The 576,716-nt window shown below is 39.0% G+C and overlaps 2 long non-coding RNA genes and 1 pseudogene across 4 annotated transcripts; 1 reads left to right on the top strand and 2 right to left on the bottom strand.

Annotated features, from left to right (window-relative positions):
- Positions 1-94,295: 94,295 nt before the first annotated feature.
- Positions 94,296-95,193, top strand: LOC116877120 (annotated as a pseudogene).
- Positions 95,194-135,501: 40,308 nt separating this feature from the next.
- Positions 135,502-175,817, bottom strand: LOC116877119. The gene is made up of 4 exons (XR_004384548.1): positions 175,604-175,817; positions 169,699-169,792; positions 169,038-169,132; positions 135,502-135,561 (listed from the first exon to the last, which is right to left on the bottom strand). It is a non-coding gene; the product is annotated as an uncharacterized LOC116877119 (long non-coding RNA).
- Positions 175,818-180,025: 4,208 nt separating this feature from the next.
- LOC116877244 lies at positions 180,026-501,415 on the bottom strand. Of its 3 annotated transcripts, none has more exons than XR_004384593.1 (5): positions 500,951-501,415; positions 496,683-496,750; positions 494,685-494,746; positions 434,834-434,937; positions 180,026-180,429 (listed from the first exon to the last, which is right to left on the bottom strand). It is a non-coding gene; the product is annotated as an uncharacterized LOC116877244 (long non-coding RNA). The 3 variants fall into 3 exon arrangements; XR_004384594.1 differs by lacking the exon at positions 180,026-180,429 and adding an exon at positions 353,470-353,541; XR_004384592.1 differs by lacking the exons at positions 180,026-180,429; positions 434,834-434,937 and adding an exon at positions 489,687-489,919.
- Between the last annotated feature and the right edge of the window lie 75,301 nt (positions 501,416-576,716).

Here is a 576,716-nt window from a genome sequence, read left to right as displayed (position 1 = left end):
CTTCCCACCTCAGGTCTGGACACTAGCTGTCCTGAGTTCGATTCTCACCTCCACCACTCTATGACCATGATTTATCAACCTTTCTGTCTCTCTAAAATGTGGATAATTACATGTGCCCTATCTATCTTCCAAATTCATTGTGAAGATTAAATAGGATAACGAAAATGAAAGGACTTTCAATTCTAAAAGAAAAATGTTCTCATGACTGCCAAAATTATTATTCAATCCACTTGAAAACTGAATGGATATTCTTGGCAAAGCCTGAAATTTATTGCCTCTTCCAGCCTTATAAAAGTGGCCACCATTTATTGTAGCATTTATTGCTACAAAACACCATGCATGTTGCTTTATATAAATTATTCCTAATTCTCACAATGACTCTGCAAAAATCAACTTTATCATCCCTGTTTTACAGAGAAGTCACTGAGAAGGAAAAAGACTGAGTGGGCACTATCTGCTCCACTCAAGCTGGAGCCTGAAAGTCGCACAATTTGCAAGTGGCAGGGCCAGGATTCTCTGCCAAAGTCAAGTTAGTTTTCCTTTCTCTCTCCTCCACTAAGATTCTCCTGGGATTTTTTAGACACACACTTGTCTACATTGCCCTCCCTCTCCCCCATACCAAGGGTATTGAGTAAATTAGTCATTTGGTTTAAAAAAAAAAGTCAATCTCAACCATTATTAGCTGGCACTTGGGCTTAATCAAAAGAATTGTTTGAGAGAATTTTTCGGTTTTCATCTGGTTATTAGTGAGCTCTGAGTTTCTGTGCAGATGGAATTACAATGAACCAACAGTGTTCTCTACACAGTTTTGCAAACCTAAGTACAACCGTTTTCCCATTTAATCCCCAGCTTAGTGCTGGTGCTTGGTGATGACAAACAAGGGTTTTCTACTTGCTCCTCTGTTCCAGTTCATCTGAGACCCAGAGCACTCGAGGACATCTGGTCCCTCACCAAGTTCATCTGCCTTTCCACTGATGGGAATGGGTGTGTTGGTATGAGGGCACACAGAAGATGGAGTTCAGGAAGACAGCACCGATGTCTAATTATTTTTTAGCCTCTCCTTTAAAATTTTCTGTTTTGCTAATGCTTTACAATGTATCTAATTTATTAGCACAATTGTAGATATATTGGAAGTGTGTGCTCAAAAATTTTTCCCTGAGCAGGGATGTGATAAAAATGATGTTTGGAAGCCACTGAAACAGGGCAGTAGAGGCATTTGGCCCCAGGCACGGGCTTGCATCAGAATTTTTAGAACTCCTGGTATGGCCTGTGTTCTTCATAACCGCCGAGCGAGTGATAGTTCTTTGGCTAAGTAGGATAAGAACGACAATAACATTTCATTTGTTTTCCCTCCTGATCATATATCAGGATTTACCCAAGGAAATGAAACAATGTATTTGTACCAAACACCCCATTCTTCACGGCTCACTCTAGTAGTAACTGTGCAAGGGGGACATATCTACATGGGGAGGAGAACTGACAACAATCCCGAAAAGGCTCAGCTTCAACTGGCCTTTCTCACGGAGCAAACCAGAATCACAGCACAGAATCCCAGGAGCTCGGAGCCAGAGAATAACCAGATAACACTGAAAAATTCACCCAAGCAATTATTTTTGATTAAGTCTATTTGGTGTCTAATAATGATTGAGATGCATTTATTTAAACCAAATGACTAATTTTTAATGCTCACTTTTCCAGTTAGTGACCGTCGTGACTCCTCACGTGACCCCAAGTCACCTTGAATTCACCTTAATTTCCTAAACAGGCAGGCATATTCCGTTCATTATGCACGGAGCTCTTTTTGCCGTGGTGAGCATTGTCTCACCTCCTCTTGACTTCTGTTAATCTGACAGCCACACAGTCCTGTCTTGGGGAATATTGCAAAGCATCTCCAATTCAATAGCATTTCTGTGGTCGAGGGGCTTTCTGTAATTACAGAAGTTCTGTAGTTGATTTGAATGTTCTATCCCTGTTGTGGAATTATGTTTGGACTTCCTCCTAAAGGACCAGGAAGGGATTGTGTTTGTTTTGTTTGAACATTTCTTATCACAGAACTATGTTGGAGACAAACCCCAATGACACCAACATTCAAACGGCACCTTCGCATGTAATATTGATTTATGAAGCAAAAGTGCACAGCTGCCAAGCTTCACTCTTGAATACAGAAGGTCTTCTATTCCCAACAAATTACCAGCATTTCTACCAATTTACAAATTAGAGTTTCCTCCGAATGTCTCACGGTTCTTAATATTCCAGTCACCTTCCTCTTCATCCTTCCCTCTTGAAATATGTGCGTGGGGAGGAGGGGGGAGCGAGAAAGTAGAGCATTTGCAAAATTGGAGTTAAAAAAATCTAGATCAACTTTTATCCTTAGGCAAATTATGCACAGAGTTAAATTAAACCACTATATGTACTTGTAGATTGAAGAATCAGAGGTGGAGGAGGGGTCAGAGACACTGAGATCAAAGTTTCTGTTCTTTGAACAAAATCCCTTTGAAAAGCCCCCATGCCACCTACTCTGCTTGTTAATGTTTTGACTGGGAGTGTCTAGCAGTGTCATCAGCAGCAGAATATTTTTCATACTGCATTTTTTTTTAATTTTCTCTGTGCAGCCAGCTCTACTTAGTAGAGCACCAGATCCTTTGCCAGCTCCGTTCTATGTCTCTTAAGGGAATATTTTTGTTAATTGCAAATATTTGATTGACAAACATAGGATGCAATTAGCAGTCAGGCACAGTAGGAATGTGCAGTGAACTGGATCCCTGAACCAACGGATCTCAACTCTCTCAGCTTGATCTGAAATCGACTAGAGCATTTCAACCATATGTTTGCCTCAAACTTCCTCTTTCCTGTGAACATTGTTATTTCCCCAAACTAGCTTCTTTTCACATTGGTTTACCAAGGGAGCTAATTCCTCTCTGATCAAGCCAAATAAAGAAAGAAAATTCTTCACAAGTTTCAGTCTGGTGGGGCTCTTTGACCATGGTCGTAAAATTAATGTGGACAAGATTATACATGCCAGTTGCTCCTTTCCAAAGCCCTGGGAGGAAAGAGAGCCTGACCTCTTTTGAATTCAAGCTTTTTTTTTTTTTTTTTTCCAAAGCTATTTAAAACAACCTGGCACCATCTGATTATCTTTATCAATTACATTTTGCTTCTTTCTACCTACAGCAAGATGAGTCCTTTGTTTTGGCTTTTTGCAGTACAGAAAGTTCTGTTTTTTAACACAGACGAGTCATTATGAAAGGTATTCCTTACGCCACAAAGCAGTTGGAGGTGCTGAAAAGTCTGATACTACCAGATATTCTGTATTCCCCCTCCTCCTCAGGGAATTAATTAAAACTCTGAGAATTTGGGGAGGGGGAGGAAGGGAACCTCGAAGCCTTAAATCCTGGCTTTAAAAGTCTCAAGAAAACTTAAGGTGTTTTCGTACCTATATGATGTAAAACAGCAGAAAGTTGAAAACACTGAAACAATCTCATCAAACTGGGTTCAGAGCATCGAAACATGAGCTGTCAGTTTCTTTTCATTGACTGATGCCATTCACATGCATTTGTGGGGGATGGGATATACAGGACGAGTTACTCTCTCTAAACGATAAGCAAACAGATATCAACACTGTGGATAAAGAGATAGGAAACCTCTCAAGGCAGGAGGACAGCATACTGCACGCTTAGGGACACCCCGCAAGTACCTGGCAAATGATGTGGGGCCTTCAAGGAAGATGGGGAACCTGAAACCCAGGGAGATTTTAAATTAGTTCAAGGACAAACTGGAAGTGCTCGGTGATATGGAAATACAGGGCAGGAATCCTGACATGCAGCCTATGAAACCAGAATGCTTGTCAAGTCTGTCAATTATAATGTGCCACACTCCAAATAAAGCTTTAAAAACGGGCATCTTAAGGCCTGCAAGGCGCCACTGTGGTTCATCTTGACCATCCTCCTTCCACTAGAAAAGCTGCGATTAATTTTTTAAAAGTGGTGGTCTGCTCCGAACATACAAATAAACGGTGTTCTCCGTGTTTGGAATAGAAATAAAACTGTGGACGAAGGAGGAATCTGGACAAATAAAAGGACAATCTCACGTTGTCTTGCTCTTCTCTTGTTTTTTTCCCTCTTGGAATGATCACCCCAAGCTCTGTGACCATGAAAATAAGAGGGGATAGATCAGTCTCAAGGTGAAAGCACCGACATCACAGGCTTGTGGGGGGCTCTGTGACTTCTGCCATTAGTCAAGACTGTGTCTAAAACGATCATAAGAGCCAGAGTCCTTTACATCATATAAACCCACCATTTGTCTGGGGGTCCTAGATCCTTGGAATCAGGCAGATTTTAGAGGTGGAAGGGATCATAAAGGAAATCCACCCATCCAACAGATGAGGCATTGGAGGTGCAGAGAGCCGGTACCTCCTCTGAAGAACTGGAAGACACTGCCCAAGTCTACTTCTGTGTGGACTGATGGTTTTAGCCCCATGACTCAGAAATTCTGAGTAGGGAGAAAGGAGAAATTAATGCAAAGAAAAATAAATCAAAGCAGCTATACAGGTACGGGCGGCGGATTAGGTGACAGCTTTCTGAGATGAACATTTTGCAAGAAGGGGTGGCTGACTGGCAAGAGAAAGGGGTGTGTGCTTTTCAGATGAGAATAGGATTACTCCTCAGATGATGGGCCCTAACCAGAAGCTTGCTTTCTTTTTTGCGGGACTTGATCTCACAACCCTGAGATCGTGACCTGCGCCGAAATCAAGAGTCGGATGCTTAATGGACAGAGCCCCCCAGGCGCTCCACCAGCGGCTTTCTGATAGGAAATCAGATAGCACATCTGGTGGGATTGCTATATTTTTCAGATGTGTATTCACCTCTGTGCTGTCTTCAGAGATGACCGCTTGCCTTCAGGGACTCAAGCTTCTTTTCAGACTTTTCTCAGTTTGCAGTTTGTTTGCTAAAGCTCTGGTCTCTGTAGGAGTTTACAGCCAAGATTTTAAAGACCTTGTATGTAGGGAGCTTTTTTTTCTTTACAGCCTTCTTAGGGGTGTCTCTGACACTCTACCAGAGCTTCTCAAACTTAAGTGCGTATCAGAATCACTTTTAAGGCCTGTTAAGATGCAGATTTCTGGGCTTCACCCCCTGACTTTCTCATTCAGCAGGTTTGCCATAGAGCCCAGAATTTGCATCTCCAACAAGTTTGCAGAGGCTGCTATGATAATGCTGACCCAGAGACCACACTTTGAGAACCACTGCTTTTTATATAGAAGCAATGCTCAGTGTATGATATTGACTAAAAAATTCTTGACTTCAGCTGTATAGCAGTAGATAATAAAAGAGTCAGCGAGAGAAATAGTGCCCGGCATGTATTAGCTGTTCAATAAATATTTTTGATTGATTGAATTGAGACTCAATGTCACCCTCTATTTGCTTATATAGGCCAAAAACACAATTTATGGTGCTGAACAGGTTCCAAAACATTTCTCTTCTCCATACCCCAGGCTGGATTCAAACTATGGCAGTCTAACTCTGTGAAATTGGGGAGCTTTCCCATAGTCTAACATTTCTAAAGCTTAGCTTCCTCAGTTACAAAATTGGAGGAAAGGGGGATATTCTGAAGATTAAATAACATAACCATTATTGCAATTCTTCTCAGCATAATGGCTGCATGCAAAAATATTCATTTTTTTAGATATAACGACCGAGGAAAACAAGTTTTCTGTAAGTAACAGAGATGAATAGGAGGCATTCTTTAAAATAAAAAGTGCACCTTACGTTAGGCCTTACAATCCAGTTCTCTATAGAAAATCTACACGTAGCCTGTGTTCTGATGGGAGGAAAAAAAAAAACATAGGAAAAAAAAAACTCCTGCACTAAAAAATATTTTTATTAGAACATTTGATGCAGTTAATCAGTTTGTTCTAATTTATGGGGAATCACTAAATGGTTTAATGGGTCGGCATGTAACGAATAAATAATGGGAAACTTTAAAAACCAGTGTACTGAGTGGCCCAGATGTTCATCAGCTGTTTAGAAGCCTATACACCTGTGGCTTGGTATTAAAAAGTGAATAATATTCCATGTACCTTTGTTAGCCTTCTTGCAGAAATATATTTTAAAAATCTTAAAGAATAAGAGCTTAAAAAGAACACATCGGAACAAGCTCACAGTTAGGTTTGACGTATGTTGATATCCTTCGAGTCAGATATTTATACCTTTGGTTCTTTCTATAAAGAAGAAAAAAGACTCATTTTTCTAAATAAGTTCCAATCATTGAAAACCTGGAAGAATAAGTAGATGATGCAATTCCTTGTAACAAATATACTATATATGTATTTATTTTAATCTAACTTACATAAGAAAAAAAAACTTACATTGTTCTTACTATGTTCCAGGCATTATTTTAAGTGCTTTACAAATATGCACCCATTTAATCTTCAAAATAACCCTATGGGATAGATATAATTAACATCACCTCCATCGAACAGTTAAGTGCAGCACAAGTAAACTAATAAAATTGCTAGTATATGGTGTAGTTGGGATTTGAACATAGGCCATCTGGTTCTGAGTCCCTGCTCACTGCACCCTACCTTCCAGTCGCCCACCAAATGGTCAGCACTGGACTGGATGGTTCAAGGGATAAGTGACCCTGCCTTCATGGAACCTACAACCTCCTGGATTAAGAATGTTACCACAATTCATTAAGTGACACGTGCCAGTGTTTATGGTGTCTAGATAGAGGCCACAAACTGGGGCAACCACAGATCAAATAGGGCTTGTGGATATGTTTTATTTGGCTCATATAATATTTTGAAAGTTTTGAGCTACTGGTTTAATAAGGAAATATTTATATTAATATTCCAGATTGTTAGCTGTGAAAAACTCTTCAGTATCTACATAAAACAATCAGATGGCACTAAATCCTCTCCTGTTTGCTCCAGTCCCTGGCAGATACTCACACAAGAAATTCACACATATGCACGCCAACTAGTTTGCTTAGCCCCTGAGTTGACCCAAATACATACATGGATATATACCTATATATATTATATGTCCCATGAAAGGGATGTGGGGAGCCACGGGGAAAGCTGTTGCCTAGAATATTTGTAGCGCTCCAAGAAACAAAATATTATTTGCACTGAACTTCAAAAGAAGAGGAGGACAGGTGGTTGTAACAAGACTTGGACAAACCATCTGATTCCTCCTGATACCCTAGGCTGTATCCATACAAAATATCTTCTAAATTCAACCAAATATTGAATCAGCATCACAGTTTTCTGATACTTACTTTTGTGGTGACTACCATTTAGCTAGAGTCAAAATATTGTTGCCTGCATAGTGAGTATTGCTTATTCACTAAAGTATTGTTAATCTTATTTTTCTGCACTGGAAAGAAAGCTCCCTCTAAAATGCTCACTGCATGAACACAGAGATCTGTTTGTTCCAATCAATGTCACGTTTCTAGAACTAACACTGTGCCTGCAAGGTTAGAAGAACTCAATAATGTGAGAGAGGGGGTAGGAGAGAAAGAGAGGGAGGGAGGAAGGAAAGAAGGAAGGAAGGAAGGAAACCATAGCATCTGGTGACTCATTTCCCTGAGAGCCTTCTCCCCCACTTCTAGGCATGAGTAATAGCTGCTGACCACAGGCTAAAAGAGTACAAGAACTTAGTGGGAATTGTAAAGCTGTACAATTGCTTTGCATGTTCAGTAAAGGTCAAATTTGTAACTTGTTTTAAGAATCAGGCAGAGCCACAGTTTCTCGAGGTGTGGTCCCTAGACTGGCTACATCCAAATGAAGCACTTGCTGGAAATGTCAGCTCCCCTTGCCCACCACAGATCTAATGGCACATAGGAAACGACATTTCCCCATGATGGGTAATTCCTTGATACACAAAACTTCGCACACCAGAACCATCATCAGTAAAGGAGAGGGCTTAGCATCTCAAGTCTGTGAGTCTAGAGTTACAAAAGTCACACAATCCAATTCATTTCGGTTGAGGTAGAAATTATACAGTGGCTTTTGAATAAACGTTAACTCAGTCTCTCACTTCCTGATTCGGTTGACCTTTTACCTGGCGGGTGAGTGCTTTGTTAATACAGGTTTATGTTACCACGTCTCTGCCAAAGTGTTGCTAAAATCCGTCAGACCAAAGACGAGTAAAGTTTTTGCTTTATTTATTTGTTTGGTGTAACTAGGAAACCTGCTTTACTACCGAAGGTGCAAAATTTAATTTGACTGATTCCATGGCTTCAAAATGAATTTGCATATGCCTTTATGGGCATACTTGTGCCCAGCTGGGCCACAGACTTTGTCACTTCCTATCACCAGGCTCTTTGACACACTTAAGCACAACTCTACTCAGTATGGCACCCCAAGTCCGACCATTTCTTACCATCCTAGCCCAAGCCATTATTACCTCTTACTGAATTACTGCTATAATGTAATTATTGGTCTTTCTGCTTCCCTCTTGCCTCCTTAACTCTATATTCTTCACCATGGGCCAGATGATCCTTTAAAAACAGCTCATAACCCTCTTATGGCTTTCCATCTCACGGGGATGAAATCCAGTGTTCTTATCATCAAATTCATTTATGCTGTTTACAAAAAATATATATAGCTCTCTGCTTAATGGTAAGATTGTACTCCTGCCCACAGCTGTCCATTCTCCCCATCCCCATCATCACTGAATGTGGCTGTCTGACTAGATCTGGCCAATGACTGGTTTGCATAAGTAATGTGTCCCTTCCTCACTGGGACATTCATTACTGACAGGAGACCCTTCAGAGATTTTTTTTCCCCTGCCACTATGAGAGGCAATTCCTGAGAGATGCTTTTCTGTCCCACTGCTTTCCAGAATGAGGCTGACAGACTATAGAGCCTTCGCACTAACTGTGGTAGACATGGTGTGAGAAAGAAAGAAAAAATATTCTCCAGTGTCTTTGGCCACTGAGACTTCAGGATTGTTGCTCCACCATGATCTTCCATATCCTGACGCAACTCACGTTTATCTTTACGGCCCACTACGATCTAACCCCCACTGACCTCTGTGAGCTTTTCCCTCACCTCTTTTTTCCTTTCCCATTCTGTTTTGCTACACTCGCTGTCCTAGAGTATATCAGCTTTATTTCCAACTGGGGATCTTTGCACTGTTCAAAAATGTTTTCTGGCTATATCTTTACATGCTGCCTTACTTCATCCAGATCTTTGCTCTACCATCTCCTTCTTACAGAGGATGCCCCTAGGTGTCTAAAATAGTGTCCTTTATTACCTTCTTTATTTGTCCCTTTTAAGTTTTCTCTGTACCTTCCATAGTTCTTCTTTGTGATTTTACTTTCTGTCTCTAAAGCCAACATGTAAATTCCCTGAGGGCAGGGACTTTTTTTTGTTCACAGATGTTTTCCCAGCACCTTGAACAGTGCCTGGAGTAGAGGATTACTAAACATTATTATTTGTTGAATGAGAAGTGCCTGGGTGGCTCAGTTGGTTAAGCATCTGCCGTTGGTTCAGGTCATGATCTCGGGGTCCTTGGATTGAGTCCAGCGTCGGGCTCCCTGATCAGCGAGGAACCAGCTTCTCCCTCAGCCTGCCTTTCCCCCCAGCTCATGTGCTCCATCTCGCATTCTCTCCCTCTCAGATAGAGAAATACAATCTTTAAAAAAGGATTTGTTGAATGAATGAGTTTATCTGGGCATACCACCTAACCATCAGCATTCTCATCTGAAAGTATGGATGAACAGGGCCCCTGATCTACCGATAAGACTAAAATACACTTTTAGAAGTCTACAGCATACACTTTTAGAAGTCTACAGCGCTTTATGGTCTCACCAAAATGCCAGGTTCATTCACTGAACTGCTCCTGTCTAAGGCATCAAGAAGAAACATCCTAACAATAAATGACTCATCTGAGACCAATGGGTTTGGCTTCTTTGGTTCCTTGGGCATTTTATATCCTCACTCTTATGCTTTCTGTTGCAAGACTTTCAGAAGACACACTGAGAGCCAGCAGGCACTGCAACGCTGCACATAAAGTAGAGATCCTTCCTTCTTCTCAAAGGAGGAACTGTTTATCATGTATCTTGAAAGCACCAGCAGAGTTTTGCTTTGTCATACAAAGTTTATTGATTCTCTTACAGCAGGCTTGTTTGAAAATTAATTTGGAATTTAAGCAATGACCTCTTTGAGAAATAGTGAACACTTAATTTTTTATGCTGAGCTTTCTGAACATTTAGTAATGGGGTATGAGTCACACTGAAATAGAAGCTTCATTTTCCACTCTGAATTTTACACAATACAATTTTACCTATAAAAGACAGCACATCTCAGTAAACTCTGGAAATGTAAATTTATAATTTCCCCCTGCTTAGAGTTGGCCATACGATACAATTACCATAAGAAGATTGCTTTAAACATGCAATTATAAATACGGCATGATTCTATAAATTATCTGTAATTTATTTATAAATCTTCTGCTAGGGCTAATGTTTAACACATGCGCATTTTTTTTATATTCCCTTTCCCTTTAATTCTGTCATATCATTAGATAAATATACTTAATGAGGGTTTATTATGGAAATAAAATAATCTAAACAGCATTGTATGGTCTACTGTATTATGAAAGAGTTATTTTAAAAGCCTATTAAAGTCCCTGCTTGGGTTTGTCCAAGATTGTGTGAGTGAGGAATGATAACCTAGAAGAAAATTCCTATTTTGATTATTCAGTCAAATACATTCTCTTGTATTATTCAATCAGATCAGCTCTTTTCTCTTTCTGCTACTCCTTGTCTATAAGTCACAGTTGGATAAAACTGTAAGTCAAAAGAATAATTTCTTCTTCATGACACTGTCAGAGGTATTAAAAAAGACCAGGTAGAGAGTCAACTTCTTCAACTTCTGCACTAGAAAAGCAGAAGAAAAACACACTTCTCTATAAATGACTGCTTTGAGGTCTAGGCACCAGTTTTTGTGTTTGCGTGTGTGTGTCTTTAAGAAATGTGTTAAGAATTTGTAGCTAGTACTTGCAAGGTATATACGTCATAGGCAGATCTGATGTTGTATTATTGTCAAAGAGGTATACTTTAACCTTACAGACAAAAGGGCACTTTAATTTTGATTTATAAAATGGGATTCCTGGGGCGCCTGGCTGGCATCCCACTCTTATCTTTGGCTCAGGTCGTGATCTCAGAGTCATGAGACTGAGCCACGTGGCAGGTCCCACGTTCAGCAGGGAGTCTGCTTGAGATTCTCTCTCCCTCTGCCCCCACTCTCTTCTTTCTTTCTCTAAAATAAATAAGTAAAATCTTTTTTTAAAAATGGGATTCCTCCAATAAATGAGGTATGGCAAACTATTTATGACATTTTTGTAATGCAGAAAGGACTTAATATGCCCAACCCCAAACTATTTGATGTAATTCACCCACCTTACAATGCTCTTCAAATAAAACAAGCAAACATCAGTCAAACTATTCCCCATGACCTGAGTTCTGGGATTCTATCTTAATCATCTCTGAATCCTTAGCACCAATGTATACCCTTCACCTGACAGCTGCTAATTAGGATACTGTATGCAAAATGAGATAAGTGACCGATCACCAGAAAGGCATTAGAACAAAGATGGAGGGGAACTCAAAAAAATTCTCTTCGGATCCCACACTATATGTATGTACCTACATATATGGATAAAGATGGTCAGAGACAAAAAGGAGCTGGTAATGTTGGAAATGTTTTAGCTTGATATCACAGGTGATCCCAATATGTATCTGATTTACAAGGCATTAGGCATCCCATAGTGATAACATCTGGACAGGTGACTGTATTTTTCCCCTCATTTTTTTTTAAAGATTTCATTTATTTATTTGACAGAGAAAGACACAGTGAGAGAGAGAACACGAGCAGAGGGAGTAGGAGAGGGAGAAGGAGGCTTCCCGCAGAGCAGGGAGCCCTATGTGGGGCTCGATCCCAGGACCCTGGGGCCATGACCTGAGCCAAAGGCAGAGGCTTAACGACTGAGCCACCCACATGCCCCTTCCCCTTACTTTTTTACCTAGTGTTTTAAGGACAATGTAGGGCAATGCTTTTCAAGAAAACCTTCTTCTCCCTTTAAAAACACATTTCTAAATTTTTAAAGCAAAGCTTGCATTACCTCCCCTAGAATAAAATCTTACTCAAAATTTCAACAACCCCAACATATAAAAAAAATTAAAGTACAGATGGAAGACCCACTCTGCTGGCTTCACATCACTCAACACATATGTATTCCCCATGGCAGTGTCCAAGGTCTTTATAGAGAACCTCACGGCTCCTACTTAGAAAAGCAGTAGTAACTCAGATCCATAAGAAATGCATAGCTTTCAGTTGCACCCAACAGATGTGTGTGTGCTTGTGTGTGTGTATGTATGTATGTATCTCGATGTTACATTCACTAAAGAAATGAACACTCAATTATATATTACTATTAAACTTGACTATATGTTTGTCCTATTATTTTGTTTGTTAAATTATTTGTGCAGATCTATATAAATAGACCATTCTTAAACTGGTTGGTAAGGACAAATAAAAAAGATAGAAACCATAATTTGGTTCCATATTGTGACTGTGGAAACAAGGAGTGATAGATTTTTCCTCTATTGGACATATTTTCAGAGTTATGCGTGGGGATTTATGTGAATACCCCACGCCATTTATGACAGTGCTACAAATAACAAGGATTATGCTCATTAGCAAACACTGCTAATTTTTGAAAGGAGATGCTAGGCAGACGTGGCAGAATGAAAGTTTCTTTTAGGCAGAAGAGACAAACCTGGAAATGGGAATCTGTATCTTGGTCTTGTGACTGTTTAGTGTGGTGTTTCATGAGAGGGATGGGAAGAGAGAGAGAGAGTGACAGAAAGAGAGAGAAATGATGCATTGCGTAATATTTTACAAGCACTGCAAAGAAATCTGATGTTCGTCTTAACCAGACACAGCTATGGTTTTGCCATTTAGTTTATCAGAAATATTCATTGTATCCGAAGAACTCTCCACTCTAAGAAACTAGGGCCACGTGTGACAGGAAAGGGAAGGGAACAAAACAGTTCTCTTAAAAAAAAAAAAAATATATATATATATATACACATATATATACATATATGTGTATATATGTACATATATGTGTATATATGTATATATACATATGTACATATATACACATATATGTATATATATATTTTTTTTCTTTTTTTTCCTCTACCACTAAGTTTGGACAAAAAATTGACATGAAGGAAAGACAGCTTTTTATAAGGAATTAAAACCTGGTTGTCAAGTTGCCCTCGATTTTCCTCAATCCCCATCTTACCCCAATTTTCTCATCTGTAGTGCTTGTGTTGTGCTTGCTCTTGTTTTTCTTAAGGATAATTTTTGCTTCTAAATACCGAGAAAGAATAATCAGGTGCTTGAGGAGTGGTGTCTCTGTTCGTCTCTCCGCACGTGACTGCTTTCTGTCTGGGGCTTTGTCCTGGTGCCTCCAGAGCAGACTTCCTGGGCTTTCTTTGTTGTCCTGGCCTGATAAATAAACAGCACAAAATTACTGAACTTATTATGGTAATGGAGAGAAGGAAACGGAATGCTGAGCCTGGCCGCCCCCCCCCACCCAATCTATTACACTGCCATTGCCAAAGTTGGCTAAACCTGGGCTAACCTCAGAGGCTCCTGCCACGTCGGCCCCTCGCCTGCGCCCCCCCTTCCTCCCACAGCCCCCCCACTCTCCTTGATGATTGTTTTCTGTCCATCTAGGGCCTGGTGTCAGTTCATTTAGATTTACATCAAGTAGTAAATTAAAATAATCACTCAGCAAACACTCTGAGCTCAGTTTTCCCTTTCAGTCAGGAGTTGCGCGAGCTGCTTGAAGCATTCAAGCAGAAAATATTGCTGTCTAGATATTTGTCCTCTGGGTGATAAAGGAGGCATTGTCTTGGGACCCACTCAGGCCTCCGAGCCGATCGTCGCTGTGCATCACAGCTGTGAAGTGCGCTTTGTTATGTGTCTGAGGACTCGGGTTCAGGACCTTGTTTCTCTTGAAATACCAGACTGATCAGAGCTGCATATGTTCGGGGGAAAGCAGGGGTCGGTGGTTCTCTGTCCACATTTTTACTAGATTATTCTTGGACAGAACTCTGGAAAAATACCCTGCAGCCTAAACCATCCCAGGAGTTTTGCTTTGTTTTAATTCATTTCCTTTCTTTCTCTTTCTTGCGTCTTTCTTTTTTCTTTTTTTCTTTCCTCCTTCATATTCTGCATTATTGCAGTCCTAGAAAATGCTGGAATTTATCTGCATGAGTCGGAAACAAAGGCTCACGGCACTGCTTTGAACCCAGTGCCATAATGTACCAAGTTATAAACCTGTTTCTTTGTGCTCTCATTACAGTACATCTATCTGCCCATTTAGAAATCAAAATGCAGAGTTTGGTCACTTGGGATGAATACGGTGGGCTAAAGAGGTTGGGGTTTTTTTTGTTTGTTTTTTTACCAATTGCAAATGATCAATGGAATCTTGAAACAAAACAAGGAGTTGATGGGGGGGTGAAAGAATCTGGAATTTTTGTTCTGAATGAAAATTATTTCTAGAAAAGATACAAATTATCCTTTGTAAATTTCTAAGCCGTTACATTTTTATTACAGCTTTTTTGTAGGTGTGTTATTGCTAAGAGTGTTTGAAGAAGGAAAATATTTGTTGCTCTAAGTAGTCAGAGAAAAACATCAAATGATAAGGAGCTTGGTGGTAGGCAGCTGAAGGTAAATCAAAATTTTTAGTCAATTATCTGAATTTTTCCAAATTTTTCCATGGGCTTGGCTAATTGACTGCTGTTATCAATTTTCGGCCAGATATTTAGCATCATGTTATTATGTTTGTATCTAAGCCAAGTATCTATAGGAAATGGGATACTTGATACATTCTTGATGTCTGTGGTATGGAAAATATACACCTCCAATTACAAAATTCTCTATTTGTACATGGAAATGGAAGTCCTATAATTAACAAAAAAATCTTTATGAAAGAAATGGGATGGATACGTATGTCTTTCACACACACGTGTATGGTCACACACCACTGTCTTGTGAAGGAATGACTTCATATTCTGGAATTAAAATGCGTTCTCCTCTGAGGTGCTCTCAGTCAGAGGCAACTGAGGCTGGGGCTCCCTCCCTGTGACCCCACCACAGCAGCTGTAAAGCTCACCCATCAGACCATGGGAATCTTCAGGAAAGTTATATCTGTAATAGCAAGAGGTGTCATTGCACTAGCCATGCTAAGCCCTCAGATCATGCCAAGGCCTGTCCAAGTAGAATCACCAGGCCAGATAGTAAGATCATAGATTGATTCTAGTCATATACATATTATAGTTTGTTGTCTTGTGTCTGGTAGGTACCACTTTAGTTCAGAATTAAAGGTTGAAGGACAAAAAAAAAAAAAACCAGAATATTTGGTTCTGATTTGCTTGGGCTCTAGGGTCAGATAGCCTTATTTCGTTCTCTGACTTACCAGTGATGGCTGAGTAACCTTGAGCAAGTTACCTAACCACTCTGGGGCTCGATTTCTCTGGGGATACAATGGGAACATTATCAATATGTGCATCATTTGATTTTTAAAATTATTTCGTGACTAGTTCACATTAAGTGCTTAGAATGGTGTCTGGCACACAGCAGATATTCAACAAATATTCTATTAAGAATAGAGAAACAAAAAGTATGATCCCCACATGTATAAAAGTAATCCTAAATCCAGGAAATACGACTTGGGTTGGATAGACATGTCCTAGGTTTTCCGAATTAGAATCTCGTTTCAGCCATTTACTAATTGTGTGCACGAGCAAATTATTTAACTGTTCCAGGTTTTATTTTCTACGTAATAGGATAATAACCATCTCACACAACTGTTGTGAACATGAAAATAGAATGCCCATAAGCCTCTTAGCATAATGCATGAACAACAGGACCACCTGCAAGGTATGCAGGACCCCAGGCCAAACAAACAAGCAAACAAAAATCCAAAATAGCAACAACAACAAGTACAATAACCTTTCCATCTGACCATTTAAATATTATTACAAAATTCAAGAGCCAATCATTGACATTTTAGAAAAACGGGTAGAGAAAAAAACAGGTATTTTTTCTTCTTTAATCTTTATTCTTTATCTCATATTCTTTATTCTTCTTATTTTTTTCATATACAGTGCAATCACTGTATATGAAAATCCTTCAATGTCTGAGCTCTGTTTCTTCCTGCTCAGGTACAGGAATCTTTACTTCATGGTTTGTTTTTTTTTATTCTTTTATATTTTACTTTTTAAAATTTCCTGTTTCTGACTGCAGTCACAACTCCCACCATGAAAAAAGAGAACAGCACTGTTTGTTATTGTTTATAATGCCATGACTCTTCAGAACGTGTATGCGCTTCCCTGGTACCATTTTTTTAAAAGACTTATTTATTTTTGAGAGAGAGAGAACATGAGTTGGGGGAGGGACAGAGGGAGAAGGAGAGAAGTAGATTCCCCGCTGAGTTCAGAGCCCAGAGGGCAGAGCTAGACATGTCTCACGATGCTTAGATCATGCATGACCTAAACTGAAATCAAGAGTTGGATGCTTAGAATAAGATAAAATAAAATAAAAAAATAAAATAAAATAAATAAAATAAAATAATAAATAAAATAAAATAAATAAAGTAAAATAAAATAAAATAAAATAGTTGGACAGTTAACCAATTGAGCCACCCAGGCACCCCTTCCGGTACTATTTTTTATTTATTTTTTTAAGATTTTATTTATTTATTTGTCAGAGAGAGCTAGAGAGAGAGAGCATGCCCACAAGCAGGCAGAGTGGCAGGCTCCCTGCCGAGCAAGGAGCCCAATGTGGGACTCGATCCTGGGACCCTGGAATCATGACCCGAGCCGAAGGCAGTGGCTTAACTAACTGAGCCACCCAGGTGTCCCTCCTGTACCATTTTTTAAATGTTATTTACAACATTTCTTATGTCACCTCATCATCCACTGTGCTGTCCATGAATCCTGGTTTCTGATAATTTTCTCAAAAGTTGTTTCTGTGGCTCATTGATGAAAAGCACGAATGTGAGTCTTGCCCAGAGTATGCAAGATAATGTGAAGGATAACTTGTTCTCTGATCATGTTAAGTAACAGTGCAGAATTCTATAGTCGGCATGTAGAGCAACATATCTACCAACCGTGCTTTTTCTTGAATGGCGACGCTGTAACCATTACACCCCCTGAATGTGATCTCTTTCACTGTTGTCCGCACCCCTGTCTTCTACACACATCCGCCAGTAAACAAAGGAAAAGCAGCTGAGCAAGAATGGTCCCATTTGCATAAGAACTGAATGTCCCTGAATCAGCATGGCATACACCTACCCAGGATAGTGTGATGTGAACATATCAATTAATCAGTGAATCAGAAAATTAATGTGAAGGACCTATTGGCATTGTGGAGAAATGATCTTGGAAGCCTTCAGAGGAGATAGCTGTGGCCATGTGAAAGCATGTCTGACACATGGCACAGAGCCTGTGGAAGGGATGGGGTAACTACTTTGAATGCCAGCAATGATGGTGGACACGTTGGGTAAGTGATATCTGTAGTTGTCCTCACCACTCTTAGGTACTGTAGACTGAAGATGTCACTGTGGTTGGTCAGAACATGAATGGATGAGAGTTCACACATGGGCCACACACGTGGCTCAAGTCAAAGGCTGGCAGAGGACTGTAGGTAGCCTACAGTCCTAAGTTCCTTCTGTGTCTGACTTTAGAGTCATACCATTCTGACATGAGACCCCAAAAGAAACGTTGCACTGACCGGCAGGGGAAGTCTGGAATTGGCTGGCTGTGTGGCCCCAGGACAGCCCAGGTTGACCCCATAAGCTTAAGCCACAGAGCTCCCAGGGCATCTGGTTGACCCCATAATTGCAGGGAATGTCATACCAACCCAAAGGGGAGAAACAGGTCAGGACTCAAAAGGATCCCAACTGGGGCTCAGGTAGACCTGCTAACACCGCCAGAGAGAGACTAACAAAAAACTGAGGAAGTCTCCCTGTGGCTGGAATGGGATCTTCTTTTTGGGTAAGGAGAGAGGAGTGAAAAGGATGCACATATGAGGCAGAGGCAAAAGAAAGAGAGAGGAATACACATGGCAAATAGTTGAAAAAAATGCGGGGAGTAGGCTGTGGGCCTGTGCAGGAGCTGTTGAGGGCACTGAAGCAGATGCAGATAGAGACTAAAAGTGAAACTGGGAAGTTAGTGGAGGCCAGGTTTTAAGAGCTTTGGGTAAAAGATATATCTCTATAATTTTAGGGGCTTATTTTATGCCAGACTATGGGCAATGGAAATACGATTCCAGGTTTGGAGGGAAGAGAGTAGATTGTTGAAAGATTTTCAAGCAACGTAGTGATCTGTGTTTTAGAAAGTTTCCTCGTACAACTTTAAGGCTTAGATAAGAGTAGGAGAGGCCACAGAGAAGACGAGGAAGAGGGTAAATCCAAGATTTTTACAGAGGTGAGATCAGTAGACTTTGTGAAAATTAACTGGATGGACACTGGAGAAATAGAATGGCCATGTGGTGTTACAGTATCTATGAGATTTAGTCATTCATTGAGTCCACGCAATTTTGTTGAGCAGTGTGTCTCCAAGTAGAGAGCTCTTTGAAGAAAATAACAGGAGGAGCAGCAGCTCTGGTGGTGATGGGCTCTCAGGAGGGAGAATCATCTTGTCAAATATGCAGATTGCCAGGCCTCTCTTTGTAGAAGAGGGCTCTAGAGCTCAGAGATCTCTGTTTTTAACATTACCCCAGGTAACACTTTTTATTGGGGAGATCTGGGAAACACTGTATGAAATAATACGTTTGATTCTGGATGGGTGGAGATCATCTATATAGATAGGTACTACACATGCACACACATATGGGGGATCCTACTGCATTACATGGAGTAATGTAATGTAATGTAATCTTTTGCATCGAAGGCAAAAGATGTTAAAAGGAGGTTTGCTGAGTTACTCTCTGGGGGAAAACAAACCAACCAAAGAAGCTAAGACAGTAAGAAATAAACTCTCCAGAGAGCACCTCTCTGGATATGAGAAACGGAACTAGAAACCTCTGCCAATCGCAATGTCTCATTCGTGGACTGAAAGAATGGCTCACTCTCCCATCCAAATCCAGCTTCAGGCTTTAGCATCCGCTATGGTGGTTGATACTGTAATTCTTCGTTTTGCAGTGGAGGGCCTGTCTTGAAGCCCACGCAAGGCTTATCTGCCACTCCACTGGAAAGCCAAGACCAATGAGGGCAAAGAAGCTTCTGATCGGAGGGTGGGAGAGAGAGAAGATGATTTTATCTCTATTGCAGTGCCTTTTATCTTCATTAGGACTGTAAAGCCCATGGGATTTGATTTGGGTACAGTCCTGAACCAGGACGCTGGTGTTATCCATGCAATCCCCACCCCTCTGAACCATAGCCTATACACTCTGTCCCCTGCACGCTAGAACCCTGACCATCTGGATTGTTCCTGGTTTCTACAGCTAAGATCTAGCTTTCTCGCAGAGCTCCATTTATCTTTTTTCTCCCAAAAGGAACACTGTTTTAATCTGACTACTTGATTTCTATCAAAGTTTTAGTGTATTGTAACGGCTAGTATTTTATCTGACTCAGGTAATATGACTTTAATGGAAGATGTTTGCAGAGATAGTGCCTGAAGCTAAAAGGGTGACTTTAATGATGGGATTTCAGGTAAAAACAGATATTTTGTTTAGGTGGAGAGAAACGAATTAACTCGGACACGCAGAGGATGAATAAGATTTAGGGAACAGTACTCTTTATAATTAAAATTTTAAATTTTTAATTATAAACTCCAAATATCAATGCAGGCAATAACAACTTCTTTATTGGACCATTTAGGACTTTTAAATGAGATAACATATATAAAGTCCCAGCTGTAGGACTTGGAATTCAATAAATACCAGTTTTTTCCTTAAACCCTCATCTCCATTTGGGTGGATGTGGGTTGCCCTGTGACCATTTGCTGTGTATTTTTTCCAAGTTATTCAGCTCATAATTCTATTTAATTCCAAAGAGATAAGGATGTCAAGAAGGAATTGAGTGCCAAGCCTTAGAGCTGGGGATATGTATATACGTATAACCTCATTTGAATATTGGCAAACAGTCCTATAAAAAAGTTATAAAAACACAGTAAAAGCAGTTGCTTTATGGCATAATTAAGGTGGGGATTCTGGAACAATGATCTTTGGGAGAACACCATGTTGTTCCTATGATAATTAAGTTGCTTACTGCCCTTAGAAACAATAAGCCTGGCTTGACTTAATTTCAATATCTATAGAGCCTTAAAAAATGTGAAATCTTGCACCTTGCTGGCACCTAGGTACACCAGACTGGTACCCTTATGTTGCCAAGCACTTGTAATACATCATACTCTGCCTGAAATAAATATACTATGAATGAAATGTTCAAGTTGTAAAGCACGGATACTATGGTATTGCTGTTGTTGCCCAAATACCTCTTCCCACTTTAGCTTTCTGTTTCTCAGGGGTACTCTGAATAGCAGAGGTCATCAAAGAAAACGGTGCATTGGTGAAACAGCATTAAACTACCATGCTTTCCTCTTCAACACCAACTCAAAGGGAATGCATAGGCTGTGCATTGGAAACGCTGTCAACAGTGTTTTGGCCGTGGTTAGATACTCAAATTACTAACCGTGCCAAGGAATAAGTTTGTGAACCTACTTTTCAGAGGTTATGTCTCTGATATTTCAGAACCATTCAATTATAATTCTGATGCTGCCTTTTATGTGGCAGTCATGGGTTGTCAGCAAAGACAGAATTAAGAGAGGCACGTGAAGTGTGCTACGGCGCCTCATGCCGAAGGATCTCTATTTCTTTTGTTCATGGTGACAAATGACAGCCTTAAAGATATTTGTCCTGATTCCTCACTGTCCCTATGCAGGTATAAACTTCCATTGAAGTCAAACAAGCTTCACTGAAGTTAATGGGAAGTAATGCCCTTGAAGGGAAGGAAGACTAGGGTGATTAATTTTAATTAGCCAAACATAAACAAGCATGTGTCTACAAGTAGTGACAGGAAAGTTGTTGTTTGTAACTCCTAACTTAGCTTTAGGGGTCTAGGTATGGCAATTTTTGTAGCGAATCAAATAGAACTATTTCAACCCAGAAATGTAAGAATGTCCATAAGGAATAAAATCCTTCTCTATAGCTTTGTCTCAGAGATATACCCTCAAAACATTAATCCAGCATATAGCTATTAAAATATCAGTACATGCCAAACACTTTTCAGGCCTTGGGGATAGAAAGATGAGTACAACTGACTATCCACGTAGAGCTCACATTCAGGCTGTGGAAATAGCTCAGTAAATAATTTTGGTACAATTCACTCATGGGTGGTACCATCATTCATTTATTCATGTGTTGATTCATTCAGGAAACACTTAGCAAAAAACTTCTGTGGTTTTCTGCACTGTTCTTGTAACAGGGATGTGCAACATACTGTTGGGATCTAGTGGAATGAGAATGTGATTTGACATCGAAGGGTGAATTCTAATTATGGAAGGCCTCACAGAGACAGTATCACCTGAGCTCAGTTTCGCAAGAACAGTATTTAGGCTAAGAAAAAAGAGACCAATGTAGGATATAGAAACGATAAAAGAAGAGGTTTGCAAGCAGAGAAATGCAGCACATGTTCAGAAAAAGAGTGAACTTCTGTAGGCGCTTGTGTAAGGCTCAGCAAGCTAGAGCAGCCCTCAGGCCAAATCCAGATCATCAACTATTTCTGTACAGGCTGCAAGCTAAGAATGTTTTTTAACATTTTACATGGTGGAAAAAAATCAAAAGACCCATTGCATTGCATGTGAAAATCATATGCAATTCAAATTTCCATTTCTATGAATAAAGTTTTATTGGAACACAGTAATGCCCACTTATTTACATACTGTCTATGGCCACCTTTAGGCTACACAGCTGAGTTGGAAGGTACCAAAAGAGCATGTATGGCCCAGACAGCCTAAAATACTTACTGTCTGGCCCTTTACAGAAAATGTTTACTAACACCTACTCTAGTGTATAAGGTACTGGTACACTGAGGCGAAATTGTGAAGAATCTTAAATATTATTTGAATAAATTTGGGCTTCGCCTTGCTGGAACCAGTGAATACAAAAGTTTAAGGACTTCCTTTTATATTATAAAATAGTGTTTTGATGTGGGGTGCCTGGGTGGCTCAGTGGGTTAAGTGTCCGACTGGCTTTTAGCTCAGGTCATGATCTCAGGGACATGGGATTGAGCTCACATTGGCTCCACGCTCAGCGCAGAGTCTGCAAGGGATTCTCTCTCTCCCTCTCCCTCTGTCTTTCCACTGATGCTCTCTCTCTCAAATAAATAAATATAATCTTTAAAATAAAATAAAATAGTTTTATGATGAATTTCACATTAAGTCGATAAAGTCTTCCATTCAAAGACAAATGTGACCATATGGCCACAGAACAAAACAATTCCTAAAGATCATTAACAGGTAGTTCAGATGGGTCTCAAGGCCTATAGGTCAAATTAAAAAAAAAAAAAAAAATAGGAGTGTTATGGTTAGAAAGTCCCCTAACTGACTATTTGGCAGAGACAGTTTCCTGAGGAGGAAAGTCAAACACGTTATCTAGTTTTTGGCATAATGACTAAAGACTGGGGAAAAAAAAAAATCGTTTGAGTTAAGCCATTGTTTACAATATTTTGATAAGAAGAATCCCTTCTTTAATGCAAAAAAAAAGGTCTCAGGTCATTTTCATTGTAACAGGTATACACATGAAAGAAAATGCATAATGAAATCATGTATTTCAGATTAATTTAAATGTAAGCTATGTTTGTAGACACAGAAATAGTACAAATATATGTAAACTGTATTCAATGTTCTGAATATTTGGTATATCTGGTTTCAGGGACTTCAAAAAAACTGTAGGGAACTAAATGTTCACGGCAAGAAGGCAAGGAGTCAACTGATGTTTATAATGTCATAGAACAATTTCACTGAACTGCTTAATAAATTAACTGATTTGCATTTTACTTGTGTGATTCCTTATCTTTCAAATTAAAAAAGAAAGCCAAAGCAAACAAGTTTAGTTTAAAAAGTAATAAAAAAAGAAATAATTTGGTTAACCATGTACTATGTCACTTTCAGACCTAATTGGCTGATTTAACAGCTGGTCCCGGAAGAACAGTTAATTGATATGTCTTCAGATAAAGCAGAAAAAAGAAAGATCAGGCCGCAAAGTCAACTATACCACCCTCTATGTGGGTTCTAAACCTGCTCACTTACCTATTACCCAGATAAATTCTGAAACTGGCTTGGAGATCACTTGGAGAATAGGTCCAATTATACCCAATCTTTTTCAATGCAAGGAAAAGTTGATACCTTGTGCCTAACAGCATAGGAAATACCTGGAAAATAAATAATGAATATAAAATCTTGGCAGTAAATGGATAAACTGGTGATATCATCAAAGCTAATCATGACACAGGAGACCTCACCCTCAGAATTAAAAACAACTACTGAAAATACAATATTCTGGTTTTCTGTTCAGAAAACTCGGCTGAGTCCAGCTTAAAACCACATTTAGTGACTCCTCTAACATTTTGACTGAGGGGTGATCTGGAGGTCAGCTTTGAGGTCACCAGTAGGGCAATGTGATGAAACTTCCATTTCACTGTCAACCATGCATTTGAATGCAGTTCTTTTTTATAGGCAGAGTTAGAGCAAAAGGCCAGTAGGGATACTCTCACTTGTCAATTACTGCATGTTTTATGTCTTGAGTCATTGGCCCTAGAACCTGAAGAACTCTATTTGTTAAGAATTGACCCAAGATCCTTATTCTAACCCCCGAACATGCAGGAAATTTCAAGGTTATTATTTTCATTATAATTGCGATTACTACTCTCAGCATCGTTCTGTTGACATATTGCTTTTAACACTTTTATTACCATCACTCCTAATCTCATTTGATTTTTCACAATAGACTTGTATTGGTATTTCCATTAGACATATGAAAACACACTTGGTCATTTATCTTTTTAATTTTATTTATTATTTTATTTTATTTTACTGTTTTATTTTATATTTTAAGTAGTCTCCACACCGAGCCTAGAGCCTAACACGGGGTTTGAACTCACAACCTTGAAATCAAGACCTGCACTGAGATCAAGAGTCAGACGCTTAATCAACTGAGCCACCCAGGTGCCGCTTGGTCATTTATTTTAAAGACCACAAGTCAGATGTTTTATCTATTTTAATACAGGACATTTTTCAGAATTAAAAAAAAAAACAGCTGTTTCTCTTAATTATATATCTCCCCTTACTACATATCCTATAGCCAAATAAAAGAGATTTGGTCAGGTCATGTCCCTATCTAATCGCCTCACTCCTAACTGAATATTTGGGCAAAGATGAACTAATAACAGATTGGTTAGTAAATAGGAAATTAGCCCAGAGAAATTAATATAGTTTACAGCTAGTCAGATGAATTACAGATAATAGAGGATTAGGAACCTGAATCAAATATCAAATTAGAATTCAGCTAACATCCATCAGGAACTTTTCCTGGACAAGGCATTAGGCTAGGCACCAAAAGACTGATAATAAATAAGATACTGCTTTTATCTTCAAGACATTTTACAAATTCATTGAAAGAAATGTATTAATTTACTGAAGCTCGTATAGAACTTTTTCACTGAACCTCCATCTAATTCAAGCATTTTCAAGGGAAAAAAAAAAGTTAAAAGACTACCAACTTTAAAGTTGAATACAGTCTATATTATAATTATGATGAATATGTAGTTACAATATTCTTTGATTTAAACCTTAACTGAAAAGTTTACATGTGTACAAGTCATCTGAGACTTGATCATAGAAGACTCACAGAACCCCGTAAAGACCTCTAAGCCTCGTTTCCATTAAAAAAATCTGGTGGAATGAGAACTAGTTTTTCAATCAGAATACTTGGATACAATCCTGACTTTGCCATGAATTAGTGTGATCTTCAATCTTGGTCAAGTTACTTAACTTCATATTTAGAATGATGGTGGAACTGGGGTAGATACTGACCTAAGGCTTCCTTCACTTCAAATCTCCATTACTTTAAAAGTGTATTGAATTATTAACATTAAGTATTATGAGATCTATGTATACACTAGCCCCATTCATGTCAAATAACAGCCCACTACCCATTTTCTACTGTGGAAGGTGAATAAGGTAACACTTTCTTAGAACTATGGTTTGAAATTTTCAGAGTTGATAGAGTTCTCTCATACTATGATAATAGGTATGAGGGAGTGGTTTTCATGATCACAAAGAATAAATGATGCTAGAAATGGTGAAAATCATAGCAGAGAGCAGGAGGGTAGAGAAATGAAGATGCTTACAGAAAAGTTTTGGTTTTCAACTTGCATGGAAATAATTTGAGGCAGCTCCATTGGGCCTTTTACATTAAGCTCCTCAAAATCAGAGTAACAAATGCATATGTACTCATGGAAATTTCCTATTAGGAGAAGATCCACTATATCATTTCATTGAAATGGAGATATAAAAAATATGTAACTGCTCAATAAACCAAAACACAGTCCTAATGAATATTTATTAGAGAATCATATAGTATTGCCTTGGTTCCTAAGAAGACTAATAGGGATTTTCAACTTTGCTCGGCTTAGTTCTTTGTTGGAGGCAAAATGGCAGTGGAATATCAGCAAGAGTTCTAACCCTTGGAGCTGGAAGGAGTCTTTATCTCAATTGCCTTTAAATGGTGTTAGGCATGCCCATCCAGAGGAACCAAGGTGAAGGATCTTGTGTGGATTGACTGTTGGGTCTCTGACTGATAATTCCTACTGTGATACACTTCAATGCCAGCCCACAACAAAAAGCTGGGATTGGATTTAGAGCCAATGTAGGCTCTAAATGGAGTTTTACTGTGAAACAAAACACCTGTCTTTCATCCCAAGCTAAATTGACAAGCAATAATTTAGTTGTCTAAACTGAGAGCTTTCAGGATTCTAAGCTGCATAATGTCAAAAGACAATGTATAAAGTTGCATTTGGAAGGTTCAAAGGTAGAATGCCATGTAGGCAAACATATTAAATGACTGGTCTCTCTCTCTCTCTCTCTAGTTCTTTCTTCTGTTCTGTCTGCCTTTGCTCCTTTTTCTTTGTGTTTGGGGATGGCAGAGTTGGGTGGGATATGGTGCAGGGGGTTGAGACTGGCTGTAGAAATTAAATGGGTGTGTAACAGTAACAAAGGAAATCATAAATCTGAAAAAAAAACATTTCCTCACCTGTATTTTCCACTAGGTGAGCATTTCCTATGATCAGCTAAACTAATCAGAGATTAAATGGAAGAAAAACAATAATATTTGGGCCCTTCAAACAAAACATGGGGTGAGATTACTAAATTCCTACCCTGTCTCCCTACATAAATGTGAAGTAATGTAGCCTGGATTTTGTCATAACTTTTTCCACACAAATTATTCTGATTCCTCTATCTTCCACTTCAGTTGTGTTTATTGCAATCTGGGTACTTGGCATCAGAGCGTCCAAATTTAGGCCCCTACACTTGACTAAGTTTCACACTTCTCCTTCAAGAATTTTGAGATAAATCGTAAAAATAATCATGGCCTTTGTTTCCCACGAGCTAGGACCACATATAGACATACACTGGGCATTTTTTTTTTTTTCCTTTTCTTTTCCTTTGCAGGTTCACATGCTGTCCCTTCTTCTGTTCTCTTTTACAGAAGAGCAAATGAAAGAAGCAGGGTTATTTAGTAAAATGAAACAGATGCTACAAAAGTAGCCAGTTAGTTGTCTGCAGAAATATCTGATTGGACTCTGCCAGCTGTCAATTAGCATTTCTGTGTTTTCTTGATGAAGTGGTATTTACTTTTCTAGACTGCCATTGGCTGAGATGTTTAGTGTAATGAATGCTAAACTGAGCCTAGATCATTTTTTAAATCATAGCTTGGGGCTTAACAGCCCTTTAAATGAATTGTATAAACAAGATAGCTGTTAATTCTCAATCAATGTATCATTAATCATCAAATAGTATGAAAAAAAGGAACTGTCTTTAAAAGCTCAATAAACTCTGTTAAAGTTACCAAATTATCCATTCAGGGGTTATTTTCTCATTCAGAGTGTGTCAAGATTTTAACAGAATTGCATTGAAGATACATATTTCTTTGGCCTAGTAACTGAGATAGATATATATGTGTGTGTGTGTGTGTGTGTGTGTGTGTGTGTGTGTGTGTGTGTATTTGTCTTCACAAATTAATATGGCCTCAAGAAATTAGTAACTATGATAGCCTTAAATCTGTAGTCATTAATAAAAACAGAAAATGGAACCCACAGTGAGTTCCAGGTGTCTTCAGATTACTGATACCTATTAGCAAGTATTGCACAAATTTCATGTTAGAAAATTAAGTGTGGCAAAAACTAGAAAATACGTGTAAGCTATTCTTTCCTATAATACAAATGCAATAATTTAAAATTCATCTACAATTCCATGGGCTTAACCTTTGGGAAACAGTCTAATGATTCTAGCTCCATCTCTTCCACTGAACAATTCTGCCCCACTTGTCATGGGATCCTAGCTCAATGTCTGGCATACACCAAGCAGTAAATATTTGTTTCATGAAGGAACAAGTGAATATGGGAGATATAAAGGCTTAGGGTTGTCAAGTCAAATGACATATATTAACTTTTTCTCCCCTCATCATTAAGCTGTATGCTTTATACCTATTATCTCCCGTAACCCTAATAATGACATTTTTACATAGGTAATATTATTATTCACATATGTAATATTTAATTTGATAGTTATTTATATATGAATTTATATACAAATATTTAAGAGTATTCCTATGTTTAATTAAATTAATTAATTTAATGTAATCCATAATAATCATATTTAATAAATTATGACCTCATTTTAAGAAGTCAGATAATGACGAAAAGCTTATAGTGGTAGCTGTTTTTCTCTAAGGTCAGTTTCCTTGGAAGAGCCTTCTTCAGCCTCTTTTTCTGTGGATATTATGATGCCTGGATACCATACAAAGAAGTGAGTAACAAATTCAGCCTGCGTTTTCCAGATGGACATAATAGTAGAAGTATGTTGTAGAATAAACAAAATCTTTACCAGTTGGACAGAAATAGAAAGGAGAGCACTTTAAGTTAAAGGAGAAGCAAGTAGAAGCCTTAGGTTTGTGGACGTTGCTGGTACAGGTGTGTAGCTGAGACCATAAGATATCTGTGTGTGGTTGGGTAGTTGGAAGAATTCAGGCATCAGGAAATGAAGCTGGAAAGATAAAGTTGGACTGCTACATAAAGGATTTATAGTGCTATGCTAAGGAATTTGCATTTTGTCATGGAAGTAGAAAGCCAAGCAAAGCTCCAGGAGGCATCAAGTCCCTGTTTTGGAAAGATTTGGCAACACTGTGGAGAATGGATTGGGAAGGAAGGGAAGCAGGGTTTAGTCCACTGTTTAGGAGGCTTTTACAGTCTTCCATACAAGAAACAATGGGGCCCGAACCACCACTGAGTACTCATTGTGGTCACTGTCTATGCCCTGCCCAATGGCCCAACTCTCACCCTATCGTCGGGAATGGAATTCCAATTGGGTTTGTGCATCCACTTCTCAGTGAGGCACCCACAACCCCAGATCAGGAGTAAATCCTTAGTCTAAGGCACTTGAGGAAAATCCACTTAATTTGCTAGCGATTGGCTGAGGGGCATGCCATGTGACACTGTCTGAACAAGTGGATGTGAAGGGACTTTGCTGGGAGCTTTTGAAAAATGGTCCTTAACTTTTAGGAAGAGATACTGGGCTGGACAGCACCTTCCACTAGATATTTTCATGCTCTGATGCAATGTTGTAAACTGTGGCAAAACATCTGACCATGTGGGAGAGTGGAAAGAAAGAACCTGGTCTTTTTATGATACTGTGGAACTGCTGAGTTAATTAATCCTTCCTCTAACTATTGTAAGAGATAATAAATTTTCCTTTATCCAAATTGGCACACCATGTACCCTTTTCTGCCTCCTCCTGCCACTACTACTACTACAAACGACACTAGGAGTCTGGGATGATACTACATGGCAAGCACCATCTAAATACAACAACTCGACAAAGCAGATACCATTTTTATCCCCATTCTACAGAGGAGAACACAGGCTCAGTAAGGTTAAGTAGCTTCCTGAATATCACACAGCGATTGAGAGGTACAGCTAGCCAGAGTTTGAATTCACCTTCCTATCCAGACTATCAACTTTAACCTCAATACCACATTGCCCCTGAAGGGGGGATAGTAAAGGAAGATAGGATGGAATTCCAAAAAATGTAAAAGAGGTCGTATCTATATCTATAAGCTTAGGAATTTGATATTTTGGATAACAGACAAAGTACCAGATGTAGTTACAGGCAATTTTTTTTTTTTTTTAACTAAGTGACATGATAAATGCTGCTAAGATTAACGGAGGATTAAGAGCAGAGGTTTGGGGCAAGGAATTAGAAATGCTATGTAGCGGAGTTTGGGACCTGTTAAAAGGAGAGTGTCTGGAGTATGTTCAATGACAGTTAGGAATGTGAGACTGGGATTTTTAGTTATTCTTGCATTGCTTTGTCTGGGCTGGGCACTTCGTAAATGCATGTGTAGTAAAATCAATTGATAAATAAACCACCTGTGAATATGTATATAAGCATTCTCTTGTCTCTGCTTCCAACTTCCACCACCTCACTCAGATAGATATATAATCAAACATTAATGTAACAAGGACAGAGAATATAAAATATCTCCACTGGAGCATGCTTAGCATTATGTATAACTAGCTAATAAATAGTGAGGATGAAATCCTTTCTTTCCAAAAGATACATTGGTTGTATTTCTTACCTGTACATTTTCAAATATGAATTAAAAGTCAAATACACATCATAAATATTTTTTTAAATAATTTTATTTTTTATAAACACACACACACATATATATATATATATATATATATATATATATATTTTTTTTTTTTCCCCCCAGAGGTACAGGTCTGTGAATCTCCACGTTTACAAACTTCACAGCACTCACCATAGCACATACCCTACCCAATGTCCATAACCCCCCCTTCTCCCAACCCCCCTCTGCCCAGCAACCCTCAGCTTGTTTTGTGAGATTAAGAGTCACTTATGGTTTGTCTCCCTCCCAATCCCAACTTGTTTCATTTACTCTTCTCCTACCACATTAACCCCCCATGTTGCATCTCCTCTCCCTCATATCAGGGAGATCATATGATAGTTGTCTTTCTCTGATTGACTTATTTCGCTAAGCATGATACCCTCTAGTTCCATCCACGTCGTCGCAAATGGCAAGATTTCATTTCTTTTGATGGCTGCATAGTATTCCATTGTATATATATACCACATCTTCTTTATCCATTCGTCTGTTGATGGACATCTAGGTTCTTTCCATAGTTTGGCTATTGTAGACATTGCTGCTATAAACATTCGGGTGCACGTGCCCCTTCGGATCACTACGTTTGTATCTTTAGGGTAAATACCCAGCAGTGCAATTGCTGGGTCATAGGGTAGTTCTATTTTCAACATTTTGAGGAACCTCCATGCTGTTTTCCAGAGTGGTTGCACCAGCTTGCATTCCCACCAACAGTGTAGGAGGGTTCCCCTTTCTCCGCATCCTCGCCAGCATCTGTCATTTCCAGACTTGTTAATTTTAGCCATTCTGACTGGTGTGAGGTGGTATCTCATTGTGGTTTTGATTTGTATTTCCCTGATGCCGAGTGATATGGAGCACTTTTTCATGTGTCTGTTGGCCATCTGGATGTCTTCTTTGCAGAAATGTCTGTTCATGTCTTCTGCCCATTTCTTGATTGGATTTTTTGTTCTTTGGGTGTTGAGTTTGCTAAGTTCTTTATAGATTTTGGACACTAGCCCTTTATCTGATATGTCGTTTGCAAATATCTTCTCCCATTCTGTCAGTTGTCTTTTGGTTTTGTGAACTGTTTCCTTTGCTGTGCAAAAGCTTTTGATCTTGATAAAATCCCAATAGTTCATTTTTGCCCTTGCTTCCCTTGCCTTTGGCGATGTTCCTAGGAAGATTTGCTGCGGCTGAGGTCGAAGAGGTTGCTGCCTGTGTTCTCCTCAAGGATTTTGATGGATTCCTTTCTCACATTGAGGTCCTTCATCCATTTTGAGTCTATTTTCGTGTGTGGTGTAAGGAAATGATCAAATTTCATTTTTCTGCATGTGGCTGTCCAACTTTCCCAACACCATTTATTGAAGAGGCTGTCTTTTTTCCATTGGACATTCTTTCCTGCTTTGTCGAAGATGAGTTGACCATAGAGTTGAGGGTCTATTTCTGGGCTCTCTATTCTGTTCCATTGATCTATGTGTCTGTTTTTGTGCCAGTACCATGCTGTCTTGATGATGACAGCTTTGTAATAGAGCTTGAAGTCCGGAATTGTGATGCCACCAACTCTGGCTTTCTTTTTCAATATTCCTTTGGCTATTCGCGGTCTTTTCTGGTTCCATATAAATTTTAGGATTATTTGTTCCATTTCTTTGAAAAAAATGGATGGTACTTTGATAGGAATTGCATTAAATGTGTAGATTGCTTTAGGTAGCATAGACATTTTCACAATATTTATTCTTCCAATCCAGGAGCATGGAACATTTTTCCATTTCTTTGTGTCATCCTCAATTTCTTTCATGAGTACTTTATAGTTTTCTGTGAATAGATTCTTAGTCTCTTTGGTTAGGTTTATTCCTAGGTATCTTATAGTTTTGGGTGCAATTGTAAATGGGATGGACTCCTTAATTTCTCTTTCTTCTGTCTTGTTGTTGGTGTAGAGAAATGCGACTGATTTCTGTGCATTGATTTTATATCCTGACACTTTACTGAATTCCTGTACAAGTTCTAGCAGTTTTGGAGTGCAGTCTTTTGGGTTTTCCACATATAGTATCATATCATCTGCGAAGAGTGATAGTTTGACTTCTTCTTTGCCGATTTGGATGCCTTTAATTTCTTTTTGTTGTCTGATTGCTGAGTCTAGGACTTCTAGTACTATGTTGAATAGCAGTGGTGATAACGGACATCCCTGCCGTGTTCCTGACCTTAGCGGAAAAGCTTTCAGTTTTTCTCCATTGAGAATGATATTTGCGATGGGTTTTTCATAGATGGCTTTGATAATATTGAGGTATGTGCCCTCTATCCCTACACTTTGAAGAGTTTTGATCAGGAAGGGATGCTGTACTTTGTCAAATGCTTTTTCAGCATCTATGGAGAGTATCATATGGTTCCTGTTTTTTCTTTTATTAATGTGTTGTATCACATTGATTGATTTGCGGATGTTGAACCAACCTTGCAGCCCTGGAATAAATCCCACTTGGTCGTGGTGAATAATCCTTTTAATGTACTGTTGAATCCTATTGGCTAGTATTTTGGTGAGAATTTTTGCATCTGTGTTCATCAAGGATATTGGTCTGTAGTTCTCTTTTTTGATGGGATCCTTGTCTGGTTTGGGGATCAAGGTGATGCTGGCCTCATAAAATGAGTTTGGAAGTTTTCCTTCCATTTCTATTTTTTGGAACAGTCTCAGGAGAATAGGAATTAGTTCTTCTTTAAATGTTTGGTAGAATTCCCCCGGGAAGCCGTCTGGCCCTGGGCTTTTGTTTGTTTGGAGATTTTTGATGACTGTTTCAATCTCCTTACTGGTTATGGGTCTGTTCAGGCTTTCTATTTCTTCCTGGTTCAGTTGTGGTAGTTTATATGTCTCTAGGAATGCATCCATTTCTTCCAGATTGTCAAATTTGTTGGCATAGAGTTGCTCATAATATGTTCTTATGATTGTCTGTATTTCTTGGGTGTTAGTTGTGATCTCTCCTCTTTCATTCATGATTTTATTGATTTGGGTCCTTTCTCTTTTCTTTTTGATAAGTCTGGCCAGGGGCTTATCAATCTTATTAATTCTTTCAAAGAACCAGCTCCTAGTTTCGTTGATTTGTTCTATTGTTTTTTTGGTTTCTATTTCATTGATTTCTGCTCTGATCTTTATGATTTCTCTTCTCCTGCTGGGTTTAGGGTTTCTTTCTTGTTCTTTCTCCAGCTCCTTTAGGTGTAGGGTTAGGTTGTGTACCTGAGACCTTTCTTGTTTCTTGAGAAAGGCTTGTACCGCTATATATTTTCCTCTCAGGACTGCCTTTGTTGTGTCCCACAGATTTTGAACTGTTGTATTTTCATTATCATTTGTTTCCATGAATTTTTTCAATTCTTCTTTAATTTCCTGGTTGACCCATTCATTCTTTAGAAGGATCATCATAAATATTTTTATCCCTCTACTGGTATTTTTAGTCATCACTAACAATTAGATCATCCACAAGGTGGTTTTTCAAGTGCTTTGTGTATTTTTTTCCCTGAAAGCATTTTACAGCAAGGGTCAACAGCCCTATGATGCTTTCGGAATGACAACCAAGTGACAACACACTGCGCTGATGCTTCTGTGGCCATCCAGATGTTTCAGGTGCAGGGGGCAGAGATGTCAGTGAGGCCACTAAGCACTATGCTCTTGAGCAGGAAAGGGTGTTCTTTTAGTGAGCTAATTTTTGCAGTGATAGAGTGATAGAGTTAAATGAAGAGCGGGGAGGACAGCTTGTTTCAGCTGTGAGACACTTACCCAGGTCTCAAGGGTAACAATAGAGTGAGAATGAATCACTGAAAAAAAATTACAGTCATGGGGCACCTGGGTGGCTCAGTCAGTTAAGCCTCTGCCTTTGGCTCAGGTCATGATCTCAGAGTCCTGGGATCGAGCCCCGAATCTCTTGGACTCCCTGCTCATTAGGCAGACTGCTTCTCCTTCTCCCTCTTCCTCCACTCCTCCCTGCCCACTTGTGCTTTGTCTCTCTCTCAAATAAATAAATAAAATATTTAAAAAAATTCCAGTCATCCAGTTGCTTTGCCCATTTTTTCCAGTTATTGGTTTACTTGGGTGCCATTTATTGGTCATTTCCAATGGGCCAGACACTCTACCTGTGCACGGTCATTTCCGCTGCTAGACTAAATACACAACTGGAAGACAGGGAATATCTCTTAGTCAGTGTTCTATCTCCAAGGCAGAGGCTAAAAGGCTCTTTGAGCTGATGTGAGTTATGCTAGACCTAAGGAGAAAGAGATATCAAAAGGAAAACTGTTCCATAGGATTCAAATACTGTGATGTACACGGTCTACATGGAAATGGCTCTACCGTTGCACAAACAGGTGGCTTTGCTGGACTTACGTTTTCAAAGGTGTTCACAGTTCATTCACGTAATCAGCAAATAACTGAAATACTCAACCACTAGCTTGTCAGTCATTCTATTCAATTGGTTTTAAAAACACCAAATACAGGTATTTGCCCCTTTTTTAAAGTTCGATTACATTGCTATGCTTTCAAGAAAGATCTATGTTAGTGCTGCCTGTTTTTGCTAACCAGAAGGAATCCCAAAGGGATTTTTGCCTTTAGGAAAGGCAAAAAGTGAAAATAGCATTAGCGTTTGTTTCGCAGGGTCACCCTTCAGCCTCAAGAGCAGCCCCTCACAGCTCGAGCTCTCCCCCCCCGAAACTACATGCAGCATCTCAGTATCAAGCCACCAAGCCAGCATCACCTTGCTCTGTGTCTCTAAGCATTTGTGCTATAGCTCAGTTTATTCTGTGCATCCATTAGCAAGATGTGTCCTAGGCTATCAGAAAACTCAGAGAGGTTATTTTGGGGGTCTGGGAATGCTCAAAAAGGTTTCCATATAAATTAATGGTGATTGCTTCTTTGCTTTATGCCATTTCAGCCTACAAAAGGATTCATAGCGGTACTCCCCTTTCAGCTAGTGGGACAAAACCTGTACCTTTATGGTATTACAAGACCTGGATTCAAACCATGGATGTGCCACTTTCCAGCTCTATGTCTGTGGTTGGACCGGCTCTTACTTTAAAGTTTTATTTCCTCACTTTTAAATAGTTTTGTTATAACTGTCACCTAGAGTGATATTTAAATTAGTGAATATAAAAAACCCCAAAGAGGGGCGCCTGGGTGGCTCAGTGGGTTAAAGCCTCTGCCTTCGGCTCAGGTCATGATCCCAGGATCCTGGGATCGAGCCCCACATCAGGCTCTCTGCTCAGCGGGGAGCCTGCTTCCTCCTCTCTCTCTGCCTGCCTCTCTGCCTACTTGTGATCTCTGTCTGTTAAATAAATAAATAAAATCTTTAAAAAAAAATCTTTAAAAAAAAAAAAAACCCAAAGATACAGATGTAGTGAAAAGAAGGGCCATCTGTACCCCAATGTTCACAGCAGCAATGGCCAAAGTTGCCAAACTGTGGAAAGAACCAAGACGCCTTTCAATGGACGAATGGATAAGGAAGATGTGGTCCATATATACCATGGAGTATTATGCCTCCATCAGAAAGGATGAATACCTAACTTTTTTATCAACATGGACAGGACTGGAAGAGATTATGCTGAGTGAAATAAGTCAAGCAGAGAGAGTCAATGATCATATGGTTTCGCTTACTTGTGGAGCATAAGAAATAACACGGAAGACATGGGGAGATGGAGAGGAGAAGGGAGTTGGGGGAAATTGGAGGGGGAGATGAACCGTCAGAGACTGTGGACTCTGAAAAACAATCTGAGGGTTTTGGAGGGGCAGGGTGTGGGAGGTTGGGTAAGCCTAGTGGTGGTTATTATGGAGGGCAAGTATTGCATGGAGCACTGGGTGTGGTGCATAAACAATGAATTCTGGAACACTGAAAAGAAATTAAAAAAATAATAATAAAATGTTAAGCATGGCATGGGGTAAAATAAGTGTTCAACTAAAGGTAATGCATGTAATTAATTCTTTTTGTCATCATGTTGCACATGTAATGTTTGACCAAGAACTCCTGGTTGCCATTCACTTTTGTTTTTGTTTGACCTTAGACTTCGCTGGCAGTTAGGCATTATCGGTGGTATGGTGTTTCACCATTGCTTTTCAACTGCGACTCTAAATAAGGAAGTACTCTAAAGAAAAAGCTGAAAAATACTGATTGCTAAAAGTAAATCCTAGGAGAGGAGCTGCCTTTGGTAGACACCACCATTGCTCTGTCCCACAGCTATAGGCAAGACTGTGCACTCAGTGTCTCAAGTTAAGAATGTCTTCAGTGGCAAATCAATACACAAGCAAACAAAACCGAGTAGCAGATTTAGGTAATCTAAGTTCAGTGCCACAGCTCAAAACTGTCCTTATGAACACCATTTTCTCTCTTTGTGCTCCATCATTTGTGTACTGGCTTTGGACTTGTGTCCTATGGCTCTTGCCTTATGATTATAAGATGGCTGCTACAGCTCCAGGCTTTACTTCTGCTTTCCAGATGCAAGAATGGCAAAGGTCTTATCCTCCTGAAGCTTTGTATTTTTTATTCCAGGAGTACTGTCCTCGTTGGCAGGTTTCCAATTATATCTTGCAGGCCAGAAGTGAGTTAGACATATGCCCATCTTTAGACCATTTGCTGGCTGAAGTAATGAAATTTCAATTATCAATTTTGATCAAGAGGATAGGTAGGAAACCTATGTAGGGGTTTTCACCCGGTATTTGAACTCGTGAGAAAGAAAAGCAACAAATACCTAATGGGAAGGGAACAGGGTCTTCTACACTCCAAATACCTTGGGAGAGACTGTATATGGTTTAAAATTGAGGACAATTCGAATATTTACATTGCAAACAGGATGACCCTGGGCAAGTTCCTAAACTCCTTATAGCATCAGTTTCCTCCTGTGTAAAATGGGGAAAATAAAATCAGTCTTGAGAGATTTGAGCTCAGGGCCCAGTCCCTCCCAGGCTTGACAGTCACCTCTCAGTAAGTGTTGGTTTCCTACCACAATATTTGGACCAACTTTAAAACCATGAACCTCAGTTCCTTCATCAGCAATATGGGTGTAACAGTGAGGTAATTCATGGAAAGCATGCAACAGAGCTTCAAAATCATACAGCTCAATGATTGTTGAGCATGATGATGATGGCAGAGGTTAAGGATAATGATGTCTGCTGGTTAGCCTATTTGGGTGGTTTTGTTTGATAGTCCAAAGAAAAATATTTTGGCTGAAAATAGCTCCAGAACCTTGAAGCTTTATTCTTAAAGGGAAATTCTTTGGGGGCTCCTAAGGACCTTTGGTCACTGAGAATTTCTTCATTCGATTCAAAAGTAGCCCTGAAGGTTGGTGGTTCTTAATTTTATTAGCTGTTATCAGCTAACACTTTAAAAGGGATGAGTGAGAAATATTTGAGCCTTTTCTATAACTGTGTATTTACTGGTTTGGTAAGGTCAGAGAGAAAATACTATCTCCTCCTTCCACCTTCCTCTGCCTATAGATCTAAGAAAATTCATTTACAGGACTCCCGTTCTTGTCAAACAGACTCTCAAATCCAATTTTTCCCTTATGATTTTAAGAATTCATTTCAGTAGGCCCAGCAGGACAGGCTTCTGCCTCAGGCTAGACAAGACCACCTAGCCCACGCTCTCAAGTTAAGCTCCGGGTGGCAAGCTCTGCCAAGGGGGGATTCAGCAAAGATGGAGAAACCTCTTGGCCTCCTACAGGGGACCCTGAGAATTCTCTCCTCACACTTTTGTCTTCCTCCTTGTCGCCTATTCTCCCTTTCCTCATGGCCTAACAATTTTGCATTAAAAAAAAAAATTCCAAATATAAACCTTTTTCATACCTCTCCAGAAGACATGTTATCTTGCCTTCATTGGAGAAGTCCTGGAGGCCTGGGAGTTTGGTGAAGAACTTTGCTAAGTAAAATCCGAGAATCAGGAAGGAACCTTTCAACTCTAAGACTTTTAAAATAGGTGGAAGAACGAGATAGTGTGAGGAAAGAAAAATTTAGAAAGAAAATTATAATGGTTGAGTTCTTTCTTCTCCTTCTCCTCCTTCTCCTTCTTCTTCAGCTGATGACTTCCTATTTTTTGATTCGGCCTTTGAATCTCTGAATTAGACATAATGCCTAATCATATACACATTATATTCTTTTCCTATTTTTAAAAACTCTTATCTTCCCAATTTTGTACACATCAATGGAGTTTTCCTTCTTATGTAGTTCATTAATGATGCAACTGGATAAGAAAGAAATTACATATATTTAGAATGTGGATTTGCTTCATGTGTACAAGAGAGAAGGTACGTATTTGAGAAATAAAGCAATTAAATTTCTAGGCAAATATTAAAATTGGAACAAATCAACAAAAATGACTTTCTAAAAATGCTGAATAAATGAATGGATGGATGCCTTCAGACTCAGCTCCAATTCTAAAGCTTTAAAGCACTGTTCACTACCATTTTTCTTCTTGGGAAGAATTAGCTGCTGTAGCTTCATACTTACTCTATGGTATTATAAAGCCCCTCCACTTGTAGGCTGTAATCCCCATGAAAGACGGGATCCAGCTCAGGAACTGGCCCATCCAGTGGATATTCATCAACATTTGCTGGTCCAAGTAGAACTGAAAGATAAAAGAGCTGTTAATTATTTGTAGGATGGACATTAAAGACTACGGAATCCAAAATACTCCACAAATTAGGATTAGCCATTTGGAAAGGCAAACTTTTCCCAGTACTAAAGGAATGGTCTTTCTTTGGTAGTCTGACCATTTTTTAAATGGACATGATATGGGTGGCTGGGTGGCTCAGTCGGGTAAGAGTCCGTATCTTGGTTTCAGCTCAGCGCATGATTTTGTGGCTGTGGGATCCAGCCCCATGTCAGGTTCCGTGCTCAGCGCAGGGTCTGCATCAGATTCTTTCTCCCTTTCTCTCTCCCTCTCACTCACTCTCCTTCAAATAAATAAAATCTTAAAAAAAAAAAAAAAAACAGACATCATAGTCACATTTTTAATCATGTTTATCATTCTAAACACAAGTTTGTTGAAACTTGGGTACACCTAAATAATGGCATTATCACTGATTATGAGATTAAGTGAAAAAAAAAGGAGTAAATTTCTCTCACACATCTTTACTCTTATTTTTCTTTTTGTATGTCTTTAACCCAATTAGGTACATACTTGATCTTAGGAAGACACAGTCGCCAGCGCCTAAACATGAAATGCACCATGTTCGCGCATTTTTCACCTTCTCAGACACCCAGTAGGAGGCGCTGTGCGGCGCACTGTGAAGGATATAAACAGGGTAGAGACTATTTAAACAGTTGGCTTTCTAATCGGGAAAGTAGAAATAATAGATACTGAAATAGAGAAATTCATGTAATCATACCAACAACAACACTAATATGAGCAGTCATTGTAATAATAGGTAACAGTTTAAAACTCTTCAGATTTACCATTGTGCCAAAAGCTTTACACACATTTTTCCATTTCATTTTCATAGTGATCCAATAAAGATCTTATTAATGGCCCCATTTTATGGAGACTGAGATTCGATAGAAGTTAAGAAATATACCTAGTCACACAGTTAGTGCCAGAGCTGGGAATTGACCTCAGAATCTATTGGACACCAGAGTCTATGTTCTAAGATTAAATCTAATAATGAAAAATTCAGGAGCTGGAAGCAGGAGGGGAAGAGTTGCTAGGTCATCCAATATATCTCAAACCTAGGCAAGGACAACAGTTATTAAGGGGATTAGTAGTAATAGCCTGCAACTATTATTATTATTATCATTAATTATTTTTTCATGGTGATGATAATGTTGAAATAGTAAATCAGGATTTCTTACATTCTTATCTATGTGAAGGAAAGATACTGAGTGTCTTAGTTGCAGATTATTCTTTTAGATCCTTTTTTATCCTTTTTCTCTGGCTTTCTTCTTTCCTTCCCTTTTGCTGTCTGATATTGATGCGTCGTACTTCCATATCAGATCAAAAGCATATGGGATTTTGAACTTATTGACACTGTTCTGTTAAAAATTACATTTAGAAGCATGTTAAAAGGTCACCTCTCTGGTTACTTATTTCTTGACACTTTGCTAGCACGGACTGTAGCCTTGGTTCATTAGTCAAGGATATTAACAGCCAGGGTTCGGCTTTCTGAGGTCACATGCTACAGTCTGGGCCCACACATATTTCTAAGGCTTGTTAGAGTCTTTATACTTTAAGAATTTCCCATTAATCTCTGCCCAAGAAGTGCAATAATAGGTTAGTTAGTCATCAGATACAAATCAGAATCATTTCTACAAGTATCTTTAATAGCGTTCATTAGTTCTGTGCTTATGTTTTAAGGGAAATGAAGGCAGGGGAGCAAAATGCCCCCTCTCCAACCCAGAACCTTTCCCTTCTTCAAGAGCATCTCATTTCAGAATCTCTGAAATTAAGACACTGAGATGTGCCAAATCAAATGCAGAAAATGTGCTTTTCCTGTGGAAATGAGGTCTCCTATAATCCTGACTTTTTTTTTCACATAGAGGCATCATTTTTGATCATTATCAGATTTTACAACTCATTGTTCCCTTCCAGTCCTCAGGGTGAGAGGATCATGTAAATGGACAGGCAAACACTTGGATTATAGAAGGCATCCGATATTAATAACAGCAATAAAAAATGTTTACCTAACTTGAGTAGATTATGTGTATAGATAGGATGTGTGTGTGTGTGTGAGAGAGAGAGAGAAAGAGAGAGAGAGAGTGTGTGTGTGTGTTCCCCCCTCTCTCTTGGAAAGGAAATATCAGAAGATCAGGAAATGCATTATAGGGTTTTTGTATGCAATATTAGTCCATTTCTTGGCGGAGACCCAAATCTATTGTGGCGAGAAAGTAATAGATGAACTAACTAGGGACTCAGACTTACTGGCTAGTATCCAAGAAACATTAAAAAATTGAGTACTGAACATAACAAGTAGGATGGTGCATGCAAATTTAGATGTCTTATTGAAAACAGCACATTTATTAATATATTAGACTTGTAGACGTGAGGGTGTTTTAATACCTACTCAGAAATTACTCATGGGTCGGCTTCACAGAAATATCACTTGCATAAAGTGTGAGCTTACAGAAATGGTGCCTGCCATGAGTAATTGTGGCTGGACTATTCTAAAGAAAACTGGGGAAATAAGCAACATGTTATTGTCATGGGCAAGACATCACCTTTCTTCTTAATTAACTCAGCACTAATTTACTGAATGCCTACTATGTGTCAGGCCCTATTCTCATATGCTGGGAATACCCAGATAAAAAATTCACAACATTATCACACAGGAAGTGTTTTTTTTTTTTTTAAATCAGCTTCATTAAAATAGGATTTATATACAGTAAATTTTATCATTTTTAGAGGTACAGTTTGATAAGTTTTGGCAAATGTGAAGGCATATAACCACCACCACAATTAATATACAGACCATTTCCAGAATATACAGAAAGTTTCCAGTTGATTCTCTGTAGTTAATATCCTCTTCTGATCCCCAGTCCCTGGCCACCACTAATCAAATTTCTCCCTCTAGTTTTGCCTTTTCCAAATGCCATATAAATGGAATCATACAAATCCTGGACCTTTGTGTTTAGCTTCTTTGACTTAGCATAATGCTTTTCAGATTCACCTCTGTTTCATGCATCAGTAGTTCACACCTGTTTATTGCTGAGTAGTATTCCATTTAATACATTAACCAGTTGATGGGTTTTCAAATTATTTCCGGTTTTGGTGATGATGGATAAAGCTACTACAGATATCTGTGTATAGGTCCAGTCCTTCATGTGGGTCTATATTTTCATTTTTCTTGGGTAAATACTCTGGAGCAGGACTGCTGGGTCATATGGTTAGTGTATGCTAAACTGCAAAAGAACCATTTGAAGAGTTTTCAAAAGGATTATGCTATTTTGTGTTCTCTCCACAACGTATGAGATTTTTAGATGACCCACATTCTCTTCAGCACTGGGTATCATTGATTATTTTAAGTCATACTGATAGATATGTGACGGTATTTCATTATTATATATATTATATATTATATATTATATATACTTGGCATTTCACTAGTGATTAACAATGTTGATTGTCTCTTTTTTTTAAGATTTTATTTATTTATTTGACAGACAGAGATCACAAGCAGGCAGAGAGGCAGGTAGAGAGAGAGGAGGAAGCAGGCTCCCTGCAGAGCAGAGAGCCCAATGTGGGGCTCGATCCCAGGACCCTAGGATCATGACCTGAGCGAAAGGCATAGGCCTTAACCTACTGAGCCACCCAGGAGCCCCACTGTTGATTATCTTTGCATGTGCTTATTTACCACACACATTTCTTTGGTGAAGTGTTCAAATCTGTCAATTTTTTAAAATTGGGTTTTATCTTCTCATGGATTTGTTCTGAGAATTTAAAGATTAAGTGGAGATAAATAACTCACTGTATTTTCATGAAAGTAAATGAAATATCACATATAAAAGCATTTAGCATAATCCCTAATATATTGTTGGTGTTACACAAATAACTGTTTATTAATGTTATTGTGAGACACAGTTCCTGTCCTAAGGCTCTCACCATCTAGTTATCGATGGCTTTCACTTTTTTCTAGGTGACGTCCCACTCCATCCTGGTCATAATCCTATCTGAGCTTCGACAAAGCCTTAAATGATAATTAGGACATTACACGGTAATAGGTAATTACATAATATCACAGGGCTGTCATCACTGCTTAAACTTAGAAATGTCATCTAAAACCTAGGGGCTATATTGGTAAAATGACAGGTTGGTGGACTTGGTTTGTTGTGCAGTGACTCTGACAGTTGACTCTAACTTGCTTGGCTTGCAACTCCTGAGAAGTGATGCCTTTGGGGACCACATTCTGAGAAGGCAGGACTCAGTGCTTCTAGGATATTTGAAGAGGGCCATGAGGGATAGAGGCAAGGGAACGTCACTTCTCTAACAGTTATAAGGATAGGAATGAAAAGGGAAGCCCTACTGGCTAACAAACATATGGGAAATGCTCCATTCCACTGGTGATTGGAGAATGCAAATCAAAACAATATCCCATACTATTTTACAACTCTTAGAGAAATAAAAATTGAAGACTGATAATACTAAGGATCTTGACAACATAAGAAAACGGTTACAACCACTTTAGAGAGAAATTTGGCAATAATGAAAAACACTGATGATGCCCACTTCCTATCACCCAGCAATGTGACTTCTTGGTATCTACCTTAGAGAAACGTTTTCAAACTCTAAGGAGGTAAGTTCAAGGGTATTCACTGCATTATTAACATGCAAAAGCATTCACCTGCTTTTTACTCCTAATTAACACTTATGTAAATAATTTCTAATCTCTAATTAGACCCATTTCCTTTCTTTTTTTCTAGAAGTTACTTTCTCCAGAAAATCTACCGTGAGTCCGTGATAAACTGGCATTCTTATCTATCACGTATCAGGAGCACTGGAATCAAACAGAGATGTTTCTACTACCTGAGTAAATTCAGTGTTGTATATAAGATGATCTGCACTCTGCAGGCAAATTTGAAAAGAGGATGCAAGAAGTCTTTAAGGAGCAAATTGGGAAATTTAGATAATTTCTTGCTGAAGTACTTAATATCTCGTAATATGAATACTTGAAACGTCTCTGAAATGCCAGTTGGGAAAGGAAAGAATTACAATTTTTAGAGAAAAACCTAGATTCACTGGAGCCCTCAAATAAGGAGTTTATACCCTCTGTTTTCCTCTCAAAAAAGGGGGAAATAACCACACCATAACTTCATATTAGGTACTAGTAAAAAAAAAAATCAATATACCTTCAGAAACATTTCCTGTACCTCTTGCATTTCTATCTGGAGTCTTAGAGGATTACTGGTATTCAGTGATTTAATAGTAAGTATGAAAGCACCTCAACTGATTAAAAATATTGGTTTTGCTCAATGTGCTATCTAATAAGAAGAATAATAAAACTTTTGAAAAACATGACTTGAAACAATCAAGACTGGATTTAGGGGTTTCAGCTCTAAGTTACCAAGAAAATTTGTGTTTTACACATATACATTCAGTACATCAAAAAATTTAGATAATATGCATCAAAGGCAGGTTGTCAAACCAATCTACTATATATTGCGAGAACCAATATATACTGTGAAATATTTTTGTCAAGAGGGGGACAGTACACACGTTGTTTCACATAATAATGAATTCTATGGCAAAAGGGAAACCAGCTATATTCTTCGAAGATGTTTACTGCAACATTATGTTAAGTAACAAAACACTGGGAAGACAGTAATACCCCAAAATGTGATTGACTGGATTACTGAGCACAACCAATTACTTGAACATTATTCGACCACTTAATATGCTAAATTAAAAACACTATATCAACAAAAATGGACAGCATGATATATATAAAAATTCTGTGTCTCTTCTATGATTATAGTTATGCCAAGTTTATGAGTTCGTGTGAGCAGGAATTTGAGAGAAGATGGCAAATAGTCATTCATTTTGTGGGTGTTTTGGGGTCATGAAAGAAATTTTTGTTTTTGAAAATGTTTCATTACTTTTACTTTTTTTCCTGTTATTTAAAAAAAGAAAGGTAGATATAACGCCCTATCCCTTGAGTATATTGATTTATTTAGAGTTGTGCCTCCTCTCTACACACAATGGCCAACGTACATGTGAGTTTTCTGAAGATATTTAGAATAATGAATCCACACTCTTTGCACAGAGGCTATGGTGTTCTCACATAAATCACAATTTCCTTTAAAAAGAAGGAATCTTTTCCTTCTTTCCCTTGGAGCTCCAGCAGTGGGATCACTTACATAAGATGTACCGAAGGTGCCTTGTTTCCCTACTACATCAGCTAAGCTGTCCCTGGATCCGTATAATCAAAACAACTTAAAAAAAAAAATAAGTAAAGATCAAAAAGGTGGACTTTCTGAGCTGAGTTTCCTTAAGCTCTCATGGCTCTAATTGTTACATGCAAATTGTTCAATAAATAATGCTGACCATAAAAAGAAAAGATATTAATTAAGAAAAGGATTTAGGCTGACTCAGTCTCATACATAGACAAAAGGTTAAGTAAATGCCAAGGCCGCTGTGCCTCTTCAAACAATGAATATTAGTTTTAGAATCATTAATGTCTGCTTAGAAAACAGAGTCATATCGGAGACTCGCATGCCAAAATAACCAAGGCCAGAGCTGCTTCTTTTCAATCTGGAGCAAAATAATTCTCCACCTGAGGGCTAAATGTATACCGTTGGAGAGTGCTGGATACCACAGCAGGGACCATGTAGCTGGACAGAGATCACTGTTTTTCTTGACTATGGTAACTTACAGGGTTAAAATGTACCAGGAAGGTCTGGATCAGCTTTGCTGAGAAAAAGCAGGGCTGACTGGTGTTGGGATGCCGTTCCAGTCTCTGATGTGGTTACAGCAGAATTCCTAAGAGCAGACCAGCAAGGGACAGGGACAGGAGTGAAGGCCTGGCTGGGACAGCTGTCTACACCTGGCCAGGCATGCTTCCTCTACAAGCCAAAAAAAAAAAAAGAAAAAAAGGTATCTTCAAAGCAAGAATCACCTCAATATCCTAAGCTGGTTGAGCCTTTGACACTTCCTATATCAATGTGGAAATTCTGCGCTAACCTTTCTTTTGTAGGGAATTTTCCTCTAGCGTTACTCTTCAATCACCTTTTACCTTCTACCAGACGTAGGTATTCTGCTGCAGCTGAGGGGAGCAGGAAGGGGAGCTTTTGGTGCGACTTGTGTTTTGGTAGGGTTTGTAAATATAATTTTATTTCTTCTATTTTTCTCGCATTTTCCAAATAACTCTCAAGCCACAAGAACTCTTTTAACATTGATACTTCCTAATATGGGCATAAATAATTCACATTTATATATCTGGGGAAGCAAAGTGTGATACTCAAATTCTAAAATTCAGAGTTTTGTGGGTTTTTTGGTGGCAAATTAGTTTACAATTATTGTTAATGTTAATTTGTATAGAAAATATATTTAACATGTAATTTTTAAAAAATCCTCTTAAACCCCTTCTGCATATAATGTCTGTGGTATTGAAAATACTTGGGGTTCAACAAATGCTTTTTGCCTCCTATTTTGCTGACTGTCTAAACATGTGCATCCATTTAAAAGACAATTCAATCCTCTACACCTAATGCATTCATTTTTATAACGTTGGCTTCAGAAATCAGATTTTTGTTGAGCTAACGATGGAGAATAAAGGCCTGTGATTCCAGATTGATCCCATTAATGACTAAAGTAGATACTGGGAGGCACAATGTTGAGGTTTTCTAAACTGGAGCAAGACATAGGCATGAGAAGTGACATGAGAGGCAGTGGGGGAGGGCAGTGGTCAGGTGTCAGCTCCCAGCTACCTGAAAGAGCAGGTTCAGCAAGGCATTTCACCAAGTCCTGCCCTAGTTTCTCCACTTTGAAACTTAGATAATACAACCTGCCTCCACTCTGCCCTTCTAATACTTGTCTCACTTCATAGAAATATTTTATGAGATTAAAGAAAATATATAAAGAAACAAAGCAACAATAAAACGGTTGGTAGAAAGAAAGTAATTTAATGTGAAATCGCTTCTTAAATATCTTTTCAAAAGTGTGATAAAATTTTGGAACATTTTTAGTTTTTAATGCTCTAAATAGCAAATCATGAGTTTGATAGATACTATTGCTTTCCTCATTTTAAAGTCCTAAATGATTAATTTAGTTTGCATCATTTCAACTATAAGAAATATATATATATAAGCATTGTGTCTATAATGCATATGTACATTGCATATATGTATTATATATCTATAAAATATATATGCATTATGAATATACAGTGCCTATATATACATATATATATACAGATATATATACATATATATATAGTTTAGATACTTGTTTATTTATATATGTGTGTGTATTTGTGTGTATACATGCGTTCACACACAGGTAGGTGTAGAGTGAAGTCTCATTCTGTGTGTGTGTCTGTTCATATATTCCTGACACAGACATGGGACTAAAGGGAAGAACTTCTCCTTTGAAGACTTCTCCAGAAGCAGCTGGCAAACCCTAGAACACTATCACAGGACAGTTCCATATGAAGGTCCTTTTGTTAAACTCTCTTGGGTTAAAATTCAAAACAGATTGTTCTTATGCTGAATTATTTTCCTAGAAAAGGGCAGCGGTAAAGCAGACCTGGATGTAGAGGAGGCAGATGTTGGGAATTTCGCAGCTGACATAAGGTCCTGAGCCTCAGATAGAGACAAGTGGGTAAAGAGTGAAGTCTCCCGTTGCAGTCCCTCGAGGCTTTTCTGGACATGGCTGTATCAGCAGAAAGGTAATACTACCAGGGATGAATGAAGGGAGCAGTACATAACGGGGAACAGGAAGTGAAGTGCAGAGAGGAAAAAAGTAAAATGGAGCCAGTGTACATTTATAGAGTGAAATAAACAACGGCAAGCACAGAAGGTGCCAGATGCAGAGGCAGAAACAAACAAACAAAACTAGGGACCCCAATTAAGGAGACAAATGGGATAAAGGATAAAAATATAGAAGTGGGAACTGAGCCAAAGGAAGAGACTGTGAACTTGGATGGAGAAGGGAATTGCGGAGAGCCGGGAGCAGGGGCTTAATGTAAAGATGGACACAAAGAATAGATAGCAAGCAAGAGAGCAATAGGAACAAAGGGCGCTCGGAGAGGGGTCCAGAGAGACTGGTGCATCCTGACAAGTCATAAACAAAGACCAAGACCGGCAGACACTGGGGGGAAGGGGAAAAGAGGAGAAACTAGAAGAATAAGAAATTCCATTTTTAATGCCCAGGCATGATGATTGTGTTGGAAACCCGCTTTGCTGAGGAAGCTCACGTCCCTAGAAGGGGGCGGAGGTGAGGAAGACAAAAGAACGTTGCCCTTCCTTTAGGGGAAGTGAGGAACACTCAACATTGCAAGAAGCATCTGTCTACTACAAACCACCGAAAGCTGAGCAAAACGAGGAAGGTACATTTAAGTACTGAGCTTGTGGTGGGAACAGTCAGTACTATGAGTGTGAAAGCCAGAGAAGACCAATTGGGCAGGAGACATTGGTGAAATTTTTATTAAAAGACTTGATAAGGTACGCCTGGGTGGCTCAGTGGGTTAAGCCTCTGCCTTAGGCTCAGGTCACGATCCCAGAGTCCTGGGATTGAGCCCCACATGGGGCTCTCTTCTCAGCAGGGAGCCTGCTTCCCTTCCTCTCTCTCTGCCCACTTGTGATCTCTGTCTGTCAAATAAATAAATAAAATCTTAAAAAAAAAAAAAAAACCTTGAGGGGGGGCCTGCTTGGCTCAGTGGATTAAGCCTCTGCCTTCGGCTCAGGTCATGATCTCAGGGTCCTGGGATCGAGCCCCACATCAGGCTCTCTGCTCTGTGGGGAAGCTGCTTTCCCCTCTCTCTCTCTGCCTGCCTCTCTGCCTACTTGTGATTTCTGTCAAATAAATAAATAAAATCTTAAAAAAAAAAAAAAAGCCTTGAGCTGGGGCTCATAGGAGAAGAGATTCACCACAGTAGTAGAGAGTTGGCCATTCTATTCTTTGTCCATCTAACCTTCTTGGTGGATGTGGCATTTGTGAGGGAGGCCCTGAACCTCTGACTGCTATCACCTCTAATGCTTTCTCCTCCCCTTCTCAGGCCTGGTCCTGGCACCAGAAGAGACCAGCCCAGTCTCAAATGTGTCCTTTTCTTTCACACCCCATGCTCAGGGCCATCATGCTACCTCTCAGTTTAGCCACCCTATTCTACCCCAGAACATCTTCATCCATTAATCCTCCACCCACCCTTCTAGGCCTAAATCAAATGCCACCTACTGTTCCTCTCATTATGAAGTTCCTTAATGGGTTCCAGTTAAAGTTCCTGTGACTTGTCTGAGCATGGAAGACACACATAGTTGCTAGTTGCCAATTCTCTGGATACGGGGGATTGGCCCATTCAAACTTTATTTCTCTTTTCTTCTACATGAAGAAACAATGTTCTCAGCTTCCCCTGCGGCTACAACAGTTCACTGTGAATTAAGTTGAGCCATATTTATACCTGTAAACCTCGGAAAGAGGGAATGAGGTGGAGGCCACCTTCCAGCCCTTGGGGCTATATTTATAGGGACATAAGGCCCTGAAAACACGAGGCTCATCTATGGTTGCACTGTTTGTCAATTTTCCAGTTTCCTGGATATTGACAGGCGAATGGGGTGGTGACAGTGGCAACAGGAGCTCCTTAATCCCAGTCCGGTTTCCAGTTCAGTGGTAGCTTGAGAGGCTGAACCTTCCCTCTGGAAGACCCAGATCGCTCGGGGTCGGAGGAGAGCTTCCAGATTGCTCAGTCTAGACCCTGAGCTGCGATTGTGCCGCCATTTTTTTAAGCACCAAATTTCCTGTATTAAATTCTTTCCGCTTAACATATTCTGTGGATTTTCTGTTTCCCCTGCTGAAACTTTACTAATATAAATATGGATACAAACAATGATAGCAATTTGGACCCTCAGTTGTAAGGCAATGATACTACACCATTGCATGCCACAGTTAATTATACATTAGCTACAGGTGTTTTCTTGCCTTTTACGCTATTAGTCCATCAGTACACTAGAACATATGACACAGGGCCAAGTACAGAGTAGGATATCCATAATAAAGGATTTCATGACTGCATTCAGTTCCCAGTATAAGATCCCAGGCAACACTACTTAAAATGTTTCCCTTTTGTTCTTCTCCCAACACGTTATACCATCTCCAACTTGCCAACGTGTTCCTTATTAGCATACCTTATTATCAAGATGCGAGTAGGTTTCATTGATCTTGCAAACCCCTTCCCAATGACCAGCCCAGCTACCTGAGAACGGGATTTCATATACAAGTTTGCTTGAGGAGAATTCTTTTTTTTTTAAAGATTTTATTTATTTATTTGACAGAGAGAGAGAGAGATCACAAGTAGACAGAGAGGCAGGCAGAGAGAGGAGGAAGCAGCCTCACTGCTGAGTAGAGAGCCCGATGCGGAGCTCGATCCCAGGACCCTGAGATCATGACCTGAGCTGAAGGCAGAGGCTTAACCCACTTAGCCACCCAGGTGCCCCTGCTTGAGGAGAATTCTTTATGGTGATATGGAATAGGTATACAGGGACCAGCTTGAATTTTGAAAATAGAGCCAATGTAATGAAGTCATAAAATGATGCCAAAGGATTTTATCATTGCTGGCTATTTCTGCAAGTCTCATCTTAATTTCTGTAATTAATACTTTTGTATTTGTAGCTAAAACATAAACCAGAACTAATAAGAGATCATAAGCTTGAGTTTTATAACTGCTTCTACCCATAAGTCTTGGGAATTTTGATATATTTTACTTAGTTTATGATGCGGTTCTTATCCTCTTCAGGCTTCAAGTCTCAAATATTTAGTTCATTTTTTTTAAACACATTTCCAAATTGTCTTGCTCTCAATCATTATCAATTAGCAAAGAAAGCAGCAAAATATTTTTGTTATTATTAATTTCCTTTACCCTATATACAAAATTCCCAGACCATCCTAAGTACTTGCTTTAGAAATAGGAAAATGAAGTAATGAAAGTTGAGAAAGCTAAGAGCAAACAGTACACCGATTCATTGCTGAAGACCAGTTCCAGTCTAGAACAAAAACGAGAAACGTCGTGGTATATGAAAATGCCACTCGTCAGTCTTATAAGTGGTTTTCAAAATGTATGACCAAGAAATGTTTTTTTCGACTAGTCCATTCCTCTTCTTCCCACTCATTCCCACTCTGCACAAGTGCACATGTCATTATATTCCAACAAACTTAAACAGCCACTTGGCAAAGATATATTTGGTTTTTCCCCAAATGCCCATCTGTCCATGTCATGCAGATGCAAATGTTACTGGGAGAAGATATGTAATGCATTAAATGCCAGGACGTTCTAAGCATGTTGACTTGTGCTTTTGATGGCATCAGCGCTTAACTGTGGACTCCTCTAGTTCAAGCCCAATTTCTTAACCTGTCCTTTAGTGAGAGTACAACTGAAAATCATAAGTGTTACATCCTTTCATTCACTGAGAAGCTACCATAATTATAATTAAGGAACTGGAAAGTAGGAAGAGGAGGCAACCACTTCCAGTTGCCTTGCATTTGTCTCAGAAAGGTGCTGGGCCCATCGGAGAAGCCAGCTTTGTAACAGAAGGGGTCCCCATCTTACAGACAAATGAAATGTACCTGTCACTGATTAATTCATTCTTTCACTTTCCATGTGCTAAACATGAGGATTATTGAGATGAAGAAGTGTGGTTTCAACCTGCAAGGGTTCATCATCTCCTCAGGGAGACAGACACGTCAACACATCTGCCCTGCCTGGTGACACTTCCTGCCAGGGGGCCATGAGCAGGGCACTCTGGGGACAATCAGGCAGGGGCACCGGAAGAGGATCCCTGAACACGTTCTCAGCAAATATGCGAACTTCTCTCAAAATGTGTTACGGTGGCAGTGGAGGACAAGTTGATGTCATTATATTCTTTTTAGAGAGAGAGGGGGGAAAAAAAAAAACCAACCCTGAGACTTAGAAAAAACTGGAAGTAAACTTTCCCACAGCCATCATACAGAGCTGAGATTAGAACTGTTTCTGAAGGCACAGTGACTCAGCCCAACAAAATAGATGTGCTGTTCCAGCACTGCTTGGCAAAAAGCCCTCCTTGCCATGAGTAGAAAAGATGCTACATTTTGTTTCATATTCAAAATATGTTATATAACCCAGTTGGAATTCACTGAAACTATGTTCTCACTTCATTCCAGACCCTTAAGGGACACCTGGAAGTGAATTGTGGGCAATGAACCATCTGTTTTTCTGTTTAGCCTTCCCTTTCCAAAGTCAGCTCCTCCTCTTGACTTCCCAATTTGTGGTAAAGTGACTACCATTTCCCTGTTATGCAAAAGCAAAGGGTCAGAGTCGACTGCCAGGCCTTTCTTTTCCCCTCCCACTCCTATCTGTTCATGGCCTACAGTTCACACATTCTTTCTGAGAGTCACATGCCCAAAACGCACTTGTCTTCTTTTGTGTCTCCTGCCCGACCAGGCATATAACATCATGCCCTGACCCATCCAGTGGTATCCCACTCCCTGTTCATCTCTAAGCTCTCCTGATTTACACTGCCTGATTGTCTTTCTACATTTTTCCTGTCATCAATTAATTGTCTACCTCATGCCAAAACCTTAAAGTCTGTCTTCTATCTGAAAGAAAAAATCTTAGCCTGACCCCTACCAGCTTTCCAGACCCATGTTCACTGATGCTCTTCCTGCTTCTGACCCAGTCAGGTCATTTCCTCACTGTTGCCCATATTCACCTGATGTCCTCTCATTTCCAGTTTTGACCATGTCGCTGGCCTGCTTTATATCAACTCTTCCAGATCCCTCCTTCTGACAAGGCTCCACCTCAGCCTCTTGAAATCTTTCTTGATTGCTCTAGTTAATCACCTCTTCCTTCCACTCAGAACCCTCAAACACTTTATCAGCTATACCCCTAATATGATCCTCGCCTTAGCAGACCTGGTCAGGAAATACTCTTTTTACCTACATGTCAAATCTTCCCAAATATTTATAGAGGACTTGATACATGCCAGTCATTGTGAGAAATGCCTTACTTTTACTATCCTAGTAAAATCTTGCAAAAATCCCACAAGTCAGTGTCCCATTTCACATGAGAAAACTGAGGTCCAGAGAAGAGGAATCCCCGAAGGACCTAGAGCCACACAGCTAGATGGCATCTGAGCTGGACTAGAGTTCTGGTCTCTCAGATGGCAGCCCCATGCAGTTTCCATTGTGATATTACAATATAAACTCTTTGATAGAAAGGATTATGCACAGGACCTCTTTAGAACCCACCAGCAGTTAACATAGTACACATCCTTGATGGTAATGTACTAATTAATTTTTTCATTCTAAGGGTGCTCTGTAACCTCAGTTTTACAAGAGACAACAGCAACAAGGTTCAAGCCAATGATGGACTCTGAATGTCCCACTACCTGTAGAGTCTGCAGAAAGTACACACCTGTTTTCATTTCAGAAATGCACACCCATTTTCCTTCCTAAGAGAAGTGGAAGAAAGCAGATTTGTCCAGGGTGGGAGAAAGAAGATCTTAGGAACCCCTCCCATCAGCGAGAAAGGAGAGGCCTCAAATTGTGTCTGCTAGCTCCTTCCTCCTCACCATTTGATTGGGGTTAAGGTGCTGGCCCACGGCTTCCTTTTTATGTTTTGATATAAGAATGGTGATGCCAAGACTGAATTTATTGTGAACAGCTCTTTGGGAGTTTGTATTCCACAAAAACCTACCCCTATTTTGCTCCAATAAAGTTAGGTTACACTAGTGGCCCCAGTGAGAAGTGGTGACCTGTTAACTTAGTCATTGTCCTGGGCAGAAGGCCTGGCAAATCCTACTTGAGATGAGCCTCCTTTGGATGTAGAAAAGTCTTCATTACACCAGATTAGAAACAGGACTGTCAAGCATGTAAGGTTTCTCAAAACACTGAGAGAGAGAGATGACTTGCTTTACGTTTAAAAAGTTCATGTCCACAGAACTAGTGATTAAGGATATTTTTCATAAAACTCAAGAGGTTCTGTGAAGATTCTGGTGACTAATAATGTCAGTCTCTGTGATGAAAAATAACTGGCATCAGGTTAAAGAATAATGTTTGTGTCTTCACTGTGTGGGTTCAAAAACTGTATTCCACTAGAGTTAGCTAATATTATGCAAGCTTTGAAAAGAGAAATGTTTTGTGACTAGGATAACCTAGGGAGAATAAAAAGTCTGATTTGATGAAAAGCCTCTGGTAAAATTAGAACCTGTTTCCATGCTTATTCAAGGAAAAGAGAAAGTAATGAAAATTAAAAGAGTGGCAGAAGAATCTTGCAAAAATCCTGACAAGATGGCAATCTAGATTTCAATAGAGTTGATTTTGTCTTTCTCTATGGTTTCATCAGCTTTTTTTCTCTTCCTTTCCATTTCTTTTTCTTTCTGTCTCTCTCAAATAGAGACACATTTCTTAGTAAATTCATTATATGCATAAAAGCAATATTTTCAGGGAGTGCATGTAAGCTTTTAAGGAAGAGACTCCTGCATTGGACAATCGGGAGACTACAGTCATGAACAACCCATCAACAAGCAGTTACTACCCGGTGCAAACTTCAATCAAGGTACAGTGTAAGACCCTATGGAAGGAGAAGTGGCTGATTTTAGACAAGCTTCAGGGATCTAGTCTGGCAGATGTATTTGTCATGGTCTGGAAACTTGATATTTCTCCTATCAAGAGCCAGGCATTGTGCATGGACACTGACATCTTTAACATGGGGGAAGGGTGAGGGGCAGGGCACAAGATGAGATTGATGTAATCCACAGAGGACAATTAAGATCAATGTCAGGGGACAATGGAGTTAATCAATTTGAATCAGCATTCATTAATTTATTAAATCTAATAGGTGCCATACTCTGTGCTCTACAGGCTCCAGAGTGTAAATATAGGACAGGACAGGCCCAGAGGATCATGCCAGACTCTAAAGTCAAAACTGAGAGTGCATAAGAAACACTCAAGAGAGAAAAGTGGGTTGTGGAAGTCTTAATCCCAAAAAGAAAACACCAAGAAAATTGCTTGGGATTTCTTAATCCCAAGAAAACACCCTTAGGTTACTACCCTATAACACAGTCTGTTGATTTCAGAGGATCAATGTCTTATCCCTGGGCAGGTTTGAACAAGCCAGGGGTGCAGTCTGATTCTACAAACCAGGAGCATCCCAGGTCACTGAGGACCTTTCTTCTTCTTCCCCAGTCTAGCACACAGGGAAGAAACAATATCATGGAAATGTGTGGACTGCTGGGACTTTCTCACAGTGGCGTTGTAATTAATGACGACTAGACAGGAAGCATCTACTACAGTGCCTGATGAACACTGAAGTCTAGACTGAATACTAAAATTAATCCTGCAGTTACTAGTTGGGTAAACCACATCTCCACTGAACTTCAATATCTACATTTATAAAATGGATATCATAACAGCTTCTGTGTCTGGTCTTGGTCTCTTTGTTCTCAGATCCATTTTCTGACTTCACTCTGCTCTGCTCTACATGGCAAGAGACTGACCTTGCAGCTGCATTCTTCTGTTTCCTTGCCAATGGGGGCACCAGTGGGAGAACAGAGGGTAGGAGAAAGAGAGATAATGGGGTATTTTTCCCACAGTCCTGCTGTGGTTGGCATTCCCAAAGTAGCTGTGTCTTTTCTGTAGTTCTGGTTCCTTCTGAGCTCTGGGAATTCTATCTTCTTCCTTTTCCCATCAATTGGAAGTTGTCTCGTCATCTCCTTCATGTCAGCTCTCGCATTATTACCCGTGTTATCAATTTACTATCTTATATTCTCTGTATTACCAAGTGTCCATCTCAAATCCTCTTTGTTATGAATATATAGACAGGTTTTGTTTGTGTGTTTGTTTTTTTTTTCGTGCTTGGGTTCTGACTAAGGCACCTTTTCCACAGTGTTCTTATAAGGACTAGTGGTAATCACAGACACAAAGTGTCTGGTAGGTACAGTGCCTGGTGAATAGTTAAGTGCTCAGGTATTTGCCAAATAGATATGGTTATCAAAATGAAATGTGCTTTATGTTGGTTCCTTGGGTCCCTATTTCGGGCTCCATCTCTGGTTGTTCTTCATTGTGCACTTACTCTGCATGGCATTTGTTTGGTAACAGCGTGGACATGCCTTTGCATGCGAGGTTAGATAATATTTTAAAATTAATGTTTTGTTCCTTTCATGGCCCTAAATGTGCTAGGAATAGCAGGCCCTGATTAAATACTTGTTGCCAGAAAGATAAGCCTTGAAGTTTACTTCTTTCTCCACTCTAATGGTAGTTTGTGAGATTACCCTGTTTCCCAGGTGGTCCGGGCCTGGGCACACCCTCCCCGAGCCCATCTGATGCTTTCTCACATAGCCTGAGGGTCCTGAGCATGAGCCCATGGCAGCTGTGATAGATCCTGGAAATCTATCACAGGCCAAGTTTCTCTGAGCACAGTCTAAGCATCTGTGTGTTCACCTAGAGAAATAAGAGCAGTGTACTGTCATCATTACTTACAGGTGTCTTGTCCTCCTATGGGATCCCACACAACCCTTTGCCTAGAAGTATAATTAGTATCTTTACTGCCCATTTCATTGCTAAAACTCAGATGTGTTGAATAGGACTCCCAACCATCATTTGTCCTCAGTATAAACACTCTTTCCTTGAGAACTGGGGCGCTGATTAAGAGAGATCTTTCTGTACCATCTTTGGCAGGATATTTGACCTCCTTGAGTCAAACTGTGCTCATCTGTAAATTTGTACCTTCTTAATAAGATCATTTTTAGAATCACAAATATATGTGTTTCTTGAAATCAAGGGACCCAAAGATGCCAATGCCATTCAATGCAAGGAAAGAATGGTCTTTTCAATAAATGGTGCTGGGAGAACTGGATATCTGTATGCAAAAGAATGAAGTTGGACCCTTACCTAATACCATATACAAAAATGAACTCAAAATAGATCAAAGACCAAAATGTAAGACCAAAAACTATAAAACTTCTAGAAGAAAATAAAGGACAAAACCTTCACAATATTGGATTTGGTAATGATTTCCTGGATATGACGCCAAAGGCACAGGCAACAACAACAAAATAGACTGCATAAAAATTTAAACACTTTTGCATCAAAACACACTGCCAACAAAGTGAAAAGGAAACCCAAAAGAATGTGAGAAAATACTTGCAAATCATATAGCTGATGAAGACTAGTATCCAGAATGCATAGGGAATCCCTAAAACTCAAGAAGAAGACAAAAAACCCAATTCAAAAATGAGCAAAGGACTCAGATAGACATTTCTCCAAAGAAGATACACAAATGGCCATCAGGCACATGAAAAGTTGCTCAATATCACTAATCATTAGGGCAATGCAAATCAAAACCACAATGAAATACTACTTTACTCACATAAGGAAAGCTACTATTAGAATTATAGAAAATGACAAGGGTTGGCAAGGACGTGGAGAGACCAGAACCCTTCTGCACTAGAGGTGGGAATGTAAAATGATACAGATGCTGCGGGGAAAAGTATGGCAGTTCCTCACAAAATTAAAAGTAGAATTACCACATGATCCAGTAATTTGCCTCAAGAATTGAAAGCAGGGTCTTGAAGAGGTATTTGTACACCTATCTTTATAACAGCATTATTTGCAATTGCTAATATGTGGAAGCAACCCAACATGAGGCCATTCTGATATATTCTAACACCCTGAAGACATGCTAAGTGAAATAAACTGGTCACAAAAAGACAAATCTATATATTTCCACTCTCATATGAGACACCTAAAGTAGTCAAAATCATAGAGACAGAAAATATAATGATGGTTGCCAGGTCCTGGGAGGAGGGGGAAATGGGGAATGATTGCTTAATGTATAGAGGGTTTCTAGTTTTACAAGATGAAAAATATTAGGGAGGTGGTTACAGATGCACAACATTAGGAATATATTCAATACTCCTGAAGTAATTGTTAAGATGGCAAATTTTGTGTCACCATAGTAAAAAATTTTGGAAAAAGCTCCAAAATATGGAGGGCTCCATGACGTAAAAAAACAAACAAACAAACAAAAAACACAAAAAAACAAAAGCAAAGCCCACCTCACTGAGGATGACCTGCAGACTAATGGACTGACTGGATACATTCCATGAGGCTGATATACAGATGCAACATGAGGTTGAGTCTTAGAACTCTGTGGAAGAGCCAGAGCTCCTTGGTTTCCTGTGGCTCCCTGAATAATACTCATCTTGCCTCTTGTATTGAAAACTAGAGACTTGTACACTTTAGGCTCTGTGGAAAATATGCAATTAGAATAAAACATAGTTCTTGTCCTCAAGAACGTAGCTGGCTGGGGAAAATAATACATTACAATTTAATAAAAATAATTAATTAAAGAAACAAAAACAGTTTTGAAGAATAAAAGAAAAGAAGGTTGCTGGTCAGTTAAGGAGAGAAAAGTATTCTCTGTTTCACAGTTCACTTGAGCTCTTCCATCCTACTCAGCTGCCTTAGGGAAAGTCTCATGTCTTACAAAATTTGGCTTATTTATTTACTTATTTTTACAGGAAGAAGCCTGCAGATCACTGGTAGTAACTATTCCTCTTGATACATTTTCTCAAATTGTGGAGGAAAATCTACATTTGGTGGTGAAAACAAAGCATGAGCTAAGGTGCCAGCCCCCAAGCCAGCCTGTGTAAAATCTCATCATTTAGGGCTGAAAGTTCTCAGCCTGTCTTTTGGACTGACTCACCAGAAGGCTCCTGTCATAGAGTGAGGCAACTTCCCGTTTCCAGCAATCAACTCTTCAATATCTTCCAGGTTTTTTTTTCCTCTTCCGTTTTCCTTATTAAAACCCTGATCTCCAAAGCTTAGTTGACGCTCTGGAAAAATGAAGGTCAGTCGTTTAGCAGCCCAGCATCTTGTGATTCTTTCTCTACTTTGATTCTTCCCTACTGTAAACAGGAAGCAGAAACTCACCTGTAGGAAAAGTCAGAGCCCAGAATGTCGCTGGGCCTGCTTCTTGTCCTTGAAAAGAAAGGACTTCCCGATAGCATAGGTCAGACACAACAGAAACCAAAGGCAAAGGAACCGGGGATACAGACTAGACTACAGAGTCTTCTGCTGCTGAGTTCTCTGACTTGGGAGAGCTTGCGCCCAGATTCATGGAATCATCAAGATGGTTTAGATAGGGAGGGGAGTAGTCAAGAGTGAGGGCAGGAGAAATACGCTTTTTCCATTGCCCCGCTCCTCATCATTTCCATAGTGGATGACCCACTGCTAACTTCCAAGGGCTTTCTTTTCCCACCACACCGCTTCCTCCTTTTCAAAACCTCCCCCTGCCCCCTGCTTCTCTCTGTCTTTGCAGGTTGCTTCCATCTGTAATGTCAACAATAATCACTCTGGTATTGTTGCTCAGGCAGTTTTGAAGAGTCAGAGTGGGCTGTAATTGAAGAGTTCATTACCAAGATCAGTTGGTTCCCTGATTGCAGTGGCAAGGTGAAATATTTATCCTCACCAAAAATCTCCTGCACAACCATCTTCTGAGTCACCCACTTTCCACTCTTTTTTCATTCGAACCCCGATGAGCTTGTCAGCAAAATTAAAGGTATGTCATTCACATCGTGCCTGCATTGCAAAGGACTATAAACCTGCCAACCTCTTTGATGAAATAAAAGGGTTTTATTTATGATTCATGTAGGAATATGAGGTTATTTTTATTCCGTCAGTACACTAATAATCAGACGAGGACTTGGGAAATGAGGAGCCCAACTGACAGGGAAGGTTCTGATAAAGGGGAGCCCTCTAGGGTGTTTGCCCCGCTTTGTAATCTCCTTTCTAGTGTGAGGTTACAAGCGTGGCAGAGTGTGAGCCAGCTATAAGGCTTGGCTGCGGGAACAAAGACAGTTGCAATCCGGCAGGACTTGGGATGCCATTCGATGAAGGAGAGGAAAAAAAAAAAAAAGCAGTCCCTTCGACGAGAAAAAGTTTTTGCTCCGGCCTCAGGTTAGCAATTTGGAGTCTCCCCAGTTTCCTGTGATGTCTCAGGTTCAAAAGACAGCCGATCTTCCAGTCTGCACTCCTACTGGGCATTCTAGCCAAAGTTAAAAAAAATAATAATAATATAAAAAGATAAGTAAAAGAAAGAGAAAGGAAGAAAAGCCAATTGGCCAGGTTCCTTCCACAATCATTAACCATTTGTTCCTGCCACCCAACGTCCTTGGTTAAGGTGATCTGACTTCAAGGCGAACAAATGTGGCTGAGTATATTTCAAAGGACACCCTTGCCTTATTATTTCCAATACGCCCATAATTTGGGGCCCCTTTCATCTTTGTCCCTGCTCTAGGAAGTGCTTGGAAGCTATTTTAATTCGAGTTGGGGGTAAATTCTCATTCCTACCCATTCCTCCCATTGCGATGACCTTAAGCAATTCTGAATAAAAAGTTATCTCTGCATGAACTGGGCGGCATCAGGACCTGCGATTTGCTCGACAGTGACATCTTGGCAGAGAAACACAAAGACATACAGTCTACTGAGGACGAAGTGCAAGAAAGTGCACTGGAGGAAGGAAAATAATACTAATCCTTTATTCAGTAAGCAGTGAGTAAAACGAGGTGCTTTTTTGTGTGAGGTTAAGTAAGGGAAAAGTAAATTTGAAACGGCAGTATCAGTTCAGAGGAGGCGAGTAGTGATGTGACGGGTCCCGCTGACAGTGTGGTTTTTATGACAAAGTACCAATTAATGCTATCTGCGGGTATTTATAGATCTGTGTCTGTGTGTCTTTCCAGAGAAATCGTGCTGGCGGGGGGACTGGCTGAAAAAGCAAGGGTCCCGGCTATTCCTTGAGAACTGAGAGTTCGGTTCTCTGGATCTTCTTCCCTCCATGCTAAAGGGCACCTCGTTTAAGGATATTGCACCCACCAGTGATTGGAACAAGCTTGGATTGGCACCAGAACGTTCTTCCACGATGGCTGATTACACAGGGGAGGGGTGTGGCATCTGCAGAAGGAAGTCCCCTGACTGTACACCAGAGTCACTGAGGCCTGAGCCACATGCGTCCTGTGAGGCATGAAAGACGCTTCAGCAGGATGGGTCTGCGTGGGCACCGGGGCCTAACCGCCTCCATCTCACCGGTCACCCTGTCCTATTAGGAAAATCAGAGAAAAATGTCTTGCTTCGGAACCCTCTGTTCAAATCATTAATCTCTTCAGAAAGTCAGGGATTGTTGTTGTTTTCAGTGCTCAATGCATCATGTGATATAAGGTAACCCTTAGTTGAAGAGAAACAGCAGTTTGAAAGTAGCTTTGGCTGGTTTGAAAGTGGCCTGGTGATCCTGTATTCTTATCGGAGTTAGACAACTGAAGTTCTGTGTGGCTTTAGCAAACGGCCTAACATCTGTGGGCCTACGTTTTGTCATCTCTAGAACAAGATTCTCTTAGCCTCTTGCCTGACTGGTTATGCGGCAAATGAGATATTGGGTGTGAGTGCTTAGAAAAGGATAAAGCTTGATACAGAGTCAGGCTGTTTTAAGTGTGAAATTTTACACTCCAAAAATGGGCTTCGTGGTAATGCGTGCCAGCCCGTCTTTGCGCTGGGTTCTAGAAAGGGTTTCTCATCTAAGACAGGGGCTGTCTTTTCCCTTGCCGACATCAGGTGGGGAAGGGCTGTGAAGGGGGGTGGGGCAGCTAGACACACAATCCTGGTACCCTCAAGGCCCCTCACAGATTTCTACTAGAGAAAGCATTGGCTTCGTGGTCACCATGAGAACAAAGCAGGAGAAGTCCTGAGCCCCAATATATTGCAGAATGATCTGGTTCATGGGATCCAGAAATTCCAAAGCCCCATTTATTTTCATGGAAATTGCACAAAAAACGAGGAGCCCTTCATCCTGTTGGCACCAGAGACTGACAAAACAATTAGATGGAAACATCTGAAAAACGATAACATCTCTCAGGTTCCAAATATGGATCTTTTAATGCAGCCTCTTTCACCACAGCAGAGAAAAGCCTGAGGGGTGTGAAGAAATGGCCTTGCCCCTTTTATTTCCCAAAGCCAGGAAGCAGACCTCTGACGCTGGCCCCAGGGCCAGGAGGTACCGCAGGTAAGAACTCCATCAGCCCTTGATTTCATTCTCATGGAGCAGGGAGGTTCATTATCCTCCCTTTATCAGCGGTGAGGTTTACAGCTGAATCCATAAGAGAGCTCCGTGTGAAACATGAGCTGAGAGAGAGGCACTGCGTCTCACCATTAATAAGCCCTCTTCTGGGATCCGGCATTAGCGAGATTCAGCGGATCATGGAGCACAGGGGTATCATTTTTACATGATTACTCTAAATTCTTAAACCAGAGGCTTAAGAGAGAGGCTTCTCACAAAAGCAGCCGTGGGAATTGTTGAATGATTGGTACCACGCTTGCAGTGGGTTAAACCACTTCAGGTAGCTCCACGTGTGGGGCTTAGGACAGGGTATGTAGCAACCTGCTTTCCAAAGGAAGGGGCCAGGGGGCGCAAGGAGAGGCAGGGCTGTCATGGAGGGAAAGGGCCAGATCTACTGGGAGCCGCGGTGCGCCTGGCCTCAGCAGACCTCGTGGCCCCGCCCTCCTCCCCGTTCTTGCTGGAGTTGCCTGGCATCTCACCAGTCTGGTGTTTGGGATTATCTGGTTTTGGAACACTGACCCCACTTCCAGTCTTTGAAGAGGCTGACACTGGTCTCCATAAATACCCACCTTCTTCCTTCTCTGCACGAGTGAGAGCCCTGGTGAGAATCAGTGGTTCAGACAGCCGGGACCTGTCCTCTCAGCCCACTGGGGCCTCCGTTTTCTAAAACTGCCACAACTTCAGAAAAGAAAATGCTGGTGCTGCTTTCTCCCTTCCGCTGGTCCAAAATTCCAGTGACTCCTATAGTCTGCCTAGGGGGTCTCCCAGAAGGTAATGTGTCTACCCGAGCCTGGGGGACATCAACCAAAGTTTGGTTCCCCAGCTCAGACCAAGGAATACCTGCCTCCATTGAGAACAGACCAACATTCAAACAAGAGAGTTTTCTCAGGGGAAACGTGATGCAACTTTCTGCTCTGCGGCTGAATAGGGGAAGTCCCAGGGGACAAACCAAGGGCTCAGCATACCTTCAGTATTTGAACTCCTAAGATGCATCGCTTACCTGATTGCCTAGTATATAAGCGTATGATTTGAAGCCCCACCTTGCCCTTCACCATACTGGGTTTTGTGTTATTCTCTCATTATTGCGAAGGTTGGTATCACCTCCCCACATGGAGAGACAATGCCATTGAAGGGTAGGGACTGTGCTGCATGATTCTTTTGAACACCCAGAGACGTCCAGCACAGCCCTGGGCATATTTGACATGCTAACAACAGACTGGCTGACTTCAGTAGCAATGCAATTTGCATTCTTAGGCTCCATCTCTTGAAGCTTCTGACACTTATTTGAAACTATTTTGAAAATGTTTACATCTGCATGAGCTCTAGAAATCCATAATATTATGGACTGAATTTTGCCCCCCTAAAATTCATAAGCAGAAGCCTTAACCCTAATGTGACTGTATTTGGAGATGGGGGCTTTAAGGGGGGTAAATGAGGTCGTAAGGGTAAGGCTCCAACCCAACAGGACTGGTGTCCTCATAAGAAGAGGAAGAGACACCAGTGATTTCTCTCCACACACGTGCACAAAGGAGATAACGTGATGACACAGCAAGAAGGTGACTGTCTGCCAGCCAGAAAGACAGGCCTCGCCTGAAGCCAACTCTGCTGGACTTCCAGCCTCCCGAACTATGAGAAGATAAATCTCTGTTAAGGGTCCAGTCTGTGCTGTGTTGTTTCAGCAGCCCAAGCAGACTAATACACATGACTACCCATTTTACAGACGACTCAGAGAGATGCGTTGCGAAGCCAGGGTCAAAATAAAATTCTGCTTTCACATTGCACTCATTTCACTCTCTCATGCTGCAATGGGGAGTGTGGAAAAGCTGGGAGCAAGGGCAAGGGAACTGGAGACCAGGAGTGAAATCAAACCATCCTGAGTCACTTACATTATTTTCTCCTTTACGGGTAGGTTTACCGAAGATATGCCAGCCTATGGAAACCTCATAGCCTGCAGATGGTGGGAAGGAATGGGAAGGGAAGGTCGGTGGTTTCCTCTGGAAGGCACAGCACTATCGCTTCTCGGCCTTTTGGCTAAGATCAAGTGTGGAAGACACAGCACTTAGCAAGTCTCAAAATCAACTACAGAGGAAGCCCTACCGTGGAGCCAGGACAGGGAGGCACCCCCAAAAGACAGAATTTGTTTCTCTCAGACCATGCATGTGAATATAACCCAGAGAGCTGTTCAGAATGTTTCTCTCACAAAAAAATAGGAGGACTGATAGCTTTTCGGACAAAAGACTGACAATACAGAAAATAAAGTTAATCTTCCATATCAAAATTTTCAGATGGATCAAAGCTCTAAATGTAAAAATAAACCATAAAAATACTGAAAGAACATATAAGTGAATATTTATATAATTTTGAAGGAGAGGTCTTTCTACATGAAATTAAAGACAGAAATTCTAAAAATTTTTTTAAAAATTTCATACATCTAACCTCAAATATCAATAGTATCTGTGTAACAAAAAAGCTAAGGAGTTAAAAATGCAAATATGAAATTTTGAGAAATATATGAGAATATATTTGCAAATGAGTAGCCAACAAAGTTAATATACTTAAATATATGAACAGTTCTTCCTGGTTAGTAAGAAAAAGACAAGTGTTGCAAGAATATAGTGAGCAAAGAATGTGAATAAACTGTTCATAAAGTGAACTGGCAAATATATAGTTAAAAAATTCATTCTATGAGTCAAATAATTGCACATTAAAACAATGAAAATAATTTTTTATATCAGAGCATATGGGTAATAGTTCTTTTTTTTTTTTTTCAATATTATAATATCCAGATTGACAAGGGTGTGTTTCCTCCCTTTTATAAACTGCTGCTGGGAGGGTAAATCAGGAAACATTTCTTAGGGGACATTTAGCAATATCTGCAATACTGTGCATATAGTAAATTTATCAGAAGCCTTAAAATGTATTACCTTTGACTTGACAATTCTGCCACAAGAAATCTGTGCTAAGGAAACAATTGGACAAGCAGGTATATGCATAGAAATGTTGATCACAGGTTTGCTTATGAGGATAGAACTATTGGGGAAAATCTAAATATTCAACACTAGGGCACTGACTAAACAACCATACATCTGTTTAATGGAAAAGCCATTAAAATGACGTTGAAGGTATTATGGGTTTGTCAACATGCAAAGACATTCCTGATATATTCATAAATGAATACAACAACCTATAAACCTATAAAGTGTGTGTGCGTGTGTGTACAAAAACTGTGGAAGAATACACACCAAAATGTAAACAGTTTAACATGGGTTATTTGTCTGGGTATGAGTTTAGATTATGTTATTCAATTTTAATTTTAATTTTCTAATTTTCTAACAGTAATCCTGCTTTTCTTGTATAAAAGCTACAATAAAGAGGATGGGATAAAAGGACAGAGGATGTAATTGGAGAAACAATTTTTGGAAATGGAAACAATGAGAGATCTTTTACTCTCCTGGCTGCTCTTAGTGTTTCTGGAAGTGTGGTCTGAGTCTCAGAACCACCGGGAGGCCTTGTTAGATGTGCAGATTCTAGACCCCTCCTTGGACCTATTCAATCTGGATCTCCGGGACAGGGCCCAGAAATCTACGAATGTAACAAACTCCGGAAATGTTTTTTTATGTAGTATAAGGACTGAAAACCATGACTGTAGAAATCACCTGGATTCTTTAAATCTCAGAGTTACAGAGTAACAGTCAGTCCTGGTCAATGATTAAATGTCACATGCCAAATAGCTTCGAGTAGCTTCCTTATCAGTGCAGTGACTGCTGGGTGTTCATTGAGACAGCTGAGGGAGGCAGTTCAGGGCATCCTGGGTGCAAGGGGAAAGCCCTTGCTCTAGCTGGCTCTCTTCATTTCTCTCCTCAGGGCTTCCCCTTCCATGATTTGTAAGCCATAGAACTCACCCTGGCCTCTGTCTCTTCGCATATAGTGAATGTCTCAGGGCACTTTCAACCAGCAACAAAGTAGACATTATTCTTTGGGAATGAGCTCCAAGAGCTGGATAGAAAGAGCCCACTTAGGGACCTGCCAAAGAGGCGATGTTGGAGTAGAGTGAAAAGAGAGGCGTCCAGAGAACCGAAGCTTTCCCAAGGCTGAGGTATGGCTGGAGTGGGTTGAGGGAAAAAGGAGAAAGGGTTCTTTTCAAAATGAGCCAGTTTTCCAGGGGCGCAAGATGCCAAAACTAAGTTTTCCGTAAGTTTAAGCACAGGCACTGCTTCTGTCAGCCCTTCAGACTCTGATGATAATATGATACCCAAGGAGTGTGGTTGTTCCCAAATGCCACAGTGAGTGTGTCAGTCCACGTCTGGCATTTAATTGCTTTCCTAAATTACCAGCAGGTGGTGCAAGAGTTTCCAAGTTCATGAACTTCCCCTTCACATGGCTTCTACTCTGGGGAGTCTGTCAATAGCTTACTCCTCCTTGCTGTGAGTTCCTCTCATAATCCTTACATGGCTCCTCTGTACTCGAATAATCACAAGGGAACAAAAAGCATCTTTAAAACGCATTTTGTACCTTTTAAAATGTGTTAAATATAAATGTAGAATCAAAGAAACATGCATTAATTATAGAACTGTGTTAAGGAAAAGGGAAAAAAAAAATCCCATTACTAGCAAACCCAGAAGAAACATAGCTTCCTCCTGTTGGCAAAGAGGAATGGAGAAATTTAGAAGAAACCTTTAGGATTTAATGCCCTTTACCTCCCACTGAGGAGACTGTGAATATGGATTTGGGAAGGGAGCTTGGTGTGGAGGAGGGGATTAAATTAGTCCAACTAGAAAAATCTAAAGGAATGAAAGTTGATGAAATTGGCGCTGTCTGAATTGTACTGGTAGCTTCACGGTTCTATAAAAAGTGAGGAAGAATCTCGGATTGGGATTCCCAGAAGTGATGTTTTGGAATATTTCAGGCCAAGGCGGAGTTGGGAAAGATTGTTTTAAGAAGGCACCAGGCAGTTAGAGGAAAGTTCAGCCAGGGTCCTGTGCTAAGGAAGAGCTGGAAGCAAAGGGGACTAAAGCTGGAGGTTGCCTGTAGTGGGGTGGAAAACCACATTCTGTAACTGAGAGTGCAACTTTGGCAAGGTCTCAAGTCACTGGTGCTGTGGGGCTCCTGGGTCTCAGGCAACCACAATAGAGGGCAGAGTTAGGGAGTGGTAGTGAATTTGGGACTTCGTTCACACATTACATGCAAGAAGTCAAATGCGGAGATAGTTTGTATCATCTCTCTATCGCAATTCATGGAATTAAATGGGGGAATCAGGTAAATATTGGATTAAGGCATTGGTGAGTATTTGCCTGTCTCTGATGAAAGCTGGAAAATGACACTACAATCTTAGACAAACAGAGCTCCAAAGAAGAATGGTAGAATTTGGCTCCTGAGACAGAAAGTAGTTTAGGCAGAATGAATCTGTTTTTTCTAAAAATCTCCCCCCTTTTAGGGACCCTTCACAGACCCTTTTCAGGGCTGCCTTATTGTTTCTGAAATTGCCAACTACTCTAGAAAACGAACCTATGAAGACCATGAGTAAGAAAGACGTCGATATGTTGGATGGCTTTGGGTGAGCTATTCAAACTCTATGTGCCATTATGTTTGAGGCCACAAATGCGGAGTTCCCTACCCATAGTGAAAACCTGGGTATTACTCTGCAAGCAATGATTGAAAGGAATATACCATCTACAAATATGGAAAAGGGGGTTGTGGACATGAAATTAACTCTATTACACTTAATTATACTCACTGAAACCATATTATATACAAAAACTTGTTCTCAAACACAATGGAAACATGGTTTTCTCCTTGAAATTAGGGCTTTTTGTGACAATTCAGGCTACACTGATTGTCACTAAAAATGACATAATGAAGTAAAATGTGCTAGTTGATAGGTAGGTGCAGGTGACGTATGACAGCTAATGAATGTGTATTTGGAAAATGCACTACTTTGGTTACTGTGAATTAGATCACCATTCATAATAAAGGGGCCAATAGTTAGACCTCCAACATGTGTTAATTCCTGCATACGTCTAGTAGGGAAGTAGGAGCCCCACAAAGTCTTGACAAATGTATGCTAAGAGAAGTATGAAGCAAAAGCAGAGATAAAAGGCCACTTTCCTGTGCAAAATGACTCAACTGTCCTCAACCACTTCTTTTTAGGAGTGTTCCTCTAGGTTCATCTGACATTTTTACTTTTTTTCTTTCTTTCTTTTTTTTTTTTTTTTCTTGGAGGGAGAGGCATTTTTCCTCCTCAAAAGGTTGAGCATCACTTAGGGATATTTCTCCTCTGCAGCACACATCAGCATCTAAAAAATTACATATTCTACTTTTTTATTTCTTGGATATTTTCACTAGAATGTAAATCACAAGAAGCAGAGATCTTTGCCTCTTTCTTTCACTGCTGTATCTCTGGCACTGAAAACAATGTCAGACGCACAGTAGGTGCTTGATAAATAGTTGTTATATCTCGCCACTACTTCTTTACATCTGTAGAACTCCCTTCCTCCTAATGATAAGCTTAGGAATTTGTGCCATAAAAGTAAGAATTTTCTCTCAAAGTTCATGTTCTAAGTCCTCTTTTTTCCATTTTTCCTGCCAGACATCCCAAATAAGTAGTTTGCCTTTGACCAGCCTCCTTATTCTCCCCATCTAAAGTTATGTTTTATCCATTGCACTCTACTCAAAGAGCTTTCTCAAACCTGACTTCCAAGTTCAAGAGGCCTTTTTATGGCCAATACCCTCCGCAACCTTTACCATGAGTAGTGGATTGATTACATGCCCTGTTGATTACTCTCTTCCTCTTGAAGTTTCCTTTTTATCTCGTCTTCAACAACTCTGCATCATTTTGTTTCTTTTCCTACATCTTCATAGGATCTATACCCATCTCTCCTTCCCTCTACTATAAGCCAAAAATTGTTTTAATATTTTTATTTATTTATTTATTTGACAGACAGAGATCACAAGTAGGCAGAGAGGCAGGCAGAGAGAGAAGGAGGGGAAGCAGGCTCCCTGCTGAGCAGAGAGCCCAATGCGGGGCTCGATCCCAGGACCCTGGGATCATGACCTGAGCCAAAGGCAGAGGCTTTAACCCACTGAGCCACCCAGGCTCCCCTATAAGCCAAAATTTTTAATGATGGTTTGTATGTATGGGTGTATGTATGTGTGGGTGGGATGGGTTGCTCCTTTTTATGTCTCCCATATTTCTTTCTAAGTTCTGTCTCCTCCAGGGTTGGACAAAATCAAGAAGAATTAAAAAAATTTTTTCCACCATATTTATTATCTGTTTAGAGGGAAATGGCTGATAGCTGATGGTTCATATAGGGGCATACTGGTAACTGATTGTAGCCCTGGTAGGATTTGTACTGTTTGATTAGGAGTATGAGATACTTGATGCCTCACTTATTTGATCTCCCACTGACTCAAAACAAGAACCTACCCTCTCAACATTGTTAAAATGATGTGCCCAGCTCTCAGTTATTAGGTAGTGGAATGAGAATTTGCCTGAGTATATAGTACTATACTGCTATTAAACAGTTATATCGATATACTCTCCTAGTTCTGATATCCTGTTCAACAGCATGCCTTCTGATTATGGTCGTTCCTTTATAAGAATCTCCTTATAAGAACAGGACGGATCATTCAAGCCAGTGGAAATATACTGTGTGTGTGTTTGTGTGTGTGTGAGAGAGAGAGAGACAACTATAGTTCTCACTGAAAACTGGTAATTCTGGTTTCTTCATCAGATTCTGTGAGCTGAGATAATGCAACTCTGCCCTGAGAGAAGGACCCATTATTGAAGTGTGATGATATGAACATATAAAACCAGAAAGGCTGAACATCGGATTTTAGAAGTGTGATGACTTCACAGTTCTTTACAGTAAGAAGAACCTGATGATGCCGATTTACAAAGCAAAGCAAACAATTAAGCGTTATCGTCTCGAGATTTTCACAACTAAGATCAATAATTGGGCAGATTTGCCGGGACATGATTGATGACTGAAGTGAAATTTCCTTTAATTCAAGTAAAATGGATTTTGCATAACATATATGTGTCTGGGAAGATCAAAGTCTATTTTTTAAGTTTTTCGATTAATTTATTGCTTAAAGAAACCCTTCAATGGGGTGTTTTCTGTTATGTAAACATTTTTATTAATATATTAATAATTGTGTCTTTTAATTATCAGTATTTATTTGTAATAAAAAATACATTCACTGAACCCCTGCTAGATGGCAGTTACCTCTAAAGCCTTTTCCTAAGACAGTTACTGAATTTCAGGTGCCATGTTGGAGACTGTATTTCTTGATACTTGTTACATACGTATTTTCAAACAAAGCATTTTACCAAAACATAATCCTCAGACTGTTAAGAATTCCTCAATGAGTACCCATGTATTATTATAATTTATTAAAACCAGATTGGCACTTCTAGTGCTGCCCAAAATGCAGTGAGCTCACAATACTTATCACTCCAACTGATTACAACTCAAAATTCTAGATATCATTTTTATTTTTATTTTTTTAAAAGATTTTATTTATTTATTTGTCAGAGAGAGTGAGCACAGGCAGACAGAGTGGCAGACAGAGGCAGAGGGAGAAGCAGGCTCCCTGCTGAGCAAGGAGCCCGAAGTGGGACTCGATCCCAGGACGCTAGGATCATGACCTGAGCCGAAGGCAGCCGCTTAACCAACTGACCCACCCAGGCGTCCCTAGACATTATTTTTAAAAAGCAACTAGTTGAGGACCCTGAAAAGTTTGCAATAGCAGACAAATTGGAGAGGGAGCAAAGCTTGAAGAATGACCATAATCAGGGTGATTTTCTAAACTTTTTCCCAACTTTGACCTAAACGTGAGATAGTGAAACCTCTGAAGAGAAAAGCCTCCCTAAACACTAATATGTGTAGGAAAAATCTCAAAGACAGCTGGAAAAGATAAATCCTTCCTCTGTATAGGACTGACACAAGTCATGGGCTTACCTCCATAAGCTGTGCATGTGTGTAGTAGACACAAACTAGCTCAGCAAAGGTCTTGAGAACTGAACTATAATATAAATCAACACCAAGTCCCAGACTAACTGCTACATGCATAGAACATATCTAAAGCAACATAGCAAAAGCTGTGACATCTTACTGATGTTGGAACCATCACCCACAGAAGGCAAGAAAGGCTTTATCATCTGAACCTACTAAAATTAAAAAAAAGAGTCAACATTCACCACCAATTTTAATGACACCTGGAGTCTCAGAACGCAAAATCCAAAATTACTGGAAAAACAAAAACCAGAAAAATATGATGAATTCACAGAGAGTTAGAAGTAATAGGAGTAAAAGAAGGAGCAACAGTCAAGTCCACAATTATAGTTGGAGACTCCATACTCCACTTCCAATTAATAGAAGAAATATACAGAAAATTAGTAGAGATACAGAAGACCCGAACAATAACATTAACTAATTTGATATAGTTGCTAATTTATTAACCATTACACCTAAAAACAGCTGAATACACACATTCTTGTTAAATGCACATTTAAAAAAAAAAAAGACACCTAGGCCAACTGTATTGTGGGCCATATAACAAATCATAACAAATTTAAAAGAAAGAAAAACTGCACAAAATATATTCTTTGACCATAAGGAAATAAAAAAATCAAAAAATTCTGAAAAGTGTGGAAATATGAAATATTTTGAACTTAATGTGAATGTGGGGATGAAGTTAATTTTTTTTAGGATGAAGCTAAAACAGTGCCTAGAGCACAATTTATAGCATTAAATGCTTATGTGAGTATGAAGAAAGGCCTCAAATCAACCATCTAAGCTTCACCTTAGGAAGCCAGAAACAAAAGAACAAATTACAGAGCCAGCAAAAATATAATTTTCTATAAATTATAAACATAAGGACAGAAATCAACAAAACTGAAAACAGAGAAAAACAATAGAGACAAACAAGTCAATAATATCAAAAGCTGGTTTGCTGAAAAGAAACAGAAATGACAATTGTAAGTCAGACAGAAAAAATAAGGTACCAATTTTCAATATCAGGAACAAAAGAGAAGATACTAATTTTCAGTATCAGGAATAAAAAGAAATATCACTTACAGACCATCAGATGATAAGGAAAGAAGGGATTCTAAAATAATAAGAGAATGCTAAAAAAATATTCTATGTCTATACATTTGACCATTTAGATGAAATGGGCCAATTACTTGAAAGATGAATATAAAAACTCACTCAAGAAGGAACTAGATAGCTAGAATATCCCTGTGTCAATTAACGAAAATTCTTCATTATTAAGAGCGTTCCAGCAAAGAGAAGTCTGGTACCAAATGGCTCTACTGATAAAGCCTACCAAATATTTCAGAAACAAATAATACAAATTTTGCAGAGTCTTCCACAATTTCACAAAAAATGCATGAGGAGGGAACATTTTCCCACTCATTTTGTGAGGCAGTACCCTCATATAAAAAGCTAGACAAAAATAATACAAGAAATAAAAAACTGTCAACCAATGTATTATACAGAAGTATTCAATAAAATATTAGCAAAAAAAAGAGAAAGTTTCAGCAATCAATAAATGAATAATAATACATCATGACCTTGGTGAGGTTTAGTTCATGAGTGCAAGGCTTGTTCAACATTCAAAAGCCAATCCATGGGATTCACAACAATGAACTAAAGAAGAAAAACATGATTATTTCAATCGATTAAGAAAAACAATTTGGCAAAATTCAGAATCCAATTTCCTGATGACAATGATATTGAGGATCATTTCATATGTTTATTTGCAATCTGTATAATTTCTTTGGTGAGCTGAATGTTCACATCTTTTAACTGGGTCATTTTCTTATTATTGAGTTGTAAGCATTCTTTGTATAATTTGGATATAATTCCTTTATCAGATATATGTTTTGCAAATATTTTCTCCTGGTCTATGATACTTGTCATTGCATTCTCTTGCTGTGGTCTTTGGCGGAGCAGACAACTTTAATTCTAACAAGGTAAAATTTATATGCTTTTAGTGGCATATCTAAAACCTGATCACACATAAATTGTCTCTAATTTTTTTTCCCTAGGAATTGTACAGTATTGTGTTTTATATTTAGTCCTATGACCCATTTTGAGTTAATTTTTGTAAAAGTGTAAGGTCTGTTTCTAGATTTATTTGCATGAATTTAGGAAATTCATGAGTTCAACTTTTTTGCATATGGACATTCAATTTTTAGATTCCACATATAAGTGAGATCATGTAGTGTTTTGTTTTGTTTTCTTTCTTTCTTTCTTCCTTCCTTCCTTCCTTCCTTCCTTCCTTCCTTTCTTTCTTTCTTTCTTTCTGTGTCTGGCTTATTTCACTGTGTCTGGCATAACATATTCCAGGTTCATCCATGTTGTTGCAAATGAATAATAATCTGTTGTGTATATACATATATATCTATCCCATATTTTCTTTATTTGTCAGCAACAGAAGTAATTTCCTTATCTTGGCTATGGTGAATAATGCTTGATGAACATAGGAGTGCAGATATATCTTTGAGATCTTGATTTCAATTCTTTTGGATATATACCTAAAAGTGGAATTGCTGAATCATATTGTAGTTATATTTTTAGTTTTTTGAGGAATTTCCATGCTGTTTTCTATAATGGCCATACCAATTTACATGCCCACTCACAGTGTCCAAGAGTTATCCTTTCTCCACCTCCTAACACTTGCTATCTTTCAAATAATAGCCATCCCAAGAGGTATGAAGTGATAACTTATGGCTCTGATTTATATTTCTCTTAGGATCAGTGATGGAAAGCAAGTTTTTTGTTTTTTTTTTTAAAGATCTTATTTATTTGACACAGTGAGAGGTGGGGAGAGAGAGCAAGCAAGCAGGGGGAGCAGCAGGCAGGGTTGAGAAGCAGGTTCCCTGCTGAGCAAGGAGCCCAAAGTGGGGCTCGATCCCAGGACCCTGGGACCATGACCTGAGCTGAAGGCACCCAATTAACACCGACTGAGCCATCCAGGCACCCTGCAAGCTTTCTTTCTTTTTTTTTTTTTTTTCAAAGATTTATTTATTTATTTATTTGAGAGAGGGCACATGCAATTGGGAGGATGGGCAGAGGGAGAAAATCTTCAAGCAGACTCCTCACTGAATAAGGAGAGCCCGACACCGGGCTCCACAAGAAGCTCCATCTCATGACCCATGAGATCATGACCTGAACCAAAACCAAGAGCAGGATGCGTAACCAACTGAGCCACCCAGGTCCCAGGAATGCTTTATACCTGTTGGTCATATGCATGTCTACTTTGGAAGAATGTCTATTCAGATCCCTTCGCCAATTTTTTTTAATCGGGTTGTTTGTTTGTTTTTTTTCCCCCAATTGACTTGTATGAGTTCCTTATATATTTTGGACATTAATTATTAGGTATATAGTTTGCAAATATTTTCTCTCTATTCATAGGTTGCCTTTTTTATTTTGTTGATCATTTCTTTTTCTGTACAGAAACTTTTTAGTTTGATGTAGTCCTACTTTATTTTTGCTTCTTGTTTTTTGTTGCCTGAGCTTCTGGTATATCTAAGATATCTAAGAAATCACTGGGAGACCGGTGTCAAGGAGCTTTCTTCGTATGTTTTCTTCTAGGAGTTTTACAGTTTCAGGTCTTATATTTGTCTTTAACCCATTTTGAGTTGATTATTGTGCTTGGTTTAAGATATGGATCCAATTTCATTCTTCTGTATGTGGATGTCCAGTTTTCCCGATTCCATTTACTGAAAAGATTATCATTGGCCCATTGTGTATTCTTAGTGCCCATATTGAAAATTAGTTGATTGTATATGCTTTGGTTTATTCTGGGGCTCTCTATTTTGTTGTCCTATTGGTCTATGTGTCTATGCCAGTACCATACTGTTTGATTACTATACTTTATAATATAATTTGAATTCAGGAAATGTGAGACTTCCACCTCTATTCTTTCTTAAGGTTGGTTTGGCTATTTGGGCTCTTTTGTGGTTCCATAATAATTTCAAAATTGCTTTTTCCACTTCTGCAAAAATGCCATCAGAATTTTAACAGGGATTGTATTGAATCTGCATATCAGTTTGCTAGCATTTTATTAAGTATTTTTGTATCTTTGTTCATCAGAGATGTTGGCCTGTAGTTTTCTTTTTGGTGGTGTCTTTGTTTGGCTTTGGTATCAGGGTGATGCTAGCTTCATAAAATTAGTTTAAGAGTATTCCCTCTACTTCCATTCTCCAGAAGCATTTGAGAGGATTAGATCAATTGTTCTTTGAATGTTTGGTAGAATTCATCCATAAAGCCATCTGGTTCTGGGCTTTTCTTTTTTGTGGAGGTTTTTATTACTTCAATCTTATTTATGAGTGGTGCATTTGGGGTTTTCTGGTTTTTCTAGATTCAGTGTTGGTCACTTGTGTGCTTCTAGAAATTTGTCCATTTCTTCTAGGTTATCCAATTTGTTTGCAAATCATTACTCTAATAGTCCTTTGTGATCCTTTTTGTTTCTGAGACATCCGTTGTAATGTCTCCTTTTTCATTTCTGATATAATTTATCAGGATCTTCTTTTTTCTTAGTCTAGCTAAACGTTTGCTGATTTTGTTTATTTAAAAAAAAAGTTTTGTTGGTTTTTTTTTTTCTATTGTGTTTTCATTCTCTGCTTTATTTTATCTCTGATATTTATTGTTTCCTTCCTTCAGTTGACTTTGGGTTTAGTTTGTTGTTCTTTTTCTAGTTCCTGAGGTATTAAGTTAGGTTGAGATCTTTCTTCCTTTTAATGCAGGCTTTATTGAAAGGTAGCATATCAAAATATGACACAACATGAACATAATCTATTGTTCTTTCCCCTTGTAGTAAGAAGGAAAATATGAACCATGATTTGACAATCCTTTGTTTAGAAGAGTGCAATTAATGGCTCTAAATATGCAAAACCTAGAAATAGGGACTTGGTGCCCAAAAGGTCTTTTGAAGCTAGACAGTTTATCAGGATAGGCCTTCAAAATGGGGGCCAGAGATAAAAAGAATTTTGATGCAAATCCTCAATATCAAAGCAAGGAGTACCTGAGGTTGATTATTTAATGGCCACAAATACCTCCAATTCCAGTATATACAACTCTTTGTGGTGTAGCATTGACATATCTCCCAACCAGGGGCAGAATCTCCTTCTTGACCTCTTTGAATATGAACTGGCCTTGTGGCATATTTTGCCCAATAAAATGAGCAGACATGACTTTGTGTACATTCTGGAGCTTTGTCCTTAACAAGGCCATGCAGTTTCCATGGTCACCTTACTGCCATAGAAGGAAATCCATCTTGCCTACTGGAGAGGAAGAGACCACATGGAGAAGAACCAAGAGGTTCCAGACAAAGTTCTTCTTAGAGTTTTCAACCCAGCCAACACTCCAGCTAAATGCAATTGTGTGAGTGGATCTAGGCTAACCCAGTGGGGAAACCATCCAGCTAACCCACTGACTATGAGAAACAACTGCTGTTCCAAAATACTATGTTTTAAGGTTATTTGTTATACAACAAAAGACAACCGATAGAACACAGTAAAACAGAAATATTTATGTTTTGAGGTTGAACAAACAATGTGTAAGCCCACTGTGAGCTCTGAAATCCTGTTTCCTAAGCCCTGAGGGCTTAGAAATTGGATAATTGAATACAATTTGGATAAGCGAATAGAAGAAAGGAAGGTGTTGCAGGCAGGTAAAACAGCATGTGCACAGGCAAGAGACAGGACAGGGCACAAAGAGCTCCTTCTTTTGTGCATTTTTCTTCTCAGAAGTAGTTCTGTGTTCCTCTCCAAATCTTCCAAGATGATTTCTTCTATAGGAGATATATTTAGTGTGTTCATTTCAGAAAGTAGAATTAGATTGTAAGTTCTTAGGGGCAGAGAAATAAAAAGGAACCCAACAGTCGGTGAGTGTTTCTATGTACAGGAATTTGATACTGATTAATCTCATTTAATCATCAAAACATCCCTGTGCCACAGGTTTTTTTTTCCTAACTCACAGTAGAAGAAACTAAAGCTCAAAGAGATTAAGTAACTTACTGAAGTTCACTGCATTAGTAATGGAATCACTTTGTTTGTTTCTATTCCAAAATCATACAATTTCCATAACCATTGCCTCCCAGACTCTGTAAGCAATGCTTGTTTATTTCCTAGAACAATCCAGGCACTCCAAAATGTCTCTAAGATGGAATTCAGAGTAGGGAATCATATATGACAGGACTTTCATTGATCTTTTACTCTAGTGATATTAATAGTCTCTTGTGCCCAGCCCACTTCCGTTATGTGTCCATTAATTCACAACTCGGCCATTCATTAATTCATTTAACAAACAGGTATTGAGCACTTCATAAGTACCAGTTTTCTAGGCACTAGGAACACCGGGGTGAGGGGAAACACATACACGCTCATATGCACTCTCACTCACAAAGTCTCTGACTCCTGAATGGTGAATTTTGGTCATTTCTTTGTCTTCACCAGAGATATCATGGGTAGTAGCATAAGCCCCTTTATCACTAAGTTGGCTTCTCACTCAATTGTTTCTATCTTTGCTAGGCCTCTGGAAAAAACAATGCGGGTAAATAACATATTCCAGTCTCTTTGTTTCTCTTCAATGAATAATGGAGTACCCCTTCCTAAAAGGGGAAGCAGCCTTTACTAAAAATTCCTCTTTTATTTTTAGGGATTACAGTGACTAGAACATATATTTGTTACCTGTAAAACACTTACACGGAGGCTGGCTGGAATGATTTAAACTCGTCTTAAAAAATTCAGTTAGTCTATAACATATATCAAAGCCCTTGGAACTGAAACTTAACTGAAATGTGCATCTAAGTCAGACCACAGTCTCCTGAAGTTTCTATGGCAAGTTTGTCAAAAGTTGGAGAGTGTCATTTATTCCCAGCTGTTTCTAAGGTTCCCAACTTCCACCCCCCATACGTCGTCTGAGATTCTTGGCTGAGAGAGCTGTTTGTTTCCTTATTTAGCAAAAACTAGCACAGCTCTACTTAGCAGAGGGACAAGCTGGAATTTGCAAGTCTCTGCGATATCACCCAGGCAATTGCCAAGTTGTCACAGGTGTACACGACAAGAGCAGTGGGAAGAGTGAGCCGAGGACTGGTGTGGACCTGGATGCTGGGGCCCCATCCAAAACGTTCCACACTTGTTCCCTCGTGCGTTAGAGAAAAGCTGCCTTCAGTGACGGGCAGAGGTGGGGTTGGGTGGGGGGTGCGGGTCCTACTTGCAGTTTACAAGGCATTTTGAGTCAGCAATTATAAGCAGAACTGTTGACAGAGAGTTGCTCGATTATCAAGCCACAAAGAAAAGAATGGCAAGAGTAACTTGAAAAAGAAATAAATCTAAACCGGTGAGTTTTCTGAAAAGCAGAGAATAAAACTGCGAGATTAGTTTTATTTTTAAAAGCTGCTGAGTTGGTCTCACTTCTTTGCTAACTTAGTCTCTTGATTTTTTCCCCCTCAAGACTTGAATACCTGATCTGAACCGAAGGGTAAACGCAGAGGCTCATCTTACCGGCAGGTGGACAGGTGGCCAAACAGGTATGGCATTTCTGTTTCAGGTCAGCTTTATAGGGGACTTAATTGAATAATATCACCTCTCACTTTTTTTCTCTTCCCCCTCATTGATCAAGCTGCTTTTGAGAAAAGTGATACTTTGCATATCTGGCTAAGTGCTGTTAACAGCCTCTGCCTGCGGTTTGTTAAAATTAAAAAAAAAAAAAAAAAAAGTGTGATCTTGCCGGAGAAGTAATTTGCTTCTCTCCAACCAATGATGGCTTGTACTTTATGCAAATTGGTATCTAGGGACAACAAATCCCATTTAATACATATGCATAGTTCATAAAAAAAACGACGTGAGAGAAAGAGGAAAAAAGATAAAGCAACGAGTCAGCAAAAGAACAGGTTCCGAGGAAATTTATTGTCCCAAATTGGACATTTGTAACAGATGATGTGAACAAGTGTTAACTTTGTTTTCAGCGCTCTTCACGCACATTCACTAGACATCACACAGATTATGTTTTAAGGATCTGAACTGTAATAAAAAAAAGTGTCTATGGGCTTTAGAGTGTTGTGTTCCATATGGTTAGGGAAGTACGGAGTTACTGCGACAAGCATCTTGTGAAGCTCATTACGCGCGGTGGTGTTAGATGCGAATTGCCGCGCATAGCTATAGGGTACGTACATGACATCCCACAGTCAGCAGATAGCAACTGGAAATGAAAGATATGAAGGCACAGAGTACAGCTTCAGGGAACATGTTAGACAAAACATCTGCTGGTATCAGAACACTGCATTATCAGATCATTGTGGCCATGAATTTTTTATAAAGATATTTTTTTTTCTCCCCAAACCGCAACTTTGAAAGTGACATTTTGTGCAAAAAGTTTTTGATTGAAGTGTGATGTCAGGAGGAAGTCCGGTGCTGTGATTCATTGTGGAGAGTGCCCACCCACGTCGACGGCCCAAGGAAAGTCCTTTTTGCAAAATGGGGGGGTATCTGCTAGCAAAGTCCATGCTGTAGTCCATGTACATGGGAACGCACAAACAAGGAAGTCTTCCCGCAAACACGTCGGCGGCATACTGGCCTTTAGTACCACTCAGTTTGCGGAGCGGTCCATATTCTAGACATCCACTTAACACTCTCTTTTCTCCCCTGGACAGTGTCGGTCACCAGCTCTCATTAAGCAAGGAGGCCATATTCCATCAACTCACCTCTTGTGCTCTGCTTGTTAATGGCAGCCATTAACGAGCCATTTCCTGTCTCCAGAAATCTTGCCATTTCTGCCCAAGAGTGCTCTTGCAAGGCGTTCCTTCATTGCAGGAAACATGCACGGATGAAAAACCAGTCAAGCTCTGATCTTTGGGAGTGTGTGGTGTGTACATTAGTGCTCCACAGTCCTTAGGAGAGGGTAAGATGCTGGCTTGGAGAGAGGGAAGGAGTGAGGAGATGGTGATCACCTTGAGAAAGGTCACAGGTCCTGATATTTAGGTCCCATTACAGGATGTCACATAATTCATCTTGGGAGATAATAAAGTGCTTCTAAAAGCATGGTGACTTATGGAAGAACCAGACTACCCACAGCCATGTTTCTATTAATGTGGCTCTGAGACATGGAATGATTTCACTGATTGAGACCACCCAGGCCAGAGGGTGAAGAGATAAACATATTTCTCTTGAAAAAGCTAATGCAAAAGAGCAGTTAGAGAAAAAAAGAGTTCAAAGACAAGTAGCAGGGCCCTGAAATGGATTCTCGAGAACTCAGAGGAAGTATTTTCCTCTACTGGTCGATCTTCAGTTTAACCTTCTCTTCAGTAAACCTCTAGATTCCTCTTTCAGCCCATTCAAGTACTGGCATGCGGGATGAGATCAGAACGTGAGGTTGGGAAACCCTTGAGAGTCAGAATACATTCATTTATGTCCATAGATGTGCAGGAACATCTGTACAAGAATGGGCAATAGTTCCAGATACGAAAGAGGAATGTAAAAGGTCCTCATGAATGAGTAAACCCCAACTAGAGAAGCCTGCAATTCACAGTTCCACCACCAAGCATTCCATGCATTCCCTCCTCTCCTCCATTTTCTCTTCCTTATTCCCTTCTTTCTTTCTTTTTCTCTTTTAGCAAAGGCAAGGTGGGAAAGAGGGTTTCTTTTACGTTCATAATTCTTGTTCTGTGCTACTCTGTAGAAAAGATATTGATACAGAGAAATATTCTCCAGGAAAGGGATCTGGTTCTCTACCATTCCCTATGACACCTTGGAGGAACCATCAATCTAACATAGGAGGACCTGAGAAATCATTCATTCATCCCTTCAACAAGTATTTCTTGAGCACCAGTTACTGTGAGTGACTTTTGCTAAAAGAACTAAATTATTTATGTCTACATTCATTTTGTAAAAACATTAGTAAAAACTTAATAATACTCAGAACAAAGGAGGAACAAAGAAAATTAAGTAGCCCTGATTCTGTCTTTATCTTGAGAACATGTGCTGTTCAGAGTAAACTTGGCGTTGGTTTTTTTGATGTTTAAGGATATGGGGAAGACAAAGTCCTAGGGGTCACCATAAGTGCAAAATATAATATAAGGCACTTCTGCATACAACTCCAAAGTATACATACCCAGTGTAATATAAAGCCCAAGTAAACACATCCTAATGACCAGCCCATCACCAGCCCATAATCCTTGCCAAAGGAAGACACATAAAACTGCATATCTGTAGACTCTGCATGGGATGCTGGAGGGTATCTTCTCTTAAAATTCATAACCATGAGCCAGTTATGACATGGTTATGTCAATCAAAACTCATACTACATGGGGTGTCAAACACATGTACACACACATATGCACACATGCACTCATGCATACGTTCATGAAGAATTTGGTAAAAATCCCAGGCTGGTGGCAGAAATGGGACAGTTTTTTTTTTTTTTTTTCCTAGTGGAACCCATGTTTAATATAGGCCTTCAGAAATCCCTACAAATAAAGCTTCAAGAAATATGTACAAAATGCACAAGATGAGATACTGTGAATGAGAATCATTAAAATTGTGGGCAACATAATCCGATAAAGACTTCAGTAAATAATCAGAAATCAAATATAAAACAATAATGTGTCATCAAATTCTAAGAAAGCAAATGAGAGACTGAAATTATTTTTAAAAATGTAAAGATTTTAAAATCTGAAAGTGTATTTGAACAAGAAACAAACAGAACTTCTAGAAAAAAAAACACATAACTCAATGGGTAGGTTTAAATTTGATTAGATATAAAGAGAAATTTGGGGGCTGGAAGATAACTCTGAAGAGACTCAGAGATGTAAAGTATTTAAAAAGTTGAATCAACATAGGGGAATACAAAGTTCTAATACACGTTTAATTAAGTGTCAAAAAGGAGGAGGAGAGAAGGGGACTGAGGCAATATTCAAAAGCATAGTGCTTGAGAATTTTTCAGAAGTTATTTTTTTAGAAAATACCAATTCTCAGATTCATGAAGCTAAATGAATCCTAACCATAAAAATAAATACCTAGACACATGAAAGTGCAGAACATGAAACACATAAACGTACTAAAGTACCAAGAAAAAAAAATGAGAACCTTCAATTTCCAATGCACTGACAGCTAGCTTCTCAACGGTGACAAGGAAAGCCAGAACACAGTGTGATAATATCTTCAATGTGCTCAGAGAAAGCAGCTACCAACCAAAATTGCATGTTAATCAAGTACTTCTCTTTTTTCTTAGCTTTATTGAGATATAATTGATGTATAAAGTTGTGTAAATTTAAGGTGTACAATGTGATGATTTGATATATGTATATATTGTGAAACGATTGTCACAATAAGGTTTTTTAACACATCCATCACCTTACACAGTTACAGTTTTTGTGTTGAGAACTTTTAAGATGTACTCTGTTAGCAACTTTCAAAAATGCAGTAGAGTATAATTTACTACAGCCATTATGCTGAATGTTACATCTCCGGGCCTTAGTCATCTTATTACTTATAACTTTGACCACCCTCACCCATTCCTCCAACACACCCCCTGCCTGTCTCTGGCAAAAACCAATCTACTCTCTTTCTATGAGTTTGGGTGTTTTAGATTCCATATATAAGTGATATCATACAGTATATGTCTTTCTCTCTGACTTATTTCACTTACCATAATGCCCTCAAGGTCCAGCCACATTGTCACAAAGACTAACATTTCCTCTTTTTAATGGGTGAATAATATGCCATTATGCAAATATGCTACATTTTCTTTATTCACACATCCACTGATGTACACTTACGTTGTTTCCTTTTTGTTTCTGTAGATTTGCCAATTCTGGACATCATTAAAAAGACTTTTTTCGGGGCACCTGGGTGGCTCAGTGGCTTAAACCTCTGCTTTCGGCTCAGGTCATGATCCCAGGGTCTTGGGATCAAGCCCCGCATCGGGCTGTCTGCTCAGCAGGGAGCCTGAACTCTCTCTCTGCCTGCTTCTCTGTCTACTTATGATCTCTGTCTGTCAAATAAATAAATAAAATCTTAAACAAAAAGACTTTTTTCAATATATGGTGTTTTGTGAATAATTCATTTCAGCATATGATGCTTTTGAAGTTCATGCATGTTGTAGTATATATTAGTGCTTCATTTCTTTATATTGCCAAATATAAATCTGGTACTCCAATGAATCCCACTGGATGTACCAGATTTCATTTATATGTTCACCAGTTGATGAACATTTGAGTTGTTTCCACTTTTGAACCATTACAAGTAATGCTACTAAGGACATTTGTATAAAATATTTTGTGGACATATTTTCATTTTTCTTAGGTATATGCCAAGGCAAGTGTATAGAGAATTTTTAGGGCTTGGAGGTTCAATGGGAATTTTCGAACTTGAGATTCCTTAGGGAGGGACTAAAGAATTAGGAGCTATTTAATATCAAGAAATATTTTGAGGATATACAAGAAGACATCACATGAATTACTTGGGTTATACTATAACTCTCTGTTTAATGTTTTGAGAAACTCCTGTTCTCCAAAGAAGCTGCATCATTTCATAGTCAGTATATTCAGGAGTATATGAGTGTTCCAAATTCCCCCCATCCTCAATACTTGTTATTGTATGTCATTTTTATTAAAAACCATTCAGGTGAATATGAAGTAGTGTCTCTAGTGATTTTGATTTGCCATTTCCCTAATGACTAATGATGTTGAGCATCTTTTCATGTGCTTATTGGCCATTCATACATTTTCTTTGGAGAAATGACTATTCAAATCCTTTGCCTATTTTATCATTGGGTTGCCTTTCTATTATTGGCTTGTAAGTGTCAATTATATATTCTGCATACAAGTCTCTTATCAGGTACATTATTTATAAATATTTTCTCTCAGTATGTAGGTTACCTTCTCACTTTCTTGATGGTGTCCTTTGAAGCAAAAAAAAATTAATTCTGAGGAAGTTCCACTTGTCAGTCTTTTCTTTTATAAGTTGTGGATTTGGTATCATAGGTAAGGTATCATAGCTAATGATAAAATAGCATATCATTGCTTAATCCAACATCATAAAAGTTACTTCTATATTTTCTTCTAAGGGTTTTATAGTTTTAGCTCTTGTATTAGGTCTATGATCCATATTGAGTTAATTTTTCTATATGGAATGATGTAGGGAGTCCAAATTTATTCTTTTGCATGTAGCTATCCATTTGTCCTAGAGATAAACTTTTATTTCTATTTACTTTTTATTTGAACCATGTGAATGTATTCAGAAAAATATTTGGGTAGGTGAAAAAGATAACAATTCTATTCACAAAACAAAATAGAATAAAATCCTTATTCTGTCACTATCATTGAAGAATAGATATGATCTGGTCTTCTAGAAGCAGGTGTCATTTTATCTTTTTTTTTTTAAATTCCCCAGGCTTTCCATTAAAGGAAGGGTTATCTAATAATGTAATTTTTGAAAATAGCTTACAATATATATGTGCAATAGAATACTCTTAGTAAGTTAAAAAGAAAAAAGGAGATGTTTCTACATGCATACATATGGAAAGCCTCCACAATACATCACGATAAAAGTAAGTTGTAGAAAAGTGTTTATATCATGCAAACATTTGTGTGAAAAAATATATAATACATGCATGAAATGTATAGAATATTTATGGAGGGATCTATCCAGAATGATAGTCAAGAAACTGACAAAATGCATGTCCAGATAGAGTAGTAGGTGCTGAGGAGTAAAGAGAGAGATGAAAACTTTTAGCTCAGTGTTATTTTGTATCTTGTGACTTTTGAACAATGCATATGCCTTAGATATTTAAAACTTAATAAAAGTTAATAAAATTGCCTTATTAACTTTACTTAATTTTAATGGAGAACACCTTTCCAAGTTTCCTCTGAGATACTGATTTTAGAAATCTAAAATATTTCCTATCAAATGGTATGACTAGGGCTGCCTGAACGGCCCAGTGGGTTAAAGCCTCTGCCTTCAGCTCAGGTCATGATCCCAGGGTCCTGAGATCAAGCCTCGCCTTAGGCTCTCTGCTCAGCCGGGAGCCTGCTTCCCCATCCTCCCAACCCTGCCTGCCTCTCTGCCTACTTGTGATATCTTTCTGTCAAATAAATAAATAAAATCTTAAAAAAATAGTATGACTATACAAATGATGCAGAAAAAGTTATCAATTCAAATTGCCTGAATATTCCAACACTTCAGCCAGAGACCACTCAGTACTGAGCAATGTTCAAAAAATACCCAACGGGAACATATACTCTTCTTAAAGAGAATTTGGTGCATTAGCACACACTTATTCACAGAATCTCAAGACATTCAAATAAACAAACAAAAACCTTGCCTTGCATTTTGAGAGATGTATAATTTTACACGGCAGGTAGCAAACTCCTACAGGCCAAGGAGTCATAAAGCACATTCTTCATTGAGAAGACATTAGGTAAAATTATGGCTTCAGTGAAAGAAAGATATGGGAGTGTGAGAGAGTACTTTCTAACATTTATTTGAGGCTAATTACAGAGAGGAAAATGATTTATTCCCAATATTATGCTTCTCACCTATCACCATCCCTTTAGCTAGCAAGTTTGACGGACCCACTCTGATCTGTTCTACCATGACATCCCCTGATACTCAAACCAGTTTAGAGATGGTGTCAATGTTCCCTCAAAAATGGCCATTTCAAATGATGCTCCTGTTACTCTTCCGGAAGAAAAAAATGTATATCCCCACATGTTTATTATAATGCCTTGACTGCCCCCAGGAATTTTAATGTCTGACTTACTGTATGTTGAGAACCACTATTTGCTAGCCTAGATTTTATTTTTAAGTTTATTAAAAATAAAGATAAAAGCTTGATGTGAGCAAAGCATACTTGGCTGTAAAAGTCCAGTTGCTCCTACTTTGGACATTCTGAAGTCTTATTATCAATTTGCTCCAAAATTCAGAAATGCCCATGTATGACAGTGGACACCTAACATCAAATTGGTTCATTCCTTTCAGTTGAAAGCCTGAGCTTCTCAACAGCAAAGTGTAGGAACTTAGGAGCACCTTAATTCTAAAAAGTCAAAAAAATTTACAAATGAAGTTACCTCCTTATTAAGTTCCAAGATTGGGAACAAAGAGATGGCCTTTTTACATATTACTCACCCCACTGCTGAGTCTGTCCATCTACAGACTGTGTTGATGATGTCACCGAGACAAAGGAGGGCATTTAGTCTAAAAAGCCAACTTGAAAAGACATTGAAAGGTTGGAATTATGTATGGTAGAAGACAATTATGCAAGCTAAATGATTCTTTAATTAATAACGAGATCCATCACAGGCTAAAGAGAAAGACTTACAGGATGGAAAGCTTTGTGATTTACTCAGTGTGTGTCCATATGTGCCTGCAGTGTATATATTTGGGATATGAATGATACATGCACAGTGTTCGTACCATGGCATCTGAAACTACATGCTTGTTGTCTCAGCTCATGACTCATTTATACACTGAGTGGGTGAATATCTAGAATGTGAGAATTGTCTCTTAAGACACAGAATGCGTTGCCTGGCTCCTGGAGCCATATGGTTTATTATTAGAAAAAAATTTGAATTTCATTGATTCATAATCTATGTTCCCTGATTTTCAAAACATAAGTAGTTGCTTTATACTGGCCATATTTAAAACTTATAAATGTTAAATCAAAACATGGATGTGCATAAATCTCTTCATGTATGTAAAGTCATACTAATCTATCGATGTAAATGCATAAACTAACAAAATAATATTTTTTTGACTTTAAATGTTTCCCAGTCTCTGGATGAACAACTGCTTTATCCAGTTATATTTGCTTCCAGATGTGTTCAGTATGACTTCCTCTTCACCCTCCTCCCTTCCTCTTAGAAGCCAGCAAGGGTGGGATATAAGGAAAATGGGGAGAGAGAGCTCTGACCCAAACAGCTGTAGCTTTATTAGGGGCAAAGTTTCATTTTATGTCTCGTTTTTTCCAAACAAAGTGTTAGTTAATTGAACATAATAAACAAATAAGCAAATAAAAAAGTGTTCTATGGCTCTAAATGGTCTTAAAACTACCATTAAAAGGAATCTGAAACAAAACTAAAGTGTCCTCTTATGCTATACACACAAAAAATTTGACATAACCCATGCTATATAGAACTACAGAAAAGAAATCTTTGGACAATTTTTAAAATACTTTTCTTATTAAAATAAAGCCGATATAAGAAAAACATTGGCAGATTTAAAATATATTAAACTTCTATATAACACAGAACAACACTTTTTTTTTCTTTTTTTAAAGCAGGCTCCATGCCCAGCATGGAACCCAGCATGGGCCTTGAACTCATGACCCTGAGATAAAGACCTGAGGTGAGATCAAGAGTTGGACATCTAACCAACACCCAAGCACTCCAAAATAACAACTTAATGGAAAGTTAAAGGAAAAACACACACCCGGAAGAAATACTTTAACATTCATGATAAATAACAGATTACTATCCATCATAAATAAAGACCTCTTAAACATGTATTCAAGTGCAAGTAACTAGATTTAAAACAGCAAAAGATGTTAAGAAGAAATTCACCACAGAATGTATATGGTCAATAAACACAAGACACTAAACTCACTAATAACTAGGTAAAATACAAATTTTAAAAATATATATTGTTTTTACTCTATCAGATAGAAAATATATATATAAAACAGATTTGCTAATGTCAAGTGTTCTTAAGCTTTTGGGAAAATAACCAATATTTAAGGACTTTGAGGTTACATGAGTACTAACAGTGCTTTTGGAGGAAAAAAGAGCAATATCTTTTTACTTTTGAAATATGCATACGCATTTATGCAGCAATTCACTTCTAGTTATATATCCTCGAAATACATCTCTGTGTCATTCATTTATTTATTTCTTTCCTTACTTGTTCATTATTTTTGTGGTGGTTTTAAAACATATCTGCAAATTATTTGACAGTTATTCCTTTAAAAAGTGAACTCTAATTCCCCTTCCCCTGAATCTTGGCCAGACTTTGTGACTTGCTTCTAACCAAAAATATGTGGTAGTAGGAGGAGTTATGTCAGGAGTATTGCAGAATAGTGATTCTCAGCCCTTGTCCCCCAACCATATATGCACACAATACCTTCATGAGATTTCTAGATCTACTTAGAAAGTTGAAATAGCCCAGAAAAGCACAAAACTGAGAACGACTGCGTTAAGATAGGTAACAGGAGCATTTTTTCTTTACCAGCATCATCCCTTTCCCTAAGCCATGATAAGCCCACAGTCAACTTCATACTCAATGGTGGAAAGCTGAAAGCTTTTCCTCTAAGATCAAGAACAGGACAAGGATGCCTAGTCTCACCACTTCTATTCAACATAGTACTAAAGTGTCAGCCAGGGTGATTAGGCAAGAAAAATAAATAGAAAATAAAGAGGAAGAAGTAAAATTATTTCTGTTTGCAGATGACATGATCTTATTAGAGAAAAACATAGAGACTCCACTAAAAAACAGATCCAGTACATGAATTCAGTAAAGTTGCAGGATACAAAGTTAACTTAAAACAATCAATTGCATTTCTATACCATGACAACAAACTATCCAGAAAGGAAAGTAAGATAGCAATCTCTTTTTCAGTAGCATCAAAAAGGATAAAATGCTTAGAAATAAACTTAACCAAGGAAGTGAAAAACTTGTACACTGAAAACTACAGAAACACTGATGAAAGAAATTAAAGAAGACACAAATGACTAGAAAGACATTTCATATTCATAAACTGGAAGACTTAATATTGTTAAATTTTTCATACAACCCAAAGCAATCTACAGATTCAATGCAATCCCCATCAAAATCCCAACCATATTTTTATAAACATAGAAAAAAAATCCTATAATTCGTATAGAACCACAAGGTCCAGAGTAGCCAAACTGACCTTGAGTAAGAACAAAGCTGGAGGCATCATACTTTCTGATTTCAAAATATACTACAAATCTGCAATAACTGAGAAAAGTATATATGGTGTCAGCATAAAGACCAGTGGAATGGAATAAAGAGGCCAGAAATAAACCCATGAGTATATGGTCAACAGATACATGATAGGGATGCCAAAAATACACAATGGGGAAGAACAGTCTTTTCAACAAATGGTGTTGGAAAAACTTGATATCCATATACAAAAAAATTGACACTGTACCCCTATTTTGCACCAAACAAAAAAAAATCAATTCATAATAGATTAAAGACTTAAACATAAGATCTGAATTTACAAAACACCTAGAAGTAAACACAAAAGAAAAGTTCCCTGATGTTGGTCTTGGCAATGATTTCTTGGATATGACAACCAAGCACAGGCAATAAAAGCTAAAACAGACAGGCGGACTATATCAAACTAAAAAGCTTCTGCAGAGCAAACAATCAAAAGAATGAAAAGACAACCCACAGAATGGGAAACAGTATTTACAAACCACATACCTCAAAAGGAATTAATGTCTAAAATATATAAGAAAATCCTACACCTCAATAGCAAAAAGAAAAAAAACAAAAACAAATAACCCAATTAAAAATGAATGAAGAACTAGAATAAAAATTTTTCCATAGAAGACATACAAATGACCAGCAGATATATGAAAAGGTGCTCAACGTCACTAATCATCAGGGAAATGCAAATCAAAACCACATGAGATAATCACCTCACACCTGCTAGGATGGCTATTATTAAAAAAACCAAAAGGTAATAAGTGTTCATAAGGATGCAAAGGAAAGGGAACACTTGTACCCTCTTGGTGGAAATATAAAATGGTGAAATCGGTATGGATAAGAGTATGGAGGTTCTTTAAAAAATTACAGATAGAACTACCATATGATCCAGCAATTCTACTTTTGTGTTTTTATTCAAAAGAATCGAAATTGGGATCTTGCAGAGATATCTGCATTCTCATCTGCACTTGTTGCAGCATTATTCGCAATAGCCAAGAATGAAAATTGCCCAAGTGCCATCAACAGGTGAATGAACTTAAAAAATGTGGACTATACCTACAATAGAATCTTTTTTAGCTTATAGTTTTTATTTAAATTCCAGTTAGCTAATGTACAGTGTAATATTAGTTTCAGGAGTAGAATTTAGTGATTCATCACTTACATACGACACCCGGTGCTCATTATAACCAGTATTCTCCTTAATATCCGTTACCCATTCAACACCCCCCATCCCTTCCAGCAACCCTCAGCTTGTTTTCAATAGTTAAGAGTCTGTTTTATGGTTTGCCTCTCTTTTTTTCCCCTCTATGTTCATCTGTTTTGCTTCTTAAATTCCACATATGAGAAACATCGTATGGTATTTTTCTTTCTCTGACTTATTTTGCTTAGCAGAATACTCCCCAACTCCATCCACATAGTTGCAAATGGCAAGATTTAATTCTTTTGTACGCCTGAGTAATATCCCGTAATAAATATTTACATATATATCTCATATAATAATATCCCATATAATATACACACATATGGTATATACCTATACATATATATATAATACCTATTCATATACCTATATATACAGGTATATGTATATATACTTCCTTTTCTTTATCCATTCATCAGTATATGGACATTTGGGCTCTTTCCATAATTTGACTATTCTTGATAATTCTGTGATAAATGTAAGTGTGAGAGTGTTCCCCTTTCTCCGTATCCTTGCCAATACTGCTATTTCCTTTATTGTTAATATTAGCCATTCTGAGAGGTGAGAGAGGTGATATCTCATTATAGTTTGGATTTGTATTTTCCTGATGGTGAATGATGTTGAGCATCTTTTCAGGTCTGTTAGCCATCTGTATGTCTTCTTTGGAAAAATTTCTTTTCATGTCTTCTACCCATTTTTTAACTGGGTAATTTAGTTTTTGGGTGTTGAATTTGATAAGTTATTTACATATTTTGATACCAACCCTTATCAAATATGTCACTTTGCAATACCTTCTCCCAGTCTGAAGGTTGCCTTTTAGTTTTGCTGATTGTTTCCTTCTCTGTGCAGAAGCTTTTTATCCTGATGAAGTCCCAGTAGTTCATTTTGTTTTTGTTTCCCTCACCCTGAAGACGTATCTAGTAAGAAGTTGCCATGGCCAATGTCAAAGAGGTTACTGCCTGCGTTTTCCTCTAGGGATTTGACAGTTTCCTGTCTCACACTTAGGCCTTTCATCCATTTGGAATTTGTTTTTGTGTATTGTGAAGAAAGTGGACCAGTTTCATTCTTTTGTATGTCGTTGTCCAGTTTTCTCAACATTATTTGTTGGAGAGACTGTCTTCATCCCACTGGATATTCTTTCCTGCTTTGTTGAAGATTAGTTGACCATATAGTTATGGGTCCATTTCTGGGTTTTCTATTCTATTCCATTGATCTATGTGTTTGTTTTTGTGCCAGTACCATACTGTCTTGATCTCTAGAGCTTTGCAATAAAACTTGAAGTCTGGAATTGTGATGCTTCCAGCTTTGGTTTTCTTTTTCAAGATTGTTTGGCTGTTTGGGATGTTCTGTGGTTCCATACAAATTTTAGGATTGTTTGTTTTAGTTCTGTGAGTATTTTGATAGGGCTTGCATTAGATGAGTAGATTGCTTTCAGTAGTACAGACATTTTAACAATATTTTTCTTTCAATCTATGAACATGGAATGTTTTTCCATTTCTTTGTGTCATCTTCAATTCTTTCACAAGAGTTTTATAGTTTTTTGAGTACAGAACTTTTCCCTCTTTGTAATGACACACCGGACAAGATGGACTTAACAGATATATGCAGAACATTGCATTCTAAAGTAGCAGAATACACATTTTATTCAAGTGCACATGGGAAATTTTCTAGAATAGATCACTTACCATATCACAAATCAGATCTCAACAGGTACAAAAGGATTGAGATCATGTCATGCGTATTTTCCAATCACAGCACTATGAAACCTAAAGTCACTCACAAGAAAAAATTTGGAAAGACCACAAATACATGGAGGCTAAAGAACACCCTACTATAGAATGATTGGGTCAACTAGAAAACTAAAGAAGAAATTAAAAAATACACAGAAACAAATAAAAACAAGATGGCCCAAAACCTTTGGGATGCCGAAAAGCGGTTAAGAGAGAAGTATATAGCAATACACCCTACCTCAAGAAGCAAGAAAAATCTCAGACACACAACATAATCTTATACCTAAAGGAGCTAGAAAACAAATGAAGCCTAAATCCAGCAGAAGAGAAATAGTAAAGCTTGGAGGAAAAAATAAATGATACAGAAACAAACAAAACTCCAGTAGAACAGGATCAATGAGGGGTGCCTGGGTGGCTCAGTTGGTTAAGAATCTGCCTTTGGCTCGGGTCATGATCTCAAGGGCCTGGGATCAAGTCGTGCATCCTGTTCCCTCTGCCTCTCCTCCCTCCCCTTGTACTCTCTCTCTCTCTCTCTCTCAAATATACAAAATCCTTTTAAAAAAAGAAAAACAACTTATCAATGAAACCAGGAGCTGCTTCTTCAAAAAAAAATAAATAAATAAAATTGATAACCCCCTAGCTAGACTTATCAAAAAAAGAAAGGACCCAAATAAAATCACTAATAAGAGGAGAAATCACAAGCAACACCACAGAAATACAAACAACTATAACAGATTACAAAAAATTATATGCCAACAAATAGGGCATTCTGGAAGAAATGGATAAATTCCTAGAAACATACAAACTACCAAAACTGAAACAGGAAGAAATAGAAAACTTGAACAGACTGATAAACAGCAAAGAAATTTAATCAATAATCAAAAACCTCCCAATAAACAAAAATGGCTTCACAGGGGAATTCTAGAAAACATTTAAAGAAGAATTAGTGTCTATTTTTCTCAAACTATTCCAAGAAATAGGAATGGAAAGAAAACTTTCAAACTCATTCTATGAGGCCAGCATTATTCTGACTCCAAAATCAGACAAAGACCCCACTAAAAAAGGGAACTATAAGACAATATTCCTGATGAACATGGATGCAAAAATTCTCAATAATATTAGCAAATTGAATCCAATAGCACATTAAGAGAATCATTCACCATGATCAAGTGGGATTTATTCCTGGGTTGCAAAGATGGTTCAATACTTGCAAATCAATCAACATGATATACTACATTAATAAAAGAAAGGGTAAGAACTATATGATCCTCTCAGTAGATGCAGAAAAAGCATTTGACAAAGCATGGCATCCATTCTTGATTAAAGCCATTAACAAAGTAAAGATAGAGGGAACATACCTCATCATAAAGGCCATCACTAAAACCCATAGCTAACATCCTCCTCAATGGGGAAAAACTGAGTTTTTCCTCTATGTTCAGGAACAAGATGAGGATGTCTACTCTCACCACTGTTATTTAATGTAATACTGGAAGTCCTAGGCTCAGCAATCAGAAAACAAAACAAAAAATAAATAAAAGGCATGAAATTGGTGAGGAAGAAGTCAAATTTCCACTATTTGCAGAGGGATGATATTCTATATGGAATACCTGAAAGACTCCACAAAAAAATTGCTAGAACTGGGGCTCCTGGGTGGCTCAGTGGGTTAAGCCTCTGCCTTCAGCTCAGGTCATGATCTCAGGGTCCTGGGAGCCTGCTTCCCCCTCTCTCTCTCTTCCTGCCTCTCTGCCTACTTGTGATCTCTCTCTCTGAAATAAATAAATAATACCTTAAAAAATTGCTAGAACTGATACTTGAATTCAGTAAGCTCGCAGGATACAAAATCAATGTACAAGTCTGTTGCATTTCTATACTTCCAATAATGAAGGAGCAGACAGAGAAATCAAGGAATCAATCCCATTTATAATTGCACCAAAACTATAAGGTACCTTGGAATAAACCTACAACAGAATATTATTCAGCTTTAAAAAAGAAGAAAAAGAAGAAAATCCTACTATTTCCAACAAATGGATGAACCTGGAAGACATTATACTAAGTGGGAAAAAAAAAACAGTTATCAGAAAGATAAATATTGTACGATTCCACTTATATGATGTAGCCAAAATACTCAGATTCATGGAAGCAGAGAACAGAATGATGGCTGTCATGGTCCAGGGATAGGAGAAAATGGGGAGGTATTCAATGGGTATAAACCACAATGAGATACTACCTTACTCCAGTTAGAATGGCTAAAATTAACAAGACAGGAAACAACAAATGTTGGCGAGGATGTAGAGAAAGGGGAACCCTCTTACACTGTTGGTGGGAATGCAAGTTGGTATAGCCACTCTGAAAAATAGTAAGGAGGTTCCTCAACAAGTTAAAAATAGAGCTACCCTGCAATCCAGCAATTGCACTACTAGCATTTACCTCAAAGATACATATGTAGTAAAGAGAAGGGGCACCTGTATCCCAATGTTCACAGCAGCAATGTCCACAATAGCCAAACTGTAGAAGGAGCCAAGAAGTCCTTCAACAGATGAATGGATAAAGAAGTTCAGGCTGTAATTGCCTTCTAGTCTCAGGTGCCTGATCCCTCCCAGGACCCAAGTCCCCAGTGGGGGATGAGGAAGAGTCCAGGTTGAGCCCCAGCTGAGTCGTGGGCTCACGCTCTAGTCCCCCAGGCCCACCCTACCTAAAGAAATGAGTGGTGGATTGGCCCCAAGTAATAGCACAGTGTATGGGGGCACCTGGGTGGCTCAGTGGGTTAAAGCCTCTGCCTTCAGCTCAGGTCATGATCTCAGGGTCCTGGGATCGAGCCCCACATTGGGCTCTCTGCTCAGCGGGGAGCCTGCTTTCCCCTCTCTCTCTTCCTGCCTCTCTGCCTACTTGTGCTCTCTCTCTGTCAAATAAATTAAAAAAAAAAAAAAAAAGCACAGTGTATGTATCCAACTTGCCCTCTTCCCTGACCAACAATGACTCATACTGGATATTTTCCAAGTATGGCAAATTTAAAGATTACTATAATGAAAGATAAAGATACCAGGAAGAGTAAAGGGGTTGCATTGATTTTATTTTTGGATACTCTGCACAAAACTGTACCAGAGCAATAAAAAACAAACATTTGTTTGTTTGGGGTTTTTTTTTGTTTGTAAACAAAATAAAAAACAAACATTTGTTTGTTATTTGGTAAAGTGATAAAAGCAAGCATTGCTATCAACAATGGAAGAACAGCTGAGTTCATCCGAAGACGAAACTACTTTGAGAAATCTAAGTGTTATGAATGTGGGGTAAGTGGACACTTAAGTTATGCCTGCCCTAAAAATATTGGAAAACGGGAACCTCCAAAGAAGAAAGAGAAGAAGAAAAAAAAAGAAAATTCCTGAACCAGAAGAAATTGAAGAAGTAGAAGAAAGTGAAGATGAAGGGGAAGATCCCGCTCTTGACAGTCTTAGGCAGGCCATAGCTTTCCAGCAAGCCAAACTGAAGAACAGAAAAAATGGAAACCCGGTTCGGGGGTCCCTCAACATCAGATGATTCAAGATGCCCAAGGATAAAGAAAAGCACATACTTCAGTGATGAGGAATAACTGAGTGATTAAAATTGTATTTATTATGTAAATATCATTAAATTTTTTTTAAATCTTTTGGTACCATGTTCAGTTGAAATTAAAGATTACTTTTTGAATTTGAATGTAAAAAACACTTAGTACCAAATAATTTTTTACTATAAAATAGTTCACAGGAAATTGAAAATAATTTTAAAGTATCATGTTTCTATCTTGCCTTAGCAGAGTAACAAAAATGAAGATTTGCTAGTAACCATTAACCTTGAGAACAGTTCATTTGAATTAAAAAGAAATATTAATACTATCATAGTATTGCCGTTGTTATCCCAAGAAAAAAGACGAATATATAAAAAAAGATGTGTTTGAGAAGTTCATTATAAAAGTTTATTCATGTCAGATAGGTTTATATGAAGACATTTGAAGTAAATTTCATCTTTAAGACAAAAACTTCATGAAGACTGGAAAATGCTGACTGATTTATTGTTATTAAATGTTAATAAAATTTTCAAGAGAAATTTGTTTAAAAAAAAAAGAAGGCATGGTTCATATATACAATGGAAAATTACTCAGCCATTAGAAAGGATGAATACCCACCATTTACATCAACATGGATGGAACTGGAGGGTATTATGCTAAGTGAAATAAGTCATTCAGCAAGAGACAATTATCATACGGTTTCCCTCATATGCAGAATATAAGAAATAGCACAGAGGATCATAGAGGAAAGGAGGGAAACCTTAATGGGAAGAAATCAGAGATGGAGACAAACCATGAGAAACTCTGGACTCTGGGAAACAAACTGAGGGTTGGGGAAAAGGAGGTGGGTGGAGGGATGGGGTAACTGGGTGATGGGCACTAAGGAGGACACATGATGTGATGAGCACTGGGTGTTATACACAACGAATGAATCACTGAACACTACATCAAAAACTAATATGTACTATATGTTGGCTATTGAATTTAAATTAAAAAATAAAAAATAAAGTTTCAATTATGCAGGATGAGTAAGTTCTAGAGATTGCCTGCACAACACAGCACCCATAGCTAACAACACAGTACCATGAACTTACATTTTTGTTAAGAGGGGAGATTTCATGTGAAGGAAGTATTCTTACCATATAAAAGGGGAGGGGACACAAGGAAACATATAGAGGTGATGGATATTTTTATTACCTTTACTGTGGTGTTGGGATAAGTGGTGCTGAAGTGAACACTTGATTGTGGTGATAGTAACATAAGTCCAAAGTCATCAAATTGTATATATTAAAGCATGTATAAAGCCATAAGGAATATGGAAGTGGTGATGACAGGTAGCTTCCCAGATTAGGTGACAGAAGGGGTAACTTCTGTTGCCTCTTGCTCTCCTGGATTGCTCATCTTGGGGCAACTGGCTGCCATGCCAAGAGGACACTCAAGTAGCCTGTGTTGGAGAGAACCGTGGTCTCCTAATAACAACCAGCACCAACCTGCCCACCATGTGACTAAGCCACCTTAAATCCTCCAGGCCCCACCCAGGCCTCGGATGACTGCCAATATCTTGACTTCACTTGAGTGAGGGACCCCAAATCAGAACCAGCCAGCGAAGAATCTCCTAGATTTCTGACCAACAGAAACTATGAGGTAATAAGGGTTTGTCATTGATTGAGGTCTCTATGTTTTAGTGTAATTTGTTCTGCAGAAGTAGATAACTAGTACACACTATTTTATGGTAGCTTTATGTGTAATAGTAAAAAAAATCAGAAACAATTTAAATTTCCTTCAATAAGGGTATGGTTGAATAAACTGTAATTAATCCATTTATGAAACATTATGCAACTATTAAATTAACAAGGTAGCTCTATGTAATCTTAAGTAAAAAAAATCTTTAGGAAGTATTAAATAATAAAATCATCAAACATTATGCATTGTATTATTTTTATAATAAAATACATTTGGAAATATGTAATTTATATGTACACCTATGTACATTTGTCTGTATTTGTATATGCTTTCGGAAACCTCTGGCATAGAGGATTGGCCTGAAGGGAGCAGCCAGGAGATTTCACTTTATACACTTCTATATCCTTGGAATTTTTTAATAACAAACATGTTTTATGCATCCATGTTTACTTTTCTAATTTTATTTTAAAAATTAAACTAATGAAAAATAAATGAAATAGTATTTTCTTATTTTAAGAGCTTTCATTGTTGATATTAGCTAATTACCTCAAAGTACAAGACAAGAAAATAAGTTAAAGTCAAAATGTACAATTTGCTTTAATAGCTTTGTGGCTACGGAAAGGCAAGTGAAATGACAATTAGTTTTGACTCCAAGCCAGGTCGTTTTATGTCATTCTATGGCCACAGCTTACTTGCCTGTCAAATGGGGTAGGGGATCTGAAGAAGGACCTTGGGAAGGAATAAGAATGACTTGGCCCAAATACACCTACTGATACCACACAGAGCCCAGAACCCACACCAAATACCAAATGGACTGTGGGTCGATAGTGACATCTTCATGTACAATGGATAGCACATTAAAGAAGCGGATGAAATAGATGTCTACCTGTGGGAGCTATTGATTGGGTTTAATGCTAGGGCTTTTATCCTGTTATGCTGCATGTAATATGCTGAGGATTTCAGAAAAAAAAAAAAAAATGCATGGGCTGTCCCAAGAACTAGAGGTCAAAAGGGAGTGGATAATAGAATTTGAATAAAAAGGAAAAATTGATTAGCTGATAGTGATTATTAGGCAAGATTACAGAAGGCAATATTACAACTGGTGGAGTATCGCTAAAGGACACTCATCCCTTAATACGAAGCCATCTGAATCAACCTGAAGTGTAAAATATGAAGACTCAAGTGACCAAGGCAAACTTTAATTGAGATTGCAAATATTACCTTGCAAAACATGACTAAAAAGGCTCCTTGAGAGTGTTTGTGTAAAACCTTATGCCTTTCTTTCAAAGGTTCCTTACAAGGAGTTCCAAAAAAATGTTTTTAATTCTAGTTTATAGATTTTCCTTCTTTTAATGTTCTCATCTCTGGTGTAGGCATATTATAAATGGAATTAACTACATTACTAATGCTTTTAATCTGATTTTACTGGTGCCTGGGGCTGATGACTAGCAATCAGCGTGTGTGTCATTAAGAGAAAAATACAGTTATAGAGAAACAAAATTACATGTCCGAATAAACATATCTATCAGTGCATTTTATTTATTATCCCAACTAGCCAACGCACCAGTCCCTGACTGCATGTCTTCAAAAAAAAGGTAGCTACAAAGCAGTTTGCACGGCGGCTAGAATCAAAAGCTCACCCTTGATCAAAGAACTGGCAAGAAGAGTCCACAATGTGATGGGCTCCTTTGTTTGTAACTCCTGAATTTGAGGCCTGAAACTACATATTTGTGAAGCACCACATGCATTTTTGTAAGACTATCCATATATAAGAAATCACTGACAGTTTTTAATTCAGTCCCATCAACTGCTGACAATCCACGGGATTGCCGCAGAGTTGATCTGATTTGGTTATTCAGACAAATGCAGGATCAGGACTTACTGGCTACTGTTGACTGAAAGTTCTCTGTGTGAGGCCACCACTTTGAATCTGGTGACAGGTGAAGGAAAGAAAGGCTGAGAGTACATGATCTGAGAATTTTAAAAGCAATGATTAAAGAGAAAGTATGACATAGTCCCAAACAAACATCAGAACCGGTTCCTAAAACCACAGTGGGCTCTTGCTTCAACTTCTATTTGCTTCTAGTTACTGTGGAATATTTCCAGATTCTGTGCCAAGCCCAACATAAATCACCCCAACATGAATGGCTGCCTCCTCCTCCCACCACCTGTCAAACCTGCTCTTGGACTCAGGCATACCAGTAACCTTTCCACATGCTAAAACCTGCCCAGACCACTCCCGTGCAAGGGATCCTGGGGGTCGTCTGTCTTCTGACAATACTTTCTGAGTTACTTAGTAGGCAGCAACTCTCTCTTCTGGCCATTGCATCTCTTGTTACTTTGGTAATTATTTAAATTTTTATGCTATCACTTGACTTTTTACATTGACCATTACCCAAAGTACATGGGGAGACTTGAGGGTACAAATGATTTATTTTATCTTCTTTTCTCGCCTTTCATTTCCTGTCCCCACTTCCTCACTACCAATCAGCCTGCTTACACTGGGAAATCCTTACTATACATTTGTTTTGCAGTTCGAAAACTACGGTATGGTCAGCCAGCCCTCGGGTACTTCACATCTCCACTGGGACAGAATAATATTCACATTCCCAAAAAACCTTTACTACCATTACAAAAGCAAAGGCGAAGGAAAGGGAAATATGTTTAATGAAGAATCAGAATATTTTCACAATACGATTTACTCTCCCCAGTATGCTTACAATGAAGTGGGTACAATTATTTCTATTTTACTGATGAGAAACCAGGCTGAGAAAGGTTAAGCAATTTGCCTAAAGTCAACCTGATTTTTTGAGGGCTGATCCAAACCTGGTCAGTTGGTTCTATCCTCTGGGCCAGTTCAACAACAGGTAATATTAGGGGCTTTGTGAATAACCTGTGGAGCAGAGTGACCACCGAAGGATCATGGAGAGATGAAAGCAGACAGAAATGGGCCACCCATCAGGAAAGGCTTCTTGAACAAGGGATCACTGAAAGGAGAGAACGAGACGGAATACAGCCCTGAAAAACAGAGGATCAAGCAAGTGGGACAAGGTAAGAGAGAAAAGAAAAAGCATTTGCCATTAAAGCTATAGAAATAGTTACAGTTGGTTTCCAATCTCCTCATATTTTCTATCTAGCCAGACAGCAATAAAGGTATGTGGAAAAACACATATATTAAATTACTAGGTGTCAGATTTCTGATTTGATAACACTTGGTATAAAAATAACAGTTATTATTACTCTTCATTTATCTAGCTCTGAGCACATACACAGCACAGTAGAACACATAGAATTGATCAGAGGAGGGACAAGAGTGGTGCCCCAAGGGCTTCCCACGTAGAGGCTCGGGTGGAGACCGGGTGACACGGGAGAATCAGAGAACTGCAATCACATGGGTGTAGGAGGGCCTCCTTCCCAGGCTGCGATCAAAGATGTTTGGTTCTGTTGTGGGTGGCCATTTCCTTTTGTAGGGGAAGGAAAGAAATTCCTGTATCCATTTTTTAGAAAGAAGAAGTTTATTCGAGCCTTCGTCTCACATTATGTGCCCCAGATTACTGCATATAACAACAACAACAACAACAACAACAACAAGAAGCAGATTTCCTCTAAGAAAACTGCTGTCTTTTCACTGGTGAGGCAAGTTTAATCATGATCCAGGGAGACCCTCAATCTGGGAGCAAGGGCAGATGGGCAGCCTTCTCCTCAGGGTCTCAGCAAGACAAGTTTAGGCTCATAATGATTAAGTGTATTCATTATAGAGTAGAGCAAAGATAGCCTCAAAAATGTTCTGCTTAGGGGAGCCTGGGTGGCTCAGTGGGTTAAGCCTCTGCCTTCAGCTCAGGTCCTGGCATTGAGTCCTGCATCGGGCTCTTTGCTTGGCAGGGATCCTGCTTCCTCCTCTCTCTCTCTCTACTTGCCTCTCTGCCTACTTGTGATCTCTGTCAAATAAATAAATTTAAAACAAATCTAAAAAAAAAAAATGCTCTGCTTATGCACCATTGCTCTGAGATTCAGAAGACAACCAAGAGACTGAAAGTAAGCTCAAGTCCCTTCATTTAAGTCAGAGCAGAGGCCCTCAATCATGGATTATTAACTTGTACTCTGGACACAAGTTTAATAAACTTGGTTTTATAGTTTCCCAGCATCGATAATTTAGCAAGAGCAGATGAGAAGTCTGAGGGAAGGCAGAGAGCTAGACAACAGGGATGCAAAGGAAAAGCTGAAAGATGTAGCCAGGACTGGGGTGGGATGGAATGACAGGGCACAGAACAGGCAACCCCCAGCTCAGTGGTCCCTGAGCATATCAGTGTTTGTACAGGGTCATAACCCAGGGTTCGGCTTGTACTTGTTTCAGCTGTTATGCATGATACATTGCCCATAATAAAATAATTACATTTTGTTTTTTAAGAAGAATTGTGACATTCTGTAGAAACAAATATTGAATCAACTAGTCCAGTTGAAAGAAAACAAATAAAATAATTAGAATAAAGAACTTAGGACTAGAGAGTTCATGATGTAGAATAAAAGCAGGAAGTATTTGGACTTAAGTCTAAATAACCACAATTGTTATGAAGATTTAAGGCAAATATAAACAAACTAACTTCTTAAGATGAAATGCAAAATGCTAACGATAAGTTGGAAAATAATTCCAGATATTTCAAAGAAATATATCAGAGAGAAACTAAACTCATGTTAAAGTTCATTTAACACTGAGTAAGTATTTATTGAACACTATTATGTGTCAGGAGTTCTACTAAGTGCTAGGGTTTTAGCAAAAAACAATACACACAAACAAAAAAATACAAACCAATTCTTGCCTGAATTATAACCTAGCATGTGAACAGACAATAAACAAGTGTATCAATCTATAAATGTCACCTCTGGTTATGATACATGCAACAAAGCATAAACCAGGGTAAGGGAGTCTGGGGATGGTCAAGGGGAGGGATTGCTATGATTTTTGATGTGGTGTTTCTTGGATAGCCTCCCTTAGGAGGTCACATTTAGACAGAACTCTGAAAATAACATGGCCTTTCAGAGGAAGAGTATTCCAAGAATAGTGCTAAGTGAGTGCAAATGCCCTGAGGCAGCACCGAATTTGGTATATTTGAAGAATAGCTAGAAGCAGATTAAGAGAGGGAGAGAAATTAAATGCCTGAAGACAAAGATAGTATTCTAGTAGAGCAGGACCTACTGTTGAATTGGATGTGGGATATGAAGGAATCATATGTGGGATATGAAGGAAATCAAGGAGATATTTGATAACTCCCGAACTCCCCATCAGTCTGATGCTGGGGTACTAGGTATATGTTGGACCCTATTAACTGTGATGGGGAAAATGAGAAGAAGAAGAACAACAACACATAAGTAAGGGGGATTCTTTTGGAAATTTGGAGGCGTTGGCTTGAAGATCAATGCCCGGGATCCATCAGAGTATAGATAGTAGGTAAATCTAGGGGACTCACTAAGAAGTACCAGGCAGTATAGATATAAGGGGACAACAGGTCTGAAGGCTGGCTCCGGGACAGTCAGCATTTCGAAATGAGCAGAGTGAGAGGACTAAGGAGAGGACTAAGGAGTTCAAGAGACTAAAAAAAGCTACAGAAAGTAGAGTTCTAAAGATGAAAAAAAAAAAAAAAAATCTCCAGAAAGGGTGAGTGATCAGTGAGTTAATTGCCTGAAGGCTTGGGTAAATTAGGTGAGTTCTGAAAATCCCCATTTAGACATGGCGATCTGTTGGTCATGGGCAGCCTAGAGGGGAGTGCTGGGAGATAAATTTATAGATTTATAGATGATTTAAATTCCTGACAAGGACAGAGAAATGTACAAAATTGAAAGTTAAAGCCAACATCTAATACCATAAATATGCCATAGAAGGATCACTTCCTCCATGTCCCTCCCAGGCCTGTGGCCCTCTTTGCCTGGTAGCCTGTCTCTGATAGGAGTGTGTCAAATCCTTGGATATAGTGGGATACAGGACAAAGGGTGAGATCCTTCCTTCCTGTTACAGTGAGTCATATATACCCAGGAGCTAAATCAGCTCACAATTTAGAAAAAGGCTCATCAGTTTCAAGAAAGGGAAATATTCAAAAACCTGATAGTGAGACTGCAAAACTGAAAGGCAGTGAGTGGAGGGCAGGACCCTCAGTAGTCCAGCAATGGAATTAGAGAAAATTAATTCTAGTAAACCGTGTTTTTCTTTTTGTTCTTTTTGGTTGTGTGTTTGACTTATTTTCTTCATCAAGTGAAATCAAATTTTAGAGACGCTACATTAGTTAACTGTTTGGGGTTATGTAGGAAAAAAGAGGAAAGGGATGTGGTGTTTTGGGGTGGGAGGAATGGTGGTGAGGACAGCTCCTACAGGGGGCCTGGTGTTTCCTCTCCCATTGTAAACATTTGATATAATTGCCTATTGGGAGAAAATCTAACCAACAGTGCCATATTTTTTTTCTTATAATCACCTATATTTTATCGTCCATAGTGGTGGAACTGATGAATGGTAATATTCATTTTTCTTTTTTAAGTACTCCATGCCGGAAACAAAAAAAAAAAAGAAAAAGGAAAAGAAAAGAAAAGAAAAGAAAAAAAGAAAGAAAACTTCCATTGTGATAGTGCAGCAGCCAAGATATAAAGGTTGTGCTGGACTTACAATTGAAATGCAAATCACTCTTTGCAAACAGCCTCCCGCTGAGGCCCAAATTTTTACAGATCAGGTTCTGCTGTCCTGATGAGGAATCACTGAACAGCATTTCCCAGGATTCACAAATTAGTTGCTGTCTAAGGTATCATTTTCTACGTTATAATTGTAACTTACCAGAGGAAACTTTGTCACAAAAGACAGTACCCTGTGCTTGCATTATTTTTCCAGCTGCATCGCCAACCAAGGATTCTTTCACACACAATAAAAATACACACATCACGACCTCCCTCTCTGAAATACACACTCCTTGAATATAAACATTTTGAGAATATTGGTGTGCTTTTCTTCCCCTTCCTTTTTAGATGTGCAGGTGGTAAAATACTGGCTGCCATGAACTGCAGACAATAAATAAAAATTACCAGCTTCTTAGGGCTGTCTGATAGAAATGTGCCAGCTTGGAAAAGTCTGATTCTCCGGGCACAAGAGTTCTCAGGGAGAAGTTCCTGGATGTGCATGTGGGTCCTCTTGCTGAGTGTTCTCTCGTGTGTGGGGAAGGCTTGTCCAGTTCAGACCTGCACAGCTGCCAGGAGACTCCCAGGACCCTAACAGGTTCCCTCTCCTGCCCTGTACCCCTAAAGAAAATAATATATTATATGTTAATTAAAAAAAAAAAAAAAAGGCTGATGCTCCAAGAGAAGCAGCACTGCACACAGGACAAAGAAAACAATAGGGTGAGCATCTAAAAGCCAAGTTGAGAGATGAAATAATTCCAGAAAGTATGGTAGCCTGGGGAGAATATCATTAGCTAGTACTCTTACACTTGGTCTTGTCACAGACCTCGAAAGCTTGAGTTATCAGAGACAAAATGCAATGTGTCTATGGGCTTCACTCTCATATATAAATGTTCTGGATCAGAGTTCCCCAAAGAGAAATCTGAAAATCACTTGTCCCCGCAGTGCATGGGGCTTGTTCTAAAACGTGCTTCTGGGGATTCATCCCCAGAGATTCTGATTTATTATCCCTAGGATATGTTCCAAGAATCTGCAATTTTAACCAGTTCCCCAGATGGTTTTTTATGCATACTGAATTTGAGAAACACTGGAGTAGATGAACTCTGAAATTCCTTCCAGACTTAAGGCTTGAGAAATCCATAGGTTAGTCAAGCATACTCATCAAGAGCACTGTGACCCTTTACCAGAAATATCAATCTTTGTCTGTGTCTTTTTTTATAGCTATATGTCTACATCATGTCTATCCATCTCCATCCATATCGAACGCTAAGTCTTTACATACGTCTATACCTACATATACGTCTGTACTATAACTCAAGAGAAAGAGCAGGCAAAAGCCTGCTTCAGATGAGGTTACTATTTACATCTATATGGAAGCTACCAGAGATCCCTCCACTCAAGTATATGATCAAGGCCCCGCCGACTGACCAAGGTATAAATATGGTGAAATCCCAGCGACCATCTTCCACATCCCCTGGCCACCGAAAAGAGATGACTCTTAACAGATGCCGTCTTCTGTTAGAGCAGGAGAGATTCCTCAGGAAGGGGGAGAAGTAGGGGAGAAGCATGGTCCTTTACTTGGTCCCTGTGGTTTGGAGAGAAGGAAAAACTGAGGCATGAGGTCAGCACAGCCCTTCAATTACCTCAGTTTCTTTGATGAAGTAGGAGGGAGAGAAATATGCTGTGAGGAGAGGAGTAGAGAAGAATTGAAGGAAATTGTGAAAGGTTGGAATTATTACCGAAGAGGTGAGAAGTCTAACCAAAGTCAGTAGGAAAGTGTGAGTTGCTTGAGTCCCAATTGGGGTGAAAGCCTCTGCAATTTTATTATCACTGATCAGCTTGGTTGCAAGGCTATTCATGGCAACATTTAATTCTTTGAAAACCAGGGAGACCGGATATGTTTTCACATCTTTTTCGGTTTTATATTTTATTCACGGTGAATTATCTGGTTATATAATTTGTTCCTATATTTTACTACTTTCTTAATTTCTTTGATCATATATGTATTTATAATAATATCCCTCAGTGTATGCACTGCAAATAATGTCCTTCATTTAATGTATGTTGAAGCATTTTCACTGTTTAAGTTTTTATTTGTATGTACCCAAATCTACTGAATTTCCTCTTCACATATTTTTCAATATTTATTAAACTTAAAAAGTCTACACTGTTGAGGAGATCCAAATATTTCCAAGATTTTTCTATTATGGCTTGCAATTCTTTTATTCCCCTGATGTTTTGCTTCACCCGATAAGACAAAGGTATCTTAATCTTTATCCTCTTCAGATTCTGGCTAACTAATTGCATAGTCAACTTGCAGTTCTTCACAAGTTGGGGAGGCCATCAAAACACGCTTGTTTATAATACAACAAATAATTCCCCCAATGAGTACAGCAAATTGCTTTTTTTTTTCTTCCTATAAAGCTTTCATTTCAATAAACTCTTTATCCAAAGTATCAGTTTATAATGATAACATTTATCTTTGCAAAAAGATAAGCCTGGTTTCTTTAGGTGACTCAATTTTATTGAGCCTTAGTCTCCTTACCTATAATGTAAGACATTAGTTTCAGGTGATTCTCAAAGGCTTTCTCAACTTTGAAACTGTGTTCTATGTATGAGCACCGTGAACGTCTGCCAGTGTGCTAACTGGGGATGCAAACCAAACTGTATTTCTTAGAAGAGGGGTGCAACATTACAGCCCTCAGGCCATACCTGGCCAGTGACCAGTTTTTATAAGGCCCTTGAGCTAAGAATGGTTTTTGCATTTTTAAAAAGATTATTTATTTATTTGTCAGAGAGGGAAAAAGAGAGAGAGAGAGAGACAGTGCAAGCAGCAGGAGCAGCAGGCAGAGGGAGAAGCAGACTCCCTGCTGAGCGGGGAGCCAGAATGCAGGACTCGATTCCAGGACCCAGGGATCACGACCGGAGCTGAAGGCAGATGCTTAACCGACTGAGCCACCCACGCATCCCTGGTTTTCACATTTTTAAAAAGTTGCTAAACAACAACAAAACAATATCTGGCAGAAGCCCAGAGATCCTATGGGGTCCTCAGAGCTTCGAACAGTTCCTACATGGTCCTCTGTAAAATCTACTGACCGATTCCTCCTTCAGTGTTGGCAGTCATGTCTTTTGTTATCACGGGCACATCTCCAAAAGTGCCATCAGCGAAGAACATGACGTGTACCATATTTCCTCTTCCTCTGAGCACAAATTCAGAACACATTTCCCAGCCTCCCTTGCAGTCAGGGCTGGCCACTCACTGAGGCTTGCAGAACGGAATGTAGGTGGATATGATGCATGCCCCTTCTACACCTCTGCTGGATCCATCCCCGGCTGGACATCCCAGTTCAGTAGCTCTCTGTGCACACTCTCCTGTGTACACTAGTTGAATGTAGAGAACTCGGCGGAAGACACCAGCACTTTAGATGGGGGAGCCATGAAGTGGAGGGAACCTGAGTCTCTGACTGACCTGCTGATAGGCTATCCACTAAGAAAGAACAACACATTGAACTTCATCTGAGGAAAACATAAACTTGTGTTGGCGAAGATAGGAGATGCAGGAGTTCATTTCAGCTGTTACTATTCATCCCAAAGAATGCAGTACTTCTCCCACCACGGCTCAGCTAGCACGTTGCTTCTGTCCGCTCTGAGCCAGGAAACCAGAGCACTGATATTGCTAAAAACAAAATCATGATGCTGAGGACTTGTCAGGTTCTGAGTGAAAGGAAAATTCTATGACATCAATTTAAGACAAAGATGTGGGTAGAGCAGAGGCCTTTGTCCACTGGCTGGTTAGGTTAGGTCTCCTATTTTCTGAGACACAACTGTTTGTTTGTTTGTTTGTTTGTTTCTGAGAGAGAACTCTCCTCAAGGGAGTAGAGTGTCAGACCATCAGCGTTAACTGCATTAAGGCTCTGCTTTTCCCACCCTGGGGCTGGGGCTGATCAGAACGGAATGGCTTCACATGGGCATAAATGCATTTCAACTAATTAATCATTAAGTTGAGTTCTGAAGATATAGGAAGAATTACGCTCTTTGGATATTCCTACTGCCTGGGAAAAATCACAGAAATAATCCTAAGAAGTTTCTAAAAGAGAGACCCTCCATGATGACCCTACAGAAAACACTATCTCCAGAATATTTGTGTATAACAACAACAAAATTAATGAGTAGACGTCACTCTGAAGACAATTGTCCTGGGGTGGGGGGGCAGTTAAGAGCATGACTGAATTTGGGAACCCTGAGTCTGAATTCTTGCTGTGCCCCGTACTTCCTGTATAACCTCTCACAACCTCAATCTCTCTGTTCTGCCATTTCCTCCTTTGTAATAGTGACAGCACCTGTTTCTTAGAACTGTAGTAAAACTTAAGCGAATGAATCTTTTTAACCTGAAACAGTGCTGGCACCTAGTATGTATTCATTCATTCTAATTCTAACATGATTCAAAATAAAGGCACTAACCCAATATGCGAAATTTTCCATGTCCCTTCTCCTCAGTCATGCACTTCTGTAAACACCTTCCTCGTATTTCACTGTTGCCGAAATCATCCAATTATTCCTTTCCAGCCAAATGTTGAGAAAAGGGTTAAGTTATAGATACAGTTGCAACCAGGGGACAGGACCTGAAGGGCATTGCGCTCAGATGTAAGGACAGGGAAAAGAGAGGTAAGGTAAGCACAGGGCAAGTGTGGTGAGATTAGGTCTGGCTGCTCTCATCTCTGCACAGCAGCACTTTTCGGAGGGCCGAGCTCTGTGGTTCTAAGAGCGAGACTTAGAGACCAAAAGCAGCTTCCTGTCTTTTTTAGAGGAAAGAAGAAGCTGTCCTTTCTTTTAAAACCACTGTCAACTCAAGATATGTGTAAGTTCTCTCTTCTGACTTGGAGAAAAAGAAGCAAAAAAATTCATGATCAGAAGGGAAAGTTCCTTTTGGAGAAAATCTTCAGTTGCTAATACCTATAAAATACATATATACGTATATTTTGCTTCCAAATGATTAAACCCTGCAGTTTAGATTATCTGGAGAATCTGAATATTTGCACATTTTATTTTTTTTATCAGTATGCTTGGCTTCCCTTTGTTAAAATTTATAGTTTCTCAGAGGAAAGCATAAAGAATAAGATTCTTATTGAGTGCATTCTGAAAAGCTTGTTTTGTTTTCTTCGAGGAGGAGGAGATACTTTTGTCATAAAGCTTGTAGTCACCTTGTTTGCCATCTCTTAAACAAGTGATAATTTATCATGGAGGAAAATAAATTCACATACCATACGCAATATGAACACACTAGTTTCTGCTATTAATTCAGAATTCTTAGTCCATCCTATATGTTTTATAGCCTAACATAGTGATATGAAAGGAATTTTATATATTTTAGTTCTGTCCCTCTGCTTGCAGTGGAAGTAAATCCCAAAGTATTTCAGCAGGTGCTATTAATATGCAAATAACAGAGAATACACTATTTCTAATAGACCTCCCAACTGCATGGGAGGCATCGCTGTTGGAGCAAATTAGCTTTCTGTAATTTGCATGCTTTTCACAACCTCCTGGGATTATATTTCAGATCAGAGACAATAAAAGCATATGCAGTTAGCTTAAAATGTAACTAATTTTAGACTTTGAAACAATTTTAACCTAACTTCTTTGTGGTGTTAAACAGCTATTTGCAAAGAAACTTTTATAAGTCTATAATTTTCATAGCACTGATTTGCCATTAATGGCTCCATCTCTCCGTAGCATGAAAACAAATGTGGAAGAGACCAGGTATATGGGTTTCCCAATTGACTGAAGAGACATGAGAGGGTGGTGAAGGGGAGGCCTGGGAGTATGCATTGTGTGGGCAGTTACAAAGAATAGCATGGATCAAGAGAAAACATGAAATTGGCCCAAATGGCAGGATCGGCCAAAATGTTTCCTGGCCAGAACAACCGGCTGGAAAGATAAAGCCAAATTATTTAGGGTACCATGTAAGTCTCACAATATTTAAATAACTAACTAAATAAAACACTATCTAAATAAACTAATAAATAATATTGGATTAACTGATTTTAACTATTCCAATTTATATCTTACAAATAATGTGGTTTTAGAACTATTATCCTATGTCATAGAAATTAGGAAAGTTCCTTGAAAAATATTAATCCAGTCTGGCAACATAAGTGATTGGGAATTTAACATAATTTAGCAGGACTGTCTTCTTGCTGCTCTACCAAACAGAAGAAAGAATTGCATCAGCCCGTACATATTTTATTGAGGAAATAAATTATTTTGATCCCTTCCTGGACTGATAAGCCAGGTTTTTAAAATAAAAGTAGTTAGAGGAGTTTTCAGCTTTTTGTTGTCTTAATTCCACACATGAAAATTAAACTGAAGAAATGAAATAATTAGATGTTTAAAGCTAAATGTCGCCTTTGAGTATGTGGTTTTGATTTGGAGCCCAAATTGTCTAATGACTAAAATTATTCTGCATTTCCTTTTGTTTCTATAGACACGGCTGCATCGTGGGTTTAAAATATAAATATGTCATATGAGAAAATGTCATACATGAGAGTTATTGAAGATTTACTGTCTAAATATGTTTCTTAATCACTAGTTCAGTAGTCAATAGCTGACCAGAGGTAAAACAATGACTTGAGGAACAGAAGAAACATAAAAGATAACTTTGCCATGCCGAAAGAGTATGATTATGAAATGCTCGTTCCAATACTTTTGGTTCCATCACACGCAGATTCATGGCTAGTGATTTCTTCCTCATGATTCTCACTGCAATGTGTGAATCAACTTATAATAAATAATCTGGCCATTTGACAGACTGGATCCATCAAGTTAAAAACAATTAATTTACATATGATAAATTCAGCTAAGTCAATAATCAGGCATATGAACATATTTACATATGGACAGAGTAGCAGTTTTGTTTATCTGTGGATTCAGGTTTTAAAGATACTATTTTTTTACTCAATGGTCATATTTTGAAAATTAGTCTTATATGTCAAATGGAAAGAGAATCCATGTATGATATACACAAGTAAAGCTGGACACTAGGGAAAAAATTTCTTTGAACACGAAAAATGATAGAGAGTAATGATAATTTTGTAACAAAATTAAGATCATCAAATACCAAGTAAATATAAAACGTATAATATTAGTATAAATAATTTTGTATGTGTCACAAATTTATATAATTACTCTGAATTATCACACAGCTTATATTTGTATACCATTTCTTCTTCGATATCTTTTCTTCTATACCACCCCCTTAGGACATCGTCCTCGGTATGTATTATTTCTCTTTTTTCTTTAATAATAGAACCCAATGCGTGGCTTTCTTTTTATTTCTCTGTTGACAATTCCCAAGCAATGTCTTCAGTTTTTAAGATTCTGTTTTCCTCTTAAGCTGACTTCATCCCATCCTACACATCCTTCAAAGTCCAGTTCAAATACGGGTTCCACCATGAAGCCTTCAGTGATGCTGCTGGCTCCAACACACTTCACTTTTCTCAGAAGCCCCACTGTCCTCAAATGAGTCTTATCTTAAAAATACGGCACTTCCTCAGTTTTTAGATTACGTGGGAAATGCCTTATTTTCTCTGCCTAAACCATATGCTTGCTGAGAGAGAGGTTTGTTATTGCCCGCTGAAACCAAGTCCTTAAGTATAGCAGGGACTCTAGAAATAGTTAATGCTTATTAATAAAGTTTCTACGAGCATTCATTTATTCTTTTATATACTGTTAGACATGGGAAAAACTTCACCTTTTATACCTCCCTCTCCCCACACTTTTTAAACAGATATTTACTCTTTTTGGAGTAATGGACTCTGAAGAACCCAGACCACATTTTCAGACTAAACCAGTTTTGACTACTTTTATGTGACCTCAGGTACATCATTTATCTCTGCTGGGTCTGCCTCTCTATTTGTAAAATATCAAAAGCCTGCTCTCTCAACTGCTCTGAGCTTCTGTGAGGATTACCCAATGCAACGCGCTCTGCAGGAACATATTCTGGGGGCAGGTTTTTATAAACAAAGACTGGCAGTTCTCGATCTTCTAGTTCTGGCCAGCATGGCTTCGAGTCTTGCAGTATCTGAGCATTGCGCAGGGCCCTGGCTCCTCTCCACTGGGACAACATCTAAATGTCTTCATCCTTAGTTATGGCTGGCACCTCCATGAAAAAGCCCTTTATCATCTCTTTTTCTCATGGAAGGGGTGTTTGGGCATGATCTCCTTACCAGCTGACTTCAGTCAAGGAGAACGTTTTTTCTGATGTGAAACAAATTCTGCTTGGATGTATTTAGGGCCTCAAGTCACAGACCTGTGTTTATTTTTATTGAAAGAGCACAGAGCAGGGAGACTTGGCCCCACAGCCTTTGAGTGGTACACAATAGCTCTGGGCCAAGCAGCAGATAGAAAGTTGTTCCAAGTATTTCAACCAGAGAACACAAGAAGGTTATTAGTTTTGATTCTGGACAATGAAAGGTTGCTCTTCTAGATATACCACACAAATATAAGACAGAGAAGAGATTTATTTTCCAAAAAGATGCTAGATTTGTTATTCATAAAGGTATCCTGAACACTCCCCAGCTTAAATAATCACAACAGTCTTGTCCTTCTCTAGAAATCATGGACTCTATCACAACCCTCTCATGTGCCACCCTTTAATACCAGAACTTCTCTCTGGTGGATGACATTTTGAGCAATGGTAATGCTGAATAAAGGTTTTGTTAGCAAATTCCCCATATCACATTTTTAAATAGATAGTATTTTTATCAAGATATTGCTCCATACCATTATAATCTTATGGTCAAGGCTTTTCTTTTTTTTTTAATATTTTGTTGTTGTTTTTTTTTAATTTTTAATTTTAATTCCAGCATGGTTAATTTACAGTGTTATAATAGTTTCAGGTGTACAAATGGTGATTCAACAACTCTATATATTACTCAGTGTTCATCATGAGAAGCCTAGTCTTCAATCCTCACCACCTATTTCATCCATCGCCCCCATCCACCTCCTCTCGGGGAACCATCAGTTTGTTCTCCATGGTTAAGAGTCTGTTTCTTGGTTTCTCTCTCTCTTTTTCCTTTGTCCATTTGTTTTCTTTCTTAAATTCCACATACGAGTGAAATCATATGGTATTTTTCTTTCTCTGACTGACTCCATCCATGTCATTGCAGATGGCAAGATTTTGTTCTCTTTTACAGCTGAATATTCTCTTGTATATATACCATCTCTTCTTTATCCACTTGGGTTGCTTCCATAATTTGGCTATTGTAAATAATGCTGCAATAGACACAGGGGTGCATATATCCTTTTAAATTAGTGTTTTGTATTCTTTTGCACCCAGTAGTATGATTACTAGATCATAGGGTAGTTCTCTTTTTAATTTTTTGAGGAACCCCCATACTGTTTTCCACAGTGGCTACACCAGTTTGCATTCTCATCAACAGTGCATGAGGGTTCCTTTATCTTCACATCCTTGCCAACACCTGTTGTTTCTTGTGTTGTTGATTTTAGTCATTCTGACAGGTGTGAGGTTATATCCCACTGTGGTTTTGATTTGCATTTTCCTAGTGATGAGTGATATTGGGCATTTTTTCATGTGTCTGTTGGCCATCTGTATGTCTTCTTTGGAGAAATGTCTGTTCATGTCTTCTGCCCATCTTTAATTGGATTAATTGGTTGTTTTTTGTTTATTTGTTTTGAGTTTGTCGTTTTGTTTTGTTTTGATGTTGAGTTGCATAAGTTTTTTATATATTTTGGATACTAACCCTTAATTGGATATGTCATTTGCAAATATTCTCCCATTCAGTAGTTTGTCTTTTAGTTTTATTGATTGTTCCTTTCACTGTGTAGGAGCTTTTTATTTTGATGTAGTCCCAATAGTTTACTTTTGCTTTCATTTTCCTTGCCTTAGGAGACATACCTAGAAAAATGTTGCTGATCCAATGTCAGAGTAATTACTACCTGTGATCTCTGCAAGGATTTTTAGGGTTTCAGGTCTCACATTTAGGTCTTTAATCCATTTTGCATTTATTTTTGTGTATGGTGTAACAAAGTGGTCCAGTTTCATTCTTTGGCATGTAGCTGTCCAGTTTCCCCAAAACCATTTGTTGAAGAGACTTTTTCCCATTGAACATTCTTACCTTTTTTGTCAAAGATTAATTGACAACCTAATTATGGGTTTGTTTCTGGGCTTTCTAACCTGTTCTACTGATCTATGTGTCTATTTTTGTGTTAATCCCATACTATTTTGAATTATACAGCTTTGAGTATAACTTGAAATCTGGATTGTGATACCTTCAGCTTTGTTTTTCTCTTTCAAGATTGTTTTTGCTATCCAGGGTCTTCTGTAGTTCTATCCAGATTTTAGGATTATTTGTTCTAGTTCTAGACCAAACAGTTTTCTCATTCTAGTGAAAATTGTTGTTGGGATTTTGATAGGGATCCCATTAAATTGGTTGATTGCTTTGGGTTGTATGCAAATTTCAATATTTGTTCTTCCACTTCATGAGGGAATGTCTTCCCATTTGTCTTGTCTTCAATCTCATTCATCAATGTTTTATAGTTTACAGAGTACAAGTCTTTCAACTCCTTGGTTAAGTTTATTCCTAGGTATTTTATTATTTTTAGTGTAATTGTAAATGGGATCGCTTTCTTAATTTCTCTTTCTGTTGCTTCACTATTAGTGTATAGGAATGCAATGGATTTCCAGACATTGATTTCCCCATACCTTTTTTCCTCATGTATCTTCATGGTCTAAATTTGATACCTCTGATTAATACTAGAAACTCTTTTGTCACAAGAAATGAGTCCTCATACATTAACTTTCCTCAAACCCTGTCCATGAATGGATCATATTTTATTTTCCATGAAAACGATTACAATTTGCATGTGTTGAACATCATTTGTGAGGCAGCCAGTCTGCTAGCAGCCTTACATTGTCTCCCTTAATCTTCACAACTGTCCATAAAGGTAAATAATGTTATGCGCACTTTAAGGATGAGAAAACTGAGTCTCCAATGCGCCCGAAGTAAAACTGCTAGATGGTGGAAGAGCCATTATTTATATTCAAGGGAGGGTGATTGCAGTTTCCACATTCTTTCCCTTGTACAACCAAAAAAGAAAACTTCAGTACACATAAATAAACATAACGACACACACATATGTATACCTATACACACAAAATACTTGTTGCTGAGGCTTCATTACACCTAAAGCAATTTTTAGTGTTTAGACAAAAATCAGTCATTTTAGTAATGGGTAGATGAACTAGGTACTACCCAAACAGTACATTTGTTACATTGTTAAGCAGTATTTTAGAATGCCATATGCACAGATCCATATATAGACATATTTACAAGTCTCGCATATATACAAGAAGACTTGGTAAGCTAGAATAACTCTTTCTTCAAGGTAGTCTGATGATTTAACCTAACTCTTTTAGAACTGCAGATGAGACTGACCCAACAACAGCATATGGTGCTTGGAGGACACAATGGCAGATGCTCAACGGGCATCCCATGTTTTAGCTAGAAGAGGGTTGAGCAGATATTTAGAATGGAGGTGGGTGAGAGGCAGTTACCATCCACAAAAGAAGGTAAAGACCCAGATTCTGGATATGGGGGCCTGGTCCAGAGCAGGACTAGCAGCCATTTTGATCTGAAGCTCAGCCTCTGACGAACTGTCCCAGGGGATCCAATTAGCCCTAAACACAGCAGGTGTTTCCACAGTCTGCAATAGGACCTAGCCTATAGATGGTCAAATGCTCACAGTTTCAAAGATTAGAGGGCTTAAGAGGCAAGGAGCTACCCAAGTCACCCCAATCCTCCTCTCTCCTATCTGTTTCTCAGTCTTCTTTTTTAAGCTTTTGGGAGCATGATTACTCTTCAGCAGACCATGGTAAATGTGCCTGGGAAAAAAAATGAAATTAAACTAGTGCTTCAGGAATTCTCTCATAATGCAATCTGAACCAGTCCTTATTAATGAGGCCAAAGTATTTCCCATCCAACTGAAGTCCTGCAATTATTTAAATGTGTAAGTGAAACCATTCCTTATACCTTCATTCACAGTCCATTTAAGTCAGAAACTGGGCTTACTTGGTTTACTAACTGGGCATTAAGCACCACTTGAGCAGTTTAAGAACTATCAACAGTTGCAATGGCCCATAATAAATATATGTATAATTATTTCTGTATAGATTGTCCTTCATATTTGAAAATGACATTGCCAATACAGTTATCAATCACATGCCTAACTCTTCCTGCACAGCTAGTATTTTAGTGCATATTTGCATGAGGATTTTCCATTTATAGGGCACTCACATTATCTCATTTATTTATCAATATAATCTAATATATTATTATTATTAATGTATTCTTAAGGAAATAGAATTCAATGATGTTGGATAACCCAAGAGGGATAAAACCAGGAATTGAAAGACCAAAGTCCTTAGCATACTGTGTCCATATAGATCATAAATAAGCATGATTTTTCTTTCACAGCTGCTATACAAAATTCTGTGTTTCCTATCACACTTGCATACTGGTCACATGAAATACAAAGCCCATTTATGAGGAAGAATAGTTAGTTAGTCAAAATAGATAGCTAAATCTTATCTTCTTTCAGTAATTCCTTCATTTGGGGTATTTAAATTATTTACTTGGGGCATTCAAATTAGTTATAGTTTGGAAATAGAATTTTGCAACAAAGTATCTCAAAATAATATTCTCCAAGACTCAGATTTTATTTAGAATTTTTAGTTATAAATGCAATCATAAATTTAATTTTTAAACATACACTGTCCAGTAGACATATATTGACAGATTTTTTTTTCACTTCTCTATATATTAGAATTAGGCAGTTTCATATAAGTATCTTCTTAAAGGTTGAGAAGAAGGCTAGGAAACTACAACAATATATTTTCATACTTTGAAGCCTATGTATTCAAAGTCTTGTTTTGTAGACTTTCACTGTATGAGATAAAGCTCATGAAAATTACTTCATTATGTCGTTTCGGACGGAGAAGGAAAAAGGTTTTTATTGATTTCATTCTTTTTAAATCACTCTGCCTTGAAAATATCCCTTGAAGGATTGCTCAGAACAATTAATATGGACAAGGAGCAGTATCTGACTAGATGTTCCTAATGCAGCCTCTCCCTAAATCCCAACAAAGTATCCATAAAGGTCCACAAAAGGATGAAAATTTCACAAAAACTTCAATGACAGTGACAACGAAGCTACTGCCAAAAATTGGAAAAATGTCACATGTTCTCTATGTAATCGAATAAAATGGCACAAGGAGTGGTTATGCATATGTTAATAAGACATGATATCCTGATGGCCTGAAAGAAAGGAAATACTTTCTTTCTCCATCATTGCCTGGCTTTGAACCACTGATGCTTCATATCCCTGCCTCAGGAAAACTTTGCTGCATGGATGTTACAGACTAAAGGTTTGTTGCCCACCACCCCCAGCCCACCCATCCATATGTTGAAACCTTATGCCCAGATGTGATGGTGTTAGGAGATGGAGACTTTGGGAGTAATTGTAATCAGGCATTGAAAGTGGAACCATTATAAATGGGATCAATGCCTTTATCGGAAGAGACAAAAGGGAAATAATCTCTTTCTTAGCCATGTAACAATACAGTGAGAAGGAGGCCATCTACAAACCAGCAAGAAGAGTCTCACCAGAATGCAACCACCCTGGCACTCTTGGACTTTCAGTCTTCAAGGCTGTGAGAAATACATATTTGTTGCTAAGCCAACCAGTCTATGGTATTTATTATGCAGACTAAGCTTACTAAGATATTTTATTTTTATTTTTAAAGATTTATTTATTTATTTGAGAGAGAGAGAACAGAGAAAGAGAGAGAGCACGCACAGGCAGGGGGAGTGGCAGAGGGAGAGGGAAAAGCAGGCTCTTGTTGAGCAGGGAATCAGACACAGGGCTCTATCCCAGGACCCCGGGATCACGACCAAAGCTGAAGGCAGATGCTTAACTGACTGAGCCACCCAGGCACCCCTAGATATTTTACTTTAACACACTTAAATTACTGTTTCTCTTCTTCCATCTTAACATTCCTCCTATCATTCAGACACTGAAATCCCCAGAAAATAAAAGGTTAGGAAATATGCCAATGCTAATGGAAATGTACTTCATCTTTGATATATAACCACAATAAATTTAATGCTGCAGAAGGGAGCAGTGACAGGAGGATAGCTGTTGGTGGGACATGCTAATAATTGTAGGTTGTTTGAACTTAACTGGTTCAGTGTCAGTGAATCATGCAGTAAATGCTGGAGATAATCTTAACTCAATCCAGAAGAGATGTGCTTAAAATCTGCTGAGCAGAACTGAATTGAGAATAGAATCTTAATGATACTTCAAATATATACTTAGTGATACTAAGTATAAGTGGTGCCCAAGCAAGCCATACATAACAACTTGCTAGAAAAATACTGAGTGTGCCAATATTACTTTCAATTCAGAATCAGTGGAAAATGTTAGAATAGTATTTGGCATTCAAATAGTATGCAAAAATATGTGATTCGTGTCAATTAGGCAAACAAAGGGTCATAAAAAATCATGCTGAGTTATAAAGAAAACATGTTAGTTACAACATGAAATGGGCAATGTAGGAAAGATAAGGAAACTAAAATTAACAATAGTAAAAGTAAAGTCTGAACTGTGGAAAATAAAGAGCAAACTGAATTAGTACGTATGTATGAAGGGATGAAGAGGACAAACTTTAAAAGTTCTTTAAAAATAATAAATAAAAATTATGAGAGAAGTTTGTGGAAAAAAGACATCCGAAATGTGGAAAATAGTATTTTAAGATGGACTAGGAAAAAATATGACAGATATAATATCTGAGATAAAAAAGGAAAAATATTATAACTAAAGTTTGAAATAGAACTTAAAAACATCTGCAAACATCCAATCAAAAAAAAAAAAAAGTTACTACAGGTAAACACAATTAAATCTGGCCTGAGAATTCTTCACATTAGTGAATAACAACATTAGACCATTTGATAATAGTCCATAGAAATCTTCAGGGAAACATTTATGAATGAAATGTGGACTTTTTAAGTTTACATTAATTAGTGAATAAAAGAGTCATTCTCTGATATGTTTGGAAGGATAAATTTAGCATCCATTTTCTTCTTGAAAGAAAAATTAAAGACTTATTGGAGACCTATTCCAGGAAACTGAAAGATAAATCAAAATTATAAAGGCAAAAAGGGAAATAGGATATTGGATAATATTTTTTAGATGTTATGATTCTGAATACTAAAGTCAGTGTTGCAATCAATATGTGTTAAAAATTATTTTGTATTACCAAACACAAGATATAATGCAGAAGCCAGAAATATTTTTGAGAGAAAAAAATATAATGTAAAAGGTATCAATTGACATTAATCTAGGTCTAAAATTTTCAAAAAAACATAAATTCTAAGAGAGAATTGAAAGTAAATTGTACTGATTTCCTCAGGTTATTGGTAGTGTCACAAGACACTGCTTTAATCTTTTTAAATCACTTATTTAACTATCAAAATACACTCTCATTGAGAAAAATACATTAAAAAATACAAAAATGTATGTAACTCAAGTCACAAATTCCCCACTTAAACACTCTGTCACCAAAAAATGTATCCCAAAAATGGTTTAGTTTATATCTTTTCAGAACTGTATATAAGAACATGCATACATATATAAGCACACATACAAATACATGTATATATGTATACACAGAGCATGTATAGACTGTATATCTATATATGTATATGTAAAGCATGCATATCTATAATTACATCATTATCTTACATAGTACTTTTATTTTACATGTAAAGTAGATAATTATTTTGTATATTATTTTTACAGAATTCTATCTTAATATACTGCTTTGCAAGTTGTTTTTTTTTTCACTTGAAAAATTGTGATGGGCATTATTCTTCTAAACTATTGAGATTACACCAAAATAAAAAGCTTTTGCACACTTAAGGAAACCATCAACAATACAAAAGGCGACCTACTGAATGGAAGAAAATATCTGCAAGTGATATGTCCAATAAGTAGTTATTATCCAAAAAATATTAAGAAATTATACATACAACTGAACGCCAAAAATATTAAAATGGGCAGAAGACATGAACAGACATTTCTCCAAAGAAGACATACAGATGGCCAACAGACACATGAAAAGATGCTCAACATCATTAATCATCAGGGAAATGCAAATCAAGACCACAATAAGGTATTACCTCATACCTCTTAGAATGGCGAGACTCAAAAAGACAAGAAATAACAAGTGTTGGCAAGGACCTAGAGAAAAAGGAATCCTTGTGCAGTCTTGGTAGGAATGTAAATTGGTGCAGCCACTGTAGAAAACAGTATGAAGGCATCTCAAAAAGTTAAAAATAGAAAACCCTATAATCCAGTAATTCCACTACTGAGAATACCCAAAGCAAATGAAACCACTAATGTGAAGATATATACACCCCTCTGTTTACCGCAGCTTTATTTACAACAGCCAAGATATGGAAGCAATGCAAGTATCTACTGAATAAAGAAGATATGGAGCACATATATTCCACTGTATTCATTTTTATAATAGTGTGATAAATATTCCTAAGCATACATCCTTGCATACCTGTTTTAATATTTTTGGAAAATACGCTTCTACAAGTACAATATTTGTTTTAGTGAATCTGCACATTTTCCATTTTAAACAACAGCATTCATCCCTTTCTTGAAGAATCTAGGCTTTAATCTAAGCTAAAGCCCTAAGACTGAGCCTCAAAACAAAGAGTATCCCATCTGGTAACCTGCTTCTGCTGCCTGAACAATGAACTTCTAAAGCCACAAGGCGTGCATCCCGATGCATCTTTCCCCACATATGTATCATGTCTTGGGAGCTTTTAATGAAATTTTGTATTCACGAGTCTGAGAGAGTAAATATTTAGTTTTGTTGAGGAAGTCACTGTTATTGCCAGTAGTGATCACTTTAGCACTTCAGATACTTATTTATAAACATCAACAAAATAGACAAGCAAGAACAACTGTACTTTGGGGAAAATAAAAATAAAATAAATTAAAAAAAAAACAAGAAACACTAGAATTAAGACTCTGAATCATGAGAGGAGAAAATATCCTAAGAAAACAGATGTAATGTAGGAAATAGAAGACAATTTTAAATTAGTTAAATTTGTATCTCCAGAAAGATTCAGTGATTTATCACAAACAGAAAGCAACTATATACTGATATGAGTAAGAAAAGCAAAACAACCCAAGTGCTTAGAAATTAAAAACAGTTACTAAACTTAAAAATAATAATGACTGTGGTAACTGAACAGTTGAACTAATAGTACTTAAAAGTGAAATAATAATGTGGATTTGGACTGCAAAGAACAATAACAGCCAGATAAATCAATACAAGTTATAGTTAACTCTAAATAGTATTTGATGTCAGAGTTGTCAAATGCTAGTTTAAAGTAAACAAAGGCACAACATGAAATCAGTTTCATGACCTTCAAGGAGAAGATTTCTAAGTAATTTTCACAGACGTGGGTGAAGATGAGAGTGAAAGCAGGGGAGGGGCTTTACAATTAGTATTGTCTTCCTTGAGTAAGAAAGGATAGAAAAGTCCAATAAAATCTTCCAAGAGCTTAAAAAAGAGGGTGGTCTAATTTTGTCTTAGTCAGTTAAGGGATGAATACATAAAGTGTGCCCATTTTAAGTGTAAGTTTTTCCAAAAATTGAGAACTAGGAACACCTGTGAAACCACCACCACCACCATTACGATAAAGAGTATTTCTCTCACCAAAATATGCTCCTTTTGCCCCTTCCCAGTCAATCTCACACACCTAGCACAGTCAACCATTGGCCTACTTTCTGTCATTAGAAATTAGGTATCTTTTCTAAAGTTCCTTATAAATGGAATCAGGAATCATACAGCATGTACTCTTTCATGTCTGGCTTCTTTTGCTAAGTGTATGTTTTTAATTCATCCATGTTGTTGCATCTATCAGTAATGTGTTCTTACTTATTTCTGACTTGTACTCCAATGCACAGACAGATCACAGTTTGTTAATCCATTCTCTGTTAATGGACATTTGAGGTGATTCCTATCGGGCTATGAGTGTAACTGCTGGATTATGTATCAGATGTATGTTTCCCAGTCATTCTTTGCCTGGCCTCATACTATACATGTGCAGATGAGTTTTCAGCCAAGGACTTAAAGGAACCCCAAGCCATGTTGAGAATCTCCCACTTATTTTGTTGCATAGTTCCCTTCTTTCCAGTTCTTTTCCTCTCACATTCTAGCTAACTTCATCTTCCTGAATACCAATCTGTCTCCTCAAGTAAATGAGACCCCTGGGCACCGTCAGGGATTTCCTTCCCTGCGCCCCACTGGGAATTGGCTTCGGGCAGAAAGCCGGGGCAACCTTCAGGCTAAACTCATTTGTTTATCTTCTCCCTGGGATCACAGTCCTACTCTGCTCATTTGCCAGTATCTGAAAACAGTGACTTCATATGCTTTGTCAAGTTTTTTGTTTACTAGAGGAAGTTAAACTTGGACTTTGTTAATTTCCTAAGTCAGGAAATCAGAAGTTGATATTGATTAACTTTTAGTTGAATAGAGAATATAACTGTTCATAAATTTAGAAAAATAATTTTAATATAGAATATTTCCATAGAATACAGAAATATAGAATATAGAAATATAGAAAGTAGAACTTAGAAAAAATAAAATAAGAAAGAAACAGTATAAATTACAAATGCAACCAAAAAAATACATAATACAAAAGTATCAATCACAATAAATGTGGAATGAATTTAAACTATCTGGGACAAGACATAATACTTAAATTGTGTTTAAAAAAACAACTGCATGTTCTTTATAAGATATGATAGATATAATTAAAATATTAATTATAATGTTTTATATATTTTATATATGCATATATGTGAATATAATTAAAATAGTAATTAAATAGTTTGGAAATAAATAGCAAGATGGCTCACATTTTATTTTGCTACATAGACAATATAGTTCAATGTTATTTAAAAAATTAACATTCAGTTGAATAAAAGTCAAGGTAAAACTGAATAGTACTGGAAAAGATAAAAAGAAAACAAAACACAATTCTCATAGTAAAATAAGTAAAGGAAAAATACTTATTAAATTAAAAAATATTAAAAACTACAGGAAGAACATCAAACATCCCAATTATCATAATAAATGTAAATGGATAAAACTCAAAACATCTCTGACACTAATAAAAGGCCATGATATATACTACCTACTTCTAAAAAATGTCACAGTAATTAGAAAGTATAAAACAATTATTGGGTAAAGATCTATCAGGCAAACTTGAAATTTTATTTATTTTTATATTTTTAGAAGAATTTATATATTTGAAAGACAGAGAGCATGGGCAAGAAAGAGCTTAAGCAAGAGAGAGCATGAGCAAGGGGAGGAGCAAAGGGAGAGGGAGAGAGCAGGGAGCCTGATTCGGGGCTCCATCCCAGGACCCTGGGGTCATGACCTGAGCAGAAGGCAGACACTTAACCAACTGAGCCACCCAGGGGCCCCAAACTAGAAATTTTAAATGGCAGTATTAATATCAGAAATATAAAATTATGGAAAAAATCAGGACAATCATGATGATTTGTGTTGAGAAAAGATATTCAGTGTCATGTTGAAGGTCAATTCACAAGAATCCATCATATGCTTTTCTTCTCAACTTCACATTTATGATGTCATATACGTAACTTGAAATTGGCTATGATAGCTTAGAATTTGGCAAATATTTCAAATCAGACCTCCCCTGCCTGCCTTCCCACAGAGACTTGGTTGTTAAACATTTACTAGTACACGACTGAACATAATCCAAAATGAAAATATAACAGTAATGGCTCTGTAAGGCCCAATAGCATAACTTAGAAATGTAGAGCACAAACTTATTAGAAATTCGAAGAAAATGACAGAAACTCAATATTTGTGGGAGAGATTAATATATCTCCGTCAGCCTTTGATGACTCAAGTAAGCACACACATAAAGTACAATGAAATAGGTGATTTGGGTTATAGAATTAATAAATCACTTATTTCATCATATTGATGTGGATTACAAATAGCAAAGAATACATTTTTCTTCGTTGCATATATAAAACATTTTAAAAGTATAGTAAGTCAGACAGAAAATCTCAGAAATTGCCAAAACACTTAAATAATGATGTACACAGTCCTGGGCCTCAACACAACCAATTAGAAATAACATAAAGTTAACTACTGAGATTGCCCAATGAAATCTCTTCCATCCCCCAAATACACAAACCATTCTAAATAACTAAGGTGAATTTGGAATCAGTAATTTAATGGAACATAATTTCAAAAATAACAAAAATATAACCATTGCCTTAAAAGTATTAAAACTATAAATTCATATCTTCTGACTCAGTCATAAGCTAGTCAGAAAAAGGCAAAATGATACATTGCAAAAATCAACAAATTATCTAATTTCTATACTATACATTTCTAAGTTATTAATATGAGAAGATCACTCTTTTTTTGACTGAGGGAGCCACATGAAATCAAAATACATAACATACAATATGTAACTTCTGATAAATTTATGGTAAAAATGAGAATAAAAATTATACATATGAGAAAAGGGATGTTTCCAAATAACAGGTCTCTTAAGTAGGAAAGCACTATTCATATTGATCTCCAATAAATATGGGGATTTTAGAAATAGTTAATGACACCCAACATATTTTGAGTGCTTATCTAGTGTCAGACAGTGTGCTAAGACCTTTAAATCTATTAAAATGTTGAATTCTTGACAAAAGTATATGCTAAGTGGGGTAGTTCATCCATAAGGAAACTCAGACACTGAAATGTTAAGTAATTCACCTGAGGTGAAACAGCTGGTAGTGGCAGCTCTGGAACTAGAAAAGAAATCTGGCCCCAGAGCCCCTACTCTTAAACTTCACACGGCACTACCCCCAAGAAGATTTTATGGGAACCTAAGCTAAACAGGAAGTAGGAGAAAAAAGCCAATTGCCTAGAAAAAAGTGAAATCATTATGTATTACCTGTGAGAAAGATTTTTAAATCACACAAAGTTTACAAATGATATTTTTTTTCAAACTTTCAAGACATCACTATCATATGATCAGGAATTAAACCAGCAACCAGAGGGGGGAAAAAAAAACAAAACAGTACTATATTAGGAGTATTAGGGAGAGAGGAGACAGGGAGGAAAGGAAAGAAAGGAGAAAGGGAAGAATGAAAAGAGGGAGATAGAGAGGAAGAGGAAGATAAGATCTGTTCTCCCAAAGGACAATGATTTCATTAGAACAAAAGACAAATGTAACCAAAATCAGGATTTTCTCATTGGTGCTTATGTTTTATAACTATATATTTATAATTATACAACTATTATTAATTATCCTTCAGGGTAGAAAACATGAATTTAAATTTGAAAATTGCTTAACTAGTAACTACTTTCTAATGAAGTAATTTTTTTAATAACTGAATTTATAAATTGTAATTTTCCTTAGGAAGGCAACTGGTATTATAGCAGAAAGGAGTACATGCGGCTTTAACACAAGTAAGAATATCTATCTGAAACATAATACTTGTGAGTAAATACCAAGAAAAATCATCAAAAAGTTTAGTTAGAAAAAAAAAGTCTTGACCACTGCTGCTCTTATTATATATGTTTTCTGAACATTATAGGCAATGCAAAAGGATTAGAAACAGGAATTAGAAGTGTAATCAATGGTAGGACACAAAATTATGTTTCTGTTATTCATGGATGTCATCTTATGACATAAAAAAAACAATAAAACCAACTGAAAAATTTATTATGTAAGCAAACAGCAAGATAAAAGATACATGTAGGAAGGCCCCCTCCCTCCCCATAATACCAATAATCACTTGGAAGAGATGGTAAGAATTTTTTTTTCCACAGAGACAAATATGTTTGTATGTATGTATGCATTTAAACGCATGTGTATGTGTATGTTTGTCCGTGTATCCAGAAATAATACTTACATAAAATTCTTTTCCCTACAATCACTTTTTAGACGCTTACTTTGTTTTTCTTTACAGTTCCTAATATATTACATGATTATAAGACACGTAATCTCCCCCCCACCGTGACAGAATAAAAGACTGCTAAGAGCTGGGTACTGCTTTTCTATTGCTGATCTTAGTGGCTGCCAGATAATGAACAGTCAATAAATAATTGTGATGGTAGTTGTTGTAGGAAGGGGAAACCCTGACAGATGAAAAGGGAATTGTTCATCATCATCCTAGCTGAATAATCTGAATATTGCAAAGATGTCAATCTAGTATATTTAAAGAAAAATTTATTTGAGTCCTAATGGATATGTAGTTTTACGAACCAATAAAAAATATTTTACGTCACAATTAGAAAAAGAAACAGAAAGGAATCCCGAAGAATATTCTGGAAGAGAGAGATCTGAGACTTGCCCTAGAAGATTTTAAGGTAATGTTTTCATTTGTGCCAAAATTAGCAGATGATCAATGGAACCTAACAAACAGCTCTAAAACTGATCCTAGTTAAAAGTAAGAGTTTGGCCAATGAAAAGGAAAACAACACAGAAAAGTAAGTGAAAAATTGCTCATTCAATAAATGGGATTAGAAAAAAATGTATATTAGCAAAAATACGTATATTAAAATAAATCCTATGTATACTGAATAATTAAACATAATAAGGATTACCACACAACATAAGAAGAAAAGCTGAAAGACTAGAGCATTTAACTACTTGTAGAGTAGGAGAGTGCTTTCCACACGTTCAAAAAGGCAGAAACATTGTACCAAAAATACATAAAAATTTTTAAAAGATTTTATTTATTTATGTGAGGGAGAGAACGCACACACATCAGTAGGGGAGGGGCAGAGGGAGAAGCAGACCCCACACATGAGCAGGGAGCCCAATGGGGCTGGATCCCAGGACTTGGAATCAGGACCTGAGCTGAAGGCAGATGTTTAACCAACTGGGCCATCCAGGTGCCCCGCAAAATACATAAATATTAAGTAATTTTTAAAGTAATTTATTTTAATTTTATTATTTATTTATTTATTTATTTATTTTTAGTAATTTATTTTCATCAAATATTAAGGAAGAGTTACTATCCTCAATATTTAAAAAAAACTCTTACCAATTAATAAAGAATTATAACTTCAATAGAAATATGAACCAACAATAAAAGCAAATAACTCGCACACATAAAAAATTCAAATATCCAATAAATACATGGAAAATTGCTCAGCAATGACATGCTACTTTTCATCTGCCAAGGAGTAAATGATTTTTAGAATTACTGATACTCAGTGATGACAAGGATGTGGCGTGTGGGAAGTGGACAGTAGAGTGCTTATAAAGGTTTTACAACTAGCTCTCTTAATGAAGTTTTTACATAAAAACTGGTTGATATTTAAATTTAATATTAATAAGTAAAGCAAAAGTAAAAAAAGAAAAAGGAAAAAAGTCTAAATGCCACTTATTTTTCAATAAAATAATTTCTTTGCTACATAGGGTAATTGATTTCTTGAATAACAGAAGAATTATTTTCTCAATGTTTAACACTATTCATGACATAAACACTACAGACATGACATATTTTTAAAGTAAGCCTGCATTATTCATATTTTCTCTAATGCTTCATTCAGTCTTGAAAAGCAACAGAACAATAATTCAGGCCCTGGTTTGCAATGTTTATTGCATATAGGTGGTGAAATAACCCCACCAGTTTGATATCAATCTTTGAATGTGGAGTTGCCAAAATAGACAGTAGCACATCAATACCTATAGTATTTCCACCAAACAGATACAATACATACAAATATTGGAAAGGTGATGAGCTCTTACCATATTAAGGGGAAAACTATACATTATATATAAATTTGAGAAAATTATATATGGTTTGATCTGAATTTTGTAAAATCTGTTGCGTGTATGAGTGCACGCATTTGTTTATATGTATTTTCAGGTATGTGTAAATGTTCACATTTGTTTAATCTAGGTAGTACACTATAGATGAATTGTATTACGTTATTTCTATTTTTCCATTATTTTCCAAATTTTCTACAATTAGCACATATTTTTCTTTCTTTAATTAAAGTATAATAATGAAGTAGCAGAAAAGGAAATTAAGAAAACAGTCTAATTTACAACTGCAACAAAAATAATGAAATATCTAGGAATAAGCTTAACCAAGGAGGTGAAAGACCTGTACTCTGAAAACTATAAAGTACTGATGAAAGAAACAAAATGACACAAACCAGGGAAAGATAGTCTATGCTCACAGGTTGGAAGAACCAACATTGTTAAATTGTCCATACTAACTAAATCAATCTACAGTTCTAATGCAATCCCTATCAAAATACCCATAGCATTTTTCACAGAACTAGAACAGATAATCCCAACTTTGTATGGAACCACAAAACAGATCCCCAATAGTGAAAACAATCTTGAGAAAGAAGAACAAAGTTGGAGGTCTCACAATCCCAGACCTCAAGTACGACAAAGCCATAGTGATCAAATGGTATGGTACTAGCATAAAAACAGATGCACTAGGCTAGAGATCCCCAAAACAAACCCACGCTTTTATGGCCAATTCATCAGTGACAAGGGACTCAAGAACTGACAGTGGGGAAAAGATAGCTAAATGGTACTGGGAAAACTGGACAGCTACCTGAAACAGGATCACTTTCTTTTATCGTACACAAAAATAAACTCAAAGTGGATGAAAGACCTAAATGTGAAAGCTGAAGCTACAAAACCCCTAAAAGAAAAAATGAAAGAAGATGGGATTGGGAGGGAGACAAACCATAAAAGACTCAATCTCAAAAAACAGACTGTGGGTTGCTGGAGGAAGGGGGGACAGGAGAGGGTGGTGGGGATATGGACATTGGGGAGGGTATGTGCTATGATGAGTGCTATGAAATGTGTAAACCCGGCGATTCACAGACCTGTACCCCTGGGGATAAAAATACATCATATGTTTATTTAAAAAATTAATTAATTAATTAAAAAAAAAGAAAGAAAACATATACAGCAATTTCTTTGACACAGGCTGTAGAAACATTTTTCTAGATACGTCTCTGTAGGTCAGGAAGACAAAAGCAAAAATAAACTAATGGGACTACACTATAATTAGCACATACTCTTCAATCGTGTACTTTTTTGCAGCTCTTCCAGTGGAAGCAAAAAAGAATTTGTTCCCATTAGAAAATATTCTGCTTGACGTCTTCCAGGATTTTAGAAAGAGGTGCAAAAGGAAATTACAAAAAAGTAGGATGTTGCTCAGAAGATCAATTCCTCTGGAATTTGTACCCTGTAACTTAATTTTACACGCCCTAAACAGATTACAAATTTAATTTTAATAGCATTCCATGTCCAGCAGAGGCTCTAAATTCTTCAAGCCATGTTCTTAGACCCCCTACCAAATTAGAAATGTTCTTGAACTGCCAAATTGAGGTTCCTTCTCCATTAAACCGAAGACTGCCTACCACAGCATTATCCCCAAGAGTGATGGAGTCAGTGTGTATTTGAAATCTGTATTTCTACATACATTTTCCATAGGCTGATTGTTAAGAATCTAGTGAGCTCCATTTTGATTCATTCAAAGTGCAGTAAAAGAGATGTTCAGAATTATTCCACATAATCCACAGCACTTAAGAAAGCATATATTTTCTTAATACTTTAAATCTATTGCTTAGAGTAGTAACTCAAGCCTGTCAAGATGTGTTTGCCATAGCACTGTCATTTTGAAATTGTGGTGGTGCTGCTCCTTCATTGTAACTGGCCAACATGGAACTGATTGAGAATAATATTTTTATCGAGTACCTAACATGCAATCTTGTGGTTGTTTGCAGTGCCGTAGTGTAGCAGAGCTATTGGTACTTTTATATACGGTAGAGCTTGAAGTGTGTTTCTTTTTTTTAATTATGTTTTTAGGCTACAAACCAGTCAACCTAAAAAATATCACATAAACCAGTAGATGTCTGCATGTGTCTGTTTATCATATACATAGTTATTACATTGTTCATTTTGCCACATGGCAGATCTTGGGTTTTGTTATGATTCTTTAAGTGAGAGGGGACTTAAGTATTTTTAAAATAGATAACTACTTCATTTCTCCACATGCACTTAAATTTCTAGACTTATTATTATTATTATACTAGTATACTTCCAAAATTGTTGGAAACACATGATCTTCAAATTCATTTTTACTGACAACTAATTAGTTCCTCTAATATCTGATAATAACTAGGAAGTTGTTAAATATATTGCTGGCATACTTGTTTCTTGTGGGGGTCTTATTACAATCAGAATTGTTCATTTTGGAATCATAAGCCAACATCCATTATATTATATTACATTTTCTTTTAAAAAAGCTTCTTTTACCAGAGTTGTTCTCTTCTTTCAAAATTCAAATCTAACCAGCTGATGCTATCTTAGAGATAGCTACAAACTGACTAGAGTATTACTGAAAATTATCTAAAACTCTTAAGTTATCGGTTTGATCAATATATGTTTTATTTTAATGTTCTCTTCTAGAGATCAGAAAAATTTAGTCAGGAATAACCTACTCTATATATTTATATTTTAAATTAAATCTGCAAAGAGCAGATGATAACAGAATTATGACAGATGAGATTCTATGAAATGATAACTGTGGGGTCACTGTCCCAAGCAGATTAAATTAGGCAAGATCACAAAGGTATAGTAATCAAAACAATATGGTGCTGGCACAAAAAGTAGACACACAGATCAATGGAACAGGATAGAGAACCCAAAAATAAACCCATGGTTATATAATCAATTAATCTATGACATCAGAGGCAAGAGTATACAATGGGGAAAATGACAGTCTTTTAAGTAAATGGTGTTGGGAAATCTGGACAGCTACATGCAAAAGAATAAAACTGAACCACTTTCTTATACTATAAATAAAAATAAACTCAAAATAGATTAAAGATCTAAGTGTGAGACTAAAACCATAAACTTCTAGAAGAAAACAGAGGCAGTAATTTCTTTGACATCAGCCATAGAAACATTTTCTAGATGTTTTCTCAGGCAATCTACTGAATGGGGGAAGATATCTGAAAATGGTATATCCACTAAGGTGTTAATAATCTAAAATGTGTAAAGAACACCAAATTTTTTTATTGGATTTTTTAACACCAAAAAAAATCCAATCTGATTTAAAAATGGGCAGAGGACTCGAATAGACAATTTTCTAAAGAAGACATACAGATGGCAAATAGACACATGACAAGACGCTCAACATCACTAATCATCAGGAAAATGCAAATCAAAACTATAATGAATATAACACTATATATTAACTATACTGGAATTAAAATTAAAAACTTAGTAAAAAAACAAACAAACAAACAAACAAACCACAGTGGGATATCACTTTACAACAGTCAGAATGTCTACAATCAAAGTACCAAAAAGACAAGAAATTATCTTTTTGTGTGGGTGAAGATGTGCAGAAAAGGGAACCCTTGTATACTATTAATGGGAATATAAATTGGTACATCCACTGTGGATGGAGTTCTTGAAAAAATAAAAAATGGAAATAACATATGATTCAGTTATTCCACTACTGGGTATTTACCCAAGGGGGGAAAAAAAAAAAGAACACTAATTCAAAAAGATTATGCAGCTATGTTTATTGCAGCATTACTTACAATAGCCAAGATATGGAAACTACCTATGTGTCCATCAATAAATGAACAAAGAAGATGTGAGATAGATATAAATATATATCTATCTATCTCACATCTTCTTTATTTATATATATATTTATATATATAAATATGTATATTCCACTTATATGTGGAATCTAAAAAAAACAAACAAAAAACTGAACAGACTCTTAAATATGGAGAACAAACTGGTGGTTGCTAGAGAGGAGGTGGGTGGGAGGATGAGTAAAACAGATAAAGAGGATTAAGAGGTACAAACTTCCAGTTATAGAGGGACCAGAAGGGAGGAGGGCAGGGGAATAAGGTAGCTGGGTGTTGGGGATTAAGGAGGGCACATGATATGATGAGCACTGGGTGTTATACACAACTACAGTGAACACTGAACACTACATCAAAAACTGATGATGTACTACATTACATCAAAAACTGATGATGTACTACATGTTGGCTAACTGAACATAATAAAAATAAATAAATAAACAAACTAGGAAAAAAAAAAACCTTCCAGTTATAAAATAAGTCACAGAGATGAAAAGTACAGGTCGGGAATATAATCAGTAATATTGTAATGATGTTGTATGGTCAGAGAGTGACTACACTTATGGTGGTGAGCACCGAGTAAGGTCTAGAACTATCAAACCACTATGTTGCACATCAGCAACTAATATAATGTTGTATGTCAACTACATGTCAATAATAAATTTTTAAAAAATTAGGCAAGATCATTCTGGTGATGTCTTTCTCCACTAAGGCTCTGATATCTTGTGATGTTAGAGAAAGATTCTGCCTACCTAAAAAACTAAGTTAATTTTGTCAAAGTTAATAGATTTTTTTTTTTAAAGTCAAGCTTGGTTATTTGGAACTAAATAAGTAAAATAGAATAAAATAGACAAAATGCAAGACTGTGGCCAGAACTAATAGTTTTCTTGAAAGTTTAACATTCCCAATGAAAACTAAATATACCCAGCAGCTCTGGAGCTTGAATCATCCTGTTAATTCCATACCAATTATTTATTTCATAGCATTTTATAGCGGTGAAATGTGTTGACCACTAAATGTATGACCAAAAGTTAATTAAGTATGTTTTCAAGTTAACAGATGACACAAGAGCCAAAATAAACTGAAAAGGCAGAAAGTTTAATTTAGTTCTGGTCATTTGATTGAGTAACGTCTATGGGCAAGAAATTTGTTTTTTATGGATATTCATTTTTAAACTCCCGGTAAACAGAGAGACATCTAATTTACAAAATGTGAAGTCATCACATTTTAGCTTATACTGCCTTTTGAAGCAGCAGCCTGATTTATTCCATTACTGGCTCACTCAGGTCTGAGATAAAGAAAAAGGTGCGGTATGAAGAGTCTGTGAAATGACCCATATCCCATGTTTCATGCTGTACCAGACAAGAATGGAAACAAAACAAAGAAAGATTTAGAGAGAAGATGGGGAGTCTGACCAAACATTAAGTCCATGTTTAAGTAAAGGGAAGGAAGAAAAAGGAGTAAAAGAAAGTTTTTTTTTTTTTTAACTTTAAAAAATATTTTTAGGTAAAAAAAAAAAAAAATGAGAGAAGAGGCACAGGTTTGAAAATGGAAAAGGCAAAGGAAAATTCCACAATTGACAAATTTGGAGTGCTGATGGAATACTGAAGTAGCAATGTCTAGAATATGGTTGAAAATTTGAGAGAGAAACTTGGGCAGATTCTAGAGTGTAAGATATAATTAAGGGATGAATCCACATAACAGAGATAAGTTAAAGCCTATATATAGTTTTGAGAGTATAAACTAGGGCTTATAGAAGGAGAAAAAAAGAGAGCCATTGTCCCAGCCATTCCACTCCCAAGAAGTTACAGGCTCACCACTACAGGTCTAAAATGCCACATGCTATTATAGTGATATTTGTAATAGCAATAGATTGGAAACAAAGTGTTCATTAGTAGGGGAATGGTTACATCAACCAGGGTATATCAACAAAATGAAATATTAAGTAGCTACTGAAAAGCTGTATAGCATGTAAAGATCACCAGAATATAAGGTTAAGTAATAGACATATGGTGCAGAATGGCATATAAAACATGTCACCTTTTGTGTAAAAAATCTGGAAAAATAGAATATATATTTTATTTACTTGTATGCAAAAAAAGAGAAACACTAGAAACACACAAAACTAATAAAGGTAGTCCTTTTTGGTGGCAAGGGAAAATAATTAAAGTAGAAAGGAACCTTGTCAACATAAACTTGTAATATTGTTTTGATCTTTGAACCATGAGAAATGTATAAACTATTCAAAACAAAATTTTTCCTTTAACTTACTAAAACAGAGACATGGAAAGTGCAAGAATGCATTCTACTTGGATAAAAATAAAAAGATGAAAAAGAAAAGAACATGAAGATGAGATGAAGACCACACAAAGCTGAGAGAAGGAAAGGACCAAGAGAACGAAATGTCAACGAAGTAGGTAGAGAATGACAAGGGAGAAAAGGTGGTCAACTTCTTGAAATGCTGCCCAAAGGATGAAGATGGTGAGGCATAAACAGAGCATGCAAAAGGCACCCAATGACAAGCATTTGTTTCCCTGTGGGTGACAGTGCTGGTGCACTGCCCCAACTCATCTCAGTCTCTATGTCGTCTGAACTGTGTAATTACTGAAGACATAACAGTAAGGCTTCGTTAGAACTGTCACCAGATCTCCCCCTTTTAATTAAAAATACCCCATTTCAAAGCTATAAAATCAAAGAATAAACATGACAGATTAGAAAATTATCCTTGTAAATAGTAAGATCCAGCATTCATTTTAGCTTAAAAAAAATAAAATACAAGACGTGTGCTTGGTTAAAGAAAAAAAATGTTTCAGATGGATTTTTCCCCCTGAAAGAGGGCAGGTTTTTTAGGAATAAAAGAAATAAACATTTGGGTGGAGTATTGAGGTCTGAAAGTTGAAATAGTAATTTTAAGATGGAATTACCCTTGGAAAAGTGAATTATTATGTTGACATAGTGGTTTAAACAGAAGAGAAAAATTGCTGGAGATTTGAGGAAGCTCTAGATTTTTAAATGGGTAAATTAAGGAAAGTGGGTCAGCGAATCATACATGTTTTACTTTTATTTTTCTGAAAATTTCCAGGCAAATGCAGGTCTCCAAAATTAAGGTCATTATGATTCCTCAGTTGAATGATGCATGGGTTTTTTGTTGTTGTTGTTGTTGTTGTTTTTAGTTCTACTAATTTTTTTGAACTTTATTCTTTAAAACTTCAAGTTTTCTTGTGGCCAGTTTCCTTTTGGAACTGCAAATCTCCCCGAGTGTGTGCCCTCTCTTGAGCATGTTTGTAAGTGATGAAAGCATTCTTTAACTAGACAAGGTACCACATAAAGGATTTCTTAATTAAGTACAGTTTTCTGTGTAATTTTCCTTTTATATCAAAGTGGAATAGGATTATTCCAAACTCTACCTCCAAAGGTAGAGAGTTAAGAAACCAGGAAAGTATTTATATAATATTTATCTTTATATTATTAAGTTGTTTTCATTGTATTTTCAAACTCGAGTTAGACTATTCATTTGGATTCCCTGAGCACTATAATTTCTGAATTAAAAAAAAAAAAAATGACCTGGGGTGCCTGGGTGGCTCAGTTGGGTAAGCATCTGGCCTTGGCTCAGGTCATGATCCTGGGGTCCTACGATCAAGCCCCAAGTTGGGCTCTCTGCTCAGCGGGGAGCCTGCTTCTCCCCTTCCCTCTGCCCCTTCTTCCCCCCGCCCTGGTCATGTTCTTTCTCTCTCTCAAAAAATAAATAAAATCTTTTTAAAAATGACTTGTTAGCTAGGCCTGTTCCCCACATAGATCACTCAGTTCACACTATTTAGCAGGGCTGGGTAGGGCTTGAAAATTCCAGGTTTATCCTATAATAAGTCTGGCTTGTTGTTTCTGCCATTCTTTAAGTGTCTCCTTCTTCAAATATTGATCATTTATTCATTCAACAAGTAGATAGGTAGATGTGCTGTGGAAATATATGGACATTCTCTTGTAATGTCTCAGTGAAATTAGATGTACTGTTATCAGCTGAAGATGAGAGGGAACTTCTATAGATTTACAAAGAGAGATCTGAAGCAGACATCTAGACAGTAGAAAAATGAATAGTCTAAAGAAATATAGTAGCAGGAAGAGCCCATTGAGGTTAGTGACAAACACAGAGACCTTCTCCATTCCCTTTCCGGTCTCTACACATCACCTTCAAATGACCAGTGCCCTTGTATTTGTTCCAAGTGTCCCAGAGTTCTTCCCATGGAGGCCTCCATTCCTCTTTCCAAAGGATTTGTGTAATTCCTTTGTTCCAGGTTCTCCTACAGAGCATATTAACTGGTCAATAAGATAGTCCTCAGATATGAGTAGATCTTACTTTACCTGGTACCGATTACCTTTTCCAGAGTAACTAATACATGGCTTATATGACAGAAAAGAAAAACATTTAACTCAATGTTTGGAAGATTTGGGAATTATATAAGATGCTGAGTGGGAGATACAGTTCTTCGAAATAGGCTTTAATTTGCATTGTGGAAAGTCATGCTTAACTGTAGACCTTGAGAAGATACTAAAGCAGCATCTAGCAGGAGGGTTTCAGCTCCAGGGAATTAGTCATATTTTCCTTTATTCTTCTTATTAAGTATAGTTAAAACCCTAGACAATATATAAAAAATAAATATAAGACTCCTCAAGAAGAAAGCAGACAGAATAAACCATGGCTCCACCTTACCCATGCCAGCAAAGGCCAAGTTGGGAGCTCAGACTTTCATCTCTGCTGGGTAGTAAGAAACCCCTTTCTTCCAAAGTAATATCAGTAAAGACCACATGGCCTAGAATTCGACATCCACTTGAAGATAAGGAGAATTCTGACTACTCCTTATTTCCTCAATGGAGAGGTGTCAGAACCAAAACAGGAGAATGTTATGACTTTCATCCAGCAGTCATGACCCTCTTCCCACAACCCACTCTGTGTCAGTGGAGACCACTGAAGCAGTAAAGAGACACCCCAACCCTTCTCAGTCAGGAAGGTATCAGTGGAGGCCAGCCGGCACTAATAAGAAATACTGTTCACCTTGGGTGTCAAAGAAAGGTGAGTGGGGAACCTGGATTTCTATAGGAACCTGGCTATAATGAGGTGACATTCCTATCTGCCTGCTGGAACAGTGCCAGAGGAAGTCAGCTAAAAGAGAATATTTATCTAGTAAATAAATAAGAAATACTTAATTATTTAAATAAAATGAGACTCTCAGAATATAGTAACTAAAATGACAAAGATTCAATGAAAATCATTTATTATGTTAAGAATCAGAGACATCCAGCTGAATGAAAAGACAACTAATGGATGTCAACACAGAGCTGAGAGATTTTAGGATTATTTGGCAAGATTTAAAAGCAATCATCATAAAAATGTTTTAATGAGCGATTACCAACACACATGAAATAATGAAAAAATAAAGACAGTGAAGAAACAAAAATTTTTCAAAAGAATGGAAAATGAAGAACCAGAAGAAAACTTTAAAATGAAAAAAATATAATAACAAATCAAAAACTCAAACATGGACTCAACAACAAAATGGAAGGAACAGAAGAATGATTAGCTGAAAGATAATGTAATACAAATGACCCAGTGTGATCAAAGAGAAAGTAAACTGAAATTCTAAAATGAACAGAATCTAAGGGACCCGTAGGGCTATAAAAAAAAAAAAATCTAATATTCATGTCATCAGAGTTCCAGAAGAAGAGGAGAAAAAGAGTGGGGCTAAAAACTTCTCAAAAAAAGAATGGCTGTGGATTTTGTAAATTTGGCAAAGCTATACATCTACAGATTTAAAAAGACAGACAAACTACACATGGGATAAACCCAAGGGAATTCATACCAAAACACATGGTAATGAAACTTTAGAAAACTAAACACAAAGGAAAAATCTTGAAAGTATCAAGAGAGAAATGGAACCTTCTCTACATAGGAAAAAATACTCAAATGACAGGATTTATCATGAGAAACCATAGAGGTCAGAAGGAAATTGCACAACTAGAAAAGCTAAAACAATTAAAAAAAAAGAATATTGTAGAAGAAATTATTCTACCTCATTCACAGACTTATTATATAGCTACTATAGTAATCAAGACTTATGATATTGGCAAAGGATAGACATATAGACCAATGGACCACATGGATAACCAAGAAATAGACCTACACAAATATACCCAACTGATCTTTCAGGCTTATTTATTTTTTAAATTAGTAAACTATTTCCTAGAGCAGTTTTAGGTTTACAGAAAAATTGAGTGGAAACTGCAGAGTTCCCAATACCCCCATCTCCACACATGCATAACCTCCCCCAATATCAATAACCTTGAGAATGCCCTCAGTGTGCTAGAAAAGAATGTGTATTCTGTTGCCGTTGGATGGGATGTATATGCCAATTCATTACATTTGGTCTAAAGTATGGTTCAAATCCAAAACTGCCCTGTTGATTTTCTGTCCAGATGATCTATCTATCCATTGTTGAAAGTGGGGTACTGATACCCCTTACTATTATGGTATTGTCTATCTCTCCCTTCAGATTGGTTAGTGTTTGCTTATATGTTTAGATTCTCCAATGTTGAGTGCATATATATTTATGATTATTATAACTTCTTGATGAATTGACCCACTTATATAATGGGTATCTTTGTCTTCTCTTACCATTTTTGGCTTCAAATCCATTTTGTTTGACATAAACATGGCTATCTCTGTTATCTTTTGGTTTCCATTTGCATGGAATATTTTTTGTCATCTCTTCACTTGAAGCCTATGTGTATTTTGAACGCTAAAGTGAGTCTCTTTTAGGCAGCATATAGTTGGGTCTTGTTTTTTTTTTTTTTTTTTTTATCCACTCAGCTACTTCATGCCTTTTGATTGGAGAATCCAATCCATGAACACTTAGCCTTATTATTGATATGTAAAGATTTACTAATGCCATCTTACTGTTTTCTGTTTTGTAGTTACATTTTTCTTTTATTCCTTTCTTGCTGCCTTCCTTTGTTGTTGTTGTTTGTTTGTTTTATTTTGTTTTTTGTTTTTTAAGTAGACTCCATTCCCAGCATGGAGTCCAATGCAGGGCTTGAACTCAGGACCTTAAGATCAATACCTGAGCTGAGATCAAGAGTCAGACGCCTAACCCAGGTGCCCCATTGCTGCCTTCTTTTGTAAACTGATTATTTTCCATAGTGATATGCTTTAATTTCCTTCTCTTTATCTTTTGTCTTGTAGATTTTTGCTTTGTACAAAATTGTGTAGATTTTTTTAATTTGTGCTTTGACTTGTAAGGCTTATATAAAATATCATTTCTATATGGAATATAGATATATATATGTACACACACATATATATATGAATAAAGTAACAGTCTTTTTTATGCTGGTAACAATTTAACTTCAATGATATATAAAAACTTTGTTCTTTTATTCCCTCTTTTATGTTTTTGATGTCACCATTTGCATTTTTATATTGTGTATTCATTAACAAACAGTTGAAGCTATAGGTATTTTTAATACTTTTGTCCTTTAAACTTTATACTAGAATCAAGTAGTTATATCACCATATTGTAGTATTAATGAATTCAGCAATTACATTCTCATTTTTTGTTCCATGGTAATGCTAAAACTTCCTAAGTGGACTCCGGAGTTTTCCCAGAACTGTTTTTGCTCATGCAGAGAATGTTCTATTGAATGACTGATCTTTGTGGGAGGAAAAGGAAGCTGGGTTCTCCTACTTTCCATTTCCCCCGCAATCTGGAATTTCCTCTTATATCTTCAAGCTCAGATTCTTTTCTCAACCATGCCCAGTCTGCTAATGAGCCTATCAAAGGTGTTTTTCATTTCTGTTACAGTGCTTTTTCATCTACAGCATTTCCTTTTGATTCCTTCTTAGATTTCCCATCTCTGCTTATGTGATCCATCTGTTCTTACATGTTGTCTACGTTTTCCATTAAAACCCTTAGCATACTAATTATAGTTTTTTAAATTTCCTAGTCTGATAATTCCAACATTTCTTCCATTTCTTCCATTTCTGGTTCTGATCCTCGTTCAGTCTTTTTACACTATGTTTTTTGACATTTAGTATACACTTGCAATTTTTTATCGAAAGGTGGATATGATGCGTCGGAAGGAAATGCAGTGAATAAGCCTTCAGCAATGTAGGGGTGAGACATTGGGAGAAGTGTTCTATAATCCTATGATTTGGTATCCGTCTCCTGGTGAGCCTGTGCCCCTGGACTGTGAATCTCACTGGTGCTTTCCATTTTTTTCACTCCTTACATGACATAGGTACAGGATGGCTAATGGGGGTGGATTCACTATCTCTTTCCCCTCAGATAGAAAGCCAGACAAAGGTAGGGTGGGATTTTCCCCTGGTCGGGAAGATTCAGATAAAACCTTAGTACTATCTGGTTAAAATAGTTTCTCCTGAGGTCAGGTTTGTTGAAGAGAAGGGAATGCTCGGGTATATTTCAAAGTGGTTCCTTTCTTCCTTCCCCTTCTGGAAGCTTCAGAGGATTTTTTGCCAGTATTTTCTGTGAGAACCTAGAGCTCTTGGAGGTAAACCTCACAAATGTGTTTGTACCTTACTCCCTAGCCCCCATTACTGGATCTCCCTGGAGTGGTTAACTCTCAGAGTTGTCCACACTGAGCTTCCAGCAATTCGTGGATTACAGTTTAGGTGTTCCTACACTGGCATTGGTTCCTGTAGAAGTTTCTGCTCAGAAGTTTCTATTCTGGAAAGCTGTGACTCTCTGCACTCATCCACCCTGCATCCAATTTGGGGGTCAGCAGTTAGCCCTGCAACCTCACATATAAGACGGATCTAAGAAGAGTTGTAGATATTGAGTTTGTTCAGCTTTGTTAGTACAGAGCAGTAACTTCCAAGCTCTTTAACATGCTGCACCAGAAACTGGAAGTCCCAGCTGACTTTTTCAAAGGTACAAAGCAATTCAGTGGATGCAAGAGAACATTTTGACAAATGGTTCTGGGGCAATTAGACAATCATATTCAAAAAATGAGCCTTACTACGCAGATATAGTAAAAACAGTATGGTAGTGGCACAAAAATAGATACATAGATCAATGGAACAGAATAGAGTCCAGAAATAAACTGACACTTGTATGGTTAGTTAATCTTTGACAAAGGAGGTAAGAATATACTATGGGAAAAAGACCGTCTCTTCAATAAATGGTGCTGGAAAAACTGGGCAGCTATATGCAAAAGAATGAAACTAGACTACTTTCTTACACCACACACAAAAAGAAACTCAAAATGGATTAAGGACCAAAATGTGAGACCTAAAACTGTAAAAAAAAAAAAGAAAAAAAAGAGAGAGAGAGAGAGAGCACAGACAGTAATTTTTCTGATATTTGCTACAGCAATGTTTTTCTAGATATGTCTCCCTGAAGCAAGGGAAACAAAAGCAAAAATAAACTACTAGGACTATAAAGTAAAGAGTTTTGCATAGCAAAGGAAACAATTAACAAAACTAAAAGAGAACCTACTGAATGGGAGAAGATATTTTCAAATGACATATCTATTAAAAGATTAGTATCCAAAATATATAAAGAACTTATGCAACTCAATACCAAGAAACAAATAATCCAATTAAAAATGGGCAGAAGACATGAACAGACATTTCTCCAAAGAAGACATATAGATGGTAAACAGACACATGAAAAGATGCTCAATATCACTCATCATCAGGGAAATGCAAATCAAAACCACAATGAGATATCACCTCATACCCATCAGAATGGCTAAAATCAGCAACACAAGAAACAACAGGTGTTGGCAAGGCTTTGGAGAAAAAGGAATGCCTGTGCACTGCTGGGAATGCAAAGTGGTGGAGCCATTGTGGAAGACAGTATGGACGTTCCTCAAAAAAATTAAAGCAGAACTACCATATGATTCAGTAATTGCACAAATGGGTATTTATCTACCCAAAGAAAATGAAAACATGAACTCAAAAAGATATATGACCCTCTACGTTTTCTGCAGCATTATTTACAATAGCCAAATTATGTAAGTAGACCAAGTATCCGCTGACTGGATAATGCTCCATTGGGAATGGATAAAGAAATGTGGTATAAAATATAAAATGAAACATTATTCAGCCATAAAAAATAATAAAATATTCCCATTTGCAACAACATGGACGAATGTAGAGGGTATTATGCTAAGTGAAATAAGACAGACAAATGCCATATGATTTAATCCATATGGAATTTAAGAAACAAAACAAATTAACAAAGTAGAAAAAGAGAAAGACAAACCAAGAAACAGACTCTTAATTATAGAGGACAAGCTGATGGTTACCAGAGGGAGTAGGGGATGGGTGAAAGAGGTAATGGGGATTAAAGAGAACACTTATGATGAGCACTGAGTAATGTATAGAATTGTTGTACACCTGAAACTCTCATAATACTGTATGTTATTTATACTGGAATTTTTAAAATTCCAACTGACAAAAAAATTAAATTATGTTAAATAAAATTAATAAAATGAGGCTTAGCCTATGTCTTATACCTTATATAAAAAACAACTGAAAAATGGGTCATGGAATTACATGTAAAATGATAAAATTTTAGGAAAAAAACATAGAAAATCTTCAAGATCTGTGAATAAGTACATTGTTGTTGGTTCTTTTTTCTTTTTTTTTTTTTACTTGACAGCAAAATCACCATCCTTGTAGCAAAAATAAATTAATTAGACTTTATAAAACCCAAAAACTTTTAATCTGCAAAATACCCAGATAAAGGGATAAAAAGACAAGCTATAGACTGGGAAATAATATTTGGGAAATCACCTGACAAAGGACCGATATCTAGAATGTCTCTTAAAGAGAGCCTCAAAACTCAACATAATAAAAAGTATTAGAAATTGGGCAAAACAGATGAGGAGAATATACACATGGCAATGAACACATGAAAAGATGTTCAACATCATTAGCCATTAGGAAAATGCAAATTATACTGCAACGAGATACTGCTATACAATTATCAGAGTAGCTAAAATAAAGAAATAGTGACAACATCAAATGCTGGAGAGAATGTGGAGAAACCAGATCACTCATACACTGCTGGTGGGAATGTATAATGATACAGCAGCCATGAAAAACAGCTTGGCAGTTTCTTACAAAATTAAACATGCAACTACCATATGACCCAATCATTACCCTTCTTAGACATTTATCCCAGGAAAATGAAAACTTACGTTATGCAGAGATTTGTACAGAAATATGCACCATAGAATTATCTGAACAGTCCCACACTGGACACAACCTCAATGTCCTTCATCAGGTAAATGGTTAAACTGTGGTATAGCCATACCATGAGTACCAGTTAGCAAATACAAACTATTGGCACGTACCTAAATAAATCTCTAGAGAATTATGCTGAAGGAAAAAACCCAATTCCATGATTCCATATACACAGCATTCCTGAAATGACAGAACCAGAGAAAAAGATTTGTGATTTCCAGGGGCTAAGGCAGGGTAGGGATGGGAAATCAGTGGGTGTGGCTGTAAAATTACAATATGAGGGATCCTTGTGTTGATGGAAATATCTGTATCTTAACTAAATCATTGTCAGTATCCTGGTTATCATACTCCACTGCAGTTTTATAACCCATTGCTTTTGGAGGAACTAAGCACAGAGTACAGAAGATCTCATTATATTATTTCTTACAGCTGCACATGAATCTACAGTTATCTTAAAATAAAAAGTTTAATAAAAAAGAATCAAGGAAGGCATGCTAAAACCCAATCCACGCAAAATAATACATAGTAGCAAAACTACCAAAATAGTTCTTATCAACTGTAAATTGATTCTGATTTCTATGTACAGGCCATAGAGAATCTACACTTCTGACAAGACTTTGTTTCCTTCCTTCGAGGACTGTACTGCCTTGCCCTGTGATGGGACTCAATGAGTTCCATTTCTGAACAGGCCAACAATTTTTCTGAATTCAAATTCTGACATATCCTTTTAAGAGTGCAAGCAAGCTACTTGGGTTCGCTCATCTTCCAGCATCTCCCTTGTAAAACAGCCAACACCACGGCCAAATCTATTGAGAGCATGCCCTTGTCAACCTTCTGAGTTTATTGATATTTACATTTATGATACAAACGAGTTTTTTGAGAGCCTTCTTTTCTGCTGCCTGGTGTTTGCTTTCATGGGAGAGAGAGACCAGACAGTTGAGAGGGAAGGAGACAGCACTTGTGTTGGATTTATTGGCACAGCTCACTGAAGAGCGAGCACACCACCAAATAGAGGATATTGATAAGGAGACTAAATTCATTTGAAATCACTAAAACTCAGTTAGGGGCATATTGTATTAAGTGAAATGCCATTACTGAAGGGCCCAGGGAAAGACGTATGCCAAGTCATGAGAGCTTTTCAGCTCACTGGAAGGCAGCCATTGCACCCACGCACTACATTTGATGGTTTGGAAGTACAGATAATTTCCGCAGAGATCATAAAGGGACTCGAAAATGGCTCAGTCCCTAGGAGCACAGGCACGAGCTGAATTGTCCCCGAGTGAGAGCATTCAAGAGAGGATCCCTGCGCAGTAAAAATGCACACTAAGTAGGTATGAATCCCAACTTTCCATAAAGGCTTTCTTTCATTATGATCGTGGTATATTAGCGTGTTTTTAAAACTCCACACTAAGGACTGTCATTTGGTTCTGTGACTTTTTTTTTTTTTTTTTTTTTTGCAAAGCATCTTTTTCAAGAGAGGACGGCAACAGAACTCAGGGTTATGTAATATATTGTAACCATTTTTAGTTAGTTTCAGAAAGTTTCCCCGAGCTGAAGGAAGTTCTCTACTAGGTTGTAACAGCAGTTTGGGGTCTCTTCTCACCACAAGTCCACAAGTCCACAAGTCGGAGTCGATTCAGAAGATCTGTTTTCTTCTAAGCAGCCTCCTAGCACTTCCCCGAAGGTTGTTTGAGGTCTCCTCGCTTGATGTCGCTTGCACCGCCCTTGCGCTGTTAATCCCGGCAAGCAACGACGTACTATAAACACAAGTCCATTTCAGTGATGCGTATAAATCTTAGTTATTCAGACTAAGGCAGCCCCTTATCTAACAAGCACCAGAGCAGACTTCTGAAAACACTTTTCACCTGTGACAACAGTGGCCCAGTTTTGTCCTCGCCAACAATGGAATAAATGCAGTATCTCATGTCAGCTAACTCCACGTCTTATTTATGCCAAATTGTTCTGGGTTTGGCATTTTAAGATGGGCTTTGCGCTAGGATTTTGTTCCAGCGCGCACACTGAGAAGAGCGTAGCTATGAAGGAAGATGTTTCTTTCCCGTCAATTTCTATAATGACCAGAGTAGAAACAAATTGTCTTTGCTGTGCTATTTCACTTTACCTATACTATAAGGTAAGTTGAAGAAATTATCCTTTGACCCTATGGTAAGTTTGTTGAAAACTACCAACATTGTGCCAAAATACCATGAGATGACTCAGGTATTCAGCAAACAGAACTAATTGCTGGTTGGGCGAAGATCAAGGATTATTTACTTCCCATTGAGAGCTTCTGCCTAAAAATAATCTTGGTTCTTTTTAAGACATGCAGGGCAGTACAAGGTCCTAATAGAATTAAAAGCACACTAGAAGATGTTCATATTTCCAGCAACGAGTACACATTTCCTTCTTTGTGGCCACAAATGCACATGGTGGGCCTGTTGGCAGCATGATCCTGTTGTTTTCTTTATACCTCCAAAGCACCAATATGAGCTTTATTCTATAGAACTGAGCTGCCTGTGGCAAAATAGATCAGAAATTGCAAATGTTTGTAAGATTATCAGAGACATGACTCACAAGCATATGTCTTAACATATCAAATTATAGCAAATCTGTCAATTTTGAAACACCCAAATCTACACTCATTAATTATAAAGCTTTAAGGAAGAAGATGGATCTCTTGGAAAAAAAAAATTTAAAATGCCTCGAACATGGATGTTATTTATTCCTCTAATTTATGCTCTATGTAACATCTGAGTGGTCTTGTACCATTTAGATCAGATCCTATCACTCTCACACTCTCAGCAAAACTCTTCAAAAGTGGCCCACCTCCATCAGGAGAAAAGCAAATTCCTCTGAATGGCAACACTATTCATCTTTCAGGGTCTCATTTCTGTCTTGCTTGACCACTCCTTTATAGATCTTTCCCTGTCACTTTCTGATGATCCAGCAAGACTGAATGACTTATTCCAGAAACATGCCATCTCCTCTTTGGCCTCTATGTTTCTGTATTAGCCTAGAAGGCCTTCCTAAAACTTCTCTTTATTCTTTAAAGCTGCAGTCTATGTGTATTCCCCTTCTGGAAGTCCTCCCTGATGTTTCCAGCAAACTCTCCAGGTGTGACATGTCCCTACTGGACTTTGTGCACACATACATGGTGGTCATTACAAATACAAATGCAAACAAAAACATCTGTTTCCCACCTAGATTATAAGCTTTCTATGGACAGAAGCCATGTATTTTCATCTTTGCTTCTTCAGCACCACTTACTAAAGTATCTGGTAAGGTCACAAAGAAGGTCCCACATTTTGTTGAATGTGTGAATGAATAAATGAATCAATTAATGACAGTTGCTATAAAGAGAATAAATCAGCAGTTTAAAACACAAAGCAGCAAAATAAAAATAGAGATAAAATGAGAGAAGACCAGTGCCTAATTTTCTGTTGTCATGGTCTGTTTAGGGAGGCACAGAGATGGAGTTCTCAGAGCTGCTGGCATGATGACCTTCCTTGACACTGTGAACCACCTTCAAACATTCTCAGAAGTACAGTGGAAGAATCTTCCTTCTCCTCACCATCACTATGTATTTCATTGACATTATACTCTTCTTTTGTTCAAGACCTGCCCACTCACTAAGACAAAGTAAAAGAAACTCTTACATATATCAGTCTGTGGTTCAAAGAATGCCACTTTTTCTCAGGCCTTGAGGTCTTTATTTGACAGAAGCAAAATAAAAATGAGTCTAATGGCAGATCCAAGGAAATACGCATGTCCAGATATGTGTTTTTGTTAGCCTTTAAAATAAACAAAGTACTATCTTAATATGATGGCTTAATGTTTGAGTCCCTGGGATTATATCTTGGGAAGAGACCTATGTCTGATCGAGGCCAAGTACACTGTAGAGCAAAATGATGAGAAGAGGTTAGTACTTCCTAATCCTCTTTTTCATTCTCATAGACAGATTGTGATCCCAGTTTTAAAAGCATGTTTATTTACATTTAATGGTAGTACTCTCAGAAACAGTATTAAACACCTACCTCACAGTGATATTGGTAGATACCTAAGATACTATTTAGAAAGGGTCTGATTTCTTTCTTAGAATATGTGTTAAAATTTTTAAATATTGAGTATGTGTTGAGCAAGACTATATTAGTAACTGGACTGCCCAGATAGGAGTGCTGGAAACCTGGATCTTCTAGTTAACTACATGTTGTGGTTTCCAAGACAGCACAATGATTAGGAGTGATTAGAAGTAAACTTAAACGCTAGACTCTTTGGGTTCAAAACTGGGCTTCCCCACTTCTCGACTTGGATAACTTTATTAGCCTCTCTGGAACATCAGTCTTCGTTTTAAAAAGAAGATAATGAGAACATCTATCTCCAGTGCTATGAAAAATCATATTCAAGCCTAAAACAAAAGAGAAAATTGTGTGCCCCGTATACACATAAAATACCCTCCCATATTTTTACCAAGCAGAAAAAGAAAAAGTTAATAGAAGTTCTACAATCAAAAAAGTATGGTGATACTGAAAGCTCTGTCTTGTCCAAACTGTTAGCTCTTCACATCAACCCTCATAAGCCACCCACGATGTCGCTGTGAAAATGGAATGGATAATAAGTGGAAAGCCCTAAGGATCATGCCTGACATAGTGCTCAGCAGTGTTATTAACACTGTTTTGGATAAGGTTACATGCTTACGGGACACAGATTTTGAGCTATTTGGTATTAGTCCATTGTGAGACAATCTTCTTGATATGACAGTGTTATTCCTTAAATCTCTTGAGTTCTGTTAACCAACAAGCATGAAACTGACCACATTAATTCACTGTAGGTCCTGTTATATACTCTTTAAACAGAATCATTATACAAATATCTTAATTTCTACTTTTTTGTCTTTCTGAACAAACCAGCCATGTGGATTGAAGAGGCTGGTCAGTTCAGTCCAATACTCAGGCCCAGGCTTTTTCACTGACTCGGTCATTTGTGTGAGTTGACTGACCTGCCAACTCAGTCATAACAGTGGAGCCAGATGCTTATGCAGATTTAGTGATATGCCAAACACCTGCGTTCTGAGGCTAAGTAAAGGCGGGGCCCTCGGAAACGTAGCTAGCTGAAGACTGTTTGCTCCCATCACATCCCTCCTTGTGTCGTCACGAAGTGACATCTGTGACACTTCTACCCTGACTCGAATGTCTGTGATTCCTATAAGCAATGCACTCCTACAGTCTTCTGAAACCTGTCTCTCTGATCAGATCATGATGTTGATTACACCTAGGAATGTGGCATACGAGGTATTTAAAAAGGTGTCCCCAAGAGCGACCTTGTCAGAATATTACCTGCACTCTCATAAGAGTCACACAACTGTGTATGACCGGTTTCAACACACACAAAGTGCAGGATAAAAGCAAATAAGTAAACGTACTCCAAAGAAAACGTAGCTGATGTTATTTTAAATCGAGTTATATTTTGTAAGGGTTAAGCTTTCCTACGACTAATATATGATTGAGAGGACTCAACTTCAGTAACTGCATGAGAATATTATAAACCAAGCCCACACGATATTAAAATAAGTTAAAATATATGCAAAATTTATGAGAGAATGTCAGGTGTAATGCTTGATAAAGTAAGCTTAATGCTTTAGAAATTTATCTTCAGGCTGAAAAAGCCAACTCTTGCAGTCCGGAGTTAGAGTATAATTTTAGAAACTCTTTTCTGTAAAAGCCATTCTTTTATTAATGAGATCAACGCTAGGTGAGCTGAAAGAGGTAACTTCCTAAAGCATCCGAGAAGACAAACAAGATCCACAAAAGCACCGGGAAGTCAGCATGCCATGTTAAAAAAAAAACGCAGAAAGTCAGCTTCGTATTCTTCTTTCACGGGGGAAAAAGGTGAAAAAATCTGTCCTCAGAAAAATCTTTTGATTTGTATCCATTCAGTCCATCTTTTTCTGTTTGGGACACAGCTGAAGCTTGTGAATAAATAGAGTATTTGGGGCCAATGGAAGCTGTGCATTCATTTAGAAGCTTCTCCTTCACTCTGGGTGTGCCAGCTCCTTACACTGAGAGACACCCTATTATCAGGCGGGAGTTCAGTAACAACATACCACCAGGAAGTCCAGAGAGCAGATCTCCATTGGCTAACTGGTCACATTCTGCAGCTCCCAGCTGAAATAATGCTGTGGATTAGCAAGGCAATGAATGAAGAGGAAATCTGCATATTACACAGTCCCTCTGCAGGATGACTCAGTCTATCTCTCATTTGTAACCCAAATGTTCTTCCTTCACAAAGCAGACTGGGATGAACTCAATCAACCAGGGTAAATGATTGACAGCCAACACTGCTGAATCATCCAGCAAAGATTAGGAATGAACATCATACATGTTTAAATTTGTGAAATCACATCATTTTCAGGACTACTAGCAATTTTAAGATGACCTTAAGATCTAAGACTTTGGCACAGTACCCAAAAGCTGGATGTGGTATGTACCTCTTTCTGATGGGCCTGAGTGGTGAGAAAGTTCTAGGCGTTCTGGGCTTTCATGCACCAAGTACTTGAAAATAGTCACCTCACAAATATCCCAATTCCTGATTTTCATCTCTAATGTGCACAGCATTTCTAAACAAGTGTGGAATTCTGAAGCAAAGCTGGAGACGGAGGGAAATGTCTAAGTGATTGATTTTATATCCCTCACATCTCTTTTCAGTCACTTCAGTTCTGCAACCAAATACCAACAACAATTTGAAATAATTAAAAAAAAAAAACCCACACACAAAGACTAATGCAATGGTTTGGTTAACCTTTACTATAGTGGTTCAACTCTCCTGGCATTACTTGGTGATTGGATAAAGGATCACCATTACTGTAGAGAGGTGTTCCTGGTGACACAGCATTATGAGAGATACTCGCCATGGTAATCCTGCCTATGAAATTCAAATAGAGCCAATTAACTTGTTCATAGCTGTTCCACATCTCTTATTACCTTATGTAATTATTTTAAAAGCTATCATATCAAAGAACAGCGTCATTTGCAGACATCAGCTTTAGATTAGCTTCTCTCGCTCTGAAGTCAACCGTTATCTCTGCCTCTCTCACTGTGCTGTTTTATGTCTCTGTCCCACTCCTCCTTTCCCATCCTTCTTTCAATTCCATTCCATTTTGGAATTTTAAAATTCCAAAAAATTTTAAAAATATGTTAAGCTATTATCTTGTGCTGGGGTTTAATTTCTTAAAAACCATTCTAAATCCCTTTACAAAATGAAGGTAGTTGATAAATGCTTGCCAATTAAAAAAAAAAAAAAGAGAGGCTCAAAATTGAAGAAAATAGCTGTGGAGGGGTGACTGCAGGCACCAGAGTTGAGATGAGTAAAGGCAAATCTCTATACTTACGGAGAAAGAAATCTGTAGATGGATTTCTACATCCCGTGGAATTAGCTGAAGCTCTTACATTGATATTAGGTATTGAATCTGACCTTCTTTGAGGAATACTTTGTGGAATGGACAGTTGACATTATTTCAGGTCATATGGGTTATAAGGTAGCATACTTACAGCAAGCATTAAAGGCTGCTGGAGAAGGAAATGGGTAGCCTCAGAGAATAACAGCTCTCAATATTCATGGCCAGAGGCCAAAATGTCAGAAAGAAAGTGATCACCTACTTTTTCCACAGAGACTGCCCCCTGATGGGGAATGGAAGGTGTCTTTGGTATTTACTATGCACACTCAAGGAGTGTGGCTGGTTCTGGGTTTTGTACTGGGGCTAGCTCTATGCACACTCATTACAAGGTTATTACTATCATTATGGTGGACAATGCAATAATATTTTAAATGGGCCAAATTTGGCTCCCAGCTATTCATGAGCTGCTCCTGCAGGCCTTAGGGAAAATGGCTTGTGAGTGCAGGGAAATGGAATCTGGCACACATCCCATTGCTTCCTCTACTACAACTCAAAGAGAGCCTCTGTGAAGAATATCCACAGTACTGGTTCTCATGAGCTCTGATGATAAGATACATCCTTCACGCTTAACTATTTGGGCCTAACTGCAGAACTGGTTTGGGCACACATAATATAAAGCAAGTGAAGTTAGTTACCCAAAATCTTCAGGAATCCTTTCTAATGCATTTCTCTGACCTGCTGCCTATCTTCCTCTGACACATTTTCTCATGCAACACTTTTCCTTTTATGAAGAAGAAAAAATTTACATGAAGGCAATATGTACCAAAGTCTGTTTCCTGGGATAGTGGTCCTTCAAACTGTCTCACCATAAAAGGATTTTGGGAAATGTCTTTCTCTCTTGGAGAGTCATAGTATACATGAGTATGTTATAGGCTCTGAGTTGCTTTAGAAAGGAAGGGGACCAGTTTAACTGGATGTGGGACCCCTATTTTGGGCATAAGATATAATACCTCTTAGAATTATTACTGTTCTAGAGAATTAAATAAAATTTCAAATTTTAGGGGTCCCACACAGAGAGTAATATTTAACTCTGAGAGTGCTGTAAGAAGTTTAGCTGTACTTCAAAACTAAATAATACCACTGAGAATGTAAATGAAATAGTCTTTCAAAACCTTGTCCCAAAAGCAGGCATTCAAAATGTAAATGTAAAAAAAAAAAAGCAAAAAAACTGTAAAGGTATTTATTTTTTTGAAGACAAAATTAATAATATATGAGACACTAGGTATCTGTTAAGGGAAAACTTCTGCCATCATCGGGTAGAATGATGTTCTAAGTCTGTTCAAGGTAGTTTTACAACTCAGCTCGTAATAATAGTTTAGTGGATGAAACATGGCAAATCTTCCCTAGCTCAGGAGATAGCTTTGCTGTCAGTTGGATGACTTCTAGAAACCACAGCTAAATTTTAGACATTATTTTGTGTTTATTCCAAATGTGAGGAATTAAGCCAATTAACTCTATTCAGGATACGTACCCCTTCAACCTCAAAATGGAAATTTCTTTTCAACTAAATTTCTGGTAACTTTCAGTCCTGATGTAATGGTTAGCCAATTGATTTTTAACCAATTTAAAAATAGGATTCCAGCAAAACACTTTGTGCATATAACCATCTGTACAAAGATGCCCCTGGCAATTATTAGTTTGGTCTCCCTCTGCAGAATTCCTGGGAAACATGATCTGCAATCAACTAGCCCTTTTTGTTAATAAGCACACAGGGCCACAGAGAGAAATTTAACAAGCTACTCTACTCCAGCCATAGACTTTAGGCAGTTTGTGTGGAGGGAGTGAAGGCTCCTGGGGTTGTCTTGTTTTTCTACTTCCATTCTTCAGTCAAGGTGGCATTACTGGGGGCAAGCTTGAGGGAGCTGGGCAGGCAGAAAATGGTGCCAACCTGTATTCTATAGAAGTAATTCTTTGTCCATGTTAAGGGCCAGTTCGCAGTTTTATCAGAAAAAGAGGCTCTGCTGTAATCGTTACATTGGAGCATATGTGAGGAGACACAAAGCCTTATGTACACGCACCACTGGACCTTTTTGTAGTATTGATGTTCCTTGTGATAAAGATTAGAGAAACTAAACATTCAGGAGTTCATTTTAGACTAGGCTTTGCAGCTATGAAGTCAAGCAAGAAACCTACATGGAATAACAAGTTTTATCTCTGATTTAAAAAAAAAATGTTACACATAGGCTAATGCCAGGAGCACTATTTAAGATCTATCTAGAAGGTTCCTGGGAAACATAGAAGCCAAGTTTTCCCTTCTATTGGGGCTGCTGGGTCATTTGGAAAGGCATGACTTAAGACCAACAAAGACAGAATTTTCAATATTTAAGATCTATAAAAGAAGTTTTGGTGGACAGCAGGGCACAGAGGAGGACAAAGAGAGAGGAAATATAAGGACTAATTGAAAATGGGCAGAAAAAACTGTCAGGCTTCCCAAATGAACTGGAGCATTTTAAATGATCCCATGAATTTACTAAATGTTTAATAATACTGTATTAGAATCAAAAGCTACTCTAAGCTAATTAAGGAAGTTTTTTTCTAGCAAGTTTGAAAGCTACAGAGTTACTTGAACAGTTGGCCTTCAGCCTAGAGAGAACTGTAGAGTTCTTCCGAGGAGTAAATCTTTAATTCTGTCCATTTACCTGGCTGTGAAGACAGTGGGATCAGACCACGTAGGAGACGTAAATACCCACTCTGGTTCAAGACATATTGATTCAGTATTATTTCTCTAGGTGTAGACCCAGTTCAAGTTAGAGTAAACGCTACATTAGATAGTAAATCACTTCCTGTAAGGTTTTCACAGTGAACTTTGCCTGATTCTTACATAGAATGCTGCCTTATAATCTTGGCTGAGTCAAGCCTACTATATACCTAAAGCCTTATCACTTCAGGAAATGCACAAGTTGGCTGATTTTCCTAAACTACCTCTTTCAGTAGGCCCCTCTGTGTCTCAAAGCCAACAGTCATTTCTGATTTCCTAACACAGGTCAGCACCCAACACAGACATAAGGTGAGCTAGTTCGCACCACCCCAGACCAGCCATTCTCATCCTTCTCCTTGACAGCATCTCCCCATTCCCTCACACCCCTTCAGTGGCCACCTATGCCTTCTCCCTGACCCATGACACTTAAGAACTTAAAGTGCTACTACTCTACCTCCTAGAATTTGCAATGCCCTAGAGAAGTCACTTACAACCTAAAAGTCTAAGCTACAGTGGGAGGATTTCTGGTACCGGCCAGCAAGCAAAGGAAAATGTGAGGACCACATACATGTTCTAATTTGTGTAAGGCTGATTACTTACTGTATTTCGGTTCCCTCATTAGCAAAAAAGGGAATTATGAAAGTCCTTATGGGCTCTTAGTAGGTATAAATGACTTAGTATTTGACAAAAGCTTAGAAAATTAATACTATGTAAGTCTTTAATCGTTAAATAAAAATGGGCATCCAGATCTATCTGAGTATTAGAAGGAGACATGTTAAATTTGAACAGTAAGTTTAAATCATGAACTTCCATGATATGATTCTAATCCCCTCCATCCATATACAGTTTCTACAATATCCTCTACTACACATCTCTTCTGCACTTGAAATACTCCCTCAGACCTCATTCTCACATAACATACCCTTCTTCACTTGGACTAATCCTGTATCTCTCTGGTACATCATTACATTTCACTTAATGTCTAAGGCCTAGATTCAGTTTTCTGCATAAAGCAGCTCTTGTGAACTGGGGTCTACGCTGGCTCCATTTTTTTCTGAACAACAATACTTACCTTGTAAAGCATAACTCTTGTGAGTGTTAGAAACATAGAAAGTACTCAATAATTAAGCTGCAAAAGAGCTGACATTCCAAATGATATCTTATTTCCCTGCTTGCCCAGGGGAGAACGGACCGCCTTTGGTCTCACTTCTCTATAAAGCAGAGGCCCTGGCTAAATGACAACTCAGCCTGCTTGCCCCCCTTGGTTTACCTCTACAGAAAACCATCCTCTAATTGCGGAATGGCCCCTCTGTGTCTGGCTTTATGTTTGTGATGACCAACCCTCTTCACCCTGATATCTGTCCCAAACTACTCTCAATGTACCAAGCATGCTACCTTCTAAAAAGAAAAGAAAAGAAAAAGAAATCCACAGGCAATAAATAATTGAATATTTCAATGATTCTAAGTAGCCACTCTCTTGCCACAAAAACAAGGAAATAGGGAACTACATCCTTGCTCACATTTTTGTTGTGCTTTTTAGCAATCTTTACCTTTTTGTTGTTGATCTCTGGCTCATGGCTGCCATAGTATTCAACAATTATTCACTGAGCATCTATTATGCAAGGCCCTAAGCAAGAAGATGGGGCAAAAAAAGGTGAGTAAGACAGCTCTAACTTCCAAGAGTCTTTTAAAAATAAACAGTCTGGAGTTGTTGTAGCTCATTAAAATATAAGACAATAAAATAATAAAATAAATAAAATAAAAAAGAAAAACTGCAAGATGTTTGGAAAGCCACTGCATAGAAAACCAAGAGAAATTAAAGTTTTCTGTGAATCCTAGTAATTTCCCTGGAGCAAGTTTAAAGAATAAATGGAGAAATATTTAGCATTTTGTTATGATCATCCTAATTGTTCTTCTTCTTTAATTTGGGCAGAGTTGAGGTGTCTAACCTAGGTGAGTAGTAGTAATGCCCTTGAAAAGACAGGGAGAATTAAGGATCCTATATGATCTAGATGAATCATTAACAGCCAGTGCTAACTCCCCATAGCTATGGGAGAGAGGGCCCCTGTCTCACCCTGGGCTTTAGAAGGTCTTGCTCTAGCTCTCAGCTCAGGCTCTTCCCCTCAGGGGGAGGAGTTTGTTAGGCTAAGGTAACAAGACTTTTAGAGGATGGTCCATGTATCAGAATTCTTTCAGAGGGTGGTCCATGATCAGGAATCCCCCAGCTGCCTGATGTGTGCCTCCAGGCCTGAGGGATGGCCAAAGGGGTGCTATTGGTGTGAAGTGTGGATGGAGTTGAGCTGTATGCATTGTGATGACCCCACAAGTATACTAGGGCTTTGACTAGTGCAGGATAAAGTAGGGATGGGAAAGAAAAGGGAGCTCATCAGGGCCATGAGCTGCAGGCTGGCCCTTCTACACCATCATTTTCTGTGGAATTCCCAGGAATCTATGAATTCTAAGTTCAGATCTGAGCTTAGGGATCATTGTGAAGGGATATACCTCAACATCAGAACACAGAACATTTTTTATTTAATAGTTTGTTAGACTGATTAATGAATTTTAAGTATTAGGGATATCATGTGTCAGTCTCTATATTTATTCTTGCCCTATCCCCATACATGTTAGGGACAAGGCTGAATACAGCCATAGGCACATATGAAATGGGGTTTGGCTCAGACTGTTATTTCTCAAGAAATCACTCCAGGTCCTTTCCCCCTTTGAGTGTCCCTGCACTTTTTTTACTTCCTGGACTGTTTCCATCATAGCACTACCTCTCTGCCTAACCTAATGAGAGTAGGCTACTTGTTTGGACCATTGGTTTGGTTTCTACCCTTTTCTTCTCTCTGAATGCTATCTTACGACCTCCACATTTTTGGGTTTCTGATGTTTGAACCCTGGTGCACTCTACCTCCTGGCTCAAAAATTTCAAACTCAAATGGGATTTGTAGGAGAACCAATTGCATTCTCAGGGGCTGGCATTGTGTAGTTGCCGTTGCCGCAAACCTCAGTTGTTCTCTGTTACACTGTATGGTAAGACTTTCCTTAGTATGGGGGAAAAAAAAAAAGGAGGAAAGAAAGAAAAGTCCTCAAAAAGAAAGCCCAGTGTGTTGACAATGGATATAAAGAAGTAAAAGAAAAATACACGAAGGTATTCCATTGAAAAGTTTTGAAAGCACGAAAGCTTGGCATGACAATATTGGGTAAAGGCTGAGATGGATGACATGTGGTATGTGCAATCACTGTGCTGTACCCCCTGTGTATGTCAAGGTTTAGCATAAAGTCAATTCTGATGAGCCCCAAATATCTTGATAGATTAGTAATTGTTAAAATTAATTGACTGATTCATTAATTTATTAATTGTACAAATATTCATTAGTGTCTAGCCAACAGACTAACTGGTATGTTCCAAAACAAGTCCACCATGGCTGTTCCATATACATAGAAGCACTTCATGTCACACCTATTATGAAAAAAATCAGCTTCTCTTTCTACTCTTCCACACAACTGAAGTTCCCCCCTTTAAACACTAACATGTCTTACTTTAACTTTTTGGTGGAAATATTTCTAAAGTACCCTCGTTTCCTTAGAGTACACTAAATGTTCATTAATTACTCATAAAGTCAATCACTATTTTAATTAATTTTTAATTCTGTAATGTACTCAGAAAATTTTAATGTATAGATGGCAATCAGTTTGTTTTTTTATTTGTAATGTATACTTTTAAAATCTACTCTTACTCATCATTTCTATCCTTGTGCTTCTCTAGTACCTCTCTCTACTCCTTTTAATGTGCCTCTCACCTTTTAACTGGGAAACCACATTTGGTAAAACTATCTCCAAAATAGCAGTGACTGTCTGACATATTGTTGATGATATTTAGTTCACTAATTTTACAGCATCTCCTTTGGCCACTTAAGACTAGTTTTGATTGTTTCCTATTTCTCAGTGGTATTGAGAAGAGAACTTATTGGATGAATTGTTACTAGATAAAGGAGGTATTATTGAAACATTATCTAAATATATTATAAAACACATCAAAAGATAACTGACTAGTTAGGAAAATATGATTTTCTTAAAGAGGCTAATTCAGTGAAACTGTTTTGATTTAATTGACTGATTATTAACCAGATCAATTCAATTGTATATATGTCTACATCCAGTATTAAGAATTTATTTTGCCTCCTAAATACTCTGAAACTCAAACCCTGCAATATCTATAAAGCTTGTAAAACAAAAATCTTAAAATGAGCTACGAATCCATCTCTAGTATGATGATAAGAGGAAAATGTCAGCCAGGACCCCATGTGAAACTGGTAAAAAAAAAAAAAAAAAAAAAAAAAAGAACGCCTTTGGAAATTGTCCTAATGGGCGAATGGCTTATGAAGATACATCTATCAAAAAATATCTATGAAGATTTGGTAATAAAAGTAAGAGTATGTGCTATTTGAACCAAGATCACACTCGCTCTCTTCCCCTCCAGCTCACTGAGGTAGAGATTCCTCTCCAGACTGGTGTCACCCAGAACATAGGGTTCCCTCTCTCCCCAGAACCCAGACAGAGGGCTTTCTTTCTGGAAGGAGCAGGATGTCAACATTTTTCATCCTGCCACAAGTGTCTTGTTGCTGAGGCGAGGTCCCAGGTGAGTGCAACTGAGAAGGAGGGACCCCTTTCTTGTGCCCAGCCTCCTAGGTATAATGGAGGCTCCACTGAGACCCAAATTACTCTTTCTCTGGCTCATGGGGCCATGGTTCCACACCAGAAGAGGCAAGCTAAGAGAACCCCAAGCTTCTGCTCCCTCCTCCCTGGAGTTCTTAGTTCCTAGAATGGAGGTGACCTTGAAGAGATACTTACCATTTCCCTTCTCTCAGATACCTGGTGCAGAGACTTTTGCTTGGGGAGAGAAGCAGGCCATAAAGCAGATAGCTCTTTCTAGCGAACTGCCTTCTTTTGCAAGTTAAGAGTGAGAAATTCAAGCCTAAAGGCACTCTTAAGAACAATACAGATTGTGGTGAAAGGCAATTGGGAGGAGACTGAAGATACAGGTTAAACTGTAGGCCAACTAGTCTGCAGAAGAGAACAGGGACCAGCACAGCTGGGAGGAGCCCTCCAAGGATCAGAACAAAAATCAAACCCTGACCTCAGAAAGTATTTTTTCAAAGCAGCCAAAATCTGAACGGATTAGTTTGTAGAGCAATTTATACTCCAGGGCATTATTAAATGCAACAGAGTAATCAGCTGGCAATTAGTGGGGTTTAACAGCTAAATGTGGTCAGGGAAAGAGAGGGAGAGAGTCCTATCAATGCCACTGTCATTCTGGGCAGCTATGAACACATCCAAACCTATGCGTCCCTGAGGAACAACATCAGAAGCTGAACAGTGAAGCAAAGAAAAGAGGAGATGACATTAAATTAATCTAGTCAGTTATTAAACAAATAAACAAGCAAATAACAATAACAAGTCTGGGGTTGAATAGGAGTAGGGAGATATAGTACCCAGAATTGGTATAATATGTTTTCCAAAATGCCCAGTACCAAGAAAAAATTACAGGGCATGTGAAAAAATAGGAAACTATGATACATATATAGAAAAAGAATGAAGGCAACTGAAACTACCTATAAGAGAGAATAAATATTCAATTTATGAGAAAAAAACTAAAATAGCCATTATAAACATGCTCACAGAATTAAAGAAAACCATGATTAAAGAATAAAGGAAGGTGTGATTATAATATTGAATCAAATAGAGAATATAAATAAATATAAGACTATATAAGAAAATATAATTAAAAGAAAGAATCAGAGAAATGACAGACTTCACTAGAGAGGATCAATAGTGATTTGAACTGGCAGATAAAGAATAAGTGGTCTCAAGATGGAGTGATAGAGATTGTGCAAGCTGAAAAATTGAGAGAAAAAAGAATAAAGAAAAATAAAGAACATCTCAGAGAAATGAGGACTATCATAAAACATACCAACACACACGTAATGAGAGTATCGGAAGGAAAGGAGAGAGAAAGTAGTAAAAAAATTATTAGAAGAAATAACGACTGAAAACTGGAGTGGACTGATATCAGAAAAAAATAGACTTTAAGACAAAAAGTATTACTAGAAATAGAGACATTTTATAGTGATACAAGAGTCAATTCATCTAAAATATATAACAACTATAAACATATATGCTAATAACGGAGTGCCAAAATTCATGAAGCATAAATTGACATAAATAAAAAGAGAAATACTTCTATAACAATAGTTGGAGACTACAATACCCCACTTTCACTAATGGAAACAATAAATAGAAGATAAACCAGGAAATATAAGCTGTATAACAGTGTAAACCAACCAGAGCTAAAAGACAACTATAGAACACCAAACCTAACATTAACAGAATATATGGCCTTTCTAAATACACACAGAACATTTTCCAGGATAAGCCATAGCTAGGCAATAAATTATAAGGACAGAAATAACACAAAATATGTTCCTGAACCACAAAAGAATAAAATTAGATATCAATAGCAGGAAGAAATTTGGAAAACTCACAAAATATGGAAATTAAACAACACCCTGCTACATGACCAATAAGGTAAAGAAGAAATCAGAAGGGAAATTAGAAAACACTTTTAGACAAATGAAAATGAAGACACAACATACCAAAATTTATGGGATGCAGCTAAAGCAGTGTTGTGAGAAAACCATATAGCAGTAAATGCCTATATTATGAAAGAAGAAATATCTCAAATGAATAATCTAATCTTCCCCCTTCAGATACTGAAAAAAAGAAAGGCAAATTGAATCTAAAGAAAGCAGAAGGAAGGAAATAATAAAAATTATAGTGGAAATTAATGAAATAGAGACTAGGAAAAAATTGGGAAAACTGATGAAACCAAAGCTGGTGCTTTATAAAGATCAATAAAGTTTACAAACATTTAGTTAAATTGCCAAGAAAAAAGAGAGAAGTCTCAAAGTATCAGAATTATAAATAAAAGAGAAAACATTACTACTGACCTTATAGAAATGAAAAAGTGTTATAAAGAACTACTATGAACAACTGCCTGCCAACAAATAAGATTAACTGGACTAATTCCTAGCAAGACACAAACTATCAAAACTGACTCAAGAAGAAATAGATAATCTAATAGACAAGAGACCTGTAACAAGTGAGAGAGTAAAACAGTAATGAAAAACTTACCAAGGAAGAAAAACTCGGACCCAGATGGCTTTACCACTGCATTCTACCAAACACTTAAAGAAAAATTAATGCCAATTTGTTATAAACTCTTCCAAAAAGTAAAGAGGAAAGAATACTTTCCAACTCATTCTATGAGGTATTACCCTGATACCAAAACCAAAATCCTCATACACAAAAAAGAAAAATACAACCAGTACCCCTAATGAATATGGATGCAAAGATCTTCAAACAAAAATTAGTAAACCAAATCCAGCAACATATAAAGAGAATTATACACCATAATACAAAAATGGTTCTGGGACTACTGGGTAGCCACATACAGAAGGATAAAATTAAACCCTTTCCTTGCACTAACTACAAAAATTAACCCAAAGTGGATCAAAGACCTAAATATAAGAGCTAAAAATATAACACCCCTAGAAGAAAACATAGAGGTAAATCTTCATGACCTTGGATTTGGCAAAGAATTCTTAGATATGACACCAAACATGTAAGCAGTAAAAGAAAGAAAGTAGATAAATTGGACTTTATCAAAATAAAAAACTTGCATGCAAAAGACACAGTAACACCCCAAAGCATGAGAAGGAATATTTGCCAAGCATATATCTGACAAGGGATTTGTATTCAGAATTTATAAAGAACTCTTACAACTCAATAATAAATAGACAACCTAATTTTTAAAGTGGGAAAGGGTCTGAATAGATATTTATCCAAGGAAGACTTTAAAATGGTCAAAATCACATGAAAAGACATTCAACATTATTATCAGGGAAATGCATATACAATAGCTAGAATTAAAACAATGAGAACTAGTATGCAGTCAAATGCTCTACCCCCAAGCTATATCCCCAGTAAGAACCGGTATGGATGCGGAGAAATCAGAACCCTCATACACTGGTGGAAAATAAAATGCTGTAGCCACTTTGGAAGGCAGTCTGATAGTTTCTCAGACCATCAAAAAGAGGTTCCAAATGACCCAGAAATTCCATTCCTACAGATATACCCAATAGAAATAAAAACATTTCCATATAGAGGCTTATACATGAATGTTTATAGCAGTGTTATTTGTAACAGCCAAAATGTGTAAACAACTCAAATGTCCATCAATGGATAAATGAACAAAATTAAGTAGATCCATATAATGAAACATTACTCAACAATAAAAAGGAATGGAATAATGAAATGTGCTATAATGCAGATGAATCTTGAAAACATTCATGCTTAGTGAAAGAAGCCAGTCACAAAAATCACATATCGAAGTCCTATACAGTGAAATCTATAGACATGAAAAGTATATTAGTAGTTTCTTAGTGATAGGGGATTAAGGCATAGGGAGATGAAAGATAAATGGTATAGGTTTCTTTTTAAGATGACAGAAGTATTCTGAAATTGACTGTGGTGGTGGTTGCATGTGTTTGTGACTATACTAAATAAAATCCATTGAATTATATGTACCATAATAAAAACAACTGATGAATTTGACCACATATAATTTTTGAATATCTGTATTATCACAGAAACCAAATACAAAGTTGAAAGCAATTGAACTGAATAAAAGACATTTTAAAAATTTAACAGAAATAAAAGTGTAGCATTGATAATCGATAAATAACTTCTGTAAGTTAAGAAAAGCAAAAAATGGAGAATTGAGATGGCATCTTACAGAAAAGAAACAGTGAGTAAAGTCAAATGAAAAGAATTTCAGCCTTAACAAGTACTCATGAAATATAAATATTAAATAATGAGACAACCTAATTTGGCAAGGAAGTGGAGAAGCAGAAACTCCACATTCAGTCTAATGTTGGGCCTACAACCTGGTATAGCCAATCTGGAAAGTGACTTAATCAAATGTCATAACCTGTGTCCTAGTAGTTATACCCCCTAAAATAAGTTAAGCACATGAACTGAAGGAGACACATGTAAGAATGGTCACAGGAGCACTGTTTCTTAGTGCAAAAATCTAGAAACAACACAAATGTCCAAGAGCAGGAAATTCATGGTGTATTTACCATGGAGCACTAGATAGAAGTTAAAATGAGAAGCCAAGGGCATATATGACAATGGAAATAGATCTTAAAAACCATGTTGAGTAAAATTAAGGTAACTGCCAAATGATGCCCAGTTAAGTAAAATTTAAATCTTTCAAAAATACTAGTCCACAAACACACACACAAAAATAAATACAAGTGCACAAGTAAAAGTACAAACACACGTGGGACTGATAAACATTGAATTACTAGTAATCCTCATCTCACTGAGAGAGTCTGTGGAATGGAACTGGAAAGCTGTTTACAGAAGGAATGTTATTTTTAAGAGTCTAAAGCAAATGTGTCATAACGGTAGGATTTAATGGAAAGGCAAAGCAAAAAGATAGTATAGGATGAGAATTATGTGCACAGGTCCTGAACCAGAATGCTTTGTTTCAAATTTGTCCTCTGCCACCTGAGATCTGTGTGACTTTATGCAAAGTACTTAACTCCATGCTCACTCAGAAAATCAGGATGATAATAATAGTACCACATAATAGGGGTGTTCTGGGAATTTAATGAGTCAATATGTATAAAAATTCAAATGAATATTTGGCATGTAGTGTTTAATATTTTTATTTGTAAGCTGCATATTTATGCCTCAATATTTATTTTTTCTATTCTAGTTTCTCTGTTTGAAATATCACACAATAACAATACTATTATTTTTTAAATTATACCAGACTTTACATGGGAAAAAAAGGCAGAGAGGGCCTATCCACAGGGACACATTTGAAAGCTGATCAGTCCTTGCTTTATAACCCAAATATATAAATTTCTAAGAAACAGAAGTTAATTACAGGGTAAATAGTCTAACAATTAAGGAAATGACTACACCAGGTAGCAACTTAATGAGTTAAAAAGTATTTGTTAAGATGTCTTTTGCTTGTCTAGCTTTTCCTTATGCAGTAGGCAAGTTTTAAAAAATAATCGAGCAGTAGTCTATAGATTCCCCTGCCCTTAACTGCACATTAACAGAGTGTGTTCATAAAGAAAATAACCAGAGAACAAGGTAAGGAATTATATGAATGCCATATTTTGTGACCCCGTGTACTGGAGTAATGCAATGATGAGAGAGGGTTGTTTGGCAGGAATAATAGGGAAGGCTGATGGGCTGGTTGGATTGGGTGTTTGTTTGTTTGACTAAACAGAAATCAGGAAGACAGGAAATAGTACAAGAAGCAAGAATGAACATATCCTGGAAAGGGACTATCTGTTTGCTGGGAATAGAGGTTTTACCCCCTGGAGGGGTGCGGGGGGCAGGAGAGACTAGCGGGTTAGATAAGCAAGGTGGGTGCCATTAATATCAAAACTATACTTTATGACAGTTAAAGGGGAATTCTTTAAGTGTGACTTCTGGTGGAGCTGATTCTGAGAACCCTTTTACTAGGAAGTAGTTTTGCTTGAATCTCCCGAAAAAAGAACTCTGTATTTCATATCCTTGTCAAGTGAGATGAGAAGCTATACCTTGAAGCTACAGATGAAGTAGAAGACATTTGGAAGGATTTTCAACATGACAGAGTCTCCTTTAGAGCAAATACTCACATATATAACTAAACACATTTAGTTTTAAAAACAATGGCATATATTTTAGGAGAGGAAAAGCAACTGGCTGTGAAACCTCTTACCGCATCTTTTCTGGAACTCATGGAGAGAGCCCTACAGCCATCTTTACAACCACCCAACAAGCTCTTGGAAATTAGCTTTTTCTGTGATTTAATAACACCATTTACAGGAAACAAAACTTAACTTTTTTTAATACCCACTAACAGAATGAAGGCAAGAGGGATAAGGCAGTAGCCAGTGAACAATTCATTATCTTTGTGAAAACAAACACGTAAATAATCCTTTACTTAATTTCATGGATGTGGAGTGGGTAGGGTAGAAAGTAAATCCTTTTCAGATACTATGCTGGTGGCTGTAAACACCCTCTCACCCTACCCTGTGGTCCCACTGACATGCTGGTGCTAAAGTGAAAATATTCTACCAATTCTAATAGACTGAAAATAAAAATAAACAGCTTAATTACATGGTGGGTGTTTTTGAATGGCTTTCTGAATTTTAAAGTGCTCATCATATGTCTCTATTATTTCCACACTCCACAAGACTTCCTCGTTTGTAGTACTCAATGAAGTGAGATGGATGCAACGAAGAGCCAGGAAGCATCACGTTTCCAACCCTAGTATCTCTGTTCATTTCATCACTGAGGAGGGCAGTGAAATGATAAGCATTGTGGCAACCTTGCTGCCCACGTCTCTACTTGAATATCATGCCTCGCTCAAAACTTTTATTTCAAATCAGGAGGGCAAGAACCACTGGTTGAGAAATATTGGATGAGTTTTCTTTGGTCAACTGAGATGTGGATTTCTAGATTTCAGGATATGTTGTAAATTTTCAGAAGACAGAACCAAATCTATCAAACTTAGTAGTGCTGTATTCAAAGGAAAGCTTACATAAAAGCTTCATGAAAACAGTGAAAATACTGTCATGTTTCTAAAGAAAATTATTTTGAAAACTCCCTTTCCCTAAAAGTCAATTAGCAGACTATGTGATCCATAAGGCAACCACTTTTCTGAATTTTTTGATGTTGGAATTATGAACAAAAGAGAGGATGAGAAGGAGAAGAGAGATATACATAAAGCTGGAGATACAGAGACAGATATAGAGGAAGAGAAGGAAGTGAAAAAGGAGGAAGAGAAGAAAGAGAAGATAAAAGAGAAAAGAGGGAGCAAATGATGAAAGGAAAAAAAGCAATAAAATATGGAAGGAAGAAAGTAATGGAGGAAGGAAAGAAGAAATGAAGTACAAAATTTTCACAACTAAAGAAATATGATTTTCAAAAGCTTTCAGGAGTTTATAGATATATTTGATTAAGTTGATAATTGGAATTCTCTTTGGAAAGTGTCAATATATTTCTCATAAAAGAAATGCAGTAGATGCTGTTTTATAATGTTTTATAATAACAAATACGTGTTATCTACCGTATTCATTGATTCTTACTTGTGAATTACATTTTTTTCCCCTAAAAGTCAACCTAGGCTGGTCTTTTGAAGGGAAATGATATAAATATGTGGGAGATACAAAAAAATGGAAATCTTGCCATGTCTGCTAAAAAGAAAAGCAGTGGGTCTATTGAGAGAGAAGAGCAAGGCTAAAGCCCAGAGACAGAGACATGTGGGTGAGGGGACAGTCACTCCTGAAATTCTGACAATTTTCCATTTCCTGAAGTCTCTTGAGTTCTAAGAGACACTTTTGTAGTTCTTATTTTGTTTTATCTCTAGTGCAGAAGGTTTGACCAATCATATTTCTTGGTTCATGGCACTCTCTTGTAAGTTGATACAGGGCTCCTTCTTGTTTTACAAATGCATGTGTCTATATATGTATGTAAGAATGTAGATGAAATATGTATTCATTTTTACTCTCATTCACCATTCCCATTTTTCTTACTCTCATAACCACCACTCCAAAATAATTAACATATATGCTTGAAATTGAATTTAACATTGAAAGTATATATGGTATTTTGTGTGTGGGTATTTTTTTTATTACATGGGCGACATTGTGCTATAGCCTCAATTTTACTTACAATTTTCCTTCATCTGTGTGCTTTAGAGATTTATCCATGTTCCTGTGTATCTTTCCATATAGCTGTTTCTAACTGCTGCATAGAATTCCACATGAATCTACTACATTTTGCACATCTACCTCCTTGATATATAACTAGTGTTCCATTTTACACTACGATACATAAATCTAGAAAAAGCATCACAGAATGTGTCCCAGGATGGAATTTCACTGTGTTGTATTGCTGGATCATAGGCCTGTAAATACTGTGTGACAAACACTGCTGAATGTATCTCTGGGACATTACAACAGTTTCACCACTCAAGAGTACAAGAAGCCTTTTTATCTCCAACTCCTCTAAGTTTTGTTAATCTCATGGGTATGAAGAGATATATCTTTCTTATTTTGACTTTTAATTGTCTAATTATTCATGAATTTGAACATCTTATCCTTTAGTTGCTACCATTCACTTTTACCCTTCTGAAAATTGTGTGTTCATATTCATTCCTTTATTTCACAATTGGGAGATCTTTTTTATCATCAATTTGCATAAGTCCTTTAAATAGTCAAAATATTTGTTCCATTTTACAGTATCTTCTTTATCTTTAAACTATTACTTCACTCTGTGGTATATTTTATTGAGCAGATATTTATAATTTTGGAGTAACCATATTTAGTTGTTCTGTAGAACTACTTTCAAGAAATACATTATTTTCCTTTTAAAATGCTATTTCAGAGGACAGGAAAAAAGAGAAATCTAAACAACTCATAAAATTAGAAATCTTAATTTAAAGAATCAAGTAAGATCATTACAAAAGATATACTCTACTTGACTTGTATACATAGGTAAGAAATTACAAAATGCTAATCAATTTAATACTAATAAATTACTAATAGCAGATTAACTTTATCTAATAGTGGATTAAAAATAAAGTGATTAATAGTTTATTAAAAGAATTCAAGGATAGCTCAATATCATCTATTATTCAATTACACCTATAGAAGGAGAAATATCACAAGATTTTAAATAATAGAATTCAACAGGAAACATATTTAAAGGAAAAGATTTAAATGGATTCACTTTAAGGTTAGGGAGAAAAAGGTATTCCCATTATCTATTGTATAATATAGAACTGTGGGTCATTAGCAACTCCATAGACAATAAAAGAACTATGAGGTATAAGATTAGGAGAAAAGCCAAAACTTCATTATTCTTCCTAGAGTATTAAAAATAAAACAGATTATTAAAACTAAAGGGAAAATTCAACCAGATTGTCCAACAGAAGATAATTTCCCACAAAACTAATACCATTCCTTGACGATATAAAAATTAATTAGAGACAAATCTGAGAAAAAATAAGATTCCATTGACAAGGCAAAAAAAAAAACAAACCCACATTAAACCTATTAATTATCTGGATATTAAATTGGCAAAGAATACACCAGAACTCTTTGGAGAGAATTTTAAAAGTAAATTTAATAACATGAAAGAACCTACTTAAGGATAGCCCATCATCATTGGTGAAATGGCCTAACTTTATAAATTACTAATTCTGGTCAAATTATCCTGTAATTTCAAAACAATCCTTATCAAAGTATCAGCTGGATTTTTAAAAAGAAATTTGACAAATACTATAAAATCAAATATAAAAATGAATAACTTTGAAAAAGAAAAGTCAAAACTGGGAACTTGTCCACTAGATATTAGGACTTTAAAGTCATTGCAATAAAAACAGTTTTATAGCTCTAAATGGACAAATATAATTACAGAACAGGCTAGAGGGAGAGGTGAGGGTTGGGTGTCCCTAGGCTTCCTTGGCCTCCGGGGAGGACAGCAATTGGCCCCTAGATGTCTGCAAAATTAGAAGCCTGACCCTCAGGTAGCAGCTTCTAACGTAAGCAAAGAGGCTTCTTTCAGGAAAGACTGGGAGATGACTTCTGTGCTGAGTCCTGGCAGGGATAGCTGGTTAGGAACTGTTTCTTTATTTGGGTTGCTAAGTTTTATATATCATTGCCAAAAGAGACAAAGTTTTCTTTTTCTTTTCTGCAGGCTCCAGAATGGCATCTTTTTATTTGGAGATGGTAAGTCAAGTTTCTTGGGAAATGATTTCAATTTTAAGGCAGCTAGTTCCGTACACAGAGAACTATGGACTATGGAACTGAAAGGGACTCTTAAGTTGACCGCTCTGGACACTTAACCGAGCGGGGGAAGAAACTGCTTAGTTTGGATGTCCTGGATGCAGAGACTGTGTAATCACTCAATGTTTTTATCTTTCGAGGTCTAGTTGTTCGCTCCTGTATCATCCTGAAAATCTCTAGTGGCAAAAGTTTATGTATTCCATCTTGCAGGTGGCAATTTTATTGTGAAACTCCGGGTACATATAATTTTCCTCTATGTTTAACGAAATTTTCCTTCCTCCTTTACGTTACTTATTCACTCATTCAAAATTTTCTGTCAGTAACGGTATATTTACTACCCACTTAGAGCCATTGTTTCATATTCTGATTTCCAGAACAGCAAAAATGAAGCTCTCCTAATGTCGTATAGAAAAAATACTGGCGTGATTTTGGATTTCAATTCTTTCAACCATGACCTGGTGTTCAGACTTTCTCCATCTTGGTTTCCTTCCTCTGGATTAAGTGTCCCCATTAAAATATGGCACCCAGAACTGAACAAAATATGCCGGATGTGGTCTGAGCTACAGAGTGTAGGAAAATGATTACTGGTTGTAATTTAGAAAAAGGGCTTCTACTAATGCAACCTACGAATGGGACTTTTTAAAGGCATCTGCCTTAGACTGATGGGTCTTATTAAAGTTGTGGTCGGCTAAATCCTCCAGATCTTTTTTACATGAATTCCTGCCAAACCAAGTTTCTCCATCCTGTACTTGTACAATTAATATTTGAACTTTTATACAGGACATTGCATTTATTGCTATTAAATTTCATCTTATTGGAATTTGCTCAGAATTCCAGCCTGTCAGGACATTTTTGAATGTTGATTGTTGTATTTATTATCCTTTCCAACTCCGTGCCTTTCAGATTTCATAAATTTCCTTTCCATATTGTCATCAAAATCACTGGTAAACAGGCCTAATGAGGCTGGGCCAGAGAGGGAATGAGTGGCTGTCCACTGGCAAATGGAGACTAAAATAAATCATTTGGGGCTGATTGCTGACTTCAGTTAACCCACTTTTACTCAGCTTGAATTTCATCCTGACATTAATTTTAGAGGAAATACTACTGGACATTTTATTTAAATCAAGTGTTTCTGCAGATTTATTATGGTTGGCCAACTTTATTGTATTATTTGGAGAAAAAAGAAGTTCATTCATTTGTTAGCGCCTACTACATGCCAGGCAACATTATATGCTAGAGAAGTAGTATAAGCCATTATAAGGAATTTTAATTGTAATTGTAATGACAAACCACTGGAGAGTTTATTAGGCATAGAAAAATGATCAGAGTTCAAGGGTTGAAGGGTAAAAGATCCCTGTGATATTAGGTATAGAATAGATTATAGAAGAGCAGGAAGGTAAGCAGGGAGACCAGTTAAGGAGATTAATTGAAAAAACACCTACTTCTGCTACAGAAGATCTAGCTTCAACTCTTAGCTCTGTCACTGATGACAAAAGTTGAGGAGAGATGTTTCAGCCAAAAACAGGGGTTCCCTTATCTGTGAAATAAATAAGGTGCTTTGTGAAATAACCTCTACAACACTTATCAGCTCTAATATCCTGTATATCTGCAGTTTAATCAACACTAGTTGATTTGTTTTCTGTCAGCCCCAGAATGTTTCAGGCTCTATGATGATGTCACCTTCCCTCGGTGTCCCTTATTTCAAACTGAGACTTCCTCTGTTGTATGTGATTGCTTCAAAAACTGTGAAGGATGGATCTTCGGAACAACATCTGCTAATTCTGTATGTGGGCCCGTAATGTGGAACTTACTTCAAGTAGCTATTTACGTACCATAAATAATCCCTTACCTGGATGACATTCTTCATTTTACATCCTTTAACTGTCTGCTCTCTGAAGACCTTCCTCCTTGTTTGGCAGGCCATAGCAAAGTAAGACCTGAATAGTTCCTCCTTCTTGTTATTGACTGTATAGTTGGATGTTGTTATACATGTATGTCATTACAGATGCATTGGCCGCTGCCACAGCTATCACAGAGTACACACCAAACGGATGTATTTTGGCAAGAGGCAGTTAAAGAGACCTTCTTGTTGCATAGGCTTACCATAGACTGGGAGTAGTCTCTCCATCTTTGGGAAGAAGTTCATCTTCTGCTGGGTTGTATCATCATCACCTGCATCAGCAGCAACATATTGTCCCTGAAATACATTAAATGTGTAGTATGTCTGCTACAGAGCTAAAAGATTTATGTGCATTATCTCACTTTATAGGGCAATTTATTCAGACATCCACTCATTCGTTTGATTACTATTTATGGTACACCTCTGATGTACCAGATACTGAGCAAGCACTAGAATGTGGGGGTAATCCAAGCAGTTGATTTCCTGCTTCATGTCATATGTAGCCTAGAGGGAAAAGATAAGCACTAAACAGGTGATCATAATGAAGTAGATACTATTTTTCGGAAAAATGCAAGGTGTCTGGATGCTCGTTAAGAGATGGACCCACTAGGTTACTCCACCTTCTGCTATTTTCTGAAAATACCAAGCACTCTTCTACTTGAGGATTATTGATTTCCTGCTCCCATTATCTAAGGTTCTCTTCTAGAAATCCATATGGCTTATTCCCACATTTTATCCATTTAAATTACAACTTATATTGGTGGAGACTTTTCCTGCCACTCTACTTAATGATGCAACTTCTCTCCTCACGATTTTCTATTCCTTTACCCACCTGATCTTTCTTCACAGAATTCATCAACACCTGAAAGGATATGTATGTCTCCTTTCAACCTACTACTCTAATAAGTAACTTGCATGAGACCAGAGACTGTTTTATTCACTGCCACTTTCTGAGTGCAAGAACAATAATTGACATGGACTAGGTCTTGCTCAGTAAATATCAGCTAAATGGTCGACTGACTGAATGACTAAATGACTGGACAAATGCTCTATGAGAGCTGGGGCAAAAGCTTCAATTTCATCATGCTGTACCACAGATCAGGGCCTTGTGTTTTGCCTGACACTGAATAAAAGAGAGACAAGCATCTCTGGCTTAAAGAATGGTCATTCCATATTTGTGTTGGAGGATGGCTATGTTAATCTAAAATTCCTGCACAGAGAGAAGAAATAATCTTGAGCAATTTTGTAAAAGAGACAACTCAGAGGTATAGTACTTGCTACAGACAAGTGATGAGTTGATGAATGAATGCGTATACATTTGTGAGTGAATGAGTGCCTGTCTTGGTTTGTTCCCTTGTATAAGATTATGTACAGTGTTTCCATTTCCCTGTGTCCTGTGAACCCCTTACCCCTTCTTGGCCCAGTCTGTTCCTCTTCTCTTTTTCCTAGCCCTCTTTCTACACATATCTGGCCCAGATTCTGTCCTCTGGTGTTAAAGGTAGAGAACTATAAAAAGAAGGCATGATTCAAAGTCAAATAGCGAAGAGGGTCACAGAAACACAAAGAAAATGAGCTGAATGAGAAGCAGTATGTGGCCTTTGGGAAGCAGCCGAGAGCAGTCTCTTGTCCTAGGCACACACTGGCTAGAAAGCAAACCAACTTGATGGGGAGATATTACCCCTAGAGGTGGAAAGGGCAGAAGAAGGGATGCAATTGATGAGAAAAAGCTGGTCTCAAATGGGAAGGCATACTTGGCTTTAGGAAATCAGAAGACACAGAGATCAAGAGGGTCCTAGTAAAATTTGCAGGAAGACCAGTAGACCACCAAGGATTGTTCTTAAATGTCCCAGCAATGAGGAGGAAGAGAAGGCCAAAGACTGGAGTTGGGTTGGGGAGTGGTGGGTGGAGGGGTAGGGGAGGTGGTTTGGGGAATTGAGAGCATCCCAGAAGAAAGAGCAGAGCCTGTGTGAGTTCACAGTCACTCCTTCATTGGAACAGACCCTGTTTTTTTCCCTTTGCATAATAACAATCTCCACATGTCGTTCCGTTTTCCATACAAGGCAAGGTGAGATGCCTTGGCAGCAGCAATGCTCCTAGGCATCACCAAACAACTGACTAAAAAACACTCAGACTCACTTGTGGGCCTCATGAAATTAAAAAAAAAAAAAGTCGTGTTTTTTTTTTTTTTGTTTTTTGTTTTCTTACGAAAATCTCCCTGGAGTTCAGTTATTCCAATATTTATTTGTGGACAGGGCTTCAACTTGCAGCTTCACTGACCTAAGCTGAAGCAAAAGGATAGTGGGAAATTATCCTGAAGGATTATTTTTAAATGTAAATTTACAAATGGGTCTGTCTGGAGAGTCAGCCGAGTTAAGATGTCTTGGCAGGTAAATATCAACATGAGGCCTTCTAAGTCCATTCCTATTCCTTGTTTCTTCCTTTAAGAAATAAGAGATAATGTTCAGTGAATCACCAGATGGAGAATTTGTTCAGGCAAAATGGCTTTGCAAGTTCCCTTGTAAATCGCCTCTGGCTTCTAAAAAACAGTAGCAAATGTGCCGAAGACTGAATTAGCTAGAACAGAAGTTTCACTTTTTCACTACAAGAATTATCTGGGCCTGAGCAAAAACCTGGACTTCCAGAGTTGGAAGGGATGTGAAGAGACTGTCAACCAGGCCTCTGGTTTTAGTCTGGAAGGCTTAACAAGTTAATGAAACAGGGTGAGGTCCCCTTCAGACTTGAGAGAAATCCATTCCCTTCATAAACTTGAATCTAAAGGAATTTGCTACCCATAGGATGTGGATACTGAGGGAACGACATTGACCTCTACATGATACATATTGCGAAGCCCTTGTACAGGTTGGCAAATGGCCTGGGGTTGCCGGAAGATGACAGCCATTTTAAAGTTGACAGCAAGAGATGAGACTCTTTCAGAAAGCCCGAGGTTGGAACTTTGTTTTGCTTTCCACATCTTTCAAATCTTCCAGAAGATAAGATTCAACCCGAGAGCCTTCAGCTGAATTGAGCAAAAGACACTATCTACACTGAGAGATACAGACCACCATATAGCTTTGAGGCCTGTGTCTTGAGCATATTCAGCATTCTGAAGTGTTTTTAGGAAACAAATGCCTTTTTAGAACATTATCTTAGAGGTACGCCCCCCACCACCCTTCCCAGGACTCCATAGGGCCTTCCTCTCATAAGACTCCACAAATGGGGGTTTCTGCTGAGTGAGACTCTGCTGAGGAAAAGATTTCCACCTTCACCTTCACTCCTCCTGAAGTAGAAAGAGGAACTGAGGAAGTCATTCGACAGGGTGGAAAAATAGCAGTTGGCTATTTTTAAGCTGTACCTTTCAGCAGCTTGGGTGAAAATCAGGGCATTGAGTCAAAATCATAGAGCCACCTACCCAAAATTTACTGGGCTTTTACATGTGTTTCTTTTCTTGAAACTAAAGCTTGCACTTGGGAGGGGGGAAGCCTGAGGGGATTATGGACTGTGTGCAATTTAAATTCTTTTGCATTTAGTGACTTTTTCTGGTTAGGGAAGGATTCAGGTATTTGGATAATTTCATAAACCATTGACTTTTTAAAGAGGAATATGAAGAAACATATGCCAATTGAGTTAGAAGCTGGGCATAACTGTGAGATGGATATTAGTCCCTTTTACCAAAATGTGGTTTATGAGGCTTTTAATAGAGATTAAATTGGTGGAAACCAGGTTTTACCTTATTATGGATTTGATAGTTTCTACATTTATCTCTCCAACGTAATACTGAACTGTTGGAACCAACGTAGAGTCCTATACTCTGTGTAGATCACCTAGTTCCATTTTACAAATAAGAAATGACAAATTTTGATATACAAATCAAAACAATTCATCGGCGATTAGCTATTTCTTTCTATACAAACCCCTCCTGCTGTCCCTGTTTCTGTTAATGGCCCTAAGAACCCTGGTGTGTAACTTGGGATCACTTTGATGTCCATACCCATTCCCACCCTGGGATGTTCTTCACTTGCTAAAATTCTACCCATTCAATGAATATTACTGAGTTATTGTCACTGCTAAAACTCTTTAGACAATGATATGTACTATGAAGAGAAACAAGACTAAGGGGAAGCCGAATGCCAGGTTTGGAAAGATGCAAGTTTTCAAGCGGTAGTCAGGAAGACCTGTCTGTTTGGGAAGGTGAGAAGACTGAAAATTTTAAAAAAGCAAAGTGGGCAGAAGCTGGTACATTCATGAATAGCAAGGGGCCTACTGGCTGGAGGGGAGTGAGGGGAAGAGTAGAGGGTGACAAGGTCAGAGAGGCAGGCAGGGGCCACACATGTGGGGCTGGAGTTTATTTCAAGTGTGAGAACAGTGGATGGCTGTGACCATGACACTGATGAGGGTGACAGAGTGCCACTCCTCATGGAGCTTCCACTCCAGTAGGAAAAGAAAGAAGGTAAACGAGTACACCAGATGTTAGTTGGTTCCTGATTTAAAAAGACAGCATCGAATTGACATTTACAAAGTCATGAATCCATAGGGCTCCAAACTGCTGAGTTTACCCCAGTCTGCAGAGGGACATTATCCACCTTGAACCTTCCTCTACTTGAGGGTCATATGTCAGCTTTTCATCACTTTGCAACATGGATTTAATGCTCAGGATGGTATACATATTTTCTAACCTAGCTTTGGGTAGAAAATAAGATTTTATGTTTTCAGGACCCTCATTAAATCATTATATAAAGCAGATTCTAAGACTCCCTTTTCCAAAAAGAAATGCTTTGTGTATGTTTGCTTTTCAATACTGGTTCTTACTTAAGATTGATGAAGTTATGACTTCAGCTACCCAATGGGAAATCTTGATGACATCCTGTCTAAAAGATTAGAGGCATGTGTGTGTGCGCATGCGTGTGCTCTGTCTCCCATCATCTATGTGAATTCTAAGTGAATGAATGAAGGACATGAGAAGAAATGAGCTGGGGTTGCTGTTTCTGAACTTAATTTTCTTTTATCCTCTGTGTCTTGGTTCACTTAATATAATTAAAACAAAGGTATGGATGAAGTAACCCCTCCTTCCTCTAGCTCATGTGTCATGAACGCCCCCAGTGGTGACCATGGAAGATCTGAGCCCCTTGTTCTCCCACATTGGACCCCTCAGTCCCTTTACAGAAGAAAGGATGGCACTAGCCTACTGGCTAATTTCCAATATCAGTCTGGAACCTTCTACATAATTTGACCCTGTTTCCTTCTATCCAGATAAAGAGGTGAAAATCAGTGCCTCTCGAAATAAAAGCAGATTTACGTTCCCATTACTCTCCAAACCATATAGAAGGAATTGGGTCAGACCACTTGGCCTGAAGCTGCTACTTCTGTATAAAAGCTTCAAAGGACTACCCTGAGGGCCCATGGCTCCACATGGGCCTTGTAGCAGCGCTGATGTTTACAGACAGAAAATGGAAGGACTCTGGTGCAGAGGCAGGAGGATGGAGCTGGGAGGAGGGGCAACGGGTGAAGACAATTCTGCAAAGGAATCAACCCTTTTACCTATGGCCTTTTCCTCCCTGCACAGGTCCATTACTTTCTTTCCATTCAGTTGCACTCCTATTCAGCTAGGAGGAACCAAAGAATCAAGAGCCTTCTTTGAACAAAGAACCCAGAAGGGTGGGGCCTGGACAGGTTCCGATAAAGGCCATCATTTCAAAGAGAAGTGATGAGTAACAGAAATGCTAGCATCTTGCTTCAGTATGAAAATGCTTATGTGGCTTTCTTTAAATTTTTTTTTGGGGGGTGTTGGAAGGAGAAGCGGAATGAGGAAGAGGAGCAGGAAGTCAAGGCCCCACTTTATCCAAAGCCCAGGGGATTAGAGGTCCCGAGCAGTGCCAATTCTGTTCAGTTCACCTGAATGAGGGCTAAATAATAAAATCACATTATACAATGCAGAAGTCAAGCCAGAGCAATGAATACAGAACAAAGGTACTTTGGAATATGCCATCCTAATATTCCTGTCTGCACAGTTTAGTGTTCTTAAATGTGTTTTATGTTTAATGAAAGAAACAATGACTTTCAGTGGAGGGAAAAAATAGATCTTTAAAGATAATCAAGGCCTTAACTACCTACCTTAGGTAGCTGAGAAAAAGCTACTGTACTCTTTATTTTTTAACACTCCAGATATGTAATTTAATGCAGGTCTAATGACAGTCTCAAACATGGGGCTTTAATCGAAATTGTTCAAGCTCAGTACTGTGACAGGAACTCACAAGCCCCCAACAGTGCTGTCCATTTTCTCAGGTTCTGTAAGAAAAAAGGAAAGAAGAAAAAAACCTCTTGAACTTATGTTGCTATTGATGTGTAATATACAATAAAAAAACAGTTAAATTTCAATTACCCACAGGTAATTATAATTTTATTGTTTGACTGTACTACAGGGATTTTTGTAATTCCCAAGACTAATAATTTTCTATAATTTTACAGGTTGTCAAATAAACTATTAAAGATTATCTTTGAAAAGGCGTCTGCAATTGTAAGGACATATCATACTGTTCATGTACTGTATTAGTAATTAGAGATCCCTGGATAGTGAAATATCTGTGCTGGGAGCTCACCACCGGTAGCACATTTCCTCACGGCCGCCTCTAATCTCCCACGAAAGCTTTCAAACTTCTCAGGTATTCTCTTCACTGCTGTAGGACGTGTGTTCAAATTTTATTCTTATTTCCCCCAGCAATTCCAAACGGTTTGTCAAGATAAATCTCTACCTCCTGGTGGGAAGAAGTTAAAACCAGGGGGATGGGCCCCACCTATTGTTAACAGAAAAATCTCAGGACCAAACGCAAAAGAAGAGGCGAGGGAGTGGAAGGCTGGAAGGATTGGTTGAGGGTGCGTGCGTGCGTGCGTGTGTGTGCGTGCACGCGCATGCGCGTGTGCCCGTGCGCATGCGCGCACACTTGTGTTGGGTAGAACAGAAAGGTTTGGGGGCAGATAGTTATACGGTTATTTCTACCAATAACTATTAGAATCAATGATATGAAATTAGCCCCCATAGCAAGGTTCTTTCTGAAATTTTCTTTTGTAAGGCAATTTCCTTCTGCCACGGCCATGTGTATATAATGGAGTGGAGACCGAGGAGCCTTAGGAGATAAAGTCTGTACTTTTTGACCAGGCATCACTACTCCTGTCTATGAAACAGACACCAGTGACAGATCAGGGAGCTGCAGAAATGACTCCTTCCCAGATCTTTGTTATTCTCCAAGTGCACCAAGCCTGTCTCGCCTTCCTGCTTTTAAGCAGTCTGTCTTCCTCCCCTTTCCTCCCAACTCCAACTCACCCTTTAAGACCAGACAAAATGTACATCCTTGAGGAAGATGCTATTAAGTCTTTTTTACTTCTATTAAATATTTTTTCTTCTGGCTTCTCAGAGTATTCTCCCCCCTTTTTATTATCAGGGCAAGAGGCACCATGTCAGGGAAACCCAAAGAAACCTGGGACTAAATAAGCAGCCGGAGAATGCCTTGAGGTGTCTGAGGGATATGAAGAGCCGGTAATGACTTTCAGGTCCAAACTGGAGATAAAGACTACACTCTAGGTGTTGGGGAAACAGGATACCAGAAACAGGACAAGAGACTGAGAGGTGAAAGGGAAAGCAGACGAGAGGAAAGCCAAAGCTACCTGCTCTGATTGGATATTTGGACAGAAACCATCTGAGAAGGGTTGAAAGGTACTATGGGATCTGTTGGTTTGTGCCAACACCACCTCACCGGGCTCTACCGGGGCCTACCAGTCTAAGCATTGCACTGTCCTGCAAATCTATGCTTTCAAGCATCTCTACCACTGGCCTGCGGATTCCTAATGGGTGGATACTGTTGCATTCAGCTCTGTGCCCCAGCACCTTGCCGAGTAGGTAGTCACCTAATACATGTCTGCTGTCTGGAGTTTGACATGCACAGACGATCTGAGCTCCTTTCCTGGCCCTTACACAGTCTGCCTCATAACCTGTACTAGATGGAGGCTCAGATTTCCATACTGTGTTATATACCCATTTCCTTTTAAAAGTCTGGAGGGAGAGTAGAAATCATTCTTTACTAGCACCCTAAAATCTCTCCCACTTGGATACGTGTTTCTTGAATTCCAAAATAGGAGAGTCAGATCTTAACTCTGCAACCAGATATAAGTGCAAATGCAACAAGGGGCGGCAACCAGTTAGTTCTTTCTCACTACGGGCTAAATGGCTGATTGGAGATCTTGCGTGAGAACGTCGTTTGGTGAGAGTAAGAATTTACTGGTATGACAAAGTGTTTCGTGGGTGTGAGTGAAGAGATGCAGAGGGAGGAAGTAGTCATGCGAGAGAAAAAGGAACCAGAAAGAAGGTCTTTGGAACTCCAAAGACATTATTTTATCATCGTTACATTTTGCCCAGAGTTTTCCTTGGTAAGAAGAATTGATCACAGTTTGATTTTTAGGTAAAAAGTAGGACAAATAAAGGTCACATTAAGAAGTAAGGTAACAATTGTATCAACCTTATAAGATAATAAAGTTTTAAGGAATGTAAAGATGATCATAAAAAAATTCTCCAAGGTCACATTGGACAACAACATAGTAAGGACCAAGAATGAAATCACTTGCTTTTAAATCCAGTGCTTTTTCTGCAATTTTCTGTTTCCAATCTCAGTGCCAATGCTCAGAAAGATACCCTGCAACACACAGAAGAGATATTTCACAATCAAATAATTATGTTAAGATGCAAATGATGTACAGAATAGTAACAATATTAGTGTTTAAACAAAGATGATTTCCTTTACCAGTTCATAATCTCAGCACAGATTTCATTCTCATACAATGTCTTCTCCTTTTTGGTCACTGAAAAGCTAGTATTTGTCCTGATGGTGTAAGCATTCTGGGAGCTTAACATTCAAAATGTAGAATTACTAAATAAATAGTCCTTATTGCAGCATGTTTTATTTCTTGATAAGTCATTTGGTAACAGCTTTGTGCCCTGAGCTGAAGCAATGTCAAGGTCAATTATTTCATTCAAGGCCCCTAATTAAGACTACTTTTTTGAGGTCAGGAAAATGCATTACTTCACTTAAATAGAGAAGAGATCAAAGCTCTACCTTAAATTCTCCCCATGCAAAGTAATGCTGCTTTAACCTAGGTTATAGTAACAAGGGGGGAAATGGCTTACTTATTTTAGGCCCCCCTGACCCCCAAGCCCTCCATCCCAAAGAACTGTTCAGATCAATAAAAATGAAGTTTATCTCATGATAGAGACAGGCTCAACTTCTGCTCTCATTGCATATCCATAATCATTTTCTTTTGTCTATTTGTTTCTTTTGTTTGTTTGTTTTCAGCTCTAGAAGAACCTTGGTTTCTATGGAATAAGCTTGCATTAGCAAAACCAGTTTGTCCAGAAATGGACAAATGAGCCCCTTTATATACTTCTGAGATCCTGGGTTCTCAGAGTCCCTGTGCTGATTTCACTGCTCCTATTGGAGCAGAGACTATGTGTAGGGGAGATGGAAACCTCCAGCTGTACTTCATGGGGCCCAAACAAACGCAGCTTATACAGTGTTTAAAAATCAAGATATTCCCCATAAAATCTGAATCTCTGGATTCTCAAGGAGAGAATCCAAAGATCGAACAGTGTTCAGCCCAGATTGTTAACTGGTAATGACTGGCTAGAGGTGAGGAATGGCTGCCTCTTCCAGGCAAGATATGTGTTCAAATTTGTCACCGTCCTGAGTCCCGCATGCTCATTGTTGCAAGGGTTACAGGCTGGCCAACACCGCAACCCAGTCAACATATTTTGTTTGGTCAGCAAAGCCTCTAAACTATTTCTAGTATGCATTTTTTAAAGCTCTAATGCTTTCAGGCATTTTTGTTATCTGGGCAGGTCCACAGGCTCAGTATTCCCATGGCTCTCTACCTGACCAGAGTCAGATATTTATATTGCCAGCTTGGCATGGGGAGCAACCCTGCCCCATGTCGTGCCCCGTTTCCCCTCAGCCCACTGTTAATTCCCTGAGGCCGACAGAGGTGGTTTCCAGCAGACACGCATCTGTCTACCTCAAAAGCCTGCATCTCTCTGTGTTTCTTTCATCACCTGTGCATTTTCCCGGCACCTCTATGCTGATTCTGCACCAAGGCACAAAGAGGAAGTGCCGGGCACCGATGCTCCCTGCTGCAGCCCTCTACCCGTGGAGGGGTGAGTGGCAGCAGACACACACCTCAGCCTCCTCAACACCAGGTGAAATGATTCTGGGTGTGTATCATGTGGTTTTTCTCAGAGGTCACCGGTGCAAAGAAGCCCCAGTGCCCATTAACTCATCCTTTGTGGCTTTACTCCCTTCAAGAGAATGGAGGCCAATCTTCTTAACTTGAGCTTCCTGGGCTTGCCTCCCCAGTCAGCTATGTGCACCAGGCTTTGAGCCCAGCTTGCTACCCAGGAAACTACCCTAAGACAATATTTAAATGCATTCTCCTGTGAGGGCATCCTGACAGTTACACACTTTGAGAATGCTGCTCAGGGTCAGGAGGGTTCCAGGATCTGTGTCATGGAAGGAAAGCTTGTAGGAACTGTGCAGAGAAGACTTAAAAAAAGTCTGATAACTACAGTCGCATTTGGGGAAAATGTCCTCTGAAAAGAGATAAAATGGACAGGTTAGCTCCAGAGGGCAAGATTAAGACTAGGAAATCTGACCCAGGCAGATGTAGGTTTAATGTAAAGACACATTTTTAATCTTTAGAGCACGCTAAAATGGAATGGACTGCTTTGAACAGAGATTCACGCTTCCTTTCAGAGATTCAAAGCAACGAAATTCCCTTACTTGACAAAGACCCTTATAATCCGTGTTGCCCACACACATTTATTTAATATCACAAACATGGGACATACAGGGGACTCTTACCGTTTATAGGATTGAGTGGCTTGTCAGATGTTTCTTTTGAGGCTGGGGAAAGGGAAAAGAAAGAGATAAAGCTGGCATTCGGTGATGGAAGTAGTTCCCCCACCATTATAGGGATATAATTTAGCACCCCTATAAAACCTAGGAATGCCTCAAATCAAAATGCATTTTTCTCTTCACACTGAGAATCTCTTAAGTGCACAGGAACGCATGAGATCAGGTGAATTATCTATTATCGGAAAGATATTTACGATGCCTAAGGTGGAAGGGCACGATTCATATCTGGTCCTCACAGGAACTCAGACATGATAGTAAGCCAGCAGGGAGGAAATAGCTGAAATATTTGGAAGAACAGACCCTCCCTGCCAGAGGTTACTGTGAATTCAAGTGTTTTCCACTTCTGCCCTTCTTCAAAGCGACAAAGCAATGAGGTAGTCAAATTAATGAAGTATTGTAATAGAAATGGAAAGATTAGAGTATGCTGAAGAGTGGAATACAGTTTTGTTCTTAAGAGGCACGAGAGATAGGAGAGAAGCACTTTGATGTAAGAGGCTGGCTGGAGGGGCTATTCAGCTTCAGTGTCACCAAAAAAAAAAAAAAAAAAAAAAAAAAACCAAAAAAAACCCAGAATGGATTAGCATGATTTTGTTATCATTACAGATAGATAACGCATGAGAAAATAGACATTAGCAGGTTGTAATTCAACAGAGAGTTTTAGATAAATGTAAGCCATAAGAGCTAGGGATCTAGCCAGTGTACATTTTATCAGAACTTCCTGTGGGTTGAATTTACAGCGCCCATAATGGCCAGCAGTCCTCCCATTTATATTTATGGATTCCAGTCCTCCCCACAAAAGTAAAACATAAATGGAAATGCATTACCCTAGTATACCAATGGCATGAGTGAGGGAACCCCCAAAGTGACGGTGTTCAACTTTCAGGGAAGTATCAACCCCAAATGCTCATAAGCCAGTGTCCCACAGTGCAATTTATGCACATTTGCATTTGCGAGAAGCTTAGTCCTAATTGTGGACATCAAGGCCTTTAAACCTGAGAATGAAAGTGTTGGATCTTTGAGCACAGGTAAAATAAATAGTAAAGTCCACTTGTCACTCCTCAGACTCTAAGGCTCCTGACGATGACACAAGCACTAGGCCAATCAGACCTGGAATCATCTCACCTATCTCCCAGGCCTACCCTGGGGACCTCTCTAGCAGAGGCTGCTGGCTTCAGTCCCTGCATCCCTGTGCTCCTGTGAGTGGGCCACAACAGGTGTCCTTTTCAATGACACGCTAGTTCCTGTTCTTCTGCTTGTGCAAGTTGATTTCGTTGGGATTTTCTTTTGATGATACTAATTCCGCCAAAGATAATTAGGGAACAAGGAAGTCTGCTTTTACATTCGTGCCTTGGGATGTACAAATTTAGCATCTGAAGGAAAATGAACTTCACTAAATGAGAGGAGAGAGGAAACTCTATTTTCAAAGAGAAATGAGTGCTTCTTCGGTTTTGGATGCAACTTAAAGAATTAAACCTTTTCTTATGACCCTTCTGGTGATATAAACAGTCATCATTTCGTTCAGTGTTTTTTGCACAGAAATGGCCAGCCAATGAAATGGGCTGGTATTTGTAAGAAGGAACTTATTTTTCAATCAACAAACTCTCCAGGCTGTTGGTATTGATGGGTGTCACTCTGTTATTAATGTTGAAATGCTTCACATTTAACATATTTCCTGAAGAAAAAGATTAAAAAATAATAATAATTCAAAAGCCCACCCTGCTTTTTTGGATGATGCCTTGCATCGAACTTTTTGATTAGAGCCGCATGTGTCTGGTTGTTGAAGACATTCCATTTGCTAAGACTGATAGTTCGTTTTAAAGATTTTAGGATAAGACAAGTGGCAATAAAATGTCACAAAACTGCAATATTTTAGTGGGGGGGGGATCACAACCCACCCTAACATCATCACTGTGTCTTATCAATATGTGATCACATTGAAAATTCCTTAAAAATAGTTACTGTGCCTCTTCTGTGTATGTGCTGTGGTCCCACAACTGCACGGAGAATGGAGCAGGCCACTAATACAGATTTTTAGGATTTAAACTCTTTAAAAAAAAAATTACCCATAAGAGATGGAAAATATGCTTCCTTAGCTGCTAGAGATTTTGCTGTAAGTGTTTTAACGTAGCTCAGAGTTTACAGTAACACTTAACCTTCAGTGGGGAATGGACTTGTAAAATAGGAAAGAATTCACACAGTACTGGGAGGCAGTTGCTCAGTGCGGGATAGCTACAGAATTGGGATAACATAAACAAATTCTGCCCAACAGACCAGATATGATGATGTTTGACAAACTTATTGATATTGCCACTCGTTTAAATTCACACAGCTAATACCAATGAGTTCCAGTGAGTATGTCGGTCTGAGAGAGGAGATGAAATTAATATGTAGACTGAGAGACTTCAGAGCAAAGTCAATTATCTTTTCGGTGACTAGGGTACTTTGCATACACAAATTAAATATTATAAGTAACTGAGAATTAATTTTATACTGGAATCAATTCTGAATATTGTACTCTCATACACCTGTTATATTAGTGGGATATTTTTCATAACAAAAATATAATGAAATTGACTATGTCCCTAATTTTAAAGTTTATAAAGAATCAAGTTATATGGGAAGAAGAAAAAGGCAAAAATGTGAAGGAGAGGAAAAAGAAAGTAATTGCAATTTAAAAAAAATTGAAGGCTACGTACTTGCATATGAGAGAAAAGCAGTTTTTCAAAAGTAATTATTTTTTCCTTTTATGTAATATTTGCCCCTTAAAACAATATCATATTATCTATAAACAAGTTTAAAACATAACAATAAAAGAAACATTTTTAAACTCATTCTCTGTCTTAAATACTAGAACATCAACAGTTTCATTGTTTCTACATTCTTCATCTTATTTTTCAGTCTTCCCACTGTCCTGAATTTTATGTTCATTATTCCCTTGTTTTTTTTAAAGTCTTAATCCCTATGCATATATCCTTAAATATTGCACTATTATCTCTTATTTTTAAGCCTTATAAAAATGGTATAGTGTTGAATATAATCTTTTAGGATCCAATTTTATCAGTAAGTATGTTTTTTAAGATTCATGCCCTTGTGGGATGTAGCTGTTGTGTATTCATTTTTATTGCTGTATAATGCTCCATTGTGTGTATATATCACAAATGTTTCATACATTGTATTAGTTTGTTGCCATAACGAAATACTACAGATTGTGTGGTTTCAACAACAGAAATTTATTTTCTCACAGTCCTGAAGGCTGGAAGCCCAAGACCAAGGTGCTAGCAGGGTTGGTTTCTAGCGAGATCTTTCTAGCAAGACCTTTCTAGCTTGCAGACAGCTGCCTTTTCACTGTGTCTTCATGTGGCCTTTCTTGTGTGTGTGTGTGTGTGTGTGTGTGTGTGTGTGTATACACTTCCTTTTTTTATAGGGACACCAGTCCTATGAGATTAGGGCCCCATCCTTATAACCTCATTTAACCTTAAGAACTTCCTTGAAGGCCCTGTCTCCAAATGTAGTCATACTGAAGCTTAAGCTTTCAACATACGTATTTGGGAGGGTGGGCACAATTCAGTCTATACTGTATATTATCCTGTTGAAGGACACTGAGGTGGTTTCCAGGTTTTTGCTCTTATAATCAATCCTTCCATGAACATTCTTATACATAACTCCTAGAGCTCATGAGTAAGAGTTTCTCTAAAGCACATAAATAGAAGTGGAATTGCTGGCCCATAAGGCATGCAAATGTTCAAATTCACAAACTGGCACCAAATCATTTCCCAACATGGTTGTATCGAGTTTTATTCCACCAGAAGTGTCTATGTATTCCCAAGGGTCCACATCCTTACCACCAGTGGTTATTATCAAACATCTTCGTTTTTACCAATCTAGTGAGCATAAATATCATTTTATTGAAGGTTTTAACATTATTTCCTTAATTACAAAACTTTTTTTTTCATTGATTTGCAATTTGTAGCCTATTTTCTATAAAATTTCTATTTCATCCTATTCTCCATGTTTTATACGCTTCTATTTTTTTGGTAGACATTTATGTGCATTTTAGATACAAGATCTTTGCTGACTATATGTGTTGCTATACTTCCTAAAGTCCTTTATTTTAACCCTACTATTAAAAAAAAAAAAAAGTCTTGGTTTTAGACTTTATAAAATCCCTCACCATTTTGTGTCGTAACTGTTTTAACATGATGTGTATAAATTGTTTTCGATAATAAGTTCTTTTGACCCATTTTATTAACAGCCATTCCATGCAAAGGCACTGAAGGCAATACTATGCAAATTGGTTATGGTCCTTGTTCTCAAGATGCTGAAAGTCTAGCCCAGAAAAACAACTGAGTAGAAGCATAATAACAGAGCATGTTATTAGGATTATAATAAAAGGGTCATGGGATCCCAAAAGTCCTTTAAAATAATTTAAAGCTAAAATTGATTGAATTCTTACTATAGGCAAAGATAATCTCACTTATTCCTCTGAAAATCCCATGAGAGTATTGCTCTACTGCTGTATTTTAAAATACTGGCAAAACTAACTAAGGTCTGAAAAGCTCTCTTTGGTTGTCTGAAGGCCCCTGGCCAACAAGGGCTATAGTGGAATTTGATCTCAGGCAGTCTGACCCACAGCTCTTCTACAACATTCTCCATCCTCTTCCTCACTGAGGAGGGAGTACAGCCGCAAGGTCTTAAGAGAGGAATTAACATGGGCTGTGGTGTTGGATGTAGGCCTGAAATGATGGGAAGATTTCAGAAGTCAGAAAGCAGGTCCCTCAGCATGGATAAAGTCACGGAAGTGGTAAGGTGCAGGCTCTATTTTGAAGATAGCAAGCAGAACCTTGGGACATATGACTCCCTTTTCAAGAAGGCTGAAAACATGTGCGTGAGTGAAAGCAAAAGGAATTGTATTCCCAAGAAACTGCCATGGTCTAGAGGCCTGTCAAGTCTCTCTTTTCTCAACACTGTCCCCTGACTTCAGTCACCATGGCTTCCCTGCTACCCTGTACAGGCTCAGCACTGCCCTGCCTCAAGCACCTGGCACTTGCTTTTCTGTTTTTCATGAATGCTCTTCTCCCCACCCCCTACCCTCCCCAACCCCCTGCCCAGGACCTAGAGTGCATCCTCCTACCTACTGTTTGGGTCTACACGTAAATGTTACTCATTGCAGAGGCCTTTCCTAATTATTTTGTCCAAAACTCTAAGTCCTCGCCCTCTCTCTTCTTTACTCTGCTTTGTCTTTCCCCATAGTGCTTACCACTACCTGAGATTATGTCATATCACTGTTTTCTTACTTGCCACCCACTGGCCAAGAACTCCGGATGGTTTTTATCTTTGCATCAACCCTGATACCTAGACTGTGCTTGCTACACAATGTATGGTCTGCAGATATTTGTCAAATAAATGAAATAAAGAAATGAATGATGGATGAATGAATGAGTCAATGATGGGCATGAGGGTTCCCTCAGAGGGTTTTGCAGGTGGTGACATGAACCTGTATTTCCATAAACAGCCCATGGCAGAAACAGCAAAGGAGAAATGGGAGAGACAAAATAAAACAAAATAAAAGAAGACAGGAGAAGAAATGTGAAGTCGTACAAGAGCAGTGCAGAGTCCTGTAGCTCGGAACTTTACTTCTGGGATCAGATTATAAGAGTTCAAAACCCAACAGTGAAACCTTCTCACTGAGTAACTTTGGGCAAGTCACTGAGACTTTCTGCCTTATTTTGTCTATAAAATGGGGATGCTATTGGGGTGCCTGGGTGGCTCAGTGGGTTAAAGCCTCTGCCTTTGGCTCAGGTCATGATCCCAGGGTTCTGGGATCGAGCCCCACATCGGGCTCTCTGCTTGGCAGGGAGCCTGCTTCCTCTCCTCTCTGCCTGCCTCTCTGCCTACTTTGTGATCTCTATCTGTCAAATAAATAAATAAAATCTTTTAAAAAAAAATAGGGATGCTATTAACATTTGACTCTTGAGACTGTTGGAAGGCTTAAATGAGATAATGCATTGATTAAGTGACTGGTAAGACATAATGGTCATTAGCAGTAATAAACACTTGAACTAGGGCAGCATCAGTGGGATTGGAAGGAGGAAATGAGTTAAGAGACATTGACCAGGTAGGATGAGAAGGTCTTGGGATAATATAAAAGGGAAACACCTGGAAAAGTCTCATACTTCTGTCTGATTAGACAATGGCAATAACTTTAGATAAGGTCCAGCACCCAGATAAGGGATTTGATTTTGAGTAAGTCAGAAGGTAAGGAAGAGGAAGTAGCAGGAATGGCAAACTTTGTTTTGCAATGTTTGAGGGCTACCCAGGAGTTTTTCATGGAGATATCTAACAAAGATTAAAAATATACAAGAAGGGGGAATGACAAATTTTAGAAGTTATGTATTTATTCTTCAAGCATATCTACAACAGAATTTTCTTAAGCAGTTCCCTTCCCTTTGTATTTAAATCATGGTTTACTAGGGGCACCTGGGTGACTCAGTTAAGCGTCTGCCATTGGCTCAGGTCATGATCCCAGGATCCTGGGATCGAGTCCCGGATTGGGCTCCCTGCTCCACAGAAAGTCTGCTTCTCCCTCTCCCACTGCCCCTGCTTGTGCTCCCTCTCTCACTGTATCTCTCTGTCCAAAAAAAAAATAAATAAAATCTTTAAAAAAGATAAAATATGGCTTACTTAACCTAAATTTTGTTATCTTTCTAAGCCTTATTACTCTAACAAGTACTTTGCAAATTCTCCTACATTCCGTGAGTAAGCCCACAGTTTAGTAGACCAAAATAGTGACCCAGTCCCTACTCCTCATCCCACCTTCATGTCTGTCCCTGGTTGTTCACTGCATTGAGGAACTAAGAAGGGATTCTCAAGCTCCATGTGGATCCTGAAGATTTGATTCAAAGGTACTGTGGGGCTGAATAAAATGGCTGTTAAGGGACCCCCCCAAGGGGTGATGACCAACCCTCCAATTTGCAAACCAGAAAGCTCTTGTTTACCATGCTCAATTTTAACCACACACATTCCTACTCAGAGGAAACAGCATGCTCAGAGCCAGTCAAAGAGCAAAAAGGGGTAGTTAGAAATCTGTAATAAATGTATGTAAGTGAGACAGAAAATTAGAAAATGGCCACCTGCCAGCAGCCACATAAATTTTGGAGGAAATGCATTTTCTACTGGGATGCTTTATCATAGGAATTGCAAATATTTATTAAAAGTATTAAAATAGTCAGAATGTTAAATGTTTCTTCCAGTGGTGAAATTTCACGTTGCCGTATTAGAAGATGGGATATTCTGATACAGTGTTTATTAAAATGACTTCATTTTATTAGCCTGTCATCCATAATAAATAGGCAGGTACCTTTAAAACAAGATCTATTGAAGATAAAAGCAATTTGGGGGAGGGGCAGCATCTCATTATATGAATGTGGCTTTGAGGACACAAATACATAAATCCTGCAACTGTTTCCAAATGATGCCAATGAGATTTTGCTGTTTTGATATGAAGTTTGTTGGTTTCTGTCATCCCATAAAAGCCAAAAGTAGCATCGGCCAATAACTGCCACGCTCTCTCATGCAAGTGACACCTGATAACTATCTGGATGGCCAGCCCTTCGTGGGTTCTCAGATGCAACTAACAAGCACACCGGAGCGCAGATGATAAACTGGACTCCAAGTGAAAGGACGATGGAAGGAGGTGGTCGCTTTACTGTGGCAGGATAATAGAGATGACAGCTAGAGCACATCATTACTGAGTGGCACTAAGTTGAAGACTGACAGGATGAGCTGGACAGATTACCTCCCTAAGAGGCTTGTGGTTCGCGTGAGGCACTGACCTAATAAAGATCTTATGCCATCGCCCAGCAAAGATAGAAAGAGCCTTTTCCCATCTTAAGGTACTCTTTTGTGTAAGTCAGAACAGCTTCCTGAATTCATGCCATGAAAAATGCTGACAGTAGTGAAGGGAACGTAGTCCGGCTAAAATACGAGGAGGGGTGAGGTGAAGGGAAAAAGAGGCAGGACACGTCTGGAAGCCAAGCACTTCCTGGACAAAATAATTAAGAAGTCATTAGCCTTTGGTAGGTGGGTGGAGGGGCCCTCTTTCTTATTAGAATGCAAACATTCTGTTTAAAGTATTAGTTTCAGAGGGTTTGGGGTTGCGGTTGGGGGTGAGCCTGCTGGAGGGTATTGTGGAGGGCGCATATTGCATGGAGCACTGGGTGTGGTGCACAAACAATGAATTTTAGAACACTGAAATAAATTAAATTAAATTAAAAATATATAGGAAAAAAGTAAAAAACATAAATAAAGTATTAGTTTCATTTAGTCAATGGACTTTGGGGGCATCTCTGAAAAGGTGACAAATCTGGGTGCTGGGAATCAGAGGTGGACAACAGAGACTCAAGTCCTGCCTCAGAGATCTGACATTCTGGTGGGGAGAAGATAGATGCAAGTTTACAAATGAATATACAGTATTTCACGAGGTGATGATGACTCTGAAGAAAAAACAAAATAGGGTTACAGGGTGAGAAGTAGCAAAGGAGGTCAGGGAGTTTGCTGCAGGTGTCTGAATGCAGTCGGGGAATTTGTCCAGATCCTGTGGGATTTGAAGGAACAGCATTCCTGGCAGAGGGAACCGTAAAGGCAAAGGCCCCTTGGTGTGAGCTCAATGTTGGGATGTTGCTGTTTTCTCCAGCCTCCAGCCAGCCTTCCAGAAAGAAACACTAAAGATCTGTGAGAATGTCAGAGCTGCTTGGTCACTGCTAATTTAGGTATCTCTTTTGGTTTAGTTTCTGACATGGTTTCAGGTTCCCTTGATCTCCTCAGAAGAGGGATAAAAATATCCAATGGCAAAAACACTCTCCAGCTACTTGCAAGGGCTACTGGGTCTGATAACTCGTGTGATTTGAGAGCACCCGATGGTTCAGGGGACTAAAGTTCCAAATTTTGCTGAAATCTTAAGATGATAGTGCAATGATCATAATGAGGTATTAAACTGTGAGAGAACTTACATGTTGTCTCTCCAGAAAGCCATTCATTCATTCTTATCTTCCTTACTCCTCCCTCCTTCATTCCTCCTTCAAGTATTATCTATCTCCAAGGGTAATGCTGTTGACACTAGGTGCTCTGGGGGATACCAAGCAGTGGGCAGCAGACTAGTGGGATGCATGTGGACAGAATGTTTAGATGGCACTGGCTTGAAATCAGTGCTCTAATTTTCCACAGGCTCTGTATGGCCTAGAGATTACTAACCATATCACAGCGGAGTGATAGAACCTGCCTCATTGGGCTTTTGTGGGGGCTAAATGAGATTACTTTAATGGCTTAATAGAATGCCTAATACAAAAGAAGTGATTTTATAAATGTTAGTGCAGAGTCATCAGAACTCCTTAAGTGTTCCTGAACTTTTATCTGTTCCTATAATATCGGATCCGTTATTCAGAATTGATACTAAATTTTAAAATCACTAATTTCTACAATTTATTAAAACACTTTGCAGGTATGAGAAGGGGCACCTGGGTGGCTCAGCTGAATAAGAGTACAACTCGTGATTTCAGCGTAGGTCATGATCTCAGGGTCATGAGATCGAGCCCCATGTCAGGCTTGGCACTCAGCATGACATCTGCTTGAGATTCTGTCTCCCTTTGCGCCCCTCTCACTCGCTCTAAATAATAAATAAATAAAACCCTTTTAAAAAGCACTTTACAGGTATGAAAAGAGAATTAAGAATGAATTGGTCCATATGTTGCAGATATCAAAACATGGCACTTCCTTCTCAATAATTTATCTGTTCATTTATTCCACAAAAAGGTATTCCATGGCTGTGCTAGAGCTGCGGCTCTTATGGGAAACAGTAAAGGAATTCAGGACTTGAAGATAGTAAGAGGATGACTTGGGAGGGAAGAGATATAGATAAAATCATGATTAGAAAGCTTGTATTTCTTACTGTAGGAGACAGACATTCTGCATTTGAAAGAACAGTGAGGTAACTAGCTCAACAGGGCTTGGGACCATTGAAAAGAAGAACTCATCACTTCCTTCCTCTTCATGCCTGGATGCAAGGAATTCTGGGAGAAGCTGCGGCATCACCAGAATGTTATTCAGTCACAGTACCAGTCCTAGATGATCTGTCACTGCACCTCTTGTTCTATGAGCCCGATGAACCCCCTTTTATTTGGTTAAGACGGTGCAGCTAAGATTCTATGTAACCCTCATTAAGGCCAGGATCTGCTATCTTCCAGATATTATTCTAAGGACTAAGGATTGTGCAGTTATATTTCCGTGTGGGTCAATCTGTTGTCTACGTTTGTTTTCATTTTCTAACTATAAAATATAGGAAATAATGCCCTCTGATAGTCCAATAAAGTAAGGGCTTTGACCTGGGTTAAGATTCTCAGAATACTGAAAAACCTGTGTTAAATGTTTCCTATGACCTCTACCTGATATGCAGTGATAACCTCTACCTGAATACGTGTATAGGTTCTGGTGCCCCACGGATCCCTTCGGGCCATGTGCTTAGCATAAAGGGATGGAGAGGAAAACAACCTCATCCAGGAACGCCCCAAAAGGAGAATTCTATCATGTGATTCTTAGTTAAGGAAAATTAAGGGACTGCAGAAATTTCGGCTGAGAAAGAAGTGAATAGAAGCGAAGATGCTCATCAAGATAGCTCACTGCAAACATTTTGAAAAGTCAGGAATAGAAGTAGTGCGTGTGTGCGTGTGTACGTGTGTGTGTGTGTGTGTGTGTGCGTGTTTTGAGAGAATACTGAGGACAGTGCAGAAAGAATCCTTAGGCTTTTCCCCAAACCTAGTGCAGAGGGACAGAAGGGAGGCAGGAAAAGAAGGGAAGGAAGGACCACCACCCTCCAAAAAAAAGTGAGGAAGGGAGGATAAAAGAAAGGGGGGAAGGAAGAAATTAGGAGGGGAGGGCACGAACAGAGCAAAGGGACAGTGAGAAAGCAAGGAATGCATACTGAATGCCTGCTGTGGGAGACAAATGGTTCCCTAGCCCTCTTACATTATATCCTCACCTCTGCTCTAAAGAAGTAGATGCTTTAATCTCTCTGCTGAGGTTAAAGAAGCAGGTTTAAGGAAGGGAATCAACTTGCTCATGGTCCCATGGTTGCTAAGTGGCCCACATAGGATCCAAAGCCCAGGAATTCTACAGAACTCTGTGCTTTATGCAATCTCTGTAAGGGTATGAGCCAAGAATCCCTGAAAAGGGGTTAGTTTATTAAATGAATATTTATTGAGAACCTACAACATGCCCTGGAGACACACCAGCGGGAGAGCTTAAATCTAGAAAGGGGGAATAACTTAATAGCTATGATGATGTTAATAGCTGTGGAAAAAATTTAAGCAGGGGACAGGATATAGGATATAAGACGTGCAGGTTTGGGGTGAAGGTTACTCTTGATACAGGGAGATTGTGAAGAGCTCAATGACAAGAGGGAACTTGAACAGAAATCTAATATAAATAAAGGAAGTGAGCTATGAGGCCATCCTGGAAAGAACGTTCCAGGGATTCCAAGGATGTACCACAACAAGAGCAAAAGCCCTTTGGCTTTTAACAGATCAAGACAACAGGATAACAGGAAAGCAAAAACCTAAAAAACCTACGTGTAATAGTAACTTATATTCAGCTATAGGCAGCTCAATTACAGCTCGTCAGTGGTGGAAGCATTATCCAGGAAATACTACAAAATGTATAAAGTATATAAAATGCTTCAAGAACAACTGAGTTGGAAAGAGACCAGATCAGAGATGGTATCATAAAAGGTATTTGCATGAGTCTTAAAAAAGTAGCTGTCAGTGAACCAGGCTCTTTTGTCTCCAGAAAACCACAGGGAGCAAATAGCAAACAGAACGATCCACTAAAATTTGAGGCAGGAAAAAAGCTCTCTGGTATTGGGTCAGGTCATATTTTGTGTTTTTATTCCATTTCCTGCTTAAAGGGTTTCCATATTGCGGCGAATCTGTGTGGGGCTGTAATGGAGGTTTCCATCTGTGATCCTGGAAGAGACAGGTCCCAGAGCATAAGCCTGGTCATTCCCTGTCTTGGGAGGAAACTCAATTCAGACCTTAGGCAGAAGGACATCCATATAGCACAACAGATAATCTCCTCAAGACCAGCTGCTCCTTGCTTTTTGGGCAGAGAATAGGACCCAAATTACAGAATCTGGGACCAGCTCTGTCCTGGGTGCCACATCCTGTTTTCCTTCCTGGCAAGAACCATTGGTGTAGCCTTTTCTGTAAGATGTGTGCCAACGTGACACAACAGAAGAAGCAGCCCGTCAAATGTGAACCAGGCATTCTGGTGACTACAGAAAGGTCCTTGTCAAAATGAACTCTTGTGACTTGGAATCAGATTCCAAAGACGTACCTTCTTCTTTTCATGCACTTCCTGTTTTCCCTGGGCCCCTTTCTCCCTGACACCTGACCACCAGAGACCACTTCCTGGAAGTGAGTCCCTCGAAACAACCAACCACACCTGCTTCTTCTCTGCATCCGCACAGCTTTGGAGAAAGTTGGGCAGGAACACGTCACAGGTCCTCAGTATGCTTACGGAAGAGAACTGAAACATGTCTTGAGGGTCAAATCAGCCTGAGTTTGTCTGGTTTGGTTAAAATATGAATGGTAGACCTTTCACAGGGCCCCAAGTGCTATCTTTAATTATTTTGGAATTAAAAAAAAATGAGAAAAACGTTATGGCCATTTTGGGGAGAATTCAAAGATATGCTTCTAGGATGAGAACTTTATAATTTAAGGGATGAGTCAAACCAAGAGCATATAAGGATGCAAATGGCATCGCTGACTCTGAAGAAGGGTTCCAGCACAATGGAAGAACATGGCCAGACAGGTCACTTTCCATTGCCAAGGGTGTGACTGCTACAGAAGGTCAAAAAGGGAAGAGATTTTTGTCTTCTTGGATGGTCAGAGAAAGATCCAGGCATTTGGGATGGAGAGAAGTACTTGACCTAACTCTTGAAGGAATGAGTAAGATGTCTCTAGTTGAAGAAAAGAGTAGAATAGAATTGGCTGAAGCCAAAGTACAGAGGAGAGGCTTTCCTCCGCAGGAACCGGACTAGAGAACAAGGCTGCAGTTAGAGCAGAGTGGCGGCGCACAGAGGATTGGTGGGAGAGAAGGGGGAAAACAGAGGTGGGAACTGCATTGTCCCAGAACTCAAGGAGCAATCGGAAACAAATTCCTTAAACAAACTTCGACAAGGCCGTAGGTCTTTGTCTTGACACTAAAAGAAATAAAAAAACTAATGCACGCATGACATGATTTCACTTGCAGCCTGATTTAGCAATGTCTTTTCTGCTTTGCCTCTGCTGTTGCTTTCCCTAATTTCCTCACTGCACAAAGAAAATAAATAAATAAGTGTACTATAGTCTTATTTATCCTTCTTTGGACATTTCTTTACCAGGCAGATGGTCAATTAAGAGCACTAAACAATGACACTGTTTTCTCTGTAAACATTTTTTTCTAATAGCCTAACAAATGTAAGCCTGTGCTGCCATGCTGCTGAATACCATCTTGACTTTCTAATTACAAAGAACTGTGTCTTGATAGTTACAATTACAGCTGTAACAATGATGCCGGCCCTGAACAATACCGTTAGAGGCAAAGTGCTTATCCGAATATTCACAAATAAAGGCTTAAATTTATGCCAGAGATGTAGATGGAGGTTAAACAATTGGGAGAAAGAAAAAAAAAAAAAAGGTTGAAAACACTATAATGCTACAGATGTGAATTTGAATCCAATTACTCTAAAAAAAAAAAAACTTGAAAAGGTGCTGTTTTCTTCTGTTTTAGTAATCAATAGGTTAAGGGGTGGTTCAACTTAGCATGCTAATACCTCTAATTTTGATATTTGGCTACACTCTTCAAAGCATACTATCTTTTTAACTAAGTGGGTTTTTGTAAGGTGCAAATAAGTATCTCTCCATGTTTAAAGGTAACCGTTCTTCAATCAGTTAGCCCATAAGTGAAATAATACAACCCACGCCCCTTCCCAAAGTAGCGTTTCTTTGAAACCTTTTGTAGGCCAAAACGGTGTAAAGCGAAACAGCGATTACCATGAATTTATATGGAAAGATTTCTGAGCAGTCCCAGACCCAAAACCTGACCTCTCTCAGGCTTCTCTAATATCTTACGACACAACATCTTGCTAACGATGCACAAAAGGAATGGAGCTAGAACACAGATGTTCACAAACACAGCTCAAAGCTGCCATGGCTGGGTCCTGAGATGCTGAGTGTGGGGTGAGGTGGGGGCGCGGAGCCGGGCAAGGCCCCCCCTTGTGGCACAAGGGCTGCTGTCGCCTCTATAATCTCTTGCTGCAAAACAAACACTGAACGCTCTTTTTGCTTTTTCCGCCTTTTTTTTGTAAATGTGAAAAACCCTCTTTGAATTTTTTCAGTTAGCGAACAGATACAAAGGTAGGCCTTTCAGAAAAGCTAAGAGGCATAACTCAAACTTTCCAAAAGCAGGGGATACCTCTATATGATTTTTGAGCAACTAGTAGGTGGGTGTACAATATCCAGTACTATTTTAAGAAGTCACTATAAAGTGATGAAGCTCCTTAAGGCTTCGAAGTCAGATGGGTAGGCATCAAAAACAAAACAAAACAAAACAAAACCCCCACCCCCCCCCAAATTTTTTTCTGCCTCAGTTTCCTCATCTGGAAAATGGGAATAATAATGGCACTAACTATATAACTATTATCAACAGACTGTAGTGAGATTTAAGTGAGTAGATATAAAGCAAGCAATATAGCAACTGCTACGATAATTTTAAAAGGGCAGGAAGTATTGTTATTAGTGGAAAGTAGGCTTCAGAATGACCTTTTCAAGCCCTGAAATAGAAAAGCAAAGGCAAATGTCTAGTAAGAGGGCATCTACTTCAAGGACACCAGGGTCATTCAGTATCTCTGGGTGCGACCACAGTCTCTCCATAGCTCTTGGCCAAAGAGCATGATTATTTCACTTAATGGCATGATTTGACCAACCCTGAATTGCACTTTGCCATTAACAGCATTTTAAATTCTCATTTGGGAATTTCCTTTCTAGCTCAAGGCTGAGAGTTAACACTGGGATTTAGCATGCTAATTAAGTCTTTCTTCTTCTCCTTCTTCTTCAAATGATCCACAATCTACTATAGTACTAAGACACCAAGTGCCCCAATAAACATAAGGACAGCCATGTTCCCAGCTCTGATTGGAGTAAAACCTGTGCTTATAGATCAGCTTCATTGTTTAGTTAAAATAATATTCACAATTACTTCTACCTAATTGTGCACTGTACGCATGCCATGGCTAAGTCTGTTACATGGGAAAACTTATTTAGTCCTTCCAGAAACTTTATAAGAGAAGTAATATTTTATTTTCTTCATGCTACAGATGAGTCAATCCGACCAGACAGATTAGGTAACTTAATCAACATCAAATCATAAAATAAATGGTGGCAGAATTTGAAATCTTGTAAGCACACTAATCATGTGAAAACCTATAAAGGCCCAAAAGCAAACAGACAAAGACGAAAGCCCATGACACGTGTTAAAATGCTGAACGCTCTGTTCCAGGTTCGATTACACTCAGTCACATTATAAAGACGCCTGTCTTCCCAACCCCCCACCACTAATCATGTCCAGTTCACCTGCACACAGCTGTCACCACGATCTGCAGAAGGGCCCATCTAATTACATGATGGTTTCTGTAAAAGCCCTCGCTGCTCCCCCATTTGCATAGGATAAAGGCCAAGTCCCTTAGCTTGGCACACCGATCCCTGTGACCTAATCCTCATCTCACCTCTGAACATGCCTCCTTCACGGTCGACTTTCAAGCTGAGAATCGCAGTTCCATGAATAGGCCCTGCTGCTTCACACTTTCTTGCCTTTGTCCCTGCTTTCCTGCTGCCTGGAACAGAGGCCACACATCGTTTTCCTTACAGACCTGCCTTGAGCCCACCAGGTGGCACAGTCCACACCGCCAACACGTGTCCCCCATCTTCACTCGGTGCATCTGAGCCCTGGCATTGCACCATTTATTTTCTTGGTTTTCTCCCTTGATTAGACTTTTAAACTCCTATAGAATAGAGAATCTATCTTAATGATGGTTTAATCTCTAGCATCTTAGTCCTTGCAAATAAGTAATTGGTGACTGCTGAGTGAGCGTAAAGGAGGAGAAAGAAAAATCTTTATAAGTATCCAGGAAAACTGAGAAAACCCCACCCAACCTCACTGACTTTGATAGTCTGAAAACGTTAACAGAGCCATCACACTTTCCCTGCTTTTCTAGAATGAGCATTTAAACCTCTTCTCTGGCCCTGCTTTTCTCCCAGTGAATTAGAGATCTGAAGATGGGCCCTCTAGGGATCTATGGTTTAGAATCTGATGGGCTTAGGAGTGGAAAACAACCATTATCTTTGAGATATTTCCTTCTCAGAGAAATTATATCGAGTTAGAAGACTCTTGAGTTGTCTTGCCATTCCTTGGATCAGCAGGACCTACATCAATATCTTCAGGTATTAATTGCAAACTCCATGAGAGCAAGATCTGTGTCGAATCCATGGGTGTCTAAATCCACCATGTGCGCCATGCCCAAAAGCTCTCTGTCAAATGCATGGGGTGTGTTAGGGAACCCATTATTGAGAAGAGAGAGAAAGTAACCTGTAAGGTGGGTGTGATACTTCAGATTCTCTTTACACAAAGAATACTCTTTTGACTCCTCACTTTCTACATTCAGAACAAAAATAGGCCTCCATGGGAAGAAAAACTAGCTTTGGGATTTTCATCCTGAAAATTGAAGGTAGGCGGTTGTGGTTGTATTTTCCAAGATGGAAAAGAGGAGAAAAGAGGTTTGAGTTCAGTTCAGTTTGGCCATATTCATTCTGAGACTAGACTTTCAAAGGGAGATACTGAGTGGATGGAGGAATATAGGACTCTGGGGCTTTGGGGAGATGTCAAGGTTAAAGATGTAAACCATGCAGCTATGGGCCTGAATGGGATGATTTGGGAACAGCATGAAGACAGAGGAGACCAGAGAGAATGAGAACAGGACACTCTAAAATTTCGAGGTCAAGAAGAAGAGAAAGATCCAGAAGAGATATCTAAGAAGTATCATACAGTAAGGCAGGAGAGAGTGCTATTCAGGAAGCCAAGGGTGGCAAGTGCCAAGGAGGGATCCACTGTGTTAAACACTATCAAACTGTTAAGTGAGATAAGGCCCAGGAATTAAACACTGGATTGAGTAACATGGAAAAATCTCGAAATTTAGATGACTGGTTTACTTCTTGCAGATCACCTAGTGCTTGACTGTTGCTGTTGTTGCTCCATTTGATTAGTCATGCTATGCTTTTGTGCTTGCTTCCCTGGGCACCGGCCCTTCAGGCTGAGCAGTGAGGAGACTTCCCTATGTTTCTGATGGGAAGTTAAACCTCAAGGAACTGAAGCAAGGGTCACACATCATTAAGGAAAGGTCAGTTTCCAGGCAGGAATTGGTATTTTCTTTTCTCCCATTTCCATATTGCAAAGATGCCTCAGGCTTCCTGGAGTTTCTATTAAGAATTCCAAATCTCCCAGCAATGATTTTTAAATACTAGTTTTCCCTAGGACAGTTCTCTTTAGCTCGGCTCACCCCCACAATACAGTGAGGCCCTTCAATCACTGTAAAAGTCTTTTATCGCTCTGACTCCACTTCTTCCTGTACATCATCTCTAGATTAACCTCTCCAGAACAGTGCATTCCGTAATGATAATAGCTCTAATTAATCGGCCCCACATTATCTTCCTCAGTCTTGTGCACACAGTAGGCACTCAACAAATATTTGTTGTGTGGTTTGAAAATCGGTAATTTTTCTAAGTGTCTTAAATTTCTTCCTTCCTTTTGATTAGCAAGATTCATTTTGTTTTTTGTTCTCCTCGGCCTAGCTATTTTTAAATATAGTGAGAGAACACTATCTCCAGATAGTGTGTGAAAGCATTTTAATACTTTAATAATTCCATATAATTCCAAATGATCTTTTCCCTCCCATACTTTACAGTAAATAATAAGTATACAGATGAAAAATATGTGTTTTGTATCCAAGGGAAGAGCTATTAAGTATTACCAAAAGATGGAGAACATTTTTATCTTAAGTCAGCCACATAAATACCCATTAATTTTTTAAATGATTTTATTTGGTTGATGGAGTATTACATCTCCAAATTACATAGTTTAGATTTCCCATTACACGCTCCTTATGGATCATATGCATATTCACCAAGTTATACAGAAGATTCTACGATGGGAAGGAGCCAATTTTCATTTTCTCTGTTCTTGTTTGAAGAACCAAAACTGTTAAAGGGATAAAGCATCAGAAGTGCCTGTTCCAGGTTAATTGTCTCAAATTGCTCATTTAAAGCACCATTATAGTACAGCAAAGCCAGTTAATCTACTCTGAAGCTTCCTTTTTTATGACCGTAGCTACATTTGGTGAAATGGCACCTTTGGCAAATGCCCAAATTGGATAAAATTGCCATTTTTCTTGGAACCTCGAAAGAATAACACATGTTTTGAAATCACTTTATATCATGTGGCTCTAAATGGTAAACTGCATGTTAGTCTTGCTCTGGAATTCACTCTCTTTGGCATTTTCTGATTTGACCCTCAATTTCCTTTGCTTTACTGAAGTGAGTAAATGATGTGTTTTTGTGCACAATGCATAGGTAAGAGTTGGGGGAAGGGTGCAGAGGGAACTGGCAAGAGAAATCATGGCAATATTTTTAAACATCACAACCGTGTAAGAAAATGATGTGTCCCTGCGCTGACACCTGTGCACAACTTTCAGCTGATGGTACCTTTATTATTGGAAACACTGTAGTTTGAGAGCCTCTTCAATGTCGACGTAACTAGCAGGTGCCACGATCATAATAGGAAAAACATTCACTTATTAATCAGCGCACATAATTCCTCTCTAATGCTGTCAATTTAAGATGGCAGCCTGATATATATATGCATGTATGTATATATATGTATGTATTTTTTTGGAGTGGGGAGGAGGGTCAACAATTTAATGAATCTCGTCTGCATTTCAATTCCAACCTAATAATCTGCCTCTGGCTCTTTCCCTCCCTCACTCTGAGAATGCTTCTCTGAATCCTGCTATTAAGCGCGAGGGGATATTTCCCTTCCTACCTCAGTTACGCATTAGGATAGGGGAAACATATGGATAGCCAGACCCTCCAACCTAAGCAGAACTGATGTTAACCTGTCACCAACCCTCCCTGGCATCCTTCTCCAATTCCCTTCTCTCTGTTTGTTCATATAGAATCTCTTCCCTCCCTGATTCTGACACTGTAGTGCTTTGCAGGTTTCTTTTATTAAACACCACTGGGACCCAGACTCCGAAATGTGCAGTATGTTGACATAGTTAAAATAAATAAATACAACCCATTGCCAGAAATATTAAAAAATTCATCTAAATGTGCTCCTGTCAGACATGATTTGTTTTCATCCAAACACGGAAGACTGATGGCTTCAGGATGGACTGGGTAAAGAGACTCCATCTACTCATTCACTCTTTCATTCATTCATGCCTTCATTCATTTCCTTATAAAAAAGCAACCCACCACTCCTTGCTCGCCATGTCAAATGTAAACAGAATAGACTTTGTTATTAGGAGAGATGTGACTCCAAGTGTCTGAGCTGCAGAGTGACAGCCGGCTCCTCTCTGAATTTCAGGCAGCCTCTGTCACTTGCCTTGACAATGAAGGAAGTTAATATATTCATGACATTACCACACATGCATTCGCAATTCACAGCATATTGTATTGTTTACCCCTGTTCTTTTGTACTACTGCATGTAGTAATTTGCCTTCTAGCAACAGAAAAATTCCTCAACTTAAAATTTTACCCTCATTTTATTTACCCTTAATAGAAAAACCACTGCTTCCTGGCCCATCCGTGGCTGGCAAGACCACCTTTCCGCAGCATTGCAAACAGATAAATGTCAGATTTTACATTTTGATCAGATGTGTCTACACTCATTTCCTATACATATTCCTCATCTTCTGCCTCCCACGCCTTCCTTCGGCAGTCATTGCTGCCCTTCCTGTGTATTTTCAGTGCATTTTTGCACTAGGTGGCCAGCTCTTCTGGGGGAGGGTGGGAGAAGTGTGGCGTGGATCAGGTAGCACACCCTAATAACAGGGGCAATGCCGGTGAAAATGAGGAGGATCGGGAAGTTCCACTCTTTTACCACCTTTGTTCAATATGTCCGCAGTGCTCATGGCTGTTACACACAGTAACACCTCCTTCGTTTTAATCACCACTCCCACTGGACTGGATACATTCCCCGACATGTGTGGACCCCCACCGTTCATTTAAGACCTGTCTATGGGACATCGATTACTCAGCCTCCTCAGTCTAACTTATTTATTCTGAAGGGGTGTAAACTTGTAATGATGTCGAATGCTCAGACAGATGGTTTTGCTATGATGAGTAGGGGGTAGAGTTGTTATTCTCAGACATCGCACTCTGGTTCTTCAGAATTTTGTGGTTGAGGACCAGAATTGAAACACACTTTGATGGCTTAAGGGCAACTTTGTGGAGCTGGCTGGAGGAGGCAAGTGGTCTGGGTGAGCAAGACACAATGGCTGTTTCATTTTCCTGACTGTGATGAGCTGTCTGCATTCCAATGCATGTCACAAAATTCCGGGGCTGAGGGAGGCCGTGAGGGGTCACTCAGTCCAATGCCCTGCCTTTGAGTAGAATCATTTAAAAAAAATACCTTATGTTAAGAGTCTTCAAGACAACCTATGCCTCTCAGTCTAACTGAACATTGAAACACTTTCTTAGACTAGACAAAATCTTGTCTGCAATTTAAAAGCATCTCCTGTTCTGTTAGAGAGAAAGCATTTGGTTGTTCTTTATATTCAAACCCTTTTCACACTTAAGATTTATAATTGAGTTATATTCTCTCAAATTCTGCCTCTCTCGTAGTGGGCTATATAATTCAGTGTTTACTTGTGTAACCTCCTGGTTCCTTTGTACTAGTTATTTATTGTTTCATCTGTGGATGTTTATCCAATTAACTTGTAAGCTCACACTTGGCAGGAACTGTCTTTTATAAACTCTTATAAATGATAAAATAGAGGTTCTAGAGTAGTGATTCTCAGCCCTGGCTGCCTATCTGGATCACCTGCAAAGATATTTTAAAATACTGATGCCTGGGTTATACCCCCAGAGGCTCTGGGTTAAATGGTCTAGGACAAGAGAGGCAGTGGTAATTTACTAAAAGCCACCTAGGTGGTTCTAATGTGCAACCAGGGTTGAGAGTATGATCTTGGACAGATTGCTTAGCATCAACAAGTCTTGATTTCTTTATGTAATAAATGGGGATAAAATAGTAGCCACCCTTTTATTGGAGGATTAAAAAGTTCATGTATGTAAAAGCCTTAAGCACAATGCCTGGATCACAGCATACTACCAATAAATGCTAGTTGGCGTTTCTATTGCTCAGGTTATTATTATTATTATTATTATTAGGCCCAAAGTACCTAACATGTTATTAGAAAACTAGCAACCACATAATAAATGCATATTAACTAATAGCTTCCGGTTATTTTGCCAATTAATCCCCACCTATGAGAAAAAAAGCTAAATAATTAAGGGAAATATTCAAGTAATTCAAGCCAAAATATAGTTTCACCTTATTTATCAAAATGCTTGAAGAATATGTGTTTTGGCATCTGATCTAGGCAATCTTACTTGTTCCCAATTTCCTTGTACATAGAGAATTACTGGATTGACTGTGAATTGGAAGATGTATAGTTGACAAATAAAATGGTCATAATATCAGAAGAATAAGTCAAAATACAAAGTGCTTATGACAACCAGATGTTCCCAATCAAGGATATTAGAGCATTATAAGGTGATAAGATCATCAGGATAATAATAACATTTCATACACAATATCATATTTCATTATAATAGGTAAACCTTACAAGTTATCTGAGAAATCTAGCTATGCTAGCTCTTCATTTTACAGATGAGTAAGCTAAGTCTATGAAAGGTAAAATGATTTGGCTACAAAAAGCTATAATGCAAAATACAATAAATTAAGATAGAATCAAACCAAGAAACTTAGAAACAGAGAAAGAAGAAATTACTTGTGATGTAGATAATCAATGAAAGCTTCAAAGAGGTGGTGACATATAACCTATGAGTAGAAAGAAGGATATAATTTAAACAGGCAGAAAAAAAGTACAGACCATGCAAGACAAAGGGAACCAACAGAATAAGCAAAACAATGGACCTGGTTGACCCGAGTATAATGTACATTAAAAGGGCAATAGATGTTAAGATTGGAATAGAAGTTTGGGGTCAAACATTGAAAGGTCTTGAGTGATAAGTGTAGCATGGATCTCAGAAAAGCCAGGCTAGGCTAACACTATAGTAAACATTTCTTTAGGTTGGCCATAATAGAACTGAAAATCATACTTTCAAGGAATGAAGCTGATAAAAACATAACTTAAATAAGCATCAAAAAAAGAAAGAATTCAATATTAATTTAAGGAAGACAAACAACAAAATCTATCCCCTAAAAACATAACAATAGGTATTCTCAGCATTCAATCAAAGCTCACTAAACATGTGAAGAAGCAGGAGACATGACCCACAGTCAGGAGGACAATCAATTAATATAAACAGATCCCCAAATTACAAAAATGATAGCATTTTCAGATAAGAATCTCAAAACAGTTTTCTGAATATACTTGAATATTTGAAGGACTATATGAACAGACTGAGAAAAAAATGGAAGTTATAAAAAGGACCAAGTAAAATTTCTAGACCTGTAATATATAATATTTGAGATTAAAAATGCAGTAGATTAGTTTAAGAGCACATTTATCATCACAATGATCAGTGAACTAGATCCCACAACAATAGAAGGAAAAGTAGCCAAAGAAAACACAAAGTATAATTAGTGATCTGTTGGTCATTTTAAAGTGTTCTTATGTTAAGTGGTATTAGAGTTCCAAAAGGAGGATCAGAAAAATATTGAAGAAATAGTGACAGAAAATTGTCCAAAACTGATAATGTAAACAAAATAAACTCAAAGATGTAAGAAGCTCAATGAACATCAAGAAAGATAAACACGGGGGAGGAGTTAAGATGGCGGACAAGTAGCAGGCTGAGACTACTTCAGGTAGCGGGAGATCAGCTAGATAGCTTATCTAAAGTTTGCAAACACCTACAAATCCAACGGGAGATCAAAGAGAAGAAGAACAGCAATTCTAGAAACAGAAAATCAACCACTTTCTGAAAGGTAGGACTGGCGGAGAAGTAAATCCAAAGCGATGGGAAGATAGACCGCGGGGGGAGGGGCCGGCTCCCGGCAAGCAGCGGAGCAACGGAGCACAAAATCAGGACTTTTAAAAGTCTGTTCCGCTGAGGGACATCGCTCCAGAGGCTTAACCGGGGTGAAGCGCACGCGGGGTCAGCGTGGCCTCAGGTCCCACAGGGTCCCAGAAGGATCGGGGGTGCCTGAGTGTCGCAGAGCTTACAGGTATTAGAACGGGGAAGCCAGCTACAGAGACAGAGCTGAAGAGTGAGCTCTAAGCTTGAGTTTACCTTGAACCGCTCGCAGGCTTGGTCAGCTCGGAGCACGGCCAGAGGCCAGGGTGACGGGAGCAATTGGGCGCTGTTCTCTGAGGGTGGACTGAGGAGTGGGGCCCCGGGCTCTCGGATCCTCCAGGCCGGAGACTGGGAGGCCGCCATCTTCATTCCCATCCTCCGGACTCTACGGAAAGCGCTCAGGGAACAAAAGCTCCCGAAAGCAAACCCGAGCGGATTACTCAGCCCAGCCCCTGGTAAGGGCGGTGCAACTCCGCCTGGGGCAAAGACACTTGAGAATCACTACAACAGGCCCCTCCCCCAGAAGATCAACAAGAAACCCAGCCAGGACCAAGTTCACCTACCAAGGAGTGCAGTTTCAATACCAAGGAGAGCAGCGGAATTCCAGAGGAGGGGAAAGCAAAGCACGGAACTCATGGCTTTCTCCCCATGATTCTTTAGCCTTGAAGTTAATTTAATTTTTTTTTCTTTTTTCAATTTTTTTTTCTCTTCTTCTGCTAAATCTTTTTAACTTTTACCCTTTTCTTTTTTAACGTTTTTTAACTAGTTTATCTAATATATATATTTATATTTTTTCCTTTTTATATTTTTTCATTATTGGTTTTCTTTTTTTATTTGTTTCTTTTTTCTTTTTTTTTTTTTTCTTTTTTTCTTTCTGAACCTCTTTATATCCCCTTTCCCCCCTCCTCACGATTTGGGATCTCTTCTGATTTGACTAAAGCATATTTTCCTGGGGTTGTTGCCACCCTTTTAGTATTTTACTTGTTCCTTCATATACTCTTATCTGGACAAAATGACAAGGTGGAAAAATTCACCACAAAAAAAAGAACAAGAGGCAGTACCAAAGGCTAGGGACATAATCAATACAGACACTGGTAGTATGTCAGATCTAGAGTTCAGAATGACGATTCTCAAGGTTCTAGCCGGGCTCAAAAAAGGCATGGAAGATATTAGAGAAACCCTCTTGGGAGATATAAAAGCCCTTTCTGGAGAAATAAAAGAACGAAAATCTAATCAAGTTGAAATAAAAAAAGCTATTAATGAGGTGCAATAAAAAATGGAGGCTCTCACTGCTAGGATAAATGAGGCAGAAGAAAGAATTAGCAATATAGAAGACCAAATGACAGAGAATAAAGAAGCTGAGCAAAAGAGGGACAAACAGCTACTGGACCACGAGGGCAGAATTCGAGAGATAAGTGACACCATAAGACGAAACAACATTAGAATAATTGGGATTCCAGAAGAAGAAGAAAGAGAGAGGGGAACAGAAGGTATATTGGAGAGAATTATTGGAGAGAATTTCCCCAATATGGCAAAGGGAACAAGCATCAAAATCCAGGAGGTTCAGAGAACCCCCCTCAAAATCAATAAGAATAGGTCCACACCCCGTCACCTAATAGTCAAATTTACAAGTCTTAGTGACAAAGAGAAAATCCTGAAAGCAGCCCGGGAGAAGAAGTCTGTAACATACAATGGTAAAAATATTAGATTGGCAGCAGACTTATCCACAGAGACCTGGCAGGCCAGAAAGAGCTGGCATGATATATTCAGAGCACTAAACGAGAAAAACATGCAGCCAAGAATACTATATCCAGCTAGGCTATCATTGAAAATAGAAGGAGAGATTAAAAGCTTCCAGGACAAACAAAAACTGAAAGAATTTGCAAACACCAAACCAACTCTACAGGAAATATTGAAAGGGGTCCTCTAAGCAAAGAGAGAGCCTAAAAGTAGTAGATCAGAAAGGAACAGAAACAATATACAATAACAGTCACCTTACAGGCAATACAATGGCACTAAATTCATATCTCTCAATAGTTACCCTGAATGTTAATGGGCTAAATGCCCCAATCAAAAGACACAGGGTATCAGAATGGATAAAAAAACAAAACCCATCTATATGTTGCCTACAAGAAACTCATTTTAAACCCGAAGACACCCCCAGATTTAAAGTGAGGGGGTGGAAAAGAATTTACCATGCTAATGGACATCAGAAGAAAGCAGGAGTGGCAATCCTTATATCAGATCAATTAGATTTTAAGCCAAAGACTATAATAAGAGATGAGGAAGGACACTATATCATACTCAAAGTATCTGTCCAACAAGAAGATCTAACAATTTTAAATATCTATGCCCCTAATGTGGGAGCAGCCAACTATATAAACCAATTAATAACAAAATCAAAGAAACACATCAACAATAATACAATAATAGTAGGGGACTTTAACACTCCCCTCACTGAAATGGACAGATCATCCAAGCAAAAGATCAACAAGGAAATAAAGGCCTTAAATGACACACTGGACCAGATGGATATCACAGATATATTCAGAACATTTCATCCCAAAGCAACAGAATACACATTCTTCTCTAGTGCCCAGGGAACATTCTCCAGAATAGATCACATCCTCGGTCCTAAATCAGGTCTCAACCGGTATCAAAAGATTGGGATCATTCCCTGCATATTTTCAGACCACAATGCTCTGAAGCTAGAACTCAATCACAAGAGGAAATTTGGAAAGAACCCAAATACATGGAGACTAAACAGCATCCTTCTAAAGAATGAATGGGTCAACCAGGAAATTAAAGAAGAATTGAAAAAAGTCATGGAAACAAGTGATAATGAAAACACAACGGTTCAAAATCTGTGGGACACAACAAAGGCAGTCCTGAGAGGAAAATATATAGCAGTACAAGCCTTTCTCAAGAAACAAGAAAGGTCTCAGGTACACAACCTAACCCTACACCTAAAGGAGCTGGAGAAAGAACAAGAAAGAAACCCTAAACCCAGCAGGAGAAGAGAAATCATAAAGGTCAGAGCAGAAATCAATGAAATAGAAACCAAAAAAAACAATAGAACAAATCAACGAAACTAGGAGCTGGTTCTTTGAAAGAATTAATAAGATTGATAAACCCCTGGCCAGACTTATCAAAAAGAAAAGAGAAAGGACCCAAATAAATAAAATCATGAATGAAAGAGGAGAGATCACAACTAACACCAAAGAAATACAGACAATCATAAGAACATATTATGAGCAACTCTATGCCAACAAATTTGACAATCTGGAAGAAATGGATGCATTCCTAGAGACATATAAACTACCCCAACTGAACCAGGAAGAAATAGAAAGCCTGAACAGACCCATAACCAGTAAGGAGATTGAAACAGTCATCAAAAATCTCCAAATAAACAAAAGCCCAGGGCCAGACGGCTTCCCGGGGGAATTCTACCAAACATTTAAGGAAGAACTAATTCCTATTCTCCTGAAACTGTTCCAAAAAATAGAAATGGAAGGAAAACTTCCAAACTCATTTTATGAGGCCAGCATCACCTTGATCCCCAAACCAGACAAGGATCCCATCAAAAAAGAGAACTACAGACCAATATCCTTGATGAACACAGATGCAAAAATTCTCACCAAAATACTAGCCAATAGGATTCAACAGTACATTAAAAGGATTATTCACCACGACCAAGTGGGATTTATTCCAGGGCTGCAAGGTTGGTTCAACATCCGCAAATCAATCAATGTGATACAACACATTAATAAAAGAAAGAACAAGAACCATATGATACTCTCCATAGATGCTGAAAAAGCATTTGACAAAGTACAGCATCCGTTCCTGATCAAAACTCTTCAAAGTGTAGGGATAGAGGGCACATACCTCAATATTATCAAAGCCATCTATGAAAAACCCACCGCAAATATCATTCTCAATGGAGAAAAACTGAAAGCATTTCCGCTAAGGTCAGGAACACAGCAGGGATGTCCATTATCACCACTGCTATTCAACATAGTACTAGAAGTCCTAGCCTCAGCAATCAGACAACAAAAAGAAATTAAAGGCATCCAAATCAGCAAAGAAGAAGTCAAACTATCACTCTTCGCAGATGATATGATACTATATGTGGAAAACCCAAAAGACTCCACTCCAAAACTGCTAGAACTGGTACAGGAATTCAGTAAAGTGTCAGGATATAAAATCAATGCACAGAAATCAGTTGCATTTCTCTACACCAACAACAAGACAGAAGAAAGAGAAATTAAGGAGTCAATCCCATTTACAATTGCACCCAAAACTATAAGATACCTAGGAATAAACCTAACCAAAGAGACTAAGAATCTATACACAGAAAACTATAAAGTACTCATGAAAGAAATTGAGGAAGACACAAAGAAATGGAAAAATGTTCCATGCTCCTGGCTTGGAAGAATAAATATTGTGAAAATGTCTATGCTACCTAAAGCAATCTACACATTTAATGCAATTCCTATCAAAGTACCATCCATTTTTTTCAAAGAAATGGAACAAATAATCCTAAAATTTATATGGAACCAGAAAAGACCTCGAATAGCCAAAGGAATATTGAAAAAGAAAGCCAAAGTTGGTGGCATCACAATTCCAGACTTCAAGCTCTACTACAAAGCTGTCATCATCAAGACAGCATGGTACTGGCATTAAAACAGACACATAGATCAATGGAACAGAATAGAGAGCCCAGAAATAGACCCTCAACTCTATGGTCAACTAATCTTCGACAAAGCAAGAAAGAATGTCCAATGGAAAAAAGACAGCCTCTTCAATAAATGGTGTTGGGAAAATTGGACAGCCACATGCAGAAAAATGAAATTGGATCATTTCCTTACACCACACACGAAAATAGACTCAAAGTGGATGAAGGACCTCAATGTGAGAAAGGAATCGATCAAAATCCTTGAGGAGAACACAGGCAGCAACCTCTTTGACCTCAGCCGCAGTAACATCTTCCTAGGAACATCGCCAAAGGCAAGGGAAGCAAGGACAAAAATGAACTATTGGGATTTTATCAAGATCAAAAGCTTTTGCACAGCAAAGGAAACAGTGAACAAAACCAAAAGACAACTGACAGAATGGGAGATGATATTTGCAAACGACATATCAGATAAAGGGCTAGTGTCCAGAATCTATAAAGAACTTAGCAAACTCAACACCCAAAGAACAAATAATCCAATCAAGAAATGGACAGAAGACATGAACAGTCATTTCTGCAAAGAAGACATCCAGATGGCCAACAGACACATGAAAAAGTGCTCCATGTCACTCGGCATCAGGGAAATACAAATCAAAACCACAATGAGATACCACCTCACACCAGTCAGCATGGCTAAAATTAACAAGTCAGGAAATGACAGATGCTGGCGAGGATGCGGAGAAAGGGGAACCCTCCTACACTGTTGGTGGGAATGCAAGCTGGTGCAACCACTCTGGAAAACAGCATGGAGGTTCCTCAAAATTTTGAAAATAGAACTACCCTATGACCCAGCAATTGCACTGCTGGGTATTTACCCTAAAGATACAAACGTAGTGATCCGAAGGGGCACGTGCACCCGAATGTTTATAGCAGCAATGTCTACAATAGCCAAACTATGGAAAGAACCTAGATGTCCATCAACAGACGAATGGATAAAGAAGATGTGGTATATATACACAATGGAATACTATGCAGCTGTTAAAAGAAATGAAATCTTGCCATTTGCGACGACGTGGATGGAACTAGAGGGTATCATGCTTAGCGAAATAAGTCAGTCGGAGAAAGACAACTATCATATGATCTCCCTGATATGAGGGAGAGGAGATGCAACATGGGGGTTAAGGGGGTAGGAGAAGAGTAAATGAAGCAAGATGGGATTGGGAGGGAGATAAACCATAAGTGACTCTTAATCTCACAAAACAAACTGAGGGTTGCTGGGGGGAGTGGGGTTGGGAGAGGGGGGTGGGGTTATTATGGACATTGGGGAGGGTATGTGCTATGGTGAGTGCGGTGAATTGTGTAAACCTGGCGATTCACAGACTTGTACCCCTGGGGAAAAAAATATATGTTTATTAAAAAAAAAAAAAAAGAAAGATAAACACAAATAAAATCATATGTATAGTTACAAGCCAATGAAAAAGGGAAATCTTAAAAAAAAAAAACTAGAATAAAAATACCATTTAAATACATTTCAGCAGGGGTGCCTGGATGGCTCAGTGGGTTAAAGCCTCTGCCTTCAGCTCAGGGTCCTGGGATCGAGTCCCACAGTGGGCTTTCTGCTCAGTGGGGAGCCTGCTTGCCTTCCTTTCTCTCTCTCTGCCTGCCTCTCTGCCTACTTGTGATCTCTTTCTGTCAAATAAATAAATAAATAAAATTTAAAAATAAATAAATACATAAATACATTTTAACAAAGATAAAATTGAGGAATACATTTTCATTAGAAGAAATGAGAAATAGAAACAATAGGTCAACATTTTAAGTAAAAAAAGAGAAAAAACTGTCAATTTAAACTCTATAGCTAATAAAAATATCCTTAAAAATGAAGGTTAAATAAATATTTTTCAGTTAAAAGAAAGAACAAAATTCATCACCATCCAACTTATAGCACAAGTATGTTAAAGGAAATTCTTCAGGTAGAAGAAAAAATAATACCAGACAGAAATTCAAATCCACACAAAGGAATGAAGAAGATTGGAAATGAAAATATAAAAGTAATTTTGAAAGACTTTTTTCTCTCATTTATTATTTATTTAAAACATAATTTACTGGTTATTGCCAAAACAATAAAGGATTTTAGCAATCCTCTATTGTTTAATAGATTTAAATGTATAGAGGTAAATTTTATGACAATAAGACAAAACATCACAAGGAGAACAGGAAAATATTGTTGTGATTTTTTAAATCGTACTTAAATGAGTATATTATTTGAATGCCGACTATGGTAAGTTAAAAAGTTATACTGTACACCACATAACACCCAATAATTTAAAACAAATGAAACAAGGACTGTCCTTAAGTTGTCACTAGCTAGACTCCAAGACATGACCTTTATTGTCCACCTGCTTGTACCACTCTTTTACCCAGCTTCTTTCCAGCCTATCTCTTAACTCAGGCAAATGGAAAGCAAAACCACCTCTCTAGCAATAGCAACTGCCCTGACAAGACCTCCAAACTTCCAAGACCACTCACACCAGTTTGAGCTTTGAGCCTGACTCACATCTGTGCACATGGACCATGAAGTGACCTCTAGAATGACTGATGACTACCTTTGCCTCATTATAATACTAAAATCTCTGCTCAAGAATGAGTCCAAGCCTCATTTACATAATATACAATGTATGTATAGTATGTCTCCTTGAGACACATGTGCAACCTTATGCCTGCCTCTATACACCATGACAAGGCTTCCCTATTTAATCATTCAACCTAACCCTAAATAAAAGGAATTCATTTACCCTTGCTGAGGGAATCATGGCTTTGGGAGATATTTTCGGTGATCTTTTTGCTTGCTGCAAGTAAAGGTTTCTTTGTGAGGCAACTCAACCCAGTGCAGTTTCCGACTTACTAAGAACTGAACTCATATTGGTTTGGTTACAAAGGGACAACACCAAGATGATGATATAAGTTGTTTCTGACTTCTTCTCCTCATAAGAAAAACAACTAACATCTATTCAAGAACAATACATCACTGGGAGAATTTGGGGGAGAGGTTCAAGCACCATCCAGCACCAAAAGATCAAGACAGACTGCACTGATAGGGTAGAAGTGACTACAAATGGCTGCACTGCCCCTCCACCAGGCCAGCACAGAGTGGTCTTCACTGAGCCTCTGGTTCCTCCAGTGAGAAAAAAGAATCTAAGGATGACAACTGGCACCCATGCTAGCACTGTGGGTCACTATGCCGAACCCCCTTCTCTGATCTCACACTATGCAGAGCAACAGAGAATCAGTGTGGCTCAACTACTGGGCATATGACTGTGTCAGAGAAGGGGGAAGGGGCTTGCAATAACCAACACATCGATCTTTGCAGACCAAGTACATACCTGAAGTGCCCAACCAGTGGTTTAGCCCATTCACAGAACCAAGCTGGTAGTACACTTTGACCAGGAAACTTGGTGGGGTGCAGATCTACCTGATTTAGATCCTCAAGTAAAAAGTTTTGCTGGCCCTGGAGCCCAATTTGCCTATGCCCAGGGAAGGAGCTGAATCAGAGCCCCAACTGCTGTAAAGAGTATTTTCTGGTCCCATCTAACCAGAAGGGATGACCCAGTGGTGTTTTAGAAGACAGGTGGGTGGGCAAAACTGATCCCTCCATAGCAATGTCAGTTCCAGGCCCCAGATGTGGAGCACAGGCAGAAGTATCAATTCACAGCTAAGGCTGAGGGTAGCTCCTGGCCCCTCCCAAACTGAGAGCCTGTATGGGGAAAGGAGAGTAGCCTGGAGCAGCCTTTCCCAGTTCAACCCAGGCAAAAGCTGCATAGCCCTTTCAGCAGTGGTACTTGAACAGATGGCAGTGTGTGGCTTCCCCCATCTGCAGAGCAAAATTGATAGCCTCACCTGACCAGGGAATTTAGGACACACTGGACTGATTTGGGTCACCAAACAATGAGCTGTACAGGCCCTGGGTCCCATCCTGTTGTCCTGCCAGGGCAGGAAAGCTAAATCATGGCTCTACCTACTATTGAATATAGTATCCATCTGGTAAGTCAGACTGGAGAATCCTAGGAAAAAACACAGAGTTCATCCTATAGCTCACTTGGGTAGGAAACTAAATCAGCAGTCCTATCTAACTTTTCTTGATCAGTGACACAACACCTACCCCCATCCTAAGATAGTTGCCTATCTCCAAAATAGACCATAAGAGCAGGACTCACTTGTCCAAGGACATTACCAGCAGAAACACAAATACAGCTGACTGGTAAAAACTATCTCTGCCAAAGCAAACCTGTGAAGTCTGGAAGAGGAGCTTGATTACTCAAAATTTAAATATATCAAAGTAAGGAATCAAGAATCATAAAATATCGGGTAATTATAAAACCAAAATAATTAAGTTCAATAAATGACCCTAAAGAAATGGAGATTGGTGAATTGTCAGACAAAAAATTCAGAGTAATGTTCTTAAGGAAGTTTAACAAACTAAGAAAACACAGACGTAAAATAAAACAAAAGAAAATCAGGAAAACAATACATGAACAAAATGAAAAGTTTGACAAGAAAATAGTAACCATCAGAAAAACAAACAAACAAACAAACAAAAACCTTACAGTTGAAAAAATACAATAACTGAATTGAAAAGGAGAGTTTCAGGGTACCTGGGTGGCTCACTCTTAAGCATCTGCCTTCAGTGCAGGTCATGATCCCAGGGTTCTGGGATCAAGCCCCGCATTGGGCTCCCTGTTTGGTGTGAAGCCTGCTTCTCCCTCTCCCTCTGCCTCTGCTTATTCTCTTTTTCACTGTGTCTCTCTCTATCAAATAAATAAATAAATAAAATCTTACAAAAAAATGAAAAGTGAAGTAGTACTTCAAAGTACAAATGAAAAGTACTTTCAAAAGTAGAGTTGATTATGCAGAAGAAGGAATCAGCAACCTGGAGGATATAACACTGAAAATTAAACAGTAAGAGAAATAAAACAAAACAAAAAAATAATGAAAAGAGTGAAAAAAGCCCATGGGAATTATAGAGCACAATGAAATGAAGAGAAACAATATTTGCATTATGGGAATTCCAGAAGGAGAAGAGAAAGAGAAAGGGACAAAAAATATATTTAAAACAATTTCAGAAAACTTCCCAAACCTGAGGAGAGAAATGGATATCCAGATCCATGAGGCCCAAGAGACCCCAAAAATGTCAAACCTGAATCCAGGGCTACACTGAGACACACTATAATTAAATTAAAAAAAAAAAAAAAAAAGAAAAGAAAGAATTTTAAGAGCAGCAGGAGAAAAAGATAAGTACACATGAGAGAATTTCCATAAGACTACTGAAGGATTTCTCAACAGGAAATTTTTGGCCAGGAGAGAATGGGTTGACATATTCAAAACACTGAAAGAAGATAATGGTCAACCACAAATTCTATACCCAGCAAAGCTGTTCTTTATAAAAGAGTATGGATAAAAACTTTCTTAAACCAGCAAACACTAAAGGAGTTCATTACCATTAGACCTGTCTTACAAAAAAATGCTAAAGGGAGTTCTTTGAGTGGAAGTAAAGGAATGCTAATTAGTGTCATAAAAACACAGGAAGTGTGTGTGTGTGTGTGTGTGTATAAACAGAATCCTACTCAGCCATAAAAAATGAAATCTTGCCATTTGCAATGACTGGATGCAACTAGAAGCTATTATGCTAAGCGAAATAAGTCAATCAGAGAAAGATAATTATCATATGATTTCACTAATTTGTGGAATTTAAGAAACAAAACAAAGGAGCATAGGGGAAGGGAGGGGAAAATAAAACAAGATGAAATCAGAGAGGGAGACAAACCATAAGAGACTCTTAGTCACAGGAAACAAACTGAAGGTTGCTGGAGGAGAGGAGGTTGGGGGAATGGGGTAACTGGGTGATGAACATTAAGGAGGGCACATGATGTACCGAGCACTGGGTTTTATACAAGACTGGTGAATCACTGAACTCTACCTCTGAAACAAGAATACACCTTATGTTAACTGAATTTAAAAAAAAAAAAAAGAAATGAAATAGAAGATAAAAAGCAAATGAAAAGATTAATCAAATTAAGAGTTGATTCTTTGAAAATATAAGCAAAATTGACAAACCTTTAGCTGAATTAACCAAGAAAAAAAGAAAGGACCCAAAACAACCAAATTACAAATGAAAAAAGACATGACAAAATTGTAACACAAAAACTTAAAAGACCATAAGAGGTTATTGTGAACAACTACATGCCAACAAATTGAACAACTTAGAAGAAATGGAAAAATTCTTAGAAACATACAATCTACCAACACAGTAAGAGGAAGAAATAGAAAATCTGAATCAGCCAATTACTAGCAAGGAGATTGAATAAGTAATCAAAAATCTCCCAACACAGATAAGTCCAGGACCAGATGACTTCACTGGTGAATTTTACCAAACATTTAAAGAAAGATTTACATCAATCCTTCTTAAATCTTTCCCAAAAATCAGAAGAGAGAATACTCCAAAACTCATTTTATGAAGCCAACACTATCTTGATACCAAAACCAAGAAGACACTACTGAAAAAGAAAACTTCAGCCCAATATCTGTGAAGAAAGTAGATGCAGTATTTCTCAATAAAATACTAGCAAATCAAATTCAGTAACATATTAAAAATATCATTCACCATGATCAAGTGGGATTTATCCTTGGGAAGCAAGCATGACTCAAAATATACTAATCAATGTGATACATCACATTAATAAAATGAAAGAAAATAATTATATAATTATTTTAACAGATGCAAAAAAAAAAAAGCATTTGATAAAACTGAACATCAATTCATGATAAAAACTCTTAACAAGGGGATCCTGGGTGGCCCAGTTGGTTAAGCATCTGCCTTCATCTCAGGTCATGATCCCGGGGTCCTGGGATAGAAACTCACATCAGGCCTCTGCTCAGCAGGGAGCCTGCTTCTCCCCCTCTCTCTGCCTACCATTCTGCCTGCTTGGGCTCACTCTCTTTTCTCTCTCTATCAAATAAATACTTAAAAAAAAAACAAAAAACAAAAAAACCTCTTAACAATTTAGGTATAGAAGGAAACATTTTGCCACATGATAAAGGCTATATATGACAAGCCCACAGCTAACATCATACTCACTGTTTGTGAAAGGTTGAAAGCTTTTTCTCTAAGATCAGGAGCAAGAAAAGCATATGCACTCTCACCACTTCCATTCAACATAGTTCTAGAAGTCCTAGCTAGAGCAGTGAGGTAAGAAAAAGATATAAAAAGTATCACAACTGGAAAGGAAGAAGTAAAATCATCTCTATTTGCAGATGACATGCTTTTATGGATAGAAAATCCTAAAGACTCAGCTAGAATACTGTTATACCTAATCAATGAAATCAGTAAAATTGCAAGATATAAAAGTAACATACAAAAAATCAGTAGCATTTCTATATACCAACAATGAATTTTCTCAGAAATAAAGAAAGAAATCAATCCCATTTACAATAGTATTGAAAACAAAGTAGGAATATATAACTTAAGAGCTGAAAGAGTTCTACTTTGAAAACTATAGGACACCGATGAAAGAAATCAAATAAGACACAAATAAATGGGAAGATGTCCCATGTTCATGGATTGGACAAATTAATACTGTAAAAATTTCAGTACAACCAAAAATTATCTATAGATTCAATGTAATCCCTATCAAAATTCCAGTGGCATTTTTTCAGAAGTAGAAACAGAGAGAGTCAATATGACAGAGAGTCATATGGTTTCACTTACTTGTGGAGCATAAGGAATAACACAGAGAACATTGGGAGATGGAGAGGAGTAGTGAGTTGGGGGAAATCCCTATCAAAATTCCAATGGCATTTTTTCAGAAGTAGAAACAGAGAGAGTCAATATGACAGAGAGTCATATGGTTTCACTTACTTGTGGAGCATAAGGAATAACATGGAGGACATTGGGAGACAGAGAGGAGTAGTGAGTGGGGGAAATTGGAGGGGAAGACAAACCATGAGAGACTGTGGACTCTGAGAAACAAACTGAGGGTTTTGGAGGGGAGAGGGGTGGGGGGCTGGGTGAGGCTGGTGGTGGGTATTATGGAGGGCACATATTGCATGGAGCACTGGGTGTGATGCATAAACAATGAATTTTGGAATGCTGAAAAAAAATTTAAATTTAATTAAAAAAAAAAAAAGAAGTAGAGTAAGCAATCCTAAAATTTATATGGAAACACAAATGATTCCAAATAACCAAAGAATCCTGAGAAAGAGAAACAAGAATGAGGCATCACACTTCTTGATTTCAAGCTGTACTATCTAAAGCTACAGTCATCAAAACAGTATGGTATTGGCATAAAAAAAGACAAATAGAGCAATGGAACAAAATTAAGAGTTCAGAAATAAATCTAAGCATATATGGTCAACTAATATTTGACAAGAAAGCCAAGATACTCAGTGAAGAAAAGTTTCTTCAATAACTGGATATTTATATGTAAAAGAATAAAACTGGATCTATATCTTACACCATTCATAAAAATTAACTCAAGATGGTTTAAAGACTTAAATGTAAGACCTAAAGCCATTAAGCTCCATGCCAAGACCCTGTCTTGTCAATGTCTTTGTTATGAAACCTAAAGCACAAGCAACAAACTAAAGAATAAACAAATGGGACTACATCAAACAAAAATAGCTTCAGCATACCAAAAGAAACCATCAACAAAATGAAAAGATAACCTACAGAGTAAAAAAATTGCAAACTGTGTTATCTCTGAAGGGATTAATATCCAAAACCTATAAAGAACTCATATAATTCAAACAGCCCAATTAAAAATGGGCAAAAGATCTGCATAGATATTTCTCCAAAGAGGATATATGAAAGGCCAACAAGTACAGGAAAGATGCTCAACATCGCCAGCATTAGCTAGCACTAGCATTAGGGCAATGCAAATTAGAAGAACAAGAAGATATCATCTCATGCCTATTAGAATGGTCATCATCAGAAAGACAAGAGATAAGAAATGCTAGTAGGAATGAGGAGAAAAGAAAACCTTTGTACACTGCTGGGATTGTAATTTGGTTCAGCTACTATGAAAAACAGCATGGAGGATCCTTAAGAAACTTAAAAATATATAACTACCATATGATCCAGCAGTTCAACTGTGGGAATATAACCAAAGGAAATAAAAACACTAGGTCAAAAAGATGTCAGCATCCCCATATTCATAACAGCATTACTTACAATAGCCAAGACATGGAAACAACCTAAAGTGTCCACCAACACATGAACATATCAAGAAGTTGTGGTATATATATAAACAAATATATAGATATACACACACATACAATAGAGTATTGTTCAGCCATAAACAATGAAGAAATCCTACCACCTGAAACAACATGGATGGACCCTGAAGGTATTTTTCTAAGTGAAATAAATCAAAGAAAATACTGTATTATCTCATTTACATGTGGAATCTAAAAACAAAACAAAAGCAAACAAAACTTTCATAAAGAGTCAGACTTGTGATTACCAGAGGCAGGGGATGGGGACAGGGAAAATGGGAGGAAGGTGTCAAAAGGTATAAACTTAACATTTATAAGGTGAGTAAGTACTAAGGATACAATATAAAACATGATGACTATAGATAATATTGCTGTATAATACATAGGAATGTTGATGAGAGTAAATCCTAAGAATTCTCATCACAGGAAAAAATGATGCCTTTTTTTCCCTCTTTCTTTCTTGCTTTCTTTCTTTCCTTCCTTTGGAACCTATATGAGAAGATGGAGGTTAGCTGAACCTGTTGAGATAATCATGTCACATTACATGTAAATCAAACAATCATGCTATACAGCTTCAGTTTATACAGTGGTGTATATCTATTATTTCTCAATAAAATTTGAAAACAAAGATGAAAAAAGATAAAATGGAATGCTTAGAACATTTTTACATATGACAAAAGAAGGCAGAAAAAGAGAAAAAAGTAACAGAAAACAGATGGGACAAAGTGCACAAAAAGCAAAATATTAGATTCAAACCCAACTATATCAATAATTACATTAAATATTAATGTCTTGACACTATTATTTAAATGCAAAGATTGGCACATTAGATAGCTGAAGTTAAATCAAACTACATGCTATGTACAAGAAATAGACATTCACTATAAAAACAGAAATAGGATAAAATTTAAAAGATGGAAAAGGTGGGGGTATCTGGGTGGCTCAGTTGGTTGGGCCTCTACCTTTGGCTTGGGTCATAATCTTGGGGTCCTGGGGCTGAGCCCCATGTCAGGTTCCCTGCTCAGCTGGGGAGATTGCTTCTCCCTTTGCCCCACCCCCCACTCCCATCAAATAAGTAAATATCTTTTAAAAAAATCTTTTAAAAAATCTCTTAAAAAATCTTTTAAGAATCTTTTTAAAAAGTAAATCTTTTAAAATCTTTTAAAAAATCTTTTAAAATCTTTTAAAATCTTTTAAAATCTTTTAAATCTTTTTAAATCCTTTAAAAGAATAAATAAAGGAGGAAAAGTTATACCATGCAATTACTACTTTTAAATCTTTTAAAATCTTTTAAAAGGAGGAAAAGATATACCATGCAATTACTACTCTAAACTCTCTATAGCAATAGTAGAGAAAATTGACTCTGGTCAAAGAAGAGTCAAGAGATAAAAAGGTTTCTCAAAATAAGTGGCCAATTCATTTAGAAGATGTAAGAAACCTCATTAATTAAGAACATATAACATGTTCTTGAGTACACATTTATAATGTGTACATAAATTTGTACACAGTTATAACAGTTTCTAAATATATAAAACAAAGTCACAAAACTACATGAGATAGACAAACACACAATAATCAGAAGTTTCAAAACCCTTCTCTCAGTTTAACAGAAGCAGACAGTAAATCTATCAACCAATATGAACTAAATGACATTTATGCAGCATGACACAGAGCAACAGCAAAATACACATTCTTTTTGAACACACATGGATTATTCACTCTAATACACAATATACTGTGCCATAAAAGAAGAGTTAATAAATGTAACCGGGTACATACTATGTTAGCTGGCTATAAGATAATTAAAATAGGATTCAATTTTTTTAAAAACCCGCAAAATTCACACTTACTGGGATAAAACTGTACTTTTAAATAACACAGCTTAAGAAGAAATCAAGGTGGAAATCAGAAAATATTGTGAACTGAGTAAAATACAACATATCAAAATGCATCAACTGTAGCTAAAATAGTATGTTGGGAATTTTTTAATTTAAAATGAATGTATTAGAAAACATGAAAGATAAAAAAAATCTAGGCTACTGCAGTAATAAATAAAACATTCCAAACTTTAAAAAAAGAATAAATCAAACCCAAATTAAGTAGAAGGAAGGAAATAATAAAGTTAAGAGCAAAAATCAAGGAAATGGAAAATAGGTAAACAGGAAATTAATAAAAATGCTGGTTAACTAAACTAAAAAGATGAATGCTTTAATACATTTGATAAATTCTTAGCTAGAGTTATCAAGTAAAAAAGAGAGAAGACATATGGAGAAAGGGGAACCCTCTTACACTGTGGTGGGAATGCAAGTTGGTGCAGCCACTTTGGAGAACAGTGTGGAGATTCCTCAAGAAATTAAAAATAGAGCTTCCCTATGACCCTACAATTGCACTACTGGGTATTTACCCCAAAGATACAGATGTAGTGAAAAGAAGGGCCATCTGTACCCCAAAGTTTATAGCAGCAATGGCCACGGTCGCCAAACTGTGGAAAGAACCAAGATGCCCTTCAATGGACGAATGGATAAGGAAGATGTGGTCCTATACACTATGGAGTATTATGCTTCCATCAGAAAGGATGAATACCCAACTTTTGTAGCAACATGGACTAGACTGGAAAAGATTATGCTGAGTGAAATAAGTCAAGCAGAGAGAGTCAATTATATAGTTTCACTTATTTGTGGAGCATAACAAATAGCATGGAGGACAAGGGAAGATGGAGAGGAGAAGGGAGTTGAGGGAAATTGGAAGGGGAGGTGAACCATGAGAGACTATGGACTCTGAAAAACAATCTGAGGGTTTTGAAGGGGCAGGGGGTGGGAGGTTGGGGGAACCAGGTGGTGGGTATTGGAGAGGGCACGGATTGCATGGAGCACTGGGTGTGGTGCAAAAACAATGAATACTGTTACGCTGAAAATAAATTAAAAAAATTAAAAAAAAAAAGAATGAAAGAGGAAACAATACTAGAGATCCCATATTAATAAGACATCAAGAGGAAATTACAAAAAACTTTTAGGCCATAAATTCAACAAATTAAATGAAAGTAACACATTAATCAAAACAAATTACCAAAATAAACATAAGATAATAGAACAGCTGTAAGGCCATATATATTTGCAATTTCAACTTCCTCTCAAAGAAAATTCCAAAGTTCATTTAGCTTCACTGGTAATTTCTATGAAATAACTTAAGGAATAAATAATACCAATGCTCCAGGAACTCTTTTAGAAAATAGAGTAAGATGGCAAACTTCCTAAACCATTTTATGAGGTTAGCGTCACTCTGATAATAATATTGGACAAAATATGATTAGAAAAAGAAAACCATAGACCAGTATCTCTGATGAATATAAATACATAAATATCTGACACAATTCTAGTAAATAAAATCCAGAAGTATTTCAAAGAAGTTTTATCTCAAGTTTGCAACATTAGTTTAACATTTAAATGTCAATTGTGTATTTCACTTTAGTAGTAAAATAAAGGGGATAAAATATATGCTTATTCTAATAGATGAAGGGGAACATTCAGTAATTTTTTAACACTCATTTGTGATAAAAACTCTCAGCAAAGTTAGAACTTTCTTACCCTCACAAAGAGTATATATAAGAGACCCAGAGCAATCATCTTATTTACTCATGAAAAACTGAATATTTCCCATAGATATTTGGGTAAGGCAAGTTTTTCTGATCACCACTGCTACTGTTTACTACTAGAAGTCTTAATGAAATGAACTAACAAAATGAAATGAAAGGCACAAAAATTGGATATAAAGAAATAAAGCTATATTCACAGAAGACATCATTGTGCACATAGAACATCTTAGAGAATCTACAGAAAAGTCTCTAGATGTAATAATTGGATTCAGCAATGTCACAACATACAATACTAGTATATCAAAATTAATTGCACTTTCAGATACTAGAAATGAACAGTTTGAAATTTTAAAATTTCCTTTATTGTGGCTTTAATAAAATTATTAGGGAAAAATTTAATAAAATATGTGTCATATCTACATACTAAAGATTTAGAAAGCATGACTGAGAGAAATTAAGACATCTAAATACATGAAGAGATTTGAAACATCCATGAATTGGAAGGAAGACAATTCTTTTAAGATACCAATTCTCTCTAAATTGGTCTACAAATTCTATACAACCCCAGTTAGAATCTAGAAAATTTCCACTAGGCTGTGTGCTAGAAACTGACAAGCTAATTCTAAAATTTATATGAGAAATTTATGCGGAAATGCAAAGAAAACAATATAGAAGAAAAAACATAAGAAGAACCCATACTACTTGGTTCTTGGCTAAAGACTTATTTGAATTAAATATTGCACTTAACTGTAATTAACCTCAGCCTTTGCCTTACACCATACACAGAAATTAACTCTAGATGGATGGAACCTAAAATAAAAGCAAAATCTTTTTAGAAGTGTTCACAGAGAAAATCCCTGCAATCTTGGGGTTAAGACTTCTTCAACAGGACACACACACACACACACACAGCAAACCATACAAGAATTTTAAAAAATCAATTGGACTTCATAAAAATGTAAAGTCTGTTATTTGAGGAGCACCCTTAATAAAATGAACAAGCAAAAAACAGACTGGAAAAATAATAATTGCAATGTAGGTGTCTGACAAATTATTTTCTGTCAACAATGTATAAGGTAATCTTTCAACACAATTATAAGAAGTCAAACAACTTGATGTAAAAATGGCAAAAAATTTGATCAGGTACTTCACAAAAGATGTGCAAATGACCAATAAGCTCATGAAATTGGTCATCATTAGTCACCAAGGAAATGTAAATTAAAACTATAGTCACTTCTATGCACCTACTGTAATGGCTAAAATCAAAAAGGTTGACAATACCAATGTTGATGAGGATATGCAATACTGGACTGGGAACTGCCACTTTACTAGTGTAGTGTAAAATGGTGTAACCACACTATGGAAAGTGATTTGATAGTTTATTATAAAATTAATTATACTTAACCTATGATCACACAGTTCTCTTTTAATTGTTTGTCTAAGAGAAATAAAACATATTTCTACCAAAAGACTTGTAGTTAAATTATCATAGCAACTTTCTTCATGATACTTCAAAATTGACACAATCTGAATGTCAATCCTCAGATGAATGTATAGACTATTATAGTATATCCATACAAGGGAGTAGTAGTATACAGAAATAAGAAGAGTATACTCAACACTGTTACGCTGCATGCAAGAAGCAAGAAATAAAGGCTCACGTGCTATAGAATTCCTTTTATGTGAAATTCTAAAAAAAATCTTACATAGTAACTGAAGCAGATTAGTGGTTTCCTGGGAACTAGATACACTGGTGGGGTAAGGACAGTTATTGACTGCAAATAGCGTTAAGGGATCTTACTGAGGTGACAAGGGTGTCTTATATCTTGATTATGAGGGAGATTACACAAATACACAGAGCAAAATTTACCAAACTGTTCACTAAAAGTGGGTGTATTTTATTATATATAAATTATACACCAGTTGACCAGATCCTGCTAAATTCAAAGATTTGGAAGCATTTAGCAATCAGGGTTAGGGAGATACTTTTGCCTAGAAGAAGCAAACTTTTTAGGAAGCTTGAAGAAAAGAAGCTACTGTAAAGATACACTGGGACAGGAATCTGATTCAGAACTTATCTGATAATCTCTTTATAACAGGCAGCTCTTAGCAAAGGAGGAAAATTTAAAATGAGGGAAGCATGGGGAAAGCAGGAAGGCAATCAAACTCCAGCTCACTGAGTAGTCTTACTGTGTTTCATGCTAAGGGCATTTCATATATAATCTTGCATGCTTATCAAAGCAATATGTGATAAGCATTACTAAATCTTTTAAATAACATGCTCAAGTAATAAAACTAGAAGTAGAAGTGTTGAGATGTGAACTTAAACCTGTTGTTTCCAAGATACAGCTTTTTTCACTTAGGTAAGAAAAAGTAATTGATGAGGCAGTGTTATTAAAAATGCAAGGATGGATTGTTTTGTCTATAAATAATATGACAGATTGGTCTTTATTTTTTTTTTTCAGATTTGTCTTTAAAAGAGAATGAGATCTTCTACCTCCGAGAGAGCTGTCAGAAGTTGTACATGCAAAAAGTACTTAACTTTTTGAAATAGAAGGAACTTGATACTTATATTTCATAGTTAACTTGACCTGATTTCCAATTTCTGAACTGAGAGACTTCAGGAAGCCTCTTAAAATTTCCCCAGTAACTAAATAAATTAGTGTGGCAGGATGATACTCCTACATTAGTAGCTTTTTAAAATAACTCATCTAAGATTATGTTCCTTATGAGAATCATTATTTTGGTTGGGTGTCCCCAGTGGTACTAAGCAAGAAATTGGATTGTTCTACATTTTTATAAATCCTTCAAATCCAGTCTTATAAAGGTATAGCAATATTATTTTTCCCTTTGAAAATGATATAAAGTTATAGGGGAAAGATAAGAGAACTTAAAAATTAAAAATTCTGAAGAGAGAAAAAATGGGGAGATTTAAACAAAAATATAACCTAGTTCTAAATATGAAGTCTTGTATGTAAGCTGGAAATCTCAAAGGCACAATAAGGCATAAAGGGACCTGGCTTTTCTGAAGTCCATTTGAAGGAGACTGTATAGAACTGTGTGAAATAGAAGCAGAACATGGACCACTGTATATGGCACTAACAAAATCTTCAAAATGTGTTAAAGAAAGTTTCCAGAATGTCCTAGTCCAATCAGATTGAGTGTAGAATGCTGTGTTCAATCTAATTTTTTTAAAGATTTTATTCATTAATTTGACAGACAGAGATCACAAGTAGGCAGAGAGGCAGGCAGAGAGGGGGAGGCAGGCTCCCCGAGGAGCAGAGAGCCAGATGCAGGGCTGGATCCCAGGACCCTGAGATCATGACCTGAGCCGAAGGCAGAGGCTTTAACCCACTGAGCCACCCAGGTGCCCCAATCTAAATTTTTCTAAGTAGTCACATTTTTAAAATTATTTTTTTAAGTAGGCTTCATTCCCAGCGTGGAGGCCAACACAGGTCTTGAACTCACAACCTTGAGTGAAAACCCTGAGATCAACAGTCAGATGCTTAACTAACTGAACAAACTAGGTGCCCCCTAGTAGCCACATTTTAAATTGGACTTGGACAAACTACAGTTCATTTAGAGAAGGAAATCAGAATAATAAGGTATTCAGAAAACACACTGTAGGAAGAACATGTGAGGACGTTGAAATGAAAAGGTTTTGTGACAACGGTCTGATGGATAAAAACTGACTTTGCATTTTTCAGTGGGAATAATCAGTACTTAAAAAGGAATGTCTAGCAGACATACCTTTCCACAAATGAGATGGGCTGCTTCCCAGAGTGACAAACCGCCTACCATTCAAACTACTGGAGAAGATGATAAATGATAATCTTTTAAGAAGAGTCAATAGTTGGGATTCTAAGGTTCTTAGCCTTCATTGCTATCAGATACCTTACATGTTACAGATCAAAATGATTTGGCCACAGTTTGGTTGAGAAGGATGAAGAAGAAGAAAGAATTTAATGGTAGTTTCATAGATTTTTATTAAAGATTTATTTATTTGACAGAGAGATAGAGTGCACAAGCATGGGGAGTGGTAGAGGGAGAAGCAGGCTCCCTGTTGAGCAGGGAGACTGACATGGGGCTCGATCCCAGGACTGTGGGATCATGATTCGAGCCAAAGGCATATGCTTAACAAACAGCCACCCAGGTGGCCCCATAGATTCTTGAGTAAGGGGTAAGAAGACAGAAAGGTAAGAAGAGCAGATGTTTGGGGAAAGTCTAATAAACTCTATTTTATAGTAGATTTTAAATTTATACTGAAATGCCAACATTATAACCAGGTATAAATATTTGATATTATTTGCAAATGTGGAACTGTGTTTCATGGAAAAAATATAAGTAGTTGTAGTTCTGGAACTTATTTGCCTGGAAATAGTTGCTGAAGATGAGGGTGTGAATGACGTCTCAAGGGAAAGGAGTATAGAAAGAGGAAAGGATAAGGATAGAATCTTAAAGAATTAGGAGAAAAATAAGATGTTTATAGAAGCCAAGAAAGAAGAGAATACCAAGAAGTCAGGAGCCATTGAATATACTTAAAATACTGCGAGGAGGGTTAAAGAAGACTCAGAAAACTCCATTTAATTTGACCATCAGGTTTTGGACATGGGAGATAATTTTCTGTAAATTAATGGATACAAATGTTAGCAAATAGAAGTAGAGAGTGTACTTTTTTTTTTCAATGACTTTAGTGGCAATGGTAATAACAGTGAGATAGCATGTTGATTGTCAAACAAGATAAAAGCAAGTTTGTTTAGAAAATTAGATGCTTTTGTGTATGTTTATGTGAGCAAAAACAATTAGAGAAAAAGACCAACAATGCCAAATAAGGAAGAGGTATCTCCTCCAGATCCTGGAAAAACCAAGTAGTAAAAGACCTAAAGTGCTTGATGACCTTGGGATCATTGCTAACTCTTAAGGCTCAGCTTCCTGATACTGTGCCTGAGATACCTATTTTAAATGTCACCAAGAGGCCTACACATGAAGTGCATAACAAGTCTAGCTCAGTGCTTGATACACAGTCGTTATTATTTTTAAAAACCTAGTATTTCTTTTGGAAAGGAGATGGAAACAGGAGGGCAGAGAAGGAAAGATGAAGATACCAGAGAAAGTTTCAGAGTGTAGCATGGTGACAGATGGAGAGGAGGAAAGATTATGGAGGTTGTACCAGATGGCCTCTGCTTTTTCAGTAAAGTAGGAAGGAAGGTCATCTGTTCAGAGTGAGGACAGCATGGTTGAGAATGAGGCATGAAAAAATGTAGAAAAATGTTAGAATACTTTTTTTCTCCCTAGAGAAAAGGGATATACAGTTCAGAGAGGCACAAGATACTGAGATCCCAAGGAATAAGATGCCTAGAAGTGAGGTTGGAAAACAAGAGTTTAGCAGAACCTGTGGAAGCTTTCTCATAAGTTTATCTGGTAAAGCTTGACAGTTTGGGAATGAATGAGTAGCCTACAAATGGTAAGGTAACTTATTTTGGGGGATATGGCATGATCTAGGGGTGATTCTGGTATAACGAGCCACCTAGAAGTCACGGAGTCTTGGTGCTGGGAAAGTCTCGTGAAGTTGGAGGTAGGATGAAAAATTGGGTACTTGAGAGGTCGTTGAGGATACAGGGGCCCTGATAAAGAAAAAAAAAATAACAGGTGGGAGAGATAGGAATGAGGATGGTTGTAGTAGATGAGAGGAGTGCTTATATATGGATTATTAAAGCTGGTCAGTCTTAAGAGAAGATGAGTTATAAAGTAGTGTTAAGTAGAAGGGTGACTGAAGTGCATTCATATCAAGACCATAAGAATTGAAGAAGTTAGATACATTTTATAAAGGGTATGGTTTTGGACATCAATGAAGATTCTCAAATTATTGGGCTGATGAAAGAGTTAAGGAACAACAATATGATAACAGCAGTAGAGCTTCAGTGAAAAAAGGTAAGAATAGTAGGTGACAGTTCCAAGCCTGTGAAGAGGCTTCTAAAAGGTGCCCTACAATTCCAGAACAAACATTTACCCAGGACTCAACAGATCTGAGCTTGAAACATGGTTCTGCCACCAATGAGCTATTAGGTTTCTCGGCTGAAGAGTAGGGGATTGGGACTCTGAGATTACTTCCAGTTAGATCTAATAACTGTGACCTCTAAGACTGACACAGTCTCAGTTCACCAGATGTGCACACTCAAGTTAAAGAGATAAGCTACCTGCTCATGCCAAAAGAGTAAAAAAAAATAAAGAAAAAAAAATAAAAAAAATAGCAGAGAAGTAACCGTATGAAACAGTGAATGTTAAGTACGTGACAAGGTAATTTCTACTACAGTTGTTATCTCCGGACAAGAGCTCCATGTTAGGGTCACCATCTTTCCTTGTAGAGAGATGAGGAAGCCCCATGCTCTTGACTTCTGAACAAGAATGAAGATCACCTAATCATTGCCACTGAGGCATAGTTTCCCAATCAGCTTGGTGTTTAACTGGATGTCTTGCCCAATGAAGCTCCAGGCTAGCACTAACCCCTCACTCTGAGGAAGACTCATTATAGAGAGAGGAGCACAGCAATGGCCTTCAGCAAGCCTCCCACTTCCACCCCTGGCAGTTTCAAGGGATTATCAACAAAGCTCTCTGGAATCTGCTTCTCCCTTGCACTCACAACACCCCACACATAGTCTCCTTCAACAGCCATATCCACTGACCTGCTATACTTCTTACGTGTCATTTTTTTTCCTACTCCAATCATGTGACTATACTAGTTCAGGTAATTCATTACTTTAATTTTTTTAGCTTTACTGAAATATAATTGATATGCAAAAATCACATGCAATTGGTGTTTATATCTTGATAAATTTGGAATCATTGCTGTCTGAAGCCGAGCCCAGGGAAACAGAAGTCCTGCTGAGTGCAGCCTCTATTAGGAGACTTCTTATGACCTATAGAGTGACCCATACCTGGGACAGACCCATTTCACTTCTGTAGTCCTGGCTTCACCATCAGGTATAGTGCTAGGGTCCACATGGCATTAGGAGTCCCACAAAAGTGTCTTTTTTATTTCTTTTAGAATAAGAAAATGATGAATATGGTAACATGAATATAACATAAGGAATCTAGCCTGGATTAGATTTGTTTTTACATCAAACATTCATAAAATATAATCTTTATTTATTTATTTTTTTTCTGGAGGAAGGGGGCCATGGAGTCAAAAGTACCTAGACACCATGAAGATTATAATGCAGTCCTGGGTGTAATTATAATAGCTTTCTCCCCCCCACCCTTAAATTCTCTCAGTTTAAATGATAAGGTTATAGGGTGACCCTACCAGTGAGAGAGTGGATGAGAGATGTAAGGGAGATGCCTATAGATGGAAACTCTCAAACCTAAAGTAAAATACAGATGAATGCCTGTTTCAGACCAGTAGGCATGGTAAACACATGGTCATGTTTTAATGTTTTCTGTGAGCCTGTCCATTTCTGAAGTATTCCTTCCATTCTTAGAATCATTCGAAGAGAAGACAATTCACCAGTCAGTACACCAAAAAGTATACATGAGAGAAGGAGCATGGATATTGTGACTCCACCCACCACTGTGGAAAACTCCTACCCCAGCAGCCCCTCCCCTTCCATCTGTTTTTTTCCTACCCCTTCCCCCTCTCACTTTCTGTCTCCCAGGCTGCCAAGTTTTGTTAGAGTTAGTTTTGAAAACATGCCTATTGGCTCTGCCACAAATTCATGTTCTCTAACCCCTCACTGTGGCTCAGCAATCCTTCTTTTCATCTCTTGCTAACTCTGTCTACTCTTCCTCCAATGGTTTGGCATAGAGGAGAATGAGAAACAGGTCAGTCTTTCACTTACTCAGCAACTCTTGGTTGAGGACATACCATGACACCCAGGACAATAACTGGTACTGCCACAGATCTGACCTCAAGGTGCTCATGATGTAGTATGAAAAGCAATGTGATTCACCATTTTTTTTTTTACATGCCTACTATGTGGCAAGCAGGATGACAAACTACTTGTTTTAAAAAGATGAAACTGACATAAGCTTTGCTTCCCCTAAAAAGTTCACTTCTCAAATGTATGTAAATGGATCAATACCAAGCCAAATGTTGCCTCTCTTTAATTGGGGGTCAGGAGCTGTTTATGCTAAGTTCACCCAAGGCAGATTACAACTGAAAATTTGACCCAACTTCCACAACAGGCATCTCTCTGCTCTTAATTTGGACCTCCTCCCATCTTCAGACATTTCTACATTAAAACCAAAATGAATACAAGCTTATTTTTAAATCATTAAAACCCTTGGCCCAAACAGCTCGCTATAGCATCTTGTTCCTTAGTTAGGAGCTGTCAGAATCACTTAAAAACAAAGCTGAGCAAAGTGTTAAATAAACGTACAAGAAGGCAGAAGGGGCAGTTCAAATATCACCAGGTAATCTAAATCCGCTGTAGATTTGGGGAGAGCGCATCTGCAGACTCTGAGAGACCGCAATGCTGATTAGCTTTTTAATCTTACCCCAGTAAAGATGGAAATTTTTCCTGTTACTGAGAGACACGAGGAAACCATTATTTCTTTGTAAAGACAAATATCCATTTCAGTAAGTAATTTAAAGCACGCACTGTAGAGAACATGTGTGGGTATTTGGCAGAGAGCTGGAAGTACTAATAAAATAACTTCTCTTTAGCCGGTCTTTTCTAGACTAAAAGACAGAATTAATGGTGTCTTCTTTCTGGTATTTACCATATTATAGATGCTTACAGTTGATCAACTGTTAGAAATAAAGAAGTCTTATGCACATAAAATAAGGGAAGGAGGACAAGAGAAATCTATCACTATTTTCTTTTTTACTTAGAATGTCATCAGTGTTTAACTAACGCTCTTGATGTCAGCTTGGCTAATGACTCTGTCTTTCATTATTTAGATATGTCTACACCTACATAGCCCGGGATTGTCTCCATCACACATATTTGGCTTTGAGACCATTTGCCCCTTTAGGATGTGGTGATATATCCTAGGGAAAAAATGCACTTATATTTTTAAATAAGTCTTATTTCATGACATGTTTGTGAGGCTAAACAGAAGATGGCAGGTTGATGATATTACGGGGCACTAGGAATAATTTCACTCTAGAAACCACACATCTTGTCACCTGTCCCTCGTCGTGTCATCCTGGGCGATGGCAAGATAATGGTCAGTATTCGTACATGAAGTGGGAGCGGGGGGCTGGCTGGTATGGAGAGATATACCCTACCTCTGTCATTACGCTCATGAAGTTTACTATGACTTTGGGGTAGTAGACTATGAGAAAGGCCAAATACAATATTTAATTAGTGGAAAAAGAGAAAAGAGTAGAAAAATTAGTGTTGTATCTCCCGACATAAATGAAGTGCCTCGCACTCCGTGTCATCCCTAGGAGGTGCTCAATAAATATTCGTTAAGTGAATGAATAAATATTTTCTATACCCCAGATGATAGCTCTGAGCTATCATATACTTGGGTCTCCAATGACAAGTAGGAGAGTTCAAGATTTTCAGTCATTTATTTTCTCCTGGATAATTGGCTTTTTTATATACACAGTTTAACAAGTGACTATTAGAATAATCAATCTGCTGACCCTGTGTCCAGGGAGGTTTCCAAGACTGAGGACTCTACCGTGCATCAGAGGTGGGAACCCACTGATCAAGACTTTTTAATGGATCTTCATATGTCACAGTTCTGCAGAGTCCCCATCTCTCTTTAAGTCTTTGGTGTCCTTCAGGGACTCTTCATATTAGCTTTCTAATTCTCAAAAATGATGTCACAGAATTTCCTTTTCTTTTATTGATGTCGATTGCAATGCATCATCTTCTGGATCAAGTTAAATAGTTCTTCTTCCTTTGCATTTCTACCTTTGAATTTTTGTGGACTGTAATTATTTCCCAACTTGGCAATGGCTTCAACGAATTACCCATTTTCTTTAATCCACCCAGATAACTGGATTGTTCTATGGGCTTAATCATCTTGCTGCTTTTGCCTGGAGTTCCTCTCATCGCTGTTCATTTGTTCTGAAAGGAGATGCCTCAAACTCAACCCTGCACTCTGGTGAGATTTTTAAGGAGCAGATGTTCTCTTGGTATCCTTATGATGCAATTTTATTGCTATGCAGCTTTTTATGGCATTATCAACAATTTATATTTTCTCCAAAACTATGCCTAAAGCTTTGGAAAACTTTACTTTCACTTATGGGCCTTCATTTTACTTGTATTTTATGAAGAGGGAGAGAGAGAGAGAGAGAGAGAGAGAGACTTGCATGCATGTGTGTGTATATAAGATAAAATACAGAAGGACTGCCTACAGTGTTTACGTTTTCTAACTAAAGCAGTCATTTCTTTTGATCCAATCCCTTAGGGATTACAACTATCCAACTTTAACATTTCAAAAGCTCCTATTCATTTGATGGTTTATAAAATATTATTTTATATATACATAGTTAGATACACAGATACAGATTTGTAATATTTAATCCCATGAGGCAGAATTATTCCCATTTTACAGATGATGAAAACAACTGTCTGAAACATCCAATAACTGGCCTCATGAGGCAAGGGGCAGACCTGGGACACACCCCTGGACACCCTGACTCCCAGGCCAGAGCCATTTCTGCTCCAAAACAGCTGCCTCCTCCATCACAGCTGTTGTTTAGAGAAACCAATTTCAGTTTCAGATACTGCATATATAATAAAACACTACAGCAAGCTTTGCACTCAGCCTCGAATACTTATGGCATACTTTGTTTTATCAGATTGCCTTGCCATAGTCAAAGGAAGGGAAGAAAGAAACTAGGAAAGTGAAGTGTAGCTCTTGTTTTTCTTTGCAGAGATGCCTGCGAAAGACCAGTGTTGGGAGTCAAGGGCAAGGGCATCATTCTGAGCTTCCTCTGGTAGAGTGAGAGAGACTCAACATCACCATGCTCTACTGGTAATAAAACAGAACACACAACATGGAGCATACAGTGCTGATCTACTGAGCTGAGAGCCTCCAAATTATGAACAGGTTGCCTTCCAAATGTTCTCTTGAAGGAAGTTGTTTAGATTAATGAATGCATGTTCTCATGCCAATAAAGGGCTTATAAATAAGGTTAAGAGTTTAGGTCTTAGCCACAAAATCCTGGCTGTAGGTGCCTGGAGTATAGTACCAGGTGTCCTGGGGTCTCTATAGTGTTTTGGGGTTTTTTTTGTTTTTTTAAATGTGTTTTGGGATGCCTAGGACACAAATCCAAACTATGCCGCTCAACTGCTGCAGTGAATCAGGATCTCTCCAGGCTCCAAATCATGAGCACCCAGGTGGGATGCTATGGCCTTGCCACGGCCTGAGGAAGGCGCTCTAGACAGGTGGTGAAAGTGAGGACCAGCAGTGGACATTTGCAGAGAGCAGGAGCAGGGCAGCTGACAGCAGAAGCTGTCCTGACAGCTAGAGACTCCAGCTAGGTCAGCACTAGGGAAAGGTTCCTCCTTCTCTTTACTCTTGTCAGCCTGAGACATCACCTCTCTTTCCTGCTATCAAGGTTCCTTTTCACCAGAAATAATTTGAGTCAGAACAGAGGTCCGGGGCTCCCACCTCATGCTCTGTTTTTGAATCCAGCCCATAGTGATACAAAAGATTGGCCGGGTTTGTACATTTTCAGGTCCCTTTGCATAAAGATTGTAGAGGAGGAACCAGATTCTTTGCCATGCTCTGGGCCCCTACTGCTCTATCAGTATCATTCTGTAATTTAATACTTTATTTCATATGTAAATTCACAAGATGTCATTGTCCAACATCTCATTTGCTTAGGTTATGCCTATTCAGAGAACTTATATCTGGTATCATCTAGTATAAATCACCCAAATTGATATCCTTATTCTTAATGTGACTTATTTATATCCAAATGTCTAGTGAGAATTATCAAGATTTTTCCCATGTAGTTGCAAAAACAATGGGCTCTGGAGTAGCACTGCCTGGTTTATAAGCTTTTGCCCTTTATTTAGTTATTTATACAAGAGTAAAAATAATGCCTATTCCAAAGAGTTGTTGAGAGAATTAATGGCTTGGTCCTTACAATGAGCTTATCCTAATAATCACCAGAGAATAAGCATTCGGTATTTTCTCTTATTATTATCATCGTCTCCTGTTGTCTTGTTATGGTTCAGAGTTATGTAGGTTCTAGATTTTTTATGGAATTTTAGCAGAGACTTTGGGAAGGACTCTCTGTTTCAATAGGGGTCTCTGAGATTGGAGGATGTGAGGAAAGGGGCTAGCACCTGTGAGCTCTTCCAGTGGAAGATGGGAGAGTGGGAAGAAAAAATGACTCTACTTCTTTGCTCTCACCATTACAGAGATTCGTATGCACAAGCCCAACCCCAGGATTCATGAAAATTGGAGATGGCCATAAGGCCTGTGGGTAGAGAAGGAGGCAGGTGAGTGTGATAGTGGTGAATGTGTATTCTGAGGGGCCAACTCTGGGTTTGAACCCCATCTCCATCCCTTAATACCTGTATGACCTTGAGAAAGTGACATAAACTCTGTGTCTCAGAGATAATGATGATATCTACTTACAAGGTTGTTGTGAGGATTAAGTGAGTTAATATATATAAATGACATACACTAATAATACCCGACATAGTTTAAGTACTACAGAAGGAAGTGAAAAAAGTGGTGATAACCCAGATACAGGTAATAATAACAAGCACCCCTTCCAGGGGCTCTTCTTAAATCCCATATGTATCCAGGATATGTTTACATATCAAGTGTGTTTACTGACATGAGTTTATTTTTAAATAATGATTCAGCTATCTTCTCATCTTCTTGGTTTTACTCATTTGCATTAATTAAACCATGGTTTCTCCATGTCATCCTAACTTTATTATCAACTTAAGAAAAAGAATTCAGCCCTTCCTTGCATGAATGGACTCTTAGTCTGCATCTGGAATGTATTCAGATTTGTTCCCCTTTAGCATCTAGAATGATAGGTAAGAAGCAGTTAAATCCAGGTTTGTCTCTGCAAAAGGCATGACCCAGCCATTCTTCCTGTATAATTCCTGCTCTGAAGCAATGCTGGCCTCTTTTTTGATCAATCTCTTTATGGAAGGCTATGCAATTCCTCAAAAAAAAAAAAAAAATGGCCTGAAATGATGAGAGACAGAAGACAGAACAACAGAGCATTGTCAGACGAAATTAGCTATCGGTCCCTGTAATTATTATTTGGCCCCTCTGAACTTCAGTTTCCTTCTCTGTGAAATGGACATACTACATAACATTTTGTGCAGCATTCATAGAGTAACTAAGATGATAAATTATTATTGTAATGCTCTGTTTTATTACAACAGCTGTGCTCTATTTCTTGGTTTCATCAAAATCTGGATTCCCATCCATGGAGCATGTTGTGTAGGTGAGTACTGTCTTTTGTGTGTGGTGAGGCAGAAAAATATTGAGAACAGTTGATCTGAAGGACAGGATGGATTGCATGCCTCTCAGGAATTCCTCCATAGATATTGTTTTCATCACCCAAACTTCTGGTATGTCCGGAGAGACAGAGAGCTCACAGTTGTATACACAGAGAAGTATACAGGATGTTGCTCTTCTGTGTTTTGGGTTTGTGCAGAAATGTTCAGCCAAGCAGCCAACCCAGCTGACATAGGATTTGCCATTCTCTTATGAACATTAAGGAGCCTGACAAAGACACTTGGCCATCTTTCCTTCCCATGGAAGCATTTCAGAGCCTCTGTAGTCAGGGCCAAGCTTTTCCTGAGGTGGTTTGGGGTCACCTCTGGCACACAGACAAAAGCCCAATAAAGACCCTAGTGTCCTAGATTATAGTGCATGACTCTACTAATCTTAGTCTAGAAAAGTTTTAAAGCAGATGTAACCAAACATCTGTCTCAGTCATAATTAAGTAAATAAAGATCACAAAAAGGAAAGCAACCATAGAATATAAAAAGCTCCACTTTCAAACTTACCATGTGCCCTCCAATGATTTTCTTTTGGCATTGTATGTGTTAATTTGCTGTGTCTACTCATCCATGAGGGTCTGCAACAGCATTATTGAAAAGTCAATGAGATCTACAATAATGAGAGTTTTTTTTTTTTAATATTTTATTTATTTATCAGAGACAGAGAGCATGAGCGAGCACACAAGCAGGGGAGTGGCAGGCAGAGGGAGAACCAGGCTCCCCGCTGAGCAGGGAGCCTGATGTTGGGCTCAATCCCAGGACCCCAGGATCATGACCTGAGCCAAACGCAGATACTTAGCTGACTGAGCCACCCAGGCATCCCGAGTTTTCTGTTTTTAATTTTATGTTTGCATATTGATTATGATTTTTAAAATATGAAAGGACAGAACATATTCTGAGTCATCTAGTAAACCACCTTAGAACCATATATTGCCCAATAATTTCAGTGCTCAGGTTTATATGTGAGTGAATAGTCGTACTGGTACCCAATGATAACATATAGTCAGAACATTTCTGGCTGGCTTTAGGTGATTGTGCCCTAATGTTAATGAGACAGCGATCATCATGTGTCTGCTATTGTACTATCACTGGATTTTTTTTACTAATTATAAAGATAAAACTTCTTTTGCAGTGATCAGCTACAATTGAAAGATATTTTCACAGGCTAGGGTTTTAGTTTCATAATTTATTTAATAAATCTAGAATGTTTTGACATCATGAAAATGACAATGTGGTGGAATAATGTTCTACATTAATTGTCACAAGCTAATGAGAAAAGAACAGAGGCAGACTTAATATATAAATGGGATTTTTGCACCAAACGAACAGTAAATGACATCAGAGCACCTGGTACAAATTTCCAAAGCTTTTATAGTTGTTGAAATAGAGAATTCTGGTTGAATAATTAAATTGTCACCAGGCAACAGTGGTATAACCATACTGAACTTAAATCCATGCAGAGTAGTAAGTACCTTCCATGTTGCTTATAGACGTTCTGTGCAGACCCATCTTTGTACATCACAACTTGCAATAGTTCAGGAGGACTAAGTAGAAATAAATGATGAAGGATTTGTCATTCTGACAGCTGTGAGGTGATATCTCATTGTAATTTTGATTTGTATTTCCTGGATGATGTGTGATGTTAAGCATCTTTTCATGTGTTTGTTAGCTATTTGTATGTCTTCTTTGGAAAAAAAACATCCATTCACATTATCTGCCCATTTTTTAACTGGATTATTTGTCTTTTGGGTGTTGAGTTTTGTAGTTCTTTATAGATTTTGGATACTCTTAATCAGATAATCTGGAGTCTATGCTAAGTGAAATAAGTCTATCAGAAAAAGACAAATACCATACGATCTCACTCATATGTGGAATTTAAGAACCAAAACAGATGAACATGGGTGGGGGGGAGGGGAAGAGATGCAAACCAGAAAACAGACTCTTAAATAGAGAACAAACTGAAGGTTGATAGTGGGGAGGTGGGTGGGGGATGGGTTGAATGGGTGTTGGGCAATAAGGAGGGCACTCAATGTGATGAGCTCTGGGTGTTGTATGGAAGTGTCGAATCACTAAATTCTAATATTATTAATATTACACTGTATGTTAACTAACCAGAATTTATTTATTTACTTAGATTTTATTTATTCATTTTGGGAGGGAGAGCATGCACGCAATTGGAGAGGGGCAGAGAGGGAGGAAGAGGGAGAAAGAATTTGAAGCAGACTCCTCATGTAGCCCAGAACCCCTCATGGGGCTAGATCCCATAACTCCGAGATCATGACATGAGAGGGAATCAAGAGTCAGACACTACACCAATTGAGCCACCCAGCTGCCCCTAACTAACTGGAATTTAAATAAAAAGTTGAAAAAATATATATAAGAAAGAATTTGCCATTAAATTATATTGTATAATTTCTTAGTATTAATTTTTGGGTGGACTGCTATATGTCCATTAAAACAATGGCTTGTGGTCCAAATCAGATATTCTTTAACAAGGAAAAGTGACAACAATACTTCATGCATGCGATTTAAGGAATGATCTATCAGGTTCAATATTAAAAATATACGAATTAACTGAAAATGAATCAAATGCTTACTTGTATTTTTTTTTTTTACAATTACACCTACATAGATCATTTAGTTCAGCAAAACATCAAAACATAATTTGCCACACTAAATAATTTTGCATAGTTTTGGCTGCATATTTTTATTTGTATTTATTTAAAGATACACTGAGGCATATTAAAATGTTTAAGGATTTATTTGAGCATTTATCCACTCCAGTTGGGCAGCACCAAACCAGAAATGGTTAGAAGTGCTCCAATGACTGGAGTGAGGGGAAAGACTTTAATAGGGAAAGTGAGAAAGAAAAAAAAAAAAGAAAGAAAGAAAAAAAAAAGGGAAATTATTTTATTGGCTACAGCTTAAAGCCTAGTTGGCTGTTCCTGATTGGTTGCATTTAGCATTTGGTTTCATCACCTTGAAGCATTTACAGGCTTAGATTTTGTTTTGCTTACACAGACCTCCATCCTTTTTAATTAATTTAACATATGCAATGTAAAGTTTCATTTAGATTTTTTTTAAATATGTGAGTTATAAGCATGTTTGCACACAAGTAAAACATAATAAAAAAGCAATTTAAGACAACAATGAAGGGTTCTAATTTTTCCCTCCAAAAGTTTACTTTATTCAAGGGCTACCTAACATTTTTTTTAGAGGATAAAGATTTTGGTAGTAACATTTAACATTGATGGAATTCCTATTATACATACATAATTTGTATTACTCTTTTCACTTTAAAAGTAGGAAAATATATTCCAAGAGAAAAAAAAAAAACTCATCCAATGTCGTAAAATTAGTATGTAGCAGATCATGGATTTGGAGTGAGGGAGGCATAGTTGCAATTTCTATTCTCTTCTCAACACAACAAAGTGTCTCATGGTTTGAGCCAGGAAAATATAGAGGGACAGTTAACAAAAATAATGAGTTTGGTTTTGCAAGAATTGGCCAGTAGTCCGTATTCTCTGATGATAATTGTATGATAGGTCCAGGAATCTCATGAAGCTAATCTTAATCATGATGATAAAACTTCACTATTGCATAAGAATGAAAAGCATTCTACACTAGCTCAGAACTCATCAAAAGTGGAAAATTTTTAGTAACTGCTGCATAAGTATCACTCATCCTCAACTTGTAACATATTAATATTCACTATTAACAAATGTGATTTATAGGTAAAACAATTGCTTTTCTACTCCTCCCCCCTCCCTTTTTTTCCTTCTCTTCCTTTGTTTTGCTGTAACTCCTCCTCCTCCTCTCCCCTCCTTTTCCTCCTCCTCAACTCTCCATTTTTTTGCTCTGTTCCTTTCTCCCACTTTATACCCCCTGATGTCACTGTCCCCTCCAGAGACATTTTTCTGGTGTTGATCTTCTAAGTAGGAAACTTTGCCTTCATGGAGTGACTTAGAGTGATACCATCTCTACTGCCCAAGGCAAGAGAAAAGAGTTTCATTTATCTTATAGGCGGATTATAATGTTTCAATACCTGAAAATCTGAAATTGTTTAACACCAAAAGACCGTATTTGCCAGAGGGAATAAATATATCAGAAAGGCATAAGGCCTTTTCAAATAAAAGTAAATCAAATATTTATTGAGCACCTACCATGTGCAAAGGCTAAAGTAGTAGGTAAAAAAAAAGATGAAAACAAGGATAGGGCAAGTCTTGCCTTCAGATTGGGTATACAAAAATTCAAATTATAATGCAAGCTAGATAATTGCTCAAGGCAATTATAGAAAAAAATTAAAAGGAGACCTCAAAGTAATTTAAAAATAAATAGTGAAGACTAATGTTATAAAGTTGAAACAAGACACAGAATTTGAATTGTATCTAGAAATTTTATAAGGATTTGCACCATTGGAAAAGTGAAAATACAGTAGGATTATTATTGGATGCAAGTGAATTATTCTGATCAATTCTTTGTATAATTAGACAAATCAGTAACAAGATGTTCTAACACCCAAATCACTGATGGAGAAGTTCATTGGAGGAAGTGAGCATTCTTATCGGGAGAGCAGGGATAGCAAGAGCAAGAGTTGTGATGGTAGTAACCACTTTCTGAAACCCTCTCCATCTACATGCCAAGAACCGTAAACAATGCTATAGACCCATCATGAATCTAGAAGATTAAATGTGGCAGGTCATGAGTGGTAATTATAAACTGTTTATTTTTTTCCTTAACTTTTGGATTCCATCTTTTACATTTAAATCTGCATTAACTTAAGTCTTAGAAATTGTCAGAAATGTGATTTATATAGGGAGAGGAGCATTATTTCGGCACAGGGCAAAATGAAAAAGTTTTTTGCACACATGTTTCCATTTTGGTGCTTAATTTTGGAAAGAGGTAATTCTATGTCAAAATTAGGCTGAGTGAAAAATGCACACACAGTAATCTTCATTTTCATTATCTGGGGTAGTTCAAAAGGCTCAAAAAATGCAACTATTCTCCAAGAAAGGAATGCATGTTCAGGTAATTACAAATAACAGACGCATCTGGTTATCTTAATTGTTTGGGAATGTCTCAATTAGCTGAGAATGTTTTCATGATGACTTGGAGACAGTGAAAATTTTTCACAGCAGATTGGATTCAATAGTGAAGAAATATAGGCAGCTCACCCTGAACTCTATTTATGACTACAGAATCCATTCAAAGATCCGTATCTTTTGGATTTTATTTGCCTGTAAAGGGAATAGAAACGCTATTTGGTTTTGTTTTGCTTTATCTCAGCTTTGCGGTTGGACTGAAGACCAGGCAGGACTGTTGGTGCCGTTGATGCCCAGGCGAGGGGCAAGACAGGTCAGCTTCATGCTCTCCATCCTGACCACGGAGCCATTCCTTAGCAGAAGTTGCCTTCTCACTGAAATTTGATTCTTGGGCTGAATCAGTCATTTGGGCTTGCTCCTCCAGAAACTTAGAATGATCCCCAACTATAGGCACATTCTCAATTTGGCTGAGGACTGATGGTTTTTGGCTACTTGACAATGATTCGGACTGACATACTTTGGTGAAATAGTCAGCAACATTACTTTCTTAGACCTGCCACCCTAGGAATGTTTTCATACCCTATCACACTTCTAGTAGGTAAAATTCAGCCCAGATCCTGCATTTATCTGAGCACAACTTTTTTAGTTATTTTATTTATTTATATTTTTAAGGAAATAGATTTGTCAACTGCAGGATAGTACATAGATCACATACGTGGGATACAGGACAGTCGAGGATAATACAGGACAGTTCTGCAGGATGTCCAACAGATCAGTGTTTTGTAGTCCCAAACTTCCTATCTGGGTGGAAAAAGCCCTCCTATACAATTCCCTTGCTTTGCGATACATTCACTTAGATTAAAAGAGATGGCCTCATCTTGTTGCAGGGGCAATTTCCAATGCAACTGTTTAGAAATGCTTCAATAGTGATTTTTCCAATCTTGACAAACACTCTCTCAAGCCAGAGGAAATGTCGTAATTTCTAGTGAAGAGGTTATGAATTATTAAATCTCACTAATTCTTCACTTAACTGCCGCCTTTATATAGAAAACATGGTAAGGGTTAAGTCCTATGGATAGAGGGAATGCGTAGCTGGGGTTAATCTAACCAACAAGTGGATGCCCCATTGCCTCAATCAAACTCAGATCAATATTATTTATCCGTTCTATCTTGAAATAGAACATGGGCTCTTCTACCAAATCTTTCTTACCTGTAGGAATTAGCAGGAGAAACCTAATACTGTCTGGCAATGTATCTACCCCCAAAAAAGTCAGTGTCTCCTAATTGTTCAATGCAGCTCTACATAAACACAGCAGAAATGCTTAGGAAGTATTGAAGGGAGGGGTACAAATGAAGGGGCATGGGAAACAGTGAAATGTTAGGGAAACAAATGCTCAACTTCTTCTCTTATAGGGAAGGATTCTCATGCTTCGACCATCCTATAATTTCTAGCCTGCAGATCTGCCTTTTAAAAAGTAGAACTTATTCCTTGCTTAGTAACAGAGACTTACAAAGTTACAAGGTCCCTAATTAACTAGGTATCTAGTTAATACTGTATCTTCTTAAATTCTAGAACTTTTGACCCAAAAATATCAATGTAATATGTTCTGAATTAATACATGAAGTAATGGATCCCACATGAACCATGGCTCTGTCTTTCAGGGCTTGTCTCCAACCATGCATTTTCTCACCTGATCCTTGCTTACCCACCATCGAGATGTTAGACAATTCATTGTTGGATTCCATACAAACCATTCATGTTCTAGAAGATAGCAAGCAATCCCTTGACTTCCATAGACTGTAAAGCTTTTCCTTGTGAATAGACTATTAAGAGGATATAATGTAGACATATAAAATGTACCTGCCAGGAACATCTTCTTACTCCTTATTCCATGTCTTTTCTCCAAGAAGTACACTGGCTTTGGGCCCCTCCATTTGTCTATACCACTATTCGTCAGGGTTTCTAGTTGTAATCTTTTAAAAATCTGCCAGAATTGTTATCCTTGTTAGAAAATTCTACACCATGTCTTCCCTTCATTATCAATCCATTCTTCAGGATTCACTTAAAAGTCTACTCCCTCCCAACCACTCTGACGCTTTTGATTACTATTCTAGATTCTAAAGACCTTCCGTCTCAGAATAGTTAAGCATTTATTTCAACAGTGGGTCACAGGAACATTAAATCAAACCCACTGCTACTTGCACTGCTGTGTATCTAGTAAGATCTATAACCACTTTGAGAACAGGAATGTGCTTTGTGTATTTAACACTATGCTTGGTCAATAATAGTTTCTCCGGTAGGATAGGCTGAGGGGAGACACATGTGTCAGGCTGCCGTCCTAGAGAGCGCCTTCTGATGGTGGTTCTGGATAGATAGGTGAATCAATGCCAGACACACAGAGACACGTATTGGTGGAGAGAACACCAGAACAGACTCTACCATCAGGACTCCGAACTCAACACAAATACCCCAAAGCAGGGAGAAGAGTCTCTGGTTCTGCAGATAGCAGTGTTCGGCATTCACAATCAGTCAATCTCTCTCCCTCTCTCTCTCTCTCTCTCTCTCACACACACACACACACCCCAAAAACAAAAACAAAAAACTGGCCTCAAATCTCAACCACGTGCCTTGAGCAAGTCACCTCACATCTCTGAGCCTCTGTTTCTTCACTAGTAAAGTGAAAGTGGTAATTCCTCACAGAATCAAGGAAGACTGAAATTCAGGTAATGCAAAAGTCTTAGGGTTTAAAACCTGCAGAATATAAATACAGTCTCATTAACACTATTACTCAAATCTTGATACTCCAATATCCACACTGGTTTCTACAGTGAAACAGACTTGTACACTTCCTCTTCCCCAAATACATCCCAACTCCAGAGTGACTTTCCTCTTCCAATGATCTGATCCATCCCTATTATAATGGTCTCAGCTGTGACTCCACAGACCTCAAATTCTGACAGCATCCCAAGAAGTTGTTCTTCAAGCTGAAACCTCATTCCTTTCACTCACACTATAGCTGAAGTAGAAACCACCTCACTGTCTTGTCAATGGAGTGGGAGCCAGAGCTCTGGCACAGTGCTGGCGCATCTGGCACTCAGGTATGCTTGCCCTGGAAGCCAGGGGAATTGGATGGACCAGTGAGTTCCATCCTCACACTCACAGACTCAGGAGCAAACTAGCCCCTTCTCATAAGTTTGTTTGAATTGGAGAAGGGAGAGTAGGATACCATGTAAGGTTGTTTGAGGAGATAAATATTCTACCTTTGAATTTTGGAGGATTTTCCATTGGGAAATTAGGATCTCCTGGTCCTTGTGCCCTAAGAGGTTAACAGTGTGGCTGGAGCAGACTAGACGTGACAACTACAATCAGGTTATACCTGGGATCACTGTTACACCTGTTACTAGGCCTGCCTGGATGGCAGACTTGACCTTTGCTTGTAATATAGGGTTTTACTGGTCCCATTATTTCTCTCTATGATCTAGCTTCCACACGGAACTTTACCCAAGTATGTGTCTGTCAGTCTATCCATCAATCAGGTCCCCTTACTCCCTGGGCTCCTCTATGTAAATCATTGGATTTTTGTCCACCTGGCTTAGAACATGAATGTCAGAGCACTGAATAAATACTTGACATCTAGTACACACAGAAAAATAAGTCAAAAGCAAAAGGTTTGGGGAAGCAAGGGGTATATACATCATATCAGAACTTCTCCAGAAAATTAGACTGAAATTAAACAGGTTTTTTTTTTCAGTCTAAATAAACTAAAAGTTGGCTGAGCTTTACCCCTGAGTATAAAACAGATAGACCGGTTTACATGGTAATCGGATAATTGGTGAGCTGCAGTCAATTCAAATATAAAGACACAGATCAAACCAAATTCCAATAGTTAACAACCCACTCTGAGGTTGTTTGTTTGCTTTTACTGGTCTAATATTTTTAATAGGTGCTTTTCCACACACTTGCTGGGCCTGGTTATAGAGGCCAGGAAAAAATCTAGAAGAGGATTGCTAATGACAAATGAAATAACAGAATAACAGAATAATGGAAAAATGGAATAATGAAATAGTGGAAGAAGGCTTAACTCCTTGGAATCACATATTTGGATGCACTAATATTTATAGATAAGGACAATGGGGCAGAGAGAGTTTGTAAGTGAAACCAAAATATTATTCTTCAGAGCTTTAAGTAGAAGCTTAATTAGTTTAAAAAGTCTTAAGAAGAAAACTGAACTTATGACATTTCCTTGACTCTCTTGGCATAGCATGCAAAATAATTTCAACTTGTGAATCTTCAGTTTCTACCTAGTATAGAACAGGACCACGACTATGGTCAACAGTCATTATATAATACTGGATCTTGTGTTGAGAACATTGATACTTGCCATTTGTAGACGGTTTACTGGGGTTCAGGGAAAAACATCTGTATATCATTATTTAATTTTCAAATGAACAGCAAAGTGTGTTATAAAGGGTGACAGAACTGGAGGCAAGTGTTCTCATCCTGATTTCCACAAACATAGTGCAGTGAGACAGGAGCAATTCCCAACCCTCTTACCTCCATACCCTTTGTAAGGTGACTTTGTATCTCTTTCCATCATGAAGTGGTGTCTACTTCCCAAGTCTGGGCTGGCTCTGTGACTTGATTTGACCAACAGAAAAGGATAGGAGTGACAGCATGCCAATTCAAAATCTAGACCCCAGGAAGCCCTGCTGTCTCTTGCTATCAAACAAGCCCAATCTAGCCTGCTGGAGGAAAAGAGACCAGAGGCAGAGAAAGTCAGCCAAGTTTTCCCAGCTGAGGCTCCAGACATGTGACAGAAACAGCTACAACTGCAAAGCCACCTAGCTGACCTACAACTGATTTGAGATACATGCCTGAGCCCTATTCGACCAGTACTGCCCAGTGAATTCATAGCCTCATAAGCCTTATAAGCAGCAATAAATGGCTACCACATTCAGGGCAGTGATAGTTATTGTGCATCATTACTGTAACAATAGACAGCAGACATATGTGTCTAGTAGGATTAGCTCCCTCTATAATATTAGTATGGCTCTGACTTCCGGGGGAGAGTAGATGTCCCTAACTTGACCGTGGAGAAAAATACAGGGAGATGAATGTCTATCTATCTATATACATGTTATATACATATATTCTTCTAAGTGTATGTGTATATATGGATATACATACACATATATATGCAATATATATGACCACATCTCCGTCAATATGCCCAACTTTAAACATATATATTTACCTATATCTAGATTAATAGACACAACCCATAAAATCAGACAAGATGCTTTACACAGAGCTCCTCAACCTGCTACATTCATCTTCATATAAAGGTAAATTACTCATTTCTGTCATCAAGGATTTAGTAAAGGCTCTATTGATAGCATATCTTGTGCACTGACATAAACTGGCCCAGGGCAGATTTATTCAGCAGGTTGGGTAAAGAACATATCTTGTGATTTAGCCAAACACAGGTTTTATTTCCTCAACCATCTTTCCTTCCTTCCTATTATGCTTCGGGTGGCCCTGCATAAGATTTGCTCACATCAGTGATTAGTCCCTGTATCATCTTTATAGGTCTATTTTTAAAAGGTGCTTATTTAAGTGACTGGTAACTAATCATAGTACCATAATTGACTGAAAAGTTGACTCAGTGTAAAATCCAAATTAAATTGGAAAAAAAAAAAACCCAAACTCTCATTATAAATTATTCTCCCCAGCTCCACAAACACTCATTTTACAAACAGCGAAAGCATGAAGAGACAAACTTTGCCTTCCTGCAAAAAATATGTTCAACAATTACAGACCAAAATTTATAGCAAAGGAAGAATGTTCCTCTTTCTTCGCGGTGACACTAATAAAAGGAAAGAAATATAAGTACTGCTTAGCGTATGCTGGGAAATGCCTAAATTTTAAAATTAGAATAGTAGCATTTTATTTCTGGACAAGCTCGACTGATCTTTTTACACAGAGCGACAGACAGGCTTAGGGGGGCATGACCTCATCACAAAGATGTGGGCTTCAAAGGCCGCTCCTCAAACCTCTTGCTGATCACCTGCCCTTCTACTACCCCAAATTAAACATTTAAAAGTTTTGAAGCCTTCTTGCTTTACATTAAACATTTTCTCTACCATCCTCCAGTCAATTACTCAGAGGCCAAAAATATCTCTTTCCCCATTCAGCCTATGGCACCTCCACTGTGAAGTGCTCTAAATCCATTAGCAGGGCCCTCTCTGCATGCTACATCATCGGAGGAACAAAGGCATGATGATGTAGCACAACCCACGTTCATGTATATCACCAGAGTCCTAGCCTCCTGATCAGCCGGCGGGCTTAATAAACATTCCAGATGGCTTGCTCTGCCTGAAGGAAGAATGGATAATCACACTGCACTCCCCTCCAAACAATAATAAAATAAGGCCATGGTAGCACAGAAGCCCAAGCCTGCCAAAAACATTGAAAGGACTGCTTAGAACAATAGAATCAAGTGATTGGAAGGCACATCAGTGCCCTCACCCTTTATGAAGGAAGGTGGCCTGCTTTCTCATAAAGCATGCAAAACCAATTGTGTTATGCAACAGCTCGGTTGAAAAATAAAGAAAGCAAAAAAAAAAAAAAAGCAACAACAACAACAACAAAAACTCCATCTTTTATATACTTTCTTTTAAAAGAATTTGGTGAAAAGGTAATTTAAATAAAATAACCTTTGCAAGCCAGAATCCTGAGCTATGTGTACATCGTCTGAGACACACAGCTGTGAGTTACGCTTGTCAATAGGCAGCAGAAGAGGTATGATCAGTTCTATATTCATTTTAAGGCATTTTGAATGGAATTCCACAATTAGAATATATGGAGGTATTCTGCAGAGTGTTGAAGAGGCTTAAAAGGATGAATTCATACAAAGAATTGAGTTGAGCACCACTGGTACTTAGCTCTGAGGCTGATTCTTATGGCGCCCATCTCTCCTCTCTCCTGTTAGCCCTATGTTCCTCTCTCCCTTTGCTCCTTGAGTAGTATCTTCTGCTCCTTGAACAGATATTCGTTAGAGTTACTATGTTCCTGATTGATAACTTATATTCCCTTTTAGTTCCAAACATTTGATTTTCTTGTTATGTGACTGGAGTATATCAGAGCTGGAACTTCAGATCTGCTTCGTGTTTATCAAGAAAGGTCTACGAAGAGCACTGAAGATTTCCATGGCAGTGAAACTATTCTATATGATATTATAATGTGGGATGCCTGTCGCTACACCTTTGTCAAAACTCACCAGGTGTCCAACACCAAGAGTGAATGCTAATATAAACTCTAGACTTGGGGAGATAATGACGCATCAATGTAGGTTCATCAGTCGCAACAAAGGTACTACTCTGGTGGGCGATGTTGATGATGGGAGAGGCCTTGCACATGTGACCGGAGGGATATCAGAAATCTCTGTACCTTTCTCATGACTTTTCTATGAACATAAAATTGCTCTAAAAATTAGAGTCTATGAATCAAAGAAAGAAAGAAAAGTCTATATAGATTTGGTATTTTCTTTATGTGTTGATGGTCAATTGGGGTTAGAAATCTGAGTGGCATTCTTGATACACAGCTTTGACTCTGCTTCTAATCCAAATTAAAAATTCCAAGTTCTGACTAGATGGATTTGCATATCAGAGTATAACAAGATTCCTTAAGGCTAAGCCAAAAATCAAAAGATAATTCCTCCAAGGAAAAACATCTGTAAATAAGGGGCACGTGTTTTGCTTCCATCTCTCCTGGTAAGGCTTTCCATTGCTTAGTATGAGTTGTGGGTTGTTATGGTGATGATATGAGGAATGAGCCAACACAGGTTGTCAATGATGTTGCCATCGGAAGAGAAGCATACCCATTTTAAGATCTCTACAGTTTAAACATATGCCTACATATGAGATTTGTGAAAAGTTACTCTTTTAAGTTGGGCTTGGTATTTGGCATCTTTTATTCCCATGATTGTAGCTTATTTTACGAGTCTAATAAAGCACATTCTGTAAGCCAAACAGTTCTCTGTCTTCAATAAATTATTGAATATACCAAAAAGCTATTAGTAAGAGCATGGTAACATTAAAAAAACATAAAATAGGACTATATTATATGATGGGTTCTGTTCAGATATCAATTCTCTAATCTGCCTTTAAATATAGTACATTTCAAATCAAACGAGTAATTTTTTAAAAAAGTTCATCTGACATAAAAATAGATAAGAAATAAAACTGTTAAAAAAGAGGAAGAATATAAAAATGTATTATAAAACCATAATTATTAAAACAGTAGGATACTGGACCATGAACAGAGAATGAAAATAGAGAAATGAATTCCATATCAATTAATGACAAAATAATGGTAACTTTTCAAATCACTGGGGGAAGATGGATTATTTAATTAATGTAACTGACACAGTTACTAATTGGGGGGGTAAGAATATATAAAATTAGATATGTAAGTTCCAACAAAAAGAAAAGGTAAATCTATACATTTAGGAAAAGAACTAATAAAATTGCTAGGAGGAAATACAGAAAGGCAGTTTCATATATATGATATGGATAATATAATTTTTAACATGATGTCAAAGTAATAAACAATAGAGGATAACACTGAAAAGTCTGAAAAGACAAAAATAAAACATCTACATACTTCAAAATATACCATAAGCAAAGAATATAAATAAAAATTAAATTGAAAGGAATGATCAATATATACACAAGGTTAATAATTTTAAGATATAAACTGTTCTTAACTGTCAAAGAAAAAGATCAAAATGATGAGATAAAATGATATGGAGGAATAATAAATTCATTCACAAATTAGACATAAACACGAAATGGCCTTATCCAAGAAATATGAGTAAAAATAATAGTACAAATTTAAGAAATTTGACAGGCAGATATAAAGTAGAAGAACACTTCCAAACATAAAAATGCTAGAGAAACTACACACACACACACACACACACACACACACACACACAAATATATTATTTTTATTTCTATTTGTTTTATTCATTTCATTTCATTTCACATTAAGAATAGTGAGACACCCCTAATCCCCTTCATCTGCTTGAAAGAGTCTTCTCTGAGAAAACTTAATGTCTTATGAAAAAGATCTAAGTATAATGACATTTTGTGGTTCCTGAATGAAGTCACAGGTTTGGTATTTTTTCATCTAGAGTGAAACCCACAGGATTTCTATCAATTTTTTAGAATTCTCCTCTAAATGATTGCTTAGTTTAAGATCAATCATAGATGTTTGAAGAAAGCCTTAAGCATGAAGAAAAGAGACTAGAAGAAATAATCAAAATACAGAAAAACTTACAGAAAACAAAGACAATATAGATATTAGAAGAAACTTTTAAGAAAATCTGAAATCAATGTCCTCTGAGACAGGAAAATAAACTACTTAAAGAACAAACATTCTGAAAAGAAGAAATAGAAAACTCGCAACAAAGGTACCACTCTGGTGGGCAATGACATGGATGGAACTGGAGTGTATTATGCTAAGTGAAATCAGTTAGAGAAAGACAAATACCATATGATTTCACTCATACGTGAAATTTAAGAAACAAAACAGATGAACATAGGGGATGGGAAGGAAATATAAAATAAGACTAAAACAGAGAAGAATGTACACCATAAGAGACTATTCTTTTTTTAAGATCTTATTTATTTATTTATTTGAGAGAGAGAGAGAGCGAGAGCGCACAAGCAGGGGGCAGAAGGAGAAACAGTCTCCCCACTGAGCAGTGAGACAGACATGGAGCTTGATCCCTGAGTCCTGGGATCATGACCTGAGTCGAAGGCAAATGCCTAACCAACTGAGCCACCCAGTCCCCCTCCCCCAAAAGACTCTTAACTCTTGGAAACAAACTGAGGGTTGCTAGAGGGGAGGGAGGTAGGGGATGGAGTCATAGGGTGATGGGCATTAAGGAGGACACCTGAAGTAATGAGCACTGGACGTTGTATGCAACTGATGAATCACTAAATTCTACTCCCGAAACTAATAATACAGTATATGTTAATTAAATTGAATTTAAATAAAAATTTTTTTTAAAAGATGAGGAATCAGAATGAAAACTGTCTTCTCAAAAGCAAACCTGGAAGCTAGGAAATAATGAAGAAATTAAGAGGGAAACCAATTTCCCACCTATAAATCTATAGTTCAAAAACAACTGTGATAGTAAAATGAAGACATTCCTGGATACCCAAAAGGCCATTCTGCCTAAATTATAATATTATATTATATTATAATAAACACAAATATGTATAACATATAATAATACTATATATATATATAGTGTGTGTGTGTGTATATATATATATATATATAATTTTGTAAGTGCTATTCTCAGGAAACTACTGTAGAATGTACTTCCTTAAATAAAGGAACTAAAGCAAAAAGATAGGAAGGCCTGGAAGTGGGCCTAATCTTTGATCCACATTCCCCTTCAAGGCATTTGTCTGTTTTTAAGTTGCCAACATCAGAAGGCTAAGAAGCCAAACAGAAAACAGCTGAAAGTGAGAGTGGATATTTTAACAGTCACCCTGTTACTGTGAGACAAAAATTGGATTGGGATACTGAGAAGCCCCACTAAAGAGTAAGTATGCATCCATTTATAAAATCAGGGTTCTCCTAATAAAGAGAACAGGGAAAATATATATGATTTATTATAAGGAATTAGTTCACATAGTTATGAAGGCTGGGCAGTTCCATGATCTGCTCTCTATAAGCTGGAGACCCAGGAAAGCTGGTGGCACAGTTCTGCTCTAAGTCTATAGGCCTGAGAACCACAAAGCTCTGGACAGTGCAAATTCCAGTCAAAGTCTGAAGCCCTGACAACCAGGAGTGCCAATGATGCAAGACCTAGTGTAAGGGCAGAAGAATGATATCCCAGCTCAAGTAATCAGAGAGAACAAATTCTTCCTTACTTACAGAGTCTTTTATTTTATCAGACTTTCAATGCATTGGATGATGCCTGCCCACACTGAGGAGGGCAATCTGCTTTACTCAATCCACCTATTCAAATCAGTGAGAAACACCCTCCAAGACACAGCCAGAATAATGTTCAACCAAGTATCTGGGCAGCATGTGTCCCAGGTCAAGTTAGTACATAAAAATGAACCATCAGGAGGCGCCAGAGTGGTTCAGTCGGTTAAGCCTCTGTCCTAGGTTCAGGTCATGAACTTGGGGTCCTGGGATCCAGCCCCACATCAGGCTCCCTGACCAGCAGGGAGCCTGCTTCTCCCTCTGACCCTCCCCTTGCTCATGCGCATGTACTCTCTCACATATTCTCTCTCTCTCAAATAAATAAATAAATCTTTAAAAAAAAGAAAAAAAAGTGAACCGTCACCAGCTCCTTCCCATACATCTCCGCAGAATGCAAGGGAGTAGTACAATCAAATTTCAGACAGTACAAGATCAATAAGAGAAACTGCCCTGAGGTGCATGGGGTCATTTCCCTAGTATTAAGCATCTTCTTGTGGGTGAGGGAGAACTGAAAGACACCTTTCCAGGGCCCTATAAGCCCACACTGAGTGGACTGCAGAAGCCCTGTAAAAGATAAATATGGGAGAGGAGAGTCATGAGACATCTTAGTGATGCATACTGAGCTTTTACTGTTTGTACTACGCTGGCTCTCTGAAGTCTCAGGGTAAACCTGACCTCCTGAAGCACAGAAAGATGGGGTAGATGGAACAGAGAGCAGAAAAAACTCCCCAGTAATCTGAAATAATGGTATCCAAAAAGCAAAACAGAGAAAACTTTCATAAAATGAAAAAATTGGAAGCTTGGTTGTCAAGCATAAATAGATCTCCAAAATTTTACAGGTGCGTAGACTCCAAGCTCTGTTGAAGGGAACGTCCTTTTTCTGCCCTCAACTCATAAGAAGCCAACAATGGACATAATCTAAGTAAAGCTACATCAAAAACTAGATTCATATTAACTACAAATAAAATTGTATCCATCTTCCTGTATTTGTGGCCTAATAGAAAGAGAGGTGTGCCCTTTTCTGGAGAAGAGTGTTACTTACTTCAAACTCTATTTTTTGTTACACAAAATGTTTAGCATATAATCTGTACTTATGGGAGCATGAAGAAACATAATAATGAGCCTCTAATCAAGAGATGGAACAGAAAATAGAATCAGAGCTAACAGTTTTAATTATCAGAAACAAATTTTGAATTAATGGTGATAACAAAGTGAAAGACTCCAGTGGAAAGCTGAATACCTGTATGAATAGGTGAATTATTTTAAAAGAGAAAGAGAAACTAAAAAACTAGCCACATTTAAGTTCTAGAAATAAAAATCCACATATCAGACATATGGAATTTATTTGATAGAGTTAACTGCAGCCTAGGCAGATAACAGAGCAAAAAAGGAATGTATCAAATCAAAGATCAATAAACTTGAAGACAGGTTAGCAAGAAATTATACAAAAGGGTGAAATCAATGGAACAGAGAATCTGGCATCTGTGGAAAAATATTAAAAGGTTGAACACACATGTAATTGGAGTTCCAGAAATAGAGAATAGGACAGAAAAAATATCTGAGGAGAGAGTAGCCTAGAATTTGTAGAAAACTGATGAAAGACATCATTCTACAGGACCAAAATTTAAGCAAACAGCAAGCAGGAAAAATATAAACAAAAACAAACCTAAGCACATCAGAATCAAAATGCCAAAAATCAATGATAATAAAATCTTGGAAGTGGCCAGAAAAAAAAAAAAAAAAAAGGGACACATTATATAAAAGGAAACAAAGACAGGAATGGTGGTTGATTTTCTTCAGAAACACTGGATGACAGAAGGCATAGAAAGATATGGTTTAAAATTGAGAGTGAATTTAAAGATGTTTGAAGACAGATTAAAATAAGAGAATTGTTTCCAACTGATTTGCACTTCAAGAAGTGTAATAAGAAGAATTTTAAGCTGAAGGGAGGTAATTCAAAAAAGAAACTGAGATTGCAGGGAGTAATGAAGAGTACCTAAAAGGCCCAATATCTGAGTTAAAATAAAAGACCTTTAAAATGTGAGTGTGTGTGTATAATATATATATTTTTGTATATATAAAACTTTACATAGTAACTTCTTTAAAGAACTATTAAACAAAAACAGTAACTATATTATGAGGATTTTAACACATGTGGGAGAACAGTGTGGAATCAGACACAGGATATATACACATATATATTCTCTCTCTATATATATATGTCTTTTGTAAGATATACATATATATAATGCATATATGTAGTTATATGTGTATTATATATATATATATCTTAACAGAAGATATATATCCAGGATATATAAAGAACTCCTATGAATAGATTAGAAAAATACAGACAAACCATAAAAGGTGGTTAAAAGTTTGGATAGGAAATTCACAAAGATGATATCTTAATAACCAGCAATTATATAAAAAGGAGAATTTCCTCATTCATCATTAGGAAAATGAAAATAAAACCATTCTCCACAATGACTAAAATGGGAAACTCTAACAATACAAAAGTTTATGTGGATGTGGAGCAACTTGATGTTTCACAAATCACTGGTGGGAGCATAAATTATTAAAACTGTCTTGGAAGACTTTGGCAGCAGCAGTTAAATCCGAACATATGCATACCCTATGGCCTAGTGATTCCCCTTTTACTTATATAGCCAACAATGAAGTGTACATATGTGCAAATATAGATAGATAGATCAAACTAGAAGTTGAAACAATCTAATCATCTATCAATGGTAAATAAATACCCACAGAGTTAAACAATGGTATATTACATAGCTATGAGAATGAATTAACTATTGCTTCATGCAACAATACAGATGATCTCATGAATACAATGCTGAATAAAAGATGTCAAACACAGAAGAGTTCATACTGTGTGATTTCATTTCCTTAAATTCAAAAATAACTAAAATTTCCATTGGTGATAGAAATCAGTTTAGTAGTTAACTTTAAGAGGGGAGTGATGATAGGTAAAACTACAAGACAGTATTCAAAGAGTACCACTATGGTTTATTTCTTGATCTGGGTGGTAGTTACATACATATACTCACTTTGTGAAAATTCACTTATGATTTGCACACATTGTAGTTGGTACTTCATTTGAAAGTTTAGTTAATTAAAAAAGAGGGGGATTGGAACAGAAAGATTGGAGGCTCAAAGTGTCTACAGAATAACAAAATGAATGAACTAGTTGCATTCACCATTATAGTGGGGTGTTTTATATTTCTGGCAGGGATTTGGAGAATAAACCAATGGATCTGTCAGGATATCAATAAGAAATAGACAGCATATTGAAATTAGGATAATTGGAGGATGGTTAATATAAAGGCTATTTATAAAAGTGTGGCTGAGGTACAAGAGAACTGTTAAGGGATAGGGTAGTAAAAGCAGACCTATCTCTGTGCTATGAAGTGTGTAAACCTGGCAATTCACAGACCTGTACCCCTGGGGCTAATAATACATTATATGTTAATAAAAAATTAAAAAAAATAATAAAAAAGGCAGACCTATTGCTATCCTTAGTCTGAACAGAAAGGGGCTAGGAGAGCCTAGGAGAGAATTGCTTTAGGAAAAAAGCTGCCTTGAGAAGAGCAGTGATCTTTGACCAATAGATCAGCCAACCTTGGGCAAAAATGAGCAAAGATGGAGTTGCAGGAATACATTTTTGACCAAACTCTCTCCTCCCCCTAATATCCTGACAATGTTTCCAATTTTATAAACACAAGTAGAAACACAAAGTCAAGCAAAACTTCGATGTTTCTCATATAGTTCAGCTTCTAAGGGCAGAAAGAAGGGTAGAAAGGATTTAAAGGGGCCATATGGAGAATAGAAAACTAAACAAATAAAAATAAGATGTAATTATTAATTTGGGGGCTTATATATAAAAACATATATAATTATATACTAGATGTCTTCCTGTGAACCATATTTATCCAAACACAATGGTATATACTCTGCATATTGAGGTATCTCAAAAATTGGCTTGGGTTTATATGGGGGAAGAGGTAGTAATATAAAAGCAAAATTCTCACTTTATGCACTAGAAATTGAATAGATGGTCTTTAAAAAATTTTTTTAATCAAGAAAGAAAAGGGGCACCTGGGTGTCTCAGTTGGTTAAATGTCTGCCTTCGGCTTAGGTCATGATGCCAGCGAACTGGGATGGAGCCCCATATTAGGCTCCTTGCTCAGCGAGGAGCCTATGTCTCCCTCTTCCTCTGCTGGCAGCTCCCCCTGCTTGTGTTCTCCCTCTCTCTCTGTCAAATAAATAAATAAAATCTTTAAAAAATAAATCAAGATAAAGTAAACAAGTGAATATGCATTTTAGTTGGAAAGATGGAGATAAAAAGCATATTTAAGACATTATTGCATATAGTTGACTTGGGAGAGGGAATCAGGGGATGAGAAAGACCAAGTAAAAGTTCTGTTTTCTTTCAGTTGTTGCTATTGTTAGAAACCACATAAGACTATTTGGTGTTTCAACTATATGTATATATTTTAGAAAAAAAATAAAACAATATTGAACAAAAACATTAGTAAACATATCACTATTTTAGCTCATATTTTCATGAATGCTTTGGGAATTTTTTTGGGGGGGATCCAAAAGAAATGCAATTTCATATGGTTCAACCTAATAAGTAAATAAATTGATTATAAATATTCTAAAGTTTATAATAAGAGCATTTAAAAATGGTGGGAAATTCAAACACAAGACATTAAAAGTATGGAAAACTGGATAGAGGAGCTAAAAATTGAAAAATTCTAAGCCTTTTTATTGCTTAGGAACCTAGAGTCATACAAACTGATTTTCATCTTTGTTGAGCATTCAGATTAAAATTTAAGAGTAGCTACTACAGGACTAGTAATAGAATATATAAATTTCAAATAGTAGATTCTGGGAATAATGCATTTCAGTTGATCAAATGGAAAGCTAGAAAATAAAAAAAAGACAAGAACAAAAATGTTAAAGGGAGAGACAAAATAAGATTGCAAAAAGAACTCTAAATATATCCATAATAGTTATTATATAGATATTACTATTACATGAATTAATTTCATAATGTGGATAATATTATTACATGGATTAATTTCACCTATTGAAAGACAGAGACTATCAAGTTGTATTAAAACATCTAGCTGTATGCTGTTATAAGTGTTACTCTTAAAGCAAAATTGTGCAGAAAGGTTAAAAAGGTTTGAAGATATACAAGAAGATATACCAAGGGTACCCAGGCAAAAGAAATGTTAGGTATGTAATCTATTTTTTAAAAAGCTAATATAGAAATTAAGATAATTTTAGACAAAATAAATTCCAGAATAATAAAAATTAAGGCAATTAATTGGTATAGAAAGGGATGCTCTATAATGAAAAAAAAAACAAACAAGAATGTATATAACAACCATGACTGGTATGTACCAAAAAATGAGAGTTACAAGGAGAAATTCACACATCCGCCGAGTTGGATATTTTAACAGAACTCAATTATGAACTGATAGACTGAAGAGAAAAAGCGGTGGAAGTTTTTAACAGAGAGAAAACCTGAAGATATGTTCAAATGTATGTATTGTACAAAATGATTTTTTTGATAATGCCAAAAACTTAGAATCTGCTATAATAAAATAATAAAGAGCAGCATGTGTTTCACTAGGTAAGAATGTGGTGACATTTCCCTAAATAATCAATGGAGTAAAATATATCATATTAAAAATTCCAAAATATTTATAATTAAGACAATAATTTTACTACATAAGAAATTGTAGTATATAGGAAAGTAGTACTTAGAAAGAAATTATAGTCCCAAAATTATTTATTTAAAAAACAAGAAAGAGTGGAGAGGGAATGAGCTAAGTAAAGAAGCTTATACCAATAGTAGTATAAACCCAACAGAGAATGATGATAAGCAAAATGCTACATTAGATTTTGACTTACTAGTCTGGGAGAAAAGATATAAACTTTGTCCAATGTTGATGAAAATAGGAAGCCATAGTCACTGTCATTGACAAGGCTGGTGGAAGAAGTATATATTAGCTTAATATTTCTAGAAGGTCATTTGATAATATGTTTTAGTACTTTAAATAGGGTGTATCTTTGTATATATTTTTTGAGCAATTTTATACTAAAGAAAAAATCAGGCAAGCATACAAAGATGAACTCACCTCCCCAGATGAAGGTAAAGAGAAAAAACCCTAATGTTTAGTAATAAAAATAACTGGTCAGTCATTATATAAGTTTGATATAACAAAATATTACACAATCATTTAAAATGATGAGATATAGCTCTATTTATTAACATGGAACTGTGTCCAAGATATATTATAATATAAAATAATCTCATTATAAAATAGTACATATAGTTCTATTTTTCTTAAGAATCAAAACCAATGTATACACAATAGATAATATACAATTATTGTAAGAATTAAAGTGGAATAGTGCACTGGCAAAAGCATCTTTAATGCTCTTATTGTGAAAAACCAAACCTCTAACTCCACAGACTGATAAAACCATTATCACTTGCAGGATTTTTTTTTTTTTTTTTTGGTAGGAGGGGGTCACTTTAGTCTTGCACTCTTTATTGTGTTTATCTACACTGATATAAACTAGCTGACCATCTTCATTTCTTGTCCTGGACAATTAAAACCAGTTTAGAGAGGTTTATTCCCTAAGGCAGTCAGATAACCTGGTCATTTTTAATCTCAGGGCATAAGGAATCCCTTTTTAATAGTTATGCCAAACTCTTTGGGATATTTGCCCTTTTATGCTTCTGTGTAGATGTCTTAATGGGAGCATTCTAGAGCAAAGCTTACTCATAGGGTAACTGGTGACTCCAACTACAGAGATTACAATTTGCTTTGTTTATTGAGTGCTCCACGCTGGACAAAGTTGTTCCTGGAAAGCAGGAACAAGAGCTCAGACTTTGTACAAAATACAGTACAGATGAAGAATGAAAGAACCGATTATTGGAGCCTCTATGTTCCTGATATTGTATTCAATACATTCCAATCAAAATATACATATGTATTAACTGATTGATTCTGGAACTTGAAATTCTATGTATTTTGAAAGTAGAATGCAGAAAGGTGCTTTGAAATCTCTAAGTCTTTCTACCTGTTTCATAAAGAGGTTTGAGAGCAAAATTTGGGGAAATAGAAAATGCTGGAGAAGGAGTGGTCAGTAAGAGCAGCTCTGTGTGCTGGTGGGGGAAGAGGAAAAGACAGTAAAATAAGAGGACTGAGAGATCCAGAAAAAAGATATTGGAACTTTCTCAGCATTTTCGAAGCCATTGTTTGTCCTTATTATCTTCTTAGAAGAGACTCTTAAACTATACTGAAGGATTAAAGGAAAAGGAAAATATTTCAAACTATGCAAATCAGATCATGCTTTCTGTATAACCCATTATTTAAGTCGGTGCTAATACATGAGAATTAACCGGATGTATGCTACTGGTCCAGAAAATTATTATGCAATCTAGGTTATTTCATTCTTATCTTATTGTAATTAGGTAAGATTTTTCCTTTGTGTCTGTTTTGACCAGTGTGGTGGTTGAAGCCTCAAACTGAATGAGGTTATCAGTCATCCTAATGTAGCTAGAATCAGTCAACAGCACTGAGAATTTTCTTGAAACGAAGTGAAAAAGTGGATAAAGCTGTTGAAATGAGGGACTCTACTTTAGGCAGTCCACAAATATTAATTCTGTCTAGGTTTGTAGGTCAGGAAAATCACCATTTTATTAAGATTCCTTTTCTCAGTCCTCTTTGTTTCTTTCACCTGGAATGAAATGACTTGTGTGAGATGGTTCTTGCTATGGCTTATCTTTATAGGCCCAAATACATGAAATGCCTACCTCCTATATATTTTAAGATTTTAAAACCTTATACCTAGTAAAATAATGACTATTTTGGGATATGCTGTTGCTAGTGATGCCTCCAAGATAAGAAGGGGAACATGAAGCTGTATCAAATGGGATGGAGATGTAAGCTGTCAAGATACTGAAGTAGAAGCAGTAAATACAGCCACTAATCGTGGTCTCCCAGGACACTCATCACTGGTCAGAAAGTCACCAGAGCAATGGGACAAGATCTGGCTCTTCAACATAAAAATCAAGGCACAAGAAAACTCCCAAAACAATTAAGTAGTTGAGAGAGACAAGAACAATACCTTCTTTTTTTTTTTTTTTTAAGATTTTATTTATTTATTTGACAGAGAGAGAAAGATCACAAGGAGGCAGAGCAGCAGGCAGAGAAGGGGGAAGCAGGCTCCCTTCTGAGCAGAGAGCCTGATGCGGGGCTTGATCCCAGGACCCTGAGATCATGACCTGAGCCGAAGGCAGAGGGTTAACCCACTGAGCCACCCAGGCGCCCTAAGAACAATACCTTCTTGATGAATTGGCCAAAAAGAATGAATAAGAAGAAGAATCAAAATTATGTATATCCAGATGGAAAAATGAAACCTCAAATGTAATTTGATCTTAAAAGTTGCAAGGCAGTATTGAATCAAGTACAGTGGTCTCAGTTTATCGATTAGGTTAAAATTATCAGAAGAATCTATCAAACTTCTGTTTTCAAGCAGGCTATAATAAGAGTATGCAACCACCAACTATGAGTGGGATAGTGGGCTGGTCTCTTAACAAAGAGTTTCAGTTCCTTGTAGGGGGAAACCACTTGTTTGCTTGCTTGCTTGTTTCCATCTTTCTCTTTTGCCTTCCACAACGTTAGATAGTGTTCAGACATTTGTCTTCTTTATGCTGTGATATTTTCAATTCATGAAAAATTTGTGGCTGAAACTTTTCCTTTAGTGGCTCTGGTGATTAAAGGATGCTTGAGAAGAAAACACTATACTGAATCTCAGAAGAAATGAGACACGGTAGGAAAGGAACCAGAGTATGTGCAAGGATTCTTAGGAACGAAAGAGACAGAGGGCGTTCCTAGGGTAGATTCAGGTGAGCAAGCAAAGCTGTGGACTGCCCCGTATGTGAGATGCTGGTTGTTGGCCATCAAAGGGCAGCTGGGACAGAGAAAGTTTGCATTGTAGTTGGGCATGTTGAAAAGATTGAACTTCACTTTGCAGAACATTAATCTTGAACTTCTATTTTTTTCTTTTGATCTCAGTTTCCTTTTAGATAACTTTATTCCCTTCTTCAAGAAGCCCACCATAGGGGTGGGAAAAAAAAGAAAGAAAAAACAATGACGAATTAATAGGGGGAAAAAAAACTTCCTAAAGCAATTGCTTCAGAAATTCTTTTCTTATGGTGGACTGAGATTTTTTTTTTTTTTAGTTTTTGTTTAATTAGGTTTTAAATCTTTCCTTTCTTAATTACTTTTTTTTGGTATTAACACCTAAATATACTTCTATTCGGAGCACAAACATACAGTGATAACAATTAGCAGAATAATTACACTCTTTCTGTCAGTGTAACCTCATGGCATAGAAAGTATTACAAATCCATTTTAAAACATATTAAATGTTCATATTAATGAGGATAATAGAGAACAAGTACCAGCAAACTAAATATTGTTAATGATTTTGAGCTATTAAATTCATTACCATTTTCTTTCATAATAAAGTGGTTACTTGCTAATTAGACCTTTTTTAACTCATCATTATTGAATTCATTACATTGTGTGCAGTTAACCCTTGGAGGTCTGTGGGTGTGTGCACACAATTAAAATCCTTTTAATACCATATTAAGGAGATATGGGGAGTTCTTATGGCTTTTCTAACAGTTGTTCCATATACTTTCCTTATGTACATTTTCTTGGCAGGATATGCCTGGCAGCTTCATAGCTGTCACTGCATTTTCACCAACACATAATACCGAAGCAGCCTGAATTCATTAGGGTTATTACCATTAGTATTTAAAATAAAAGTGCATCCCACTTGTTTCGTTATAAAAATCAGATGTACAAAAAATACACTAAAGCAAGTAGGCAATGATTTAAAATAGTTTTAGTGAAGCATATGAGGTAAAGCCCATAAGGCAATTTTTCTGCTAATCTTAAGTCAAATAAAAATTAATACTGACCTGGGGGAGAATTGTAATCTCAGAATGTTAGGATTTATTCTTCTGTATAAAGATTGTATTATTTTACATATCACTACCCTTGGACAGTCTGAAATACATATATATAGAGAGATAGAGATACACACACATAGATACACACATGCACATCACATATGTATGACATGATATACACATGCATACATATTGTATATACATGCATACATACACATGCACACATTTTGATGCTAATTTCTTAGATGCAGCTGTATGATGCAGCTCCTAGTTTCTCTTGTGATCAAACATGCATATTTTGGTCATGGCTACTAGCCTAAGGAGGGAAAGTATAACCAAGGAACAGATTTTTGGTCCATATATGTATTTGGTGCTAAAATCTAAACTGTTATCTTCAGTGCCAATAAGCTCAATCTAAAAACAAAAATTTCAGGTTGGTGGATAAGTGTATGAATGAAACAGATATTCATTAGCAGATAACGCATCTGTGTGTGTGTGTGCATACCACATATGGGCAAGGGGTAGTGAAGAGCGTGGTGCTGGGGTAAGTGATAGGACATTGGTAGTGTGGTAACATACACACCTTGAAACATTGGTCAGTAAATGAACAAAACCAGACAAAAGCCAGGAAACAAAAGCCAGAGCTCACTATGGTACTTTGTCTCTAAGGTGATTATTATGATCAATTCCTCCTCTCTGTGAATATACATGTCATTCCCTCACTGAGAAATGGAGTCTACTCCTCTCCTCTCCTTGAATTTGGGTTAGCATTTATTACTAACAGAATGTTAGGAGTCTAAGTCTAGGTTATAAGAAGCTTCACAGTCCTCCCATCTACCACCACATTAATTGGAAGACTTATTCTGGAGGAAGCCAGCTTCCAAGTAAAAAGTCTAACTACCTTGAAGTGTAATCTGGAAGAAAAGCTAAGCTCTCCATTTGGAGAGGTTATTTGAAGAGATCGAAGACGAATCAGCCTTAAACTGTTCCGGCCACCTCAGCAGCCCTGGTGCTGAGTGAAGGAACCTTTTAGATTACGCTAGCATCAGCTGTTGTCTGACTGAAACCATATGGAGCACCCCCAAGTGAGAACCCCAACTAGACCACCAGCTCCAAGAGCCATGAGATAACTTGTCGCTTTAAGCCACAAAACAGTAGATAACAGAACAAGAGAAAACCAGGACACTGTCCCCTGTCTAGGTGTGGACTTCAAAGAACTTATTCTCAAGTTATTCTCAACTAAGGTCCATTCCTTGTTTTGCAAGTCTAAACAACAACAACAATTTGCAGGACCCAGGAATTGTGGAGCTCCAGTAGAGTACCATTGAAATGTAATACAACAGGATTATGCCCTGAAGCATTTCATTCTATGTGAATGCTGCCTTCTGAAATCTTGAAACACAACAGTCTTATCATGCTTAATATTTTTACAGAGCTGTACTTTTAACAGATAACTTTGTTCTTGTATCCCATTTCCTTTTATGACAAGCACTGGCAGTACTTGGGATGGAAAGCAGGAGGTCAAAGTGGACTACAGGTTTGCTCTGAGTCACACAGCTGGTAAGTTTCACAGCCCAGATAGGGACCATGATCCAAAGCACTTTACCCTGTATAATCCTGAAGGTCTGCCCGGAACAAGTTTCAGAGCTTTCTGTGAACCCCGGTGTGGTATCACTTTCCTCTCCCAGCTCTGTTCTTAAATCGATGGTTGAGTGACCTTGGGCAGTCTCTTATTAATTTTCACTTTCTATGTGCTTCTCATCAAAATGGGCTTATAATATCTCCCTCGAATTCAATGAAGTTAAAAGTGTGAAAGCAAAATATAAGTTTTAAAGCATTATATAAAAGTTGGATGGTGTGACTCTTACCTCTTGCCACTATTACTCTTACCAGAAAATGCTTCATTTTATTGTGGAAAGTAGACTTTAAAGTAATCAAAGAAGAGAGATGTTAGCATAAGGAATAGTCAGAGGAAATTTTATGGAGGAAGGGAAATCAGAGGTATATTTTAAAGAAAGGAAAAATCATTTGAGTAGATTAATGAGGACAGAGAAGAAGGAAAAGTCAAGAACATGGAGTCGTCATTGGGAAGGAAAGTCTGAGAAGAAGCATTGTAGTAGGATTTCTGAGCAGATGCTTAGCAACAGAAGGGTGCTGAGAGAGGGTGTCAAGGAAATGTGCTTAAAAAGGATACACGGAACTCAGACCATGGCACTTACCACTTAAAAAAACAGAATCCACTACATAGTTCCTCTTTTATTTCCCCTCATCCTTCTCTCCCCTTCTCAGTCTTCCTAACTCCAGTAGCCTTTGTACATTCCTATAAGCCTCCTCCCTGCCACACATCTTCACATTTAGTGACAAAATACTTAATGAGGACATGTTTTAAATGAAGCCTTGCATAGGAGCTACACACACATGGGGCACGCATGGACACACACATACCACCACCACCACCACCACCTCCATCACTCCCAATTACTGAAACAAAAATGAGTAAGATCTTGTCTCATGTTGTCCTCTTTCAGAGTAGAAACTACCTATTGTGTTGATTAGTTTTATGTATTAAACAAACATTTTTATGACAATAAGATACTGTATCTCATTGTAATTATATAACAATGCATGAAAGATCCCTTGAGGAAAGCCTGTTTTTACTCTTCACACTGCAGAGTTAATAAAAATACACTGTGAGTATAGTTTTATCTTCTCCCTCCAAGAACATGTGATTCTAATTCACAATCAAACAATATTATTACCCGCTGAGAAGAAAATGTCCCTTTTAAGAATAGTCTTGTTCATTTAAAAAAAAAAAAATTCGAATTGATGGGAATCCCAACACTGATATATATTCTCTTGTTATTTGCATTTTGAAAAAATTATCTTATATTCTTTCCATGCTTATCATGCTTGGAGAATTAAAAGTTGATACAATTAATAGTCTCTTCTATTTGTTATTTTTTTTTTCTTCTTAAAGAACTGAAGCACAGAAAATATGAAAGTAAAGAAACACTTGGATTTTGCAAATCAATATACTGAAAGAATGTAGGTCAGGTTGCTAGTCTTCTGAATGTGCTAAATGTCTCTCAAAATTACTTTTTAAAGGATCTGGGGCATGAGTTCTGTCCCTCTGTGCCTGCCCTGATAAAAGGTTATCAACTCTGAATCAAGATGGCTGACTGAACAAACGACTTTCCTCTCCTCCCTCCTCAAATCCCATCAAAATGACAGAAAAAATATAAAAATAAATCTGTATCAGTTCCAGGAAGCCCACTGGGGGGTCCTAGACAAATGATCAGTTAGGAATTCTGGAACGTATTTAGCAGGTGGGAACTGATAGACTACAAAGTTCCCCTAGAATAGGGACAAGAGAAGGAACCTCTAAGAAGGAATTTTTTCTAGTTTTATCCCAAAAAAACAGATTAGAGGCTCGAGGAAGGAGCAGATTTGGTAACTTATCGTAGAGCAAACAGCTATTCTTAGAATATTTGACTCCAGCCTTTGTCCTCTGTTAACATATTGAGTATAATCTTTTCATGTTGGGTTTCTTGCCCAGGGCATGAGTTATCTGGGGAGGGCTCAGCTCAGTTAATTCATGGGTAGTGCTATTAATGAGATAGGGCCCCGGTCAACTTGCACTTATTTGTTTATTTTTTTCATTCATTAAGCAGTGTGGTGTGTACCAATTATTGTGCCTAAACTGCAGGTACCAAAATATCTTTCTAGTCTGTAAGGATTGACCCAAATTATGTTTCAAGTTTCAGCCGCCACTTTCCTATGTGACACTCATCATGTGAGTGAGAGCGGTATAGCATAGGGCATGCCTCACTTCATCTTGGAAGAACAGAGTGTTGTTACATGGAGCTTCTGAGGGTAGGTCAGCAAGTGCAAAGAGGACTGTAGATTTTTTAGATTTTTTAATCTGTGTGTTCATAGAGTTAATATGATAGTTTTAGAGACATAAAATTCGACCAGGTCAAGATTCTAGGTCAATGTTAATGCTGAAAAGAACAATAAACTGGGGTAAGACTAAAGGATCTGTTATCCGATTGATCAATACATAACTCAAGAATAGATTTAGCTGGGAACATATAGACACACATATTACATACATACATAGCAATCAGGTGTCTCTTCATAAAATGAGTAAATGTGTCTTCTTGCCTTATGTGTTTTTTTTTTTAAGATTTTATTTATTTATTTGAGAGAGAGAGAGAGAGAGAGAATGAGAGAGCACATGAGAGGAGAGAGGTCAGTGACAGAAGCAGACTCCCCGCTGAGCAGGGAGCCTGGTGTGGGACTCGATCCCGGGACTCCAGGATCATGACCTGAGCTGAAGACAGTTGCTTAACCAACTGAGCCACCTAGGCGCCCCATGTATTTTTATTCTATGGGAAGTTCAGATTATTGTCATAAAGTAATAGGGCTGAATTTATGAAAACCAAGTAACAGAAAAATCAACAATAGTTCATCCCTACCATTAGTTATAATTTAGAAAAGTTTTACTCTTATTTCAATAATAATAGTCCATTTAATCCCCCAATATTTGGAATAGGTTTTCAGGTTTTCCTTTAGGGTCCAAGACATATCTGTTTAAATATTCTCAAATGTGACACTTTTTTCCTTCTTTTTAGAGTGAATTTGATTCCTGGGTATAGCCAAAAATCACCTGACTAAAAAACTGATGAATAAGATGATTAATTAAGCTGGGAATAATATTTTTCATCAAAAATGAGACTGATTTCACATGTGGCTTAAAAAATCTGATTCTGAAGGAAAGGACTGTGGCTCATAGCCACCTCTCTCTCATGATTACCAATACTGATGACCTTCCATTTGCCACTCAGTTTATGGTAGAAAGAAGAACATGAAGACAGATCAAAGGAGGACACAACAGTAAAGCCAAATTCATAATCAGGAGCTGGGAGGACTGTTTATTACTTATTATTCCATTACAGAGGCACATGTATTCAAGAGTTTTATCAACCCTGTTTTAGAGTTATGTCATATTTGAATAAAATCTTGGAACTTAAATCACCCCATTCTTTAGCTTCCAATCTCCCAGTACTGAATGGGAAGAATCTATCATTCCAATGTTCCATCAGAAATTCAGGACTTAATCTCTCTCTTTCTCTCTCTAAATCTCTCTCTCTCCCTCCCCCACTCCCATCTCTCTTATCTCTCTCTTTCTCTCTCTCTCTCTCTCTCTCTCACACACACACACACACACACATATACGCCTCACAGACATATACATATTCCTACCAGTCCTCTTTTTTGTCTTTTATTTCCTACTCATAAAGAAAAATAAGTTTCCTTTTTTTTTAATTCTTTGTTGCCCATTTCAGTGTTAATTTACCCCTTTAAACTTAATGTTTTAAGATGTTTAATGTGGACTTCTCTTTAAATAGCCATTTTTGCCTTTGGTCCTGGCAACTCAGAAGGCCTGTTTGGGGAAGGAAATTATCCCCCTTTACAAAACACAGGGAGTAGAAGTAGTATATTTCAATTTGGTTTGGTTTATTCTAAATATGTTGGTTAATAAGGGCCTACAAATCAAGTTCAGGGCCTTTAGATGTTTTGTGCTTCCAAAAATTTATCCAAATGCACATGTTCATATTTATTTGTATGCTTGGTTTGTTCCATAATAGAATCTTCAGGCTATCGGTGGCAGGTATCCTGGCAGACAATCCAGGATTTTGGCGCTGATGCTCAGTATTCTTAAGAGCCCTTTCAAACGTCTATAAGTTCCTTTATCCTTTTACAACTAAAACATTCCATTTGAAAATATTCATCTCTTTGAGAAGGGTGATGTCTGCCTAAGAGATCCTACTCAAGAAGGTTACTCCCTTCTAGGGCCTTTCATGTAAAAGTCCTTCTGTACAGCAGGCAAAGATCAGGGGGAAATAAGGGGGACAAAGTAGATGTCCACCTGGCCACAAATACCTAGCTTTCTAGAGCTATTACTAAGCATTTGTGACAAGAACATACTCAGCACGTTGAATCTGGCTACACATCCTAGTGGGAGGGGATTTATGTGGGCAATTCCTTCAGTGCAACATTATAAACATAGCCTATTATCTCCTGACTTTCCGATTCCTAGTTCTTTTTCCCTAATGAATGATTCATGTATTAATAATGGTAAAAATAATACTTTGCAATTATAGCATGTTCTTTTTCTCTCCAGGGTGCTCAGTGGACATTAAGTACATAATCATTTTTTCATTCAGACTGTCCTGGGGGGTGGTTGGGAGGCTTACCACTGGGGATACCAGCTTTATATTATCCTTGTTCTGCAAACACACTTTTCTGTGCAAATGCCAATTTTCTGCATTCTTTAGGAGAAAGAAGCTAAGATGGCTCCTCTTTTTGAGGTGCCAGAACGCTGTGGCAATATGCATTGTTTAAGACTATGAACTCGTTGAATTTTTTAGGTTGACAGGCACCTTGGGCTGACATGTCAACCCCCACTGCTGTCTAGTCCTCTACCTAACATGCAAATGTTCGAGGACCTTGAGTTTCAGCTCAGCTCCCGTTTCCTCTCCATCTATACTCTCTGTTTGGATGATGTCAGCCAGTACCACAGCTTTAAATGACATCTTTCTGCTGATTATTCCAAAATTAATATTCTGTAGTTCCAATGTCTCCTCTGACTCATACATCCAGCTTCCTGATTGAGATCTCTTCTTGGATATGCACCGGGCATCTCTGAATTTACATGCTTAATTTCCCACCTCCACCCCACACCCTCTCACACACACCTAATCTGTTCTTCCCCCAGTTCCTCATTTTAGGAAAAGGCACTTATATTTGCCTAAAGTTAGGAGTCTCCTTAGCTCTTCCCTTCCCCTCGCCTCCACCACATTTTCTCCAACAAATCCTATTGGTCTACTTCCAGTGCCCCCACTGTGGTTTATGCCATCATCTTTTGCCAAGACTACTTCAGTTATCCTCCAGCTGGCCCCCCTTGATCTATTCTTGCCACTGTATAATCCGTTTCCACAGCAGCCACAGTAAATGTTCAAAATTCGAAACTTTTTAAAGTGACTTCTCTCTTAGGACCCCTTTCCCCATGTATTGGATTCCCACTGAACATACAAGGGCATGAGCTCCAAGGACTGCCAAGCTCCCCATGGCCTCGCCTCTGGCTCTCTCATACCACATCCTGTGCCACCCTGCCCCTACTCCCTGTGTTCCAGCCACATTTGCCACCATTCTGTTTCTGTCATGCCCGAGCTTATGTACCGTCTCTTCCTTCTGCTTGGGGTCCTCTACCTCCAACCAGATCGTCGTGAGAATGGTTTCTTCTCATGTTCTGATCTGCTCATTTATCCCAAATATCATCTCAGAAAGACTTCCCTAACAACTTCATCTAAAATAGCCTCATTTCCTTCATTTTCCTTAATCCTCTCTACAATTAGTCCTTTTCTCAAGGTCCCATGGGGAATGGGATCTTCTGTGTCTTAACTTTTTTTTTCTATTTCTTCTCTTTTTAAAAGATTTATTTATTTTTAAAGAGAGTGTGCACAGGTGGGAGGGGCAGAAGGAGAGAGAAAGGGAATCTCAAGCACACTCTGCATTGAAGGCAGAGCCCAACTTGGGGTATCATCTCATGATCCTGAGATCATGACCTGAGCTAAAACCAAGAGGCAAGCCCTTAACCAACTGCATCACTCAGGCACCCCCGTTTTTTTATATTTCTATCTTCTCAAGCAGTGCATGGCTCATAGTATGTGATCAACAAATATTAGCTAAATAGTAGTGAATGAATAAATACAGGTGATGATGAAAACACTTTATTTCCCAATACAAGATTCTGGCATCATTCAACTTCTGTTCTAAAAATATCTTTAAATGGAGTGTAACTGGGAAGTGAGGGGAGGGCTCAGAGGCTTGGAGAACATTCTGAAGACTATTACACTAATCTAGGTAATAACTGGGAGGACTTGGCTTACGGCAGAATGGATAGGAACAAAGAGGAAGGGAAAGAGATTAGAGGTAGAATCCACAGAAGGTGAGGACAAGACAGAGAGAAGCAAGTCAGGGATAAGGTCTAAGTTTCTGTCCACAGGAACCTGAGTAGATGATGATATTATTAGCTCAGTTTGAAAATCAGGAAAAGAACCAAATTTAAGATCTGTGGTTGATAAAATCTGGAGTGAGTCTGACTAGATATGATATCTCCCTTTCCTCTGGATTGGCTCCTTTCCACAATGATACATTCCTAGTGACTATACTTTTTTATATAACTTGGTCTGATACCTTGGCTATAGCCAAGTGGATCTGGAATGGTCATTCGATCCAACCGGAGCCAGACTCTCTTTCCCTGGAATTTAGAATTGGAGCTGGTTGATAGCTATTCAGTCTCTGGATGTAGCTAGAAATGAAGTAACAAATTCTGAAACTGTGGGGATCTCCTTCTCCTCTAACACCAACGTAGAAAGTCAGTTGATATATCAAGAGAGTAAAAATCAGATATGTAGAGAGAAATAGAAATGAGACACTGAGGGAGAAAGAGAGATCCCTGTGTGTCTGAAAACTGCTCAGTTTCTACTTACAAACAGCCCACAAATCTAGCTGCCTTTGATTTCCCAAAGATACTCCAACAAATTTCTCATCTTTTGCTCTGATTAATTTGTGTTCTAAAATTTACAGTCAATAAAAATATAATATATATGACATTATATATGCATATATTATAAAATATAACACCAGAGGATTTATCATACTTTCCTATAAATAAGTGACTGAAATAGTTCACTTCTCTTGACCCAGTACTTTAAATCAATAAATGCTCACGTGGACAATGTGCCCCAAACTCTGATACGCACTGAGGAGAATTCAAAGACTATAATATTTGGCCTCTGCCATAGAAAGTGTTAGAAGCTGCTTGGCACCTGAAAAGTTAAATCATGGGATTTTTTTTTAAAGATTTTATTTATTTATTTGACAGACAAGAGATCACAAGTAGGCAGAGCAGCAGGCAGAGAGAGAGAGAGAGAGGAGGAAGCAGGCTCCCTGTTGAGCAGAGAGCCCTATGCGGGGCTCTATCCCAGGACCCTGAGATTATGACCTGAGCCGAAGGCAGAGGCTTTAACCCACTGAGCCACCCAGGTGCCCCAAATCATGGGATTTTAATAAGGACATAATAGGGAAGATGTCACAAGGCATGGGAGATGTGATTAACTGCCAAACAGTTGAGACAATAATGATATCCAGGGCTGAGTGGACAGGTACACTTCAATAAGTAATGAGGACAGAGGCTAGGGCTAGAAGAATGGTGAGGGTTTGCATAGCTGGACAGAGATAAGAATGGAGTAAGATGTCACAACTGGGAGGTCTTCCATGAACAAAAGCAGCTAGGGAGGGGAATTTTAGAGCCCAGAAGCCCAAAAATCTTTATCTGAGAAGGATTCTTATTGGGTAGAAGTGACAACAAAGAATGTTGTAGTCTAAAAAAAATATATATATATATTGTAGTCTGCAGAAAATAATTTTGCATTTTCTCCTAAATGGGAAATGCTCTTGGTTCCCCCAAAGAGAAGACTAGTTTCATATGAAACTTTTTTTTTTTTTTAACCTGCCTGCCTTTAAATTTACTTTGGCTAAAGGAGTCCTTATTCCAATGCCAGTGACTGATGGCAGCTTCCGAGCAAACAACCAGATCCTCGAAATTTTACTTTTGTTGTTTCCATGGAACTAACAATCCAAGAAAACTCCCAATACAGGAGTATGAACATTGGAAAATGAGCTGCACTCTCTATGTGCAGGACTGAACAGCTTGGAGAACAGGAAGGAGTGAGCTGGGGACTTGGCAGCTTAGCCCCAGTGTGGGTAACCGGACTGGGAATGTGAGCCATGTGGAGTCCATCAGGGCCAAGATGGCTACATCTGTGCTGGCCGGTGTCTGACCCTGAAAGAAGGAAACCTTCATAAGCTCAGACCCAGCTCAGCTCCCAGACACATGTGTAAGCAATACCACCCCCAACCTGCTCCTCAACACACAGGGTCAGTGTTCTCCCTAACAGAATGCAGATGGGTGAGTCTCCATTTGCCCAGCCAGGATGCACCAGCTTGGGCCTCAGCTTCCTCTTTTGAAACAGCAACACATTTCATAATGAATCTTTTAAGACACCAATTGTAAATACAAACAAACCCCAAATCCTGATCTGTTGCTGGAAGCTAGCACGATTAAAATGAAAGAAGAAAAAGAAGAAGCCCAGTCCTTCAGGACGGGCGTTCCAATGTCTACTTCTCATGTATAATATTCATTTTTAATTTGTTTTTTTATTTTTTCACCTACTTTCCAGAGAAAAAACTCCAATCCTTAGGTGCATTTATTCAAACCAACCTCTAGTATGAAAAGATCTGATTTGTCAGCATTTTTCCCCTTTCAGACACTCAGGTCATATTTTATAGTTACTTAAGCCATACAATCACAAACTGTCCATATCTTGTCCAGACATCAGCATCACTATTTCCATATGAATCTAGGTCAAGGCAATAGCAAAATGTTTAAAAAAAAAAAAAATGGCATGCCAGGAAGAAAGAAAAAGCAGCAGAGCTCAGACTCAGCTCCTGGCATAGTTCCCCAGTGTCACATCGAGAAAGTTAGAACTGACCCCACTGAGTCCATCCTCACTATGATGGGGCCAGCATTTAAAAAACACACGGATAGCTGAAAAGTCCAAATTCAAATCAAATTCCACTCTTCAAAAGGCCATAAGTCTTTTTCCTCTCCTCTTATGCCCATGTACACAGAAGGGGAAAAAAAAATGAACAAAGAAACTCAAGCAAAGCTTGTTAGAAAGTAAAAATCAATGAAGCTATTCTATACAATGAAAAATTAATATAACTAATTAATTTCAAACTCTAACGTTTGTAAAGCACTTTGAGATTCTCAAATGAAAGACAACATAAGTATATTGAAGTAGTGTTTCATGATGTCATTCTGGCACTTAGAGCTATGATCCCACATAGTAATATTATTAACACAAATCATGTAACTATTCTCAGCAAAATAATCTGAGATATAGTAGGGTTGCCCACAAATTTCTAAATATCTGTTTACCTCCGCTCAGAATACCATGGTTGTAGAGTCTGTAGGAAGCTGGAAGAAATCTATGATGCCTAAATGTGAGTGAATTTATTATAATATCCAGGTACCTTTGCAATAATGGAAAAATTCCTGGCACATGAATCATTCCAAATTAATTACTAACTAATCCCATTATATATTTCTGCTCCAGCTAAGCAAAATGAATTGTTCTTTCTCATAATGCCCTACACTTTCCAACTTGTTTGCCTTGCTCTGATTTCTCCTCTACATCAGGGGTGACCTTATTCCCACCTCTCCTTATCTAAGCCCTGTCCATTCATCAATGTCCATTTCAAGCGTCAGTCTTCCAAGAAGCACCCCCCAAATCCCAGAAGTTAGAATTCTTCAGTTTCTTTGAAGTCCCTTAACTCTACATCCAGGCCTTCCTTAGGGAGTATGGTCTATTAATCGGGATGATCATGGCTACACTGCAAGTCATACTTCAAAATCTAGGTGACTTAAAAGAACAGCATTTATTTTTTTGCTTATTATTAGTCAACAGGGAGATGAAGTAATTTGTCTGAGATAGAAGCGATATGCCACTGATGCAGTCTGTCCTGATCTGTGCTGGTTCTGTCAGGAATATTCTGTATTGAGCAGAGATGAGGAATGGAGCCTAAAGAACAACTCTGCAAGTTGAATTTCTCTGAGCTTAGAACTCACAAGTCCTTTTCCTCTGCCTTAAAGATTCTCTTTTCTTCTTCTTCATTTTTTTAAATTTAAGGATCCCAGTGAAAAAATAATTTCTGTCTTAAAAACAATAAAGGTAAGAATTGCTGGATAATTACAGAAAATCATAAAATTACTGGAAAATCATATTATTCCAAATCTTAAAATTTTATATGGAACTTGCTTTTTGTCTCACTCAAACTTTTACATGTGGAAATATATCTTTAGAAGTCAACACGTAAAACTTTCTCTTTTGGTGGATTAAGAGAAGTGGAAAGTAAATTTTTTTGTATGTTTGGTTTGTTAATGATTTAATTTATTTGATCATTTAATATTGGTGTCATTTTAACTTCGTCAACTATTTGAAGGTCCTGTCTTTAAATATGGTTACATTCTGAGATACTAGGATTTAGGTTCAATATATGAATTTTGGGAGACCACAATTCAACAATAACACCAACAAAAGCTAATGATGTACTATATGGTGACTAACATAACATGATAATTTAAAAAAACACAAAAAACAAACAAACAAAAAAACCCCCAAAACTCATACAACTCAGCACCAAAAGAAAGAAACAAACAATAAAATAACAACACCAACAGACCACTTCCAGAAATAACTGAATAATGCTTGTACTTTACCTAGCACATCTGGTATAAGACTGGTCATCTCTCTTTTAATTCTTAAAACTATCTGGTTTTAGCAACTGCTTTTAATGGAATTCCTTCCTTCCTTCCAGCCGTCCATCTGTCAGTCTTCTCTTCTCCCTCTCTTTCCCTCTCTCTCAGTAAAATCTAAATTAAAACGGCAAATAGGAAGTGTATGGAATGGCATTCCATCTTGCAGCTGTGCAGAAAGCAGCACAGAGATTCAGAGATTCCAACTATCCTGCCCACGCAGGCATAATGAGCCTCTTGTGGGGGCTGCCGCCTACTGAGGGAAAAGCTGGAGGAAGACAACAGGCAGAGACAACATGGAGCACATGCTGGCTTTTGGGACTCTTAACTGGAAGCACAACTCTCATTTCCCAGACTACACCAGCCTCAATCACAATAACAGAACTAGTGACATTTCCAGAATCCAAGTCCACACCTTTGAATCAAGGGTTTCTCCTGAGTACTCTTAAATGGCATCATTCTCATGCTCGTCTCTTAGAAGCCTCATCTTGTACTGTCCTAAAGGCTCCTCCAAAAGGTGTCCCATTCTCTTTGCTGACATCACTTCACAAGGCTATACACAATGTTCCTGTTCCTTGGTATTAATTTGGTGGTACTCTTAAGCTTATTAATATTGGGGAAAACTCTTCTGCTCAAATAGGTATCACAGTGAAATGAGGAAATACACTCTCCTTAACCATATGCTGTTAGTAGACCACAAACAAAGTGCTAGGGCTCCCAAATTCTTAAAGATTAAAATTCATCACTTGACTGGCTCTTGCGAGCCACTACCATCCTAAATTGTAACAAAGATCCTGGAAGCTTGGGCCTCAAAACCAAAGATTTATATGACACTGCACAATACCAGAATCAAAATAATTTCTGTTCTCTAACCAGTCACTCCTTGTCTTCCAAGTTCAGGTAATCAAATCTCTGTCCCTCTGATGGATTCCTTCCCCATCAGTTATGCTGTTAGAGGAGTCTGGGGTGGGGGTGGGCATCATTCTCTAAATTCCCATCATCTTGGTCCCAAGATGAGTTTTTGCATGTCGTTACTATTCTCTCCAGAGACTATTAGGGGCTATGCAAACAGAATTCTTTCCATCCCTGAAAACATGTCTATATATATAAGTGAATTTGCAATGAGCATGAAGTGTAGGCATTGTTGAAATCTTGCTGCATAAAGACATTTTGGGTCACATCCGCCCTCGGCTCATGGATAAGTACATTGAGCCTAAGAAGCAGAAATTCTCCACTATATCCCAGGAAGGTGGCAAAGCTTCCCCAGTGTTCGTTAAAGCTTAACTTCAGTAAATCACATGTTAAAAAGCACAGTATAGGGAATATAGTCAATGATATTGCAGTAGTGTTGTATGGTAATTGATAGTAGCTATACTTGTGAACATAACATAATATACAGACCTGTCAAATCACTAGTTGTACACCTGCAACTAATGTAACACTGTGTGTTAACTACACTTCAATAATAAATTATGTAATAATATAATCTATAGTGTGTGTGTATATATATGTATATATATATACACATATCTATATACTATAGGATTATACTATAGAAAATAGATTATGTAAATCATATATATATGATTTATATATGTGTGTGTATATGATTTATGTGTGTATATTTATATATGTGTGTATATTTATATATAGATGTGATTATAAATCACATATATATGTGTATATGACTTGTATATATGTGTGTATATTTTTATATATATGTGATTTATAATCACATATATATATTATTTATATAATCCTATTTTCAGATATTTTAGTCAGATAATCTATCCAGGATTAGCAGGCACAGCACTTGTGAAATGTGCAGCACTAAGTAAAAGTGTTTGGTTATACATGAATGTGATCTCAAAGTGTCATCCTAACAAGGACTTCCTGCCTGTATTTTCACTATATTCAAAACTTCACTCAACTACTTGATATTCTGTGTGATTCAGATCGAAGTCCCCACCATCCATAAATGTCCCCTCTGGCATGCTCCAATCATAATCTCTTCTCCATGCCTCTAGTTCATCCTCTAACTAAACCTGGCTGCTAGTTCCATGGCTGGTTCATAGTAGGTGATTAATTATATTTGTGGAATAAATAAACAAGAATGCAAGAGAAAAGCCAAGTCCAAAATAGATGATACCTTTCTATCTTGGAATACAATCAATAGAAAAATGTTACATTGGCCAGCTAACAGTATAAAGTGAATTGGATTTTCAATCTACCCAACTCCCACTAGAGTTAAAAAGGCATCTCAGTTCCTAATTTTATCTTCAGTTAGAGGTTATGAATTGAGATGGACTGGACTCCCCTAAAAGTCACATTCTTCACCTTGCTCTAAGGTACATCTGAGCTGTGGGTGGGGCTGAAGGCTGGAGGAGTAAGGCCGGGTGATGGGGTACAATGCAGAGGCGGGGCTCTGCCACCTTTCCTTTTCCATGTTGAGCCCTGGAGAGAGGGTTGTCAGCATAGGTGTTATGAACCCTTTGATTTGAAGCTTTCTCATCTGTCTGCACAATACTTTGGTGCCTTAATAAGATTCAGCTGAAAAGAGTCTTCCTTCTTTTCACAAATTGAAAGAAAATCTGTTTGGACATTTTTAAGGGAAAGGGGAAAAAAAATTCTGGGTTTTCTTGTATTCTCTTTTTTTTTTTTCCCTCTCTTTTAAAGTTGTTTCTGTCTCTTAGCAGCTCTCCACCTTGTATGTTCATGTCAACTAACTGGATCTTTGGGGGATTAAACAAGAGAAATAATGAGAAAATATTTACATTTTAGACTCATAGGCTTAGAGGTCCAAGTGGAACCCCATCCAACAAACACTTTTAGCATGTAAATTTTTTTAAAATTAGTAATTCTAGGAATAAATTAAACTTATCTTTATGCTGTTGGAGAAATTTCACCAAATGCTTATGTATTTCTAAACTTTGCTTTTTTGTTGAGGTATAAATTTTATATAATAAAAGGCAAAGATCTTAACTCTTGAGTTATATGAATTTTGACAATTTTATAAATCCATAAAACTATCATCCCAACCAAGATATAGCACACTTCTATTACCATACTAAGGGCCCCTCCCATCCCTTTCTAGTCAATTTTCCCCATCCCTCAGGGGAACTTTATTTCTATCTGCTTACATCATTTTATTTCATCAAATCAAAATTAATATAATAAATCATGTATTCTATATCTACTTCTTTTGTTCAATATAATTTTTTAGAAATCCATCCATTGTGATATATCAATCACATGTTAATTTCTGTTGCTAAGTAGTGTTCTATCACAGAGGTATACCGTAATTGATCTGATTCTCCTGTTGCTAAGGTGGGTTTTCTCAGGTTTTGATAGTAACAAATGAGGCTGATGTGAATACTGCTGCATAAGCCTTCTCTTGTGAACACATGTCTACAGTTTTCTTGTGTAAAGACCTGGAGTGAAATTTGTGGGTCATAAGAAATGTGTATATATAACTTTTTAGAAAACTGACAATTTTTCAAAGTGGTTTTACCATTTTATGCTTTCATCAGCAATGTAGGAGCATTCCAGTTGCTCCACATCCTCACCAACTTTTGGTTTGACAAGTATTTCTTATTATAAAAAAGTCCATTCCAAAAGAAGCAAAATTATATGCTATTGCAGCTTTGATCCATATTTCTTTGATGACTAACTAATGATATTGAGTGACATTTTTATATGTTAAAAAGAAGATTGTGTATCTGCTTTTGAAAAGTGTCTGAACTGTTTATCCATTTTTTAAAATTAGTTGGTTTGCCTCTTTATTATTTAATCGTAAAAGACTTTTCTGTATTCTGAATGAGGTCACCTTTAAGATATATATATTGGGAATATCGTTCCATGTTTGTGGCTTACGTTTCATTTTTTTGATGGTATATATATATATATATATATATGAATGAAGAGGTTTTCATTTTAATGAAGTCCAATTTATTTTTTTCATTTTGTGGTTATTGTTTTGGCGTGTCATCTTTAAATACTATTTGCCTAACCCAAGATCATGAACATATTCTCCTACTGGTTTTTCATGCCTTTATATTCTTTTAACTTTTAACAGACTGGTGCCCTATACTCTAAACTTTTATATTTATAACCACTCAGTGCAAGGGTCTAGATTCTGTTTGTATCTTCACAGATATGCAGTTGTTCCAGGACAAAGACCCCAAAGGTTTTCTTCTGTTTTTAAAAAAGTTGTTTCTTCTGTTTTTCTTCTTTTATATTTTACATCTATGAAGCAATTTTTAGTTAATTTTTACATACAATGTGATATTTAAGTTAAGATTTATCTTCTGTTTTTGCTGTGGATACCCAATTTCTCCAGCACCATTTATTAAAATGATTATCTTTCCTTTTTTCAACTGCTTCTGCATCTTTGTCATAAGTTAATTGAGAGTTGAGGTCAGTTGAAAAGTTGGAACTTTCCTGCATAAAAGCAATGAGAACACTGGCAAAAAAATTTATGAAAATTAACTTTTCAGTACTGTGGAAATTAACCAAAGGCTTGCAACAATCACAGGGCATTCTTTCAAGGACAATGGCTCAATATTGGTAAGAACAGCAAGTTTTATGGTGTTTTCACTTGCCTGATTCCTATCCCTCTCTCCCCAGCTCTGCTATAGCCCTGAAGATCAACAGCTCACAATTATGGTGAACCCAACACCCCAGTAGCCATTAATAGGGGAGAGCAGAAGTGGAACACCTTAAAAGTTTCATTCCTAGATAATTATCATTTGAGCTGTTTAGCAGTTACCTGGAAATTCAGCTTTCAAGGCTTCTCTTACTTGATCTGACCCAGAGCTCACCCTGTGTGAACACTATTTCCCTAGACGTTTGTTGAAAACAATCAGTAGCAATGGTTTGATGTTGAAGGGGCTTGAGGTTGTGATCACACTTGGGGAAAACAGCAAACTAACAACAAAACAAACAAGTATACAAAACAACAATAACAACAACAAACCCCAGAGGAATAAAATATCCACTGGGAGCTTTGAAAAGTTCCAACATTCTCCAGAGAATCTAGAGGACTTGTGCATGTGTAGGGCTATGTGCATGCTCGGGAAAAACCTATGACAGCCTTACATTCCCACCTCTAGTTGACTTTGAGTCCACTAAAACAGGAAATCAAGACAAAGTCAGAGTTATAACTTGTCAAGCTGCATGTTGGAGGCATTTTGCACACAAACAAAACTAGTGAGCATAGACTGGGAAACTTACTGGATCTAGCCAATCATTAGCCAACTAATAAGTTAATGGAGCAGAAATGTCAGTAGCTGCATGTGACCAACAATATAGATGTTACAGAATTAGCTGAGGAAAGTCACCAAACAAATAGTAACAACAACAAACAGCAAAGGCAGCAAACCTTGGGCAGGTGAAAGAATATGACTGTCATAATTATATGATTTAAAATGCCCATTCAAATAAACAAAAACACATGGCACATACACAGAAAATAAAACGTCAACAGAAATGGTCCTCAAGAAAGCCTCAATGTTGGACTTACTAAACAAAGAATTTAAGTCAGATATTTAAAATATGGCCAAAGAACTAAAGGAAATCACATCTAAAGAACTAAAATATGATAATGCTGTCTCACTAAATATATGTCCAGAAAGAGCTAGAAATTGTTAATTATGTGATTGCTCTAGAGTTTACAAGATGAATCTTTATGTTTGGGAAGTTTAAGTTCAAATAATATATTACTTTAAGAACCATATAAGAATCTTATAAAAGTATAATTCCATTAACACTTTCCATTACTTAGTGCTCTTATTATCTGAAATTCCATGATTTTTTTTCTCAAAGACAGATATTACTTGTGCCCACAAATACATATTTTCCCTCTCCTTTCAAGGACACAAAAGAATACAATGGAATGTGACTAATCCTGGCCAATGATCTATGAGCAGAAACTCTGTGAGTCACTGCCATGCTGAAACATATGGGACTAAGTGTGAGATTTCTATATCCCTCTCACCCTTTCCTTGATGACTGTCATAAAGTCTTCGGGTTAAGATGGCACAGTCACACAAAGAAGCCTGGATTGTCCCATCACTGCAGAGATGCACATTGTGTATGTAATAAACTGTGAATGTGTTATGCAATTGAAATTGTGGCTCTCCTAATTTGCACAGGAATTGCCATTATAATTTATTTTTTGTTATACATGAATGGTAAATTTCTCATTGTCTGGATTTAACCTAGTGTGCAGCTTTGTTGTGACCCTTGTCAAAAAAGAAAGATTAATTAACAGACCCCTTGATCAAGCATACATAGAGCTTGCCATCAGGGTTTCAATCTCTTCTCCAGAGTTGGTGATGAATAAACCTGCCCCTTCATGTTGCCCTGACTCTGGACTCTGGAAGTCCACCAGTGCCATGGGAAACTTCTCCAACCTGGAGCAGAGATGACTATGAAAACTACAGCCACTGACTCAAAAATATGCATTGCAAATGCACTTTTTACTATTTAACTTTCATGTACTTATCTTTGTAGCTCACATGACTCTCATATCCTGCACATAAATAATGACCCACATCTAGGAGAAGGAGGCCCAGATAACAGAAAGGCATTTTTCATTCTCTCCTCTCTCAGGACAAAATGAATGAAAGACAGACAACAAACACCAGCTAGATTTTACTGTTTGAAAGTCAACAGTTCACCTGGGAAAGAAGCAGTGATAGCAATGCCATGGCTTTATTTTCCAAGGACGTTCTCTGGGTCAATCTCTAAAGATACATACAAGAAGACTCTGACTATGGTCTCTCAAGTAGTTTTCTGTCCTTGATGGTTCCGGAAAGGACAGATGTATTTAAAATCACGAACCGTGCAGTCTCAGCACTCTTTTCTTCATATTGTTCACATTTTCCCAAGGCAATCATGCCCATTTCATGCTTTTCATCTATATTTTAAGGATTATGAAATCTGTAAATCTTGACAAAATTTCTCTTGAAACTCATGCTCTACATATCAAGCTGGATAGTAGGTAGTAGTAATACCTGCATGTCCCATGAATAACTTCAAGTCACTGTGCCCAGACCTGAAGCCATCATCTTTTCCTTCCAAATCTTTTCTTCTTCTGTTGGGCATATCTTTATACATGTGTTTTCTCTAAGCAAGCTTTCTAAAAATTGATTTAGATCACCTAACTGTACTCTTAAAAAATTCTTCCATCATTTCCCACTGTATCTACAGTATACAAGCTAAATTTCTGCTTCAGGATTTTTTCACTTGCTAATCCCTCAAATTAAAACACTCTTTTTCTAGATAACCCCATGTCTTCCTCTTTTACTTCCTTTAGGTTCAAATTCTGTCTTATTAGAGACAGCTCCTCTAACTGCCTACACAGAATATCATCTACTCTTCTCTGTCTTATCTTTTTTTAAAAGATTTTATTTCTTTATTTGAGAGAGAGAGAGAGCGTGCACATGCACAAATCGGGCAGAGGAAAGGGAAAAGCAGACTCCCCACCAAGCAGGGAGCCCAATGTGAGGCTGGATCCCAGGATCCCGGGATCATGACCTGAGCCAAAGGCAGACACTTAATAGACTGAGCCACCCAGGCACCCCATGTCTTCCTTATCTTTTCATGGCACATAACTTGTGTGTGTGTGTGTGTCTTTCTTTTTACTTTCCTATTCTTCTGCCAGAATATATGCTTCTACTTCTTTTTTTAAAAAATTTTTTATTAACATAATGTATTATTAGCCCCAGGGGTACAGGTCTGTGAATAGCCAGGTTTACGCACTTCACAGCAGTCACCATAGAACATACCTTCCCCAATGTCCATAATGCCAGAATATAAGCTTCTTAAGGGCAGGCCTTTGCTTTGTTCACTGCTATATCTCCTGAGCCTAGAAAATTCTGTCACATAGTAGGTCCCCAATTAATATTTTTCAATGAATGAAAGGAGGAAAGTGGGTGAGGCACTCCACGCTAGATGGTTCCATGGTTCCTGCTTCCCTCTCTTCCTCTTCCTTCTTCCTTTTTCTTCCTCCCTCCCACCCCCCTCTTTCTTTCCTTCCTTCCTTTCTCTCTCTCTCTCTCTCTCTTTATCTCTTTCATCTTTTTAATAGGAACACAAAGCTCTTCTGAGAATTCCCTGGAAAAACTTTGTTTATCTTTTAGGCCAAAAGTGAATTACATGGCTTCTCTACAATAAGGAAGGGTAAGAAAATAAGTTTTGAGACTTCTCCTCTATAGTTAAGGAAGGTAAGAGAGAAAGGGGCTGGGAATAGAATTTGGATACTCATTCATTGATATCCCTTATTCCCATCCCATTCTTCACCTATCTGGGTCTTGCCATTTTTTCTTTGTACTTCAGATCAACCATCACTTCCTTGAGAGTCTCTCCACTGACCACCCCCTTCTCCAATGTTCACTTCAGGTTCTTTTGTTAAATAAACTTGTAGAACAATTTCCCAGTAATAACTTGTATTGGCTCTTTCTATTCCCTCTTCCTGAAACTATCTCTTCCAAATTTTCATCTAGATGATTTCCTCTCACCTCAAATGTAGGAGAACCCTGCCTTTGCTACCTAAAATATCCCCACCCCAATCCTAGCCCTGTCACTCTTGATTCCATTGATGTATTTTCTTCATGGCTCTCATTGATACCTGAAATTATTTACTTATAAGTGCATTTTATGTTTTCCCCTATTAGAGTATAATATTGATAGAATAGAGTCCTTTCTTATCTTGAGCCCCAGGACCTAAAATAGTCCAAAGGCTTCTATTAGTCTCAAAAAGTCTAATTTTGAAGACATATTTAGAAAATGAACCATTAGCAAAATTTATGCTATCCTGAGTATTTTTACTGCCTTTCAAATAAATGATTAACAAGAGTTCAAAGGCTTTTCTGACCTAAAGTCTAATGATAAAAATTTAGAATCAGAGAACACCAAAATCTAGAGCTATGGTATTCAAGTCTGAAAATTGCCCAAGGGAGTCAGTAAACAAGACTCAACATTTATCACAGTTTGATAATATTTTTACTCATAGATAATGGTATATAATCCTAAATACAGATGCCCAAGAAATGTTGAATGGCTCTAAAAACCATACTAAACCTTTGATAAATAATTTATACAATTCCTTACACATAGAGTATCAGGTCTAATGGGGTCATACTCTCTGAGTAAGCTGGTAATCAGAATGTCTAACTAACTAGGATTGAAGTCATTCTGTGATCATGATCATTTGTTATTTTCCCTAAAGTTATTTTTTTATTTCTCTCCCTAAATATGAAAAAAAAAATTCAAGAAGCATTGAATCACTATGTTATAGACCCAAAACCAATATTGTATGTCAACTACACTTCAATTAAAAATATATATTTATACATATAAAATGATAAAGTCACATTATGATTGAGGGTCATTTTCTAGTCTAACCAAGGGGTTGGGAGCTTAGAGGCTGAGAGTGCTAGACATCTCCAAGGCTCTCAACCCCTCTCCACCTCAGTTTATCAGACTAAAGGACAATTTATGAGCTTGATTAAAGAGAAAGAAAGGGAGTGGCACTGCCTAAATGTAACATTAATAGTAGGTTTCAAACTGAGTGGCTCACAAGCATTGTTATTAGAGTATCACATCACCTCTAAACTCCAGGGAAAGGTTTCTTGAAAAGAAACGTTGTCCTAAAAGCACCTAATGATTCTGGGAAGTTTTTAACTGTCAGTATATCAGATATGGCAGGGCAAATAATACCTTTGTACTCAATTTCCTCATTATACTTACCACCAGAAAGTTTTATCAAATGTATAGTCTCTGAACTCCAATTTCCCACTTGAGAAATGCAACTCTCAAAGGCAATCCCTATTTTACACTTACTCCATAATACAGAATTCCCCCAATTGCCATGGAAACCCTGATTTCCAACTGCAAACATGGGGCATCCATTAGAATTCCAGGAATTCCTGCTGTATTTACTCTAGGAATCTCTTAAAAATTCCAAAGTACTAAGAGCAAAGAAGGAAGCTTAGTGTAATCCATATAGTCATTTCCTGTGAAGAAGAAGGAAAGGAGAATGAGGAGGAAAAGGAAGACTCATTTCCTCTGAGAAAAAAGGAGGAGGAGGAGAAAAAGGAGGGAGAGGGACAGGAAGAGAGATGAGGGGCTGAAGGAAAAGGGGGAGAGGAAAGAGGAGGAACCCACTTAGATAACCAGAACTTGGGTCATCTGATTTTTGAGGATTATTACCCACTCTTTCTATCTTCTAAGATCAAATTAGAACAAAAGCCTAATTCGAATGTCTCCTCTTCAGGTGTCCTTGCCTCCCTTCAAAGTTGTAAACCTTTATGTGGTCCAGTATACTATTCATTATTATCAAAATTTTCTATTATTTAACACTTATGTTTTTGTGTTTTATCTCCACTAGACAAATTCATACCGTCTTTCTTCCAATGGCATGTGACATGGTTCTGGGACTACAAAATCTTCTGCATGAAGACTTTCTTTTTCATTGTTGGATTGACTGACTATCTTTTACATTCTACATTAGCTTCCGTCATAGCATGCAGAGGTGCTTTTTTTTCTTGGTGTGTTGCTGCTGCTGCACCCCTTCCCCTAAAACTCACCAAGCTTAGACAAATTCCCATGTCTGAATTTTTGACACCCCAGGAAAGGGTATTCAAAATAAAATATCAGCTTGTGATTTGGCTTTGTATGGTTTTGATATATTGGAATGTGTTCTCTAGAGATTTTTACTCAATGAATCAAAATATCTGAAATTCCTTTATCAAGTAACTCTTTTTTTTTTAAGATTTTATTTATTTATTCAACAGACAGAGATCACAAGTAGGCAGAGAGGCAGGAAGGGAAGCAGGCTTCCCGCTTCGCAGAGAGCCCGATGCGGGGCTCGATCCCAGGACCCCAGGATCATGACCTGAGCTGAAGACAGAGCTTTAACCCACTGAGCCACCCAGGCACCCCTCATTAAGTAACTCCTAATCCCTTTCCATCAACATAGCTCTAGTGCCAAAGCTGTGGGGAAGAATTAAATTGTCCCTTGTCTACATACTTTAGTGTTTTTTTTTTTTGGGGGGGGGGGTGTTGGACAGCTCATATTTTAGAAAAACTTTATATATAAAACTTCATTTTAGAAAAACTTCTATAGCAAGATAGATTGTTTTTCTATTGTCATCAGTTGCAATAAAAGAATTTTTCAAACAGGTGCTCTAGCTCTGAATTTTTGAGGCAGGAAAGAAGACAAGACTTGGGGGGAAATAGCTCAAAAAGTATATATGCTTTTTTCAAGGGTTTGGGTACCTGACTCTAAAACTTGGCTTGGCCCATAGCAACTTCCCAATAAATGTTTTTGACTGAAGTTGATTTTCATATTTATTTTTGGTGAAAGAATCTTAGTACTTTCAAGATCAAAGATTTACGATTGCCTATACAACTGGATACGTTGTTCAAAATACTATCTATGACCCTTTCAAAAATGTCAAATTGGCATTCTTCAGGGTGTTTCATATGTACCCAGATTTCAATTTCCATCCCTTATCTTCCATATTTCTATAATCCTCAGCTTACTAATTTGCCCATAAATGGTTTATCATGTTCACCACAGCTCTTACAAGTAAAAACCATGTGGGCATCCAATTTCTATCCTACTGAGGTAAATGAGGCAAACTTTGGGTGAGGAGGATCTCAGAGGACATACTAAGGATTACCTTGTACTTCAGGCTGGGGTGAAGGACATAAAAATATACAAATGACCTACCTTTCTCCTCTGAAAGCCTACCTGAAGATTTCATATGATTGGCTCTTCTGGGTTGAGTATGGTGACTTCCAGCTCTTGGCAAAAAGAACTGAGAAGCCAATCCATAAATATTTATCACACCTATAATATGCTACATTTTTAGTGTCTACTCTATATTTGTTAAATTCTTCATATTTATAGCTATTTCTCCCTGAATAGACAAAAGCCTCTTTTGGTGTCTCCCCCACTCCACCTTTTCCCCACATGAGGAAAAAAGCTCAATGCTTTGGTGAGCTAACTAGACATAGGGAAAATTATGAAGTTGACAAAATTTCTCTGAAACACTCCCTTCCCCCATGCACCTTCTCTATTTCTTTTATTTCTATACCCCCTACTTTGGAAGTGAACTGAAAATAATGAGACCCTAGCCCCTCTTGTCTTCACAGAGTTTATTTATACAATGGACATTATTACACCATGTTACCTACTTTAAGCTGCCTCCATCTTGAAAACAGAACTTAAACCTGACCTCTCCACCTTGTCTCTAAAAAAAGAATTGAGGGGAAAATATCTCTCCTGGGTTTTCTTACACTTTTCCTCTCTAGGGTTTTGTCACACTTATTCCTAATGGTCCCACCTCTCCTCCCTCGCTAGGGTTCCTTACTGCCCCATCTCTCTGACCCAAGTGGATAGAAAGATCCCTGGGTATTCTTAGCATGAAAGAGACTATCTCAGGATCTCAACAAAAATTTACCAAAATGTCAAATGAAAAACATTAAAAAAAAAAAAAGATGACAGAAAATAGAGATAACTCAAAAAAACAGTCACATTTCAACATGTAAGTTTTTTTATTTCAAGGATTCCAGTAAAAGGAGAGCAGGCCTTACTTAAGAAGGTGCTCCTCAGATAAGAACACTTAGTCTGGGGATTGTTGGTATAACTCCAGAGATAGCATTTTCTTCCTTCCAGACTTCTGGGTCTATTGCCTATAAGTTCTGTTTTGTTTTCTGATCTTTTAGGGTGAGTCTATTGAAACTCTTTAAAATGAGACATTGTCCCACATTGTCCCAGTTCAACCCTCATGACCAGAAAGTTAAGTACACCATTTCCAGTTTCCACTCTGAAAACAAATGAACAATATAAAGACATAACATAATACAGTGATTCAACTCCTAGCTTTGCTAGATATTAGCTGTGAGATCTTGGGCATATTCCTTTACTTTAATGTGCCTCAGTTTCCTTATTTATGAAATGGAAAAATAAGAGTATGTACTTCACATAATTTTGTATTAAATATGTTATCAATTCAAGCAGGCACTAAGAAAAGGCTTGGAATCTTATTGTTGTTGTTGTTGCTACCGATACTCCAGAGCACAAAAGAATGATCTCTCCCTTCCCTGCTCATCTCTGAATAGCAATGGAACATTTGATAATTTTATCATATTTAACTCAAGTCTAACTGAACTCATTTCCAGGAAAATTATCTTGGAAACATGTGCCTATGACCCTTCTATAATATGATCCCCTAAACTTTTTTTTTTAAATTAAGATTTTATTTGTTTATTTGTTTGTTTTGAGAGCACAAGCAGGGGTAGGGGCAGAAGGAGAGGGAGAGAAGAATCTCAAGTAGACTACCTGCAGAGCGTGGAGCCTGATGTAGGGCTCAACCCCGGGACACTGAGATCATGAACTGAGCTACCATAAAAAACCAGACTCTTAGCCGACAAAGCCACCCCAGATGCCCCTTTTTGTGTTCTCTTTAGAGAGGGAGAAAGAGAGAGGGGTGATGGCTAGAGGGAGAGGGAGAATATTAAGCATGTTCCATACCCAGCACAGAGCCTGATGTGTGGCTCAATCTCACAGCCCTGAGATCACGACCTGAGCCCAAATCAAGAGCTGGACACTTAACTGACTGAGCCACTCAGGTGCCCTGATCTCTTAACCTCTTAACAACAGTTCTCCCAAAAAATGCTCATCACCTACCATGTTACAAACACTGTGCTAGGTGCCAGAGATATAATGATGAGAGAAAAAGAAAGAAAATATAGGTACAACCCTTGTTCTCATGAAGAAATAAGTATCAGTGCAGATGTGTGGTAAAAATATTATGTTTGGAATCACACAGTGGTCTCCAAAGGAGGTCTCCATAAATTATGCTTTCAGATATTCATGACTCTGTGCAGTCATCTTCCGTCCAATGGATCTCAGTTGCCCTATGACTCATTTTAACCAACAGAATGTGGTGAAGGTAACCACACCAGTTTCAGGTCTAAGTCTCAAGAAAGCATGGCACAGGTCCTCTTTCTGTGCTTTTGGGGAGGCTTGAGTTGCCATGTAAGTGGTCTAGGTGACCTGCTAGAGGGATCCCATGGAAAGGCCAAGTGGAGAGGGAAATCTTGGAATTACATAGAGAGAGAGAGCACACACTCCAGCCATCCTCACATCCTCACATCCTCACATCAACCCCATCAAGGCTCCAGACACACGGTGAGGCATCCTAGATGTTCCAGCTCAGTCAAAAGTCCAGGTGACTGTGGACTCAGACAATATCACCTGAAGTAAGAGCAGCTCAGCTGAACCCAGTCAGCCCAAAGAATCATGAAAGACAATGGAATGGTTTTTTGCTTTAAGCCACAAAGTTTCAGAACAGCTCATTGTGCATTAAAGAAAGACTAACTACATGAAAATACCTACTCTGCCATTGACAGATAGATAACCTTGGTGAAATTATTTAATCTTCGTGAGGCTCAATTTTCTCAACTCTAAAATGGGGCAAGAGTGATACCTCCCAGAGCTGTTGTAAGCATCAGATATACCTAAAGTTCCTAGAAAACTGGCGTCAATAAATTGTAGCAATTATAGATGGTTAAAGATGGTTAGTTTTCTGACACATTCCCAAGAGGATTTTTGTTTTAAATCAGGATCCTGAAGACCATGAGGCTTTCCCAAAGTTACTATTCACATCTGACTATAGGCTGCTTCCTCCCTCTATGTGGATAAAGTCAGGACTGAATGTGAAGAGCTTCCTCTCCAAAAACAGAATTCATAAGATAAGAGCCCATGCCCGATCTGACATTTTCTGTATTTTTAACCCTTTATTTGATAGTAGCAAGATAAGCATTCAGTTGTTATGTCGACATTAAGCAATTAGAATTGTTGTTAAACACGGCATCATAAAGTTCTCACCCTTGCCTCCGACTTTACACTTCCTGAGAACCTTTGGAGATTTGTAAAATAAATGATATAAAACATGGGATGTTTTGGGCACGACAAATCTCATTTATTTTCACTGTCATCACTCACCATGATATAGAAGAACTGCTCAATGCAGGCTGAAATACTGCAGATGTTTTCAAAATACATCTATGGAGATGGAGAGACCGCTTGAATTTCTCATCTGGTTAGTTTCAGTTTAAATTCCCATCCACAAAGTTTCTTTATACGTGTATTTTAAAATCTCGAGCTTCTCACCTATTTGCTCTGAGCCCCAACTGCCCACCTGACATCCAGCCACAGAGAACTCGAAAACAGTTCCTGGCATTCCATGAGGCATGTAGGATTGAAGAACAAGGAGGCAAAAGATAAAAGTAGTTATAACTATTCATTAGTTTTTGGTACATCAGATAATTTGTGCAATGGCTTCAGGGCTTTAATTGAATCACTTTTCCCACCTTGTCTTAATTTTAATTATGCAGCAATCATTTTTACCAACCTATGCAAAGGAACCATATGAAAATGTGACATATGACAATATACATTTACCTAAGCTCCAGGACGATGTGACCTACAGGCAATTAGCTACTGCCTCTAGCACTGAATGACCAATTAAAGAGTTAACGAAATGCCCTCCAAATCACCTACATGTTCAGGATTTTTGGACTGCCAGGAACGTTGCACTTCAAATGATATAATTTTTGACTGACTGATTTAGTAAGTCGACATCTGCTAAAATTCCAGACTCATGCCTGTAAAACTGAGGAGTCAGGTTTTATGAGGTGCTTTTACTGTCATTAAAGACGATCCCACCTTAGCCCTTCTCCTAACAAGACAATCTTGCAGCCATCATTAGGAGGCGTGATCTTAGCTTGTCATCCCAGAAAATAAAAGGCTTGCTAGGTCAATGAGGTTGGTACTGAGTTCATCTCAAGGATGTAAGACATTCATTTCAGTGGCTATAAGCCAGAAACTAAATACAAAGAAAGAAGGAGGGCAGAAAGGAAGGAAGAAAGGAAACAAACATGACCTTTTAAGATATCGTCCTAAATTTAATTTTCTTTTTTGTTTTAAGTAGGCTCCACGCCTAGTGCAGAGTCCGATGTTGGACTCAAACTCACAACCATGAGATCAAGACCTGAGCAGAGATCAAGAGTTGGATGCTCAACAGACTGAACCACCCAGGTGCCCCTAATTTAATATTTAAATTTAAATATAGTATTTTTAAGGTGTTGTAATATTAAAGCTTAAGATAAGAATTTACTCAATAAGTGATTCTACAAAGTCCTGGAAACTGAGTGAGGAAGCAGACAGGAAAGGGAAGGAAGCCACAGCGTATGTCTGTTAGCAAATTACCACTGTGGTCAGCTGGAGACTGTTGGATGACAGTGTAGAACGTGTGGTGCTGTCCCATGTGAGGGACAAAAATAAAGATCCCCAAGGGGCAACTCTTGTCAGTTACGGGCCTAAAGTGCACTCAGATATTGGCTCCCTAGCATACTGCCTACATACAAAGTCTGTGAATGCTCCAACAGCCAGAGAAAGCCTTCAGACAGAGTCAGAGGTATGGACAGTAAAAAAGTTCAAATGCACAGAATGGTGAGTACTGAGGCAATATGGGTAGGACACTGAGTGTTTGCTATAAAACTTGACCCCAAATTAAGTGTGCCTGAGTGATACCAAGTTTTGTCGTGGGGCCCACTTCATCTAGTCTAATCCACACAGTTCATTCATTATACCTTGGATCTAAACATGATCTGTTTACCCACTGTGACCCAATTTAATCCCTAAAATTGTTCTTGTGGTAGAACACCTCAGAGCATCACTCTTGCCTTGTGGGTGGAACAGTGAGGGACAAGAAGCAATGGCTGCTTGGTGATGGAACTCATTAATTCTCTGTAAATCACGTCTTTGATTTGGCTGGGCACCTGACTGGGGTAAACCTACCAGAAATATATTTGTCCAATTAAAATAAATTGGGATGGATGATCTAATAACTAAATATACATGAGAAACAAAGAACAGATAAACTTGAGGCTTATAAAAATCTAGACTGAATCAAACCAGTGACCAAAATCCTTTTCTAAGCAACTTTGCTGAGACCTAGAGATGTACATTAAATACCACAAGGATAAAGACAGAAAAAATGAGAAACACACAAGCTATGTTGGATCTTGCTTTTGGATGAAAGCCTAAATCATGCAACCTAAAAGGAGCTCTCAACTTCTGTTGTTATTCTTAGCTGAAGAGTCAGTTCTAAAGAGAGGTCCAGATACCACAGGAAGAGAAAATCCTTTTCCAGATGCCTTCTCCTCCCTGATTTCTTGGCAGTACTCCCAGGAAGCTGTCAGTCAGTTGGTCAAACTATATGGAGCAATTGTTTTGAGTCAACAAGTACCTGTTCAGCACCCTCTACTCAAAAGCACTAGGCTCTTGTCTAAGATCCAGAGAAGCCAAATGAACCGCAGGGCTCTGATGTTTCACACTTGTTGGAGATGGGCTGATGGATAGGCTGGTTGATTGACTGATTAAGTGATTAAACAAGTGAATGAATAGACTCCTATAGCCCAGATTCTTTGTGGACAGTAACCTTGTCTTTTCTACTCTGTAAAATCCACACCCCTCTGATGCTTCATGAATGCTGTGGACACTCCATAAATGGTTGCATGAAATAAAAACAGTGCAAAGATTGTTCAGTGTGAGTTGCCACATCAGATCTGTAGTTCTTCAAGTGCTGCAGGCATTTCTCTTGGTTAAGCATTAATGGAACCCACAGATGAGCAAAATTCTTTACACCCCCATAGCACCACTCTTTGGCTGGGGCTTCCAACCCTGGCTTCAAAAGCTTAGAGATTCCCAGGTCATCAGGGAAGACTTTCTTGATTATGAAGCAAGCAGTTTTTTGCTCGCTTACTCTCTCTCACTTGCTTCTTTCCTGTCGAGCCAGATAATCTTCCACTCACAAGATGAAGTTTCAGCTTCTCTGTAAGTTGTCTTCATATTTATCCTCATATTTCAACATGTTGTTTATTACATGTTTTGCTAATAGAGTATTCCCACTGCACTTGTGCTGTCTTCACACATTCTCTTGAGAGTTTCCACCTATCCAAATTAGTGCAATCAACAGGGCATGCAAGTTAGGCATGTTACTGATCAGTTGTTTTTAGTCTGGAAGTTTGAAATAACTCCTTAGAATTTTATTACATTCCTTGGGCTTGAACCAATAAAAATAAGTTTATGAATGGGCCCACTTCTGAACAGTTGTCTTTATTATCTCTTCCATTTTATTGAGCCGTTGCTGAGATTTTAGATTAAAAGCTCCCAGAAGGTAGGGATGGCAAACACAACCTTATTTACACCCAGACAGAGTCAAGATTCATTACCGTGTCTCGGGGTTAAAAGTCTCTGAGGCTTTGTTGCCCAAGTTGCCCATCGGCCACTCCTATTCTTTCTATAACATTGCCATTTCTCTCCCCTCTGATCAACAACAGAATAAATCAGTTTAAGATGTGTAAAACCTTGTATTCCATGCAGTATATGCTTACGATATTAATATCTTACAAATAAATAATCTGTTAAATTAACATTTACTTATGTTGTGACTGAAATCAGAAATCTTCTTGAGAGCAGATGTTGGAAAACTGATTTACAGACAACGAAGAGCAAAGGGAAAACCAGGAGGGAAGAGGATGTAGAGATATCAATACGGATTATTTACTGTTACCGTGTATATGCGGTAGAACCAGAGCCATTCAGTGGCATCCAGCAAGAAAGATGTATTTTTCTCTAAGTCTCTATTTTTGGCAGGGTAGCTCCGCCTGTCTGAGCTGGGCTTGCTCATACCCCTGCAGTCAGCTGGCAGGTTGACCGATGACCTGGCTCTTGTACTAGGGCCTCAGGTGGGATATCCTGGCTCTGGTCCATGAGGCCTCTCTTCCTCCAGCGGACTAGTCAAGAAACGTTCTCAGGAAGCAGAAATCCAAGACGGAACAAAAGAACACAAGTCCTCTGGAGGCCTGCGCTCTGCGAGGCACACCTACACTGTCATTTACACCACATTCTACTGGCCCGAAGCCATCACAAGAACACCCAAAATTCAAGGGGCCAAGTCACAGACTTCATCTCCTGTTGAGACGAGGTGCAAAGTCCTATTGCAGAGGAAATCTAGAGAGCAGGGCCATCAGGTTAATTTACCCCTCCACTTTACCTCTTTAACAAAATAATTCAGGTTGATAAAAAGAAAGTTAAGAAAAGCAAAAAGTGGGGCAAGTCTCTTAAATAAATTGCAAACTAAATGAGGAGAGTGAAGGAACAATTGTATTCATTTATTCAACAGACATTTACCCATTGTCTACTGTGCTTTAGGCTTCATACTAGGCACACAGGACTGAGATACAGTCCCTGCTCTCACATTGTTCATAATCCTATGAGTCTGCCTACAGCAATCATCATTTAGACATTACTTTGCACACTGTGATAGGTATTCAATGAATATTTGTTGGTCAGTGATAGGAAAAATACTAAACAGAGCATGAATATGTCATACAGCATAAGTTCTTTTAGACTCCATAAAGAATGCTCTGAGGAATAATCCTTTAGTGTTTAGAATATGCTAGAAAATGAAGAAAATTTAAATGTCCAAGAAAGAGCAATATACACACTTAATTTCCCTGTATAATTCATTCCTTTCTATTATTAGAAAGGGTTTCTATTATTATTATTATTATTATTATTATTATTATTGGCAGAGGATGAACCTCAGCTAGCAAAGTCAAAATAGCAGTTAACAGATCTTCCTCATTGTCAGGCAGCAGCTACTAGGATGGTGTAGGTGCCTCTCAGAGATCGATGACCCAACGGCCCTGATCAGGGAAGGAGGGATGGAGCCCCACGTTAGGCAGTGTCCACAGTTCCCCTAAATGCCAGGTCAAGGAAGAGAGAAGAGCCAGGGTGTGACTCCTGCATTCTCCCTTCATATGTCACTGAAAACTATATTGTAATAACTGTATGGTGATAAATGGTAACTAGACTTATTGTGGGGATCATTTTCTAATGTATAAAAATGTTAAATCACCATGATGTACACCTCAAATGAACAGGATATTGCATGCCAATTTTACTTCAATAAAAAAAAAATTAAAAGAACAAGATCTGAGAAGAAAGAGACAAGTCAAAGTTAACGGTGTTTCACCGTGTACATACACAGGCATACACATCACATCATGTGTTTAGGCACCCGCATGCGTTCAGCCAATCAATCCACAGTGAAAAAGCTCAGGCCTTGGGTTTGTTCTTAGAGAAATCATCCTCAGACCTCTTTGTAGAGGCCAAAAGAGCAGCATGAGCGGGGAAAGCCTGTGAGCCAGAGCTGAGGGCTCCTTTGATTTGAACAGTGAATCGCAAGATGAAAATAATCAGGGAGCACCAATGCCACACGGTTGTTTATGTGTGTGCGTGTGATTGTGTGCACGTGAATGCATGTGATTATGCTTCAGTGTGTGTGTGTGTGGGGGGGTAATGGGGCATTAACACTAACTCATAGAAGCTGCTCTGCTTTATGAGTTGGGATTTTTTTTTTTCTTTAAGGAAATCAAGCCATATTTTTTTTCCTCCCCGTTCTCGAAGATGAAGCAATTTACAGATGCTGAATCCTTTTTTAGGAATAATTCTCAATGCATCATTCAAATATCCTTTGAGCTGAGCACACGATATGCACATCATGAATACATATAATCACTGCACGGTCCTTTGTGAAGATTTTGAAAATAGCATCTGAAAGAGTCAACCAGAGGTCTCCATCTGAGGACGCGCACTTGGTGAGTGCGGTCATGCCAGCTCTGGACTCTCGTTTCTTCTTTCAAAAGCCCTGCTCCCTTCCTGTGGTCCTTCTAGAACATGTCAGTGGTCCTGGGACTTAAAAAGTAAATCACGGTTTGGGGCCCCCGTATGAATTATCTGCTTATGTCTGTCCAAAGCAGTCTGCACTTGTGGATTTTCAACATACGCCGTAACAAATAGATACATATTTTTGAAAGGGCATCACCTTAATACTGGCTAATTCCATCCTGTTCTAGGCTTGCTTGGGCCTCATGGGACCAAAATTTCAGAGCCTGACGGTACAAACTCCATTACGACAGTTCGTCACTAGAAAATTTGCAAATGCTCACTGTGCAATTCAACAACCACCACAGCTAGCGGATCAGAAAGCATTTTTCTTGCTGTCACTGTCACTCATTGTTGACAATGTGGAGGACTATTTCCTTCACCTTTTTCTTCAGAAATACAAAACAGAGATCTGTTTTAAATTGTGTTCGCTGTGGAACTCAGAAAACTTAGAGAACTGTGTGCATCCTTCTCCCTTTTCCTTTTTGAGATGTGGGAAAATCTGAAGTCATTTGCTTCTTTTCTTTCTTTCTTTTTTTTTCCCCTACATTCTCCTGTTTGGAGCACGTAAGGCTTTCTGATATACTCTGTCACATGAACTTGAAGCTCATTGACACAAGGTGGCACCCCCAGGGACGTCACCTGACCCAAGCCCTTTTCCGGATCCAACAGTCTTTAGATATTTTTGATCTATGATGTAACAAATATCCAAAATTATGTGTTATTTGTAACATAAATGAGAACAAGAGACATTTGCATCTCATTAGCATTTATAGAGATTGCCTTTGAGATTCAAAAGGTGTGAAGAATTGCTAGCAGGGAAGTGGTTCCTGCAACTTTCCATCCCCACAAACTAATAGTGATATTTTAAGTCAAATAACTGAGTTCATTTAACTTCTATTCATTCAAAGAATTTACAATTATATATGAAATCTAAATTTCTGTGTTTATAGGTAATTCAGAAAAAAAAATGCCTCATTACCTACCATCTAAATTCCAAAATTTATTTCTCAATTTTAGAAAGTGATTTTTTAAAGACAACATTTATTTTTTGAGAGACAGAGAGAGAGAGAAAGAGCACATAAGCAGGGGGAGGGAGAGGGAGAAGCAGACTCCCCAGTGAGCAGGGAGCCAGACATAGGGCTAGGTCCCATGACCGAATGATCATGACCTGAGCTGAAGGCAGTCGCTTAACCAAGTGAGCTACCCAGGCACCCTGGGAATGCAATTTCTGAGTACATTTTATGCGTCCAACACCATACTCATACTTTAGACCAGTGTGTTTTTAAATAAAGAACAAAATAATTTTACTGGATAAAAATGCTAGAATGGTTTTAAGTGACTCTTAATCTCACAAAACAAACTGAGGGTTGATGGGAGGGGGATGGGGGATGGGAGGTTGGGAGAGGGGGGTGGGGTTATGGACATTGGGGTGGGTATGTGCTATGGTGAGTGCTGTGAAGTGTATAAACCTGGCGATTCACAGACCTGTACCCCTGGGGATAAAAATATATTATATGTTTATAAAAAATAAAATTAAAAAAAAAAGTAAAAAAAAATGCTAGAATGGTTAAATATTAAGATATATTAGAAAGCAACACACAATTCATAAACAACTTCTCTGGATGCAAGACAGTTGGCAAACTAAAGGGTATTTTTAAAGAAACTACAGTATGTTGGGTTGCAAATGAAGTCTATGATCCAATCCTTAATTTTGTGTGTTGCACAATAAATTTGGGAAGAGGAAAGCAAAGGTATGGAGAGGAGAAAACAAACCCATAGAGGTTTAAGAGGGCAAATCAGACCATCACTGAAACCAACTGAAGAGTCAGGCTAGACCCTGCTGAATCATTTCTGTGTTTTCCCTACAGACAGACTGATGGCAACAGCCAGACCAGTGATGCCAAGAACTGGGAACGAATGTTGATGAACCTCTGCCCTCTCAGCCTTCGAGAGCCCCTGGATGCCACTGTGTGTCTCACATAGAGAAGGACCACTGAGCACCTGCGAAGAGGAGAAAAAAACTCCAACCTCTCTTCAATATTCCCTTTAGTCAAAGTGTTTCATTACCTTTTCAGAGTCAAACAGCCTCTGCTTACCTCTCCAGGATCCTGTCTCATTCCAGACTCCTTGTCAGCTGGCTCCTGCCTGTGTAAGTAATTTCAGTCCCAAATATGGATCGTCTTCTTGGTTGTTGTAATAGGGCTATATTGGCTCCTCTGTCTGGAATGTGCTTCTCAACAACTTTTAGGCCTAACTGCTACCTTAGACTTTAACTTTAATGCAACATCTTCAGCTCTGAACACCTGTGTTATTTGCTCCCTGACGAAACACTCTCATTTTGGTCTATACTGACCATTCTAAGTATTTCAATAAATTAGCACATGGTAAATAAACACTTAGACTTGTGTCTAGCACATCATACTCAAGAAATACTAGCCATTATTATTCTCTTACTTTAAAAAAAATTCTCTGATTCCTTGGTATTCTCCCTCACTGAAATCTGAGCCAGATTCTCTCTTGTTCACTAACACAAACCACAGCCTAGCACTGTGCCAGAAACACAGTGAATGGATGTGAATATGGGATGAAAGATATTTAGTTATTACGCAGAGTCACTGGCATTTAGAGCTAGTATTTTCTCTTCTCTGCAGTAAGACCTTCTATCAAAACTCCATACAAAAATCTTAAAGTGAGATGATTCTAGGTTATCCCTCCAGATTGACCTTAAAGCCAATGCAAATGCTTTGTAAGAAAAGGGGAGGGAGACTTGAGGGAGATTTGAGACAAAGAGAAAAGGAGAGAGGCAGCCACAAGCCAAGAAACGCTGGAGCAACCAGATGGAATGGATAAAGAAGCATTTTTCCCCAGAGCCTCTGGAGGAATTGCAGCCCTGCTGACATTCTGTTTACTTGATTTTTTTGTTGTTGTTGTTGTTCTTTCTGAGAATATTTAATTTCTACTCTCTTGGAAAATTCCAATAATACAATACAGTGTTATCAACTATTGTCACCATGTTATATATTAGATTTCCCAACCTTATTCATCTTATACCATATAACCAATCTCTCCCTATTTCTCTCACTCCCAGCCCCTAGTAATGACTTTTCTACTCTCTATGAGTTGGCCATTTTTTTAAAGATTCCATATGTAAGTGATATCATGTGGTAATTGTCCTCTCTGTCTGGCTTATTTCACGTAGCACAATGCCCTCTAGGTTTATCTACATTGTAGCAAATGACAGGGTTTCCTTCTTTTTGGAGGCTGAGTAATATTCCATTATACATGTATACCACATTTTTTTTATCCATTCATCCATCAAAGGACACTTAAATTTCAGACTTCTGGCCTCCAGAGCTGTGAAAGAATAAATTTCTCTTATTTTAAGCCATGAAACTTGTGCTAATTTGTTATGGCAGCCCCAAGGTCAAATGAGATAGTATGCCATCAGTTTCTGGAATATTCTTATTCATTCACTCATTCCATCATTCATTCAATAAATATAAGCATTTACCATGTCCTATGACTGTTCTTAATAAGAAGAATACGGGGCAAAAAGGGACTTAGCTTTGAGGAAATTATACTTGTTACAATTTTATATAGCATTAGGGGCACCTGGGTGGCTCAATGGGTTAAAGCCTCTGCCTTCAACTCAGGTCATGATCCCAGGATCCTGGGATCAAGACCCACATTGGGCTCTCTGCTCAGTGGGGAGCCTGCTTCCCCCTCTCTCTCTGCCTGCCTCTCTGCCTACTTGTGATCTCTGTCAAATAAATAAATAAAATCTTTAAAAAATAATTTTTATATGGCATTAAATTACAAGTCCAGTTTTATTGTCACTGAATCCCCAGCTCCAGTTTGTATTATTTTTGAAACACTTTCTTTCTTCTGGTGAAACACACACACACACACACACACACACACACACACACACTAATTTCCACATATTATAAAACTTCTCCTCTTCACATCCTCCACAACTCCCACTTCCAGTGTGATCCTAAATTCACCTGCATGGAAAACAAACTCTAAAGCGGCAAATCTAAAGGCGCTCCTGCTCATTGCAAAGCATCTGTAGTATTTCAACAGGAGAAAAGCGAGTAGCCTTCCTAATAATTTTGCCCAACCTCTCCATGTTCTGGAACATCATTTCTAAACTGAGAGTAGTACCTGATCCTCAGTTACATGTATAAGTTTTGGTTTTTGACTTCTCTAGACCACATAAATGGCTCCTTCCCAAGGGAAAGAGCAGAAGGTTCAGCAACTTTATGATAACACCTCTGTCAGCAACAGACACTAACTCTAGAGAAAGTCAACCCATGGAAGGAAGGTTATTTTCTGGTGGAAGCCCTTTCCCTTAAATTAGGTTATAAGAGAGAAGAGGAAACAAACTTGGTAACACTTATGGCACCTCCAACTTGAATACAATGTACGGTCCCAAATACAGGATTGAAATTGTGATAACCCACAATATCCATATTTTATCTCCCTGTGTGACTGGATATATGTGTCCTGCTCTTTTGTTTTCTAAGCTGATTTTTTACTTTTTATAAAGTAAATTTTTCATCGGCAGTTTTTTCTTCTATTATATTTTGTAAAGACCCTTAGAAGACTCGCTTCTTTCAGGAAGTGGCTGTTATGACAGAATTATAAACAGCCAAATATATCCAGATTAATATAAATGTCCTGCATGTGACAATTTGCCCCCACCAGAAGTGATTCTTTAATAAGACTGAGCAATTTACTTGAGAAAAGCACTTGACAGAGACAGAAACTGTGTCATTTGTCCAAAGGGGGACACAGACAAATATTTTCATCTGGCTCTTGCTCAATGCCTGACTCTAAGCTACACATCATTCACGTTTTTATCCATCACAGTTTAAGCACTGCTGTTGTAACCAACATGAGCAAACTGCAGAGTTCAAGAGTACGTGTTCTGTCCCAACCAATGGACAGCTGATTGGATGGGCTTCAACTTCAAAAGTGTGGACAAATGGATCAATTCTGTTCTGGAAGAAAAGGAACCCAGAAGAAAAGTTATGATATCAACTACCAGGCAATGCTAGGTAGCTCTGTCTTTTTCTAAATCTTGGAATCAGGCCAGGGTCACTGATTCTAATTAGCAACAAAGCATCTCCTTATCCCATGCAGGTCCCATGGAGCTGGAGAAAATGAACCTGGTCTGCCAAATTAGAGCTCGTGTTTAATTTGGGGAGGGAAATGGGGAGATGTACTTGGCCAAACCCTCCTGCTGGGCTCACTTTAGGGCACTAAACAGCCAGAGGAGGGGAAGGGCAAAAAGAATGGGTGGAAAAGAAAACACAATGTGGGGGAGGAGTATAAAGCATGAAGACAGACAAAGCTTCAGGAGAGCAGACGAGAACAAATGGAGAAGGAAGTAGGTGAGTGCCAGAAAAGCCATGGTGATAAAACCAAAGACAGATTTCCAAGGCGCACCACTTTGTTCTATCTCATCTCACTGGGCTTCCTACTGCCATGGCATCTACAGATCATTCCATCGCCGCGCATATCTACTGAGCACCTACACTGGACCAGTCTCTGTATCAAGATCTCTGCTTACATGATTTTGTTGAATCCTTATGGCAATCCTGGGTGATCGGCTATTTTACACATAAAGATTTCGAGCTTTATGAAAAAGCAAGTCCTACCTCTGGTTTGTGGCAAAGTCATAATTCAACTCCAGGTTCATCTGACTCCCCAGCTTATATGCTTTCCATGATTCCAATAGAGTCAAAACAGTAAGAGAGTGGTTCATTAACTTCTGCAAGGGGGAATTTCTTAAATCAATACTTTAATTTTCATAGAAAGGCAGGGCGGGAACAACGTATTGCTTTAGGGAAAATCCCACTGAGATGAAGGCCCAGGAAAAGATGTTGTGCTCGTTTTAATATTTCTTGTGAAACTTCCAACAGGAGAAACTTAGAGGGCTATAATTCTCAAAAGTTTCATGTGATGAACCACCTGGAAATAGGAATCTGCATTATGAGCTACCATAGAAACTGACATAAAATGTAAAATGTGTACAAAGGTATACTTTGTGCTAAATTAGACCTCATTGCACATCACATCCTAGCTTGCAAGCACCATTTTTTTTAATACTTTTTTAAGATTTTATTTATTTGTCATGGCGGGGGTGGGGAGAGTACATGAGCAGTGGGGAGCGGCAGGCAAAGGGAGAAACAGGCTCCCCACTGAGCAAGAAGTCTGATATGGACTTGATCCCAGGACCTGGGACCACGACCTGAGCCAAAGGCAGACGTTTAGCCAACTGAGCCACCCAGGCGTCCCAAGCAAGCGCCATTTCTAATAAACATTTGCAGAAGAAAAAATAAAAATTGAGAAAATAACCTGTTGAGTGTTATTTTTCTTTGGTTTTCCCTTATGAGTGCTCACTCCACTTCAGGATACCAGGTTTTAATGCACAATTTGAGACCCACACTTTGGGGAATGGTTTGTCCCACAGTGGGTTTGGTGTTTTGAAATGCAGGGTGAATAGGCAGTAATAGGATAAAATTTACCAAACCTCTCACCTCCCAGAAGTATCTAATTACAAGAAGTTTGAAATTTTCACAGGGAAGCTCAAATCCTCCTTCAGTTGGACAGTTGGAAATCTGAACTTAGAAAAATTCATAAATAATTGACTAGAAGCACAGTATAACAGAGCATGGGAAGAACACAGAGCAACTAGAAAAATTCATTTTGTTGATACCTTCTTAAATTCCCTATTTTCTTAGAGTTCCTTACATATTTCTGGGACTATTTTTTCTCAGCCTTTTAAAATACATGCCTTTTGATGAGCCTGAACACATTAATTCCAACCCTAGCCAGATCCCCAACATTCTTTTTTTTTTTTTTTTAAGATTGTATTTATTTATTTGACAGAGAGAGATCACAAGTAGACAGAGAGGCAGGCAGAGAGAGAGGGAGGGAAGCAGGCTCCCTGCTGAGCAGAGAGCCCGATGCGGGACTCGATCCCAGGACCCTGAGATCATGACCTGAGCCTAAGGCAGCAGCTTAACCCACTGAGCCACTCCGGCGCCCCCCCCCCAACATTCTTGACTACCGTCACCACCCATTGAGGGTATGGTCCCCCAAATTAGTGATGAGTGGGGATTTGAGTTTATCTTTTGAGTCTCTCTATGAGTTACGACTTTTGGAGTCTGAGTTATAAAGGAACACGTATCTATATCACAAAGCCTGGGCTCCCTGGACCGCCTCACTGGGGCTATCTTGCACTTCCAGCTTCTGATGCAGTTGGGCCAATGGGAGGCACCAGCGGGGAAAGCAGTGAACAGGAGAGAGCAGGTTACGTGTTGTCCCCCTTCCTTTGCATGACGCAGTGCTGGCAGCTCTTTTGGTAGTGTCTCCCATCGGGAAGTCCACATTCAATGCTGCATTCGTTTCCTAGAGCTGCCATAACAAATGATCTAAACAGGAGAGGCTTACAACAACAGAAATGTATTCTTTCCCTGCTCCAGAGGCCAGACGTCCAAAATCAAGGTGTCAGCAGTGCCATGCTCCCTTGGAAGGCGCTAGAGGACAAATCTTTCTTCTTCTCACTCTTGGTGGCTTCAGGTATTCCTTGACTTGTGGCTGCAGAGTAGTTCGATCTCCACCTCTGTCTTCATATGGCCTTCTCTTCTCTCTGCCCATCTTCTCCTCTTATAAGGACACTTATTAGATTGGGGGCCCATCTGGATAATCCAGCATGATCTCCTCTTGAGATCCTTAATCACATCAGCAGACACTTTTTCTAAGTAAGGTCACATTGACAGGTTCTGGGTGGATGTATCTTTTGAGGGACCCTCTTTTAACTGACTATAAAGGACTATAGATTTGAGCAGTCCTAGCTGGTGTTCTCCCCTCTTTCTCCTTCAGGCTTCCTCCTGTTGCTAGGACTGACATATTTCACCATCTCTTGGTGATCCCCTTAACCCTGCCCATGTTATGGAAAAAATCTCGGCATTTAACTTGCTTCAGTTATCCCTTTAAAAGTACATGGGTCCTGATTAAGACAAATACATAAATCATATAGCGTAGTATGGAGGACGCTTTAAAAAACAAATGAACAACGAAACCTGACTTTATAGACGAAGATTCTGATATGAATTCCCAGTTTCGGTCAGAGATGTATCTTCCCTGATTCATCCAGCGGATTTACCACTGAAAACTTGGAAAGTCTCTTACAAAAAACACCACAAGGACAGAGGAGCTAATTCTCTGTGCTTCTTGCTATGTTACAAATAGATATGTTCTAATTTTGGGACTTTGTAAAAAGCGAGGGGTAATCTTCATAATGAAGCTCTCTTCCTCCTCCACTAAGACATAATGAACTCTTATGAACATATTTACCTATATTTAAAAAGTTCTTCCATATAAGGGAACAATTCAGTGCACTAAACTGTTTTACACCATGTTAATCAATCACCTAATTTACTGTAACCCACTGACCTTTACGGTTTTAAACAATGTCTTTCATATTGTGGGAAGAGCAACCCACACTCATTTGTGTGTTCACTCCTTTCTGATGCTTAACCGTTTATTCTTGCTCTCATTGCTGATCCAGCTCTATATGAACACATTCAGAGCACAAACTATTTGCCAAATTAAAGAGAATTCTGCCAAGATATTTTATTTGGAGATAGATTTTTTTTTTAATTACCCATTTTTCTCCTTTGTAGAGTGATTGGGTTGGACTAGATGATTTCATCTTTAAGGCTGTTTCCTAGAAGGTCCTGGAATTTACATAAATTGGCCCATGGCACTCAGCCATTCTATCATGTCATCACCATGATGTCACAAGGAATCCTAAGGCCCTGAAGGCTCCTATTGAATAAAGCAAAGTTGTTTAACTTTCCAACTAAATTTGGAAACTGTTCTATGTGTCTGGATTAAATTCTGTTCATGGAATCTGCCTCCTGCTGATAAAGGCCAAAATTAGTCTAAAACCCTCTGTAGCCACTGCTTCAGCAAGTTCAAATCAAACATCCGACCACACCAGTACAAAAACAAACAAATGTCCAGAAATAGGTCTTGCTGCTACTCCTGGCCTTCCCTTGTTCCATGGGGCATTTAACCCTATCAAATTTCATTTGCTTCACAGGTCAGTACATCCTCTTCCTGCCCAGGTGCATGTACCTAGAGAAACTGGATGTAGGTAGAATACTGAAACCACGTTGTTAACAGAAGGTCTGTGCCATCATTCATTCATTAGTTCATTTGTCCATTCATTCATCCATCCATCCATTCATTCACTCATGCCAAATCTCCCAAGTGTGCCATTTATATCTTCGAAATTAGTGCTTACTATTTGCTAGACAAACTTCAAATATGAGATCATCTCTTAAGAAATATCTATATGGAATCTTCCCTCTATGGTGTTCATATGACAATTTAAGGGAAATAGTGCAAGAAAAGCGGTATCAAGCAAATGGGGGAAATGCATATACAACTGTGCACATATTCATATGCATATGTGAAATATGTGTGTATATATTTAAAATTATGGTTTGAAAGCTTTTGCCAAAATTCAGGACTTCGTGTAAAAATAGCTCCATGTCTGTATCAGTTAGTTTCTCTTGGAAACTTTAAAAAAATATAATATTTTTTGATGGCTTTACCCTGTGCTGCCCAGCCACATTAAGATAACAGTAAACTACATTCTTATGGCTGTCATAACATTTAGCTTGGTGCTGCTTGCAATGTGAGTAATCTATTAAGATATATAAGGTGCAAAATGCCGCCTTTGTGTCTTGGAGTTCTAGCTATCAGCTGTAACAACCAAGTGCAATTACTGTCAATGTGGGGCCTGGCTGCTTCCCACCGCGGCCCTCATCGGCCAGAGACTTTGCAGCAGTGACCCCTGGCAGCCTCGGCCACTGCCACTGGGGCCGCCCGGAGCTCCTTCTCCCAGGCTCTGCTTCCTCGACTACCTCCCCTCTCCTTTTTCTTGCCTGTCATCAATCTTACTAAAATGACAGCAGACAGATGTTAGCCTTTGCAAAGATCAAATGAAATCTATGGCTCTGGGGCCATTCACCAAGGAGCAGATCAGTCTATATCCGAGGTAGGCACACACACATACACACACACACACAGCCCAGTGACAATCCACCTAGAATCAATTCGCCAGCCATTGTGAGTAGCTCTCTGTAGGCATGGGCCACTCAGAAATGGATTTTGACAAAATTTAAACTTTTGGTTACTTCAGAGAGGTTTGATGATGGAATGCTGGGAATTTCCTGAGAGTGTGTGTATGTGTGTGTGTGTGTGTGTCTGTGCATGTGCTTGTGTTTGAAACCAATTTCTAATATTCAACTTAGAGGAGACAGTATTTACTTTGGCCACAAACTCATAATTTTTAACCCCTTCTTCCAAATGTTGGACTGTGCCAAAGCATCCCCCACACTTGCCCTTGAGTTTTCAGATTTCTCTTACTGAGCAAACATTACTCCATAGCAGAACTATGCTGAATGTGCCCTTGTCTCATGCAATTTCTTTACATCAATGTACAGGACTATTTATCCCCAATAGAAATGTTTACCTAATCTGGAAAATGTCAGGCCATATGGTGTACATTGTATGAATTTCATCCATCCTTTTTAACTCTTTCTGAAAGTCTCTCTTCTTCCTGCTGCCCATTTGTTGTGGACCAGGCAGAAATGATTAAAGGGGATGGAACTTAGATGGGGGCGGGGGCAGGATAGGAAGGAAGCAAAGAGAAGCACAGATGGAGAATGGGAGAGCCTCTTTCTTTGTTGAATGCGACATCTTGTAAACCAAAGGCTAAAGAAGTTTCAGGATCAAGGCAACCTTTGTGTAGAGTTAGATCAAATCCCAAAGAAACCCCCCACCCCCAAAACACACATCCACCATGACTTAAAGACGAATATGATGCATTATTAATAATAACATCCCCATGGGCTACCTGAAATTCAGAAAGACTAAATCACCTTTAGGCTTTTATTTCCCTCATCACTTCTTAGAAATAATGAAGTCTTAACTGCACGAAGAAAAGAGCAACCCTCCGGTACTTTGAGCTGAAGCAAATGTTTCTGTAATGTATCTTTCTACAGTATCTAAGTAAAAGATAGATAGCTATTTAAAATAAGCGATATCAAGGAAGAATAAACTATTATGTTTGTGCCAATGCTTATTCATGGTTTTATAACAAGACATATCTGTTTTCTTCATATAAATCTTGACTCTATATTTAGAGTTTGCAAACAATGATTCTAGTTTTTGGCTGCCTGCCACTTCTGATAGAAAGCTGGGATAGCCGTACTACATTACTATAACATTAAAAAAAATTCCCAAAATTCCATGTGCAGAACTTCCTAACACGCAAGAGAAAAAAAATATGAAGTGTTCATATATATATATACAGAGAAGAGAGGAGGGCAAAGGGTTACAAATTTCGGGGAGGGGCCTGAGTCAATATATACTTTTTTTGTCCATCTTCCTAAATTAAAGGTATCTACGGAAACTGTAGAAACTGAGTAGAGAATGCCATCTTAGGCCTTTAATGGCCTTCATTTTACCTCAAATCAGAAGTCATCCTGCCCCCTCTGTCAATTCTTCAACAGTTCTTGAGCATTCATCAAACACTCAGTCAACAGTATCAGTGTTAGCTGTATCAATAATAGTGTCAAATAATCTGATATATCTTAAAAGTTCTGGCCTCCTATCTCTTTTTTTTTTTTTTTTTACATCTAATAGTGCCAAAAACACTTAGTGGATACCAGAAAATTGTCAGTAGCTTAATTTTGTTCTTGCTTGTAGGGAAAGGGGAAAAGAGACCAATAACTTCTAGGATAGGTAATTCCCTGAGCTCTCTAGTCTAGTAGTATTTTGGAAGTGTGGAATTCACTCAGGAAATTTCATTCATTCAATTATTGTAAGCTCATTCATGTATTCACTGGACAAAATATTACTGTGTCCAGGCACTGTGCTAAGTACAAGGGAGGATGTGAAGCCCAAAGATAGGATCTCTCCCTCAAGAGTCTCCCATTCAGATGCAGAAACCTTTACAGCCCCTGCAACAGGCAGTAAGTGGGGCTCTCTGATCTCAGGTAGAACAGAACCTTAATTGTCCTGGGGTGTCAGAGAAAGACATGGCAGGTGACACCTTCTGAGCTTCCTTTAAGAAGGCAAAGGGTAGCTCTACAATCCAGGACAAGGACAGAGGCCTGAGAGAGCATCTGAATAGCTTGATGTGGTCACAGAATGCAAACACCAGTGGTGTGTGTGAGGGGGAGAGGGGCAGCAGGTGGGGGAGGGGGTATACAAGCAGATGGAGCCAGGGCAGTAGGGGGTTAAATCACAAAGAAACTTGGCATCTAGAATGCCATGGCCTGACGGGAAGACTTCACAGCGGTGAGGCTGCCACGAAAACTCCAAGTAGGAAAATTTTAATGGAAAGGATAGAGAAGCATCAAAAGATCTTTCTTAAGTGGAAAAAGACTTGTGTAAATATAAGAACTAAAAACAGTGGCTCAAACACAGTTCCAAGACTCAAAACCAGGCCTATAATTTTGACATTACATGAAAGTGGAAGATTCCAGTGACCCTTCATCCTGAGATGAGATTAATTCAGGAAAATACAACTGATTCAGGCAAATCGAGAAAGGATACTTCAGAAAAGTAAGAAAAAGGTGGTGGTGGTTGGTGGGGCGGGGGGTGGAGAGTAAGAGGTCATAGTGAGACACATTTAAGGAAAACCTTCTATTAGTCTGAATGGACTTTGGCCACTAAGTTGAATATACTACTAGTAAATAGTTTCTTTTTGGAAAAGAGAAAAAGAGAGCAAGGACAGATGGCATAGACATAGACACTCTAACTGGAGTTTGAATAACCAACCGAGGTTATTTCAGGCAGTATAGTTTTTAATCACATCTAGAGGAGAAAGTCAAATGCATTAGCTCCATTTACAACCAGTGTTGCTCAGCATATCAATTAAAAGCACAAAGTGCTTTCTCCACATTCCTTCTACCCAATTTTCAAATATTTATTGGTGCATTATACTGAACATTTCATCACAATTAGTGTGGAAGTGATACAAGGCCCATAGAACACACTGAGCTTTTCATTATGAGAGTGGATTGAGCAGGACAAAGACTAAATTGTTAATAACTTAAAAACAAGAACATTAATTATTAAACAGAAGTAGTAATGTATGGAGTTATCTGTGAGAAGTAGAATGTGCCATTTAGCCAGTTTTTAAATCCCCCATTTGTGTATTTCTAATAACAGTCTTATTAAGTTATATAGATAGTTGAGAAATACATCGCTAAGTCAGATGTCTTAAATAAGGACACTGGCAGTATGCCCACCAAATAGGAATTAGAATCCCACTAGGGTTACCTTTATCCTTATTTTGAACGAGTCAATATGAGGCAAAATTCAAACTAAAGAATAATCCACAGTATCTTTTGAAATGTAGGCTCATATTCACAGATAGGTAAAATCAGAAGATACTCAGAAGGAAGGGGGTAAGGAAGGGAGGAAGGAATGCAAGAAAGAAGAAAAACCATTCTCTGAATATACACAGCCCACAAATCAACTTGTCATGAACATGTCTGTTTGTAGAACCATTAAAATAGACAATAAAGAGTTGTGGGGGATTTGTTTCCAAAAACTTCAATGAAATTGTTCATCGTCTCTCAGGTGAACATTTGAGGGACAAGTACTCATGTTAAGTAAGATAAAACCCATACTTCTAAAATCCTTGTGGTCTACCCAGTAAACTCAGTAGTATGCTTAAAAGTCTCTCAGGAAAAATTAGGCAAGAGTGTAAGTGATGTCCTTTCAGATAAATGCTTCTTTGTGATTCTTCCTTCCCCCTCCTCTGAGAGCTGATGTTTGTTTCTTGTTAGAGCAAAGAACCAGAAGCAGAGGGAAAGTGCTGGGAAAGAGAATCCAAAACGGAGGTGGTAGAAAATGCCTTCCTATTATGAACACATCAGACTTAAGTATTTAGCCATTTGTATTTAGCCAAATGTAAAGGGACACATACTGAAATCTTAATCTCAAATATATCAAATTACCTTGGCCAATTTCTTTTTCCAACTTAAACTTAATTCTAGGAGCATTTTTTTTCCCAAGTATGCTGCATATCAGAGAGAGTACAAGCTATTTCATTGTAAATTTGCCTCCATATACTATTTAAAAAGTTACTCTGTTGAGGTGTTTTGAAACTGAGGGTTTTTTTGTTTGTTTGTTTGTTTGTTTTATCTAATGTCCTTAAGGTTTGAAAAAAAATCTCAAAATTGTACACTCTGATCATGGATTAAACATTGTCACCTATAACTAAGATTAGCTTTCTAAAAAGTGTGTGAAGGAATACTCATACCTCATAGAAAAGAACAAAAAACATCCCCCCCTCAGCTCCTATTGCTCAATGCACAGACAAAATAAAATAGTGACAAAAATTATGGGACATAATATTTATTGAGCCAGCCACTTCACCCCATCAACTCCTGTAATTCTCACAGCTTCCTTATGAGACCAGTGTACTCTCTGCTTTGTAAATAAGAAACAAAGGTCAGGTGCATTAATAACCCGCACGTAGTTCTAAATGCAGGGGCTGCTCTTCAGATCCAGCTCTATCTGACTGTAGAGTTCATGCTCTTAAATACTGTCTTCTCCTGCCCTTCCCCATGAACTGGCTTGCAGTCCCCGTTCGAATGATCGGCATGCACCTGCCCCATCTTTACTACAGAATCAAATGGGAGCTTCACAATAAATCCCAAACCTTGGCTTTCTCAGCAAAAGCCTTAGGAAACAGTTTAGCTCTTGGCTGCCCCTTCCTCTTCAAGGCCCTCAAAGGGACAGGATCAGCAGCCAGTCTGTTGTTGCAGAAACATCCCAACACTGTGTATGTCTTCAGGGGTGGAACAACTGTCCTTTCTTGGGCTCTGGGCTCTGCGCTGGAGTCCCTCAAGGGGTTAATCCATGCCATTCCAAAGTTCAGTGAAGGGACAATCAGAACTGAACAGCAGGGATTTTAGAATGTTAATCGCCCGCTCTCCTCCGATTGGCCCAGAACAAATGCAGGGTACAGTAAATTGTCCTTGTCAGCTCAGCTCACATGATGATATGCTTTATTTCTAGACATGCCTTGAATCTGTCCCCTGAATTTATGTTCAGAAAATAAACACTTCCAGACGGCAATAAAGCATTCAGTTGTGGCTGGCGATTGCATAGTCTCAGACCCACCAAAGCTCTTTTCTTGGGAGGTTTTAAAGGTTTGACTAGTCCAGGTTCCAAAATCATATTTCCTCCACCAATCAGCCTGGCATGCAAGCGTGCTATAACAACCAGAACCCCAATTTCACGCTTGTTCCCCCTTTGCTCCCCCATCCCTACTTTCTTTTCTCCCCAACTCTCACCTCCAGCATTTTTTTGCGGCACAGACTTTCATTTGGGGTTCCATTCGGGCAAAACTTTCTTTCTTGCCAAGTCACCAAATGAGAAGGAAGTTGCTCAACCTATTTTATCCCTGTCATAAACCACGATATATTATGACTAGGAAATATTATCACGCTGCCCCAAATTTAGGCAGTCACTTACCACGTTCATAATTTTTGTCCAGATCTGATTATTATTTACACTATTATTTACTCTCTCATAAAAAATACTTTAAATCAATTCCCATTTCATTTCTTAATTTTGTTCACAGGACTAAATCAGGGACTTGAGGACTCTATGTATGTTTTCTAACATACTTAAAAATAAATATACCACTATTACATTATTTTAAATTCATCAATGTATCCCCTAAAATCACCATCTCTACTCCCAGTATGCAATGCCATACACTCGGAGAAAGACAATTCTGGAAGAACACAGGGTTCCCCAAGGAAGCTCAAATAACCACAATATAAATAAATAAATTGCAATAGTAATAAGGATATCAAAGATTCCGGTTAGGAGTTTCTTTCACAAAAGCTAAATTAAACAGCTGTTTCATTTTCACCTGAGGTGGCCAATGGGACAACTTGTATTTAGGTGATTTGCTGATTAGATTGTGTGTGATGGTCTCTGGGTGTTGCTGATAAACATGCCGCCAGCCTGCAGTGTTTGTTTGCACCTTGTAATTTGCATGGTCACACTCTAATTCTACCTTGCTATCCTTGGATGGCATCTCTTTGCAACATGAGGCTGCTAAGACTCCGGCAAAACCAAATGGAAGCAGACCAACCTCTGAAGGAGGTGACAGGCAGGACAATGCCAAGGGGAAGAGAACGGGGTCTCACCTCAGACTGCAAGGTGTCAGGCGCTGAGCTGGGATTTACAAGAGTCCTTTCACTTATAGGAAGGGAAATTCAGTGACTTCTTCCATTTCTAAGTGAAACTCTACAGAAGAATGTAAGAGCTATGGTCAGTAATTACAATAGTATGGTTGGGCAAATAATAAATTGCATCCAGTGTTAGCCATTCAGCTATCAGCACGCAGTGTCACTGAACCTGAGCCCCCTGTGGCTCCTCATGGCTTCTCCCTTTTCTTTCAGTGACACTGTGTGCTCGGTCTTCTCTAGGAGGGGACTACAGAAACCCTTTGGAAAGCGTCCTTAGGGCTTTCTCATATTCTAGACCAAGATACTATGACAACATTCCAGTTCACACATGGAACAAGTTTAGTGTAAATATTAAGTTGAGATCCTACTTAATTCAAAGAAATGGTTGAGACCCATATTCCTACATTGCAATTTTCTCTTCAGTGTCTTTCCACTTTTCGTTAATATTATTAGTCTAAAACTACTGACTTGACATTTGATCTAAACTTCTCATTTCAGAAAGCTTAAGCTTTTGCATTTTCTTGGTCTGAACTCTTTGGTCATTGTTGTCCATAAGCAAAGATCTTCTAATTAAGATATGAAGAGAATGTGGGGTTATAGAAAATGAACTTTAAGTTAGGAAGTTTAAGGGGAATGCTAAAATAAGCTGCAAATGGTGACAACTGTCCCAAGGAATTAGAATGGGAGCCATAACAATTTTCTTAGTCTTCAATTATTCAGTTAACTAATACTTACTGAGTACCGACCATACAGCAGGTACTGGGGATGCAGGGGTGCCTGAGCAGGTAAAGTCCCTGCCCTCCCTGAGTGTACATCCCAGTGGTAGAGAAAGAAAAAAAAAAATATATATATATATATAAACAATGGAAAGAAATACAAGGAAAAATGGAAAAAGTAATATAGAGAAGGAAATGAAACAAATCTAGAGAGCATAGTTAAAAACTCCTCTCTGAAAAAGCGAAGACATCAAGAAAAAGGAACAAGCCATAGAAAGAATATTTTAGACAAAAGCAATTTGTGTGAAGATCATGAGCAGAAATAAGATTGGCAGATTTGAGGATAAGGCCAGACCAGTGCAGCTGGAGCAGAGGGAGGGCAGAGGCACACAAGTGAGACTGGAGAGGCCGGGAAGACACCATCAGCAGGACCTTGGAGACTTTTGGGAGGAGTTCAGATTTTTGCTTGTTTAGCACAAAAAGTGTCAGTCGTTGAAGGATTTTAATCAAGAGGCAAACTTCTCACAATCTGAAGTTTAGGAAAATTACAGTAGCTGCTACAGGGAAGGCGGTTGAGCAGGGAGAGGGCAGCAGGAGGAAGACAGGAAGGAGGACATTCCAGAGGCTAATGCTTTGTTCCAGAGAGATGGGGGTGGCCAGGCTAGAGAGATGGCACGAAGGAGACAGAAAACTGACTCGGTTTAAAGATATATGTTAGAGGTGGACTTAGTAACTTTACTGAAGAGTCAGACTTGAGGACTGTGAGGAAAGAGGAGGAATCAAGGGTAATTCCTACATTTCCAACTTGAGAGCCTAGAAGCATAAATGTATTTATTGATGTGTGGAGGGCTGAGGGAAAGTGGATGAAGGAAACGCCAGGCTGAATCAAAAGTTTAATTTTAAACTAGTCATTGTTGCATCAGCTGGGAGCCACCTAAGTTGTGATCTTAAGTAGGAAGTCGGACTAGTCACAGAGAAAACTCACTCAGAGAGAAAATTCCAACTGAAGTCTGATTCCAAAGTCCATGTTCTTCCTACTCTACTGTGAAACCAGTCAAATGACATTTCACTTCTGAGAACCCTTAGTGTTTAATGATTCTAACATTAATTTGACAATTAAACATAAACTTGTTTACAATTTATCTTTTGGAATCATATTTCTATAGGTATTCTTATATAACTCTTCATAGGCTCATGTGTTAAATCTTTGCTTACATTTTAGTTCCCTTAGGGAAATAAGACAAGAAGCTTTAAGCTTTTTTTTTTTTTTTTTTTTTTTAGACCTAGAGTATAGAGTAAGCCGCATCTAAATGGTGAGTTTGAGAAGTTTCAACAGACTGGCAAACTGCATTTAATAGTAAGTTACATCCTGTAATGTCTCACCAGTTAACAATTTCTTAAATGTCTTTTCTTCTTCAAAAAGAAGAAATAATTGTGAAATGATTCATTTTTACTTTTGCAAAGTGGTGGTCATGTGCTGATATTCACAAGAAGCTGTAGAATATCAAGCCAGGAAAATACATAGGTTAGGTCTTCATAATAGCTTTAACTCTTTTTATTTTCACTGACCGAAAAGAGTTTAATAAGCTCTTTTTGTATCATTTAAAAAGAAATCATTGAATTCTAGCAGCATTGGATTGAAAACTGGCGAAAAAAAAAATAGCACTAAGAGAAATCACTGGTTATCAGCTCAGAAATTAGTTGATGGCCTCTGAATCAGATGTGGCACTAGTGTTCCATAAGTTTATTAACAACCTGAAAGATGGGGTGAATAGCAGGGCAGCAAATTTATCAAAACCACATAATTATTCAGATACTAAATACAGATATAGTCAAGAATAAGGGGTGGGAAGAACTTCAGAAAGACCAAAGGCGTTAAGTAATCAAGCTCCACAATGGTGAATGGAATTGAGTGTAGCAAGTTCAAGGTAAGACCCAGTGGAAGAAGCAATTCAAACCACTCATTCATAGTACACTAATGGCTTCTGAATTACCCTCAGCCTCTCAAGAAAGAAATTGAGACGCCACCATCGACAGCTCAAAGAATATGTTGACTTGACATGCAGCAGGAGATTAAAAAAAATAAGTAGGATATTGGTTGTAATAAGAAAGAAATCGAGGATAATGTGAAAAATAATACATCTTTGTTATACAGATTAAGACAACTTAATAGTCATTCAGGAAATACGGAATTAAAAGGTCACCTTGAATGTTGCCTGTAGTTAGGAAGACTTCATCTTTTTAAAAAGATAAAAGGGAAACATGGGGGAAAAGCTAAGAATAGTCAAACCATCCCCCCAAATTGTTAGAATTCCATACAGAAAGCTGGAGAGATTTCACGTCTTCGGCAAAAGAAACAAAACAGTAAGTGAGGAAAGATTGTGAATGAGAAAAGGAACGCCAATGGGGTTGTTTAATTGTTTTCTAAGTATATGTGGATGGGGAGTATGCTGCCATGAAAAGATGGGACCTGGTGAATGGAGTTGTACAATGGGTCTTATTTACACAGGCTGGAGATCAGAACACACACATAGCCTTACGCGACACTGCTGCTCCAGGCCTCGTAAACCACTGTCATGTCTTTGTTACGAATTCTAAAAAGAAAGGGAATTTTTAGTTACAGAGTGTTTATAACCACTAAGATCCTAGTGAAATGCTTCACAGGAAAAATCTTTGCATCTAGAAATGCTGAAAACCTCTAGGAACACATCTACAATAGAAGGAGCATTAGTGTCATAAGGTTATTTTTACTGGCTGGGCCCTCACTAGGACTACCTGAATCCAGTGAGGCCTAGAAAACTTGTAACTATTAACATTACAAGGTGTTCATTCAAGGACTTATTCTCACCCACCCGTATCAACTCCTTGAAGGAAGAAACATGGTGCATCTCTTAGAGTCCTGGAAAAAGAAAGAGTCCATTCTCAAACTGAGTATTTGACAAGTTTTTTAACGGGGCCACTTAAAGGTGATGTTAAGGAAATCAAGGAGGATAGCACATGATCATGCATTTCTCTACCATCCCTTGGCCCAGAGGGACCGGGGGAAGAAGCAGGTGTGGGAACCTAGGAAGAGTAGCTATGTGGAAAGCACCTCTGAGAGGAACGTGCCCTTCAGTAGCAGAAGCCAGCTCCCCAGAACCACCTGGCAGAGAGAGGGCTGGAGGCAAAAAAAGCACCCCAACCTCTCTCACCTTCCAGTATATACCCATTGGCTCAGAGGTGCAAAGAGCCTGTTGATAACATTCACAAAAGATCAGGCTTCCATGACTTAGAGCAAGGAGAAGAAAAGTGGAGGGTGAAGGCAGAAGGGTAGCGAAGATTACCAGCACATGCTCCTGTCAACCTTTTCATTTCTTAAGATTTAAGAGTATCTGGTACAGAGCAGACAGTCGATGTCACTTGAATGAATGAAAATGAATGAATGAACAGAAGATAAAAACTCTAAGTTGTCTAATAGTGCAGAATGCCAAGGCAGTATTGGAAATATGTAGATCCTATTTTTCATGGCATCCACATAGTCCTCACACTAGGAGAAAATTAATAGTGGTGTGATATAGGTTATTTTTAAAGGTGGAGTGTAATATATTTGAAGTATAATTTGAAATAAAAACTAGCAATTAGAAGGAATCTAAACAGACAAACTGAACAGAAAAAAAATGGCTGAAGATCAAAGTCATTTGACTTAATTCTTTAAAATAGATACTAGATATCACCTGAGCACCCTCTTTATTTCATTTCTTCATGTGACTTAAAGAGACAATAATTTGGAATGCATTACTGGCTTGCAGTGATCACTGTGCTGATTGATGGAGAAGATGGTCTATTTTAAATGAAATGGATCTAGGTTGCTTCCTATCTTTAGTGGGGACTTTTTTTTAAACAGTTTTATTCACAAAGTTTGAGACCATAAGTTTCCTGGTAAAAATTTCCAAAGCTTGAAACAACTGTAATCATCCCTGGAACTTTTCTCTATCCAGAAAATAAGCCTCTTCATTCAAGCTGTATTCCCCGTTTTCTTCAGTCCTAATGCCAGTCCTGATGGCTCAGCATGGAAGGTTTGCAAAGCACAACGGCGCTGCAGCCTCCGCGTTTACACCCCTTCCCACCTCTGCTAGACCTGAAATCTCTTCCCTGAGTTGCTTGAAGAGAAATTCTCTCAGGGGTGCACCGGCATTGGTCACAAAGTAAGTGCTAATGTAACAAGAGGCAATCTGGAACATGTGCTTATATAGCACACAAGTAAATGACCTGTGCTATGGAACACTGGAGACAGGGCTCTTCCAGCACGAGATCAGTACCTTCCTTCTTTGTCCCAGTGCTCATGGCGTTGGTGAGTTCCAGGGCAAGGGCCTTCTGTCTCTTCTGATTTCCCTTCTGAGTTTGTTTCTCTTTACTTTATGGAGCTCCGTACATCTCCCACCTCCACTTTGTGTCTTCTTGTTTGTGTACTTCGTTATCCCCTTTAATAGATGGCCAAGTCCTCTACGGACAAAGAGGGAGCTCACTTGTGTTTGTAGTCCCTGCAAGGCCACCAGTGGCACTTCCTTCTCATTCGTAAATTTTAACAATTTTTTTTAAAGATTTTATTTATTTATTTGACAGACAAAGATCACATGTAGGCAGAGAGGCAGTCAGGAGAGAGGAGGAAGCAGGCTCCCTGCCAGGCAGAGACCCCAATGTGGGGCTCGATCCCAAGACCCTGGGACCATGACCTGAGCCGAAGGCAGAGGTTTTAACCCACTGAGCTACCCAGGCGCCCCTTCTCATTCGTAAATTTTAAAACTTGCATAATCATCCCTCCCTCTTTCTCTCTCACTCCTTCTCTCTCTTTCTCGCTCTGGCTGTGTGTCTCTCTTTTCAACTTCCATCCTTTCCTGTCTCTTGTTGGAAATATTAGTAGTTGCTACAACTGCGAACTTAGTTAATTCACGGGGAAAAAAAAACACACCAGTAAAATGTATTAATGCAAACTGCTTATAGAGCTTAAATCATTTGTCTGCTCCAAATCAGCTGCTAACTATAAATATTCCCAGGAAACATCTTGCCAAACAAGCTCTGGTTTGGAATCACAAATGAACAAAGCCCATGAAGAATAAGGGGCTTCTGTCAGGGGTTCTCATGGAATAAGTTGAATTTCCAGAAGCCAGAAGCAAAGGGAATGAGATTTTACATACAAGAAATTAAACGGGAAGGGGGGTTTTCTTGTTTTACAAAAGCTCCGTAAAGGCAAGAAGAGCAATGACAACAGTGATGATGGACCACAACGAATGCAGGGACCATCAAATAATGCTCCTTCACTATTCACCAGACCCAATTCCAAGCGCGAGTCTGAGGAGCTCATTTGGGCCTCAAAACCACCTCTGACTTACTTTTGTTTTTACCAGCTATAGAGCCAGCACCTATGGCAGCGTTCGATACGCAGTTTTGAAAAGAATTAACTAAATTCATGGTGTCCTAGAAGCGTAACTTTGCTAAGTAAATAGCTATGTAAAAGGCTTATTTAAATCGTTTGAAATAATTTATCAGCCAGAGATCGGGCAATGCCATTAAACACATAGAGTTTATGATCAGTTCTGCCGCAAATTACATGCACTTTTGGCCAGGCTACTTTGCCTTCTTGAACTCTACGTTTCTCTCCTATAAAATTAGGAAATTAAATTATTTCTAAGATATGTTCTAACTCAATAAATGGTATGGTCATGAACTGATCAGAGTTAAACTTTTCAAGATGGGTTTTGAATGAACTGAACACGGAGGGCCCATAGGGACATCAATTTTCTTCGTAAAATCACTTCTTTCACATGTATTGAGGTTCCATTATGGCCCGTACACCTATTAGTAGAACCATCTTTATTATATTTTCCAGGTCCACATGAAGGATTCAGAGCTCTGGGAGATCACCTGTGTGGGCGTCACAGTGCTAGAATCAACTCATCACTTCTTTTCCAGAAACATCCAGGTTCCATCCTCAAGCAGCCCTATAATCTACCTGGTTGAGAGCGGAACATGCACCTTGGAGAAGAAGCAAGCCAAGCTTCAGGATGTTCACCTGGTATGCCAGCCTGCTTTCTGCCTGCCTAAACTCTAAACCATGTGTATCTCTTTCATAACTCTAAGCGCGGGATCTCAACATTTCAAATATTCATCAGATAATTCAACCACAATGGCTGTGAGTGTGGAGTGGAATGGAGTGTGAGCCATTGCTGGTCCACAGCTGGTTTTGGGCATCTGATTATAGGAAGTGCTGCCAAATGGGTCATGGTCATTCCTTCCAAATCTCTAACTCTGTCGCTGGGTTAACTTAGACCGGCAGAAAGATCCATGTCTGAGCCCTACAACCTCACCTTCCCTCTTCCACTTCTGAATTAAGATTTAATATGGAGTCTTCAATGTTGAATTAAGAGAGGTAAGATCCATCAGAACATTACTTTAATCTAATCAAATCCTAGCAGAAACACTATCTACTCCATTACTAAGCACACCTTAAAGACAAGCTTGTGGGTGCTGGAACTGGAAGAAATTTAGAGAGCATCTCGTTATACTTCAAGGCGGTGCAGGAACATGGCAGAGAACACTGTCTCTGGATTGTGGACCCCTCATTCTGAAAGATGTTATCAATCGGTGTTTGTGGCGAAAACTAGCTGTTCCCAAGACACAGTTCTGTTTCCTCCTGGGCATAGGTGGGTCTCCAGAGCCACTGAGAGGAAGGAGCTAAAAAGGAAGCTGCTTTTCAGCATGCAGCTGCCTGGACGCTCTGTTTCTATTCAACGCTAACTTTATTAAGATATCAGAGCAGGAGCAGGTAGGTGGCTGCAGGGGAAACTGTGAGTGCGCAAAAAGATGGGGGGGAGGAAAGCACTTAATAAAAGATATTTCTTTTCCTTTTTTTAATCTAAGTCTGGCAGGAACACCGTTAAAAGGTGATTGAGAGTTGGTGATTTTTTTTTTTTTCTTAAGAAAAAGCACTTTCTCCTTCTAAAGAGAAAGAAAGATGCCCATTTCCCCCAATTCACTCAGTGCACAGAATGTTTTCCTGTAGGTATTCATCCAATTAACTGGTCAGACAGCTGGAATTTGATACAGGGAATAAACAATTCTTCAAAGAAAAGCCACTCAGTGCTTTTCTTTGAGGACCTCTCCCCCCCTCCCTAAATACAATGCTTCTCCACTCCCCCTTTCCTTTTTCCTCCTTGTTCCCTATAATCCCAGGTCTGGCCTGGATGTCACAGCTTCAGAACTGAGAACTGTCATCTGCGGTCTGCCACTCTCCCCACCCTGCCAGGAATGACACTTTAGTCCCGTGTTAATTGCCCTACTGCAGCTCGGCTATCAGCCAGGGCCTGTCTCAGATTTACTGATTGCAGACGTGAGTGGAGTGAGTGAGCAAGCAGGCAGGGGTCGGGGCTCAGAGGGACCAAGTTCAAGGGCACCGAATGGTGCAGACGCATAAACAAGGGAATGGTATGTAAGCAATAAAGACATAAAGGTTAGGACCGGGGCTAGCAGTACAATAAGCAGCTGTGATAACCCAGTTTGTTTATAGATAAAGAATTTACAGTAAAATCCTCAACTCACAGCCTACATTTGTTAACACTTTAAGAGATGTATAATTTCTTTACATCTTTGCTTGTTCCGTCTTCTGTGCACTCTGCAAACATCTGTGGCCATCTCGGATTTTTCTCCCCTTTTCTTTCCAATATTAGAAGTGTACAGTCATCACAACAGCTAGAAATAGATGCCAAACCCAAAATCTCAGTGTTTGGAAGCAGCAGCAGCAGCTACAAATTCCAAAAGACAGCTACTTCTAGATGCTACCACTCTGGTGTCCCATCAGAAATCTGTATTTTTCAAGCTGCAAAATGTTCTCTCTCACTCCATTTTTCCTAATTTTATTTTAATATACTTAAGTAGAGTAAGTAAAATTTCATTAGAATGCCGATAAATTTGACTCTATGTATGTTGTGCTAACTTTCTTTTTAAAAATAGATTTCAGAGTATAACCAAGCATTTGGTGAAATCACCGCTGTGCTTCTTAACTGTCCTAGGAGGCCCCCATCAGAAGTACAATATATTGTACTGTAACTATTGATCCAAATGGCTACATTTCTAAAGCAGAAAATGATTGTGTAGTGAGAGCAGTGCAGAGGTGCAGTAAAATGCCCTCCAGTATATAAAGACATAAAGATTAAAGTCACCCTGTAGATTCCCTTTAACTCCTCCAAATCCACTGTGTAATGTGTTCTTTTAGGATAAATCAGAAACGTGGTACAAATTAACATGACAGGGCAAGTGTTCATAAATAAAAATGTTTCACGGCATTGTCCAGACCAGACCAAGTTCGTTTTGCTTTAAATCCAGGGAGAGACTGTTAATTAAAACCCCAGATGTCAAAAAAGGAACATCTGAATATCTTGAAGGCAAAACAACACCCCCAAAATTTGTCAGACAGAACACGTATCCTGGATAAGGAACTGAGACATCAGTATACGGATGCCCTACAGTGTTAATACCCACAGTTTTCGGGGCTATGGTTAGTCTTCAATTTCTATAAAGTTAGAATGCTTTCCGGAGGACAGGTGGAATCTGATGAATGAGATTTTAAATTGTGCTTTGCCAAAGATGTGGGTTGTTTTAGCCATTTCTTGTCTCTGCCTCCTGATGTAATAAGCTGCCACTTAAATAGTTTTTAAGCAAACCATATTTTAAAAATACCCTGTAGAGTTTGGTTTATAAGGGCTACTACCAAATTAGCATTTAAGTTACTTTCTGATAGGAAAGGGTCTTTCTGGCTTTGATTTGGTTTCATGCTAGAAAGAGCACAAAGGAAGTCCACATTTCAAAATAGCCTCAGAACACGGATGACTGAGCCAAGACTTTCACTAAACACATTGAAGTTTAGGGGAATTATTTATTATCACCTTAATTAATAAACTAGCTTGTTTTCACCAATGTTCCCTCGCGTGTTGAAATGCCAGTTTGTGTCAAAAGGAATCCATACATTGATCGCACAATACAAAGATCTGACTGAAGAATTTTAATGACTTCGCAGTGCCGCTGAAGGTACCAGTCTTCGCCTTAAAAGTAGCAAGCAGAATTGCCATTTATGTTTCAAAAGATTCAAGGACCCCATGGAGGTCTCTGATCTGCAGAGGAAAATGTTATGTGGAGCTGGAGGTACACTTGTGTTCCTTCACCTCTGAGCAGATGCCCAGGGTAAGGCAGGCTGGGGGTACAGAGGCCCACTAGGACCAGATTCGCTGTACAGATCTTCGGTGGGAGAAAGCTCTGGGGGAGGGAGCTTACCGGGATGCAGGGCAATCACTAGTGCCTACAGCTGGCCCTGAAACTATTTTGGCACTTAGAAGGAATGAAGAGCTCTAGAGGAAATGAGAGAGAGAGATGAGAGCCAGAGAGACGAAGAGAAAGAAGGAAAGAAAGAGGGGGGATAAATGGGAAAGAGGGAGGAAGGCAGGCAGTATGTCCTTTCTTCTGCCGCAAGGTGGTCGCACAGGAACAGACAGTGTCCTGCTTTGAAACAGAGCATGCTACCTCATTATGTGATTATTTATTTAGGAATTCATGAGGGTCTCTGATCAACAAAACAAACAATTAAAGGCATGTCTACAAATTATGCATTTGAGCAATGGACGAATCCTCGAAAAAGGCTCTTTGGGGGCACCAAAAATGTGCATTTAACAGCACACTGGAATTCCTCCTTTTTTTTTTTTTTTTTCATCAACCAGAGCCATTTGTGAAGACTTGGGAGCCAGGATGTAATCATATAGCTGAAAACTGTTCAGATGGGGTTTAGAAGGAAAGGTTCTCTGACCCAGTATGTGGCGCATTACTGCACAAGTCTGTGTTCTCTTAGGAGTTAATAAATGACCAAGATCTGGACTAATCCCCTGCCAGGGTTCATTTTCATTATAGGTCCCTGCTATTTTTCCAGTGCCTTTTGCTCTGCCCTTCTTGCTACATATGGAAAACCTATATCAAGATGGTTGTCATGGCAATGAAAAGATTTGCATGTGTCTTATCTATCTATTTAAATACCTTCTTATGGCTTATAACTACTATAATATATCCCTCCAGCTCTGCTCATCACTAATTTAGAGCTAGCCTCATGCGTCTGAGGTCATCGATACCATCTGAAGCATGTTGTCTAGACAACTCTGAAGCCACTGACCATGGGGGTAATTGCTTTATGCAAATTTAAAAAAAAAGTGTAGTGGCGATATGTGCCGTGGCCAGCCTTGAAATCTGAATGAAGAGCTGTGATCAGGTCCCCTCTGAGGGCATCTGTTTCAGGACAGGAACAATGTGAGAGAATTTTTCCTTTCCTTCTCATGCCCACTCCTTCCTTCTTTATCTCCTTCCCTTGCCAAACTCTGCTAATTTCACAAGTTGAATCATCATTTCAAGCACACTCTATATAAACTTTGTGTAGATAGCTGGTCTTGAAGCAAAATTCAAGTACAGTGAGATTTTGATTTATTTGTCCAGGATTCTCAAGGTTCTCTTCTTCAGTCCTCCCACATTACAAGTTCCACATCTTTTTCCTTAACACAATTTCTTGCCATTTGGCAAACTAAGTAAATACAATCTTTACTGTGAAAAGCATAGCTTACGTTAGTAGCAAAATGCCACAAAATAATAATCTTCCAAAGGGACACTAAATAAAAAAAGGGACACCATACCCCCCAATGTTGCCCTATAAACAGTATAGTGCATTGGAAGTTAAGACCTGCTCATTCACATTGGAGCTTGTCACTTCTCGAATGTGGCTCTTTCAGGCCTCTTTTGATAAAGCATTTTTTCTTTTTTTTTTTTAAGAACTCAGTAACACTCTCCTAGTAAATTGTGGTTTAGAACTTGCAGGAACTAAAAACAAAAAACAAACAAACCAATAAGCCCCCACCCCCCAAAAAAACAACTTATCCAGAAAGTCTAGTAGTTTGGTAATGCAATGATTTTCTCTTTGCTTTTGAATTCTGTGCCATACTCACAAGCAAAGAATTCTTAAAGATAATTTATATCATTATTTGTCAGCTTAGGTAATGCTAACCTGCTCTTGCAGTAGCACATTAAGGACCATTTTCCCCTGACAATAAAGTGAGACTGTGTTTACATATTGGACTACAATCGCTGTTTGACTAATCTGTAAAGGGTAGATTTTTCTATTGCATTTCAATGGCTCATCTACTTCAAACTGTTGTGAACTTTCTAAAGATGTGTTTTCATTTATAATAGCAGATCTAGCAGTGTGGTAATCTGGAATTGAAGTTTCAGTGACAGATTCATTCAACTAGCACTTTGCATGAGGCATTACTGCAAACATTATTTTTTTATAAAAAAAATATATAAGTGACAAAACCTTCCAAAGATAATTTCTGCAATTTAGTAAACTAAGGATTTCAAGTCAGGCTTCAGTTTCCGGGTGTTTTTCATAATGGATTTCACAGCAGATGACCTGACAGGCAATCTCATGATCTGAGCGGTGCTTTGCGGCATCTATACAAAATGCCTTCAGAAGCGCGGGGAGTCACCCTCCCTTCCACAAGACATGCCTGCAAGTTAAGCACTGCAAATGTCCAGAGGTCCAGACTGACCCCTTCACCTCCCGTCTGGGAAACATTCCTAGCCTGAGCTGCTCATTCTTGACGACAAACAGAGCAGGGCCACGGCGCTTGTTTTCAAAGGCCAACGGGAACGGCGATGAATGGAGCGTGTCTGGTGCAGCAGTGGCTGGCGAGTGCTGTGAATCAAATTGCATACCCTGTGTCCTAGCAGAAGAGAGTGCAAGAGAGAAGGGAGAGGATAAAGAAAGGAAGAGAGAAGGAAACGGTAGTGACAGATGGAGAACCTCCACCTTTTAGGGCCTTTTCAACCGCCTTTTTATTTGCTTTGCCTTTTCTCCTCCAGCTATCCTGCCCCACTCATGTCTACCCCAGCCCATCCTAAGTCCATTATTCATACACAAGTATACGGTGTGTGTGCCTCTCTGCTCAAATAGGTAGCTCTTTAAAGAAACACTAATTTCTGGAGAGGTCTCCAAAGATGGATATTGCTACATGACATCACAGCAGTAAATCTGAATATCCATTCCTCCTCCAAAGGCAATTACTTCTTTGTTTCTAATCCCTTACACTTGGCACATATCCCACAGTATTACAATCCTGAGGTTTTATTCTTACAACTTTCAATACCCAGCAGCATCTGACATCTCATAAAAGTTGGACACTGTCATTTTCCCTAAACTAAGACTGCTCATGTTTATGTACTGTTGAACGAATCAACCCATTTCTGAGCAATGGGTGGACACAGGTCATTTCTACTCAAAGAAGTGAAACAGAGAAGTGAAACAGAAGTGAAACAGAGAACTGATTAAGCCTAAAAATACAGCTTTACCCAAAAATATCTGGTGGTATATGGCATCAGGAATCTTTTTCCGCCACAAAGCTTCCACTTCACCGTGAAATCTTTAGCCAATAGGTAATATACTTTTATCAACTATAACCAGCTAATATGATGTTCATCAGCTTCACTAGAATGGCTTAGAATGTCAGGGAAAAAAAAAAGTACCAGTGAAAGATTCAGGAGACTCTGGCCTTGGCGCTTACTAATATCACTCCAATCTATAACTTTTTATCACATAGAAACAGCTGCTTTGCAGCTGGGCAAGTCACTTAAACTCTCTTGACCTCAGTTTCCTCATTTGTATATGGAAGTGCTTTGAAAATGGGAAAGCACCATATCAAATGCATGGTAATATCATCAAAACAGTTAATCACCATCACTACCCTTTTGGACCACTCAAGTATAAGGCTGACATTTACATAGCTGCAAAATACAAATGAATGAAAAGAAAAATATGATTGATTTTATGACTTTTATTTAGCCACAACATTTAAAAGGGGAGATATATCCATTAATAGTAATTATCTGAGAAACAGACAAATGAATATGTTAATATGCCAGGGCAAAAAGAAATGTGTAAGAATAGGAAACATCAAGTCAAAAACCAGAGTAAACTAATATTTTTTAAGACATCATTTCAACTTGAGGGAGAGAGCCACAAACTCAATTTTCTTTTTCCTTTTTTTTTTTTAAGATTTTATTTATTTATTTGACAGAGAGAGATCACAAGTAGTCAGAGAGAGAGAGAGGGAGGAGGAAGCAGGCTCCCTGCTGAGCAGAGAGCCTGATGTGGGACTTGATCCCAGGGCCCTGAGATCATGACCTGAGCTGAAAGCTTAACCCACTGAGCCACCCAGTTGCCCTCAATTTTATTTTTCATTAAATTTTTAGAAAATAGTAATGTGGCTTATTTTGGTTTACACTGTAAGTCTCCGTTCGACAGAAAATTCAGACCGCTGGTAGTACATTCCACCTCACCATGTTATACTACTTGAAAATTTTTAAGTCATTTGGAACACTTTACTACCTGAATTAGGCTCTAGCCCAAAAGTTTTGTTTTGTAACTTTCTACTTATCTAATTGATAAACATTTTTTCTGATACTGTTCCTAAAGTAATGTTTGAGTTTGCATCATTAAGTTTTTTCCAATAACTTCTGAGAAAGGAATAGGAAACAAATAAATAAAAATATTGGCTATTACAACTTTGTCAATATACATGTGTTTCAAATTTAATAAAAAAAAATAATCATTTGAAACAAAATCATCAAAAGCTATTTACTCTCATGAAAAGTGCTTTGGAGAATTTAAGAAATTAGCAAGATATAGTTAATAGAACTTGAACCATATTCTAATCCCCTTAATATGGATATCCCAGACAAAAATGTTAAATTGAATTAAATTGCCTGAACAATAGGCCTAATTTGGTATTTCATAACTTGCCAGAGAAGGATTGGGATCCTTAGGATCTCTGAGTCCTAGTTTCAGGGGCAAGGTCAATGTCTATAATCACCATTCTTTTCTTACACAAGAATTTACAATTTGATTCAGGATATGTTAAAATATAGGGAGGCAAAGTTGTAACACTGGATAATACCTAGAGCAGATGAGGTTGTAGAACAAAGTAAGTTAATCTACTCATAGGGGACTATCAATGGACTCAGTGTATTTGGAATAGTTTGGCATTATCCAGAAACGTTGACCATGTGTATATCCTTCAATCTTTTAGTTTCATTCTTTTTTTTTTTTAATAAATTTTATTTTTTTTAAACATATATTTTTATCCCCAGGGATACAGGTCTGTGAATCGCCAGGTTTACACATTTCACAGCACTCACCATAGCACATACCCTCCCCAATGTCCATAACCCCAACCCCCCTCTCCCAACCCCCCTCCCCCCATCAACCCTCAGTTTGTTTTGTGAGATTAAGAGTCACTTATGGTTTGTCTCCCTCCCAATCCCGACTTGTTTCATTTACTCTTCTCCTACCCCATTAACCCCCCATGTTGCATCTCCTCTCCCTCATATGAGGGAGATCATATGATAATTGTCTTTCTCTGATTGACTTACTTCGCTAAACATGATACCTTCTAGTTCCATCCACGTCGTCGCAAATGGCAAGATTTCATTTCTTTTGATGGCTGCATAGTATTCCATTGTGTATATATACCACATCTTCTTTATCCATTCGTCTGTTGATGGACATCTAGGTTCTTTCCATAGTTTGGCTATTGTAGACATTGCTGCTATAAACATTCATGTGCACGTGCCCCTTCGGATCACTACATTTGTATCCTTAGGGTAAATACCCAGTACAATTGCCCCCAAATCTATAAGATACCTAGGAATAAACCTAACCAAAGAGGCTAAGAATCTATACTCAGAAAACTATAAAGTACTCATGAAAGAAATTGAGGAAGACACAAAGAAATGGAAAAATGTTCCATGTTCCTGGATTGGAAGAATAAATATTGTGAAAATGTCTATGCTACCTAAAGCAATGTACACATTTAATGCAATTCCTATCAAAGTACCATCCATTTTTTTCAAAGAAATGGAACAAACAATCCTAAAATTTATATGGAACCAGAAAAGACCTCGAATAACCAAAGGAATATTGAAAAAGAAAGCCAAAGTTGGTGGCATCAAAATCCCGGACTTCAAGCTCTATTACAAAGCTGTCATCATCAAAACAGCATGGTACTGGCACAAAAACAGACACATAGATCAATGGAACAGAATAGAGAGCCCAGAAATAGACCCTCAACTCTATGGTCAACTAATCTTCGACAAAGCAGGAAAGAATGTCCGATGGAAAAAAGACAGCCTCTTCAATAAATGGTGTTGGGAAAATTGGACAGCCACATGCAGAAAAATGAAATTGGATCATTTCCTTACACCACACACGAAAATAGACTCAAAGTGGATGAAGGACCTCAATGTGAGAAAGGAATCCATCAAAATCCTTGAGGAGAACACAGGCAGCAACCTCTTCGACCTCAGCCACAGCAACATCTTCCTAGGAACATCGCCAAAGGCAAGGGAAGCAAGGGCAAAAATGAACTATTGGGATTTTATCAAGATCAAAAGCTTTTGCACAGCAAAGGAAACAGTAAACAAAACCAAAAGACAACTGACAGAATGGGAGAAGATATTTGCAAACAACATATCAGATAAAGGGCTAGTGTCCAAAATCTATAAAGAACTTAGCAAACTCAACACCCAAAGAACAAATAATCCAATCAAGAAATGGACAGAAGACATGAACAGTCATTTCTGCAAAGAAGACATCCAGATGGCCAACAGACACATGAAAAAGTGCTCCATGTCACTCGGCATCAGGGAAATACAAATCAAAACCACAATGAGATATCACCTCACACCAGTCAGAATGGCTAAAATTAACAAGTCAGGAAATGACAGATGCTGGCGAGGATGCGGAGAAAGGGGAACCCTCCTACACTGTTGGTGGGAATGCAAGCTGGTGCAACCACTCTGGAAAACAGCATGGAGGTTCCTCAAAATGTTGAAAATAGTTTCATTCTTAATCAAACTCTTAGACACCAAGAGAGACATGCCAGAATGTTTATAGTAGTAGAGCTCATAATAGTCAAAAATAGTAGGAAAAAATAACTATCTAAGGACCATAAAGTAAATACATTTATTGTCATACATTTATATAATGAAATACTAAATAATGGTGAAAATTAATGGAATATAAATGTAAGCATCAAAATATATGAATTTTGAAAAACTAATATTAGGTGAAAGATATAAGTTACTAAAGAATATACACACTATATATGATTCCATATGTATAAAGTTAAGAAACAAAATATTATTTAGGGATATAAACAAATGTGGCAAAGCTATAAAGAAAAGCATTACGTGAAATTTAAGTAGCAGCTATCTCTCAGTAAGGAAAGGAGTCACTAGTAAAAGGTGATTGATATGAATGAAGTAGACAAAAATCTCAAAAAGGTCAAAATTGATATGTTGAAGCCTTAACCCCCAGCACCTTAGAATGTATCCGTATTTGGAGAAAGGGCCTTTAAAAAGTGGTTAAGTTCAAATGAGGTTGCAAGGGCCCTAATTCTATCTAACTGGTGTCTTTATGAGAAGAGGGAATTTGGAGACACACAGACACCAGAGATACCTGTGTGCACAGGAACACCTATGTGTGAACACAGTGAAAACCTGCAAACCAGGAAGTGTAGCCTAAAGAGAAATCACACGTTCTGACACCTTGATGTTGGACTTCCAGCCCCCAGAACTGTGGGGGAAAAAAAAAAAATTCTGTGGCTTGGGTAACTAAGTCTGTGGTATTTTATAAGGCAGCTTTAGCAAACTCGTATCAAGATAGAAATAAAGGTGGGAGCCTGGGTGGCTCAGTGGGTTAAGCCTCTGCCTTCGGCTCAGGTCATGATCTCGGGGTCCTGGGATTGAGCCCCACATGGGCTCTCTGCTCAGCAGGCAGCCTGCTTCCCCCCTTTCTCTGCCTGTTCCTCTGCCTACTTATGATCTCTTTCTCTGTCAAATAAATAAATAAAATCTTTTTAAAAAGATAGAAATAAAGGTAGGAAAATCATAAAGAAGAGTAAGAAAACATTTTTACAAAATTTAAATATCAGCTAATTCTTGCTGGAGAAGGAACTCATTTGTAAAAATGTGATTGATAAGAACAGAGCATATGAAAAATCTCTAAAAGACCATGCAGCATAAGAAGAGAAGGACAAAGTCATGATTCTGGAATAAGAACACGGTGAGGTGGAGGCAGGGTGGAGGAAAAAGACAGAAAACGATAGGAAAACCAGGAAAATGCATTGTCTTTGAGAGTCAAGAGAGAAGAGGGCACAATAGCCAGTGATGTCAAAAGATGAAGACTGAATGATGTTCATCAATTAAATAATCTGGAAGTCATGGGGCCAAATTTTAGAGCAGTTTCAGTCAATCAGCAGGGGTAGACTCTGATCAATGGGGGCTGCAAACGATAGGTAAAGATAAAAAAAAAATTTGTAGACTCCTTGAAAAACTAGACTATGAAGGTAAGATGTGAGCCAGGGCAGTAGCATGTGGGGAACAGAAGGCTTTGTTTGCTTGCTTGTTTGTCTTAAGACTAAGACTTGAACTTATATTTAATGAAAGGAAAAATTAGTAGAAACGTGAAAATACAGGAGGGAGAAAGCCTCATCAGAACATAAAAATGATGGGGCACCTGGGTGGCTCAGTCCTTTAAGTGTCCAACTCTTGGTTTTAGCTCCAGTGATCTCATGGGTCACGAGATCTAGCCCTGTGTCAGTTTCTGCATTCAGCACGGAGGCTGCTCGAGATTCTCTCCCTCTGCCCCCGCCCCCTACACCTTCTTTCTCTCTCACTCTCTCCAAATGGATGAAAACACACACACACACACACACACACACACACACACACACACACACACACTGAATTCCCTGTCTGGCTAAGCATTGTTAATATTTTAATGAACAAATTCTAACAGATTAGAATGATACACTTTTGTTTGTCTTTGAAATGAAGGCCAGACATTTCACACCCAGGAAATAAGTCTTAAAAATGCCAGAAGATTTTGACTGCCCAAAGTAATGTTTTGTACTCGCTAGCACCCTTCAGGAAACAACTTTGACTTATCTCCCAGCATTTTCAGCCTGGCTAAAAAAAAATAATCTATTTCTGAAGATGAAGCAAAGAGCAAGTTATCTTGTTCTAATTGTGTGGGCCCTTAGACAGAGAATGTGAATTCACCAGAAAGAAGTAAAAACAAAAGCAAGCTTAGAACTAACTCCTACCCCCTCTCTACCTCACAGAGAAAGCAAGGGCTTTCAGTGCAGGAGAGAGCAAGGGATAGAGGTTGCACTCTCTAGGTGTCACACTGAAGTCAAGGTGAAGTAACAGACCAGACGCCAAGCTGGTGCAGGGGGCAAGGGAAGAGAGGTTAGCGTATGAGCAGCCTGTGGGGTCCCGCTTTGAGCAGCACTGTCTCATTCTTTTCCAATGAGGACATCAATTCCACAAGCAGAAGCAAGTATATGTGACAGTAACTGCATGAAAAAGAACCTTGCAGGCTGCTCAAGGAAGAGGGCTTCGTTTTTGGGGGCTATGTCAGAGAGGAGGGCCTTTTACTAGATGAGCCAGGCAATCACAGGTTTAGCTCCCCATATACTAACAACTCACAGATCTTCTGAAATTATACACTTAAAGTTAATTATCTTCTGCTAATTTAAACAGAGCACAGGCCTAGTCGATCTATAGCCATGTAACAAAACTGTATCACCTTTTTAATAAAATTTATAAACCAAAAGCATCATCTAATTCAGAGGACAGTCTGTTGACTCAAAAGAAAATCCTAACCTTCAAGGTAGGATTTAGTGAAGTGCCCCGATTTCTCAAGGAGAATTTCATTAGAAATCATTATCAACGCAGCCTTAATTTAAAATGGTAAGTTCAGCTGTCCAAAGATGCAATGTATATGAACACAAGGTAGAATTCTAAAGACCCTAAAGACCAATAACCTTGTATAATCTCCTCTTGGCAGTGGACAGGAACATGGCACTTGCTTCAAACCAATAGACTGGCAGAAGTGACGGATGTTGCTCTGGTTATTAAATTACCTCACATGGAAAAGATGAAAGGATTTTACCAATGTAATTTAAGCACCAAGTAAGCTGACTTTAAGTAACACGAAAGGGAGATTATCTGGGTGAGCCTGACCAAATCAGGTGATCTGCTTAAAAGAAGTCTAAAGGTTAAAGATTCTTTCTCTTGCTGAACTTCGTGAAACAAGCCATCACAGATTCCACAGCTGTAAGGAAATGAATTCTTCCAAAAGCCTAAAGGAGCATGAATGCAAATTTCAACTAAGCCTCTGATAAGAATGCAATTCAACCAACATCTTGGCAAAGGATCCAGTACACTGTGCCCTGACTCTTGACCTATAAAAAATGTGAGGTGATCAGTGTCTGTTGTTTTCGGCCACTAAGTTTGTGTTATTTTGTAAAGCAGCAATAAAAACCTAATACATCAGCCAAATCACTCCTGGGTCTCTTTGGCTTTGTATCAGTCAAGGTGTTAGTTATGAGCAACAGACACCAACTCTGGGTATTTTACTAAAGGTTTTACCATAGCTCACATCATCTCTAAATGGTCTGGGGGAACCAGGCTTGGAGCCTATGCAGCTAGAATCAAATTCTCCAAATGACATAGTGGGGGTGGCTCCATGAAGACTACAGGGTACAGCCACTGGTCTTCACTGACACCAGTTCACACCATCAACATCCCCAAGCGGGACATGGAAGTCTACTGCTAAGGCCACTGTTGCTTCTGGAAACCACATGTAACCACTGACTGCTGCCAGCAACATGAGAATGGCCCCTGCAAGATCCTTGTTTTTCTGTAAATATGTTACTAGTTTCCAGATCAATGTCTGGAGTCAGATGTCTGAGCTCCAGTGCCCAGGTCATGTGCTGGACGTAGAGGCTCTCTCTACTTAGCCTCAAGGGCAGTTAAAAAAACAAGTGTCTGGAATTTTAAGCTTGCATTATTAGGAGGCCGGACTGGGTAAATAAGGCGGGTATTCCCCAGACAAGGGAAATGGTTTCAGCTGTGAGGAGGCCATAAAGAATGAAGTGTTTACTAAATAACTACCTCCCATGCCTCCCTGGCTCCCCAAATTCTCACATCATCTTCTAAAATAATTTGAGACTTGAACTTGACTTGAGTGCTTTTGGAAAGTAGTCCTCTGCAAAAGCTCCCTCCCCAAATTATATAATCCTGAGGACATTCGAATGAACAAAGCAATTATAACTCAGGACACGGCAAACGGAGATCTCTTCTATCAGAGGAATTACTGTCTTGTTTGGTTTTCTGATGTTAAATCACTGCATAAGACCTGCAGTGATATTCGTGGAATATATCTTATTAATCTGGTAATCATATTGAATATTTGTTGCCTGGAGCAGGGCTGCCAGGATTCTAGGCTGAAGATACTCATCCATGACAATTATCCCATCACTAATCATCGTTGATAAACATTGAAAATATTAATCAGCTTCCATCTGATCACAGTCTCCCATTTAACCGCAATAAAATCTCTGTTGTTTATGTACTGGCTTCTTTCCTCCTTCATTCATTTTGCTCATTTGAAGCTTCTCTTCCTGGCCTCTTTGTTCCAAACAGATCCTGACAAATAGTGGCAGGCAGAGATAGATCCCATAGTTCGAATTGCACTGACATTGAATCAGACACAACGGAGAAGAGTGGAAATATACTACCAAGCCAACCCCTAAGATAAAACATCATAGGGAAAAGAGTGTGTACTATTAATTCTACTCCCAGAAGAGGTCAAGAGGGCAACGGGTTGATCCCATGGTATAGTTCAAGGGTGAGTAAGAAAAACTCCTTATTGATGTGAACAGTGCTGGTAGATTAAAGTTTAGGACACTTTCTATGGACTAAAGAATCTCTCTTCCAGCAGAGAGGGAAGAAATGTGGAGACAGGGAGAAAGCGGAGAGAGGAGTAAGAGGTGGTTGAAAAATGATATGGGGAGATAGGAAGTCTGTGTGAAGATGGTAACAGCACAAACATAGTCTCCAAAAAGCAAATGTGGGATATGAAAATGTTTGTTATGGCATTTGACTTTTTTTAGATGCAAGAAATATGCCCATATGAAATATATATTAAACAGAATTTAGTGCTTAACAATCTCCAGGCTCCCTGGCTTTCTCCCACAACTGACCCCTATAATAGTAACAAAGAGATGTGGACAAAACAACAAAGATCACAGAAGAGTACAGCTTGCCCCAGCAATGACCCTCTATAGCCAGGTACAGCAAGACACCTCCCACTCCACACCATTCCACAGACATTGCTTCCTTTTCTGCTTCTACTCCTGAAGCAGCAGGAGGGTGGTGGGTGCAGAGAAAGGGATGTGGCAAGAGTAGCGGGGGCATGTTCGGATGCTGGTTGAGTTTTTTTGTTTGTCTGTGCCTGACCCCTTTGAGTACACAGCCTTGAGTTGTTTCTTTGCAGTTTTCTACAGAGGAAGGGGATCCAAGTCTACCAGGAAGTGGGTTTTGCCAGAATTCCAAAGGAAAAGCAGAGTTTAGTACCATTTTGGAAGGAAAAGTCATATGTTGAGGACTTTAGTTGGAGCCCCTGAAATGGTCATTTTAATAAGTAAAAAATGACCAAATAGTATCAATAGTATCAATCTCACATGTTTCTCATCTTAAGTGTTAGATACTGTGAAAGATGCCAAGGTTGCAGAGGTGAACAAATGGACCCTGAGCAGAGCCATAGGGAGCATACAGCCTAATGGAAGAGATATTACACAAAGATTGTATGACTTTAAAGTGTAGTATGTGCCAGCAGCTAACGTTTGCAGGTCTGTAACTGAGGGCCCAAACCTGGGAGTGAAGGTTAGTGTACTTCATGGAAGAAGTACAGGAAGAAGGGTGCAGGGGTGGGTGTTGTGGAGAGAACAGAAAGCAGTCCTTTCCTCTTCAGATGGCATGAGGCTCTGTGCCAAGTGTCAAGGACCAAGAAGACACTGTACCCACGCCAGCCTTTATGGAGACGACCTTCTAGTGGGTGAGATGGTAATTAATGGGCAAACAGATCTATAAAAAGAATATTTTCAAGTAAGAATATTTTGCTTTCAAGGACATAAATAAGGGGTTAGAGGGAGATCAAGAGAGAGGGACCACTAGAGTGGGCCCAAGAGGTCCCTCTGAGGTAGTGACATTTGTACTGAGACATAAGGAATGGGAAAGACCCTTTTACCCAAGGAATACAAGGAAATGCATTCTAGGGAAAGGGAAGAGAATGAATGAAAATTATGTGATATAAAAAAGAAAAAAAACTTAGCGGTTCTAAAGATAGAGTGAGGAGGAGAGTAATAAGGATGATGTTGGAGTTAGACAAAGCATCTGGATCACTTAGGCATGGCAGAAGGTTTGGTATTGTATTATAAGTGGAAGGAAAAGTCAAAAGCCTACATACAGTGCTTATTATTTGAGTATTACAGGTTGCAATATTTTTCTAATTAAATGATTTAATTCTGTGCCACACTTAGAACGCACACACACAGTCCTCATATAGCTGAGTACTTTAGATGTGTTTCTGAGGTACAGACAATATTCCTTAATAGTGTGTACATTTTGGGGGCATGTAGGTGGCTCAGGTAGTTAAATGTCTGACTCTTGGTTTCGGTTCAGGTCATGACCTCAGGGTCTTGAGACTGAGCCCCACATTAGGTTCTGTGTTCAGCATGGAATCTGCTTGAGACTGTCTCTCTCTTTACCCGTCCCTCTCTCTCATTCTCTCTCAAATAAATAAATAATTATTTAAAAAAAATACTGTGTACATTTCTAAGTAAGTAATAATAATATTGACACTGAAGAGTAGGACTGGAAAAGGAAAAGCAGTAGCCATATTTACTGGGCATTTGCCAAGGGCCACACCATATGTGGCATGATTGACATGTGTTACCTCATTTAATCTGCACAATAAAGCTGTGAGTTCTGTACTACCATTACCCCTATTTAAAGAGGAGGATAATGTTGGCCTCACAAATGAAATACAGAAAAGTGCTCACTGAATATGCCTCCATAGTGCCATTGGATCGACGTTTGTGACTGATTGCATTGCTGCACCTCTAAGTGAAAAACATAATTTAGCATAATTTCAGAAGGAAGCTGTTTCATAATTCTGCTCCAAAAATTGACCATTCATTTTACCAACTCCAAACACTAAGCTGCAGAAGAGAAAGCCAGGGAACTAATTAAAACTTTTTTTTCTTTCTTTTAAAGTTAGCTCTTGAGAAAATGTCTCAACATTTCTGGGCTCCATCTAGAGAAGTTTAACTTAGATTGCTCCAATCAAATACAAGTCATCCAGTTAATGTGAATTTCAGATAAACTATGGATAGTATTTGACTATTAAGTATGTTCTGTGCAATATTTGCCAATATTTGTCCTTTGCAAACATGATGTCCTGTGCTTCTATTTGCTAATACCTGACAAGTCTGGTTTGACTAGAATAAATGGTTACAGCTGGCCCAACTCTATGTATGTAACCAGCCAATGAGGAAATTTTTAAGTCACTGGTGAAATGAGAATTTAGTTATTTACACCGCTAAATTCTTTAGTTTAAAGAATTATCTTCTTTCTAAGGTGATGTCCTTTTTTATGTAATTAATTTTTTTCCATGCAACGATGATAATATAAGCTTTTTTGTTGCTATTTGGTTTAATTTTTAAATTTTCTTTGGAAAATAAAGAGTGAACTGACATAATAATCTGAGCTATTTTAAATTTTTTGTTGATGTATAATTTAAATACAGTGAAATGAACATGTCTGAAAATTCAAAAAGTTTTTTTAAATGCATATACCCAATTTCTAAGACCCAGAATGTTGCTGTTTCTCCTATGCTCACCTGCTTCTTCCAAGACAGCCACTACTCCATTTTTTTCAATACTCCCCACAGTTTGTTTTGTCTGTTCTAGACATATCCGCAGAAACTTCTAATACATACTCTTATCTGACCGATTTCACTTAGCGCAATGTGTCTGAGACCCATCAATGTTGCTGCATGCTTCCTCGTTCTTGTGTTTATGCAGCTTAGTGGTCTTCCACTATACATACCACCACTGCTTTATTTATCTATGACTAGACATTTGCCTCACTTTCAGTTTGGGGCTCTTATGAATAAAGCTGCTGTAAACATTTACATGAAGTCTTTATGGAGGCATATGCTTTCTTTTTCTTTTTTGGTACATACGCAGAAGCGAAATCGCTGGGTCATATGGTACATGCATTAACTTGATAAAAACACAAACTGTTTAAAGTGGCTGCACCATTTTATACTCTCTGCAGTGGTGTTTGAAAGTTCCATTTTCTCTACATTCTTGTCAACACTTTGTATTGTCAGTTTTCTAAATTTTAACCAATCTAGTGGGTGTGAAACAACATTTCTCTATGGTTTTAATTATTATTGCCCTAATGACCAATGATAATACCGTATTTTCATGTGCTTTTTTGGCCAACATATATCATTTTTTATAAAAAATTTGTTCAAATATTTTCTTCCTGCTACTTTGTGAACTGTCTTGCAGAAACTGTAATGTTATGCTTTTATTATAATTTATTTAAAAATATCTTTTCTTTTTTTTTTCTTTGATTAAGAGGCTGTTTGGAACTGAGTTGCTTAATTTTTTAAGTATTTGGGATTTTCCAGATCTTTTTGGTTATTGATTAGTTATTTAATTCTATTTTGTTCTGAAAACATACTCTGTATGGTTTTAACCCTTTAATATTTAGTGAGACTTCTTTTGATGTCTAACAGATGGGCTGTACTGATGAACAGGCCACTTGAAAATATTATTCATTTTGCTATTGTTGTGTGGAGTGTTCTATAAATGTCAATTAGGTTGATCTGGTTGATGAAGTTTCTCAAATCTTCTATATTCTTAGTGATTTTTGTCTACTTGTTTTAGTAATGGAAGTATTTATGCTCTGTAATTTGTGTGTACAGGTGATCTCTATGTTTTGGTTTTGATAGTATCTATTACAATAATTTTAAGTTCATCAATGTTTTCCTTTGCAGTACCTAACTTGCTTTTAAGCCAAGCTAGTAAATTTTATATTTCAGATACTGCATTTTTTATCTTTATAAATTCCATTTGATTCTTTTCTTGTATCTTCCTTTCTTTTTGTCATTATATTTATGTTTTCCTTTAAGTTCTTTAGATTATTTGTAACAGCTATTTTAAAGCCTGGGTACTAATTTCATCTACTCAGCAATTTCTGCATTTTAGCTTGTTGACTGTTTTTTTCCCCTTAAAATGGATCACATTCTCCATTCTTCACACATTTAATAATATTTTTACTTTTTATTTTTTAGTAATATTTTTAACTGATGGATGTTGAGATTTCTATACTGTTGAGAATCTAGCTTTTGCTTACTTTCTCTAAAGAGTGTTTAGTTTTGTTTTGGAAGGCATTTGATTTTCTGGCAGATCAATTTGACATTTCAAGGCTTATTTTAAAGCTTTGTGAGAATAGGTCTTAAATTTCTCTACTCCTAATATCTGTGGCCTTTCTAAAGTCTCAGTGAATACTGGGGGTGTTCAGCAAGGTCTCTTCACTCCGGTTGATCAGGAACCCTACCACTGAGTAACCTCTGGAATTTCTGTTCAACTTCTAGTTCCCCAAAAGTCATTCTCCAACAGCTCTTGTGGAGTTTCTCCTTGTGTTGATGCAGTATAGTATGAAGCCAAAGATTTCAAAGGATCTGTATGCAGATTTATGGTCATCCTTCTCTGCATAGTGCCCTCCCCTCTGGAAATTCGCCCAGCAAATTTTCTGCTGCCTTCACTTACAATCTCTGCCTCCACAGCTGAGCATTCTGCTTAAGATCTCTGTTCTTGTACCTTGATTTGGAAAAGACTTTCCAGGCAGAAAACTGGAGTAATTAGGGGGTTCCTTTCCTTTGTTTTCCTTTCTCAGGGAGTGAAACACTGTTCTACCTGTTGTCCAAAGTCTGAAAACATTTGCTTCAATTATTTTGTTCAGTTTTGTAACTTTTTATGTTGGGTATAGTACCAGTTAAACTGCTATTGCCAGAAGCAGAAGTCCTCATTCCTTCTAATATCTTTTAGTTTATTAAGTAATTTTAAAGTCTTGGAACAAATGAATTTTATAATATCTTAATAATTATTAGGTCTAAAGTATTATGTCACTTAACTACTTGACAAACATATTGAACACCTTCTGTGTACTTGTCATTGTTAGGTACAGGGACTCAAAGGTAAGTATCATAGGACCCCTGTCCTCAAGAAACTCCCAGTCTAGTAGGGAAATAAATGGGGAAATAGAAGCTATTATGGTATTGTCTGAAATGTATTATATTATCAGAAATGTGGCAAAAAAAATTTAATATTGCAGTTATTTTTAGACAGGATAGTATCACAAACTTATGATTTTATCCCCAAAGGATTGCAAGAAATGCACACTTCCTCAGCAGGCCAAGGCTGTGTATGATTTAATATTTGCTCTCTCACAGGCAATCCAACTTGATGACTAGTAATGAATATTATTTCCATTCCCTTCATTTGAGCAACAAATTATCAAGAAATTTTACTTTAGGATAAAGGCAAAATATAAATTAGACCAAGTGAGCCCAAAATCTCTATTACTTTGATGGTAGTTTTCTATATGCCTATATGTTCTCACAAAGGTCAATCCCAAGGATCTCAGATCTCCAGGCATCTCTCAGTATGACAAAGCCAGGCAAGGGATAGGGTCATTTATACACACACACATATACACACATACACATGCACACACATAGCTTTACTGAGAAACAATTTATATGTCATTAATATTTACCCTTTTAAGAAACAATTCAGTGATTTTTTAATATTCACAGAACTGTCCAAATATAACCACTGTTTAATATTAGAATGTTTTCATAGCCTCAAAAAAAAAAAAAAAGCCAAAAAATAAAAGTCCTGTGTCCATTAGCTGTCACTTCCCACTCCCCCTTCCTGCCAGCCCCTGGCAACCACTAATCTCTTTTCTGTGTCTTTGGATTTGGCTCATCTGTCTATTTCATATAGATGGACTCATATAAATATGTGGTCTTTTGTGACTAGTTTCTTTCCTTTATTGTGTTTTCATAGTTAATCCATGTTGTAGTATGTATTAATACTTTATTTATTTTTATTGCAAAAATATTCCATTGCATGGATATACCACATTTTGTCAATCCATTCAGCAGGTGATGGAAAGTTAGGTTGTTTCCACATTTTGGCTATTGAGAGTAATGATGCTATGATTAATTATGCAAATTTATCGTGTGGACATACATTTTCATCTGAAAGAGCCATACTTACTATTCACACATAAGTGTACAATATGAAAAGACATATCATTAAATTTGATAGGCAAAATCCATCTTTCCCAACATTATTATTATAAGTCACTTCTATCTTCATTTGTATTGTTAATAGTCAAGTAGAAGTGATTCAGCTTTCCTTTTTAATCTACCTCCAACCTCCAACTGTTATGTAATTAATTAGTTATATTGCTATTTATACACACAGAAGACTAAGGAGTTTGCATTTTAAATAATCCTACAGAATTCCTTTGAATAGAGTAAAATATCCATATATAAAACATAGAGCCCACCTCCATTTTATTTTTGCCTTTGCAATTCCCATTTTTCATACAGAAATGTTTCATAAAGCACACCTGACCTCACAGAAATTCTTGATTTTGTTTTTTACATCCATAAAATCAGAAACAACAAACAATGGATTTGTTTTAAGGTTATACCCAAGGGTTGATAGAGACCAATCTGGACTATGCAGCTGATCTCACCTGAATAGAATTGTGATCGGACCACATTCACCATTCCAAAAGCCCTAGGGTTAGACCAGAGATGTCCAGTAAGGGCCTGGTACTCCTCCTTCCCCTTCACCATACATTTTGGTTATTTCTCACTTGAAGAAGAGCATGTTAGGTGCCCCATGTTTGAAACCTTATCACCTTCCAACAGTCTCTTCTTTCCTGCTTTCTGTGACTTGCATGATGAATTTTTTGGTTCATGGTCCCACTTGCTCCTGCCATATTATTATTCTAACAATTACCATCCCTGTTTCTCCTTGCATCTTCCCCTCCCTTGCCCAGATAGTTTTGGGGACCCTCAGGCTATATCCATGCGGAAACAGGCCTAGTGGGAAGAACACTAAGTTTTGCTCTCACATCAATTACACTACTATATAACTCTGTATCATTAGGTCAGTTTTAGAACCAGAGACTACCACATTCAGTAGGAACTTCAAAGGCTATGGGTTCAATCTTCTATTTCTAGGAAAATTATCACAGTATGATCAAGTGCCTGCTCAAGATCACAAAACCAGAGAATATGCAGCCAGAACTAGAATTGGAATTTCCTTATTCCCAAACAGGCACTCTTGTGCCTATAAAATTCTGCCTGGTCTAAGTTAATCTTCTCTTGTTTGTTGGGTGGTTAAATATCTCCTGTGTAAGACTCTGCTAGTTTGAAAGCTCAAAGTGTCATAGAGGTGTGTGTGTGTGTGTGTGTGTGTGTGCGTATTTAAAACTTTATTCAAAGATTTGGTATTACTTCTAAAAACTAAAAATTTGCGTCAATCAAATATTTGAAATATAACTATCACTTTTGTTTTTATCCCTGCTTATTTTGTCCTCAAATATATTATAAAAAGATGTTGTTCTATAAGTTCTTTATAATTCAGTAGGTTAGAACTTGGATTATATTTTTTATTCTTTTTTGGAAAAATATGTAAGACATTAAATAAGTTTCTGAATTCTATCATAATGTAACTGTGACATGCTGTTAGTCACAGTAATATAAAATAGCATCACCCAATTATTATTGGAGAATACACTAAGAATTAGAACTTACATCAGCAGACATGCTTCCTTCTTCTCTGGCAAAATATCCACCAAGAGGATTTAACCTACCATCTCACCTGTTGGGCAGTGGAAGCTCCAAGCCACTGGTCATGGTTTCATAGCTTGGGGAAACCTGTCACAAGTGGGATCTGGATAAGTGAGGAGCTTTGCACTGAAATTTGGCATAGACCAAAGGGAACATTTCTCAGTCAAGATCAGTCCTTTGCTAGGCATTGTTAATGTAAAAGCAAGAATACTACACTGAAGGATACTTCTGTGTTTGGAATTCAGAAAAGTAGAGTCAAGGATGAGGAGAGCTTTCCTCTGTTCATTTCTTACTCTTGCTGACTTCCTATGACCCAACACTGAAGTGAGAATCAACACTGAGTTGGGGGATGAGTATCAGGGGGACAGTGAGAGATGATGGGAGCTGGGGAAGGGAGAGATGACAGAGACTCCAGCATGGCAGGAGCAAGACAGGCTTCTGTAGCCAAGAGTCTTGATTGGTCCCTGGTTGGCCAGGGTTGGGGGCATTGCAAGGTCCAGTTGGATGTTGCTGAATCTTTCCATATCATACCTAAAGGGATGCCCAATGCCTGCTTGATAATTCGACTATGTGTTCTCAGTGGACTGTACTCAAAGTGGTTGAGGGACACAATAACCTTAATAAATCTCTGTTGCTTTTAAAGAAAATGATTCTAACTGCATGGCTCATGACACTTTTACTAAAGTACAAACTGCATCTACATTCTGGGACAAGTGTGCCACATGCCTAATACCTAGTTTTGTTGATGAAAGTTACCTTACTCCTGTCCCTTGTCTTTCCCACACCTGACTTTTCCTAGTGATTCCTCCACATATGCATTTGGCCTTTCATTTATTGTGTTTTAAAAACAATGTCGTCATCAGATAGGATTTATATATATATAAATCAGACAATTATTTGAAATGAGAAATAGAGAGAAGGCTTGAAAGAGTTAAGCAAATTAAGAGGTATTCCTCTCTGGACTCAGATGTGTCCTCCCAACTGTGAATATTGTAAGGGTATCCTAATGAAAATATAACTCCCATAGGGAACGTAAAGGCAATTAAAACAACATTAGTGTTTTTCATAACTTTACAATGTCTTTATGCAAGTGATAAAACCTTACTAATTATTGAAAAGTTATTTGTATTAAGATTTCAGAGCAGAGAGATAATCTGTGCAATTTAGAATACTGAGCCATCGTCAAGGAGCTGGCTAACAGAACCAGAATTCCCTTGCCAGCATCTACAGTTGCATCAGTGAACCTCAAATGGGATCCTTTGCTGGCAAATATTAGCTTATTGTAGTTTAAAAATAAATAAATACCTTGAGCAAATGTGCAGTGGCACCAAAAATTAGTTTCCACAAACTGACTAAATCTAGTATCTATTGGGAGAAGGCAAATGAGTTCAACTGGAAAAAGAATACCAAGTTCTAGAGTGGAAAGCATGCATTTCTCTAAATGAATGAAAATTTTAGTGTGATCTGAATGTAATCAACATTCAAGGCTCACTTTATGGAATGAAAAAGATAGAGGCTTACTGGGTAATCTCCATAATTCAGTTCAGTATCAATTTGGCAGGAAGAATACAGAACACCCCACCATGCTCTTAGCACAAGCTAGACATTCAAGCCACACAACTGATTCCTCAACCCCTCTAATAAGCTCACATGTGGTGTGTTAATGAGGCAGTCTTAAAGGCATACCATAGAAAATGTGGAGAGGAAGTTTACTGAGGTTTCCAGAGTGTAAAAGGGGTGTTTCAGAGATAGAAATGTCTCTAGAGGTGACTAAAGCACAATAACTCTGTTATTATCCAGAAAGATCAAGCAGGTTGCTCAAAGCCATCCACCCAGTGAGTGTCAGAATCCAGCATGAAAAGAGGTCTCAGCCTTTGGAGAAATACTCTCCCCATATAAATAATATAGGTGAAACATGCCAGAGCTATGTGGACAAGCATATCAGCAAACAAACAAGCCTTCTATTACATATTGAAACAGTGAGTATTACAGGGGTGGTGATCTGGGGGCAAGGTTGGATTACTTTCAGAAAATGGTTGAATTCTTCAGCAGTTCCTCAATACCAGGAGCCACAAGCAGATGATGCCAATCTGAGAATGGATATTAGCCCCAGGAACAAAACCACATGAGAGATTCCCACTCAGATAACTAAGACTTGTCTGTATTTATAATCACCAGAGGCCCATAATGAATTGGAGTACACCTAAGAACTGATGGTAGAAAGAGTTAGATTCCCTATGGTAACACCGATTGCCTGACTCAAGTGTAGAATTACCATAGCCAGCCAAGCATCTAGGAACATTTTCTATGCTGGTACACCCATGACAACTCAGTAGCATTATAACAAAAGGGAGAGGGGAGCATGTAAATCCATTTAATTTATAAAGTTTTCCAAAGGTCTTTTTAAATCCATTAAGCATGATAAGCTAGCCCACCTGAGATCTACCAGCAGAATTTGAAGATGACTTCTTCATAGCTGTATTTCAGAGGGAGCAAATAGTCAAAAAGATCACAAGGGCAACTTATGATTGAGTCCAATCACAGACGTTCATCAGAGAGAAGGCTCAAAGGTGTCTGTCCATCCCCTGTGGGGTTTTGTGGAGGACTGCAATATGCAGATACTGCGCAGGGTGAAGAAAGAAGTTTACAGTCATGGAGTTCCAAGTAATGACCTACTTATCATGAACAACATGCATTTATTAACCTGAAACCAATGCATTGAAAATCAAAATATGTTTCCATTTATTATGTCTTTATTTTGCAAATTGCAACAAAGGTATCATGTTTTTATAAATATATATTCACACACACATGCACACGCATGCTTCAATAACCACAACAAAGAACATAAAAAAATAAAGGAAGACACAAGATTCGACACATGGTAAACTTAGAAAGAAATGTTCAGGCTGCAGAGGAATATAAGAGCAAAGACCCAGGAAAACAACTTTTAGGTAAGTAGAGCCTCAGACAGTAAAAGAACTCCTTGACTCCTTGCCTTCTCTGTTATTCATGCTATGCCTTGTCATGAAAAAGAAAGAATGAATTGAGAGCTACAAATCAGCCTTGTGCTTACAGTTAAGGTGCTGTTTATATGGCTCATATTTGGACTGCCCTTTGCTGGACTATAGAATTTGTCTGTCTGGAGATCTTCAAATCTCAAACCAGAAAGCATGCTGCTGAGAACCATTGGACTTAGAGGGAGATGAAATACTACCTTCCCCACTGTACTCAATTTTGTTTGGTAAGGCTTCAGGAAGCATAAATGGACATGGGGCTCCCATTAAGAGTTGAAACTGTACATTTATCTACCACTTGGCAAGCTTTGCCTAGGGGTACCCACCACCCTCCCGTCTCTTCTATGGAGGAGGCAGAAAAATATGATAGTTAAGACCATGGACTATAGAGCCCCACTGCCTGGGTTCAATCCTTTCTGTGCATCAGTTTCTTACCTATAAAATAAATATAATGATAGGACAATATTTTAATTCTCTTGTGAATATTAAAAAAACATGTACATAAACCATATACTTATCACAGGAGAAATAATGGCCTGGGCCATACCTAATGTCAATGCATTGATATTTTCTTTCATTGCTTCCAATATCCTAAATACAACTAAATATGTTTTGACACAGGTTATGGAATGGCAAGACTTTGGTAGCCTAAAGAAGAGTAGCTCAACATGATTAAGAGCAAAATGTGAAGGTAAGGTAGACCTGAATGAGAATATTGGTTTTGCCTCTTAACTAACTCCATGATCTTGGTTAATTTAAAGACTTGCAAGCTTTAGTTTTCGAACTTGTGAATTACAGATAAGATTGACTTAGAGGATTATTGGGCAGGTTAAAAAATGATTGATATATGTAAAATATTTAGGATGGTAACCTGCAGAATAACTATTTAGCAAAAGAAACTCTGAAACTATTATTTTTATTATATACTAGAATTGTAAATAAATTGTAAGTAAACCTAGATACCTAGTTGAAGCTATAGTTGAACCTAACCTAGTTGAACCTAAGCTATTTGTGAGAAATCTATCTATTCATCAATTTATCCATCCATCCCTTTAACTTTCTCCACTCTCTCCATTATTCAAGTGGCAGCTAGATCATTCGATGCTTCTGCCTCAGGGAAATGATATGACAGTAGAAAAGAAAGATAGGCAGCATTTTTCTGGCTCTGAGTTTCAAAAGCCAAGACCCTCAAGGCAACAGAAATGACTCAGTACAGACTATCAGTTTGGGAATAAACTTAATGATAAAAGAACAAAACTCACACCTTAAGGCAGTCCACCTCCTACAGATTGGGTTGAGGAAATGATGTATGCATAGATGTTAGTAAATCCAAAAGAAAGTGGAGTCCCATACCCTGCTCCCTGGGTCAAGCCCTGGAGAATTACTAAATCTCCAAGATTTGCAACATCTGAAAGCAGGGATGACTTGTTTCCCACAATGGACAGTGGGCTAAAGGAATACAAATATCACCAAAAGGAATGTCTTCATGCTGTATATAGAATGGCAAAGCCTAGGTCGCCGCTCCAAGAGTTTACCACTTCCAGTGAGCATTATAATATGAAAGCTGGGAAAGCCACTGGAACTGAAGAGACTTGCAGAATGAAGTAAGGGGTGCTTTAGCTGCAACCTGTGTGGAGTGTCTGCAGATGACCGCAAGGGAAAAAGGATCATGCCACTATAAATACATATAATCAGCATTACATACCCTCTAATCATCTTCTCTTCACAATGAGGCCATGGCACTAAATAAGTCTTCTAGAACTTAGAAACAGCCATGGAAAAGAGGGCATCTCAAAATAAATGGCATTACATTTCTGCCAAGTTGACAAAATAAAAATTAAGCTGAATCACAGAAGAATAAACAAATTTATATTTCTCACACAGGTAACTTTTTGCAAGGACTAGAATTACTGTCTGCTACACAGATGGATAAACTGACACTTGGAGAAATTAAAATGAATTGTGTCATGTGACACTGTCTTCAGATATCCAGCAGAACTACCTCAGCTCCCTAACATGTTAAACAATCCTGACCTCTGGACACCTGGGTGGCTCAGTGGATTAAAGCCTCTGCCTTTGGCTCAGGTCATTATCCTGGTGTCCTGGGATCAAGCCTCACATCAGGCTCTCTGCTTAGCAGGGAGCCAGCTTCCTCCTCTCTCTCTCTCTCTCTCTCTCTGCCTGCCTCTCTGCCTACTTGTGATCTCTGTCTGTCAAATAAATAAATAAAATCTTAAAAAAAAAATCCTGACCTCATTTTATATATCCACATTTATGAAAATACTCCAAATCTTGAATATATTATGGGATAACTGACTTTCAAATTATTTTTAGCAAAGACTTTTTGCAAAAAAATCTTATGCAGGATCCCAATATTGAGAAAAGATAAACAGAACTTCCTTTGATTGAGGTGGGAGTAGATATAGTCTGACTGCCTTTAGATATTTCTAGTAATCAATAGAGCTTTGAGGAACAAGTGGAAGCCAGTTTAGTGGAAAGTCTACTGTATTAGTCTTCTCAGGCTGCCATAACAGCATTCCACAGGCTGGTGACTTAAACAACAGAAATTTATTTTCTCACAGTCCTAAGGCTGGAAGTCCCAGAACCATGACCAGTAGGGTTGGTGTCTGGTGAGACCTCACTTCCTTGATTACAGACAATCAATTTTTCACTGGGTCCTCATGCGACCTTTTCTATGTGCATGCCCTGAGAGAGAGAAAGAAAGAGAGAGAGTGGGTTCTGATCTCTCTTTCTCTTCTTATAACTACATTAATCCTATCATTTTAGGGCCCCACTCTTATAATCTTATTTAACCTTAATAGTTTCTTTAGAAGTCCTACCTCTACACATTGGGGTTATGACTTCAACATATGAACTTTGTAGAAATACCGTTCAGTTCATAACAGCCACCTTACTGAATGTTTGGAAGCGAGAGAAGTGCTCTCAACTCTGGTTCTTATCAGCTGGTCCCACAGTAAAATGCCACAATGCTCTAGGATGCAATTTTCTCCTTTTTTTCTAATGACTAAAATGAACTAAATATTTCTAGGTTGTAATGTCAAAATTACTTAAATACATACAAAATTTTAGGTCAAAACAAAATTCTATCTACCCACTCTATCCATCATTGGCTGTGTTACACAAAATTTGCACACTATTTATTCCTCTTCTTTGCCTTTTCAACTAAGGAAAGTGCCCAGTTTCCATTTCTACCCTCCTCTGAAATAACATTTGAATATTCTAACACTACTAGTCACCTGGACATGAGGAGTATACTGTCTTCCATAGAGAACTATAAAACAGTTATAAAAAATGTCACAATATAGTTATTTGAAAGGTAGTGGGGAGCAACAAAGGCATCAAAGACTTTAGCAACCATAATTTTTAGAGAAAAGACAAATACATTCAGGTGAACTGGCATTGTTTTCTACCTCCTCTTTGAGGCATTTTATCATAAGTGGTCCAAAGACAAGGAAAGCCAAGAAGAAAATGGTTGCTTAGAGTGTTCAGTAGTCACATGCATCTAGGTGATGAAATTTGGGTTTCAGTACTACTAAGGCAAACAGGCCTAACATATTTGTGAAAATAGATGACAAAATGAACCTATTAAAAATAATAAAATAGAAAGTATAGTATTTAAAAAACCATAGTGACTAAATGAAGAACTCAATAGATAGATTAAGCTATGTTAGACACAGCAGCAGAAAGGAAAATATCCAGATGGAGGCAGGTTACAAAAATATAAGAGACATACAGGATATCACATAAAAGACATCATATTTATATCTAATATACAAATAATTAGAGTCACAGGAGGGACAGAAGCAAGGTTTTAAGAGAAAATAGCAACAAAATTGTCCCCAAATAAGAAAAAGTATCAAGTCATAGAAGTAAATAATAGTGTGAACCACATGCAGGATAAATTCAAAGAAAAATATATCTAGTCATAAAACAGAAAACTGCTTATGCATATATAAAAAAAGAAAAACTGCTTATAACCAAGAAGAAAAGTAAAACATTAAGAAGGCAGAAAGAGATTATGGTTTACAGATAATATCTCCCAAGGAGCAATATCAAAATATATAGCTGACTTCTCAAGAGAAACAATGAAGCCAGAGAATAACAGAATGCAATCTGAAAGTTCTGACAGAAAATAACTGTCAAACTATAATTCTAAATTTGGTAAATATTTCTTTCAAAAACATCAATGATAAAGGACATTTTCAGACAAACAAAAACTGAGAGAAATCATCAACAAAATACTTTAACAAAGGAATTATCAAAAGATGTTCTATAAATAAAAGGAAAATAATCTCAGAGAGAAGCTTATAAATTCAAGAATGTATGAAGAAATACACCATGATAAACATATGGGTAACCCTACATGAATACTGAGTGATATAAAATATTAAAAATCAGTCCTGTGTGGTTTAGAATGTACAGAGAATTAAGGGCAATAGAAGTATATATTTGGAGAAGGTAGTAAATGGAAACAAATTACCCCTTGCATTGTTAGAAAGGTAGGAAAAAGAGTAATCTGTAATAAACCATAAGTCAAAGATGCATAATGTAATATCAAACTAAAAGAACAATAAAGTAATATATAACTAAAACATAACAGAAGGAAAGAATGAAATATTAAAAATAATTACCAGATTAGCAAAAAAGAAGGTCACAAATTGAGAAAAAAAATAGAAAAGATGATGCAAATAGATAATTACAAGGTAATTGCATTAAATGCAAATAGAGTCATTATTCCAGATAAGAAATAAAAATTATCTGGCTAGAAAAAATAAATCCAATAGTATTTTGTTTTAAATATCTAGATATGTAAAGACTGATAGTGAACAAATAAGGATGCAAGCAGTAACCAAAAGAAAGCCAATTTCACTACCAAAGATCAGATTAAATAGACTTTAAATTAAGAAGCATTACTGAAGATAAAAAGAAATTTTTCATGACGAAAAGGTCAAGTGACTAATATTTAAGAGTTCTAAACTGGTAAGCACCTAATAACAGAGTCTTAAAATATATAAGGCAAAATATGCCACAACTAAAAGGAGAATCATACAGTCAATCATATAAGACTTTTAAAATTACTTTCAGCAACTGATCATATACAATGACAAAAAACTGGTAAAGATATAGATTTTAAACAACATAGGGACTTGAGATTCTCTCTCTCTCACTCCTTCAAATAAATAAATAAATCTTTAAAAAATAAATAATCAATAAATCTTGATCCTTTCACATATATAGAAAAATATATTTATATATATATATAGAATATATATATATATATATATAGAATAAAATGTACAAGTAAGACAATAAAGCTTCTAGAATACAACAAAGGACAATTTTGTTATGACTTTAGGGAAGGCAAAATTTCCTAAGCAGAAGATAAAAAGCAATAAGCATAAAGGAAAATATTGGTAAATTGAATTTCACTAAAATTAAGAAGTTTCTTAAGTAAGAGATACAAACTTCCATTTAAAATATAAGTCATAGAGATGAAAAGTATAGCATAGAGAATAAAAAACAAAAAATAAACTTAAGAAGTCTTCATGATCAAAAGACATTATTACAGTTTTAATGAAAAGGCAAGCCATACAGTGTGGAAATATATTTACAATACATTTATCTGGAAAAGGACTTCTATCTAAAACAAAAATTGAAAAGACAAATAACCCAGCTTAAAAAAAAGAATGAGCAAAAGACATGAAACATCACTTTACAAAGCAGTGTGTCCAAAAAGCCAATAAACTTCTGAAAAGAAGCTTGACACTATTAGTATTAAGGAAATGGAAATTAAAGCTACAAGTTAACCATATCCCCACCCCCCCAAAAGGTTAAAACAAAAAAAAATAAAGACAAGGGAAGAAAATAAAATATTGTAATATCAAGTATCGAAAGGATATGAAGAAAGAGAAACTCTCATACATTAGAAATACTATTTGATAATCTCTTTTTAAAACTTACATATGCATTACTTATGACCCAGCAATTTCACTCCCAACAAAAATGCATGCACTTATAAAAATGTACACAACGGCATTATTTCTAATAACAACCAGCAACAATAAAAAAATGGAAACAAATGTTTGTCAATAGGAGATTGGATAAATAGAAGTATATTCATACAATGGAATTTTCTATAGCATTGAGAATGAGCAAACTACATCTACACTCGGCCACAGGATGAATTTCACCAAGATAACACTAAGCAAAAACTCCAGACACGTGGGAGTTACCTTGAAAGGAGGTGACCCATATAGGGCACTAAGGAAACTTCTGTTGTATTGATAATATTTTATTCTTTATCTGACTGCTGATTGCACAGCTATGTTACACTGTAAAAATGTTTTTCTTTGTACAACTGAAATTTATGCATGTTTTATGTATGCTATAATGCCAACATTGAAAGTGAGAAATAACAGAAGGTAATGGAAATATAGAAGTACTTTTGCTGTGGTGGATAATATCATCTGGGTGAGAACACTAGCACTGACTCTACGTGGAAACTTTAGAAAATATAATTAGTTAACTTCTGTAAGGCACCAGCACTCATTTCCATGCTAAACTCTTATTAAGTATCCCAGAATTGAGTAACACTGTGGGGGATAAAATAATGTCTCATAACCTTAATAATTTTTCACAAATCTTAGTGAAAAGTCAAGGTATACACACCCAAAGTAAAGAACAGTCCTGGTAGGACTGTATTAAAGACATAATTATATAGAAGAGAGGGTAATATACAGATACCATGAAAACAGAGTAATCAGTATCAGAGGAATAAGGGCAGAATTCACAGTGTATTGAGAGGCCTTTGGATGCAAAACATCAGAGGGGCACAATTTTTAGTTTGACCAATGGAATTTGTATCTGGTCACAAGGATCCCTTAGAGAATATTAGTTTGTCTGATTGTCTATAATACAGACATTCCATTCTATATTGCTTTTTGTAGACTTCTTACAGCATATACAGTACATAAACTGAGCTATTCTTTAAAAAAAATAAAATTCACGATTTACTTTCCTTGAACTCAGTGAAGAAGGACTTGGGCTGAGTGGCATAAGCTGTGGCTGAAAAAATGGGCCTTGCCATCCTGGTCACTCCAGAACATCACTCTGTCTTCCCCAGGTTCCACAGAATGGCACTGAGAGTTCATTTAAAGCTGGAGAGACTGGAAGGTCAAGCTTTAAAAGGACCCCTCATGGCAGATTTTAAGACCAGGGTTGCTTTTATTTATTTATTTTCAAACTGCACTGGCTAAAAGAGTTAATTTCCCCTAAACCTTAAAGCACCAGATGGGCTCGCACCTTCCAAGGACTCTTTTTTTCTTTAAAAGCACAGTTGTTGTTCAGTTTCTCTCAGGTACAGATTCATTAGCTCTTGACTGGCTCTCCTTGTTTGCCGACTACTTGTGGAAAAAGCCATTTACCCTGGTGAATGTCAAGGTTAGTGCAAACTGTCCTTGCCATCAGTCTCTCTGGCAGAAGGTCAGGGATAAGCTTTCCTCAAATGGGCAGCGTCAAACAAAGCAGAGACAGACTTAACTCACCAAAAGAAAGAAAGGAGGCCTGCTCTGGGCTTGATAAACATTCCTGTGGGCTTTGAGGACAAAAGATTAACTCATCCTTTGCCACTTCAAGAAATGCTCACTGGAAGGTGCCTTAAAATATCTGGATATTTTCGAGCCTATGACATATGTTTATAAAGTAATAACTATCTGTATCCATATGTTTATCTATTGCCATTTGCATATCTGTTTATCTATCCATCACCTTGTTTGTTTAAACAAGTACTGTAACTTGCAAAATGTCCACTTTGGAAGTGTATCCCATTTTCCTAGCCTTGTTCTAGTTGATCTTTTTTTTTTTTTTAATGTAATTTCTCCCCTCAGTTTACTTTCATAGACAAGTTGTAAATCACACATGGAGAAGAGCTGCCATAGTCTGAAATAGTTAGATCTTAATTTATTTTCATAGGATAATCCAATTTTGAATTTGGAAGGAACCTCAAGACTAACTTAGTGCTGCCTTCCATCCAACAAATAAGCCTCTGCAGAAATCTTGGCAGCTTGTCACCGCAGCCTCAACGTGGTCACTCCCGGTGACCAAAACACCTCTGCCTCACAGGAAGGCTGTTCTGGGGTCAGGGAAGCTTTTATTATTAGAAAAAAAGCTTTGTCTTATATTTACTAAAATCCATCTCCTTGGGAATATAACCAGCTGGTTCAAGTTTTGCCCTCTAGTATAATAAAAGGGCCAGTCCTTCTTCAACACAATAGCCCTCCAAATATTTGTTAGAGTAATCATGCATCACGGAGGTATTTTCTTCTCTTGGCTTACTAGCCCACTTCCTACATGAAATGACTGCCTGGCAAGGCATTTTTCTATTTGGGCTCCTTTGAATGACCACTAATTTTTGCAATGTGTCCTTAAAATGTGAGACGCAGAAATGTGAACCATAGTTCAGATGTTGAACCATGAGCTTCATATGTATTTAGGCATAATATATATTGTGACACATTATGTCACACACACTCACACACACACTTAAATTCTCCTCACACTGATTTACTGGGGAATCAATTAATACCAGAAAGACTTTTTTACATAAGCTATAGCCAGGAAGATTTGTTCTCGTATTTCTGTATTCCAATCACAAATCACACACCAGGTATATATGTTTAGTCACTGTATCAAATTTTTAACTTAATTGTTTCTACCCACATCAGCCACCTGTTCTATTAACATATGAAAGCCCATTGTCATTCTTACAGAAAAGTACTAGGGATCCTATATACTATTCTCTTGGGCACACTAAGAGAATACTGTACTCACTCTTACTATTTTTCTCTGAGAGTTTTGGTGGGCAATTTTGCTTCTCTATTTCAGTTACCTTAAGAGATCTTGGACAAATCACTAAATTATCATCCCTTGCATAATTTTAATGACCTACACATTTTTCCAACAAAGCAAATCCTGTTCTTTGACATGGATCATCACTTAGCTCACCAAACTCAGTGCCATTAGAAGTACTCATGGGTATATATGTCCCACATGAATTAGAAATGGGACATCCATGAGGGGATTCTTACATCTTCTGCATTTTGCCTCTTGTATATGATCTTGGTTTTGCTTTCCTACAACTTTCCCACATCTTTTAGACTTTAATCTCATAAATTTTTTTCAACCTCTCTAGAAATCCTCCACATCATACAATTATCTGAAGAATTAAAAAGTGTTCCTTCTTTATCTTTTCCTCACTTACCTTTTCCTATGGCAAGGAGACAAACTATTTCTAGAACATGCAACCACTGAGTATTTGAGGGAAGAAAACTAACCTAGGGCACCACAGAGTATACTGATGTTTCCTGCAGTGCCCACACTTTCTAGATGTTCACAGGAGCTACTGTTTCATGTGGCTTCTTCCAGAAGCTGTATCATAAGTTGTCATGGTAGCCTCCCTGCTTGTCTTGTGTATTCACTCCTGAATAACTTGATTTTTGTTTATGTCAGCCTGGTGACTCTACCCTCCAACCATACATACTCTTTCTTTCCCCACCTTCCACGGTCTTATAGCCATTGACACTAATTTATACTACTGAGTGCAGTCTCACCTTTTGAAAAAATACCTAAATTCCAAGAACTTTAGAAGGCTTTTCTCTTGAGTTTTTTCATCTTCTGTAGAAAGACTCCTGTTTTTCTACCTGCGTTTACCCCCCACCCCTCCCTGCTCCCACTGCCACCATATTGTTCAAACACTTAACACTCAGGCCTAGAAACCTGTTATAATTTTTTGACTAGTTTATTTGACCCTGCACTCAAAATGCCCATCTATCCTATATGCAAGTACAAAATTTACTTTTGTATTTATTTCCTGACTCAAAATCTCTGAGTTTTTCCAGTGTGTATCAAAAAAGTTTCACATCTTTAACTAGATTATCCTAGCAGCAAAACAGCTATAAGCACAATAAGACTTACTTATGTTTGAAAAATATAGGTTGCATTATAATAAACATAATTTGAGCCACATTGATTTCCTTTATATTCTTCTCCTTAAATGGATTCTTCCCATTACTCAGGTTTAATAAGAATGACCCATTTAGAACTACACAGCCCATAATAAGCCCTGCATAAAGATTGTCCATTTAAATAATCCCAGAAAATGCATATAAGACACTCAACGTGCCCAGGAAGTGCCAAGAAGGAAACAGTTCTAAGATGAGTTTATTACTACCTTTTATTTTAGTGCACCCTCATTGCTGCAAGGTTTCACCAGGCCCTTTGGTGCTATGTGCTGAGGTTCCCAAATGTTCGTCCTCATCCCCTCTCCCACTATTGATGGCATAATCTGCACAGGTCGTGAGGGGAGAGGCTCACTCAGAGACTGCACCTGCTAAAAGGAGGAAAATCAATTTTCATCATCCAAAAATACAGAACTGCTGGCACACAAACTAGTTGCTCAAGGTCCCTCAGGTCTGGAAGGGGAGTCCCACTAAGAAAGACATATGCTTGGAACAGAAGTCAATACTCTTCTCCATGTAGCCAGAATAATAAGGGAAGTGGGGAATGAAGAGGTAGAGGATAGAATGTTGCCATGCAGTTCCCCAATTCTGCAATAACTATCAGATGGACTCTACAGCCAATATTAGGTGGGGATCTTTCTAAGAGCAATCTATACATTTTGATAATCTAAATGTTCTTAAATGCTAAATTCAGCTGACAGGTACAACCCATTGTGATTTATTTTTACTGTGTTTTTACTATTCTTTACCACGTTTTATTACTTTTTTTCCTATGAGATTCCTTTTTTATAATTGATATTTTGAGTTGAAATTTTATCATTTGATACCAGAGATGATTTGTTGGGAGTTGAGGTTGAAAAATAACCTCACAGGGGGGCTGATAAAACCACAAGCCCATATACCCTGACATGTGTTTCAACATATTTGGAATTCATATTTTAATTACACAAGCAATGCCCAAACACACATTTGTTTCATAAATTGAAACAATATGAACCGAACAAGTAAAAATCTCACTGCACATATCCCCAACCTGACTCCAGTCCAAAGAAACAGTCATTATAACTGTTATGATTTAAGTGTATCTTCCTGTTTTTGTATTATTCATTTATCTAAAATACATATGCACATATGTGTTTAATATATAAATGGTTTACCTTTGCATAAATAGGGCAGTACTCAATTCTGTTCTATAATTTAATTTTCCCACTTAATTTTTTGAAGATATTTTATTTCAGTATTTGTAAATCCGCCTTATTGCTTAAGATTTCTGAATAGTTTTCCATAACATAGATGAACTTAATTCATACAAATATTTGATTATTGTAATTTATTAGCATCTTTTACCCCTAATTTTTCTGAATTACCAGAAAAAAAAAAAAAGGCCGCAGTGAACATCCTTTTACTTGCTTCTTTATGTGTTTTGTAAGCATTGCTCAAGAGTAAACACTGAGAAGTGGAAATTCCAAGTCAAAGTCTTGAGAATTTTGATACGAAATGACAAACTGTCCTCTAAAAAGGCTATACACATTTACAGTACTACTGATGGTTTGTGTTTCCTTACACATGCTCAAACACTATATAAGTGTTTCTAATCCTTCAAAATGTTTTTTCTTACTTAAATGTTCTTGCTTTTTTTTTTTTAAGTTTAATGTCTATTTAAATTTCTCTGTCATTTCCACTTGTTCCAGTCTTGAACTTATTCACTTTTTTTGGATAATGTATTGAGATATATTCTTTTCTTTTTCAGTCTCACATCTGCTGCTCCCCTGAAACACAGATAGATGATAGATAGATAGATAGATAGATAGATAGATAATTCTTGCTCTTTTTATATATTTCAGTTATTTTCTTTCAGTGTGTCATTTATCTTTTTTTCTTAGCCTATGGAATCTTGTCATACTGAAGATTTAATTTTTATGTCATAAGATCTGTCAATCTGTCCTTTGTAGATTCTGAGTTTTTTTCTTTTTTTCCTGCTCTAGAAAGCCTTCTCAACACAAAGGTTTAAAATAACTGTCCTAAATCTTCTCCTTCAAATATGCTTAAAAAAAACCTCATGCCTTCATCATTTCATTCAAATATTTACTGAAAATGGGTATTGATGTATATGAAAGATATTTTTTCTCCACTGAGATGATCATATATTGTTTCTTTTAATCTATTAATTATACCAATATACTTTTCTCACATTGAGCTATTCTTGCATTTCTGAGATATATTTTTCTTGTTCAGGATTTACTATTATCTATTAGTGGATAAAATTTGCTTGTATTTTCTATACTTATCTTTGATATATCTGCTTACACTTGCATCTAGTCTTAATAATAAGGTTGACTTAGTTTTGTTTCTTGTTTGTTTTTTATATTGTTTCTCTCTTGTTTGGGAATTAAATGTACTAATACCATAAATAGATTCATAAAGTTCCCTTCATTTTTTTTTTCTCAGTTCTGGAATAGCTTTATAATGCACGGTTTTCTTGAGACTTTGGAGAATAAAGTAAACTATTTAGGCATTTTTAGGTAATTCATATATTAGAAAAATAGAGAAGTGCACAAAATATACTTTATAGCTCAATTATTATCACAGAGTAAAACTCCATGTAATTGCAATCCAGATCATGAAACAGACTACTACCAGAACCCAAGATGATCTTTCATACCTTCAAGTTACTGCACTCCTCTTCCTCCTCATGTACAATCTATACCTGACATTTAAACATTATAGTTCGTTTTCCTGCTTTTGAACTAAATATAAGTGAAATCATACAGTTTGGGTCCCCTTTCATGTGTAATTTCCTCTGCTCAACATTATATGTTTCTGAATCAATTCATGTTTCAATGTGTAGCAAAATATATATCCATTTCATTGCCATATATTATCTCATTATACAGATACATTGCAATTTACTCATCTAATATTTCATCTAATGTTGTAAAATGGATTTTTTTTGTAAAAAGGCATTTTTATTTTTTATTTTTTAAAGATTTTATTTATTTATTTGAGAGAGAGAGAACACAAGTGGGGGAGTGGGAGAGAGAGAAGCAGGCTTCCTGCTGAGCAGGGAACCCAATGACGCAGGGCTGGATCCCAGGACCCTGGGATCATGACCTGAGCCGAAGGCAGACACCCAACGACTGAGCCACCCAGGTGCCCCAAAATGGCATTTTTAAACTATTAACATCCCCTTATGTGTCTTGGTACATATGAGCCTGGGTTTCTATATGGTATCCCGTGGAATAGAAATTCTTCAGCAGATAATGCCAACAGATATAATTATTGACATCCCAAGCAAGCAGTGACCAGCAGTGGTGGTCATTTTATTTTTGCTATTGCTTTCCATTATGTCTTTTTAATTTTAATTAGTCTAGAAAATATATGCCAATATATCAGTTATTTCAATTTATATCTTTCTCTGAGAATTTTTTGGTATGCTTTTTGGTAATTCAGATATTCTCTTTTTGAAGTATCAAGTCACCAAGGTGGGAAGTTGTGTGTTTTCCAGAAATTTTATAATCTACAACCCGGATGAAGTTGACTTTGTTATTGATGTCAGGTGAGGGTCAAAACCCCTTTTTTTCCTTGTATGAATATCCAGTTGACCTAGCAAAGTTTACTCATTCTTAACTTTTCTACAGGGATCTCCATTACAAATCAAGCTTCTTTATATGCATGTATCTGGTCCTGAATCTGTTCTAAGTATATTTGTCAATATCACATACTATTAATTACTTAGCTTCATTTTAAGTTTGATGTCTAATAGGACAAGTCCTAGCAAGTATTCATGGCCTTTTTCCATATAACTTTTTTTATTTTTTAATTTTTTTAAAAGATTTTTATTTATTTATTTTAGAGAGAGGGTGAGTGAGAGAAAGCACAAGCAGGGTGAAGGGCAGAGGAGGCAGCAGACTCCCCACTGACAGGAAGCCTGATGCCAGACTCCATCCCTGGACTCCAGAACCCTGACTGAGACGAAGACAGAAGATTAACCGACTGAGCCACCCAGGTGCTCCCATGTAAATCATAGAACTAGGGTATCAATTTCCATAATGTAATCTATTAGAAAATTTGTTTGGGATTGTATTGAATCTAAATATCAACTTGCGGAGAATTGATATTTTTATTATCTGGGTCTTCCAATCAACAAACATGCTATTTCCTCTATTTAGAACCACTTTATTTTCTCTTAATATTATTTTATCATTTTCTGTGTAAACAGTGTACATATTTTCCATTAGATTTGCTTTAAATAAATTATAATTTTATGCATTAAAATGGTATCTTTTGATATATTTCATTTTCTTTTAATTTTCTGAGACTAGTATACAGAAGTATAATTGATTTTTAAATTTTTGTTACACCCATTTAATTTCAACAACTCATCTAAAACTTTTTTAGATGTTTATTATACTTATATCATCTTTAATAAAGAAGATTTTAATTCTCCTTTCTCATTTTTTTTAATATCTTATTGCCCTTAAAAGGAATTCCAGTAAAATATTGAATAGTACTGGAAGTCATCTTCAAATCATTCCCAATCTTGAATACCTTTCAATATTTCATTATATTTAATGGTATGGTATTTGCCACAAGTTTATTTATAGTTATATTTTATCAGATGAAGGAAATTCCTTTCTATGCCGACTCTGCTAAGTTTTTTTTATGTTTGTTTTAATCATAGAGGGCAAATTCTAAAATTGTCTTTTCTGAATTTATTAAAAAATATATTTTTATTTTCCTTTACTGTGTTGATGTGGTAAATTATACTAACTAATTTTCTAATGTTAAACAGCATTTTTGGAATAAAACCAACTTGATCATGAAATATGACCTTTTTTATTTACTGCTGCATTCAGTTTGCTCCATTTTTGTTTAGAAGTTTTTATCTATGTTTATAAGAGAAACTGACCTGTAATAGTCTTTTTCATAATTCTTTGTCAGTTTTGGTATAGAGGTTATGTACACCACATAAATTGAGTTGGAAGAGTTCCCTAATTTTGTGTTTGTTTTCTCTTCTCCGAGAGAGCATGCCTAAGATTTTCATGATTTTCTCTTTAAGTAACCGGTAAAATTCACTCAAGAAGCCATCTGGCCATAGAGTATATTTTATTTTCTGTAGAAGATTCTAATAAGGAAGTCATTTCTGTTTAACAGTTATGTGCACTTAAGTGTTTTATTTCTTCTAATTTTCATTTTTGTAAGAGAAATTTTCCATAAGAATTTGTGCACTGAATGTTGTATTTTTAAATGTCTAGCATAGAGTTGTTCCTAACATAAGCATTTATTACTAGTAAGATCTTTAGTAATGCCTTTTTTTTTCCATTCCTGATTTTGATCTCTCTCTCATCAGTTTCATTCAAAAACTAAAATTTACCAATCTGATAAACATTTCAAAGAGTTAACATTTGGCTTTTTTGCATGTTTGTTCCTATTTCTTTAAATTCTGTTCTACTTGTAATTCTCTTCCTTCTCCTTTCTTTGGGTTTCACATTTATCTTTTGCCTATGTTCCTTAGATGGGTGGTCAAATGATTTTTTTGATCCTTATTACCTTCTTATATAGGCATTTAAGTCTATAACTACCCCTCTAATTTCCTAAGCCACAATCTGCAAGTTGTATTTTCATTATCTCTCATAAATTTATAATTTCCTCAGTAATTTAATTTTTGACTCAGAGTCTACTTAGACATATACATCTTAATTTCAAAACATATAGGAATTTACTAGTTATCTTTTTGTTTTTGTTTTCCTGCTTAATTTGCTATGTGGTCAGAGAACATAGTCGACATAACTATAATCCTATGTAATTTATTTAGACTTTCTATATGAATCAACAGATAATCTATTTTGGTTAAGGTTCCATATGCACTTCATATGCATTCATATCCTGCATATGTTGGATTCAGTATTCGATATCAGTTGTATCATGTTTGTTAATTGTGTTGTTCAAATAGTCTATATTCTGTCTTCTTTCTGTTTTACTCTCTGGTTTTATGAGTTAATTTAGAGAAGTGTGTTAAAATGTATCACAAAGATCATATATTTATTAGATTTCTTGGAAGTAGTTTGCCAGTTATTTTTGTTTTATGTATCTGAGTATGTGTTAGGTAAATACACAAATTTATGATTATTATTCCTTCCTGAGGAATTGAATCTTTTGCCATTGTGAAACATTCCTCTTTATCTCTGTTAATGGTTTTTGCTTTGAAGTCTTTGATAATAATATAGTTACATAACCTGCCTTTTGGTTAATGACTGCATGGTATGCATTTTCTATTTTTTAAATTTTCACCTTTTTGTGTCCTTAAACTCTCTTAATTTGCATTTAGGTGGGTTTTAATTTTTACTTGGGCTGATAATTTTGTGTTTTTTAGAGCATTAGGTCTATTTATAGTGAAAGTAATAGCTAACATCATTTGTTTTCAAATGTAAAATCTTACTATTTCCTCTGGGTATGTCTCACTTCTTCTTTGAACTTTTTCTCCTTTTTGTCTGATTTTGGATGAACTGAGGTTTTTAAAACCTGTTTATTTCTTCCCTCTATTGCCTGACATTATTTACTTTTATTTTTTAGTATGACACTAGACATTGGAGCATAAGTTCTTTTTTTTTTTTTTTTTTAAGATTTTATTTATTTATTTGACAGAGTGAGATCACAAGTAGGCAGAGAGGCAGGCAGCAAGAACTGGGAAAGCGGCTCCCTGCTGAGCAGAGAGCCCAAGGTAGGCCTCAATCCCAGGACTCTGGGATTATGACCTGAGCCAAAGGCAGAGGCTTAACCCACTGAGCTACCCAGGCACCCAATAAGTTCTTAACATATCAAAAGTTGATATAATGGTACATTTTCCCCCTAGGCATTTCAAGGACACTTTAATTCCATTTCCCTGTTTCATATCTTCTAAGCTTCTATTTTCTATTTTGATTCTGTGTGTGTGTGTGTGTGTGTGTGTGTGTGTGTAAAACCCTAAAACATAGCATTTAATTTTTACAGTTAATATTCATTTAGATGTATTCACGTTTACCTTTTTGTACTTTTTGTCCTTCTTCATATATTAAATTATTTTACTTCCTTCTGAAAAATATCCTTTGGAATTTCTTTTTGTGTGTTACTGTTATATGCATAAACCTTTCTAAAAACTATTTTTCTGAAAATGTGTTTATTTCAGAAGGAAGATTTCAGTTGTTATAAAATTCTAGGTTGGGGCACCTGGGTGGCTCAGTGGGTTAAGCCTCTGCCTTCAGCTCAGGTCATGATCTCAGAGTCCTGGTATCAAGCCCCTGCATTGGGCTCTCTGCTCAGCAGGGAGCCTACTTCTCTGCCCCCCCGCCCCCTGCACCTCTCTGCCTGCCTCTCTGCCTACTTGTGATCTCCATCTGTCAAATAAATCAATAAAATCTTTAAAAAAAAATAAAATAAAATTCTAGGTTAACCTTTTTGTCTTTCAATAAGGCAGATACATTTCAATGTTTTCTGACTTCCAGTGTTTCTGTTGTAAGGTCTGCTGTCGGTGAAGCAGTGGTTCCATTGAATGTAATTTGTCTCTTTACTCAACTGCTTTTGAGATTTATTCTTTGTCCTTAGTTTTCAGCAGTTTTACAATGATAGGTGTGATTTTCTCATAAAATATTTAACTTGGGACTCATTGGAATTCATATGTAATTTGTTTTTATTTTTCAGGTATTCTCTTCAAATATTATTCCTTAAACTCTCTTCTTCTGGATATGTCTTAGAATGTACATTAGAACCTCCCTTTTTATGTCTTTCCTCTCACATTTTCCTTCAGTTTGTTTCTCTGTGCTGTATTTATGACTTTTTCATCTGACCTGTGTACCAGTTTCCTATTTCTGTTTTCAAATGTACCAAATATGCTATAAGTCTGTACAGTGAACTTTCAACTGTGGTAATTAGACCATTCAATTCTAACATTTTCATAAAAGTTTTAAAATAGTTTTTAGCTCCTAGTTGTCATTATTTGTTTTCACCCTAGCTTAGTGAATCAGGTGTCAGTAAATGCACTGGAATAAAAGTGGTCTTAGACACTGGACTTACCTCTCTATATTTCTGATTTCTCTTGTGTTTTGGTCTGATGAATTCTCAAGGTCTTACTAGATCTCCAATGCCTTCGAGCACTTAAAAAAATATTTTATCTACATTATTCAGGGCCTTTCCAATAGGATAGTTGTTTATGTTAGCTATTCATTATTACCAGGGCTGAAAATCCAGAGTTGACTGACTTTCAAAGTCCTTCAATGGTTATTTAGTTAAGAATACACACACACACACACACACACACACACACACACACGGAAACACACACACATTCATTAAAATATGCACACACACAAACACACATGTTCATTAAAATATCCATATAAATAGAATTAATAATTGTTGCCTTAAATATGCTCAACGTATTCTCTTGTTATTATATAAATATCTTTCACATTTGTGGTTATATCCCCTTTCACAACTCAAATGTTTATGTAGTATTTTCTTCTCAATAAGACTTGCCAAACTGTGATATGTGGATAACATAGATTTACATATGTATTTTTATGGAAACAGTTATTAACATCATTGACAAATTCCACTGTTACTTTTTTTTGGGTACTACCTATTTTGATTTGGGTATCAGGCTGAGACTAGCTTTATTAAATGAGCTCAGAAATATTTCCTCTTCTCCTACTTCCCGGAAGATATTATATAGAACATTTGCCGATTCTTGTTTAAAGATTTAGTAGTGTCCTTCAGTGAAGCCATCTGGGCCCGAAGAATTCTTTTTCAAAAGATTTTACCTTACAGATTCAATTTCCTCAATAGTTATAGGACTGTTCAAATTATCTGCTGCATGTTGGGTGACTTGTACTGATCTGTACTCTTTGAGAAACTGATCTACTTCATCCAAATTCTCAAATTTATGTATGTAGAGTTGCCCACATTATTCCCTTATATACTTTTAAAGTCTGCAGAGTCTGTTATATCCTATTTCATCCTTGATATTGGTAAATTGTGTCTTCATTCTTTTCCTATTAGTATTGTTAAAGGATTGTCATTTTTATAGATCTTTTTTAAAAAGAACCCAGCTCTTTTGATTTTGTCCATTGTCTTAGTATTTTTCAATTTATCTGATCTGTTATTATTTCCTTCTTCTTGCTGTTAATTTATTGTGCTCTTTTTTTTTCCTGTCTTCTTGAGGTCGAAGTTTAGATTATTGATTTGAGATTTTCTATTTTTTAATGTAATCATTTTCTGCTATTGCAGTAAGGAACCATCTGGCAGAAAGAAAGAAGAAAGCATGGACCCACTGTCTCCCATCCTCATTGATAAGGGTACTCAGTATTCCCAAGACCTGTTACACAGTTCTGGATTAGTACTTCCTTCACTGTCAGAGAAGTTCCTCCTAGTATCCCATGTGAAGGCAACAGTTAGAGATTCTATGGATTAGGGAGTGGTACTTGAGTGAAGCTTGTCACTTTAGCAGTAGTTGGAAAAACAGGTGTGCATAAGATGTGTTCAACATAACCTCAGTATCTCAGAATCTTTCCATCCTTCTTTTCACCAACCTGAGCACACAGCTTTATTCCCTACAGCTCTGTGTGGTTAGAAAGTCCCCATATTTCAAGGTTCCCAAGTGGTTCAGTTAGTTAAGTGGCCAACTTTTAATTTTGGCTCAGGTCATAATCTAAATATCCTGGGATCAAGCCCCACGTCAAGAAAGTCACCATATTGCAAAAACTGTAGGCTGACAGAAACAAGGAGGAGAAAGGAGGCTGCCGTTTTTTAGCTGGGCACACTGTCACATCCAACAAGCAGGGCATGTGTCTGTAGGGAGAAAAAATGAGAATGGAAACCAGAAATTTCTGTCACAATACTTAAGGAATGTGAAGCTGGAACAGGGCATCTCTGTGCCTTTAGCCTTCCTTTTTGAATGTTGGAATATTTAATCCATGGTCCTACTCCCCCAAAGTAATTTTATTTCTTACCTCCCACTCTCTCATTTCCTCTTTTTTGCTCCAGACCCTCATATTCTCTTTTCTAAAAATACCTCAAAACTCATAACTTCCAAATAATTGTCCCATCCTAGATGATTTTGTCTTTTGCCAAAAGTAAGATTTTAAGAGGGTATGAAGCTCTCAAGACAGAAAATCAGGGCCCCATCAATGTTTAAAGAGAGACGAAGAAAGAAAGACAGGGTGATTCAACACTAGGTATTGTCTATTGTTTCTGTGTTAAGACTAGAACTGCATTTTGATGGGGCACAATGCTATTAGCTTATTCTAAATACTGCTCTGGGTTTCTGTTCACCCTGCATAAAATATCTCCAAATCTTTATGTCAGCTACTAAGAAGAGGCCAACTATGCTCATTGGGATTCCAATTTCATTTTTTTTAAAGATTTATTTATTTATTTGAATGAAAGGGGGGCAGAGAGAGACATTCTTCAAGCAGACTCCCCTCTAAGCAGGGAGCCTGGTTCAGGGTTCTATCCCAGGACCTATGAGATCATAACCTGAGCCAAAGCCAAGAACTGGATGCTTAATCAATTGAGCCATCCAGTTGTCCCTCATTTTTTTTCCACAAAATATCTGCAAGAAATAAAATAAATAAACATTTTTTTGTACTTTTAGAAGGTACAGAGCAGCCCTTTTATTTCAACTTTCTCTGCTCTGACTCATCTTCTGTGCTAACTAAAAGTGGAGACAGGCAAAAGACAGGCAGTATACAAATAAAGAAGAAGAATCAAGATGTCTGAAGAAAAATACAATGGATCCCTACCTCTTACGAATCAGGAACAGTCATCATCTACCTAAAGACTACTGACCAGCCTGGTTCCTCGCTCAATCTTATCCAAGTGACATTTATTTTAATAACAAGTTAAACTCATTATGTGAATTGCACAATTCTATTAGAATATTGTTATCCCATGTAAATGCCATTAGTTCCACAAATGAACTACTCTATGTGAAACTGCTTAGAAAACTATAAAGCACTTTACAAATGGAAGAAAAATTCTAATGTCCAAGAGAGAAAAACATTATACTAAACTGAAACCATAAAATGCTAAAGTACTCACTGATGCAGCTCCAATTCACAACTTCACCCTTTTTTGTATGAAAGGTAAAGGGAAGCGAAGTGTTTTCTTTGTAAGTCCCATTTCTGCAACTAAGATTCTTTTACAGCTAACATGTAGTTTTATTTTTTGATTTGTTTTCCAATCTTACTCAACATATTTTATATCCCTTCTGTCTTTTTACAAGTGCCACTTTGTTGAAGGGGGAGGTAGGGTTTTTTAGGAAGTTTTAAAATATGCTGTTAATGAATGAATGGACAACTAATTACTTGCTAAATGCATTAACTCAAATCTGGGTCTGAAATTGCTTCAGAATTAATTTGGGACATATGTCACATCCTTGCTGATATTTGCAGGGGACATGATACATGGATTTCCTTTTGTATATGAAAAAGGTTTTCCTTTTATATACACAAACCTGTCTACACACACACACACACACACACACACACACACACACATACACACACACCCCTCACTGCAGGCTTATCTTACCTTTCAATCTATATTATTAAAAAAAGATAAATTTGGGGTGCCTGGGTGGCTCCCAGTCATTAAGCATCTGCCTTTGGCTCAGGTCATGATCCTGGGGTCCTGAGATCGAGCCCTGCATCGGGCTTCTCAGCAGGAAGCCTGCTTCTCCCTCTCCCCCTCCCCCTGCTTGTGTTCCCTCTCTCGCTGTGTCTCTTTCTGTCAAATAAATAAATAAAATCTTTTTTAAAAAAGATAAATTTCTTAATTATGCTACTCATACATTGATTTCATTCTCTTTCACTTATTCTATCTCTCGCTCCCACCTCTCTCTCTCTCTCTCTCTCTCTCTCTCACACACACACACACACCAAATGTGATCTATGTACATAAGTAGGAGGATTATAAATGAACTATACACCAACTGAGCAAACACACAACTTCCATTCAATGGATCACAATAGTAATTATTCCCCAGACCTAGCTGATTTCTAAAAGTGCTTTTACTTCTCTTTTCCCCAAACTCATTTCTTCCTACTAAATAGGAGGCCTACTAGAGTATTTTTCTCTCAGTATAGAGACTGGATATTCACTTTAGTTCAAACAAGAACTCTTGTATAAACTTTTAATAGCAGTGATAATTTTAGGGGTCCATCCATGGATATTTTGAATATGGAACAATTTCCTCTGATGAAAGTTAGCCATCATTAGGGTCCTATTAGCATTCATATTCACAGATAAGTATTACATTTTCCTAGACATTTTTAAAAACTTAGTTCTCAGATGATGGCACTGCCAAAAAATATGACCTCGCCAACTAGGGTTCTCTTCTTCGGGGAGACCTTCCAAGAACTTAACATCAGTCTTTCTGTGAGGCAGAATTCCCAGCTTATATTGTCCAATGTCTTCTACCTGTCTGCTGCATCTGGTCTTCAGTGGCCTTATCAGTCATAACCACATCTTAATTGTCCTTAACCATTACAATGCAAATATTTCATATATGTGTTTCAAGTAGGTTTACCCTTCCTGATTTATCCCAAGATTTAGTGGGAAAAATTGAACTCAAACACCATTCTTCAGCTGGGCCCATTTCCTTTGTGAAACCTAGATTAGTCCATGTTACAGACTGAACTGTTTTCCCTCAAAATCCTTTTGTTGAAACTCTAACCCCGAATGTGGCTGTATTTGGAGACAGGGCATCTACAGGACTAATTAAGGTCAAATGAAGTCATAAGGGTGAGACTTGAATTTAATATGGCTTCTGTTCCTACAAAAAGAGACACACACTAGGGGTGTGTACACACAATGAAAAGATGTTGGGAAGACGCAGTGAGAAGTAGGCCATTTGTAACCCAAGAAGAGAGTCCACAGGAGAAACCAACCCTGACAGCACCTTGATCTTGGACTTTAGGCCTCCACAGCTATGGGAGTAAATTTCTGTATTTCAGCCACCCACTCCATGGTGTTTTGTTATGGCAGCCTTAGCAAAATAATACAGTCCATTTCAAAATCTTCTGAGTAGTTGCAAATTGTAAAAAAAAACCACCAAGATCTTCATGCTCATTAGGAGTGCAGGGACGCTGCTGTCTAATGACCACCCCACTCTTCATTCCAGAGGATTCTTAATTTGTTTGTCCAACATTCTTCTCTCCTAGTCTGGTAACAGATATCAACTGCCTGTCCATGGGAATAACATGGAATCCAGAATAAACGAATTACAGCACCCTTCACCTTGGCTGGTAATTATTCTGGAAAAAAGCACATGACTTCACTGAACAAATCAGAGCCCCTCTCTGTTTTATGCTTTTCCTAAAATAGACCAAAAAAAGAAAAACAAAAAAAGAAACTGTTTCTTATATTGTCAAGAGGGTGTAGAGATGTAAGCCTATAATATGGAGAGAAAGGCACTCCATGTTAGAAAGAAACACACAGAAGAAAGGGGGGTGGAGAACTGGAAGAGAAAGAGATGCCAGCGCTAAAGTCTCAGGATCAAAGCATCCCTGAGATTACCCTCCCCTTTCCACTCTTTGTTTATGGAAATAAATACATTCTTCTTTTGTGCCAAATTTATTTTGTTTCTCTGTCATTAGAAGTCAAAGAGTCCTTCTAGTTTACAGTTATAAAGAACATGAAAATTATTCTTCCTTATCTTTCTTTCCCATTTATGATCTGCTTTCTGACCTTCCTTCCATTTGCTAATTCACCACTCTTTTAGGGCGTGGCCAGGAAAATAGCAGGGGAAAAATGGGGGGAAATCAAAGAGAATAAAATAAAAAGAGAAAAAAGCAGAGAACTAAATGACATTTCCCCTTATAGTTTATAGCTCTGAAGTCATTTAAGTCCATTCAGAAGTGGGAAACGATAATTAAAAATCAAAGAACTAGGGCATCATGCCTAACTAGCCGATTCATAGTTCCTGAGCTCAAACTCTATAGATATTTCCTCAGGGCCTCCCTCCATAGTGTTTCAACCTAAGAGATTTATTAAGATTCCTTTTTAGCATCCTCCCTGTATCCATCTAGCTCCTGATATCCACATGACTACATATCCAATAGGCCTCCATAAAAGTACCCCATTTCTTTCAAGCAGCTTACTGCCCACCAAATCTTTATCCCTGCCATGTCCCTCCATTTCAGCCCCTTGCACCACAAATTCTTGAAACATTGTCTTTTTATATCCTTCTTTATTCTCCCCCAATTAAAACATATCAGCTTTGTAGCCTATTCCCTTAGGGGTCCACTCAGTGACCAGCTGGTACTAATTTGGTCAAGTATAGCTAAGATGTTACTGGTTGATAATGGATTAATATTTTATTCTCCCAGAGAACATTAACATTTTTATGGTGGCCTCAAGCAAAAGGTGTTAACCACATGGGGATGTCTGGTGTAGGTGTGCAACAAATATGTGGGAACTGATGGTATTTTAGCACCCCTCAATTCACATCATGCACACACCATCATGTCTACACATCTGGTCAGTCTTGCCCTTTGGGGGGATTCCATATCTACCACCAAAGAGCTTTCTCTTCTGTAGGAACCATTTGCCTTCCTCTCCCCCAAGTGACCTTCTCTTTCCTCCCGCTGGCTGATACCATTGTTCACCTTCCTTTCCTCTATTATTGCCTTTACCAGTGTCTATAGTTTTATTAACTCAGTAAATTTAGATTCTCTTAAAGAGCACATCAAAAGTTCAAGTCATGCCACACAGCCCTAGAAAGAGTTCTTGAAACAGAAATGATGACTCCAAAGTTATTTCAGGTAAGAACTAGCAAATGTCATCAGAATGTTCCTGGTCATTTTATTGGCTTTAATTGAATAGTTCCCCCCAGAATCTACAATTTACTGGGACCAAAGATAATATGGGAAAGTTAAATGGCAGGAACATGGCTCACAAGAAATGCAATATGGGCAATTACATTAAAATGTTGGTGCTACGACTTAAGCAGAGCCTTGAAAAATAAAAGGGTGTCTTTGGAAGGTGCTGAGAAGGGATAACAAAACCATGCTCCATGAGAGCTAGAGGAACACCAGCGAAGGAGGAGGATGGAGACCTGGAAGCTATTCTCAGGTTCTGGAGGTACCTTATCAAGGAGGCAGAGCAGAGTTATTGTGGATTGCTTCATAGGGCAAAAGTACAATCCCTGGTGAGTTATGTAACAAAGAGGAAGTTTGTTTGTTTGTTTGTTTTTCTCCTTTGAAGGGAGACCCTCCAACAAACAGTGTTGTCCAGCGATGGAATGAGTTGCCTTCCAAAGTTGTTGCTGGTAATATCTGGAAAGGGTCCCAAGGGCAGTGTGCAACAGCTTCCTGCACCTTTAGACTAGACAACTTCTTAACCACTCGATTCCACCATTTTTGTAAAACCATCAGCGCTAGCTTAGTGGGCACAGGCACCTCCACAGGCACCATCAGGTTTTTGTGTGAGTTAGATTAAGAGGGAGAAGCAGGGAGAAACAGCTCAAGAGTCAGAGGACGCAGCACTGCCAACCTGTCACCTGTTGGGCGTTTTAATCTTTTGACTGGCTTCAGCCTGTTGGCTACTCACCTGCCCATCTATTCTCTAAATGAAGTGCTCTGGCAATTGAGTTCAATTCAACAAGCACGGATGCTGGGCTGCTATAAATCATCAGTCCCTTCCTCCCTGAGCCCTTCAGTGGAAGGAGTAATTGGTTAATTGCCAGAGTTGTTAACAAGAATTAAGAATTCAAGGGAATTGGCTAGGAATGCAGATCTGTTGCAATATCGTTAGAACAAATGTGTTTGTAAGGGGCAGAGTTTTAGAAATATGCACACCTAAGTCAAAACCAATGAGTCTTAGAGTCCTTTATAAAAATGCCTGAGACTCACAGGGTCAGTGTCCCCTTCTCTGGGGGGCAAGCACTCTAAAAACTGCTCCCTCCTGGGGCACCTGGGTGGCTCAGTGGGTTAAAGCCGCTGCCTTTGGCTCAGGTCGTGATCCCAGGGTCCTGGGATCGAGCCCCGCATTGGGCTCTTTGCTCAGCCGGATGTCTGCTTTCCTTCCTCTCTCTCTGCCTGCTTGTGATCTCTATCAAATAAATAAAATCTTAAAAAAAAAAAAAAACTGCTCCCTCTTTCAACCCTTTCACTGTACCTTCCAGCCGCAGGATCCCAAGCACTTTCCGTAGTCTCTCCCTCGGTATTCTCTTCTGACAGAGGCATTTCCCCTTGCTTCACCCACTCTGCACACCCCACTTCTCTTTTGAGACAATCATCCCATCTCACATGCTTTGATTTTCTATGAAATGAATGAAGAATAATTTTCAAAAATGAGACACAACATAACCTACCCCTGCCCATAAGGTCCACACCTGTGGATATGTGCCTCCTAAGGATATGAGTCTGCCTTAGCAAGTGTGGGTATTATGGCAGGTCCATGCTGAATGGGACTCCTGGGCATTTCTGGGTAGCCTGCAGGTAATCGAGATATTCTAAGCAGCAGTAAACCTAACACCGCCCATCCTTATGTTTGCATACCATTTTATGTTTCTCAAAGTATTTCCGTTGATAACAGTATAAAATAAATAGAACAAGTATTATGAGTCCTGCTTCCAAGATGAGGAAATTGAGACAGAGAGTTGGTTAAGTTATAAAGCCAGAACTTAGTCTCTAGATTTCCCATCTCCCACATCCCGCTATTATACCTTCCGTATCCTATCTTCACTAATAACCTCTCTGCTCCAAAAACCTGAAGGGCCCATTGTTCTGTAATCATGAACTCTCTCTAGAATTGTGCCTAGAGGAGGAAGTGTGTGTGTGTGTGTGTGTGCGTGCACGCGCGTGGTGTCTTGGAGGAATTGTGGAGCATAGGGTTGGGGAACAATCTAGAGCTAGTCCAGTGTATACTTCTAGAGCAGATATGGAAACAAATTCAAGAGAAGCAAAGGTAAACACATGTAGTGGATTTACAGAGTGGTAGTTTTCATCTTCCAAATGGTCAGGGGTGGGAGGCATGTGTTTAAAGTCATCATAAAACCAAGGCATCTTATCTAGAAAGGATTTTTGAAGAGAATTTGATAAAAGTGAAATAACGCATCACCAAAGCTGCTGAAATGCAAATGAACTGAAGCAGACTCCAGAGCAGTACCAGTGAAAACTGAGGTACCATGGCCCATTCAAGTAGCAGGCCAGGAACAGGAAACAGTCAAGGGTCAAGGTCAATTACATAACATAATTAAGGTGCCAGGTTCTCATAAATTGCCATACGGATCCCATATGTTATATAACATACAGGAGTGAAGCTCTCACAGAATGAACTGATCAACAGGAGAATTCCAAGTGGAGGTGACTAAGTACAATGGGTTTTTTTTAGTTGCTGATCATTGCTACTGTTCATACTGAAGCAGACATAATCATATGTCCAGATTTTCTAAGACTGTCCTGGTTTGGTGTCATTTGTAAAAAGTTATTTGCTAAATAGAAAACTAATAGTGAATTATTTTATAACTATGTGTATTAGTCTGTTCTGTAAGCTATAACAAAATACCATACACTGGGTGGCTTAAATAACAGAAATGCATTTCCCATGGTTCTGTAGGCCTCGAGGGTGCCAGCCCTCTTCCTGCTTTGCAGATGGCCATCCTCTTGCATTGTCCTCACATGGCTAAGAGAAAGAAGCAACAAGCTCTCTAGTGTCTCTTCTTCTAAGCATGCTAATCCCATCATGACAGCTCCAACCACATGAGCTAATTATCTAAGGCCCCATCTTCAAATGTCATCATCACTCCAGAGACTGGGGTTTCACCATATGAATTCTGAGGAAACACACATATTTAGTCCACAACACCATGGAAGTCTTTTCAAATAACTTTTCACGTCGGAAAGAAAAATCCTTTAGCAGACCTTATACCTTAATTTTAGCATATAGTATTTCAATCTGAATAAGGAGACTGGTGGATCTCTTTTAAATGTGTCCAGGATCTGGAGTTAAAGGGACTAGATGGAAGAAATGAGGGCTCTCTGTCCCCAGCAAGACCCAGTAGGAGTAAGAGGGAAGGACAACAGTGGAATTAAGTCCACTTTGAGTAGATGCAGTCTGAGCTGAGTGTAATGTGTCAGGTTATGGTGAGGAACATAGGTACACAGCATTCATAAGGTAGGAAGACCCAGCCTGGTATGGGGTTGTCTATGCCTTAGATTTGGTGGCTCTCTGTCCCACCCTAGCCTTCATGATAGTGGTCTCTTAGTTTTGTGGAGAGCTCAGAGGATATAAGTTATTACTGTAGATGCCCTTTAAAAGCTAAAGAACTCTCTAAATCTTTGGGCACAGACAATACTGCTTGAAGCCCCTCTAAAAAGAAGATAGCATAATGGAGAGGAAAGCTGCCTTGGCCACTTCTCCGCAGACCAGCTGCTCAGCCTGCAGGCTCTCTGGGCTCCATGGTCTCACTCACTTCAGTGGAAAACAGAGCTGAAAGACACAGCAATATCCAGGCAAAGCCCAGGTTGCAGTGAGTGCTGTACGCAGTAGAATCTTCCAGTAGAAATGGACTTCTGGGTGGAAACTCCCACCAATACTAGTGGAATGTGGGCTGGTATGCTACCTGGGAGGCAGAGAGCCTGTGTACTCTGCCTGAGTACAGGAGCCGGAGAAGTTGTGATGCTAGACAGAGAGACAGAGACTAATGAGAAAAGGGAAAATTAGATCACAACACGCAAGTTCAATGAAAGTTAGTGAGTTAGTGATTTAACTGATTCCCTGATAGATTGTTTCACATCACCTCAGGGCTAAATATTGAGCAAAGCTAGTAGGAGGAAGGAAATAATATAGAATACGCACCCTTATGTTTGTTGCAGCATTATTTATAATGAAGATAAGGAAGCAACCCATGTCCATCCATAGATGAATGGATAAAGAAGATGTGATCCATATACTCAATGGAATATTACTCAGCCATAAAAAAGAATGAAATCTTGACATTTGCAACAACATGGATGGACCTAGAAGGTATAATGCTAAGTGAAATGAGTTAGTCAGCAAAAGACAAATGCCATATGATTTCACATGTCTGCAGAATTTAAGGAACAAACAAATAAGAGACAACAACAACAAAAACCAGACTTTTAAATACAGGGAACAAACTGGCGGCTGCCAGAGAGGAGATGTGTGGGGAGAGTGGGTGAAATAAAGGGGATTAGAGTGCACTTATCATGATGAGCACTGAGGATGTGTAGAATTGTTGAGTCGTTATATTATACACCTGAAACTAACATAACACTGTACGTCAAATATACTTAGATTAAAAGATATTGGCCTTCATATCAGTTTATCTAAAAAAAGAACTAGAGAAATAGATCCTATGGCTAGAGATCTACTTTTGGCCTATTAAACAGGACTATTCGATATCAACATAATACTCAACTGTCCATTGGGACAGAAGCAGATGCATGAACAATAAAACATTCAAATGTGAGAAACAGCAGAGAAGAAAATATTCACTTTACTGGTTAGTGGATAGTGGACTGTTTCTGAAGAAACTTTATGTGTCAATCGGAGTTTTGTGTTTCTAAGATCCCCAGTCAGTGCTTGTCATTTCTCCACAGGCTCTTTCTGCTGGAAGTTCATGTTTTCCTTGAAGGATGCTTCGGGATGGCTTGTATGTTACATGCTGGGTCACACTATTTGGCATCTTCTCTCCCATGGTTACCTGTTCCATGGAAACACAGAATAAGATCACAGATCCCAGTTCCAACAGGTTGTATACCTGCTCTCTGTGTTCCTGAGTTTGGAATCTCCTTGATGCCTTGAAGTCTGTCCTTTCCTTCCTCCCTTCCTTTCTTTCTCTTTTTCTTTCTCCCATTCTTCTCCTTCTCCTCCTCCTCCTTCTTCTTCTTCTTCTTCCTCTTCTTCTTCTTCTTCTTCTTCTTCTTCTTCTTCTTCTTCTTCTTCTTCTTCTTCTTCTTCTTCTTCTTCCTTTTGAGGTTTCTAAAGTAATGTTGTCTTAGCTTCTCATTCTCATGCCAGGTATAAGTAGTTGTGACTGGAAGCTACCTGGAGAGGTTGGGAGGGGAAGACTTCACCAAATTGGGGCCAGCCCAGGTATTTCATCACATCCAAGGATGTGCTTGGTCAGTGCAGTTAGTAAGCTGCCACTGCACCATGAAGAAGGGAAAAATGCATACTGTCGCTACAGGAACTGCTATGCTAGCAAAGCAGTTTCTCTGGGCTAGACCCAGGGCCAGCAGCAATGCAAGAGAATCTTAGACTAAAGACTGCTTGCAGAAAGAGAGTTTCCATCACACTGTGTTGCGTTTCCATTCTCGCTCTGTAAGTAAAGAACCAAGTTTGCTCCCAATGCTCAGATTCTTGGCCTCCCACATGGAAACGGAATCACAAAGACATGTGTGTGTGTATGCATATAGACGTATGCTTGTATTCCAAACTCAAGAGAAAGAAAAAAAACTTCCCCAGATTTTTCAATTCCTGTAAGGATTGTAGTTTACTATTTCTGGATTTGGATCATTGAGTTCCCTGGATTATTAAACATAGCAAAAAGCCATCTGCAATGAATCGGGCTTGCTCCTCTAATTGAGTCATGCTGTGAAGCCCTTTACTGTTTCCCTCTCTTCGTTGCTGAATATTTTTTTCAAGAATGATAGGAAATACATTTTTTACTACTAATGCCACCTGCAGGTTAAATAGAAACTGTTGCAAGATTCTTGAAATCCACACAGCACACTGTAATACCCACCTCCAAAATATTCCCCAAACCTTGCCAATCGGCAGGAATGCAGTCTCATTTCATTGACAATGTTCTTTATCAAAAATATGCCTTTGCAATCAACAATTGCAGCCAGCCTTCTCTCCTCACTCAACACTCGGGCCAGCTGATGCTTACAGCCAGGAACACGTATAGAGTCATTGCCTAGGAAATAATTGCTTTGGGCTACTTCATGCAACAGTATCCCAGTGCCGTTGTAAAGTGCCTCATGTCACAGGTAAAGGTGGTTTGAGAGTTATCCTCAATCAATTAGTTTCCATATGAATTATTTCCTGGGTCAATCAATCATTCCACGCAAGTGCTGTTACTTGGATTCATGGTGCTAAATGAATTAGCACACACTGGGCCATCTACATGTCTTATTTTCTCAGCTAGGTAAGGTTTCTTAAGAAGAGATATTGTTTTCCACTCTAATTAGTTCCTCCTTATTATGACTGACATTACCGTTACTACATTATGATTATTAGTCATAGTAGATAAACTTCGCTATCAGTTCATTATAAATTATGCTTCAGCTTCAAGCCACAGTGATGGTATATTCCCAATTACCTGAGGAGCACAAATCTAAGAAGAAGTGAAGGACATATCCATCAATATTTTTACAGATAGTCTAGGCTACTCAATGTTGCCAAACAGGACAGGAGCTCCCCATTTTGTCACCATCAGATGGAGGCAACTTGCAATGTGTGCACCACCTGTGACATGGCATCATATGGAATATGATGACGACATAATGTGGTGACAGGGACGGTGGGAGTAACATGGGGAAGTGCCTCTTGACCTGAACAGGCAGCTGGGGAGAGCTTCAATGTCTACTCTGCTTCTCAATCATATTATTATACCTGAGTACAGAGATGAAGAAACAGAGCCAATTACCTTAGTGCATCTGACAAGCTTCCTTCCGTGGACATTCAATGTGGAGCCATCTTTATCCAGAGGAGTAATAATATGAGGACATACAAGAGATGGCTGAGAATATCCCATCCTTTCTAGAAGAGCTTGCATAATATTAATGGAAAAATCTCCCCATTGCTGAGAAGGAATGTGGGACAGATACATGGGTTTTTCTGTTTTCCTTCTCCTTGACTGAATTCACAGAAGAGCCCCTGCCCCTCATCTCACATGCTGTTGAGAAACTACAAGGGGTTTCCCAAAACTTGAAGCATCGTCGGTGGCCGCAAAGAGCTTTTTAAGAGTTTAGTTCCAGAATTTAAGCTACATGCCATGGAAGCCTCGTTCAGCCCCTGGGTGCCACCAGGTGACAACACACTGAAGTGTTCAGACTGTACTGGGAATAGGAACAAGGTGCAAGATATACCACAGAGTTTGACGTTTACTGAAAGTCTCACCTTGCTCTGTCCTTGGAAATAATCATCTCTCCAGGTCTACTGACTCTATTGAGATTTTGGACTAGTTAAATCTTTTTCGTGGTGGTGGGGCAGGGGTCTGTCCTGTATGCTGTAGGGTGTTTAACAGTTCCCCCAGCCCCCCCCCCCCCCAGAAGCCAGGAGCACTCCCCCAGTTGAGACAACTGAAAATTTCTCCAGACATTGCCACCTAGGGATGGAGTCAAAATTGCCCCCTCATTGTGAGAAACTCTGCTATGTACTCCTTGAGCTCTTTGAGCACAGAGAGCATATCTGATTCATCTTTATAACCCTGTGTCTAACACTGGGGAAATGCCGGACAGAGAGTAAATCTTCAATGAAGTTTTACTGCAATTATGTAAGAGTAGAGAAGCAAACACGACCAAGGTTGGAAGTGACTTCTTTAACTCTACATCTGAAAGAAGCTAAGGTTGCCTTTCTCTTCAACCATTCTGGCAGCATTCAAAGAAAGACCGACATGAAAGATCTCTCCTGTTTGTTTAAATTAAAACACCACTGTCACTGTCCCTGAGAAGTCAGCTCAGTAAAGACAGAGCAGGGGGTGCTGGGACAGAAGGAAGGGGGAAAAAGCACATAGACAATTTAATTGTGATGAAGTTAAAAAAAAAATCTTTGCCAAGTAATGAAATTATTAATTGCAATTCATGTCAGTTTTTGCGACAGCCATGTGAATCGATGGACAGGCTGTTCAGCAGTATTCCTGGAAGGAATTGTACATTTTAAAAATGAGGCATTGCTGGAGGAATCCTGTGTGTGCGGGGATCTGCAGAAGCATACACCCCTGTAACTTCACGAGGCCATAACAGAGGAGCTGCCGTACTTTTAGACCAGAAGTAGTTTATGGATCAAAAGGGCATCACGTTCGCCCATGTCATTGTCCTCTGGAAGATCAAACTCTCATTATATGCCTGATGCAGTATCTCCTACGTGATGCAGTTTACATATTTCTCTCTTTAAAAATATAGGCAGCTCCTTCCTTCTTCCTACAAATGCTCTTATCAGTTTTGAATTACAGAGATCTATTTTGAGATGAACACATTGAACAAAACCTCCATCCGTGTGTGCGTGTGTCTGTGTGTGTGTGTTTTTATTTCCCAACATGGCGGTAGGAGCTTATGCCCGCTATCTGCATAAGTCTTTTGTGTATTGCTAATGGAGTGCTGGCATTGTAGCAGCCCTGAGCGGGGAATACATGTGAGCAACAATATGCTGAGAGACCCCTCGGCGGAATCGAATCTGTTCCAGCTCATGCACTCCTCAGAAACTATTTAACTTTCATTAAACTGTGTTTGATATCAGCTAAATAGGATGCATACGGCTCCAATATAGCTCATATGGTCGCATTCATTCGATCACAGCAGTGCTTTTTTCTTATATTTCCCCCCACTTATGTCAGTACCCAGTATAGCTGGGTAAATAGGAGACCTTTGAAGATGTAGTTAGTACTCAGATTTCTTTATTCTTTTGTCCTGGTTTCTTAGTGTTGAAACAGTGATTCATGTATGTCGCAGACAGCCTCCATTAATTTCATGTAATGTAGCTTTTATCTCATAGCTGGGACAACTATCTTCAGCATTCTGTCGCTCTAGCATCCCCAGCTCTGTCCCAAGTCCCCTCTGCATTTCCCGTCTCCCTCCAGGTCCCCAATACTCTCCACAGCTCCTTGTTCTTCATGGAAAATTATGTTCATTTCCAGCCACTTTTTTTCCCCCCAGGTTGTTCAGCATAAGGACAAATGAGTAAACAGGTTAAAATAAGTAGGAAAAAGGAATGAGGGGTAAGATTTCCAGTCTGGGTAACCTTTCTGTCTGAAGGGAAGAAAGAAAAGCTACAGGGATGAAAACATCCATCCAAGCAGGAGAACAGTTTATGCCCCCATCCCCCCTACACACACACACACACACACACACACACACACACACAGGCATTCTCTCTTTCTCTCTCCCTCTCTCCCTCTCTCTCAATCTATTCAGAGGACACTAATTTGTTTATGAATACAGCACAGTAGGAGTGTGCAGTTTCCCAGTTTCTGGGGAGGAAAGGGCCAGTGGATTTACAAACTGGAGCTGTTGAAAAGTTTTAATGATCAAGTATACATAACACACACACACACACACACACACACACGCACACGCACATGGGGTGGGGGAACTGGGCATTTTACCAATATGCTATCAGCCAAGTAAACATCATTATTTACTTGCAAAACATCTTTTCTCCATAATAATGAGAAAGTGTTGAGAATTTCACCTTTAAAAATATTAAGGGGACATGGATATCTCTGTTATTCTCGCTGATATTTTTTCAATTATGTTTTATTAAGTCCAAAGGAATAATCACTTTTTTTTTAGATCACTTAAGAGAAACTACATGGGGTCTTTGGTACAGGGAACCCAATTATTTAGGATATTATTTTGTGAACCTTTTTCATTTTATTAGTATACCAGAGGGTTTTCACATTCTCAAGGAGAATCCAGCTATTATTGCTTTTTTGGAAGAAATGTCTCACTGGGGCAATTAATTCTATACATTAACACCAGTCACAGTTGTGCTGTATATTATTAAAATTATAAAGGCAAAACCCCACATTTTATCATTCAGTTCAGAAAGCGGTCATTTATATGTGTGTGTATTAGAGAATAAGCGGCTGCATAAGAACTTTGCAAAGCCCTGTGCTGATCTGGGTACGTTCTCTCCACAAACGCTGACCGCTCGCAGCCTCGCAAAATGGGGCTGGGAAAGGTGAATACACAGACGGCTTCAGAGCCCGCCTCTGTCTGGTCGGTCTCTGTCACAGTTGAGGGCTGTTATCCATTTAACTTTGTTGATGAGCGCATGTAATTAAGAAGCTGTGCCTTAATGTTTGATGCTGGGACTTGAAAGGGTGATTTAAAAAAATTTATTTAGATAAGCATATTGACATTTTTAGTATATATTATTAATCTTATTAATAGTATTAACAAAGGCTAATTGAAAATGCATCATCTATAATTATATTAGTCTTCATTTTAGTACATTTTTGTCAGAGTAAACTAGAAAGGAGTAATTAATGTGCCACTGTTATTTACCCCTGTTTGTATTAAAGCTGGTGTTACACAATGTTAGAGATGAATATAGCCTGATTTCACTGAATACCACAGAGCACAGCATTCAGAAGCAGTAAAATAAGCAGCTGTGTTTTCCTGTACTCGAACCTAAAAATAAAATCAACTTCAGGATCGCAGGATAGGTGTGCAGGAGAGGAAGACAGGAAGTCTCGAGACTATGCTAGCCCATGCTGCTAACTCTAGGCTGCCCTTTTCCTCCCCTCAGTGGTAGGCTCAGGGATCCATGACCGCTCAGAATCTAGAGTCCTTGCATCTTAACAATTGAAGAAATAAATATAGAAAAGCATGCCTCAATGCTTTTGATCCTGGGGGTCAACGATGCTGATTCCGTTGGGACAGGGCAAGGAAAATGATTTTACATTCTTCAAGGATAAATTCACTAACCTTCGTAACACATTGGCTCAGTCTTTACAAAGAGAAAACTATAACAGCGGTTATCAGCAGATATCAGTCTCAAAAAATCCAATTCCCAAAGTTAGACCTGACCCTTGCAAGGCCCATATCCTGCCCCTGCCCACCCGCCCCCCCACCACACACACACCTTCACACAACACAAACACACACAGGAGTTTCCAAGCTACACGAGAAAACAGCCCCTTTTAGCTACCATGTACAAAAAAAACAACGAGACAAAAAAACCCTAAAAGCAAGCAAGCAGGGAAGACTTAAGTTAATGTGGAATTAACCACTTGAAAGTTTTCTCCCACCCTGGCTTTTATGCTTGGCTTTCTGAGGTCAGCTATATCCTGAAGCAGGCAGGGTGAGCACAGCACGGGGCTGTGAGACGGAGGTGTGTGGGGCTGGCGATGAATGGCGCATCTTTTAATCAGGTAGAGCCAAGACCGTGATGGCTGGGATTCCAAAGCTGGGCTCTGGGCTTTCTCCTGAGCTCTAATAAAAAGCGTGGCATATTGGTTGCACTGGCTGCCAAGTGCTATGTCCGTGCCCTCTCCACAGTGGCCAACCACAAACATGCTAGCTAGAAGCTCTCAGGGGGCCCCGTGTGTGCTGTTCCTACACGGCTAACATATGTATCGACACCTGAAAGCTACAGCCTGCCACGTCGCCAGGACCCCACTCGCCTACCTTTGCTCCTTGGTCACCAAGGGTTAATTTTCTAATGGCTGCCTTGCCGCTGAAGCTGGCCAAGTTTTTCATCGCCTGCAGAGCACCACAAGCTGTGATTTGGAGCCAGAAAACACCATTAATTTTCTAAATAGGAAGGATCACATATGTAAACTGTCTGGTTCTGTAACGAGTCGGGCAGGTAGAAGATGAAGGAGGAGGAAGTGAATTTTTCCAGACACAGAGGCCAAACAGTCCAGGCCAACGGGCAGCACAGTATGCAGGACTTTGGGGGCTATGAGGGGGTGAGGGGGGTGGGAAAGGAATTTCCCTCCCATCTTTAAATCGGTTTCCCCACCAACCTTCAGTGCTTCCACTAAAGGTCACGTTGGTGATTTATTGGGCAGTGTCGGGAATTTTTACGTTAGACTTCACAAGAAACTTATTTGTAAATGGAAGGAAAGATTAAGCAAAGTGCACAAGCAAAAAGACCACATAGGGGCTCAGGAGTACAAACTAGTGTGGTTAACAGGCCCTGGGTCTTCAGGGGACAGAGAATCAAAAATTCCCCAGATGGAAATTATTTAGGTAGCAACTTACCCGGATGTTGTAGACATTTGAAAAATGCATTTTTGCAGATTTTCCAAATCTACCTCCCACCTCCAAAAAGATGCAAAATCCTCCACTTGGGATTTACATGTATACCTGTGTGTGTGTGTGTGTGTGTGTGTGTGTGTGTGTGTGTGTGTATGTGTGTTTATGTAGTTGAGGGGGAGAGAAGAGGGAGAGAGAAAGGGAATAAGCATAAGGAGTGATAAAAGTTTTAAGATTCATTTTATCTGCCATATATATGTATCTCTTTCCAGGGTAATTATCACTGTTATCTTAGATACCAGAATAGTTCTAGACCTGAACCTATACGGTGGGCCTGAACAGGACACGAGAATGTTTTTCTGTCTTACGCTCTCCAGGATACCAACACCGAACTGCCCTCTTTCTGGGACCTTCTCTCTAAATGTCTGGTTAAAGAAGAACCTTCTCTCTGACTTCTAACATTCTGGTTCCATTCTTCAACTCCTTAAAAACAAACACACAAACAAACAAAAAGCCAAAAACAAAAACAGAAATATCTCTAGCTAATGATAATATCTTCATTCCCTTGTACCATACTTTTAGGCAAAAAATGAAAACGGGAGCGGGAGTGAATAAATGAATCTGGCACAGCTTTTCTGCTGCCTCATAGACGGAGAGCTGAATGCTGCTCCTTAATTCATGTCCCAGGAGAGCTCCTCACTCAGCAACGACTTGGCAGACGGGGGTGTATCCTAAGAAAGTAAAAAGGAGGCAAAGAAATTCGGGTAAGTTCCTGGAGTCTCAAAGTGTAAGTGAAGGAGAAATGGCATAAAGGGCTGTGTGATCTCATTTATGTTTGTCAGCAAGACTAGTAAGACATTTCCAAGTTTTCAGAAAAAAATGACCCTAACAAGGACATATTCAACTCCAGGGTTTTGCCATGCCGAAGTACCACAAGCTGGGTAACTTAGCCAACAGAAATTTATGGTCCTTCGTAGTTCTGGAAGCTAAAGTCTGATATGAAAGTGTCGCAAGCCTGGTACTTTCAGATGGCTCTGAGGGGAGAGTCTGCTCTCCTTGGCTTGGAGATGGCCATCTCCTCCCTGCCTCCCCACATGCTCTTCCCTTTATGCACATCTGTCTCCGGGCCCGAATTTCCCTGTTGTATAAGGACACCAGTCATACTGGATTTAAAACACCCGCTTCCAGTGACATCTCAACTAATCGCATCTGGAAATAAGGTCACATTCTGAGGTTCTGGGGTTAGGACTTCAAATCTGAACTGGGGAGGTGCAATTTAACCTGAAACACAAGGTAAGAGAGAGAACTTCCCCAAGACTCAGCCAAAATTCTCATAATGCTTATCTAAGGCGTATCCAAAGCAATGCTAATTTGCATTTGCTCACCCCTTTACAGACTCCTGAGTATTCTTGTTTCCAATAATTTACTCCAGTTAATTCTATCTTGGTCTTGCCCAGGTTCTGCATCATCCCCCCTCTCCTGGTGGGGAAACTAAGGCTTTGAGAAGTTAAGTTGCCACTAAAATGTTATCAGGTTCAATTGTCACACAGCCTCAGAGCTGAGGCTTCAACTCAAGGCGTTTCCTACCCCAGTATTTTGCCCGCTAGTCTATACTGCCTGCTTTGTACTAACACACTTCACCACCAACCATGTAGATGGAGTCCTCCCACTAAATCACCAAAGAAAGTGCTCAGCTTACTTCCACAGTTTTTCTACCTTATTTCCTCCAAGCAGTTGGGGGAGGGGAGACTTAGTTCCTGTATTATTTTATGTTCAAATAAATCCTACACCGTTCCATTCTGAGAAGGACAAAAACGGGCCTGAATCCACAAAACTCCATCGGATAGTTTTACTTACAGATATACATGTCCCACTTGGGGAGCCACACAGACACCAGGGCCAAGCAAATGACTCTAGAATTGGCCCAAAGTAGGCCCAAGCTGGGCGTTGATGTTGGCAATAGCCAAGCTGGGTGTAGAACAGCCATCATTTTCCAGCTCATTTTCTCTTTTTGCCTCCTCCCTTGCTCCAGGTAGAACATTGTTCATTACGAGTGCTGCAGAGCTCAGTAGAGCTCATTCTCGCCGAGATCGTCTCTCTGATCTTCTGAAGCCTTTAAAAGGGAATGAGCCTTGGCCTCCTTTTTACGGGCTACATTATGACCTGGCTTCAAAGTGTGAAAAGAGGTTCCAAGATTCCCTTTGTGCGGTGGAGTCTCTTAATTGCACTTTTAAACACAGTGTAATTTTTGTAATTAACATTATGGTTTCAGAGGGCAGAGAAGCCTGCACCATGCTAATTACAAACCCGCGTCTTCAGAGTGGGGGAATTTCCAAGGCCTCTGATATTGGGGTGGAATACAGTTTTTATGAAGGATTTCAAAGATCCTCTGTGGGCTGCGTTCTGAGTCATCATTAGCATTTGATAACATAAAGAAATTTTACAACATGTGACAGATTTCCTATGTGAAGATTTTACCTGGTAACTGGAAAATTTGCATAAAGAGCTTCATTAGGTCTCCTCTCACATTACCGAAAGAGTAAGAAGTATGGTGCACTCTTTCCCGAAGATTGTTCTTAGAAGCCAAGGAATCGGTGCTTTATAATAAAATTTACAGTATATTATGAAGGGAAGTTGTAATAATCTTCAATGATGTTGAAAATCAGAGCATACGTGCCTTTTAAGGAGAGGGAGAGAATATGTATCAGAATTACCATGTAACTAAAAACCTTGCAGTAAAGGTATATTGTACTGTTCTTTGCCATATAAAAGATCTAGTCCTGCTAGGCTGCCGAGTCAAGGCGAGAGCTTCACATATATAACACCCAGCGACAATAAGGTGTAATTTTTTCACTCCGTGAAGTCTGTTCACTGAGAAAAATTATCATCCTCTTATTGCAGGGGCAAGTTTATCTTACCTTTATTTTTCAACCCCAAGCTATCAACCAAATTGCGTGTGTGCATGTTTGTGTAAAGATACACACACAGAGGCACACACAGACACAGACACACAGACACACAGACACAGACACACACACACACACACACACACACTTCCAGAGAAGCGGTGTGCCGTCTAAGCGGGGTATTCCCAGTTTCTGCAAAGAGTAACTGGCCCTTCCCAGGCTGATGCTGTCAGAAATTGTACTGTGGAGTAGGGACTGAGTCTCAAAGCCTTCCATTTGCTGAAATCCTTTCACTGAGCATGGATCAATTAAGCCAGTAATAGTGATAATTTCAGGAAAGCTTTCTGTCATGATGGGAACAAGAATTCATCATTATTCCATGCTGTCTTATTATTTCAACACCATACATGTGCCGTTGGATGTATAGCAGTAGCCCGCGGCATTATCTCAGTGGGGCGCATTTTCCTTCATGAGAGTCTTTTCCTTGGCGATTATGCAGATAATGCATAGCATTGTAATGACATCATAAATAGAGCCCAAAGTCCTAAGAAACAATTAGGGAAGTATATCAATACTTCCCTTGTAATCATAACATCATCTGACTTCCAGTGGGATGCCGGGCTAGCTCCCCAAGTTCTGTAATCACGTATGAGCATTAACGCCTGCCTCACCATCCATCCTGGAGTCACAAATCCTGGCACTGGAGGCAAATTAATATGCATTTTAGCCCACTGTCAAGAAAAGAAATCACACTGGGACGTTGATCACAGAGCCTAGGGTGAGATCCAGGCAAATAAAACCCAAGCCGGTACAAGCTGGACCCTCTGTATACTGACCTCCGGCAAAACCAAGAATAGACTAAAAAATAGAAAAGCCAATATCCTCTAAGAGTGACGGACCAAAGAATCCTGGCAGCAGATTGTTACGCTTTCCTCCTAATAACACTATTTTTGCAGGTAGATTTTTATATCATTTCCCCATCCACCCCGCCGTGGGGTTATTTTTTCCATGCAATGTTCCCCCCTCCGCCTAGCTGAATTCCCCTTAAACGTAAACATGTCTCTTTCATGGGAGGAAGGGCCGCTTTCTCTAATTGGTTAGACACCTGTCAGTCACTTCTGCCTGCAAGGGCTGCAGGGGTGCAAGCGGACCTTTAAAACCACATGGTGGATTTCACAAGTTCTTTTCACTCCTGCCGAGGGTACTGGGACACAAGGAAGGTTCAATTAGCATTCGGAATGCCTTTCCCAATTTTAGGAAGGGGACAAATCTTCTTCTCTCTTAACTCTTATAGCTCCCAACACGCAGAAATGGAGATTTTAGATAAATGATCAAACTTACGTGGTATATAGCTTTTATTTTTACAAAATATTTGCTTCCAGCAGAGTGTATCTTAATTCACAAATGCAGAAATCTGTCATTAAGATCTGACCCAGCTGCATGGCATTGTCAAATGCAATAACGTATCTTTTAATAGTTTTATATCAAGTAAGGATATAACATATCATTAGTTTAAATGTATTTGCAAGCAATTACCCCCACCAGGATATTTGAGAATGCTCATGCAAAATTGATGAAATTCTGACATGCTTAAACATTGTTCATTTAGCTCAATTCCTTATGTATAGAAAAAATAGAATAAATAATTCCGCTGCCATTTGCAAACTACTGGTAGGCATTTTTATTCCACTCAGGGCTGCAGCACTGCCTTTAAACTATAGCCTTTGGTGATCATTTGAAAAAAAAGAAAAAACAGTTTCATATATGTTTAATTTTAAATAATGGACTAGATTTTTCATTCTCCTTATTATTGTTCAATGTAGTAATTTAAATATGGAGTAGATTTACTGCATGTCAGCTGCCTTTCTTTTACAAAAGGGGATAAATTATTAAATGAGCAGAGATTGTTTGACAACCAGTTTTCCCGTACTACACAAAAGAAAGGCCTGTGACATTCAGCTGTCTTTTGAAAAGAATAAAGTATAAATCAATTAAGCCACTATGCTGTGGATCAGAAATGCCATTCTATGGCATGGTTTTGCTTTGCCTCTCAGGTGACTTTCAGGCAGCTCCACCACCATATGGGGAATGGAACGACAGCCAGGCCGAGGCCCTCCGGGGTCCCTTCTGGGTTGCTAAAACCTTCTTTGGCTGAAACACACCCCACAGAAACATCAGACGGACACCAGAGCTAACAGGTTCCTTTCTGATTATTTTTGACTACGCTAGTGAATATTATTTACTAATGACTGATGAATTGTTTTCCCCTGCTTTTGGATCTTTCCTGCAATTTTTAACATGTTCACTGCGCCAGAGTAGAGAAATCTTGTGGTGAACATCTCATCATCGTCGATGCAAGCCAGGTGAGAAATTGCATTTCAATGCTTTTCTAAGCTATCCCTCAATACCATATTAGCATCTGTGTAATTAATAATACTTTGAGCTCTGTCAAAATGAAATCACTTTTATTCTTCCCCCAAAGAGAATCAACTATTAACTATGTGTGATCCCCGATACATTTTTCTTTACTAATGTCACTAGGAACTATACTTTCTGAAATATTAATCTATCTATCCACGCCATAAAGAATGGTCAAATTAGTAATTTTTTAAAATCTATCGAATCATGGTGAAAAGCAGTCAGCCTGGTTACGTGGAAGGTCATGTGACAGATACTTTTAGAGTACTATTTCTGAGCATAGCACTGCTATGAGGCAGATTGAAACAAAGGAAAGAGGGCAAAACAAACAGATAAAAGGGATGGTATCATCTCTCTTCTGAAGAAAATTAGAGTCTAACTGAAGACAGAAGACCAGTGGGTTCACACAGAACAATTAGTGAGGCACACAAACCATCCATAATTGGGCTAACTGACAGAATATAATCGTAGTGGGAGGTTAGAGAAAGGAGACATCAGTAAGGACTGGAAATCTACATTTAGAAAAGCTTCATGGATGATGGGTCTCATACAATGAAAAGATTTAAATGGCTGGAAAGAGGGGAGGAGATTCTAGGTGAGGTGGTAAAAATTCTTTGAATATGCAAAGTGTACTTTAAAAATTCTGAAGCAGAAGTGTTCCTGGAAAGTGATAGGAAACTAAAATAAATACACTGGATGATATCTACTTTGGGAGCAACCCAGAAGTCAGTACAAAAGAAGCATTTAGACGGGTTACATACATTAAGCAATACCAAGACACTAACTCTTCTTGAGCAAGGGGCTGCCATGAATAAAGGATCCACCTTGGCTGTTGGCAGGATGGCCAAGAGGTGTGAAAAGAGGCAAGCGAGCTGGTTATCAGGCTGTTGGAGTAATCTAAGATTGGGTCAATAAATTCCTAGGATGTGAAAGGAAAGTGAGAACAGAGATGCTTTCCAAGACGCCTGTGAGCCAACAGATCATAGGGCATGGAGGTGAGGGAGGCACCAAAAGGTACTGGCATACAGTGAGTCAGAGGAAGCGAGATATTAATTGATGATGCTCCCCACAGGTGGATCAATAAAAGGGCCATCTCCTAAAGCAAATATAGAGAGAGGGAAAGAAAAACTACAATTATTTATTTTTTTGGTCTTTTCAACCACTTATTTGGATACCACGCAACTTGGCAATATTGCCACTGTACCTGCAAACACTCATTTCAGCATTAACCGCTGAACTTCACGAACCTCAGAATCCTTCTCACCATTGAATTCTGGGCAGCTACTGCAAATAAATCAGAACTAGTTTGCACATACACATGCACACATGCATGCACACACACACATGTGCACACGTGCACGCACACGCACACAAATATTCCATGTCTGATTCAGAAGGAGATGTGGCTTGAAACCACATTTAAAATGCAAGTGTACACCTTATTGTGATATAATATTTAGGAATAGAATGAAAAACAGAGAAAAACATACCTACTAGTACACGCACATTTTCACACACACACACATACATACACACAATTTTACCAGCAAGTCCTCTGTAGACACAAAATGCTTAAAGACTGGGGGGCTGCCTCAGTTAATTCAAGCTGATGAATGAAATTCTAGTATAATTAGAGACCGAGCCCACCAGAAAATGATGGCCCGAAAAGAAACAAAAACCCGACCATCGTTTCCCAGTACCACCACCATTAGGAAAACATTCAATGAGAATTCCAGGTGGCTTCAAGAAGCAAGCAGCTGGAGAGAAGGACCTAAAGGCAGAAAGAAAAAGGTGAGCGGAGAAAATAAGTGGGAGAAAGCTCCAGTATCTGTCTAGAGAAGAGGGGATTCTGAGGGAACTTAATAATGGCTTTCAAGTGTCTGAAGAGTTGCTCTGCAGGGACTGCTGACCAGCTGTTCTCCATCTTTATTCAGGGCAGAACAAAAGGAGATGCACTAAACTGCAGGACGAAGGATTTAATTTAGACATAGAAAGAGTGCCTTGATAATGAGGGTCATTAGGCATTGCAATCAGTGCTGAGGTGGCCCTGTTCTTTGGAGGGCTTGCAAAATGAGGGGGATCTTCGCACAGGGCCTCGGGCCCAACGGAGGTGGGCACGGCCGGAAGGTGGTCATTTAGGCCCACTTTGCTGCCCTGTTCTCTGCCAGCCCCAGCATCTAAGATTGCACCCCATCCACCCAGGTCTCCCAAATCACTCGGAGCCATTCCCAGGAACAAAGAGAAAGTGGGCTGCTCCCCAGCATGTAAACTTTCAACCATGTTTAACAAGGTGCCAGGAAAAACAAGCAGCCTGAGCATGGATTCCCAAGCCTCCTGCCTTGTTAAATGCAGTTTATGGTTTACACAAAAGTGCTCTGTCTTAATTTGCTTCTTTCCTATAAATGAAATGGGGTACATTTAGTATTCCTGCGGGGCTGGTATATTGGCCAAGTTCATTCTGCCTATGGATTTAAAAAATGCCAATGCCAAGCAGAGATACCCACATTGAGAATCCTTGGATAGGGAGAGTAAGGAGCCACAGGCCCTGGTAACAAGTGTGCTATTGACATATGCCCCGTCCTTTGTCTTCTCCCCATCTCTGTTTCTCTGGCTGCCACTCCTTGTAAGATCAGGGATAGCCCTGCATTAACTGAACATGAAATTTGAAATCTGCATTAATTTTTGAGACTCTCTTTTCCTTATGTAGTCCAAACTGAAGTTTTCTATTTTTTATGTTTAAAAGTGAGAAACTACTAGTATGTTCTAGTATTTCTTAATATCATACTTTGCACTTTTGGGTGTTAAATGAATGACTAGGGGCTCTATTTTTCACTCCCACACAACCCATATGAAAGGTCTCCTATTGGACAAGTACTTCAACAACTTTGCTCGCCTTATAAGATGAGTCACCGTTCTTCCCAACATCTGAGCTATTCTCCTTTCATCAGTGAATAATCAGATGTGGTCAAGAACAGAAAAAAGCCCCAATATGTTATGCAGAGCTGGACATGTTCTTCACTCCCCTTGAATGCTAAGGTCAGTAACAGGATCCCCCTCCTCTCTCTATTCCCCAAATTGTTTTACATAATGCTTTGGACATAAGGAATTTCATAAATCTCTGTTAGACAAAGAAGAAAGAAAATACACAGAACACAGTGAGGAACCACAGTGGTTGAAGGCATGGTCTCTAGAATTAGGTTTGCTTTGGTTCACATCCCAATTCTGCCATTTACTGACTATGTGGCCTGAGGCAAAAATCCTTATAACTTCTTTGTGACTCAGGTTCCTCATCTATTCATTGGGGACTGTCATAGTACTTACCTCATGGTGTTGTTAAGAGGATTAACTCTGTTGATTATCTATAAGGCACTCTGAATAGTATCTGATAAGTATTAATCAGCAAAGAAATGTCAACATAAATAAAAGGATGTTGGGGTTCAGGGATACACTCCCTGGATTTGTACCCCAGATCTACCAGCTGGTTAAAGCATTTGGCAGCTCTGCTTGATGTCATGTCTGTCCTTTCCCCCAAACCACTACAAAGACAATGCATGTGGTGATAGTAAGTCCCATGCCAGGTCATAAATGGTAGAAATGCTCTAAAAGTTCAGACTGGAAGCAAGGACAGGAAGAGAAACAATGATTTGGTTGAGTAAACTTGAAAAGATCAACCAAAATGATCCACTTTGTCATTACTGAATGTCTACAGGCCTACTTGAAATTAGGATCAGAGTCTTTCATTTCCTCAGTAAGAAAGAAAGAAATGCTGTTCCTATTGATTAGCTCTGATTTCCATGGTGGACCTATGAGGTGGGTCCAAAAGGATCCCCAACAGCAAGCTGAGCCGCAGCTCTCAGACCTGGTTTTGAGGTACGCATTGCAGCATCAGCAAATAAAAGACACATGCTTGCATCCACTCTCTCTGTGCAGACATGGTCCTCTTTCTCATTGGGCTTAAAAGCCTCTCCCTGTGCAACTCAAGGCCACAGGCAGACCCTGCACATAAACTTGACTTGGTACAGAGAGGAGATAAAGGGTTCAAAGCTTTGTTTCCAGACCCACAAAGTAATGTGGCAGCCGTTCTCAGACACCAAATAGGCCCATGTCCAAGGAATAAGAACCATGTAAGCTTTCTGAACATCCAAGACAGGACATTCTGCCCCATTCTTATTGCCTGCTTATTAGGGACTATTTCTCCTCAGATGTAAATACTACTATTTCTTAAGACACCGTGTCAAAATGTGTTGATTTAACCAACCGTATATTCCTACTACTGCGCTAGGCAGAGTGTTAGGTTCGTGTGGAGTTTCAGCAAGCAATTGAAGTCCTCGGAACACTTACAAGCATGTTGGGAAAGCAACATTTAGATGAATTAAAAATTTTTTAAAATATTCCAAAATAGTAAATGGTAATAAAATGTTAAACTTTGTGGTTCAGGCAGGAACAGATTTTTAAGGAATGGAGTTTCATGAGGGCCAGAACAGAAAGGGAAGTAATAAACGTTACCAGGCAAGAAGTGGCCCATATGTTAGGGCCGAGATGTGGACTGGCAAAAGGGGAAAAGCATAAGCAAAATGCTCAGAGACGGAAGTGACAAGCATAAACATGAGGGACAGATCTGAATACTTCCACCAATGACCAGTTCTGAGTTTCCTATTATAAAAGTTCTGACAACACAAAAGCTTCCAAGGACCAGAAGGCCCCACAAGAATGAATTCAGACAGAAGGGTGAGTCTCTTCAAGGTTACAGAAAACTTCTACTGACCACAAACATCCACGCCAAAGAGTCCTCAGGAATGGAAGCACGAGAAAGGTCAACCAACCAGTCTCAGTTATACAAACTCCTTCAACTCTGTTTTAAAGTATTACTTCAAGAGAAAAGGTTAAATGAGGTTTGAGTGCAGTGTAATAAACCTTCACTGTTCATAAAGCGCTGAGTGATAAATGTATGTATGGTTACTGTATAAAAATATTGGGGTCAAATGCCAAAGATCTCTGAGGTTAAGGTTTTTTTGCATGGATAGGTGAAGGGCCCCAAATTGTCAAATCTCAAGAAAATGGCAGCTTGTCAGTCAAAGACACAATCTGCTCCAGCTCACCAGAGAAGCCCATTCCCAAACTCCACTCAGCCAGACGTTATAAACATTCCAGCTGTGATATACAGCCACGATGGCATGTAATTTGTTTGGTTCCAAGAGACTAAGACAAGGGTTTGGAAGGTTCACTGCATTGTAAAAGAGATATGCCTGGCTGCAGGTTTTCACATTTGTAAATAAAAAATACCCTATTCCTCAATCGTACGACATCCAATGAAGAGGCATGAGTCGGTATCCACGGAATCGCTAAGAAGGAGAGATTTCAGCAGCCGCAGTGCACAACAGCGTCCACTGGCAAAACAAGCAGGACCTGCAACAAAGTCCTGTAAAGAAAGGCAGGGGTCTGCTTAGGAGTCACTTTGGCCTATGGCATAATTTGTGCCATATGTTTTTAAACAGTAAAACTTGGACTCCTGCAGCAGTGAGGGAGTCGTGCCAAAGTATCACGGGGCTTGTCACTTCTGCACAATGGAGAGCCCACTTTTACTTTAGATCCAATCCAGGCCTTGTCTTTCTTGGTAAAAACAAAAACACAAACAAAAACCCAAAAAACACATTGGGTCACACATAAACCCTCTTCTTTGTACCACGGAGCTGTTACAGTAAAGCGGGTGGGAGAACCCAAAATCCATACATACCAAGGGAAAGGGAAAGTACCTTTAAGTAACTGACAGCCCAGAATGGGCAGAACATGTATTTAATAAAACCAAAGTTCTCTTTAGAAATCCATGGCTAAGGAATCTAAATTTTGAGCCCTTGCTGTTTCAAAGACTAAGAAGCCCTTGCAGGTAGCAACAAAGTGTCTTGCTAATACATGAAGGATCACCATCTCTGCATTCAGTCCTCCTAACAGCCTTACAAGGATCTCCCCTTTTTCCTCAACTGGGGAAACAGGAGCAGAGACTTGCAATGTACCGCCCCACGTTTAGACAGTTGGCAAGCCCACAGCTGGATTCCAGAGGAAGCTGTCTGACCCCAGAGCCCCGGTTCCCATCATGCTTTCAATGGCTTCGGCGGAGTGGTTGTATCAGCATCGTTAGCAATTCCTCCAGCCCTGGCATGGCGTCCGAAACACACGCAGGATCTAACCGATGAAAGAGGAGTCAGAACCACAGTGGAAAAGACAGAACAGTCCTTAGCTTCAGCTGACTACAGTTTTCATTAAATTCTTGGAGTTAGGTCAGGAGATAAACATCGTTATCCAGTATATTGTTTATAGATTGTTGTATGGATTTATTCTTATATTTACTACATAGTAAAGCAAATATGGTTCAGGGTTTCCACGGTCATCCCCAATTCTTCCTTTTACTGTCTTTATAAAGTCCCTCAAATAACTTAGATATTGTTATAGAGAGACACTGCAGAGTCTCTACTATTACAGAGTCCACTATAAAAGTGGACTCCCACTGACTATTTAAAATCAAGATCCAGGGGCCTAAAGTGAGATGATCAAGTATTACACTTTACAGCTGGTTTCACACTTTTGAGTTTGTTTCTGCTGTGTAAAGCTGAGCCCAAAATACTTTTAATTAATTTCTGCCTACCCACCACAAGGTCATGAAGAAATTCCCCTATGTTAGCTTTACCTTTCACATTTAAGTCCACAAGACACCTGGAATTGATTTTTGTATATGGTATGCTGTAGGAATCAAGAGTCTTTTTTTTTTTTTTTTTTACTTATGGATATCCAAGTGACTCAGTACCACTTATTGAAAAGACAGTTATGTTCCCCATTGTATTGTCATGACATCTTTGTTTTACAGTAAGTATAATAGTAAGCACACTAACTCTTGATATCTGATAGTATAAACCTTCCAACTTCAGGATTTTCTTGGCTATTCTTTCCATGTGCATCTCCATGTAAACTTTAGAAACAGCTGATCAATTTCCATTAAAAAATCTGTTGAGATTTTTACTGAAATGGCACTCAATCCATAGGTTAATTTGGGAAGAATTCACGTCTTCTCAATGTTGAGTCTGCTAATCTAAGAACATGATAGGTTTTATTTAATTTCTCAATAATATTTTAGAGTATTCCTCATAGAGGTCTTGCAAATATTTAATCAGATTTACTGCTAAGTAATTGATCATTTGATGATGCTATGTTAAGTGGCACCACTCTTTACATTTTAATTTCTAATGGTTTGTGGCCATCTGCTTGGGATTTGACAATTTAAGGTCCTCCACAAATACACACAAAAAAACCTTAACCTCGGAGATCATTAGCATCTGATTCCAACATTTTTGTACAGTAACTGTACATACATTTATCATTCGGAACTTTATGAGCTGTGAAGTTTATTATATTGCATGTAAAACTCAATTGATTTTTGTGATATTCACTTATTAATTCTAATAAGTTGTCTTTAGTTCTTTTAGATTTTCTACACACAAAATCATGCTACCTGTGAATAATGGCAGTTTTACTCCCTACTTTCTAATTATTATGACTTCTATTTCTTTCTTGCCTTGTCATACTGACTAGGTCCTCTAGCACAATATTGAATAGAATTAGTGAGAGCAGACCTCTTTGTTTCATTCCCAATCTTGGTGGCAATCTTGCATTATTTCACCATTACATATGAAGATTTACGTAGATGTTTTGTAAATACTCTTTACTAGAATAAGGAAGTGTATTTTATTATCATGAAAGGCCGCTGATTTTTTCTAATGCGCTCTCTGCATCTATTAAAGTGATCATATGATTTTTCTCATTTGTTCTTTTAATGCAGTGACTTACATGGATTGATTTTCAATTGTTAAACCAACATTGCTTTCTTGAGATAAACCCAAGTTAGTTGTGATGTATTTTCCTTTTTATATATTAATCAATTCAACTTGCTAATAGTTTTTTTAGGAGTTTTGCATCAACGTCCAAGATACAAATTGGTCTGTAATTTTGTTACCAAATTTACACTGGCCTCAGAATGCACTGAAAATTGTTCCATTTTTTTTCCCTCTTATGCCAAAGAAATGATGTAAGATTGATTTTACTTCTTCCTTAAACAATTGGTAGACTTCACCCAGAAGCCATGTAAATCTGGATCTCTGGGCAAGACTATTTTCAACAATATATTCAATTTCTACAATGGATCTAGTATTAGTCAGATTTTTTTACTTCTTCTTGTGTCAGTTTTGGTAACTTGGTAATTGTGTTCTTCAAAGAAACTACCCACTTCATCTAAATTTTAAAATTCCATGCCATAAAGCTGCTTCTGCTCAGCCTGGACACATGTAGTTTAGAGACCCTAGCCAATGCCCATTTTGCAGCCTGACGAGGTCACCCCCAGAAACTGCAACCCAAAGTGGAATTGCCTTAGATGAGCTATAGGCCAATGAACAAAATGAAGGTCTTGTTTGATTCTGTGCTTGCTTTTTATGCAATAAATAGTCAACGTGCAATTTATGTTCCACATAATTAATCCTCTCTTCAATTTATCGAATCTTCTTTTAAACCTCATTTTATTTTTTTAAAGATTTTATTTATTTATTTGTGAGAGGGAGAGTGTGAGCATTAGAGAGGGAAGGTCAGAGGGAGAAGCATACCCCCTGCTAAGCAGGGAGCCCAATGTTGGGCTCTATCCAGGGACTCCAGGATCATGACCTGAGCTGAAGACAGTCGCTCAACTAACTGAGCCACCCAAGTACCCTAAACCTAACTCATTTTAGAAATTGTATTTATCTGTTTTTAGATTTCTATTTGGCACTTTTTAATATATTCCATTTATATGATGAAAATCTCCATCATGTCATCTATTTTCTTGAATACATTAATCAGATTTTTAAAATGTCTTTGTTTAATCATTACAATACTGAGGTAGGTATGCTTCCATATTTATAACTTATTATGGGATATAACAGATATAAAATAAACTACACACTTTGAAAGTGTACAACTTGATAAGTTTTGACAGCTATATACTTCTGAAAAACCATAGCCATGATCAAAATAATGAACATATCCATTACTCTGAAAAGTTTCCTCTTGCCCTTTTCCTCTCTTGCTATCCCTACCCATACCCACTCCAAGCCCCAGAAACCACTCATTTGATTTCTATCAGTATAAATTAGTTTATATTTTTAAAAAACCATATAGTATATACTTTTTGTCTGGTTTCTTTGACTTAGTATAATTATTTTGAAAGTCATCCATGTTGTAACATGTATCAATAATTCATTTATTTTAAAAAAATATATTTTACTTACATATTTGAAAGAGACAAATGAGAGAGAGAGCATGAGCTGGGGGTAGGGGCAGAGGAAGAAGCAGGCTCCCCACTAACTAGGGAGAATGATATATGATATGGGGTTCCATTCCAGGACCCCGTGATCATGACCTGAGCCGAAGGCAGACGCTTAGCCAACTGAGCCACCCAGGTAACCCTAGTTCATTCTTTTTTTTTTTTTTGATTCATTATATGGCTATATTACAGGTTTTTTTTTTTTTTAATTTTCATCTACTGATATGTATTCAATTCTAATAATAGTGTCTACTAGAGAACAGGAGTCTTTTTCGTTGTTTTGCTGAAGTCCAACTTGTCATTATTTTTATGTACCATACTTTTGGTATTCTGTCAAGAAATCTTTTTCTAAACCAAGAGTACAAAGATTTTCTTCTAGATTTTCTTCTACAAGTTTTATAGTTTTAGGTTTTACATTACTATTTGGGGTTAATATTTGTATATGTATGGGGACATGGATTAAAGTTCTTTATGCATATGGATATTATATCACCATTTGACTATGCTTTCTCACAGAATTCCTGTGTATCTTTGTCAAAAATTAGTTGCCCAGTATATACAGAGGTCTTTTCTGACTACCTATTCTGTTCCATTGATCTTTTTGTCCATCTTTATACTGGGGGTCAGTAAACAATGGCCCACAGGTTAGGTCCACTGCCTATTTGTGTGTATCTGCAAGTTAACAATGGTTCTCGTATTTTAAAATCGTTGAAAAAAATCAAATACTTTTTCATAACATGTAAAAACTATATAAATTTAAATTTCAGGTCTTTAAATAAAGGTTTGTTGAAACAACCACATTAATTCTTTATGTATTACTTATGGCTCCATCTACACTACAAGAGCAAAGCTAAGTAGCTGTGACAGGAACAGTAGAGCCCACAGAGCCTAAAATATTTACTATTTGACCTTTCACATAAAAAGTTTTCATATTTCTGCTTTATATCAATAACATATTGCTTTAATTACTGTACATGTTTTGAAATCATATAGTGTTAGTTCTATAACTTGGTTCATTTTTTTTTTAAAGATTTTATTTTAGAGAGAAAAAGAGTGGGGGGGAGAGGGAGAAAATCCCAAGCAGATACCATGCTGAGCATGGAGCCTAATGTGGGGCTCAATCTCACAATCCTGAGATCATGACCTGAGCTGAAACCAAGAGGCAGATGCTTATCCAACTGAGCTACCCAGGCATGCTGCCCTTTTTTTTTCAAAGTCGTTTTGGAAATTCTGGAACCTTTAAAAATCCATATCAAATTTAGAATCTACACTTCAATTTCCATTAAAAAAAACCTACTGTGATTTTAACTGTGGTTGAATTAGATCTATGGATCAATCTGGGGAGAACTGGCATCTGAACAACATTGAGTTTTACCTATGGGCACAGTGTATTTCTCCTCCCACTGGGTTTTCTTTTTCTCACCAATGTATGTAGACTTTAGTGTACAGGTGATTATTAGCAGGAGTACTCCTATTTTTCCAAGTATTCTAGATCTCATGAAAATCAGCAGCAGATTTTCCCTATGATCTATGCTCCTACATGTATCTCCCTCTTTCTGAAAGTTAAAAAAAAAAAAAAAGTCAGAAAGAATCATGGATTCTTTCACACAGTTTGCAAAGTTTTTTTTCTTTTGTTTGAGTCTAACCACAAAAGCTAAAACACATGAGAACTATAAAGTTCCTAGAATCAGATATAAAATCTCAAGGCATGAAATACAAGCATACTGTTTCAAATGTCGTCTTCTTTTCCTAAGGTGTCAAATTATTATTTTTTTTGTATGACAAATAATGATCCTCACTGAGTGTACATCATAGGGGCCACCCATATCCTGGTTAATAAAGACATTCCACCAGTCATCCAGCCACTGTTTAGAATGAAGTTGTTAGGACTCATATCAATAAATTATGGTCATAATGTAAATAATTTCTTTTCAAAATAGGTTGTTGTTATGATAAAGGGTTTTTTTCCTGGGGGAGATCACCAGCCATCTTGTGTTTCACCTCTACTGTCAAGTAGCAAGAGAGGTATAAGAGGTGCCTTCACATTTCTGGGTGCCCTGTGCAATTCCTCTAGATGCCTTTGAAATTCATGGCACATCTAATAATGGCTACTGGACAAAGTAGCCTTGGAGGCAAAGGACTTCCTCCATGTGTGGACCAAGGACTGGCAAGGTCGGGATCTGGCTGTCTTACAGAGTGTGATGACCAGACCTATTTGGAGAGACTCCAAAGTTTGGTCTTTCACCATTACATGACTCTTATTGAAGGAAATTGTTTTTTTGATGTTCAGCTCAAATTATCCCCTCACTCAGTTTCCTCTACTATTCCTAATCAGATCTCTTCAAATAATTCCTCTTCCTTATGGAGGGTTTTCAATCTCTCAAACCTTCTTGAAAATTCTATATTCCTCTTAGCTATGGCTAGATCAGGTTATATAGATTTATCCTTGGGTTGGTAATAAAAGAGTTGATAATATTTGTCTTATAATCATCAGGAAACTCCTTTTAAAAGCATCTCCTAGTGGCTCAGATTTGCAACATTCACATCAGATTTCAGTTTGTGGACTCCAGACTTTTAACTTTTTTTTTTTTTTAAGATTTTATTTTTAAGTAATCTCTACACTCATCACGGGACTCAAACTCACAACCCTGAGATCAAGAGTCACATGCTCTACCATCTGAGCCAGTGAGGAACCCCCAGGCTCTTAGCTTCTTAAGGAGATAAGAGCCACCTGAAACAGAAAGCCCTGCAATTTGACCTGGATGCTTGATGGGATCTTAGCAAAGGAAAAAAGTAATATAAGAAATGAAAAAGACAAAGAACAGTGTTAATATATTGTTAACCTACATTGTGTAGACACTCCATCTAATTAACATGTAGCTCTCATCCAGGACTATGACCAGGACTATGAAAACCACACTGGAAAAAAAAAAAAAAAGAGTGGAGTACTACACCCTCATTCTGGTACTTAATATCTTAGGTGACATTAGATGACCAATTTGATAACTTGGGGTCTTCTGTCTTCTGTTGTTTTCCTAGACATCTTACCAGGAGTGGAAAACTTAGTTAATAAAAGGGGCATTCTGTCTGTATGATCATACAGAATATACCACAATGAAATGAGACCTGCACGTTGTTTGCAGCTTCCCTTCCCCAACGCATCCCATTTGCAGTGGTTTCCACTGCTGCACAGAACCAGAATTGGCCTACCTCTCTCCATCTCTGTGGCCACACCCTTGTCCAAATCCCCTTCATGTCTCCTATCTCTCCTGCACAACTATAACAGGCCCCTTGCTAAGTCTCCCTGTTGTCACTCTTGCCACCTTCCAATAAGGAATCCAGTCAGAAGTCCAAGTGTTTTTAGGATTTAAAAGCATAAGTCATGTCACTTTCCCATTTAAAATGCTAAAAAGCTGCTGCATTGGACCTCTTGGTCAGTGGTGGCTACATCACTGAAAATCCTCATTACATTTGGGTAACTTTCTGTAGTAGAAGACCTACCTTTCCCAAGAGAGAATTGAAAACCAATCAAACAAACAAACAAAAACCCCCCAAAACCAAAATGAAACAAAACTTATAATCCCAGACTCTCTTGCAGCTGTGGGAGTAACTTGGAGTCTACCCATCAAAACACACCTGTTGGAGACATGGTTTGAGGACTGAGCAATAAGAGAAAGAGCTCCATGCAGAGACCAATCCCCTGGCAAGCACAGCAGTAGGAGTGCCTGGCTCTCTGACAGGGAATGTGGCAGGACTTCTGGCATTTAAATCAAGCATTGTTGGTGCCAAGGGGAAAAGAAGTTTTCACTGGAGCAGTAAAAACTGTTCGTCTGTTTGGGTGTGGATTCCCATGGCATGGGTTCAGGGCCTAGCTCCCTAGCCTTCCCAAAGTTCTAGAAGCAGTGCCACCTTTAGACCTGGCCAAATGAGGCCTCTGTCTCAAGCCCTGAATTTCAGAGACATCCATGTTTTAGAAGACAGCTTTCATCCTGACCACACAAAAAAATTAAGATTAAATAAAATATGAAACACATACACACAAAAAGTAAATGAATGACATCACAATCAAGCATATGTTACCTTATTCGGACAGGATATGGAAATGTGTGAAAACACCTAAATAAGCCAGCCAGTTATCCTGGATTAGACAAAATAGTTACCCATTTCAATAGCCCCAAATCCTTATACATAGTTAAAAATCACAGAAAAAAAACTTCATACATCCAACAGGTCCCTCTTGTCCTATGTTGTCATCTACTTGACTAAGTGTTCATAGATTAATCACTTACTGTTAACTGTCAGGCATCACTTGAAATAAAATATTTGCCTAGGGCCCATACACCCTAGGGGTAGCTCTAAGAGCTACCTACTATGTTTTTAATACACTTCTTTTCTGCCTAAACGAGCACAAATGGACCCTTCTGTTGGCAACACAGAATCTAGATAGATACCGTACACTAGAATAAAATCCAAACTCTTTAACGTAGCCCTCTAAGACCACAGAATCTAGTACATGCTTTCCTTGATTCCTTTTATCTCATCCACTCATCCCACTGTTCATTCATTCATCCAACAAGAATGTATTAAATGCCTACCATGTGCCAGGTCATGATTTAGAAGCAGACAATACCAAGGGGTCAAAACAGACATTTACTCTCATAGACTTTACACTGTTGGAAGAAAGAAAGTGAATAAATGAAAGACTGAATGAAGCAATAAGTTAATCACAGACAGAGATAACTTCTGGGAAAATGATAAAAACCAGACTCATCACTGGGAGTACTTTAGATAGTGTGGTCAAGTTAAGAGAAAGTTTCATTGAAGCAGAGAACTAACTGATGGACAGGAGCTAGTCATATGAAGAGTGTGAGGAAGAGTATTCTAGGCAAAGGAACAGAACACACAAAGGCCCAGAGGCAAGAGCAAGGCTGATCCGTTCAAAGAACAGAAAGACAGTTGTGTTGCTGGAGTCTAGAGAATGAAGGAAAGAGAGACAGGACATCAGACCAGAGAAAGAAGCAAGGACACTCCTTGTACGTATTTGCTCCCTTAACTAAATGGACCAATTCACTGTTTTATTATAATTAGAGCCATCATTTATAAGTAATTTCATCCTTTGTGCTCTGGAGGACAGTATCCTCCAAACACCTGAAAAATTCCAAGAGTCAAATGATAATGATACATTCTTGATTTCATGTTGACTGCCCTTCTTTGTGTCAAAAGCTGTTATGCTCAGTTTTCTGAAGGTCTTTTTCTTCTCCAGCTTTTTCTCAGGAGGCAAGTCTGGACCCTAGAATTTTTCACTTCTACCAACTTCCATGAAGGATCTTGGGCCTCAGACCTATTTAAGCTAGCTCTGTTGTAAAGTGAAAAGAGTCCGTTTTGGATCCAGCCATGGGATGTTGCCAGGGAAGCACATAGCAGGATACCCAGTATCAAGGTACAGGAAGCAGGAGCATGAATAAAAGGACCCTTATATCCCTTCCCCCCTCCATTCTTCCTCTTTTCTCTCCTTATACATATTAAAGAATCAAGGGGGAACAGTCTTTGAGGGAACTCTGGCTCATACCAAATACAAAAGCTCTGCTATATCGTTTATTTTAGATTAACTTACTTACTTACTATTTTTAAAAATCGAATGTGACTTGAGTTCCCGCTATGTGCTAGGGACTGTATTAAATATAGGTACAGAATGGGGGACAAATCAGAGCTGGTTCCTTCCTTCATGGAGCTTATGGTCTCTAGTTAAGGGAAAATATTAAACCAGGGATCACAAAAATAAATATTCAATAATACAGGGGAATAAGGTAATGAAGCAAAAATAGACAAACTCTACAGACAGTATCTTGGGGGCAGTGGTTGTAGAGGAATAGTTCTTTACTCAGCCTTTCCAAGCAAGACCAGGCTTCAGTTTCTAGTCACCAGCTCTGCTATACGACCTTGACAGGCCCAGTTAATTCTGGATACTTGAGGTGGTTTAACACACATCATTCTGAATATCACTCAGGTTCGCTTCAGTGGGGTTTTAGTGAGAATTCACGTGCAGCTCTATGGAGAGAGCAAGTCCCCTGCCTTGTCAAAAGGGGTCCTCTTTGGAGAAGACTGTCTATTCCAGCTACCACTGCATTTTTTTTTTTTTTCAAAATGTTTTACTAGGTTCATCCAAACACATCCCCGCTGGCCAATTTCCCATCAACAAGCCATATAAGTGATAATATTAGCCATATAAGTAGGCTAAGAAACAGATAATTAGAACATTTCTGCTTACCATGAAAAGAATAAACTAAGAAAACAGGCAACTCTGTCAAAGTACAACAAAGTCTTGCTCACATGCAAAGGAAAAATCTTAAAAGGGTCACCATTGTTTGAAATGACAGAGTCCCACCCAACATACTTTCAGTGGTAACCCATGGATGTGCAATTAGCACTGCATGGTACATACTTCATACTTAAAGCCAACTGTTTTGATGCCTCCATTTTGAAAATGAAATTGGGGGTGCCTGGGTGGCTCAGTGGGTTAAAGCCTCTGCCTTCGGCTCAGGTCATGATCCCAGGGTCCTGGGATCAAGCCCCGCATCGGGCTCTCTGCTCAGCAGGGAGCCTGCTTCCTCCTCTCTCTCTGCCTGCCTCTCTGCCTGTCAAATAAATAAATAAAATCTAAAAAAAAAAAAAAAAAAAGTTGAAAATGAGATTGTTTTGACTTCCTCTCCCATACCTCCTGTTTGCCTTCTCCTGTTTTCCTCCTCTTTCAATATCCTTTCCACATATCCTTCTCTTCCCCACTACCTTTCACTTTGTCTGGTTTTCTGTTACCATCCCCAGTCTCCTCATGGCCTGTGTTATTCTACTGCCCTTTCAAAATGTATGCACTTATCTTTTTTGTTGGTGAGCTAGGAAATAAATACAAAATGTCATCACTTATAATGAATATCATGAGAAAAAATAATCAGCATAAAATAAAGCATAGCAGTCAAAAACACACACATAAATCTTTTAAAAAAAAAACAAATTTTGATAGAAAAATCAATACTTCATGAAATATGAAAAGTCAGACTTTGGAAAAATGAACTTAACAGAAATAATGCTCATATAGAAGATCCACTAACATCTGGCACAATTGTTATGGATACAAATCTGATCAATAAATCAAATCTTCATTGTAAAATTTAAATGGAAAAAAGAATTGATTGTGATAAAAATAACTTCAATAACATGAACATTATAAGGGAAAGAACGGAAAATGGTTTAGATGGGTCTTCCAGAAAATTGATCAACAAATTAAATTCGCTGAATGGAATGGGTTCCCTAAAACTTTCTCAACAAAATTTAATCAATGCTGACAAAATTCCAATTTGAATATGTTTACTCAAAATGGTAGTATCTCCATGTCCTTAGGATCCAAGAGGCAGAGTCAACATGGCACTGTGAAATGTCCTGTATTAATCCTAACAATTGATGTGGAGGTACGTTAACCAGTTTAGTCCACAGTAGCAAGAATTTTCACCTTAATATCCTAAAGAGACCCAAAGAGTCTAATAGGATTATTACACAGGAGAAGGTTAAATCTTGGTCACTTGATATAACTTCATTTTTCTTGAGATAGAGACAGACTGACTGGAGAAGCAACTACATAGCTCTGCCTGCCATCCTTTTCACATGAGACTACTCCTATTTTCTGTCCACATACAAAACCATCTGCCTTGTTCACCATTGTCTCTCCAATACCAACACTGTGCCTGGCACATAGTGGGTCCTGGGAAAATAATGAATGAATGAATGAATGAATGATGAGCCTTCTGCTCAGCAGTATTTTAAAAACATAAGTCAACCCATCTCTGAAAAATGCATTAGAAATTATCCCAGTTCAATTCCTGGTGGTATTGTTTGCTAGGTCTAGGACCTCCTCATTTAACTTCTCTGTGTCTCAGTTTCCTTAACTATACAATGAGAATAAGAGACATAACAACTCAATAGGGTTAATTGAAAGAATTAAATGGGAACCCTATATAAAGCACCAGGCAAAGAGCCTGCACATAGTAAGAGCTTTCCAAATGTTATCTATTAATATTATTATCACTACCATCATCATCTTTAAATAAAAGTAACAATAAAAGTCAAATTGCCAGCCTTTTTAAACACTTTATATTTATGAGAAAGAGATAATAACAAGTCTCATTTAGCATGACAAATAATTATTTATTCAGTGGCAAGTGGCGATATGCTGAGAATACTGAGGGGTCAGTACAGATTCTGCCCAATCTCTTTAAACTTTTGAAAGCAACCTCTACATGACTGAATAGTGATCACTGGTTTTTTAATAGTAACAAGTACTATTCTAATGATAATCATGAAGAACTATAAAATTGTGAAGTGCCTTTGAAAACGCCAGTATAACAGTACAGTTAATAAACTTTAATGTGTCCTAATTATTTGAGACATTATCATCATTTTCATGTGATTGAAGACACAGGGAGCAGAGCACTCTCTGTAAGCCCAGAAGTTCTTGGTTCAAATCCTAACCTCTCTACTTACTTGAAGTGACCCTCAACAAACCCTGTAACTTCTTCAAATATTTTAGCTAATGTGTAAAAAAGGGAAGCAATCCCTAACTTAAGAAAACTCACCAGGATTTTATGATGCTCAAGTGAGTTAAGCATATGGGTAGGAGTGGAAAGGACCTCATGTGTTATCTCATGAATGAAAAAAATGAGGTCCCACAGAGACAGGACTAACCAGATGCTACACTCCTAGTTTTGGAGAGGCTGGGTTTTTTGTAATAAAAAAAAAAAAAAAAAAAAATACTCCTAAAGAAAACATCTACAAGTCAAGCTCTTTTGAGTAACTCAACTAAATCAGGTATTAAATAAAAGAAAACATGATTTCTCTTGTCTATTTGAAAAAAAAAAAGTTTTAGTTTGAAAGAGGGAGTGCATTATTCTTCTTGCTTTGCAACTATGTCAATCTGTAGTGATGTTTAATTATAATAATAATGTTTTAAGACCATGTGCCTACAGAACAAAATGAGTAATTATAATGATGAAGATAATGTAATAAGGAGGATGGTGACAGTGCCAAGGACTAAGTCAGGCACTTAAATATACATTATCTTTTTTGATTCTCACAACACTCTCGGGTATCTGTATTTTACTGATGAGAACACAGAGGTTCCAAAAAGGTTCAGCAATTTGTCCAAGGTGATACAGCTAGAAAGTAACAGAACCAATGGCTGAAACTCTTATTTTGGTCTGATGTCCAAGCAGCTGTTTCCTTGACACAAGACTGGCTCATGGAAGGCCCAGGCAGACCTGATTATCTGAAGCCTGCCTTTTCTTAGCCATTCCTCCTGGAGGCATGTTTTCTCATCTGGGCCAGGCAACACTATGAGCTGCTCACTGTTAGATCTCACTCTCACTCTTTTGATTCTCTCCAGGTTCTGGAGTTCCATAAACCAGTATACAATTCACCAAACACCAAAGCCAGGCAGAGCCTACCTGGTCAGAGCTGGCTCTACAAAAGAGCCAGCTGTCCTACCTTCTCGACCTTCCCTCTGTGTGCACAAGACAGCCAAGGTGGAGGCAGCTTGCTCAGAAAGCCAAATAGAATGTATGTCACATCCTGCCTCCTCTAAGCCATTCCCTGCCCTACAGCCTGGTACCCACATATATGTGAAAGGACATCAAATTCCACTTTCAGGGCTTGCCAGATGGAAGTGTTCAGATGCCAGCAGATGCTACTGGACAAGGGCTGCATGTGTGTTGTGGGTCTGTCCCCATGACGCCTTGGAGACCGTGAATTTCTCTGAAGAACACAGCCTGGTATGGGGCCCCCCATAACACTCTTCCCACTGGAGGACCACCAAGCAGGGCTTCCCTTCTGATAACCCCAAGTGGACTTGTTGGACTTTATCGGTGTCTGCTACACAGCCCGGTCAGTGAAGCAACGGCAAATGCCTACACTCCTTAGTTCTCTTTTTCTCTCCTTTATTGTACAGGTGTTCTCTTTTGGCAGGGAAATGTTAACCAGCCCTTAACAAAATCGAACTTTGAGGTTTTGGGGGTTTTTTGTTTTCTTGTTTAAAAAAAAAAAAAAAAACGGCAAGAAGAAAATCTACAAGAGTCCCCATTTGGATGGCCAAATGGCTGGATTGGAAAAGGTGGAAAACGCCATCATGGGAACCTTGCTCACTGCAATATTTTGGTGTTTCACTGGCGAGGGTAAAAGTAAAGTCCAGAGGACGGGGCTTTGTTTCCTGATTTTTCACACAGAGACTGCTTTTCCAAGTAAAGAAATGTTGACCAAAGAAAATAAAGGGAAAGACTGCCTCATTCTTTACCAACACAAAATGTGTAGCATTGTTCTAATTGAAGCAATATGCTTCCGAGGGTGGAGCAGTGTGGAAATAAAATAACCCATTTTTTGTGACTTGGCTTTACCTCTGGGCCTTCTCACATAACCTAGGTGGACAGTTGCAACACAGCAAAGAATACTATAGCCTCATTGTTATGCACCCCCCTTTTACACTCTGACTTTAACCCACACAATGACGCTGTGTCTTTCAGGCTACAGTATGATTATTGTTTGATGGACATAAAGGTTGGTAAAGAGAAGAAAACTATGGCTAGGAAAAGTAGTGCTTAATATTGACTGAATATCAGCAGATATTTTAAGATTTATTCCAGAAAATAAAAAAATGGGAGAAACCTGGTCAAATGTTGTTAATTAAAAAGAACTCAGGCTGAGGGAGTGGGAGGACCCAAGGGCATAAAGTAAGAGAACCCATCAGCTGCCCTGCAACGCAGGGAGGGGATAAAGGTTCACAGCAATGGCTGTTACTGTTTGCATCCCAATATCTCAGACTGCAATGATGACCTCAGAAGTGACACAGACATCTCCTCTGAGGCCTCTAAACCCACAGCAGCCTCTCAGTTCTGAGTGATTAATATTTGCCCAGCGCTCCGTAGTGCCCACCACTCCCCTCAAGACAGGGGTTAGAAGAGGTGCCCGGGAGCACATCAGGTCCTTGGAACAATGTTTCTCTTCCCGAGAACTTTGTTCAAGATGATTAAGAAGTCACAGATTGTTTCCCTTTTCTTGTTTACATACAGGTAAGGAAGATTTAATGAGTATCTACTATTTGCCGGCACTGCTGACAACTAGGAAGACAAATATGAATGCAACCTATTCTCTTCTGAATTCCTCACTTGCCTACAGCCTCTCCTAAACGCTATCTTAGTCTAAAGTACAGTTTGGCTGGAACAGTTTTATTCCTTCTGGTCCCCTTTATGAGGAACCTGGGAGAAATTATTGCATGGTATGGGAACTAAGAACAACCGTACATCTAAACAATCAGCTTACATTCATATTATGGACACTCTGAACCATGTAACTGACCAATTTCCCCTTCCCAGTGATGTGTAGGGACAAATGTTGGCCCACTAGAACCCAGAAAGAAAGTCATTATGGTTTGAGTTTTCTGAACCTTATACCAGAACCATTTTCTTTTTCTTTATTTTCCTTCTTTCACTTCCTTCTTTTCCTTCTTTCTCCATCTTACAAAATGTATCTTTTTATTATATATTTCATGGATCCGTATAAACTGGTTTTAATTTCTAGGACATGGTGGGGTCTGAGAAAACAAATAGTTATTTTCCCCAAATTCTATTTCCAGAGGCTCTCATTACAAAGGAATTATTTATCTTTGGAGGGTAAAAGCAAAAATAACCAAGTGACAAAGAGAATAAACAGATCAGACTTTCAGCAGCTGTCCATGAAGACATGGAGCAACAGATGTCAGGAAACCATGAAGTAGCCGCATCGTCACTCACACACAGTGAAGCCAGGGCCCATTTGGGGAAAACATTCTGATGTTTCCCAGATTTTAAAATAGAAGTGATTAAGAAATCTTTAAATTTAAACCCTAAACTTTTCAATGTGCACTCTATCTATTCAACCCAGCTTTTTTTGGTCATTGACTATTTCCAGCCTCTATGGCCAGGAAAATCACCAGCACAGAAGTCTTAAAAACATAAAACATAAAAAGAACCAGATCATGCATCTGCAGATTCAATGAAACTTTTGGAGTTTTTTTCACCTATTATTTTAATTGATTACCTTAGTGAATCATAGAAGCCCAGGTAAACAACACTTTAAAAATAATTTTTTAAACATTTATAATAAAGCAATAATTAGTATAAAAATTAAGCAGTAGAAACTTTTCAAAATATTTATTCATTCACCAAATATTCTTAGGTACCTATATGGGCTAGACCCTGAGAATAAAGCATAAAACAAATTGTTTTGTTTTTACTTTCATAAAACCTACTATTTTGGGTAAGATAAATATCAAACAAATATTCATACTAATAATTTCCCAGTATTATCTAAGTATTACAAATGGAAAATGGTATTATTCCAGATAACTATTATGTTATCACTATCCTCCTCAAACTTAGTTATGTAAAACAACAGCCATTCTGTTAAGCCCTGATTTTACAGGTCAGGAAGATGAGCAGAGCACAGTATGGATGGCTCAACCCTACTCCACTTGGACTTGGCCTCAGCCAAGATGTCTGGAGCAGCTGGAGAAGACTGTGGGAAAGTGTGAAATAGGGCTATATGTCTGTTGCCATGATCTACTCTACCTCCCATTGGCAGGAAATTATAAATGTCCAGATAACTTTTTCACTTTCATGTTTGTCCCCTGGTCTGAGATGACTGGTTCTCTGTAGTCTTTCTAAGTGATTCACACAGGCTTCCTTGTACCCTGATAGTACTGGGGTAAACAAATTTTTTAAATGGAAGCTGGATTCCCTGGGAATGAGAATTCCAAAAGGAAAGACATGGGAACTGCTGATCTTTCAAGGCCAGGGCCCACAAATTGGAATGGTATCACTTCCACCATAGTCTATTGATTGAACAGTCACAGTAACTATGAATATTCAAGGGGAAGGGACATAGACCACCTCTTACTGGATATAGTGTCAAAGATTTCTCCAGGTCAAAAAAGCCTGAAATAATGGAATAGTAATTTCAAAGTGCTAATAGAGAAAATTATCAAGTCATAATTCAATACCCAATTAAACTATCATTCTAGAGTAGCACCAAAATAAATCAATTTCAGGAAGGTACAGAGGGCATGCAGAGAGAATTATGAAAGAATATTCATCAAGAAGAAGGAATTGAACACAGAATTAAGGTATACAGTACAAAAAACATGAGAAAGAAAATATGAATAATCAATAAGTATTGACCATATAAATCAATATTTATAAAACTGATTAATTGGAATGCCATAAAAACAAGGTAGAACTAAAGTTAAGACATAATATATAAGATAAAGGGGCATGACCAGATCTCCAAAAGGCTTAGATCTTTTTATTTTTTAGGAGAATAAAAATAATAACTTTAAAGTTAGTTAAATAAAAGTTACCTTTGATAAAATTTAAAAATAGCTACAAAAAGAATGAAAATTTAATGTATAACTCTTTAAATAATAGAGATGGAAAAAGGGGACTACTTGACCAAAGCCATGTGAGGCAGGAAACCTTTTTAAAAAATGAGAAAGTATGATAAATAAGATGGAAAAAAAAAAAAGTAAATCAATAATCACAGTAAATGTAACAGATAAGACTCACCATTTACATTTAAACATTCTTAAACTAGATCTAAAAAATCTGGCTATATGCTGTTTACTAAAGACCATTCTAAAAACATAAAAAAAAGAATGAAAATAATGGGATTAAAAAAAAAGACATAACAAGAAATAGTATACAAAAGATATATGATATGGTGTGTTTTAATATCAGACTAAGTTTTTGAGACACATAACCAGTAATTTTAAAAAGTCACTGCATAATAATAAAAGAAAAATTAATTAAGAATAAGTATCTGTTTTAAATTTATATAGACCAGGGACGCCTGGGTGGCGTCATTGGCATAAACATGATAAAATATTAACAAACTGAAGCCAGCAAAGTAAAAAAAAAAAAAAAAAAAACACATCACTATAAACATGGATAAGCAAATATTTTTAACATCATAAAATCTATATAATCAGAAATATAGTTTTTATATACCAGAAATTTAGGAAATACAAATTTCAAAAGATATCACTCAATCTAACAAGAGATATGCAAGACCGTCAAGGAGAATATTACTTAACTGTACCAGAAAACAGGGTATTAGTTAAAAGAAAATATATACTATGTTCATAAATGGATAGACTCAATAACATAAAATGCCATTTTTTTCACAAATTAATCCAAAAAGTAAATATAGCTGCAGCTAAATTCCTAATAAGTTACTTTTTGGAACATGATAAGTTGACCCTAAAATTTATATGCAAAACAAATAATAGACAATAATTAAGACAATTTTTGGGAAAAAGAGCAAGTAAAAACATCAAGGCTTATTTTATTTTAGTAAGGCTTATTTTAATGTAGTATTAGTGGTAACACAATTACACAGTTTTGATTGCTTTTATGTATCAGATACTGTTTCAAGGATTTTATCATAGGCTAACTTATTGCCATAATAACTGTTGGATAGTTACCATTGCTTATTTCACTTTATAGAAGAAGAAACTGAGGCACAGAGAAGCCAAATAGCATGCACATGGTCAAACAAGAAAATACAGTGGAGACAAGGTTGAAACACAAATGCCAGACCTGTACACATCCCGTGCCACACTCCACAATCAAATAACTGACAGTTGTGGCTTTGGTTCACAGATGCACAAAAACATAGAAAAACAAATTGAGAGATCAGAAATGGAACAAAACAATTATGGTAAATTGATATAGGACAGAGGTGCCATTACATATCAATAGAGAGAGAGTGAGATAGTCAATAGGTGGTAGGAAAATTATGTAACTGCCTGGGAACAAAGAAAATTAGACCCCAGCTTAATATCGTATGTGAATATACAGCCACGTATATTGAAAGTTTTAATGTATAAATCAAAATGTTAAAACTTTTAGAAGAACACATAAGATAAAGTCTTCATGGTCTCAGGGTAAGGAATAATTTGTTAAACAAGATAAAATATATATAAATTATAAAGAACTGAAATTTAAATACTAAATTAAAATGAAATATTTCTGTGTGGCACAATATGTCATAAAGAATGGAAACTATAAACCACAGAATGGATAGTGGTATTTATATCTCAAGTAACCAATAATTTTTGGAAGTCAGAGTTCAGAGAGCTTTTATGAATGTTCTTACTGTACTACTAATTAGAGATAAACATGGTAAAATAATAAACAAATAAAATTTTATCATCAAAAGACCAAAGATGAAAATAAAATCCAGTAATACCAAGCATCAGTAAGAATGTGAACTCTTGACAACTTTCACATACTACAGGTGGAAATAAATTGGAAAGTGTGTATAGTAGCCTATGATAAGCCTTAGCTATATATTTCAAAATGAATAAATGCTAAATAGCCACATTGAGTAAAAAAAAAAAAAAACCCTAAGTTGTAGGGCACCTGGGTGGCTCAGTCGGTTAAGCGTCTGCCTTCAGCTCAGGTCATGATCTCCTGGGATCACCATGTCCTGGGATCAAACCCCAAGTTGGGCTCTCTGCTCAGTGGGGAGTCTGCTTCCCTGTCTCCTTCTGCCCTTCCCCCCAACTCGTGTGCACGCACACTCTTTCTCTCAAATAAAATCTTAAAAAAAATACACAAGTTGCAGAATGATACATGTAGTATGATAATTATGTAATAATACACACAACCTTATCCAGTTTATGGAATCCTATATATGTATAAAATTATAAAAACAAGTATGGAGAGGTTTAAAATCAAATCAAGATAATTAAGACCTCTGAGAAAGAGAAAATGGAATGGGAAAAGGGACAATTATAAGGGGGTTCAAAATGTATTTGGAATTTTTATTTATTTAAAATAAAGACATGAAGCAAAATTTGACAAAGTTGGTTGGTAAGCACATGTATGCTTATTATATTATTCTGTATACTTTTCCATTTGCTTGAATTAATTCATAATGTAGAAAAAATTGTTTCAAATGATACACATAAAATTAGGTTATTTGAAGGGAGACATCATAGGCAAGGTAAATGCATTTTATGTATTTATTAAATAAAAAAAGATGCAAACATATTACTCTTTAGGAGAAAGGAATTTTGCCATAATTGCAGCTTTTTCTACAATGTGCTCACAAAATAAAAGTATATCTATCTATCTGGAAACCAACTAGATAATTTGAAAATTTCACTAATAAGAACTGCTCTATTTTGGATTGTTCCAAATTGGTGAATTAAATAAGTTGCTTATTCTTTTTTTATAAAAGTAGACTAGAATCTTAAATTACATTGAGACAACTTCTTTAAGGGTAAGTGGTTGGAAAGACTTTTCTCTCTGTCTTGAGTATGGCTGGACATAGCTAACTAGGGCCTTGGCAGTCTTCCTTCATTCAACAAATATGTTTTGAGAACTTACTATATGCCAGGGCCCAGAACAAACAAGCTCCCCACTTTCTTGGGGCTTTCTTTGTAGTAGGGAAGATGGCAATTATCAGGTAGATAAATAAATATCAATTAGTGGTAAGTGCTATGAAAAAAAAGTGAAACAAAATAATGTTGGGGGGGGATTTAGATGGGTGGTCAGAGTAGATCTCTCTTAGGAACTGAGATCAGAAAGATAAGGAACAAAACATGCAAAAATCTGGCCAAAAAAGCCTCTAGACACTTCCCCCAGAGGCTGAGATATGTACTCAGACTTTCATAAATTCCCTAACATCTTCATGTCATTGAATTGTACCTTCTCTATGTTTTATGTGGTTTTTTTTGTAAAGAAATAAGACTATGTTTTATAAAGAAATAAGGGTTTTATCACTTGATTAGAATTTCTGCCCACTCGAAGAGTATTCCAGAGCAACACAGCAGCCTTGAGATTCTAGATGTGGGGACTTAGAGGCTAGGACTTAAGCAAGGGTCTCAAAGCTCACGAGATCCAAATTTTTGAGACTTTGGATAATTTACAAAAAGTAATCTAAACCACTCTCTCTTCCTCAATCCATAAACACACACGCTCTAACACTCCTTTTCTGTTTTATTGGTGCTCTCCTTAATATTTATGACTCACATAGTATTGTTTATTGTCTGACTTCTAGAAAAAGCTCCTTCAGGGCAAAGGTTTTTGTCTCTCTTGTTCACTACCAGTATAGTACTGATGTGGAGTAGGCAACCAATAAATACTTATTGACTGAATGAATCAATGTTAAAACACTGGACACCAAGGGTCTAACTCTACTGACCTGGACTGTGCCCCAATTGTAAGTCACCTAATTATATTTCTCTTTAATCATATTATAAGCAATTTGAGGACAGAAACTCCACTTTATAGCACTTCCGTATTCCCCCATTATACCAAAACCAATACTGGGTATATTCAGGCTCTGTCTCAATCGTAATTGTTCAAATGACTGTTTTCTAGGACTGTGCTGACTAAAGACAGGGCAACGGAGAAAATGACACATTAACCTGACGGCTTGTAGTCCTTACACATCTAGAAAAGCTGTTAAAGACATGTTCGTGAGTTAGAGAAGAAACCATTTCACTGAATATTTGCAGTCCATGCAGAGACAGAACTCTCAAACAAGAAACTTATTAGTGTTTTGATAAAAAGTTACCCCACAAGTAACCTAACAAATGCTGTTATAACTACAAGTCAATGTTCACACTGACAGAAAGTCTGTATTGTGTCCAAAGAGGTTTCAGAAGCTGTCAATGTTGATAAATAAAAGCTAATGGATGAAATGAAAGAAAATAGGAACCACAGAAACCAAGATGAGTATGAATGACTCCTGACCAATGAAGAGTTGCCTTATGTGTCCACCCACTGCTTAGTTTTGTTTGCTTAGTAACTAGGATATCTCCTCAATTTACATAGTGCCTATTAAACAGTTAGTGTTCAACTGAGCTGGCCCAAGTACAGAAGACCTAAAGACTCATTTATCAAAACTTCTCCTACACTGACACACTACTGATTCACAATTTGCAGAAGAACCACTACTACAGGTTAAGTTTTTGTTTCCTGGAAGGCCTCATGGAATGAAAGCACACTCCTCAGAGACTACCTGTGGACCTTCTAACTCCCAATGGACTTTTCAATTCCTAGCCAAGATCAAACAAAGCCCTAAGTAGAGTTGGAAGGGAGAGCTGGTAGTAAGTTTAGTAGAGCAGGTGGGAAGAAGAGAAGGCCTAGGGAAATCCTTACAAAACGAGGTTGCATAAGCAACCTACATTAGATTCACCAAGGGATGCTTGGTTAAAATACGGATCCCAGGCCCCTTCCCAGACCTACTGACTCAGAATCTGTTGGGGTGCATATTAAGGCACACTGCAGTATGATAACTGGTTTTCTAGATAAAAGAGAAGGCAGGTTCTGGTATCTTCCCTAGATTACCACTGTTGGGAACATAGGAAGCTGCAAACCTCAGGAAAGTGGGGTAAAAATGGGTAAGAAATGAGGCATCACTCTAAAGTAGGTATGTAATATAGATGAGCTGGGTCAAACCAGAACACAACTAAGACACAGCATATAAGTGCAGACCACCAGATAATTAATAATGCAATCACTGAGATGACATTGTTAACCATGTTAGCAACAAGGCACCTGGTTGTCAGAGCAAGATAGGTGGCAAAATAATTCAGGGTCAACAGGACTGCTCCTGTAAGAGGCCAACAGTACACATTTTTAGACTTTGTGGGCCGTATGGCTTCTACTGCAACTATTCAACTCTACTCACTGTTGTACCATGAACACTGCCATAGACAATACATAAGCAAAAGGGTATGGCTGTGTTCCAATAAAACTTTATTTATAATAATAGGAAGAATATGGCCTGCAAGCTGTAGTTCGCTAACCCCTGCCATAGTTTATCTTAGGGAAATAAAAATGTAACCAGTCTTTTGCTTATATTCCAATCTGAAACTGTGTGGTTCTGTGTCATGGGTTTGTGCTTCACGCATTCTCTTTATTTACATATAAACTGGAAGAAAGTAGACCAAAAACACATGAAGAACAATTGATTACAAATATTTTTTGGTTTTCCCTGTATTTTCTAAATTTTCCACTACTTTCTGGATGTAATTATTTTTAAATTTTCCTTTTGGAATTCTTTTATGATCAGAAAAAATACTATTTTAAGGAGAAAGAAGGAAACCAGCTAGTTTATATGTTCCTTGAGCTTCAGCAGAAAAGCTCTGCTTGGAGTTTGCAAATTTTTTGTGTGGAAAACAATCTGGCCTCCACCCTGCTTGCAGATAATGTAAAAACTCACTCCAGTCCTGCTCATTGGTGCAAGCAAAAGAGGAACAGAGAGGACAGGGGCAATTCAGCAGTTAACTGCACAAGCTTTGCCCAATGATCCTAATTTCCATGATTTTAATAATAATGAGTGAAACCCAAAGTGTTAAGTTGCACTTTCTACCTCAGCAAAACGGAGTGATAATTGTGCAGAGAATAATTTTATGGGTGAAGTGTGCCCTGTATTGTAAAAGATTAGAATAAAGTGCTCTAATACACAATGTCTTAGCAGGTGCAGGCACTTACCTGAGCAATTAAAATCTTCTTAATATACAAATCACAGCCAATGAGACTGCTGGCATGACAGAATAGATCTTTTAGGACACAATGTGTTTGTCTCAAACAGGTTTCCCCCCACCACCCCCCAGCTTTATTTATTTATTTTTGCTAGCAATCGTTTGTAGATCTTTTATTTGAAAAAGAAAATTGACCAAACATAGATAATTTGCTCCAAATATACCCAAGCACATTCATTCTCTTACAAATCCATTCAGACCACAAAAAAAGCTATTAAATACTTACTATGTATGAGGCACTGTGCTGGGTGCCGAACAGGCTATTTTGGGACCAATTATAATCATCTTCCCCACAAACAGAGGAAAGCACTTCTTGATGATGGCTATGAGTTACCAGGCTGGGGAAAACTGGCCCTTTGAGTCCCCTGCAAGTCGTTGGCATTCTAGCCAACTGGTTAAATTCGTGCTCTAGGACCATGTGTCAACCATGCCAGACTAGCATTTAACAGAAGGGCAATCCTCTAGAGGTAATGGTGCAGGCGAGATGTTCAAGAGGAACCAAGTTAACACAGGTACCAGCTCCTCTCCTCCCTCATCTCTTCAGCGCATCTCAAACTGGCCTTTGTCTCTCTCTTCCACAGAAAAGACGACCCTGAGAAAGATCACCAATAACTGCCATGTTACTAAATCCGGTGTTCAATTATCAGCAGCCCTGACAGGAGTTTGACACGGCCATTCTTTCTTGCCTCAATATCCATCATTTCCTCAACATTGAAGATAATCACACATCTCACTATTCCTTCCTAGTCCACGTGGCTAATTCTTCTTCCTCTTCTTCTTGCCCCATATCAAGTGCCCCAGTATTTAGTCTTGTTCCTCTTCTCAAATCTACCACTCACTCTCTCAGTGAGTTGTAGACCCAAAGCTTTAAATTTGAATTATATGCTGATAACTCCCAAACTTATATCTTCAGTCCAGACTTATTTCCCAAAGTCCAGACTCATGTATCTGAAAGTTCATCAGACACCTCTACTTGGATGCTGAGAATGGCTGTTTCAAATACACATGTCCCAGACTGGTCTAACTCACAAAACCTGCACATTCCACAACCTCCTCCCTCTCAATTTATTGCAACTTCTTCATTCTAGGGGCTCAGGGAGAAAACCTGGGAGCCAAGGATGACCCCTTCTTTCTTTTATACCTAACACTCGATCCATCAGGAAATCCTGTTGGCTCTACTTCCAATATATATACAGAATTGAATTCCTTTTGACCACCCCTGCTGCCACATTAATGTCTAAACTCTTATCATCTTTCAATTGGACCACTGCCATGGCCTCTGGCAATAATCCTGGAAATGAAGGGAGGACTATGAGTATTTCATCTCTGGTTCATTTTGATGGTGCAGCAATCGGTTCAGGCTGCCCCAAAAGGTTTTAGAGAACATGTTAACCACAGTACAGTTTTGATAGGCAGAGAAAATAAAATGGAACAGTTTGGCCTCTTAAAACATTAGAAGATTTACAGGAAGTGTTTAAAACTCGCTTAAGTGACACTTCGTCAATGCCACAATAAGTCATTCTTTATATTGTAGACATGCTGTTGGGATTCATTTGTTAATTTTTTAAAGAGAAAGAGGGGGAGAAAAAAAAGTAGTAGAAGATTATCCAGATTGCATGAATCAGCCTGTCTGTATGTCTGGGGGTAAATCTGTTTTGTTTAAAAAGATCATTGGCAAGGAAAGGATGACCACAAATATGTTCTTTCTCCTGGAACAATTCTGGCTTCTTCACATCGACACAATGATGACCACTATGGGTGGGCACAAAAACATTCTTCTGTGAAAAGCAGGGCTGTCTAGTCGTGTGAAGACTGCCTGAGCATGGTGGCTTGCATACTCCTCAATCACCTCCAGGGGTGGTAAGAATATCATGATCATCGTGACATACGAATGTCAACACTTTTCCATCAAAATGCCTTGCACCTTTGCATATGGTACACAGGCCATTTTATCAGATGCCTGTCCCCTGAGGTAAGGCCCAGGCAATTTAAAAAGGAAACCCTTGGGGGCACCTGGGTGTCTCAGTCACTAAAGTGTCCAACTCTTGATTTTGGCTCAGGTCATGATCTCAGGGTTGTGAGACTGAGCCCTGCAGTGGACTCTGCACTGGGTGTGGAACCTGCTTTGGATTCTCTCTCTCCCTCTCCCTTTACCCCTCCCCCTGACTTGTTCATTCTCTCTCTCTCTCTCTCTCTCTCAAAAAAATAAAATAAAAAATAAAATAAAAATTAAAGTCAGCAATTTTGATGCAGACTGTCTGTAGATCACATATTTAAAAACTCTGACATAGCTGACCAAGCACAGGATTGGGTTTTAGGAGTCCAGAGCCCAAGTTTAACCAATTCACTGGGTAAACCCCCCCCCATTCTGAGCCTTTGTTTTTACATCTATGAAAGGGAATAATGAGGTTCTAGCAAACATTATTTTCTTGTTAGGCAGCTCTGGTGAAATAACATGAAAATGTTTTGAAAACCCAAAGTACTAGACAGATCTAAGTGACTATTTTTCATTCCTTCAAATACATTGCGTTGTTTTATTATTTCCGGTCTGATTTCTGGTAACATTTTTATCTAAGGGCCAGTTTTATATCCATGGGCCCACTGAAGCTTTTCTTAGAGTGAAAAATGTATCTTTATAGATACAGAAACCAGTTCAAAATTAGAGATGAGGGGGTGTCTGGGTGGCTCAGTGGGTTAAAGCCTCTGCCTTCAGCTCAGGTTGTGATCCTGGGGTCCTGGGATCGAGCCCTGCGTCGGGCTCTCTGCTCAGCAAGGAGCCTGCTTCCTCCTCTCTCTCTCTCTGCCTGCCTCTCTGCTTACTTGTGATCTCTGTCAAATAAATAAATAAAATCTTTTTAAAAAAATTAGATATGAGTTTTATATTATATATTTCATAAGAAAGTAGTGAAAAAATTGACGTTTTCCCCCACTTTATCAAAAGTATGTGATGAGCCTTGTTTTCACACACAAAGTAATTTTTAAAAAAACAAGAAAAATAAATGTGACCCAAAAAACCCTTCACATAGCAAATCAGACAGTTCTGGGAAGTGCAATGCTATGTACCAACGTCTATAGGAAAAGTCTTATCAGTTATCAATCAACCCCACAGTGGAGAGATTAAAATGCAGTTGCTTCTCCCAGCTCATGAGAGGGAGAAGCCAGTGTGGAGACTTCTCCTGCTTTGGCAGAGAAGGCAGGACAGCTGGAGCTGGGTGGGCACTGATGCCAATCCCCATATGTTTGCCCACATCCATGCTCCCTCCGGCTGGTGGATATTCTTAAAGACCAACGTATCTTTTTTTCTCTGGCCTGGGGGAGCTTGGTCAGTGCTCATGCAGAGCAGCCCGAAAGCCAACCAATGAGGAATGGGAGTCAGAGGATGAACCATAACTAGGTAAGATAATTCTATGGCACCAACCCTCAGAGGAGCACCAGAAAGATGGAGTCCCAATTCCCCACAGTGGATATCTGCTCATCAATATACCCAGTATTGACTCCTATAACCTTGTCCAACTCTCCCCATAATCTCATGCGTGCTTCCTGGGATCAACTCCCAAATAAACTACCTGCACCCAAGTCCCTTATCTCGTGGTCTGCTTTTGAGGAAACACAAGCTAATGCAACAGGCTTTGGGATCATTCTAATACATTCTAATCCTTGTTTAATCACTTGCTAGTTGTCTAGCCTTAAGCCAGTTATTTAATCTTTCTAAACTTCAATTTCCTTATCTGTAAAATATAGGTGATAGTAACTATGCCAACTTTGTATGACTATTATAAAGATTAAATAAGATGTAAAACAAATAGTACAGAACCATGAACTTGATAAGGGCTCAATAAACACTGGCCATTGCAACTGTGGTTATTAAGAAGACACTCCCAACAACCATACAACACTATTCACCTCCATCAGACTGGGAGAACATTACAAATTTGAACAATATTAAGTGTTGGTAAGATTATGGGAAAATAGGAAAATTCATATTCTACTGCTGGGGGAGAAGTGGATATAACTATTTAGGCAAACAATTTGATAATAGTTAAGTTGGAAAAAATTATATCTATATCTATATCTATATGCTATGATCCAGTTAATTCCTATCCTGGGAATATGGCCTAGAGAACTCTCATGCCGTACTCCAGAAAACACATGTAAAAATGCTCATGGAGGCACTGTTCATTATCATAAAAAAAAGCAGAGATAATTTATATTTCTTTAATAGGGTAAAGGATAAATGAATGGTAGTACATTTATATATAGGATTACTATATAGCAGTTCAAATAAATTATTTCTACATTGATCAAAACATGTTAAAACTATGATCCAAAGCAAGATAAAAAAAGGTTACAGAACCTCACAACAAGATGAGACATTTTTGAGTGTGAACTTTTCAAAATGTACAATTGAATTCTACAAAAACAGGGATGCAGAGAATGACCTCATTTCATTAAAATGCTGATCACTGGGGACATACACTGGAGGATAGGTGGCTTAAACATCACAACTTTATTTTCTCACAATTCTGGAGGCTGAAAGTCTGAGATTAAGTTGTCACAAAGGTTTGTTTCTTCTCAGGCCCCTCTCCTTGACTTGTAGATGGCCATCTTCTCCTTATGTCTTCCTATGACCTTCAGTCTGTACCTGTCTGGATCCTAATTTCCTTTTCTTACAAGAAGACCTCTCATATTGGACAAGAGCCCACCCAAAGGGCCTCATTTTTTCTTAATCACCTCTTTAAGGACCCTGTCTTCACATGCAGTCACATTCGGAGGAACTAGGGATCAGGACTTTAACATATGAATTTGGGTAGAGGCACAATTCAGCCCATAACATTTACTAACAAGAAAGAATAACACCTACGTGTAAATAACTAGTAAAGACCAGTTTAAAAAAAAAACAACAAAAACAATGAAAAGAGAACAGTGCAATTAACAATGTAATAGAGGCTACCCAGGAAAAAATACCATGGTTCAGACCGGCTCCATCTTTAATTAGACAAGAACTTCTGCTTTGGCCATCTGCAGGAAACAAAGATGGGAGAGCATCCCCACGTTCTGTGATGGAACCACAGAAGAATAAAGGTTGGTCCTCTCTGATAAGCTGCTTCTAGCCAAACCCGTCACCTGTGCATTCAGACTACAATTATGCATTTAATTGTGGGTTGGTTGGTTTTGTTTGTTTATACTTGAGTACAGACTCCTTCATGAAGGATTTGAGTCAGTGCTTAAAACACATGGTGGCAATTTGAGACTATGACCCACCACCCAAGTTGTACAGAGAGAAACCATAGAGAATGGAGGCTGTTGCATTTTTCCTTCTTGCCTGCCCTGTCTCTGACCATGGTGATGTTGTTCTGATGTTCTGCCAGCTGAGGCCAAGCGTCCCAACAGGCTGCTCAGTTCCCTGGTGAAGGCTGATGAAATTCAAATATAGATACTTTTCAACTGATTTATCACATTTCCTCCTCCAAAATGGCTCCCGTTCTCATGCCACCAGAAGTGCAACAGCTGCTGTGAACTGGCTCACCTGCTCCCCTAAACCACACCACAATAGGCCTCAAGAAGCTCTCAACTCTGGCTTCGCTGCACATCTAGACTTTGCCTTACTCAGAGGTAGGCACCTTCTGAGGAGGCACCCAGCAGCATCAAGGAAATGTCTGCACCACCCCCTCTCACTGATGCCAGAGACCTGTCAACTCGTATCCCTTCTTATCTGTTCAAACGAACTGCGTGAACCGTTGGAGGATCAGAAGGCAGCCTGTGCCCACCAAGGCACTTAGAAACTGAAAAAAACCTTCAGCCTCCAGAAGCCATCCAATCATGTCTGCCAGCCTGGCCAGACCTGCACAGGCTTCTGGACACAGCTAACTGAAGAGTCCTGTTAACACAACTTGCCTTCGAGAGGTACTTGCACAGAGCTTTTCTTTGCCAGTGCCTCCCTGTCCAAACTTCACAGAGACGACTTGACTTTCCTTGGGGAGTTCTGCCTGGCTTCCAAATCAAGGCAGGAGAGAGGCAGGGACAGGGGGCCTCGCAGCATTTTAGCTGCAGGGTCCGGCTCCTACCACCCTGTCTGCTCCATGACCCAGCCAGCACTCATGATGCATTGTCCCATCACCTTCACCGTTTATAGCACAAAAGCTATTTAGTTGGTGCCTGCAACCCTTCAGCCTGCAGTGCCTTGACAGCAGAGGTTATAGGAAAAAAGAGAGAGAGAGAGAGGGAGAAGGGAAGAGAGAGAGAGAGAGAAAGAGAGAACAATGTGCAATTGGCACTGCATTAGAGATGGAAAAAGTACTTAAAGCCTGCAACATTCATCAAGACTGAATACATAAATGCCACATTTTGAATAAGCGAAGCAAAAGACAATGACAAAGGAAAGGCGCATTGCTTCAGGAATCTCTATCATTTTCATTTGCTGCTGTCAGGAACCTGTTTTTTGCCTCTCACTCTATCAGCCATTATAGCATTAATGAAGTAACCTCACATAGTTATTGACTGGCTTGTCAGAGGCCCTGCCTGATCCCTTAATAGAAACCATTGGTCTTCAGTTAAAAATGGGGTGAGCTGGGAGGTGCTGTGGGCATGTGCTGAATTTCAAGTGCACTCCTGAGGTTATCAAAAGCCATGAAATGCAAATTATTATATTTTTTAAACACACAGATTTCATGCAACTGAGCATATAAAATTGACTAATATTGTACTTTATGCATGCCTTATAATGTTTTCAAATATGCTCTGCATATGTTCTTTTCCCAGAAAGTTGTGGGTGGTGTTTGAATAAGCAGAGGTAGGCCTACTTTTATTTTGTTCTTGAGTCCTCTTCTGCTTGCTGTGAGCGGCACTTCTCTCTAGTGTAGAGCCATGCAGACTCACTGTCTACTCAAACACTACCACCAGTCCTTTGTCTGAATTTCAGTTTCAGATCAAAATCATTTTCTTTCATGGTCCCCCCCACTACCACCTAAAAGTATCCAGATCTTCAAACCAGGATATCATTTACTAGCAACCGCAGATTGGCAGGAGGTCTGAAGAATAAATCCCTGTCCCAGAAGGCAATAAATTGGAAAAATAATCCTAGATGTAGAGTGTTTAATTCCAGTACCGCAACACCACACAGCAGATATGTTAAAACATAAGTACCGCCAGACAGAAAAAGATAAAATATGAAAAGTCAAGGACAAAACATTTGGAAAGTTGGTTATATTTCTGAGTCAGGAGGAGCAAATATAATAATTATAGGGTCAAGCTTGAGGGGGTCTACAAAGAGACACTGATGAGAATGTGCACCTCGCTTTGTTTTTTGGACACATATCATGCTGGCTTCGTATTGGTATTTCATTGGATTGTTCTCCTGGTATAAAGCTCTGACCTTTTCTCAGCTTCTCTGGGGAGGAAATGTGGTGTCTATGTCTGTTGATTTGTATCATGGCTCCCCCAAACTGGCTCTCTTTGACAGTAGATTATGTGCATTTCTTACCTTTGAGGTGATCCAAAAACTAAGAACAAGAAGCTCAAAAATTTCTTCTCTGCATATTTTACACTATAATACCTTGTTGCTTCTCTTTGCCATCAACACTATCCCAACTCAGCTGCTTCCCCATGTGGATCATCTGTCGACTCACTGACAAAACACTGTTATTTTCTCTTTTAGGAATGAAATTAAAGACCTAAGACTTGGCCACCATCTAAATATTGATGGTTCAACTTCCAGAAGTTCAACTTAGTTGAGAGAAATATGGACTAGCTCCCATCTTTAGTCCAGTACATTCAAGCAACTGTTTCATCAACCTAGAGAAAGAACGAAAATGCATTTCCTTCTAAGCCATTTGCTCTCTTGTAGACTGGACCTAAAATTCTTCAAGAAAAACATTATTTCTTACAGTTTCTTTCACATATCCAGAAACTCCTCCCCAAAACACAAAATTGTTAGGGTACACACTCTCCTCGATCTCTGGCCTTGATGATGGACAATACTGCCTGCATTAGGAAGATATTTATCATAAGGTAGATAGTACAGATCTAGGTGTGAACAAGGATTACAGACTTTTTAAATGTATAAGCTCAAATCAAAAACAGAAATGTATCACTGATCACTATTTTAAAATTTCTAGTACATTTTTTGTATGTCAATAAACATATCATTATAAATTCACTTTAAAACCAGAAGCCACCTTCATGCAATTTTAGTTCGATGATCTCATGCTGGTCACAAAGAATACAGTGGCCCAAATAAGGTAAATGACTTGTCCAAGATCACAAATAAGTGACTGACATTTATGCATTCCTTTATTCAACACACATTTATTTGAGTACTTCATATATATGGGGCACTGGAATAAAGCCTAGAGATATAAAAAATATAGATATACTTGGTCCCTAATCATGGAGTTTATGGTGGTGGGACTACAACCTGTTTCATGCTTTGCGATAAGTGCTCTAGCAGAAGGACAGAGATATTAGCAACCCGGAAGGGGAGCAATCAGAGGAGGCTTCCAGACAAAGGGATGCCTCTGCAGAGACTTGAAAGATAAAATGGATTTAAACCATATGAAGATAACAGAGTTGGAAGACAGAGCTAACTATTAGGTATTTGGCCAAGCACACAGCATGTTTGAAAGCTCCGAGGTGAGAGGTAAGATGGTGCACTGAAGAAACAAAGTAAGATCACAAAGACTGGGATGTAGGCTGTGTGGTAAGAGGAGACTGGAAAGCTGGCAGAGGTCAGGTCACGAAAGGCCTGTGGATGGGGATAACATTACAACTGTGAACTTCCTCTGCAGAGCATTCTGACATCATTAAAGGTATTAAATGGGGGAGTGAACCAACCAAATGTGTGATTTACAGCATCAATCTAGCTAGTACTTGAAGGAGCGAGGGGGCAAGGCTGGAAAAAGGAAGGCCAGTTAGAACCACAGCAAGGTAAGAAACAAAGATGTGGGTGATCAGTGACAATAGTTGACGAGAGATTTAGGAGTAAATCTGAGAGGCCCTGGTGATGATGGGGAGGTAAGCCCCCCACATTTCTGACTGGGGCAACGAGATATTTGGTGCCACTCACTGTAATACGTCGGACTCACTTTTGGAAGAAAGGACATTATGAGTCTCACTTAGCTTAAATAATTAGCAGTCATTTAGGTCACCAAGTGAAATAAACAGGCAAAACCTCAAGCAAGAATGGAATCTGGGCCTGTAGACCCTTTTGGTCTGGTCCTCTTTCTCTGTACCTATATGAATGATCCCTTCCTCTCCAAGGGCTGAATGTTCAAAGCAGCTATCTAGAAACTCAGTACTGAAGAATTTTGAGACACAGCAGAGGGCTTCTTTGGAATATGCACTTAAAGATGTTTCAGTTTTCACTAAGTTTTATAGTTTCAGAAGTTATGTTACAACTTTCACCTAGCATATCAGTAATTATAACAGAAAAAAAAAGAATCATCTTACATTTCATGCAAGTTACTATGCAGTAGCTCATAAAGCACTTTCACAAATGTTAAGTTTCCACATTTATCTCCTAAAGGAAATGTTCTCTACACTGTTTCTAGTCACTGCCATGACACAGATTGCCACAGCTTCTAGTGAAATGTCCATGTCAGACCAATGATATCTTGGGGGTACTCAGATCCTCAGCTAGCTGCCCCCTGGAAACTGCTCTAAGCACGCTCATCTGTAAATAAAGGAACTGAATTAGAATGCCCTCAAGATCCCATTCAGCTTTAAATTTCTATGATGCCAAGCCTGCAGTCTGGAGTTCTGCAATATTGAGTTTTTAGTACTTTTTTTTTTTTTTGTAAAGTAGAGACATACATAAGAACATACATAAGAAAAAGCAATACAGACCATATCAGAATGCTCCAAGAGGAAAATGGTAGCAGGAGGAAAGAACTTCAATGGAGAGAGAATCACTGGGATGGTGAGACCCTGAAGCTGGCAGGAGAATGAGGAAGTCATGGGAAATAGGGGGAGCTGGGCACGTTATTTAAACATTGTGTCCACTCAGATCCATTCAACAAATGCTCACCCTCTTTTTCCAACTTAATGTGCTTCTATGTTCCTAGGCCAAAGTGTGCTCTTCCTTACGAGGCCACCATCAAAACTAGGATGGGGATAATTGTATTTTCATCCCACCGCCACTAAGAAGCAGTAGTTCTTCTTTTTCTTTCTTTCATCATGAAGATTACCGTAACTAAGAGTGTATTAATAGAGTTAAAGTAGGGGTAGTGATATATATCATTTTTTCAGTGGACATATACACATTACTACCTGCATGCCCAACACACATCTTTACCTATCTGTATCACACATATGTATGTATGCACATACCCACCACAACCATGTGTGTGCATACAATTGTCCACAAACATACCAGCACATTTCCTCTTTGCTTGGGCTGCACACCTGCTTCCTTCTGGTCGACAGGCCACTAGAAAGACCCTGAGGTTTGATCTGAGAAACAGAGTGGCTGGAGCTATACTTCTCTTGTTTATTTTTCTTAATAGGCTGTCAGCATCGTACTGCCAAGTGCTTTCTCCCTGTAATGGCAATATTGCCCACAGCTCTTTTCTTCAAAGGAGCAGAGAAATTAGTGGGCCATATAATGTTCTGCTCGAGCCCATAGTTTCTCCTTTTTTAAAATGTGTTTAGGGAGAAGATTTGTCATTTGCATAAAGGAACAAAGAAGTCAAGGGCACATTTAGATTTTCCATAGTAATTAGATGCTTGTTCCCAGGGAAGCGTTTGGGCTTTTAATCAAATCTCCAAAGTTTTGGTCTCCAGGATTAAACAACTCCCCTTCTCCCTGACCTGGCCCTGCTTTCATTTCATTATGTAGATCTGACCTTTACCTCACAAAGGTGTTGGCATTGAGAAGAAGAAAAGGAAAACTTTCTCTCTACCCAAGTGTTGAATTCAAGATGGCTCCCATGAAGCGGCACCACCATTATCAGTCCCAGCTCTAGGACTTGCATGTTCTCTTCTGGACATCCTGGGATACAGATGCTCACAAATCCTGTCTCAGGTGGACCTCAGAGAATTTTCTAACAAAAATTGCCAGGGCCAGACAAGAATATCTCCCAGCACAACACTGCACAATAGAAAAGTAAGTCAAATCCCCAATGGCCTCCTGAAATCTGAGTGTGAAATAACGTCGCCAGCTTCCATTACATATTTTAAGCATGCAAATGCGCCATCTTTTCTTCTTGGTCTTTCTATTATTTTATTTTTAAAGATTCGGGAGTAGCAAAATAATTAGCATTCAGTCAGCTCAGGAGGGCATCCATTTAAGACTCTTACATGGGGGTCAAAGGGCATGATGCTGCCCTGCCAGAAAGTTTCTTTACACAGAGGAGATACAGTCTGGAATAACCAAATGCAGCAAGACTTTGAATCCCTATGCTGGGTTATTTGAAACTCCAGCAGACACACCACTATGGGGAAATTACTTAATCTGCTTCAAGATTTATCGCTATTGTGCTCTACACACCAGGTTAAAATAGAATACTTCCAAGAGGCCTTAGTGGGTCAGGAGTCTAAGTCGTACTGCAAGTATTTCACAGCGCATTACAAAGTTTCGGACAGAGCCTTTAATCCTCAAAATCATTAAATCCTACCTTTGCACTGATACGCATATAAAAACATTCTGCCAAATGAATCTGCTTTACATTGCTCTCAAAATATTGCCGCAACACAGAAAAGGGTAGGAATCTGAAACATTCTACAGCTCACAGGGGTACAGTTTATCAAAAGGTGAAAGAGAGTTTGTGTAAAGCAAAAAAAAAAAAAAAAAAAGGAACTATTGTGTTGGATTGATTTAAGACTAAATGTATGCTGTCAAAAAAAAAAATAGATTTTTCACCTGTCAGGCAGTCATTTTTACAAATGTAGGATACGGGTACTGATTAGTGAAAATGCTCTTTTCTAGATGAATTATAATATAACCCTTTGCATCCTTGCCGTTCATCTCCGAGTTCCCCCTTTTGTGGGGCTCACTTGTATATTGTTTCAGTTTCTAGGGAAAAGGTTAAGAGATACATTCGCTGCGAAGTAGAATTGATCTTTCGAAACCATCAAGTGGGCTTACGGTGAAAGAGGAAGCCGGTACCTGGCAAAAACAAAGAAACTTCTGCGCTGTGTGCAGGCTGTCAGCATAAGGCACCAAATTCCATTTTCATATAAGAAACACATGAGAACTGGCTCTCCTGACACCAGCGCTGACATTTCTCTGAAATTCTTATGACTTTGTCATCAACCCACATATTTTCAAAACAAATTGTCTCGTGTTTGTTTGCTTTAAAAACAAGATGCCATTGTCCTAGATGAAAATGTGACTTTATAGTAAAAATGTCAGCACGAAAACACAAGGAAGGGGAAAAAAAAACACTAAGAGGAAAATAAAAAATAGAGCCTAAGTAGCCTTTTCTAAGGGCCTGAATATATGTGATTAAAAGTGATTTCAAAAACTATGGCAAATATATTCTTATAGCTCATAAGAATCCTGGGTGAATAATGATGGGATGTTTAAAAGCAATTTGTTTTTATGACACTTTTTTGTGAACTTGCAGAAATTAGTGACAACAACAACAAAATCAAGGGCTATTGACATCTCATAGCTGAAAAGCATAAGCTGGCATCATTTTGCAACCTTGTTTTCCTTGGTTACATGCAGAGTAAAAATAAAATATATCTGGCAGTTGAGAAATGGCAGGGTAATCTCTGGAAATTGTATTATAGATTCTTTACCAAATGAATTGTTTCTCTATATTAAGATGTGAAACAGCAGAGCATAGGAAAGGCAGTGCAGATGTGATCGAACACCGTATAAGACAACCCCACCTCCCAACCCACCACTTTTCCACGTAGGCCATGTGCTAGACTACAGTTTGGGTCATATCCCTACATCCATTTGGACAGAATCAATGACTCATGTCAGAAGCTGACCTACTCTTTTCAGAAAGGCAGACTTGAGGAGAAGTGACTGAGTTAAGGCCACACGATCTATTTAATCTTTCTTAAGAAAAAAAAAATATATATATATATTTATAAAATTTATTTAATATACGCATACATATGAATGAATGGAAGTTTGGAAAATGAAAAAATCAGGGCATTGCATCTCACCCATTTATTTAACAATGAATGGAAAATTGTAAGGGGCAAGTATGTGACAACTTTTATCAGATATTTTTCAGCCCCAAACAACACATCCTAGAATTCAGCTACTAAAGAGAAGCTTCCTAAAAATAGACCTTGTGAGGGAAAGGAAAGAGAGCTTAGGAGGGCCAAGGGACTCAAGTGTTAGACCCTGAGCTCCTTCAAGGCAACGATGAGCCTGTTTACTGCCTCCAAGTTTCCTCAGCTCTTTTTGGAAAGTCCAGCTGGCACAGTCTCTTCTGTAGAAATCCCAATGACTGTAACAGACTTAATGAAGGCTACCTGTCAGATTTTATTTCAGTTGTCTTCAAAACTAATTTCTGAACAGTCAATGGTCAGATTATCTGTAGTGCTGGTCAGAGATTTTCAGGTGGGCCAAGAGCAATCATGATCTAGATGTCACCGTCCCTACTCATTTCTCCATGAGAGTGGCTAGCTACTAAAACCTCCATGCTTTCTGAGGAATGAAGATGAGGTCACCTACACTCCATCTTCCTGTACTGCTGAATACCGTGACTCTGTTGGTTCTGCCAGTAATAATTGGGAAGTTAAAAAGGTTAGGGGTTAGGAAAAGAGGCCACCAAGATAGGCCTTGTTAAAAAATAAAATAAGCCCAGAAGCTTAAGGAAATAAGAACAGAAAACAAAATACAATGAAAGAACTCTGAAGAATCAGGGAATGGCCTATATAGGTAAAAGGAAGGGATTTAAAACAAAAGCACAAAGTGTTGAGAATAAAATGGGTGGGGATAACAATAGGAAGACCATAATTTTCAAAAGCAATAAACACGCTCGGCTAAAGGCAACACATTCAAAGTGATGATTGCCAGCTAGGAGAACATGAATTCACACAACGTCTGTCCTCTCAGGTACCTATTTCCTGTGGATGGCCCATCCCTGACGCCTACAGGAAAGAGGAAAAAAAGAGGCTCTGTTCACATCCAGCATTATTAAGCAGGCATTTGAATGCCAGGGCCGAGAAAGCCGTTCTAAGTCATATTTTTCCTTTTTTTAATTAAAAAAGCTTTAACTCTCCCCTCATCACTTGTGGGCTGAATTGGTTTGATCCAGAGAGGCAGTTACGCATAAGAGCAACCACTCTCCATTGAATTAGGGGATCTCTCATGCAACACATCTCACCAATTACAAGGTAGGGATGCAATTCTATGATTTATCATACATTATACTGTTAAGTAATATAACATTATAGATACAATTTGTCCCTATCTCTCTGCAGATTAGAGAGGTGGCATGCGAAGAGAGGATCATTAAACACAGAGCAAGGGCAAGGGCCAAGCTCTTCTCTTTAACAAGCTGCTCCAAGTACCACCTCTCTAATCTGTGGAGAGGAAACAATAAATTGTTCCAGTAGCTTATTCCAAATTGTGCTCTTTGGGGTACAGGGTTTTATTAAAATGAAGAGATGCAAGAAAACATCATCTCTATGTATGAAGACAACTTTGGGTGTATGGGGATGATTTCTCTCATCCCAAAGGTGATGGAATTCCTCCCACAGGTATGAATACGGAGACGTGTGCATAGACCCACATCACACTCGTGGATATCACACCCATATCCCATACCAGCAGAAGACATATCGACCTTCCAAATTATTGAAATGTGACTCTCAGATGACAGCATTTAGGCATTGCATTAGACTACTGCTATCCACTAAAAATATAATGCAAGCCATATATGTTATTTTCCATAGTAGTGACATTTTAAGAAATATAAAGAAACAGATGAAATTACTTTAATACTTTATTTAACCCGATATAACCAAAATACTATCATTTCAAAATGTAAACAATCTAAAAGCTCTTCGTGAGACTTTTACATTATTTTCCTCACACTAAGTCTTTCAAAGTCAGTATGAATTTTATAATTAAAGCACATATTGCGAACTATGCATTGATATGAGAACCACATGTGGCTGGTGGTCACTGAATCAGATAGCACAGCATTAGAACTATGTATATCTTTTGCAACTCCACAGTCTCCGTTATGGCTTTGCTGCTTTGTTTGGAGAAGAGTGTATTTTTCAGCCACTTTTTCCAAATAAGCAGAAGTCCTCATAAATACAAAATGGATGAAATGATATTTCAGCACACTGAGTATAACTCTTTTCAATTCCACGGAGATCTAGGCTCCTGCTGCTGAAAAGGTGAGTTCTTTGACCTATGTCTGCTCTATCTCCCCTTTCTAAGGTCAATAAGTGTGGACATAAATATCAACCTTAACAGACAACCCCGACCATTCTTATTGGAATACTCTATTTATAATATTCTTTACTCTATAAGTCTTCTATACTACTGCTTCCAGCTTTATTAAACTCAATTAGACTTCCTTTTGCCCTGACTACACCCCCTTTATAACAGGAAAATTGTATAATCCGCTTGAATGGCAGTAAAATGAGGTAGGCAAAGATATAAGGACACCGTTAGGCTGCCTCATAAACCCTAGCTTGTCATGGGACAAGTCACTGATTTCTATTGGCAATCTCATTGTAATGTCAGACTGTAACTTGAATTCATTCTTTGCTCCTCTCTGAGGTAAACAATGAGCCAAAGAGTAGAAATGGACTAGAGTGAAAACACAGTAATTACTCTCAGAAATAATTGGGTAACCTGACTTGTCTGATATCTGAGAAAGCATAGGTTAGTTGGGCCCCACACAACACCTGAACTAATTGCCCCCAGATTAGTATCTGTCTTTGGACCTTGGAAAAGGCAATTCAACTGTGACTTGAGTTAGAGTCAGTCAAGGAAAGATGAAAGGCAACTCATTTAGGGGAGGAGAAAAAAGGCAGAAGTTCATCATGTCCATGTTATCCCTACTTGTTCCACTCATTATGACATACAACTCTCATATATATATGACTGTAAGTTTGTTGAAAAGACCAAGAGTTGGGCAGTCAGATAGGTTTATTCGAAAACTTTTGCCTTGCTAGTTATTTGCCATGTGTTACTGAGCAAGTTTCTTAACTTCTATGAACCTTAGTTTTCTCATCTGCAATAATGGCTCAGCACAGTGCTTTCCCAGCTACAAGGACCTGAAACACGTGTGTGCTCCCTCACATGATCACCGCACCCTCAGCTATATGCAGGCTAAGGAAAAACAAGGCTCAGTGTCTGTCAGGAATCAGGCATACAGTAACAAAGACTGAGAGCTAGACTGATTGTTCTATCATTCTACACAGCTCCACATTACTCAGTTTCTAGCATCACTGCATCGACAGCAAGATCCCATCTGGGGAGCTATTCCACATATTTTAGACAATCGGTTGATCAAAAGTTCTTCGTAAGCATATGTCCGGCATTAGGGATAAGTGCTTAGGGGTGGAGTCAATGCAGATGTTGGGACAGTGGCCATGTTCATGTGAACTCTGTCAGGGAAAGGGCCACGATAACTGTCCTCTGTACTCCCAAAGTCCTTTGTGCTCACTAGACTATGACTAGAAGCTATGTTTCTTGTCACTCCCATTGTTTTTTCCTTGGGGTATGACTGTCCTATAGAGCCCTTATACACTGGTATTATATGCATATAATAATATATAACTTATATTACATGTGTGTATATACATAAATAAAATTAGGTGTTCTGTAATTGCTTTCTGACATAATAACCCATTATATTTGCATAGGACCACAAAATGTTTAAACCATTGTTCATATCATTTTACTTGAAACTCATAGCTGCTCAGTGAAATCAGTTTAACATTTCCATCCCCATTTTAGGCTCCTGATGAGCTAAGGTTATTCAGTTTACACAGTTACATGGCAACCCAACTCTTGCCCTTAGACTAACGGTTCCCATTTACTTGTTTATGGGCCTATACGGACCCGTGACAAAATTCTAAGTTCACCATATAGACAATGTTCATGCCCTTCTGATCCTTCTTGCTTGAAGAGAGTTCTAATACTACATTATTTCTATCTTCGTGTGGTTTTCAGAGATCTTTTTATTCATGAGGTGATGTTAGTAGATAAAAAGAGCTTTTTTAAAGGTCTTAGAAAACTCAAATGTTGACAAAATTATATCCATCCCTTATTAGAATGAAGAAAATTTTTTAAAAAGGGGGGGGGGAATTTTTACTTATCAGTGAGAGCAAAAACTGGGCACCACAAAGTTAAATAAATTGTGTTGCATAGCCTCTTTTATTATGTAATCTACCCTCTGTGAAATAAACAAGTCTGAGACAGGAAAGAATCAATGGACAATACAGTAATAAAGTATTCCATCTGAAGAGAATCAGAGGGCTAGCTAATAAAGACAGTAACATCAAAGAAGCAAAGGATATGCAAGGTTCAAGGCCTGAAAGAATTTATTAGAAATACCCAATGAGAAAAAAAAAATTAAAACACTTCAGAAAAAACCTTAGATCACACTCATCTTCAAAAATATGAAAACTTTGACCTAAGAAACAGAAGGAGGAGGTGTTCCATGCTATAGACTGAACGTCTATGCCCCCAAAGTCCTAGGTTGAAGTCTCATGCCCAGTGTGACAGTACTTGAAGGTGGAGCCTTTGGAAGGTTACTAGGTCATGGCAGTGAGACTTTCATGACAGGATTTGTGCCCTTACAGAGAGACTCCAGAAAGTTCCCCGGCCCTATCTGCCATGTGAGGATAGAGTGAGAAGCAGGTTGTGTATGAACCAGGAAGAGGGTTCTTCTCATCAGATACCAAATCTGTGGGTAGTTTAACCCTGGACTTGCAGCCTCTAGAACCATGGGAAAGCAATGCTCATTGTGTTCCAGACACTCAATCTATGGTACTTTTGTTACAGCAGCCTGAGCTGACTGAGACAACCCATTAGTCTGGGCATTGAGAGCATGTGAACAACCACAAGCTCTGAGGCCATTTTGCTCACTGCTCAGCAAGGTGCTGACTCTCTCTGAAACTTTGTTTCTTTCTCTGAAGATGGGGGAAGGTTGAACTAACAGATTTTACAGGCCTCATTCAGCTCTAAGACTTCTTTTTATAGTGATAATGTTAATAAATTTTTATTGAGTAAATATTATGTGAGTAGTACCCTCCATCCTCAGAACAATGCTGCATGGTCGAGATCACTACCTGTTTTACTTATGAGATAACTGAGCTCAGGAGAGTCTGATCTGCTCAAGGCCTGAAGTCTGCCCAGTGGCAGACCCTAGGATTTGGATGCAAGTCTGTCCCTCTCTTTATTACATCAAGTTGCTTTTCACCAGTCTAGTATGTCACACAACCTTCATCCAAAACCTAACTGTATAAAGAAAGAAATGGCTAAACTATTTTTAAAAATCCTATTTCATGGACTACCATAAGAATAAAAGAAATACTCAGAAACTACCAGAAAAGTCCCTTGCGCCCCAGAAAACACCTCACTGTCATATGGGCAACATTCATTGAGGTCATCTTACCAGTGCTGCACCCAATGGGAATTCTATTTTGAGATGGATTTGCATTTAAAGCCTGGTCATCAGAATGTGACAGACTTGAGTCAGACTTGAAATTTCTAAACTAATACAATCATTAATATTTGCTATAATATGCCCATTTATAATTAAGTGAAGCAGAAATCCTGCCTAGGCCTGTCTCCTCATTCTCTTAAGAAAGGAAAAAAAGAAAAAATCAATACGGCTGTTGTTGGATTGGATGCCGGATTTGGTCATGGTGTCTCCTTTTCTTCATTATTTAAAATGCTCACCCCTATCAGCCACCACAATGGCAGGGGAACCCCAGGCCATCACAAATGGTATGACAACTGTAAGGATTATCCTCTGCCAAGGTAGGGGTGACAGACAAATGCAGGGCTTCCGAGTCCACCACGGATCTATCTCAGCAAAGTCCTCAGAAGTAGGAAGGACAGGGTGAAATAGCCTGGGAGGGCTCAAGAATTTTCCAAGCCTGATCCCTTACTTTCCCCTACTCCCAGCTCTAAACTGTGGCGTTTGAATGGCCTGACGTCACCACTTCTGGAGCCCTTTTTTGCCAACAGTCAACATGGCCAACATGACCTCGCCCCTTTGCATCCCCCTCATCCTATCTCAGTTCCATTGATCAGGCTATAGACTGGATGTGGGTGGGTAGTATGGGCTTGGAGCACAAAGCATTCCCCCAGGCCTCCCTGGGACTTTCCTCTCACAAAGCCAGAGCAAAAGCAACATGGCTACTGGCAGTGCCAAGAAGCCTCAGGGAGAACAGGAAACAAAGGAGGTCAGTTTCTGAGGTCAAGAAGATTCTGATTAAAGAACTTCTCTGGTTTCTCTCAGCCTGTGGCCTGAGGTCAGCACACAGAGCTCAACCTCCCAGTCCCGGCAGAAAGTAGGTAGTCTGAGCAGACCCTGCGCCATCTCCTGACTTCAGAGCTGCCCTTGCAACACTCTCCCCGCTCCCTTCCACTTGTCAGAGATCATATTAGTGCAGTTGTGAGGGTCTGACATAAGGATGAACAGAAGGGTTGTTACTGGCTAGTGAGAGGAGAGAAGTTTCCTGTCCAAAGGAGGAAAACAATCCTCTCCTAATGAATAATGCTGGGAGTGGGGGAGGAGAGAGATGATCTCTTTCTCCCTCTCTCCCTCTCCCTCTCCCTCCAAAGTTAAAACCACAGAGCACAGGCAGGAGAAAACAGCAACATGTCCCCATGATGAAGTTTTTTTCTCACCTGCAGAGTCTGCAGAGAGCTCACAGTCATGTATGGGAACAGATTGTCCTTATTTTGCAAGCCAAAGACATGAAGGTCAGCCTTCAGACAACATTTGAACATTCTGTGGCACAAAGCGATTCCATAGCTAAGCCTTTTCCCAGCATCCCTTGTCCTCACGCCACCTTAAGCCACCATGATAAGCTCGGTATTACATGGTCACTGCTTAACAGAAGTGAGACCCATGGTTGATGGAGGAGGGAAGTGAGGAGTAAAGCCATGAGAGTCAAGCCTGGTTTCGATCAGAAAGAGTGAGTGCAAAGGAGTTCCCAGGTCCCGAGAGAGGGGGAGCTCAAGTGGTGCCAGTGGGGGCAAGTCACCGAAAGGCCAGATAAAAGGTCCTCACTTGGAAATAAAATGCTAAGCTTTCCCAGAAAATAAATTAAACAAATACAGTGACCCCTTAGGTTTGATATCATTGCATTAATAGTAATAACAATAATAAGGCTGACATAGACTCACAACCTGTAATTTGCAATATTTAGCTCCATGCTTCATATTTGTATAAAAGTTAAAGCATATTTTTCATTAGTACCAGTACATACTGGATTCTTTTTCCACCTCTACATTGACCCCCACCCTCCATTTCCAATTAACTCTTCCCCTACCTTATTTCTCCAGGTGCTTCCTTATTCAGTGTTGAATCAAAAATCTTGGCTGTCCTTCCTGGAGGGCCCTTGAATCCCACTTAACCTGGCTGGTGTGATGTGCTCTGCAGGAGGGAAGCAATGAAGCAGAACAGGATGATCACAAATTGAGAACTGTTCTTCCAAATAATAGAAAGGGAGAAATTAGACAAAATGCCTTTTCCATCATCTCTCCCATCCCTGTCCAATTTTGCATAAGGAATCCTGGGAAACTGGGAAAGGTATATGCTCTCTGCACTTGCACAATGACCTCTGAAGAGGTCACTGTCACTCCCAAGGTCTGTGTGACCCTGGCCATTCCAGCCTAGCCCCAGGGCAGGAGGCAGACTGTGCTGTGGAGGGTAAGGAAGGTCACCGGGTTGGCCAGGAGAGTGTCTCATCCAGTAGCTGTGTGTTTTGGAACCAACCTGGAAACATTAACACAAAAGCCTGCCAACAAACTACATGGTGTTTGCATATCTTATATACACCGAAGGGACAGACAAATGCCTGGTGGGAGAAAAAGAAAGAAAGAAAAATGAACTCAGCTATTAAGCAGCTATAAAATGTTTTGCTCTCTTCCCTGTTTCAAAAGCTTCTATAGCATAAATAGTGGTCAAAAGTTCAGTGAACTGTCTTGTAGTGTGGGCCTCCATTCAAACGGGGCTATTTTCTGAGAGTCTCCTGACACCATATCTAATTTCCAAAATGAATATGCTTTAATTTTCCTTCTTCATGCATTGTGCTTTTTCCTCATTTAAAACAGCAACAGCCTCTGGCAGTAAAGGACATCACATTTCTGTGTGAGATGAAGCTTTTTTCCATGTATGCAGGGGAATGGCATGGGTCAGGGGAGAAAAAATATATGCAAAAAACAGCACACCCCACTGACCCCGGTATATTTTACATTACAATTTTGCCATTTCCAATATAGGTTCATTTTGCAATGGACCATATCAACCATATTTCAGGGTTTAAAAAAAGGGGGGGGGGTGGTAGGCGAGGCATTGTCTGCATACAGTATGTCCTAGTACAATGCACCAATTGTCTGATTAGGGGGTAGTGTCACCTACAGAGAACATACACAGACACATACACAGCTCCAGCCGCTCTGTGCAGAGTACATTTGCAAAACAGACACCACGTGTGGATCCTGTCAATTAAAGGAAGCATTAGGGGACTTCTTTGTGAATGTAGCCAAGAACAGCTAACTATTTTTAATGACATGAATGTCATATTCAACATCTCTAAGCTCAGTTGAAAGCACCAATGTCCTACTGCCTTATTGAGAAAAGACTACAAATGGAAACTAAGCATCTTGGTGATCTCAATACATTTATCTACACATGTATATTACACACATTGATGTATCTCAAAAGGATCTAAAATCAGAAACTTAGATAAGTCATCCTCTTACTAACTTGGCTATCTCCTAGAACTCAGCAGTTAAATAAGATAGAGATTTTACACGATGGTAATCTTAAATTTTGACATGCATATTAATTATTTACCACAGATATCTGGAAAGATGATATATGTTGTGTTGTTTTTTTTTTTTTTTCTTACTGGGTCACTTCTTATCATGAATACTTACTCTTGCATTAGAGAATTTTCTATTAGCCAAGTCCTCATTCATCAATTGATCAGTAATTTTGATCGAGCTATGTGGGAGTTGAGAAACAGGTATCAAGCACAGCCACTGCCTTCAAAATGCTTACAGTTCAGCACATGAAATCAAAATTAGGCTTGAAATCATTGACAGTAAGCACAGGAATGTGTAAAATGTGTAAAGCTAGTAAGTTAGTTCTTGCTGAAGTAGTCAAAGAGGCTTAATGAAACAGGTGATTCTTCATCTGGACACTGAAGGCCAGACAAGACGATAGGGAAAGGAAGTGATGGGGGAAGGAGGGTCATCTGGGCAGGGAGAAGGGCAAATGCAAAGATGCAGGCCAGGCTTATGTGTGACCCTCTTCACAAGGGCCATGAGCACCTCTGTGCTTCCAACAGGTACACCATGCTCATAATAATGGCCCTCCCTTGGGAAAAATAATTGGTGGTCAGCAATATAGATTCAGGGTCCTAGAAGCTTGAGCCCTAAGGTGCTTATAAAACCAAAGGGGATGACAGGGGGCTCACTCCATTGAGTCCATATGCCCATGACAGCAATCATGTCACAGAATGTGCCTTGTTGCTCTGCAAGCTCCAAGTTATCATTCCATTTCACAGAGGAGGAAACTTTAGCTCAGAGACATGGGTCTGCCAAAGGTCACTACAAATGCTCGTGCTGAGCCCAGGCAGTCTACCTTCGGAGTCCAGGCACATTCACCCAAACCACACTTCCCTTCTAAGAAGGGGCGACTGTGAAAGATAAATAAACAAAAAAAAATGCATCTCAGGAAAGGCCAGAGACTCTTCACACAGAAGTAAATAATGGTCACGTTGGAAAGCGAATGATAAAATTGGTGAACTTTGCTTTAGGAAAACCCTATTAAAATCCAAACCTATTAAACAAGTATATTGGGGAGCGATTACTCATAAGATGGCAGTTCTCACCATGGGGTTACTTTAACCAGCAAGATCTCCTGGCACACTTAAAATAGGACTCCATTTACAATGAAATTCAGCCATGCTATAAAGAACAAAGTGAGCTGCCTAATACCAAAGTCTTTTAACCCAATTAGTTACAATATTACCTCACATCAATCTTGCTCAGTACTGTCCAGTAGAAATATAACGTGAGCCACATACATAATTTTAAATTTTCTAGTAGCCACATTTTAAAGAAAAAGAAACATGTGAAAATGATTTTACTACTATATTTTATTTAATCCAATATATCCAAAATATTATCATTTTGGTAATTAATATAAAAATTGAGATACTTCATTTTTTTGTATTAAGTTTTCAACATCTGGTATGTATTTTATATTCATAGTTCTTGCCAACTAAGATTAACTACATTTTAAGTGCTGAGTAGCCACATGTGGCCAGTGGCTACTGTAATGGATGGTACAGATCTAACTCTTTACATCTCTATTTTAAGGTTGTACTTGGCTCTTATTGGAACAGACTACTGGGAACACATACGGTATCTTAGTTCCAGGAAGAATCTGTAAACATGTATTTAATTACATATATTTAATTTCTTCCTAAGAGTCGCCCTACTTATACTGACCTACATGGAGTGAACCATTGACAGATACAACTTTACAGTAGGAATATAGGCAGGCCTTCCCTTCCCTTCTGGTATGACTGGCTAATGTGAAGTATGATCAAAGCTTGCCACCTAAAATCTTGAATATGAAGACAATTATTTCTTCCTTTATTACTTTTAATGAAACAACTTCCAAAAAAGTATTGGAAACAATTATGGTAAGCAGAATGCAAAAAGGTAAGTAAGTTAATTGCACCAGGAACGTAAGCACTAAATACTCAGTATGAGGGGTGCCTGGTTGGCTCAGTTGCTTAAGCATCTGCCTTCAGCTCAGGTCATGATCTCAGGGTCCTGGGATCGAGTCCCACATCTGGCTCCCTGCTCAGAGGGGAATCTGCTTCTCCCTTTGCCTCGCCCCTCCCCCTCCCCATGCTCGCTCTCTCTCACACGCTCACGTTCTCTGTTTCTCTCTGTCAAATAAACAAATAGAATCTTAAAAAAAAAAAAGCCATATGAAACATTGCAAAAAAAAAAAAAGAAGAAGAAGAAGAAGAAGAGAGAAAGAAGAAATAAACAAACAAACAAACAAAGAAACATGGCTACACAGACTTCCTCTGTGAAGGAAATCTAATGTTACAGATACTCAATGAGAAGAGAAATTTCTACCATACAGATCAGGCAAAGAAGAAAGCTTTCTAAGTAAAACAACTCTATCCCTTGCTGAGAGATGTTTCAATTCTGTAGCTACGTATAAAATTTTGGCCAACTTTAGTTTTGATCTCTTTTAGTTAGTAGCACCCAGAAATACTGTCATTAACCCTTTGTGATTGCCTTCCTCCCCTTCATTCACAGACCTTCAGCCCTGAGAATAATTGCTGGGCAAGTCAGAACAGGGCATCTACACCCAGGGATGCTGGGAGCAAATGACCTACTTCTCCAACGTGGACTGGATGCCATGAGAGTCCCACAGCACAACTTCATCCCTTAGGGTTCTTCCAAGGGCTTCTGATATGGGGGGACTCCCACATTCTAGCAGGTCAGCTAACCTAGAAGCATTCAGCTCTATATATGTTCAACCTGATAGCCCTAAAGCTCTTCAAAATAAATGAAACGAGTTTAATATTCTTAGGGAGGTATCATTCCTGGAGACAAGTTGTCAACACATTCACCACACATTGTCCAACAAACCCTGGGCAGTGGGGGAAAGAGGGCAAGGCGATCCAGTGAAGCAGCAGCACCAGCACAACCAAGGATATCATTCCCCTTTTCACTGCCTATTTTGCTCATGGAGAAACAATAACGTTCTTCTAAAATCTCACACCTAGCTAAAATAACTTGAAGACCCTGGGGAACTCTATATTGGCAACAGTTCAACAATAAACAAAAGGAACAATAAATGAAGGTTTTAATTAGATCATTTAAATTGGGAGTGTAAAGAACCTATATGAGAGAGCAGATATTATAATTTATCAAATGTGGAGTCCAGATACAGACATTGCAAAACGAAATCAGGCAGAAGACCTAAAAATATTGTATAGCTGGATCTTTTCCCTCAGTACTTCAAGACTGCATTCCTTCTTCCCATGATGCCCCATTGATTTGCAATTTAAATCGTGCGATCTGTACCACATTTATCGCACCTATTGCTTATCCGCATATAAATCTATTTTAGAGCTGAGCACTAAGTTAGAAAGATTTGTTATAAATGTCTTATTTTAATATTTTATGCATGTACTATAATTTGATTCAAAGTGCTGTTTGTCTAAAATACATAACGATGTGTGCTGTGATCGGGCTTCTGTTCTTCAGGAAATATATTTAAGGCAAAACAATTAACTCATCTGTGCATAACACTCACAGAGTCTGCTCATGTTTTGAATCACTTTAATGTACATTCGTCTTCCATCCCCCCTTTCTATGGAATCTTGTTATAAACTGGGGTAGGGGCATCTCATCTTCCCTAGGTGAAGATGAGAATCCCTTTAGAATATTCCCCTGGATCCCGCTTTCTATGGTAAAAGAAACCTTCTTTGAAAGCAGCAGGGTACCTCCATGAAGACATATGATAAAGTGGCCCAAGAATCTGAATGCAGGGAAGGAAACAAATATTTACCAAGTTCCTACTACTGTTGGAGCATTACTGTCTTAGAACCTTCACATATTTCTTCACCGAAAACCTCTGAGGCGGCAATAATAATCTCCATCTTGCAGACAGAGTCACTGAGGCTCAAGGAAGCTATGTAAATTACCCAAGGGCCCCATGGACAAGCGGTGGAGGCTCTCAGACCCCAGATCTCTGTTTTTTCCACACATCACGCTGCCACCAGTGTATTCTACCTTAATGTAAAAACGATTCAAAATAGGACCATTCAACATAAAATCTATGTTTTATGATACATCATTCAGCTCTGTTTTCCAGCTCATTGGAAACATCCTCTCATGTCTGGTGAGTGACTGAAGAATTTGCATTTTTGATGCAATTCTTATAGTCTCCTGAAGATGATGAGTAAACACAGCTACATTAAAAATAGTTATAAATATGTACAAATAAATAAACAAATAAAATAAAAAGCAAAGGGAGAAAAGGACAGAACCAGTCTATTTAAGTTGTGTGCATGCATCCACATACTGATACAAAGATGACCTTGGGAAACACAGGGTGGAAGGCAACCCTATATCCCCCAACCCGAGACCTCCAAAAAGCATTTTATTAGCAAAAGCAGGTATGTTAAAAATAAATAAATAAATAAGTCTTCCCTGATGGGTTAAATCCCATAATTTAACCTCTCACAGCGCTTAGTAGCTTAACCCTTATCATGGTTGCCAATTTTATATTTGTGGAACTATCTGGTTAAATCTGTTTTCCCTATAGATTACAACGTTCTTTTTTCACCTTCTGTGGCATCCCTAGTCGCTACCACATGGATACTCAACAATCATTTCTTAAATGAAGACCAACTGAATGAATGAATGAATTGTATATTTCTGCCATTCACTTCATACAATTTATATCATGGAAGATTTAGGTCCATACAACCCAGATCAGCTAGTAACACCACATCCCTCTTCCATATCCATCGCCTTTCCTGGTCCTAGCCCTGTAACCTGCTTCTTGTAACCTGCCCTGTAACCTGGAAGCATCCTCAAGTTACAGTTTCAAAATGTGGGGCCTGAAGCAATTGCTCTGATTTATCCTATGTGGGAAAGGACTAGTGTATATGCATATGTGTCTGTGTGTGTCCCTCTGTGTGTGTGCATGTATGCATATGTGGACCCACAAAGGTGAACTCTTGGGGCAGGAAGAATATCACGGCTGGCTTTCCCTTCCTGGTTACAAGCTAAGTCCTACCTATCTAGCGGGAACAGTGGTCACCCAAGGGTAAGAATCTTGATTGTCACAAAAAGATGGAAGAGCATTCCATGCTCAAGGACTGGAAGAATAAACATTGTTAAAATGTCTATACTGCCTAGAGTAATCTACACTTTCAATGCCATCCTGATCAAAATTCCACCAGCATTTTTCAAAGAGCTGGAACAAACAATCCTAAAATTTGTATGGAATCAGAAGAGACCCTGAATTGCTAAGGAAATGTTGAAAAAGAAAAACAACACTGGGGGCATCACGTTGCCTGATTTCAAGCTTTACTACCAAGAGAGCATGGTACTGGCACAAAAACAGACACATAGACCAGTGGAAAAGAGTAGAGAGCCCACGTATAAACCCTCAAGTATGGTCAAATAATCTTCAACAAAGCAAGAAAAAATATACAGTGGAAAAAAGACAGTTTCTTCAAAAATGGTGCTAGGAAAATTGGACAGCTATGTGTAGAAGAATGAAACTTGACCATTCTCTTACACCATACCCAAAGATAAACTCGAAATGGATAAAAGACCTCTCAACGTGAGGCAGGAATCTATCAAGATCCTAGAGGAAAACATAGGCAGTAACCTGTTTGACATTGGCCACAGCAACTTCTTTCAAGACATGTCCCCAGAGGCAAAGGAAACAAAAGCAAAAATGAACTTTTTGGACTTCATCAAGATCAAAAGTTTCTGCACAGCAAAGGAAACAATCAACAAAACAAAGAGGCAACCCATGGAATGGGAGAAGATATTCACAAATGACATTACAGACAAAGGGTTGATATCCAAGATCTATAAAGAACTCCTCAAACTCAACACACATAAAACAGATAATCATGTCAAAAAATGGGCAGAAGACATGAACAGACACTTCTCCAAAGAAGACATACAAATGGCTAACAGACACATGAAAAAATGTTCATCATCATTAGCTATCAGGGAGATTCAAATCAAAACCACATTAAGATACAACCTTACACCAGGTAGAATGGCCAAAATCAGCAAGACAGCAAACAAGTGTTGGAGAGGATGTGGAGAAAGGGGAACCCTCTTTACACTCTTGGTGGGAATGCAAAGTTTTGGGAAACAGTGTGGAGATTTCTTAAGAAATTAAAAATAGAACTTCCCTATGGCCCTGCAATTGCAGTACTAGGTATTTACCGCAAAGATACCGATGTAGTGAAAAGAAGGGCCATCTGTACCCCCAATGTTCATAGCAGCAATGGCCACAGTCGCCAAACTATGGAAAGAGCCAAGATGCCCTTCAACAGATGAATGAATAAAGAAGATATGGTCCATATATACAGTGGAGTATTATGCCTCCATCAGAAAGGATGAATACCCAACTTTTGTATCAACATGGATGGTACTGGAGATTATGCTAAGTGAAATAAGTGAAGCAGAGAGAGTCAATTATCATATGGTTTCACTTACTTGTGGAGCATAAGGAATAACATGGAGGGCATTAGAAGAAGGAAAGGAAAAGTGAATTGGGGCAAATCGGGAGGGGAGATGAACCATGAGAGGCTGCGGGTTCTGAGAAACAAACTGAGAGTTTTGGAGGGGAGGGGGGTAGGGGGTTGGGTGAGCCTGGTGGCGAGTATTATGGAGGGCACGTATTGCATCGAGCACTGGGTGTGATGCATAAACAATGAATTTTGGAACACTGAAAAAAATTAAATTTAATTTAAAAAAAAGAATCTTGATTGTCTGTCTCAGGAACCCTGTCTCTATGTATAAGGCTGGCATGTTAGAAGATCTCAGCCAAGGAATCATTTGAACTAGGTCCCTGGAGGGAGTGTTCAGAGAAGCTGCCTGCAATTATTCAGCTGGGCTAGGTAGGGCATCCTTCTTACAAACATCAAGCCAAAACAAAAATAGTTTCATCACCTCCATAGGTAGGTCTTACCCTAGGACCTGTCAGTTTCTCTTTCTCATACCTCCTGCCACACAGGCCAAGAGCTTATGACTCTGGCAGAAGCAACACAAGTGCCAAACATTTGCCAAAGTCTGCATTCAGCCCACACTTCTTTTCTTCCATCCCTGCCATGGCTTGCTGGCACGGGACAGTAGGATGCCAGATTCATTGGTCTGAAAAGCCTTATGTTCGCCAGTAAGGAAATGCATCTGCTCAGCCAAAATCCATGTGAATACTGACATTTTTATCTTAATTGTTAGTTAATTTTCTTCAAACATGCATTCACTAATGCTTTTGGCAAGAGCCTATGGTCTTTGCTACCCAATTGAATTCAGTGAGCAATATACTGAGTTCCTACTATGTGCATATAACACAGGAGACAAAAGAAAGAGATCAGTGTCTACTTTCAAGGAGGTCTAATAGGGAAGACAGACGTGTATGCAAATAACTACCACATAGCTACTTGTCTTCTGGGGGTTCCAGACTTTGATAACACACAATTTGTGCCTTGTGTGTTTTCTTCCCAGAAAAATTCTTAATACTGGGCTCACTTGCAGTTCTAAATGTCTAGATAGAAGAGATTTAGGGACAAGAATCTGGAAAGGAGAGAGGGGCTTGATGTTGCATTAGATAGCTGTATGTAAAACTAAAAAGTCAGCTGTGCACCTGAAAGATGAAGAAGGAATGCTGGAGGCTTGGTTTGAGGAGGGGATGGCTCTGAGCACCAACTGGATAAACTTTCTTTCCTGGTAATCATCACAAGCTATAATTACTTTGTTTATATTTGCTTGATGATCTGTCTTCCTTAGTAGAATATAATCTCATGTGAGCAAAGACCTTGTCTGTCCTGTTTACTGCTGCATCTCCAGCAGCTTCTGGCACAAAGTAGGCTCTGGACCAGTATTTTTGAGTAAGTGTATAACGAACATCGGAGAATTCGGAGCTCATGAGAAAAAAATGCATGCAGTTTCACACTTGGCCTAAGCTTAACTCTATGAATAGAGACAGAAATAGATCCTGCCCTTGGGATAAAAAGGCACTGTGAAGGAGGAGTATCACCACTTTGCCTGGAATAATTATTTCATGACATGGCATTTCTGATGGACAATGGGGTAGTGATGGCTGTATCTTTATCATCATACTTAAGTGCCTCTGAATGAAAAGTACACAGTAAAGAAGAAGTAGAAATACCATCAGCAAAGGACCTATTTAGATGTCAAGGTTAGTACCACTGGAAAACCACATTAATCAGTCAACACTCACCTTCTAGAGAAGTAGGGCATGGTGCTCCTGACCTTCCTACTACATCCCAAGGCTTATTGGTCAGTGTGCTTGTATCTGCTTCACTTCTTTTTTTTCTTAATATGTAAAAACTTGAAGAAGAAAAAGTTCCTGCTGAGACCACTTGTTTGGCATCTTGGGAAGGACTCAAGAGAATTGTTCGTGTATTTAGCAACAGAATTTTCCATGCTCACTAAATTCTATTGTTTCATATACAACCTGATGTCTGTTATTTTCCCTCCTCTCCAAAGTTCTAGATTTCTCTCAATCTTGAAAGCACAGATTAGTAATTTCTCTATTTCCTATCATGAGTACTCAAGGGAATGTCTACCTCTGGAAATTAACTATGCAGTTTTAACTGGAAGTGATAATGAGAACAAAAAACACTTCTTTCCTCCAAGTTGGATCCCCATCAAGATAGTTGGAAAGCTTAAAACTGAATAGCAAATCATTTCTAAAAAGAAAAAAAAAGCAATTGAGTAATGATAGTTAATTCCTCTCATACTAATTATTTACATATGGGTTGCTCATTAAAAGTCTGTATTCAGGCTAGAACTTGATGCTAGAGGAAATAGGCAGCAGATTAAAACACCCCTTAGTCCAGAGAGATATGCTCCTTTCCACATCTAGACAGAAGCCTGAATGCCAGGTAGTCACTGTATATATAAATGCCAATGATTATGAGGTGAGAGTGGGTGGTTTTGTTCATTAAATCAGAGAATTGTGGAAAGGATATTGCACATTGCCTAGTAAAAGGTAGGCTCATTAAATTGTTGTTCCATTATCTGCAATCCAAATCTATTCCAAACAGAGAAAAAAATTAAAAAATATAATGCTTGTTTTTGGAATCATCTTTGAAAATAAAAGGCAGAAATCTTTATGTCTTGTCAGGAGTGGTCCATATCTATCTGGAATACATGTTGATCCAGTATATACTTATTCCTAGGCCTGTCTTGGCCCATACTTTTCCATCAGAGATCCATTCCCAGTCCACCATCACTGGCCAAGGCCAAGGAAGGGAATGAATGGGTCAGGGTGATATGGGATTTTTTCACTGTAAGAACAAAGGCAGTGCCCCAGCAAAATCATCTGGTGCTAAAGAAAACACTTAAGCAAATTTCCAACGAATCTCCTAATTTTACTCCTTACTTAATGCCTTCATTGAAGTCATCTCAGTCTATAATTACTGTTACCATGTTTATTTATATTCACTCATTGATCACCTATATAACTACTCCATTACAAAGTAATCACCATGTGTGCAGAGACCTTATCAGTCCATAGAACCTAGAGATAATTGCCCATTCCTTTATTTCTGCCAACCCTTTATTTCTAAGACTTTCAAGTATGGGTAATGGAAATATCTCTGACCATCCTTTCAAGTGTTATTTTAATTCCATTATACTCAGTGTTTTTACTCACCAGCAGAAACCTTTATTTTCTTACTCACACACAGAAACTTAGACTCACTGTGCCCTAACTGGTTGCAAGGAACAGAAACCCTCTCAAATGAGGGATGAGTCAAGAGGACGGGAAGTTTGTTGTAGGGACATAAAGGGGTCTCATGAGATCTGGAAAAACTTCTGAGGAAACAGAAAAACAGGCCACCTCAGAGATTCTTTCTCACGGTGTCGCTGCCTTTCTCTTTGCTCCATTGTTTTACCAGAGCTTTAATTTCTACATAACTGGCAAGCCACATTTAACCATACCCTTCTCTCCATCTCATTGTCTTTAAATGTGGGTACCTCCTGAAAACTGACAACCATACCTCAGTACTCAATCACAGAATTGCAGAGAAAGGAATCAGACTGGCTCAACCTAGCTGTTCTTAGAGGTGTACCAAGACATGTCACCAACATGTCTATCTGGGGCCACACTCCTTCACCAGAGGTCCATCCTTCATCTATCACCATTGGCCAAAGTAAGCAGGGAAGGAAAGAGATCAAGGTCATGTGGGAGGCAGGGACTGTAGAAGAGCAGAGCCACAAAGAAATGGGTACCAGGCAGGCAGTACACAAACAGGCCAGGACACTCTCAGAAGTCCTATAAGCCATGCTGCTATTTATAAGTATCTTAGAACATATTCTCTGTAGCTAACATAATGCAATTCACCCTTATCTTCCATCTCCATAGGAAAACACAATGATTAAGAAAAACTGAATACACCTTTCACAACAGGTTATGCAGCATATGTGCTAGTATACTCTTCCTATCCTTTTGCTGTGACTATATGATTATAGTAAGTATGTTGCTTTTGCCAATGATGATGAAGATGATGGTGACAATAACAGCTAATTCTATGACACTTACTATATGTCAAGCAGTGTTCTAAGCTCTTCATATCTATTAAGAAATTTCTCACAAAATCCCTATTAGATAGGCATGATTACTAATCCAATTTTGAGATGAAGAAACTTAAGCACAGAGAGCTGAGCTACCATGGAGCTAATAAATCACGGGGCCAGATTCAAAGATGGCTCACGTAAAAGAAAAACAAAAACAAACAAACAAAAAAAGCAACTGGTAACATAAAGTGCCATTTGATTCTAAACACCCTTTTGATATGAGAAGCTTCACTAATGCTATGTTTTGATGACAGCTAATAATAAGTGCCAACTTTGTGCCTTGCCAAAGGATAGGTTATATGCAGCTTTATTTTTTTTTCCTTTGCATTTGCCAGTTGTTATACAGAATCCAAAGGGGGTCCCAGTACTAAAATACAGAGACTCAGGAAAAATTCACTTCTCCCAGCTCTTCAATAGTCGTGCCTTGGTGGGGAAAGATGTCAGGTCTGAACCACCACCTCTCCGCATTGCGGGAAGAGGAATACTGACCAATCTCACCTCCGAGAGTCCCCTAGTCTGCCCTCCTCATTTCCAGTTTCAGAGATTTTTTATTTCACCCTCTTGATAAACAAAAACAGATTTCTGGGGGAAAAAATAGCATAACAACTTTATTTTTTTCCCCAGAAAGCCACTTTCACAGCAGATGGAACTCAGCATGCTATCTCCCAAATCTTTAGCAAACCTGAAATACGAAGAGTCCCTTAGACCGAGGACCATGCATCGTCTCATCCTGTGTCTCTTTAACTGACACTTTGAACCAGTGTACACTTCCTTAATCTGGTCCCATTATCAGCCTAATAATACCTCCCGATATTCATAAATGCCTAGCAAGACTTTCAGCTATTTTGTACAGAGAAGAAATATCCAGCTAAATTGAGAAGATTACCACATCACCACATACATCAGTGACAGGCTCTGTGCTATTACAGTTGATTTTTGTTGACAGTTGGCTGTAGGCAGTTGTGTTTCAAATGCCTTTTTTCACTGGGAAATTAAACAAAATCCCATGCAAAATGCAGCCCTCCAGTTCAAAAACTGTAAATCCCAAATTAGCATTTCATACTTTAAAAGGTAGCATGGCACAATTTTCCATTGAAAGGTCTGTACAGTTGACACAAATGGGTCCTTCAGACATGACACTAATACTGCTAGTGCCTTTTAAGAAAGCCACCTTTTCAGAGAGTATTTTTCCTCTCTCAATAATCTGCATATACTACAGTTCTTGCCTATAAAAGAATAAAAAGGAGGAGAGAGGGAAAAATCTGACTTACTGCTTAAGTAAATTATGCCCCTAGAAATTTCTAAACAATAGGTTAAGCTGAAATGAAATGGGTTAATTAAACCTTCTTAAAAAGGAGAAGGGAAACCTAGGCATGGAAAGGTTAAAAGTCACTTCTTACACTAAACAACACGAAAAAGGTACTTGTATAAGCTGGAAAAGCCCCTGTGTCTGGAATGGTCCTGATAGAGGAGCTTCACAACTTCTCTTTGAAACAGATAAGAGCCCAATTTAACAAAATTTTAACAGGTGGGGGCAAAGTCATAAGACTGACAGTGAATAATGCCATTTGATTCCTAATATTGGAAATCTATTTTTCTTCTCACCCAGGAGACTCTTCAGAGTGAAGGAGTTTTAAACAGCGCCATTCCTTCATCCAAAACAATTGCTGTTTAACTGGGGGGAAAAAAAAAAAAAGACAATAGTTGTCAGTTGGCTATCCAGGACACAAATGTATTTAGAGAAAGAAATGTAATGTTTATTTCTGGACTGTGGCACAAGCATAAAATGCAAGTCAGGCAATTTCACGCCAATCCCTTTGCAAACATTTCACCAACAGCACTTGACTCTTCACCATATAAAGTCAAATGTCCAGTAGTCAGAACTGCTGTGCTAAAGCCAAATGAAGATGGGTAGTCTTGACCCTGTCCCTTGACCACTTTCAAAATTTGAATGGAACAAAGTTCTATACTCCTAAAAATAAGAGTTTTTATCTCCTAAGTTTACATGTTCAAAGAAAAACAACTCACTCACTTCTGAGTGTGAACATGTAAAAAGAAAAATAAATATCAGACCCCCCCCACCAAGTAGTTTAATAATGGCTAGCTCTGCCTTCTCCTTCACTCCAACCATAGTTTGACTCCCCACAATGGAACTCAACTCCAAGAAGGTGGGCTCAATAAAAGGCATCATGCAAACTACTTCATGCTGACAAAAAGCAAATCTGCGATTGCCTAGGGAGGGGTTGGAATGGGAAGTGAATGCAAAGAGACAGGAAGGATCTTTCGGAGGTGGCTGGAAATGCCCCGCACCTTGACTGTGGTGGTGCCTACATGGATACAATTTATCATATATATGGTGTACTTCAATCAAGTTGATTCACAAAGAAAAAAGGCAATCAAGACAGAGATGTCCTACTCCCATGAGACAGAAGTTCATATAGAAGCATAGAGGGGGACATTTAAGAGCTCTCAGCTCCATAGTAATTTCTTGGCAAGGAAAATCTGAACACTATGTAGTTTGTACTCTTAACTGGAGAGTAATAAGCAAAGCTTAAATTACAGTCTTGTCCAGGTGAGAAAAAGAAGTGTCCTGATAAAGTGGGGATAAATAACACCACAATCATATGAGAAATTAACTCTGGATCTGTTACTCTATCTGAAGTCAATTTCTAAACAAACAAAGAAACATACACATTTTGTTTTAAAAAGAAAAAGCAATTCCCATTCCTTTAAGGAATTAAGATTTGTATAGTTTATCTTAGTTTAGAAGCAAGACTTCTCAATGTTCCACAAAGAATTACCTTCTTTACTGTGTCTCAAAGACTCAGACATCTGTGTACAAATCTGAAAGTTATCCTTTTCAGGATAGAGGTTGCATTCCTGAACAAAAAATTCAACCTCCCACAGACAATAGAGGCAATTTAGTGGGGGACAGTTCTTCTCTACTGTCACTCAACAGTGACTGGCCAGGCAGAAGCGGAGACAGTGTCAGAGGGATCCAGGAGTTGCTACTTCATGAGATTGGTATTACAAGAAAATTCTAAATTATAAAACAAATTATAAATAATTGTTCCCTTCTAAAAGGATTCTGTACATTACAAAATCAGCAAAGAACAAAACTATGTTTTAAAATTAAATCTCCCTCAGTCCGTTTAAAATGTTATTTAATTTTAAATTGTTTGGAGAAAACTTTGCAGGAACTTCTCAGTACATAGTAAGATATGTGTTTGACTATGAACTGGTATTTATGTATCCCCCAAAATGAATAACACAACTTTATTTTTAAAAATCGGCAGATACCACATAATTACTCCAATTTTGGCCTCTACGACATCCTTAATGAAGCAGGCAATGGGAAATGCAGATCGCCCCATTTTTGAATGGGAAGTTAAATGCAGAGAGCTCAAGTGATTTTCCTGGAGTTACTCATCAAATTAGTAGAAATGGCCCAATAACTGATTTCTTGTTTCCAAATATAGTACTATCTCACTAGACAAATGCTTCTTTCTTCCGGAGTTATATTTGAAAAATATCACATTACACATGGTCTTTTCTTTTCAAAGAGCTTCTCATATATTATCCATTCATTCATTTATTCACTCAGTAAAGAAACATTTACTAAGAATCTACTAAATGCCAGTCCCTAGATGAATAGTACATGACCTCTTTTTCTTCAGGAGTCTTAGATTGTAGTTGGGGTAAAAGATGCATACACACTTTTTAATCAAATAGCAGAGTTCAATGATAACATAGAGAAGATAACACAGAGAAGACTTAGTTAAGCCAGGCTGAGGTGGGGAGGAGAAATTAGAGAATTCGTAGAAGATACGACATCTGAGCTGAGTCATGAAGACGTTGTTAAAGTTAGCCAGGAGAAGGAAAGAGTGGTAGAGAAGAATGTGTTTGTATGTGTGTGTGTGTGTGTGTGTGTGTGTGTGTATGTGTATGTGTGTATGTGTACCATAGGATAATTGAAGATATAAATTACCAAATCCTAACAATTTAAAGGAATGAAAAAAGAGTATTTGCATTTGAATAATAAAAATGTAAAGCCTCAGAGGTGTGAAGCAACACACACAAACCTGTTAGTTGGTAGAAGTTAGTTAAATCTTGCTTTCCCTTAGCTCCTTTTCCATTATTCTTTCCATCATCAGTTCAGGTAAAAATGGTAATTAAATGTTTCTTATTTCATGGAAAGATGGCTAGTTATTACATCTTATCTTAAAAAACATAAAATGCCAGGGACGCCTGGGTGGCTCAGTAGGTTAAAGCCTCTGCCTTCAGCTCAGGTCATGATCCCGGGGTCCTGGGATCGAACCCCACAACTGGCTCTCTGTTCAGCTGGGAGCCTGCTTCCCTCTCTCTCTCTCTGCCTGCCTCTCTGCCTACTTGTGATCTCTGTCAAATAAGTAAATAAAAAATCTTTATGTATCTATATGTGTGTGTGTGTGTATGTGTATAAAATGCCATATAAGAATTGTAATTTTTGAAAAGATTAATTTCTAGTTGGAAGCATCACCATCCACATCATTTACATATCACTATTTTTTTTCCAAATGGTTTCCTAGATATTATTTCAAAATAACTCAGGGATTAGAAAGCAAAATTCCTGTCTTCATAGTGCAAATCTGAGGGGGGAGAAAGGCTATGAGAAGAAAAGTGAATCGACAAAACACATGTTAAGTGGCAGAGTGCAGACTTGAATCCAAGCTTTTAGAATTTCCAACAGGATCTTTCCACTAGAATGATGTACCTTTAAGAAGCATGTGTAGGAGGATTTTTTTTTTGTCTTAATACATAACTGTTCATTGTTTGTTACCAATTTCATATGTACATATTATTCCTTACCTTAAAAATAAAAAATATTATTACTCCAATTGGGAAAGGGAGTTACATGGTTGTAGAAAGACTCAGATACTTAGAACTTTCAAACAGGAAGCACTACTGATCATGTGAATGCAAAGCTACATAACCATAATATCATAGTTAAAATATGCAAAAGGTAAAATACACTTCTGATTTTAGAAAATAATATCTTTTATCGAAACTCATTCCAGACCTGTATATTCAATGGCTCCCTTTTATGACAAGGGTAGGGAGAAGGAGTTCGTGGCTTATTTCAGCTCCATATATTTGGAGGAAGAAACAATTTGCCATGTTATTTTTCAATCACCTAGTAAAATTTAAGTTCTTTTTGACTCTGATGCTATTCCCAATTCAACATTGCTAAATTTTAACTATCCTCCCTCTCAATTAGCTAGGTTTCTGTTTGCTTACTTTGTCCGTGGTTATAGCCTTCCCTCAAGGACCTAAGATCACTGTTTTCCTTTCTCTTTATGCTCTGTGAGCATCAACTATCATGGGGCATGCATGTAATTGTCATTCAGTGTGAAAAAGCCAGCTGGAGGTATCACAATCATGTCAATATACCAGTCAGCAAGAAAACCTCCAAGCTAATTGTTTTCTATTTAGATATAATATTATAAGGATTGAAAACCGCTGCTCCTACAAACTTCTGAGTGATATTATCATGCTTTTTATACTTTTATACAATCAACCAATAAAAATGTGTGTATATACAAATATTGCATGTTTATACATGTGTATATATGTGTGTATATGTAAAAATATTACATACTTATACATATATTAAATACATATAAATTATACCAAAGAAAATAAAATGTAGATCCATAAAACATATACAAAATGAGGTATTATTTAATTACTGCAGAAGATGGAATCTTTGGATTCTAAGAGACTCTCAGAGGTTAATTGCATCAGACCAGATCACTGTCTTTAATAATTGCAATGAACTCCACCATGAAGACTGCTATTTCCTCTCAGCAGAAATTCTCCAACCTCTCTTAAGTTCTAGCTTGATAATATGTCTGGTGTCCCATGTCCTTTCTGGGTATCAATGTCTTGTTCAATAATCACTTAAGCTCCCTTTTGTTGCTCAAAAACAGTGAAAAATGAAAAAAAAAAGATTCATTATTACTATATAATAGTCTCATGTACTCAGAGCTAGTAGCCACATACATAAGTGGAACTGAAAATGTAACAAAATGGAGAAAATGTTATTTTGTAGATCTTCTCTAGGGAAGAGAATTATATGTGGTAAACAAACAAACAAACAAAAAATAACTTTGTTAACTCTTCAGATGATGGTAGAAGGAAAAGTGAATGTTCCAGGAGGCATTCTCCAATAACAGTAAATAGCTGGCAAGTTGCCCTCCAAGAAGATTCAATCTGGTCAGATTCAGAGGCTAGTTGTGCTGAGAGGGTACAAACGCGGAGCCAGAACTGGATTGTTCAGGATGATAGAAAAGGATTGAGAAGTGACACAACAGTCTCCTTCTACCTTCCCCTACATAGCACAGTGCCTTTGCTCTAGCTCAGTATTGAACAAAGGCACCATGTTATTATCCTGCCAAGCCTGCCTGCATGTCCCAGTCCAGCTACTTCTCTGAGTAGCTGGAAAACTGGAGGACTTTGACTAAGGAGCCTGAAACTTCCTTGCCTAGTTCTGAACTAAGCACTTGAAATGAATCATTGGTTCTTGAAAATTTTTAAGCCAAAAACTCTAGATTCAAATGAAAGCATATCATTAAAAAAAAAAAAAAAAAAACTAAAGGTAACAAAGTCTGAGAGATTCTAGGTGAAAATGGGGGAGAGAGATCATAAAGAGGCTTAAATATTCTGAGGTAGCCCTAAAGGAATTCCATGAAACCCCAACTACTTTGGAGAGAAGGGTTATAAACTACAAGGCTACATGATCTCAAAAGTTTTCTCCAAATCTGAAACTGCGGGATTCTCACAAAGCTTTCTAAAATAATTAAGTGGTTAATTTTAGGATGGGAGTATTATCAGCAAAATGGCAACAGACAGCTCTAGGCTCTCACTGCTCCATAGAAATATTGAAAAACAAACCAAAACTGTCAGAATCAATCTATCAGAACTCTCAAAAACAAAGTTTACAACAGACAAGTGAATGTGGTATCAAGAAAAAGGGAACTTCAAGATACCAAGAGAGCTTTGCAGCATTTTTACTCACCCATGCCTGTCCCCTCCCCAGAACGTGGCAATATTACTGTGGCAGCAGTCCAGATTTCCACTGTGAAGACCCTGGACTCCAGTTCAGGAGGGAGCAAAGTAAAGTGTATCCACAAATGATTGTATATGTCTGTTTTAAGCAAGAGTGATCTGAAGGCCTGATAAAAGATACTCATCTCTTTCACCTAACTAGGAACTCAGAGCAGAAAAGCAGTTGGCATTGTTCAAAAATCCTGCAAGCTACACTAACAACACTCAGATGCCTGTGACGAAAGATGACAATCAAAACCTACAACAGACTACTAAGGCCTGGGAACAAAAGCTGGGAAGAGTTTCTTTGGTAAACTAGAACCTATAAAAGCAGTCATATACACAGGGAAATTCAGAAAACCATGTGCATAACCAGAGGATAATGAATACTCAGAAAAGGTTTAAGAATACATTAAGTGTTCACCTCAGGCTGATTCCAAGGCCCAGTGTAAGCCTAAGTATTGAAGGAGTGCGCATCTACTAAGACTGGGAGAGGTGTTTGTTCAGCTCCGGAATTCAAGGAAATTTCTATCAAAATACTACCTGAACACAAGTGAAGGGACATAGACTTCAGTGACCATACATAACAAGGAATACAGTTTTTGCAAAAACAGTTCAGGAGAGTTGTTAAACAAATGAACTACTATAGCATTCAGCAAACAAGCAAACAAACAAACAAAAAAGCACAGCAAACCCTAGGAAAAGGGAGTACATATGTTTTCCAGAGTTACTATATTATAAAATCCAAATGTCCAGTTTGAAATAAAGAATCACAAGGCATACAAAGAAACAGGAAAGAATGGTTCATTTAAAGGAACAAAATTAATTAACAGAAACCATCTCTGAGGAAGTCCAAAAATTAGAACTGATAGACTTTAAAACAACTGTCTTAAATATAAACTAATAGTTTAAGAAAAACTTGGCTAAAGAACTAAAGGAAATTAGGAAAACAATGTATAAGCAAATTGAAAAGATCAATAAAGAGACAGAAATCATAAAAAGGTACAAAAAAATTCTGCTGAAAATTATAATAACCAAAATGAAAAATTCACTAAAGGGGTTCAAAATTATTTTAAGCCAGACAAAGAAAGAATTAGTGAACTTTAATATAGGACAATTGAAATTACTTAGTCTGAATAGAAAAAAAAAGAGTAAAATAAATAAATAAATAAATAAATAAACAAACAGAGCCTCAGAAACTTGTGGAATATCATCAAAAAACCAATACACACATTCTCCAGAAGGAGGTGGAAGAAAAAAAGGAGAGCAGAAAGAATATTTGAAAAAATATCAACTCAAAACTTCTGAAATTTGATGAAAGACATAAATCTATGAATCCATGAAGCTCAACAAATCCCAAGTGATGTAACCCAAAAGATGCACACTGAGACATTTTAAACTATCTAAAGACAAAAAGAAAATCTTAAAAGCAATGAGAGAAGCAAATCATTACATACATGGGATCTTCAGTAAGATTAACAGTTAATTTCTCATCAGAAACTATGAAGGCCAGGAGAGAGCAGGATGGTGTTCACGTGCTGAAAGAAAAAAGAAATCTGTCAACCAAGAATTTTACATTTGGCAAAACTGTCCTTCAAAAGTGAGAAATGAATTAAGACACTCCCAGCTAAAAAAAGGCTCAGGGAGTTCATTACCACTAGCCCTGCCCTATAAGAAATATTAAATGGAGTCCTTTCAGTTAAAATGTAGGACACTAGACAGTAACTTGAAGACATGAGAAATAGAGATCTCTGGTAAAAGTAAATATATGGGAAAATATAAAATTCATTATTGTTGTGTTTTGGTTTCTATTTCTTATATCCTACAGGATTTAAAAGTCAAAAGAAATAATTGTAAATAATTATAAATCTATACTGTTGGGTCCACAATGTATAAAGATATAATCTGTGACAAAAATATTAAGGGGGGGGTGGAAAGACAAAGCTATATAGAAGCAGAGTTTTTATATGCTATTGAAGATAAGTTAGTATAAATTTTAATTAGATTGTTATAAATTTGGGATGTTAAATATAATCTCCATGGTTACCATAAAGAAAATACATTAAAAATGTATCAAAGGAAATGAGAAGGGAATCAAAATGGTTCACTACAAAAATATCAATCAAACACAAAAGAAGTTTGTAATGGGGGATATGCAGGACAAAGAAGATTAAGACATAGATACCATATAATAAATAAGTCCTTCTTTATCAGTAATTTTAGTTATTTATATCTTCTTTCTTTTTTTTCCTTTTGTCAGTCTAGCTATAAGGTTGTTTACTTTGTTAATGTTTCCAAAGAACCAGCTTTCAATTTCTTTGAGTCTCTGTTGTTTTTCTGTTCTCTATTTTATTTATACCACTCTTATTTGTATTATTATTTCTTACTTCTGGAAGCTTTGGGTTTGCTCTGCTCTTCTTTTTCTAGTTTTTTAAGATGTAAAGTTAAGTTATTGATTTGAGATCATTTTTTAAACTATTTTAATTCAATTAATTAACATATAATGTATTAATTGGTTTCAGAGGTACAGGCCTGTAATTCATCAGTCTTATATAATACCCAGTGCTCATTATATCACATGCCATCCTTAATGTCCATCACCTAGTCATCCCACCCATCTACCCACTTCCCCTCCAGCAACCCTCAGGTTGTTTCCTATGATTAAGAGTCTTTTATGTTTTGTCTCCCTCTCTGGTTTCATCTTGTTTTTATTTTTCCTCTCTTGATGACCCTCTGTTTTGTTTTTTAAATTCCACACATCAGTGAGATCATATGATAATTGTCTTTCTCTGACTTATTTTGCTTAACATAATACCCTCTAGTTCCATCCACATCATTTCAAATGACAAGATTTCATTTTTTGATCACTAATATTCTTGTGCATGTGTGTGTGTGTGCATATGTGTGTATACCACATTTTCTTTATCCATTCATCTGTAGATGGACAACTGGGCTCTTTCCATAGTTTGGCTATTGTGAACATTGCTGTTATAAACATTGGGGTGCAGGTGCCCCTTGGGATCACTACATTTGTATGTTTGGGTAAATACCTAGTAGTGCAATTGCTGGGTTACACAGTAGCTCTATTTTCAACTTTTTTATTATTATTATGTTATATTCAACTTTTTAAGGAACCTCCATACTATTTTCCAGAGTGACTGCACCAGCTTGCATTCCCACGAACTGTGTACAAGGGTTCCCCTTTCTGCACATCCTCACCAACAACTGTTGTGTCCTGACTAATTTTAGCCATTCTGAATGGTGTGAGATGGTATCTCCTTGTGGTTTTGATTTGTATTTCTCTGATGCCACATGATATTAAGCATTTTTTCACATGTGTTGGCCATTTGGATGTCTCCTCTGGAGAAACGTCTGTTCATGGCTTCTGCCCATTTCTTGACTGGATTATTTGTATTTTGGATGTTAAGTTCTTTATAGATTTTGGATACTAGCCCTTTATCTGATGTGTCATCTGCAAATATCTTTTCCCATTCTGTCAGTTGTCTTTTGGTTTTGTCGACTGTTTCCTTTCCTGTGTAAAAGATTTTTATCTTGATGAAGTCCCAATAGTTCATTTTTGCCTTTGTTTCCCTTGCCTTTGGAGACATGTCTAGCAAGGAGTTGCTGCAGCTGAGGTCAAAGAGGTTGCTGCCTGTGTTCTCCTCTAGGATTTTGATGGATTCTGTCTAACATTTAGGTCTTTCATCCATTTTGAGTCTATTTTTTTACCTGATATTAAACAATACCACCACCCTAAGGAAACCAAAATAGAGGGAAACCTCCTCACCATGATAAAAGGCATATATGAAAACCCACAGTTAACAACACACTCAGTGGAGAGGACTAAAATCTCTCCCCCTAGGATCATGGATCAGACAAGGATACTCACTTTTACCACAGCTATTCAACAGTGTACTGGAAGTTCTAGCCAGAGCGATTCAGGCAAGAAAAAAAAATAAATAAAAGTCACTCTAATTGGGAAGGAAGAAGTAAAACTATCTCCATTAACAAATGACATGATCTTAATATATAAAAAAATCCAAAAGAAGCCATAGGAAAGCTAGTAGATCTAATAACAGATTCAGCTAAGTTACAAAGTACAAGCTCAACACAAAAAAATTATTTGTGAGTCTATACACCTGCAATGAATAATCCTAAAAAAAAATGTAAGACACTATTCCATCTACAATAGTATCTGAAGGATGAAATACTTAGAAACACATTTAACCAAAAAGATGAAAGACATGCACACTGAAAACTATAAAACACTTTCCAAAGAAATTAAAGGAAACTTAAAAAAATGGAAAGATATCCCATGTTCATGGGTAAGAAAGCAAAATATTGCAAAGATGACAATTTATCAAAATTCCAACAGCCTTCTTGCAGAAATGGAGTTGGATCCTTCAAATTCATATGTTAGTACAAAAGGTCCCAAATAGCCAAATAATCCTGAAAAAGAACAAAGTCAGAAGATCTTAATTTCCTAAATTCAAAACTTACTACAAAGCTAAAGTAACCAAAGCAGTTTGGTACTGACATAAGTGTAGACATACAGCATTAAAATAGAACTGAGAGTCCAGAAATAAACCCATGTTTCTATGACCAATTAACTTTTGACAAGGGTGCCATGCCCATTCACCAGGGAAAGACAAGAACAGTCTTTAACAATAGTGTTGGTAAAACTGAACTGCTACCTGCGAAAGAATGAAGTTGAACCCCCATTTCACATCATATACAAAAATTAACTCAAAATGGATCAATATCAAAATATGAGAGCTAAAAACCATAAAACTCACAGTAAAAAATAGGAATAAATCTTTATAGAATTTGGTTTGGCAGTGACTTCTTAGGTATGATACCAAAAGCATGAGAAACAAGAAGAGAAAAAAATAAATCAGACTTCATCAAAATTAAAAACTTTTGTGCATCAAAGGACATCTTCTAGAAAGTGAAAAGCCAACTTACAGAATGGGGGACAAAATTTGCAAATCTTACATGTGATAGGGCATAATTAATATCCAGAATATAGAACTAATTCAAACAATTCAGCAGAAAAGGACAAACAGTCCAATTCCAAAACTTAAACAGACACTTCTCCAAAGATGATATACGGATGCCCATCACATGAAAAGATGTTCAACATCATTAGTCACTAGGGAAATGCAAATGAAAACCATGATGAGGTACCACTTCACACCTACTAGAATGGCTACAATTTTTAAAATGGAATATAAGTGTTGACAAGGATATGGAGAAATTGGAACCCTGAGATATTGCTGATGGGGATGTAAAATGGTACAGCTACTGTGAAAAACAACTTGGCAGTTCCTCAAAAACTAAATAAAAAATTACCGTATGCCCCAGCAATTCAACTCCTAATGTGGAATATGTATATATATGTACATACATATATATACACATACATATATATGCATATATATATATATTTCTTAATATATGGGGTATAGGTGTATATGCCCCAAAGAATTCAAAGCAAATACCTGTGTACCAATGTTTAGTGAAGCATTATTTATAATAACTCCAAAGTAGAAATAACCTAAGTGTCCACTGACAAGTGAATGGATTAACAAAATGTGACATATACATATGATGGAATACTACTCAATCAAAAAAAAAAAAAAAAAAGACTACAGTCTGATACATGCAACAACATGGATGAACCTTGAAAACACACTAAGTGAAATAAGCCAGGCACAAAAAGTCAAATATCGTATAATTTCACTTATATCAAATACCTAGAACAAGCAACTTCCAAGAGATAGAACAGAGATCAGCTGTTACCCCCAGAGACGAGGGGGTAAGGGAAATAGGGAGTTGTGGCTTAACTGGTACAGACTCCTGTTTGGATTGAGGGGGAGAAAAATGGAAACAGATGCCTGCACAACATTGTGAATGTAACTAATGTTAGCGAATGGGACACTTCCAAGTAGTTCAAATGGCAAATTCTGGTATATATACTTTACCACGATATTTTTTTTTTAAATAAAATGAGATCCAAGGAGGCTATTTAACATTTCTTAGTACTCATCTTTATTTCTGTTTTGTACCACTGGAAGGTTAGCAGTATCTCTTTAGCATATCCAAATATTTAGCAGGGCTCTATTTAAGTGGCACAATAAAAGCAATGAAAAAATAAGTTGAAGGATGGGTGTGTGTGTGTGTGTGTGTGTGTGTGTGTGTGTGTACACCCATATAATGGCCTACTCTTTTGCACTGAAAAACACAATTATCTATCCATAAAGCAACACAGAAATGAATAAAATTAACTTATAAGTATAAATACTACACATAAACATACAGAGCAAAGGGCAAAAAATGTTTTTGCTGCAATAAAGTCTCTGCTATTACAATTCTTCATGGGTTTTCCTGCTCTTCACCACATGTTGTCTCTAATCTTTTTGTGTTCCCCCCTCCTCTCCTTGTTTATTCTTTGCTATAGAGTTAGAATGCTAAATATGACATCAACACTACTTTGCTGCTTATAAGCAATGAACTCCATTGAAAACTCTATTTCTTGTCTTATTTTGAAGCCTACAACTGCTAAAATGTCTCCTACTCCCCCCGTCTTCTTTGGGCATTCTCTTTTTTGGGTTTCTCCGTGTGATCAATCTCTGATCTTCGCCTACCCCAAGCTACTCCTGATTTATCTGTTCTTTCTGAGTAAATAGGTTAGTCAGCACAGAGCAACCTGACTTACAAACAGCATCATTTTTCTATAAAAAATACCATAAGATAAATAAAGTTATATCATTCAACACAAGAAAACCATCATTAGGAATACATTCTGATTTTCATCATAGTCTATATATCCATAGTGAGGTGAGAAGAATGAAGAGAAGAGTCATCTCTACGACTTTGGTTCAGGCTACAACTGAATTCCATCCTCCAAATATCTATGACATTTAGCAAACAGCTTTGGGAAGAGGCAGAGATCTCTGAAGCAGGGGACTGACAGGATGAACAGAAAGAAAGAGAGGAGATGTGAGAGACACTGGTGAGGGAACACATGACAATACCTACCAACTGGTCAAATGTGTGAGATACGGAAGAAGGAGTACTCAGAGGAAATACCCAGATTTCAGAGACCAGAAGAAAGGTGTGCTGGTGAAAGAAGCCCGTTGGTTTCACTATGGGAACAGGATGGAGGGAAGGGGAGTTTGAAGTTCCAAAGGGATAGAACCGTAAGTGGGAGGAGATGTCAAGCAGAACACTGGGATTTAAGAACTGAATCTCAGGAGAGAAGACAAAACAAAGGGGCAATGAGGCAATAAATGGCATGGAAAAGGAACAATTTTAGAGGTGTATAAGGTGGGAGGAATTACTTGGCTTGGCAGATAAGAGGCTACCAATAATATTAAAGAAAGTAGTTTCCTCATGGTAGTGATACCAGGAATCACACAGTAATGGTGAGGGGGCTAAAGTAGGCAGGGATGTCAACATATCAAGAGTTCCTTCTGAAAGGTTGATGCTGAAAAGAAAAACAGCAAGAGGAAAATGGCCTGTGGAGGTAACAATGTAGAGTGAGGGTTTCCAGCTTATTAATATTTTTTAAATATAAAGATGGGGGTAGAATTTAGGGAGGCAAAATAAATGAAGTCAAGGGAAAAGCAGGGCCAAACCGATGAGGCAAGGAGCTGCCGTCGAAGGGAGACACTGAAATTCAGGACAAAGCTGAAAACTAAGCCTTGGGAAGAAGGATGGCATCTAAAACAGACACGAGAAATGGAAGCCAACGTGAAAGAAGATGGAGGGGAATCACCCAGAATGACTTCCACAGCCTGTTGGGGGTGTGGTGGGGTCCAGTGTCCTCTGCTCAAAATGAAGAGAGAAGAGGTGGGCTTCAGGGTTCAAACGCAGTAAAATGACTCAAAAGAGAGAGCGAGCAAGATAAGGAGCAAGCAAGAGAGGACTCAAGTGACTACCAAAACAATAAGCCGATGCCCTCTCTGGAAGCGATGGAAGCTCAGGGAAACCCTAGATTGCAGGGAAGCAAGTGCCAAGACACCAATGTATAAAATAAAGGAAGGATGGCAGAGCATTTGCTGATGAGAAAAACAAGGTTCCCAATGGACAGGCAGAGGGCAGAACAGGAGAGCGAGCCAGGGGCTGTGTAGAACCCTGTGGAAGGAATGAGGCAGAGGTGTCTTGTATCTGGTAGGGAAAGCTGTGGCTACCTGATTTACCAGCATGACTCTCCCAAACTGGGTGGAATTTCATTAAATACGTGGAATTCAGTAAGGGAAAGGCTATCTGGTTGCTGATTGGCAAATGATACTTGCCACCTCTTCCCCTAGGCTCAGGAGAGGAATGTGTGGTGCTGAAAGGGACAGATTTTGTTTTCACTCCTGTTGGCTGCCGGCATGGGGCCCAGCAAAAGCAGAGTCACGCAAGTGCAAACTTGCTGCTTTTTAAGCAACGAGCTGGCAGGGAAGAGCTCCTCTCTTTATCATGTATTTATTTATTTATAATTTGTATAGCATCCATATCCAAATGGATTTGAGGCAGTTTGCAATAAAAACACATGTACACATGTCACAAGATACTTAAAATAAAGGTCAGAGAGAGCCTAGAGAAAGGAGGATAGATCTGGCTGGAGCACGTTCTTCTGCAGGAAAAGTAGCCAGGGAGAGGAGACAGCCTGAGGACACAATAGGACGGCAGTCATTCTTCTAGGGGGCACTCTCCCACTGTTAATTTTGTGCATCGCAACCACAAGGGAAAATCTTTTGTCTGGACATGTGCCCAAAACAGAGCTCTTAGGGAAAGCAGAGTAGGGTCTGGTGCACAGTGGGAAGATGCTGCCAAGTCTCCATGCATTGCTCCCCCTGCCCCCAGCCCAGGAGGGAACACTGCTTGGGGTGTGCACGGTGATCCTGAGTTCAGCAGAGGGGGCCGATCCACCTCTGTCTCCCGGAGACATCCAGTGAGACTCCTGAATGCCAAAGTCAGTGTAAGCTAAAGGCAAAAAAGGTCTGGACCCCAGGGTCTTGGAATCAGCTCCATCTCACTGCTTCCTTCAGACACAGCCTCTTCTTCACGTGCACAAAACCTCAACAGGGCTTGTTTCCAGGTCTGCACAAAAGACCATTGAGTACCATCCAAGCCATCCTCGCTCTCCAAGAATCCTCACGGAGCAGCACCACAGTGACCACACACTGGGCAGGAAGGACGACCAAGCAGAAAGCACAGAGACCTGCCATCCAGACCCAATGGTGTCCATAACCCCACTTTGTAATCCTCCACAATGCAGCATTCTTCTGATACAGGACTGGAAGCTGCCTTCAGGAATTTCAGAGAGAACCCTTCTCTTCTCACACGCTGCACCCCTGCCCAAGTGCACCTGTCACTGGTGAACCTGACTGTGGCTACAGCATTAGCTCAAGGACTGGGCAGAGTTGGGAGTGGAGCACAAGTGCTAACAATTTGACAACTCTTGTAGTACAGACCCGCTCTCCATCCTGGGCTGTGACGGCGGTTTGCACTTTTTTTTTTTTTTTTAAATAAGGGGTGAAGTTGTAGTTGGAGAGGTCTCACTTAAAGGATTTTGCATCTCCTGCTAGTATTATGCAGAGGCAGATATGTTCATTAGTGAGAAAAAGAAAGAAGGGGGAAAATAACTGATGAGGCAAATGCAAGGAGTACTGACACCAGAGGAGATGGAAGTGTAAAAACATGCATTAGAAGCTGCAGCCCGGGGTAAGAGCTTGCTAATTTTGTTCTATTCCTGCTTTATTGAAGGAAACAGTTCTTCCAATTTAGCTTGGCGCAGCTGAGGCCACCCAAGGGGTCAGAAATGTCCTGGGAGAATATGCCTCTGGGAAATGCAAAGATCTAGGTGCTACCAGCCTAGAGAAGAGTCAAGTTTGGGCCCACTCATGCTTTTTCCTAACTGGGGCCTCTTCTGTGACTGAGGAAAGAAGGCACAGGGGGATTGGCAAAGAGCGGTCAGTTTGCACCAGCCTCACCAGCAATGCCTGCCTCTGCCTGCCAAATTTCAAGGTCAAAGTGTTGGTAAGATGGGCCATCATAGTGTCTCCATTAAGGGGGCGCGTTTTTGAGCTTCACATGTCCATGACATGCCATATAGCTCTGGCAGGCTGAACATCACACTAATTCCTCATTCTCATAAGGGGATAAAAAGGGAGGGGAGAAGTTACAATCTCAGATGTCCATGGAAATCGTCCACTGAAGCTATTTTTTCTTTCACAAGGGGTGTGCTTCCTAACTCCCATTATTCTAGGTAATCAGGTATTGTCTCTTATCATATTTGGTGCACTGACAAGTCTCTCCCAACATCTCCACCCACCCTAACGACTAGTTGAGTTCGAGTTCGAATACCTTGACATCAGTCTCCAGAACTTTAGATTTTCTTCCTATTCAGCCTGAGAGAGAGACTTGCCTTCCCCCCATTCTCTGTCATGATCTACAGTGATAGGTTGAAGAGGGAAGAAACTTGGTTCCAGCCTCCCTGATGCTTTGACTCGCCCTCGTAAAAAGTTATTGGTGTCAGTGCTGGTCTAGCAATTGCCTCCCCGCCACCACACCCCTTGGCTTCTCTAATTTCACTTCCCCCTGCTGCACCGTACAATAAACTCTAATGAGCTCTCACATTCTTTCACCAATCACCCGCCATCACCAAGTCAGACAAGGAGAGGAAAATAACTTCCTGCAGAAAATCCACATGACCATGAAGTTCTAAGCAACTTAACCAATATACAGAAGTGTCAGCCCCAGTCCACCAAAAAGGGGGAAGAGAGGAGAACCCGGGGGAGTGGGGGTGCATGGGGAGGGACCAAGAACAACTTAGGAACTAGTTAGAGCTAGAGCTAGAGCTGAGATAGAAATAACTTTCAATGTTTTGTCCTAGGATTTGTGTTATATATGCCAGTATGTAACAAGAATCAAAATATATGTGATCTGTTCACAATTTTATAGTTATTTTCACCAGGAAATGAACCAACATTCCTTAGCTCCCTACTATGTGGTGGGCCCAGTTGATTATCTTGTATTATCCAAGAGTAGAAATACAAGTTTAAAATTATTTCCAACCCCCATACATATTTTCTGAGTAGTTCCATCAAATATGTGCATACCATAAAGATACACAGATACAAATGCACATTTTTCCTTTCTTACCTCTTCGTACCTTTCCCTAGGTCATACCCAATTGGTTTCAGTTTAGAATACTCCAAGGGCCACAGGAAGGACAGGTGATCAGCCAGGGGTACAGAACTACCACATAACCACTGTAGTGGTTATGTGCACGGAACACCGCACAGGGACCAGGGAGACATTACTGGGAAGGTGCCAGCATGGAGCTCTCAGTGGAGACCATACTTTTCCTCCTTGGGTCTCATGGAACACAATGACCCCTTGAGCACTCATTATCACTCTTTTTTAGCAACCATTGCAAGGACAGAGGGAGTCTATACAAAGGGGGAGACTTTCATATCAATACCAAGTGTCACACAGAGCAGAGCTGGGCACAGCCAACTTCCAGGAGAAAAACTAACCAATGAGTCACCAGGGAACCTGAAAGGGCACAAGGAAAGTTAAATTTGAAGATGAGAAAGAATTACTGAAAAGCTTTTTGAAAAATATTGCTTCGTAAACTCTCACATACTTATTTCCTTCTTCATGTGTCCCCTAGTAGTAACAGCTGAAAAAAAGTCTTAGAACAGTCTTCAAGGGTTTACATACTTTCAAAGGAAGAGCTGAGGAGAGAGCCAACCCAGGTAAAAGTATTCTATATGCCCTGGACAAGGAAGTAGAGCATTCTGCGTAGAAGAACTAGAGATGGGAGATGCAGAAGGGGAGGAAGGGTAAGCCAGAACAATTATGTCATGGACCACTTAATATGTGAGAAAGTGGGCTCAGAAAGCTAGAAACTTACCCATGAGCACACAGTTACCAATAGGGAGAGCAAGAGCATGAACACATTTTCTGATTTTAACTGCCGTGCTGTCTATATTAAACTCCACCCTTCTAAGTTGGCCTCCTGGTCTGAAATATCTTTTTTTCACCTGGCTACCAGGGTCATCATAGAAAATCACTTTCCTCTAGACATCACCCATTTGAAATTTCACTAGCTCCAGGGCCAGTTACTTACAACAGAGACTCTCAGGTGTTTCTCCCTGCCACTGTGCATCTGATGGGTGCTGTTCACACAGATGGCACTGGATCTCCTACATTTACAAAATTAGCCTTGTAGCTCTAAGGCTACCCCCTTTCTTCCCAGTCAGTGGTGGCATGGGAATGCATGAGAATGACAGTGACACTTCTACCCACTAACTGCTTACTTGCTTTGGTAGAAAGTCAAAGCCCGATATATGTCCTTTTCCATCTGATGGAGCCCCTGACCCAAGTACTTCTGGAGACCTCGAGAGTATCTCATAGCATCTGAGCTATCCCTTGTGCTTCAGTCTTTCCAGCTACTCTATGAAGCACAGCACTTGTCTTCTGGCAGCCCTATACCAGTGAGGAGATATGTGGCAAAGTATTCTCTCCACAGTGTAAGGCATTCTGTCAAAGAAGCCCAAAGGCAATGCTCTTTGACTGTCAATGTGTGACATGTGTTTATGGCTTTATATCATGTCAGGGCCTATATATGGATCGGGGGCGGGGGGGATCGGGAGAAGATTCCAGGAGCAGCCATCAGGAGAACATAGGTTCCTGTCTGATGATTTGGGCTCTGGCACTCGTTCATGCTCTTATGTTTAATGTATTCTCCTTTAGATTAATGCTCTTCATCCCCATGTAGATGGATGCTGGGCATATGTCACTGCATGTTACTCATTCTATCCCACCAAGTGGCCAAGGTGGCCAAGCCATGCCTAACTTCAAACAATGGACAACAGAAGACATTATAGTATACTTAGATCCCTATCACATATGATTATAAAGATAGCAACTTGAATTTACATAAAAATAAGTCAAAATATCCAGAAGTCATTTTTCCTAGAATCAGGCTACTCTGTTATCTTGCACAGTGGATTACAATAGGCCAGTACGCTGTAATACCAGAGGTAAAAGTGGCCTGTCCTGAGCAGGAAAGTAAAACTGTCACCTGGCAATGCTGGCTATCCAAAGGGGACATGCCCAGCATCATGTTCCATTACTTTTCACTTAGTGGCTGCACTTCAGTCCCATTTTGGAACACTGCCCTAACCAGACCTGTGATTTCATCATTTCTGCACCCCTCATTAATTAGTATCCCCAAGGACTATAAACACCCCCAGCTCCATTCCCACCCAGTAACTGTCCAGATGTGAAGGCCCCAGTGCTGCTCCACCATGACACATTCCCTGATGACACCAGCCCACATTCTCCATCTCAACAACACAAAGTCTGTATAAAATCCATAATGTTCTTTGGGACAGAGTCCGTACCGAATGACATGCAATATGCATCATCTGGTTGATTAAAATGCTAAGAATGAAGACATTAGTTGGTTATCCTGGGCCTTGTCACTTAAAGTCCAGAGTTGAAATTCATAATTTTGCTTCTTCTTTGTAAAATTTCCCTTCTGTAGCGAGCAGCACAAAATACAATCTCTCACAATCATATTTGTAAAAAAAAATTCATAAAGTGTTTGGACATTTTATGAATTCCTGTGTCTATCTATAGGTGATTTCACAGGCTCAATGTGTATTATTATTTTTTTAAATAAATGTAGGTTATACAGGAAACATAATTAATGCTTACAAAGTAAAAGTTGATATGATAATCCCAGAGTATATAAAGTTATGTATCTCTCTCTATTGATTTATCTATCCATCATTTATCTAAAGAGAAATCTAGTAGATTCATGGCTGGAAATATAACCCACTCATGCTCTGGGGTAAAGAAAAGAAACAGAATGTTCTATAAGGTAACCAGGTTTCCTGAAAGCTAAGCAGATTCTCCATAATGCCCATTTTCATAGAAATTTATAATGCCATATGAATCCTAGTGGTGTAATAGCTACCACCTCCTCCTTATACTTCACACTGGAGTTGCTTTTGTGTCTTTCTTCTGGGAGAGGTAAATTTGAGGGTAGTAGCCACTATTTACAGTAAAAGGCTGTTACAGCATTTTTCAAGGAACCAAAATAAGAAAACGTTATAAGCGGGGGATGTGGTGAAAGCAAGAAACAGTGTACCTTGGGGAGCTTCTCAAGGGCTTTCAGGATTGAATAGCCTCCTTGGGGGATAAAAAAACTTGATGTGGGATGAAAGTAATGAGATTTTCTTGTACCTTTTTTTGACTAAAAGAATAAAGGTAGTCAAAGGGACTGTGATTTGTTCCAGAGGAATACATCATCCTCCACACATATTTCTTGAGATCTGATATCATTCTGGATCCCAGTCACACTGCTCTGAATCCCACACTTCCTGGATTGAGCTCCAGGTAGGTGTGAATACCATTTCGTAGAGCCGCTGCCTATCTCCAGGATTCCTCTGCCTCGGAGTTAGCGGTCTTCTGAATCATGCTTGTGCTCCTGGATAGAACCTATCACCCAGGTCCGTTGCTTTGAATTCTTCAATTACCCATCAATATTTATTGAAGTTTTACCATAAGCAAAGCAGTTTAGACCTGAAGAAGTCTGTAACTAGTGAGTGTTTATAAGCCGGTTGGGGGAATCCCATACTAGAATAGTGCTCTTTGGCTTAAAGAAAAAAAGCTAAGGGGGCAGGAGAAGCAGGGAATGGGAGGGTAGGGAGGAAATAGATTTGACTATGAATCATGAGAAATCACTTAACCCAAGGTACACTGTGACAGGGTGATCAGAGGACTCATGGAGGAGGTTAGACTCGCAAGAAGAGCTGCACTGAAGTGGCCGTGACCTCGCCTGACAGTCTGACAGTTCAGTTTCAACAGCATTTCCCAAACTGTGGCCTGCAGTACACTTTGTGGGAATTATGAAGTTGTTCCCAAGAAGAGGGAAGGGGAAGGATGGCTGCAAATCATGTAAGATTGGAAATAAGATTGGAAAACCCTGGAATCATCTGACTTTCTTTAAGGCAGGATCACGTGGTCTTTTAATGTTCATTGTGAATAGGCAAGACAGGAGTATAGGAAAGAGTATTTTCTCAATTCACATAAGGCTAAAAAAGTTTTCTCAAGGCAGTACTTCATAAGATGAGTGTTCAGTAAGCCACATTGTGGGGGATTGTTGCTAATGCAGTCAGTGAATCACACGAGGACAGACAAGGTAGAAAAGTCATTCCCTTTAAGGCCCTCTCCTCGGATGCAAAGGAAGAAACTCTTGGGTCAACTCTGAGTCCAAGACTTCTCAAAACAGAATCCTCAATCTGCCTCCTGATGTAAATTTTACCTTCTAATGTAAAACAGCTAAAGCACTGTTTCTGCTGACCAATGAGGCTCCAGTTGCAGCAGAATGAGAACCTGACACATAAAACATTTGGGGACCTTCACAGAGCACTGCTCACTAGTTAACCTCTTGGGGGCAGGTAGGAGTTGCTGCCCTAGGCATTAATATAGCTGGGAAGTTGTCTGTTCTTAACACCATCAGGGTAATAAGAAAATCCGCTGAAGATTAGTTCTTTTAATTCAAGGTACCATCACACTGAAATGCTGCACAATTCCTGTGCTGCCTCCAAATTAAGTGACTGGAGGCAATTTTTATTCTATTTTAAATTTCAGCTTTTCTACCAATAACACAGGACATCCCTCGCTGCTCCATTACCATGGACGGTGCCCATTTTTGACTTTGATTTCCTACTCAGCTTTTTAAGGCATCATGTTCACACAAGTGGACTCAAGGCCCTCAGAACTAGGTCAGGCATTTGCTGGAGGTCATTACAAGGCTACAAAATAGAGCATGCTTAATTCTGTTATTTCTGAAGATTTTTTTTCTTCTCTCTCATGTGCATAGAAGACAATCAGTACTTAATTAAATTTTGGAGCTGTTCCTGAAAATTTAAGACTGTCAAAGATGCATGTGGCCTCCTTTCACCCGAGCCACCCGTGAGGTTTAGACAAAAGCATGTAAAAGGAACAAGGTGGGCTTGTCATCCAAAGACATAAGAAACTATAACAATCATTGCGCTTCTATTTTAAACACTGATGCTCAAAATGTTCCAGCAAGAAAATCCTCCGTACACAGAGTTCATAGATGGAAAGACCCAGTCATGAAATCCATCTTTCCATTTTTGATAGCAGCTGAAGTCACTTCAGTGAGGTGACTGATAATGCAGTGACACCCCAATAAATATGTGGGGTGGAATCCAATTAGCAGGAGTGCTCGCTAACATTGGACAGTGAGTAGGCTCTGTGGTGAGCAGGCCTTGTCCTCGGTTCCCCAGCAGCTGTGTATGTGGTGAATGACAGCTGGGAAGCCCTTCCAAGAGCCCTTGGCTGAAGATAAACTCATCAAGGCGAGGCCCTGTTCCTGAAGCAGCCCAGATCCAATGCGGGCTCTAAAGAACATGCCCGCCGAACCACGTGGCAGGTGACTCACAGGACCATTCCCGCTCCAGGGCTTCCTCATGGATCAGACGGGGCCTCTGTGGACATCGCATTGTAGTCCATCTGCTCCTTGGAAGCAACCCTGCTCTCCTCACTTCTGATAGGTCTTAGTCCTGAAACACTCACCACTCAGCTTCTTTCATGGTAATTTCTATGTCAGAGCCTGCTACCCAGAGAACATCATTTGTAACAGTTAGAATTCAAAGCCCCCCGAGTATCTTTGCTGCCCCTAAGTCCAGAGTTGCAGGCATCCTATAGTACACAATCAGAATTGTGGGGTTTTTTGGTTTTTTTGTACTTCTGTTAAAGTTCCCTGATGGTAGAATTTGTGAAGGAAGACAGAATATAGCGTGAACAATTTAGAAAATGTCAAGAAGCAATTCCCTGGCCAGAGCTGTCAGTTCAATGGAATTCTCTCTCTCCTTCCCTCCTGGATGGCAACACGGAAATATGAAACTGACATAAGAAACAGAAGACAATGTCTCATTATGGAAAGTTTCTTTTCAGTAAGTAAGAAAGAGTTTATCAAAGTGAGCCCCATCAACAATCAACCCTGAACTGAAACCACCTTATTAATGGAGAGGGGACAATTTTTAATCTCCCTGAGATCTCTTATCAACTGATTTCATGTAATTTACTGTGGGTTTTATTCAACAAGAGCTACGAGCTGTTTCTGTGCCTGCCGAAAATTTTTTTATTGTGTGGCATTTGTCCCCAACTTTGCCCTACTCCATGCTGACATTAAAACATGTTCAGACACTAGCCAATATTGCTTCATGCTGTCTTGACATTGTTACCCTATCTCCATAAACTCACACTGGCTGTGTCATTAGGTCATGAAAAGATGTGAATTCATCACCTTTAAGTAATGGAGGAATTAGCATTATGTGTAAAAAAATTATGAAAAGCTTCTACATGGGTTTTGCAAAGCTAGCCATTTGAAGAGGTGGAAAGTAAAAAAAGTCAAATGCTGAGAATTCCAGAGACTCCAGCATTGGTTTGCACGGAGTCATCATTTAAAACAACCAGTGGCTAATGTAATCATTTTGGAATAGAGATAAACTTGATATAAGAACCAAGGAACGAAACAGAGTATTCCCTTCTGGGAGGGAGAGTCACTAAAGAAACCCAAATGCATGTCGTAAGGATGCTGCTGGACACAGAATCCCAGGAAGAGCAGCTACATGTTCAAAGGAGGCGGTTCTCCTGTGCTCAGGAAAACTGATAGATGGCCTTCATCCACAGAGGAAATACATATTTCTGGCTGATGAAACAGGACCTATGAGGTCATAGAAAACAAAACCCCTAGCCACTTTGCTATTTCTTAAAATTATTTTTACACAAGTCATATTTGAATGAACTTTGGTTATTTAAAAAAGCATATATAGTTATGGTTATTAAGCAAAAAGTAAATATATAGAATAATAGCCCTGCCTGCACACTTTGAACATTTTCCTTACCAAAAATAACCACAGTTATCAGTTTGGTTGTATCTTTCAAGGCTTTCTCTATGTATTTATATACATAGGTTTTATTTTTGTCTTCTTTTAACATAAATAAGACTCATACTGTATGGACTGTTCTGCATTTGCTTTTTTGTTTGTTTGTTTGTTTAAACAACAACAATAAAAAGCTTTGGTGATCTTTCCATATCTTCTGGTACTCCCCACTGGTAGCCATTTGCATGATTTTACTTCTTTATTAAACAACACTGAAATGAATTATCTGTATTTCTTTATATACTCTAGCAAGCATTTCTCCCCCACGAGGTGTAAACTTAAAATAAGAATTGATGGGTAGAAGGTACACAAATATTACATTTTGATAGATACCACCAAATGGTCATGTCAAAAGTTCATGTCAATTTAATAGGGGATGATTTAATCAAATCCTCTTCCCACTCCTGCCCACTACTTAGAGTACTATATTATTTAACCTTTTTAATCTGTTAATACAGTAAATCTCCTTAATACACTTCTAAACATTGCATATCCTTGCATTCTCAAATAAACTTAGCAGATAAGGATGTATGATTCTTTGGAAGTTCTTCTGAATTTAATTCATGTTTTTGCTTTATTATTTTATTTAGGGTTTTTACTTCTATAGTAGAAGCAATATTATAGTGTATATCATATAGTTTTATTCTTGTGTGCCGTTCTTGGAAGGCTGGTAAAATAACTTAGGTAGCTCTGCATCATAGAGAATACATAGGGAATTATCTATTTCTTAAATTTTTGGTAGAACACACTCTAAAACTTGCTGAGTCTAAAGTTCTTTTATAAAACCAAAACCTTGACACATTTTTCAGTAATTTATCTATTAAATTTTAAAAAGTTAAAAATTTCTCATTTGGTCAGTTTCATTGGGTTATTTCTAGAAAATCATCTGTTTCATCTAAAAGTCCAAATTTATAGAAATAACACTGTACATAAATCTTTTCACAATTTCTGAAATCCCCTGCAGCTCCAGACACTAGAAAAGGCAAGGAAAAAGATTCTCCCCTAGAGCCTATGGAGGTAGCATGGCCCTGTCTACACTGTGATTTCAGCCCAGTGAAATTGATACTGGATTTTTGAGCCCCAGAAACGTAAAAACACAAACCTGTGCTGTTTTCAGTCACAGAGTTCGTGGTGATTTGGTAACTAATGTAGTGCTCACTAGGACGGTTCACAAACACCAGTTCTCCTCCCGAGCCCATGGGAAGCTTGCAGTGTTTCTCTGTTTCTCACTAAAGGTCGCAGTGACCATGGGACGTGCTCTCACCAAAAAAATATGATCGAAGAGACAGGTTTGTTAGTTCTGAGTGGCAGATTTAAGAGTCAGTATAAAATACATCTCATTCCCTTTTTCCTTCTGTGGTGATCAAGATTTGGTACCCGAGTAACTATGATAGGCAGAACTCCCTGAAAATCTATATTAAACATACATCAGAAAGGAGAAGTCAACCTTTTTTGTATCAAGGCTCTGAGATTTAGGGAATGTTTATCACTGAAGCATCACATAGCCTATATTGACAAATACTGATGATAAACTTTGTGCTTTTTTCACAGAACCATGACGCCTGCTATATGTACACCCAACTACTCTCTCCAGCTTCCCTTCACATTCCTAATAGTCCCGTAACCCCCATAACTCTGAACAAACTGAGGTGTACACTGTGGAATGATTGATGGAATGGCTGAAGCAGGTATCCTAAGAAAAACCAAAACTGAACTGCAACTTCCTTCTTACACCGCCAGATCCCACCATTCTCTTTCATTAGACAATGGTCTTTGTCTGCCACCATCATAGAATTCTCTCTGTGTCCCTCTACAATGGCCCTGAATAATGCCAGTCTTCACATGGTGACATCAGACGACAAGGGCTCCAAAGCACCCAGACTTCTGTATCAGAGTCACACTCACTATCCAGTTATAGACTGGTACCTACGCACTACCTCTTGACCTACCCTACGCAACACCTCTTACCATGATTTACCTGCTTGCTTCTCAAACCCAAAGATCTGCTTTTCTCTGGGACCATCCCAGGTTGGCTATCCTGACTCTGACTTCTCGTCCTGAGCACCAGAGATTAGGATTTACAGTAAGTTGGTACTGCGTAGAAGGAATTCAGGCAACAGCATTCTGGAGCTGAGACTGCGGCAGCTAACCTTATAAACAGTGCCACCCAGACCTCCACCTGGACCACAGGCAGCATCTCCAAAATGTCCCTGCTCTTACGCAAGGCTGCATTACTCTGACAGGGGGCTGTCCTGCGCCACATGATGGGAACTTCTTTCTCTCCAGGAGCTATGATCTGAGATGGCCTTAGGAAGCCATGGAAAATGTCAAAAACAAGAAGCAACACCTTAGCAAGACCCCACTTCATATTAAAGTCCTGCTTTTATTGGTGCAGAGATCTGCTAAAAGCTGTTATTTGAAATATCTGTAGATAGTTTGGATCTGTTAATAATTGCTATCCGCACATCTCAAATTCTTTACAGTTTTCTGTTAGACATATCTGCATGAGGCTATAAATAGTGAAGCAATGTCGCTCACTGTATAATACAGTCTCTCTGCTTTTACAACTCATCATGAACTTCTATGTAATTTATTTTTTATTGAAGAATTCCAATTAATGGCTTCCTGGTGATTTTAAAGCCTCAAATTATCAGTCTCTGAAAACAAAGCAGAGAACATAATTATCATAAACCGAGAATTTTTCATTTTGAAGCTTATCTGTTTGTGCTAAGTATCTTGTCTGTAAGTAATTAGTGCCTTTATTTTTTTTCAGTAAAAATAATGACCATTCTATGCTACACATCCAAATTTTGTTAACTACTAGATGTACTGTATGTATTATATTCGAAAATGGACCACCTTGGACTAGTTTTAAAGTATTTCATCAAATGATAATAGCAACAACAAAATACATCTGTTTGTCAGAATAAATTATGTGGCACGTATTTAAAAAACCTATTATATCCTTTTGCTTTCTTTCTAAGAATAAAAGCTTCACAAAAATATGTACTTGCCATTTATTACCAGGGCTGCATAACAAGAAAAGGCCCGTTTTATCTTCCATTTATAATTCCTAACTGCTAATCAAATTGATCAACCAATAGCTTGGTTGTAGAGGGTCTTTCAGAAGACCATTTCAAAATGTTTTACTAGAGATAAAACAAAATTCAATGAAATTAAAACAATTTGAATGACAATGTGAGTCAAACATTCCTGTAAGTATTCTGAAAACTCAAGTTTCCCTGATTTAAATACACATACACACACACATACACGCACACGCGCGTGTGCACACTCACACACACACCCGTGTGTGCACAACACATAGCTTCTCCTGATGAAACAGGATTTGCTGTATCCTGAGAGAGACAGGGCTGCTCAGACCAAATACCGTTTGAGAGTAGTTTTCCCATGAAGGCTAGGCAACTGACTTGGATCAAAGCTAGGGTCAATTTGCTTCCTCTTTGGAAAAAAAAAAAAAAATTACATTTTTTTCAAGTTATAAAACTAATATGTTCCTTAAAAAATCTTGAAAAATAAATACAGCCATACATGATGTAAAGTGTCTATTTTCCCACTTTCCATATATAAAGTGCTCATTTACCTACTTGTAACATTTTATCATGTCTGTTCAGTGAAAAAAGAAGTACACACACAGATTTTTTTAAAGGATAAAGAAATACATAAATTTGTATCTTGTTTATTTTACCTAATATAAGCATTTCCCTGTGACACGAAATATTGTTTCAAAAGAATAAACAGCTGCATATTTCATAAAAGTGCTATATATATCATAATTTAATAATTTCCCTATGTTGGACATTTATGTCATTTCTAAACTTTTTTCTCTGATACATAATGGTGCAACAAATTAGGTCTGTATGTAATTTTTTTGAATACATTTCTTATTATTTCCTTAGGATATAATCTTAAAGGACTACTATCAAGTCATAGGTTTGAAAATTCTGAAGCTCTTTGTTAATGTTAAAAATCTGCTGTACGGAAAGTCTTTATATTCCTATATCACTGTGTAAGCAAGCCCTTTGCCTACAGTCATTACCATGATGAGTAATATAACACCACTGCTTACATTTATGCTGATTTAATAATAAAATGTGGCATTTTGTCAATTTTTTCTGTATTTTTGATGTCACAAGGTTAAATACATTTAATACACTTATTGTCCCCCCCCATATACATATGATTATCTATATTTACTTTTCCCATAGTTAGAAGGGGAGGTTAATTTTTTTCTCATCCATTTTTTTTTAAGATTTTTTATTTATCCGACCAAGATCACAAGTAGGCAGAGAGGCAGGCAGAGAGAGAGAGAGGAAGGGAAGCAGGCTCCCTGCTGAGCAGAGAGCCTGATGCGGGGCTCCATCCCAGGACGCCGAGATCATGACCTGAGCCAAAGGCAGAGGCTTTAACCCACTGAGCCACCCAGGTGCCCCCTCTCATCCATTTTTTAAGAGCTTATTATATACTAAGTATGTCTTTTGTTTTGCATAATTATTGCCAAAATTGTGCCTTAATATGTCACTTGTGTTTCAATTTCATTTATATTTTTGGCATATAAATACTTTTTGACTTCTATAATTGGCTTATGTGTTTTTATTTTTGTTTTTTTAAGTAGCCTCCACACCCAGCGTGCAGCCCAACACCAGGCTTGAACCCTAAGATCGAGACCTGAGCAAAGATCAAGAGTCAGACGCTTAGCCTACTGAGCCACCCAGGCTCCCCATAATTCATACTTAACAAAGACCTTTCCCATTAAATGTATAACAAATATCTACTTACATGTTCTTTAATTCATATTTTAAAATGTATGCTCTTTAAACTATTAGTGATTTATTTTAGTGTAAAGTAAGAGGTAATATTTTAAGTTCATAATTCTAAATTGTAAAGCAGTTTTCCTAATACCACTTACTAATCAACCACTTCCTCCTCTGGAGATTTGTGATATTTTATGTGTATCTTCCTACATTTTCATAGATTTGTCTGGCTCATGGCTCCCTATTTTACTCCATGTATCAATCAGCTAAATCATTTTGACTGTTCTAGTTTAGTAAGTAGATGCAATGTCGCAGAGAGAATTCTCATCTCTTTACCCTTCCATTACAAAATATATTGTCTATTTTTTCCTACTTTTTCCCCATATTAATTTCACAATCATAAATTTGTTACATTAAATAATATTCTTGAAAATACACTAAATTAATTTTAAAAACTGAGGAAAATTGACAGCTTTATAATAATCAGCCTTCCCATTCATAAGCAAGTTGCATCTTCACACCAAGTATCTTAAAGCCTCTTAGTACAGTTTTATGGTTTAATTCATATAGCTTCCCCCTTTTACCCCGTTCTCTACTAAATTCCCAGTGTTCAGCAAATCCCTAGCCTACAGAGCTCATATAATCATTATTTGTTGACTGACATAACGCTGTCAGTTCAAGCCCTTACTCTACCACTGACCAGCTCTGCGATGTGGGATGAGTATCTTCTCATCTTACAGTCTTGCTTTTCTCAACTGCAAAATGGTGAAGCAGCTGTATCAACCTAATAAAGTTACCATGGAGAGGAACAGAGATTAACTCATCAACTCCAAAGAACAACTTACATATCTTAAGTTTCCATAAATATGAATGACTATTACAGTTATCTGGGAAGTACATTACAGGAAGAATCAACAGAACTGCAGCCAGAGACAGAAGCCCAGGAAAAACGAGGAACCGATCATGACTCCCAATGTTTTAAGGCTGATTCATATAGAAAAGTTAAAAAATAATGATTGACAGTGACGGAGAAGTATTTGTCTTTGGATTGTGTAAACACCAGAATTGCTTAGAAGCTTGCTTCTGTACACCTGGGGGATGTCTGCAAGTTGGGGAAGAGCCTGGCATGACCAGAGCCCAGGATGATCCCCAGGCTGTAGGGAGCTATTCCTACAAGCACTAGGTGTAACAACCACAAATCAAATGGAAGGAACACAATAGAGAAGTATCTCTGGGAAAAGAGAGTATGTTAAACTCATCCTCAGCTCAAACATAAACCACATTTGCTCCACAAGTGGGAAATTAAGGAAATTATCCAAATAATTCATATCCTTTTCCAAAAACAACCCTCTGCTTGGCCTGCATTGGTCTGAACACAGTATACTTAGATATTTGAGCCCAACTGCCCAGCTGGATAATAGTTTCCATTCTCCACTTCAATGTTCTGTAGACCCAGCCACAGAGCTTTAAAAAAGCCAAGGACTAACTTTAGCCACTGGTCCTGCTTTCAATAAAGCCTTATTTTAATAGAAACACTGTGTCTCTCTTCCAAGTCCCCACCTTTTTTAGGCAGCTTGCCAGCTGAAGGCAGAAAGAGATTTCTAGCACATTGTCCCCAAATTCCAGGCAGATCACAAAAATAAACTGTCCCAGAATGTATTCCTTTTAAGAAAAATTGCTTATTCAAGGCTTGCTTTTCGTGTTTGCCTTCCTTCTTCCCTTTCCAGACACTTTTTCTTCTAACATCATGCTGTAAAGTTGCCATCTGTCTCAAACACATACATACACAAAAGGGAAATCCACTTACAATGAGTACTGGAAAGAAGAAAAATAAGTTGGTTACAAGTGGGTGTTCTGCAGCACATGACTTTTCCAACCCAGTGGCCAAAATCTGAATTACCTCCCAGTCAACAGTCTCCTAGTTTGGTTTTCAAGACAAAAGTTAAAATAAATAATTTTTTTTAGATTTATTGTTGCACAACATTCCCAAGGAAACGCTTGGTTTTTACAATTCCTGTAACATAGAGATGGTCAGGAATTAGATTTTATAAAGAAGAAAACTAAGATCCCAAAAGGCAAGTCACTGCTGCAGATTACAGGTTGGCTGAAAATTGCCAAGTGTGCATCTGAGGGTGCCCTGCGTCAGAGTCACATGGGACACTCGTTGAAGTGCATCTCTTTACAGCATCAATGGGATTGTATCATTCTTCTGCTAAAAAACACTCACTAGTGGCCCATTCAGTTAGAAAGAATCCACATTCAGATCCTCACCACAGACACAGGAGAAGCCCCTCTCCACCCTGAGACCTCATGGGCTGGTGGTCTTCCCTCAACCACTCTCTGCGCACCACCCCCTTCTTCGTGGTCTTCATTCACACATGGGATGGTCCTGTCCCTGGGTCTTTGCACAAGCTCTTCCCTCTGCTTCATCCCACAAATCTCCAAATGGCAGGTTCTTCCTCCTTATTTGAGTCTTTAAAAAGCCATCGTCAACCATACTAGCAACTGCAGTCCCACACAAGCATGTATCTACTTTATTTTTCATCTCATTGATCAATCTTTTTTAACTTCTTTATGCCATGAATATCAATTACCTCCCTGCCCACTCACACACACAGATGGACACATGTTTGACTCAAAGCTTCACAGAGGCAGTAACCTGTCTGTCTTATTCAAGACCTATTGTCAGGGGCACCTGGGTAGCTCAGTTGGTTAAGCATCTGCCTTCGGCTCGGTCATCATCCCAAGGTCCTGGGATCAAGTCCTGTATGGGGCTACTTGTTCAGCTAGAAGCCTGCTGCTCCCCCTCCTTGTGTGTGTGCACTCTCTCTGACAAATAAATAAATAAAATCGTAAAAAGTCCAAAACCTACTGTCAATAAAATGCGGCTTACTTGGCACCCTCTCAGACCAAAGCAGTTCCTATCTGGGATTAGGGGCTGAGGGACCTGAATTTTAAATACTCTCCTAGGTTATTTCAAAGCACTTTAATGTTTCAAAAGTCCAGATAATAAATAATTTAGCCGGGGCTGGACAGACACCTTGACTTCCTGGGACATGCTTTCCGCTGCACCAAGCTACAGTTTTAGAATCGCTGGTCTATTTCAAACAACTGCCTTAGCAGGGAAGCCATTCGGAGATTCATGCTGGGCTTTCACTGTAGATGCAGATTAAGTGGTACCTTAAACTGCTTTCCCAAAATTCAATATTTCTGTCTCTAGTGTAGGCTTGGGCTTTGATGGGAAGCCTCAGAATTATTTGTGCAGATCCAGGGAGAGAACATTCTACAAAGAGCTGGGTCTCATTCTCAGTTGACTCACTGACTGCTTATGGGACCTTGGGCAATTTTATTAATTTCTCCAGGTCTCATCATCCCCATCTGCAGAGTGAGGATGTTGAGTCTGATTATCTCTACGGTCCCTTTGCAGTCAAATATTTTTATGATGCCAAGTCATTCCAATTAATGCAGAAAGAGCCCTTGAAGTTGCATTCAGTGTTGTGAAAGGACCGTGAACAGCCCAGCATCATGCCATGCAGCCCAGGCCAACCACAATTGCCCAACCCCAGTCTAATTCTTCGCATCTTGTCCTGTGTCTTAAAGAGACAATAAAATAAAGAAAATACCCCACACACACCGAAGAAAGATGCATTTGTGCTGCCTCCTTCTGATCCCACTTAGATGCCAGTAAGAGATGTTTTGGTCAGGCACCTGGTAGGATGTACAACAGTTCTGTTTGTTAGAAAATTCTAACATAGAACAATGACCCAAATAGAGTGACAGAATGTTCCCCTGCCCTTCATCTTACACACACACACACACACACACACACACATACACACACACACACACACACGTAGATTTTAGAAAAACCTAAAAGGAATCCCCAATTGTTCTGAAAGGCAGAGAGTCAAGCTTCATGTTTTCACTTGAAAATAAGGGTGGAATAAAATCATCCTGATGTTTCTAAAGGAAATAGGAGGGCTGTCTTTATTTGCCAGAACTGGCACAAGACAGTCTGTGATATTCACTGACAGGAAGTTCTTTAAAATAGAAGCCAACTGGTGTACAATGGATGGGGGAATGTTTTGGGCAAGGAGAGGGGATGGCGGGGTACTAATAGAAGGTGCACAAGAACCTGATGAATGAGTAAAGCTATGACTGGGCTATCACATTCAGAAAGGAGGTAGGATAGATCGTTTTGGTTATATATGCCAAGGAGAAGAGGTTGCGAAAAAAATACCCAAAAAAAAAAAAAAATAGAAGCACTGCAATAGAATTTTTCTCAAGTAAACTTTTAGAAATTTCGTTCTCCATCTTGATTGTGATTCCTTTTTGGTCTTCAGTCCTTCTAACATATTCTACCCATGGTACATGAGATTGCTCCAATCTAGAAGGAAAACATTATCACCTAACGAATTACCAGTCCACTTCCCTTTCAGTGTCACTCCACATTTACATTTTAGATAACTTATATGTATGGATGCAAACATAAGATTCACGAGGTGTGAGTATAAGCACACTGACTTCATAAGCCTCACACACAAATCTGTCTTTTAAGGCTCACTTCTTATGTAAATAATACCTGTAAATTATGTAAATAATACTTCTTATGTAAATATGGTAAAATATATTTTACCATAGAATCATGTTCTATGGTAAAATATATGAATTATCAAGTGTTTTGTGAAGGTGCTTCTGTTTATCTTCTGATGCCTGTGGATCTTAGCTGGAAGGTAAAAAGAGGACTTGCCATAAATTTGATAAGGGCACACCACCTAAATAGGAACAGCAAGCCTTATTTGTTCAATAAATAAGCAGTGGTGTTGGGAAACAGACCTGGATCTCACATTCCCCAAACTACTAATGTGTTCTCCCTTGTAAAACTTAACCAAGTTGTTGACAGTTAGCCACAACATAGAGACAAGGTTCCATTAAGTCATTGTGTACTTTTCAATTTCAACAACTCACATCTTAGATGTGATCAAAACAGTCTGTAAACGCTATTTAAAAGGCTGACAGCATTTTACTATAGTGCAAAATGTTATCCGAAGAAAAATGACCACTCAAGATTAGAAAGGGAATTATTATACCCAATGGCTAGCAGCTAAGACAAGGAAATCCATTGCTCATTACCAGACAGTAGGAGATTTTCCTCCATCAGTCCTACCGGGTAAACTACTAATGTTTAAAATGTAAAAGTAAAAACTACACAAAGATCTCATAATTTCAGAGTGTTCTTAGCCAAGGCCTTTAAAGGCATTGTCCCAGGAAGCTGCCTTCTGTAGAAGCTACATGTTATCAACACTGTGTTAATGGACCTTGCTAATTCACTGGGTCCTCTTAAAAACCACATTTGCAGGTTGAAAAGGCCCCATCCAAGGAGCCAGAGGCTCTCATTTCTGATGGTTGTTCTTTGTGATTTGGTAATACTAAGGGAGGTGAGAGAAGATGGGTAGTAAACAGATCCAGAATTTTCTAGGAAGACAGTCTAAACAAGGCTCTAAGAAAAGTCACCGAAAATGTCAACCCAGCTGACAGAGAAAGGTTCAGGGAGCAGCAAAGGCATGGCATATACTTTTTCATCTATTCAATCTGACCCTGGGCCCACTGCCATAATCTTTTCTAAGGTTAGTGGTGGGAAGGCTGCCGCCTGAATGTTTGCAGAGGTCTCTAACATCCTCTGCTGAAGAACCCTAAACCTCAGGTACTATTTCAGAGGAAATGGGCAGCACAAAACACAGACAGAAAATTAGCTGCAGCAGACCCTGGATCTAAATAAGTTCCACTAGCCTTTCTGAAATCACTTAAAGGCTGGGGTTGTCAGGGGCAGTGATGGGGGTGAATGGAGCATGTGTGTGTGTGTGTGTGTGTGTGTGTGTGTGTGTGTGTTTCCCCAATGTGGACCTTTGCCCAAATATTTTAATAGGTGCAGCATAAAAACAAGAAAGAAGGGGAAAAAATAACTATTTAGCTAAGCAATTTAAAAATTCTTTACAAAAAAAAATAATAAAAAGAAAGACTTTAACAAAATTGCAGCTATAGCAGGTCTGCGAGGGTAACTCAGTAAAATACTCAGTGGATGGCTGCAAACCTCTAATGGAAAGTTGTATAAGTGGCTGAGGCCAAAGTAGGCATTAATTACAATGAAAAATCAGTTTAGAGTAGGCCACAACTAAATTGGAAGCTGGTCCTCTAGGTAAAACAAAGAAAGTGAACAGCAGCCTCAGATTTGATTACATGGCAATACAAGAAAAATGTGCTGTATGTTGTCTATTATTAAAGCTGCTTTGGGGCCCTGTGTTGGGTGCCTCAGGGATTTTAATAAAAAATTAGTAATAGGTCTGCTGCCCTGGCTCACTGTGGCTTTTTGGAGTATTTGTGGGTTCAGGGCTGGTCCTGCAGTGCAAATTAAGTCATTTTAGACAAGCAGTCTCAGAAAGTGTTATGTGATAGCAAAGTTCAAATACGGCACTTTGGCTCTAAAAGGACACAACCCCCCCACTGGAGGCTGATTTGGAGTTTCAAAGAAATAATAAAATTTCATCATAAGGAGGAGGAGGGGAGAAATGAGAAAAAAAGAAAAGAAAAGAAGAAAAAAAGCAACTGGTTGTTTTTGTGTGTCTGATTGCTCTTGCCAAACATTAGTCCTGGTATATAAACTACATGAGTGCATAAAATATTGCCAGCGAGTGGGTTAGTAGCAGAGAAGGCAACTGTTAACCTGGGATTTTTCTCTCTTTCTTTCTTTCTTTTTTTTTTTTTTTTGTCTTACAAATGTTAACTCAATAACTCTTTTTATATTGATGTAGTGGTATTAATAATATTGTCTTTATTACTAATATCACCACTGGGTCCATGGCATGACCGTATATATCCTAGCCATGAAACATTAACAAAAGTTCACCCTGATTAAGAAATCAAGTGCATAAATCTACATTCTTTCAAAGATGAAAATGTCTGGGCCAAATTATTTTCTACAAGACAGTTACATGGAAAAGATATTTCCCAGTGTTTCCTCAGTATACTATAGACCTGATGACTGGCATTTGCTCCCTGAGACCTATAGTCCCTGGTCTTAGACTCCTGATAAATGCTGTCCAGGTTCAACAGACTGAGATTGCTTCAGTAGGGGGTGCATTTCCCACCTGCACCCTTGCCCAAATATCTGAATAAGCCCCATAAGGGAGATGGAATGAAGTGTTGACATATGATGGATATAAAAAGTGTGCACGTACGTGAGCATGAGTATACATGGGTGTGGGTGTGGTAGTGGAGGCAGGGGACTTTGAATGAGAAATAAAATAAACTTTTGTCTACATAATTGAAAAATTCTTTGTCATAATCATATTTTTAAGTTTAATTAACAAGGGAAATCCCACTCCATGCCCATGCAGAACATCCCTTGTCCAGCAACCAACAGTATCCACTATTAGGACTTGCCTAATCTGTTGACAGAGGATCTGGTAGTGTAATTCAACAGATCTCAAGAAGTTCCAGGAAATCCCATTTATCCCCAAATACCTTCTTCCCCTAGCTGATGACCAATACCTGAAATTACATGAGTTAGAGAGCTATTCCTTTAAGTTAAAGCATTGACTGCTATTAAAATGTAGATTTTCCTGCAAAAATCTTTTTAACTTCAGAGTACACAAGGAAACAGCACAGGCAGAGAACAAGGGGCCCGTGAGATAGGGAATTGGCCGGAGAAGCCTGGAAATAACCTTTATGGAAGCAATGACTTCTCTAAGGGTCATCTCTCAGAGCCTCAGACAGTCCCTATTGAATCATGGAAAAGCTATCTTCTATTGAGAACACATACCAGAGGATGAAGAAGGTGCCCTTCAAATGGGAAAGCACCATGATCTAAGACCACAGGGATCATGCAGACTTAAAAAGCAAACATGCCTCACCATTCAGACCTATGACAAATATCTGTTAAGCATTTACAAGGCATCAAACATTATTCAAACTTCTGTGAAACCAGAAGTGAAAGACACAGCTCACTTTTTCATCACCCCCAGGTTCCCAATGGCGCAAGTCTCATAAAATTTCCCCAAACTGTTGAAAACGTGGGGTCAAAAACCAAACAAAGGAGAGATAAATGTATGGGCAACATAAAGAAGGTGATAAGAGAGTCACAGTTTGGTTTAAGCACAAAAAGACTTGATAATACTAATGTACATTCAAAGTTGTCAGCTGGAAGATGCCAACAGGTAGCTTCAGTTCTTCCAGCACTTTGGCTGGGGTGATCATATCGTATATCTTTTCTGATTATATTAAAGAAACAAAAACCCCAATGGCAGTGATTAATGCGTTGTACTCCAGCAACATTACCAATTTCAAAACAAACTGTGCAGTATCATCTTGTACTGATAATACATTACATCATCTTAAATATTTTCAAAGTAGGGTACTCAGTTTTTCACAAGTTACATAATCGTGATAAGGATATTTCAAATGTATGTCTTCTTCAATAACAAGCAGGCTACTCAGTTATAAAATCCATATATATATATATATATATATATATATATATATATCCAGCAATCTCAGAAAGGAAAAAATCACATATTGAGATTTAAAGCAATGATAGACTATATATACACACACACACACACACACATACATATATATATATATATATATATATATTTTTTTTTTAAGACTATTTTTAAAGCTGGTCCTTTCAAAGTAAAATTTGTTCCATAATTCCTTATATACAGAGGACCTTAAAAAGTAAAACTTTCCAAACTGGGTATGTTTTCCCAGTGTTTATGACTCCTTTCTAGACCTGTACCATCTGCACAAAACCTTCACACAAGGATTTGCCTAAGTTCACAGGTGCTCAGTATTTAAATAACAAGTATACATATTCCAATATTATGCAATCAGTTACGTGGAAGTCAAAAATACTCACTGAAATTTAAACTGAATTCACTGACTCCAGCCCTGACTCCAGATGAGTTTGGAAAAAAATACATTTTCTACCCACATAAAAAATGATAGAAACTTCTAATATAACTCCCTCCCCTGAAGAATTCTAATTGTGAAACTGTAAAATTCAAATGTTTAATATGTCGTACGGAGAGGGACAGATGTACAGAATTCAAGTTCCTGAATCTTCAACCAGCCCCCAAAGGCAAAGATCATGTCCATCTTAAGTCTTATTCAGGACTGAATTCCTGTTACTCATGACAGTATCTAGCACTGTCAATAAATAAATATTTGCTGACTGGCTGATGGCAGTGTCAGAAATATCCTGGTAACACTCACTAAACATGACAAGATGCCCATTCCTAGCACTTACAAACCTCAGGGTATATAGAAAGGCAATCTTTATATGTCAAGTTTCCACTTTGTGACAACAGTCTTTGGAGTCAATGTGGTTGTGTGTGTGTATGTGTGCGCGCATGTGCGCGCGCGCTTATCCTTCAGTTTGGCTTTTAGGATTTAGTAAAGCCCAGTCCTTCTCTTCAAGACGTTCATCATGCACCAGGTGAGAAAGACAACCCCAACAACAATACAGTGTCATAGCACAGTGCCACAGTATGAGGAGCAACGAAGTCTAACAGAAGCACTGGAAGCATAGTGTTCTCCTCGTGCTTCCTAAGGATGTAGAACTAGAACTGGGCTGAAAACAGAGGCCCAGGTCCCACTGAACTTGCCAATCAGAAGTCACAGGAAGTTTTATAAGCACCTTCAGAAATGGGGTTAAGAAGATGCCAGGAGCAGAAGGCTGAAAAGGGAAAAGAGAACACTTGTGAGTTATAAATAGACTTGTTTTTAGAAACCACTGTTGAGCAGGAAGGAATTTGGAGAGACTGGGTGTTTACCTGAGGAAGATATATGGCCACTCAAATTGAAGATGCAAGAAAGAGAGAGAAAAGAAAAAAAAAAAAAGAAAGAAGGAAAGAAAGAAAGAAAGAAAGAAAGAAAGAAAGAAAGAAAGAAAGAACGAGTGAGCGAGCATACTTGATGGGACCAGGATCTAGGATGCAGGATACAGTCTCCAGGAATTAATTTTAAAAGGAGTTGCTATATCTTCTTCTAAACCAATGGGGAAGGAATAAGAAATGACAAAGACACAAAGAAACTTGGAACCCAGTGGAAAAGGAAGTTGGGAGCACTGCTACTTAATAATTATAATAATAATAGCTCCAGCTGAGAATGTACTGTGTTCTGAACTTTTTGAATACATCATGTCATTGAGTTCTCCTGACAAATCCTATGACGTTAGTAAGGTTTTCAAAAAAAAAAAAAAAAAAAGAACATTAAAAGGACTAGGTCAAGGGTCAAAGTCACAAAGATGGTAACTGTTGAAGCCAAGATTCTGATTTAGTGAAGTCCAGAGTCCATTATTCTTCCAGCATATCAGACTAACATCCATGACCTTGCTTTTCTTTATGAAAGTAACAGGCAAATTGCCCACTAAAAGAAAGGACTAAGGGGACACCTGGGTGGCTCAGTTGGTTAGGCGGCTGCCTTCAGCTGGGGTCATGATCCCGGCGTCCTGGGATCAAGTCCCACATCGGGCTCCTTGCTCAGCGGGGAGCCTGCTTCTCCCTCTGCCTGCCACTCTGTCTGCCTGTGCTCACTCTTTCTGATAAATAAATAATAAAATCTTAAAAAAAGAAAGAAAGAAAGAAAGAAAGGACTAAGGACAGAATTGCTAGTTGAACAAATAATAAAATATCAGTAAAAATGCAAAGGGGTGGACCTGCCACTAACAAGTTATTTTCGGCAGCTTTAAAAGTTCTGTTAAGGTTGGAAATCATTAATTTTACCAATCAATGAAATCACAAGATTATTTCCCCACAATTGTGGGGATGAAGTCATTAATAAACTGAAGATATAAGATAGAATGTAGCTGAAACAACTGACTGCTATGTTCTGGTCAGATGGGAAGAAGTGATTACAAAAGCGAGGTGAAGGACAAGTAGAGAGATGAAAAGATCTTGAAGAGTGAAAGGACACGAAGGCATGAGAGGGAAGAACTATAGACGGTACCCCAGAAAGGAAAAGCTCAGATTAACTGGTTAAAGTGGATAAACAATAACATCACAATACAAGCCACTGAGATGAGTTGCTAAAGGACTGAAGGAGGGGAGAGATAATGGGGAAGAAAGAAGGCCAAGGAAACAAAATCAATAGCATGTTAGTACATTACCAAGATGGAGCTGGGGTAGACCTATGATAATGCAGGAAACTAGTTAGAAAACCCAAAATCCCAAGGAAAATTGAAGAAATTACTTGAAGATCTGTAAGTATATATGAGAAAGATACATGGATGGATGGACAGACAGATGGATGTTGGATGGACACAGAATGAGTATGTATTTCAGAAAAGGAGATTTGTTGAACAAAAAATGTATATTAAGAACATTGTCTTAATATACCAAAACGAATGGACTAATTATGCCACCATTTGTTTGTTTCATATAAGAAACATATGTTTCACATATCTTCTTAGAGGATAATAGGTGGGAACCACCAAAACTAAAATGTAGCCCACATAAACACAACAACAAAGTACAATAATATAGTTTTCTTTACATAGTGGTAGTATATGATTTTTGTGTGATTTTTATTTCTTCTTTGTACTTTCCTATACAGCCCAAATGTTCTGTAGTGAACATGTATTACTTGCAATATGAAATATTGTAATGCATTTTAAAGGAACATGTATTATATCATATTATATCACACTACAGATATAAGAGACACTACAATTTTTTTTTAAGATTTATTTTTTATTTTAAAGAGAGAGAACAGAAGCCAGAGGGGCAGGGAGAGGAAGAGAGAATCTCAAGGAGACTCCACACTGAGTGCAGAGACCTCAGTGGGGCTTGATCTCATTACCCTGAGATTACAACCTGCTGAAACCAAGAGTCAGATGCCTAACCAATTATAGTGCCCAAAGACACTACAAATTATATGCATGCTTTAAGTCTTATTAGAAGGCCTGGAAATTTTTTTAAATTAATATATATAAGGCCTGTATAAATGCATATATAAATACATATAAATCATATATGTGTATATATTACATACATACACATGCATGTATATATTGTTCTGCATGTACACATATATGTAGACATATTTTTCTTTACATGCACATGCATGTGTGTGTGTGCGTGTGTGCATGCATACTTAGTTAAGTTTAAACACAGAGAGGACACAAACCCACATTACCCTCTAGGAAAGGAGTAAATATTAACTACTGTACTATTAACACTACTATATATTAACACTACTATAACAATAACAAAAAAATTTACCCAGAAAATTGAACTAATAGAACTAAGAATTGAACTAAGTATCAGAATTTCTCTCTCAAATTCTGTGGGTGGTCAGCTTCTGTTAAGGACTAAATACGTCTATATTGCCTCATGGTGTTCATGAGTAGCCAGATCCACAAAAGCCTTCTAAACGTACCAATTCTATTTGCCTCTCTTTTGATCCACACACTATAGGTGGACTCTTGATTTTCTCCTGTCTTTTGTAGGGGATTTTGGACTGTAACACCCATCCCACTGACTTACAGCACACTGCTTTCCTGAAAGGTCTGCTCAGGAACATGAGGGCTAAAGGATTCAGACACAGAATGAGGCCTCTCCTTATGGAAACAGTTGTGACAGATTCCACTTTGTTTGAATAACCAGGAAAAAAAAAAGGGGGGGGGGAGGAAGTCCCCTTCGGTTTGCAGGAGGGTTCCTGACAAGGTAGCCTTGAAAGATTGATCAGCCCTGCTCAGGATGCTCAGCCCCACAACGGGGTGCCCCAACTGGTTCTACTTTCACACCTTTACAGAAGAGACAGTATTGTTTCTTCCACAAAGATGCTTCTGTGTGCACTAGTATCAATAAATATGCCCATCAAGGCATGTTTTCTTAATCAATAACTGACATCACATATATGATTTTAAACCGAAGTACATGATTTTGTACGGTAACACACTGAGGCGCTGGAAACATGGAGAGGGAACCAAACACGAGCTCAAACTTTTCAGAAATTTAGGATCAACATCAAACAAAGCTCACAATATGCCACCACCCCCATTCCCTCATAAGTTAGCCCAGAGAAAAGAAAGATGTGTAGATGTTCCCAAAACTGTTCTCACAAGGTTTCCTCGGACTGTTTCTTCCAAAGTCACCTGAAAGGAGGGAAAAGTGCACAAGAACAAAGTCACAGGAGAGCTACCTTTATGGGCATTTTCTAATCTCGTGAGTCCACCCTGCCACACACCCAACTTGTTCACAGATAACCTCACCAAAAAGCTTGGTTTCATTCATTTGAAACCCTACTTATTTTCTCCTGGACCATCGTTCAGTTGGACCAAAGTGTCTGCTCTTGTTACTGCCCAAACTACTACTGATGAACAAAAAGAGGGCTTGAATTTCATGAGTCTGAGATTTTCACCTTTCTTAAATGTATACTAAAGACCTCCTTAGTCAATATTTTCACAGACAGTTGTAATTAATCCAGGTTTTACTTAAGCTAACAAATGACTCTCCTTCACAATAAGTAGTGCAAAGCTGATTCACGAATTTGCTAATGTCCTCCAGGTTGCTGACGGAGCCCATAGCTGCATCGTTAAGGGGTTTGGTGTAGTAAGAAATGTATTTGGGTTCCTGGTACCAAGCTCCTAAATCCCTTTCCTGAGTGATAGGAGTGATAGGAGTATCTTTTGTCACTCCCAAGGAGACCCTCTGGAGCACACCTAAGATTATGCTAATGAGGTGATTTAGGAAGATAGACTAAATCCCTAGACAGCCTAGACAGCCTCAGGGAGAGGCTGGTCACTGGAGACCCAGTGATAGAGGGTTGCACACCCCTCCCCCCCTCCCCACCAAAAAGGGCAAGGAGGGCTGGAAATTAAAGCTCTATAAAAACTCTCAATCAGATTTGATTAGCTTTCAGATTGGTTGTAGCATCCACATGTCTGGAGGGGGTACACCCCAGTTCCATGGGGAAAGAACTTCTCCTCATGTACCCCTTCATCTGGCCAGTCTTCTGTATGCTTTAAAATATCCCTTCTACTGGTAAACGTAAGTAACTCTTTCTCAGAGTTTGTCTGCAAGCCTCTTTAGCGAATTCTTCCAGTGTGGGAGCCATGGGAACCTTTGATTTATAGCCAGCTGCTTAGAAGCACAGGTAACAATCTGGCCTTGTGATTGGGGTGTGAAGGGGTTGGGGGTGGGGACAGTCTCACGGGACTGAGCCCTCACCCTGTGGGATCTAATGCTGTCTCCAGGGTAGACAGTGTCAGGACTGTAAGCACTCAGTGTCTGCTGAGAACTGGAGAACTGCTTGGCATGGGTGTCTCCATGCACGGAACGGGGAAATCATGACAAACCATCAGACTCCCCTCTCTACTTTTTAAAGCAAAAGTGAATATGTCAACACTTCTAAGGGTGCCAGGGACAAAGGGGATCAGGGTGCTAGGGGTGCGAGGTAGTTGCAGGGTTAAGTATGGTGTCTAGGAGAGGTTTTGTGGAGAAAGTAAGTTCTGAAAAATGACTTGGAGATGAGGGAGTTGAGGGTATTAAGATGCAGGTCATCCTTGCTATGTATGTAGGGTAAAATCAGGGGGCATTGTGGCTGGAACAGAATGATGAAGGGAAGGACAAGTAGAAGATAAAGTCAGAACCGTGTCGGCCTTTGTAATAAACTTTCAATATGACCAGCTTGGACGGACCAGTTTGGTTACCAATTTAGGAGCAGATCAAATGGAACAGAAACCTGTTAAGATGCTACTGGAATCATGGAGGCAAGAGATGAAGATGGCTCCAGCTCAGACCAAGGTGTCACTGGAGGTGACGGAGTTATGGCTCCATTCTAAATGCCTTTTCCAGGTAGAGCCGACAGTATTTTCTCACAGATCAGATGTGGTAAGAGAAAGAGAGAAGACAAGAATAATTATAAGGTCTCTGACCTGAGCATTGGAAAGTTGCAGTTGATACCCACTGCGACTGGAAAAATCATGAATAGAGCGACTAGGGTGGGAGGAGGAGGAGGAGGAATTCCTTTCTGCATATGCTGGGTTCAAGTTATCTGTAGGATATGCAAGTGTAGAGGAGAGGTCTTGTGTGCAATTGGATATAAGAGTTAAATGGTTCAGAGAAAGAGGACCAGGCTAGAGAGATTAAAATAGGAACAGTGTGGTTTCAATTTTTTTTTTCTTCTAACCACTCTTAACAGTTTGGAAAATTTATGTCTATAATTAGTACTTCAAGACCCCAATTTCTTTATGCTAAGGTATTTGGAGAGGAAAGCGGTGGGAGGAGCAGAAGGAAGGGAAGAAGGTAGAAGATTGATTGATCATTGGGAGATTTACAAACGGAGAGTGTTTATTTCCCTAGACTCAACGTGCTTCAGATACAGGGCAAACTCCTAGGCAGTTTAAGTCAAATCCCAAAAACCCTTAATCCTATTTTCCCACAGATACACATCTTTCAACGTTTCTAAGTCATTCCCAGTAGATTTTCCATTAGAAATGGTTTATAACATTTTAACTTGAAGTTTATCAGCCTCCAACCTTTCAAATAATTAAATATTTAAATGCTCAGGAAATTCTGCGTTTGTGAAGCAAGCATTGTTTTGCAATGCAAATCGTCATCCTTAATTTCTCTGCTGGTAAAGTAAGAGTTACAGGGATTGGTTTTGCTCCTGGTGCGTGAAAAACAGAATACCTTCCCCCATTTTCTGGGCTCTGAGGTGGCCCCTCCATGTCAGAAGACACCTTCCACAGGAAAATGACAAGACTGAAAGGGAAGAGGAAGGAAAGAGAAAAGATGAAGGACCCCACCTTAATGGCATTGGGTACGTTTTCCAAGCTGACTACTGGCCCTCTGCTTTACCATCAAGGGCTCGGTGAAGGCAGAACAAGCCTGGGGGTTTCTGGGCAGGTCTGCAGCGTTGCTGGGGCAGGCAGGCAAGCAGGCAGGCCCAGCTCACAGGTGAGTCTCTGCAGCAGATGAGGCTCTCACCACCTGACCCACGAGAAGCATGGAAGGCAGACCCTGCCCTGCACCCCCAGTACCCCTCCCTGCAGGAAACCATGGGATGTTTACATTTGCCAGAAGAAGAGTTCATCCAAGGGGCTGTATCTGCATCCACCTTTTCCCCTCCACTAAGACTCTCTTCATTTACTAACAAAGGAAGAGAGAGAACTTTCTTCCCCTCAGATTTAGTATTGCGGACTTAAATATATGCCCAAGAGCCAAGCGTGGACAATGAAGAAAAAGAAAAGGGAGAGAGCAGGGAACTTCAGTACAAGGATTCAACGGGAGCCTTGTCTCCTGGGCTTTCTTCATCTGCATTAAATTGGTCATGACCTTCCAGGTGTCTTTAAGGTTGAAGTGTTTGCTGGACCATTTCGAGCTGAGCCGAGGGTCCACGTGACCCTCCTGACATCAAGAGGCCGGCTTTTAAAAGAACAGAGGCACCTTATCAGGGCCCCGAGGTCACTAATAGCCTGCCTTGAGCCCTCCATAGGTCACGTTCGGCTTCCTCATCCAACACAAAGGGACTGGCGAGGGAGCTGGGGAGGGGCGGGGGGATAATTATCATTCTGGTGTTTTTTTCCTCAGGCCCCGAGTTATGCTCCATGTCACTGTGTTAATGTGCCTGCAACCAGGGAGACACATAATGCTCCTCTCAGCCCTGTTTATTAGCAAGATCCATTTGCAAAAGGCCCTTCTTTTGTGCCACAATATGAATGTGCTTTGATGGCAAATAATTACGGGCAGTCCTTTTGACATGAAGATCCACAGGCTGCCCTAGTTAAGCCAGTAATTAGCCTGTCCTTTTTTTTTTTTATATATTATTATTGAGAAACTACAAATTATCCTCATATGTGCACCGGCCATTGCTTTTTCTCCTTTCTATTCTCCCACTCTCCCCTGCTCGCTCGCTCTCTCTCCTTTCTCTCTCCCTCTCCCTCGTCTCCCTTAGCACTTTGGATAAGCGGAATGCAGCTGCACAAAAGCAAGATAAAGCTCGACCATCAAGATGATGAACAATCTGGATGAAGAGCCTTCGAGATGAACACAAAAGCAGGAGAAGTGCAGTCGATGTGGGCCTGGACAGCTGAAGGATGCTGTGGTCTAAGGATGAATAGCTCTCATTTGTGGATATACAGATTTTCCACAATGAATAAAAACCGAGTGGAGGTCACAATAAATAAACTTTTTCCCCCCTTCCTCTCCAATAATAATTCAGGTTCCCGGCACCAAACAGCTGTAAATTGAAGGTTGTGCTTAGTTTTCCCAACTCTCAAAGGGGATAATTAAGCTAAGATCACATTGTTTGATATATTAGTGTAATGATGAGCTACTATATTCCACTTGTTTCAAGTTATTTTAGTTTTTCTTTCCCCTTTTTTTTTTTTCAAACTACATTTCAAATACATTTTAAATGTAAGAACAGCAGTTCTGAAACAGAGTTTGCCCTCTGTTTGGATCTACTTGAAATGTATTCATATAACATTTAATTAAAGCGGCAACATCCCCCTTTAGAAAACGTGCGGAGGTAGAAATATCTATACTATCTGACTAGTTCTGACATAATCTTGCCAAAAGGCTGACTCTTTTTCCTTATTGGTGCAAGATAATTAGACCATCATTAACCTCCTGAAGCATCACTGTCAGTATTTCTTGGTGTTACAAAATCAGGATTTGGGAAGATTTTCATAATTCTGCTTAAGATCACCAAGAAGGCAAAGATCAGTTCTGAAACACGCTCGGCTTAGAAGATTTCTGAAAACCAGAATCTGCAAGCCTACACTTTATAAAGCGCCTCAGCCCACAGGAAATGCTACCAATGGACTCCCTCTGCTCTTCAAAACACCGGCTCCTATTGATGAAGTCTCAGCAATAAAAACAGTTAACCAACTGTTTGGTGTTTGGTTAACTTACGTTAGGTTGTCAGTTTCTTCCAATAATTTTCGATCTGAAAACGTGCTGGAAAATCAGAATATCTGTATCAAGTAAAAAAGAAACAGTCCATTTTTAGAAACCTTTTTTCTCTTTTGGTGGCAGTGGTAACCATAAAATAGTCTTGACTTCAAAAGCAGCCATTTATTACCAAATGTTTGGTGGATTTTGCTGTTCATTTGATTGGTGAGTTGACTGACCATTTTTCCTATGACCTTCTCTATTCTCCCCAGTTAGTCCCAACCCAGAATGGGTTCTACCATATCCACATTTAGGAAAATGTCCAGATTTGAACAAGGTATGGAAAACTATTTACGAGCAGGAACAATGAGTAAGGAAAAGTATGGAGAACCCACCCCTGAGTCCACTGTGATCTCAGCCCCATGAAAGTAAAGGAACTTCTTAAACTTCTTCATGGTCCTAACCCTGGAGACTTCCAGCTCAAGGACAGCCAATCCACTGCATGACGGGGCACCACCCTTCCCCGTGACTCCCCCAGTCCTCTCAGAGGAACACGAGAGAAAGGGAGCAGTTAAATGCACTTTGTGTGCAACAGGAAAAAGCAGAGGCAAGAGAAAACAAGACTGGAGCAATCCAATCACAAGAGTTCGGGCCCACTCGCAACATGTACCCGAGAAAGAATCCTCAGACTCACGAAGTTTGTTTTTTGTTTTTTTTTGCTTTGCTGCAACAGTAAACCAGCCAGAGACAAAGAAAAATCAAGCTGTGGGCCTCAAACAAAGGCAATTCTTGCTACCTCTATTTGCTGCCATCTTGGGGCTGTTTTTTAAAGGACCAGCACATCCATTTGGAAATGTTATACAGGTTTAGTTTAGCTTAGTTTAGGAGTTCACCTGGGTCAAATGTGAAATAGCTTAATAAACTTTTAAGTGCTGGGAGCAGGCCAGGTCTGGTACGATGTGCCGGCCCATCTAACAATTCAGCTAATTAGCATTTCTCTCACCTTTCTCCTTAAGACTTATTAATTCTGCCTGCAATTTGTTGAATGCCTGCTACATCCTTGGCACTTTCCTAGCTGTAGAACCTCACAGAGAAACAAACCATGTCACATTCCTGCTTTCATAGAACTTACCTTTCCGTGGGAGGAGATGGAGAGCAGACAAATAAACAATAAAACAAATAAAATACAGCACACCAGGAAGTGGGAAGTGGTACAAAAAAGAAGGTCAGAGGATGTGGAGGAAGGGATGTATTTTGCACAGGATGGTCATGGTAAAGGCCTACCTACAAAAGTGACATTGAGCTGAACAAAGTAAAAGAAGGAGTCATGCAAAAGCCATGCAGCTTTTGGGGTAGAGTCTCCCAGGTTAAAATGAACCCTCGGTCAAAGGCCCTGAGGCAAAAATATATTTGGCATGTGCCCCCACCAGCAAGAAAGGGGATGGGAATGAGGTCAGAGATGGGACAGAGGGCGAGATCATGCAGAGCATTTCACCACAAAGCTGAAAAAACCATGGTAGTCTACTGGCTCTGGACTTCGAGCTAATATGCTTCTATAATACAGTTTACCTATATGAGGTACAAAAAGGAATATTCTTAGATGATAGGTGACTGGTTGACTCACTGTAGTTTCATGTTACGAAATATTAGGTGTTGATTAGCAAAAATACAGTGCAATTAAAAATTGCAAACACAACTCTCTTCCCTCCAAAAAAAGAAAAAAAAAATAGGCAAAAGATGGGAACAGATACTTCACCAAAGAAGATATATGGACGGAAAAGAAACATATGAAAAGTTGCTCAACATCATTAGTCATTAAGGAAATGCATATTAAAACTATGAGATAACACCACATAGCTATTAGAGATGCTTCAATTAAAAAAGGAAATGACAATACAAAATCCTGACAAAGATATGGAGCCACTGGAACTTTTATATATTTCTGGCAGGAATGCAAAATGGTAAAACCACTCTGAAGTATAATTTGATACTTTTTTCTAAAGTTCAACATACACTTACCATATGACCCAGCAATTCCTCCCTTGAGGGAATCCCACACCTGTGTCTTCACATATGGACACACAAACCTGTGAACAAACATTGAGAGCACTTTCATTTACAGTCACTAAAAGCTGGAAATCGAATGTCCATAATACGGTGAATGGATAAATAAATCATGGCATATTCACACTCTGGAATATTCAACAATAAAAAGGAATGATAAGAAACAATATGGATGAGACGCCAAAGTATTTTGCTAGGTGACAGGAGCCAGAAAAGACACACACTGCGTGATTCTGTTTATATGGCATTCTCAAAAGGGCAAAATTATAAGATCAGTAATCAGATCAGAGGCTCCCAAGGACTGGTAAATCAGAGGAGGTAAATTGGCTACAAAGAGGCATAAGAAAACTTTTTGTGACAGTGGAAATCTTCTCTCTTAATTGTAATGAAGGTTACACATTGTGTATGTTTGTTAAGATTCAGAGAATATACACCTAAAAGGGATGAATTTTATTACATGTAAATTACATCTCCCCAAATCCCTGCTGCAATCGTGACACATTTTCAGGTAAGTACAGTAATCTAAAGAGCACTGGGTGCTATACACAAATAATGAATCACGGAACACTATATCAAAAACTAATGACATACTGTATGATGACTATCATAACATAATAAAAAATTATAAAAATATTAATTTTAGTGCTCTCTATCTTCCCTACTAAAGGCACAATTAATTTGTTAAGTAAGCTATCCTCATTGATAGTCGAATCTCAGTGTCCAATGGGAAAACAGTGATCGCATGGGGCTGTGGGCAGAGAAAAAACCGAGATTGAGGCCCTGTGAGCAGGACCGTATATGTCAAAAGCAGCTCTACTCCATCTCTCCCACTTTGCAAATGTAGACATCTGGGTATTCTGTCACACTTGGGCAAGGCAGGGCTCTCCCCCCGCCCACCACTATAGTTCCTGGGACAGTCTAGTGAGCTTGCAAAACAACGCAGTCTCTTTGCTCTGGTTTCTCCTCACTCACCCAACAAATCAAAGAGCCAGAATCAATCCAGACACTTATTAAGCGCCTAATACTTGCAACACACTTGAACAGATACACAAATGTGGTGCCTGCTCTTAGAAGAACAAAATTCAATTAGGTAGGGGGAAATATATATATGAAAGGAAACTAAAAAATGTAAAACAGTATACAGAAAGTATCACTTAATTGGCACAGGCAATTACTATTATTCAAAACAGAAGTCTTGCACCCATGAAAATAACACGTATTATCATCATTCGTTGAAGAAAGCCTATTGCCCGCCAAGCCCTTTACCTGGATCACACCACTTAATTTTCAGAACGATTCTGAGATTTCAGTTTTTTTTAAAAGATTTTATTTATTTGAGAGAGACAGAAAGCAAGAGCTGGGGGGTGGGGGTTGGGGCAGCAGACAGAGGGAGAAGCAGACTCCCCACTGAACAGGGAGCCCACCCTGGGGCTCCATCCCAGGACCTTGAGATCATGACCTGACCTGAAGGCAGAAGTTAAAGTGACTGAACCACCAGATGCCCAGAGATTCTTCTTTAACCCATTTACAAATGAGGAACTGGAACCTCAGAGGGTTTGAGTAACTTGTTTGTGGCCCCTCGGCCATGGATTAACCAGGATGTGAACTCAGGTCTTTCTATCTGATTGCAAAGCCTGTGAGTTTTCCATTATCCTCAGCTGAGTTAGTTGAGAATTAGTCATGAAAGTGGTTGAATTTCAGCTAAACTTTATAGTATAGAATTCTATATAGGCAGCAATGAGATCAAGGGTGATGGAAAAATCCAAGAATTGTTCAGAGGCAAATGAAAGCAACAGAAGCACAATGTCTACTTTGCAAATCTTGTTAGATTGCATCCAGTATGGGTGAGCTCTCAAATATTTTATCATAAGTTTGGTGAGTAAACAGCTCCCTCTTTTTTATTTATATCTAGCCTCTAAATCAGGTCAAAACATTTCAAAAGTAGAGACCTCTCTTGCTGAAATGAATTTTCCACGTTAGGAATTTTCTTCGGGGAGGTGGTGGTGGAGATTTCATTCAAGTTGGCTTAGGTGAGTTATTCCCTACTATGAACCTCCCAGCTAGCTTTAAGAAGACGGAGAAATGCAATAAGACCCACCACAAACCACAAATAAAAATACTCACACTCTTTTATCCCTGAGTTATAGCTTTAAGATTAGACATTTAAAATCAGGATTATCTAATGCAACCTAGGCCTTTTTTTTAAAGGGTCACACTTCTTATTTTTGCACAAACAGAAGGGCCTTTTTCTACACACGCACCCTCCCCTCCCCCATCTCGGGCTTCTGATGCTCAGACAGCATTGGAACAAGCAGTGAAAACTTTGAAGTAGTCATGTACTACATCCCAGTGAGAAATAATTTAAAAAATGGGCACTCCTTTAGAGTCACCTTTTTTTTTTTTTTTCTTTTAAATAAATGGTCAGATAGTAAATCTTTTCAGCTTTGTGGGCCATAAGGTCTCTGTCGCAACTGCTCAACTCTGGGTTGAGTAACAGTAGATGATACTTCAATGGAAGGGTATGGCTGTGTTCCAGGAGCACTTTATTTACAAAAGCAGGGATCTTCCCACTCTAGGACGGCAGTGGCAGTCTTGCTGCTGACTTGTTGTACAGGTCAACAGATGGGACCTCAGGAATTGTGAACTGCAACCCACAAAAAATATTGCCCAGCACTGCAGCTCACGGACCGGGCAGGCTGCCTACTCAATTCTTATCCACTATGTCCTCCATTCCAAATTTGGTCTTTTTACTTGTCCAGCCTGAAACTGCTCATGGATTTCCATTAGCAGTTGTGGCAAAGGCAGTGGATTTATTAACTCTTTTTCTTCACTCAATATCCTCATTTATAACAAGGTGTTTTCTGGAGAACACAGAGCAAGATCAATAACCAGAATGGGGAGATGCACAGCGTTAGTTCCTCAGTTCTCTTTATTCCCCCCACTTCATTTATGATCGTTTCCTCTCTCCCTCTCTCCTTCTCTCCTTCTCTCCCTCCCTCTCCCTCTCTCCTTCTCCACACTTGGATTTTCACTTAGCTCTGATCCAAAACAAAGTACATTTTGTTGGCTCCACATTAAATACATGGCTCAGTTGATTATGGTCAGGTTAAGGCAGAATTACTTTCAATTTATCATGAAGAGGCAGGAAAGCAAGACTTAAATCTACAAAGAAGGCTGTCTTCTTCGCCATTCAAACCCCAAGACTCACCAAAGACATCGTCAATCAGCAAGTGATTTTAAAATTCTCTTAAAAATGTTTTACTAGTTCACTTACTTGGCATTTTTATCGCTTTGTATATCTGTAAAGTAGTGATATAATTAGTAAAGCTATTAATGTTTCTTATGCTTAGTATTACAAATGCTATAAATCTAGCTTATAGCAAAATAAATAATGATGATAACACTGTCAAGCATCTGTATAATTGCTGGATAGCTTTGTGTATACCAAGGTATTAGCACTGTGAAACAGCTTACTCTGGGACCCTCAGCCACCCTCCCTTTGAACCATTCAAGGAACCCAGAGGCACCATGGAGTAAGAACTCCACGATTCCTCTCACATTTCATAGCAAAAGATAGCCCCAGCCTTCTGACTCGATATGACCTCGATATGCTGCTTAAGGCGCAAAAGAGGTTCCTTTCATTAGGGCAGAGTAGACATACAAGATTCTAACTGTTCTATTGTGAAACTAAGGTGTTGCAAGCCCCCTGAACTCCCCATTATGAATATCTGCACACTTGTTGGGCTCTTAAAATTTTCTACTCCACAAAAGAAGGGATGTTCTAACCAACAGAGAACCCTACTTCTGAGCAGAGTTTCCCTAAACAAAAGCCCCGCAAATCTGAGGTCAGAACCCCTTTCTTAGGGTGACAACAACTCCATTCGTCTTGCTGTCTGGCTCATACCCCACCACCTACCGACACAGAAGAGGGAACCTTATCTACAGGTTCTTCCTCACACTCCTGTTTTCAGTACGCAGAAAGGATTAAAATGAACAGCCCTGCACACGGGTCCTGAGTAATGGGCCTTCAAAAACCAAAGTATTAGACAAATATATCAGCTATGAGATAGAATACCAAGGGCTAGTTCCACAGTATCAGCATTTTCAACTTTCATTCTAAAGTGACTGGATGATAAGAGGGCACAATTCGTATTTTGAATTCAGGGCGAGAAGATCTTTTTAATAAAACTGTTTTTACGAGGTAGCTATATATCATTTCTTACCAAAATGCAAAACAAAGCCCGGGTCTTTTTTCTCCCTCTCTCGGAAACATCCATAATGATAGATTTCCATTGTATTTTTTCATCCTATGAATGAATTTTTCAAGCCAAACTTTTCTTGCTGCTGCTGTTGTTGATGGCGCCAAAAGGTTTCAGGGAATCTTTCTTTGCTCAGAAAGTGGCCTGCAGACCCAGACAGAGAGGGAAAGGAAGTTGTTTGGGTGAATAATGAGGGCTGATCCAGAGCCTCCCACGGCGGCAGGCATGAGGCCAGATGAATAGGATAGCACTTTGTGTGTTCAAAAGGCAGTCTCTTTTTCTGTTATCCTTGGCCTGTTGCGCTGGCCCGCTAACCAGTGGATGCACACTATCATTCATTAGCATTTTATGGCACTTTATATCTGCAGTGCCCATTACAAATCGTATTTGTTAACTTCACAACGTTCCTTGCGAGATCATCACCACCGATTCACAGCAGCCCACGTTCAAGGGGCTATGAGCGGATGAGCCAAATTAAGAAGAGGGACGTTCCTGAGTTTGGGATGCAATTCTAACCAGGATGGAAAGGAGGCTTCGGCAGAAGATACACCCGTGCTCCCGGCCAGCGACTCCACTCTCCATAATTTCACTGTGTCTCAGAGCTATCACCTGAGTTCATTCAAGCCCTTCACAAACCTCATCACCCTCAGACTCGTTACATGTTACTTGATGTTACTTGTTACTTGATGACAAGGTTCATGTGTGTTTTGTTTACTTTGGTGGTAGCTTTTCCTTTTATTTTCCCCCGATCTGGTCCTTTCCCATTTTGACATGCAGCCAGTTTCTGTCAGGAATGGCAAAGAACGCATGTTTACATTTCAGGACCTTATGTATTTTACAGGTCAAAAGCTCTCTCTGGTTTGGTTTTTCCAGAACCAAGTCTTCTTCTAGAACTCTGTATATCCTTGCACTAATGCCCCTTTGGTGGCTTTAGTCGCCTTTCCTAAGTTTTCTTCTAGGACATGTACTATATTGACAATGTGAATGTCAGATTTGGACACTTAACCCTTTGTTTTAAGTCTACCATTATTCCTCCTGTTCCCAATGATCAAAAGGTAAGGCCCAACAAGCAAAAGGATGATGGTAGCTTCCAGAGCAGAATTAATGTTTGAACAAAACAGAGAGCTGTGGGTGGATCTGTGTCAAATGGACAATCACACTGACTTCAGAGGAGGAGCTGGATTTCTAAAAACTGTCAGAAACCAACTTCCTGCTTGTCTCAAACTTCTTTCTCAAAGGAGCTGTGGAGATGAAGGACATACCATAGGGAGACAGTCAGATAGAAACCAGCCCCGGAATGTCCTTGCGAATGTCTAACACCCTCATGGAGCTGCCAGACCTCCCAGCAGAGGTACATACAGACACAGCACTCAAAGCTGCCAACCTCATCTAAATGACTGGCCCAGATTCAGGAAGATTCCCTCAGTCACAACATGATCTATTGAATGCCTACTACATGCATTTTTCTTTCCATTGTGAAATAATTTGATTCCCAAATATTATAAAATTGACGTGAATTTATATATATATATATATATATATATATATATATATATATATATATACCTTTCACTCAGATTCCTCAACTATTAACATCTTACATAACCATCACACAATTACTAAAATCAGGAAATTATCATTGAAACGATGTTATAATCAAACCTAAAGATTATATTCAAGTTTTGCCAAATATACTATTGAAACCCCCCCTTTTTTTTCCAGTCCAGTCTCCCATCTTGGATCATACATTGCATTTTGACAGTTCCTTAATCTGTCGTTTATCTTTCGTGACCCTGATATTTTCAAAAAGGATAGGTCAGTTACTTCTTTACTGTTAATGTCTCCCAATCTAGGTTTGTCTGATGCTTCTGCATGATTAAATTCAGGTTATAGATTTTTGGCAAGCATATCATAAATGTGGTGTTGTGTCCCTCTCAGTGCATTGTATCAGGAGGCACATGATTTCTACTTAGCCAATTATTATTGGATTGTGAACTTCATTATTAATGATATTACTCTGATCACTTGACAAAAGCAGTTTTTGTCAGGTTTCTCCACTATAAAATTACTATTTTTCCCTTTGTAATGTCTATGTATCTTGGGGAGATGGTAAATACTCTGAGATGGTAAAAGTATCTTGTTTTTCATCATACATGCACACACTGACTTTAGCATCTTTGCATAATTTTATATGCCAGCATTTTGCTAACCACTTTTTATGCCTTATTTCACTTAGTCCTCACATCCAAGACAGATATTACTATTATTTAGTCTCATTTTACCGTTGAGGAATCTGAAGTTCAGAGTAATTAGGCAATGTGACCCAAGAAATATAACTACTAAGTGATAGAGCCAGGGTCTGAACCTAAGTCTGATTCAATTATTCTAGCAAATGAGAGAAGAGGCCTACCAGCACCTAAAATCTCCATTACTTATAGCCTCTGGGCCATCATATTTTGCTACCATGAGTGTACCACTACTGAGAAGCATAAAAGTACATAAAAGTAGCCTATCGATGCTACAATTATTGATATTCCAGGCCACCACAGAAGTGGGGAGGATGTTGTAGAGGGAATACAAAAATATTATACTCAATTCAGCTGGGATTGGCACAATATTATTTTTTCTTCTTTTTAATTTTTTTCTTTTAATTTGAGCATAACCTTTTAGTTGGCACTGTACAAAGCAAGTTGATAGGAATGGCCAAATCCTTTAGAAATTTAACACTTAAATAAACCAAGACCAGTGGATTATGCCATAAATCACAGGTTAACTAGCAGAAAAACTCTAAGAAGGAGTTAGGGATCTCTAATATTAAAACTGTGAGACAGGTATGTTCTGAGACCCAGATAAAACAAAGTCTTGAGAGAGATCGTAGACATTGAATGTTTAGCAAATATAAAGCCACTGGAAAACTCTCTTCTCATTAAATAATACCAGTTTATATTATTTTTCAAGTTCACAAGTTCTTTGAGGAGAGAGACTATGTCTATCCTGTTTCTCAGTGTATCCCCAAACCTAGCACAATAACTGACTCACAGAGTTCAATAAATATTGAATTGAATGTTCTGGTCAAAGTATCATGTTTCAAAGTGTGTTCTTGGCAGAATGTATGGTGATAATGAGGTTTCTGAAGAAAGTTGGGAAGGTTTGCGTAGTAACTCACCCTGATAAATATATTTCTAAAAATGGATTTCTTGGGCCCAGTACCGATAAACATTTTATCTGGCCTTAATTCTATATGCTGCCATGTAACTTGTCTTCAAGAGAAAAGAGTTAGCCAGGGTAACACACTCTGTTGTTTTTTTGTTTTGGGTAAAGTTACTACACTGTTTACAAACTACAGCACTCACATAGAAACAAGTATCCTCCTTCCTCGAAACATTTCTATCATATCCCCCATCCCATACTAGTCAAATTCCTCCGCTTATAACTTATAGGACCTGACTCACATTAATAAAGATTAAAAAAATTACTGGCCCACATAAATGGCTTCAGACACTGCTAGATACAGAACTCAAATGACGTCACTGAAAGATGTCTGTTTCTCTTGCCATCTCTTAGCTCTGCTTATCTCTGTTCAGCTCAAACTGGCTCTCTTCACACTGTGTCAGAAGAGCTGCTAGCAGCTCCACATGCACACATTTCCAGCCTGGCACGCCCAGTAGAAAGAACAAGTCTTCCCTCTAGCTCCAGCAAGAGTGTTTCAGGAGGCTTATGATTGGCTAGATGGAGTCAGAGGTCCATCTTTGAACCAATCAACATAGCCAAAGCAGTGAGATATTCTGATTGGCCAGGCCTCAGTCACATGCACAACCCTGTGGTAGGGCAGTTCAGCTGAATCAATCATGTGGCATGGAATTCTCCCACAGGAAAGAGAATTTTGTTGCCAGAAAGTGAGTGGAGAGAAGTAATCAACAACAGTTAAAAATGCCAGATGTTCATGAGAGCCGACACTTAACGGTGTCTGAGAATCTAGTGCCCTTGCTCTCATCAGCCTTTTTTGACCTGTCCTGGCACCATAAATGCTTTCTTTTCTGACCTCCAGTGGTGTTAACTCTGTAGTCATGTATGCCCCATACAACTCTATAACTGGATGTGGCATCTCTAATAAAATGACAAGTTCTTAGGACAGAAATTCTGTCTTGTTTGTCCCTGGCAATGCTCCAATTCTTGCACAGTACACCCACAATGACCACCAAAGTCTTAAATCAGAAACTTCTGTTATCATGCCAGCTCATCTGAGGCCTCCTTGTTGACCATCTGAAATTTAGTCCAATTTGGGCTTCTTCACATAATGGGCATCTGAACTCAAAGCAGTATAGCGGCAAGAGTCTCTTTCTGTTTCGAATCGTGACAGAGAGACCCATGCGGGAACCTGGGACCAAGATCAGGCCTGGCCCAAAGAAGTCCTTCTTTCAAAAGTTAGCAAATACTTTCCCAACTAGATAGCTTAGAAAAAATTCTAAATGAGATTTTAGCCCCTGCCACTGATAGAAGAGGAGCTGCCATGTGAGACATGGAAAAAAAGACAAAAATCCCTTGGTCCTGTAATGCCAGCCCCATTTCTGCCTCCTACACCAGCCGTTGGCTTCCACGGCCTGTTGACCTTGTGCCGGGAAACTGGTCACGTGCAGCTCAATTTATCAGACATCACCTGCCTCGGTGCATGCTTCTGACTTCTGCCTGTGTTTCTATTACACAAATGCCACAAATTCTGTCTTTGCAAGATTGAATTGAAGATTGGGCTGCCTGAAAATCCAAAGAGGGGAGCCTCTCCTTCCCCTCTGCTCCAGCTGGAGCCCCAGGGCCAGCTTCTAGCACATCCCTAACTGCATGTGGTTCCCTGGAGCAGATCTGGAGATTTATGTTTATCCGAGTTCTCATGCCCGCTGGCCTTCTGAATCAAAGGTGGAGTTATAAACCAAAGAAATTTACTGCAAGACTCTAGCATGCGCTTGTGAAGCTAAAGCATTTCGCTCCTTTTTAATAAGGTTAAAAATAGTTACAAGTGGAGCATAGGAATAAGGGCTTGAAAGAGCTCTGTGGTGCATCTGTGACTTAGGCCTGGCCGACATTTACAGCCCTGCCTATTAAAAAGCCCAGGCCTTCGTTGCTTCTGCTCCTCACACTCACCAGGCACACTAACAACACAGCCCACTGCCCATGGGCTACTCGACGTTTTCAGCCTAGAACAATTGATGGGGGCCAGCCAGCCTCTGCTTACAATTATGGGGGAGGCCACTTTAACTACCTGTTGGCTTGTTTCACGGTAAGGACAGCCAGCTAATGTAGAAAAGCTCTGGCAAAAGAGGAGAGCAAAACCTTACCCAGGGTTCAACTCAGAGACGGCTGAAAATAAACCCACCAGACAGGCGAGTCCATATGCCTGCTACCATCGCCATTTGGGGATGAACAGAAAGAGGAAAGCAAATTAAACCCATAAAGCCTAAGACCGGGAAGGAGAAACTGAGTTAGGGATAAGACCCCAATCACCCATCCCCTGTCCACGTCAAAGTCACACTCCGTTCACCTACTGAGTAAACCTGGGCACTTCTAAGTAGAAAGCGGCTGCAAAAGCCCCATGCCTCCTGCCGCAATCTGAACGGTAATGTGATTATAAAACCTCAGATCAAAGGATCGAAAGGATCCTGGCCAAATGCCAGGAGGAGTCATGGCTCCTGACAGAACTAAATCAGGTCCAATCTGGATCTGAGAATAATAAAGCAATTAACCACGAAGTGACAGAAGCTGAATTTCACAGTAAAAGCAGTGCTAACCAGCCATTTAGCATCATGAGAACAAGACCTCTTTCTTCAGCCACCTGCGGTCACCACCCCACCCCCTGCTCTATAACTTCCACCCCCCTTGCAACTCGTTGAAAGCAAAAGATTAAGCCCAGGCCTGCACTAACAGGCAGACAGAGGTGGGGGCAGTGGACAGACCCCTCATTCAGAGGCCTCCAGAGGACACGTTGGCTTGGCTCAGAAAAAAAAGAGCTTACTAACTACTCAGAACTTTCAAAACAAGGCTCTGGCTACTTACTTAATTGGCAGAGATGAAAGGCAAGGGTATGATGAGAAACGATGATGCTATCAGAAACGAAGGAGAAAAATTCTGAACCTGGGATTCTGAATCTTGGCCTCCATCACTAAAGAATCTCAGGAGAAAAAAAAAAAAAAACACAAAACAAACAAAAACCAAACCCAACTGCCTGGGTTTTTGAAAAATCACACTTAAGCATACAGGTCTACATTGACCTTGAAGATCTGACCATTTTGCTTTTTTGCCCCCAAATATGCACACGTGCATGCACGCACGCATGCACACACACAGAGTATTGCTAAAATTCATATTTTAGAATTGGGTTCTGTCTTGCCCACCTGCTGTGGCCAGGTAGTAGAACATATGGTCTGCCAGGCCACCCACTAATAAGAGCCACCTTCCTTAACAGCCACAATGAACAGACTGGGATAGAATTTTAAAATTACATAACTTGCTTATGAGTCCTTTGGTCAATTAGTTTACACACAGGGCTTTATTTCTAGCTTTCCTTTTCCAGGGAATCCTAGAAGCAGAGACGAGAAACTATATAAGAAAAAAAGAACAGTTCCTTAAAGTTCTAGACATATATCTCACACTGACATGTGTGTACACATAATAATAATGAGATTATTTAGCTCTAGATAACTCCTCTAATGTTAGTAGCACTTTTGAACACTCAACATGTTTTATCACCCTGATAGGTTTCTATGAATTCACTGTTACCTTGTTTTGTTTTTAAAAAACAAAAGGAAAGAAAAAATAATTTACCCTCTCCTCTTTAGAGAGAACTACATGCACAAACCCACAGGAAAGGTCAGAGAAACAAAATCAATTGGGTAACCCATCTGATAATTTCTGGGAACAAGAGAAGCCGGCAAAAGGGGAGGTAAGCTTTAATTCAGTACGTGCCCTTTCTAAGGCACAGTCCCAGCATTAATCCAGTCTTCGGTCAACCCACACATAATCCAATTCTCTCAACAGCATGGAAAAGCCACGGTCTCCGTCAAGTTGGGATGATGATTCTCCTTTGGAAAGATGTTTATTTGATCGAGGAAAATAGTTTTTAGGGATTGCGGGAAGTCTATTATACAAAATAGGCCCATCAGTCAGGTTAAATAAAAGAAGACCCGAAATGAAGAAATCACCTTTCCTTTTTAATGAGTATTTTTGAACAGGAATAGAGTCAAGCTGGTGCACTTCAAATTTCCCCCTCTGTGAAAATAAACAGCACATACATGTATACATACATGCATATTCGGTAAACCTGTTATTTTTATGGCTATGTTTTAAATCAGATGAGAGTGGGGGTTTATAAAGGAAACACTGACAGACCCAAAACTAGAGTGGCATTAGCAAGCACCACCACAATAACCATTGAAGCCCCTTTTTTCTTGGAAATGACTGGCCCAACCAATGAGAACAGAGTAAACACGGCTGGCATCTTAATGACCTTTGAGCATTAGCAGATGGCCTTTTTATGATCACAGATTAGCAGTACATGGTCGTTTGTTAATGACCGATAACAGGTGCCAGTGGTCCCTCACACTCCTTTTTGTGCTTGTTCTTTACCTTCCCAGAGTAAATAAGGGTTAGTCTCTCAGTGAACCCGTTTTCTCCCTGCCATCCTTTGTTTCTCTTTTGGCTACAACATGGCCTTTTCCCCCCAACCCAAAGGGGATGCAAGAAATCAACCATTTCCATGTCTCAATCTCTCTCTCCCTCGTCTCTCTCTCTCTCTCTCTGAAAACATCCTTCCCTGGATATAGGTGCCGAAGTCTTGCAGTTTTTGGACCACATGAGCCCAGCAGCAAAGCCAAAGCTACTGTAAACTAGGCTTACTTATAGGAGGTGCCTGGTACTATGGATAAAAATGACCTCAAAACACAGCTAAGGCTTCAGCCAAACTTTATTAAATGAATCAGCCAAAGTGGGTTAAGCCATCTCAAGTCTTCCTTTCTGCCATTTACAGAGCCAATTAATTTTATCTGAAAGAATATATCTTTTCCCTCCCCACCCGCACCCCTCATCTTTGGGATTGCTTCCCCCTCTCTGCCTACCTCTCACCTCCCAGTTCTTTCCTCCCCAAGAAGAAAATCAGCTCTATAAAGCCAGTGCCCAGTTTACATAAATGATTTTTCCACCCATATTTGGGAAAATATCCCTTTGGCCTAGTGTATTCCAGCACTGGAACAGATCAGGAGGGCAATAGAAGACAGAGTAATTTACCAGATTGGTTCTTCTGTGTTCATCTCTGGCTCTAGGCCCCTGGGGTGCAGTAGTCCCTAGTGAGCCCAACAAGCCCACCTTAAGGTGGAGCGGAAGTGGAACTCGGGGCACTTACAGAACAGGTAAACTGTGATGCCTGGGACCTGCAGACTGAAGGCCCTCTTCTCCCAAACCCAGACACCAGAAGGACGGCCAGGGGAGGCAGAGCTCTGTACATGCTCTCCTACACTGTGTACGTGGAAAGTGCCACGTTTCAAAGTAAGAAGTATTGTATCTCAAAATATAAGAACATACATCACTGGAAAACAGCCTGTTTTCCAAAGAAGATAAAATTTGGGTTTTTTTTTTTTTTTTTTTGGTCTTTCTCAAAATGTCACAAGCTCAGGAAATTATAGGCATCTTTTTCTTTAAATACATTAGAGAGTCCCCCAAATGGGAAGAATTGTTTATAGGATGAATGGAATTATAGACATTTTCGGGATTTTTTTTTTTTTTTGATGGGTTAGGGACTTAATCTGTATTTTGATGGGATTGTTCATTAAAAAAAGAAAAACCTACTTTCAGCTTTGAAAATCTATATGTTCTCAAGTGAATATTATATCTGTGGGGATATTTGTTGTTGTTTTGGGCTGACCACCTGTAGTGGGGTAAGAGGATTAAATGATTTTAGAGAGACTAAATCACAAAGTTAAATTTCAAAGTAACTCCCCTTCTCTGGCTTATACAGAAGAAGCATGACTTCAAACACAGTCCCATAGTCTCTTATCCATCCTTCACCTTCTCCATGAGGATGTGTGCAGAGTCTTACTGAACTCTCAAGAGAGGTGTCTCTCTCAAGTCTCGGTCAAGTTTCAAGACCAGGTCTTTAATCGGATCTTCATTTTTGCCCTAGCCCCTCGTGCTCTGGCTCAGAGGTGTAAAACCAATTAAAAAAAAAAAAATGAATCCCAAGGTGTTGACTTTCAAGATCCGGTGGGCAAGGCTGTTCTGATTTTTTCAGTTGACCACATATAATATCAGGAAACAACTGCATAATGGTTGAAATGAAGCTCAAAGTGTATCCCAATCCCTGGGCCTGTTATTCAGAGAAAATGCACAGCTATATTTCCCCACACCCACCAATTCTTTGGCAAGCAAACAGAAACAGATCATTTCCATTTAGCCTGCTGTCAGAAAGGCCCGATGTAATATACACATATCCTTCCTCGGGCTTAGTCACATCTAGACCTCTGTATTGCATAGTTAAAAATATAAAATGAAAAATCCATTACTAATTAGACTGTTAAATTAAACTGCTTCAACTTTATTTTATGAGAGACATAAAGTATATAAAGAGAAGACGCAAAGTAGTACCAATGACCTTTAGAGGCAACCTGCCGCCCAGCCCAATGCTTTCTGAACCATTTACCTGAAAACTCCTGGATTTGCTAACAACCTCTATTCCCTCTCTACCACTTCTAAACCTGAAGGATTTATTTTTAACAGTCCCTCACCCACATAATGACTTCAAAATTCCTTAGGTTCATACCTTAAAATATAGCAGAGAATAAGAAACAATACCAATTAATAGTTGAAGCTCAGAGGCACTAACAGAGCTAGCTAGACACTTCCTTCTAGGAAAGCAGTCCTATGAACACAGGAGAACCGAACCACCCTCAGCTTTCTGGACTGTCGTGTAGGGGTCAACAAACTCTGGGCCACAGGCCAAACCCAGTCCATTGCCTGTTTCCATAGAGCCACAAGCTAAGAATAGTTTATATATATATATATTTTATTTGACAGAGAGATCACAAGTAGGCAGAGAGGCAGGCAGAGAGAGAGGGGGGAAGCACGCTCCCCGCTGAGCAGAGAGCCTGATATGGGGCTCGATCCCAGGACTCTGAGATCATGACCTGAGCCGAAGGCAGTGGCTTAACCCACTGAGCCACCCAGGAGTCCCTGGTTTTTATATTTTTAACTGGGTTTAAAAATCAAAAGAATTCTATTTATTGACACATGAAAGCTTTTATTAAATTCAAATTTCAGTGCCCATAAATAAAGTTTTATTGGAATGCAGGCACACTCGCTACATTTTATCTGTGGCTGCTTTCACACTACAGGGGTTGGACTGAGCAGATGCGACAGAGGCTACATGGCCATAAAAGCCCACAATATTGATTATCTGGCCCCTTATAAGGAGTTTTTGCTAAGCATGGCTTCATAAGTGGCTTTGCAATATGCACAGACAAGAGGAAATTGAGTGGCGCTCATTCTAGGGAAAGAAAGTACAGAACGTTTAGTTCCATAAAAGTGAACAACCTTGTTACTCTAACAGTGCAGCAAAGATCCTAGCAGCCCCCCAAAGCTAGGACATCAGAGTAAATCAGCTCCCACATCTGACATTATCTTATTTAGTATTATTATATAAGTTGTTAACTTTGATACCTTTATATATTTGCGGAGTAGTGCCAAGTGACTGTTAGGTTTCCCAGCTCATTTCCTATTATCAGATGTTCTGCTGTGTGTACGCATCAATGAAGCCTCAATTGTAGCACCTCTGAGAAAGCTTGGCTGCCCATTGGTTACATGGATTTTATCTTCCATGATATTTCTCTTCCCAAGATTTTTTTTTTAAGGTCTGTGATATGCTCTAGAACAAGTCGTATCGGTGAGGAGCACTTCTTGTCTCGAACCAAGGAAAGAAAATGTGAATGTCTACAGCCACCTCTGGTCTGTGTTTGCCAGATGATCCCTCTTGAGACCTATGGCCAGTCCTGATAGTTGCCTCCAAAATTACTGCTTGTATTAAAATGTTTATTTTACATTTTTACCCCTATTTTCCTGTCCCTCTCTTTTCCTCCTTTCTTTCCTTCCTCTCTTTTTCTCTCTCTTCCTCTAAGCATGGATTTTGAAGTCTGAAAGGCCCAAGTTCCAATCCCAATACCGCATTTACCTCCTCCAGGAACAGCATCCATCTGCAAGATCTCAGGCACAGTGTGGCATGTATTAGAAAGTGCTCATTATCATATCTGGCACATGTCTGACATTCAATAGATTCTAAACCAGAAAGAACATAATACAAATGATATTTTTAAAAAGTACTGGGGAAGATGCAAAACAGAGGATAAAATGAGTCGGGGAGAAGGCCTTTGAGGGAGAGATGTGGCTTCCTAGAGGAAGTCTGGAGTGTGAACTGATGGAAACCAAGCAGAGCCTGGCTACAGATAGGACTAACATGACGGATGAGAGCAGCCATCTTGAGGGATCAAACCAAGGCAGTGGTGCAGTTGAAGGAGCCAGACTTTGATATCAGACAGACCTGGGTGAGATTTTGATTCCTTCACTTATTAGCTGCATAAACTTGGGAAAGTAATTTAAATCTCTCTAATTATCATTAACAAAACAATAATAAAACCTACCTTACACCATTACTGGCACATACAAATGTCAAGAATTTTAGCAGTCGCCATGGTATTAGCTAATGCCAGAGCACTGCAGTTATGCGTTGTTGAAGAGCCTTGAGTTAAAGATGGAAGCCTTTAGTTTTGAGCCCTTGCGAATTCAGCATCCTTCATGAGGAAGAACTGCCATGGAAATGTTAGTGATTCTAGGGTTGCGTCCTTGGCCTTCCTCTCATCTCACGGTTGACCAGCTCTCCTTGGGTGATATCAGGTGGGTCCAATCTATACGGAAGCCGTACAAAAGGTTAGTTACCTGAACACCTCGAAGCCATTGATGCCTCCTGTTCATCCCTCACCAACACCCCCCCTTGCCAAATAATCAGTTCTTCTGCTTTTGTCAATTCTACTCTTTAACAGCTTTCGCATTTCCCCCTTTTCTTCATCCTCGTCACCTAGCTCACATCCTCCTCATCTCTTCTGTCTTGTAAATTCTCTCCCTGTCCTGCCCAGCTGCAGTTCATTCTCCCCGCTGCACCTGCACCCGAGCAGTCTCCCTCAAAACAAAGCTGGCCATGCTACTTTCCTGCTTACAATCCTTCAATGGCTTTCCACTACCTTCAGATGGAAGTTTCAGCTTTAGTGTGAGGAACAAGATATTCCATAGTCTTGTTCCTTTTGTGGTTAAACTGGCTTTTCATACCTGTGCATAAGGTGTGTACACACACACGCGAGTGCGTACACACACACACACGAGTGCGCACACACACACACACACACACGGGATAGCTTACTGATTTGCTTGCAGTTCCCCAAATATGCCTTCTTTTGTCTCTTTCTTCCTTTTCTTTTTCTTTTTTTTTTTTTTCAGATTTTATTTATTTATTTAACAGACAGAGATCCCAAGAAGGCAGAGAGGCAGGCAGAGAGAGATGGGGAAGCAGGCTCCCCACTGAGCAGAGAGCCTGATGCAGACCTCAATCCCAGGACCCCAGGATCATGACCTGAGCTGAAGGCAGAGGCTTTAACCCACGGAGCCACCAAGGTGCCCCTCTTTCCTCCTTTTCTCTTGTTACTTCTCTGACTAAAACACTCTTTGTTATCCTCCTTAGCCTAGCAAACACTCACACATCCTTCAGAACTCACTGTGGATGCCACCTGCTTTAGGCAAACTGTCCCAAATGCCCTTCCACTTTCCACATCAAGCTGGATATACCAATTAGGACTATTCATCCACTTTGTATAAATTTTACTTAATCAGGGATCTATCTTCTTCCTCAACTCTACTAATCTCCCTATTATGGACAGAAGCCATGTCTTCATCATTGTGTCTCTAGAAAAACAGTGAATAAATGGAGTATGTAGAGGACCCCATAATTGATGGTAGATAGATGGATGGACAGATGACTGTTTGGATGGTTGAATAAAGAAAGTTCAGTTTTAGAGCTGTCAACTGAGGTGTTTTTGAGGTCTTGAAATTCTTTATAGAAGAATTACAGTAAAGAAGAAAGAAGACTGAGGTTAAAATTTTGAGAGATGACATAAAAGAGTGGGAGCAAGAATCACTTGCACTCTCTATGATATAAGTACAAGTTAGAGAGGTGTTGGAATGGTTCTTATGTAGGACTGGCTGCTAGGTAAACAAGTGCAGGCCTCTGCACAGCAGAGGACATTTTAAGAAATGCACATATTCACTGACCTGTTCACCGGTTGAAGGAATAATTAGAAGAGTAAAAACAGAATCAATCTAAATACCTACCTACAGGAATGCTTAAGTAACTTACGATGTATCCACATGATAGAGCATCATTCAGCCATTTACATATTACACTTAAAAATAATGTATGTCAACATTTTTAAATATTGCCTATACTACAATGTTCAAAAGAGAGCTAGGAAAATCAGGATAGTGCCATGGTACAGAGAAACAACAGAAGAGAAACTGCCAGGGAGAGGGGGTGTCAGTGCAGTAAGAAGACAGGGAGGGCAAGGAGGCCAGGGACAGGTGATTAGAGCACAGAGGACTTTGGGTGCCCCCTCCTCTAGACTTAACCCACTCTGTTTTACGGTAGCACCCATGTGTCTGCCCTTCTCCAAACTCACTAGCTGTATTTATGCCTAGTATAGTTGGTGCCTGGTCACGAATGCCCAGTACTCTTCTCACTGTGCCATAATGTCCTTCACATTACTAAGTAGTTCCCAGCCATCTTTACTATTGCTCTCTCCCTACATCTGAGATGAGGTTATCATTGCCATCATTTCACAAAATCACAGAAGGGTTAAATAATTTGTCTCCTTCAGTCACCTAGCACCACCCCTCCACCTCTATTCAGAATCTTGGCCTGTGTCTCATCAACTGAGCTATTCTTTTCACCTGTTTAGTAAGTGTAGTTAATTATTTGATGTTTATGCAATTTCTATGGTCTCTGTGTTTTCCCTATATGTGTTACCTATGCTATTACCAGGTGTCTATGCCCCTAGAAGACAGAAGCTATGAGTTTTTAAAAACTTTTTCAGTAGTGCCAAGCTCAGTGTCACTGTGTGAGGACAACAATGCCCCTGGTAATGACAGAAGAGATGACTCCCATTATTCATTGTTCTTTTCCACATTTCCTGCTCAGACATACGAGCCCTTTGGAAGCTAGTCTAAGAGACATGAGGAAGACTAAAGGCTGTTGAGTCATCAAATACAGACGTATGTATACCCCCATGGCCCTCCCTCCAACAAAGGGGACAGGAGACATGTAGTGCTGAACCACAGGACTCTCAGTATAAGGACAAGGATGTTTAGCTGACATAAAAAGCGATCTAAAAATATAGACATTGGAATCACTCCTCGGCCTTTTGGCTAAGATCAACTATAAAAATACATGCATTGGAATAGGGGGTGAAGAATCTGGAACTCCTGGAGAAAATTTCTGTCAATAGACAGTATGGTATAATAAAAAGTAAGTATCTGGCTTTTGTCTCAGGTGGTTCCTTGCACACAGGTCCTAAAACCCTTGGGATCTCTGGAGTGATAAGTGTCTTTAATATGCCAGTGAGAGGACTATTGGTGAGGTGCCCCAGATAGTTTCAAGATGAGGGCTGATCACCAGAAAGAGCCTTTCAGCCCTATCACCCAACCTTTAAGGAGGAGAGAAGCTGAAGATAGAGTTAATCACCAATGGCCAATGGTTTAATCAATCATGCCTATGAAATGCAACCTACATAAAACCCCTAAATGATGGGATTTAGAGAGCTTCTGGGTAGGTAAGCACACTGAAGTGTTAGGAGAATTGCACACCTGGAAAGATAATGGAAGCTTCATGAACCCTGCCTCCCCATACTTTGCCCTATGCATCTCTTCCTCTTGGCTGTTCCTGTATCTTTATAATAAACCAGTAACATCAAGCAAAGCACTTTCCTGAGTTCCGTGAGTCATTCTACGGAATTCCTGAACCTGAGAGGTGAGTGGATCATGGGAACTTCTAAATTTATAGCCAGGTGGCCAAGAGTAATGGAACTTGGGATTGGTATCAGAAGGGCAGGAGTGAGGACAGTCTTGGGTGACTGAGCCTTTAACCTGTGGGTCTGTGCTAACCACAAGTAGTATGATAACTAAATTGTTGGACATGCAGTTGGTGCTGAAAAATTGGAGAATTGGCTATAGGTGTGAAAACCCCCACATTTAGTGTCAGAAGTTCTGTGACTATAAACAGCTCAGGTAGTATGGCTGGGCAGTGGGAGGACAGTAGTCAAAACAATAGAATGGCTAGGATCTTAAGAGAGCCAGCAGCTCCTATATTCCCATTTTACTGACAGAAACCAAGGCACTGGGAAGGTGAGTGGACACCTCACAGTCACTGTGGCAAACCCAGATGGCATCTGGATATCGCTATTTCTCACAAACAATTTTTGCCCCTACCCCCACACTTTTGAGCAAGACTGATGCACCTAGAGAGCAAATGGGCACTTGCTTCATGATCTTCTCCAGAGACTGAAGACGAACACTCAGTTTCCCCACTGAGGCCACTCCTTGGGGTGGGCTGGGGGGGGGGCATTATATGGTACTCATGAAATCAGTTTAATCCGAGGCACTACTTTCAACAAACATCATCTTCTAATATTATAGTAAAGTTCCCAGTCTGAGAAATTAATTAATTAAAACCTACCAAGAAAGAAAAAGAATTGAGAATATAGAAGTTAGCATGGAGGGAAATTTGTGTTTCAAAATAGCTAGAAGGGTACAATAGGTTTCATGGGAAATTTGCTCCAGGGCACAGCCTCCCTGACCTTTCAAATGTGGTTCTCCAGGGTGAATCTCACTGGGATTCACTTTCTTTCTAGGTCACTAGAAATCTCACTGGGATTCACTAGAATCTCACTGGGATTCACTTTCTTTCTAGGGTCACTGCAGTGCCTCTCTTGACGTGGTTTTTCAGTGTGTGCCTCTCATAAACAACCAACTGTAATACAGTTAACCTCATTCTGGTAGGAGTCCTAGAACCCAACTCACAGATGGTGTCTGCCATTGGAAGCAGTGCAATGTCTAAACAAGGCGATGTTTCACTCCTTTCAGGATGTGGCAAACTCCTCTTTAGGACAAAATTTAAACTTCTCAGGATAACCAAGGTAAAGAGATACGCAGGAACCAATTCCTATTCAGCTCTGCATGTTGACAACATCACATCTATATACTGAACCTAGTCTCCAAATAAGTTAAGGGGCCACCCTGGGTCTGGCTTTTATGGGTTACGCTTCTCCATGGTAGTACATATTGCTTGAAAATCCAATGAGAACATGTTCTCTCTACACGGTTGAGAACACAGTGGTGGTGTACATGCACTCACCAGCTGACCTCAGTTAAAGTGCTGGGTTTCTGTGAACCTCAGTTTCCTTTTTGACATACAGACTAGTCCCATACCTGCATGCCATATGATTCCTAAAGAATCAAATGGGGAAACATTGGAGAATGTATTTTATAAAACACCTTAGGAATTTATTGGATGTTTACCATTAACATCATCATCATCATCATCACCTTATTTCTAAGTGGGTATTTCTGACTCCACTATAACTTTTTTCTTAAATATTACTGTTATAATAAAACTGATATCACTCTAAGGTCTAAGAATTAAAGTTGGCAGGTGATCTAAAGTAGAAAAACTAGCTTTTAGAGTTTAGTTCTCCCAAGTACATGCTGAGTTGTGGGTTTTTCTTTGGTTGGTTGGTCGGTTGGTTTTGTTTTGTTTTAGCAGAGTAATGTTTAAAAAAAAAAAATCAAATGTCAGCACACTAACATTTTTTGTTACATATTATTTTAAACTGTGTTAGTTTCCCAGGGTCTACATTTTTCTCCCCTTCCCCACTAAGGGAAGGCCCTGGGAGTCTACAATAGTGCTTTCTAGACACTGAACTATCAGAGTATCTCTCACCAACATGCCTGTCACTGGACTGATTCTCTCTTCATACACATAAGCCAGCTCGGTGAAAGCAGGGTGGCGAATTCATTCAAGACCAGAGTTTTTCCTCTTCCCTCTATTTTTTGTTTTTATTTTCTACCCTTTCCTTTTTTTCCCCATTATTTTTCTTTCTTTCTTTTTTTTTTTAAGATTTTGTTTATTTATTTGTCAGAGAGAGAGAGAGAGCAAGAGAGCAAGCATAAGCAGGCAGAACAGCAGGCGGAGGCAGAAGCAGGCACCCTGCTGAGCAAGGAGCCCGCTATCAAACTCCATCCCAGGACCTTGGGATCATGACCTGAGCTTACCCGACTAAGCCACCCAGGCGTGCCCCTTTATTTTTCTTTTACTGTCTTTTGATGTCCATAATTCCATATATTTAATTTTAATAAATTATACCACTTAGTAATAGTAATAGTGTTTTAAAACATTATTTAGCATTATTTAAAAACAGACTTTGTATTATAAGAATCCTACTAGTTCAGTCTCGGGAGTGGCCAATGCTTTGCACCGTTTGAGAAATACCTTCTTGAGGTATTTACCTCTAAGTTTCAAGGTTTCCTTTTCTTGCATAACTGTGTAAAACCTATCTCTGATAGATACATCTACCTTCAAAAATGTTAAAGGCAAGAAAATAATTTTATTAGGACATCTATTCCAACAATAGAGAATAGGCTCTAAATTGTACTTATCTAGTGGGTATTCTGACCCTTGCCAAGTGTGTACTGAGCTCTTGTTATGTGCCAGGCATTGTTTTAGCACCAGGGCCAAGAAAATAGGGTGAGGCAAATGAGGCACCCAGGGTGCAAAATTAAAGAGATGCTCACTTGCATGACCCTGAAAGTGCATGTCTCCTAGTCCCAGCCTGGTAGCCCTGAGACATCACGACAAAAAGACACAGTGGGACCATCATGGAATCATCCAGAAAGGGGGATGGACACTAAATGAATAAAATTCATACAAAGTAACAAGAGAATAAGGTAAGCACAAAGTATTGTGCTTGGTGAAATAATATGATTTCAAATGTAAACAAGAACCAATGATGAGATTATGTGTTTTTTAAAGGTCTAAATAAAATGGGAGAATGTGAGGAGAATGAAGGTAGCATTCTGCTTCCTAACATCTAGAGCTGAGTAGACGAGGTGGGGTGCATGGAACGGGTGGCTCTATCTGATGCTCATTCTGGGTGGTGGCCCCGCAGAGACACACAAGGTAAATATAAAGGAGAGAGGATTGGTAACTCTTCCAAACCAGTCCCGGCCACGTCAAGGGAGGCCTGCTATCCAGTTGTGACTGCTGATCTCCAGCCCTGCCCACTACATCATGAAGCACTTTTCAACAAAGGTCAAAGTCTACAACAGGGTGTCTTCCATTCCTCCATCCCCTTGAACTACATCCCGAACCTCTGAAAATTACTGCTCTGCTTTCTGGAATGGGAAAGTAGGAACATAAAAGAACAGTGTTACATGTCCTTTATTAAAAATGTGAGAGAAAGAAGGAAACACTGTGTTTATTATAGTGGATATTTCCAAAGAGGTAACTAAAATTTTACGGTGGCCTTGTTAGTGACTCTGTAAATCTGCTGACAGCATCTCTGTTTGAAAATCTCGTCTGCATATCCGCAGCACAATGAGGCACACATTGGAAATTCTGATGATTTCAAACTTCAGACTTTCTTTTAAAGTAATAACTTTAATTCAGTTCTTTCTGGCATAAACTTTTTCATCCCATTATGTCAAAAATTGTATTATCCATCCATTTGTCTGTCAGAACGTCTCCCTGTGGGGCGATAGACTCCTGGCTTCTCTACTCTAAACCTCCCCATTACATCCTGCTATCAAGAGTCACAATTTTCCACAAAAGTCTCTGGTGACTTTTGACAATGTTTTACAGAGAACTAGACCAGGAAGCTCAGAGTTAAAGGAAATCTTCCATTCTAGCAATGAATATGTAATAGGCATTACACTGTGCAGTATTCCAAAAAATGTAAGGTTCATTAAGTCTTTCTAAAGCAGGGACTTCCGTGTAGCTTTGAAGGAACCTGTCTTCACAACGGCATTAGCAAATGGCACTTTGGGGCAGAGAATATTAATATTGCACATTAAGGAACAAATTTGTTTAAATGCTGTATAGCTATATGTAGATGCTGATGATCCAGAAATAAATAAAAAGTGAATAGTTGTCCAACTTTGTATGTAAATTGCCTTTTGCTTATACACATAAGAATGCTTTTTGCTCCTAAATTCCTTCATATTAACAAGCAGGAGTGTAACTAATATATAAACTAAAGTCATTCTCTTTAATGAGAATGCTAAATATTTTAAAGAAATGCACGGCTGTGAAATATTGTCAAGGGCATTTTTATACTTAAGTTTAAGAACGCTTATGACTTAACTGTTGAATTATTTAACATATTCAGCCTGGAAGCACTATTTATGTATGTTTTTTAATGTTCTTACTTATGTTGGCTTTTCTTTGCTAAGGATTTAGGACCTTTGATTTCTGTTTATAAAATTTACATTTTTAATCTCCTATTTCTGTGTATTTCCCATTTGACAGTGGCAACAATAACCAGAAAGGGGGGGGGGAGAGGAAAAATCTCATGGAGCCTGAAACAAGGGCCATATATGAGAGAAACTCAAGTCACACTGCTCAAGGAATAAAGTCAACTTTGGGATCCAAAAATAAAGGTCCTGTTCAATGAACCACCTGTATAACGAAAATAACGGATATAGAAATATGCACCTGGTTTCCAAGCTTTTCCCAAAGAAGCACATGAATAGGGACAGGGAGCAGAGTGATCCTGCACAATAATGTAATTCCATATAATCAGCATTTGCTACTTTGAGTTGTCAGCTTCTATTTTTCACCTATGTATTGTTTTGCAATTACTGCCTAGCCACAGATTTATCAGAGCAACATAAAAACACACTTTCTCTCATTTTTCTTCAATTAACCTTGATTTATATTTCTTAAATGTTGAAGGATTCCTCAAAGATTTCGGAAGGAGTCTGAGTAGAACTCCCATCAATGCCATTCAGGAAATGGAAACTGACAATCAAAGGTAGTGTGAGGGCAGGTTTTATTTGAGCTGTTCCCATTAAATTCTACTCATGTGGTTAATAATATAAAAATTGTCCAGGTGACTAGGGATGGAAATGTACCTAAAATTTGCCTGAAGTGTGAGTCTATAAGAACTACAATAGGGGGTACAAATGGGCAATTTTAAAGACTGGTATGCTTTTGTCTACTGATGTTTTCCTTTATAAACTGTATGTATGTATGTGTGTGTGTTTGTGTGTGTATGTATATATGTGTGTGTGTGTGTACATATGTATATACATATGAATATATATATTTCAATATTACTAATGCTTAGGTCAAAATTTTTCTTCTGCACTAAGTCAAAAATATACAATAATGAGGCCTCGGAGGGATGGGCCCTCAGTCATGCAGTTGGGGGAAGAACTGAAGGCTTCCATGGCTTGTTTAAACCATTAGAGGTCTTTCTGACATTGATTTTCACTTTCATTTACCCTGTATCCTCTAACATATGTTCCATGGAGGTTATTAAGTTTACTTTAAAGACGAGTACCCCAATTAAATGAGCTTTGGAAAAGCCAGATTAAACAAAATTCAGTAAGATTTCTCAGAGCTTTAAATATATAACTGTGCTTTGCCAATCGTCAAGAGAGAAAGATAATAGCTATTATTTTCCAAACATTTTGACCAGGAATCTCTTTTTCATTATTGTTTTCCCAGAGCACCTCCAGGCTAGTGTTCCACAGAGTACACTTTGGGAAACAATGACTTTTGTCAGTAAACACTTACTGAACCTAGCCTATGGGACAAGTTCTACGCTGGGAATTCAGTGTTTCAGAGAAATAAGGTTCATTATCAACCACAATATAGAAAGAGAGAGACTTCGCCATATTCACGTTTAGGTACCTAAGTGTCACAGTCTTTAGCGCTGGATAGTGACTAGTGCTCAAAAACCAGGTGGTGAATGAGTGAATGAAGGAAACAATCTAAAGACTGATATTGAAGTGCACTTGTGCAGATTATCATATCATTTTTTAGATTTATTTCATATTCTAAGGAGGAGATACTAATATAATGCATTCCTAAGTTTCACTCTCAGCCAGTCTCTCTAAAATTCTGCTCAAGGGAAGAACCTAAAGGAAGAGAAGTAATTTAATTTCATGAAAGATTAAAGAGATCAAAATTCATATGCTTGTATATAATGACCATGCTACTGACTCACCATTACAGCTGTGGGGAGGATTTGCACTATTAATAACTTTTTTCTTTCTTTCATAGTCTCCACTCACCTCCACAAAAAAACAAACAACAACAAAACCCAAAACCATGCACATAACACACACATACATAGACACACAATATCAGCTCCATCACAGAAGGGCATCAGTAGGGCCTCGCTAAAACTAAGAGTTTTATAATTTACTGGATTACAGAGATTTACTCTGTGCAAAGCTAATGGACATTTTATTATTGTTATTGATGTATAACTGACATACAACATGACATTAATTTCAGGTATGCAATATAATGACTCAATACTTCTATTTAGTGCAAAACAATTACCACAATAAGTCTAATTAAGGTACATACAGTTACAAACATATTTTTCTTGTGATGAGAACTTTTAAGATCTATTCTCTTGGCAATTTTCAGATATGCTATACTATTCTTCAATAGTGTCATTAATTGTAGTCACCATGCTGTACATTACATCCCCATGACTTATTTATTTAAAGTGAACTGGTCTTATAATGACTTCATGCATGGGATGCCTCAGGTAGATATGTATCAGATATTATCACCATACACTAAAATTGACATTCTCAACCATTTTTAAAGTCTCTGGACCTTCTTTTCCTAAATATCCATATGGCATGTGTTTATGAAATATATCAATTTAAAGTAATTGTGTTTGAGGACTGTATTAAGAATTCTGAGACAGTTCAAATATCCAAGTAGGCCATTAACTAGAATTATCAATAAGTGTACTAATATATAGTGACTAAAGTCACTGACTAGCTAAACCCCATGGCCATGAAGATATTTACGTGAATAGGGACATTCTTTTCTAGCCCTTTTCCCTCAAAAGAAGGAGACCCTCCAGATAGAGGTAACTGAATTGTCCTATTGGCTTGACACTACCTTCAAAATATCATTTCTTTAAAAAAAAGAAAGTCAAGGTTCAAAAATCCATTGACTCCTATAAAGAGTTCAGGAAAGAACAGCACCCTGTTTTCATATGAGTATAAACAGCAGTATGAGCATACAAATCCAAGATTCAGTGGGTGATACACAGAGATGGGCCACAGCTATTTCCAGTCCTCCACAGCAGATCATTTCCCACTATCATCCCGAACCTAATGAGCTAAGTAGTTTACCTAGAACAGAACCTAGAACAGACGGTCACCACTAAGGCACACATCAAAATGCCAGAAGTATTGTCAGAGCTAGAACGATCAAGCTGGTATTTTCCTAGAGTCAGCCATAAGGTTGGGTCCAGGAGATTAGCTAAGGCATGAAAGGCCCCCTAAGCACACAGGGTCCATAAATAACTTTTATAACAAGGATGAGTCACCAAAGATGTTCTGATATTAGAACAGGAACTTTTCCTTCCCATCCACTAAGCTCTAAGCAATGCAACAGCAGAAGTGGTTGAGGTCAGTTCAATCTCACCACCAACTAACTCTGTGTCTGGTCATGGTGATAACTCAATAAATGCGAGACAACTGGATTAAATTTCTTGTTATTTAATTTCTCACTGAGTCCGGTTAAGGCAGAGGTAGAGGACCTATAACTACCTTCGGCCCTTCGGGTTTCTCTAGCTATAAGAAAATTTTCAGAATTTGAAGACTAAGTACAGAGTCACAGTGACACTCCTGGAAACAGCCCCATAGTTCTTGCAATGACCTTCTTCCCTTGACTCTTATCAACTGGGATAGTCACTATCACAATTTATCCATTGTTCTAGAACCCAGAATTCTCTACTAACCAGTAAGTCAATTTAACGCAGCTGCACGCCAATGACATTCACAGTGGTACTACTGAGATACCCTGTGATTCCAAGGAATTTTCTGAATAAAGAAATAATCAAAATAACCTTTTTTTAGTTTTAGGGATAAATGTTTTCTTGGCAATACTAGGGTCAACTAATAATGGGATAGAGTCATTCCAGAATGACCAAAAGCTAACACCTGGCTAGACTAGTGGCTTCAGGTTACTTTCAGGGGCATTTCTAGGAGGAGACAAGGGGGGAAAATGTAGCCAGTAGACATCAGATATTAACAAGGACCAATAGCAGAGGAGTGGCAGTGTGAAGTTACTTGCCACGGAGAGCTCAGTAGCCAGCAAAAGTAGGAAACTAACTGGTAGTGGGTTGGTGTCGGGGATATAGCAGAGTAAACAGGTGGAAAACCTAGAATGTAAGTGAAACATGATTATTCTAGCAGCAAACTACAGGATACAGTCTGGACAAGAAAGTCTTCATTAATAAGGAATTGCTGCAGCCAGAAGTGAAATGCAGATGTGTCTCCAACAGACCTAGCAAAGTCAACTGAAGCAATGCAGGGAATAACAGGTACTTAGTTACCAACACAAAAATATAGCACAAGAGGCTGCTTTAAATTATAAGGCTTAGGACAAAAGTCCATTAGTGGCTGCCCAGGAGCAGGATAAGTGGGGATCACCAAGGGGCACAGAGGAACTTTTTTTTTTTTTTTTTTTACAGAGGCTTTTGAGGGTTCAAGATGTGTTATCTTGGTTGTGATGATCGTTTCACGGGTATATCAATATTATCAAAACCTATTAAATCACATGTTTTAAGCATGCTGTTATTATTTGCCAACTAAACCTCAATAAAACTCTCAAATGAAGAGGAGAAACAAAATAACAAACAAACAAACAAACAAACAAAAAAGCTAAACCCAAGTCTAGAATCAATGTTCAAGGCCCCTGCACGCCAAATAACAAAGCTGAAGATACTAAGCTATTGACACGAGGACACGACATTCCTTTGTCTATGGTGGTAAAACACAGGAAAGGTGAGTCATAGAGAGCTGACTTACCCACCAGAGTGTGTGCCTACTTTGCCTAGCACTGGTACAGAATTCCAATTAGGGGAAAGGGTCCCCCAGTGCAATGTATAGAGTGTGTGCCAGCCTGGGAGGGCCCAGTAAGCAGTTTCCCAGCAACTCACAGGGCAACATTTGTTTTGTTGGGGCATTTACCCTGACTAACGCAGGCAACAACACCCATGGTTAATTAGGGTCTGGCCGACATTTCTGATGCCCCTTGGAAACTGATTTGTCAGCACACCAAGAATTGCCTATCTCTCACCAGTAGATTCATGCAAGTCAATCTCAAGAGTCTGCTGTATAAAACCTAAGGGTTCATTTATTTACTTCTAAAGAGAAATATTACTCTCATTGAAACCAAAATCCTTGGGTATGGCTGCCCAGGTAGTTTTCTGTGCAAAGCAGGGCCTCATTATGATGGACTCTCATCAGAAGTTTAAATGAATTAGAACAAGGAGAATCTGTTGTAAGGTTAGATTGTTCGATGGCATCCCCCGACATAGCCATCTGGACCACAGCATGGCACCACCGGGCTGAGGTTCTCTCTCCCCTCAAGGGTACTTTGATAAGCCCGTGTTTACTACTGGGGTCCTCCTCTTTTCCTACTTTTATAACTGATAAGTCCCTCCCCTGGTAAACATATTATTTGTGTAGAGTTGCCACAATAGTGACTCAGCTTGCAGCCAAGTATTTCTAAGCATGAAAGTCATTCCATCACTGTAAAGAGATTTATTTCACTTAATCTGCACTCTGACCCAAGAGATACTGACTTTAAGGCTTGATCCTCAGAAGGAATTCTTTTTGTCCTTATTTATATGTCCCTAGACAGACAGCTGTAACTCCCAAGAACTGACAACGGGATATAGCTAATACAACTGTGTTCTATGAATTAATTATTTAAAAAATTAAGTATTGAATTCTAAAACATTAGAAATCTGTAACTCCATATAGCACCTGTCAAACTCTCCAACAACCAAAACACTGTCTACCTGAGTCATTCAGTTAGTTATCTGACCCTGCCGGCAAAAATTTTTACCTTACTGTTGGAAAATGAGACCTTTCCAATGCATTCAGATTAATCTGCCTGGCCAGTAAGCAGAGCAGAGCTGCCTTCCTCACCACAAATGCAAATCAGAATGGAGACCCTCCCAGCTCCTTTGTGACAATTCACAGAACACAGATGAGGAGCTTGGGCTTGTTGGGATCAGTACTCAAAAACTATTGCTTCAGAAGCCTGTGAAAATTGGGGATATCTGTCCTCTCTGCCCTAGGGAGCACTTTGATTCTTTTGACCACAATGGTTTAGAAATTACAGGACTCAAGTAAACGAGGCCAGATGAGGAGTTTCAGTCTTCCCTAAATCCCCACACTAAGCAATATCAAGTTATTACCCACTCTGGCTGAGTACTCTTCAACAGAGCAATCTTGAACCTAAAGCAGCAACGGGTGGGCTCACCAGGAAGTGGGGTAGCAGCCAAGGGGCTCTGATCACAGCCTCTGGTGAATCCCTTGGAAGAACCACCTCAGGACTGTCCAGCAAAGGGAGGTAAAGAGGGAAATCATCTGATTCATTTTAATCCTGTCCATGAGCCAGGGGCCGGGCCCTATGGCAACACCCAGTCACAACTTCTGCACTCTTCATTCGAAACATGCATTTCTCCCTAATTAATTTATTAAGATTTCCACAGCAAAAGAGCAATCGATTAGGATTTTATACAAAGAGACTGAGAGGATTTATAGCGGTCACACATTCTTCTCCCTTAATGTCTGTATTTTAAGGAGGGGCACACAGGACCCTAAAACACCTTGGTTAAAAATGATGGACACTCACCAATCTGTTAATGTCCTTTACTTCTCTTGAGAAGTGTGAGGGGTCTCAGGTCCCATCTAAAGATGAGACCTGAGGCCAGCCATAGAAAATACCATCATGTGGCCCTTGAGCCTGCCATCATCCATAAAGGGAAGGGCCAGGCCACATGCTGAATGCTGGCACTTACACATATGGGAAGCAATTAACGACTTGGACAATTTGTTCTCTTTGGTTCTGATGATGAAGTTGGGAATTAAGTGACCACAGTGGTCTGATCAGGGTATGGGGGTCATCATAATTTCCAGAATGACAAAATTACAGGCTTTTGTAGTTAAAAGAGACATTAAGGAACCTCTAACCCCGTGACTTATAAGCTCTTTTTAATTCCAGAACTTTATTTTCATTTTTCAAACCAAGTTTTACACAGAAACACAAGTCCAGCACTCACCCCTCCTTTGAAGCAAAGCTGTCCTTGCAGAAAAGACCTCACGGAGTTGGGGGGAAACCAGTGCCCACATTCCCTATAGTAACACCAGTTCCCAAGCAGCAGCAGGGTTGAACACACAGTATGAGCTGTAGCCGGCGTGATGGGAGTAGTAACAGCCGCAGCTGGGGTAACTCACATTCACAGATGATGTTAAAGGTTTCCCATTCTATCATTTGCTAGTCAGAGCAATGATGCAAGGTAGATAGGGAAGAATATCATTATCCTCATTTTACAGATGAGGAAACAGGTCTGGAAAGGTTAAGTGACGTACCTCCTCAAGGTTATTTGTACTTAGTAGCAGAGCTGGGTCATCGAGCTCCAAATCCTGTGCTCTTGTCCCTAACTCTACAATGCTGTCCTTCTATTTCAAATACCGAACTTTTCCAATTCCCTTCGTTTCCCAAAAAATCAGAGTGGAAATCCAGCTCATCCAAGAAAAGTAGCCATTCTGCTTGGCATGGCAGAACATTTGGAACTCGAATAGATGCAGATCCTCCACAACGAGGACGAGAGTGGGCTGATAGACGAGAAGTGTCTGGGGAAGCACGGGACTGCAAAAGCCATCTATACAGACCTTAACCATTTTAGTTTCGCTTCAAACTTCTAAAAGTAGATTACTGGCCCGTATTCTGACCTAGACCTAAACCCTGTCTTTGAACCAGCTGTTTGGAGTTCACACGGTCTCTCTTCCATAAACCACACCCCATAGTGCCCATCAACTACAATCTCTGATTTCAGCTTCTTCACGATGGAAAGAGAACTAAGACACTTATAAAGCAATCTGAATGTAAAGTGCTCTTAATTTTTACGATCCTCCTCCGATCCTCTGCAGATGTCTTACACATGCCTAATTCAACAGCACAATTCTTCTGTGTCTTGCTCTCATCGAGAAGCCTCAGAGTGTGCATTTCAATAACAGAGGCACAGCTCTGTTCTTTTTGCAGTAATATTTCATCGGTTACTAGATATTTAACCAAGTCACCCAAGAACAAGAACAATCCACATAAGCCCACTAGAAAACAAACACACCAGACTACGTGTTAGCCAATAGCACCACTGCTGGCAGCGGGGAGGCAATGGCGCAACCAAGAGTAGCCTTCCCAGCCACGCCCAACCGGCAGGCTGTGTGACTCGCCCTGAAGGCTGACAGCTGAGAGAAGGCATGCTTGATCCCACAAACTGCTAGGCAGAGGTCCATCCGAAGAGCTTGTCCTGAATTCTGAAGGAACGGACTTTATTTACGTCACTTCGAGGATGGGCTGGGAAGCTGTTTCTTTGGTATGTTGGTACTTCAAAAAATAAAAAACTCTAGTCTTCCTCATCCACTGCACTCATAATTAATATAGGACCCTTCACCTTGAACAGATCCTGGAAGAAATGTCATTGCTCAGAACACGAGCATGAGGAGAACAGACACTGCCTCAGAAATGTAACATGTGACGCCTTTCTTAAGCATTCCGAGTCTGGTCAATTATATGGTTCTCAACTTATGGAATGCCTTATGTGGCATGTGAGTTGTAAATGCAAATGCGTTTAGAAAACAAATGTAAAACGTGATATGCTTTAAATTGGCCACTCTTATTATCATTTCATCCTTTCCAGCACTGCCCTTATTCTCTCTGTACCACATGCAACTCCCAAGAATCACTTCCAGCCCTGGACCATCGCTGTTCAATGCTTAGATTTTTCTGAGACTTTGGGGGCATTGGAGATCCACTCTGATGCTATGACTAATAACTCACAAGCCCCATCAACCTTAGGATGTCCTAAAAGGGACCCCAAACTTTGGTAGGTAGTCAGCATCAGGAACCGTAAAGAAAGGAGAAAATGTGAACCAGTAGCTCTAGTCTCCACAAATCCTCCATTACCCTCAAAATGGTCCACTTGAAAAATGGCAATATTTTCCTACACCGGCCTCAAAGTCCCTGCTCGAAGAATGCTTGTAGCAAAGCTGTATTTCTGCTTTGAGGGCTTTCTGAAGAATGCATTTAGATAGGAGCTAGCCTTTTCCTCCAGAAACAGCGAGGGCTATCCGTCAATCTACCAGCAAGCCGCTCATCAGGTTCGCTCGACAGAGGGTTAGGGCAGCGAGCCCCCACAATAATGTGGAAACAGAAATATTACAAAGTAAAGGCTTATAAAATAATAAAAATTCTACTTACTCCAGATACCTCCCTGTGCCTTTGGCAAAATACCTTAAGCATTCCACATACGGCGGGCATTGTCTTTATAAGATGGCACCTCATAAAATGGTATTAAATATCACCAACGGGGCTTCATATTTCATCCGGCAGGGTTTAGGCCAGGCATGTCCTATATCACACATTATTAGAATGACATCTGCTTTGCAAGTTGTGTACCCAGGAGCCTACCCGGATCACTCATTTCAGCACTCATTCTCGAGGCTTCTGTGCCTTCATAATGCCTAATATGTTTAACTCATTTTGAACAGAAGTCTAAAGGCTGCCACGGCCCTCTGGCCAAAACTGTAGCTGTCAGACAACGGAGCCAGCTATCATACGTTCCTCATTTATCATTAGTAGTGATGCAGTTGTACAGAAAAATGTGCCCACTGTACTGAGAGGCTGTCAATTGTTCCCCCCTATAAAACTCCTCTTCTCAAATAGGGACATTTCTCTGTGGAGGCCTTGCCATTACATTTCGTTCCTTTTCCCACAACACTGAATTTATAATGCAAAGAAAATGGGGAACATATATTCATCCAAATGGCCTCTCTGCTCCGAGACGAATAAGGAGATCAGCAATGGCAGCGTCGGTGCAGGACCACATGTGCCATTGGGGGAAATTAATAGAATCAGCCCAGAAAGAGTGAAAACGAGAAAAGGAAAGAGGGAAAAATCACGCACAGGTTTCTGCTGAGGTTGAATCCTGAATAATAAAGGCATGCAGCTGAAAGTTGCAATTTTCTTTGGAAGTACCGTTTTGCCCACAAAGTGGGATGTGGGTGCTACAGACTTGTTCCCATAAATTTGTGGAGGTAAATTGCTCCAACTTTCTGTTCCTCGCTTGACTCCTGACAGTGGTCCTTTAGGTTTCCTCTTCTCCTGCCTATATAAACTGTGCCTCTGAAGTCAGTGGCCAGCCCCAGGGGCCAGCCGGCTTTCCATGGCATGCTCAGAGAGGGTCTTCATATTTAAAAAAGCCAGTCAGATGGTATTCCTGATTAACATCATTATCGCTGAGCTTATGATTCCTATGAGGATTGTGAAGATCTGCCCTTACCATTTTGTTCTTCTTCCACCCACATGGCTGCCTCTTCCCACTCACACATTTTGGCCATCCCTTTTATAACTGCTGGGAGAAAAACGGACCCAATTACGTGTATTTGAGATGCCTCTAGGTCTGTGCCGGTGTCTTCAAAGGGAGAGTGCTAAAGTGATTATAGTAATGATAACGCATCCTTGTTGACTTCAAAGAGAGAAGCCTGGCAAATGGACTTAGTCCCATGATATTTCTGTCAGAGCAGTTATTATCCCATTTTAGAGATGGGAAAGCAGGGCACCTTGCCTAAAGACATGGATAGGAATCGGTCCTAGAAAGAGGATGAAAGCATCGCCACGGGCTTCTGAACCTTTCCCAAGTTTAGACCCTTTTCCCTCCAGCAGCAACAACAAATCCCACCTTAAGAAACAGCAAACCTCAAGGCAGGTAAATGTAGTCCAAAGAAATAATCCATTTGACACACCCTGTACTGTAAGGACAACGGATGAGAAAAATGAAGGGGTAAAGATGTGCTCTCTACCTGCCTTTTCTTCTCCAGAACCCAATCCGCCTTCTTCTGAGGTATAACCTGTCCCCAGGGATGGATGGATGAACAAGGGCCAAAGCAGAAAACTTGGGGCAGCTAATGATCAGCCCTTGGCTGAACAAACTTGAACAATTTCCCTGTCAACCACCCTTTGAGGTTCTCTACCTTGTGGAAAGACCCCTCATGTCTGGATGGGGAAAGTAGTCAAGCCCCTCAAAGGCCTAGGCAAGCTCCATGTCTACGGCTTCCACTGAATATTCTTTAAGAGAGATCTTGGCTGGCTCTGCACAATCCTTTACCCAAAGGGTGCCCTACATTTTCTAGTCTCTAGGCCAGGGGTCTCCAATCTTTTTTTTTTTTTTCTCATTTCCACAACTGTGTTTCTCCAGTTCCAGAACTTTCCTCCTCTCCCAGTTGTTTCTAGGAGCTCGCACATCATTGGCTGAACAACCTTTTCTCTGCCCCATTGTTTTTTTTCTTTAAAACCACCCTTTACTACAAAATAGTTGCCCTGGAAACACATGATGATAACCTGTCCTCCTGGTTATAGTCTCAAAATATAGTCCCTGAGTTCCCTAATCTTCTTTAATTTTCTCTTCCTTTCCTCTAAATCACCTTTCACCTTGTTTCACCCTCGTGCTCACAGTGATCCAAGGTTATGTATTCAGAGCATGTTCTTCGTCTGATCCTCACAGGGAATTTATGGTTTCTAGTGGAGCTGTTCTACTGAAGACCTGATCAACTTTAATATTTTTCTTATATCCTTTGGCACTGTTCATTCCAAGTCAAGGCTGGCAACTTAGCACTGCCGCTGGATTAGAGATAAATGGGTCAATTCGATTCAATTCAAAAAAGTGCTCCAGTGCCGTGTAATTCATTAAGCACTGGAGATATAGAAGACATAGTTCCTCTCCTTAAGGGGCTTATAGTTTAGAGAGATACAAAGAATGCCTGTGAACTTGATATATAATACTGCAGAGCAATAAAACCATAACTGTCTGAGAAAACGATAAGAACAATAAAAGGTCAGAAGACTGGACTACTCAGACAAGAACGAAAAGGAAGCACTCTACGGAGAATAGGAGTCGTGTTCTAAACTGGAAGGAACGGCACAATTGAATGATTAGAAATGGTGATGGAGGACATTTCAACTGAGAGTGACAGCAGGATGAGACCCCTTGAAATAGGTCATTGCCTTGAAGTCATTTGAAAAAACAGAAGAGCATAACCCTGGGGTCCGTCAAGCTGTTTAACTCGTTACCTTTGTCATGGCTTGGATGGACTCTCTATCTTCTTTTCTCCAGCAACCATTACCCTCCTTGGTTTAACCATAGGAAACTGAAGAACCAAGTAGCACATGGATTTCTACCGGGCTGGTGGCTCTGGGGAAACCAGAGCACACTTTCACCAGGGTAATCAGTTGGCCAGAGTAATCATGACTGCATTTGACTCTACAACTTGTCAGGGAGCAATGGAGGATGAAAGCAAGTGGTCCTAGACCCTCCTGATAGCAGAAACAACCCAGCAGCTTCTTCATATATGCCAGCCACTCTCTTCTGGCCAGTGGGTTTTCGGAGTGGAGCCATGCCCCTCCAACATTGCCATAGCAAGGGTTAGAGAAGATGCTCAATGCCAACCTGATAATCCTGCCCGGAGGTCCAACCTCAACAAAACTGTGAACTATTTCATTTTTACTACCCTTACCTCTCAAAGTTGTCCCTCCCCCTGCATCATCCCCATCACCCAGAGCTTTGATCTCCGATGTATGTGCTGGGAAGAAAAAGAAACAAATGCATGTTGAAAGAGTATGTACATTCCACCGGGGGATTAGAGATACGGTGCTGTTCTGAATTCCTACATTCGAAATCCAGAACAGCAGTGCATGCCCAAGGGTGGTATTTCAGACACTGTAACAAGTTGACAAAATCGTTGTTCCCTCCTTGTTGGGGGTCTGGTAGAGGACACTTTGAGCTGCCCCTAAGTCACCCATGTGAGTAGCACTTACTCTGCCTCATTACATGTTCAACCTTTTGCTCAGAATCAGTTTACCTAGAGATGTAAAGACCTCGCAAAGTTTAAGTTCCATGAGGACAAGGACTCTCTTTGGTCATCATATCCTGAAATCCTAAAGCTATTGGACAGCCTACAGTTAGCAACTCACTGACCAGACTCCCTAGGTGCTCCAGGTTGGGCTATCTGGATAGCACTTTAAACCAGCCCAAAGAAATATAAATTAGACTTCCCTGGCCTCAGAAATCCCACCATCTGTCGCACAACCTTTCTCCATGCCGTCTTGGCAGTCATTTCAATTTCCATGACAGGAGGGAAAAAAAAAGTCATGGTCTGTGCCACAACTTGAAGGTTCATTTAATGTAGATTTTGATGAGTGAACTGTACAATAACCCCAAGTTGGAGGTGTATTTTTTATACTGAAGGTGAGAGACCAATTAGTAGCTCTAACTCCTTAAGCAGATGGTTATCATATGATATCGGAGGTGCCTGTCCTGTCCTTTGCCATTAGAAAGTCATCTTTTTCCTAATATCTTTCTCTACAAAGGAAGGATATTATGCAGACAGACTGCATGGCCTAGATAACTCTATGAAGTTGAGTTTTTAGCAGGACACTGGAGCCTGGGAATCTTGTTCTTGAATTACAGGGTCAGTATAGCTCCTAAAAACTGCTCTAAGATAAATGCAGGAGGAGAGTTTCAGGGCAGGCAGGGAAATAAATCTGAGAAGATTCTCGGGGTCTGAGTGCCATCCCAAGCTGGAAATGGTAGACATGTGACTGTCGGTCCTTGGGTACCTGCAAGGGATCCTCCCCTTCCACGGCTCGAAAACTTACACTATAAAGGAAGCAACATGGACCTGGGAGTCAGAGGAATCTGGCTTAAATTCCAGCTCTGCCCCTTACAGGCTGGAGCCTGAACTCGCCAGCCTCAGCTTCCTGTCCTGCAAGACTGAGCTAAGCATAACAGCTTTAAAGAGAGATGAGGATTAAGTGAAATTTCAAGTGAAGAGTCGTGACACCTGGCACTTTGGTCTTCTCTCCACGTATTAGGCAGAGAGAACCGCACCACACAAAGCCCGGACCCAGAGGAATGTTAATGATCAAAACACAAGGTGGCCCCGGTAGCTTTCTCGTTGCAGTCACTTGCTGCAGTTGTTAGAGCACAAACTCCAAGGCTGAAAAACGTGGGTCTGGTTCTCAGTCCCACCACCTGCTAGGTGTGTCAGCTTGGGGAAAATACATAATGAGTCTGACCCTCGGTGCTTTCATGTGTAAATGAGGACAATATCTACCTTGTTCATAGGATTGATACGATGACTCAAGGAGAATGCCTGGCCCATGATAAGCATTTCTTTTCCTCCTGCCCTTCTTCCTTTCCTTCCCCCCTTTCATCTTCTCTCTCTTCGTCTTCATCCGTTCTTTGATATACTCTAAGCTGCTATAATTTTCAATATCCAGAATGGACTGTAACCCCAAGCTTTCCTCTGTGCTCAGAGTGCAGTGCTCTATTCTTGGGGTAAAGAAGATAAGGATCTGGCCAGGTGTTGCTGCTTGCCAAGTCCTTGGTCCCCAGTTCAAATCTTTTCCCTCTGGCTGGCCCCAGCTTCTTTACCTACAAAGAGGATAAATCAGGATCTCCTGTAGCTCCATAGACTAAGGCTCCTAATTGAGATCTTACTGGCCTACTCATTCAGCTCCCCCTTCTGAAATTCCCATTCCTCTCCAGCCATCAAAATCCTATCCAGGGAGGCACCTGGGTGGCTCAGTCAGTTAAGCCTCTGCCTTCAGCTCAGGTCATGATCTCAGGGTCCTGGGATGGAGTCCTCTATCGGGCTCCTTGCTCATGGGGCAGTCTGCTTCTCTCTCTCCCTCTGTCTGCCGCTCCCCCTGCTCGTGCTCTATCAAATAAATAAAAATAAAATCTTGAAAAAAGTCCTATCCAGGGATCAAATTCTAGCTCAAATACCTTGTACTACTTCCCAAATGTTTACCAAATACATGCACAAATGCACACTGAGATAGGACCACTTAAACAGGATTTACTAGGAATCTGCTCTGGTCCCATTACACCATAAAGTCTATCCTGATGCCTCAGTGTTCTGAATTTTGATGGTCTCTCAGCACATACAAAACAATGCAATATTTAGTCTCTTTACCAGCTTCTTGAAGGCAAATAAGTTGCTTTATTTATTATTAAACATTACTGCCTAGCCCAATACCTGGCAATTTAGAAGTGTTTCATAAATGGCTCCTGAAAACTTGCATGATTAAGTGACTGAAGTATTTATCTTGTAGGAAAATCTTGCCTATAGACCAGGTAGTAAATCTGCTGAGGCCAAGGATTTTGAACTTTTTTTGTATCCTATACAGCATCTAGCACTGTGAACAAAATGTAGTGGGTACTCAAAAACCCGTGGTGGTCTTTATACTACAAACATTGTCTCTATTTTTATGATGAAACTCTTCTGGAAAACTCGAGTACTGAGAGATGGTCTTCAACAAAAGCCCAGAACCAGAACTGCTCCTAAGGCTGACATGACAAGGACCATCAGTCTGAATGACTCTTGGAGTGACTGCATAAAGAAACAAAGCAGCTCTCCAAAAGGTTATAAAAAATGGCCTAAGGTCCATACACACATAAACAGTCTAGAAGTATCTTTCCTCACCAAAAATGTCTCCTCCATCTTCAACACACATACATATTCCACCTTTTGAGGACCTGCCTCCTTTAAGGACCTCCCTGACATCTGGCATCCTTTTCCTTGTATAATGTTAGAGATTTGGGGTGGGGGTAGGGGGATGGGGAGGACTGCAATGCACTTTTTGCCTTGAGCAATGCGCCCACTCACGAGATAGATGAAAGCCTCTAGGAATGGCTCTTACTAAAGTGGGTATCATCATAGGGGCACCTGGGTGGCTCAGTCGGTTAAGCATGTGCCTTCGGCTCAGGTAATAATCACGGGGTCCTGAAATCGAGCCCCGCATTGGGCTCCCAGCTCAGCGAGGAGTCTGCTTCTCCCTCTTGCTCAGCCCCTCTCCCCATTCATGCTCTCTCTTTCTCTCTGAAATAAATGAATAAAATCATTTAAAAAAAATGTGGGCATCATGTTAGTTGTCTCCTTCTTTCCCTTCCCCTTCTCTTTCCCTTCCTCTTCTTTTCTCTCCCTCTTCCTCCTCCTTCTCCTTCCTTATCTCATCCATTGGTGTTCTTTCTCTACCAATGACTTACACCAAAACACACGCTACAAACAGGTGTCCTGTTCCTGGGTTTGAGCAGTTAGCGCATTCATAAGATCCTGGCCCTGGCTGGAGCAGGGACAGGGGTACCCTGCTTATTCTTGACCTGCAGGCATAAGAGGCCACAAAGAGTCAGTAACTCTTTAGTGAACAGTGGGATCCTGTGGCACTTAGGCTCCTGCTGCCTGATGAAATACTGAGGAAGAAGGTCCACGGATTGATTTGCGCTCCGTAAAACATTTTGAAATAAAACCCCTGAAAGGCCACACCCTCTAGTCTGCCAGGGTCCATGCTCTTGAGGGCAGGACGAAGATAATTAACTGAGTGATCAGACAGAAAGCATACATGCAGTGAAGAACCCTGCAAGGTTCATCCTTATGCACATCTCCTGAAACTTAGCTGGGCATCCAAGGGGTTAAGGGAGGCTCAGCAGACCAAGGAAGCCAATTCTGCCCGTGGCTCCCACCAGTCAAGTCTGTTGCAGAGGGCTACAGACACAGCCTGTACTTTCAACTCAGCATTGTCATTTTTAAGGAAATAATCACTCCAAGTTTACAGTGGCATCAAACTGATAATCTGGAAGTGTGATTGCTTCCGTGGTTCACTAATCAATCCCCTATCTTTAAGGATAGAGACAGAGAAAGGATATTTGAGCAGATCAATAGTCAAGTGATTTCCATTTCTTTTGTTTATTTGTATAGGTGATAGTTACTTTCTTGAGTAAATTTTTAAATCATATAAAATAATAAATGATTCCTATGATTTTTTTTTCCATTTCCTCTCCAGGATTACTGTACAAATTGATGGGAACTATATACCATTAACATGTATGTACACAGATACCTTTTCTGAATACCTACTAAGTTCCAGGTACTGTACTGAAAGCTTTCAACACATCCTCCCATTTTACTGAGGGCTGTTTTATCTTTATAGGAGGCCAAAGTAGAAGAGTTGACATTTTAAGGCTGCTCCTAAATTTTCTTTTTTCTGCTATGATTAGGCTTATTTCTCATCATCTCCACCCAAGGCTAATAAATTTTTCAAGAATTTATTTGCCACATTTCTTCCTATTATTAAGCTCAAACTTGTGCCAAGAAAATCACACTAAACAGCACTTGTCATTGTTGGCCCTACTTCATCCTGGCATCAAGCTAGACACAACACACAGTGATTTAGAGAGGTGCCAGCAGTCTGACCTGTTTGAATATTACCATCATAACAGCAATGAAGCTGCAGCTTGAGGTGAAAATCCCTCAGTGACATTCGTGCCTTTTTCTCTTTCCATCCATCCATCTGTATGTCTGCCCATTTATCCATCCAAACACCAGCTGAATGCCTACTATGCACCACCCTTGCCTTCACGGAGCTTCCTGTCTAGGACAGAAAAAAGCCATCATCAGAACTAATTCAATATAAGACATGATGATTTTGAAGGCAGTAGAAACCAGAGCACTGTTGATTCTAAGTGAGAAGACTGGGAAAGGCTTCACGAAGACTGAGCAGAATCTCAAAAGTTCAAGACAGCACTTAAAAGATATGCTCCCAATTATAAAAGCATCACATATTCAATATCTAAGAATATGTCTGAATACATAGAACGTGAACAGTATTTGAAAATATAGTAATGCACAAAATATAAAAATTACCCTTATTCCTTCTTCTACTGAAGTGTATAAAATACAAATTTTGAGTCCCTTCCTCCCAGCTTCCAATCTCAGCTTCCAAAGGGTTAATAGTGCAGGGCATATGCTCTGAGACTTGTAACTTACTCCTATATAAACATGCCATTCTACCCCACCTTCCCAACACAAGCACAGAGGCTAGGACAACTTGCTCTGATGCTGTGAATTGTATAAGACTGATGAATCACAGACCCCTACCCCTGAAATAAATAATACATTATAGGTTAATTAAAAAAAAATAAAATTAAAAAAAAAGAATACTAGCTCTGAAATCTAACTGGCTAGTTTTGAGCCTCTGCTCAACCACCAGCTAGCTGTGTAAACTTAGGCTACTTACTTAGGCTTCTCTCTGCGTTCTTTTTCTAATATGTAAACTATAGTTAATAAAACTACATGTTCTAGGTCCGTTTTGAAATTTTAAAAAAGAAAATGAATCTAAACAGCACCTGGTACTTAGTTATTAATAGATACAGTAGTAGTGATACTACATATACATGCATAATTTTGTTTTTAAAAAGTAAAATCAAACTATGTATAGTATACTATGCGTGTTTTCCAATTAATAAAGCTTATTCATCTTTTCACAAGTTACTCCATAGTGGTCAATTTGATTCTTTTTCAATGACTGTATTACAGGCTTATTCCAGAATTTATTTAACCAATCCAGACTATCACTAAGAAACCTTATACCTACATTTTTTGCATTCTTCCTAATATTTGTGTAGGACAGATTCCTAGAAATGTGATTTCCAGATCACAGGGTATGTGTATTTAAAATTTTGATGAGATAGTAACCAAGCTAACTTTCAAAAAATAATGTACAGGTCCATCGGTTCTATATGACAATGCCCATTTCTCATGCCATCACCAATAATTCCATCTGTTATTGTTTTTACATGCATTTATTGAAGTATTAGTAATAATGATTATTGAGATGAAATGATTAACTATACAAAAGATTTTAAATGGTACCTAGAACATCAAAATTTAAATGAATGGCTCTTACTAATGGAGCACCTTTCCATATTTACTGATCATACCTTGCCATTCCTTGAATTTCTTACTATATTTTGCCTATATGTCTTGTACTTTCTTTTTATTACAGATTTATGAAAGTCTTTGCATGTTTGCTTATTAATCCTATATAAGAAATAAACAAATCTATTCTCTTCATCTTGTCTTATTACCTGGTTTAATGTTGAATAGAATTTAGATGAACGAAGGTATGGTCAGGAAGGAATTTTGAAAAGGGGGAACAACATCTGCAAAGACACATGGCTTTTCAGTAGAGGTCAGACTCCAAGAAATTAAGCAGATTTTTATGGCTGGAACACACTTGGACATAAAATCAATCGGCTTTCATTGCCATCCTAGGGAATGTGATCTTTAATCTGAATGCAATTGTAAGCTACCAAGGGCTAAGAAACAAAAGAGTGACAGAACCATACTGAGAGTTCTCACGATGGGTCAGAGTTTTTAAACAGTGTGGGATCAAGGCAACATCACCAATGTGCCCAACCTCAGAGGGAACACCAGCCACCACTTGCTTCTACAGGAACAGAGGTCCACTGGAGTTGTCCAAAGCAACAGTTGGTTATGGCTCCTTTGGAGAGTCTGAAGAAAGTCAAGAATCTTCTCAGTGGAATTCACACACACACACACACACACACACACACACACCCTTAGGCACTTAATTTTAGAGTCCTCACAGGCATATAGGTATCCACTGACTTAAAGGCTCAGTTACCCCAGAGCCTGAACCCCTACACTCTCGGGCTTTTATGCTCATGGGAATTTACTGCTCAAAGTACATGAAACTACAGTATAGCTTGGGTTAAACCAAATTACGGAAAATTTTAAGCTTTTACCTTCAGGTCATGGGACTGTGCTCTGGAAGGCAAGGCCATTCACAGAAAGCATTCTGTCCAACAGAAATATAATGCACATCTCAAATGTGGGGCACAAACTAAATTTAAGTTTTCTGGGAGCCACATAATAAAAGTGAAAAGAAATAGGTAAAATCAATTTCATTGATATATATTATCTAACCCAATATACCTAAAATATAATTATTCAATACCTAATCAATAGAAATGTTATGAACTAGGTATTGTACATTTTTTTCATACTAAGTGTTTGAAACCCAATGTGTATTTTATACCTTCATTGTGTCTCAATTCAGACTACTCCTATTTCAAGGGCTCAACAGCCACATGTGTGAACAGCTATTACCCTGGACAGCACAGTTTTAAATTATCTCATCATATTTCCTTTTCTCCAAATCCAATTTCCTCCCATAATACCCTCTGAAACCTAATTAGGCATCACTGAACATGCTGATTCTTATGTTCTATCGAAGTCTCTTCTTAGACCTTTTCACTATAGTATGAATGCAAAACAGTAAAGTTTTCTTTCCATGAATCATTATATTTAAAGTTGGCACCCCACTGTAGAATAGGAAATGATAACCCAGTAGGGAAAAAATTCAAGTACCAGGAAAGAGAGAAAGATCTCTTTCAAAGTAGGTGGTTATGTCATAAACCACAATATTTTGGGAAACACATGGGCTGAGAGCTGGATCTTTGTTTGGCTGCTCCCAGTCCCACTCCCAGGGAATTCCAAGTCGGGCATTGTTTACATGGGCATTTTCTCCATTTTTGTGCAGAAGACTGAGACAATAGTAAAGGTTCCCAACAATACAGGGGATCCTAAAAAATGGAACACTAGACTAGCTCTGTCTATCCATGTTTTCCTAAGCCTGGGGAGGGGGCAGTGGGAAACAGCCTCAGAAGTGTTGTCTATGGATAAATATCATATGCCCAGGATTAAGTTTATTTGGGAGATGGTGGCCTCATGACATTACTCCATCCACATGCCCAAAAAATTAATAGGACCTCCCCAGAAAAAAAAATTAAATATGACTCTACAAGCTTCCTTGAATTGAGGGATACATGTTCATAATTAAACGTGATGAGAAAGGAAAAATGAAACAGCTCTCCAAAGTGTTTATTATTTCTAACTGTAAAATAATACAGCATTACTTGCTACATCTAAAGATATTATTAAGTAGCAAAGAGAATCATCCTGTGGCCACATGCCACTGAATGACACTGGATGCAGGGATTCAGAGACCAAGACACTCAGGGAATCTGGCTGAAGTTCAAAACCCTAGGATCACTCCATTCTTTCCTTCCAAATGAGAGAAAGACATGCTTGGTAGTGTCACGATTTCGGCTATAAGCAGCAGCCTTCTAATTAAAAATAAACTGAGTCCATTATTTCTATTTACAGCTTTCCACAATTTAGCAGCAATGTGAAGATAGAAAGAGATGCTGGAAGCATATGTTTAAACATCCCAAATGCTTTTGAGAGCATCATTAGAGTAAACATCCTGTGAATGTGTTTCTTTACCTTTAATACCCATCTCCAAAGGGCTTCCCAAGCTGTGCAAGGGCAGCATAAATATATTTATCTTCAGAAAGAATGGTCTGGAAAAGACACGGCTACAATTAAATTAGTAACTAGAAAGAGTCATGCTCTTGACTCTAGACAGTTCCCCCTGCAATGCAGTATTCTTTCATTTTTTCGATGGATGGTAAGGATAAATGGTTGGTAAGGACAGAAATTGGTAAAGATAAGGGAAGGGGGTGGAGGATCCAAAAAAAAAGGGGGGGGGATGGAAGGGAAAAAGAAAATCTCAGAAGGCTTTCTGAGTGGATATCTTGGTTGAATTTCAACATGAAAAATGTTCTGTAAATATTTGCTGAATGAATCTTCTAAAAACCAATGGTCGTCTTCTAGGCATTTTGGATGCATACCCCATTATGGAATACATATAGCAGTTTCTCAACCTCAGCACTACTGATGTTTTGAGATGACTCTTTTTTGTGGGAGCTGTTAGCAGCACCCCAGGCCTCTACTCACCAGATGCCAGTAGCACCCCCCCCCCCCCACACACACACATTCCCCAAGTTGTAACCACCCAAAATATCTCCAACATTGCCATTTATCCCCTGGTGGAGAACTACCAGTGTAGGTATACCATAAGTCTCCATCCATTCATTAATTTACCAAATCTGACTGATGTATTCAGCCACTATTTTTTTTTCAGTGCTCTAAGATTCATTGTTTCTGCACAACATCCAGTTCAGCCACTGTTTTATTTAGAACACTGATCAGTGTACTTGTCTCTACCCTCAAGTAGTTCCTAGTTCAGTAGCACCGAGAAACTTTAAAGTAGAAAGACATGTGAGATAGTGGTTTGACTCCTAAAAGATGGGCTGTGCACTCCTTTTTAAGGACATTTAGAAAATGTAACTTAAATTATAGCAAAGGTTATATACTTAGAGAGTTGTCAGAGAAAAGCCCGTTAAACTTAGCGAGAATTTCTGCTCTGCTAGTAGGTTACATATTAAAGATGAATTTGAAGGCTCTCAGAGAAGCAGTGAGCCTGGCCCTCTACATCTTTGCTGACTTCATAAAAAACAAGGGTGCTGCTTCGTGACCCGCGCGGGTCTACAAGAAGATTGTGTAACATGCAGTATGCCTTCGATCCAAATAAACTCCCAGATTATTAAAAGGATGTTTTTTCCCTCTAGAGGTCAAGGTGAGTCACCGGAGCTTTTTCCCTGTTATTAACCAAGCACTAGATATACAAGGCTTAGATATTAAAAGGCATTAGCCAAGGCATCATGGCCATCTGGTTTAGAGCAAATGCAAAACTTGAGGGGGAAGCTACATTACTTACAAAGCAACTAAATGGCCTGAAATATTAGAAGCCATGTATACAAACCCATTCAAATTTCTGTGGCCAAGTGACAAGGAGCTATAGCCATTGCCTGAGCACCTGAGGCCAGCCTCTCTCTAGTGTAATTCCGAATAGAAAAAATATTTAACTACTGACTTACCTTGATCCAGAACTGCCAACAAATCTCTACATTCTTCCAATAGTCTGGGTGTTTATTTCCACCAAGAAGTGTGGCGTCTGTACCACAATGAAATACGCCCCCATGCGAGCTCTATGGCTACCCCTGCCCTTAAGAAGCAAGGTAGTCCACGCTGCCTATGCATAAAAAGACTGCTGGCCTTGGAGTATTTACAGTGAAGCCAAATTCAAGAAGTATGTAAGCCTGATGAAGCCAGAAGACACGCAAAGCTAGATTTAGGCTATCTCCTGATGATTTTAACCCAGATTAACCTGGCAAAAAGAAGAGTATGAAGAAGGGTACAGATGACTGTTTTAGGCCGGAATGAGTCCCAGGCTTTATGACACCCTTCTTGATGGCCTTTTCCCTCAATGTGATTGTTTCTGTCACACGTAGAAGTTTCTCAGACCAGAGCCCATGGACTACACCTCTCACATTTGAGTTTTCCTATCTCCTAAATACCCAGAAAAGGAGGAAGATGGTGCTGGGACAAATGACGCAGGCAAACAGGAAAACATGGCTGCCTCCAGATTAAACAGACCTTGAGAAGTGTCTCTGAGGACTCACTAACCAGAGCTACACTGAGACAGACCAGCACAGGCCTGGGTTTCCCTCCTAGCGTTCCCTACTGTCTTACAATGGATCTGCCTAGCAGGCAGAGGCCAATGGTGGGGGGTGGGGTGGCTTCTCACGAACTGCCCTCAGATTCCTGAGGACACTCTCTTCTTTTTGGCTTACATTCTGCATGCAGCCTGGACATGGAGAATGACCCTGGGCAGATTCTAAAGTCAGTCCCCTTACTATTTATTTTCCTCCATGATATAGCCAAAAGTCAGCATTCTCCGACTATCTTCCTTAATGTCAACTACCTAACTGTGTTACTGCTTCCTCACATTTGTGTATTTTGAGTGAGGAACTGTAATAAGAATAAGCCAAGGGATGACGAATGGTGAGATTTTATCTGTGGCAGTGAAGGCCTGACTACTTGAAACACATTATACTTGGAGCTGCCACTACTGACCTCTGAGGCCCGCCGACGTAGGTGTGCAAGATGGCTAATTGCCTACCCCAAATCCCTGTTACACTTCCACACAGTGCAATGTTCTCTAGGAAGCTGGTGCCCAGCCCAGGGCCATATTCCCCAGCCTGCCTTGCACTGGGTACAGAACGAAGGGGCTGCTTCTAAAGGAATGTAAGCAGTTCAATTTGTGTCCCTCAAACACTTTCTTCCCCTGTCTGCTGGCTGGTTATGGAGATTCCAAGGCCCTAAGGGATAGCAAAATCATAAGACAAAGGAAAGCTTTCTGACAGCCAGGAATGCCCACATAGACCTTTTATGTTAGAAAGAAATTTGGTGAGTTATTTGTCACAGCAGCCTAGGCTGGTGTTAGCCTAATTCACAACCCACAACAAGAGAGTATGAAAGAAAGGGGAGGGGGGGACCTTATATTCCTAAGTATCTACTAATATTTATTGAGTGTCTAGGTCTGTAATACTTCCTCTGTCCATGGGCTTTCATGCAAGTTCTCTAGTATCAGTAACAAATTCAATTCAATTTATCAAATTTTCACAGAATGCCTAATGGACTACCCATGAAAAATCAACCCTTCGGAGGACTCCCATTGCCTTTGACCTTCTGAACAACTTGATTCAACCACTGTATGCCAGCAACCATCCTAGGCCTGGTGACAGAAACACAGTCCTCTCCCTTAAGGAGCCCATTCAGCTTCCATTTCCAGCCTCATCTACCACTCTTGCTGTAAGAAAGAGAGGATTTGGCATGTTTTGACTCACACAGAAAGTAGAAGAGCATATGCAAAATCTTCTGATGGTAGGGCAAATTTAGCGACATGGATACTTGTAGATATGCAGTTTGTGTCAGATTCATATTTATATATGCATCTCAGCTCTGTTGCTTAGTGGTTCCTACTCTCCTAGTCATTTCTGTCCTTTTCTAGCAACTGATTGCAAATCTCATCTTTAAAATGTAAAATAAAGCTTTCTTTCAGTAACAGTCCAGGTTCTAGACAGGAGCCCCAGTGTTCATTTGTACTTGCTTCTGGAGGCTCCACCCACGGCACTGCTGCCCTGCAAAGAAAGGTGGTTCCATCTAATGCTATCTTCCACCCAGAAGGCTTTGCTCTTTCATAGGCCTGTTTCCAGCCGTGTATCAGAAAGCTTAGCCCCTAGATCCTGCTCCATGGTCAAACTGTAGAGAGTTTCACTGATGTAGCTACATGCCCTAAGAGCTCCAGGCAAGTTTAATAGGAACCCACTGGATTTATACAGAATGAAAGAATTGAATGAATGAGAGAGGAGTACCTTATGTCACTGGCTTGACCAACCAGAGATCTGATTTCCCCATTAGGAGATGCACTGGACAATCACTACCCTACGCAATTTTGCTAGGGATATTGACATTAAATAACCTGGTAAAGCCCAAGAACAACAAAGAGATCTACTCTGGTATGCCAACTTTGATCAACACAAGTAGGAGTTCTCTGGAACATAGCAGGAGAAGGATTCTGAGGCTTAGTAAAAGGGACTATCTAGTCTATTGGTAATGATGCCATGGATAGGCAGATGAAGTGTGGCGATGTGCCTGTCAGCTAATGTCATTCCTGCCACAGATTCTTAGCTGAAAATCTGGTCCACAGGCAGGGACTGCTGGACCTGGATATTGTCAGCTGTGAGATCATCGGGCAAGCAAATGAGCTAATAAACGTAAGAGATTATTAAAAATAAAGTTCAGTGTTGTTGGTATTTAAGCATTTTATGCTTAAAGGAAGGACAATGGATTAAATGGCCATGGTTGCTTATATCATGAGAATCTGGCAGGCATTAGGCACTTATAACCAATCAGCTCCCACAGCTCATGGTACCCACACCATGCTGGGAGTATGAGTTGCAATTAATAAATTGGGCGTGGGGATCCCACAATGCATTTTGACATGTAAACAATGATTTGGGTATTTTTTATGACTTTGGTCCCCAGACTCCCAGGCTAGTCCACAAAAGCTGATTCATAACAAGATCTCAATTAACCTAAATTCTGGGTCTTGGAAAAAGGCAAAGGAACATCTAACATAGGAGGAAAGAGAGGAAGAAAAATGTGCCTTCTGCCTATTTTCTGGTCAAAGGGCTAGCCTCAAACACTTTGAAATGGGCTAAGTTCTTATAGCCCCACTTTTACCTTCTCTCCTAGATATATCTTCCACCATCTGTTGCTGTTCTCCCTCAAAATCAATTCTTCCAGGGTATCCTAAGCCCCATATCATCTAGACTTAGTCACCACCCTCTCCCTACTTCAGTGTTTCATGATGCAAAACACTCTGTGTTGTATGGCCAGTCAAAAGTCTGGCTACATTTTAGAAGGAAAGTAAATCTAATGTAGCTAGTTCATACTAAAGTGTAAATGGTTTGTAATCTATCTTTCCCAGAGGAATTTTTTTTCTAATGGAGTACTGTGGAACAAAACTGAATCTCCAATTAGCTGACTTTCTAACAGCATCAGAGTGCAAAATGAGCCTTTCAGAAAGACCTGAGAGGGGCTACCTGGAGGCCAGACGACGACCTCAAAGTGAAATAATTATGTCACAGTATCTGTCTTTGTTCTATTTCTCATCTTCCCAAGGCAGATCTCTGAAGCAGCTATTTTCTTTCCCTCATAACTTCTGCCCTGCTCCTGTTTCTGACTTCATACACTCTGTACAAAGTTTTGAGGTTTTTAATACCCCGTATCATAGCATAAGTAGAAGATAATTCTGCTGTCTTCTAGGTAAGCCATAAAGGAGTCAAGAAATGCATGTATTCACACACTCCCTCCACACACAGCTGCCCCGCCCACCAAATTAAAAACAAAACAAAACACAAAACTCTGAAGACCAACAGTGTAAACATACGCAACAGATGACCCATATGGGAAAGATGTCTAAATAGTAAGGACAAGGGCCTCCATACTCTTAACATGCTCAAGTCTAAAGTTATGGTCTAAAGTTGGTTCTCTCTTCTTGCTTTGACTTTTTCAGTAGCAGCTTTAGGATAAGAAGATAGGCTAGTTTCTTATCTTGAAAACACACCAATATATGTTTTTGATCATTCATTTGCCAATGCCTAAATTGGAGTTTTAACAAATAAGAAAAGATTAGGGACTAATCTTTAGGTACTCTCCCTAAAGCCAGGCTAAAAAGGAACCTGCCAAGAGGGAACAGTTCTAGCAAAACAGGTGGGGTGTTCCAAGTCCCACTTTTCAGTTGAACAAGACCATACAATAGTCATGACATTCTGACCACTGGCTTAAAGAACTTTTCACATATACCTTCTTTTCCCAGGTGCAACAGGAGGGGCAATTTTATCACACTCCCTCCAACCCTTCCATCCTTTTCTTCTTGTTTCCTTTTCCTTCTTTGAGAAGCCCGTTGGAGCTTTCATCCACCCTCCATTTCCCATCATGCTGTGCAAAGCAGCACCTGGGGCAGCCACAGAGCCTGAGAGTGGTAAAAAAAAAAAAAAAGAAAGAAAGAAAGAAAGAAAGAAAGAAAAAAAGAAAAAAGAAAAGAAAGAAAGAAAAAGAAAATAAAAGAAAGAGAGAAAATAAAAAGAAAAAAAAGAAAAAAAGAAAAAGGAAAGAAAGAACGAAAAGAGGAGGGAGGGTGGCAATTGGCTGGAGAGGGGGTAATGATTTGTAATTGCAATACTTTCATTACTGTCTTTTAGCTCTTTGCAGAGTAATGTCAAGAGCTTCGTCTTTGTAGTGTTATTGGCATTTTTCATCATATTCATGAAGTGTGGGTCAATTTTCTTCAAAAGGCGCACTTCGCCAACTTGCTACAGAGACAGACAGTAATAAATTCTACTAGTGCACTGTGAAGGCTTCGTAGCTGCAAGCAACAATAAAAAGCAATGAGCTGGGTGTCACTAAGTAACTCCAGTTTACACTGCATTTTCTTCTTTTATTGAAAACTCAAGAATATGAATTTATTAATGAATACACAGGCATACTTTGAAGGGGGGTGGCAGTGCAGGGGGAGGAGAGGTATGTGCATGGCGGGGTGGGGGTGGTGCGGACACCATGTCAGTTTATTTGGTATTCACACTGTGTGTGCCTATATTGTATTGTTCCATCATTTCATGGCCAGGCTTACCTTGTTAGGCTGTGGCCCTCCAGAAAAAACCCGAGCTCATATAGCAACACCTTGACGTGGATCTACAGCTGCTCTCGCTGTGCCTGTCTCACCTTTAGCCCCGGCTGTCTACTGCCGCCTTTCATTTTCCGCATTCATACATCAATAAGCTTTGCATGCTGACACCTAATTTTGCAGGCTACTTTGGTTATGGAGGCCGTGTTTTGCATATCACTACCCACCCCCTTCTGACACCTACTGCCTTTAAAGGGGAATGAGGAGAAGAGAGGAAGAGGCACCGGAAAGAGAGAGGAAGAGAGAGCAAGAAAGGGAAAGCTGCTTTTCTTCTCTGCCTAATCAGAAATTTCTTTATATTTGTCAAAAGCAGATATGCCAAATCAACTTTAATTGATTCCTCGGTGGCGCTCACGGATGATTTTTGAAGGACTGGGCTTGTGTTCCCAGACACACTGTTGTGTTTCCAACGAAAAGGAGGTTTCTCCCACAAATCAAATTTTGATGCCAATTAGTTAGCATTTTCCATTCCAATTAAATTGGAGACTTGGAGACCTTTCTGATTTTGGAAGACTTTATATATATTTTATACTAAACGTGCCCTTCAGGGGCTGATAAGCAAGAAGGGAATGTCCATGGGTGGCAACAGACTCTCGGGGGGTGGGGGAAAGATGCGTGTTGTGGGCATTTCAGCTCCTTTCTCTGGTTTCCTTCACAAAGGTTTGTCAGACCCACGGCAACCTGTTATGTGACATCACAAAGGTTTTTTACCTTGAAGTTAGGTGGCTAATGTCATTAGAGCCTTGACAATCCATAAAATGTTATAATCTAATAGTTTTTCTGCCATACCCCACCCTCCATACCCCCGAGACTTCATTGTGCAAAAAAAGAGAACTGGGGAGACAAGACTGATGTTAAAAAGAACAAGCTGTGGCTGGATTTGAGAGATTATACACACAAAACAAGTAAACAAAAGCACAAAAGAAAACGGGAAAACCACCACACCGAATGCCACCGAGCTGCCTACGCACTCATACATACCCCCAAAGCACGTGGCTGCGAGGACATGCCTGCAAATGACGTGCCATGGAGAACTTCTCAATCTACTAAATTCAGTTTTTATTACGAGTACCAAAACACTTTCAGGGGGAGAAACTGTCAGTTCATATCTGGTATAATTTTAATTTAATAGCAACTAAGATCAGTGTGAAATACCATTAGCAACAGTGATGGCTCTTTTCCTTTTCTCCCTCACTTTGAGCCCTCCTTTATTTTTATCGTCTGTAGGACATTAATCTTTAAAAAAAAAAAAAAAAGTGTTATTTGCTTCATAAGGTCATGGCCTTGGGAGTATCCCGAGCAAATATGGAGAACCTATTTAGAGAATCTGGATTCCGATGGCCAGCCTCTATCTTTGCTACTTCTCTTCCTGTCAACATGGACACAAGCTCAAGTTCAAAGGCCTGTGCACACCGTGGGTTCACACACATAATCTTCATGCCCACATTCTGTACCCTGATATAACTTAAAAGGAAATAAGATGCAATATCCAATGCCTAGATTAAAATATGAATGGTGCATTTATAGCACTTAAAATATCATGCATATTCTTCTGCTTGTCACTGATACATACTCAGAACAACTGAATGACGTTGGCAGAGTGGGTGCTCTTGGATATAAGGGACTCAGGTGGGACCATGCCAGCATTGAGAGCTCGAGTCTTCTGTGTCACAGACATGAGATACAACCTCAGGCTTGATGGGAATCAGGATCAAATGAGATAACATGTCTGCTCTTTGTCTAAAATTGGGATTCAGGGACACCTCGCTGACCCCAGTCCTCCTTTCACTTTCCAGACTCCTGCAAGACAACTTAACATCTCTTATAAGTACTCAGTATATGCCAGGCACCTTGTAAAGTGTTCTGCATGGAGTATCTCATTGAGTCTTCACAAGAGCTCTAACCATCTTCCCATTTTACAGATGAGAAAAGTGATATGCAAAGTGATTTGAGCACATTCCTCAAGGTCACACATGTGGTCATTAGGGCAGAAACAAGATTTACACTCAGGTGATCAGCTTGCAGTGACCAGCCTTTAGCCTCACCTCTCTTCGGACTCCCCAGAGAGGACACAGTTCTTTAGCAGGGGTTAGTATCCCGGGGAGTATATACCCAGGATTAATTTGGGATTTTTTTTTTTTTAAATCTGCCTTTGTAGATACCCAGACTCCAATAAGTGATTTTTATACAAAAGTAGTCTACTCCCAATACTGCTAGGGAACCAATTACTTAAGGCCACAGGCTTATACTCTTGAGTATAATAATATGCCTTAATTACCCAAGGTGGGAATAACTAAATGGGAGAAGTAAAATAAAAAAACAACCAACCCCCAAACCAAAAAATAAAGCAGCATGCATTTGTAGACTAAAACTGAAGTTGTCAGTACAATGAGCCAGATATTGGTGCAAACAGTATAAACATGTGGAATATTAGAAGATTCTAATAGGAATATTAGATAATATTCAGCTAGGAGAAAGCTTCCTGCCTAAGTGGGCTAGGCACCCCATTCTCTGGACAGGCCTCACCACCAGCCACAAAGAGAGGAATTATGAGGCCGAGTGAACACTGCTCACATTCACACCATGCCATGCTACATTGTCAATTAGCAGGCGTGTTTCCATAATTGTTATACAAGGGGGAAATTTACAGTGTTAAATGGCCCTCAAATTCACATTTCTGTGTGAGTTTTTGTTTAGTGGTGTGTCTACTATTAGCACGGATGACTGCCTCTGACATCTCTTTGCCTCTGAAGACAGAAAGCACTAACCTAACAATGGGATGGACACACCAGAGAACGCTACCTATTTGTTCTTTAAGCTGAGATAGATGTATACGTAGACGTATAATAGAGAAAGACAGGTGGATGGGTGGATGGAAGGATGGATAGACAAACTTTTTTTTTTCTTTGCAAGGGGAGTTTTTGGTGTGCTCATATTTATCAGATGTCAATTGTTCCTTCATGTTGGCCTCTTTATTTTTTTTTAAGATTTTATTTATTTATTTGAGAGAAAGAACGTACAAGCTGGGGGGAGGGGCAGGAGAAAGGGAAAAGTAGACCCCCAGCTGAGCAGGGAGCCCAATGTGGGGATCCAAGACCCTGGGATCATCACCGGAGCCGAAGGCAGACACTTAACTGACCGAGCCACCCAGGCACCTCATGTTGGCCTCTTATTATGGAGTTCTCAGTTTCAGGTTTCTCAGTTTCAAGTTTCATATTCAAGTTTTGGATGCAAGTTCTCATTTTTTCGTGTGTGTTCCAGGTTGTGTCTATCTCCCTGGAGAACAAGGGTGACCTTGACTAGATGACTGTATGAGAGATTTTGTTTAATCTTGAAAAAGAATTTCTTAAAAACAAAAATAAAAACAAAAAACTAAGGAGTTGTGATTTTCAAAGTAGATTGGTCCATCAGTTTACATAATTGTGGATATGGTTTGGTCTAAGGACAGAGACTGGATAAAATGGTATCTCAAAGTCACAGTTGGTCTTTGACTATGTAAGCCTGGAATCTCCAGCCCCCATACACACATATTCACCCATACCCACTTTACACAGATTGCATACACACATACATCCACCAAAGAAATACCCAAATAACAAGACGGAGTCAGTATAAATCTCTGAGCTGTCAGATAACCAAATGATCCTTTAGACCACAGAGCATAACAGAAAGACCTTTTATGATTAGAAAACATGACCCCTTTATTTTACAAATCAGTAAAAAATGGTTCAGGGAAGTTAAGTAATTTGTCCAAGGTCACACAGCAAATTAAACTAATAATTATGTGTCAACTTTCAATTATTTCCAAATATCATGTCCACCTTCAAAGAAACAATGGTTACTATTTCCATTATCCAAAAGAATTGGTCACAAGTAAAAGAGGCAACTTTTGTTATTTACATCCCCACCTTATTCCATAAATAACTTAAGATACTTAGAAAGGCATTTGCAAAAGAACTGTAAGATGATGAGGACAGTGATAATGATAAAATGTGGAGAAGTGTCCCATGATTTAGACTAAATCCTTGTATATTAATCTAAAAGTCAGCTACTTGACTTCATAACACACTTTAATTTTGAAAAGAAATTTTTTAAAAAGATTTTATTTATTTATTTGACAGACAGAGATCACAGGTAGACAGAGAGGCAGGCAGAGAGAGGGGGAAGCAGGCTCCCTGCTGAGCAGAGAGCCCGACATGGGGCTCAATCCCAGGACCCCGAGATCATGACCTGAGCCAAAGGCAGAGGGTTTAACCCACTGAGCCACCCAGGCGCCCCAAAAAGAAATTTTTTAAAAAAGGAAAAAAGAAAGGTTAAATAAATGCAGACAGGTGATGTCCCTGGATGGAACTGGAGTACACCTAACGGTTCCAGCCCCGGCTTCTCATCCATAGAAAGCCTGTTTCTTTTTGCCTCCATCCTTTGCGTTTCAAGGAAATACTGCAAAGTTGCCCCCAAGGATCCTGGAGTCTTGAACACATCAATCCATAACATAGTCTCATAGCGAGGAGGCTTGGGAGTGAGAATGCCTTCAAGGACCAGAAGCAGGGTTAGGTGACAAACGGACAAAGAGTAAATAATGCAGCGCCGTTCCACTTGCATCAGAGGAGAGAAAAACACAAGTCTGACTGTAAGTTCCCCCCAAGATGTGAAACAAAGGGGGCTTTTATCATCTGCTAATGAGAATATCTCAAGTGTATGACACTACACGTGAGGGGAGAGGTTGGGGATTAAGATGTACATTCAGAAGTTTCAGTGTCAAGATGGTATTTAAAGCCATGAGACGGGTTGAGATCATGTATAAAATGAGGATGGACAGAAACAAGAACGTCCAAGGACTAAAACGTGGGGCCCCCAACATGTAGACATTGGGAATTGGAGGAAGATCTATTAAAGGAGACAGAAAAAAGAAGAAACCAAGTAGACTTGCAGTTTAAGGAGCAGAAGCATTTCAGGACACAGGACAGCATTAGCACCTGTGCAAAAGCTGTGGGTAATTCAAGGAGATGAGGATTGAAACTGACCTGGCTTGTTAGCTGATGGTGGCTGACAGGATTACCCTTCTCTGGAGTTATCAGCTATTACTAAAAGATCCCCGGAACTAGATGTTAATTATGAAGCAGTAACAATTGCTTACTGTCTACACTGGGACAGCTTTTATGTGCTGAGTGTTTTACATACACCGATCTAACTGGGTGCATACAACAACTGTGGAGGTAGGTACAGTTACCCAAAATCACAGATGAGGAATTTTAGGTACAAAAAGCTTATGTGATGTACCTGAATTCACCCACCGTTTAGCAAGTCTGAAACTGGGATTGATTCTAGAACCAAAATATAATGCAGAGTTACCAAAAGACCCAAAGGGCTGGACGTCTAACATCTGGGGGACAGTGAAAGAGATGGGACGCAGTAGGCTTTGCCCTCCTTCCTCAGGGCACAAACAACTGCGAGGGTGACCAACTATCTGTGGTCAGCCAGGGACAGGGGAGTTTACCAAGATGCACCTGCAGCGAGGAAACGGGGGACATTTTGGTCAGACTATGACAAGCTGGTTACACCCATCCAGTGAAACCTTCGGAATACCTTTCAGGAAGAAAGCAGCCGTAGTTACCTGCTGAGAGGTTTTGCATTCTGTGTGAGCTTCCCTGGGGTGGTCCCGGAGCCTCTGTAGAATTCTGAGCCAGCTCTCCAGGCTCTCCTCACCACTGCTGCTAAGTGGGACCCTACATTTGGGAACCGGGAGCAGGGTCACTCTCCTAGACCTCTTTCATTGATGAACCTGTTCACAAGGCTCCCCTCACTTCCTGCTGTGGCCCTCTGGGAAATGCAAAGGTGTACCCCCAGTGGTACCAACCCCCCAGCTCCCCTGGAAACTAGCAGAGGCTAGATTCCTGGGGAGCTTCCTGGGCATACAGGGGCCTCTTTGTCAAATTCCCTCTGATCTACCCAGCTAATGAGGTCAAAATAGCTGCGTCCATAAGGGATACATTTTCTCAATGGGAGCTTATGCCTCAGAAAACACATTGAAAATATTTATCTTTTTTCAGAGTACAGGCAGAGCAATATAGAACACTAGCTTGTAAAAATGCTCTTTGAAAAGTGGAAGAAAAAAAATCATAAAACCTAGGAAATGAAAAGGGAATCCTCCCAAACCATACTGACAGTTGCTGTCCAAGAGATTTGCTCATGAAGTTTGGAAAGCTTTGTTACAGGCTTGGCTGGTAATATGTTCAAGTAAACACACATGCCTCAGAGATCCTGGGCCACTCTTGGGTTTGAGAGAGGCCACCCTGCCCCTGCCTTGAGATGTTGGAAGGGAAGCCAGGTTTGGTCCCCACTGTGGCTCTCCTGGGTCCCTGTGCCCAGTCATGTGTGCCCAGTCATGATCTCCATATCCTTTGTCTTCTCCAAATCCCAGAGGACAGAACACAGGGGGGTTCATCAAAACGGGGCAGACACCTTCCAATGGGGCCTGAACACCTTCCAATGGAGCCTGCTAACTTCTGGTAATCAGGAGAAATCTGAGCTTGCAGAACTAGAAGTGTCCTAATTACATATGGTCCCCTTCAGAGGACCCCAGCCATTCAAATTCACCCACATCTCTAATTTCCTCTGAACCAATAGTCTTTAAATGGGGGGCATGTGGCAATTTCTGAAGACAATGTGAAGTGGTGACATTATGGGCTATCCTAACTGGCAGGGGATGGAGAGGACCATCTAGTGGGTAAAGAACAAGGCTGTTGCTAAATGTCCTCCAAACCACAGAAGGTCCCCTCACAACAAAGAACTACTGGGCCCAAAATGTGAAAGTGCCAAGGTTAAGAAGGTCTTGTCTAGAGATTTCCTTTTGTACCATCACCTCAAATCCACCACAAACTGAATAAATCTCATCATTATTTTTCCTAGACCTATCTCATCTTCTGATATCTTAATTTATGTCAATGGTATTACCATTTTCTTAGTCACTAGACTAGAAAATCACAAGCATTTTTTTTCTCATTTCTCGCCTTCAACTCCTCCTATACCCCCCCAACACACACACACAGCCCCCACCTAATTAGTCAGTTAGTCATGTGAATCTGCCCAAGAGAATATCTTTCACTTATTCTCACTTCAACCTCTACCAAATTAGAGCTTTTTGTTTCATTTCTGAATCACCAGCCTCCTGATTCTCCTTCTGGTCTCTCTCTATTCCAACCTGTAACAGGGTAGGTTACCTGCTGTGATAATCCCAAACTCTTGATAACTTAACACAGCTGATATTTATTTCTTATTGGTAAAAAGCCCAGTGAGTAACAAAGTTGGGGCGGGGGGGGGTGCTCTGATCCACGTGGTCATTCAGTGATCCAGGCTCCTGACAACTTGTGGCCTCAGAATTTTGAAGTTCTCTGTCAGATCTTTTGCTTCTGACTAGCAGATGGGAAAGAGAATGCACAGAATCACAGTGAAGGGGCCAGGCCTAGGAGCAGTGCACATCTCTTCTACTGGCATTTAACTGGCTCGGACTCAGTCACACGGCCTCACCTTGCCAGAGGAGAAACTGGGATACGTAGTGTCATCATATACATAGCAGGAAAAGTAAACTGGCCTTGGTGACTTCATGACAGTCTCTGCCATCCGTTTTTTCTGTATACTCCTGTCACTTTTATCTTTCTCAAATACCATTTAGTAACATTTGCCACATTTCCATTCGATTCAAAAACTTGTTGAATTATTCCCCATTATTTACCGAATAAAGATCAGACTGGGTCTTTTAAAGAATGGCTGCACCTGTTCTTCCCACTTCACCTGGCCCTGCGGCCTTAATGAGCCCAGGTACTGGAGCAACTTTCGCTGCCACTCACACCCCTCCTCCTGCCTCTGTGCCTTTGCCTCTGGCTCCTCCCAGTGCTGTAAGCCTTTCCTCTACCTCTATGAACACCAAAACCTACAAATCCCCCCCCACACTTAACTCTCCAGCCTCCAGGGACCTCTCATTCTTGGGCACCTCAATCACTAACAGCAATCTTGGACTAAGTTCTGACAGCACCTCAGGAATTGTGTGCTAAGCATGCATATGCCAATTGTTTTTCATCTGCATGATCTCATTTAATCTTCACAATAATCTATAGAGTATCTGTTATTACTATTACTTTCCTTTTAAAGAGATGAAAATTGAGCCTCAGAGAGGTAAAGCAACTTGCCAACATCACAATCTGCTCTCCCCAACACACCCATACTGCCCGAGACACATGGTCTGTTGTCTTCTCCCGAAATTCCACTTATTATGGGTTCTGAAAGAAGAAAGAAATCTTTCTTTCCAATGAGAAAGAAGAAAGAAATCTTTCCAATGAGACAGTTATCAGAAAGATGTCCCCTTACGCTATGGTCACATGAAGGGGAGAAATACCCACCCCCTCCCTCTGGCTGAGCCAGAGCAGAAGCAGTGGGCAGGGAGAGCCAGGTCCCAGTTTCGGCCTGGCATTCCAAACAGGAACCAGCAGGTCCAAGCAGGGACTCTGGCAGGCAGCACACAGTGTGTCCTTGCTGAATTATTTGGGCCAGAGACCTGGTGGGCCACACCACTGGGGATGCAGCCACAGGTGGGAAGGTCAGGAAAAGAGGAGCCGTGTGCTCTTGAAAGGCACGCTCACGTGAGAGACTGGGCTACTATGCATGTGGGAATGTGTGCCCAGCCTGGGAGCACAGAGACAGAGGAGGCAGCCAGCTTCCCTGGGACACTCTGCCTAGGACCTACGCAAAAAGCCCTTCCTGTGCCAATAGCCCGTCCGACCACATGAAAGGGAACTTTTTTCTCTAGTGGAGTGAACTTGAGCAAGTCACCTCTCTCCCTGGGCCTTGGTTCCTATAGCTATAAAGTGGTTCCTATAGTTATAAACTCACAAGGGAGTTTGTAAGGTGGTTATGAGGATTATATGGATTAATACATGGAAGGTACTTAGAGCTAAAACTGTCACTGGTTCTAAATCTTGCCAAATGGTGAAGTTACTGCATACCCAGCTGAAGTGCACATTTCGTTCGAGCTCTGCCATCACAGACCAAAGACCGGGAGAGGTAGATCAGCCCCTTCCATGCTACAAAGCGCCACATCGCTCGGTGACTTGGGTGTCCTATCAACCATTTGTGACTTTCCTGCAGGTCAGAGGGTGACAGTGTCCATGCAGGGCAAGTGAGGAGTTCGGTCTATGCCCGCCCACCATGGCACCTGAAATTCAACCACTGGGACAAGATTTCTTCGGCTTCAGATAATAGTTTTTAACCTTGTAGACATTGCAAATCTCCCGAGAATTGGACAGAAGGTGTGGAGCCACCACACCCACACTCACAGCATTTCCCAGACACACAAAGGAAAATTTGTTTTTCATTTGGCATGCTGTTTCAGGACATTCAGAGACTTTGTAAAGCCCGGCCCAGTTTAGCAAACCCTGACGTGAAGGCGATGCCCTAAATGAGTAGCTCTCTAACTAAATTTGGGAGCTTCCTTCACTCCTTGGCCAGCATCCCTAAGAGTCACCTGGGAATCACATAGGACCCTGCTGCTGTATCTACCTGGGCCAGGAGAGTTCTTCCTACTCTCCCCTCCCCCAGGACAAAGGGACAGGGAGACTTCTGCTAGGAAACTATGCCTCCACCCCACCCTGGCCCACCCTCCCTTCCAGCGCTTTTGACCCTTCAAGAACATCACCATGCCCAACCACATCCTTGCAGACTCACATTCTGTATTCCTGGGATGGCCAGGAGATTGGATGCAAATCCTTAAATGAATTCTGGAATAAAAACCATTTAATCCTGTCCACTGTGCTTCCTCCTCACCTGTACAACCCAGAAGAGACCAGGCAGGCTTTTACTGCTATTGGTGCTTCCTGTCCTAAGCAACTGTGAAATGTGTTTGGAAACAGAATGAGCGCTTTGGACTCTTAGGCTCCCCCCAGCCCTTTCCTCCAAAAAGGGACACAATGTAGCAGCCCACACAAGTAGAAAACCTTGTGCTGGAGCCTGAAAATCAATTTCCTGAACCCACAGAAGGAAGGTGCTCCGTGCCAGGACCTCAGCTCCATACACAGAGGGTGAAGAGGAAAAGCTGCTGTGTTTTGGCCATAACTCAAGACAGCCTGCAAGCAAGAGAGAGAGAGAGAGAGAGAGAAGCAGGGTGGGAAACAGGGGTGGAATGGGAAGGAATTTTTACCTTTTCATACAGAATGACACTACTACCAGTGTCACCATTTGGGTTCCTTTGCATGAAGACGTAAGTGACAAAGGGGACCAGAAGAAAAGTTTGAGTACCTGAGAACCTTCCAAGCATAGCTGTGATTTTAAAGAATTGGATGAAACACCCAAGGTGGGCATCGAATCAGATGAGTTCCTGAGACTTTTCCTGTGCACATGTTCATGTGCACCCAGATGTTTGAGAACAAACATCTGGTGTTGCACAAGTATTTCCGTATCTGTGTGCGCGTTGTGTTTGCACTCATGGGTTTTATGAGGGGCTGGTGTCAGTGTCTACCCCTGTAGGTGTGTTCAATTAACAGAGGGAGAGGAGCGCAGCTTTCTTAGCAAGCAACAGCAGTGCTTTCCAAAGCTTTACAGCGCTGCTCTCTCACAGTCCCACCTTATTTTGCATCCCTTCCAATTCACCTCGAAAAACCCCGACTCCCTGTTCAATGGTGAAAACGTACTGGTTTTGAAAGGGAATCAGAGCATTATCTCCCTTAGAGTTATAAATCAAGAGTCAGACAATCCAGCTCATCTCTTCCAACGATGGGAGAGGTGAGCAGCTGCAACAGAGACCAGACGGACCCCGCTATCCAGCACGGTTATTGGAAAGTTTGCACACCCCCAGCGACTGGCCTTCCCTTTTCGAGACATAGCTCCAGCTCCATGCTCCCTGCTAGTCATCTCACCAAGGCTGAAACGGACACGGTGGAGCAGAGAACAGGGTGCTCAGTTTCAACTCAGAAGTCAAGTTCAAGGGCAGCTTTTCCCTGGAAAGCTACTGGGATGTTCTTTCTTCTGTGGCCCATATTTTGGGTGGAGGAGCTAACTTCTCCCTCAACCAGTTCAAATGCTGAAGGCAAGCTGTTGACCTCTCAAGCAGGAACAGAGTCCAGCTAGCCATGAAGCTCTGGACCAGCGGCTACCTAAAAACTCTGGGCCTGTTGATATGATAGATAATGGCCAAGTATATAGTCACTGCTATTTTAACTCATTTCTAAGGGTGTGCTTCCTCTGGGAGCCACATAAATTATCCTCCCTTCTCCATCTGTCTGTCTCAGAGACACAACTGAGCCCCACATCATAATGACTATGCCATGTTACACCATTCTGGTCTCATGTCAAGAGAGCTCTCCAGTCACTAAATTCTTCTGAGCTCAGCAAACCCAGAAGACAAATACAGGAATATATAGCCACAAGTATTACTGCATAAGTGGAATCAGAAGACAGACTCTTTGGGGACGATGAGCAGGCATGTGTTGGTACGGAGTACATCCTCTACTCATGGGAAGCCTAGCTTTTTCTTCTGAGTCCCCCCATATTCGGAAATCAGGCTTTGCAGGTCACTTAGCTGAGAACATGAGGTATGCATGGAACCTTCCATGTTTGGCTTCTTCAAAACCAAAGATGGTGTGTGACCAACCTTCCTCCTGGCCCCCAGGAGACTGCAAGACACCACCTATGTAAACTTGAGCTTCTCACCCTAGAGGTGCTAACCACCACATCCAGGCTCGGCAGTATCTTCCCCATCCATCTCTGTTCCAAAGCTACAATCGGGTATGAAACTCCACATTCCCTAACTCTGACATTATAAATAATGGATGTGGTGTCGTGCTCTGTGTTACATTTCCTAGAGAACAGGGGAAGGGGACTAGAGGGCTCCAGCTGGAGGTGTGATCCCATCCTCTGGCCACACTCTGCTGTGACAATGGTGATTCCTCCCACTCCCTGCAGAGCTGCCGCCTGGGCGATTCTCTCGGATTCTGCGTGTGCCGTCTTTCTTAAAAAGACGTTTATTACGACACGTCATGTGAATAAAGGTTGGAACCATCCCCACTGTACTCTGATTTGCTATAACTGTCACTTGCAATGCTTGCTTCTCATTTATACCCAAAATGAAACTCTCCAGCACGGCACCAATACCATCAAGTACCCTTCCAGAAGAGAAGGATTTGCTTTCAGCTGCCTCTTTGCTCAGCTCTGATAGGAGGCTGCCTGGAATTAGGGGCTCCAGACCCCATGCTGGTGCCGCACTGGAAAGCAGACAAGGAATGAGCATGGCAGCCATTCTCAAGGGGAGCTGCATACACTTTAAATGAAAGGTGGCGCTCTGCCTTGGAGCCTGTGATGACAGAGGAGGGGCAGGTGCCCTCCATCGCTGACGTCCTCAAAACAACTGACAGGCTGAGATAAATCAGTGTGTGTACCTCCTTCCCTTTCTACCGCCCCTGCAGGAAGGAGACCTCGTTGCCTTCAAGAAGATGAGACAAAGAGGAGAGGAGGATGTATCCTGGGATCCCAAGGGGAGATGGATGTATCCTGGGTATGCTGATCCTTCAGTGTAAAGTTAAGAAAACAGAGGCTGGGGATGGAACTGGGGGGAGGAGGGTGCAGAAATGAGATGAGGCAAGCACTTTGTCAGAGGAAAGTTTCCAGCAGCATGAAACTGTATTTACAGTAACGTGACTTAAAGAGCTTCATGCTCTCTAATCCAGCTACATCACCTCCTCGACCAGCCAATTTCCCACCAGGCATGGTGCATGCTAAGACTCCGTTTACGGAGCCATAATTTGATCTCTTCATCCATCTGGGTAACCTGGCACTAGGAAGAGAAGGGGCACTTTACATGGCCTGTGTGCCATGTAAATGGGGGAACATATGAGGGTCTCTGGGCAGAGCACGGTTAGTTGGTCCGGGATTGGCAAAGAGCAAAGGCAGCTCCATGCAGGCAGGAAGGTGGTCAATGGCACAGTGATGCATGCAAGCTAAGCTATGTTTGGTCAGGCCTGGTTTTGAGACAAGAGTCCTAGATCCTCGTCCTTATTCTGCCACTCTGTGAGTCTGAAAAGTCACTGAATATTCTTACACTTCTATTTCTCTATCTGTCCAATGAGCGACATAAATTCTGCCCTCCAAACTCACCCTCTGAGGGTAATGATGAGGATATTCTTCAGACTTCCCTGTGAAGATGGTGCCATTCCTACAAGGGGGGTTTCTTCCTGAGCTATAACAAAACTTTCCCAGTATTTCTTCTTAAGCTAAAGAAACAAGCCATGAACATTCACAAATGTGGTCCCAAAGAAAGCACTACCCAAGGCCGTTAGTGACAACTGATTTTTCACATATTTGGAGGGTAATCAGCTTTGGGCTCTAAACAAAAACATGGACATGCCCCTGTGTGCATGAAGAACAAGGAAGGATGAATGGTGGAATGGAGGGGGAAGGTGCTAAAAAGTAAAATGAGGAATGGAAATAGAGACAAAAGCCAGCTGGAGATAAAGCAACTGAAACTACAAATGGGATTAAACTCAAGAAATCAGAGTAGAGGAACTCACTTGGACACACACTGTGATTTCTCTCAGAGAAGCCACCAGTGACTATGGTATGGTCATTTCTAAGAATCTGGAGACAAATCCTGCCATGAAAGGTGATGGCTGTTAAAACACAATCATGTTTATAGCCTTCCTGTCATCTGCCAAGTGTTCTCCAGATTCTATGTCAAGACCTGGTTTCTTTGAGATGCCCACTCTTCTATAAGCCCACATTAGCTTTCCACAATTAGGTCATCTCATTTGGAATTGTATTATTTGGTCTCTCCTCTCTCTTATAACGCGTTCCACGGAATGGCCACTGGGGATGCTGTCAGGAAAAAAAGCTGATGCTAGCCAGGCTCACTGCCTGCTGACGACCTCCACATGATATCTGCAACACGTGTCCTTAACATGTTGGCTGGAGAGCCCCACAGCAGTTCCAACGCATGTTTCTGTTTAATGAGGAGAGGCAAGTGATTCTGGAGATGAAAGGAATTCAAGAGATGAAAAATACACTCTTAGCACTTTCAAAAAATAATTCCATCCCGCAGTGAGAGAGGTCAACAGGAAGTGCTTGGGGCAATATGATGGACAGGGTCTGCTGTCATAGGCTTTGGGACAGTAGGCAGAATGGCAATGGATGCCTCGAGCAAAGTCAAAGACCAGTTTTGAGGGTCTGATTATCAATGGTCTGTGACACAGATATGGGGTGTGAGAAAATGTATTCAGAGGAAGTAAAATCTATAAGATCCAGGGTTCCAGGAAGGAAAGCTTGTGGCAGTTCAGGTCAAAGAGGAGAGAGTCCAGGGCCTGCACACCCTAAGGTGTCTGTCCCGTGAAGTCCTGTGTCACTGATAACCCCAGAGTACTTAGCTGGCTGCTCTTAAGATGTCTTTGAATTGAAACACACACACTAGGGTTATGTATTCACTGCTGAAATGTTATGACCAGAGGCTCGCAGGAACCTAACGCTGTATTTCCCCTAGGAGCAGTGGTCAACTAGTCACTTAATTCAGCATTCCCAGGGACTTTACAGAACATAACTGCTGTAAATAACAGGAGTCACGTGATGCTGATGGTGGGGAAGTAGGGACCAGCATGGGGGACTTCCCTGCTTCAGCAGGGAAAAGAGAAGACAGAGTAGGTAAGTGGGGGACCTGGCCATAGAGGGCTGGGGAGCAGGAAACATGGAACTAAATACACTGGCTTGTTCAGAAAGGTCCCTAACCCAGCATGCCAGGAAACAACAGCTTCTCCCAGAACCCTGTGCAGGTTGCTGCTACCTAAGCATAGTACTATGATCATTAATTAATAAGCGCATTGAAAACCTAGGCAGACAGACCCACAGTTAAGGGGCCACAGAGACCCAGAGAGGGCGTCTCAAGGGGCTGCCTCTTTGCGGTCCAGTTTATGACTCTTCAGGGAAGGCTAAGCTCCAGCCTTATTATTTTCCTTCTGGGATTAAAAAGAGAACTGTAGTTTCCTGCCCTATTAAGCCAGTGCTTTTCATGATCATTAAAATACCTTTAAATACTTCATTTCTCCCCCCTTAAAAGTGTTCCAGGCATAAGGGAAGCTCTCCTTCCACATAACCTTGCTCCAAAATAACAAACACATGATGCCATTTGAATTTAGCTTCTCTCTTCTTCCCTTTTGGGTGTTCAGAAATAGCCACTTACAAACACATAAAGGCATTTGCCTCAGTGGTAAATATGTCTTACATGTCGATTTCAGCAGGCGACTCTCTGCAGATGTGCACATGTGTGCTCATTTCCTGCCCTCCAAAACTATTTTTTGGTGGGGGGGTTGTGGACATATGGTGAGCAATAGTTGGAATGGTTATTCAGGGAGCAGACTCTCCTCTGGGATCCATGGGACAAATCTTGCTCCTTCTGTCAAGTCGGAATCACCAAGAATGTATTGAGCACTGAAATACGCAAGGGGTTTTAATCATGTGTGCATGCTTACCACCACACTCATAATAAAATCATTAACAGTCCTCCACGGCGTGTTAATGGTCAAGCGGATAAGAACTAATGAAGCAGCTCAGAGTTTTTAAGAGCTTAACTCTGATCAAGGTACTATTCTACATAACTTACAGGTATTCGGTAATTTAATTCTTGTAACAACCCTAGGAAGTAATTATTAATATTATTGCCATTTTATAGATAATGAACCTAGGGCAGGGAGAGTTAGTCTATGTGGGTAACTCATCTAAACCCAGAATTCAAAGGATGGATGGGATTGTGATTCAGATAATTTATTGACATAATAATTAGAATTTGAATTTCATTCTCTATGTATTCTCCACCTTGTTGCACAATCCTACCTCTTTTAAGAAGGAAGCCAAGCTCTAGGTGCCCCCTCGGCTCTGCAAGGTTTGTGGAGCAGGTTGGAAGCCGAAGACTCAGAAAGGCCCCCTCTTCCTGACTTCCATGAAAGCCTAAATTCACTAAAGAGGTTATGCCAAAGTCCTGGGGGGCACAGAGAGAAGTGAATGGTTTTGATGGAGCCAGAGAGAAGAGAGACGGCTCCATGATGGGGACAAGGAAGATAACGTACAGGTGCTGGGAAGGCAGAGACTCAGGCCCATGCCTCGGCAGTGCAAGACCGCAGAGGCCAATAGCTGTGTTGTCTCCCTGGAAGGTCTGACCTGGGCAACAGGGCAGACCCTGAGAGTGACACAGAGTCTGCCACCTTCGTGGAGGACATGGAATTTGAGAGAAAGAGATCTAAAATAAACATAACAGATTGAAAACCAGAGGCTCTTCCTCCATTGTCCAGCTATAGGGAGGCCTATAACCCCCAGGAACTCCCTAACAATCTCTACAATTTGAACTACTATCATTCTCGGCAGACAGGTTTATAATCAAATTTTATTTGACTTAAAGAAATTTATGAAATGGGTCATTTTTGCAGACCTGACTTGGTAGTGACAGAGTCTTCTACTCCTTAAGAAATGTTTAGAGATTTCACAGCGGAGAAGGGAGGAACTTGGGCACTTCCAAAAAGAGTCAAGGTTAGAGAAGCAGAAGGAAGGACAGGAGCATCTGGGCAGATGCCAGAAATGTGTCACCTGTAAGGACAGATTGGAAGCACGAGTCCTAAGCAGAGACCAAGAGCAGCCCAGGCTAGAATGAGGGTGGGGGAATCAAGCCTGTGGAGAGAGAAAGTGTGCGGGGGCTGTGTCTCTAGGATCAGGGGCACAGGCTTGCTTTTAGGCCCCCTCCCCACTAAAGCCTGCTTTGCCAGCCTGCTGTGTCAGTATGTTATCAAGAGTCGCTCTGAGCCAAGAACACTGGGGATCATCCTGATCCTTACCAAGCACTCATGTGCCTTTCTGCCTCTTGGCTCTGTCCATGCTTTCATCCTTGTATAACCTCTTCTCTGTATACATACCCCAACCCCAATCAGCATCCCCCACCTTCACCCCTACCCCCAGAGATAACCAACAAGATTCCCACTGTCAAAAAGGGTTAATCCAACTACCACCTCCTGTGCAAAGCTTGCCCTGAGCCCCTCGGGGGACCCAACCCTCTTCCCCCTGTGGTCACACAACTCTCTGCTGAACTGTGATTTAGTAACTTTTCTTGTTGCCCTGTGTACTTCGTAATGGTTTGCTTTCACCCTGGGAACCTCACGGTGTCTGGCACATCTGAGAAGACAAATACTCCTCAGATGAAGACAGCAGAGCTGGGGTAGGGCAGGGCCACCCCGCACACAAAAGGGAATGTCAGGATGTCTTATGAATATCAGGTCACCTTCAATCCTCAGCCCTGCCCACCTCTTTCCATGGTGCAGCCAACCCCCAGTACCTCTCCTGGTCATTTCTCTGGGTTATTGCTGGAGAGGCTGCTCAAGGGCAAGTACATCACCTGGGCGGGGGACAACACTCGTCCATTGTCTCTAGTGTCACAACAGACAGCATGACCCAAGGGAATGAGACAGAGGAGGGAGAAGCCTTGACATAGAAAGAGTAAAAACCAACCCAACTGTAGGAGATAGGATCAGAGTAACGAGGGCAGCTGTGGGCTAGAACCACTCTGGAAGGCCTCAGAGCACGTGAGGAAGCATTAAAGCTCAGAGTTTCAAAACAGAAGAGGGAAATATCACCAAAGAAGGAGCGGCAGATGCAGAAAATCTCCTCCTCCCTGTGGCAGAGGATTTGAGCAGCAGTTGGGCACAGCCTAAGGTAATGCAAGAGAACCAGGCCTTCTTGCGAATCCAGACAAAAAAACCCAGCCCTTCTCACTACACCAGGGGCATGCACACAAGCAGCAGCCTCATACAGAAAGAGCATGGGACTTCCATTCAGGGGAACTGGGCTTTCATTTTGACTGGGCCACTAATTAGCTGTGTGACCCCAGGAAAGTCACTCAACCTCTCTGGGCTTCCATTTGCTCATTTATAGAATGAGTGGGTTGAGCCAGAGAGAGACGGTTAACTTACTATACAGCCCTTTTTAGCCCCAACATTCTAAAATGTCATTCACTCCCCATCACAGCCATAACCTGACAGCCTTTGAGGCTTCCTTTCCTCCATCCAGGCCAACATCTAGACGGACAGGAAAGTGCACACATTAGAATCCAAAAGCATTTTGGGATATGGTTTAAGCAAAGAATCTAAGACATTTATCAAGAAAATCTGAATATCAACCATCAAGCCCCAGGCCGAGGGGAGCTGAGAATATTTCAGGGCACATTAACCACTGTTGTGGTAAGTAATTATGCACACTGACTTTGAGTCTGTTTCAACAGTCACATCTCAGAGTGTAATTCGTGCACTGTTTCCAGGGAGGGAGGGACCCGAGCAAGTGCTAACGAGTCTTCCTAGAATCTGAACTGTGGACTCGTAATAGCTGGCATTTCAAAAATGTAGCCTTTTGTTTCCTGAAAAACTGCTTAAAAGCATTCAACTCCCCCATCTCTGATCCTTCTCTGAAGAAGAAAACAATAAATATGATTTCAATCCATTGTGTTAATATCAGGATGCACACACAGAAGTCTCTGGATCTAGCACTGAGCAAAAACCCATCTGTGATGCCAACCACTTACAACAGACAGAAAGAGGACATTAACGCTTTCCGGTCTCTTGAGAAGTTAAGAGTTCAGTGGTCACTTGTTCTAAATACATATGTGGAAAAAAGATCTGATATATATGGGCAGAGTTACTTGAAAACAAAAACCGATAAAAATGTATTGGAATAACTTGACAGATTTGAATGTGTGTTTTGTCCAAAAATAATTTATCTCTGAAGAGACACCCATCACTGAAACTGCTAGCCTAATGGATCTAAATTCCCATTGTTTGCCATTTGTTCAAAACCTTATCCATGTCCCAATTAAAATCTCTGCTGGCAAACACCATGAGAGATGTCAGAGCAATTTTTATAAGAGAGTAAAAGAAGAAGATCACACAGATTTTTTAACAATTGATTAGTTGGCACGAAGGCAAGGAAGGATGTGGGGGGACCCTACTGGGGAGTGGGTACTTGAAGGGTTATTTTTCTCATCACCAAAACTTGGCCTTCTTAGATTAGAGAGTTCAAGCAAGCAAGCAATCAACCAGTCATGATCATCTACCTGAACCTAATAGACAAAATAGTGAATGTTACAATTTTTTGGAGGTAGAGATAATGCATCCAATATAAGGCCCCACCACCCAGTGTGGCCTTAGACCTGAGCATCTCAGCATCACTTGGGAGCCTGTTAGGAATGAAGAATCGCGGGTTTCACCCAGGCCTACTAAATCAGAATCTGCATTATAACAAAGTCTAGGTTGAAGTGATCTATAACTTTATTAAGGTTTGAGAAGCATAAGTAGTATACATGGATTTAAGAAACTGAAGGTGTGGGGGGGGGTGTTGGGGGGAGGGGCATGGTGTGGATATGTGTGAGGGGGTGTGTGCTGGAGGAAAAAAAAAGTGTCAGGTGCAGAGTGTGAATGTGGAATTGAGATTTTGAAACCATCCAGTTATTCTAGAACCCATGCTCCTAGCCGCCAAGCTGTTCGGCCTTGGAGACCATTTCTATGGTGAATTCTAGTCTCTACTAGAGGTATCTCCAGTGACAGGCACCTCATTCATTCTCACAGGGCAACCCATTCTGCTTTCAGTAGTTAGTCCATTTGAAAGACTTAGAATGATTTGCATGTTGTGCCAAGCGGACACCTTGAAGTGGTTCTAGATCTCTCTGTAATATGGGCAAATATCCCTTACTTTTCTCTAGTCAGTCCTTCAAATACCTGGAGATGGCTACTGTGGCTGCTTTTAAACTGGACTATCCTTTGCAAGGATATGATCGTCAGCTCCAGGCCACGATCACCAAAGAGAAATCCTCTCTCAGACTAGTTGTGTGACCTTGGCCACGTTACAAAAGTTACTAAACCTCTGTGTATGTGTCAGTTTTCTCGCCTCTAAAGCAGCGTAAGGGACAGTACCTATCTCGTGAATTTTGTGACGATCAGATAAAATAATCCATATGATGCCCCGAGTCAGCACTTGACGACACACAGCGAGCGCTCAGCCGAGGCCGCCTGTTATTATTCCCCCCCTTCAACACGCTTTGTTCGAGAAAAGGCATCAGAGAAAAGGTAAATTTTTCTCTTCAAAAGGAGAGACAGAATTCAAGACAGCCAAGAGAGCATTCTGGGGGACTCGGACCTGACAGCACAAAGGAGTAGAGCTGGAAATGCTGAAACAGAAAACAGTAAATGGTTCGGTCTGACTAGAGTAGAAGGTGTGCAAACCAGTCAGAGAAAAACCTAGAATGGTAAGTGAAGGACAGAGTATGTTTCCCAACAGTATGACTCTGAGAGGGGAGGGGGGGAGGGTGGGCAACACGAGACCTGCCTAGGCACCATTTTAACTGAATTTGGAGCCCAAGCAGTGGCTCAGAGGACAGCATGGGGCTCTTAGGTCATAGGGCATGGACGTGTGGTCTATTAGCTTGAACCATACGCTGTTGTTGACATTACACTGCTTTGAACTTGGAATAACAACAGTTTCATTTGGTTCAACCTAATACAAGTCCCTTCCTTACCTTTAAGGTGTCAGGTGTGTAGGGAGAGTGGGGGAGTAGAGGGAGGCAAATCTGCCTTCTGTACTTCCCCCTCCCTCAGGCTTCCTCAGAAGGTAAGCAAGCCCATGTAAAAGAGATCTGGAGGCACAGGCATGACCTGTCAAGTAAACCAAAGGTGTTGTCACTTTCTAGGTCTCCCAGACCCCTGACACCACAGTGGTCAGAAGCAGCATTGTCTCATAGATCCACTTTCCAGAAGCATCCATAGTTGACTGCTGACATCAACAACCCAAGAACTTTCTTAACCCCTCCCAATTCTCACCCAGGCTTTAAACAGTACCTTTGCATAGAGTGTTTGCAATCATTTGGGTAAAAACTGAATTCAAAACAAAACCAAATCGTAGGCTCCTTCGGACGGCCCAAGAGGACAGTTTAGGAAAAAGCAAGAGAGAAGCGATTTATTAAAAGCTGGGGGGGGGGGGGGGCGGAGGAGATGCTAACAAGATATTTCAAAATAAAGGCAGCTGCATGCACTTCTAGTATGTGAGGGCCTTATTTGGGCCCATTTTGGTAACGACAGGAAACCGCTACTCTCTCTTTCCTAGGCATATGTTTAAAGTGCCCTGCAAATGATTTCATGTTGGATCGAGCTTCATTACTCACAGTTCATATTTGGTCTAAATTACAGTAAATGTTATTTCAAGGTTTACAAGTTAATTATTATAGTATAGTATTTACTCCATTATATAGTAATTACTGCAGTATCTAACGCCTAAAGGGTTTTCCCCGTATATGAAGGATGCAGACTATTTTAGAGTTTTTTCAAGCAGAACAGGGCTCACTGGGGTGTGTATGCAAGTGTGGGGTGGGGGCTGGGAAGATGGGACCCAGAAATCTGCCGGCAAATGCCCATGTTTTCTCAGATGTGGGGCCACAGGAGCGCCCAACAGCAGAGCGAGCGCACTGTAACCGCTCCAGGAAGTAGCACGCCCTGTTCGCAGGAGCTAGAGAGATCCCGGGGACTCCCACCGATACGCACGATGCCCACCTCACCTCCAGTGTGCCGAATGGTACAGCACCGAACAAAAAAACCCTTAGAACTACCGATGAACAAAGATTAGGTCTGCTCATCTCTGGGAGGCAGCTGCCAGAGAGACCTCATTTGCAATCTGGCTCCCCCTCTTCTGGCTCATGAGGAGAGCTTAAATGGTCTCCTTACATACTCTCTCCCCCAACACCCCGCCCTCACCACAGAAGGGTCAGCTATGTGACACCAGATAGCCCCCTGCTCTGGGCTACATTTACACCTCTTTGCGCCATTCCAGCCTCACTCTTTGTTCTGGCTGCCAAACCCAAAATGGATTCCATAAGTATCCTGCTTCCCAAATGTTGGTCCAAATGGCAGCCTGCAGGTCTGGGAACCCTAGGGGCCTGACAGGCAGTTGAGCTGAATGACAGGCTTGGGATCAGACCGCATTTTTGTCCTCTGACTGCAGCCGAGCATCTTGGGCTAGTCAGATGCAGCTTCCTCTCGCGATGTCCTCTCCTCCACAGAAGCTTGACCGCTATTACCTTGATAAATGCTGAGCAGATGGAAAAGGAGAATTTGGCAATCACAGAAGCATCATTGTCCCTTGACTCTGGCCCCTCCTCAGGAGGAGAGAAAAGGGATCAGAGACCAGGTGAGTCAACGTGCACTGAATGAGCACCTACTGTGTGTCTAGCCCTGAGGCTGGCACAGTTGGAAAGGGGAAATGGCTGGCATTTCTAAGTGCATGCTTTCTTCTACTGCAAAGGATTCCATGCCTCAGCCTTTGCACTGCCAGGGGAGCAGAGACAGAGGAGCTGAAGGGGGAGAAACTGCTAGTGTATTTTCTCCTGAAGTGCTCTTGACACATTTCCTTTTGGCAGGTGGTGGCAAAAACCTACAACTGGAAGGTTTAAGTAAAAATGTTCCAGGGGCTCACAGATGGGTGTCCAGTTTTCAGGGGGCCACTCCTACACCAAAACACATGACCTGCCCTCCTTAGGACTGGCTTAAAATGGGCCCCAGTGATGGCTCAAGTGACAAGGGCTTGGCCAGTGGGCACTGGAGGGTACTTAACCCTGACTTTCACGTTGCCCTGACCCTCTCCTTAATTGCTATGGCGCAGCTGACTCCTCACCAGCCAGTATACCCCCCCTCTCCCAGCTTCCCACCCTCCCCATCTTTGCAAAATGGATATCTTGGCACATCTCAGGGTCTTGCTTTCAATCCACTAGTGGTTAACCCATTACTCATGGCATAGGTCCCACTTCCTTGAATGGCTAACCACACCTCACACGGCTGGGATCCGCCTGCTCCGCCTACCCCCCTCAGCATTATCTGTCCTGCAGTTTTTAAGGTCCCGCCACTTGGGCCTCCATTTAGTCCCCTGAGCCTTCTTCTGACCTTTCCCACTTTGGGGAATTTACTTATGCTGCTCCTACCGCCTTCCCCAATGCACTCCTCTCTGACCTCCTTCCCGTGGCTCTCTCTGACCTATTTGTCCTTCAGATCCCAGTTCAGGGACCTTCTCAGACATCTAGAACATGGGCAGCTCCCTTTCCTGTCCCCTCCGATGACTCACATAAGTCCTCACTCCCAACACTCATCATACACTGTGGTATTCAGCTGTTAATTGCCTTTCCACTCAGCTAAAACAGAAGCTCTGTGAGGGCCGAGATCACGTCTACCCTGCTCATTCCCAGAAACGAATAAAGTGCGGCCAATGGTTTTGCCATGCCAATGGCAATAACATGTTTAGTGAAAGAAAGCATTCTTGAGTGAATCCCAAAAGTCCTTAGTGAAAAAAGTAGGCAGTTCAGTTATTAACTGAGTGGAGAAACCTGGTAATAATAATAATGAGAGTTGATACACACTGAGCCCTCACGATAGCCAAACACGGTGCATACCTTTACATTTCACAACAATATGATATGAGTTAGGTGCTCTTATTATACCTCTTTTAAAGAAGAAGAAAACTGAGGTGAAGGAAGGGTAAGCAATATGTCTAAGGGTGCCCAACTCAGAAGGGGTGGGACGATGGCACAATTCCAAGCAGTTGGATCCAGAGCCCACACTTGGAACCATTCTGCTAGGCTGCCTCTTGCTGAGCTGGACATGGATGAGAATAAAGGGCTTCAGGCCCACCCCAGTCCTTTCTCTCCTTCTCCTACTGTCTCCCTGCGAATAAACCTAGCTGTAATGAACATATATTTAATGGGAGAAGAGAATAAAGTATATCAGCTCCTTAATCACTTCGTACACACTCTTTCACTACCTGTCACATCTTCATAAAATAGTCAAAGCATTTCCTGCAGCAGAGATAATTAAAAAAAAAAAAAGTAGCAAGTTTGGGCAGAACAAATGGTTATCAGAGAGGAGGACTCTCTGATATTTGTCTCCACTAGTCCTGTGAGTGCCCAACTCAGGCCTGGGACCTCTGGGAAGAAGGGGTCTCCTCCTTTATTCCTTGAATGCATCTCCTCACCATTCCCTGGTCCTCCCACCTCCCTCCCATCAAATGCATGCTCACAAGAGACACACACACATACACTTGGACTAAAGAAGAGGCAAAGGAGTGTGACAGCTCAAGAAGTTCATTAGGAATTTCATTAGAAGGTAAAACCCCCAGCAGAGTTTCAGCATCCAGCTGTACCCAGCCACCAGGTTTCTGACAGCAGATGGGGACTCAAGATAAGAAGAATCCATGAAGCCATCCCTGGTACTGGAGGCCTCCATTCTTTGCTTGTCTCTAACGTCACCACCTTGGGTTCCCAGCACAGGCCTCATCCAGTCCCCATCTATTTGCCTCAATCTTCTTTCCTTGGATGTAACCATTCTAGCAACCTCTGGAAGATTTCTATCCAGTAAGATTTTATCTCATAAAGAGTTTTCATTCATAAATGTTAAATACAAGTATTTTTTGTTCCTAAGCTCATTACTGAACTGCCAGTTAATCAAGTTTCTTTCCATATTTCACTTTCTTTTATCTGTATGGCAACAAACAAGCCTTTCTACCTCTGAATGTAACTATTTACTTGGACATCATGAAGTTAGCCAAGCCACCTGCTATCTTAGGAGGATGTGGCAGGTCCCTCTTCCTGTTGTGCCAGTTGCCCTTTGTGCTGACTCCAAGCTGAGCTATCTCCAGTTTACAATATCCTGGAATGGTCCTGACCTTGTCAAACCAAGGAGATTCAACTTCAGAGTCACGGTCCCCCTAGGTGTAATCCTGGCCTTAGCATTCCCGAAAGCCATACTCTACACAACTGGTATGAGATAGAAAGAATACAGAATGTGCTTTCCATAACATCTGGTACAGAAAAAGCTTTCAAGTAACAGTCCCTATTATTTTTTATGATGATTTTTACTTATGGTACCATAGAGCAAGCTAATAGGCCATACGTTATTCTGCTGTCCAAGGCCTGCTAGTGACCTTTAAATACAGAGGGTGAGCAGACACTTGAATGTTTTTCCTGTTATCACTGGTGTCAAAAATAATCATGGTTGGGCTTTAAAGGATGGTTTGAAAGAAAAATCAGGATGGTTTGAAAGAAATGTGTGTTGCCCCCCTACCTGGTCTCAACAACAAAATCCATGAAGTTTGACTCTCTTCTCTAGGCTTAACTAGACTACATCAAAAGAGCTCTTCTCAGCCACTCCACTGTGGGGATAAATTCCATTAGTGACCCTGCTAACGCAGACATCCTTGGGAACACTTCCTCCTGACATAACCCCCTGTCCTGTATCTGACATGTGTCCCTGCGAGACACCACATCCCCCTGCAGCCGCAGCATCCCGAGCTGACGGGAGAGAGCTGACCTACAGCCACCCTACAGCACCCGCATACAGTTGAAGGAGGCTTTTCTTTTCATGTTTTTCCATAATCTATTTAAACTTTCCCCCATTTAAATGGAAGAAAGAAGATAGTAATACTTATACATTAGTAATACTAATGCCTGTGGTTAGAATTTTTTTTTTTTTATTTTTGAAAACTATCACTCCTGTAGAATACAAGGAAAGGAGGAAATACTGGCACAAGTTATTTTTACCTTCCACTTCAACTTCTTTTGTTCAAGTACAGACACAGGACATCGAACACTTTTCTGTTTTGTGGGTGGTAGATTTTTTTTTTCTTCCTCACCAGTACCCAAATCATCTCCAAGTCCTTAGATCCATTAGCCTAATTAATATTAAGAACATATGCATATGCAAATAAGTCCCTCTTTGCCATATATTTCACTTTATAAGACAGGTTGAAGGGTGGTTGGGTGAGTCAATCAAATGTCATAAATTGGCTATGCATAAGAGCTCATTAATATTAATTGGGGCGTGGGCATTGTGCAGTAGTCCATGCCTCCATTAGAGATGGGGCCCTTGCTTTAATTGTTCCACAGATTTTGAAAACCAAAGCCTCTGACCTGATTTAAATATGTAACCCCCCCCCCAGGTAGTCTACTGAGCAGCATCAGAAAGGTATTAAAAAAATACAGAGCAGACCTTTTCTAAGACAGATGGCACACAATGAGGTTAGAAAAAGTATCTTGAGATCCAACCTGCAAGAACAAAAAAAAATTGCTTGCATTGTTGTTTTCATTATCTTGCTTCTGTCATTTCATGAGCTTTGTATCTTGCGAGGAAAGAAAGAAGGGAGAAAAACTGTGAAATTAATCTTTTGTGCATGGCCTGATAAAGAAGAGACATGCTCAGACAAAAGATAGACTGAGAGAAGGTACCGTGATTGATGACTAAAGTAAAGGTGTCAGAAGAGTATTATGTAAATTACTGGAGGCACACACCATTTCAGAGAGAATGAGAGGGAGAGCAGGCAGGGGGAGCGAGGGAGAGGGAGAAGGCGAGAGAGGGAGTAAGGTACTGAGAGTGAAAAAAGGATTGCAGAGTCGATGTCACCAAAGAACTGGTCCCCAAACACCCATTTCTTGCCATCTTTCATCTCCTCCGACAAGCTCACCTCACATTCTCTCTGGGTTGCACGCTGTAACAAAGCGGGTGGGGGTGGGGGGAAGAACTGTCAACATTAGCATGATTCTAGTCAAGGAAAGGTTTAGGGAAAGCAGTGTCTGAAGTGAAATCATCAAGGAGGGAAGTTTCAGTTAAAGGGGAAAGGGAGCCGTCTGGCAGACTCATGTGTCTCTGTATGGAGCGCGCCACGGGAGGTGGGGACGGGAGTCAGGCCACTCTCATTCTTCATGCCAGAGATGGGCTGCAAAAAGGCCTGCGTCCTCCCCCCCAGTCCGGTTAGATGTGCGCATCTGTGTCAGGCGTATGACAGGACCACTGTACAAAGGCAGGTGGAGAGGGACTCAAAAGGCCAGGAGGCAGGAGTCACATTACAAAAATCTCAACGTAAGGAAATGGAGGCAAGTCGAAAATTGCCTCCATTTTCCTGACCAGAAGAGATGCAAAGTAGCAGAAAGATTGTATTCCATTAGGAGAATGGGCTTTGCCCCGGTGACCCTTGCATGCAGGCTGGTCGGCCCCTCCTGTTATGCGAGGTGCACTCATGGTGTTCAAATATCTCGGGCTAAGAAGTCCAGCACTGGGACATGTGGCTTTCTAGAAGGAAAAACTTCCAAATTCTTGCAAAACGTATCTGGAGATAGCTAGGTTGGTACTCAGGGAGGACTCACCAGACAGGCTGCTCACAGCCAGCTCCCTTCTGACATCAGTAACAAATGTCCCCATTTGTCAGGGCCTGCATGGTACTGCTAGCTAAATATTTTAAATAGCACCCCTTTGAAAAGTCCAGAAATGAAGCTGATATCTAGATCAAGATTTTCTCCACGCAGGCCTACCATTCTCAGCAGGGTGTGAAGGTAAGGAGAATAAAAAATTCTCCATAGCACAGAGGGCCTCCAAGCACTTTAAAGATTATAGTAAAACCCTGACCTGCCATGAAATCCAAAATGCAATTAATTAATTAAAAAATAACTGATCAAATATAGGGTGCCTGGGTGGCTCAGTCGGTTAAGCCTCTGCCTTCGGCTTGGTCCAGATCCCAGAGGCCCTGGATCAAGGCGGGGAGTCTGCTTCTCCCTCTGCCCCTCCCCCCACTTGTGCCCTCTCACTCTCTCTCAAATAAATAAAATAAAATAAAATAAAAATAAATGATAAAATAAAATCTAAAGTAAATCTATGTGCAAATCCTGATTTTCCCATTTTGATTATTTTGGAAATCTTTGAAATAGTGAATGACTGGGAGAACGAAGGGGGTCTAGGAATGGGGATAAAAATGGGCCAGATGGACACCCAGAAGTTGTTTCACAATATACTCCCATTGGGGATATTAAAACCCAAAAATACAGTCCCCACTCTCTCCCCTCAGCCCCAGAGCTGTCTCTTCCTCCTCTAACTGCCTGACCACTCAGCCACAGCCACAAGCTTTTTTTTATGTATTTCACGGTCAATATTCCTCGAGCCCTTCTGCGTACCAGATTCTCTGCTAGGGGATGGGGATACAAAATTGAACAAGACACACTTTCTCCGGGCAGGCTGATGTTGCTTTCCAGGAGATAACCATCTCCTTGTGATCATTCCTAGAGCTTGCAGTATTCACTTCAGTGGCCAGGGCTGAACTTGCTGCCCTGGAATCAGGCCTTGCTTATTTGAAATGAATTACCCAAAATGAGGCTTAGCCAGAGATCCATCTGAGCGTGGAGGCTGAACCAAGCCAGGACACCATCCTTGAGAAGGCAAAAGATACAAGGGAAAGATGTCTGATTTTCAACCTCTCATGATTTGCCTATGTCCTTCTTCTTTAGGAATCCTTTGGTCACATGGGACATTCAAAGAAACTCAAGGGAGAAGTTTTATTGTGGGA

The sequence above is a fragment of the Lontra canadensis genome, unplaced genomic scaffold, assembly GCF_010015895.1.
Source record: "Lontra canadensis isolate GAN:19392208 unplaced genomic scaffold, GSC_riverotter_1.0 scaffold50, whole genome shotgun sequence".
NCBI lineage: Eukaryota > Metazoa > Chordata > Mammalia > Carnivora > Mustelidae > Lontra > Lontra canadensis.
The sequence above is the reverse complement of the archived record's forward strand: the minus strand, read 5'-3'. Positions and strand labels throughout refer to the sequence as shown.